At 38.9% G+C, this 550,407-nt stretch overlaps 6 protein-coding genes, 1 long non-coding RNA gene and 2 pseudogenes across 41 annotated transcripts; 4 read left to right on the top strand and 5 right to left on the bottom strand.

The window, feature by feature from the left end:
* Positions 1 to 129,654: 129,654 nt before the first annotated feature.
* On the top strand, positions 129,655 to 144,614 carry SRD5A3 (steroid 5 alpha-reductase 3). Its single transcript, XM_026003503.2, has 5 exons — positions 129,655 to 129,954; positions 137,170 to 137,312; positions 139,148 to 139,345; positions 142,618 to 142,752; positions 143,635 to 144,614. The coding sequence occupies exons 1-5, from the start codon at positions 129,734 to 129,736 to the stop codon at positions 143,892 to 143,894; spliced, it is 957 nt and encodes a 318-aa protein (XP_025859288.2). The 5' UTR covers positions 129,655 to 129,733; the 3' UTR covers positions 143,895 to 144,614.
* Positions 144,615 to 160,461: 15,847 nt separating this feature from the next.
* On the top strand, positions 160,462 to 185,578 carry TMEM165 (transmembrane protein 165). 2 transcript variants are annotated; one of them, XM_072748982.1, is made up of 6 exons: positions 160,462 to 160,899; positions 171,588 to 171,813; positions 179,483 to 179,658; positions 180,197 to 180,379; positions 183,640 to 183,745; positions 184,604 to 185,578. In XM_072748982.1, exons 1-6 carry the CDS (start codon positions 160,690 to 160,692, stop codon positions 184,678 to 184,680), a joined length of 978 nt encoding a protein of 325 aa, XP_072605083.1. In that variant the 5' UTR covers positions 160,462 to 160,689; the 3' UTR covers positions 184,681 to 185,578. The 2 variants fall into 2 exon arrangements, with proteins under 2 accessions (XP_072605083.1, XP_072605082.1); XM_072748981.1 differs by lacking the exons at positions 183,640 to 183,745; positions 184,604 to 185,578 and adding an exon at positions 180,454 to 180,745.
* Positions 185,579 to 186,477: 899 nt separating this feature from the next.
* On the bottom strand, positions 186,478 to 328,888 carry CLOCK (clock circadian regulator). 31 transcript variants are annotated; one of them, XM_072748954.1, is made up of 25 exons: positions 328,711 to 328,854; positions 327,457 to 327,535; positions 293,041 to 293,127; positions 288,364 to 288,407; positions 268,496 to 268,588; positions 261,797 to 261,886; positions 258,931 to 258,990; positions 255,190 to 255,338; positions 251,651 to 251,742; positions 238,013 to 238,102; positions 231,848 to 231,968; positions 228,364 to 228,477; positions 228,115 to 228,233; positions 225,919 to 226,001; positions 225,098 to 225,204; positions 219,462 to 219,609; positions 218,850 to 218,925; positions 213,500 to 213,641; positions 210,996 to 211,096; positions 210,384 to 210,473; positions 207,021 to 207,173; positions 205,972 to 206,181; positions 205,054 to 205,259; positions 197,560 to 197,815; positions 186,478 to 194,296 (listed from the first exon to the last, which is right to left on the bottom strand). In XM_072748954.1, exons 6-25 carry the CDS (start codon positions 261,841 to 261,843, stop codon positions 194,117 to 194,119), a joined length of 2,544 nt encoding a protein of 847 aa, XP_072605055.1. In that variant the 5' UTR covers positions 261,844 to 261,886; positions 268,496 to 268,588; positions 288,364 to 288,407; positions 293,041 to 293,127; positions 327,457 to 327,535; positions 328,711 to 328,854; the 3' UTR covers positions 186,478 to 194,116. The 31 variants fall into 31 exon arrangements, with proteins under 31 accessions (XP_072605055.1, XP_072605059.1, XP_072605064.1 ...); XM_072748958.1 differs by lacking the exon at positions 328,711 to 328,854 and adding an exon at positions 328,564 to 328,652; XM_072748963.1 differs by lacking the exon at positions 328,711 to 328,854 and adding an exon at positions 328,564 to 328,652 and having other exon boundaries at positions 205,054 to 205,256.
* On the bottom strand, positions 314,890 to 314,999 carry LOC112923723 (U4 spliceosomal RNA; annotated as a pseudogene).
* A 6,369-nt stretch (positions 328,889 to 335,257) lies between the features above and the next one.
* PDCL2 (phosducin like 2) lies at positions 335,258 to 364,387 on the bottom strand. The gene is made up of 6 exons (XM_026003476.2): positions 364,159 to 364,387; positions 358,838 to 358,958; positions 358,203 to 358,293; positions 344,658 to 344,801; positions 338,536 to 338,744; positions 335,258 to 335,415 (listed from the first exon to the last, which is right to left on the bottom strand). The coding sequence occupies exons 1-6, from the start codon at positions 364,162 to 364,164 to the stop codon at positions 335,258 to 335,260; spliced, it is 729 nt and encodes a 242-aa protein (XP_025859261.1). The 5' UTR covers positions 364,165 to 364,387.
* A 3,304-nt stretch (positions 364,388 to 367,691) lies between these two features.
* On the bottom strand, positions 367,692 to 395,524 carry NMU (neuromedin U). Its single transcript, XM_072745044.1, has 12 exons — positions 395,460 to 395,524; positions 395,261 to 395,380; positions 394,688 to 395,067; positions 388,788 to 388,846; positions 381,111 to 381,158; positions 377,727 to 377,786; positions 376,737 to 376,766; positions 376,594 to 376,644; positions 374,893 to 374,967; positions 371,213 to 371,266; positions 370,134 to 370,173; positions 367,692 to 367,848 (listed from the first exon to the last, which is right to left on the bottom strand). The coding sequence occupies exons 1-11, from the start codon at positions 395,522 to 395,524 to the stop codon at positions 370,138 to 370,140; spliced, it is 978 nt and encodes a 325-aa protein (XP_072601145.1). The 3' UTR covers positions 367,692 to 367,848; positions 370,134 to 370,137.
* A 21,223-nt stretch (positions 395,525 to 416,747) lies between these two features.
* On the top strand, positions 416,748 to 417,275 carry LOC112923717 (protein Cripto-like; annotated as a pseudogene).
* A 14,276-nt stretch (positions 417,276 to 431,551) lies between these two features.
* LOC112923719 (histone H2B type 2-K1-like) lies at positions 431,552 to 431,950 on the top strand. Its single transcript, XM_026003594.2, has one exon. It carries the CDS (start codon positions 431,552 to 431,554, stop codon positions 431,918 to 431,920), a length of 369 nt encoding a protein of 122 aa, XP_025859379.2. The 3' UTR covers positions 431,921 to 431,950.
* Positions 431,951 to 436,566: 4,616 nt separating this feature from the next.
* LOC140597889 (uncharacterized) lies at positions 436,567 to 548,890 on the bottom strand. Of its 4 annotated transcripts, XR_011999883.1 has the most exons (5): positions 548,227 to 548,890; positions 540,716 to 540,787; positions 530,324 to 530,483; positions 520,330 to 520,410; positions 506,726 to 507,022 (listed from the first exon to the last, which is right to left on the bottom strand). It is a non-coding gene; the product is annotated as an uncharacterized lncRNA (long non-coding RNA). The 4 variants fall into 4 exon arrangements; XR_011999885.1 differs by lacking the exon at positions 530,324 to 530,483; XR_011999886.1 differs by lacking the exons at positions 506,726 to 507,022; positions 520,330 to 520,410; positions 530,324 to 530,483 and adding an exon at positions 436,567 to 437,037.
* Positions 548,891 to 550,407: the final 1,517 nt, after the last annotated feature.

The raw sequence follows: 550,407 nt of genomic DNA, 5'->3' as shown, positions 1-550,407 counted from the left end.
ATAACCTCAATGTCTATCAATAGGGAGGAGTTAAATATATTGCTGATGGAAAAAGCAAAATGCCAAGCAGGTGTGTCTCATATGATCCCATTTAGTTAACACAAAAAAGGACATCTGTACCTCATGAATGCGCCTCATGCACATACCAGGTCCAGGGGGCAGTATAAGAAATTGTCAACAATGTTGATGTCTGTGAGTTTGGAAGCTGACTTCTATTTTTTATTTTATTATTTTCTGTGCTGGTGGAGATTTTTAACATTACTTTTATACTTTTTAAAGGAGTTATTAATTCCCATGTATGGATATGTGTAACTTACATTTTTGCTCTTCAGATGCTCTGCTTTCCCAACAAATGACCTGGAATCGTCCACTTAGAGTGAGGCGGAATGTTAACAAAAGGGCCATAAAAATAAAAATAAACCATTAGGCATGAAGAATAGTCATTACACGCAGATTTTTTTAAGTTTAAGAGTATTAGTCATTGGCTCACAGAAGATCAAATTTTCCTCAAGCCATAGATGAATGAATATTTTGACTTCTTGGTGATAATAAATAATTCAAGACCTCAGGAGCATGAATATCAAAGCTGAAACAACACATGGCTCATAGAACTGATCATACACTGAGAAGCTGCAGGCTTCAGAAGAGGGAAACATGTGGAGATGACGCTCTGTTGGCTGATGACCTTCTGCGACAGTTGCCGGCCTTGAGCAAGATTGAGGAGGGCGAGGCGTCCAAGTGGCCTTTCTTCTCCTTCGCATGCTGGAGCCCTGAGCTGAGCAGCTGGAGGGGCACAAACTCTGTGTTTGGGATCCGGAGGCAAGCAGGAGAGGCTCAGCTCATTCTGCTGATGCACCAGTTCAGGGAAAGTGAGTTGACGCAGCCCTTTGCTTTCCGCTTGGCTTGGATCAAATCAGGAAAAGTGGCTTAGACTCAGTACTTTCTCTGCTCTCCTCAGGGTCCACATGTTTCCTGACCCTTGACCTTTTTTTTTTCTGTCCAAAGGCAGTCACCTGCACATGAGCTTAGCTGACAATGACATCCTGCCCATCTCTGCGTCCTGGACCATCCTCGCACTTCATCAGTCAGCCCACGTCTTCTGCAGATGACTCGCCCCATGCCCATTTCCTTGTTTAATGGCCACAGCAGCCTTGGGAACGGAAAAGTTGGAGGGAGTCTCTAAAAACTAATGAGCTAATTTACATAGTAAACATAACCTCCAGGAAATTATTATCTTTAAAAGTGTGAATATCCTTTTGCCCCAGAATTCACTCCTTGGAATCTAACTTACAGAAATGCTAGTGCTAGTATAAAAGGTCACATACACTAGGTGGGTGTTCAGTCTGCAACGTGATATGAATCTTCTGTGGGATGTGGTTAAAACGCAGATTCAAGTTCAGTAGGCTGGAGCGGGAACCTGAGATTCTGAAACTCTCTCAAATTCCCAGGTGATGCTAATGCTGCTAATCCATGAACCACACCTGAGTAGCAAGTGTGTTTATTATAGCACTGTCCAGTAAAAAATTAAATTAATAACCAGAAATAACGAGTGAAGGCTCACCAGTAGGCTCAATATATGGTAAAATAGCCACATCATTGAGTTTTATGCAGGCATTTAAAATATTGAAATGAAGGAACACTGGTTGAAGGAAATTCCACAGGGAACATACAAAAAAAATAGTACAGTATGATCCGATTCTTGTAAAACAGTGACAAAAAAATTCCATTTCTGTATGAGTATATGTGTAGAATTTTATTGTCATAGATAAAATATGAAAGAATATTTTCTAGGGCTTTTTTTAGGGTTTTATTTATTATTAGAGAAAGAGAAAGAATGAGGGGAGAGGCAGAAGGAGAAGCAGACTCCCTGCTGAGCAGGGAGCCCAAAATGGGGCTCCATCCCAGGACGCTGAGATATGACCTGAGCTGAAGGCAGATGCTTAACTGACTGAGTCACACAGGTGCCCCTTTTTAGGATTTTTTTAAAGATTCTATTTATTTATTCATAAGAAACACACAGAGAGAGAGGCATAGACACAGGCAGAGGGAGAAGCAGGCTCCCCAAGGGGAGCCTGATGCAGGACTCTATCCCAGGACCCTGGGACCATGACCTGAGCCAAAGGCAGACACTCAACCACTGAGCCACCCAGGTGTCCCAGATTTTAGCATTAATTACCTTGTGGAGGGGACAAAGGTGATGTGGGAGAGGAGAAAAAGATAAGCATTTAAAAGGGAGAGAATCCATGTTTGTGATCATGTTTGTAATCATATTAATAGAAATTAATGTATATGGGTGAATACACGTACAAAAAATTTTTAATTCTAAATGTTTCAGATTTTACAAGTTAAAGAAAACATAAGCACAATAAAAGTAGACCAAAAAAAGAAATATATCGAGATTTAGGTTCTTCTCTCCCAAAGTTAGTTTTTTGACTCTGTTAAGTCAGTTCCCTGGAACTCTTAAAGATGCCTTAAATATCGCTAATAATTTCTGTGGTCCCATCTAAGTTCTAAGATTCTATGACCACAGTCGCTTTGGCAAACAGCCTGGCAACTCCTCAAAAGGCTAAACTTATGACCTAGCAGTTTCACTCCCAGGTATATACCCAAGAGAGATGAAAACATGTTCACAAAAAAACTTGCACAGGAATGCTAATAGTAGCATTAGTCATAATAGCCAAAAAGTTAAGAAACACTCCAAATGTCCATCGACTGATGAATACATAAATAAAAAGTGCCATAACCACTCAATGGAATATCATCAGACGATAAGAAAGAACAAAGAACTGTAAACCTTTAAAACATTATGCTAAGTCAACAAAGCCAGTCACAACAGGCCACACATTGTATGGTTCCATTTAAATGAAATGTTCAGAATATTCAAAATCTAGAGACACAGCAGGTAGACTAATGGTTAATGTCCTTTTTAGTAGCTGCACAATATTCTATTACATGAATGTGCTATAATTTATTCAGTTATTCCTGGATAGGTACGTGGGTTGTCTGCAGCCCCCTGGTAAATAACTCTACAATGAATCTTATAAGTATCTGGTACTTTTGTTTCTTCAAGCTAAATCCTTAGGTGTGTACTTCTAGGCCAAAATTTATGTCAGATTAAATTTTAATCGGTACAGACATGTTTTAGCAATTCCTAAAAAGTGTTAGCACTTCATCTCCCAACCATATAGAAAGAGCATCTTTTCCCCCCCAGCTCTGGCCTATATTGGATGTTATCAATATTTTAAACTTTGAAAAAGCTAAAGGGGGAAGAGAAGTCATTTCACCATTATCTGAGTCCTGGAGAAATTAAAAACATAGACCTACAGCCAGATAATATCTCAGAGTGTGAAGTTAATGTGCATGTTTTCTTGTTCTCTTACTGGCTATTTTTCTATCCCCCACTCCCACCCCGACTCTAAGCTGAAATAAAGGCTCAAAGAAACCTCAGGCCTAAAGGCTGAATAGGGAGGTTTTAATGCCTGCTTTTCTTCTCCCCAAGATGAGATAGGACTGTGGCTAGAGCAAAAAAGAAGTGGAAACGAGGAACAGAGAGGATCTATCCCAAGCAGGGGCAGAGAAAGGGATGGAAAGACCAGGACTCCAGATCACAGAGCGGAAAGGAGAGATAGCTTCCACCCAGAGAACCAGGAAACAGAGCAGCAGGAAATCACTGCCAGGTAGTTCTCAAGAGTGTACTTTCAACAGCTTACTCCCCGACCACTAACCTCCCTCCGTGCCAGCGGCCTGGACTCTCCAAACAGAGGATAAGGAACTTACACATCTTGAAAGTAATAGGGGTGGAAGGTGGGGTGTTGTCAGAAAGTGGGAGGGAGGAGAAAAACTTTTTTAAAAACCTAGTTTCCTGACCAAAGTGAAACCAAACGGAAACACTGGGAGTTTCCCTAAAAGTCTATTAGCACCCCACGCACGGCCACTGTTAAATATTTGTTGACCACTTGGACTTTATCTCCTGTGAATTGCCAGTTCATATCTATTGCCCATTTTTTTAATTGGACTTTTTTAAAATGTCAGAACTTTTATAAAAGTTCTTTGTAGATTACAGATACACACTCTTCTTGTCAAATGGGTTGCAAATATATTGCCCCTTGGTTAATCACTGGACTTTTGATTTTGCTTATGGTATTTTATCAACAACCCTGGGTTGTTTTTTGTTGTTGTTGTTGTTTTGTTTGTTTGTTTGTTTAATGGCAGGCCAATGTTTCTTTTCTTTATTTCTTTTGGGATTTCTGTCTTGCTTAAGAAAGTTTCTTTAGGGGCAGCCCCGGTATCTTAGTGGTTTAGCGCCCCCTTCGGCCTGGGGTGTGATCCTGGAGACCTGGCTGGGGTCGAGTCCCACGTCGGGCTCCCTGCATGCATGGAGCCTGCTTCTCCCTCTGCCTGTGTCTCTGCCTCTCTTTCTCTCTCTGTCATGAATAAATAAATAAAATCTTTAAAAAAATAAAAAGAAACTTTCTTTAATTTCAAGATTATGTAATTGTTCCTTTGGATTATCTTCTTACAGTGTATTAATGTTACAATGATGTTATTTTATGCCTTTAGTTTTTAATCCATCTGAAATTAAATTATTTTTGTTTTTTTTTTCTTTTTAAGTTGGCTCCACAGACAGCACAGAGTCCAACTCGGGGCTTGAACCCTGAGATCAAGACCTGAGCTGAGATCAAGGATCAGAAACACTGACTAAACCACCCAGATACCCCTGAAATTGAGGTGTTTTTCCTTTTTAAAGATTTTATTTATTTATTCATGAGAGACACCGAGAGAGAGGCAGAGACACAGGCAGAGGGAGAAGCAGGCTCCCTGTAAGGGACCCTGATGCAGGAATTGATCCCAGGACCCCAGGATCATGACCTGAGCCAAAGGCAGATGCTCAACCACTGAGCCACCCAGGTGCCCTTAAAACTGAGTTTTTATATGGAATAAACCAGGTAGTGATCTAATTTTACCGCCAACATTCAAATCTTGACTCCCTAATATCAACCATATGATTTTGAATCAGTTTCTAAACCTGCCTGTGTTTCCATTTTTTCTTCTTCAAAGGGGGATAATAAGAGTTTCTAACTCAGGGTGCCTGGGTGGCCCAGTCAGCTAAGTATCTGCCTTGGGCTCAGGTCATGATCCCAGGGTCCTGGGATCAAGCCCCATGTCAGGCTGCAGGGAGCCTCCTCCTCCCTCTCCCTCTGCCCCTCCCCCCACTCATGCTCACTAGCTCTTTCTCTCAAATAAATAAATAAAATCCTTTAAAAAAAGAGTTTCTCAAAAGGCTGTTATGAGGATTGAATTAATACATGAAAAGCAATTAGAGTAATATCTGGCACATTGTAAATGCTCACTAAACACTAGCTGTTAACTGATCCAGCTGAAAAGTCCTACCACCATTTATTATTTTAAAAATACCCCTTTTAGCAATTTAATGATAGCATATGTATATTTTAATCTGTTCCAGACTCTCTTGTGTTCCGTTGATCGATATATGAATAATATATTGTTTTATTATTAGCTTTACAGCAAATTTTAAGATCTGATGAGGCAAGTTCCTCTCCCTAATCTTCTTTTTCATGCTTTGTTGATGATTTCCCATAGGATTTTTCTGGGGGAACATTTATCCTATATTTATTCTATCCTATTCCTTCATTCAAACAAACTCCACTGTTTCACTGTGTATTGCTCCGTTATGGAAATCTAAAAGCTTACACCTGCAAGAGACACACAGGCCAAACAAGTCACTTAGAGGCAACTCTTTCACCAAATTGTCCTTACTTTGGAGAAGTGTTAGCTTCTCCCAACACTCTGCCCATGGGGCACAATCTAAGGATTCTCATGTGTTTACTTTAAACTGTGTTTGCCTGTATGCTTTCTAGGATAAAATGGTTTATCTGGATTTGCAAAATCATTTCCTGTCGTTCTAAGATCAAGCACCATCTTGACTGTAAACATGTACTCCTCTGTCTCCCCAAGCCACTTAGAGGGCACCAATTCAGGTTTCCCTTCTGATCATGACCAGGAAGAGGCCCAATAAATATTTCAAACATAAAAGGATTGTTATAACAAAGGGGTCTTAAAATCCTCCTGGGTTATCTGAACAGCTTTCCGTTTTATTTTGTTTTCACCTCTATACCCTTGAAACTAGGAGATACTTGGCGGCGGAGGGGAAGGCCAGGGGTGGGGCGATGAAACAAAAGTTTATGCACACATAGGTTGATATCAGAAAAGAAAATGAACAACAATAACAAACAAAGCGAGAATCTCCTAAGTGAACATATAGATATTAAGGGGGAGAGAAAGCTATGTCAAGAAGACATCTGCCCACAGGCCAGGCGTGGTAATCCTCATTCTGGATGCTTCTCTTGATAGCAAGCAGTTGCTGCCTCAGTGACAACTCCATATATTTGTGTTACAAACACAAACCTACCAGAGCACGTATTATACACACCTTACTGTCACATGGCAAATGGTGCCTGGCTTCCTAGATAAGCTTTATGGAGAGTGAAGAGGAAGGGACGTAGGTGAGAGGCCCAGAAACACACACACACACACACACACACACACACACACACACACACCACTTCCCTTAATCCTTTGATGTCACCAAAGTGATCAGTGATGAAAGCAGCGTTATTCTTTCTCCCCTCTCCCCTTCCACAGATTGAAATTAGAGGCGAAATATCATCCAAGGTGGCTCTGTTTAAGGAGATGGCTTTCCATGGGCCTCAAACCAAAACCCAAAGCACGTGATAGTGGATGTGTTGGCTGGGCATAACTGCAAGGCGTTTCTCCAGCTTTATTTCTTCAAAGTCACTCACACTGAGTGTCATTCTGAACTATCTCCAAGAGACTTTATTCTTTTAATCTTATACAGATTAAAGAAGGGAAGTGACAACCCCCTGGAAATTGTTACAGAAGCCTGACAGCCCAAGGTAATTTATAAGAGGCTTAAATTTACAAAAAGTTAAAGTTGACAATGAGATATTTATTAAATTGGGGATAACAGTATCTGGCTCAATAGAAACAAACTACAGTACAACAAAAGCATCTGGACAATTAATCAAGTCAAAAATATATATTATGCAATTACTTTGAGCCTAGTCCTGTGAAAGATGCTGGCTGGAGAGGTGTAAGAATGAGCTGTGCAACCTCACCCTGCCGAGGACCATCTTTCTTATTCAAATAATACCTAGGCAATAAGTTTAAGTAATATGGGGCAGTAGGTGATTATTACACTTTTTAAACTGTGCAATTAGACTTCCAATAAGGGAGAAAATGGTCCTTTGGATTTAATTATAATGAGATGATAAAGTAGAACTCAAGCTATGGGCTTTCTTTAATATACAGATTATTATATTATATAATATTAATATACAAATTATTCTAGTTTAAGTTATACTTCTTTTCCTTGAAAGACAACTTTGGGCTTTTTCCTCCTCTAAACTCTAGTGTGTAGTTGTTTGGAAAAGGATTTTTCTCTCATTAGAATTCTCAAGTTTATATACATATTTAATAAATTTGACCTTATGCAACTATTTAAAAACGATTCTGACCTGAAATAAAGTAAATAATAAAATTGTATTTTCCTTCCCGAATACAATTAGTCTTAGCTTGAACCATGAAATCCCGCAGTAAACCATTTAATAGTATTTAATTACAATTCTAAATAAGAATGAATTAATTTGTTTTTTAAAGAATGAGTGAGGTATATGAAATAACATGGAAACAAAGCCAATTATTACTCAGAACACAGACATTTTCCATAATAAAATAATGGAAGTTCAACAAGCAATCACGGAGAACATAAAGAGTTGCCGACGATGGTGCCAATAACTTACCCCCCAAACTCCCCAAAGTCATGCCAACGTGGTGTAGGAGGCTCACCTTGCTCAGGCCAGCTGTCCACACCGTCAGATCACATAGACAGCTACTTAAAACAGGAGTCACTCAATAAATACTTAGCAAATTGAGCTAAATATCCAACTTTCCACTTGGAGCAGTTGCACCCTCAATGATTATTAGATGCATCAGACAGCAGGTGGAGGAATTAATTTGAAACTCATGTCACCATAGCCAATGTTTCCGCACTACTTGATCATTCCTAAAGAACTTCCAACCTACAGAAGAACCTGCCTCCTCTGACCCTAGACAGAAACCTGCGAGGTAGCTCAGGGGTTACTGTCCTACTGTCCTTGGAACATTAAAGAGCAAAGGGAATCTCAGGGAGGTTCAAGGGCGGGCCTTCCTCCCCCGAGGTCCCCCCTGCAAGCGACCCCAGCTCTCTGACACCACCACTGGCTCTGGCTGGGCTGCGAGAGCGGCCACCGGGGTTCACAACCTGTACCTGCGTAACTGTCAAGGGAACACTGTCCATCCAGCAAAGGTGCCTACGCGCGACAGGTCTTTGCTTTTTCAAAGAACTGCTGCCCACCTCTCAGAGGACACCCTTCCTCCCCTTTTGCAGCTGGAAAGCAGCCCCCCCCCCCTTCAGGACCTCTCAGTCTGGTGTCCAGGCTGTCCATCACCTTCTGGTTAATGAGGCCCACGAATGATCAGGCAGCGGCCTTCCCTCCCGGAGGGTGGCCCCGGGCTTAGAGTCGGGGCGCGGAGTGGGGGCGGGGCGGGGCGGGCATCTCCGCGGCGCCAGGTGCGCGCAGGGGGGGGACCCGCGGGGCTGCGGGGGCGGGGGCCGTGGAGGCCTCCGCGGACGGTGCCTCTGCGAGCCAGGAGGGCGCCCCTCTCCGCGCCCCACTCCGCGGCCCCGGCCCGGGCGGGGGGGGGGCGCCACCGCGCTCCGGGCGCTGAGCGTCTACGCGGGCCATCAGCCGCTGAGCGTCTACGCGGGCCCTCAGCCGCCTTGGCGTCTTTCAGACACACCCACGAGGGTCAGCGCGAATCTTCTGGAGACTCGCTCCCACTCCCCCCGCCTTGGGAAGAAGCGGCGAGCGTGCGCCGCGCCCCGGCCGGACCCCTTGGCCCCGCGCCCCCCCCCCCCCGCGCCCCCCCGCGCCCCCCCGCGCCCTGGGCGAGACTCGCTTCTGCATGACTCCCGAGCTCAATACCCATCTTTACCCCTGCACACCAGCACCCCCGGGACTTCTGAGAAAAGAAAAAGACCTCAGGACCCACCCCCACCCCCCACCCCCGCCAACCACGTGCAGAGCCGCGCCTGGATGCAGCGGCGCTCGCCTTCCTCGTTTACTCAAGCTTTGCAGCTCCGCCCAGCAATGCGCGTTGCACGGAACAGGCTCGCAGCAAGACTCTTCGTTGTTTCCTAAACCTACCTGACCCTCTGGTGGGTCAGTTTTGCAAAACCTCCTTTTGAAGAACTTGACATATAAATAATAGTGAAAGGGAATATAAGGGAAGGGAGAAGAAATGTGTGGGAAATACCAGAACAGGAAGACTCCTAACTCTGGGAAACCAGGGGTGGTGGAAGGGGAGGAGGGCGGGGGGTGGGGGGACTGGGTGGCGGGCACTGAGGGGGGCACTTGGCGGGATGAGCACTGGGTGTTATTCTGTATGTTGGCAAATTGAACACCAATAGAAAATAAATTTATTATTAAAAAAAATAAAGAACTTGACATAATCGCACTCTTTTTTTCTTTTTTTTTTTTATCCTCTACATTTTATCCTTTTCGCTGTGGACTTGAAGTGGCCCTTAAAGCGGTAAGTAAACCTTTCCAGCTCTTTAAGGTAAAAAAATAATTGCTGCAGGTGTTATTAACGTTAGCATAATGCAAACCACAGGTTCCAGGGTGTGTAGATAGCCTTACTCAAGTTCCAAAGTTATGAGAGCTATTAAAACTTTATTTCAATGATAGGGTTATAACCTTTCACTCCCATAGTTCTTAATGTGTGTCAGCATCTGTTCGAAATGTTATAGGTATTCACTCATTTAATCCTCCTCAGAATTTTTTTTTTTTTTTTTTGGAAAAGCAACCTGAGATCCCCATTACACAGAACAGAAAACTGAGGCCAACAGAAAACTCCTAGCAAAAGGAGCCAAATGTGACTCTGCCACTTGTACTACTTTTAACCACCTCACAATATTTCCTCTTGGACTTTATGTTTCTGGAGAATACAAAACCAATATCTTACGTGGATTTGTCAGCTCTGGTCCTAGCATTAATTAATTAATGGCCAGCATTAATTAAAGCTTTACACTTTTACCCTACCACTCTATGAGAGCTTTAAGAACATCATCATTTAACCTCATTTTTTCTGCCCCTCCCAAAACCGCTTTCACAAAGATGTAAAACCATCTCCAAGATGAGTTCCTTTGCCAAGGCCATGACATTAGCGAGTGTCAAGGCCAGGCCATAAAACCTGGTGGGCTTGATAACCAGAGTCTGTGCTCTAAACCATGACACTTTGGGTTCTGTTTAAAGTGAACTAAATTAGGTTTAAACCCGACCCAATATCCAGCCACCTGGCACAATCACTTATTATCAAGTCAGAGATTACAAACTGATGACTTCTGGGTTTCCAGCCCCTCTGAGCAGCACTGAAGATCCTGCAGCACCAGGCTCATGCTGCACATGCTCATGCCCCTTGGATAGGGCTGAATGGCGACAGCTTCTCCTTTAATCATGCAGGTGCTCAACGCACAACCCCCCAACCCACTCCCCAGTCCACATCGCCCACTCTGCCAGCTGCTTGGCCTGCCTCGGGCATTTGCATTTTTAATCCCAGTCCAGAGATGCTCAGGCCAGTGCTGGGTTCTCCTCCAACCACTGCAAACCAGTGCAAAATATGAAATAAATTCTTGTCAATGGAATATAGTTTTCTTACAGTGCAAAGCTAGACATTTAGAGTTGGAAAGTTCCAGTCTCAATGCCCTCTTACTATTAGGCCAACCCAGTTTTACAATCCCACAATCAAGGGTCTAAGATATGGCTCCTGGTAATGGATGGATGGTGCTAACTCTGCTCTCTGGAGAATACAAACCCCTCTGTTTGCCATTTGTGGTCTCGGCAGTCTCATCTCTCTCCCTCTGTAGACTGCCACCACACATCTACTTACGCCTTCCAAGCCCCCTCTTTCAGGACCTGGAGGGTAGGGACAATCTGTAATATCAGTGTGATTCCTGTGTTAATGTGGCAAGATGCTCCTCTGAAAAGAGAAACTTGTCTTCCACAGAGCTCCAGCTAAGAATCTGGATGTGAAGAGTAAAGACAAAAGAGGGAGAAAGAACACCTAGTCTTTGTAAAACAGGTACAACGGAACACAATAAAATTAGACCAACAAGGGATTTGTACACCACACTGGCTATCTGAATACCACGTGGTTGTCAGAAACACATTTGGGGCAAGAAAAAGAATACCATGGCTGTTCATCCTAACATATTTTGGAAAGCAGCCAACAGAAATAAAGTCTCATCACTGAGATATTTTTCCTTTTTTTAAGACCATGAAAATTAACAGAATATTCTGACAATTTCTCTAGGCTGTGAATTTGTATATTGATAGAGTCTTCCTTGCTGAGTTTAGAATACTTAGATTACAAACTACTGGAAATTTTTTTTAAGAGTTCAAATCAGGGGATCCCTGGGTGGCTCAGCAGTTTGGCGCCTGCCTTTGGCCCAGGGCATGATCCTGGAGTCCTGGGATCGGGTCCCACGTCGGGCTCCCGGCATGGAGTCTGCTTCTCCCTCCTCCTGTATCTCTGCCTCTCTCTCTATGTCTATCATAAATAAATAAATAAATCTTTTAAAAAATAAATAAAAGTTCAAATCAACTTGAACAACAACAACAAAATCATTTTATTTGTTCATATAACAAACATCCAAGCCGTTCTGGCTTCAAGTATGGCTGGATCCAGATACTCATATGGTGTCATCAGGAATTGGTATCCATCCCTGGCTCTGTTTTCCTTTATGTTGGCTTCCTTCTCTGGAAGACTCCCCTTCTGTGGTGGCAAGATGGCCTGCAGCAGATCTAGCTGTACAGTCTGCCAGTTAAGCAATCTCAACAGAAATTATCTCTCCCCCCAAAATTTGAGCAAGAGTATCAGGATTGTCTATGTTTGATCTGGCATTAGTCAAAGGCTCACCCCCAAAATTAGTTACTGTAGCCATAGGGACGTGGTATTCTCATTGGTTGGAGTTGAGTTCCCACTAGAGCTAGAGGAAAGTGCCACCTCTATCCAAAGCATAAGATGAGCACCAGAGAAATGTGATTTTCTGAAAGAAAGAGAGGGAATCTGTGTGCAGAAGGGCACCGGGGGCGGCAACCACAAGATGGTCACTATAGCATTCTTCACTCAGAGTTTTGGGAGGCTACAATTAATTCATTTTTCTCCTGGTCCTTTGTCAGTATTGAGTTGCTTAGCTTTTCAGCCTAACCCACAAATAAACCAGAAAAGTAAAAATTATTATTTTCATTGGATCACTGTACCAAATACAATGAAACAGGAGCCAATATATCAACAAAGGAACTCTTTTCATGAGATTTCCTGGCTAGTCTTACAGACCCAATAGTTACCTCCAGGTAATATTAAGCATCAGAACGTTACTCACCCAAACTCCTACATATGAATTCTAAGGCTCCCGCATTGCTGGTGTAGAGCCAAGTCTTAATTATTGAAGGACGTAGAATATGGACAACCATGGATAAAACCCAAAGTCTTGTTTTTAGCCAACAGATTCCTCCTCTTTCCCAGATAAACCTTCACCTCAGCTGCAGGCAGCAGCCACACTAACTAATTTGACTTTCACATCTGGTGAAACTGCTCCCACACATACCTACATAGATCATAACTCCTCGACACACTTCACAGAGCCTGATTAATTCATATCAACTCACCCCCAATGCAAAAGAAGAGCGTTTTGTCCTTGCGGTGAAAAGATTCAATTAACCAAGACCTCAAAAAGCCAATGGTGAAAATCAAGTACAAAATCTGATATTTTAAACTGAGTTCCTTCCTGCCCTACCCCCATATCCACGTTAGCCAGCACCCCCAGCCATCTTTCCTGCCATCCCTGTCACATACAGTTACTTTTTCCTCATCTACCACATACTTATTACTACCTCAGCATCAGCTGATCACCCACTTTGCCCATCCCCCCTCAACCCTTCCCTAGCTGTCCATTCTTGACTGTGGTTTGGGCTGCTGCTACTACAACCTGCTAACATTTATTCTGGCCTACTGTGTGTCAGGCACAGTGTCAAACAATAGGCATGGATTATTTGGCTCAGTCCTTACAATAATTCCACAGAATGGGATACTTTGGCTATCCCTATTTTCCAGATGAGGAAATTAGGTTTAAAATGGTAAAGTAACCTGCCCAGCGTGAACCCATTAGTAAGTAGCAGGCCAGGGAAATGACACAAAAATGGACAGAAGAAAGAAGAAATGTCCAAAATCCACACAGTGCCTATTCAGCTGTCCCGTGATCAGACTATGTTTATGTTTTTAAGTAAATCTATGATTCTTTTTTTAGAATTTCCAGTAAGCAACTGCTTGATAAATGCAGAGACTGTATTCTTTAATATAAATCATGTTGAGACATTAAGAAGAATTAAAACTATAGAAATCATTTTTCAGTATCAACATATTTTAGTTAACATTGAGCTCTAAAGAAATATTTGGGGTGTTGTTCTAGGAACTTAAATCCCTCCCTTCACTGGGGAAGAACTGAGACCTTATAACATTGACAGGCTTGGTGGGTTTAGGCTTAAATTCTGGCTCCTAAGAATAAATCCTAAAAACCTTCACATGGCAATTACCACATTAACTGCTAGTGTACAGTGGAATTCACACAAAATGTGGAGCCAAGAGTCTGGGTTTGGAATTTCAGGTACCGATTAGCTGTGGGATTCAGGACAAATCTTTTAATTTCTACGGGTTATGAGAGTGTTCATAATACATATGCACAAGAGTGCCATGATAGTGGATGGGAAAATATGTTTGGCACCTAGCACGTGCTTAAAAAAAAAGAAATTCAAATCACCCATTAAAATCGAAAATTTAAATACACTATTAAAATTTGAACCAGCGCCCCCCACTGGAACACACCACCTCTAGGACATAATACCTCCGAAAGAGAAGCAAAAGGACACAAAGATGTATGCAGAGAGATGTTCATTAAGCATGGAAATTACAAGAAAGAAATCAGGATGGCCACTAAACTGGTCCACCCATGCCTGGCACAGTGTGAATGCCGGTGACGGATCAGAGGTAAATGGGTGCTAGAGCCCAACTGTGTGAGCTGGAACCTGGGTGCATTAATGTTGCCTGAATCGAGGCAAATTACTTAGCCTCCCCAGGCCTTCCCCTCTTACCTCTGAAGAATGGGAATGACAAAAGTGGTTGCCTCACAGGTTGTTGTGAGGACTAAAGTGAGTTTAATGCTCGTAAAGTGCGTAGAAGAACACAGCACATCATAAACTTTGCTGGATGTCAGCTGTTTTGTAACCATTTTTTAAAAGGAAGAGTTTTAGGTGCTGATGTGGAAAATCTGAATAAAAAGTAGCAAATTGCATCCCATTTTAAGAAAGTAGGTATATATATATATATACATATAATTATTATATATTTTAATGTTACATTTATACAAATACATGTATTTATAAATGAATAAGTATTTTACTTGTATAAATAATATATTTATAAATATATGTATAATATATTTAGATTTATACTTAGGTATTTTATCTTTATATGTATCATATATTTATAGTCTCAAAGTTGTCTATTTTATACATATCATATCACAGTTAAGAAAAGAAATGGCAGGAGGCTTTTTTTTTTTTTACAGTGTTAAAAATGAGAGGCATGTAATGAGAGGACTAAAGACACTCTACTTATATAATTTGTCCAAGTGATGGGATTATGGATAATATTTTTCCTTCTCAACTTTACTTTTTTTTTTTCCAAAGAAATAAAAACATTAATGTTACCTGCATCCGATGCTCCACTGGAAAGGGACCTCCTCCCTTCCTAGGAACCCCTGTGAAACAGACACCAAAGCTCCTGGTCCTCTCAAGGATCTGAGGAGCAAAGAAGGGAGACTCCAGGGGGGCTTTGGAACATTTCCCAAAGCCTAGGAGAAATTGCACATTTGCTGGTAGTAAGGCTGCTTAGCATAGCTGAAGCACCCCGAGTCTGTGCCAGCCCGGGAGTGGAGTGACATTAATTCAGTATAACACTGATTATTACTTCAGGCTGAGAAGACATTCCGAGAGGTAGTTTTATTTTTTTACAAATTATGATTGATTATTTTTACGGAGAGAAAATAACTGGGGGCTTACTAAATGAAAGCAGTCTCTCTTGGCTCTTCCTGCCTGACACTAAGAACTTTCGAAAGGCTTCAAATCAGGTGGCAGTTCTTGCCAATTAACAGCTTGATGGTCTCCGGGCCCAACCTAACCTTGCCACAATCTGTCACTTCTTTTCACCAGATAGAGAGTCATAAATAATACACCAGCTCCGGGGGTGGCTCTGCCCATCACTGGGAGTTACCCCTGGGCCCCCCCTCCCAGCGAGCGGACCCCTGGCCTCATCCTCCCCAGCCGAGCCCAGAGCCCAGCGTGGCTGAACGTTTAGTCATCCTTCGGAGCCACTCTTCCAGGAAAAGGCCATTGTTCCTACATTTCCTGATCGCTTACTTCCTGTCATTTTTTTTTTCAAAAGGGAAAGAATAAAGACTGTTCGAAAATCAGAGGGTTCTGCTCAATTTCACAACCGTAGTTTATTATATGATAATGAGTTGCTTGATTTGGGGACCATCTGAATACACCACAGCTTGCCTAACCCTAATCACCAGTGTCCCTGAAGCCAACGATGGATTCCACATCCACCTCCCCAGGACGAGGGTCTCCTCGTTTTCACTTACAAGTCCCCGTGGCTTGCAACTTATTTTGCTCCAAGACATCAAAGAAAGCCCATAGGAGTCTCCACCTTAGCAGTAGTAGCACATGACATATTTGATGAAGAAGATTCTCGGGGATGGGGAGGCTCAACACGTTCCTTAGCTGGGGATGTGGCAGGCAGATGGAGACCTGGAAATGCCTCCTGTCTGTTCCTGCTTTCCCCCCAATTTATAGAGGAGTAAATGGCATGATGATGATACCTGGGTCAGAAAAACTGAGTCTTGCTGCCCAGAAGGGACTGAGTCACCAGGAGAGGAGATATGAAGAGGTTGGAGCTCAGGAAACTAGAAATCTGGGTTTGAATCTTGGCACACACATGCACACACACCCCCACTACACACACACACACACGCACACACATGTTTTAAGTGCTTGCTTTGTGCTCGGCACTGTGCAAAGCACTTATAAATGCTGTCTCCATTCATTTTGACACCCCCATGACAGTTTCTCTTACTTTCTCCATTCTACCTGTTAATAAACTTGTCCAAGTTCACACAGCTAGTAAAGTAGCAGAGCTACAGCTCACTCATGCTTATCTGACAGTAAAGTTGCACCATGAACCCCTCCATTGACTAACTATGGGATTCCTGTGAGCCATAACCATGCTGAACCTCATTGTCCTCATTTGTAAAATGGGAATAATAAAACCTGTAAGGGGCGCCTGGGTGGCTCAGTCAGTTAAACATATGACTCTTGATTTAGGCTCAGGTCATGATCTCAGGGTGTAAGATCGACCCATGCTCAATGCAGAGACCCTCTTCCTCCCTCCCTCCCTCCATCCCTCCCTCCCTCTCTCACTCTGTCTCTCACCACTCTTCCCCGCCCCCATGCACACATGTACACACCAAATGCACTCTCTCAAAAAAGTTTTTTGATAAAATTTTTAAAAACCTCTAAACCCTGCCTCCATATTGTGTTCAAAATTAAATGGATTTATGTGTATAAAGTATCCCACACAAAGGTTCATTTCTCTTCCTTTCCTCTGCTTTGTTGTGCTATTAGGTAAAACGCTTATGTTACTGGGTTATTATAAGAATTGAATGCGAAACCAATGAACATGCTTTGGAAACCATAGTGGAAACATAAAATTATTATTATTCTCAGATATATTTATGTATTATCGATATATAAATATCTATATTTATATCAGATATAGATATAGATATCAGATTATATATTTTCAGATATATTTTAAATAAGGCTCTATGACCATGACATACAAATATGTATATATAGATAACTTAGTTCTGTATAGACCAGCACCCTCCCCTCCCATAGAGATGTACTGCAAGCTGCAAATGTGAGTCACGTAAGTAACTAAATTTTCTAGTAGCTACAAAGTAGAAAGAAATAGGCAAAATTCATTTAAGAATATCCAAAAGATGATCACTTTGGTATACAATCAATACAAAAATTATTTAGGAGATCTTGACATGCTTTCTTTCAGAAGTCTCTGAAATATGGCATGTATTTTATATTTAGAGCACATCTCAGTTTTGGACTGGCCACTTTTCATGTGTTCAATGCAGCTGTATACACACTGGCACATGTGGCAGGCAGTCATCTTACTGGACATGTGGGTATAGTTACCTCCACAAGAAACTGGTATTAACGGTTGCCTGGTGAGGAAGCTCTCTAGGGATGGAGGTAAAAGGGAGAATTACTTTTCACTCTAGACCTTTTCGTGCTTTCTTAATTTTATGCCTGTGCATGTATTGACTTTTCAGAATAAAGTAATAATTTTTATAGCACTTCTTTACAGTAACCTCTTATTCACCCTAGATACAAATAGGGACTGATGATTCATGCAGCCTGAAGACAATTATCAGTGATGAATGACTCTTTCCTATTCCTCTTACTCTTGTCATTGTTTAGTAATTCAAAGAATCTGTCTCAGAAGCGACTGTAGAGCAATGATTTGCCCTGAGAGAATAGAGACAGCCTAGGGAAATATTCCTAAACTGTGGAAATCAGTCCAATTAGAAATGGGGTTTGGTAACCAATGCAGAGCCAAGTGAGTGGAATATATAGCGATCCTACCTGGTTGGGGAATCTTGTCAAACATTCCCACCATAAACTCATGGCAGGTCAACAGAGCAGGAAATTGTAAGGGGCACATGAAGGCAAGGACAGGAAGTCGGGAGCAGGAAGGACAGGTGAAGAAAGATGAGGTTTCCATAAACAGGAAACAACCGTATGGCCTCTTTACCTCTTAAATCTTATGTGGAGACCAGCAGAGAACCCCACTCCCAACCAGGAGAGAGGACCTACCTTCTCCCATCCGGCTTAATCTTGGTAGATATTCAACTCAGGTGAGGTCAATTGATCTTCCTCTAATTCCTTCACGGTGGAGCAAGTTGGACTTCTGTGGGGAGAGAAAAGGCAGCGTAGATTGGTTGGTTGGTGGGAAGGTATCACGGAATGTTCCAGGAAGAAGACTTCACAAAAATCAGAGAGACAGGGAATGGAGATGAGTAGTAGCCCAGAAAAGTAGTGTGGTGTGTACAAAGATTTAGCCACCAGGACATGTAGCAGAGCATCGTACATGACCTGGAAACACTGAAGACAGCCCCAGTCTCTTCATTTGGGGATCATTTGTGATCTAATTCAGAGGAAAAAGCAAATCATAAAACAATAGGACATGATCATCCCACTGCCAGGAGTAATCTAGTGCACACACATTAACACCCACACACATGACTGGACAGATACTTATTAAAATTAAAAGGGAAGTGATGGGACTATAGATGTTTGCCAGTTTTTCTTTTTTGCTCACTTGTATTTTCCAGCTTTTTCGACAGTGAGCCCACATTCATCAGTAGTAACACGGAGGGAGGGTCACAAATTTATCTCAGATATACAGAGAAGAGGTAGTTTCCTTATTGGATCTGTAACTAACTCATTCTTCTTTACAATACCCACTTGTTGGAGGGGAAGCATTAACTTTTCATCCTATCTACTTAACTTGGTTCAATCTAGTGCATTAAATGGTCCCTCTAAATATGTGCTGTCCAGTACGTTAATTAACATTTAAATTTCAATTCTGCACTCATTTTAAATAAGGCTTTTGATTTTCCTTTTGATTCTTTCAAATAATTTTCCAAAAAAAAAAATACAAGACACATCTTTAGTCTCCCTGCCCTTTACTTAGAAATATTTTAGCTCTCTTCCTAGATATCCTTAGAGGTAAAGTAATTAAAAGTTAGTTTTTATCTTGTATGTATTCTGATTTCTGAACATAAGAAATAGATAGATATATAAGAGCATGAAGACTAAGAGAATAAGTAAAAAACGTTTTGTTATAGTGCAAAGATTGTAAGTGCTACTGTTTTCTATTTTGAATTCTCTTTCAAAAAAATAAACTCTCTTTCAAGGTTGTTACTTCTTTGTTTTACAATTAAAAAAAAAGTTAAAATCGAAAAAAATTTTGATTCAATTCCTCAAGGTTGCTAGCCACATTTCTGGTGTTTAACAGTTAGCTACATGTGGCTCCTGGCTACCCTACTGGATGCTTACAATGTCTGCCTCATTGCAGAATGTTCTATCAGACAGTGCCATTCCAAATAAAGCATCATTTCCTGGAACTGGAGGGTATTATGCTGAGTGAAATAAGTCAATCGGAGAAGGACAAACATTATATGGTCTCATTCATTTGGGGAATATAAAAAATAGTGAAAGGGAATAAAGGGGAAAGGAGAAAAAATGAGTGGGAAATATCAGAAAAGGAGACAGAACATGAGAGACTCCTAACTCTGGGAAATGAACTAGGGGTGGTGGAAGGGGAGGTGGGCGGGGGATGGGGTGACTGGGTGATGGGCACTGAGGGGGGCACTTGATGGGATGAGCACTGGGTGTTATTCTATATGTTGGTAAATTGAACACCAATAAAAAATACATTTATAAAAAAAAAAAAAGTACCATCTCAGATTTCTCAGCCATCTGGGCCCTCCCTGGCTGCTGGGTTCTGGCATCCCTCATTCAACTTTCTGACTTCCAGGTTGTTACAGAGGCCCAGTCTTGTCTACTTGTCTACTCACATGGTCTCCCAGTCCACATGCAGGCCTGAGTGGGGCAGAGGAAATCCAGCCAACTTCCTCACGGGACCACTTTCTGTGACCTATTCTGCAGCCTGGGCCCACAGGATTCTCTGAGCTGCCTGTCACTCTGGCCTCAGCACCTCAGCAAACACCAAAAGCCTCTCTCAGCCATGTCTGATTAAGTCTGCAGGCCACCCGTTTTCCAGAATCTGATATATCGAGGGCCTCTCCAGAGAGACTACAACTGCCCCAGGCTGTACCCAAGAAGTTGGGCCAAGGCTCAGCCCTCAGACTCCCCAAAATTTCTCTGCTTTTAACACAAATCCTCCCTGAGGAGCTCCAAACTGGAGAGGCACAGGGCCAGGTGCCTGCTTCTCCCCTCTCCTCGTTCACCCTCTCTCTTTTTTTGCCCACTTCTCTTCTTCCCATCAAGTCTTGGGGCTGGAAATGGGGGGGGGCAGATATTCATTTACTATGCAGGGTTATATGGCACAGCAACAAGCCTAGTAATCAAGCTATCTCGTCTCTGGTGGAGAAAGCAAGGTCTTTTCCTCTGTGTGCTTTAAGGGGAAATTAAGGAATTCAGAAAATCCCTCCTCCAAACAATAACTGTCTTCCGCCGAACGCAATTTTATTTTCAACATTAGGGAGGGCCCTAATGCACCTTTTGTCTTTGCATTCTATATGTAAGATTTCCAACGTCCAACTGTCCCCTTGTGTTTTCCCACGCCACCCACTCAGGCAGATGGATGCCCTGGTCCCACCAGAGCTAAGGTCATTTCCTCAGAAAATTAACCCCAAAAAGCGCATGAACAAGTTCCAAATCATCCTGCCTTTTACAGTGAGGAGGGCAAAAATAATAATAATAATAATTTAAATTTCTTTTGGGTGCAATTGTTGGGTTAGACTAATCAGAAACTGTCTTTAGAGAGGAGCTGATGCCCAAGGTCACATTTTTATATGTAATTGAGCAGGTGTCAGATGGATGTTAGACTGACATCCAAAATCCCCACACGACCGGCACTGTGACATTGAGCAAGTGGCTTTACCCCTCTTTGCTTGTTTCCCCACCCATTATTCCTCCATTATTATGGAAATAATAATGGTGCTATCATGCACTATCACGAAAATTAAATGAAAGTGTGTATGTAAAGCACAAAGTCTGCAACACAGCAGCCACTCAAGAAATCTCCCATGAGAATGTGATGGCTAAAAATAGTAACAGCATTCAACAGAGAAACCTTAAAGCAGAGAGTAATAGTCATGGCCTCATTCTTGCTTTTCAGCCCAGGATCATGGTTTAAAATGGCTTCAAGCATAACCATTAAATGGTTTTATCTCACAGAATCTCAAAGTGGAGTAGAATCCCAGGGATGTCAAATCCTTACAGATCACAGACTCACACATGAGTATCTCTAACACCAGTGAGATACTTGTTCCCATCCTTGGGTCTCTCCAGAGGAGGGGAACTCTATTTCCAAAGGCAACTGACTTTCTTTTTTTTTCTTTGAGCTCTGATGGTTCTAATTCTCTTCTTCACCTGATGCATTACTTCCTGTCATTACAACTTTTTATGTATTATTTTTTTTAAATCCATGATATATGTTAAACAACACAGCAGTTTGTAATGTGAAATATTATAAAAGTCTGTAAAGTAAAACATTAAAATCCCCTCACTGTGCTCAACAAAATTCTACTCTCCAGAGAAAACTCCTTCTCTCAGCCGTAGTGTTTTCCATCCTATTTACCGAGACAGTTTCTGTTTATACACAAAGTTATCAATGCAAGCATTTTTATATAAATGGGACCAGACTCCATATACATTTCTGCCACCAGCTTTTTAAAAATGCAATAGTGTATTGTGGACATAATCCCATATCCTGACATAGGAACTGATATCACTGCCAGGCTGGCCCATGATGAATCTAACATGCTTCTCCTTGGCAGGCCTCTCATGGGCCCTGGTTTGGCCTTCTGCTGCCACTGGAACGAGTCTTGATGGTTTTAAAACATTTCCGATCAACCAGGTACCCTGTGAGAGCTTTCTCTAAGCTAAACATCCCTCATTCCTGATGTTGTTCCTCAGATGACGTGGTTCTAGGTTCCTCCAAATGTGCTGGAGTTTCTCTGGGTCCCTAGAACTCAACAGCATGTCCAGGACAGCTGCTTTGACCAGCACCGGGCTCAGGGGCCCGGGCCTTATGTCCTGCTGGAAAGCTTAGGAGGCCACTCATTTGCCAGGCAGCCAGTTGCCATCATCATTCATAGTTTGTGACAACACAATTTATCTTCTAAACCCGAACACTTTCGAGAGTGGAAAGTACACTAGCTGGATGGAATACGGAAAAAAACAGAACTGTCCAAGGCAAAATAGAGAGCTTTTCATGTGAAAGTTGAAATTGGTTAGAATTTTAAGGCTTTCCTTTTTTTATACCAGCTGATTGTAAGCCAACCACCAAAGCTACAGTACATTCATTACAGACAAAACTGGTCTCCATTGGGGGTAGATGTGACTGTTGGAAAAAGCAAATCTTTGTCAGACAGAGCAGACATAAGAGATAAACTATTCTAATTTCTTTTACAGATGAAGAATGAAGCCCAGAGGGGCTAAGGGATTTATTAAATGTTTTATTCAGTTAATTAGTAAACACCTTTTTTAAGAAAAAAAACATTTATTGGGGAAATGGAATAAAAATTCTAAAAAGCACCTATGATGTATCAGTCACCATGCTAGGAATTGTTTAAATATTTTTTTTATTCAGTTTAATTGAGCATCTACTACCTGTCAGCACTGTTTTATGTGCTTGGGATGCCTTCTCTGTCCTCAAACAGTTTACCAATCCATTGACTCATGGAACCTACTAGCAAACCACCAGAGTCCATATTCTTACCCCATTTTAGGGTATGTGGAGATGTAAAGGAGAATGATACAGACAGACAGACAGGCATAGAAGGAAATGGAAGCCCAGAAAAGTGAACCTATATTCCCAAAGTCTCATAATGAGTAAGTGGGAGAGCAAGATTCCGACTCCCCACCTTCTACCCGGGACTCACAGCACACACAGTCTGCTCTTCCCTAGCACAGAGCCTGGCATCAGGAAGCCCCGGGAAAGCGGGGCACGGAAGTCTCAGGATTGACCTTGATCAGTGCACAGTGTGAGCCACCGCAGAGATGGGGGGAACTTAAGTCAGCGATGCCACTGACCACTTTCCTTGCACAGGGCTTGTCTAATGGTAAGGAAAGAAAAAAAAATCAGAGCCTTTTTTTTTTAATGTCTACTTTAGATTCCAGATGTAATTTTTTTTTTTATACCATGCTATAGAGAAATGTAGTTAACATACGGAAAGTAACATAACAACAGCCAGCATGTGGGAGGGTGTTGGCAGCTATCTAAGTGCTTTGGTGTGCATCCTCACCCTGAGTCCTTACAACAGCCTTGGGAGGAGGGAGGAGGCCAGGCATCAGGACCCAGATCCTACCGACACACTGGGGGGGTGGGAGGCGGGGAGCATCTCACCTAAAATACCAGAAGGGGTAGGCAAGGGCCCATAGACCAACCAGACCTTTCATTCTACCCTAATGAGGCGATGATCTCCGTCCGTGTCCTTAGCCAGCATGGCACACTGTCGGTTGTGTCATTTGGTTTACTGCTTCTGCAAGAAAGTGATGCCTTCCCTTCTCACCGGTGGTGCCTTGGAGGTGATTTAAACTACAAGGGCATGTTCCATCCATCGCTCTCAGGCTGGATCCCATCAGAGCAAACAGGCCGCCTGGCTCAGGTTTCCTTTCCTTGGTGTTTTCTTATCTGAGTCCCACCAATGGCTTAGCCTCTGTGGGTGAGTGGGGTCAGGAAGTGGCGTACAGTCTCTGTTTTTATTCTCTGTGTGGAAATTTTCTAATTATAGGTCACACCAAGAGTTTCCATTCTCCCCCATGGCACTTCACTCTGTTTATGTAACTTAATAAGCAAAGACCCTGCACTTTTTTTTTTTTTTTAAAGACTTAAACCATGAAGCTTTTAATGAGGAATCAAACTCATTCCCTTATCTTTCTGACTGGTGAATAGCCGGTCGTCTCTTATCTGCTTAGTCTGTAGCTGAAATTACGATCGCCTCTCTGGTCAGGATTTTATAGTCTGATTACGCCTTAAGCTTCCTGTAGAAGCCATCAGGGGAAGTGGGGACATTAACTCTCCACCACCACCACCATCACCAAAAAAATAGATTCAAGTACAATCGTTTAAAACTCTGGGCTTCACAGAATAAAGATATGATATATCACAGAAGCAAGAAACAAGAGTTATAGTTCAAGAGGGATAGGTATACCTTAGCATATGATGCAGTAAAGGTGCCCATTTAGAGCACAAAAGGAGTGACTTTTTTTTTTTAAGATTTTATTTATTTATTCATGAGAGACACACAGAGAGAGGCAGAGACACAGGCAGAGGAAGAAGCAGGCTCCATGCAGGGAGCCCGATGTGGGACTCGATCCCAGGACCCCAGGATCATGCCCTGAGCCAAAGGCAGACGCTCAACCACTAAGCCACCCAGGGATCCCAAAAGAAGTGAGATTTTAGTCTGTTGCTATGCTTCCAGAAACACAAAGTAAGGGGTAAGATTTAAACAATTTTCTTCTAATCACATAGATATTGCTTCCCCACGTAACTGCCTGAAAAGATATTAAGTTTATGCCATTTCAGGCTAAGGCCTACTGGAAATGTGTTCAATAATAGTAACTTTGAGGCAAAACTTGCTCAGTAGCAATAAACCAATCCTATAGAACAAAACAAGGCAAAAACACATTTCTGAGCCAGATTTTTTAAAGTCAAAAAATAGCTAAGTAGCAAAGATTCTGTTCTCTCCCTGCCAGCAGCGTGTAAACAGAAATCTCTTTTGCAGCAGAGCCTCTCTGCAACAGAGGCTGAAAAGGAAATATAAAAGACAGGATTTTGGTAAAAGATCCTGACCCTGAAGCCCTATGCTAATATTAATTATTATAAAATTAACTTTTTAATTATCCACCAGGGGCTGCAGAACACATCTAAATGAAGGGAAATTCATTTATGAACCAGGCTGCCAAGTGGGACAAGGAAGGTACTTGCTGTTCAGGAAGAAACAACACTGAAGCGAGAATGCAGGGCCCAGAAAGAAAAGTTGTCCGACTGCAGGAAAGCCACCGAGCTTTGGTGAAGCACCAACAGGAGCAGCCTCACCACCAAAACTTTTCTTACTTACGTCCTTAATATGGTGAAGATTAAAGGAGGTACCGTGTGGTACGTTTCCAGCACAGAACCTGGCACGAAGTCCATGTCATTGCGATCGTTGCTGTTGCTATTATTTGGGAGTTCCCAAGCAGTGTCCATTTAGAAATTTTTGAAATGCAGATAAACAGACATTTTTCAGCCTTTGGGTTTCTAGGTCAATTTTGTTTTAGGCCATGTTCCATTTTGATAAGTGGGAAAGTCTTACCCAGCTGTCTCAACTGGAGCTCAGTATAGTCCCTGTGTGGGATGGTCCCTGGGAATCCCTAAGGAATCTGTCTTTGTGTGTGTGAGCTCACCAGTCAGGAAGAATTTGTTGGTCTTCGCTTTGGTTGATTATATTATGAAAGGAGTCCATATTTTCTACCGCTCAGTATAATACGGAATATTTCATGTATACAGTATTATATTGCCCTACAATATACTACTTAATATAGTATCAGATTGAATGTGTTTTCTCCAAGCATTCATAAGCCACTTTCTACTCTCCCCAACATCCCTCACCCAGCCTTTCATGAAAACCACTGTTTTAGGACTTAGTTTAGGGGAATAATTCCATCTCCGATGCAGGCTGAAGGGTGGTCTTTTGAAAGAAGTGGTACATGGGAGCTCACTGAGTTCCCATGAACTAAAGCAAGAAAACAGTCAGGAACATAGAGACACTGCAGGGAAAAACTAAAAGAGGAAGAGGGATAGATTGATTAATGTCTGATTATACTGGTGAAAAATAAATGTGATGCCCCTTAGCCCCGCCACAGAGTGAAAGCGGTGCCCTTCGCCAGCAGCCCACGGAAGGAATCCCAATACACGTACTCAAATACAATCACTAGTCCACTGCCAGCCCACATGGTACTTTTAAATAAATCAGAAGAGGATACCCCTTCAAGGCACTTTACTTTCATCTGTAATATACTGACTTTTTTTTTTAAGAACAAGAAACTTAAGTCCCATATGCTTTAAAAGCATCATGTAAATTTGTACAAATCCACGACGTCTAGGATATGAATGATGCTCCATTGAAGGTCCTTTGTTCAGCCTACAACTCAAACTCAGTGATGCACAGCTCCCTTGGGAACCTCTTGTTTGATGCTCATCATACTGACCCTGAGCAGTTGTGTCTGCTTTATGCGTGGCTTCGGCTCAGTTCCTGGAACAGAATATGTTCTCAATAGGTATCAGTTGAATGGTTGAATGATTAAATGAATGAACGAGTGAGTGGCCCTCCTTTAACACAAACATCTACTGCAAAAGTGAAAAATAAAAGGATGGCTAATGTTTACCGAGCACCTTCTGTGCATCAGGCTCTATGCTAATCACACAGTGCATTCTTATGAGAACCCTGTGAGGTAGTTACTATGACCCTCCATAGCCTCAGAGGCTCAAAGAGGTTAAGTAACTTTCCAAAGTTATTCTGCTGGTTGAGTCACAAACCACATGACCACCATAATCACATTCCTACCCACTACAATAGCAAGTCAGTCTGTAGTCTGCATTGCTCTGGGAGCCTACCACACCTGTTGAAAACACAAGGGCTTCCCTTTGTGTGGCCAGCTCAAGAGAGAAGGCACTAGAGGCTCCACGGTCTAAAGTTATCCTTTTTTCATGCAGCTCATTCCAGGAATGAGGTCACACAACATTCTGGTCCTGGCCTGCATGGAAGACTCTTGGATGAAGTCAGCAGGAATTCATTCAGCTACAGAGGAACAGTCTCTCTCTCCTTTTAAACACCTGTGGGGGCAACACCTAGGCCAACAGCATATTCTGGAACGTCCTGGCCACTAGATGGCATCGAAGCTCAAATGTCCCAGGCCTACGTGGAGCATTTCTCCCGCCATGTTTTCATTCAGATCAGAGCAACAGTATTGCAGTAGTGGCATTATTAAGCACTTCCTGGGGGCCAGAACACTCCCCCAGGGTCTCTGCAAGCATCATTTCATCTAACCCTCACAAGAACTCTGAGGAACAGATGTCTTATTATCTCCATTTTACAGAGGAAGAAGCAGAGCCTGAGGGAGGCGGGAATCATGGCCAAGGAAACCCAGCTTGGGAAGAGGCAGAGCAAGGACTTTAACAAACGAGGCAAGCTGGTGCTCCTCAGCCTAGTTCTTAACCACTCCACTGTTGTGTTCCCTCCTTTGCTATCTTCATCCTTGTGCTCAGCTGCTGAGCACAGGTTCAGTAACTCCTTTTGCAAAATCCTCTCTCAAGGCACAGAAGGAAAAACCCCAATCAGGCCACATAAGCATGTCAGGCACAAGCCAAGATTCAGGTTTACTGAAGCTATTTACTCAAGGGCACAACGTCCAAAGAACATAATCCTGGTGGTGAAAAAATGGGTCACAGCCTGTGATGCAGGGAAGCTAAGTCAGCTGGCTCTGGCTGCAATGTCTCACATGCTACAGAGAGTCCCCAGCAGCTGGAGGTGGAGAGTGTCCTGGATCCTCCATACCCATCGGGGATCTAGAGCAGGACCTTAAATTCTTGAGCTTCCGGTGTTTTATCTATTTAAAAGGGTAAATAATTCATGTCCTGTCCTTTTTATGGGGTAAAAATAAAACATGTGTGTTATTATTTAATGATAAGAAAAGCATTGTATAAACTTTCTTTTCTCCTTTCCATCTAAGTGATCTCCCCTTTGACCTCCCTGCCCGCAGCCTTTCCTTTTTACACCCTAAGTCTGTTTCCAGAAAACTATTCTCAAAGCATAGAGCTTACCAGGTCTGCTCTCACTCCCATCCATTGTTTCCAACTTCAGATCCAAACATGTGGTGAAGGCCTTCCATTGCCCACTTTCAATCTGCCTCTTCTTCCTCATCTCTCCCAATTCAGTCCCCTCTGTCCCCTTTTGCCCTAAGCCTGACTAGATCATTTGCCTTGCTCAGGCATTCTCCTTATTTCCCCACTTCTGTGTCTCTATTCAGTTCTTCCCTCTACCTGTCTGTGGTTCATGGTGCCCAACATCAGAACCACTGGCCTTTGACTAAAGCCTATGATCTTCCTTTCAGGAATGACTCCCCTGGCATTGCACTGGCCAACAAGTGGGTACACGACCCAAGTAATACCTGTCAGGCCTTCTCACCTTGAAATGTTTACCTTGAGAGAAGTGAACTGACCCAACAGTGTTGGAGTTGACCTATCCTTATAGATCATGCTCTGAAAAAAAACCTGAAACCAATCCTGATACATCAATTCACAATTGTTCCCTTTTATTTCAATTCAGGAGTGACTCCTACAATACCCAATAGATTCCCCCTTTTTCCTTTTTTTTCTCCCTGCCTTTGATTACCCAGAGTCCATCTCTATTGCTTACAACCACTAAATCATCCTTCAGGATTGAGTTCAAGTGACAACTCCTTCATAAAGCCAAATTTCAAGCACATGGTACAGCAATTCTTTGCATGCATTCTAATTCTCCCTCTAGATTGTTTATTTCTTTAATTCAGGGACTGGGGGCTTGTTCATCTTTGTATCCCCAACAGCTCTTGGTATAGTATCTATTACAATGGCTGTTTCTTGATAAATATCCGTTAGCTTGCATGTCAAGCCATTTAAAAACAGAGTTTAATGCAACTTATAGGGTTTGGTAGTATTTAATTCTGTATTCTACAATGTTCTTACATGTTCTCAGCTAATTGAATTTGTTTTACTACAGGAATAATCTCTCCAAATTCTACAACCATTATCTTTTCAAGAAGGCCCAAAGGCAACAGTGAATTTGAAGGTGCTATTGAGATCCAGAGACTTCCAACTCCTGCCCTGCTTCTCCTCCCTGCTAAAATGTCAGGCCTCTCGCAGCTGCCACAATCAGATCCCAAACAAGCGTGTGAATAACAATGGGAAGTGTGTGACAATTCCCTAAGTTTTTTCTTTTCTTTTTTTTTTTTTTTTTTAAGCCTTCACAGGAAGAGCTTGACTATGGAGAAATCTAAGTTTAGACTGTTGCCTTTTGTATTTGGTTTAGTAAACTGCATTTCAAGGCCCCTAGGATGCAAGTTATACTCATTATATGCACAAACAATTTCCCCTTCAACATGATTTTCACATCAGAATGATAAAGGGTAACAGAAAAATGAAACCATTGCAGCACCAAACTGACCCATCATTAATTAATGTAAAACCTTAAATGAGTACAACTGAACTGTTTGTTGAAGCATATATATATATATAAAGCATATATATATCAAATATATAATATAAAGTTAAAGCATTATTTTTGTTATCTCTATGATGAAAAGGTGTTACTTTCCTCAGATTTGAAATCAGTTTGAAGCAAAGGAAAAGAGAGAGTAAAAGAGGGAGAGAAAGTTAACAAGTTTTCTGTGCCTATTGCTCTTTCCTCTCCCCACAAAGAAGTCAGCTAATCAGAAGTAGTCCTGGTGACAGTGGCCATCTAATGGAAGTACAGGGGGAGTTCTAGATCTACTGCAAATATTCACTAAATTAGGTACCCCTACCCTAAGTACTATTGCTTGTGCACTTTCGATAATTACTTACTGAACATCCATCATGACAAGAACAAAAAACCATCGCAAAAAGCTATTTCCCAGCACACCCCATATTTCCATATTTCCTTAACACAACAAAAGATAAGGTTAATCTTGACCTATGCTTTAAGAGCAAAATTGAGGGACATTGTCACGATATAAAAACAAAATGTACAGTCTGGTAGGATGGAGTAGATGCACTTTTTCCTATTCCTACTATTAACTACAACTAAAAATCCATGATATGTAAAAAAAAAAAAAAAAAAAAAAAAAAAAAATTAAAAGACTCTGAAGGGTGGAGGAATAAGGCAGACCAAAAAGAAGGAAGGAATAATAAAGAAAAGAGTAGAAATCCATGAAAATGAAAATATTAAAAATAGAGAAAATTAACAAAGAGCTAGTGCCTTGAAAATATCAATAAAACTGGCAAACCTCTAGCAAAATTGACAAAGAAGAAGGAGAGAAGACATTAATTGCCAATATAAGTATCAAAAAATAAAGGGCTATCCCTACAGACCCTGCAGACATTAAAAGGAGACTAGGGAAGTATAGTACACATGTTTAACAACTGAGACAAAATAGATCAACTCCTCAAAAAACACAAACTACCACGATTCACACAATATGAAACATATAATATGAATGGTCATATAATAATATACCAATCAATGCAGAAAAGGCATTGACAAATTAATACATGCATGTTAACCACTCTCAGAAAAATAATAATAGAAAGGAACTTCCTCAGCTTGGTAAAGAGCATCTACCAAAAACTTGCAACTAGCATTATACTTAACAGTGAAAGAAAGCATTTCCCTCTAAGATCAGGAACAAAGCAGGATGTCTACTCTTACTGCTGTTATTAAACATACTTTTGGGAAGTTCTAGCCAGTGCAATAAAGTAAGAAAAAAATGGATCATAAAGGAGAAAATAAAACTGTCCTTATTTTCAAACTGTCAACAAAGAAAAGTCCCAAAGAGTCTATAAAAAGAAAAAAGAAATACCAGACCTAATTGTTGAGTTTGGCAAGGTCACAGAATACAATTAAGCAAACTAAACTTAATCATAGTTCTATATACTAGCAACAAACACACAAACATTTAAATTAAAAATATAGTTCCATTTTCAGTCACTCAAATAAAATGAAATCCTTAGGTGTAAATCTAACAGAACATGTATAGAACTTATATGATGAAAACTATAGAATAATGATAAAAGAAAACAAGAAGATCTAAATAAATAGAAAGAGATATATCCATGGATTGGAAGACCCAATATGGTCAAAAAATTAGTTGTCCCCAAATTGATTCACTGGCTTACTAAAATTCCTAGCAAACCCCCAGCAAAGCTGTTTTTGTAGGTACAAGATTACTTTCAAATTAGTATGGAAAGGCAAAGGAACTAGACTAGCTAAAACAATCTTGGAAAAGAAGAATAAGGTGGCTGGTTAAATCTTAATTTCAGAAAGTGATATAGCTACTGTGTGTAATAAAGACTGTAAAGTATTGGTGAAGAGATAGACATACAGATCAATGAATAGATTCACACAAATATACCCAATTGCTTTTCGACAAAGATGCAAAATAATTCAATGGAGGAAAGCCTTTTCAAGAAATGATTTTGTAGAGACTGTATACCTGTAGGCAAAAAAAAAAAAGAAAGAAAGAAAGAAAAAGAAAACAAAAAAAAAAAAAAAAACAAAGCAAGAAGCCTTGACCTAAGTCTCATACCTTATACAAAAATTAACTCAAAATAGATCACAGACTTAATATAAAGCATAATACTTAGGGGGGAAATGGGGAAATCCATGGAATCTAGGGCTGCAAAAGATTTGAAGCCTTAATGCCAAAAACATAAGTCATTAAAGGAAAAATTGATAAATCCAAGTCCATTAAAATTTAAAATTTTTGCTTTGTGAAAGACCCTGTTGAAAGGGTGAAAAGACAAGCTATTGACTAGAAAAAACTGTTTGCAAACCACAAATTAAAAAAAAAAATACTGTATCAGGAATTCTCAAAAACTCAACAGTAAAAAAAAAAAAATGAGTAAATTAGAAATTAGAAAATAGGTAAAAACACATAGATATTTCACTGAAGACATACAAACAGCAAATTAAGAACATGAAATGATGATCAACTCCAGAGAATTATTCTGAGTGAAGAAAACCAAACCCAAAGCATTACTACTGTATGTTTCCATTTATATAACATTCTTGAAGTTACAAAATTATGTTGAAATGTAGAATGATTAGTGATTGCCAGGGGGTACACAGGGAATGGGGTGGGGGGAGGGAGGGAGGGAAGCAATGTAGCTATAAAAGGCTAACATGAGAGACTCTTACTATGATAGGAATCTTCTCCGTCTTGTGTCTTGACTCCATCAACGTCCATATCTTGATTATGGTATTATACTGTAGTTTTGCAAGATGTTACCATTGGGGAAAACTTGGTTAAAAAAAATCTATACAGCATTGCTCTCTATTATTTCTTACAACACCATGTGAATCCATAGTTATCTCAAAACAAAAAGTTTTCTTTAAAAATTTTTAATAAAATAACAAAGGCACAGGGTTGAAGGGAAACACAAATGAAGTTAACATAATACATTCAATGTAGTCTGCTAACCATAATATATAGTTTCTACTTCCAGTTTTATTTTCAAACTATTAAAAGCCCCCCCGCCTTTTTTTCAGGATAAAATAAGACAAAATACCCACACACATACACACACACACAAAAAAAGGGGGAAATTTTTGAAGAGGATTGCATACCAGTTGGTTAATTGTAACATGAAAAGAGTTAAAAGTTATAGAAAAATAGGATGTGTGTCTATATATATATGTGTGTGTGTGTCTATATATATATGTATATATATATATATATATATAGACACACATGAGAAAATACACCATGAAGCCAGTAGAAGTGGAAAAATCTCACTCAACCTGTAACATATGGCCTGTGAGCCTACAGGTCTATAAGAAAGATTCAACACTGACAAAGGAAGAAAAAACAAATATTTCAGATGACTAGATTTAAATGGAGAGAGCATGGAAAACCCCAATTTCAAATTGGTATTTGATTTTCAAATCTGTTCTATTCTTAGCCTTCATACTTTTTGACCATTCATAGTTTTGCAACTTGAACATCACAGTTAAGTCTCAAGATTATGGCAGACAAAAGTAAAATAGGTCCCCAGGCTCAGAAAATGTGTTGCTATTGAAGAGAGGTTTTTAAAAATTTTATAGCTAGCATAAGAAAAAATATTATTATGAGTCTATTAAAAATAAATCAGCAATTCTTCCCCAGCCGTACCATTTATAGATATGCATAAAATAAAGCTTAGCTTAAATATTGCACTAATCATTAGTCACAAAGCTTCCCCTTTATTTGTGACCTTACTAAATTTTAATATGATTTCTCTTAGGCCAGTGGTATAGCACTCATACATCATGCAATTCACGTGGTAGAATTTTCTTTCAGAATCCAGACAAAAGCTGTCACAAGAGCATCTGTAAATTCCTTCCAACAGACTTCATGAAAAATGATACTTAAAGGAAAAGCAAATAAATCATTGTCACAAATAGTACAATTAAGAACTCAGTCACAGTACAAGAACAAGGCAAATGAAAGATAAAATTTTATATTGAGTCATTATTTTGATTATACAATGATGAGACAGTCTAGTGTACAATAGTTTAATTTCTAGCCTTGACTTGGCCTCTGAATGGAGCAAATAATTTTAACCAGTCTTTCCTCGTTTACTATCAATCAGAAGAAATTCTTCTTCTTCATGTGATAGGACCAGATAAATCTGAAAGGTTTAGGAGGCCTGATTCATGGCCATTTATTATTAATAAGCCATAACAGAGAATCCATGTTTCTTGTCCCATCACATATTTTTAAATAAGTAGAGACTATGAAACAAGTCAAGAAAATGGAAGCAGCTTTTGCCCTGTGTGGATATTGTATGAGTAAAAAGAAAAGTTGAGCATGATTCAGATGATTTGTAAAATGTCATTTTCTCGATTAGTGTTATTTGGGACTATTTTTTTAAATCTCGTGAAAATCCGTCAAACATGTATAGGTTTACTACTCTCGCACATAAGAGAAGTCCAGAAGTCAACAGCTTAGAGCCAGAAGTTCACAGATACCAGAGACACAGATTCATTTTATCTTTCTGCTCCATTGTTCTTTACACATGACTTTCACAGATACATTAGTTAGGGTTCTCCAGAGAAACAGAATCAGTAGGATGTGTCTGTATATTTCCACACAGAAGACCGTTTTAAGGGATTGATGACTATGATTGTGGAGGCTGCAAATCCAAAATCTGTTAGAGTAGACCAAAAGGCTGGAGACCCAGGAAAGATTTGATGTTTTAGCTCAAATCCAAAGGCATCCTATAGGCAACATTTCCTTTTCCTCAAGGGATACATGTTTTATTTCTCTTATAACCTTCAACTGATTCTACGAGGTCCCCCTACATTGTAGAGGGTAAGCTGCTTTATTCAGTCTTCTGCTTTCAACATTAATCTTTTTTTAAAAAATACCTTCACAGCAAATTCTAAACTAATGTTTAACCACATGTTTGGGAACCGTGGCTTAGCCAGATTGGCACATAAAGTTAACAATTATAATGGCCTAATGAAGCAATCTAGCTTAGCTATCATGCCTCATTTCAAGAAGCAGAAAGGAGGCAGTGGCCAAGGGCAAAGAGTGTATGACAGTGTCTGTTTCTCTTAAGGGATTCTCTTAAGGGATTTTCCTGGAAATCCTAATCAACAAATTCTGTTTATATCCCAGTGACTAACCTTCATTTCAAAATAGTTTGGAAATTTTAATAGTTGGGTAAAACTAGTAGTTTGCTAAAGTCACTAATGCTGATAATCCAGGCCCCAGAGTGAACCTTTGTATTTATCCTGCTTGGGTTCCAAACCACTCTGGATTTGTGGCTTGATACATTCTATCAGTTTCCAGGAATTCTCAATATTATTTAAGTATTATTTCTGCTCTATTCCTTATTTCCTCTCCTGGCTCTCCAGTAACATACATCTTAGATATTTTCATTCATTATGTTCCTATGTCTCTTATGTGCTATTTTCTATTTTCCATACTTTTCTTCTCTCGATTCCTCAGTCATGATACTATTTTCTGATCTATCTTCCAGTTTCCTAACATTTTCTTTGATGCCTAATGTGCTCTTAAACTTATCTGTTGAATTCCTAATTTTAAGTATTGAAACTTTCAGCTACTTTTTTCATTGTTTCTAGTCCTCTGCTGAAATTTTCCACTGTCATCTAATCTCTTTAACATATTATTTTAAAGCCTGTGTGTGCTGCCTCAAATATCAGGATATTTTGTTGGCCTATCGCTATTCTCTAGTTTTCTGCTTGATTTTTGACCATTTGGTTTGACTGCTGGTATGCCTGGTGAAGTTTTATTGCATGCCAGACACTGAAGAGGAAAAGTTATGGAGTTAACCTGAGGCTCTGTGTGATACTATAGGCCCCCCAGAGATTATTTACTTTTGCTTCTGGCAACTATTCAGAGTAAAAACAGATCACTTTAACCCAATCAAGAACTAGCTGGCAAGAAAAAGGATTTCATTTGTGTGTGTGTGTGTGTGTGTGTGTGTGCGCGCGCCAGTTGTCTATTTTTATTTTTTCCTTACTCCTAGGATGCAATCCTTTGAGGATCCCAAATGACAGACTGAAATGTTAACTACAGCCCCTCTTTTTTGGTGAGCTCTGGATTCCAGTATTGTTCCTTCACCTGCATAAGATTAATAGAAACTCCGCCACCATTTTCTGTTCAGCTTCTTAGTGTTTCATTCACCACTTGTAAATCAGCCAATGCCTTGCGAGAGAAAAATAACATTTACCTTTGTGTATCTCTTCTTTCTAGCATTTTGGCCTCTTCTCTCTGTCTCAGTAACTTTCAGATGCCTTCAAAGATATATACTCTTAAATTTTATTCATTTCTAATTACTGTCAGTTGAAGGATTGATCTGCAATTCAGCATTGTCAGAAGTCTTCAGATTGATTTTTGAAGGACTGCCCTAGAATGAATCATGCTCTGTCATAATCTGAATTTATCAGATTGATCCACTAATTGCCAAATCTTCACTTCACTTTGTGCTGTTTAAACAGCCCCTGTTTCAGGGGTACCTGGGTGGCTCAGTGGTTGAGCATCTGCCTTTGGCTAAGGTTGTGATCCTAGAGTCCTGAGATCAAGTCCTGCATCAGGCTACCCGCAGGGAGCCAGCTTCTCCTTCTGCCATGTCTCTGCTTCTCTCTGTGTGTCTCTCATGAGTAAATAAAGTCTAAAAAATAAAATAAAAAATAAACAGCCTGTTCCTCAGGCTACAAGGTGTTTAGGACATTGAGTTTTATTTTGGTTTTTTTGTTTTGTTTTGTTTTGTTTTTAGTTAATAGGGAATAAAAGGTTACATTACTCATTTTCAAATAAATAGTTTTCTCCTGAGTCTGAACTTTTATTTTACTTTGTGTCTAAGAATTCCATTTTGTTCCAGAAACACAGATACTTATACTTTAGTAATGTGTGGAATACAAAATAGTCTGATACTTCCAAAATAGTACTCAGATTCCTTCATTTACTCAGTCCTTCTTACATGCAAGGCATTATGCTTTGGGTTGTGAGAAAAGATTACAGAACCACAGAACTTTAGATCTGAAAGAAACTTAGAGATCATCTAATTAGATTCACTCATTTTACAGAAGAACTATTTGCTCCAAAACAAAAACTTTGTCCTTTTAACTCCTGCTCAAGATTTTTTTCATGATGAAGTGCTAGTTGTCAGTTTGAAAAAGTGATTTCTATTTATCTCTCTTCCTCCACTATAAACTTAAACTCTTGAAAAACTTTACTAAATAAAGTATACTTCTGAAATGATGATTCATGTAATCCTTATATAAAGTATAATCTTTCTACCAAAGTTTTCAAAATAATGAATATAGCTCAAAAGAACCATTACTACCTTCAAGAAATTAATGGGAAAGTGGGACCCCTGAGTGGCTCAGCAGTTTAGTGCCTTTCTTTGGCCCAGGGCGTGATCCTGGAGTCCCAGGATCGAGTCCCACATCGGGCAACCTGCACGGAGCCTGCTTCTCCCTCTGCCTGTGTCTCTGCCTCTCTCTGTGTGTCTCTTGTGAATAAATAAATAAAATCTTAAAAAAAAAAAAAAGAAAGAAATTAATGGGAAAGATATTGCCCCTTCTGCCTGAAATTTACAATCTCTATGTAGAAAGATATATAAATGAATGATTATACCCTGAGGAAGTATGTTATATTGGTATATTATTTATGAAACACACACAAATCACATGCATTTATGTAACATATTCATGTATATGGTATATATTAATATGCTGGTCATCTTATGTCTGCCTCCTCTGATAGATTAGAAGCTCCCCAAAAGCAAGAATTCTAGCTTTTCTTTTTTTTAAAGATTTTATTTATTTATTAATGAGAGACACACAGAGAGAGGCAGAGACACAGGCAGAGGGAGAAGCAGGCTCCATGCAGGGAGCCCCATGCAGGACTCGATCCCAGGACTCCGGGATCATGCCCTGGGCTGAAGGCGGCGCTAAACTGCTGAGCTACCCCGGCTGCCCGAATTCTAGTTTTTCATTGTCAGCTTCAGCTTGGGGCCTGCAACAAAGCAAACTGTTAAATAAGTGAGATTTATTGATTTACGTAGATTTGAATCTACGTAACTGGTCAAGACAATAAATATTCTAAGAATTCAGAAGAGGTTAGGAGATTCTGAACTCAAATCATTAAGTAAAAACATCATGAAGATGCAGCGGGAGGTAGACTTCTGTAAACATTTGGGCTAACATGGATAGGATTAGATAGACTGCAATATGAGGTGGGATGTTGTATTAGTTTCCCATTGCTGCTGTAACAAATTACCACAAACCTAGTGACTTAAAACAGCACTAATTGATCATAGCTCTCAAAGTCAGAGGTCTGAAATGAGTCTTAATAAATCAAAATGTTGGCAGAATGTTGTCCTTTCGAGAGGTTCCAGGAGAGAATCTGTTTCTGTGCCCCTTCTATCTTCTTAAGACTACCTGAATTCCTTGTTTTATGGTCACTGCCTCCATCTTGGGGTGCGTCAGTGAACCTCAGCTTCTATTTATTTATTTATTTATTTATTTATTTATGAACCTCAGCTTCTGTCATCAAATCTCCCTCTTCTGCCTCTGGTCCTCTTGCTTCCCTCTTATAAGGGCCATTGTGATTACCCTGGGCATATCCAGATGACCTAGGATAATCTTCTCATCTCAAGATCCTTAACCACATCTGCAAAGTCCCTTTTGTCATGTAAATTAACATAGTCATAGAATCTGGGGATTGAAATGCAGACATGTTTGGAGGGCCATGATTTTGTCTATCACAGATGTTTTTTTTTTTTTTAATTGTAGTTCAATTTGCCAACATATAGCATAACACCCAGTGCTCATCCCATCAAGTGCCCCCCTCAGTGCCTGTCACCCAGTCACCCCCAACCCCTGTCCACCTCCCTTTCCACCACCCCTTGTTCATTTCCCAGAGTTAGGAGTCTCTCATGTTCTGTCTCCCTTTCTGATATTTCCCACTCATTTTTTCTCCTTTCCCCTTCATTCCCTTTCACTATTATAAAAAATATCACAGATGTTTCAAGCAGAGGTCTAATATAGTAGCCTTCAAAGTGTGGTCCCTGAACCAGCAGCAGTAGCATCACCTGGTAATTTGTTAGAAATGCACATTCTCGGGCCTTCCCCCAAACCTGCTGAAGCAGAAACGCTGGTGAGTCCCAGGGACCTGTGTGGTCTCAAGCCCTCTAGGTGATTCTGATACACACTAAACCACTCTGACAGCTGCTACCCTAGAGTTTGAAAAAAAGCATAACAAGTTCAGAGGGCTGGGAGCAGTTGAATTTCACAGGGGTGGAGGGTTCCTAGAGCATACGAACACTGAGACTACATGGAAAGAACCAGAGCCTGGACTTTCCAGTGAAGGGGCACATCACAAGTAAATTTCTGGCTCCAAATAAGAATGGAGTGGCCTTCTTACACATTTCACAAAATTAGTTACTTAACTGAAAAGGCTCATTGATGTCAGGAGGCATAAAATTAATCTGTTCAAACTCCCAAATGTCACAGACTGACCTAGAAAAATAATTTCTCTTACTTTAAAAAAATGCAAATCAAAAATTTACGGTAAGGATTTCTAGATCAAAGACTTAACTCTGTATCAGAATAAAGAAAATCTTCAACAGATTGCTGAACATTTTAAGTTCATAAAGTCTCCCTCGAATTAGGTTTAACAACAGCTATAATTCATCAGCAATTTTACCATTTTCAGTTTTTTTCCTTGAACAAGCAGCACAGTGAGGAATTTTTAACAACAGTGTTGTTATCTCTGGAAGGCTAGACCCTCTGAAGAATCGCAGGTGACTTCCCAGGAGGCTTGATTAAGAGCAGAGGACAATTGCCTTTCCCAAGGCAGAGGAATGGGGCCATTTAGAATTGTGCTCTCCTGGAGGCAAACAGGAAACAGGAAGCTCTGTCAGCCATTCTTACCCTGCCCCCACAGCAGGAAGAGCAGTAGGAGGAGCCCTATCAGTTACTTTGACCCAGCCCAGGAAATAAGATGGCTCATTCAGTGTATAGATCTGGGCGGGCGTAGGTAGAGTGCAGACAGCAGCTCTAACCCAGTAACTCCCCCTGACAGCCAGCCAGATAACATCCATTCAGGGTGAATACTGAGGAAATGAAAAGGCATGTATACTCAAAACACATTAATTAGGCTTTAAACAAAAGGGGAGAGAACAGTTTTGTCAAAAAGCAGTAAACAAGCAGACGACAGGCCATCTTCCATCTGCCAGAGTCTTCTGTTGGGCCCAGAACTCCTCTGGGTGAGCCCCATCCTAAACCACGCCGTACTGTAGCACTCGGCCATGAGAACCCAAAATGAGAATAAATAGTAAGATGAGGTCTAGCACCCCCTAGCAGATATAACAATAATAAGGTGCTTCCATATTTATTGCTGCACCTAGCTTCTTGGGTTTGGTGGAAGTGTGTATGCCCGCAGCTTGGAACATTTCTTCCGTGGATGTTTCTCCATAAGATTTAACGAGACTCTGGAATGAGCCCGAGTTTAGAAATAGAAGAAGCACTGAATGTGCAAAAAGATATCAATATATAAATATCACCATAATTAAACATCCTAAAGCTTCTCTTTGGGGCAATTAGAAGGACCTACTATGACCTACATTATTCAGGCATAGAATCAAGGATCTGTACTTAGAGGTCGTTATTTGTGGAATGAGAAGAAGAAGAATTCAAGTCACCTATCAAGTGTCGTTGTTAATTCATCTAAATGCAGGTTCTGATTGCTGCCAGGCCAAACCCACTGATCATATGACTTAACATAGGTTCAAATGTGTTCTTCTTTCAAACTTCTTTAGCAATGGCATCAGCAGCCCAGTCACCCAGGGGAGGACTGTTAGAGCCTTTCTTGTGTTTATCCTCTCCTTTTCCCTCCCAGTTTCCTCCATACACACATGGTTTGAGTCACTTGAGACCCTTACTCATTCTACCTCTGAAATGCCTTCCCCTCTGCCTCCCTCAATTCCCGCAGCCCTACTTTTGGCCCCCATCAACTCTCTCAATCTCTTTCCTCTGTGCTACTAAACCCGCCCCTTGACTCATGTCCAGATCCTTGAAGAGTTGACCAGAAGGCCCAGACACCTTCAACACAGTAGGCCAAATGTCCCTCGTGTTCATTGCATTCCCCTAGAAAACTTCAATGGTTCCTTCGTCAATGTTACCACATCTCTTTTATTTTAATGTTAATCATTGTATAAAATTATTTTCTTGAGATATAACTTACATAAACTAAGGACACAAATCTTAAGTATTGATTAACTTTTACATATGAGTACACCTGTAACCACCACCACATCAACATATCAAATAACTCGGGTAGCTCAGCAGACTTTCACATGCCTCCTCCTCCTCTCAGTCACTACTTCACTACCTAAAGGTCACTACCATTCTAACTTCTGCCACAATAGATTCATTTATCTGTTTCTAAGCTCTATATAAATGAAATCATACAGCGTATATGTTTTTGTGTGTGTTCTACTTTTATGAATATACCACAACTGATCTATCTGCTCTGTGAATAAATACATTTGGGCTGCTTCCATTTAGGAGCTATTATGAATAAAGCTGCCGTGAGCATTCTTGGACCTACCTTCTCTTGCGGACATATGGACTTATTTCTGTTTGGTATATACCCAGATGCGGAATTGCTGGGTCACACTGTCTGTGTGAGTGTGTGTGTGTTTACTTAAACATGTTCTGCTAAACGGCTTTCCAAGGTAGTTGTCTTTACCACTTCCTAGATCTCTGATTTATTCCAATAGTTGTGCTATTTTAGTATTAGTTATTCATATGTCTATTCTCTGACTGCTTTTGAGCTCTTTGAACACAGATCCCTATGTTGCCCTTCCCCATATACCCAATATACAGATAATGCTTACAATTAAATATTTATCTTACATACAAGTAACCAATGAAATGCATTCATAGAGCATGGCAGGGTAGAAGGGCTTAGGAATCTCACACCTACCTCTCTCTGGACCCAGCCCAGAGGTGACACATGCCTATCCTAGCCCTGTCAACACCTCAGTCACCCAAGAAGAGGTGGAATAGTCAAATCAGTTCCCAATATTTCTTGAGCCACTGAGTGCCCAAAAGCTCAGTTGCATCCATCTGCCTGGTATTACCAGGTTTTAAACTTGCTGGTATGTATTCAGTCCCTCATTAAGCTGCTGGAAACTTTAATAGGCTAGAAAACCTCCCAAATTCAACTCTTATTTTCCCTGTGACTTTGTGCACGCTCATTATGAAATGTGCTAAGGAAAGTGTGCTCATTAACTATCCAACCTGCCTTCTAACGTGGAATCAATTAGTGCCGAAGCCTTCCACCTCAAGCCGGAGATAGAAAATACCTCCCAGAGAAACACCCCAAAAGATGCATGTCCCTTGATCTGTTTGCGCAGATGGAGGGTATTAGTTACACAAACACGTGGAGAGGAGATAGGATTACGGGGGGAAGTCCTCCAAAGTCCTCCAGCTCTCCCTGAAAGTGCATTTCTTGTCCTTCCTGTTTTTGCTTCTGAGGCTTAAATTTTTCACCGCTCTTATATTTCGGTGAGTGTCATGGCACGAACCATTCTGTGCTCCCTTTTGCAGAGACTGTTTTCTGCTTTTGGATGTTGCTTTTAATAAAACCTTGGCTCTAGACAGCTTCAGCAACCACATCCAAAAGAAGCCCTCCACGGCCTTGAAACCATAGCCCTCCTGCAACCAGAAGTGAAAGGAAGCTCCTGGAGATAAACTTTTGTAAAACTATGCAAAATGGAAAATATATATTGCTATTATTTTCTTTTATTCCAGGCGGTCAAGTTAAAATGTCCTTTTGATTTTAAGTTGGTTTGTTTTTTTTTTTTCTTTCAGGCAAGAGAAGCTTGCATGTCTGATCTACTTGCCATTGCCACCCTATTCAATAGGAGAGGTTGGATGGGGGAAAGTTGATCTGGCAATAGGCAGCCACTCTGTGAAACAGAGGCACCTCATTTTTCCCATCTTAAGAGATGCCTCTAAAATAAGCCCAACAAATAAATATTTCTGAACACCCTCTGGCTTTTCACCAGCCTGTAGCTCCCACCTCCCACTCTCATAATCACGGTTAATAAAATGACTGCTGTTGAAATTCATTGAAACCTGGCAAACATTGTCATTCATCCTGGGCCAGGGATGAAGTTACCATTGGCCAAGCAGGATGAACAGTGTAATAATCTGGCTTCTGCTTTAGGAAAACCTCAGGCAGTTTAAATAGTTATTTGTCCTGTGACATTTTCATAGGTTTTACAAATGTCCCACCCGATCTCCCCCTGCCAAGTCACTATGCTACTCACGCCTCAGGATTCCCAATAGAGATGGCACATAATCTCCAACTCAAGTACATCTTTGTACTTAAATATCAAAAAGCAAAAAGTGGTAGCAAAGGAAATATAGATATTTTTACATTGCGGAATTCATTAATTATCATTTAAAACAAAATACATAGGGGCACCTGGGTGGCTCAGTGGTTGAGCTCTTGCCTTCGGCTCAGGTCATGATCCTGGGGTCCTGGTATCGAGTCCCACATCGGGTTCCCCCCAGGGAACCTGCTTCTCCCTCTGCCAATGTCTCTGCCTCCCTCTCTGTGTCTCTCATGAATAAATAAAAAAAATAAAATCTTTAAAGAAAAAATAAATAAGTGAAACAAAATATGTAATTTAGTTATGTGAATATTTCCCACAACTTTTAGCCCAAAGAATCTCCCCTTCTTTTATCTCTTTTACCTTAGATCTCACTTCCTTTCACTTCTTTCTTTAGTACCTACTTCTGTCTTTTCCTTTCCCTCCTTCCCCCTAACACACACCCACACACTTTCCTGCTTTGGCATGCCTGTTCCCACATCGCCATGACACCACATCTAACTGATGCTGTGGATCTGAACAACCTCATGATATATAATTGCTCCAACTAACCCAACACATTGGCCTTTTGTGAGTACCAAGCAAGTACCATCTTCACTATTCTTTACATGTCCCTTCCAGGCAGGCCCATGGCACAAGGGGATAGCAGAGTTTGCACTGTTGTCCCATGACTCAGCCATGGAATAATTACATAATAATAATTACAGTTTGACCAGGCACCATGGTTTCAAAAATAAAGTTAGAAAAGTTAAAGTAAAAAGAAAAATACTAATAGTTAAGTCTAATAATTATAGTTATAATAAATTACACATAATCCTACCCCAGGAGTACCAATTCCATTTTTTATATTTTTAATTTTACATAATTGAATATATTGCATGCACATGTTAATTTTACACTTTTTTCTATTTAACATTATGCTAAACATTTTCCCATGTTTCCACATAATCTTAACATTTCATTTTACAATGACTGCCCAGTGTTTTTACCTACAATTCATCTAATCTTGTCATCACTAATGTCAACTGGATAGCCTAGCAATTCTTTTTTTTTTCTAAAGATTTTATTTATTTATTTGAGAGAGAGACCATGATCAAGAGTGGGTGGAGGGGCAGAGGGAGAGAGAGAAGCAGACTCCCCACTGAGCAGGGAGCCCTACCTGTGGCTGGATCCCAGAACCCTGGGATCATGACCTTAGCCAAAGGCAGATGCTTAACCAGCTGAACCACTGATAGCCTATCAATTCTAAGACTACACTCCAAGTGTAGTAGATGTGATTAAAGTTATAACCACTTTAAAATAGGTCACTGTCTGGCCTCATATTGCAATGGGTTTCCATGATGTTTCTGATATTTTGAGATTGCTATGTGCCCAATGTAGCACCATCCTACCACCACCATCATCATCATCACTACCACCATCATCATCAACCCTAATGTCTACCATCATTTAAAACCCTCAATAAGCTTTTAGTGTGTGCAGAACACAGTACCAGGCACTTGGGGGAAATACAAAGCATTTAAAGCACATGTTCTTTATTCTTGCGCATACCAGGGCTAGTCTAAAAACAGCTTCAAAATGAAAAGGCAATAGATATCCAAGAAATGTCACCCAAAAACTCATATTGTTATCAGGAAATTATAGCAAAAAGTAAAAACTATTACCTGGAATACAAAGATAACTGAAAATAATGCATAATAGAACTCTTTTATTAATTGAGGATAATGGCTTGAGAGCCTCTTTCCACCTCACATATTTAAACATAGAGGAGAAATGAAGATCCAAGTCAGCTGTGTGTGCTACACTCTTTCTTTATGGTATTTTCAGCCTTGATCATGTAGTCTCCTAGTTGTTATGTCAAATTAAAATAACTATTTGCATATGTGATATTTAATTATGTGCAATGAATTTAAGAAAGTAAGATTCTGACTCTTTGTTTTCCAAAATATTCTAAATACCATTAGAAAAAGGAAGTTTTGAATTCTAATCAGTGGATACTAAGCAGATTGCAAGTCTAAAATTAAGTACTGTCTCTGCCAATTTATTCAAATGAATGTGCTTGTCTCCTATAGCCTATCATGCATTTTTGAAGCTGACCTGATTTATTTGGTAGCTAAAAGGACACATATTTTGAAGAATGAAAAACTTTCCACTAATTAAGAATTTTCTTAATTTTACATATGTACATTCCCCTCTAAATATATACTAAGACCAAACTAATAAAATGAGCCTATGTCCTTAGGAAACTATATCAACTGAAAATAAAAATAGCTTGTAGGTAGTACATAAATTGTATTTAAAGTGTTTTTCTGAAACACTAGGATGTGCGTACTTATGATTAGTTTCCTCAAGAACATTAAATATCTTCATGCCCTCTTGTTTAGACCATTACATTATATGGCAATTTTTTTTCATGGAAAATGTCATACTTTTTCATCAAAAGTAAACGTCCACATATCTGGAACCCATGGTATCCAATCAATGAGAATGTCTTCAGATTGGAGTAAACTCTCAATCATCACAAGGTTTCCCCATCGTTTCTCAACTCTGACTTAATAGATGTCCTTGCCCCTGGTTCTAATGAAATCTTTCTATGTCAGACCTTTCGTTGGAGCAGATTTATTTTCCTTTCATATTGGGTCAATACTTCTTTTAATTTTTCCTAATACCTTGTTTTTTCTGTGACTTTAATTTTCATCCATCCATCTAGCCAACTTCTCATTTATTTTATGTATAAATTCTCCAAGGATCATGTTTTCACTTTTTTTTTTTTTAAGATTTATTTTATTTATTGGGTGGGAGGGAGCTGAGCATGGAGTCTGACACGGAACTCAATCTCACATCCCCGCCATCATGACCTAAGCCAAACAAGCTCAACCACCTAGGCTTCCCCCATGTTTTGTAAGTAATATAGTGATGTCTTTAATTTAAAACATTTCTTTCCTATGAAAAATTGAAAACATTTTCAGATACTTATTTTTATAATAATCTTTAAGCTTTAGAAGTCAAGAGAATATGATTTCTCTTATGGAAATACGGCTGAAAAATCAAAACAAAAACTAAAAGGTTCACAACCACCCCTCAGAAAAAGTCTATACTCTTTCATTGAGTATTCAAGTCCTTCCATAATCTGACCCCTGATCTGCCTTTGTAATCTTACCCTCCACTCCTCAAAACTACTGCCTTCAGGGCTGATAAATTCAAACCATTATCTGTTTGATAATCCATCTGTAAAATGGATTAATAATCTTTGTTTCTAATGGTTTCTGTATAAATTAAGCATGAACATACTGGGCATAGAGGCTAGTCCATCATAAATGTTGAGAAAATAGGAGGAGGCATAGAAGTCATACAGAGTTGGGTCTAAATCTCAAGAGAATTGCTCCTCATGGCATCATTACTTTCTGAGCTTCAGTTTCCTCACCTGTAAAATAAAGATATACTGTGAGGTATGGCTTGACCCAAAGCACCTAGCACAGAATCTGGTAGAGAGCAGGCTCAAAGTAGACACATGTATTGAGATAATAAATGAATGTTATTATCCTCTGCAGACAGTAAGGGAGATTGACATAGATTTCCAGAATTCACTTTTTTTTAAAAAAGATTTATTTATTTTACAGAGAGAGAGAATCTCAAGCAGACACCACACTGAGTGTAGAACCAGACACCACGCTGAGTGTGGAACCAGATGCAGGGCTCAGTCTCATGACCCTGAGATCATGACCTGAGCCAAAATCAAGAGTCAGACGCTTAACTGACAAGACATCCAGGCACCCTCAGGGACTCACTTTAAATCACCTCTCCAAACCAGGGAACATGTGCTCTCAGAAGGCAGAGGCAAAGCAACATCACTGGATTGCCTTCCAAAATTTATTCCAGAGCTCAGCTTTGTTCAGAAGAGCCAATCTGAAATCTGGCTGCCTATGAGGGCTGGCTCTGGACACAGTGAAAAAATGAAGAGTGAAGTCCCTTGGCCAAAGCGGGCCTGGCCAGTTACCTGAAACAATAATCAGACACAGATTAATCCATTTTAACCTTTGTTAGGGCAGTTCTTATCTCTCACAGACCTTCTACTCTGGGTCACTCCCCATGAAGAATGGGAGACGACAAGGTTAATAAAGCAAAAGGCACCTCTTTGTTAACAAAACATTACGTTCGTCTATCTTTAAGTTTAGAATCAGAAACATGAGGGTTTCTGTAATAAACACAAGAGAGTCTGAAAATGGAAATTTCAATCCCTACTAGAATCCAGAGAGACATTTAGGATCAAGAAGCAGAAAAAAGGACAAATAGCAAGTCCAGGAAGGTAGGAGGGGAAAAGAAAAACCATTGGGACGGGAGGAAGGTGGAGAAAAAGAGGCCAAGCGAGGAAAACGGGAAACAAGAAACCACCAGGGAGCCTCTGAAGAAACAATAAATTCATAAAAGAGGGACACCTGGGTGGTTCAGGGGTTGAGCATCTGCCTTTGGCCCAGGGCATGATCCCAAGTTCCAGGATCGAGTCCCATTCGGGCTCCCTGCGAGGAGCCTGCTTCTCCCTCTGCCTGTCTCTGCCTCTCTCTGTGTGTGTGTCTCTCATGAATAAATAAATAAAATCTTTTTTAAAAATTCAAAAGGAAAGAGGTGAAGTAAAAAAATAAAAAGAAAAAAAGAAAAAGAAAAAAAAGAAAAAGAGGTGAAGTTCTGATGCTGAGAAATCGGATCCAACAGGGAAGGAAAAATTAATGCATGGGCTATTGGGGGCCCTGAGCTGGGTCCCTGGCACACCTGTGATCATAACTCCTATATTTCAGATGAGGACCATCAACAGTGACTGAATAAACTTTACAGAATGATTAGAACAAAAATTCAGCCAAGTCTCTGACAACATAAGGAAAAAGAGGACACAGAACTAACTAATTCCCATTATTGCATTTGAGCCTCATTCCCGGTCTTTATCTCATCAGTAGTATGTCAGTGAGAAGGTTTCTAATCAAGTCCAGTTGTGGGAGTAAGTACCTCTGCTCTCCCACTCACAGGTAAAGACAGAGATCATTTCTTATTCATCACTGTCCTCTAGAACAACGATCGTACATAATGGATATGTCACAAAAGCTAGCTGAATTTCACCAAAGAGGTGATACATCACCGAAGAATGTTCACGTCCAATTTTTCTTATAACAACGAACAAAGGCTGAAGCCCTTGGATAAGGCAAATGCTCACCCTCCAGTCAAGCACCCCTGAAAATATTCAACCTCCACTCCTGCCTTTGGCTTTCTGCCATGCGTTGCTGATGCCATCAGGATTATTAAAGTTAATAGAACTCCTCTTGCAAGAAATGGAGAGAGGAAAGCAACCCTACCAGAGCATTTAATTATGTAAACCCCTTATCTTATGTAGTGCTTGGTATCCTTGGTTATTTTACGGTGATACTGAGTGTCTGATTCTTCAAAATGAATTGTGTCTTGCTAAGTCTTTTTCCTTCTGGTATCCCTCTGGTAGGCCTTCAAACCTAAATGTTTCACCAATACTAACAGCTTTAACATAGAATTTAGAAATGCCCTCTCTAAGTCTGTCTTTGAAAAAAAATTAAATTATCACCCTCATTCTTCAAGCAGTTCTGGAAAGCAACCCTATTTAAACCAAAGCGAAGAATCAGTAGATTAGGTTGATAAAATAGCCTTGAGTCCCTTTTATGTTCTAGTTTAGACTGCCCTTATCTCTTGTTTGGATAAGCTTCTTACCTGGCTTCCCTGTCCACAACTTCTTCTCGTCAACTCATCCTTTTCACTGCTGCCAGAAGGATGTTTGCAAAACACAGCTTTGTTAGGGTCACCCCCCCCCCACACACACACACACACACCCCTCAGAAACCCTTAACGGCTCTCTCTTGCCTATAGAATGAACATCCAGGACCTTCCAAAGTCCAACAACAGCTTACCCCTTTTATCTCAACACCTTAAATCTACCCATACAACCTTCATTCCAAGCTCAACTGACCATTTGCTGAATACGCCATGCGTTTTCGGGCCTTGCTATTGGGTTCATCCAATTTCTTCACCCTAGATGGCCCTTCTTCCCATTCTTCATCTACCAAATCCAACTCATCCTTCAAGACACAAATTAAGTTTCACCCTTCTATAAAACCACCTCAGAGATTCCCGATGAAACTAATTATTCTTTTTCTGTGTTCCCACTAATAAACACTTATATTCTTTATGTTTCTGTAATGGTTGGTGTTATAATGGTATCTTTGTGGTTAGTCCAGAAGCTCTCTGAAAGCAGGTCCCATAAATTTATTATTCATATTTGTTTCTGCACAGTGGTGAGCCCAGGGTCCTGCACAAAGTAGGAGACTAATAAGTAAAGAATGAAGGAATGAAAAAAATGAATGAATGAGTAAGTACATGACATAGTATAGTCAGTGAACCATCAGCAGTTTCTTAATCAATGGAGTGAGACAGATGAAGTTTATGAATTGGAACACTTGGCTCAGTCCCTTTAGAACCAAGGGAGCAAAGAGATGCACTTAACTAAAAATATACATTTTGCTCAAAATAAGGGAAAGGTATCTCTTGGTGAAGATGATGGTTCATCCTGATGGTTGGGCCCATTAAATATTTCTCCTTTTTTGCTTCTAGCCTTGTACTGTGGTTGCCCTTGGCCCAGTTTGCTCAATGCCCAGCAGATGGGAGGTGCCCAGCCCCTGCCGGGACCCGAAGCCCAATCAGCAGTGCCTCTCAGACTAAGAGCTTCTGTGTTTAGGACTTAGGGTTTTCCACAACAGGTCAGGATCCCAGTGCTAGGTGCCAATGCAGCAGCAGCATAGCCAGGAGAAATACTGGACAGAAATGAAGGAATCAGGAAGATGACAGAAAGCATGGAAGGAAACCAGAGTGGGCAGAGGGCAGATGGTAGAGGCTAATGGAGATTCTTTTGTCAGGCCTTATGGGCTGGGGAAAGTTCCACTTGAAGTTGACTCCTGTACCTGGCTCCTAAGCACACTCCTGTGATCCCTGGTGACTCCTGACAAGCCAAGAACTCGGATCCTAGTTTAAGCCAAGTTCTCTGGTGCTAGAATCAAATGTATTTTTTTTAAGATTTTACTTATTTATTCATGAGAGACACACAGAAAGAAGCAGAGACACAGGCAGAGGGAGAAGCAGGCTCCATGCACGGATCTCGATGTGGGACTCGATCCCAGGACCCCGGGATCACGCCCTGAGCCGAAGGGATGCTCAACCACTGAGCCATCCAGGCATCCCAGAACCAAATGTACTTAAAACCATAGGGAAATGAAGTTCTAATTTCTAGAACTTAACTACTTACCACATACCTTTGTGATGTGAGTGAGTGTTGGTGAGCAAAAAGGGGGTTGAAAGGAAAGCTAGAGAAATGGAACACCTTTACCTCCCTTATCATGCCAACATATTGTGAATGCTTTCAGCAGTATTTATTTTAGCAATCTTAAAATTGGTGTGACATAAGAGAGGATTTCCAACAAGACAATGCCAAGTGAAATCATGACCATATTAAGATGTGTATAGGCAGGGCATTCTTATTATCCCTATGGCACCATGGATAAAAAGCTTAGCCCCTCTCCCAGTTAACCGATCTGAGTGTAAAAGGGGAAGGGTAACTTTTGTTCTAGATTGCAGAATTTTGACTATATGTAATTGAATTAACAAGAAATGAACACCTTATTGAACAGCCTCATGGCTCCCTGATTATGAAGGAGTGACCATTTCTGTTTCCTCAAAACAGGCCTGGAAAATAGATTCTCATGAGGCAGCAGAGAGGAAGACGAGTAACAGAACTAATGATCAAAGTATCTGGCTGCCTGTTTGGGGAAGCTCTCCAGGTTGTGTTTACCGACCCCCTGCCTCTCTTCCTCCTAAACACAGAAGAAAAACAAAGTGGGATCCTGAAGTACATTTCAGAAGCCCCCACACAAAATTCAGGATTAAAATCAGGGACATTAGAGCTATAGAAACAATTGAGTTACTAGGTTAAGATAGATGCTGACATAGAAGCGCAGGAAATGCCAGGGACCAGACCCACAACGTAAGGGGGAGAAAAACATAAGCCTCTTAAATGTTTTGACTGATTTTCCTCCAGAACCTTTCAGAGCTATAGTTATATCTTTAGATGAGTGTTCTCCCTCTAATTAAGGAAGACAAGTCATGTATAAAAATAACCATAGGAGGCAATAGGGGGAGGCAAGTTCTCTAAGATTTATGTGTACTATGTGTTTGATGCAAGAAGAGGGAGAGACCTTCCTGGCTGAGGGAGTGGAGATGACCTCATGGCGGGGAGAAGGAGGGCAAAAGGACTGTGTCTTCAAGGATGTCGACAAGCAGAGATGAGAGTGAAGAGCATTCAAGGAGAAGGGAGCAATGTGAATAAAGACACAGAGGGAGTTCGGCTTGATTGATGGGTAAGATTCAGAGTAAGGCAAAAGTGGAATGGAAGGGTGAGCTGGGACCAAGTCGTGAAGGCCTTGAATGCAAAGCTGAATCTGTACTCAGTAAACACTCTGGGGTCATTGAAGGTTTATGGGCAGTAATGTGATCCAAGCTCTGATTTTTTTTGATTGCTCAATTGTTTATTTCCCAGGTGAGAAGGCAGGGGGTAGATGTGACCAGGCAAGAGAGCGAGAAAGAAAAGCCACTTGGGAAACTATTGCAATAATCTGGTGAAAGGGAATGATGATTTGAAACAGTGGAACAGAAACATCTGATGATGCCACTACTGACAATGATGGTCTGCAATAAGCAAAGAAGCCTTAAGTGGTGATTAAATCAAGCAGAACTGTCAGAATGAGCATCTGAAATAAATATGACAGTGAGACTTAAAATGTTTTTGCAGTTCATGGCACTAAAAGGCCAAGTCCACAGTGATTGGTCTTCTGAAAGGTTGACATGGCTATTAATGGAAAGGCCAAGTACCCACTGCTGTCAGGAAAACAGTTGTTCTGGAAGCCCCAGGCCTGGAGCAGCATCTTTAAATATAAAATATGATAAATATATTAAGAAACAGATCATGACATAAAGAACTGTTCTAAAATTCATGGAAGGAGAAATATCAATGGGCTATAATATTTTTTTAAAAACTGAAACCTCACTAACTACAAAGAAAAAAAAACCAGATAGATAACATTTCTTACCTATCAGTTTTTCAAAGATTGTTAAAACCTTTTAATACTCAGGTTCAGGACAGTGCAGAAATCATTTGGTAATAAGTAACAAGAGTCTTAAACTTGCTCATGCTCTTTGGCTCAATAATTCCATTTCTAGAAATGGTGCTAAGGAACTGATTGTTGATATTTGTGAATATTGAGTTTATTACTGAAAATTGGAAATAACCCAAAAGTCCATAATTAGGGATTTCTTAAGTAAGTTTAGTTTCATCCATAAAGCAAAATACTATGTAGCCATTTAAAAGTATACTGTAAAACATGATGTAGTAACTTGGAAATTGGCTCATTATATATTAATTGGAAGAACCATATATGAGCAAAACAATATATGAAATATAATACCTTATTTTAAAGATTTTATTTATTTATTTATTTTGGAGAGAGAGGGTGAGTGCAAGCAGGGGGTGGGGCAGAGAGAGAGAGACAAGCAGACTCCTCCTTGAGCACGGAGCCTGACTCGGGGCTTGATCCCACCACCCTGAGATCGTGACCTGAGCTGAAATCAAGAATCTGATGCTGAACCAACTGAGTCACCCAGGGGCCCCAAAATACAACACCATTCTTGAAAAATATATGATATAGGATTGAAAAACTATACTATATGCTAAAGTTAACGATGCTTATCTCTGAAGGGTAAGGTAATCTTTTTTGTAGTTTTTTTAATCTTTTTTGTAAAGTTTATATTTTTAAAATCTTTTTTGTAAAATATCTATAACTTTTTAAACCTTTTTTGTAAAATTACTATAACAAACATCTACTACCATAATAAGAAAACAGATATTTTTAAAACAGAACTGGTTAATGGGCCTCGGCACTATAATTATTGTCACAAATATTTATTGAGCACCTACTAAGGGCCAGTAGATCTAGGTGATAGGAAAGTGGGCAACATCCCTGTTCTCATGAGACTTGTGATCTAGAAGATTTCATTTTTATTCCTCATTTAAAGCGGGGAAGGTAAGTACCTTTGTAGCAAGACTCCTTCGGTTGCAACTAACAACTTACAGTTCAAATTGGCTTTGGCAGAAAAGAAAATCCAGCAGGTCACAAAACTGAAGCTCATGTATAATTAGATTATTTGGAATCTTCAGAACTTGACATCTCATGAAATTGCAGCCTACTTTTCTTTGTGATTGCTCATTATTAGCCAGGCTTTCCTGATGGTGTAAAGATGGCTGTCAACAAATCCAGACTTATATCCAAAGTGCTCAACAACACAATGCAGAAATACAGATACTGTCTTTCCAATAGTTCAAAAGAAAAAAAAAGGAAACAAAGAATAAAGCCCAATTGGTTTTGACAAGACTATGAGCCCATCCCTGAACTACTCACCACCACGGACTGAGGAATCTAATGCCATAAGGGGCCATTCCTAGGTCACATGGCCTCTGCTGAACAGAAACTAAGAGTGGAGGAGACATTTCCTCCAAGCAAAATCACAAGGCTGCTACCAAAAGAACAAGAAATGGAGGCTGAGGCAGTAAAACAACAGATATGTCCACTATAGACTTATGGCAGAAGCACAGAAACCTGATGGATAAGTTGGAGTCCTGTCTTCAAAGTATGAAACCTAATCCCCCCAAAAACAACCTTCATTTGACACTGTATTTAATAATGTACCCAGAGAATGTGAACATCACCAGGAAAATTTACTTTTAGACTCACATCAATCTAATTGTAGATATATTTTGAAGACATACTTACTTATATGTATGTTTTGCCACATACATATATGATCTCATACATATTATGGGTGAACAGAGAATCAATGATGTTAGAAATTGGCTTATTTGGCAGCCAATGTGAGGGACATCCAACATCTTGCCACTACACAGCAGCTAGGCCAGGAACTCTGACTTACCTCTTCCCTTCCAGCATTTCTGCTGCAACTTGAGGACTCTCTATTCCATATAACTCCAGCCAACAATAATTTTTCAGACTTTTAAGATTACACTGCGAATGAAGTACACTTGAAACTTTAATAGATCAGCTCATAAACACCTCATTTTTGCTCTGGCTAAAGATTAAACAGTCTCTATCCATAGGAATAGCTGGCTAATTAGCAACATACGTCCCCCATTTATCCCTAAGGCTCACTTCAAGTAAGTGCTTCCTTTATTAATTATTTTCCATAAGTATTTTAGCATATCAAAGCTCACACTTAATACTAAGAAATCAGGCTTGCCAAATATATTCAGAGTAGAACATCTGTCATTTTATAGGTAGTTCTACCTTCTGCTCACCTGTGTCTCCATAACTGGGAATGAGATTCATGTTTGGTTCTAGGGCTTGGGTACATATGGAGGGTGCTGAGTTTGGGGGGAAAAGATCGAGGTCTAGTAATTTGGATTCAGGTGCAAGATTAGACCTGGTCCAATAGTAAGTCTGATTTGATGCTGAGTGAATGAGTATAAGTCACTGCCTTTAATAACTTCCTTTCCACCTGTGCACTTGGTCAAAGACCCTATAAGCAGCTGTGTCTATGATTCCACAGCTCAGGGACTTCCTCCAGGTTCCACCTCCCATTCTTTACTTTGAACCCCATTGTTTTGGTCTGGTTTCCCTGGTTCCTTCCTGTTTCCTTGAATCTGGTTTCCCCTCTTTGCCTATTCCCTTTAGGTTGATAACTGGGTTGCCTGGCTTGCTTCACTCCACTTTGGACCTGCAAAAATAAGCTCTACAGCCTGTGGCCAGTCCTTTCTACCCTTCCCCATACCAAGCCAGGATCATTCCAGCTAGGCTGGGAGTCTTTGTCCAGTGGCCTGACCCTTGCTTGTCTGAGAAGAGAGACTGGAAACTGAATTCTCTTGAATAGAGCTTCTGGAGTCCATTTAGTCTAAGATAAAGATTAAATATAGGATGGGTCAGGAACTCAGTGACATATACTAATTGAGCACTTCTTATAAGCCAGGTACTACTCTAGATGCTGGAGATATATCAGGGAACAAAACAAAGTCTCTGATTTCATGGAGTTTGTAATAGAGGGTGGAAAGGACAGAAATATAAGCCACTAGACAAAATAATTATAACTACAAGTCAAGTTAGGCTTGTGCTATAACGAAAATAAAGCAGGGTGGTATAGACAGATTCTAGGGTAGTCAGGGAAGACCTCTTGAGGAGAGATATGGGTGACAAGGAAAGATATGATATGAGGAGACATGTGAGCGACAAGACCTCTTGAGGAGAGATATGAGAAACTGGCATCAGGAAGATTTGAGGAAAAGGGTTTTGAAGGAGAGAAAGAAACAGATATAAAGTCCCTGGGGCAGGAATGAGCTTGGCATCTTCCAGAGATGGAAAAAAGACCAGCGGGGCTGGAGTCCAGACACAAAGCTATAATCAACAAATAAATGATTTGCTTTAAACATGAAAGTGGGCTCAAAAAGTCAGCTTAAGAATGTGCCAATTTTTCTTCACAATTCACCCAGGATTGCAACATAAATGTGATGCATACTTGTATATGTTTGTGTGGGCACAAATCTTATTGGCAGCTCTAGTAAATAAATGTAGGACCAGTTGGGGTCTCCTTGACGCCTATCACAACTGTGAACACAGCCTCTGATAACACTGTTTTGTCACTTTTCACTCCCACCAGCAATGAAGACAGATAAATGGCTTCCTGACAAATGGCCCCACTCTCCAAGGCCCAGGGCTCTGAAGGAAGGAGACTTGCAGGAGACATGAGCCTTGGAACATTTCTCAGGGTGGACTCTTTGAAGGGTTCATGGCCATGAGCCTTCTGAGTCTGCGCCAGAAGGAGCCACTGCATTATTTCTTCTGAAAAATTAGATTTTGCTTGCAGCTCATTAAAATTTCAAAAGGCTTATGGAATGGATTCCAGACTAACTATGTACTGTTGCGATTTGCAACAGAAAATACCTGCTCGTAGAAATAAGAGGGATCTAAAATGAAAAATACTTTATGTTTTGCCTATGTCTAGCCACTGGGCCCTAGAGAAGGTAAAAATACGTCATTTCTGGGGGGTGGATTTCCACCTAAGCCATATGCTTCCGAGGGAGAACAGCTGTAGAGGATTGAATAATGTCCCCCCAAAATTTGTGTGCATCCAGAACTTTAGAATGTGACCCTATTTGGAAATAGAGTCTTTGCCGATATAATTACTCAAGATGAGGTCATACTGGATCAGGATGGGTTCTCAATCCAATGACTGGTGTCTTTATAAGAGAAAAGAGAAGAGATTCAGACACAGACACAGATGCATAGGGAAGGAAGCCACGTGAAGATGGAAGAAAGGATCAGAATGATGTAGCTACAAAGCAAGGAATGTGAAGGACTGTTGGGAATCATCAGAAGCTAGAAGAAGCAAGGAAAGATTCTTTCCTAGAGCCTTCAGAGGGACTGCAGTCCTGCCAACACCTTGATTTCACACTTCTAGCCTCCAGAACTGTAAGTGAATAAATTTCTATGATTTCAAGCCACCCAGTTTGTAGTGATTTGTTACTGCGCTGCCAGGAAGCTGAAACAACAGCCATGGGTGCCTTTGCTCTGGCACCAGGAGAGAGAGAAACTCCCAGGTGATGAGAATCAACTGTACCTACATCAGCAAAGTAGAAAACCGAGTGGTTATTTGAGCAGTTATTTGAGGAATTTGCTCAATGACAGCCTGGGGATAGGGACTTGGGTTATTTGGGGTTAAAGTTGGGGCTTTGCAATCAGAATGTCCGTGTTGGGTCTTCACTCTGTCATTGACCTTGTACAGCTTACTAACCTCTAAGCCTCAGCTTTTCCTAGATAGAATGGGGACTTGCCTCTCAAAGCAGCTGTGAGATTCAGGAGGAAAAACCTCTGTGAAGAGCTTAGCAAGTGCCTCTCCCATAGTAAGCCCCCAGTGAAAGGTGGTTATATTATTACGCCTCCTCTGTTTTCAGAAATGCTTCCTACCTCTGGAGGAAGGAATGAGTGGTTATATTCAAATGTGCTTTCTATCTTCAGCTACCATTCAGCACGACTAGTCTATAAACCAAAAGCAATTCTGAATAAGACAGCCTTGTTCAGCAGCAAGTTCAGCCCAAAAAAAACATATTTTTAAACAATTTCTTGCCAGTCCCAAGATATAAATTCCCTCCCCCCCAAAAAAAATGTGTTTTAAGGACCATAGTATCTTCAACAACAATATTTATTGAGACCTCATCCTATGCCAGGCACTTCCCAAATGTTTTTCAGTCAGACCTACAACTCTGCAAACTAGGCTCTAAAATCCTGTCTTTGGAGAGGATGCGGAGAAAAGGGAACCCTCTTACACTGTTGGTGGGAATGTGAACTGGTGCAGCCACTCTGGAAAACTGTGTGGAGGTTCCTCAAAGAGTTAAAAATAGACCTGCCCTACGACCCAGCAATCACACTGCTGGGGATTTACCCCAAAGATTCAGATGCAATGAAACGTCGGGACACCTGCACCCCGATGTTTCTAGCAGCAATGGCCACAATAGCCAAACTGTGGAAGGAGCCTCGGTGTCCATCGAAAGATGAATGGATAGAGAAGATGTGGTTTATGTATACAATGGAATATTACTCAGCAATTAGAAACGACAAATACCCACCATTTGCTTCAACGTGGATGGAACTGGAGGGTATTATGCTGAGTGAAATAAGTCAATCGGAGAAGGACAAACAGTGTATTTTCTCATTCATTTGGGGAATATGAATAATAGTGAAAGGGAATATAAAGGAAGGGAAAAGAAATGTTGGGAAATATCAGGAAGGGAGACAGAACATAAAGACTCCTAACTCTGGGAAACGAACTAGGGGTGGTGGAAGGGGAGGAGGGCGGGTGTTGGAGGGGAATGGGTGACGGGCACTGAGGTGGACACTTGACGGGATGAGCACTGGGTGTTTTTCTGTATGTTGGTAAATTGAACACCAATAAAAATTAATTTTAAAAAAAATAATAATATGCTTAAAAAAATAATATGCTTAGCATAGTACTTGATATATGGATACACAATTAATACCTATATTTATTTTGTTTGCTGAATAAACAGTGGATAAACAAAAATAAAAGTGATTTATAATTAATAATTATAAAAAAAATAAAAAATAAAAAAAATAAAATCCTGTCTTACCAAGGAGGAAGCTGAAGCTCAGAGAAGCTTCTGACTGAGGATTCCAGACTGACTGCAAATGAAAGTTGAGCGTGACAACAGTGTTGGGGAAAGGAATGAGGGAGGCAGGGATGTTGTCGCAGATACTTTCTAGAAGGTAGAAGAAAAGTGACTGGAGGGCTGGGACCAGACATCAGGAAGCCTGCCCTAGTTCTAGTCTGGGCTGCACCATCACCCAGCTGAGTGAAGTGCTGTTTCTCTCTGGGCCTCAGTATCCTTCTGTGAAGTGAGGAATGTGGTCTAGGTGCTCTCTAACAGTGTTCTCAGCTATTAATCAAAATTAAAACAATTTTAATTCAAACGTATAAAGTCAAAATGTTATGATAACGCAGCGTCATGAATTTTAGTGAATCTTTGTCAGCAATGTGAGGTGGAAAGAGCTCTGAAGATGCTGAGGTTGAAAATTTCCAAACAAATTCATAATATTTACAATACAGCATTGTAATTTTGGTTTTGATTATGCTGATCCAACTCCTTTATTTCTATAGTTAGCACGTATCAAAACAAAAGTGGGGGCATTTTTCACTAAAATCATATTTTTTTTCTTTTTATGTAGGAAAGTCTGAGTAATACCAAAATAAAAATAATAATGTTTCATATTTAAATAGTATCTTTGATCTGAAGTCTTCCTGTGTAGTATTTTTATAAGACATGCGTGTTATTATTTTTGTTTTGGTAGGTCACATTAAAGTGCTAGGATGTCTAGACCCCTGGTATTACAAGAGCTCTTCAAAGTAAAACAATGGCATCTCATAATAAACTCAGCCTTTTGCTTCAATTGTACCTTACATCCAGGAAGTGCTGCAACTTTTAGTTTTAAAAATTGCCATTTCATCACCCCATGAACTCTCTAGGTAGAAAACTAGAAACAAGAAAGATTCTAGAGAATTCAGATACATGTGACATTTATCAGTAATGGTAGCAAGCATTTATTAGGTGTCCACACTGTCCCAGGCATCATTCTAAGCACCTTACAAGTGTTAACTCATTTAAACCTCACAACCCTAGGAGGTTCATGTGACATCTCCTTTTACAGATAAGGATACTGAGGCACAGAGAAGGGAGTAACAGGGCTGAAGGGCTGGCTGCTAGTCACTCACAAAACTGGGACTCAGCTCCGGCGTCTGGCTCCAGAGCCCATAGTCATCGCCTCCTTCCACCCTCTTGGGAGGATACTGAGGCTCATCCTCAGTAAGTTTAGTGACTTGAAGTTTAGTGACTTGAACACCTGCCCCTATTTCTCATATACTCACTACCCTATGGTGACAATCCATCAGCTTGTCTCTCTGAGAGGAACGAAATAGCTCTCTATCAATATCATTGACTGGTTCCATGAACTTGCATCGGTCTTCATCTTTAGTGAGTCCCCAGCTGAAGACTCCACTAGACCACATTAACCTCCTGCATCCTGTAGTAAATGCTTCAGCTGTCAGATACTTGATCCACATGTCTTATTAAAATATACAGCAAAAAAAAAAAAAAAGAGCAAAGTTCATCCTAGTCTTTATTTCTGAGAACACTGACTTTCACATCAAGTATTTCATCTCTTTCCAATATATAATCCAATCACTTCCAAAACTCTATTATTACTTTCATTGTATATTCATGCATTGCAAGAAATTTTAAAAAAAAACTACCTGAGAAAACCTTCACTATTGGGTCAAATCCACTCTGAAACGTTTATTGCTGTTTTTTATTCCTTGGAATTACTTTAGGCCACAGTGGTTAAAATTGCTATCATCTGTGAAACATTTTAAATCCCTTGACTCAGAAGCACACTGGTCAAACTTGATTTTTAGTGAGTTATTTTACCAGACATTACCGTCCTCCTACAATGTCAACTCTCACTCAGGGGAAACAGACTTCTACTCTCCCCCCAGAGGAAGGTAGAGCGACCTTTGAAGCTGATAAAACTGCAACTAAGGAGCAATGATAATGACTGTTCCAGAATCACTCTTCATAAAACTTGTACACACAGAGTTTAGCAGGAAAGCAAGCTTCTGGATTATTTAACTTTATAAAATTTATTTATAAAGTCAGAAGGGTTCCAGAATCACTCTTCATAAAACTTGTACACACAGAGTTTAGCAGGAAAGCAAGCTTCTGGATTATTTAACTTTATGAAATTTATTTGATCTTTTCTTTCTTTATTCCATGTCTTGCTCTACAACAGACCATAGCTCATATTTTTTAAGGTATGCTGCTTAACAATTTTTATCTTCCAAAGTGACAGATTCATTCTATAGCTAAAGGCAATGCTTTCCTCATATTCCTGGCTTCTCTCCATTTTTTGTATCAGGTAAGACCTTAGATCCAAAATAACATAAATGTTCCTTCCAACAAAACCCCTCTCCTACTACCTCTAACCAATTTCCTAGGAACCTCTTTAAAGGAGTCCAGAAATCAAATTCAGAACTATCTCACATCACCACACATACACACACACATACACACACACCACACAAAACAAAACAAAACAAAACAAAAAAAAGAGGGTTATTTAGTGTATGGAAATTGGCTTTATCTTTCATGCATTTGCTTCTTTTATTTAAGGAATCCTTAAGGCCTACCATCTCCCCATCTGCCAAAAAGGGCTGACATCAGTTTGAAGCAATCAAAGTTATCAAGCGATGTGAGGGGAGGAGGGGCACGACAGTGGTGGGGGTGGGGGTGACACACAGATTCGCAGAGCTGGGCCATGTCATAAGCATTCTTTCCAGAGGAAACCAGGCCAAAAGGCTGATAAACCCCAATCTCTTTTCACAGCTTGCCTTCGGAGCCCCTTAATGCAACTCCCTCATTTGTTCATCAGCACTTTATGAGAAAATAAACAAAAACATGGTCTGTTTCCTCATTGTCAGCACATCAGAACACTTCCTGCTCAGAAAGGCCACTATCCCACTCTAAGAGTCAGGGGTCCTCTCTCTATTTTGCCTCAACTTTTTAAGTTCATTTGCTAAGCTGAATTCCAAAGCCCTAATCAAATCTGAAAGCCCACCCACCCACCCAAACTCTGGATGGGTTAGATGTCCTAGACTCCAATTCTCTGCAGAGCAGGAGGCTCCTCTAGAAAGACCAGGAGTGAGTTACACTGAAGCCATGGAGGTCACTTCCTTTTTCTCCATTCTTATGTTACTTTAAAAAAATTTTTTCAAGTGGCTGAGGAAAAGAAGAAACACTTAAAATAATCAGCTACTCACCAAATTGCCAGTTCTATTAGGTAACACGAATTCTCTAATTGTTGTAACATTTTCAAATCAATAAATCTTTCCAGATTTTTCACTAAATCCAACTAGAAGGAAAAGGAGAAGGAAGAGGAAAAAAAGGAGAAGGAGGAGGAGGAGGAGGAAAAGAGTAGTAGGAGGAGGAAGGGAGAGAGGGAGAAGGGGAAGGAGGAGGAGGGGAAGAGGAGGAGGGGAAGAGAAGGAGGAGGAGGAGGAGGAGAAGAAGAAGAAGAAGAAGAAGAAGAAGAAGAAGAAGAAGAAGAAGAAGAGAAGAAGAAGAAGAGGAGAAGAAGAAGAAGAAGAAGAAGAAGAAGAAGAAGAAGAAGAAGAAGAAGAAGAAGAAGAAGAAGAAGAAAGAAGAAGAAGAAGAAAAGGAGGGGAGGAGGAGGAAGAGGAGGAGGAAAAGGAAGAGGGGAGGAGGAGGGGGAGGAAGAGGAAGAAAAGGAAGGAAGGAATAGTCATAGCAAATGTAAGAGCTGGAGAAGGAGGAAAAGAAGAGAAGGAGGAGGAGGGGGGGAGGAGGAGGAGGAGGAGGAAGGAATAGTCATGGGAAATGTAAGAGCTGGAGGGTCATGACTCCTATGTTTAAATTGCCAACTGGCTCACCAGTGCCCCATGATAAACCAAGCATTGCTATCTCCCTTCTTGAGAAGATGCGGATGTTGAAGAGGGACCCAGTAGACACAGTCTAGCTAGAGAGTGCATAGTCAAGATTTTGGATGGATGTTGGAATGTTTCAACAACTCAGAAGTACAGTGGACTCCTATCATGCCAACTTCTAGGAGTCTGGTATTTAAAATACATGAATCCTGGGCACCTGGGTGGCTCAGTCAGTTAAGCATCTGCCTTCAGTTCAGATCATGATCTCAGGGGTCCCGGGATCCAGCCCCGAGTCAGGCTCCCTGTTCAGCAGCGAGTCTGCTTCTCCTTCTCCCTCTCCCCTCCCCACTGCTCATGCTCTTTCTCTAGCTCAAATAAATAAATGAAATCTTATAAAAGCACAAACACACAAATAGTATGGAACTGCAGTTAAAGGCATAGGCTTGGAAGCCTGACTTGGGTTTAGAGCGTAACCCCAACACATGCTATATCTGAGAACTTAAACAAGTTCCTTAAACTCTCTAAGCCTCCAGATCTGCTTCAGAGGATGGTTATGACAGTTAAGTGCATGGAATGAGCAGAGGTCTGTGCCTTTGAGCTCAGGAAATGTTAGCTGTTAAATCTCAGATGACATTAGGAGATTCCAACATTTCTTACACTGTGCAGATTATGAGCATAATCCTAAGGGGCTGTTTTTTATTTGAAAAATAAAAATAAAATAAAATTTAAATTAAAAAAAATTTAAAAGAGGGAAAGTATACACACCATGGAAACCTACTTGACCATATTTGTTGAAGAGTAGAGTTCAGTATAAGTTGCCTCTGTCTCAGACCCCCTATGCAAGAGAAACAAAGCAACTCCTGGCATGAGCCTAGGGCTCTAACATACTTTGGAACCAAAATCCTAGGGAAATGAGTGAACATTGCCACCAACAGCGTAACTATGTGATTTTGGGCAAGGCCCTTATCCTGCCATTGGTCTCATTTAAAAAAAAAAAAAAGAAGAAGAAGAGGAGTTACGGAACAGATATCAAAGATATTTAAATGCCATTCACCCTAACATTCTATGATTCTATTTAATGCCAAGAACAGTCTGAAGTAGAATAAAACCAGATAATGAAAGCAATAGCCCCCAAGCTGACACTGTCTAGGTTAGACAATATAATACTGGATCACTTAGACTCCTATGAATATGCTATTATTGAAAGTCTTTTAGTCTTGTCTCCCCAGCTACATGAGCATCTCTTTGAAGACAAAGATCATGCATCATTCCTCTTCCTCTTTGTCCTCTGCCCAGCACTGAACACCTAGTAGCCATCAGGAATGTGCATGAGTAGAGTCTAATTCCATAAGCCATGCACATTCATCCGTATTATGATTTTATAGTCATGCTAGGCACTTGCGGATCAATCACAGCAACTTAATCCAAAATAGGCATCAATGAGAAAAGCCGGGCATGTGACTCGATAAGCATAGTTCTATCCTTTTATTCATTCACAAAAATTTAGTTAATAACTAAGATGTGCCAGACACTGTGCCAGATGTTAGGGGTGCTCTACTCCACCATTACAACCCGGGAGGTCTTCACTTGGGTAATGTATAAGTCACAGACGTGTACCAATGGAGCATAACTGGAAACCAAACTGGGTTAGCCACCCTTTTTTTAAATCCCCAAACCATGCCTCCCCTTGCAGATGAAGGGGCTTCACAGTTCACCTCTGGAGTTTTACTAGTATTTTATCAAGTCAGCAGGTATGGTGTTATTCGTCTTTTTAAAAAATGCATTTATAGAGTTTTGTCCCATCTAAAACCTAGTATTTATCAACAATATTTTGACCTCTCTTAGAACTATTATACTGTGGACTGGTGACTCCTATTCCCAGAAGCCTTGCGAACTTAACGTTTCCTGCTGCTGTGTTTCTGGTCTTAAGTATGTCAGCAAAATACTCCACGGTCTGTAGATTATCTGTAAACCAACTGACAAGTATCCACAGCAGACCATGCGCAGACGTTTCTTTGCCCCTATCACGGCTCTCAGATGATGTTGTGAAAAGTAAAAGTTCATCAGATGCTGGCGGGGTTCAGGGTAGACCCGCACTGTGAATTCCTAAGGCTGAAAGGCCGTTTGCAATTCATCACTCCTCCAGCTTATCAGCCTCAGAGTGACTTTCCTCCATTTAAATAGCAGCCTGCTTCCCTCCTATGGCTCCATCCCGGTTGCCAAGGTTCTCTAAATGCTAATCAGGAGATAGAGAACATTCTGTGATCTTGTAAAGTGCTCACCCAGCAATTTGGTAAAAACAGAGTGTAAACATCATGCCTGGATACCTGCATTTGTTGGTCAAGGATCAATGCAGAAATGACCACGACAGAGGTTGTGCCTGCCACCACAAAGGAAAATGGAATATTCAGATGTTTTTCTAGAAATTTCAGATGTCTTTAAAATAATAATAATAATAATAAAGCTAGTTCACTTATATCAATGGTTATTTGTGGCAAAAAAAAATGGAGGAGAGAATTGAAATTATAAAGCTCACAGATCTAAAGCTAATATGTAGAGACATAACCCGATTCTATGAAAAATATTTGCGATAGGAATACATAAACATTTCCAAACAATGTGAATAATGGCATCTGGGTGCTTACTTAGCAAGTAAAAGAATCAACAATATTAGACTTGACAGTCTTTTTTAGAAAGTTGCTGTGGTTTCATGGATAGAAAAATCAACTTGGAATTGAGTGGCCTTTCTTTAATTCAATAAGTGTTTACAGAGGGCCTTCCCAGCTTCACCACAAATACAATGAGTGAACATCATAAAGCCATACCTCATCCCTACAGTTTACTTTGTCAAGTCTTCCATGAATAGGTCCAGGTCCAGTGGGTTTTTCAAGGCTCCCAGTCATCAGTAGTACTTATAAGAAATATACGAGATAATTAACCACCAGATTACTTAACTTGAAGCTACTACAGAATTTCATGTGATGACTTTTAAAGAATCACCTGCTAATTTTAGGATCTCGGAGCTAGAAGCATCCTCAGGAGGTCACATAATGGAATAAAATTTGGCAAAGACCCATATATAAGTAAATCTATCTAGATAGAACAATTCATGTTCAGCGTTAATCAAGTAGGGGATCTTAAAGGACCTGACTGTGCAGAAATCAACATAAGATGGCTCCCAGAGGGAAACAACAAAGATAAGATGTTGAGCCAGGATTACAAAATCAAAGTTAACCTCAAAACCATCGGAGAAATGTATCCCCTTGAGATGCTGGTAATTTCAGTCCAGCATAACTTCTTTTGAATTTTTATTCATTAATGTCAAGCCTGGTTTTAATATTAATTGCTAAGGGTCAAGTTCAGACGCAAAAAAGCATAGGCAGGCAAGTAGATACAACCTGACGTGTTTATCTTTTCAGCGCACACTTTCTGCTGCAGGCGTGTGCCAGATGTAGCAGCAGCTGTAGGAAGTTGTTTATCTACCCTATTGACCTTTGTGAAGTGTTAGGAGATGGTAAAAATCATGTTTTTAAATTATAGGCGTCTCCTTTCAAACTAGCATCTTCTTAGTATCAGTCAAAACACATCAATAAAGACCTAAGAAGGTCAAGAAGATATGATTGTGTCCCAATGATATCTGTAAAAACATACTTTTATGGTTATTTACGATGCCACAAGGGTTCCCTGCTTATTTCCAAATTCACTTCATCCATTCAGAATTCAGTAAATATTTATTGCAGTTCTACTGTGTGCAGGGCACAATTAAAATGTGCAAATCAGATGAATCCTAATACCTGTAGCACATGTGTCTTGCCTGAATTTTTACACACGTCAGTTGTGCTTTGCAAATTTACCCTTTAAATTTTTCAAGTCTATTAATAGTCTCAGGGTGAGAGATGGTTCAAAATTTTGAGACACACTTATTAAGAAACATTATGGTGGGGAGGGGACAGTTCACAGACAAATGTAAAAATTCCAGAGGCAAATGTCACATCCTTCTTGCAGAGAAGAGAGCTTTGACCAAGATTTAGAGCCACACAACTTCTGTGTTGATGGGTCATCACTCAGGTCTATAGGGATTACACTAAATGCAAGTGGGATTGATCTATCAATCCCTCATGAGAAATTATCACTCATGAGAAATAATAACAATGTCATTAGCTAAGTTTCCAAAACAACTCAGTTCCTGCTTGAAAGTCAATCCTTCAGAAGCATGCTAAGACTTGCTTTTGTTATGACATTTGGATGAAGTCACAAGGTTCATTTGGTCTTCCTCTGTCAACGTCAATGTCCTCTGGGGAAACCAGTGTGGTGATATCAAAAAAACAAAGAGAAACAAGTCAGGGTCTCCAAAGAGAAAGGCACAAACAGTAATTATTTTTAAGATGCTCAGTTTCTCATTTTGGTCTAGGAAAATTCAGAAAACACTATCTTTCTTTCCCCAAAATTCAGCTCACAACCAAAATCAGAACGTATTCTCAGACACTTTGAATCATTTTTATGAATTTACTAAAATTCTCCTAACCTGATAAAATATGTGTAAATTTGGACATTCACAGTCAGCTATATTTAGACACATTGACTATGTGTATATGATTCAGTTATACAGGCATAGATGGACTCTAAGTAAAATGACTGAAACAAAATTTTATTTCTCTTTGAGATGTATGTTCATTCATTGTGTGCATTCACGTGTGTACACATAAGTGTACGTACATGCTTACATAGGTATGTTTGCTGGGAATACACGGATTGATAGATGTTGCCCTTGCCTTCCAGGAGCTCTTAATCTAGTAGTTGAATTTAGAGCCATTCTCTTGGCAAGATTTTCTCTGGCAATCTTTGTTTATAGAGTAAAAGGAGGCCATTTGTGCACTGTGCAGTGATAATGGTATAAGATTGTGAATTTTCAGCTTCCACAACTGGCTCTCTTGTTTTCCCTTCAGTATGTAACCTGAAATTAGCCTTCACACCCTTGGAACCTCCACTTTTCACTATCATATCAACTTGCCTTAGAGAGATGACATCAGTCGTTCAAAACAACAATCTCTGGGCATTCTGTGGCAACAACAACCTGTTCGACTGATTTTCCAGTCATACAAATTGCATATACTCAGGCTGAAGGAATGACTGTGGCAAGACTAAAAGAAACATGAAAATAATTCTGAAAATATTCTCAGATGCCAAAAAACGAGACAATCATTCAATCATTCAATAAATATGACCTAGATATCTGCTTGGTGCTAGCTGTTATGACAGAAAATTACTTCCAAATGTCCTCCTCACTCACTTTAGAGCCATAGTGAATCATGATGACCAAGTCTTGGCCATGGTCAGAAAAAAAAACAGCCCAAATCCCCTGCCTAAGACATTTTTGCAAAGATTCCTGTGAGAATGTGTTGACGGGGAGGAGGGGGGGAGTTGAGTGCTACTGAAGGCAAAAATATGTGTGTTATTGGAAAGATATATGGACTATTCGTATGGTGTTATATACATAAATATAAAGTGATTTTAGAAAAAAAAAAAGCATGAATGGTCCCCATGACACCAAAAGCATAGCCAACAATAACAACAAAAATAGATAAACTGGGCTGCATTAAAATTGAAAACATCTGTGCCAAAGGAGATAATCAACAGAGCAAAAAGGCAAGTTGCGGACTAGAAGGAAATATTTGCAAATCATATATCTGATAAGAGGTTAATATCCAGGATATATACATAAAGAAATCATATAACTCAACAACGACAAAAATAATTTAAAAATGGGCCAAGGGAGGAGGGGCAAGATGGCGGCAGAGTAGGGTCTCCAAGTCACTTGTCCTCAACAAATTACCTAGAAAACATTCAAATCATCCTGAAAATCTACGAATTCAGCCTGAGATTTAAAGAGAGACCAGCTGGAACGCTACAGTGAGAAGAGTTCGCGCTTCTATCAAGGTAGGAAGACGGGGAAAAAGAAATAAAGACACAAAAGGCCTCCAAGGGGGAGGGGCCCCGCGAGGAGCCGGGCTGAGGCCGGGGCGAGTGTCCCCAGGACAGGAGAGCCCCGTCCCGGAGGAGCAGGAGCTGCACCAACCTTCCGGGGGAAAGGGGCTCCCCGGGAATTGGAGCAGGATCCCCAGAAAGGCGGGGATGCCCTCGGGCTCCCTGGGACAGTAACAGAGGAACTGCGCCCCGGAGAGTGCGCCGAGCTCCCTAAGGGCTGCAGCGCTCGGCGGGACCCGGAGCAGCTCGGAGGGGCTCGGGCGGCGGCTCCGCGGAGGGGGCTGCGCGGCTCCGGGAACAGCTCAGCGGCGGCGGCTCGGGCGGAGGAAGAAGCTCCGCGGAGGGGGCGGCGCGGCTCCGGGAACAGCTCGGCGGCGGCGGCTCGGGCGGAGGAGGAAGCTCCGCGGAGGGGGCGGCGCGGCTCCGGGAACAGCTCGGCAGCGGCGGCTCGGGCGGAGGAAGAAGCTCAGCCCGGAGGGGGCGGCGCGACTCCGGGAACAGCTCGGAGGGGCTCGGGCGGCGGCTCCTCGGAGGAGGCTGCACCGCCGGGAGCGCGAATCCAGCAGCGCAGGCCCCGGAGCACAGGGCGCCGGGACACAGCCCAGGATCCGGCCTCCCCCGGGACAGGCAGAGGCCGGGAGGGCCCAGGACAGCGAGGACGCTCCTGCCTGGAACTGAGCAGATCAGCGGCCCCGCCTGGGAGCCTCCAGGCCCTGCAGACGGAGAGCCCCGGAGCTACTGCGGGGGCTGACTTCAGGGTCCCAGAGCTGCCCCCGCCACTGTGGCTTCCTCCCGGGGCCTCACGGGGTGAACAACCCCCACTGAGCCCTGCACCAGGCAGGGGCAGAGCAGCTCCCCCAAGTGCTAACACCTGAGAATCAGCACAGCAGGCCCCTCCCCCAGAAGACCAGCTAGAGGGACAAGTTACAAGGGAAGTCAAGGGACTTAAAGAACACAGAATCGGAAGATACTCCCCCGTGTTTTTTTTTGTTTTGTTTTGTTTTTTTATTTTGTTTTGTTTTGTGCTTTTTTTTTTCTTTTCTCTCTTTCTTCTTGATTTCTGATTGCGTCCCCCACCCCCCCCTTTTTTTTCTTTTTTCTCCTTTCTTTCTTTTTCTTCTCTCTTCCCCCCCCCTTTTTTTTTCTTCTTTCTCTTTTTTCTTTTTCTCTTTTCTTTCCTTCTCTCTCTTTTTCTCCTTTTCCCAATACAACTTGGTTTTGGCCACTCTGCACTGAGCAAAATGACTAGAAGGAAAACCTCACCTCAAAAAAAAGAATCAGAAACAGCCCTCTCTCCCACAGAGTTACAAAATATGGATTACAATTCAATGTCAGAAAGCCAATTCAGAAGCACTATTTTACAGCTACTGGTGGCTCTAGAAAAAACCATAAAGGACTCAAGAGACTTCATGACTGCAGAATTTAGATCCAATCAGGCAGAAATTAAAAATCAATTAAATGAGATACAATCCAAGCTAGAAGTCCTAACGACGAGGCTTGACGAGGTGGAAGAACGAGTGAGTGACATAGAAGACAAGCTGATGGCAAAGAGGGAAACTGAGGAAAAAAGAGACAGGCAATTAAAAGACCATGAGGATAGATTAAGGGAAATAAATGACAGCCTGAGGAAGAAAAACCTACGTTTAATTGGGGTTCCCGAGGGCGCAGAAAGGGACAGAGGGCCAGAATATGTATTTGAACAAATCCTAGCTGAAAACTTTCCGAATCTGGGAAGGGAAAGAGGCATTCAGATCCAGGAAATAGAGAGATCCCCCCCTAAAATCAACAAAACCCGATCAACACCTCGACATTTAATAGTGAAGCTTGCAAATTCCAAAGATAAGGAGAAGATCCTTAAAGCAGCAAGAGAAAAAAAGTCCCTGACTTTTATGGGGAGGAATATTAGGGTAACAGCAGACCTCTCCACAGAGACCTGGCAGGCCAGAAAGGGCTGGCAGGATATATTCAGGGTCCTAAATGAGAAGAACATGCAACCAAGAATACTCTATCCAGCAAGGCTTTCATTCAAAATGGAAGGAGAGATAAAGAGCTTCCAAGACAGGCAGGAACTGAAAGAATATGTAACCTCCAAACCAGCTCTGCAAGAAATTTTAAGGGGGACTCTTAAAACTCCCCTTTAAGAAGAAATTCAGTGGAACAATCCACAAAAACAAGGACTGAATAGATATGATGACACTAAACTCATATCTATCAATAGTCACTCTGAATGTGAATGGGCTTAATGACCCCATCAAAAGGCGCAGGGTTTCAGACTGGATTAAAAAGCAGGACCCATCTATTTGCTGTCTACAAGAGACTCATTTTAGACAGAAGGACACCTACAACCTGAAAATAAAAGGTTGGAGAACCATTTACCATTCAAATGGTCCTCAAAAGAAAGCAGGGGTAGCCATCCTTATATCAGATAAATTAAACTTTACCCTGAAGACTATAGTGAGAGATGAAGAGGGACACTATCTCATACTCAAAGGATCTATCCAACAAGAAGACTTAACAATTGTCAATATATATGCCCCAAATGTGGGAGCTGCCAAATATTTAAACCAATTAATAACCAAACTGAAGAAATACTTTGATAATAATACACTTATACTTGGTGATTTCAATCTAGCTCTTTCTATACTAGATAGGTCTTCTAAGCACAACATATCCAAAGAAACGAGAGCTTTAAATGATACACTGGACCAGATGGATTTCACAGATATCTACAGAACTTTACATCCAAACTCAACTGAATACACATTCTTCTCAAGTGCACATGGAACTTTCTCCAGAATAGACCACATACTGGGTCACAAATCGGGTCTGAACCGATACCAAAAGATCAGGATAGTCCCCTGTATATTCTCAGACCATAATGCCTTGAAATTAGAACTTAATCACAACAAGAAGTTTGGAAGGACCACAAACACATGGAGGTTAAGGACCATCCTGCTAAAAGATGAAAAGGTCAACCAGGAAATTAAGGAAGAATTGAGAAGATTCATGGAAACTAATGAGAATGAAGATACAACCGTTCAAAATCTTTGGGACGCAGCAAAAGCAGTCCTGAGGGGGAAATACATCGCAATACAAGCATCCATTCAAAAACTGGAAAGAACTCAAATTCAAAAGCTCACCTTACACATAAAGGAACTAGAGAAAAAGCAACAAATGGACCCCACCCCCAGCAGAAGAAGACAGTTAATTAAAATTCGAGCAGAACTAAATGATATCGAGACCAAAAGAACTGTGGAACAGATCAACAGAACCAGGAGTTGGTTCTTTGAAAGAATTAATAAGATAGATAAACCATTAGCGAACCTTATTAAAAAGAAGAGAGAGAAGACTCAAATTAATAAAATCATGAATGAGAAAGGAGAGATCACTACCAACACCAAGGAAATACAAACGATTCTAAAAACATATTATGAACAGCTGTATGCCAATAAATTAGGAAATCTAGAAGAAATGGATGCATTCCTGGAAAGCCACAAACTACCAAAACTGGAGCAGGAAGAAATAGAAAACCTGAACAGGCCAATAACCAGGGAGGAAATTGAAGCAGTCATCAAAAACCTCCCGAGACACAAGACTCCAGGGCCAGATGGCTTCCCAGGGGAATTCTATCAAACGTTTAAAGAAGAAATCATACCTATTCTACTAAAGCTGTTTGGAAAGATAGAAAGAGATGGAGTACTGCCAAATTCATTCTATGAGGCCAGCATCACCTTAATTCCGAAACCAGACAAAGACCCCACCAAAAAGGAGAATTACAGACCAATATCCCTGATGAACATGGATGCAAAAATTCTCAACAAGATACTAGCCAATAGGATCCAACAACACATTAAGAAAATTATTCACCATGACCAAGTAGGATTTATCCCTGGGACACAAGGCTGGTTCAACACTCGTAAAACCATCAATGTGATTCATCATATCAGCAAGAGAAAAACCAAGAACCATATGATCCTCTCATTGGATGCAGAGAAAGCATTTGACAAAATACAGCATCCATTCCTGATCAAAACACTTCAGAGTGTTGGGATAGAGGGAACTTTCCTCGACATCTTAAAAGCCATTTACGAAAAGCCCACAGCAAATATCATTCTCAATGGGGAAGCACTGGGAGCCTTTCCCCTAAGATCAGGAACAAGACAGGGATGTCCACTCTCACCACTGCTGTTCAACATAGTTCTGGAAGTCCTCGCCTCAGCAATCAGACAACAAAAAGACATTAAAGGCATTCAAATTGGCAAAGAAGAAGTCAAACTCTCCCTCTTCGCCGATGACATGATACTCTACATAGAAAACCCAAAAGCCTCCACCCCAAGATTGCTAGAACTCATACAGCAATTTGGTAGCGTGGCAGGATACAAAATCAATGCCCAGAAATCAATGGCATTTCTATACACTAACAATGAGACTGAAGAAAGAGAAATTAAGGAGTCAATCCCATTTACAATTGCACCCAAAAGCATAAGATACCTAGGAATAAACCTTACCAAGGAGGTGAAGGATCTATACCCTAAAAACTATAGAACACTTCTGAAAGAAATTGAGGAAGACACAAAGAGATGGAAAAATATTCCATGCTCATGGATTGGCAGAATTAATATTGTGAAAATGTCAATGTTACCCAGGGCAATTTACACGTTTAATGCAATCCCTATCAAAATACCATGGACTTTCTTCAGAGAGTTAGAACAAATTATTTTAAGATTTGTGTGGAATCAGAAAAGACCCCGAATAGCCAGGGGAATTTTAAAAAAGAAAACCATAGCTGGGGGCATCACAATGCCAGATTTCAGGTTGTACTACAAAGCTGTGGTCATCAAGACAGTGTGGTACTGGCACAAAAATAGACACATAGATCAATGGAACAGAATAGAGAACCCAGAAGTGGACCCTGAAATGTATGGTCATCTAATATTCGATAAAGGAGGAAAGACTATCCATTGGAAGAAAGACAGTCTCTTCAATAAATGGTGTTGGGAAAATTGGACATCCACATGCAGAAGAATGAAACTGGACCACTCTCTTTCACCATACACAAAGATAAACTCAAAATGGATGAGAGATCTAAATGTGAGACAAGAGTCCATCAAAATCCTAGAGGAGAACACAGGCAACACCCTTTTTGAACTCGGCCACAGTAACTTCTTGCAAGATACATCCACAAAGGCAAAAGAAACAAAAGCAAAAATGAACTATTGGGACTTCATCAAGATAAGAAGCTTTTGCACAGCAAAGGATACAGTCAAAAAAACTAAAAGACAACCTACAGAATGGGAGAGGATATTTGCAAACGACATATCAGATAAAGGGCTAGTTTCCAAAATCTATAAAGAACTTATTAAACTCAACACCAAAGAAACAAACAATCCAATCATGAAATGGGCAAAAGACATGAAGAGAAATCTCACAGAGGAAGACATGGACATGGCCAACATGCACATGAGAAAATGCTCTGCATCACTTGCCATCAGGGAAATACAAATCAAAACCACAATGAGATACCACCTCACACCAGTGAGAATGGGGAAAATTAACAAGGCAGGAAACAACAAATGTTGGAGAGGATGCGGAGAAAAGGGAACCCTCTTACACTGTTGGTGGGAATGTGAACTGGTGCAGCCACTCTGGAAAACTGTGTGGAGGTTCCTCAAAGAGTTAAAAATAGACCTGCCCTACGACCCAGCAATTGCACTGCTGGGGATTTACCCCAAAGATTCAGATACAACGAAACGTCGGGACACCTGCACCCCGATGTTTCTATCAGCAATGGCCACAATAGCCAAACTGTGGAAGGAGCCTCGGTGTCCATCGAAAGATGAATGGATAAAGAAGATGTGGTTTATGTATACAATGGAATATTACTCAGCGATTAGAAACGACAAATACCCACCATTTGCTTCAACGTGGATGGAACTGGAGGGTATTATGCTGAGTGAAATAAGTCAATCGGAGAAGGACAAGCAGTGTATGTTCTCATTCATTTGGGGAATATAAATAATAGTGAAAGGGAATATAAAGGAAGGGAGAAGAAATGTTGGGAAATATCAGGAAGGGAGACAGAACATAAAGACTCCTAACTCGGGGAAACGAACTAGGGGTGGTGGAAGGGGGGAGGAGGGCGGGTGTGGGAGGGGAATGGGTGACGGGCACCAAGGTGGACACTTGACGGGATGAGCACTGGGTGTTTTTCTGTATGTTGGTAAATTGAACACCAATAAAAATTAATTAAAAAATAAAAATAAAAAAAAAAAATAAAAATGGGCCAAGGACTCAAGTGGACATTTCTCCAAAGAAAACATACAAATGGCCAATAAGTACATGAAAATATGCTCAACATCACTAATCATTAGGGTAATGTAAGTCAAAAAGCTACCATTTTATACCCACTAGGATGACCACTATCAAACAAGCAGAAAATAACAAAGGTTGGCAAAGATGTGTAGAAACTGGAACTTCTGTGCACTGTTAGTGGGAATGTAAGGTGGAATATCCACTATTGAAAACAGTATGGTAGCTTCTCAAAAAAATTAAACATAGAACTACCATATGATCCAGCAATTCCACTTCTGGATGTAGATCAATAAGAATTAAGAGTAGGGCTCATAGATATTTGCACATCTATTATTATAGCATTATTATTCACAATAGCCAAGAGGTGGAAGCCACTTAAATGTCTATTGATAGATGAATGGATAAATAAATGTGGTAATATGTACAATGGGATATTATCTAGCCTTAGAAAGGAAGGAAATTCTGATATATCCTATAACATGGATGAACCTTGAGGACATTGTGCCAAGTGAAATAAAACCAGGCACAAAAGACAAATAGTATATGATTCCACTTATGTGAGGTATCTAGAGTAGCCAAACTTGTAGAGACAGAAAGTAGAATGGTAGTTCCTAGGAGAAACAAACTAGGAATCATTGTTTAATGGGTATAAAGTTCATTTTTTTTAAAGATGAAGAGTTCTGGAAATCTGTTTCACAACAATGTGAGTATACTTAAGACTACTGAACTGTGCACCCAAAAATGGCTGAGATTTTAAGTTTTATATTATATCTATTTTACAATTAAAAATAATAAGAATAAGTAAATGGTCCCAATGCAATTTTAGAAAGTTGATTTCTTTAAACAAATACTGTTCTCAATGTTTTTAAAAATCTACAATATTTCATCTGGAGTCAGACAAAGGGCCATCACCACAAAGGTATATAGACTTTAAAATCTGAGACAAGGTCAGCAAGACTTTCTCCTTTTAATTGATAACAGCAAGAAAAACACAACAGAAGGGATGACTTTAAGACTTTGGGAACAATTGGTAATTGTTCATCAATGAAATAGAACCAATAGGATATATGTAGAGACAGATTTATTTCAAGGAATTGGTTCCCATGAGCATAGGGGCTGGCATGTCTAAAATCTATAGGGCAAAGTGAAGACTGGAAATTCATGCAGGAGTTGATGTTGCAGTCTTGAGTCCAAATGCTAGAAACGTAGGCAGGATTTCCATGTTGCAGTCTAGAGGCAGAATTCTTTCCCATTCAGGGACCTCAGTCTATGCTGCTGAGGCCTTCAAATGATTAGCTGAGGCCCACCCACCTAATGGAGAGTAATCTGCTTTATTCAAAGTCTACTGGTATAATATGTTAATCTCATTAAACAATACCTTCAAAGCAGGATCATCGATTGGTATTTGAGAAAAAAATTGGTACCACAGCCTAGCTAAATTGACATAAAATTAACCATCACAATAATGATACAAATTTCCTTTTAAACTATTTGTATTTGTAGAAGTGAATTTCTAATCCAAATAGTCTTCTTGGGAAGTTATAAATTTATTCTACTGCTGCTTTCTTTGTTCTCTTTAGGAAAGTCTCTTTTTGTACCAGTCACAGAACCAGTCTTAAACTAAAAAAAAAAAAAAATTAATACTTTGGGTAATAGCCAAAATGCTATTATTGGGTTTATTTAGTCAACTCATTAAAATAACTTTGTTCCAAAGACTTTAGGCCCATTTTTAAAAATAAAATTCACTTTCAAAGTTAAAAATTTACCACCTTTGATACTGGCACAAAAATTAGACACACAGAACTGAAGGCCCAGAAATAAACCCATAATTATATGGCCAATTAATCTACAACAAAAGAGGCAATAATATACAATGGAAAAGAGTCTCTTCAACAAATGATGTCAGGCAAACTGGACAGCTACATGCAAAAGAATGAAACTGGACCACTTTCTTACAGCATACACAAAAAATGAACTCAAAATGGATTAAAAACCTAAATGTGAGACCTGAAACCATAAAAATCCTAGAAGGGAGCACAGGCAGTAATTTCTCTGACATCAGCCATAGAAACATTTTTCTGATACGTCTTCTGAGGCAAGGGAAACAAAAGCAAAAATAAATCATTGGGACTACATCAAAATAAAAAGTTTCTTCACAGCAAAGGAAACAAGCCTCAAAACAAAAGGACAACCTATTCAATGGGAAAAGATGTTTGCCAATGACATATCTAATAAGAAGTTAATATTCAAAATAGATAAAGAACTTATACAATGGAACACACACAAAAAAATAATCCAATTTAAAACTTTGCAGAAGATATGAACAGATATTTCTCCAAAGAAGACATACAGATGGCTAACAGACATATGAAAAGATGCCAACATCACTAACCAGCAAGGAAATACAAATCAAAACCACAATGAGATATCACCTCACATCTGTCAGAATGGCTAAAATAAAAAACTCAAGAAATAACAGGTGTGTTGGCAAGAATGTGGAGAAAAAGGAGCCTGTGTGCTTTGGTGGGAATGCAAACTGGCTACAGCTACTGTGGAAAACAGTATGAAGGTTCCTCAAAAAAATTAAAAATAGAATTGCCGTATGATCTAGTAATTCCACTAGTGGGTATTTACCTCAAAGAACACAAAACGCTAATTGGAAAAGGTACATGTATCCCTAAGTTTATCAATGTTTTATTTATAATAGCCAAAATACGAAATCAGCCCAACTGTCCATCAATAGATAAATGGACAAAGATGTGGTATATACATGCATTGGAATATTACTCAGCCATAAAAAAGAATGAGATCTTGCCATTTGCAACAACATGTATGGATCTAGAGGGCTTACTGCTAAGTAAAATAAGTCAGAGAAAGACAAATGCCATACAATTTCACTCATATGTGGAATATAAGAAACAAAGATTTTCTTAATAAGAGACAAATAAGAAAACAGACTTTTACATATAGAGAAAAAATTGGCAGTTACAAGAGGGAATATGGGTGAGGGAATGGGTGAAATAAATGAAGGGGATTAAGAATACACTTAGAAGAGCACTGAGTAATGTACAGAATTGTTGAATCACTATATTGTACACTTGAAACTAATATAATACAATTTGTTAATTATACTTGAAATGAATACACACATGCATAAATATATACACACACAAACACTAAAAACAAAAAAAAATTGCTACCTTTGAGAATCTTTAAAGCATGTGTCACCAACACCATTGCACAGGTGGTATTTCAAAAACGGATTCAAATATCAATATTAAAAATATTTTAAAATATTAAAATATTAATATTAATATTAAAAATATTAAAAAATATTTTTACCCAAAGGTAAAAATCTTTCAGGAATTGTCCTCTCTCTTCTATATGAATACACAGTGGCCATTAATAGCTAAATTTTTTAGCTAAGTTAACTATGAAGTTATAGAATTGGGAATTGTGATGTGAAGGAATATTATAATGACAAATATAAAAGATCCCAGTCACATTGTTGATGATAAGGAAAAGACAGCTACAAGAATCTGATTAAATATAGTATTAAAATAAATAAATTACAGTATTAAACTGGTTGGAATACTGTGCAGCTGTCTATAATGTTACAGGCAGGGACAGGAAATGCACAGTTTTCAGGCAGTGAAACTCCTAAAATTTGTATGCAACATTTTGTGTGCATGTTCACTTTTCTAAGGCAAGAGAGCATAACTTTGATACATGTTATAATCCAAAAATAGTTAGGAAACCACACAGCAGAAGAATATTTAATGCAATGGAAAAATGTTCAAGTTATATTGCTGAGTAAAAAGACAAGACATAAGAGAAAATGGATGGTACAGTGTATTTAAAATATTTTTATGTATGCTTAGTAAATAATGATGGAAAAAAGTACACACCGAAATATTAGCAGAAAAAACCTGTGAGTAGTGAGATTGTAAGTAGTTTCTTTGTTGTCTTATTTTGCTTTGCTGTTAGCTTATCTGTACTTTTCTACAATGATACGTCCTGCTTTTACAGAGAAGAAAAAATAATAAAACTTTAAGTTGAAAATGGCATGTAAAAGAATGATTTGTCTCTTTGTCATAAACACAATTCAGGCTACATGAGTTCTGGTGCTAGTCAACTGATCTCTGTATTAATAATATCTGTAATAGCAATTAGAAGGGTAATATTATTACCTTATAACAACCTATGCAAACGGTCCCTCTATTAATTGACTGGGCCTCATACATGTCTTATCATAAATCAGTTAGCTGGAATTTGGGTTTAGAAATTAGTTTAGTGTGAATGTAGATGACATGAAAAAATCTCCCTTGGTTAGTTCATCCATGACTGGGAAGAAAATCAAATTTCTCACCTTGCAAATTTAAAAATCCGTATGAAAAAAAAATCCGTATGATTGTATCTTCATTAACTTATCATGATCCCTCAAATTTGACAAAGACATGAGATTACTACATAAAATAATAGCAGTCTCCTCCCCCAAAAAACTAGATTCATGGATAGATTGTCTCCATTGTTAAAGTGTTTGTCTTCTTCTTATAGCTTTTCCTTAAAATATTGGTATTATCACATACTGCTGGAAAATATTAGCAGCTGACAAAATGAATGATAAAATAGCAAACAAATATTAATAAACAACAATTAACTCAATAGCTCATTGTTATTTTTTCACAGACAATAGTGTTTTCGATTCTGCATAATCTGGGGCCTACGGGAAATAGGACCTCCAGGAAGCAGAATTAGAAATAAAATAAATGGATGTATTGGGGGAAATGCTTATGAAGGACAAAAGGGAGAAGGAGCAAGAGAAGGTTCAGGTCAAGAGAAACTCCAGACCATGTTTCTGATCTGACACCTGCAACAGGAGAGAGGGAAAGAAGAAGGGCTCAGTAGCAAGAGCCTCAGACTTCAGTGACCTCTGTGAAAATCTCAGCCAGACTCTCAAGGAAGCTCAGGGTGAAGAGTGCCCACTGAGAAGTTCCACATTGAAACAGAAAGAGCCCACCTCTAATACCTCCATCATGGCCAGTCATTAGCTGGGAGCAGTCTGGGGAGGACTTGGCTTTGGCATGAGTACTGGAGCTGATCACAAATATGCAACAGCTTATGGTTCACTGCTTTCTTCACAGCAGGTCCTGTCTTGAAGGGAGATCTGAGTGACATACCTAGATGACTGTCACAGGTTATTTTTTTTTATTTCTTACATGTAGATTTATTTTTTGCTATTAAAATTGTTCTTAGTTCCTACATTGGAATTAACTATACCATTCTTTCCCCCATGTTCCAAAAAGAGCATAGCGTTCTTAATTGCAATCTACAAAGACTATGATTTCCAGGTGTTCCCATTTTAACAATTTTGAGACCCATTTCTGCTTTGAAGTCAGAAGATTTGGACACCTTCATCATTTTCTACTTGCATTGCCTTGAGCAAGATACCTGACCTTGCTGAACCTCAATTTTCTTATCTGTAAACTGAGAATATCCATGCCTTACCCTTACCCGCAAAGGACTGTCTTAAAGATTAAATACAATATGTATGTGAAAATCCCTGGCATTGAAAAGGCACCTGATAACAGGTACTATTGCATCTAGCTTATCAACATTAGACAAGTTATCTAATTCATAAGCCTCAATTTCCTCATCTATAAAATAGAGTAATGTGACTCCCTGCAGCACTGGGTTATTAAAATAATTAAATGAAATAATATAAACAGAGCATTTATCCTCATATCTGACATGCCATAAGTCCTCAATAAATGTTACTGATTCAAATTATTTGCTATAACACATTCATTCATTTTAATTTTGAGGTTAGGACAAATTTGATTTATTATCTATTCTATGGCAATCTTAGTCTCATAAGAACTAATAATATCTCAGTTGTTATTACTGTACAATACTGGGTGATCTTTGGCAAGTACTGGCGTTTGTGTGTACTTACTTCAAAGGAGATGTCAATTTGAGAATAATAACTATTTAAGGTAACTATTAATAACTAGTTAACTATTTCTGCTAGGTATTTTTTTCAGTTTCAAAGGTTTAGCTGGACATTTAAAGTGTAAATTGAATTCATCTTTCCTTCTTCTGTTCATCCACCAATTTTGCCCCTGATACTTTATCACTTGAAACTTCATAGAGTTAGGGGCAGGGAAATATTGAGGGGGGGATGGTTTAAAATAAGGAAAGACTATAGAAATATATAATCTATATCCATTCATCTGTCAATGGACATCTGAGCTCTTTCCATATTTTACAATGGAATATTAGACAGCCATCAAAAAATGAAATCTTGGGATGCATGGGTGGCTCAGTAGTTGAGCATCTGCCTTTGGTTCAGGGTGTGATCCTGGAGTTCCAGGATCAAGTCTCCATAGGGCTCCCTGCATGGAGCCTGCTTTTCCCTCTGCCTGTGTCTCTGCCTCTCTCTGTGTCTCTGATGAATAAATAAATAAAATCTTTTAAAAAATGAAATCTTACCATATGCAATGATGTGGATGCAACTAGAGGGTATTATGCTAAGTGAAATAAGTCAATCAGAGAAAGACAAATATATGATTTCAATCATATGTGGAATTTAAGAAACAAAACAGATGATCATAGAGGAAGGGAGAGAAAAAATAAGATGAAACCAGAGAGGGAGACAAACAATAAGATATTCTTAACTGTAGGAAACAACTGAGGGTTGTGGGAGGGGAGGCGAGTGGAGGGAAGGGGTAACTGGGTGATGGGCATTAAGGAGGGCATGTGATGTAATGAGCACTGGGTGTTATATGCCACTGATGAATCACTAAACTCTACCTCTAAAACTCATAATACACTACATGTTAATCAATTAAATTTAAATTACAAAAAAAGAAATATATATTCTATAATCCCTTGAAAATAAGACAGGAATGAAACAAGAGATGGCACTGGAAGTTTCCAAAGGCAGAACTACAAACTCTCACCTTGACCACTGAGTATTGGAAAATGAAAGATGGTCATAGATAAGCCAAGCTTTTTCTCTTGTACATTAGCAGACTGACAATTTCAGATTTCACAAGGCTAGTACACCAGACTAGACTAGTCTCTCAACTCGGGGTAGGAAGCCTTTCTTTCAAATAAAAAAAAAAAAAAATTAAAAAAAAAAAAGACTATGGCTTTAAGACGTTGACTTTAAGCTCTTGGGTAAAATTGTCAAACATGCTTGTTCCTAATAACAGAATCAATTTGATTAAATGTGCATTAAGACCACAAGCTCTTTACTCCTAGAGCCAAAAAACAGTCACCCTTCAGTGAGTAATGATTTTTCCATTCTAATCAACAGAGCTTAATTACAGCAACTAACTCAAACATTCAGTCCTTTATTAAATTATTGATTCAAAAATCTATGACTTAAAACCTAGGTTTTCAAGATTTTTATTCAAAATGTATAATTTTCCACCATCACAGATCACCAAAAATTCAAAAGTATAGATCACCTTTGACAAAGATGCAATAGAACTATATTATCTCCAAGCATAGATCATTTTTCATAAACTAAGAGTCAGGACTCAGCTTTTAGTCCAGGCCACAATCCATGAAACTCAGTTTACCTTGTCCCCTCTCACAGATACGAAGGCAACTCGCAAACTAAAATGAGTAGGCTTTGTCTCTCAGATGTGAAAAGGGAAAAAAGAGAACCAGCTAGAACTGCACAGACTGACGTAACTTTAAAAACACAAACAAAACTCCTGATAGAAGTCAACTTGATGAGCAGAGGAAGCCACAGATGGCTGGAGCAATTGGCAGATGTGTTTCATTTCTTTATTCTATTATCAGGCACTTATTGTGTGCCTACTGTATGCCAAGCTCTCTGGGAGCTGAACAGGATTAAACATCCTGCAATTTCAGGCAGTCCAAGAAACCATCACATAAGCAACCATTACAAGTCTGATTCCTAATAAGTGGTACCCCTCTATGAAAAAGGGATTCTTTCTGCTATCAAGTGACTCTGAAAACAGGTCTTCCCTGCCCCTCACCCCAATTTCTCAAGTGATAAAATTTACTTCAAGATTTCTATGGTTTAGGTTTTTTTCAGGTACAAATTAAAGACCTAAATCAGATATTTTTGTATTAAGCTAAAAAACAGGGAAGCCCAGGTGGCTCAGCGGTGTAGCGCTGCCTTCAGCCTGCTCCTGAAGTCCCGGGATCGAGTCCCAAGTCGGACTCCCTGCATGGAGCCTGCTTCTCCCTCTGCCTGTGTCTCTGCCTCTCTCTCTCTCTCTCTCTCTGTGTGTGTGTGTCTCTCATGAATAAATAAATAAAATCTTTAAAAAAAAAAAACTAAATGAAATATAGCAATCCTTCTCCCTTTCTATCTCACTTCTACATGCAGATTTTTAGTTTGCATAAAATTCCCAACACAAGTCACTTGACCCTCTCTTGTAAATATGCCTTGACTATAAAAAGGGAGAATCCAAATATAGTGAGAGATGGGGTTAGGTATACAGCACACTACTCGGAGAGCTGTTTTAATGCAACTTTGTTATTGAAGCTTGGAATCTAAAATATGGGTATGGGAGGAGATGGGATTCATGGTGGTCATGTTGTACCAAGGTCCCTGTTCACCCTCCCCAGCATTAACATAATCACAGGAGTGGTAAAGCCATAGAAAAATGTTTGCTATTCTGAAAAGCTTCATTCATCCTGGCATTTCAACAAGCCCCAGTATATGTTTGGTTCCATTTTATAAAAACAACATAACGCTTTCAGCCACAAGTCATTAAGAGACCAACGGGAGGACAATGTACGTGTCAATTTTCATTTTCATCTCAATAACCCTCATTTCTGTCATCTTTATTGAGACATCAATTACCTGCTCAGTTTCCTCTGCGCTTCATGTAAGAAAAGCAATTCCCTGGAGAAGACTGAAGGAAAAGCAAAACTGATAGGGTATTTGAAAAAGAGGTTAAAATGAGTGAATTGAAGGTTCATGTCCCCTCCACTCAAAAAACAATCAGGTCAACTTAGAAAGTCTGCCCTTCAGTTGAAATCTGTGGCAGAACAGAACAAGGCAGCTTTGCCACAAAGTTTGCATGACTTGGCTTCCAGGCAATTTGGTAGGTTAGGACCAGTGGGAAAGAGACCAAAACAAAAATAAAGGAAAATGTTAATAAATGATTGTGTTTTAGGAAGAACTTTGTTCAGTTTCATAAAACCACTCATTTCAATAATTATTACCATAGCTAACATTTAGTGCTAGAAAATACCAGGCACCATGTCAAACCCTTTACAAAGACCATATTTAATTCTCACAAAAGTCCTATGATAATATAGGACTTTTTTCCCAGATGAGCACATTGAGATACACAGAAGTGAAGGAACTTGCACAAAGTCAAGAAACTATTAAGTTCCAGATCCTAACTCAAAAGTACCACTGGTCAACAATAGCCTGGGAATCTGGCCTCTTTCCAGAGGAATTGTTCCAGTTATCTTTTGCTGTGTAACAAACCACCACCACCACCACCCCACCAACTTAGTGACTTAAAACTCTGCTTTGCTCTTCTCTCTCCTGGTTCTGTGGCTTGAGTGACCTCAGTGAGGCAGTTCTTGTTCACATGGTTACAATCCTATGGTGGCTAGGCCAAAAGTTATCTGAGGGCATGAATGGGCTAGGCTGGATGTTCAAGATGGCATGCTTACATGGCTGCCCAGTGATGCTGCCGTCAGGTACAAGCCAGGTGACACATCAACTAGAATGTCAGTACATGGTCCATCCATGTGACATGACTTTCTTATGGCACAGCCTTGGTTTCTAAGAGGGAGTGTTCTGAGAAGAGAGTGTCCTATGAGCAAGCATTCCAAGAGACCCAAGCAGGGGTTATAAGGTTTATGACCTAGTCTCAAAAGTCCTGTCATATCACCTCCACCCAAATTCTATTGGTCAATAGTAAGCCCCAGCCACAGCCAGATTCAAGGGAAAGAGACTATAAAAAAACACGAATTCCAAAAGATGTTGGGTTGAACTCTAGAGACTTACTACTGTAGTCATATTTGTAAAGTACAAATTTTTATGCTCCCAAGAAGCCAGAGAAGGGAGCTTGACCCCACAAGGCTCTGGGAATGGAGAAATTCTTACAAAGATGTTAAGCTAAGAACATTACTAAGAGGAATATATGAAAACAATGACAAGAAGAGCAAATGCCAGTTACAGACATAAATTTAAATTTAATCATCCTATGTGATCTGTGCAGAAATGACCACTTACTACACACAAATAATGAATTCCTCAGCATCTTCCCCAAAGCACTAAAACATAGTCCTGTGAAGACCCGATATATTTTGTGGAATACATGTGATCTTCTTTTTTTTTTACTTATCCTTCCATTTTAGATCTTATTGACTGGAGACATTATGGCATAAGCAGAAAGGTGGTGGTGGGCTCTGGAATCAAACAGGCCTGAATTTAAATTGAGACTCCATCGGTACTCTGAGTCTTTAAGTAAAACCTGAATTTCTCTGACATTGTTTCCTCATCTGAGTAACAAGAATAATAATATCTGCATCTACAACTGAATGTATATATGTCTCTGTGTGTTATTGATATACATAGTCATTTTATATTCAATTCAATATTCAAATTGAATATATACACATATTTATTTTTCTTTAAAGCCCACACTAACTAATAGAAAAAAAATTAAGTCATGGTCATGCTTCATTTTATAAAGAAGGACACCAAGAAAGAATTCAAGAAATTAGTAAGAACTTCAGCAGATCAGTAGCCCCTAGAGACCATCATCCCTGGTCCACTTTGCTGTGTAGTGGGGTCTCTGACCAGCCAAGCCAGGTCCTGTATCCAGGAATATATGATCCTAATAATTCCAAATCTATGCAGAAAAACTGAGGGAGGTGAGAATAGAAAGGAGAGAAAAGACATAACACAAAGATGGTTTTCATTACATAGTACTTGCCTCAGAGTAGATACTAATTCTTGTTGAGTGGGCAAGGCATTTAATTGGTTGAGTAGATAAGTGAATGGATAGACAGATAGACAGACAGATGGATGGCCTTTAGTTGCAAATCTTTTTCCTCATGGTGGCATCAGGAGATGGGTTCTCATTCTACCTCATGAAGTACCTCAACATACTATACTCCTAAACAGAGAAAAAAAAAAAAAAAAAGACCATGTCTCCCTTCCCTGCAAATGTTCTTTCTACCTCAGTTTGTTCTCTCAATGCATATTTTCCTCTTTCCCATTACCTGCCATAGAATATTTAAGGAGAGAGATCAATGGCCACTGTGCACTTTCAGCCCATGTGGGGGGTGCTTCCCTTTCCTCTTTGTTTAATTTTGAAAACATGGTCCTAGCCTTTGGTTTCTACATCTAGTGTCAGGAGTTGTGTCCAGATTCCGGAAGTTTTCACCCAGCATGATGCTCCTGTGTGAGAGGAGGTTGAGTAGGACTTTTCCTGTTGCCCTGGAAAAGAGACAAGAGCTTCTGGCTGAGTACAAAGAGGGTCTAAATACACCACACTCTCAAGTGAGCCACAACAAAGGGCTTTCTGAAAATCAGCAGAACTAACCCTACTACCATCACCACCACCTCAACCCCCACCCCATACACAAAACCTTTTTCAATGTAATCTAAGAATGAAAGAGAGGATAGAGAGTTGGAATGAAGAGCTTACCAACCTCATGGGTCCTTGGCAAGAGATGTTTCTGTACAAGACTGAAGATAATATGCTTCCTTATCCTCACAAAGTCAAGAGATGGGCAAGATTGCAGAAAAATCACTTTTAGAGACAAAGGGTAGTGAAAATGAGAAAGCTAGCATCTCACTCTTGGATGGATGCCCACTGAATTATACAATCTGAAGTCCCATACTGAGGTTGTTATCTAAGGGGAATGTAAGAAGAGGTCTTCTAGGAGAGCTTGGCATAATTTTCCTAGAATTTGGGGGCATCCACGAATGTGGAGCTTGATGCCTGATGCTTGTCCAGAGATATGTGAAAGCAGATTTCTTACTGAGTATCACTGGGAAGATGGAAACATCTATCAGAGGAAACATATTGATAGAGCCAGGAGAGGGAGAAGGTGTGTATCTCAACAGAGACTTTCTCCTCCATCCCCCACCTTTTGCCTATTACCTCCCTCTCTATTCCAAGGTGCTGGGTCTGATGAAAAGTGAAAAGGAAGCTTGTACACTCCTGCCCAGATCTCCCAGGCCTCAGGTCGAACCCATGGTTTAGAAGAAGTAGGAGATAGATTTAAATTGAGTCTGATATTGACTTTTTAAACCAAAATGGACTAAAATTTTTATCAGTGAAAGAAAGCAGAAAGTTATGGAACCTGCCAAAAATGTTAGAGAATGGGAATTGGGAATTCAGGTGAACACTAGAGAAATCAGTAATTGGAGGGGCGCCTGGGTGACTCAGTTGGTTAAGCATCCAACTCTTGGTTTCAGTTCACGTCATGATCTTGTGGTTGTGGGACTGAGCCCCCACTGGGCTCCATGCTCAGTGCAGAGTCTGTTTCAGATTCTTTCTCCCTCCCCCTATGTCCCTTCCTACTCTCTCTTTCTCTCTCTGTCTCTGAAATAAATAAGTAAAATCTCTTAAAAAATAGAAATTAATAATTGGAGAAAATACAAACATTTCATGTTTATGCCCCACTTTTTTTTTTATTGATCTTATGCCCCACTTAGTTTAAACTCTTCAGTTACCTCCTCCATAAAGGAGAGTGGGGTCATGGTTTCAAACACTCCAAGGAAGGAAGGTCACAGAGAATGTTTCTGTCTGCCATACTGACCACTGCAGATAAGCAGCTGCTACTCACTCCACTTGGAAACATTACATCCTGTTTCCATCAAGGACCCTGGGTGGAGCCCACAGGCTACCATCTAGGGTTATAGCAGTTGGATGGGAACTCACTGGAAGCCTAGTAGGGATGCTGGCCATGGGCACGGACACTGCACTCCTGCTAAAGAGTGACAATGGGTAATGAAGTGAGTTTTCCTCTCCCCTTGCCATGGCAGGTGTTTGATATCAGAGCACACTGTTAAATGACCCAAGAGAGAAAATGCCCAGGTCAAGGCAAGCCTGGGGAACATGTGCCTCTGAAATATCTCACAATTTGCCCTGAGCTTCTATTCCTCCACTCAGGTCCAGGTTGGCTCAGCTCACACGAAACACAAATACTAAAATTCCAACTTCTCTTAGAATTCTTCCCAGCTGCCTCCCTATCAATCCCTTCATCTAAACTTGGAAAGTGTCCCTGCTGAGACCATATCAGAAAACAACCCACCCAACAAAAAATAGCAGTTGGTATAGATTTGGGAGGACACTTTAGCAATATCTATTAACTTTTTAGTGCGGTGACCTCTGACCCAGCAATTCTTCTGGGTGTTTATCCTGTAAGTGTGGGACCGCTGGATTCCCAGTGCCTAGGGCCTTAGAATGAATGGTACCAGGTAGATAGTAGGTGCTCAATAAAAATGTGTTAAATGATTAAATGAATGAATATGCAATTTGAAAAGATAAGCTGGCAAGCAGACCAACAACATAAGTTATAATTTCACCTAGGTTTATAAAAAGCAAAAATTATATTTTTCCTGCTGTTTAGAAAATTTTGTAAACCTTTTCGGTTCACAGCACATTATCGGAGGTACAGAAGTTGACATGTTCTCTGTGCACAAGCCTTTCCTTACCTTTTTTTATTCGATTGTATCCCTTCTCCCCCTTCATATCCTTCACAGCTCCGCCTCCATTTCCCGCCCCACAATCATGTTTATAATAAATGTCCTTGCATCTGGATATATTATTGAAAGATAAATAACAATCTTACTTACATGTTTTTATTTTACATAAGCTATATTGCATATAAATTTTATTCAACTTCTTGCTCTTTTCAGTATGTTTTTAAGATCAATCCATGTTAAACTGTGGGTACATCTAGTTCATTGAACTGTGACTATTGCACTAGATATTCACTATGATTTACCTGCCTATTCCCATTGTGATGGACAACTCCCTACTGTCACAAACGGTGTTGCCAAAAAATATTCAGAAGCTCCTATGTGATTCCTTATATCTGCGCAAGAGTTCCTCGGGAGCATGTGACTAGAAAAGGGATTGTGGGTGACAGAGAATATGCACCCTTCCCAATTTCACCAAGAAGCTCCAGATTGTTTTCCAGAACGACTATCCCAATTCTCATTCACTAGCACATGAGAGTCTCTCCTCAAATGGAATTATCTGACCAGTGATCAAAACTATCAAACCTTACAGGTTTTTGTTAATTTTATCATCATAAAGTGGTATCTTACTATTTCATCTGCGGTTCTGATTTCAATAAGATTCCTGTTCTTTTGCATGTGATCTGTTTTTTCTTTAGGATTTTAGAATTTTTTATCTTTGTCTTCGAGGATCTTTATTTTTATTTTAATATATCTAATTGATGAATGTCCGGTTCTCAATGATCTTGAAGAATGAATAAGTGGCTGAGATTATCCACACAGTTATAAGGATGAAATAGATCTGAGAAGTCATTCCTCCTCTATTCAAACTGCTCGGGTAATGCCGAAATCCCCTCCTGCAATATCTCTGTCCACATTAATCCAATCTCTGTTTGAAATGTCTGAGAGGAATGTTCTCATACTGGTAGACATTTCAGTTCAGCTTATTGTTCCCATCTTCCTTAGAGTTCAAGTACTCAACTCAAGTGCAGCAACTGATATACATGGGTCTCAATAAGTAAGAGCTTCCTTCATTCCCTTCTATTTGCCTAGTTCCAATGTTTTGGGTGCAAATTCTTGTATTGAGCCCTTTAAGTATATGAAAACAGCCACCTTGTCTCCTTCTGTGCTCCCTTCCTCCAGTTGTATAGCTCCTGCCTACAATACATCTCACACAACAATCAATACAAACAATCTGATTTGCAAATCTCCTAGTGCCCCTTAAAGTGTGGTGGCTAAAAAGTGGACCACCAAGTAAATTCTAAACAGAACAAAGCACAGTGGGCCTATGACCTCCTCCACCTGGCCTTGAGTCTGTAATGCAAAGTAAGGACACTTCCCAGTCTTTGCAGCAGCAGCACCTGATGGCTCACTGAATTTGTAGCCAGCTCAATCCCCCAGGCCATTTTCACATGAATGCTTGCTTCAACCTGTGGAACTCATTCTGAGGACTGCTCCGATAGCCTAGAGTGCAAACTGAAATCAGAATCTGTAGCTCAACCCACTCTTCAAGCCCTCACCTCCAATTTAGTTATGTCCTGACTTTTCTCCTTTCTTTTCTCCATTCAGCTGCTATATGATTGCTCAGACTTTAATACTAGATACACCAGGGTTCAAATCCTTCCTCTGTCTCTTCCTAACATAGTGAACTTGGGAAAATTATTTATTCTCCCTGAACTTTTGTTGCTTTGATCATCTTGGAAATAGTAATGTTTACTTTATAGTAATGTGAAATGCAATAAAGATTAAATGAGATAGAACATTATAGGGATGCCTGGGTGGCTCAGGGGTTGAGCACCTGCCTTTGGCCCAGGACCTGATCCCAGGGTCCAGGATCGAGTCCCACATCGGGCTCCTTGTGGGGAGCCTGCTTCTCATTCTGCCTATGTCTCTGCCTCTGTGTGTGTGTGTGTGTGTGTGTGTTTTATGAATAAATAAATAAAATCTTTTTTAAAAAGAGATATAACATTATAAATGGCTGACACATAGAAGCCCCCTCAGCATGTGAATTCCTTTCTCCTGACTCCTTGCCTTTTCTGCCTGGACTTCAAAAAAGAAAAGAAAGCTCCTAATTCCTCTCAGCTATGTCTAGACTCCTGATTCCCACAAGAACTATCCATCTGCCTTCATATTTCCTCAACTCTGAGCTCTCTGGTACAAAACACATTAACTGATCCAAGATACTGCGGGAAGAGGTCACAGTGGATCGAGATGTTCCTCATCCAGGTGATATTTGCAACTTCACAGAAGTTTCCCAGATTCTCATTGCTTTAATGCTTTGGGGATCAAAGTCAGAATATAGGGTACAAAGTCAGGCAAAAAGGATTGTCCCCACCTCAGTGGTTTGATGTTGGTACAGTGTGGTTGTGATATGCCTCAGTGGGAGATGGCAGAGATGGGGGCATACAGTCGAGTGGCCTCCTCTGAGCTTTGCAAAAGGAAGCTTTGCAAAGCTCAGAGGAGGCCAAGAGCATTCACATCAGACATGGCTTCACAGAGCTCCAGCCACATATGTGCAACTACACATGAAGTTCCCCCTACACATTACCATAAACCATTGAGGGGAAAATAAAGGTCTGTAACAAATAGTGATTGTGGTCTTTGCCACACTCCCTTTAGCCCACCTGATTTCAGCATAGCTATCGTGGGCATACTTGCTTACCACACCGGATTCCAACTCAAGGTTCTGTCAAGGTATTTCCAGATTTTCTGCTCAGAGTTTTTCTCCAAAAGCAAGGAAGACTACTAAGTCTGCATGTAGCCCTTGCACAGAAGAGAAAAAGAAATTAACATCCCCAGAACCAGCCTTTAACAAATGGAATAACAGAGTCAGTAGATAAGTAAATGCCCCAACCTCCTACCCAATGGAAGAATTATTCTGAGGAACCTTTTATAAGGTTCTTCAGAGCCAGTTGCCCACTATAATCCTCCTCCTTCTTCATTGTGCTTCCTGGGATCATCTCCCCCAAACTACCTGACCCTTGTCTGTGTTTCAGACTCTGCACTGGAGATATCCAACTAGGGTTTTGACACCCATCCTAAATTCCCTAAAACCAGCAAAGAATGTCAGAAAATACAATGAAATTAATAATTGCTGGAGAAATATGCCAAATACTACAATGTTCCCCCCAAAAAATACCTGGCTCGTGTTAATAAATTTTTTTAGGCCCATATCATCTTCAGGTAGAGAAATGCTGAAGTTTTCTGTTCCTGTTAATTTGGCACCACTTTATCTTCAGCCTGATGTGCTCTGAGAATGCAGAAACTTCTTAAATGTTACCTGAAACACTTGGTTATTCTCCAACCAGTAAAAGGGTTACAAATATAATTAACTGCTCATCTTTCTGTGATCTCCAGTATCTCATATGTGCTTTTAGTAGTCACGGAGAAGTCAAATAACTTGTTCAAGTTCACACAGCTGGTGAGAGGTAGAGCAGAGATTTGAACCCATGACCCCAGAGTTTATACTCTTTCCACCAGACCTCCCAGCATGTGAACCAGATCTCTGCCTCCTCCCAGGGCTCCCTGGTCAGGGAATCTGGAGACAAGAGTTTAATTCCTGGCTTGACGACCAAGTAATTTAGGCCAATTCACCTCTTTAAAGATTTTACTGACTCTACTGAAAATATAACTATATTTTGCATAGCATCATAAGAACACAGAAAGAATGAACTCATGTTTATAAAGTACTATATAAAGCTTAAATTTACTTTTATCTTTTGCATATTCTCAAATACAGATAAAAATCATATTCTCAAAAGGGCGTTCTAGAACCCCAAACTAAGATTAGGTTTCAACGTCTCCATTTCTTAGCTAACCAGATACCAAATAACGTCTTTCCAAACAGCATAAATGATGTTTTTTTGGAGCCTAGAAAATAAATGTCAATATTTGTGGTAATTTCTGAGAATTTAAAAGTGCTAGTCCCAGAATAAATATATATTGGAGGGAGAGGTAATATAACCCAGGCCAATAAATATTCAAGAAAAAATGCTCACATAGAAAACATGTGGGAATCTAAGTGTATTGATTCAAAAGGAGGGAAGTAAGTTGATATTCAGATTGGGCTGCGATGGTACTTGAACCCATGGCTCCTCTGGCTGCCAGTGACATGCTGCTCACCCTTTCTGGGAAGTCAGGGCCGGACACAAAGCACATGTACTCCCAGTGGGACAGAAATGCCCTCCAAATGTCTGAAACAGCCTTCCTTTTACTGCCATGACAAATTGATAAATTGGAGATTGGTTGCACTAATATGGATGCTATAACCATAGTCATTTCATTCTATATTCTTAGAAAATTAAATATGCAACACTGGGTGGCTCAGCGGTTGAGCATCTGTCTTCAGCTCAGGGCCGTGATCCCTCTGGGGAGCCTGCTTCTCCTTCTGCCTATGTCTCTGCCTCTCTCTCTGTGTCTCTCACGAATAAATAAATAAAATCTTAAAAAAAGAGAACTATTAAATATACCTAGAAACCATAGTTAACCGCATCTTCCCTAATAGCATCAAACCATTACTAAATGTATTATTTGAAAGACCATAAATGCTGGTAATCCAAGCCTAAAACTTCCCAAACTTTTTCATGAACTTTTCAAACTTTCCAACTTTACCAAATGCTGATTCACACCTCCATCCTGCTTCAGTAAAACCACCTGCAGTGTATGCTAAGTACTTGCCACTGTCTTTATTTTCTAAGCCCTAGTGTGAGAGTTAATTTTATGGATCAATTTAGCTAGGCCATGATACCCAGATATTTGGCCCAATTTTATTCTAGATGTCTCTGTGAAGACACTTCAAGATAACAATAACATTTAAACCAATAGGCTTTGAGTAAAACAGATTATCCTTTACAATGTGAGGGGGCCTCATCCATTCAGTTGAAGGTATTAGGAGAAAAAGACTGACGTTGTGGGAGAAGAACAAGTCCAGCAGACCACTTTCGGATTCAACCCTTCCCTGGGTCTCCAGCCTGCCAGCCTACCCTGCAAATTTTAGACTTGCCAAATCTTGACAATCACATGAGCAAGCTCCTTAAAATGAGTCTGGATAGATAGGTAGATGGGTGAATGGATAAGTAAATGATAGATAGATAGATAGATAGATAGATAGATAGATAGATAGATAGATGATAGACATCCTACTGGTTCAGTTTCTCTGTAGAACCATGACTAATGTACCTAGTTAGAATCACAGAACTGATCATAATACCAAAGGAGCTTGAAAAACATCTGCAAAGTGGCACGTGACGTGCCTCCCAATAACTGCAGATTTGGCCACAGGGATCTCAAATGCAACAGATCCCAAACTAATAGGCAAGCGTTCAAATTCTGGCTATGCCTCCCGTTAGCTATGTGACTGCAGGATGTACCTAACCCCCTTGAGCCTCAATGTCCTCACTGTCAAAGAATACTAATACTTCCTCCATAAGGTTATCATAAGAATAAAATAAGTTATCACACATGAAACCTTTAGAAGCACTCCTGGCATAGAATGTGGGCTTGTTCGATGTTGTCATAATCCTCTCTCAATCCCTACCTGCTTTCCCTCAAACTCTCACCTCGGGTAGGAGCATCCCAGGAATACCTAAAAACCTCATCTTACCTTCATCTTCTCTCTTTCTCTCCCCAACCCGCTCCCCACTCTCAGAATCTATGGATTCTATGTCCTCAATGTCTTTTCCATCTGCACTTTATTAACTCGTTCATTCTACAGTCATCCATCGACCATGATTTCTGGGCCTGACACTGGGTTTAGATGTGTTGTGAATAACCAAATAAGTAAACAAAGGACTACTATGTAGTAGAGGAGACTTTGAGTTCCCATTGCCCCACCTCTGGTCAGTTTCCAACCTCTTCCTTGGATTAACGATGGAGCTTCTGAAGCAGCTTTCCAATCGCTCTCCCTGCAATCCATCATTCATCTGACACTTCCCAAACTCAGGTCAGTTTGTTTCTCTTGGCCTTGGAAATAAAGTCCACCACTGTCCCCAAACAATTTTTATTTCATCCTCTCCCAATTTTATCCTACACAGTGGGCTTTCTGACACAGAACATTGTGCTCCTAGGTGCTCTGTGACCCTGCGCCTGCAGCTGGTCCTCGCTCCGATCACCTCACAATGCCTTCCTTGGCCTTCCTGATCAAAAGTAACTGTTCTTCCCTCTCATGGTTCTTGTCCTTGCACTTGACATTCCAGCTGTCATTGTTTATGTAGCTTAGCCCTGGCTTGAGCCCAGGCCATCTTCATGTCAGATCCAGACAGGGCCTGGACAAATCTGGAGGGCCCCTGGGGTGGGTCTGCCAAGGTTCTATTGCATGAGGGTCTGAGGAGCCTCCTGGGAAATGAATTCATCCTGAGGGAAGAGAGGGCCAAGTCACACAAACATGTTCCAAGGACAGTCAGCCAGTGTCCAAGGAAAGGCTAATTTTGAGTACAGCATGGTATCTGCCACTCAACTTGTCCTTGGCCAAGTTCACAGGGATGCATGTCTGAGTCATTTAGTCATCCATTCACACACAACAAACATTTAGTGAGTACCTACTCTGAGTCGGGCTCCATACTGGACACTGGGGATACACAAGCGAGCAAGAGAGACCTGTTTCCTGACCTGAAGTTGCTTAGTGGGAACTCTAAAGATGGGAGCTACAACCAAAATTTGGGTGGTTTTTCTGTGTCCTCTTTGGGTTTTTTTACAATTTTTTTTGTAATTTTAATTTTACATTTATAATTTGTATCCAGATTTGTATAATTTGTAACTGAGAGAACAGAAGGCAATTCTCCTTGTGGTCTATGTATGGGAATATACCAGAATTAGGGATAAAGGATGCTTTTCCCACATGATATGAAAGCTGGGGAAAGCTGAGGTGAGCAGTGTCTCAATGGTATGAGCATGGAGCTGGATCAGCCAGAGGAGAAATGAGAAGGCATCATCATGCACAGCATCTGAGCACCAGGGATGACCAGCAACCCGCCTCTGCAGTGGGAGCAGGTGAAAAGTGGATACCATGGAGGCCAGTGAGGCAGCACTAGAAAGGGATGTGCTTGAGAGCCCTGCAATTCCATGTGTGTTAGGACTCTACTTCTGCCCCAAGAAACATCTTAGGGAGACCAGCATTTTTTCATGTCTCATCCACCAATCTGTCATTTCTGGAAGGGCAGGTATAATGTCTTATTGTTTGGGGAACCAAATCAGTACAAAATTTTGTTGAATTAAAATAATTATGAAGAACCTTCATTTAAGTAAATAGAGTAGGCAGGTGCATAGAGAAAGAAATGTAAAGAATACTTAGAGTTCAGTGGAGGTTTCCCCCGTTTATTACAAAGCAATTTTGCACTCATTCTTCATTCCACTTTGGAGGCAGAAGGTAGAATTAAAATAGAGTTAGTTTTTTGCTGGTTATTTTATAATAGTTCTTGTTGTTATTATAAGAATAATGCATTCTCATGATGAAAAAATAGGGATCCCTAGGTGGCTCAGCGGCTCAGCACCTGCCTTTGGCCCAGGGCATGATCCTGGAGTTCCGGGATCAAGTCCCGCATCAGGCTCCCGGCATGGAGCTTGCTTCTCCCTCTGCCTGTGTCTCTGCCTCTCTCTCTCTCTCTATGTCTATCATGAATAAATAAATAAAATCTTTAAAAAACTGATGAAAAATAAACAGCCTGATAAAAGGTGGAAAGGTGAAAGTAAAAATAGATACCACACAAACACAGGGTACAATGTTCAATGATGGAATTGAATAGAATTATATCATTTGGAAGCTCCAGTACTATCTTTCCCCTCCCACTTCTCTACACTCCAAGCATAATAATTCTCCCATCACCTGGGACAGAGATGGAAACAGGAACAAAGGATAGTGACTTTCTCACAATCACACAAACTAACCGGCTTCAAAAATCCAGACTAGTATAAGAGTCAGCCTGATTTCTGGACAAAAGGAATCAAACATCATTGATTCAACAACCAAAGCCCTGGCTCTTCTGAAGTTACTCATCACAAATTCCAACCATAACTCATTGGTGAGAAGGAAAGTACTAGCAATAGCCAAGCCACTCAACAGGGACTCCAAGTTCATCTTTCATTCATTGTTTTCTGGGGAAACAATAAAAGAAAATTTTAAATTATAAAGATTGAGTGTGGAGTGTGTCTATTTTTACTCTTCATCTGCTCATACCATCATAGAGAAAAAGGGTGTTCTAGTGAAAACAGAATGAGGAAACAGAAGCACTAGACCTGCTTTGCTGCTTAATAGCTGGATAACCTATGGCAAATCATTTAACTTTCTGAGCTGCTGTTTTCTAGCTCACAAAGCCATGGTAAAGATAGATGAGTTTCCATTTTTGAAAATTCTAAAGAGTGCTAGAAATGGGAGGTATGAAGCCTACATCACTCTGCAATATTATACCAGAGGGTCTCAAATATTCTTTCTCTGTATCCCCTCCCCCAAATGCCTCACCTAAAACCTAACCCCCTTAACCCCTACCTCCTACTGTCACATTATCCTCCTTCTAGCAGGATTCTCTTATTACTGGAAAATATCCAATACCCAAGGATCATCAGCACAAAGTCAAGAGCTGACCATCAGCCAGAAAGAAAGGCAGACCAAAGAAATAAAGACCACATGAAAGGAAAATGTTTTGTTTCCATAGCTCTGCCTCTAAGGTCCACATGAAGGTGAGTATACCATAAAAAACTCTGGCGGTTAGAGCTAGGATGGTGGAGGGCACAGCACAGTGTAACACGTAGTACGGAGGGGAACTTGTTCCAAGAAAAACCCAGGTGAGTGTCATTTGATAGCTATATGACTTTGAACAAGTCAGAGTCCTTCTGTGCCTCCATGTCCTCATCCACAAAAGGAAGATTCAAATAATGGCACCTATTCCATAAGGCTGTCATGAAGATTCAGTGAATGAACATGGGTAAGGTACTTAGCACTGCAGCTAAAGCAAGGAAGTGACATATGAGTATTGATGGTGATATGGTGATAGTAGTGATAATCGTGCTGGTGTCAGTGATAGTGGTGGTGACAATGGTGATGGTGGTGGTTTTGACTACACCTCCCAGTGCTCCCATAAAACCATAGGGCAGAACAGAACAGAGAAAGAAGCACCCCAGGAAAAGGCAGCAAGCCTCTGTTTTCTACAGAAGGCCCACTGAAGGAAACCAGGTGTCTTATTCCATTCAGGCTGCCATGATAAAAAGTACCATAAACTGAGTGGCTCAGACAACAAACCTTTATTTCTGGAGCCTGAAAGTACAAGATTGGGGTGCCAACAGTTTCAGTGTCTGGTGAGAACCCACTACCTGCTTTGTAACTGGTCTACTCTGTCCTCATATAGTGGAAGAGACAAGAGAGATCTCTAGAGTCTCTTTTAAAAGGTTACTAATCACCTACTAAAGGTCTCACCTCCAAATACCATCACATTGGGAGTTAGGATTTTCAACATACAAATTTGGGGTCGGAGGGGCATAAACATTCAATATAGCACAAGGCTTCTTCAAGGTCAGGCCATATAGAGGTCTTACGGTAGCAAATCAGAAACAAGACCCCACGATGTAAAATGGGGTCTCCTTAGACTGTGAACTTGGCACAACTTCATTCAGATAGACTGAGATGTCTATCAAAACCCTGATAAAGGAAAGAGCCCATTCCAGTGCATGTGAACATGAGATGTAGATGAGTATGGTGCAGAAAAGAGCCTCTGGGACAATGCAAAGTCAGGGCCAAGAAAGAAAGTGAGCCAAGGCACACAGAGCCAGGGCAGAATGATTGATTCCCTTGGCCCCTCTCCACTGAAGGGGCTACTGAGTTCACAATGAGGAGAGATGGGTTAATACTAGATCCATTCTCTTCATATACCTCATACTGTGCTTTTCAAGACATTTGCTTAAGCTAGATTTCCGGTAAAATGTTCATAGCTCAGCCTATAGTTTGGGTTCATCAATGAATTGTTTTCATTTGTTCATTCAGCAGATATTTACGGATTGCTACAGAATTCCACACCCTGTGCTCAGGAATGAAAGTCCAGGGCCAACAGCTTAGCAGGGGAGTTAGAATGGTAAACAACTATAACTCTGCAGGCTGGAGCTCTACAGGAGCACAAAGTACCTGAAGTACCCGGGGTTAGGGAAATAGGGGAATGGTTAGAAGGGCAGATCTCGAAGGGCCCTGGAGCCTTGTTAGGGATTTGGGCTAGATTCTGAAGCCATGGGAACTATTAAAAGATACATCAGGTTAAATGTTCAACCAGTGTTGTTACAAATGCTCAGGCGAGGTGAACCCCAAATATCTCATCCAGATTCTGGTACCCGGAATGAACCAACTTAACACTTCCTCTTGCAAAGGTACCTGGGTAGCTCAGTCAGTTAAGCATCTTACTCTTGATTTTGGCTCAGGTCATGATCTCAGGGCCATGAGATTGAGCCACACGGCAGACTCCTGGCTGGGTGTGGAGCCTGCTTAAATTCTCTCTCTCCCTCTCTCTCTCTCTCTCTGACCCTCTCCCCAGGCCCAACTAATGCCAAATAAATAAATAAATAAATAAATAAACAAACAAAATCTTAAAAAAAAACTTTCCTGCGCAAAATCGCAACCACCCATGGAATATTCCTTTGGGGGGTGGCTTTAAGTTATAATGTGCCCACCCAGCAGCCTCACACACCTAGGCGATGGCTCCCCTGAGGTCTCAAAAGAGGTAAAACTTCACTCAGATACACTAAATCCCAGGAATCTTCTTTTTTTAAAAACAGGAATGCTATTTAGGCAAGCAATGCTTTCATTTACTGTAAGACTCCAAGATTATCCAAAGATTCTCATAAAATCAGAGATGCCCAAGGCCAGGGCTTTGCCAGTTAGCTAGTCACATTTTAAAGGCAAAAGGAAGGAATCTGAGTCACTTTCGTTGTAAAAATAGAGTTTGCTGGAGGGAGGCCAGACACCTATTGTAATAATCAAGACACTGCTCTTTCGATGTTTGAGGGATAATGTCAAAATTCACACTAGCAATGTTTATTTTATTTTCTAAATCCTGTGAGAAGCCTTTCTCAGTGGCAGCAACCCAGTTTCCACAAAAGAGGGATTTAGGGGCAACCACCTGCTTGGAAGAGATTTGTCATAAAGCTACATTTATGTAACCAACACATTGTTTTTATTCATATCATATGATTATTTGTAATGTTTGGGAGAGTAGAAAGGAGGCTAAAATACTCCAAACTACCCTTTCGTCATGCCACCACTGCCCATCAACAAATGTGGTGTATCTCACTGAGAGTAATTAACTACGAGGTTGGTAAATATTCCTGATAGGACATTAAGGCAGAGCTACTGGAAGGAAAAGTCACTATACCTGCGTGGTTTCATCCATGAATATCATCTTCCCATTTAATGGGATGATTTCTGCATCCAGGAATGAAATGAAAGAGTAAATGTCATTACCTGTGGGCATTACATTTAGTCCAAACTAACTGTGAGGGATATTTGAGGAGCACTGGGAGATCTCACATCATTTCTTTTCACCCCTCAAGCCCTCCCTGCCTGATGCTGAAAATTCCCACATTTTTCACTGTTTTGAGTGAAGGTATTAAAAGCTACTATGAAAATGCACATTTTATCTGGGAGGGGTAGCACATTGAGTCATTAATAATAACAATTATTCAAATGACTTCATCTAGTTATCCGGCCAGTTCCTGGGCAGCTTCCAGAGTAATAGTAAAGATGCCTTTTGATCCTGGGGAGGAGGCCAGAGGACGTCTGTCTGAAAGACAGAGTCTGGGTGTGGGCCCAGGAAGACACTAAAAAGAAACTTACTGCTTCCCCCACCTCTTTTCTGGGACTGACCTGGTCTCATTGTTTCAGTGATTTGGGCTGAGATCATGAGAATTATTCTGCCTAAGTGCTTTATTGTACACTTCAGGCCATGTGAAAAGCATGGATGAAGTGTCTGGGTCACACATTCACTAACTATATGAACCTACATGTTTTACCTTGAACTCTTAGAGCCTCAGTTTCTCATTTAAAAAGTGGAAAAATAAATGGGTGTCATCTCAGAGAGCTCCTGTGAAAATCAAGTAAATTACTAAATGTGAGAGCAAATAAAAGGTTATTCAGAGAACCATGTTTGATCTAGCAATCACACTCCTTGGTATTTATTTACCCAAATGAGTTTAAAACTTATGTCCATATAAAAACCTGCACATAGGGATGCCTAGGTGGCTCAGCGGTTGAGCATCTGCCTTCAGATCAGGGCGTGATCCTGGAGTTCCGGGATCAAGTCCCATATTGGGCTCCCTGCATGGAGCCTATTCTCCCTCTGCCTATGTCTCTGCCTCTCTCTGTGTGTTTCTCATGAATAAATAAATAAAATCTTTAAAAAAAAAAACCTGCACACAAATAGGCAATTATGAAATTGCCAGTATATGGAAGCAACAAAGACGTTCTTCAGTAGGTAAAAGGATAAACAAAGTGGTCCACCCATATACAGTGGAATATTATTCAGCAATAAAAAAGAATGAGCTCTCAAGCCATATAAGGGCATGCAGGATCCTTTTTTTAATATTTTATTTATTTATTCATGAGAGACAGAAAGAGAGAGAGAGAGAGAGGCAGAGACATAGGCAGAGGGAGAGGCAGGCTCCATGCAGGGAGCCCGATGTGGGACTTGATCCCAGGACTCCAGGATCACTCCCTGGGCCAAAGGCAGGCACCAAACCGCTGAGCCATCCAGAGATCCCTGGCATGCAGGATCCTTAAACATATATCACTAAATGCAAGATACCAATCTAAAAAGGATACAAACTATACGATTCCAACTATCTGACATTCTGGAAAAGGCAAAACTATGGAGACAGTGAAAAGACCAGTGGTTGTCAGAGGTTTGGAAGGTAAGAAGGATGAATAGGAAGAGCATGAGGGATTTTTAGGACAGTAAAACTACACTGTAGGATACTGTAAAAGTGGATACACATCATTACACATTTGTCAAAACCCACAGAATGTATAACACGAAGAATAAAACTTAATACAGACTTCAGTTACTAATAATGTATGAAAGGACCATGTTACTTCTGATTAAAATCCTTCAGTAGCACCCAGCTAAAGCCCATGCTCTGCACAACATCCAAAGCCCTCCATTCAATGGTCTTGTACTCTACTTATCCTGGACAATTAGGAATTCCTGAAACGAACTTCCATGTTCATCTGCTGGTTTTGCCCAACATCTACTTTTCCTTCTTCTGCTAATATTACTCATTTTCCTTCAGAAAACAACACCTAACTCACCCTAGAGAGATAGTTTGGTTGGGGCTGCCCTACCATACTCATATTCCAGGTTGGGAATGTGGTACAAGTCAGTCCAATCAGAGATAATCCAAAAGCTTCAGCTGGAACCACTGGGAAAAGCAAACTCTCTACTGGGGGATCTCAGAGACTAGATTGAATCCTGAGCATTTGTGGTCATCTCAGCCACCTCATATAAAGATCCTGCCTACCAGAAGCCAAGAGAAAGAAAACAGAGTCTGGAGAAGGAAGAAGCCCAGGCTGAGTGGTAACCATCAAATGCCTGGATCCAGTTGATTCTGAAATTGGATCTGCATTTCCCACCCCATTAGAATATTCAATTACATAAGCCAATACATTTTCTCTTTATGCTTAAACCCATTTGAATTGGCCTTTTATCATCTTACAACCATGAATCACACACAAGGAGGATGTTTTCCTGCACTTCATCCCACTCCTTCTCCTCACCACACTCTATCGGTCCAATAAACACCTTCTATTTCTCTGAAAAAGATTCAGTTCTCTTTTTAAAAAAGATTTTATTTAGAAAGAGAGAGCACATGCTTATGCAAGGAGGGGAGGGGCAATAGGAGAGCAGGAGAGAGAGAATCTCAAGCAGACTCCCCACTGAGCACAGAGCCTGATGCGGGGCTCAATTTCACAACCCCAAGATCATGACCTGAGCTGAAATCAAGAGTCGGACACTTAACCAACTGAGCAGCCCAGATGCCCCAAGATTCAGTTCTAAGACCACCTGTGTGCACCTTCCTAGAGCAGTCCCCAACTCTGCTCTAGTTAGAAAAAGGCCCCTCTCTCTCTAGGACCCCCACAATACCCAACTTCCAACAGAGTATTCCATCTCTTATTTATACTAATTGGGCTTCTTTTTTTGTTTGTTTGTTTTTTGTTTTGTTTTGTTTTTTACTAATTGGGCTTCATTGTGTGTTTGTTTCCACCAGTTGGATGTATCATAGCCACCTATACGCAGCACTTTCTGAATGCTTGTTGAATGGAAAGGCACTACCAGAACAGGACTTTGTGGGTAGAAAGGTGATACCAAAGAGAGGAAAAGAAAAAGCTGGAGAAACTGTAACCAAACATCTAGAAACTGAGTCTAAATAAGATTGAGGACGGCTAATATACAGGGCAAAAGTGATTTACACTCTTGATACATTCATTGCTCTGGTAGGAGTCCTTGTTCTCTTCTTGCTCCCCTATCATCCAACACCCTGGGTCTTTTCACTTTATTTTTTGTTTTAAAAGCTCTCTGCTGTCCCTCAATATTTGTTCTCCTTTTCTTCCATAGAAATAGAAACCCAAATGGGTTGCTGTATACAAGGATTCCCAGAATTAAAAATACACTTCCCAGTGTCCTTTGCAACTAGACATGGCCATTGATCATTTTCTAGCCACTAGAATGTGAGCTGAAGCGGTTCCCACAACTTTTTAAAGAGCAGATGCTTGCTTTCTTTCCCATTTCTTTCTTCCCACAAGCGAGATGAGTGAGCCATTATGGACTGTGAGGATGGAAACAACAGATGAAAGTAGGCCAGGCCCCTGAAGTCCCCATGCCAGCCTGGGCCATTACACCACAACAGTTACATGAGAGAAAAGACCAATTTCAAATTTATTTAAGCCACTGTGATTTGGGAGGGGTCTCTCTTTCAGTTGGTAAACTCATGTCCTTATATAACTCAGGTACCCCTCCTTTTTGTCTCTCTTGTGGTTTTTTCCCCCTCCTTTTGCTCTGAATTGAAACTATTAGAGTTGGATGTTCCCAGAAGTCAAAGCAGCAGTCACAAGTAAAATTCATGTTTCTCCATCTTGCAGTCTTTCAACTGTCTTGAAGCAATCATATACATCCACTGCAAAAATCCCCATTGTTCTGCAAAACATACTGGTTTCAAAAGTATGTTTGTTTGCCTAAAATACATTCATGGCACCATCTTGTTTGGATACTAAAAAGCAACAAATCCCAAGTTGCTCATGACGACATACATTTATGGTAGTTAAAAATCGAAAACACGCCAATTCCCAATGTAGAAATTATCAAGTAAATTTGAATATATACCCTATGTTTAACATAACATACTAGCTTTTAAAACTAACATTGATAAGGAATATTTAATGGTATGGGGGATGACTACAATGAAAAGAGAAAAAAAGGCAGTATATAAAGTTGTATCATGCAAGGAACAGTATGATCTCAGTATGTAGAAAAGATTTGGAAAGAAAATAATACTCATGACAAAACCTGATCATGTATTAAATACTTACTGCATGCCAGGCACTGTGCCAACCACTATACGTGCATTTTCTCATTTAATCCCCAAGAACACCATGATATAAGTACAACTAGTATTTCAATTTTATTAATGAGAAGACAGACTTGATGAGATTAAGCAACTTTCCCAAAATCTCACACAACACAAACTCAAGTTATCTTATACCAAAGCTTATGCTCCTTAGACTGTGCTGCCAGCAAACTTTTCCATGAGATATTTGAAGGATTTTTTTAAAATGCCTTTTGCTTTTCTTTAGTGCCTAAATTTTCTAAAAGAAGTATTATCTTTCCAATGTAAAAAACACAAATTTTTAAAGACATTTTTTTAAAAGAAGGAATGAGTGCCTGTATAAAAAATGGTTTGCTTTTTCCCAAATGTTTTTGTCAGAGTGGCACACCAGAGCTTCAGAGAAGAGCCAGCCTAAGTGAGCTGACAGTTGAGTGGGTTTATAATTCTCAGGTTTCTTCATTTACCTTTCAACAAAGTCTCATCGCTAGTGATGCTACAAGTCAGTAGTACTTAACCTTTGGGAGGTCATGACTCCTCTGAGGCTCTGTTGAAAGCCATGAACCCTCCTCCCAGGACAATGGGAGAGGCGTGTGCACACATCTGCCCACACTCACACATTTGGCACATGATTTCAGAAGATTGACAGATGCAACCGCACTCATGGATGTGCCCCCACTGCGGGGCCCCAAGCGACATCAGAAGTCAACTTTTGTCCGACTCATTGAAGCTCAGCTCTGTCTCTGGCATTGTCGTCTCCACAAGAAACCAGAAATGGCATCCTTGTTTGCCATCAGTAGGGATGTGCTCTGAGGTCTTTGATGGTGGGAAGATGGATTTCAGCAGATTTATCTACATTCTTGACTGATTCCCTGATAAGTATCTGGGGACAATCTTGAGGAAAACTAACAGGTTACATGGATATGAACTCATGAGGAAAGTCATGAAAACAATAGAAGGGTAACTCCCAGGAGTGTATCCCTTAACAGAAAATATTTTCAAATCTTTGATCTCAGTTGACACCCCCACCCGACCCCACCCCCATGCACACAGCCCTGTGAAGAGAGAGTCATTAGCCCTATTTTACATATAACCCACATCTCTGCTCTCAACTTTATCTAAAAAAGCTGACTCTATTTTGGCCAATTCCCAAGCTTGATATAAACTCAGCCCCTTCACCATTCCTATAAGAAATCTCATTGATTTATTTAAGAATATCATAATTTTTCTAGAATTGTATTGAAGATTCATGGAGCGCCTGAAAGGGTCATCTCACACAGTACATATCCCTACAAAATCCCAGTTAGGCCCCTCTGGTGTCTCCCCTCCTATTCTACTCCCTAGATCCCCTAAACACCCCCACAAACCCCCCTTCTCTTCTATATTACACAGGGTAGCTTTCTTCCTTTACATCATTAAAGGGCTTATTGATGCATCTTATCAACAAAGCTAATGCATTAAATAATTGAGGGGGTTTTCTTTGAATTGTTTTTGTTTCTTAACTTGCCACCCAGTATCCACCTCCCCTTTCTGTGGTAATAGCCTTCATCTTTCTTTGGGGAGCCATTCTCCCCAGTTCTCAGTCCATGTGGTCCCAGAATAGCTGATACTATGATCCTATGACACTGCCCAAGCCAATCAGAGCCTCACATGGCCCTGGTCACAGTGACTGGTTTGGGAACAGATAAGTGACCCCTTATACACAAGAAAGCCCTATGAGACTTTCTCTGAGGCTGAGAGAGAGGATTTGATTCAGTCAGTTATGAAGCTGAGAGGATATAAAATCAAGAGCTCCTGCCACCATCTTGCTATAAACGGATCCTGAGACCAAAGGCACACACGAAGGATAGCTGAAAGATGGTATGAAACTGAGTCCTGATGGCATAATTTGGGCCTGTTGCCAGCAATATCTGAAGCCAATGTCTTTAGTGGGTTGAATGGTGGCCATAAAGATATATCTACACCCTAGTCCCTGGAACATGTAAATGCTACCTTATATGGCAAAAAGTGAATATTATCTTATATGGCAGAAAAATGTGAGGAGGAACTTATCCAGGATTATCCAGGCTCTAAATGGAATCACATGCATTCCTATAAAGAGAGAGGAAGATTTGAGGCAGACCAAAGAAGAGAAAACACAGACACACAAAGAAGAAGCTGATATGAAGATGATGGCAGAGAGGGAAGTGACAGGGCTCTAATCACTCCAACTGTGGTTTTGACTGTGCTCCCAATCCTAAGGAACACCAAGGATGCCAGGTAGCCACCAGAGGCAAGAAGAGATGGGCCCCTAGAGCCTCTGGAAGGAGGACAGCCCTGCCAGCACCTTGATTTCAGACTTCCGGCCTCCAGAACTGTGAAATGAATTTCTGTTGTTTTACACCACTAATATCATAGCAATTTAGAAATTAATGCACCAGCCCCATCCCTGGACTTTTCATTTACTGAGCCAGTAACTTCCCTTTTTTCTTAGGCTATTTTAACTTGAGATTTTTTATCACTTGTATCTGGGGACTTAAAAAAAAAAGATTGTATTTATTTATTTGAGAGAGAGAAAGAGCATGAGCAAAGGGGTGGTACAGAGGGAGAGGGAGAAGCAGGCTCCCCCCTGAGTGGGGAACAGGACATAAGTCTCAACCCCAGGACCCTGGGATCATGACCTGAGCCTGAAGGCAGACGCTTAACCAACTGAGCCACCCAGGCACCCCTGTAGCAGACTTTTAAATGATACAGATGGTCTGTCCTTAAAAATGAATTTCCATACCAGCCATTAAAATAATAAAAATTTTCTACATCTCATTACATACAAATGAGGAAGCATTTCAAAGAGATGAGATTATTTTTTCAAGATGATATCACAAGTACACTCCAAACATCCCAAGTATAAAATCCAAGATATTATAACATGACTCCAATCTAGTTCTCAGACTCCACGTGTCATGTTCTGCAGGTTGTATTTTGCTCTAGTTAGTGAGCATCATAATGACCACACATATGGGTCCACCCGCAAACAATGATGCCGACACCAACATTATCTATCCTCTTAAACTGCCAGCCCAAAAAAGTGAAGCACGAGGAACCACTGGAAGAGTTCTGGTCTACCCATTTTGTTAGAGCTGGTAAAATTCTAGGCTCAGATAAAGCCAAACCCATAGTACATTTCTCATTTGGGCCATGTCGCCTCGGTGTTTCCACAGTTCCCTGCCCTGTATCGTGTTTTAAGCTTCTATGCAAACCTTTATAGTAGGTATGGCAAGTTATATTCTTTTCCCTAGATGATTTCCATCTTCTATTTAGAGTTTCACTCTAAAGGGAGTATATGACGGTTAATTTTTTTAAAGATTTATTTATTTGAGAGAGCGAGTACGTGGGTAGTGTGGGGGAAGGGATGGAGGGAAAGCATCTCAAGCAGATTTCCTGCTGAGCGTGGATCCCAATGCAGGGCTCGATGTCACCATCCAGAGATCTTACCTGAGCTGAAATCAAGAGTTGGTTGCCCAACCAATTGAGCCACCCAGGCACCCTATGATGGTTATTTTTATATTAACTAGGCCATGGGGTGCTCAGATATTTAGTTAAACATTACTTTGGTGTGTGTCTAGCATGATGTTGCTGGATGAGATTAACATTTGAATCAGTTTGCCCCGTCCAGTGCTGGAGCGCCTCATCCAGTCCATTCAAGGCCAGAGTAAGGGAGCATTCATTTTCTCTCTCTCTCTCTCTCTCTGTCTCTCTCTCTCTCTCAATCTCTGCCTGCTGTTTTTGAGTTAGGATATTAGTTTTCAGTTTTCTCCTCTCCTCAGACTCAGATTCAGCCATCCTACTATTGGCTCTCCTGCTTCAGGGGCCTTGGATTGGACCTATTCCATCGGCTGTCCTGAGCCTAGATTTTTCTGCCTCCATAACTGTGAGTCAATTTCTCATACCAAATCTCTTGAAGATTCTCATACCAAATCTCATACCAATCTCTTTCTCATACCAAATCTCTCTGATCTAGACAGATAGATCAATCCTATTGTTTCTGGTTCTGTATATATGCATACGTATATCCTACGTTGTTCCTCAGAAGCTTGGAGACAATTTATGTATAGGTACCCCCAGCTTTTCAAAAGTTCACATTATGCCACTTCGCTTTTATGAAAGACCTACACTAGTACCTGTTTTTGCTAACTGAAAAAAACTCAGAGAGGATTTTTACTTTTACAGAAAAAGGCGAAAGGGGGATTATAGCATTCAGCATTTGTTTTGCAGTGAGGTCGTATAGAGGCAGCACGCACCGCAAGCAGTAAGCAAGGATGGCCCTGCCAAGTTCCTTCCCCAGGAACTACATTCAGGATAATAGCATCAAGCCACCATAGTCTGTGAGCATCTGTGCTTCATCTGGATTTACTTTGTGCATCCATTAGCAAGACGGGTGCTAAGGTACCAGAAAAGCCTAAGAGAGATTATTATTCAGGTCTGGGAATGCTCAAAAATATTTCCATATAAATTAATAGTCATTATTTCTTTGCCTTAAGCCATTTTGGTTTACAAAAGTTTTCATGGAAACACTCTATTTATCAGATAGCAGGAAGCCTGCATATGTAAGGCATGTACATCATTTCTGTCTACCATGTATATGGTACTAATAGAATTTTGAGTATCTCCCTGTGTAGACAGTCTGCTCCTTGCAACATCTCTTTTTAAATATATGATTCCTTCCAAAGGATAAAAATATTTACATAGCACTACACAGTTTACAAAACTTCCATACCCTCGACCTTTATTTTAATCTGCATTTTCCATCTTCAGGCAAGGAATATGAGGCTCAGAAATTGTAAGGGACTCACCCAGCCCCCACTATTAAAAATACCAGCTCTGGGGTCTTAGCCAAAATCTTCTGGAGCCGGAAGATCCTTGGACTGGTTGAAGGGAAGTGTTGATCTCAGGGAACAGAATGTGATACTTACCTTTTAAGGGGCTCCCTTGGTATCACCTCTATCACAACCCTTGATCTGAATGTTAGATGTACTTGCATAACTATATATAACAGAAAAGACTGAAAAACTTTTATGCTTCTAGCCACTCTCTGGTTCCATAAAGTAGCTCAGCAATAAAGTCAAGGGGCCTTCATCGCTCATCCCTCCAGGCTTGCATTAGCCTAAAAGGCACTTTTCTGAGAATTCGGGAAGCTCTCAGGGCTTGAGGTACCTTGTGTCTTAAGGAGTTGGTAAGTGAAAACAAGGTGACCCCAGAGCCCACTGGCTCCCAGCGAGAGGCCTTTGCTGATGCCATTGACACTGAATTTTCCCACTCTGAGCCCCGTTCATTCTCTTCCCCCTCCCTTTCAGATTCTCTGGCCTTTATCCTCTCTCATTATTTCTCCCCTTAAACCCCAATTTCCTTTGGGGAGGGCCCTTTCAAGGCCACAGCTAGGTGTGACATCCAGTTGGCTGGCCGGCCCAGATCCTGCCACACTCACCCTAGAATTTAGAGCTTTCTTCTGTAATCCCCACACAAGCATTTCAGTCTCAAACATTGAGTCCTCCCTTGAGAATGCCACCAAAATTACAAGTAAAATAAGAATCTTCCCACCAACTAGCTACTTAGCTTCCACAAGCTAGCCACTGACCCTTTCAGCTGATCTCCATTCTTGATGCCCTAATGAGGTCCAGTAGGGCCAGGGAACCATTACGTTGAGCCAATCAATCCAAAGATCTGATGGTGCTTTTTAAACAACCACCAATATGGGAAATAAGGCTTCATTGTTCACAAATTGCTGCCAGGAACCACAGGCCCCACTCATAAGGTGGCAGATTTCAGAAAGCACTTCCTCTCTGGTAGCGTGAAACCATCTATTCTAAATCAACCCGTTTCAATCATCACTTAATGTTCAGAGTCAATTAAACAAACTGTGGACCAAGAGAGGAAACAAGAGCAGCCAACTAGTCATGTTCACAGTAGAACTGAACTAATCAGAGCGTTTAATTCAACATTCCTCCTCACCACTTGTGAGAAGTATAGAGCATTTATCTTAGCCATAATAAAGAATATTTCTTTTGTGCTTATGAAAGAAAAACTGTCTCCAAGAATTTGGTGTGCAAAATGGACAGCCGAATGACTCTGGCTGCTTTGGGGAGTGGGGCAAGGAAGTATCTTTGTCTCCCCAGCTGGCACAGTCGAGGAGCTCAGGAAAAGAGCAAGGACACTGGACAGGCATAGATAGGTTCATGAAATCTGAAGTCATCCCCTCCACCCAATCTGGCCTGTGTGGCTAGGCTTCTTCTCAGGGACCTCAGACCTCTTCTTAGGTCTATGTTTAGGGACAACAGTTGTGGAGAAGGTTTGTATTCTTGCCATTAGGGGCTCTTGATCCTTGTGCAAAGTAGGAGGTGTTCCTGAACAAACTGTGAGACTATTATGACATTGTCCTATCGCTCCAGAAGAGTGCAAGAGGCTTGTCTACCCTGAGGACCCACAGCACCTCAGGGTCTGAGGTCCCACTGAGCCAAGAGAGCCTCATACCTTAATGAGCTTTTAGTAGGCATGTGCAAGGAGTGACCATTTCATGCTAGGTTTCAACTAGAAGTTTAAAGATACACAGTTGACCCTTGAAAAACATGGGTTTGAACTGTGCGGGTCCACTTACATCCAGCTTTGGTATTGTTTTGTTTTTTCAGTAAATACAGTACGTTACTCTAAATGTATATTCTCTCCCTTATGATTTTCTTAACATTTTCTTTTCTCTAGCTTACTTTATTGTAAAAATACAGAATATAATATATCTAACATAAGAAATATGTGTTGATCAACTGTTTATGTTAATGGCAAGGCCTCCATTCAGCAGTATGCTATTAGTAGCTGTGTTTTGGAGGAGTCAAAGGTTATATGCAGATTTTTTGATGGCATGGGTGTCGATGCCCCTAACCGCCTCCCCCCTGCATTGTTCAAGGGCCAACTGTATTATATTCCAAATGAGCAATGTAGGAACACACTCATCAACAAAATATCAGAGGAAACAAGAGAAAATGATCTCTCTGAGTAGTTTAAAAAATGAGTATAGCAGACATTTATAAAATCTGGACAAAAGGCAGATATGCTTATATCTGAAAATGTATTTTCTTCAAGCTATATATTTCATCTTAGCAATGGTTGTCTCTGAGTAGAAGATAATTTTCTACTTCATACTCCCTTAAAATTTTTCAGGTTTTGAATAATGCATATGTAGTATTTTCATAATATAAAAGTACATACATATTGTTCAGATGTTACAGTGCAGGTCTCCAGATCTAAAAAATAAAAAATACAAAAAATACAAAAAAAATAAAAATAAAATAAAATAAAATAAAAAATATATAATAAAAAATTAAAAAATAAAAAATAAAATAAAAGACTGTGCATAGAATACACCTACCATAGAAAAACAACAAGGAAAAAGGGAGTGTGTGATCATTTTATAGTATCTCTGAAGAACTTCTAAATATAGCCTAATATTCCAGAGCTGGATCATGGATTGGGATACTATGAGAATTTTCAGTATAGGACCCAGAGCCCTGGGGCGAGGGAGGTTGTGTATGGAACTCTGGACCTCACCACGATTCCAGCTATCTTCTCCAAACCCTATCTAGGGGTGCTGGGAAAGGGACTCCCCACTGCTCAATGAAGACATAAGAACTCCTTAAGGAGGATATTTCTGCCATGAGAAGAAAAGCAGGGTGAAAATGCAAATTAATACAATAATGAAATATCCTTTTTGGGGATCCCTGGGTGGCGCAGTGGTTTGGCGCTTGCCTTTGGCCCAGGGCGCGATCCTGGAGACCCGGGATCGAATCCCACGTCGGGCTCCCGGTGCATGGAGCCTGCTTCTCCCTCTGCCTGTGTCTCTGCCTCTCTCTCTCTCTCTCTCTCTCTGTGACTATCATAAATAAATAAAAATTAAAAAAAAAAAGAAATATCCTTTTTATCCATCCCACCAGAATGGCATAATGTTTAATGTTTGAAAATATTAGGTGTTGATGAGGATTTGAGGAAATGTGTTTTCTTGCTCAGTACTGGCAGGAGTATAAGTTGGTATAGGCATCTGGGAGGGCAGTTTGGATCACACTACTAATTCATTAACTATACATACCTAAACACACAACTGGGCCAAGTGCACACTTGATTATTGCAGGAGTAACACAAACAATACTTTGCCAAAAATAGATACTTTTCAGGCAGGCTGTGATATCACAAAAGTATAAAAAGACTGTAAAAATTGTATTGTACAAAACTGGCAATCTACTGAAATGAGAGAATCCCGAGTGATGATGGTAAGAGATCTTTAGTTAACTGCCTTTTGAGAACAAGAGTTAAGTGGAGGATGGAAGCCAATCAACCAATTTTGTTATATCCAGATTCACAACATTATAGTATCTACCCTAGAGAAGCATCACTCAAGTAAGAGATGACTCATTGGAACACTGTAATAGGATGAAAATCACCTACCAGCCTGTTAGTAGGGAAGTATTTAAATTATCATGGCTTCATACTATGAAGCAGTCAAAGAATGAGTCACGTGTATATGTCCAGACATGATCCACAGCATGAATAAAATTTTAAAAACTAGCAACAGAATGATAAATACAACTGACAGCAGTCATGTAAAAATAATAATCATATATGTTTATCTAGATAAATGTGTATAAACTTATTTTTAAAGTTCTAGGAAAATACATACTAAAGTGATAGCCATAGTTACATTTGAGGTAGGGAGAAGAGGATCAAATGAAACTTTAATTTGATCTGTAATATTCAATTTTTAGAATTTATGATGGAAATGTATTCATGTATTTCCTGTGCAGATAATATAAACAACATTTAAAAAAAAAAAATAGCTCTTAGAAAAACAGGCACAAACCCATGTAGTCTGTAACCACCAGGGACTTTACTTCTTTGGTGCTTTCCTTGAAAACTCTGAAGAAAAACACATTTAGCAAAAAAACAAACAAAAAAAAAGACTTCTAACTCTTGCTCTTAATTTCTCTTTCAATTTCCCCTGGTTATTTAGTAAAGGAAGCTTCTCCTTCAAGGAGAAGAAGGGGAGGAAGAGGGAGAGAAGATGGAAAGAGAAGAGAGTGTGAAGGAGAGAGAGAGAGGAAGGTAAGATGGACAAAAGTAGAGAGAACTATACTCGCCTCCATTCTCTGTAAGAAAAAAGGGCTCCTACCTTAGAATCCTGACCCTCCCATGTAAGGGTTGTGTGAACGTGAGCAAGTGTCTCTATTTCTGGATCCTGCGTTTTCTCTTGTGCAGACAAGCGAGTGAGAAGGCCTAGGTAAGCACAACCGGGAGCAAGGCAGTGTACTTGGGCCTAGCAGGGCCATTGGGAGCTGCGAGCCTGAGGGGAAGGGGCTGGGGGGGCTCCTCTACCTGCAATATGATTCATTCCATCTGATGGGGGCTGACCCACCTCCCATCTGTCATCAGACAAAGAAAAGAGAAGGAGAGATCACCAGCGAACCCAAACCTTCAATCTGCAGAAATTCGCAGACGAAAGATGCATGGGTCCCATCGGTCACTGTTATCGTTAGACCACATTTGCAGCCCTTGATAATTTGCAAAGTGCCTTCCTTTCCATTACCTAATGTGATTCCCACCACAACTTGGTTAGGTTATCGGGCAGATAATATTTGCATTTCCAGAGAAGGAAATTGAGGCTCAGGGTAGCTAAGGGACTTGCCAAAATCACTCAGAAGTAGAGTAGGGATTCATTCAAAGGCAGTTCCATGTGGTTATGAAGCCTAACCTACTTCCCACGTCTGCTGCACCTACCACTGGTCACCAGTAAGGTGAGCAATGAGCACAGGTGGAGCGGGGGAGGGGAGTGGGGAGCTGTGGGAGAGGCTAAGGCACCATCACTCCTGGATGATCCCCCCCTCCCTGTTTACCCCATGTCCCACTATCTACTTTGCAGCTACTCCAGAGAAAGGACAGCAGATACCAGGTTCCTTTGTGGGAAAATTCTCTCCCAATTCAACCTTGTACATTATCCAAAACCATCACGGTTGAATCTCCCTGTCTGCCCTAAGATAGCACTCATGTGGGGCTAGTCTGTCTACTTGATAAAGTTTTCCCTCTTTCTCCAACTTTCCATTCCTTTTCCAAACACACGACACGGGGAAATTCTCAGACTCCATATTTGTTTGGGCATCTTGGGAATCCTTGGAGGATATTCTGAGATCATGCTCTGTCCATGAATCTTTTTTTCCAAGACCCCCCTTCCAGTATCAGAAGCAGACTATCCCTTAATCTTTAGGGATTGAAAATAGATTTTCCTTCTTCGTATGTGTGAAGTGAACTGTGACCACTTGGCTTAGGTGGCTTTGTTCCTGGCCAGCAACAAAAGAGGGGATTTGATGAGGAAAAAATCATTTGGGCTGGCTTTCAAGAACCCCATGAAAAGTTTTAAGATTTATGTGTTCTCAGATGCAGTCACACACGGATGAAAAAGGAAAAAGTAGGGGTACAGGGAGGGGGGAGGAAGAGGGGAAAAAAACAGAAGAAAAGAAAAGAAAAAGGAAATCAAAAAGAAAAGAATCCCCTTTATATCCGGAATTGCTGACATTTAAAAAACAATATATTTTTTTCTCCTACTGTGAACCTTGAGCAAGGCACCCAAGTCAGGACCTACAAAAGTCAGCCCAGAGGCAAGTTTCCACAGTGTCTCTTTGCTTCAATAATATGCTAAAGTAGTTATAAATCCTTTGTCTGAGAGATAGGAAGGAAAGACAGATTTTTCATCCAGGCGACTAGGATAAGATAGGAAGCCAAGTACCATAATGTCTTCATAAGCCCTTCAACAAGATTACTTAACAGACTGGTTTTCCCTGCCAAAGCAAAGTAAAGAACTAAAGCAGTTTGCTGCATAAGTTAGATGAACTTGGCCCAATTCCATCAAAAGATGGAGAATTGGGGGAATTGGGGGAGTAGACTTTCTTTGTCTGAGGAGTAGCCTCACTTCTGTGTTCCATTTGTCACTGGATATCAGGTTCCCTTAAAAAGCAAAGTAAGCAGGCATGGATGTAGCTTATTGATAATTCTCTTATTCTACAAAATTAGCATTATTGAGTATTAAGTTATGCTAGGACTTTGCATATATCATCTCACTTAAGTCTTATGATGTATCCTCAGGAAAAAAATGTATCAACCTGATTTTCAGGTGAGGAAATGGATATTGAGGATTTGAGCTGAATTCTTTCACACACACACACACACACACACACAGACACACACACACACACACCATTTTGTATTATATGTATCAAAAAGAGGTCATATAAAAACTGCTGGGAAATCCATGCATAATAGAATATAATGAATAAATTTTTACAATGTCATGTGGAAGGGATCTATATTATGATGTGAGTTGTCACAAATCATATTGTGAATTCAACCTTTACAGGCATGAGAGAGGTTTCCTATTCATTCTTTTTTTTATTTAAAATCAATTAATTAAAAAAATAATAATAAAATAATAAAATAAAATAAATTAATTAGCATATAGTATATTATTAGTTTTGCAGGTAGAGTTTAGTGATTCATCATTTGAATATAACACCCAGGGCTCATTACATCACGTGCCCTCCTTAATGCCCATCACTTAGTTACCCCATTCCTTCACCCCCTCCCCTCTAGCGACCCTCAGTTTGTCTCCTAGAGTTGAGTCTCTTATAGCTTGTCTCCCTCTCTGATTTATTTTTCCTTTCCTGATTTATTTTCCTTTCCCTATGTTCATCTGTTTTGTTTCTCAAATTCCACATATGACTGAAATAATATATTTGTCTTTCTCTGACTGACTTATTTGACTTAGCATAATACCCTCTAGTTCCATCCATGTCATTGCAAATGGCAAGATTTAATTCTTTTTGATGGCTGAATAGTATTCCAGTGTGTGTATATACCAACTCTTCTCTGTCCATTCATCTGTCAATGGACACCTGGGATCCTTCCATAATTTGGCTGTTGTGGACTTTGCTGCTATAAAGGTTGGGGTGCAAATGCCCCTTTGTATCACTACATTTATATCTTTAGAGTAAATACCTAGTAGTGCAATCGCTAGGTCATAGGGTAGCTCTATTTTTAACTTTTCAACTTTTTGAGGAATCTCCATACTGTATTCCAGAGTGGCTGCACCAGTCTGCATTCCCAGCAAAGTGTAAGAGGGTTCCCCTTTCTCCACATCCTTGTCAACATCTATTATTTCCTGACTTATTAATTTTAGCCATTTTTACTGGTGTGATGTGGTATCTCGTTGTGGTTTTAATTTGTATTTTCCTGATGCTGAATGACGTTGAGCATTTTTTTTTCTTGTGTCATTTGGCCTTTTATATATCTTCCTTGGAGAAATGTTGGCTCGCATCTTATAGATGTAGAAATAGAGTTTCAATGACTTGGTCTGGGTTGTCACTAGAGACTCATGAGCACTAAGACCAAAGTACCTGAAATTTTGACTCTCTGATCTTATTTTAAATATTTTAGCTTTTATCATTATAAAATACAACCCCTTTCCCCATCTTGGATATTGTAGACTATTGTTTTTATTGACTATCTTGTCAACTGGTCAGCAAATTCAGAGACAGAGGGAAAGAGCTTCTCCAATGTAGTGTAGTAGTTATGGAAATGAACTTTAGGGTTCAACAGACTAGATTTGAATTCATGCTTTACCTCTTTAAAATTTTATTTTTAGGATTTATTTTAGAGAGACCAGTGAGGTGGTAGAGAATCTCAAGTAGACTCTGCTGAGCATGGAGCCCAACGTGGGGCTTCATCTCACAACCCATGAGATCATGACATGAGCCAAAACCAAGAGTTGAATCTTCAGAGCACCCATTTCATCTCTTGAAATGTGGGGATAATGAAAGTATCTATCTTACTGGTTTACTGTGAAGATGAGTTAACACTTTTTTTTTTTTTTTTTTAGTTAACACATATGTTTGTTTGGGGTTTTTTTTTAAGATTTTATTTATTTATTCATGAGAGACACAGAGAGAGGCAGAGACATAGGCAGAGGGAGTAACAGGCTCCCTGAGGAAAGCCCAATGCAGGACTCGATTCCAGAACCCTGGGATCACAACCTGAGCCAAAGTAGATGCTCAACCGCTGACCCACCCAGGGGCCCCAAGTTAACACATTTAAATCCCTTGTTCACCATATCTGACATATTTTTGTTATCATTAGAGACATGCTCAAAAGAAATAAATCTTTCAAAAAAAATTGGAGATTGGGCATATCTTCTTAAAACTAAGCCTGAGTATTAAAATTATTCTTCCAGGGACTCCTGGGTGGCTCAGTGGTTGAGCATCTGCCTTTGGCCCAGGGCATGATCCCACAGACCTGGGATCTGGTCCTGCATCGGGCTCCCCACAGAGAGCTTGCTTCTCTCTCTGTGTCTCTGCCTCTCTCTCTGTGTCTCTCATGAATAAATAAATAAATAAAATCTTTTAAAAAAATAAATAAAATTATTCTTCCAGAAAATGTAATGTCTCAAATATAGTATGCCTGAAGTATAGACAAAATTACAGGGTTGAAATAGAAAAGTAACCTTTGTATTTATCATTTCCCTTTCAGAAAACTCAACATGTAAATCACCAATGGAAAGTACCAGTCATCCTGTATTAGATAAAACTGAAGGAGAAATATTTTCCTCCTCTTGTAAAACAACCATGTCACAAAGTTACTATTTAAATCATCAATTATTTAAAGTCAGTAATTCTCCTATTTTCACTTGTACTCTATTAAATAGTTGGTCACCACCATACATACCATGTCTTAATATATTATATAATCAGACATCAATCCTCTATAGCTCATCCTCCTAAGAGTGGAAAACAGTGATTTTATGTATTTCTCCTATAATTTACTTTGGCATAATTAACAATAACTTTGTAGGCTTTAGTTATTGGACAACGTTACAGAGAATATAATATGCTTACATTAATATGCCCTGGAAACATAAATTATGGAATGAATGAAGAGAAGGAACTAAACGAGTAAATAACGTTAAGCGGCCTTTGTAGCGCTCTCACGCAAGCAAAAACACGTTTTCAAGGACGAAACAAAGAACATCAGCGCCACCTGGAGGAAGGAGTCTATTTGACTTAGAAAGTAGACCTGAATTTTGGGAAAATGCGGAGAAATGGGCAACAGAGATGGTCTAGCCCTGTGTGGTCCCTACATGGTAGCAGGCATCTGGCTATTGAGCACTTGAAATATGCTAGTTCAAATTGAGATGTGCACACACCAGATTTCAAAGAATTAATGCGGAAAAAAAATATTAAGTATCTCATTCATAATTTTATATTGATGATGGTACAATATTTTTTATTATATCAAGTTAAAATGTTACCACAATTAATTTTACCTACTTATTTTTACCTTTTTAATGTAACTTCTAGACATTTAAAATTATACACGTAGTTCACATTATCTTTCCATCAGACAAGGCTGATCTCACCTTCACCGCTCAGAATGTGGGCCAAGGATCAGCAGCACCGGTGTTCATTACAGGAGAGCTTGCTAGAAATGCAGGTTTTCAGGCCCCTATCTCCCACCTACTGAGTAGGAATCTACATTTTAGCAAAATCCCCAGGTGACTCCTATATATCCTATATATTAAATTTGAGACTTTTTGATACAATCCAGCCCCTTTGCTTTACAAATGAGCAAACTGAGACCCAAAGTGGTAATGTGGCTTGTTCATGGTTATTCAGTTGGCTGCTCCAAGGCCTGATTCCCTGGTGGTCTTGAAACTGCCAATTATCGCACCCAACATGGTATCTTCCTGCAGACCTTTCCCTCCCAGAGTAAAAATAAAACAGATTGCTACTTCACTAGCAGAAAACAAAGTATCATTGTAAATATATGAGACTTTATGGTGTCTTCAGGGATATTTATAACAGAATTCTAAGCTATTCTTTAGCACTTGTACAAGTAAGTCACCATAAGTCACTACATAAGAACATACAAAACCTGTACCTAAATCACTCCTACAATTAACATCCTATCACCATGGAAAAAAGGCCGGAGTCTGGAATCAAAAAAGTGCATTCCAATCACTGAGTCACTAAGAACAATTTTTTTTCTTTTCAAATTTTATATTAGCTAAATCCAAAGTTTACATCAGTATTCACTCTTTGCACTGTACTGTTCTATGGATTGTGTCAAATGCATGTCATATATCCACTATGACAGCATGATACGAGTGGTGTCATCACCCTAAAAATTCCCTGTGCACCACCTATTCATCCCTACCTACTCACCTGCCAAGCCCCTGGCAACCACTTTCTTTTTTTTTTTACACTTTACAGTTGTCATTTCCAGAATGATGTCAAATGGTTAAAATCATAGAGTATGTAGCCTTCCCAGTAGATACGCTTCCACTTAGCAATATTCATTTCTGATCCGCCCATGTCTTTGGGAGGCTCGATAGGATGTTTCTTTTTATTACTAATCTATATGCAATTGTATGGATGTATCATGGTTTGTTCATTCACTCACCTACTGAGAGACAGCTTGATTGCATTCAGTTTTTAGAAAAATAGCATAACTCCTATCCTTGTTCCTCCATAGGTTTTTAAGGCTTTTTTTTTCTCTTTCGCTTTCTGCAACATTAATCCAATATGGTTAGGAGTAGATTTTTTGGTACTTATCTTGCTGGTATTCTCTGAGCTTTCTGAATCTGTGGTTTGGGATCTGTTGTTAATTTTGAAAATTCTCAGCCATTATTATTAGATATTTTTGCTGCTCGTTTCTCCTCCTGCTCCCTCTGATATTCCCGCCTTATTTGTGATTGCCCCCACAGTTCTTTGATATTCTGCTCAACTTTTCCATTCTCTTTTTTGTTTGTATTTCAGTCTAGGAAGTTTCTATTGAAATATACTCAAACTCACTGATTCTCTCCTTAGCTACGTCCATTTTAGTGATCAGCTGTTTAGACGTATTCATTTCTGTTACACTGGTTTTTTGTTTGTTTGTTTGTTTGTTTTACTTACAGCATTTCTTTTGCTTCACTTACCCATCTGGTCTTGCATGTTGCCCACTATTTTTTTCATTAGAGACCATAAAACATAGTTATTTTAAATTCCTGATCTTTGGGAATTTAATTTCCAAAATCTCTGCCATATCTGAATCTTGTTGTAATGCTTGCTTTGTCTCTTCACACTGTTTTTTCTTGTCTTTCAGCACACCTAGTAATTTTCTGTTGAAAGACACATGTGATGTTCAAAGAACAGGAATTGAGGAAAGACCATTAGTTGTGAGGTTTTATGTTTATCTTGCTAGGAGTCAGGCCAGGTCTACATGTGAGCTTTCCTTCCCGGCTTTTACTGAGTCACTAGTGTATACTGCCCACTGCAAGGTTACATCCTTGCAAATGGCCAAGAACTGTGTAAAGGAGACAGATCCCTTTAGGATAAGAAGGAAGGTAGAAGGAGTTTCAGTTTATAAACCAGCTCCTCACAGGACAGTCTTACTCATTCTCTGAATTTCCAGCTCTTCACAGTATATTTAGCACACAGAAGGTCTTTGAATAATATGTGTTGAAAGAACAGATTAGTTTCTGTTGATCAGGTTCTATAGTTAAGGAAATGTTCCCTTCTTTACATTAGCTGGTAACACTATACAGAAATTCAGGAAAATGCTTTAAAAAGTATCACTTTCTTGATGGGATGAGCGCTGAGTGTTATACTATATGTTGGCAAATAGAACTTCAATAAAAAAAAATAAAAAATAAAGTTAGTAGTGCCTTTATGTCAAAATCGCTTTGCAATTAAACACATTGTTAAAAGAAACACAAATAGATACCAGTTTTTGGTGGTGAGAACGTAATTCATTGCATAGAAAGAGGAGGTTCCAGGTAAAATAATATTAGCAAAGAATTCCAAGGAGTAGATGTGGTTAAAATATTTTTCACTTATTTTTGTGAAGGTTTTTACTAAGATGAATCAAACCTAATCAATGTCCAGTGCTCTATGCATATGACCCAAATGCTTTCTCTCATAAGCCATTATTCTTTTGTATACCAACTGGAAAATGTAGATTCAACTTAGGAAATGAATTTCTGTGTCATTTGAATTGAATATACTGAGTGGAATAGGAAGCACAGTAACAAAATGAATTTTTTTTAATGATGTAAGTCATATAGGAAGGAAAGTTTAACTCCCACTCTCTTCCTTTCAATTGTCCCATTTCCTCATGTTTTATCCATTACTCATGTCAGGTTTTGTTATTAACCTAAATAAAATAATAGGACATCAACCCTGCTTATTATATGTAATAGTGAACAGATGGTTGGTTGCATATAATTATTGGAATGTAATAATGAAAATGATATGCAAAAATATTAATTTCAATACCATTAATGTGGCACTCAAGTATGCACTGCCTTTCATTTCTTGTATTGATGTCTTGAATAGATATGGAATGATTCATTATTCAATCATTCAACAATATACATTGAGCACCTATATGGCAGGCAGTGACATGGGCACTATAAAAATAGGGAGTAAAACAATTGCTGCCTCCCTGTGCATTTATTTTGGTGGCTAAGGACAGACAATAAACACATAAATGATGGGATACATGGAATGTCAGATTGTAACAAATATTGTGGAGATATGGGGAGAGGGGAGTGCAAAGGAGGAAGGTACTATTTTATATAGGGTGGTGTCTTAATTTTGAGTGGGAGCCAAAAGAATCACGGGAAGTAGTCATGCAGTTAACTGGGGGAGAGCTGCTTGGTCAAATGGAACCAAAATACAAAGGCCATAAGGCAGGAGCATGCTTAGCAGTTTGAGGAGCAACACAGAGGCCAGTGTGAAGGGAGTGAGGGGTAGAGGGACATGGCGAGAGGAGTAGGAGACGAAGTCAGAGAGGTAGCAGGGGCCAGATCAGGGAGGACTGAGTAGGCCCTTGTAAGGATTTTTGATGTTCCTCTAAGTACAGGGAAAGCCACTAGAGGGTTTAGCAGATGCAAAACATGATCTGACTTAGCCTTGAGAAGAAATCACTTCAGCTTCTGTGAGGGAAATAGACCTTAGGGACTAAGGCAGAAATGGGAATTAGATTATTTTAACAATCCAGGCAGGAAATGACGGGGACATGAACAAGAATGATAGTCCTGGAGATACTGAAATGGTATCAAATTCTAGACATAGTTTGAAGGTTAACCTAGCAGGATTTTCAGGTGGATTAGATGTGGTGTATGAGATGATGAGATAAGGCCAAGATTTTTGAGGAATGGAGATAACCAGCTCCTGGGAAAACTGAGACATGAGTAGATTTTTTGTGAGGAAAAGAAGGGAGAGAGGGAAGATCAGAAATTGCTTTTAGAGATGAATTTAAGATGACGTTTAAATATTCATTTTTAAAATTGGGTAGACTAGAATGATTCAAGGGGAAGGTTGAGGCCTTGGAATTATTTCAGTCCCTGAAGCACGAAATCACTGGAGAAGTGAGTGGAAATGGAGCTGAGAAGAGTTTCAGTACTGAGCCTTGGGATATCCAACCCTCAAAGGGGCTGATCTGATTGTTGTCCAGCTGCTCAGATGTTTCATGTTGTGTCCCCCCCACCCCACCCACCCGACCATAAATGCCCACTCCCCGAGGCTATAGCCCAGTCGTTCTAATCCCCACTATGCACTGTGCCCATAGTTGGTGCTCAATAGGTTGGTGTATGAGTGAACAGACGAATGTACCAGGCAATGTTTAGAGGGGTTACCAAGATAAAGGAAGAAAAAGTAAGGGGGGGACCATACTGGATACATTTCTCCAGTCCTCATCACTCACTCCTCCCCATGGGAGAAAAAATGGTTTACCTGCTTGATGAACCTGGGAAAGGGAATTGAGACTGAGAGGCTCAGCAGACTCTGGGCTCTCACCTCGCACCAAGACTGCTGTTTGGGGGTGAGGAGAGGGGGAGGTAGTGATAAATTATACTCACCCCTCAAATCTCAATGCATTGTTCTGTGGTCTTTTGTTTCCTTCCACTGACCATACTGTTGTCAAGGTTCACCCGAGTCCTCAGAGCACATATTGGCCCTTCATTCATTTTTATGGCCAAATATAATTCCATTGTATGGATATACCACCTTTTGCTTACGCATTCATCCACTGAGAGACATTTCGATTTTTTCCATCTTTGGCTATTCTGAAGAATGCTGCTGTAAACATTCACGTACAAGCTTCCATGTGGGCATACGTTTTTAATTCTTGTGGTTCTACGCCTAGCAGTACAATTGCTAGACCATGTGGTAATTCCATGTTTCACTTTTTTGAGGAATTCCCAGACTGCTTTTCAATGTGCACCATTTCCCATTCCCCCGAGTAGTGTGTGAGGGTTCTAATTTCTCCACACTTGTTATTATCTGATTGTAGTTGTACCACTGGGTGTGAAGTGCATCTCACTGAGGTTTGGGTTCGGATTTTTGCTGATAGATAACGACGTTGAGGTCTTCTGCTATGCGTAATGGCCATTTGTATACTTCCCTTTGTCCCTTTCCCCCACTGCATACAGTTTGAATCCTACTTATATTGTATTGGTGGACCTTATGTTTTTATTTTTATTTTTTTATGATTTTATTTATTCATGAGAGATAGAGAGAGAGGCAGAGACATAGGCAGAGGGAGAAGCAAGCTCCCTATGGGGAGCCCAATGCAGGACTTGATCCCGGGACTCTGGGATCACACCCTGAGCTGAAGGCAGCCACGCAGGCATCCCGACCTTACTTTTTTTAAATATTAACTTGAGGCTTGACATCTAATATGATAGTTCTTATCCTCCCAAACACAAAGACCTTTTAAAAGAAATTTACCACTTCATCCCATCTTAACCATTCTCTATTATTTTATTCCAACTTTATTTTTTATACAAGTTTGTCAATAACATCATTTTATGAAATAAGTGCTTACTCAGTTACCTAAGTAAACACCTCACCTGCCAATTACATCGTTTATCATTGTCCACCACATCTCACTCTTTCCTTCTGGGTTTGATTTCCTTCTTTCCAAAGGACGTGCTCATGTACTTTTTTCAGTAGGACCCTATGAGTAATGAATTACATTACTTCAATTTTCAAAAATTCTATTATCCTTGAATGGTAGTTTCTTGTGCATAGATTCTAATTGACAGTTACTTTGCTTTAATATTTTGAAATGGGATTCCACTGATTTCTGGATCTTATTATTACTGTTGTTGGTCTAATTATCACTTCTCTAGGTAATTTGTTTTTCTTCTCTGGCTGCCTTTAAGATTTTGTGTGTGTGTTTTGTCTGACTTAAATTTTTGCTTCTGGGGGCACCTGGGTGGCTCAGTGGTTGAGCATCTGCCTTCGGCTCAGGGCATGACCTCAGGATCGTGGGATCGAGTCCACATTGGGGTCCCTGCAGGGAGCCTGCTTCTCCCTCTGCCTGTGTCTCTCATGGATAAATAGATAAAATCTTCTTAAAAAATAAAAATAAAAATAAATTTTTGCTTGTGTCTAGATGTCTTTATTTATTCTGCCTAAGTTTCATTATGTTCCTTAGATATGAAGAGTCACAATTTTAATTAAATTGGAAATTTTTTCAACTGCTACCTTTTCAAACTTTGTGTGTTCTGCATTTTCTCTCTTCTGGCCTCCTCTTGATTATAGGTTGGCTCACTTCCTTCCCCCTCCTTGTTTCTTTCCTTCTTTCATTTTCAATCTCTATTAATTTCACTGTTTTCTGAATATCTACCACAGAAATAGTTTCCCAGTCTCTTTTCAGCTCTCTAATGAGCTATCCAATCACTTTTTGCCTTTTTTTTTTAAGATTTATGTATTTATTTTAGAGAGGTGGAGGAAGGACAGAGGGAGACGGACAGAGTGGAGGAGGGACAGAGGGAGAAGGGAGAGGTTCCCAAGCAGACTCCACGCTGAGCACAGAGCCCAACTTGGGGCTCGATCCCATGATCCTGAGTCCATGACTTGAGTTGAAACCAAGAGTCAGAAGCTTACCAACTGCTCCACCCAGGTGCCACATGCACCACTTTTGCCTTTTCTAGAACTTATATTTGTGTCTATAAAACTTGCCTGGTCTTCTCCAACAGTGCATTATTTCTCGGGTTTTGACTCCTTCTATGGTGTCTTGGAACATTTTGAATATATTAGTTTTATATCTCTCAGATTGTGATTTAGTTATCTCAACTTCTTAGAGCTCTGTATTCCTGATTTTTGTCACTCATAGTATATGGATTCTATGAGTCCAGTACTTTTTAGGAAACCATCTTTAGTGTGAGTTCTTTTTGCTCTGACGATCTTTTTCAGGTGGTTTGGCATTTGCTTGTAGCAGCAGAAGCATCAAAGGTTTAGACCAAAATTTTATGTTATTTTTTTGGTTAAGAAAGATAACTAAGTGAAAAGATAGAACCATTGCCCAGGAGACTGGATCTAAGGTAAACAGGTAGAAGGCAGACAGTAGAGTTTTGAGCAGAGGAGTGACATGATTCACTTACATTTTTAACAAGATTACTCTGGCTACTGTGTGGAGAATAGTCTATAAAGGGGACAAGGGATAGAAATCGGATACTAGCTGGGAAGCTATTACAATAATACAGTAGAGAGGGAAAAGTGGTTTGGACCAGGGTAGTAAGAATGACTCAGTAAGAAATGGTCAGATTATGAATGTACTTCTCTAACATTTTTTTATTGTAAAATGCAATAAAAAGTACATAAAAGCACATGAAACACAAGTATAGAGCATAACAATAATTATAAAGTAAACATCTCTATAGCCACCACACAGATCAATAAATAGAGCACCACCAGGACCCCAGAAGTCCCTCACATAAACCTCTTACCAAACACAAACTTTTCTCCCTTGAAAGTGACCTGCCTTTTATAATAGTCATTTCTTTGCTTTTCTTTCCTGTTTTTAAACTTTATATAAGTAGGATTATACAGTGTGTAATTTGTCACCTTGTCTTGTCTCACCCAACACTGTTTGTAAGATTTATCCATATTGCATGGAGCTATACTAGGTTCCTTGCAATCTCTCTAGAATATTGGATTGTCTGAAAATGGATCACCGTATTTATCTAGTCAATTGTTTATAGACATTTGGGTTGTTTTCAGTTTTGAACTATCATGAATGTCCTTTGAATATTATTGTCTATATCTCCTGGAGCACATGCATGTGCCTTGCTCTAACATACATCCAGGAGTGGAATTGCTAAGTCATAGAATATGATACATTCAACTTTACTAGATAATGCCAACCTGTTTCCCAAAGTGGTTGTAACCATTTCTCCTGCCTCAGTATGTTTTGATGATTCCAGTTGCTCTAGAATTTTAACACCTAGTATCTCAATTGTTTTAATTTTAGCCATTCTGATTTAATATTATATTCCACTTAATTTTCAATTCCCTGATTATCTATGTGATCAGTTACATTTTTATATGTTCTTGGTAGTCTGAATATCTTTGGGGAAGTCCTGCTCAAGTCTTTTGCCCATTCTTTGCCTGTCTTTTTTTTTTTCTTTTTTCATTTTTAAAATGTTTTTTATTTAATTCTATATTAGCTTTATGTATAGTAAATACCTTTCCCCATTCTTTGCCTTGTATTTCACTCTATGATGTCTTTTGATGAAAATAAGATTTGAATTTTAATGTTGCAGAATGTACTGATATTTTCTTCCAGTTGTTTTTTAAATCTTGGGGTGCGGTGGAGAGAACTTCCCTACCAGGAGATCAAGTGGTTTCTTATATAACCTTCTAGAAGATAAAGGAGAAAGTAGTCTCCTATATTACCTTCTAGATTTATTTTTGCCTTTCACACTAGGCCTCTAATCCACCTGGAATTGATTTTTTTTACTAATGGAGTAAGGAAGGGATCCCATTTCTTTCTCTCTTCTGTCACCACTCATGTCTATCTCCAGAGATTTATTCATCTGTCCTAGCCTCACTTACAAAGTACATCCTTTCCCCACTGATGTATCACACAACCTCAATCATACATCAAGTGTTTGTACATATGGGGATTTGTTTCTGGGCTCTCCACCATGCTCCACTGTCTATTGTCTATCCCTACTTTCATTCCACACTGACATCATTACTACAGCTCTGTGTTAGCCTTGATGTGTCATAGAATAAAGCCTCTAATCTCCTTCAACTTCAAGAGTGCCTTGGCCATCTTCAGCCTTTCCTACTTCCATATAAACTTTACATTTTTATTTTTTAAAAGATTTATTTATTTCAGAGAGAGAGAGAGAGTGGGAACAGAGAGAGCAGCAGAAGAGGGAGAGAATCTCAAGCAGACACCCCACTGAGCATGGATTCCAATGCAGGGCTCAGTCTCACAACCCTGAGATCATGACCTGAAGTCAAGAGTCTAATCCTCAACTGACTGAGCCACCCAGGCACTCCTTCCATATAAATTTTAGAATCAGGTTTTTAAATTCCACAAAAAGTTGGAATTTAATCAGGATTACATTTATTCTATAAACCAGTCTGGGAAGAACTGTCTGTCATCCTAACCAATCTGTCATCTCGGTATAGCTCTCATTTTAGATATGTCTTTTTTAATACCAGTATGATTTTATTTTCTTTGAAAAAGACTTACATATCTTTTATGGGATTTAGTCCTAAACACATAATATTTTATGCCATTTTAAATCATATCTCTAAAACAATTATCTTCTGTGTTTGCTGGGAAATAAAATGATCGATATTTATAAATTGATCTTTGTATCCAGCAACCTTTCCGAATTCTCCAATTAGTTCTAATATCTTGTTGTAGACTTTATTGGAGTTTCTTATAATAATGACAGCTTGTTTCTTACTTTGCAGTTCTTAAAAATTTCCTCTTTTCCTTACTTACTAAGCTGGTTAGGGTCTTTCATAAAACATTGACTCCAAAGGTTTCGTTGAATTGACTGAATTTGGGTTTCATGTTTTGAAGGCACAACCAAGAGGAGTTGCTGACCAATTATAGTTAGGCTGTGAGAGAGAGAGGAATCAAGGTTGAGTTGAAAGTTTTTTCCCTGAACAACTGGAAGAGTGGCACTGTCATCTACTGCAGGCAAAGCCAGAGATTTGTTGATCATATAGTGTTGGTAATTTCAATGAAGATAGATAAAAACCGACTTATACTTAGTGGTGATGATCTCTCTCTCTTTAGCTTGGTTTTCCACATCTGAAATAATTCACTCCAGGAAGGATTTAAACATATACAAATGGTCTCAGTAGGGTTTGACTTGTGACTTCCTGTTTAGCCACTGCCCTCTACAAGGGGGCTTGCCTGAATATGAACTGTGCACTCTGATTAAAATCTGAACCAAAAACAGAGAAAGAGAGCCTCAATCTTTCCTATTTTATTACACATACACACCTATCTTGTTTTGCAAACTTCCCCAAGTCAAATAATTAAAAGAGAATCTCTCTCACCAAGGAAGCCTAATGCCTGCAAGTAGTTTGTCTGGAAAGAGGTCCTAGAACGGCCAGCTGCATTTCTGTGGTGTTAACCTAAAAACAATGAAGAGAAATGAAGGGGTAACTCCCGCCGAAGAGATTCTGGGTCATACAAGAGCTCATTGTCCCAGCTAGAAGGCCAATTTGACCATCCTTTATCACATAGCTCTCAGGGCACTGGTAAAGCCTTAGGCATTCTTGCACAAAGAAGCAAAACTGTAACAATCCTTTGGTTGTTTAACCTACCCACCCCAGTTCCCTGATGCTTATTCAACACACATGTAAGACATCTCATTGGGGGTAAGCGCAATAAGCCAGCTGTCTCTTCCTCCTCTCGCCCCTCACCTGCCACCCAATCTCAATCAACAAAGTAAGCTCCAAAAAGGCAGTGGCATTGTCCTGTAAACCTCTCTGTCCTCACTGTCCAAAACAGTGCCTATCATATAAGAGGCATACAATCTTTTTTAGAATTGACATTTTAAAGGTTTTTTTTTTTTTTAATATCTTATTTTTATTTATTCATGAGAGACACAGAGAGAGAGAGAGAGAGAGGCAGAGGGAGAAGCAGGCTCCATGCAGGGAGCCCGACGTGGGACTCAATCCCAGGTCCCCAGGATCACGCCCTGGGTGGAAGGCAGGCACTTAGCCGCTGAGCCACCCAGGGATCCCCAACATTTTAACGGCTTTTTAAAAATCACCTCAAAGGGTTAAATTTTCATTTACCGCAACTGAAAAACTCCATACTTAAATTGATTGACTTTACTGGCTTAAACTAAGTCAAAATTTTAAATGTTTAAAATTGATGAGTCACTTACCAGCACTGTCATCACGTAGAGTTAAAAACTGCCTCTCAGGAGTGCAAGTCTAAGGAAAGGAATGCCATTTTTAAAAATACAACCTTTAGCACTTTCACTTTTGGGTCCTTTGCAATTGCCTTGATTTTCTACTTTAGACGTGTAAATTACACACATTCCCAACATCCTAATACAACCCTTCATTTGGGGGGACGACCCGCCTTCCTCATCAACATACACCCAGACCTGCATTAGTCTGGTTGTTTGCACTCCCAGCCGTGTACTTGAGAGTCAGCTTTTTTGCACTGAACCTGCCGTGGGTCATCTTTAGGTCATTTTAGGGTCATCACCCTAAAGGGCGCTCCGTGTTCCTAGGCTTTATCACTATCGTGTGAACGTGGGCACTGATACCACGACGTGTTGTTGCAACAGGATTTAACTAAACGCCCTACACTGGGATGAGCCCTGGGTGGTATGCTGCATGTTGGCAAACTGAACTCCAATTTAAAAAAAAAAAAAATTTTTTTTAAAAGAGAAATGTTTGTGAGTCGGGGGATCCCCAGGTGGCTCAGCGGTTTAGCACCTGCCTTCAGCCCAGGGTGTGATCCTGGAGACCCGGGATCGAGTCCCCCATCGGGCTCCCTGCATGGAGCCTGCTTCTCCCTCTGCCTGGGTCTCTGTCTCTCTCTCTCTCTCTCATAAACAAATAAATAAAATCTTTAAAAAAGAAAAAGAAAAGCTAAACGCCGTAAAGTGAAGCGTTCAGGGTTGTTTCCACTTTTCCACCGACAGGACCGCAGCAGCGCAGGCTTCGTGGCAGGTCTCCGAACCGCAGGGTTGGGTCGCTCCCTGGTTCCGCCGGAGGGTCCCGAAGTCCGATTAGGGACCCAGCGCCGCCGCCAGGCGCCAGCGTGGCCCCGCCCCCGGTGGGCGTGGCCACGCGCGTCCCCGCCCCCGCTGCGTCCCGACGCCCCGCCCCGCGGAGCCTGGCGTGCGGCGCGCGGGCGGCGGCGGCGGCGGCTGCGCGGCCGGGGGAGCTCGGGGGCTCCGGGCCCTGGGAGCTCGGGGCGGCGCGGGCCATGGCTCCGTGGGGCGCGGCCGAGCTCTGGGCGCTGACGCCGCTGCGCGCCCTGTGGCTCACGCTGACCGCCGCCTTCCTGCTGACCCTGCTGCTGCAGCTCGTGCCGCCCGGCCTGCTCCCGGCCTGCGCGCTTTTCCAGGACCTGATCCGCTACGGGAAAACCAAGCGCGAGGGGCCGTCGCGCCCGGCCGCCTGCCGGGTCTTTGACGTCCCCAAGAGGTAACCGCGCCCCGGCTGCAGCCCGGGAAGCCGAGGCGCGAGAGCCCGGGGCGCGGCTCGGGCGGCCGGCAGGGGGCAGCAGAGGCGGGCGCGGTCTCTCCGCGCGGCGCTGCCGGGGCCGGGCCTCGGGGCGCTGCGGCGTCCGCGTCCGGGCCCGGGGCGGGGTGCGGGGGGAAGGGCAGCGCTTCCGACTGTAGGCCTGGCCCCCGGGCGGCAGGTTAAAGCCTTTGGGCCCCCATTCTTCCCCCGCACCCCTCCCTGCACTGTAGGGCGCATCATGTAGCTTGAGGCCCCTCACTTGTGGACGCGAAGGCAGGCCTCAGTTTCCCCCATTTGTCTCCGACCCGCGAAGTCAGGACGGGGGAGGCGGCGAGCCGCGGGCCTGCCACCCCCTCCGGCCGCACGGACACCGACCCTCCCCCTCGCTCGCACCTGGGCGCCCCCCCCCCCCCCCACCCCGGAGAGCGGCCCAAGCCTGAGCCCGCAGCTCTATCCGACCCTCAACAGACTTCACGACCAAGTTCGATGAAAGATTAAATCGTTAGGGCTTAAAGTAGGCTGCTTTCAGGAACCGTAAAGACGTGTTATAGTTTGCCTTTGTTTTTGTTGTTGTTGTTGTTGTCTTTTACTTTGAATTCAGAACACAGCGGGGAAGAGTCAGCCAAACACTTCTGGACGGTCTGGAGAGAAGCATTTCTGACTTTAAGATGCACCTAGGGCAGCCCGGGTGGCCCAGCGGTTTAGCGCCGCCTTCAGCCCAAGGTGTGATCCTGGAGTCTCAGGATCGAGTCCCACGTGGGGCTCCCTGCATGGAGCCTGCTTCTCCCTCTGCCTGTGTCTCTGTGTCTCTCATGAATAAGTAAATGAAATCTTAAAAAAAAAAATAAATGCACCTAAATGCATGTATGTAGGAAGGAGTCTAGAGGAATGTGAAAAGGTTTCTAATGTGTCAAAACACCGGGTTATCGTTTGAACCTCCCAGGTCCCCAGACAAGAATGTGAGCTGTCATGTGGTTTCTGAAACGGAGATAACCCCCCACTTGTGTCTGTTGGAGAAACAGTTGCCAGGTGTTGACGCTGAGAAGGAAGAACTGGGTCACCCAGGAGAGGAGGAAGGGGAATGAGGCCCTGGGAGGAGGTAGAGGTATTTAGCACAGGTTAGTCAATTTTTAATCAAGTCCGGTTGCAGTACATCCTTTTCTGCTTTATAGCAGTGGCACTCCCGGATTATCACTTTTTTAATTGATAAAGTGAAGGAAAAAAAATTTTTTTAAAGATTTTATTTATTTATGCATGAAAGACATAAAGAGAGGCAGAGACATAGGCGGAGGGAGAAGCAGGCTCCATGCAGGGAGCCCAACATCGGACTCCATCCCAAGTCTCCAGGATCACACCCTGGGCCAAAGGCAGATGCTCAACCGCTGAGCCACGCAAGCGTCCCGGAAAAAAAATTTTTAAAAAAGATTTTATTCATTTGTTCATGAGAGACAGAGAGAGAGAGAGACACAGGCAGAGGGAGAAGCAGGCTCCATGCAGGGAGCCGGATGTGGGACTCGATCCCAGGTCTCCAGGACTCCATGCCCTGGGCCTAAGGCAGGTGCTCAGCCGCTGAGCCACACAGGTGTCCCGGAAAAATTATTTCTTAGTGTGAATTCTAACAACTTGTTTTCTGAATTTTGAAAAAGGTATTGGTGTCCCTAGATTAGACCCATTCAAATCATTCCCCACAGCCAACCATTTCTCGGGCTCCCGTACCCCAGCTGTTAGTACTCAAGGGTACGACCACTAAGGAACAGACTTGGTGCTTTCCTTCATTCGTTACTACTCTTTGGGCTTGTTGCAGTTTCTCCCATAATTTACACCTTTTTCTTCTTTCAGAATTCTAGAGTAGAACCTCCCATGATGTCCAAGGGATGTTTTGTTTATTCAAAATTTAGACCATTTCTTTGAGTATTGGAAGAAGATACAGCAAGTCCAGGCCAATAAAAAAAAAGACCAAATATGCCTAGATACTATATTTAAATATTTTTCCTTGTGCAAAATTCAATCGTGCTCTTAAAAGTGAAAATAAGCCCATGATTTTTACGCTTAGAGGCAGCTGTAAATCACATTTCTGCATCTAAAAATGGTGCTTAGGTGATTTTGTTTGGGGTGATTTTTTTTCCTAAGGAGGCAGGAATAACCTTAAATCAGTTCATGGCTTGTTCAGTTCTCCAACCGATGTTGGGTAGCGTTTTTTCCTAAATTAAGGCGATGGTGCTTTTCTTGCTTTCCTTGTGCTTCATAGATTATTGACTTCCCAGAAAGTCTAAATAAATAGGTGATCTCCGACATGAGTCCATGCTCTTGACTTGTATGATGTTTATAAAAGTACTTCTTCTAAATTTCCAAATGGTATCAAAGCATTGCAGTTGAATTAAGTTCTGGTAGCAAAAAAGCCATCCAGACTTTTCTCCCCAGGGTTCAGCAGTCCTAACCAGAGGTCCAGTTGACAGAATTCAAGGCAAACCTCCATTAGAAAAAAATTACAAAACAAAACAAAACAAAAAAATTACATCTTCACTCACCTCTAGCCAAAATTCAGCATTTCCCTAATAATATATGTAATCAACAAACCACAATAGAACTAGCAGTACTTGCAATATTGGGACAACTTTTTTACTTATTTTATTTTATTTTTTTGGAACAACTTTTTTAATATCACATTAAGATTATTGAAGAAACCTCAGAACATTATTTTCATCACCACAGGAATGAATCACTGGATCTTGTTATTTGAGAACAGTAATTTAGCACGTATATTACTATATCACAAATTTCTCTTTTGGTAATTATGTTATCTATGTTTCAATATAATTGGTTTCCTTGGTAATCCCTATGTATTTTGTGATACCATTTTAAGAAGTAGCCAGTACCCTTCAACAGACTACCAAAGGAATCCATGGAAGAAAAATGTAAAGAATCCCTGCTGTAGACTAAAAACTGGCCATAAGTTTACATTTGTCTTGTTATCACTTGGTTCAGTGCCTGACAAATAACAAGGTCCTTGATCACTATATTTTGAATGAATTTTAAGGAAAAAAGGGTTTAGTTTTAGTTGGTTTGTTGATTAACCGCTTACTCAGAATAACTTTGGATGAGATACCTTCTCTTTCAATTATTGAATCCGCATTTATAGAGTACTTGTGTGCCAGGAGCTTTGGTTCTTATAAGGCAGTAAATATGTGAACAAATCTTACAAAACAAGATAATTTTGTATTAAGTGCCTCAGAGAAAGTCCAGCAGGATTACTTGATTGTGAACAAAATGGGGGTGGCCGTGACAGTGGCAGTGACAACACTGGAGAGAATGGTCAGGGAGGGGTGGGACAGGAGATGAGTTCACTGGGGGAGGCAGGGCTGGCTCACTAGGGCCCTGGTGGAGGTAAGATTCTGTTCTGAGTGTATGGAAAGCCATTGATGGCTTTAGGATGGGGAAGAAAGCATGGCATTCCGTGGTTCGGGTCTTGAAAGGATGGCCAGCCGTCGTGTGGAGAAGACTGAATAAGAGGCTGCGGTGATGGGTCAGGCAAAAGGCAGTGGTATGGAGTAGAGTGTTCACATAATAGCACCTCCTTGTCATATAGGCGGTCATGACATTAAAGCACTTAGCACGGGCCAGGCACCTAGTCAGAATTCAGTAAACATTAGTTCACGTCCTTAGCCCCATAACCCCCCTAGTGGCGCCTTGGATCAGTTCTAGCTATCAGCAAACATGTATTATATATAAGATCCTGCCTCCTGGCTCAGATTCATCCAGTGGCTTCCAACTGACTCACAGGAAGAGCCCAAGATCCTACGTAGTTTTGTTCCTACCACCTCACTGACTTCTGCCCTATAGTTAGCCCCCCCATGCAGTACCAATCCAGTTTTGCGGGCCTCTCTATAACCTTCCTTCCCACCTCACAGGCCTTTGCACTGCCTGCCCTCCCCCCGACCTAGAAAGTTCTTCCCCCACATAGCCACGTGGTTTCTGTCCTCACTTCCTATAATTCTACTCACATATTACCTTCCCAATGAGGTGTTACCTATCCACCCTGTTTAAAAGTGTCATTCTACCGACCCCCATATTCCTTCTCTTCCTAGCATCTATTTTCTCCATAACAGTTACCACCTGCTGGCATGCTATAAATTTACTTTTGTGTGTGTGTGAGCATAAGTGCCAGGAAGGCTGGAATCCTCTGTTGTTTTCATTGCCGGATACCTAGAGCAGTCCCTAGCTCCTAATAAGCACTAAAATATTTATTGAATCAAGGGAGTGCTTGCTTGGTGCCAAGTCCTTGTTACCATAAAGATCACCTTCTCCTTCTTCCCACAGGCTTGGAAAACAGTGCTACAGTTACGCAAAGTGCCAAGGGAGGAAAAAGAGGGAGAATGTCTAAAACAAAAAGAGTAGAGTTCTTAGATCTGTTGTTTGAGACTAAAGCTGGGTCTTTTTAAAAAGCAAGAGTTTTATGGAGCAAAAGATGTTTCTTATAGAGGGAAATCAGGCAAGCAAAACGAGATAGAATGTGTAAAATGTAGGAATTAGAACAGCAATCTGCAGGGCATAAGTAGGGCATAGCAAGATGTGGCTTAGCAACTTCTCCCAAACATATTTGAGCAATTGGTTGACTTTAAGCTTGGTATAAATTGTCAGGAGTAATATAGGGACAGAAAAGCAGGTTCAGGCAGGTCTAGGTTGCATGAACTCGAAGGGCAGCAGTGTGGAGGCGTCTGGGAGGCTCAGTTGGTTAAGTTTCTGAATACCGATCTCAGCTCTGGTCTTGATCCCAGGGCCCCACATGGAGCCCGCTTTAAAAAAAAAAAAAAACCGCGCTTTTAACTTCAGAGTCATCCGGGCTGAGTCTGGAGCTGATGCCGCCACTTACTGTGTGGCCTTGGATATGTAACTTAGCAGCTAAGCCTTGGTTTTCTCATCTGCCACATGAAGATAACCAAATAAACTTTACAGAGTTGTTTTTGCCTACTTACCAGAAGGATTTCTTTTAACTTTAAAAAGAGTGAAATGAAAAAGCAGTGCTTTGTGCATGTGTGGTAACATATACGTAACACTTAGCAATTTTTAGCCCTTATCAGATGTACAGTTCATTAGTTTTGAATACATTGACGTTGTTATGCAGCCATCGCTGTCAATCTCCAGAATTTGTCCTCAGCCAGAAGGACTTTAAAATATGTTATTTAAGTTGCTCTGCACAAATGGCTCCCAACACACTGCGTAAAAGCCAGTGTTCTTTTAAGACCCTATAGCATCTGCTTCTCCCACATGACCACCTAGCCCTCCCCACACAGATGTCCTTTACTGTTCCTCAGAGCCTTTGCGGTTGTCATTTCCTCTGCCTAGAAAATTCTTTCTCTGGGCTTATTCATTCTAGCCAAATGTCGCTTCCAGATAGGCCACCCTTGACCACCCATCCAGAGTGGCCTCCCCTCTGCACCCGCCCTGCCCCCTAACCCGACATTATGCTAGATATCCATAGCATAATGGACTTCATTTGTGGACCATATGCTGAAAGGTAAACTTCATCAAGGCAGAGACCTGGTCTGTTCACTGAGTTCCCAGATCCTAGAACATTGCCCAGCATGTTCTAAGTTCTCATTAATATTTATGGAGAATTGAAGTGGGTAGAGTGGCTGGCCCAGAAGATACTTTTCAAAAGTTGGCCCCTCCCCTCGGTGTGGAAGCCTCCAGAGCAAGGTGCTGCTGACATTCTGCTCTGTTCCTATAGCTCAGACCATACCGGGGCTCAGTTCTAGGAAGTGTGTCTTAAGAAAGACCCTGGAAGACAACCAAAAACCAGTGGCCAGGTGGGGAGGGGGGTGGTACTGGAAATGACACAGGTGAACTCTTGAGGAAAGTAAGTTCTTGAGCCCAGAGAAGACTGGAATCAGGAACTACAGGCTAGGGATCCCTGGGTGGCTCGGCAGTTTAGCGCTTGCCTTTGGCCCAGGGCACGATCCTGGAATCCCGGGATCGATTCCCACATCGGGCTCCCAGCATGGAGCCTGCTTCTCCCTCCTCCTGTGTCTCTGCCTCTCTCTGTGTGTGTGTCTATCTCTATCATAAATAAATAAATAAATCTTTAAAAAAAAAAAAAAAAAGGAACTACAGGCTAGCTCAGCGGGGGCAGATCCAGTGATAGAATTTGTAATAGTAGTTGGGAGAATTAAGTGAGTTGCTATGGAAGGATCAGATTAGGTCAGTATTTGTCAGACTGGATTGCAGGCACTTCTGGTACAAGCATATTCTAGATCATCTGGAAGAAAAAAATCCCTGACGTCGATTTACTTTTGTGTGACTAATAAGACAAGGAGGTGGCTTAATACAAAGTGATATGTCGAAGACCAAAGAAGACACCCTGCTGAGTCAGAAGGATTTTGAGTTGACTTAAAGAAAAATAGAAGTATAGGTTAAGGGACCTCAGAAGAACCCGTGTTCAGCCTTTGTGCTATAGTAGATGATTTCATCTCGTAAACCAACATCCTCTTTCACATTACAGTAACATTGCTAATTCCAATTTTCATTGGCCCTGGCTTTATTTGTATTTTCATTTGTAACTGCGTTGATTGCAAAATAGGCACTGTATTTGATGGGAGCTATAACCATCAGGAGTTGATACCTCATTTTATGAGTTAATATTTGTCATGTTATTATAAAAGCAATTTAGGTCAACACAATTTAGGAAAACACTGAATCAGAAGACCTTTAAGGTTCCTGGCAACCCTGAGAGCTTGTGGTTTTGCAAATCTTGTGTAACAGTTGTATGGCTATTGCAGCAACATTGCCCAGGATTTAGAAATCTTTCACACATTTGGCTTGAGTTGGCACAGTCTAGGTTCTCTTTGCCAGGGTCTGGTCCCCCCTACGTTGGAACCTGAGCCAACCCTGTTACCCAGAGATAAGAGAGATTGCTAATTGACCCTCTATCTAGGTTTAACAAGGTCAATCACATTCCCGTTAACCTCAGGAGGCCTCTTTTACCTATGAGTTTACCAGTCCCATCATTTGAAAGATTTTAAAAGTCTGAACACCTGCAGGATTCGGGTTCTATTAAAAAACCAAACTATACTTTGGGAATGGAGGAAAGAGGATCGGGAGCCTAAAAATATTCTTCCTGCACAATGCTTTAAAGTGGACCTCCCCCTGATAACTGCCTAAACTGGTTTAACCTTGCAGGTATTTTTCTCATTTCTACATCATCTCAGTGCTGTGGAATGGCTTCCTGCTTTGGCACCTTACGCAGTCTCTGTTCCTGAGAGTGCCTTTTCCAAACTGGCTTCATGGTCTGCTCAGAATTCTCGGGGCTGCCCAGTTCCAAGGTATGACTCTGCTGGCTAGTTACAACCATTTCATCCTGTTCCTGTCTTTCTGCCTGCAGGGAGCTGTTCCTGGTATTTCACAGCCAGCCCCGGGCTCCTCTGTGGGCCCAGGAAGTGGAGGGTGAGGGCAAGAAAGAGTTCTGCATGGTTGCTAGCTAGGTGGCCACAGGGGTGTCTCCCTGTCCCTCGCTGAGATCACAGCACACTGAGAGTCAGCTGTTCGCCCCAGACTCCCAGCGGGTGCTGTGCTGTGTACAGGACTGGCTGTTCTCTCTCTGATGTTTTTAGTACTATCGATAAATTTATACACTTTATACACTTCATTGGAAAAGCTCTTAGGATCCCTCAGGTTTGCCTTGAAACATTTGTCATTTCTATAGTTGAACCAAAGTCCTGTCTCAGAACCCCAGAAATAAAATAGATAATTACTTTTTGATCGCCAGTTAAAAACGCTTGTTATCCTGTAAGCTTTAGTTATATAATAAAATTGACTATACGTAGTTGTTGACCAGAAGACTATAAAATAGCCTTTAAATTCACCTCACTTTACCTCAGATAAAGGATACACAGAACAATTTTAAAAATTAGGACTTGAAGGTGAAAACCATAAGGTGGCCTCAATTAATGTCAGGGAGAGCGTGAGGGGCAGAATTAGAAACAGATTGTTCTGGTGCTATCTCTGTCTTTTGTTCCCACAGCCAAACCACTGGCTCTGTGGGAACAGTCCTTTCCTATATAACCAGAGGGACTTGTTGCAAACGATGACAGCCAGAAGGGAAGACCTATGCAGATTGTACTTGGAAGGGGAGGAGGCCTCAGCATATCCCACTTCACCCACTAAAACTCTGTCTCTTCCTTTGTTTACTGTGGGGTTCACTGGGGCTCTGGTATTTGGAGGGTTGGTTGTGAGGAGTTTTATTTGTATATTTTATCCTATTCCTAAGGAGTTAAAACTAGGATTTACTATATGCAAAATACAAAAACACCCAAAGCTATTCTGTACTGATAGAAGTCTGGATAGGCCTTACCCATGGGTGGGGAGGCAGTGCCTGGAGGGGAATACAAGGGAGTGCTAGTTGTGTTCTGCTTCTACGACCTGGGTGCTGATTATATGGGTGGAATACGTGGTTTAGTTTGTAAAAATCTGTTAAGCTGTATCCTCACTGTATTCTTGTGTGTGTGTGTCTCTGTGTGTGCATGTGACATTCATTTAAAAAAACATCTAGGTGTTATGTCATTTTAAAAACCAGCATTACTTCCAAATTCTTTTGGCAGAGGGAATGAAAGACAGGTAGGAAGATAAATCTCAAGGCTCACACAGTCCCCTGAAAATATAATTGTCTCTCTCTTTTTTTTAAATATGGAAAGAAATGCATAATTCCCTCTGTCTTTGTTCCTGTCCTCTTTTCTCCTTCTTGGCGTGCCTGCATCTCGTCTCCCTGACCCAGGGATCCCACCAGCTGGGGTTGTTAGAGGTCATCCAAGCATTCTCCTGACCATCTTCATCTGGCTTTTAGTTCCAGGAACCAGAGATCCACAGATAGCAGGTTCTGAGTGCACAGACTCCTTCACAGTGACATACGTGTAACCGGAAGGCTTTCACATGATGGAGAGTCCAGAAACCTGAGTTTTTGACTAGCCAAATTCCTTAACTTCACATGGCCCACTTCCTCATGACTTTAAAAAAAAAAAAAAAAGTGTTACACTAGATTTTTAGGGTCTTCTCCTAGCTCTAATCTTATTTAAAAAATATGTTTAACAGCAGGGGAAAAAAAATCTAACTTTGGGTTAATCCTGGAAGGAGAGGTGCTAACATGTTGCATTCTGAATTATAGGGAGTGAGCTGGCGCTGTCTGCATTCTTAGTGTTAGTATTTCTGTGGCTACACAGTTTGCGAAGGCTCTTCGAGTGCCTGTATGTCAGTGTCTTCTCCAATGCTGTGATTCACGTCGTCCAGTACTGTTTTGGACTTGTCTACTATGTCCTCACTGGCCTAACTGTGCTGAGCCAAGTGCCAATGGATGGCAGGAACGGTGAGTGGTCCTTGGGGTCTTCTGTTAGCTGAGTCACACTGGGCCTATGAGGTACTTCTCAGGCAAAGCAGTCCACCCTAGTAGTTAGAAAATGTCAACATGCCCGAGGGGATATATGTTAACTATTAAAAGAATTGCTAAAACCTGAAAGATGCCAACTTAAGCACTAATGCCTATAGGAAAGATAGTAAGTGCCAGGTGTTCAGGAGGGTTGGTGTAAGGATGAAGAATTGGGATGTGGATCTCCCTTGGTGGGATTGAAGTCTGTGAACTCATGCGGAGTTACTCTGGGAAGACAGAGGGAGTATGGTTAACAGTTGGACAAGAAACAAAGGAGCACCCAAGAACAAGAAAAAGGGGCAGCAAAGAAAGTTGCCCCAGCAAAGGCTCCGTCTCCCTGGGGTGCGGGTGTAAAAGCAGAAGGGTGGTGCAGGATTAAATCTCAGAAAACCCAAGGAGGAAGGGCTAGTGGTGAAAAGTAGTGATTTGAAGAGGGAATAGAGAGCCATTTTGTTCCCATTCAGTTCCTACGATTATTCTGATTATAACAAAGCTTTCCTTCAAGGGAGGCAGCCTGAGCGGAGAGGACAAAAGAGTACTGTAGTGAGTCAGGATTGTGTCTGAACGTTTCTGAGCTTCCACTAGCCAGGAAGAGGGAAGCAAGACCATGACCTTGGTTCATGTGGAGGAAATGAAGTGTGTTTTGGGTGTGTGGGGTGGGGAGGGAGGCTGGAGATCTTACACATTAGGGCTGTCATTTTTGTAAAAACCATGCATGCTTATTACACAGAATTCAAGTCGTTTGGGGTGACTGAAGTTAGATTTTAGTGCTGAGGCTAACCTCACCCTGGACCTTTGGTATCCCTCTGCCCAGATGCTATACCAAGACCAGTCATGACTGTTTTCTCTAAGTTCAGGTCTTCACATTTCCTAGCCATCCTTGTAAATAGAGTCCAAAGTCTAGATGTTTCCAGTACTTAGGGAGTGTGCTTTCTCCTCAGGTTTGATTTCAGCTTCAGAGTAGCCCCTTGAACATCCTCTCTGTTGCTATAGCACAACCCAAGGCCTCTATGGCTTGAGAAATGATCTTTCTTAATTCATGAATTATTTATTGGCTTCAGCCACTCAGCTAGCATCTCTCCATCTGATTCCAGTGAATTTAGCCCGGTCAGTGTTTCCTCCCTGAGCTCTCTGCTGTGGCCTTCACGTGCAGCCCATATCAAGAGCTTACCTGTTATTCATGGTGAACGGTAATAGGATTTCCACCCAAAGGAGCTTTCCGAAGCACTTAGCTAACCCACCAGCTTTCACTGTGTTAGCGTCCGTTGGCATTCCATATCTCCTCTGGAGCTTCACCTGCTAGCTTGACCCCAGCTTTTGCCTTCCCTTCTATATAAACAGTCAAGAAGAGGCAGCTGAAACACCCACAAAAATCACTTTCTAGACATTGCTTTCTGAAACTGTCTTCTGTTTCATCTGCTTATCTCTCAAGAAGTCCTATGCAGGCATTTGGGACAATATGGGGACAACTGGCTTCTAGAATTCATTGAGAGAGAATACACTGGGACATTTGCCAGCTGCAGAGTCTGACGGGAATAGCCTGGGCTTGGGAGTCAGGGGCACCTGGGTCTGAATTCTGGCTTACTTAGCCACCCCCAGCCTCAGAACCTTCATCTGTAATTAGGAGTGCATCCTGCTATCAGAGGGTTCTTGTGAAAGAGAAAGAACATCTGTAGGCTGCCCAGACCTTCTCATCTCCTTATCTTCAAAGTCTAGAAGGTCTTCCTCCAACCACGCTCCATTACACTGCTGTATTTTATTTTCCCCAGGATGCCATCTCTACCTAAACTTGTCTCAGTTATTGATTTGCCTACTTGTTTCTGTCTGCCCCTTGCCACTGGAATGTGGGGTCCTGAGGCCTGAGATCTTGCCTTACTCACTGCTTTATCCCTTGTGCGAGATGCCAGGCTCGGTAGACACTCCGTAATTAAAGAGTAAATAAAGAATTAAATACCACACAGATTGGACTCTCAGCCTTCCACCTGCCTCCCCTTGTCTGCATTATAATTCCAACTTAGTCTTTGCAGTCTTTCCCTCAGAGGTACTTTTCTCTGAATCAGAGTAGGTGAGTTGGCAGTGACGTGAACGCTCAAACACTTGCTTCAGTTTTTAATCCTAAAATGACTTGCTCTTATAGCCCTCCAATATAAAAACTATTTTTCATATTTTGTTTATTATTAACCTATAAAAATATAACCATTCCATTAAATGGTAAGTCTAGTAAACATTAAGGTCTATCGGAAGGTGTTTATATAGGGCAATTTTTTTAAAGAAATGAACACAGGTTGGTGGACTCCTATTAGTCATTAGCTGTCCTCACCTGAGTCCTACTGCAGTGCCCCTAGGGAATAGCAGGATTCCTGGTTCTCTGACCTGAATCAGCTCCGTAAGGTCTCTCTTGGTTCCAGACCCTCAGGCTCTTCCCCTCAGTCAGTCCACAGTCAATGGACACTTTGTTTCTTCAGTCAAGTTCCTAAGCAGCCTGACTGCTTCCTGCTGACCATAAGGAAGTCCTTACTTTGTTTTCTGACCCCAGTCCTCAGAAGACCTGCTTTCTTCCTGTCTTCTTGGTAGCTGGAGAAGAAAGAGGAAGAAGATACTTTGAGTGTTTCTACTTCTGAACTAAATCTATCCTGGCTCTTTCTAATCAGAAAGGGAAAACGTTTGGGTTTCCACCTTGCAGTGTATATTTCTCCTCTTTTGCGAAGTCCCGCTGTGAGCCTTTACTTCCAGTGGTTTTCTTCATTGGCCGGAGCCAGTCAAGTCAGTGTCCTGCATGCAGGGTCTCCCCTGAGTGGCTTAAGGTGGCAACTCAGGGTGAGATTCCTTTAGGAGTGTTTTCCTGACAGTAGACTATAAGAAAGAAGACATAAAACCAGGCTTAGAAATATAAATGCAAAGCAGTCTTTGCAAGAGTGTGTCACAGGAGTAGGACACAGAGCCAACCTCCAAGTACTTGAAGCATTTGGAGAGGGAGCAGGAGAATGTGTCCATGTGGTAGGAGCTGCCCCTGGCTAAAGAGCATACCCCTTCCCCACAGGGACAGGGTTCTCCCCTCCAGACTTGGTAAATTATATCAGGATAATTTTCTAGTCGTGAGGAACTGGATAAGTGGATAATTGTGTCCTACGAGCTGTATACTTCCCTGAGCCTCTCAAATTTTGCAGGTTGGCTGATAAGCTAATTCTTTTTTTTTTTTTTTTTTTCTGTAGTCTATGTGATAGGGAAAAATCTCTTGATGCAAGCCCGGTGGTTCCATATCCTCGGAATGCTGATGTTTATCTGGTCGTCTGCCCATCAGTACAAGTGCCACGTTATTCTTGGCAATCTCAGGAAAAATAAAGCAGGTGAGATGTCTTTTAGAACCTCTGCATGTGCATTTTAACCCTCAGAAGTTCATTGTGTCTGTTTATCTTTTCCTTTCCTGCCCTAAACTAATTGACTATCCAATACTCATTTTTGATAAGACACCTCTCTGGGTCTTGATCTTCCCCTTTGTAAAATGAGAGCGTTCTGCTGAAAGATTTCTGTGGCCATCTAGCCCTGACATTCTATGGTTCCATTCTGTGCCCATATTTGGGGGCCTGCACTGCAGATATGGGCCTCACCAGCATGTGAGCATTTGTATCATCATGCTGAGTTAGTGTCATTCCAGCCAAAGCAAAAAAAACTTGACTTTTTAGCTAGCTCATGTTGACTTGCCACAGATACAGTTTTTATTAGTTTTTTTGAAGTATCAAAAATGGTATAATACTGTTCAACATTTATGAAGTACTTATGCTATGCCGAACCCTGTTCCTGGTGCTTTACATAGCTTCACAGCACTCACTTGAGGTGAGAACAGTCTCCTCCTCGCTATACAGGTGAGGAAACTGAGGCACGAAGGTATTAAACAACTTTTCCAGAGTTCCATGACATGTAAGTGGTAGAGTCAGGATTTGAACTCATGCAGTCTGACTCTGCAGTCTGAGCTCTAATGACTAGGTAAGAGGCTTGGTGGAGAAACAGGCTTCCCTCTGTGCTTATATTCAGTCGATGGTATAATTTAAACCCGTAGCTTTTTAACACATAGTCAGTTGACAGTGGAAGTGTGACAGGAAGTGGGTTTGCACACAAGTCTGTGATCTTCTTTTTTTAAATCAGAGTTTTTGTAAATTACTTGGGGCCCGAGGTGGTAAGCTTGCTTTCCACAACTTCTATGTTCAGGAAGTCTTCTGTTTCTGTTTCAGGAGTGGTCATCCACTGTAACCACCGAATCCCTTTTGGGGACTGGTTTGAATATGTTTCTTCCCCTAACTACTTAGCAGAGCTGATGATCTACATCTCCATGGCTGTCACCTTTGGATTCCACAACTTAACTTGGTGGCTCGTGGTGACATATGTTTTCTTCAGCCAGGCCCTGTGTGCTCTCCTCAGCCACAAATTCTACAAAAGCAATTTTGTCTCCTATCCAAAGCATAGGAAAGCTTTCCTGCCGTTCCTATTTTAAGATAACCTCAGTGTTGCATGAAGAATGCAAGCCAGGTGACAGGTTCACTTCCTTAGGACAACAACATCTAGGGACCAAAGTACAGTTCCTGCAGAATGGTTTGAAACTCTGTGCTCCATTTTTATACCCACAAGTTTTCACTGAATGAACAAAGCAATACTCCTCAAGAAAATGAATCTTCAAAGAAGAAATACTTCTGGCAGACCTGGGAGTGCCATGTCTACCTTCAGAGGCTTTATTAAAACCAACCAACTGCTAAAAAGTAGATGAGACTTCTCCAAGCTGGCTCAAAAGGGAAGTACCAAGAATATATAGACACTTCATACATGCACACACATCCCCAGAGGAGGGGAGAAGACCATCCGTGGCTTGGTTTTTGTTAGGGACAAATGAGCGGGACTACATAATAAGCAACGTAGTAGGTGCTGAGTAACTGTTGTATTTCAATAAAAAGCAGAAGAGTTTGAAAATAACAATATATAATTTCACACCAACAGATTCAGGGAAAAATGAGTCTGTTGGAGATAGTTTACACTTTCACATATGGCCACCAAAATTTCCAGTTATGTAACCAGCAATCGTGGTTTCCACTCATTTCCCCCTCAAATCATAGGCTAACAGGAGGTTTGAAATCTTTTATTTAACACCTTTTTTTGACATCTCTTCCAAGGAAGTACCTTTAAAGTGAAAGCATCTGAAAATAAAATATTTTTATATCGATGTGTAAAGAGCCTTCAGTGAATAGATCGACCTTCGCTGCAGACTGGATAGAGCTATAGCCTCATTCATATCCAGTTATTCAAACTGGATTAAGCTTTGCCTGAGTTTAACTACCGAACTATTTTAATGCAGTGAATCTGAAGATTTGGGGGAATAAAATTTACACTAAAAAAGTTTATGTTAAAGGAAAAAAACATGATTAAATCAAAGGGAAATAACTGCATGGTTTAAAAGAAAACAACTTGAAAACTAATGCTAAGCCCGAGCAATGCAGTAAAAACGGTACAACTGTGCAGCATAAGATTTCCTGGTTTAGTGACTGGGGCATCAACTTGATTGCTTTTGTGCAGGTGTCATAGTCTACTAGCTACTAAAGTTTTGCACTAATATGCACCTAGCTGTGGGAGAAAAAACCTCGTCATTAATCAGACACATCATCAAGTGCAGCCTAAGAATTTCCTCCCATCCTCACCCTTGGAGTTGTAAACCAAAGCCATTAACTGAGATTCTTCCTAATCCAGATTTTCAATATATGAATATGAAAGCACATTCTAAAGTTTTAAAAATAATTCTGCTATAGCATTTCCTCTCCCATCCATCAAATACCACTCCACTTGGTTGCTCAGTCTATGCAGATAAATGATGTATTCGTTTCATTCATCATTTAGGTTTGCCATCCTCAGGACCAGGACTCGAATAAAGCTTCCTACACCGGAAATGGAAAGCATGTTGCCATCTGGGCTTAATTCCCACACAAATGGCACACAATTTTTAATAGCAAACTATTTGGGGAAAGATGTATTTTGCTGTAGCATGCCCTTTCATACCTACATTAGTCAAGAATGTAAGTGATGTTCGGGAATCTCATTGTACTTTTAAGTAAAAGGACGATAGCCCCTGTGAGGAACCCTATCGGGCGGTTAGAAAGCGTTCCCAGTCCCCCGTGTCCTTGTCTCAAGCCTGCTGTTCCCTACTGTCCCTCACATTTGCTTCCATGTCTTTTACTTCCCCTCTCCCTTCCTTGCCCAAACACTGTGCTTCTTAGGTGGAGGCTGAAGACGAAGTAGGGATGTCCTTAAACGGGTTCAGAACAAAGTGGCCTTGGTTGAAAGCTTAACCATGGAGAATAGTTGAGAACTGTGCTGTGCTTGTGAGATTGCAAGCAGCATTGCTCTGTGTGTAATGAAAATGTCCTGTGCTCCCAGAGAGGGAGCAAACCCCTCCTGGGGAAAAGCCAGAAATAGGTTGGGGGCTGGAGTCCCCTTATCTTCCTGCCACCATAGTCACCAAGACTCAACCCTTCATTCTATTACTACTGAGTTAGCGGAAATGACACCAGACTACCTCCTAACAGCATTCCCTGGCCTAACTACTGACTGTACAAGTGTGCTGAAAATAGCCGTGGCTTCTGTTAAGTCTCCAAGGTATAGCTCATCCTCCATACTAACATTTGCTGTCAGTGAGCGTGGATCATTTTGTCTCCAGAGGGCTGTGTCCTATGTTATGTTTTTAACATAAAGAATGATGATTGCGGGATCCCTGGGTGGCGCAGCGGTTTGGCGCCTGCCTTTGGCCCGGGGCACGATCCTGGAGACCCGGGATCGAATCCCACATCGGGCTCCCGGTGCATGGAGCCTGCTTCTCCCTCTGCCTGTGTCTCTGCCTCTCTCTCTTTCTCTCTGTATGACTATCATAAATAAATAAAATTAAAAAAAAAAATTAAAAAAAAAAAAAAAAAGAATGATGATTGCTAGAATTCCTACCAAAAAAGAAGGAGGCCTTTTTAGATATTTGTATGTGACACTTAATAGTTTAAGGAGACTAAATATTTGTATAACTACCTAAGAATTCAAGGACATTGATAAGTAATGTACCTCAAAGTGAACCAATATATTAAAGATCTTAGGGGCACCTGGATGGCTCAGTGGTTGAGCGTCTGCCTTTGGCTCAGGTCATGATCCCCGGGTCCTAGGATCAAGTCCCGCATTGGACTCCCCTTAGGGAGCCTGCTCCTCCCTCTGCTTATGTCTCTGCCTTTCTCTCTGTGTCTCTCATTAATAAATAAATAAAATCTTTTAAAAATAAAGATCTTAAAATAGGAAATGAGCAAGTAGAAATTTTTTACACCTGTCTAAAGCAATTTCTGCCCACCTTTTCACATTGCTTATCAGGGAAAAAATCATTTAACTGGCTTCATAAATTACATATATTAGTCTAACCTAAGATTTTTCTAATAAAAGGACAAGAAACGGGGGGCCTGGCAGTGATCCACAACTAATTCATGCTATACGTACTTCATCACGTTTCTCAAATACCAATGATCTAGAAAGCCAGGTATTGATTTTAGGGAAAGCAAAATTTAATTCTCCCAAGTAAAAACTGAATTGCAAAGAGTTACTCTATGCCTACAATTGAGAAAGTGTAGTATTAAGTCTCTTCCTTGATAAAGATTCTCAAGTCTTGAAGCACACAGGGGACAAAAGAACATAAGAGATTTCTCAGAAAGACAAAGCTGCCTCGAGTCTAGCCCTTTGGTAAAACTTCATAGCATGTGTGCGGTTTTTATCAGGGCTCCTTGGCCTACACCACACCTTTCTGGGAATTAGAAAAGCTACCTCTCAGCACCTTCCCATAGCAGCAGAGCATGACCCTTTGTGGGCACAGAAGGCTGCTGGGAATGGTTCTGTAGCTCCGTGGGCAGTGCTCGGGCCAGATCCCAGCCCCACCTCACCCTTTGTGCCTGGTGTCCTTTGTGCCATGCTCCAACTGCACGACCTTCCATAGCTTAGAGACCAGCTGCTGCCTATCTCTGTGCAGATTCTGTTCACTCCTGAAAAAAGCAAGATTCGATTTCATGGAATCATCTTGAGAATAAAACTAGAAGGGGGAATTAAGCAGTCAGTGCAGAACATCTGTGCTTCCACTTACAAAAACGGGAATTTGGTGGACAGCAGGTGAGTGACCCTCAAACAGTAGAATGTTGGTTTAGGTGCTCTAATTCCAGCCCACATAGAGAAAATATTTTGCTTGCTTTTCTGACCAGCTCCTGTCTTTCCAGCTCATTGTTCTAGGACTGCAACTCCAACCGTCTTTCCACCCTATTGAGACCTCCGGTCTATTAATCTCATGGCAGTTTTATTGTCCTTCGCCCATAAGTCTTCTCTAATCTCTTTACCCTGCTTAAATTCCAGGCAAATCACTATGATCATTCCTTCATATATGTCTTCAACTCTTGCTTCTTACACTGCCTCTTCCTACCAATTTAGCAAAGCCACAGCCCTGGTTAGATTGAACTCTTCCCGTGTGTGTGCCCACACAACTAAACAGTGGCGAGAGAAATACAATCCACAGACAGCCCACTTCAAATTCATGACCACTAACCTCAAGTGGTCTTCAATGCCTCAATCATACTAAAATCCTCTAGTCTGTTCACTCTCCCACTCTGCTGACTGTATTACATGTGTGTCCTCAGGAAAATGAAGCTACTGGAAGAGAACTCCCCACAGGTTACCACCACCACCTCCTCCACCCACCTAAGACATCTGTTCCTCCATACGCTTTCTCTTGTTACTATTATTGAAGGATCCTTTTTTAAATGTAAAATCATGATTCTCATACAAATATAAAATGAACATATGCCAATAATTTTATTTAACTCATTAAGGGATGAAGGAACCGGTAAATATTAGAACCAGTTCAAAGAATTCCTAACAGACAAATAAATGGATAACGAGGCATGCCAAAATGAATGTAATAGATGCAAATTAATTGCTTATTAGTTGCAAAACTAGCATCTACACAGTAGGGGAGGGAACGCAATTGTACCTCCATCAGACAAAATTCATTTGTATTCAATTCAGACAAATGAAAAGAAGTATTTGCATTCCTATCAGTGGTCTATGAGTTGTAAAATAGCTCAAAGACTCGGGGTAGAGACCCAGAGTGTGCTAGAAAGGACACCAGTAATATTTTTTGTTCACTTGAAAGTCATGACAATTTTTTCCTGAAACTATAAACAATATCTCTGGATTTCTTCCCAAAGCCAGGTCCCCTACTTGAGCCCTAGATTCTACGTAAGAATGCCTGACCATTCTTCCTCCCACTAGATCATCACATTTTTGCCCTTTCCTCAACATTTCTTTAAGCAGAACCTAATCTCATTCCCCTTACCAGATAACAAGCTTATTTCTGGGCTGGTTTTGTGTATTGGCTTTGGTTTTGTTTTTGGTTCTTTGGGGTTTTTTTTGTTGGTGGTGGTGGTGGTGGGTTTTGTTTTTTTTTTGCAAAAAAACTAGAAAGATTTATTATATTCGGACTAGTGTTGGTTCTTCTCCCACTGACTTGAGTCACTGTGTAGGCCTCATGACTCCAGTGAAACTGCTCCGGGAAAGATCTCCAATGACCCTGCTAAAGCCAGTGGTCTGTTCTCAGTATCCATCCCAACACAGCAGCAGCAGCTGGTCACTTGCCCTACTTGTCTACAAGACACACACCCCTAGCTGGGCTTTCCCCCTAGCTCCCTGGCTGCTCCTGCCCACATTCCTCTACTGACTCCTTCCCCCTTTCCTAACTTCCGAATGCTTGGAGTGTGCAATCCACAGTTCCTGGTTCCTCTCGCTCTCTGTACTCGGTGACCTCATCCAGTCTCAGGACTTTCAAGTACCGTTTATGTGCTGACAACTCTCGTGTTGACATATCTGGCCTAAACATCACTCCTGCACTCCAGGCTCGTATACCCAGTTGTCTACTTAAGAACTCTATCTGATGTATAACAGATATCTCAAGTTTTGACATGATTTAAAGTTAGGTTCTGACTTTCCATCTCCCGCACCTGATCCACCTACAGTCTTAGGTGGATCTTAGTCTTACTTTCTCAAAGCAAAAATGGTAATGTCTTCCTTGCTTTTTCCCCTTCCTTCACACTCCACTAGCCAGTGTGTGGTTCTACCTTCAGAATACCTCCAGAATCATCCCTGTTATAATAACTCTACTCAAAAAATAAAATAAAATAAAATAACTCTACTCACTGCCGTCTTGATCTGAGCTGCCCATCATTTCTTACCTAATTTACTGCAATAAACTCCTAATCTTTTCCCCTGCTTTCTCCCCTTATCCCTTATGGCTGATTTTCCACACGAGCCAGAGTGATCTTTCAAAAACCTATGCCAGATCTTTCAAATACTTATATTATCTCATACTCTTTGCAACAGCTCCCACTTTCTCTCAGATAAAAGCCTAAGTTTCTATAATAACCTCCTACCACCACCCCCCAACATGATCTGGCCTCCAGTCACCTCTTTCCTCATCTCCTATTTTTGACCTCATACACTTCCCATCCAGTGGCCTCCTTGCCGTTCCTTACACGTCAGTCCTGTCCCTCTGTTAGGCCTTTGCACTGGTTGAGCCCTCAGCCTAGAATGCTTGTCCCCGAGATGGCTGCCATATAGCTAACTCCCTCATGTCCTTCAGGTTGCTGTATTAGTTATCTATTGCTGTGTAACAAAGGACTCCAAATTTTAGCAGCTGAAAACAGCAAATATCTGATAGCTTCTGTGCATCGGGATTTCAAGTGCAAATGAGCAGAGGGCCTTCACCCCAAGGATTTACTGCAGTCAATGTGGCACCAGCAATGTGACCAGCTGCTGCTGCTGTGTTGGGATGGATACTGAGAACAGACCACTGGCTTTAGCAGGGTCATTGGAGATCTTTCCCGGAGCAGTTTCACTGGAGTCATGAGGCCTACACAGTGACTCAAGTCAGTGGGAGAATGTGCTGAGATCTCATCTGTAGGCTCCACCAAGGCAGGACCCACCTCCCAACTTGCTCGCCTGGTTGTTAGCAGGATTCAGTTCCTTGTGAGCTATTGAACCCGGAGCAGTTTCACTGGAGTCATGAGGCCTACACAGTGACTCAAGTCAGTGGGAGAATGTGCTGAGATCTCATCTGTAGGCTCCACCGAGGCAGGACCCACCTCCCAACTTGCTCGCCTGGTTGTTAGCAGGATTCAGTTCCTTGTGAGCTATTGAACTAAGGGTTCATGGCACAGTACCCAGGTCCCATCAGAGCAAGCAAGCAAGCAAGCAAGCAAGGGCATGCAAGACAGGAAACACCATACCTTTGTAACCTGTTCTTGGAAGTGACATCCCATTGCCTTTGCCATATTCTGCTTGTAGGAAGGCAGTCACTAGACCGGTCCACACTCAAAGGAAGGGGATTGTACAAAGGCAGGATGATTGGGAGGTGTGGATAAAGGGGCGCCATCCAAGGGTCTGTTTACCACAGTCACCTTCTCAATGAGGTGACCTCCTTACTTAAAGTTGCAACCTAGCCTCTCTCATTCCCACCCCCCTTTGCTATTATAAGCAATAACAAATATTTATTGCTTTGAGTCACTTCATTTTGAGGTGGTTCTATAGCAGTAGCCATCTGATGCACTCTTTTCTAAGAAAAAAAACTCTACAATGTGCTTTTTCACTTATGCTTATTATTTTATTGTCTGTCTCTCCTTGTTAGAATGTAAAATATTGTTTTGTTTTGTTTTGTTTTGTTTTGTTTTGTTTTGCTTGCAGATATATCCCCAGCACCAGAAGAGGGTCTGGTACATAACAGACACTCAATAAATATTCATCCAAAGAATGCTTCTACTGTCACTGTTTTCTGCATAACCACTAATCTCCTGCTGTGACTTTGTTGCAGAATTGCAATAATATCTACCTTATGAACACCAAGCACAGTTTATATTCACACATGGGAAAAGCAATGATCCAATTGTGTATTATATGACCCAGAAATCAGTAACAATTATGGTAAAGAGAAAATAAAATGAAGTTCGAGCAAAAGAAATGCTTAGGTATCCATAAGTTATTACAATCCCACCCACATATTTTTATCAGGTTTTATAAGAGAAATGCAGCATTTATGGGAAATTGGAATAAATACATTTGTTCTTCAAAATACTAAGATTAAAGCCCGTTAGTGAAGAGGAAAGTGGTTACTCTTCAACTTGAAGCCTGTATCTCTAACTCTTGTTTCTCCCTTACACTTAAAAAAAGTCAGCACTTTGAGATTTCTCACTTCTTGACTTCTAGACCTATTACTCTGTGGCCTGCTATAACTATGACCACCATTTTTTGACATGTGTTATAGATAAAATCTTTGAGGTTTATAGAAAAACAAGAGCCCACGCCAGAGGAAGTATATAATCCAATAAATTGGAAAGAACTTAATCTGTTTCTCTGTAATACTCCCTCAGTTCTGTGCTTTTTTTTTTCCCCCTAAGATTTTATTTTTGAGTAATGTCTACACCCAATGTGGGGCTCAAACTTACAACTCTGAGATCAAGAGTTGCATGCTCCACAGACTGATCCAGCTGGGTGCCTCCAATTCTATGCTTATGAAATGGTGAGAATAAGTCATTTTTAGCGCAAAATATGCCCATGTTAATGATTGAAAAGGGTAGGTGTTAGTTCAATATTCCACTTCTCATTCTCACCTAATTGTTGTGGCCAAGTTGCATTTCCAATTCATCTTTCTCCCTTCCCATCTAAAATTGTCTACTGGAGTCTCCTTCCATGATTTTGCTTTTAAGACATGGAAGAAAACTTTAGATTTCAGAGTAATCATGCAATTCAGGACTACCTCAATTGGTGAGGGGCAATGAAATAGAAATGGATTCCTTTTCTTCTCTTCCATACCTTGGGGACTACAGTTCCGAAAGTAGAATTTATTAGTGGATGAGTGCCTTCCATGAAATCAAGCTCATAAACTTGGAGATGGAAGAGACATCAAAATTCTTGATTTTTCTAAATAATGTATTAATCTATTATAAATTTACCTGAGTCCATTTTGGGCCCCTTTTTCATATTCTCAGTAATATCTTTGGTGATCTTGTATCTTCAAAGTTTCTTATACAACTTCTGTCTTTTATAAAACTCTTTCATTCTTCAAAAGTTTTATTTTCCATTCCAGAATTCCAAAATGTGTAAAACAAATCAGTTTACCCTATCCACAATGATGATATTATATGCTTTAATATTCTTCCCTTCTCAGAACAACTTTCCAGATTGTCAAGTTGTTAAATTTTGTGGTTGTTCTTACTGTTGTTTGTTCAAATATTTTATTTATTTATTCATGAGAGACACAGAGAGAGAGGCATAGGCAGAGGGAGAAGCAGGCTCTTCACAGGGAGCCCGATCCTGGGACCAGGATCACACCTTGAGCCCAAGGCAGATGCTCAACTGCTGAGCCCAGGTGCCCCCTTAGTGTTGTTTTAGATCAGAGGGTCATGGGCTTTTAACTCAGATGAATTTTATTTGCATTCACTGGATTGCATCTTTATTGGGGTGTGGTAATTCAGATGCAGAAGCACTGGATAGCCTGAGGATATGTCAGAAGTGAATAAGCATCTGAGTATGTCATTTTGGGCATGCGTGCTAATAAATTTTACTCATTCATAGGGTGTATTAGGATGAAAAGACCTATTAGGATGAAAAGGCAGTTGGGTATATGGATGGACCTTAAAACTGTTAGAAGAGGTTCACAAGGGAATGGTTACCTACAGGTGGGGCACTCCTTGTATCTTGCCCTACAATATCGAGGCCTACCTTTCGTTTTCATGGCCTGACAAGGTATGTCTTCATTACCATAAAATTCAAACTCTTTTATAGTAAGTGAAACAAGAAAGACCTCAAGGCAAATCCTTCTACTACCTCACGGACCAATAGCACCCTGATTTGCCTATTAAAGGAGACAGTATTCAATTAAAAGTTCTGGGTGTAGTTAGAAACGTGGCTCCTTCCTTCATGTCCCACTTGCATAAACAGGTCCTTTGAATTATAGTCAAATCATGAAGCCACCTCAGCTGCTAGTACAACTTCCACAAGGTTTCAGGAAATGTTTTGCCTCATGTGTGAGGAAATATTAAAATGCCATTATATAAATTTATACTTCCAGTTAAATTCAGATTTACATAAAACTAATTTGTATGAGGAATTAAATCTGCTTAGAGATAAACTGTTCCACAAGAATCAACACTCTAGAAATACTAAAATTTAATTTTGAAATAATTTATTAGAAAGTTATCTTAATGTTGTCACAGCCTATAAATCATTCTTAATGGTTGCATCAACAAAAAAGGTCTTTTCCAGAATGAAAATGATCTGTTTGAGATCTTGCATTTGCCGAGAGTGAATGTGAATCTTGCTTTCATTTATATCGGCTGAAAAAGAAACTGCATGAAATGAATTTATCTATTGAAAATGAAAATAAAATGACAGGATAAATTGTGGGTAACTTGCAGGCAAGCCAGAAAAATTTCACAATCAATCAAGATATCACATTAATGAACTATTATTATTTACTGTGTTACATAAAATTATGACACTGAAACTATTATTTTGCAATTTTTAAGTTCATATAGTTACTCATGTATCACTATTACCCCTATTGCATTAGTATCTTTAATTAACTGCGCTCTTTTCTCTGCCTTTTTTTTTTTTTTAATTTGAGGAGGGGGGAGGGCAGAGGGAGAGGGAGAGAAAGAACCTTAGGTAGGCTCCATACCCAGCACGGAGCCTGATGCCGGGCTCCAACTCACAACCCTGTGATCATGACATGAACCGAAATCAAGAGTCGGCCACCTAAACAACTGAGCCACCCAGGCCCCTCTTTCCCTATTTTTTGAACAGAGGTCCCACATATTCATTTTGCCCTGGGCCCAGCATGTTTTGTAGCCAGCCCTGACCACAGCTAAGAGCATGACTGGTTTTTGTCATCAGCCATTATTGAAGGCAGTTTGTGGCTATGAATACTTAAGAAGTGTAGAAAAGAGCACAAAATACAAGAAAATGCATATTGTTAATGTGTTCTGTACAAAATCAGCTAGTAGACATTTAATCTATGTTAAGAGTAAAACAGTGTCATGGTATGAGCTGGAATGCAGAATTTTGCATAAGAAGAAATGTTCGTATTTCATGTACTTTTCATGGCATAGCTTTTGAGCTCTGCTGTCAAGGCATGGCAGGAGGGAAATAGAGGGTCTTCCATTCCATGGCTATGACTTCTCATTTTAAAGCCCTTCAGCTAGTCAAATAAATTTGTATTCCTCTATCCACAGGATTTTGACCTAACATCTTACTAATACTCAAATCTTATTTTAGTGAAACAGCATTGCCCCCACCCAATTTCCAACCAGCTCTCCATCCTGGATAGGATCACCAAACTTCTTGCATTAACTTGACAATGGAGGGAGCTGGGCCTGAGAGGATGTCCCCTAATCTGGGGGAAGGGTTGAGGGGATGAAGGTTGGAGTCTCAGTCGCTGTCAGGCTTCAATGGACCAGGCAATCACTTGCAGAGAGGAGAGGTATTCTGGGTTGAAGAGTTCTTGGTGAGTTAAAGACTGATTCTTGTCTTTGGCTGTGAATGAACTCAAGGCCACTAGGATGTGAGCAGAAAGTAGGACAAACTCTGTCTCTCAGAATTGGGCCAAAGACAAGGCATAGAAGACCCTTCAGAGCCACTCAGGCCAGGTGGGAGGAATGTACGAGTGTGGAATGAGGCTGATCTTCAAAGATGAAGCTATGACAGGATCAGAAATCTGTGGTTTTGAGCCAGACTATGTCTACGTCTATATCTCGATTTGTCTTTGTCTTTTCTTTTCATCCTCATAATTTAATTAAACTAATGCTTCATTCATATCAGACTGTGTTCTATGGCCAGGCACTATTTTAGACCTTGGGGATACTGTGAGCAAAACAGGTAGGACTCCTGCCCTGACCAAGCTTACATTTCAGTTGAAGAATATAGATAATAAATATAATGAGTAAACAATTAGAAAATCAAGATAAGTTCAGATAGTGATAAGTACTATGAAAAAATGAAAAAAGCTAAAAAAAAAAAAAAAAAAAGGTGAGATAGAGTGACCAGGGTGAGGGGAGGGAGGGGTCTACCTATTTTAGATGGATGTGCAGGAAGGTGTCCCTCAAGGAGGTGTTATTTACACTATGGGAACAGAATATCTGAAGAAAGAGTGAGCCAAGAAGAGTAACAAGCACTGTACAAAGGTCTTGAGGGCAGAAACAAGCTTGGTTGGGCATGGCACATGAGGTAGAGAAAAGCCAAGGGATGAAGTCACCCAGAAGGCAGGGGTTAGATGACACAGAACTTTAATTCAGAGATAGGGACTTTGGACTTTATTCTAAGGGCATTGAGAGCCATTAGATAATGTTAAGCACAGGAATGGAATGATTTATTTTCATTTTGCAAGTTCACCTGACTGCTGGTTAGATTACAGATGGGCAAGAGTGGAAGCAGGAAGACTATGACATTAGAAGCCTCTCTAAAGAGTCTAGGTGAGAAATAACACCTACCTTGGACAAGGTAGTTACTGTGGACAAGGAGATGGAAGGAAGTGAAGAGATTCAGACTCTATTTTAGAGGCAGAGACAACAGAACTTGCTGGTAGATTGGATGTGGGTAGGAAGAAATTAGTGGAGTCTAACAGGGAGGTGCTGGTTCCATTTACTGAGATAGGAGGACTGGGAAAGGAACAGGTTTTTGGAGGGAAACCAAGAGACCTGTTTTGCTCCAGCTTTGAAATGCCTGTGAAATCCTCAGATGGAGACAGCAAGCAGCCAGCTTGAGAAGTGGGAATGAAGCGGGTCGTTAACAGTCTTCCTGAATTGTCAGCCTGTTTGTGAAAATCTAGGGAAGTCTAAGAGTGGGCCTAGAAGGGCAGCCCCCTTTCCTCTGGATCAGCAGAGGTCCCCCTACAAGGCCCAGATCCCCATTATCTGAAGGGATTGTTGGTGGGCCTGTGGGTAGCAGTGCGCTTTCATTTCACATAGAGGAAGTTCTTCAGGAGTCGAGAAGGTCAAGCAAGTTGTTAATTACTATTTGTCATTTACCTACACATCAATTTGCCAGAGCCTTCTCTTTAATTTTGAATGATCTTCAGCTGACTCTTGGCATGAAGTTTCTGGTTTCTGTTTCTCATCATTCCCTGTCCTGGCTTCTCTAACCAGCCCTTCCTCTGTGGACTGTTCAAAGTAAAGTAATCCACTCCTTGATGATTTGGGGGTGCAGGAGAGCTCTCTAGGGAGCTCAGGAAATAGCTTGCCTCTTCACTCCTTCTGAAAAGTTGAGGAGGAAAACAAAGAGTGAGACAGGTGGTAGGGTTGGAGGAAAGGACTATAGGTCTGGTAGCCAGGGGTGCGGGGCTAATACTGAATTCCAGACTCAAGAGCTGTCTCTAGCCTCTCACAAGCAGCACTGGGCTCAGAGCAGCAGGGATTAATTCATCCTGTGGGCTGCATCTCCCGAGAGGAGTAAAGTGGCAGAGTTCCCGCCCAGTATGCTAGGTTACTCTAGTCAAATAGGCCTTACAACATCAGTGTTAAAATGGTTACATCTCTGAGAGAGCCAGGAAACAGTCCTCCCCCTGGGAACCTGGAGTGGAGAAAGAGCATTTTCCTCTAATAAATAATGGAAATGTTCACCATTAATTGGCTGGTTTTATCTATTTCAATTTTCAGTAAGTAGGGCACAGTTAAATTCAACCAGCAGGTATCAAGCCCAATTCTGTCCCTCAATAGCTGTGTAATTTTGGGAAAGCCTTGTGACCTAAGTCTCAGATTTCTCATTTGTAAAAATGAGGATGCTGGTACCTCCCTTGGAAGATCATTCACTTAACATCTTCCATTCACTGCCTGGATCAGAATAAACACTCGACAGTGACTTACTACTAGTAGTGCTGTAATGATGGCCACAATTACCACGTTGGGAAGTCTGCTGGGTTCTAGGCATATAGAGAGAAAAGACATAATCTTACCATCTAGAACCTCAAGACTCAGTAAGGAGGTAGGAATCAAAAAGCATTAAAAGACAGTGTGACACATACGTGGTAGGGTAGCGTTTCTTAAGCAGAAGGGCGCCTGTCAGTGATTCACTGTAGTGAGACTCTGTCTATATAGGCTGAGACCAAAAAAAAAAAACCCAAAACACAAAAAACATCTTGGAATTGTTAAGCCTCTCACATCCTTACTGGGTAGGGGTCAAGTAAGTAGCTCCAGTTGTTTGCCAAGAAATGTACCAGGAAATCTATTTTTTAGACTTTTTTTTTTTTTTAAGGGAGATTGTCATCAGTGAAGTTAGAATAACGATGGCTTTAAATTCTCAGAGCGGTGAAGCCAGGGCTCTGATTAGCCCTCCTGATGGGGCAAAGAAGTCATTACTTTGGAATCTGACACCTGGGGCCTAACTGTAGAGCCTTAGGTCCTATGGGATCAAGGCAACACTGGGACAGGCTGCAGGGGCCCCTACTCAGGCCCAGTTCTGACACGGCACTGACCCTACTGTCGGGACAAGGCTTTGTCTGTTTGCTTTACTTTACTTCTGCTAAACAGCTTTGCTGCCTTAGCCCTGAGCCACCTCACATGCAACAGCCAGTGCCTTGGCATCTTGTAGCTGTAATCCATTAACCTCATTGCCTTGGCTCACTGGGAATTTGGCCAGGAGCACTTCCTGTTAAGAGTTCTGGAGGGTGGGTGGCCTACCCCAGAAAATAAGCCCAGCACTTTCCAGGAATCAGGGACACATGGCTAATTTTGCCACCTTTATTTACCCTTCCACTTCAGCCATCAGACTGTCACTAGACTCCCTTTGGGGTACCTCTCAAGCACAGAGAAGGAGAGGATGTTAGAGGCCAGATAGTTTGGACTTCTGGGCTGCCTATGACTGGTTTGTCAGGGCTCAAGCATCTGCACTCTAGGGATGAAGTGGGAGGCACAACATTTGTACCCCAAACCGTGTAGGAGGCATCCTGGCTGCTTATACAACAAGAGAGGCATACGTGAGCTATGCAGTAGCGCGAAGCCAGGGGGAACGAATTCTGTAAGACGGCTGTCGGAGGAAGACTTCTGAGAGGTCAGGCCTGAGCAGGTTTTAGAAATAGGAGTAGGAGTTTACAGTAGTGGAATGGAGGAAGGTAATTACAGATGGGAGGAGCAGCACCCACCGCAGCTTTACCACCCGACGACACAAAGTAGTATCTTCAGGGAACTCAAAGTAGGTTTGCTCATTTTGCCACAGATTGTTTTGGTGGATTCATTTCTTGTCCCACTATTCAAGAGATAACTTCCATCGCTCTTCACAAAGTACAGCTTGAATCACTGTAGTGCATATATGTTAAATAGATATTGCTTGGCATGCGATTAGCACTTCTCTTAGTCGAAGTTCTGGTAACTCAATAGCTCAACTTTTTTTTTTTTTTATAGATTAGCATTTCTCTTAGTTGACGTTCTGATAACTCAATAGCTCAACTTTTTTTTTTTATAGATTAGCACTTCTCTTAGTTGAAGTTCTGATAACTCAATAGCTCAACTTTTTTTTATAGATTAGCACTTCTCTTAGTTGAAGTTCTGGTAACTCAATAGCTCAACTTTTTTTTTTATAGATTAGCATTTCTCTTAGTTGAAGTTCTGGTAACTCAATAGCTCAACTTTTTTTTTTTATATAGATTAGCATTTCTCTTAGTTGACGTTCTGATAACTCAATAGCTCAACTTTTTTTTTTATAGATTAGCACTTCTCTTAGTTGAAGTTCTGATAACTCAATAGCTCAACTTTTTTTTATAGATTAGCACTTCTCTTAGTTGAAGTTCTGGTAACTCAATAGCTCAACTTTTTTTTTTTATAGATTAGCATTTCTCTTAGTTGAAGTTCTGATAACTCAATAGCTCAACTTTTTTATGTAGATTAGCATTTCTCTTAGTTGAAGTTCTGGTAACTCAATAGCTCAACTTTTTTTTATAGATTAGCACTTCTCTTAGTCGAAGTTCTGGTAACTCAACAGCTCAACTTTTTTTTTTATAGAAGAGTAAGCATTTCTCTTAGTCGAAGTTATGGTAACTCAACAGCTCAACTTTTTTTTTTTTTTTATAGAAGATCAGCACTTAGTAGAAGTTCTGATAACTCAATAGCTCAACTTTTTTTTTTGATAGATGTACAACTCCTTTCAAGCCCAACCAATGATCATCCTTTCCTGCTTTCTACTCTTGCCCGCCGCAATGCCCATCTTTCAAAAGTCCTGAACAATTTCCTTTGTTTTGTTTTTAAAATTACTTTTAGAGAGAGAGAGAGAGAGAGAGAGGGAGAGAGGGGGGGAGGGAGGGGGGATCGGGGGAGGGAGCGAGGGGCTGGGGAGGGGAGGGGGCGGGGCGGGCGGGGGCGAAGGGAGCAGAGAGGCCCCCACGCAGCGTGGAGCGTCACGCGAGGCTGGATCTCAGGGCCCCGGGGTCAGGACCCGAGCGTAAACCTCGTTGGAGGCTTATCCTGAGCCGCGGGCGCCCGGGGCAGCCGGCGGCAAGGGCCAGACCCGGCCCGGGAGCCGCCGAGGACGGGCGCTGTACGCAGCCTCCCAGATGCAGAGGCCGCCGAGGGCTTCCGGCCTGGGGACGCCTCGCGGGCGGACCGACGCCGCGCGAAGCCCGCCGTGCGGGGATCCGGCCGTGCCCCCGGCCCGCTGCAGAGGCGCGCTCACCGCGGCCGGCCGGCGGGGCGGACGCGGGCAGGTGTGGCGGTGCCCGCCGCGAGCGCCACGTAGCCCGGGCGCGCCGACGGGCCGGCCCCCTGGGACCCGCCGCGGAGGGAGGCCCCGCGTGGGGCGCGAGGGGGCGGCGAGGCGCGGGGCGTCACGCGGCCGGGGCCTCCCGGGCGCGCGGGGCCCAATGGGAGGAGGGCGCGGGCCGCACCTCAACCTGCCCGGTGACGTCACGACGCCGCGGCGGACGCCGGGCCAATGGGAGGCCGTCACGGGCAGGGGCGGGGCCCCGAGGACCGGGCCGGGCGGCGCCGAGGCCGTTGGAGTCCTGAGGCCGCGCCGCGGGAGCGGGGGAGGGCCGCGCGGACGGCGGCCTGCGCTGAGCCTCTCGCCGGGCCTCGCCGGGCCTCGCCGCTTCCCGCATGCTGCCGGCTGCTCGCTAAGCGGCGGCGGCGACGCGTGAGGGGCGCACGGCGGCGGGGCTCCGGCGCCCGCACTTCCTCCTGCGGCGCCGGTGCGTGGCGGCGGCGGCCGGCGGGATGGCGGCGGCGGCGGCCCGGGGGAGTGGCCGCGCATCTGCGGCGCGGCTGCCTCTGCTCCTGCTGCTCGCGCTGCTCTGGGCCCCGAGCGGCGGCCGCGCAGCCCCCGACGGAGAGCTCAGCCACCGGAACAAGGAACCGCCGGCGCCCGCCCAGCAGCTGCAGCCGCAGCCCGCGGCGGCGCAGGGCCCCGAGCCCGCCCGGGCCGAGGTGAGCAGGACGGGCCGGGGGGCGGCGGGCGGCGGCGGGCGGCGGAGGGCGCTTCCCCGGGCCGGCCCGGCCGCGCCCGCTCCCGTGGGGGAGGGGGAGGGGGAGGGAGCGCGAGCGCCGGGATGCCGCGGACGCGCCCCGGGGACCGAGTCTGGACCGCGGACAGCGGGCGGCTCCCCGTGTTCCCCGCGGGCAGCGGCGTCGGGCGTGGCGTGGCTGGGCCCGCTCGCCCCTCGCTCACCGCTTACCCGCGTGCGGCTTTGCGGGCGCGTGCGTGGGCCACACGTGCCTGGGTCGCGAGGCGTGACTCTCCCCTCTTAGGAGCGTGCCCGGGTCGCGGGAGGGCGGAGCGCCGCGGCGGGGGGGATGCCGGAGCCGGGTTCGGGCGCGCCCCCTGCCCCCTCGGTACGATCGTCCTAAGTTACGTGCAGAGTCGCTCGGTCACTCGTACGCGGAACCCCGGCGGGCGTTTTCAGATGCCGCTACCGGGAAGCTGGAGGCCGCGGTGGGAGAGGCTTGGCGCCAGCCTCCCCGCCCCCCAGGCCTCCACTCCCGCCCAGGCTGCGTGTAGACCGTCGCCACCTGACTCATGTTTCTGAAATTGAAATCTGTTTTACTTCTTGGAAATCCCCAGGGGGTTGCCCCTGCCTACTGCCTTGAGCCCATCCTCTCGCAGGATGTGGAGATTTCTTCCCGATTTGGCCCCGAGTCAGCCTCCAGGCTTTTTAGACGCCACTCCCTTGCTCCTACGCCATATCCAAACCCCTCGGACTGGAGGTGTGCCATGTGCCCTGCGGCTAGTCTCCCCAGCAGACAGCCTCCCTGAAAAGGCTTTGGTGGGCTTGGGGCCCACGGGTCAGAACCGCACCCATCTTTCTTTTTTCTTTTAATATTTCATTTATTTATTCATGAGAGACGCACAGAGAGAGAGGCAGAGACATAGGCAGAGGGAGAAGCAGGCTCCATGCAGGGAGCCCCACGCGGGACTCGATCCAGAGTCTCCAGGGTCATGCCCTGGGCCGAAGGCGGCGCCAAACCTTCCCTCCTCTCTGAAGACTTCCCTAAAACTTCGTGGTAATTTCTCTCTCGCTGGTCACTCCTGGGCTCAGCTGCCCCTCTAGCTATTTCCACTTCTGAAGTTGAACTGAAATGCTGATTCGTGAAATGTATTCTTAGTGTTTATCTTCTGGCCCTCTGTCATTTAAACTCATTATCTATCATTAACTCAGTTTTCAATCGCAGTTACTGTGGGTTAAGTAACTCTGTGAGTGAGAGAGATTTTGAATGTAACATTCCAGGCCTTTCATCAGAGTTTTAGTCCTATAGTGATTTTTGGGATATAAATAGTGGTAGGTGTGGTTATTAATAATACCCTCCTAGACAGGAAAAAGGTCTAGCCTTGTAAAATAAGGCAGCAGTGTGTAGTGACTGTATTTAGGTGGTCTTAAGGATCCTTGCCTGTAAAACTGGAGATGGGACAGAAGGGACAGGCACGGTATAATATGATTTTTGTCTTTAATATTTTGAAATGCAGTTGACCCTTGTACAATGGGTTTGAAGTGCATGGGTCCACTTATACCGGAATTTTTTTTTTTTTCAGTGAAGTACTGTAAATGTGTTTTCTTTATGATTTTATCATTTTCTTTTTGCTAGCTTATTTTATTATGAGAACACAGTATGTGGTACATATAAGACAAAATATGTTACTCAATATCTGTGTATGTTATCAATAAGCCTTCCTGTCAGCAGTAGGCTATTAATAGTTAAGTTTTGGGGACCCCAAAGTCATATGCAGTTTTCCCACTGTGCAGGGGCTCCATGCCCCTAACCCTTCACTGTTCAAGGGTCAGCTGGTGGTTCTTTTAAGAGTAATTTATTCTAAATTGTTCTATATTGTAGTAGAATCTAAGTCTCTTGTTTTAATTATATTTTCACCTAACATTTTGATACAGTTCTGGTTTTTTTCTCTGCAGTACTATAGCATGGTGGAAGAGATTTTTCTTTCATGTTTTCTAAACCATGTAATATAAGTTTGCTTTGCTTTTTTTATTGAGTTGGTAGAGGTAAGATATGGTCAGAATTCAATTTAATAACTGGATAAGCAAGGGCTAAACATTGCTGGATATCTCTATGTTGCAACCGATTTGCTTTGCAGCTGCATCCAGTAGATCTTATTAAAGGGTAGGATATTTAAATTTACTTTTCTCATGCTACTGTGTGAGAGTGGACTTCTGAAAATGGAGAGGGAAGAGTCTCTCCTTCACCATCCTGGTAGACATTCACGTGTAAGATGCATTATAAAAATGTTGTATCTCAGGGTGCTTTGAAGCAAGACAACTGAACTTCTGACAGGGCTTTCTACACTGGGTTGGTTTGTTTTTCTATAATCAGGTAAAAGGAAGTTGGGGGAGTTCACGCTCTACTTTGAGTTACAAATAAATTACCAATAAACCCCAGTGTACAAACCCATGGAAGAGTAGTTGTTGACCGCTTGGATCCTTTCATTTATGCAGTTCATGCTTCTAGTGACTTTTTTTTTTTTTTCTTATTCCTTCCCTGAGTGGAGCATGTAATACAAGAAGCAATAAGTCCATTTAGTTGGGGGAGATCAGACAGATTTAATAAAGGTGGTTTATAATTTGCTGCATATTCTGGAAGTCCAAAGAACTGCTCTGGTTGCACAGCATGGTTGATAAAGCCACAAAAGCCTATTGCCTCGCCCAATACAAATTCTTGTTATTTTACTTCTGCTTTACTGTTTCTTGGCATTTCTTTTAGTTATTATCTTTGAACTGTGAGAAGGCCTTCCGTGCAGTATTTTAAACTTTTTTTTCCATTTTCATGAGGTTGTACTCCTGCTCCATACAGCCCGGCCTTGCATTTCTAGCCCTTTTAAAAGGAGCAAAGAGAGAGGCTCTTCGGTGATTCCTGTCTTACTCATGATTGCTGTGTCAGAATGAAGTGATCATGATGTTACTGAGTTTATTTGGTGGTATTCTCCCATCAAAGAAATTAAAAAAAAAAAATCGGTGAGGCTAAATACATTGAGTACATTTAAAATCTCTATTTATGAATACATTACAACACAGTATCATTTATAAAAATAAAGTTAAACTTATTAAAACAAGATGTATTTATAAAAATCTTCTAAATATATAGTATTCTAATGTGAACTCATGATAACAGAAAATAAAATACTAGCAAACCTAACCATTTACAAATAAAAAGACATGATAGTGAAAATTTATAATAAAATACAATCTTATCTTTTAATAGTCTCTTATTTTTTATTTTCTTAAAGATTTTATTTAGAGAGATTGCGTGGGCAAGGGAAGAGGGAGAGGGAGAGAGAGCATTTCAGGCAGATTCCCTGCTGAGCCTGGAGCCAGACACAGGGTGGGTGGATCTTGGGACCCTGAGACCACCACCTGAGCCGAAATCAAGAGTCAGTTGCTTAACTGACTGGACCACCCAGGAACCCTTCCAGTCTCTTAAAACTGGGTTTATCCGTGGTGTCAGTCACACATATATTTTTATGCACATTTCCCACCTTGTGGGAAAGGTAAAGTAATGGGGAGGGGACAGTTCAAAGCCAACTCTAAGCATTTTCCTCTAGATTCCTTTATCTCCAAGTAATTTCACCTCTTGTATGATGACTTGTTGAGCGGCTTTATTGCTGTTTTCTTGCAGGGAGACCCGTCCTTTTCCGGGTAGCTGGTCGTAGCTCCTGTTTTGCAGGAACATCTGCATCTTCCCTGGCTCGTGCAGCTGCCTGGCTGGGGTTCCCACGCAGGTTTCATTCAGGTCACTGCCGCCACGTGCCCATCTGAACTCTAGGGCTCTTGTTTGCCTTGTTGGCATTTTCATCCTTCTCCTGAAGATCATGAAAGCCCAGAGGAATACTTTCTAAAATGAGGGAGTTTCCCCCTCCACCATTTTTCAATTTGGAACTAATTTTATGAGTAAAGATGAGTTTTATTCAGCAATTTTTTTTTCTTTAAATGAGCCCTGCTCTCAAGATGTAAATACTTTGTACCTGAAACCCACCATTTCAAATGAAAATACTGAAATGGTGGTATTTGCACGAAGGAGCACTGGTGTTTCATGACTGATAACACTGTGTCGCTGGATGGTGGGATACTGGACTTTCTAGCCCCTGTCCGTGGCTCCCCTGTGACATCTACACTTTCTGCCTTTCTCCACACGTGGGACGTGACCGCCATCTTCTCCGTACCTCTCCCCTGTGACCCTGTGCCTGTCCTCTTCCCACCTCCACTACTTCCCCCCTCCTCAGGGTCTTTATTCAGTACTCACTTTCTGTCTGCTGACACATGCCCGCAGACTTCTCCTTTTTGGGAAAGATGGGAAAAAGACCATTAATTTAACTACTTGACTGTATTTGTTCCTATTCTTCAGTTTTATAGACCAGATTTCTAACTAGGGAATGAGCTGCTCTTTCACTTCAGTTTAGTCTTCCAGTGTCTGGCTTCAGTCCCTATCTTTTCATTGAAATTCTGGGTTTGAAGGATTCCTACAACCTACCTACTCGCTACGGCCTGGGGTCTTTTTCAGATCTCATTTCACACTGTTCATCCTCCTTTAAGAACCCTACCCCATCTTGGCTGGATGACCCTCTGTCTTAGTAAGCTTACACCTCTCCTCTTCTGTTAAGTGGAGATAACAGCTCTCAGGTTGTTGAGTAGCAGGGTAAACCGTATATGTGAAAGTATTTGGCGGCTAGTTAGTAGCTCAGCGAATGGTGCCTTCCCTGACTTGACCATCTGCGGTGCTGTCCTCCCTGGCACTGAATATCCACAATGGGTTGTGTTGTGTTCTGTTTATCCCCTACGTCCCCCTTCCCTAGGTAAAGACCTTCTCTAGGGCTTATTCTTTTTCCACTTAATCCCATCCCCCCTTCCGTTGAAAATCTCATCTACTTGCAGAGCATCTGGCTGATGGCCTCTTGGAAACCTTCACTTGAAATGCTTTTTACGGCCTCACAGTGAACCTGTCTGGAACCTTATCTTTTTTCCTCTTGCCCACATACTTTGTAGGAATATAAATAATTCTCCCAGTAAACTCAGCAGAAAAGCTTACAATCATCTTTGATCCCTACATCCCCCTCCTCAGCTTTTTAAAGTCCTCTTGATATCTTTCCTTTCCATCCTGCGCAGTTTTCCCTTCTTTAAATTGTCTTCAACATTGGTCTTACTTAATGCAGCCACCCTCCTCATTAATTGGTCCAGTGGGTGGCCTTCTCTACTTCCTACCGTGATCTATTAGTCATATTTGTGGCTTCTCAGAAACTTTTAAGGGCTTCTTGCTTGCCTCTGAGCTGGTCTAACTAAACACAGGATTTTCAGTCTGAGTTCAATTTATCTTTCTCATCTTACCCCAGCCATTCATCTGAAGGTTTACTCCCTGTTCTCTGAGCATGCGTTGTAACCTTTCAAATAGTCCTGGGAATGAGCTAAGGGCACATACCCCGATGCATCTTGAAGTTAGTCACTCTGTGAGTGACTGGTACCAAATCCTGCTGTGGCTTCAGGGAGGCTGATGAAATGAATTTCAGGGTCGCCCCCCACTACACCCCCGTGGGCCAAAGGTTGCCCCACAGGTTGTTAATTCCTCCATACTTCCACATAGTAAATAAGTACAGAGCCCTTACTTTCTGGTTGGACCTGCCTGTGGCCAGATATATCCTTCAAGGAATTAGTTCTCCATAAGCAGAGCAAGAGATTGGGTCAAGAAATTTTTGAAGCAGTGGACAACAGGTGTCTGTCGTGTGCATGAGAAGTACAGAGAATGTAGAGTGAAAAAGTATGTCTCTTCTTCCTCCTATATTCTAGTTCAGGGGTCAGCAAACTGCATTTTACCTCTGGCTCTTTGTTTTTATAAATAAAGTCTTTTATTAGAACAGAGCCATGCCCATTCATTAAAGTATTATCTATGGCTGTACTCAAGCTATAGCATGAGTTGGGTAGTTATTTGTTTTTTTGTTTTTTTTTTTTTTTAATTTTTTTTTTTGGGGGGGGGTAGTTATTTGAAGAGACCATGTGGCCCATGAGGCTAAATATTTATGCTTTAAGAAAAAGTTTGTGGACCCCTGTTCTAGTCATTGTGGTTTCTTCCCTGTAAACACCCAGGGCTGAGATTTGGCATGCATTAACAACTGTAATAAACTATATACCTACTTCCTATATGCATAATATGTGCTTTTTTTCCAATTTAGGAATACCTTACTGACTTCTCTTCATTGGCATAAATAAAACGTTCTAATTTTTACTTACATTTTAAAATACATTCTGAGACATGGAGCGACCATCTATGTAACCAGTTCCCTGTTGATGGACATTTAGTTATTTTGTCTTTTATTATTACAGATGATAATATTACAGTTATAGATGTTACTAATACAAAAAGATTAAATCCTTGAGTGTTCCTACCTTAAACTTTGTTTCAGTCATGTATCTGCCATGACTGGTATGCATTCACTTTCACTTGAAGATAGTAGGATCATTGGACTGGAGTCGTTGGGGTAGGCCTTGCTTCTGAGGTTCTGTGTAAGTTGGAACTTGAGCAATCAAGGTAAATAATGAAAAGGAGGTAGGAAGGGGCAGTAGGACTGCACGATTGAAGGCTTGTGGTTACCAAGAGCTCCCCAGGCCCTTGTGTTGCACTGCTCAGAACTATAGCCCTGAGCCATGTGGTGCTTCTTAGGCACTTGAAATGTGTCTAGTCCAAATGGAGATGTGCATGAGATGTGTGTGTTAAGTAGACAGATGCCAGTGTGAAAAAAACGCTGTGTTTCCAGAGTAGTATTTCGGATGTATCAGGTTAAATAAGATATTATTACAAATAATTTCGTCTGCTTTTACTTTATAAAATGGGGCAATAGAGAATTTAAATTACGTGGCCTGCATTATTTTTTACTGGGCAGCACTGCTCTGGCTCATCCTTCAATATGGAATCTGAGGCTCGTTGTTAAACAGTGAGTTAACATGACAAACTTACTTTAACAAAGATTAAACTGGTCATGTTGTGGTGTGCTATGGTAACTCCTTATAACCGAGTGCTAGGCATCACTCTCACAGCTTTACATGTAGTGGCCATTTAATCTTCACGGTGACCGTGTCTGTGGAGCTACTACTCTTACCCGGCAGCTTGAGTCGCAGGGAGGTAAACTTCCGGGCCCGAGGGCAACCGGTAACTGGTAATGCCTTGGCTCGGGCCCAGGCAGCCTGATACCAGAGCCACGTATTAAACCACTGCAGGTCACCCTGAAGGTGAGTTAGAAAAAAAAGGAGATGCTCCTGCTCCTGCGCAGTGAGCACTTAGGCATTTGACAGCAAATGAATAGAGGCTGATCGTTTCCTGGCTCTGTTATTAGCATTTTAAGTTTTAAATTGATTTCTGTAATACCTGGTGGCTTTAGCTTTACGTTCTTGTCACAATGGTGGTTGGTGTTTTAACACTATCTTTTTGGATATCCCAGATCAGCCTTATGTATAATAAAAGTTGCAAGTCGGTTTTCCTGTGTTCTGTATATAGCAAGTTCTTAAGAATATGTAGTTTTTTGTTTTGTCCTCATAAGGCAAGTTTTATTTTGTCCTTATTTCACAGAAAAACAGAGAGGCTAAGTAATGTGGCCGGGGTTTTATGGCTGCGAATTATAAAGCCACAGGAATATGTAGTTTTGATCACTGTTGTGTTTTTAAAAGCAAGCATTTCTGTTTGAGTTTAGAGCTAATTGGTCATAAACTGTGTATATTTTTTCTAAACATTTTCTTGGAAAATGGTTGCACTAACAAGAACCGGAGTTGAAATGTGTTTTTTGTTTTTTGTTTTTGTTTTTGTTTTTTTTTTTTTAATGATGGCTTAATGATCCTTTGAAGAGAAAGGAAGCTCATTCTTAAAGGAACATCAGCATAGATGGAACTAAAGTAGTGATGGACAGAAAGCAAGAATTCCTTAAAAGGGTACTTGCTTCATCAAGAGCTAGCTTCCACAGCTGTCCTTTTGGTTTAGTCCTAACACCAAATATTTTCTAAAATGTTAAATCTCCCCAATTTTTAGCTGAGAGGTCTAGTTTGATAAATGCTTACATCTTGCTGATATTTACTGTGGAACTGGGACTCAAGTTTATGTCCCGAGTTGAGGAATGACATGCGGACTAAGAATGTAGGATTTGATTCTTTAACATCTCTGACGAGGACTTTTGTAAATAAAAGTATTTCTGTTTTTTTCTTTTTCTTTTTTTTTTTTTTTTACGATTTTATTTATTTATTTGACAGAGAGAGCACAAATGGGGGATCAGCAGGCAGAGGGAGAGGGAGAAGCAGGCTCCCTGCTGAACAGAGAGCCTGATGCAGGATTCCATCCCAGGACCCCAACCAAGATCATGACTGAGGCTCCAGGCACCCCAAAAGTTATTTTTTTACCCTATTAAATATCACGTGTTCTTGGGGTGGTTTTTTTTTTTCCTTCTCTTTTTTTTATGTCTTACGTTTGTAGAGATTCATAGACTTTAAAAATTAATTACAGATGGGCTGTTAGGATTGGAGATGTTTAGAAGGGATTTATCTAGTCCACAGTTTCTCAGCCTGGGAACTATTGACATGTTGGAGAGATCATTTTTGTTGTGGGGGTTGGGGGTTGTCCTGTTCATTATGTCCCATCCATAGCAGCATCTGTGGCTTCCACCCGCCACATGCCAGTAGTTCCCCTTGAGCTGTGACAACCAAAGTGTCCCTGGACATGACCGAAAGACCCCTGAGAGACAAAGTGGCCCAGTTGCAGACATCGTGCACTCCCTGTGTGAGGAGGGTCTCTGGAACACTCTGCTGTGAGGAGGGAGCTTGCCGCTTCACCAGCCATCCAGTTCAGCCTCCCCGGGGCAGAAATCTTTTCTCTGGTAAACTGAAACTGGCCTCCTAAGACTCCGCCTGTGGCTGTTTTTGTTCTCCCTCTTTGCTCCCCAGCAGAGATGCGGACCGGCAGACTGACTTCTGCAGGCATGGAAGGTGGGCCCCAGTCCTTCCTAGTCCCTAATTTGATTGTTTTAGAACGGTGTTGGCAAGCTGGGTTTTTTTTTTGATGGACCAGATAGTATTTTAGGTTTTTAATTTAAGGTCTCTGTTGCATAATTTTCCCTTCCTTCTTTCATCCCTCCCCATTCCAGTCCCTCTTTCTTTTTTTTGCAACCCCTTAAAAATGTTAAACATTCTTACATGAGTTTCAGGTGTACAGCGTGGTGATGTGACAACTCTCTCCATTCTGCTCCCTCTGGAGTGTGGCTACTGCTGTCACTGCACGCCTACAGTCCCACTGACTGCATTCCCTGCGCTGTTCTTTCATCCTCGTGACTTATTCCAGAACTAGAAGCCTGTAGCTCCCACTCCCCTTCACCCATTTTGCCCATCACCTTACCTACATCGCTCTGGCAGCCATCAGTTATCTGTAATTCTGAGCTTGCTCTGCCTTTTATTTCTTTGTTTATTCATTTGTTTTGTTATTTTAGATTTCACATATGAGTGAAACCATACGTAATTATCTTTTTCTGATTTCACTTAGCAAATAGCCTCTCGGTCCATCCATGTTGCACATGGCAAAACTCACATCTTTTCTATGGTTGAGTAATATTCCAGTGTGTGCATGTGTGTGCGCGCGCGTGTGTATACACACTGTTATATCTTTATCCATCCTTCTATTGATGGACGCTCAGGTTGCTTCCCGATTTGGCTATTATAAATAATGGTGCAATAAAGATAGGAGTGCATATATCTTTTCTAATTAGTGTTTTTGTTTTCTTTGGGTAAATACCCAGTAGTGGCATTACTGGATCATAGGGTAGTTCTATTTTAAGTTTTTGAGGAACCACCATGTGGTTTTCCACAGTGGTTGCACCAGTTTGCATTCCCACCAGGTTCATGAGGGTTTCTTTTTCTCCACATCCTCACCAACACTTGTTGTCTCTTATCTTTTTGATTGTAGCCATCCTGACAGATTTAAGGTGATACCTCATTATGGTTTTGATTTGCATTTCCCTGATGATTAGTGATGTGGAGCATATTTCCATGTGTCTGCTGGCTATCTGGATGTCTTTGGAAAGATAACTGTTCAGATCCTCTGCCCATTTTTAATCAGATTATTGAGGTTTCTTGGTGTGGTATAAATTCTTTATATATTTTTATATCCTCATATATACTAAACTTCATCTTAGCTAGAGCCATTTCTTGCTCTAGCCTGTTGAGAGCTTTCTGGATTCTGTTTTGTCCTATAAAATGTTAAAGGGATTTCTCTCAGGTTTCTGTTGGTTGAACGTTTGATAAACGTACCTGGCTCTCCTCCACTCAAGGTACAAATAAAAATTTGAATGAGATGTATCTAAGAATCTCAAATCACAAATATGTAGAAAATAGGTAGTTTCAATATGTGGCTATTGCTGGTCTCTATTTCTTTTTAAAAAATTATTTTGTAGAATTATACTTGGACCTGCCTTGTAGCATCCATCGGTTGGCGGTTGGAGGTTTGGGTCATTACAAATGGCTTTCAAGAATCCTTAGACAGTAAGTCAGTCCAATGACCACAACAGAAAGACTTTAATTCACATTCAAAAATAAAAGAATTTTAAGTAATGATTTTTTCCCCAAAACTAGCTGATACATATGTATGTTTTTTTATTTCAGAAAGGATTTACACCAGCTGCCCCGGTTCATAGCAATAAAGAAGATCCAGCTACCCAAACGAATTTGGGATTTATCCATGCATTTGTCGCTGCTATATCAGTTATCATTGTATCTGAACTGGGTGATAAGACATTTTTTATAGCAGCCATCATGGCAATGCGCTATAACCGTCTGACTGTGTTGGCTGGGGCCATGCTTGCCTTGGGCCTAATGACGTGCTTATCAGGTGAGTGTGTTTTTTCCTCCTAATGACTTTATTGAATTAAGGAGAAAGCGTGGTGCCAGGGCATTGAGTCATTGACTCATTCAGCTGGTTAGGTGCACTTGGGTTGACAGCATTCCAGAATTTAGTCAAGAGAAAATGGTGTCGGTTACATAAATTTCTAAAAACCATGTGGTACTTTTGAAATTGACTTTTTCAGCGTTTCACAGCCAAGGTCTGTACTCCTCATTTATTCACAAGTTTTTTTTTATCCTGGCTTTGGCTGTGTGTACCCTGGCTTTTTTCTTTTCAGTCCAGATAAGCTTATAGCTGATTATATCTTAGAAATAGGACTCAAGTCACAACAGAGGATTGCCGATCGAAGGACATTTCAAGAACATGTTGGAAACCAAGAACTGTCGAAGGACATTTGGTAATCAGGAACTGAGGAGTCACTTTAGGTTTATTGTGTTTGATTAAGCTGTTCTTACCCATTCTAGTAAAGGGATGAATTTGTTCTTAGATTTCCAGTTTGTGTTACTCTTGCATGGGCTTCAGTTTTTCAAAGAATTAGACCATGAGAAAGTAAACTTAACGCTAAATAGTGAAGCATGGTTGAGTCTCTGGTTCAGAAGCCACCCCAAGCCACCAAGCTGGGTGGAAAACCATGATCTTGCCCCTGAGAGTCAGACTTGGGTTGGAACCTGACTGCTGTGTAGTGGCCTACTGGTAAGTTCCTTCACCTGTGAGCCTCACGTCCCCGTCTGTGGAATGGGCATGTTAATGCCTGCCTCGCCCATGGGACTGTGGCCTGTGTGTCGGGTGCTCAGTCCTACCCCCTCCACCTCTCAGACCTTGCAGGCCTCTCACGGAAGCTGCTCCTTCAAGTATGGCACAGATTCTCCTAATGGCTGCTTGGACGCCTGTTAAAGTTTACGTCGTTTTAATTCTGTCACAAATAAATACTTTACTGATTAAAATAACTTCACTACTTTTCACATTTTATGAGTTCATTTTAGCTTTATTCATATTTTCTAATAAACAATTTTTTCTTCAAAAGTACATTTTGATAGAGGAAATAGGAAGAGTGGAGCGAGTTGTTGGTGAAGTCCTGTGTTTAGAATGAGTTTGAATGATACCAGAGAATTTTGTTTTTGAAGCTTTGGCTTTGAGGGGAACTGGAAAGCTGGCCTTTCTGCTGGTCCCCACCTCAGAACCTGGTGCTCTGGGTCCCCACCGCTCCCCGAAGTGATAGGTTCCTTTTCCACAGCCCTCAGCTGTGCCCACCCTGACTGAGTGCCCGCCCTGCCCGCCCTCGCCCGCCTGCCACTGGGGCTGCTGCTGGGCGCTTTCTCCCTGGCGCTGCCGGAAATAGGCTGGAGCCGTGGTCTGCCCACCTTCTCCTTGGGTTTCCAGAACCCTTTGGAAAAACTGTGTACCCTCTTTCACGTGGAAGTTATTAAAAACTTTTTACCATAGTTTAAGGAGTCGCAGAGATCTAATTTTTGGCATATTGTGTTAAGTAGAACTGTTAAGGTAGTCTTTTAAAATATATCAGGTGGGATCTAAATACCTTTAGCAATTTGATAACCACTGTCACCTTCGTTCCTTTAAAAATACCTGAATAAACTCTTCCTTAACATTTGTTCTTTCTTCCCATTTAATTCTAGAGAGAGAGAGAGAGAGAGACAGAGAGAGAGAGGCAGAGACACAGGCAGAGGGAGAAGCAGGCTCCATGCAGGAAGCCTGATGTGGGACTTGATCCTGGGTCTCCAGGATCACACCCTGGGCTGAAGGCAGCTCTAAACCGCTGAGCCACCTGGGCTGCCTTCCCCTTTAATTCTTATTTTTCTTTCCTTTCCTCATAGAATTTTACCCTAAAGGTGATAACTTTCTCCTTCAAAATCTTTTACGGCTTTTGTTCCTTCAGATTTAGCTTGTTCAACACTGTCATTTACCTGCAGCACAAAAATGCGCATATCACTTGAAATTTTTTTTAAAGATTTATTTATTTTAGAGAGAGAGTGCATGTATGAGGGGAGAGAGAGGGAGAGAGAGAGAGAGAGAGAATCTCAAGCAGAAGCCCTGCTGAGTGTGGAGCCTGACACAGGGCTTGATCTCATGACCCTGAGATCACGACCAGAGCCAAAATCAAGAGTCGGAATGCTTAACCAACCGAACCACCCAAGTGCCCCATATTTTATTTTTCTTTATAAATTGAGTTTAAAAAGATACTGATGGTTTCCTTTAAGTCTCCAATGTTAGTGTTTTTACAGATTAAGTCATAGTTATTAATAGTAAACAGTTGATAAAAGCAAAATATATCACAAACCAAAAACATTTATATATATTTAGCTAATACATCACGCTACCTGAAACATTTTTAAAAGTTTGGAAGTGCATCTCTTAATGAAATGATAGAACTGTTTTTTCTTCCTTTCTTTCCTTTCTTTCCTTTCTTTCCTTTCTTTCGTTTATTTTTAAGTAGGCTCCATGCCCAGCGTGGAGCCCGATGTGGGGCTTGTACTTATCCCTGGGGTTGAGAACTGAGCTGAGATGGAGAGTCAGATGCTTAACCGACAGCCACCTATGTGCCCCAGAACTGTGCTTTTTACATTAGTTCATATGAAGTAAGGTTTATCCTGCAGTCTAATCTTTATTTATTTTTAATAATAGAGGTAAAGGTGGAGAAGTTTTATTCACATAAATAAGTAGATAGTAAGGAATTTTGTTGTAACTGATACTTCGTTTATTGGACTCCTGAGTTTTAAGCTAAAATGATATACTAGTCTGTCATCAAAAATGTTTTTTAATGGTTTACCAGCTGAACAATTAATAACGCTCAATAAGATTACTGTTGATTTTGTTGAAAGCAGAGAATTAGAAGCCATCAAGTATACCAAAAAGTTTCTCTGAAATTTATCAAATGACTGTTCTTACGGGTTACTCCTTTACTTAGAAGGACCATGTTTAACTGGCTCTGTTTAGAACCGATTGAGAATATTGGGATACTGTTCATTTCATTGTACTTTTGCCAGTAAAGGATTTTGTTTAAAAATCGTATCACATCACATCTTTTCAGTACATTTTCGGCAGCGCTTGGCGCTGCAGATTTAGCTCGCTCCGTTTGTGGAAGAATGCCTGCCACCCTCCCTGATTGCCGCAGCAGTTCTAGGAGGTCCCTAGTAAATCATCCGAGTCAGGCTGGCTTTCTGTCAGAAATCATCTGACTTGGTTTTTGAATTTAGGTGAACATGACCTATACGTCCCCATGACAACCATCTGCTTTGGCATTCCTCTGAAGGGGGTGATGGGTGGCTGGATTAGGCAGGGCAGCTGCTTTGAGAGTGGCTGGAGGATGAAAGAAGACCCCTCGGGCTTTAGGATTTCCTCTGATGCTCTCTCTGTCTTGGGGGAAATGCATTTGTTTACATTGGTTGGGGAGAGAAAAGAGACCCGATCTCTTAGTGAAAACTCACTCCTGCCAAGGCCAAAAAACCCCATTCTCATGCCGTGACCATCAGTTCCAAGGAACATAATGCCATTATTTCTGATGTCAGGACCTTAGCAGAAACTTGCCTAAGCCGGGGCAGGCCCGAAGCCCTGCGTCTGGTTTATGACGCCTTGACTGAGGACACCGGTCTTTTAGATGGCCTCTGCTGCCTGAGGATGTATATGCTCATCCTGTGAGGGAAACGCGCCACAGCCCGGGTAAAAGGCATCCTTGTAAAGGGAGCAGATGGCAGCTGGAGAAGGGGCGTGAGGAAGGGGAGCCTGCCTGACTCCTTAGCGTCGAGCACGTTTGCAGGCAGAGGAGTCCCTTAGGAAGGAGCACCTATGCAACTTCAGCATCAGGAAATAGATTGCTCTCCGAAGTTTCATCCGCATCCCCCTGTGAAGTCTCTGCATCCTGGGAGCAGCTCGGTCCCAGGTTGGAGGTTGTGCACTTGCGGGTCTTGAGTCTTCTGTCCACTGGTGGAGGGCTCGGCTGCCCGCGGGGGTGCTGGCCCTCGGTACCCCTGGGCTTCGTTACTGCTGCCCTTCGCCCCCATGCTGCCCTTCTCCCATTTCACTCTTTCTCCACCTGTAATCTGATGTCTGCTTCTGGCACTTTTGTAAAGATCACTTCAGTGATCGGCTTCCTCTCTAGAGTTCAGGTTCATTTCAGCGAGCCCCACAGACCACATTCACGGCCATTCCCACCTTTTTATTCTCTTGGCTTCTATGACGCTGTGTGTCTATAGTTCGATTTCTGTCCCTCCTGGAGAAAATTTCACGTCACCAAAGATTCATATGCCCCACACTTTTATCCCATTTTCTCCCCTTCACACTAATGTCCTTTCGCTGAGCTTCTCAGTGAATCCCACATCTCTCTCTTCACCCCACGTGAGTTTTCTTGGAATCTCAACATTGCCAAGATGTAGAAGGACCAGTACCTTTGTAGCTCTGTTCCGACCAGTTGCAAAGCCCTCACTTACGGAGAAGTAACATCTCACTGTGCCCAGAGCAAAAGTGCTTGGGTGTCCGAGGCAACATTTCCAAAGAGAGAAAATAGAGGGACAGTAACCTGGAGAAGAAAAATTATAAAGCCACATAGTTTCTCCTTGTAGAGATGTCAGGCAGAAAAGATGGCATGGGAGGTGTCTGTAAGTATCCGTATCTGAAGATAGAAGGGAAACTGAGTTAGGAGACTTAGGATTGCTAGATTCCATTTTTGAATTTTAAAACCTTTTATGGAAAATATTTTACATTTACAAAGTGGCAAAAATAAAAGTGCAAAGAACACCTGTATACTTTTTATCTAGATTCACTGTTAACATTTTACTTCACTTGCTTTAGTGTTTGTGAACTGTCTGTCCGGCTATATCCAAATAAAATTGTGCACGTGTATGTACATAAGTGATTTATGTGTTTATAGATATATGTAACATATACATGCTGTATCTATAGATACATAACGCATGTACATATACACATATTTTATATGTATACGCACACATGGACACTTGATAGGAGCTTTACCATCCCTGTTTTAGGTTTTTTTTTTTTTTTTTTTTTAAGATTTTATTTATTTATTCATGAGAGACAGAGAGAGAGGCAGAGACACAGGCAGAGGGAGAAGCAGGCTCCATGCAGGGAGCCCGACATGGGACTCGATCCGGGGACTCCAGGATCACACCCTAGGCGGAAGGCAGGCGCTAAACTGCTGAGCCACCCAGGGATCCCCCTGTTTTAGTTTTGTCAGTAGACCTGACACCTTCTCTGGCAGCTCTTCCCCTCCCGTAGAGAAGCGAGTCCAGGTTAGGTATTACATCTGGTTCTTCTTAGTCTCTTAATCTGGAATTTCTGCACCCTTTTCTTGTGTTTTACGATATTAACATTTTTTAAAGATTCCACCCCCCCCCCCCCGCCCGCCCCTTTTAATGGATCACTCCTCATTTTGTGTTTGCTGTTACCTTGTGATTAGATTAACATTGTGCATTCTCGACCAGAATACTGTGTAGGTGTTTGTCCCTTTGAGAGTGTCACGTCTGATAGAACAGGACGTCCATCTGTCCCTCACTGATGTCAAGATTTCTCTTGTATATGGTCTTTGTCTCTTTCCCTGCAACTAATATGCAGTCTTTAGGGAGAGTCTTTAAGACAATATAAATACTCTGTCCCCATGTTTAGAGTGGATGATCCTCATGTGATCTCTGGTGGCTGCACCACAGTGGCACTCGGGGTCTCATGCCCCATCCTTGTTCCCCATAGGCCCTGATGTGCTGCACTAATAAGAGCTCTCCTTCCCATCCCATTGGCTGGTCTATGTATTGTCAGTATAAACTGAGCAATTTATTTTTTCAGTGGGTTTTAGTTACTTAACTATATTGCTTCAATTGTCCCAGATTTGGCTAGAGGGTGCCCTTGCAAGCTGGCTCCTGGTCCTTGTATCCTACTCCTGTCATCGTTTTTGCTCTGGCTTACTTTCCAGTCTAACAAGATAGTGCAGGTTCATCTTGTATCCTGAGTGTCGAGCCCTGGAATTAGCCGTTTTCCTGACAAGCCTTTTAGGGGGAAATGCTATTTGAAACCAGGGTCTGTGAGTAGAGTGGACTCGTTACTGAGATGTCTTTGCTTCGTTGGCCTTTTCAGTGGAGAGAGCTAGAAAATACATGTCTGTGTCGTGTGTTCATATGCAGATTTGCAGATATACATATTCATACATACAATTAAAACATACGTGTATACATAAGCATAGATTTGATGTATTTTTTTTTTTTTTTTTAAAGAAAAGGATCTTTTATTTATTTATTTATTTATTTATTTATTTATTTATTTATTTATTTATTTATGATAGTCACACAGAGAGAGAGAGAGGCAGAGACAAAGGCAGAGGGAGAAGCAGGCTCCATGCACCGGGAGCCCGACGCGGGATTCGATCCCGGGTCTCCAGGATCGCGCCCTGGGCCAAAGGCAGGCGCCAAACCGCTGCGCCACCCAGGGATCCCAGATTTGATGTATTTCTAACCATGATTTTAAAACCTTCAATTTTGTAATACAGTGAACTGGGAACATTTTACCTATGTGGTTGTACATTTGATGTTCAGGCAGATTTTAAGTGCTGTGTCCATTTTATTAAAAGAACATGTTAAATGAAGAGTAGTTGCGTTTATTATGTATGTGGAATCATCCTCTGGCCCTTCTATAGCTTTTAAATTTTAAACACTGCACTGATAATACTAGTGTAATTTATGTTTCACAATTAGGATTTGGAATCTTGATATGATTCCAAGTATAGTTTTTTGTATGAGTTACACATTTGTCCTCTTTTTTTTAATGATAGGAAAGAATGGGTACATTTTTTTTTTTAAGAATGAGTAAATTTGAATAAATTTTAAAGCAGAGTAAGTTTGAGTCTGTCAAATGTTATTTTAATATATGCATAGGAGTTATTTTCTTTTACAAGATACACTTAAAATAGGAGCAGAGTTTGGGTCATACCTATCATTTGAGAATCTTGTCATGATTGTTTACTTATAGAAGTTTGTAATTTAAAGATTTGTGATGAAGTATCACTTACATATGAAAGTGGTATAGCATCCAAGTTGTAAGACCTCAGGATCTTTAGAGGGCGTCAAAGTTAACTTTCTACCTGAAGTTCTGTGCCCGGCATGACATGTGGCAAGCCAGGCCCTGGCTGAACGTGTCTGGAGAGGAGTTCATTATCTCCCTGTGGAACACATGCCATCTTCATCTGGACCATTGGTTTCATTGTGTTAGGCCACTGGCTTGATCCAAGGTTCCAACATTGGTAAAGGGAAAGAAGTGGAATTATTTAAGGTTATTATGTGTTGGACTAGCTTCTTACGTAAAGATTAGCTTCGAGATGGCTTCAGAACAGTGTTTTTTCTTTTTTTTTTTAAGATTTATTTATTTTAGAGCGAGTGAGTGCGCTTGAATTGGGGAGGAGCAGAGGGAGAGAGATAATCTGAAGCAGACTCTGCAGTGAGCATGGAACCGGATGCAGGGCTTGATCCCAGGACCCTGAGATCACAACCCAAGGCGAAATCAAGAGCCTCCCCCTCTACCGACTGAGCCACCAAGGCATCCCGAGAACAATGTTAAATTATGATTTCTAAAGTTAACTGTTCTGTTGCTTGGTTTGCGATACATGCTAAGTAACAGGACATACTGTTGCATTTTCTTCCAGTTTTGTTCGGCTATGCCACCACAGTCATCCCCAGGGTGTATACATACTATGTTTCAACCGCATTATTTGCCATTTTTGGCATTAGAATGCTTCGAGAAGGCTTGAAGATGAGTCCAGATGAAGGTCAAGAGGAACTGGAAGAAGTTCAAGCGGAGTTAAAGAAAAAAGATGAAGAAGTAAGTCATGGCAGCGTTAGATACCGGGACCAGAGAAGCACCCAGCTAAGAGCCAGCACTCCGAGCTCGTGGGCGGTGCACCCTCTCTGTGTCACAGGTGTGGGCTACACAAAAGGAGCTTGTGCCGGGTTTGCCTCCTAGAGCTGCCTGTGATGGGACCCGGGGTGAGGTGGCCGGGAGGGAGGGACGCTGGGCTGATGCTGACCTCCAGGGATCAGGCTCCTCAGTCAGAGATTAGGAGCTCCCGCAAAGCAGGAACCATAGTTTATATTTGACATGTTTTCTCCTGCAGCATTTAGGATAGTAAGTGAGCAGTAAATACTGATTTATTTGTTGCGGAAGAATGGAAGAATCGAGAACATAGTGCTTGTTGTTGTGTGACATGGTTCAAAAGAAAAGTGTGAGGTCACGTAATTTTAGTTTCTTGGAGCAAATTCCAGAGGATATAAACCCTTTTTAAAAGAAAGATTAAGTGATTTTGTACTATTTTGATTTTTTTCCTGGGGTTAATGTCTCGCTTGCTCTCTTTTTAATTTAGTTTCAACGAACCAAACTCTTAAATGGACCAGGCGATGTTGAAACGGGTGCCAGCACAGCGATCCCTCAGAAAAGATGGCTGCATTTTATCTCCCCCATCTTTGTCCAAGCTCTTACATTAACGTTCTTAGCAGAATGGGGTGATCGCTCACAACTAACTACGATTGTTTTGGCAGCTAGAGAGGTGGGTAGTACTTGAGAAGCAGCTGCTTCTGTGTCCGTGACGCTTAAGCACGGCAGTGTTACTTTGCTCCACAGGACCCTGGGCCGAGGGCCTGCTTCACACGCCAGACGACGTTAGACCTGAACATCCTGGTTCTCTTTAAGATGGCCCATCTCCGGTTTCGACAGTCAGATGGCATTCTGCGTCCCAGCGGAATTGCCATCTTTGGGCTTCTCCCTGACTCCTCTTCTTTCAGTTTTGCCACAATGATAGCGTGGCCGTTGTCTTGACTTGGTTTTCTGTGTGTTTTCTTAGAGCTTTAGCGTTGCACAGGTTACGTTACAAACTGTCATTCGGTGGAACATTAAACAGCCCAACTGTCCAGCACATGAGAAATTAGTTCGTTTATTTACCAGTTTCTATGTACCCCTGGGAATACTCAGTCCTCGGTGAACAGAAACCTCAGGACATCAGATGGTCACAGTCCCTATCTCTGGGTAGGGCGGTTACAGTTGACTTGTTCCTGTATATCCAGTTTCGCTCCTCTTAGACCTGGAATGCTAAGGCCTAGGATGGTGAGCTAGAAGAGGTTTCCGGTCACTCTGTCCTCTCCTTTGCTCGAAAGATACGGAACCTGAGGTGCAGACACTGGGTATCTTATCCGAAGCCAAGCTCGTTGGTAGCCGGGGGCAAGGACTAGAAGCTGGAGCTCTCTCCCTTCGAACATTTTCTTGTTTTGGCTGTCAGATGTCACCTATTTAAAGGAGAGCTTTGCGGGGGGTGGAGGGTGGGTTGTTTTTTCAAAATGTTAATCTTTTGAGAAAGATTAGTTTCCCGTGGGGCATCTTATGGCTCACGCAGGAAGGTGAGCCGAGGAGATGGTGGCGGAAAGCAGTGCTGCGGTTACTTCGCGGCTCTCCTTGAGCGGAGCCGACACCGTAACTGTGTCTTTTTTGTATGTTAGGTTGCGTCGGTTTTCAGTCCAGCGGTAGGATTCAGATAACACGCTCGATCTGAATTAGTCCTTAGCCCCCGGGAGACGCCTGCCGTGAAGGAACAAGTTCCTGAACACAGGCCCCAGTTTCAAACAGGAGTTGAGGGCCGGGCCGGACGGCTGGGCCAGGGCTGCTTTGTCGGACAAGCATCAAAACTGCTGTAAGGAAAATAATGGAGGTCAGGTTTTCACTCGGGCCCTGCATTTTAACACTTTCCTTGAAAATGCCACCGTGGTGGCCGTGCCCTACGTCTCTCTCGATTTCTGGCCTTTTTTACTGGCTTTCGGGTTGCCAGGGTTGGGACCTGGAAGTACGGGACCTTTCGATGGTGGGGTGGCTGTGTGGGGTGCTGACCGGACGGCAGAGGTCCTGGCGTCTGGCCTGCTGCCGCCCGCGTGAGGCACTACCTCGTGAAGGGCCCCTCGGCGGCCTGCACGTGCCCCCACGGCCCCGCGGGCAGAAGTGCCGGCCGGCCTGACGTGTCTTGCCAGTCGTTTGTATAAACTGTGCTGAAGCGCGTTGGCTTTAGTCTGAACGTCATTCCTGCTTCCAACACAGGGGCCTTTGAGAGGTTAATGAGGGACTAAGCCAAAAAACAAAACAAAAAACGAAAGGAGAAAAAAGTAGGGGGTGAGGTTCCAGGATCAAATAAACTTTGCAAATAACAGACTTAAAACTTTGGTATTAAAGGAACTGTTTAATTTTACTTAATCCAGTGACTTTTCAGGCGTCAGTTTCAAACACGGTGACCCCGCCCTTGCAGGCGCCAGCTGAGGCCTCGGGGCCCCGGGGCCCCGAGTTGGTTGACGGCGCTGCGTGTGTCCCCCCCCCCCCCCCAGCAGGATCCCACTCTCCCAGGGCCCCCCCCCAGGGCCTCACCTCCCGGCCCCTGGTTGCTGGGACCTCTGCCCTTCTCCCAGCCCAGTCGGCATGCAGGGGGGTTTGCTCTTGTAAGAGTGTCACCCCTTCCTCATTTCCGCCTCTCTTCTGGGTGCCCCCCACCCCGCCTCGAAGTGGCCCCTCTGCCTCGGCCACCCCTTCAGGGCTGCTTTCCTTCGGCCGCCTTCTCAGGTCCTTCCGCTGCTTTCCTCACCACAGAACTCAACGGGCTCAACTTCCCCACTTTTAACTCCTGTCCACACCTGCTAACCTTGCTTCACTCCTCCCACTGAAGTCCTGTTGGTATTATCCTCACCCAGAGAACCATGGGCAGAACTAGGGGTGTCGTGCCTGTACTTTCTCTTCCCTAACACCTAGCTCTCACTCATCACTAAGGCCCATCAACTCCACCGCCTCAGTTTCTCACATCTTCCCACTTTTCTGTGCCTCCAGGCTTCCACCCCAATCCAGGCAGTAGCCTCCCCCGTTGACCACCTTGCCTTTAGTCTTGTTCCCTTCCCTTCCAGTTCATTCTCTTCTGGGCCTGGCCACCGAAAACCAACCAGTGTCTTAAGCCTAAATTCTAAGCTGATAGATCGGGTCCTTCGCGAGCTGACCTGGACCTCTACCGGGTTTTGTTAGATGGTCACATATTCTGCAGCTGTCTCTTACTGGTGGCCTGTTGTCTTCTAGTGTGTTCTCTCCCCCACACAACAAAGTCAAATCTTCCTGTTTTGCAGGCCTGCCTTTTTTTTTTTTTTAATTTTAGTTATTCATGAGAGAGAGAGAGCGCGCGAGAGAGGCAGAGACACAGGCAGAGGGAGAAGCAGGCTCCATGCAGGGAGCCCGACATGGGACTCGATCCCAGTCCTCCAGGATCAGGCCCTGGGCTGAAGGCGGCGCTAGACCACCGAGCTACCTGGGCTGCCCAGGGCTTGCTCTTCTGGGAAACCTTCACTGGTCTTCCCCACGGGAGGCACCTCCACTTTGCTGTGGTAGCAAGCGTTTACTGGAGGAATACTGTGTCCTTGGCGCAGAGTTAAAGCACCGAGGGTGAGGACGCGGTGAAGGGAGGCGGGAGGCGGGGTCTGTACTCAAAGGCTGGCCTCCTTTCCTCAGGATAGCAGACCCTGCCCGTGGCGAGGTCTAGGTGGAGTCTCCTCAGCACTTGTCCCTTGAGAGCTAAATACCACCTGTGGGTGGAGTGCGCCAACTGCTTTTGAGCTTAGACATTTTTCTTCTACTTTCAGCTCTATTCCTAGCTAGAACACGTTCCATAGATTACACACTTGGATTTTCAGAGCTCGGTAGGCTTTGTTGTTGTTGATCTCCATTTGCAGTGGCTAATAGTTCTCAGGTAACCGTTTCAACCGCTTTTAAATTAACGGTAGTTATACTTGCTTCTAGGACCCGTATGGCGTAGCAGTGGGTGGCACCGTGGGCCACTGCTTATGCACTGGATTGGCAGTGATCGGAGGAAGAATGATCGCACAAAAAATCTCTGTCAGGACTGGTAAGTCTTTGGTTTTGTATTTTTATTTTTAAAATTTTACTATTTCTTAAAGTAGGCTCCACATGGGGCTTGAACTCACTACCCTGATGCTTGAGCCATCCAGGTGCCCCTTTTGTTTTTTAAATTACAAAGAAAATACCATTTGTTTTACCTCTTAGAATTACTAAGAGATGAGAGAAAGAGGAGTTGGTTCTAAATTTTTACTTCTGGAGTTCGCTCTGTCTCTACAACAAACGGTGACCTCTTGGAGGTCTAGGTCATTGCCTCTGCTATTGCAAACATGGGCTGTTTTTCACATACATAGATGCTGGTAAAATACAAATTCATCTAAAAGCCTTACTGGAAAAAAAAATAAAAGCCTTACTGGATTTATTGTCGCTTTTTATCGGTATATTTAAGTAAAAAAATCAAGTTGGAAATAAAACTTCTTGGCCTTAAAAGTATGTCTTACGAGATTGGGATTCATAGGTGGAGACCGCTTACAGATTCCACTGAAAAGCTCCTGTGTAGCTGGAGGCTCTATTGCTCTGGAGCAATAAAAAAATCTCTTTGCTTGTTGGGAGGTTGTTGAAAGTTCCTTTTAATAACAGAGTTTTTTAAGAGGAGTTGGGGTTCCATTGTTGCTTGTCAGCACGGTCTCAGTTTTAACACAATTGTCATTTCTGGAAACCGCGCTGGAGCAGCACTGGGTTACTCCTGCCCATTCAGGCATAGGAAGTATTCTTTGCTGTAGAAGTGGGGTTTGGGTGTTTCTAATGATTTATTTTCACGGTTAGTTCACCAGATTAGAATAATGGGCAACAGCTCCCTCATAGAGGAATTTTTCCTTATTTCATTTTTTTTTCTCTTCTCTTACAGTGACAATCATAGGAGGCATCGTATTTTTGGCATTTGCATTTTCTGCACTGTTTATAAGTCCTGATTCTGGTTTTTAACAAGCCGTTTGTTCATTTGTATTTCGTTTAAGATAGGTAACTCTTATGTTTATGTACATAGTGTACATTATAACTAAAAGTGACAGAAAAGACTGTATTTTGTAGCATTGATTTGTGAGTTTGACCTATTTAAATGAAAGTATTATGTCAAAAAAAAAATCATTGATTCTATTTGCAACATGGATTTTTAAAAGAAACCTGACCTCTAAGTGTGGATTTTTTTCTTCAGTACAATTATGTTAATAATATGGTCACTTTCTCTTTTAGCGTATGTGGGTTTTTAGGTGGGAGATGGTATACACAGAACCACTGTGCAATGAGGTCTACCCTTGGTTTTCTTTCAGCACTGACCATATTTTCTCCTGGATCACTGAGGTGTTTTATGATATTTGCCTTAAACTTTTCCTTGGGAGGAATGAATTTTAGCTTTTAAAATACTTCCTTACGGGCAGCCCCCGTGGCTTAGCGCTGCCTTTAGCTCAGGGCCTGATCCTGGAGACCCGGGATCGAGTCCCACGTTGGGCTCCCTGCATGGAGCCTGCTTCTCCCTTCTCTGCCTGTGTCTCTGCCTCTCTCTGTCTCTCTCATGAATAAATAAAATCTTAAAACAAAATACTTCCTTAAGCCAGAAAGCAGTGTAATCACAAGCCTTTTAAAAATTAGTTTTTTTCTTTTTTAAGGTAACGTGTCACTGTAACAGGATGAGAATTGTTTGCCAGGTCCGTTCTCCCCCCCCCCCCCTTTTTTTAAATTGGGTGAGAAACCCAATATGAAAACAGTCAATATTTGACAATGTGGAATTACTAAATTACAAGAGAATACTATGAGTGTATTCATATTTTTTCTATATTGAATAAACAATGTAACATACAGTGTAAATAAAAGCCGTATGACCAGAGCTTGTTTTCCCTTGTGTGTTATATAAGTGAGTCTGTAACAATAATTTACCAAAGCAGTATTAACAGTTATAGACCAGCTTCTAAAGTTGATGTTAACAAAAGCAGGAGCGAAGCCTCTGAAGCCTCTTCTAAAGCGCTGTCTCACTTTAATCCTCATACAGCTCTGGGACACAGTAGGTTCTAACAAGATTAAAGAAAAAAAGTTGTATAGTAGAGCGGTATGTCAGCCACCCGGTTTCGTTCTAGGGCCCGTGACCACCAGGGGAAGGCGACCTCCTCACACCAACGTTAGTGACATGCTTACGTCAGTGTAGTCTAACGATTACTGTTCTCTGCAAACAGCAGCGCTGCGTCTCCCGGCGGCTCTGTGCGGTTCCCCCGTGCAGCAGCCCTGCCAGGGAGTAAACAGCCTCTTACAAGTAGCAGTAGCACACACTGAGGAGTTGCTTTTGGAAACTTCTAAGGAGTTCTCCAGCCATCGTAACAAGGGCCGTTACAGGGTAGTAAACACGATGCCTGTGTGTGAAAATAAAACTCTTCAGAGAAATTTCAGGTTAAGTCCCCAGACTATACCTTTAGTCCGTCCCCTACTACTGCTTTCCATTGTTATACACACAGCAGCCAAGTAGTTACATTCTACCTTCTTCCTGGAACAAAAAGGATAATTTCTTGTTAGAAAGTAGCTGGGACCATCCCAGCCTGGGCCTAGTAGCAGTGGTCCGGCGGGAGAACCAGCTAGATACTTGAATAACAGCGTAGCTTTCTGAGGCACCACAATCTTGTAACAGGACAGAACTACTCAAAGAATTTGGTAGCTCAGACTTGAAGCTACAAGGTACAAATGGCTAATACTGTTATACTCTACTGCTGAATAAAAGAAAAGAAAATGTCATTGGTATTGATTTTAAAATATTTAATAGTCTTCCTTTAAAATCCAAAATAACGTGATTCTTACAAGTTATGTGCCACATAAAGCAGGTGTTATTTTTTGAGAAATGCAGGTGATACTGAAAAACATAGCACTGAGGTATTTTTTATTTTTAAAATTGAATAAGGAAACAAAGTCTGGATCTAATTATTTTTACATTTACCAAAAGAAAACAAAACAAACAACAAAAAAACAACCAATGCTACTGCTTGGCTCTTTTGCTAGGATTTTAGGTTCTGAATACATTACAAAAGTCTATGGGAAAGCATTATAATAATAGTACATGTGGTTTTAAAAAACTATGCACATCATAACCTGGAGAAATGATCATACACCAAGAGGCCTGAGTGGAGGTAGGCTAATAAAAACATTTTACCTCTTCTCAAAGGACAGCTCTGAAAAACAAGTGCAACCAATTGTAACACCAAATTGAAATGGCAATCAATATTAAGTTGGTAACAAAATGATCCACATTTTATATAATATTGTATTTCTAAACACAGCTCATGAAAATCATCAGAAAACCTAATGTAGCACCATTGAAACCATTCGCTATCCCTTCTTGCTTCTGTGCAATTTAGGATTTGGGCAGAAGACAATACCTACCTAGGAAATGTCAGTCTCGTTTTTGTAAATCAATTTGGATTTCAGTTAAATGTTTGCTTTAGGAAAAGTGTAGGTATTCTTAAGATCGGCTAGCCACTTATAACTCTACTCTTCTGGAAGTTAAGAACAATGGGCTACATCTAATTTTTATTTAAAACCAAGAACCAAGCAGTAAGGACAGAAATGTCAAGAGTTGCACACCAAGAACCACACAGAACATTAGAAAGAGTTTGGTGTATGTTTTTTACAGCCACTAACTGATGTTAACAATTAAAAATTTACAAAGATAAAACTTTTTTTTGCACTAACTGGTTTCAGTACAGCACTGAATGTGACTCATCTTTGGGCTTCAATCTCTACATAGAGTGAATGTGCAAGTGCCATACTGAGGCCCTTCCCCAACTTACGCCATACTAAAATAGATCTCAAAATAATTCTAGAATGGTCTGAGAATTACAGCTGTTCTGGCTGACATGAAAAAAAGAAAAAAAAAAAAAAAAAACCAAAGGACATTTCCTGGCCAACTTTTTTTGCTTCATGATGATTGTCTAGTTACATAGAATACATCAGTCTAAGCATAATAGAGTTTTCCTTCCATTTTAACTCGAGTACTGGCACAACCCTTGCCAGCAGTGAATTTGCACCAGTTACAGACCAACTCAAAACACACATAAAACATTTGTCATTTTTAAAGCGATGTCACAGTTTGTTTCCTCAAAAATTTAAAAAGCATACATTTGAAAAATCACATTTTCAATGTAACCCTCAGAGTTAAACATTTTTTACAATACTAAATCCAACTTGTGGTTGACGTGCTTTAATTACCATTCTCTAAGGGGTTCGTTCCAACAGCTAGACAGTATGCCCTGTACCTGGCCTGTGAGATTCAGGAGCTGCTCGGGGAGCCCTGGCGTGGAGAATTCTGTTCCAACACTACTAGGTAAAGAAGTATCCTCAAATTTCTAGGCTTCAAACGGTCAGACACTACTGTAGTGGACAGTGCTGTGTACGGAGGACTTTTGTTCTTAAAGGACCAAGCAAACAGTATAGTGAGCATGTAACAGTATGCTATATAAAGACAGCAAACATTTTTTTGTATAGAGTACAGTGCACATACATTTTTCCAACTATATTTAAGGACTTTAAATGGATTTTTGTATGGACATGATAGTGATGGCCATTAGAAGATGCTGATCGTCTTACTAACATTTTCCCAAATGGGCAAAACAGAGGCGATGTGTGCCATCAGTTCCATCATACTGGCCTTTGGCTGCGTTGGGGAAGCGATCATATAAAAAGTACCCATAAAATAGAAAAGGCAGCAAGTGAAACTAGAAAAAGGCTGGAGCTATACAAAGCAGATTTGGAAGGAGTTACTTTTATTTTTTCATTATTTAATTGAGAACAGGAAGGAAGTGCAAGGACCATCTGGCTTTGTCCCTCCACTGCCGTCCCGAAGTAAAACAGTTTTGGATTGGCCCAGGGAGAGTCCTCATGAAGGCTAGAGACTGAGCCCCAGATAAGAAGAGTCAGTTCTTTAAAAGATTACAAAGCAAACAAAACAAACCACAAATTAAATACATGACAATGTGAAATCACTTTGATGAGAAAACAACACGAAGATATTTTAAAATATAAATAAATACATTTAGCCATTTTCATTCAAGAAACCCAGAGAACTGCTTTCAAAGCAATTGCATCTTTAAAAATCACTTTCTAAATTCTTCCATAAATACTCACTATTTTGATTGTCACTTAATGCAGCACCTCAGTGTTTGCTGGTGGTGGTGATGGAATTCCACTTAAACAGTCTCTTCATAAACTATATCCTATTTCACTAAAGACTGTTTCCCTAGGAAAACCCAGGCAACTTACAAAATATTGTTAAATACTCAAAGCAGAACCTGCAAAGTATTATTTTATTTACGAAAAACAAGGAATGTAGTGTTAAATTACGACAAGGGGAAAAATATGCAAAAACAGTCACACGGAAAGAAAGTTTTAATTTTTAAATGTCCACGTTGGCTTAATTTCTTGTGAGCTGTTCAATACTGTTTTAAATATCCTGAATTAATAACTATACCAACGAAATTCATCCCCACAGTTTCCACAGGGGACATTTTAAAAATAAGACCAAATTATACTTTTCTTCAACCGAAGTAGTCTTTTTCTCAGTCCTTTTTGTGCAAAAATATTACAAGAGCAATTCAAATGGAAACACTGAAATGACATGCCAACATTTCAGAGCACATTTAAAACACCCAGAATAATTCGTGAAAGTATCGTATTCTAAAATATTACTACCAATCACTTTTAGGTTAGTTCTACACATCTATTCACACTGTTGCAATTTTCCTAGACCTCTGAAAATAAACAGGCTCATTGGTCTCTTTTGGTGTCCACACAATAGGCAAGATAGGTTTACAATAGTGTCGAAATGGAACTAGGCATCTACTATCTCCTGACTCCACCACATTCAAAACCAAAGTCAAAATTCATTTGGCTACCTTGAAATCACTCCCATAAACCTGCTACGGTTCACTGGATCTAAACATTTCTCAGAAATGTGTCATTTTAAAATTTCACCTAAGTGATGATTTGGGGATCCTTTAGAAATGGTAATGCCTAAGATAATAAACTTTATCAAAATGAATAGTTGCAATAAAGTGCTTGTTACATTTCAAAATGATGCTTTCAGACTGTGGTATGTTGTTTGAAGAGTGTGTGCTATTCCTACAGAAAGGATCCCCGGGCATGAGAGTTGGGTCCTCTCACCTGTCTCAGAAAGCAGCAGCACTATCTTTTGGTAGGCTGACGATAGGCACGTTACCCATGCGGATGAGGCTATGCTAGTGCTATGGCAAAAGGGGGAGTAAATTAGAAAAGTGGGAGGCATGTGGAGGGTTCCTACTATATTCATAGTTATATACAAATATATTAAATATGCTATAAAAATAGTCGACTCTTTTCCTTTGCATTTATTTCAGAAGCTCCTTTCAGAGGAATGCTCACCCAACCCAAACAAACTTAAAAGGGTCTCTTTTCTAATCACTATTAAAATGGCAAGTGCCTTTGTGCTGTTTCTTTTCCACTATTTGAAAATTCCAATCCACTTACTCCTGGCTAGACTCACTCAGCAATAGTAATATCCAGTGTTTATACCTTCCAACACTGACTCCCAAGGACTAAGAGTAGTAGGGTCACAGATATTGGAGAGGTTATAGACTTGAATGAGTTTTACACAAATGTTCACCAACAAACTTTCAATCATCAAAGAAATAGAGGAAAAAAAGGTAGAAATGAGCAATACTAGAGTAAAATGCTATTTGCATTCCACTTTAAATAAAAGGTTTACCTCACTGTAGTGGAAACATCAGAAAACAAATCGAGTAATATCCAGTTTACAATAATTTCACCTGTGTGGAGCCAGAGAAAGTACTATTTTAAGGGGCCCCTTCCTAAGGCTTCTTGAACAGACTCCTCTCCCTCTAGCACGATGCCCTGCACTGAGCTGCGTCCCTCCGTGCCCTGAACTAACTGCAAGCAAACAGCTTTAAGGCAATGACCAGAAGACTCTAGCACTTCTGAAACCAAAAACAGCATTTTCACTATTCTGCACTGAGGATTCTATAACATACAACTATTCAGTCACTGGCATCCTTTTATTTCTAGTACATTCCTGAACCAGATTTAAGTGACAATGCAGAGCACGGGGCTCAAATCACCCCCTCAGCTTAGGACACAGTTCAGAGACTGAACGGTGGTATTTGCTCTTGTGCAATCCCCATCCCTCCTATTTGCTTTTTCTCCAATACATTCTACCCCAAAACCGGAGTAACTTTTGAGTGTCTAGGTTTGACACCACTCTTAGCAGCACTTGATCCTCGCAGTCCTCACTCGAGTTGCTGAACAACATGACAGCAGTGCCACAGCCGTCCCAAGCAGGGTGATGGCAGAGCAGCAGACCTTTTCCCATTGCTTCGAGAGAATTTCTTACCTAAAAAGTGCCACTCAGAATAAAATTATTTTCAGGAAAAAACGAATCTCCGTGAGAGTAAAGCAGAGGGAAGGTAAGGACTTTTGAGTAGCTGCAAAGTGTCTCTATTTGGTATTTCTTCATTACAGAGATTTGGGATTTTAAGGAACAACTTTGGCTACAGACATGAAGAACAGGCGAAGGCCGAGTCTTCATCAGAACACTCAAGTCTCAATGATGGCAGAGGGCGGGAGGGGTAGGGACAGCTCTGGGCCCAAGTGCAAGGAAAGCGGGAGGAAAGCACAAAAGGAACGGAAGCAGCTGGTGCTTACTAGCTCTTCGACTTCGTACGGACAAGCAGAGGGAAAGCAGCCAGCTGTTCCTCTCTATTCAGCAATCAATTCTAAGCAGGGTGAAAATGAGCTGTGAGGAACAACAGGAACTATAAAACAACATTTTATCTAACTCTCCAAATATTTATGAGGATGGAAGATACTTGAAGGAACTGTTGAGAATGTGAATAGTCTACCTACAGATTGGCCTTGTGGCTTGCCTTACGCTTTGCCTTCGTTAACCTAAGTACACAGTACTCACAGTTGACCATCTTTCCTTGTAAATATGGTATTTAGAGGATAAATCTTAATATAACAGTTCTTCAGATCTTCTGTGATCCATACCACTAGATATTGCCAATAAACAAATGAGGCACAACTCAGATATATATATGGAATGGCATGATAAGGTTGAGAAAGGCAATTTGAAAGGGGAGAAAATTAATACTGTTGCCATATTCTACTGTTGTCAATTCTGTCTATGTGCACCTATGCTCAAGTTACACACACAAACACACACTGACAACTATTCTTGACATTCATGAGAAAGTCAGAAATCTCTTCATCCAGATCATTTAGCTAGAAGAGGAGCTTCTTGATATGTTAATTACTGATTGGTATCTAGTGACACTTCCTTTGTAGAAGTGTAGGTACCAACTTTCTTTGGTTATTTTCTTTTTCACTCTAACTTCCTAATTTAAGTGTGGCCAGGTACAGTTGTCTATAGAAAGACAAAGTACATCCCTTCGGGAGGAGAGCAAAGTGGAGGACAGGAAAGTCTTAAGAACTGAGCTTAAGAGCAATTCTGTAGTAGGTTATTTTCATTGCTCAAAACCTTTTTCTGTTTAACAACCATAGTTCTGTTATACATACTCTTTTTAAGATCAATTTTGATTCATTACAGCTTGCTATTCTCCCTTTCCTCAATAATAATCTTTGATATTCTAATACGGTATTTCCATGAATCTTCCTTTGCTCTATAGTTGTAAATTTAATTATTAGTACCATAAAAATCTATAAAATGCTTTTTAAATATAATTTATGTTGGAATTTATTACCTTTAGAATCTAATATTGCCAAATGAAATCTTAGTGCATGTTTAGAAAGCATGTGAGTTACAATATTCTAGTGTTATGGTGAAGGCAAAGCCAATTCCCACTCCTTTTTTCTTTGTGGACTATCAAGATCATATTGAGAAAATATTTACAGGTAGTTCTTAACCGTCTGTTTAGCTTGGAAGGAAGATGTTGATTTAGGAAAAACAGTTGTGTGATCACATCAATGACTCTGATAGTGTTAGGATGTCACTTTTTATTTCTAAGTTACTTCTACCTCCAGTCCAAGAGACTCAAAGCAGTCTTCATAGGAACTTAGGAGAATCATAATGGCACTGACACCCACATGCTGTTAAAAATGTACTAAGGTTTCAAAACTGCTACTGAAACTAGACAATGAGTTCAAGATGGTGAATTATCACCTGAATCAAAATCAAGGCACTATGGGTTTTTTTTTCCCTCAAATAACCCTGAATCATTTCTGACTAAAAGAAGCATTGAAATTGTGAAGGATAATAAAAAGATCCCAACAAATCCTAAAAGTTAAAATTCCCACCAGTGAGAATGTTAAAAAGTGCCTAAAATCTTTTGTGTGCAAATTTTACTCCTATAACTGGAACATTCTTGAAATGACTTTCAGGCTTATTGAAAGCCGTTTACACAACTATTTCCAACTATGAACTATATCAAAATATGTGACCAAAACTTCCAACCACCTAAAATAAAGCAGTGCAAATCCTATTTTCAAACATAAATGAAAATTAATGAAATGAGGGATATTTCTGAGTAACTTGGAAATCCTGTTGTTTCAATAATTTAACCTAGAAAAAAATATCCATTCCCAGCAGCACATCATACCTCACTGAACAAACTGTGACATCACAGCCAAAGTATGAACAAAAAGCCTTGTGCCCCGGAAAAGTGAGTAGAACACTATTGTGTTGTAAACATAAGGGGAAACAGAGAACCTACTAGTTTGCACATGGTGTCAGAATCTAAGGAAATATACCTAAGAGGAGATAATGCTTTCATGCAGCTTACAAAATGTTTTGCTTTCTCTCCTTTTATCCAGACACATACATAATTTTTTTACAGCATCTGTACATAGAGAATTTGAACCACACAACATTCTGAAATTACTATCCAATCATTATCTGAAAAGGGAGAGGAAAGGGGAAAGGGGGGAGGGGGCCTACTGGGTCTACTGGACTGCCTTCATGGCATCATTGTAAGCAACCCCTGACATGACAGTGGTGTGTCCTCTGTAACACTCGAAAACAGGCACAGAACCACTAAAAGTTACTAACATTGTTAGTGCCTTTCTCATTGACTGGAGGTCATGTTTCATAGCTGAGCTTCTTAACATTTGGCAATATACTCTTTCCATCAAAAAAATAACTGGGCAAGTAAAACACTGTCAGAATTGGCTATGGCCCCATGGTCATCTCCTGCTGGCTGGTATTTAATATACATCTGTAGCACTAGGCAGCATTTTCCCTGCTAACGAATTCCAGAAACTACAACATTCAATACTGCATCTTGTGAAACTGCTGGAACTTTTCCTTCTAGCCTCAGATCATCTGAGCAACTGTTATGGGACAAGCCCTTCCTCCCCCGAGGTCCGAGAGGAGGCGTGTGCGCTACTGTGGCGGAACCTTGGAAGGATCGGTCACACTGTCAGTCCTGTGCCGGCTCAGCTGCTGCTGTTGCTGAGACTGGTGCTGCTGGTGATGCGACTGAGGGAAAGTGCTCTGTTGTAGTGGAAACGCAGCAGAGAGGATAAGCTGAGTTGAAGGATTCCCGTGGAGCAACCTTGAAGTCTAAAAGACAAACGCATTATACAATATGGCTTTACCCCAGTCACACTGATTACATTAAGATTTACTCAAGTTTTTTTTACCCTAGATAGGGACAGAATCCTTAAGTTCCACATAACCTACATCCTTTTTGACCTCTTATTTAAAAACAATAGTTTGGAAAAGATTTATGAGGCTTCCCTTCTTTTTGAAAATACAGAATTTTTAATTTATTTTTTAAGGAATCTGAGCTAGAGATCTTTTGTTGTAGAAATAAATCTACGTCTTGAGACAAACCACAGTTTTTCCCTTTATAGATCTTAAAGACCACAATTTTAAACACAGATTAAAATGTAAGCAGAGCCAAGAACACATGAAACAAATACTGAAGTCAGATGACAATGCCTTCTGCACAGGCTTGTTCAGAGGTCAGAGCAGCACTTCAGTAGCTGAGAGCACTGGCCCCTGGGTTCAAACTCTGGCTAACCCATTTCCTAGACAGGGGACTTGCTCAAACTATTCTCTGGGGCTCAGTTTCTTGATTTACAAAATAAACACAGTGCCTCCACATTGGGTTTATATGAAGATTAAATGTTAACATCACTATTATTTAGAAGTACCACAAAAATGAGGGCAAAGTTAGAGCCTTAAGTCCTATATGTAGGAGTGTGGTATTAAAAAAAAAAAAACGGGATCCCTGGGTGGTGCAGCGGTTTGGCGCCTGCCTTTGGCCCAGGGCGCGATCCTGGAGACCCGGGATCGAATCCCACATCGGGCTCCCGGTGCATGGAGCCTGCTTCTCCCTCTGCCTGTGTCTCTGCCTCTGTCTCTCTCTCTCTCTGTGTGACTATCATAAATAAATAAATGAATAATTAAAAAAATAATAAAAAAATAAAAAAATAAAATAAAAAAAAACAAAAAACAAAAAACAACAACAAAAAAAAAAACCAAGCCAAACAAGGACACAGGATCTTCAGATCAGAAGGTCTGGATGTGAATTGTGCTCTGCCATTTATTAACTGTGTAACCCTGGGCCAAGTCTCAACTTGAACCTGTTTCATCTGATTACTATTTCTGGTGATACAAAGAAAATTAGCCCAAAGAAAGTGGATTTTTATAATGAATGTCCTTCCTTCCCACTGACAACACGACTTGATGCAGGGCTCCTAATCTAAACATAGGACTGTGATGGGAGATTTTTGCAAATATATATAAATGACATGTGTGCACCCACGCCCACATATAAGCATACACACAGAAGGACAGATCCTTGAACCTTTATCTTTGCCAAGGACCTAGAAAAGCTTTTTTTATTCTGGACTTCTGTGATTTAGGAGAAGTTTTTGTAACATAAAGAACTCAGGATATTTGTGAGCCTTACAGGATTACAACAGAGGCATATTTTGGAGCCGGAGGTTACATGATCAAAGAAGACAAACTGTGTATTTACTATCTACACAGAAGCGTATTCTAAATGGTGCTGCTCATCTTATTTCTTTAGGGGGGTCCCATGTCTTTGGAATTCTTTCTTCAGAAGTGAGGGAGAAAAGAGTGTTCTTTTAAGGGCCTTTGCTCCCTGATAGATTTAGAAGACTTGATCTTAAGCAACTTCTTTAAGGTTTTGCTCAATTCTGAGTATTATTTCCTCTAGATAATAGTTTATAACTTGTTATAAATTATTGTCATTAATTCATTTGTAACAATAGCTAACCTTGTCATTAATAGCTGCAATACAGTCTTAAGGTCTAAGGGACTGTCAGTACGACTCAGAGATATTTAGGCAACTAATCTGTTTTAATTTTCTGTTATCACCAAGTTAAGAACTCTATTAGCACCATAATACGAAGGGTGATAAATCAATGACATATGTATGCCCCCGTATACAGTATAATACTGAATCTTCTAATCACACCGTATGTTGTGTAACTCTAAAACTCCCATAGTATGTATGTGGCTGGCCTGCATGGAATCATCTCCAGCACATATCTGGGCTAGCCTTTATTCAAAATTGCTCTCCGTAGGCCAGAAGGGAAAAAGCTGGGTTTCAGATGTCATAATCTGCTACTGTGTACTCCAGGGAGCGTACTAAGGTCCAGAAATGTATCCTGCTGAATTCCTAGCTGAGGATCACAACGTAGGTAACTTTCTTCCATTTCTTTATTTTTTTTTAATTTTTTAAAAATTTTTTTATTTATTTATGATAGTCACAGAGAGAGAGAGAGAGAGAGAGAGAGAGAGAGGCAGAGACACAGGCCGAGGGAGAAGCAGGCTCCATGCACCAGGAGCCTGATGTGGGATTCGATCCCGGGTCTCCAGGATCGCGCCCTGGGCCAAAGGCAGGCGCCAAACCGCTGCGCCACCCAGGGATCCCCTGTTTTTTTTTTTTAATACCACACTCCTACATATAGGACTTAAGGCTCTAACTTTGGCCCTGGGCCAAAGGCAGGCACCAAACCGCTGTGCCACCCAGGGATCCCTCTTCCATTTCTTTAGATAAGTAGATCTAGTCTACTGATACATGGGATATGTGATGAAATATGTGTCTACATATTTAATCTGGGTGTTTACTACATTAATCAAAACACTGCTCATAAATGACAGCTAGTTTTGTACCTTGTAACTATCTTCAGTGATTTACATGTATTGTTTACCCATGAGGTATGAACTATTAGCATCTCCATATTATAGATAAAGAAACTGAATTTTAGTAAGTAACCTGCCAAAGGTCACACAGTATGTAGCAGAGCAGTGACTCAACCTCAGGGCAGCCTGACTTGAGAGCCCACACTCTCAATCATGATATACAGCCTGCCACAGTATTTCTCCTCTGACATTAACTTATAACCAAAATCATTATAAAATTTAATCCAACATAGTAATTTAAGATAATGCCTATAACTAATTCTTCTAAAATCCCTTTTGATACCTTTGCCATGTAGAAGTGGTGTGTGATGGGCCACTAAAAGGAGGAAAGAGTCTGAATTCCAGAAACTCTAGCTAGACAGAGTGCTATATACAGTGCTTTGATGTGGACAGCAAGTAGCTACTTATTCTATCTAGTAGTTCAGACAATTGGGTATGTCCAAGCAGAGCTAAAAGTCTTCCAAAGACCAAACAAGGGAAGAAAAAACAGCTAATTGGGACAAGCTTTCTCCCCTTCCAGAAATTTAACTTGTACAATAAGCTTTTATGGATTTTCAGATGACTTCCAAAACTGTTTTTTTAATGTCTAATTCCACTATACAGAAGTAAATGGGTTCAGGAGAGTTCCCCATGGGGAGAGTTACCTGTAAAAACTGCTGCGGTGGTTGGGTCAGCTGAGCCTGAGACGGTTGCTGAACTGAAGCGAGCTGCTGTTCCTGGGAGCTCTGCTGCTGCTGCTGTTGTGTGACTGACAGTGTCTGTGACTGCTGCTGTTGTGTAGCAAAAGTAGGGTAGGCGGTCACGACCTGACCCATGAGCATTGTGCTAGGTACCATCACTGCCCCACAAGCTACAGGCGCAGTTACTAATTTGGTCACGAGCTGCTGACCTTGAGAAAATCTGTTAATAGGAAAGAAAGGGAGTCAGAAGTATAAGGCATAGGTTATAAAAGGCAGGGGGCTGAACACTAAGATATATCCAATGATATTGTCAGTTTAGTTTTTAAAAGCTGTAGATTCCAATTTTGCTTCATATTTGTTTTTAAGGATTCCTCTGGGAATACCAGTAAAACAAAAATGTATATAGCAAAATGAAATGATCACAAAATATAAATTTTTTGGATGTCCACATGCAAAAGAATGAAGTTGGACCTTTACCTTACACCACATCAAAAATTCACTCAGAATGGATTAAAGCACTAAACTTAACAGCTACAACTATGAAACTCTTAGGAAAAAAGGGGTGAAGTTTCATGACACTGGATTGGGCAGTGATTTCTTGGACAGGATGCTAACAGCACAAACAAAAGAAAAAAATAGATAAACTGGACATCAAAATTAAAAACTTTTGTGTATCAAAGGGAAAGAGAAACCCTTTGAGAATGGGAGAGTGGGAGAAATTATCTACAAATCATATATCCAATAAGGTGTTAATAACTAGAATATATAAAGCAACCTATAACTCACCAACAATGTGATTAAAAAATGGGCAAGGGTCTTCAATAGATGTTTTTCTAAATAAGATACACAAATGGTCAATAAGCAAATCAAAAGGTGTTCAACAGCACCTATCATTAGGGAAATGCAAATCAAAACAACAACGAGATACTATATCACATCCATCAGATGGCTATTATAAAACAAACAGGAAGTAACTAGTGTTGGTGTAGATATGGAGAAACTGGAACATGCACTGCTGGTGGAACATTACAATAGTGCTATTATGGAAAATGGTAGGACTGTTCCTTAAAAAATTATATACAGAATTACCACGATCCAGCAATTCCATTTCTAGATATATACGCAAAAATAACTGAAAGCAGGATCTCAGATATTTGTACACTCATGTTCATAGCAGTATGATTCACAATAGCAAAACAATGGATGCAACCCAACTGACCATCAGATGAACAAATAAACAAAACATGGTACAGTCACAAAATGAAATATTATTTAGCCTTAAAAAGGAATAAAATTAGGACCCCTGGGTGGCTTAGTAGGTTAGGTGGGCAATTCTTGACTTCAGCTCAGGTCATGATCTCAGGGTCCTGAGATCAAGCCCCCCACAGGGCTCTGAATGTGGAGCCTGCTTAAGATTCTCTCCCTCCCCCTGTCCCTCTCCATTCTCACTCACTAAATCAATCTCTCTCTTTTTTTTTAAAGACGCTATTTATTCATTTATGAGAGACACAGAGAGGCAGAGACACAGGCAGAGGGAGAAGCAGGCTCCATGCGGGGAGCCTGACATGGGACCCGATCCCAGGACCCAAGGATCATGCCCTGGGCTGAAGGCGGCACTAAACCACTGAGCCACCTGGGCTGCCCAATCAATCAATCTCTTAAAAAAAATAATAATAAAAGGAATAAAATTCAGGCACATGCTACAACATGGATGAACCTTGAAGACACTGTGCCAAGTGAAATAAGCCAGTCACAAAAGACACACATATTGTACAATTCCATTTGATCTAGAGTACCTAGAGTAGTCAAACTCAAAGACTTATGTGTTTAGAAAGCAGAATGGTGGAGGAGGACTAGGGACTTATTGTTTAATGGATATAGCGTCTCAGTTTGGGAAGAAGAAAAAAGTTCTGGAGACTGATGGTAATGATGGTCACAAATGTATGAATGTACTCAATACCAATGAACTGTACATGTTAACATGGTAAACTTCATGTATATTTTACCACAATGAAAAAAAGTTTTAAACTTGTTAAAAAAAACATCTTTTTCCTTTTTATAAAATTACTAGGTACTTGGGAGTCATGTATGTGGCATGTGTTCATTTTGCTAATCATGAATAAACTTAGAGCTATCATAAGGGATTTTTATTTTTTATTTTTTTTAATTTATTTTTTATTGGTGTTCAACTTGCCAACATAAAGAATAACACCCAGTGCTCATCCCATCAAGTGTCCCCCCTCAGTGCCCGTCACCCAGTCACCCCCCGCCCCCCGCCCACTTCCCTTGCTACCACCCCTAGTTCGTTTCCCAGAGTTAGAAGTCTCTCATGTTCTGTCTCCCTCATAAGGAATTTTTAAAAACCTCTCTAGGCTTACAGATGATACTTATACTGCAAGTTGTATCTTATAAACACAATTCAAAATTAAATGATGTTCTAACAATGAATAAAAGTACCCTCAATTTATAAACTCATCAATGCAGCATAGTACCCATTGTGTTAGACTTCACTAATATTTGCTCCCTCCCCACCTTCCTTCTTCTATTTTAATAAAAAAGCAACAACAAAAAATGATGCCTGTTCAGGGAACAATATTATTTCTATTTGCCCCTTCTGTGCAATGAAGTTAGTTTCTAACATTGGCCATTACAGAGCTATGACTCCACTGTGAATGGACCAGGACATAACTGCAGTGATAAACTGTGTAAAGTATATAATGGTATTACAGTTAGCAGAAATGTACTTTATTATTTATGTGGTCTATAAAACAAAATAAATCTATTTTTGAATCCATACCAAATCTTTTTTTTCCCAGTTTTTAAAATTCATTCATTTACTCATTCATTTATGTAATCTATACAACCAAACATGGTGCTTGAAATCACAATCCCAAGATCAAGAGTTCCAGGCTCTTCTGAATGAGCCAGCCAGGCAGTCCACTGTTATCTAAAATTCTGTTGAAGATTTTTACATCTAAATTCATGAGTGAAATTAGCCTGTAGTTTTTCTGATTTTGTATGGTCTTTGTCTAGTTTTTCAAACCTATCAGGGGAATTCATACCAAATCCTGAAAATAAAATACTCTATTTCATATACACTTCAGGACCAAATGAGTTACTTAATGCAAAAAAATATGTATAAAAGAATAAAAAATTCATATATGAAGAATTATCCCCAAAGATAAAGTAACATTTACAAAGTGGCTTAGGCACAGAAATACTAAATGCTCATTTCTTTGTAATCTTAAAAAAAATTGTCCAAACTGCTCTCTGATAAAATGTGATGAGACTATTTCATCCATCTCCAGCGCCAAGAGACATTCTTCAAACTACTTAATTCTCACTTCTGTGGCTTTGTTTAGAACACCTTTTGTTTAGAAAACTCTTCTGAGACTCCCTGACACACAAACACCCAAAGCCTACTCTTTAAGACTCAGGCCAACTAGATGGCTTCCCTGGGGAATTCTATCAAACGTTTAAAGAAGAAACCATACCTATTCTACTAAAGCTGTTCGGAAAGACAGAAAGAGATGGAGTAATTCCAAACTCGTTCTATGAAGCCAGCATCACCTTAATTCCAAAACCAAAGACCCCACCAGAAAGGAGAATTATTTAGACCAATATCCCTGATAAACATGGATGCAAAAATTCTCAACAAGATACTAGCTAACTGGATCCAACAATACATTAAGAAGATTATTCACCATGACCAAGTAGGGTTTATCCCCGGGATGCAAGGCTGGTTCAACGCTCATAAAACAATCAATGTGATTCATCATATCAGCAAGAGAAAAACCAAGAACCATATGATCCTCTCAATAGATGCAGAGAAAGCATTTGACAAAATACAGCATCCATTCCTGATCAAAACTCTTCAGAGTGTAGGGATAGAGGGAACATTCCTCAACATCTTAAAAGCCATCTATGCAAAGCCCACAGCAAATATCATTCTCAATGGGGAAGCACTGGGAGCCTTTCCCCTAAGATCAGGAACATGACAGGGATGTCCACTCTCACCACTGCTATTCAACATAGTACTGGAAGTCCTCGCCTCAGCAATCAGACAACAAAAAGAAATAAAAGGCATTCAAATTGTCAAAGAAGTCAAACTCTCCTTCTTCGCCGATGACATGATACTCTACATAGAAAACCCAAAAGACTCCACCCCACGATTGCTAAAACTCATACAGCAATTTGGCAGTGTGGCAGGATACAAAATCAATGCCCAGAAGTCAGTGGCATTTCTATACACTAACAATGAGACGGAAGAAAGAGAGATTAAAGGAGTCAGTCCCATTTATAATTGCACCCAAAAGCATAAAATACACCTAAGGAATAAACCTAACCAAAGAGGTAAAGGATCTAACCTAAAAACTACAGAATACTTCTGAAAGAAATTGAGGAAGACACAAAGAGATGGAAAAATATTCCATGCTCATGGACTGGAAGAATTAATACTGTGAAAATGTCAATGTTACCCAGGGCAATTTACACGTTTAATGCAATCCCTATCAAAATACCATGGACTTTCTTCAGAGTTGGAACAAATTACTTTAAGATTTGTGTGGAATCAGGAAAGACCCCGAATAGCCAGGGGAATTTTAAAAAAGAAAACCATAGTTGGGGGCATCACAATGCCAGATTTGAGGCTGTACTACAAAGCTGTGGTCATCAAGACAGTGTGGTACTGGCACAAAAACAGACACATAGATCAATGGAACAGAATAGAGAATCCAGAAGTGGACCCTCAACTTTATGGTCAACTAATATTCGACAAAGGAGAAAAGACTATCCACTGGAAAAAAGACAGTCTCTTCAATAAATGGTGCTGGGAAAATTGGACATCCACATGCAGAAGAATGAAACTAGACCACTCTCTTGCACCATACACAAAGATGAACTCAAAATGGATGAAAGATCTAAATGTGAGACAAGATTCCATCAAAATATTAGAGGAGAACACAGGCAACACCCTTTTTGAACTGGGCCACAGTAACTTCTTGCAAGATTCATCCATGAAGGCAAGAGAAACAAAAGCAAAAATGAACTATTGGGACTTCATCAAGATAAGAAGCTTTTGCACAGCAAAGATACCGTCAACAAAACTCAAAGACAACCTACAGAATGGGAAAAGATATTTGCAAATGACGTATCAGATAAAGGGCTAGTTTCCAAAATCTATAAAGAACTTATTAAACTCAACAGCAAAGAAACAAACAATCCGATCATGAAATGGGCAAAAGACATGAACAGAAATCTCATAGAGGAAGACACAGACATGGCCAACAAGCACATGAGGAAATGCTCTGCATCACTTGCCATCAGGGAAATACAAATCAAAACCACAATGAGATACCACCTCACACCAGTGAGAATGGGGAAAATTAGCAAAGCAGGAAACCACAAATGTTGGAGAGGATGTGGAGAAAGGGGAACCCTCCTGCACTGTTGGTGAGAATGTGAACTGGTGCAGCCACTCTGGAAAACTGTGTGGAGGTTCCTCAAAGAGTTAAAAATAGACCTGCCCTACGACCCAGCAATTGCACTGCTGGTGATTTACCCCAAAGATACAGATGCAGTGAATGCCAGGACACCTGCACCCCGATGTTTATAGCAGCAATGTCCACAATAGCCAAACTGTGGAAGGAGCCTCAGATGGATAAAGAAGATGTGGTTTATGTATATAATGGAGTATGACTCAGCCATTAGAAACGACAAATACCCACCATTTGCTTCAATGTGGATGGAACTGGAGGGTATTATGCTGAGTGAAGTAAGTCAATCGGAGAAGGACAAACATTATATGGTCTCATTCATTTGGGGAATATAAAAAATAGTGAAAGGGAATAAAGGAGAAAAAAAGAGTGGGAAATATCATTGAGGGAGACAGAACATGAGAGACTCCTAACTCTGGGAAACGAACAAGGGGTGGTGGAAGGGGAGGTGGGCGGGGGGTGGGGGTGACTGGGTGATGGGCATTGAGGTGGGCACTTGACGGGATGAGCACTGGGTGTTATTCTGTATGTTGGCAAATTGAACACCAATAAAAAATAAATTTATAAAAAAAAAAAAAAAAAGACTCAGGCCAACTACCTCCTCCTCCGTAAAACTTGGCCTTGACCTTCTCTTCGCTGTTTTTCTCAACCTGTAAAAGTGTTCACTTTCTTTTTCTGAAGACCTATTTATCATACCAAATAATATGGATTTGTTTAACTCTCTATGGCTTACTAGTCTGACCATTCTCTTGGGACAAGGAATGTGCCATACCCACTTAAGTAGGCACTCCAGTGGTTGCTGAAATATATCTTTTCCCTTCAAATAAAGAGGTCTACAAATAGTTGCTAAATTGTATTCTCCAAAATGCATATCAGCATTCTAGATCAATGTCTTCTTCCTCAGACTTTGGAACTAATCTCTACATTTCTAGGGAGCACATTCATAATCCCTCCTTTCAGAGTGCCAGAGCTAAAATCTGGACTTCACTTGGGGAACTGAGTTCCAAAGAGAAGAAATAAGCTCTCCCTGCTCTCATTGTCTCTGTGATCCTGCAGCTTCTTTACTCTGGAAATTAACAGGATTTTAATAAAACCTATTGCACAATTTGACACAACAAAATTGTATTATAAAAGCAGCAGCTGACTTGTATTGCAGTAATAGAAGTAAAAAAAAAATTTTTTTAATAGAAGTTTTAAGACCATAGAGATTCTGTAGTTGTTAAAAGACAGATTCCCAATATATGAAATAACTTCTTCAAAATATTTGTTTCCAGGTCAGCTATTTGGACTACCCACTAAAATAAGTCATAAATGGGTTTTTTTCTAGAATGGCTCACAAAATAGTGTATTATATAAATGTAAGCACTTGAGTTTTGAAATCAGATACCCAGGCTTAAATTAGAAACTACTCATTGCCCCCTTAACTACCTATAAGCCCCTGACCAAATTACTATAAACTCACTTTTTTCTTATCCTGGAAATAAAAGATCCAATACACACTTTTTTAAAAATGTGAGAGAGCGTATTTTGAGCACCTAGTAGAGTACCCAACAAACTCAAGAAAGTCAGCTACTTTTATTCCATAACATATATAAGCTATGGTAGTATAAACGTTAACCACTGTTACTGCATGAAAACTCATCAACATTTGTATTCAAATGATGAAAGTGTCATAATCATATATATATAGCACACATAGGCCATAAAACTCAAATAACCGTGTTATGGAGATTGGATTCTAAAATACTGGTGGAACATTTCTGGACAGGAAACAAAATTTGTTGTTATTCTTTTATTACTATGTCCTTAAACAATGGACATATTCTGCATTTTTATTTCTAATTCAAGAACACTGGCAGGAGTTAGCTACAAACTAAAATCATGTCTTTATAAATCAAATTAACTATTTTTTAACCAATCAGTTTCTACAAATTTGGAATGACTAACGCAATATGACAACCACCTGATCTGTCTGTCCTGAGTGAATGTAGTTACTGCGGCGCTCTGGGTACTGTTCTGCGGCATGCTGGATGGAATCTGGACCATGCCTCCGGCTGCCGGCTGAGAGATCACCATAGTGTTATAGAGCGGCGCTGTGAGAGTGCTCTGCGTCTGACTGGGAAGAGAAGTTTGCTGACTGTGCCCACTCAGTACATTTTGTTGACTCTGCTAGAAAATAGAAGACATTACAGATGAATTAAACAAAAAAATTTTTTTAGGAAATACACCACCACTATTCATCATTCCAACAATAGTTGACATGACCGAAAAAGAAGAGGCAGGACATATTACTCTGGGAGAAATCTAACTACAAAGGACCAAGACTTATAGTAACTGAGAATGAATTAGTCTTCAATATCTTGTTGGAATATAAGCTATGAACTTGAGAATTTCTGTTAATGCCCAAAGTGAGTGACTGACATTAGACATCCTTTACAGATTTCATTTACCCTTGGGATTTACAGCCACAGATGTATACCAATTCCCTGCATCAAATTTCCTGAATTTTTATGAAATTCCCTAGAATACTGATTACATTATTACTACTCTAACAGTATATACTTCACCTGTAGTAACTTGTTTCCTGGTCAGCCTCTTTTGTAAGTTCAAACTTTTTAACATACAGAAGTAGTCTGCATGTGCATTTTAAATGAACTACAAAATTCTTAAATGTCAAAATACTGAAAACATTGATAATATCAGCAATTTAACAATTTTTCACAAAATATGTTAATGATCACCCTCAAAACTAAGCTTTCTAATTATTACTATTAAAGGTTAAAGTACGGAATGATTCCAGACAGATTTCATTTTTGTTTCCACAATAGTATACATTTCAACCACTGAACATTCCATACCCCACTGCACTTGATAACGTTACCTGACTTGATGTACTCTGTAAAGTCTGCTGTGGTATCATATGTTGAGTTGTGCCAATGTGTCCAGTATTCATTCCACTTTGAATTTGGTTAGTTTGAACGACCTGGCCCTGCATATTTATAGGTGCGAGTTGCTGGATGTTAGATGAACTTCCAGAAGAAAGTTGAACAGAACCAAAATTCAAACCAGGGGTTGACTGTTGTAAAAACATCTTTAAAAATAAAGATTACATTAAAATGAACTTTGTAGATTAAAAACAAAGAAGAATGAGAGCAATTTAAAAAAAAATAGGAAGCAAAAACAAGCTATGAATTAAGTTTTTAAAAAGCAAATAAGAGGATGGCTAAGTCACTTTGAGTGAACAATTAGCAACAATAAACAATTACTGAATAAAACATAATTCATATTTGTTCTTCCAGTCATCCTAACCCTATTGTGTTTCCAATTGTCAGAAAAAGGCGTATAAACTTCAAAACCTCCACTTGTTTGAACATCTTACATATTGGGCATTGTCTGTTCTACTAGCTACCCAAAAGGTCTACGGACCTGCGGTTCTGCATCACTCACTGTTTATAATGTATGGCATTAGATAGAAGTAGTTTTAACTTAAAATTTCCCTACCCCAAAATCTAAGTCTCCTCTGAGAGATACAACTTTATAGTGGCCCTGTCCTTTGACCAAGTAAGACTAGTTCAAATCATATCTTCTAGTATTTTACTAAAATAATGACTGATGACTGATTTATAAACTCTGTACCTAAAAGTCTATATAAAATATTATTTTTCTATTATGGGTTTAAGCTTACTAAAAGTTAGACTGCTAAAGGAGACTCCAATCTGGAGAAACAAGGATGTTGATGGAAATACTCTTAGGAATGAATCTGACTGTAAATGCAATCATACTGAGTAGGTAACCACTGAGTATTTACTCAACTAAATTGATGAACTGTATCTCTTACTTCTTATTTTTAATTAAGAAAAGTCAACTGGCCTAAGAAACTAAAATATAAATGGCTTGCTTTGCTTGTATTCAAATGTAATAACAACTTACTTGCAGCCCTTGACCATGGACCATTTGAAGTTGTTCCTGAATTTTTCTTAGTTCTTCTTGTTGTCGATGAATATTTGCTTCTATCATCCGTGTTCGTTGCTCTAATTGGTCTTTGAGATGCTGCATGGCTCCTAGTTGAGCTGAAAACTGAAACTGAAGTACCATGTATGGGAAAAGTGTAACATATTTTAGAATCACTTACTCTTCATAATTGGGAAAAATAAGTAGAATAAATAAATATATCATGAGATAAGAATGTTATGCCAGTTATCAATGTATTACCTAATTCACCCACCTTTGCTTGGCTGGACCTATAAATATTTGTCAGCAGACACAAACTTAGTCATGTCAGTAGATGGAGCTAGAGGGATACTGCAAAGGGAGTAATTATTACTGAAAAGGGAGATGACTTTCCAGCAAGTCTTACTGGCCTCCTAATGGGATGCTCCCTTGCAAATTTTGCTGGTATCCCAGCAGGTGGCTTCCTACTCTCGAGCCCTGGTCTGTGGCACCTCAGTGAACCGTTCTTCCATCAAGTGGCTGCTGCAGCCATATCAACCCCAATGGAAAGTGAGTTTCAACCTGGCTGGAGAAGAGTTTAGGAGGTTGGGAGAGTTTTCCAACTTGTTCCTTCTTTGCATAGTCTCCGTCTCACTAACTGCTCTTTACATCCATTTTCCTATATTCTTTAGAATTTTGTTACTAGTTAATAATTTTTAAAATTATTATCCCTATTTCAAATTTCTGGTATGGCTTCTGCCTTCTGACCGGATCTTGACTGATTAGAAGTACACACTGGCATTAGAAGACCAGAGCTCACGAATGCCTCGGTGGCTCAATTGGTTAAGCCTGCAACTCTTGATTTTGGCTCAGGTCATGATCGCAGGGTTCTGAGATTGAGCCCTGACTGCGTCTGGCTCTGAGCTCAGCATGAAGTCTGCTTGAGATTTTCTCTTTCTCCCTCTCCTTTTGCCCCTTCCCTCTCACACACGGTGCATGTGCTGTTTCTCTCTCTCTAAAATAACTAACAACAAAAAAAAAGACCAGAGCTCATATTGTGGCTCTACCATTTCCTAGAACAAATTGATTAATTTCTACCATTTAACAAATGAAAAAGTAGCCTGCTCCTAGAATTATTTATATCAAATTCTGTTATCCCTAGAATGTCCTCTTTGTATACACCATTAGGTTATAAAAATCTAACAGATAACTAACCATATTTTTACTCATATTTTCAACTGAAGCTGTTCTCAGACAAGTATGAAATGTAGGCTTTTACAAACTAAGTAATTATGAATGAAAAAATGCATACAAGAATGAAAACAGTTATCCTACTTCCAGGATTTTCAATCTTATTTCACTGTTTCACTTGAGTCATAAGCAGCTTCTATTTACTAGCTTGAAATTTAGCCACACTTAGTGATTCATCACTTAAGTGTATACATGCTCATTTAATTATTTCCATGAATATTTAGTTTAGGACATAGTTTAGCAGAAAGAATTCCAATTTATTGGAAAAGCATCTTAATCTTAAAATAGTCTCCTACAGGGGCACCTGGGTAGCTTAGTCAATTAAGTATCTGCCTTCGGCTCAGGTCACGATCCTGGGGTCCTGGGATTGAGCCCTACACTTTGGGCTCCCTGCTCAGCGGGGAGCCTCTGCTTCTCCTTCTGCTCCTCCCTCCATGTACTCTCTTGCACATGCTCTCTCTCTCGAATAAATGAAATCATAAAAAAGAAAGTCTCCTTGAGTGAACTGCATCTAAAAGTGAGAAATGCCCTCCCACCAAAAGATTTTTTCTCTATCTTCAAAAGTTTGTGTTGAGGATACTGAATATTACTCTTCAAAAGGTATACAACTCTGACTTCTGAAGTTGACAATCATCAGCTCATATCCTACATTTGATTACACTATGACAAAATATTTCAAATTTTGTACCTCAGCTCCCTCATGCCTTAAAAAAATATTATCCAAAATGTTATATTTATATCATATGATGTATTTTATCTTAAAAATTATTTACACCTTTGGGTAAACATTATATTGTCATCACTTAAAGGATTTCTATTAAATGCAAACAAAAGGCACAGTAACAGGAAATAAAAAATAAAAGGAACTAAGAGGTAAAGTGGCTTTCTCACTCAACAAAATATGAGATCTGACACTTATTAACATTTTTGACATAGTAGACATTATTAATTTCATGAAAATATCCCTTAAAATGTTAAGAAATACTCATTCAGTATCTTGAGATGAGTGAACAAATAATATTGAAAGTACATCTAAATATTTACATAAAAAATCTGTTAACCTTCAGAACAAAAAGCATTTGAGGACTCAATGTTGATAAAAACTATTATGACTACAGATAATACTTAAGCACCTTACATGATCATGTTGCTGTAAGTCAAGATTATGATGTTTAGGTAATTTACAACACTGACAATATATTTGTACAGGTCTCATATAATGGCTATAATTATGTACATATAATTTAAATAATAACCATATAAGATAAAGGTATTTTTAGAAAACCATTTTTACCTATTGTTAACTATCATCATTTGAAATACTAAGTGAAGATATATTTAAGCAAATAAAACAGTTTGGATTATTTTTACCACTACCTAGTATTTTTAATGTGTTTGAGGCACTGAACGAATGCAGAGTCATAAATTACAAGTTGGGAAGTTATAATCAGAAGTAACTTCGTGTCCCTTTTGTAATACCTCTCCTCTGTCTTGCTATAGGCCCCTTCAGGACTCAGCCCAAGCAGCAATTCTTCCAGAAAGTTTTCCTTCACTTCCTCAGGCTGCATTAGGAGTCCATCTAATGCACTCACATATCAGCCTATACACCTTAAGCACAGACTACATAACATTTGCAATGTAGTTCTATGACATTGCTTCTAAATGTTTAACAGTATACTCGTATTTGTACTGCCGGCACCTGCAATAACTCAAGGAACTCAATAAATGTCCCATATACAAATGAATGGATACATGAATAAAATTACTCGATTCTTCCAATATCCATAGGAATAACAAAATCGACACCTATATTTCATCTTTAATATCTTTCTGTCTGTACTCTCAGTGGGGGTGTTATAGCATATAAACCAGGATAATTTTTTGTTGTGCAAAACTGTCATGCATACTGAAAGACAACTAGCATCCCTAGCCCCTGCCTATTATGGGTCAGTGGTACTCCACAATCACTGACAATCAGAAATATCCCCCAGACATAAATGCCCACAGGTGAGATTCACTGCACTAAAAATATATAGATTTTTAAAATCTTTATTAGCTTAAAAACAACTTATCATTTTAAAATACTTAACTCAAACAAATAAACAAAAATACCTGGGACATGCCTTGTGGAATTGGTAAATTTGCAGCTTGAGACATCGCTGGCTGTGTTAACGACTGACCAACAGACTGGGAATTTATGGACTAGGAAGCAAAATAAAAAATAATACTAGAGTGACAATTACTCCCCTCCATAAGTACTTCCACAGAAATACCACATGGCATCTTTATAACTGAACTACAATTTGCCTCATAACATTTTTAGCTGAGTACAGGTATGCACATCTTCCCCTCTACACTGGACATGCCTATTCCCTATTTATCCTTTTATCTTCTAAGACATCTGCCACATTATTTTGCATGGGCTTTCAAGAAAAGTCAAATGGACATAAAAGTGATTAGTATTCAAAACTGGATATAAAATGGTTTAATTATTAACTTTTCTTAATTAAAAGAAATGTCTAACATTATACCTGGAAAACAAGCAAAAGGAGTATGTTTGAGAACTATTTCCAAAAAGGGAAAGATTGCAAGTGTTATTTATCAACAGCTATTTTGATCTTTATAGAAAAGGATAATGAATTAATGAATTTCTAAAGATTTACATGACTTCCCCCTCCTTCTAATAAATCTTTATTCAGAAGAATATTAAGTAGGAAAGTTTACCTGACTACTAAATGATGCCCTCCTTGGCGCCATCTTTTCATGAGATGGTAAATGTGGTCTGGGAGGAGTGCTAGTGTCCGTTGGGATCTTTGTTGGTGTTGCTGAGGTTAGTCAACAAAAATGAAATAGTGTTAGTACTTTATAAAATGTAATTCCCAAGGATTAATCTCAAAATGGATTTTGGTGAATAAAAATAATATTTCAATTATTTTTCTAAATTATTTTATAAAAGGGAAGTCTGATAATAAGAGGATTCATTTTGATTACTTCTTTCTTAAGGACAAAGAAAATCTTTGAAATAGGCAAACTTTAAGCTTAAAAATGGTTACTAGTCGGGCAGCCTGGGTGGCTCAGCGGTTTAGTGCCGCCTTCAGCCCAGGGCCTGATCCTGGAGTCCTGGGATCGAGTCCCGAGTCAGGCTCCCTGCATGGAGCCTGCTTCTCCCTCTGCCTGTCTCTCTCTCTCTCTCATGAATAAATAAAATCTTAAAAAAAAAAAAAAAAAAGGTTACTAGTCCCCAAACTCAATAGTAAAAAAACCTAGTAACTCAATTAAAAAATGGCCTAATGACTTGCATAGACATTTCTTCAAGAAGATACACAAATGGCCAACCAGAATATGAAAAAATGTTAAAGGTCACTCATCATCAGGGAAACACAAATCAAAATCACAATGAGATACTACTTCACACCTGACAAGATGGCTATTATCAAAAAAAACAAGAAGTGTTGCTGAGAATGTAAAGAAATTGGAACCCTTATACACTTAAAATTGGTGGGGGATATGAAACGGTACAGTCACCGTGGGAAACAATAATGGAAGTTTCTCAAAAAATTAAAAATAGAACTATTTTTAGAATATATGTGATCCAGCAATTTCACTTCTGAGTATTTATCCAAGAGAACTGAAATCAGATCTCGAAGAGATACTAGCACTCCTATGTTCACTCACTGTAGCACTATTCTTTATAGCTAAGATGTGGAAACAATCTGTCTACTGACAGATGAATGGAAAAACAAAATGTGGTAATATACGTACAATGAAATACTATTCAACCTTTAAAAAGAATGAAATTTTGCAAGTTATGACAACTTGGATGAATCTTGAGGACATTATGCTAATAAGCACAAAAACCCAAAGATGAAAAGACAAGTACTACATGACTCCATTATATGAGGCATCTAAAATACAGAAATTCATTGAATCAAAGAGTAGAATGGTGATTGCCAAGGGCCGTGGGGGATAAAAGAAAATAAGGAGTTATTAATGAATGGGTAAACTGTTTCCGTTAAGTACAATGAATAAGCTCTAGAGATCTGCACTACAACCTACAGTCAACAATAATGCATTGTATGTTTAAAAATTTAAGAGGGTAGACTTCACTTTAAGCATTCTTATCACAGTAAAATAAGTAAAACAAAATATATAAAAAGAGAAAAACAGCTTCAAAGGGGAAACTTTTTTCTCCAACATTTCAGAAACTCCATGTTTAACACCTCTAATGGTCTACTCACAGTGTTGAGTGGTTCCAACAACCTTTTTCCTTACATAGTTTTAATACCCTGGGAAATAAAAGTGCTAAACTCTTTAAACAAAAAAAGGTCACTAATTCAATGATAATTATACAAGTCTTCATTAAAAATAAGAACTAAAAATAACTTTCAAAAAGCAGGCTTAAAAAAAAAAAAGAGTGGCTGGGTGGCTCTGTCAGTTTAATCATCTGCCTTCAGCTTAGGTCATGATCTCAGGGTCCTGGCTTTGAGCCATACATAGGTCAGACTGTCTGCTGGGTGGGGAACCTGCTTCTCCCACTCCTTCTGCTCCTCTTGCAACTTGTGCATTTGCACTCTTCCTCTCAAATAAAAAAAATCTTAAAAAAAAAAAAAAAAGCAAACTTAAAGAACACTGGCTGGTTCTACCAGTAAATAAAGGAATAAACAGTTTTGCTTTTTTATTTTTAAGGGATGGTTAAAAGCAACTTAACAATACCAACACTACTACCTAAACATTTTATAGGCTTCTTTATAAACTTAATTCTTTGTTAAATGTGAGTGACATGCTTTTTTGCTCACTGGAAGGTTAGTATATTTCAGAGAGGCAAAAATTTATCATTTTGAAGTAGCATTTCACCCACCTTCCCACTTGTCTCCCCTCTGGCAAGCAACCAGTCTGTTTTCTATATTTAAGAATCTGGTTTTTTGTTTTTTCTTTGTTCATTTGTTTTGTTTCTTAAATTGGTGAAGTGGATCAAGATCTTATCATCATGATGAGCACTATTCATAGAATTGTTAAGTCATCATATTGTACACCTGAAGCTAATATGACACCATATGTTAATTATAATTCAACTAAAAAGAAAAAGATTTTAAAAGAGTACTTCAATCAATACTACAGTAAACCTTTCCATATAAAAAATAAAGTAGCATTTGATGAAAAATGCTGATACTAGTAACACATTAGAAGTACTCTCTTGAGAGAAAGTGCTTTCAAGCTAGGATACTTACAGGAAGGGTCTGAGACTGCTGTGTGAGATGATTTTCTTGAACTCCGGGAGGAAGCAGACGGGGTTGGGCTGTGATCAAACCTTTCCAAGGCTTCCTTGAGACTGACTGTGTTTATACGATTATCAGACCCAGAATCTTGGCTCTAAAGAGACAGAGTAAAATAAATGTATTCTTGAGATTCAGTTCAGAGATTCCAAATTAATGATACAGCCTGCTACCCCTTCCTCCCCAAAATCAGTTTTTACCCACAACAAGGCAAAGGGACCTGTGTAATATTAGGTAAGGAAATAAAAGTTTCTTTTCTATAGCCAGAAAATTTTGGCTTTATTCTCTATTTACAGAAACAGATGTGAAAGAATGAAGCTATAGTCTTTCTCAATTTATACCATATATAAAAATTAACTCAAATAGATCAAAGACCTAAGCATAAGAACTAAAACTATAAAACTTGTAGAAGAAAAGGGGAAAAGCTTTATGACCCTGGATTGGGCAGACTTCTTGGATGTGACACTAAAAGCATAGGAAACAAATGTGCATCAAATGACACTATAAATAGAGTGGAAAGGCAGCCCATGGGATGGGAGAAAACACTTGCAAACCACTTATCTGATAAGGGATTAACACCCAGAATATATAAAGAACCTTACAATTAAACAGCAACCTTCCCCCAAAGAATCCAATTTAAAAACAAAGGTCTTACAAAGATATTTCTCAAAAGAAGATACATAAATGGCCAATAAAACACATGAAAAGATGATTAATGTCACTAATCATTTGGGAAATGCGTATCAAAGTCGTGAGATAACCACTTAAAACCCATCAGGATGACTATTATTTAAAATAAAAAAACACAAAATCACCAGGTTTGACAAGGATAAGCCGGAAACTTTGTACACTGCTGGTGGGAATATAAAATAGTGCAGCCACTATAGAAAACAGTATGACAATTCCTCAAAACTTACATATAAAATTACTACATAGTAATTCCATTTCTAGGTATATACTCAAAAGAATTGAAAGCAGACTCAAACAAATATTTGTACACTCATGTTCACAGCAGCATGATTCACAGTACCCAAAAGATAGGTGCAGCCCAAGTGTGCATTGCTAGATGAATAAACAAAATGTGGTATATATCCATACAATGGAATATTACCAGAGTACCCATAATCAGCCGAATCTATCCCCAACCTCACCTCTGAACATCCATTTGCTGGCCTGCTCTAACTAAAACCCAGATGTCTCTAGAAAATACTGCGTTCTTAAAGATCTTTTAAGTGGTGCCTATTTTCTATCTCCTAACCTTCAGAACCCTGCTCTGGAGGGGAACAAAAGTCCTCCTACTGCTCTTCCCAGAACTTCTCCCTTTTCTTCTTTCTCAAAACTCATAGCCAGAATCTCACATTATCACTATATGACTACCTCTTATTGCTGCAGTCATTTACTGACCTTAAGGTCACTCCTCACTAAGTACCTGAATTCAAATTTCTGCTCCTGGCTTAGTCTTTTCCTCACTCATTCTTACTTCCACAGTTACCAATATCAATTCACATGTTCAACATTATGACTTCTCTCTTCCTCAATGTCTTGATCTTGATTTCTACCTGTCCTTAGTCACTCATTCTTAGTCATAACCTAGACCTTGTCATTACCAGTAAGAATAAACTTTCCACAATTTCAGTTTCAAACATCCTCCTCTTTGATCAGCATTTTCCATATTTCCTATTCATTTCTCCTTAGTATCCCAACTCCAGTAATCCTTTAGTGGAAGATAAAATACATTGATTGTACCATATTTTCACAATCACTCTCTCATTTTATGTCTTTTCTCCCTTCTTCACCCAGCTTAAATTCATGGTTAATTATCAGAATCACACCCTTACAGTTGTCATCAACTCTCTTACTCCCACCTCCCTTCACACCACACTCCCATGGAAAAATCCCAATGCTTATTAGTCTATTCTGAACCTGGCTGAAGAAATACAACATGGCAACTGTTTTCTCTAAATTAATGGCCAAGAACCTCAAGCAGGTCCTTAATCCTGCCTGCCAAACAGACTAAAATTACCTTGTCTGTTCACTTTCCTACTCCTAGAAAACAATTTAATCCTTGCTCCTCTCTTCTCAAACCTCCAACAAGTTTTCTCCTAACCTCACTCTTAGCTGGTTACTTCCTAGTTCACTGAAGAGTACTGCGATAAGCTATTATTATATCAATCTATCTAGCAGCACCTGTACTCATATGTATTTTGCCTTTCTTCATGTCACTACAGATCAGGGATCAGCAAACACTCTCTGTGAGAGTCAGAGTCAAGTACCATAGGCTTTGAGGGCCACACAGTCTGCTCCAACCATTCAACTCTGCTGTTAACAGCACAAAGCAGCCACAGGCAATATATAAACAACTGAGTGTGGCTGTGGAATCAGGATATAATTTTCATGTGTCACAAACATTATTCTTCTCTTGATTTATTTCAATCACTTAAAAACATCTGGAAAACACATTTTTAGCTTATGGGTGTTACAAAACCAGGCAGAGGACTAGATGTGGCCTAAAGGTCATAGTTTGCCCAAAACCCTTCTTGTCACTGAATAGTTTTTCCACTAGCTAAGCCCAATCTGTCCACTTGTGGACTGGATCCCATCTTCTCATCTACTCAAGAACACTGCTCTAGCATTTCTTTTTTTTTTAAGATTTTATTTTTTATTTATTCATGAGAGACGGGGGGGGGGGGGGGGTGCAGAGACACAGGCAGAGGGAGAAGCAGGCTCCATGCAGGGAGCCTGATGTGGGACTCAATCCTGGGACTCCAGGATCAGGCTCTGGGCTGAAGGTGGCCCTAAACCACTGAGCCACTCGGGCTGCCCTGCTCTAGCATTTCTCTCTCTCTCTCTCTCTCTCAGTAATTCTTCTCTCCCCAACAGACCATTCTCACCAGTATGTAAACATGCTATTATTTCTCCCACCTTAAAAAGCAAAAACTTCTTTTAAGCCTACTTCTTCTACTTACTACTGTGCCACTCCTCTCTTTGTAGGAAAACTTTCCCCACTCACTGTCTCTAACTCCCCTTGTCCTAGAAAATTCTCTCTTATGCCCACCCTAATCAGGCTTTCACTCATATTCCTATTCCACTCAATCTGCTCTTACTGATCAACGAATACATGTTGTTAAACTCAGTGCTCAGCTAATTTAACCTCTTGCAGCTGAATCTGAGAAAGCTGATTGTTCTCTCTTCATAGACACGCTTCTAAGCTTCTAAGCTTCTAAGATAACTCAGTTTCCTGGTTTTATTCGTACCTCCCTGGATATTCCCTTCAGTCTCCTCTGTGATTGTTCTTGTCTCCTTCACTCTTAAGGATGGAGTGGCCCAGTACTTAGCCCTTGATCATTCTCTCTCTCTCTCTCTCTCTCCATTCATTCCCTTGGTGATATTTAGATTCATGACCTTAAAATCCATACACACATTAAAGTTTCTCAAAAATATATGTCAAGGGGTGCCTGGGTGGCTCAGTCAGTTAAGTGTCTGCTTTCAGCTCAGGTCGTGATCCTGGGGTCTTGGGACTGAGATCCGTATCAGGCTCCCCACTCAGCAGGGAGTCTGCTTCTCTCTCTCCCTCTGCCTCAACTCATGCTTGCTCGCTCTCTCTCTAGTGCTCACTTTCTCTCTCTTGAACAAATAAATAAGATCTTTAAAATATATGTGTATGTGTGTATCAAATGGACCTCTTCCCTAATCTCCAGGAGGACTGTGGAGGTAAAGAGTAAACACAGTTAAAATAGACAAAGGCACAGTATATTTTGGAAGTAGGGCTAATTGAATTTACTAAGGGTTGGATACTGGCATAAGAGAAAACAAAGCAAGGAGGAACAACTTCTGTATTACTTTAGTTTCTATAACTGTCTTCCCTCATTTCAAAGAACCCTAGATTTAAGCGCTTTTCTCAGAAAATGTATCTTCCTAAAACATACTAGATCTTCTTCCTCTAAGCATACAAAGCCTCTTTGACAAAATTCTTTCATGTGGGATCCATCATTGCAGAGAACTTCTCAGGGTTATTCACTGCTGTATTCTCAGCATCTCAAGCCATGTCCAGTACTTTGGAACATGGAAAGAGTACTTAATAAAGTTTGTTAAAAAAACTGAATGGTATCTCCCATACTGACCCTGGCAATGCCTTATTTAACTCACTTTTTACACAGATTCTTGATTCTTTGCATTCCACTTATTTTCTGCACATCAAAAATAACTTGTAGGCAACTTCTGACATAGCTCACCATGATCCCCCCACCCCCTGGTATTCACCACCTTGTATAATCCCTCCCCTACAGTATAGGCTGGACCTAGTGATTTGCTTCTAATGAACAGAACAGACAAAAGTGATGGGATATTACTTCTCTGAATAGGTTACAAAAGACTCTCTCATTCTGCTGTTGTTCTCTCTCCCTGGATATTCTTATCTACTTGCTCTGATGGAAATGGCTACCTGGAAAGGAACTGAAGGCTGTATCTGGCCATTAGCCAGCAAGAAACCAAGTCTTCAGTCCAACTGCCATTGAGGAACCCCATCCTTCCAACAAGCGTTAAGTGAGCCTGGAAACAGATTCTGCCCCTAGCAGAACCTTGAGATGACTATGGTCCCCAGTGACACTGTGATTACATCCGTGTGAGAGACCCTGGGCTGACACCTTGATTTCAGTCAATGACCAATTCTAAGCAAAGGGCCCATCTAAACTGTACCTAGATCTCTCACAGAAACCAGGAGATAATAAATGTATTATTCTATATTTTACATCATTAAGTTCTGTACACAGCAATAGGTAACAATATACTGTACTTCTACCTGATGTAATGAAAAGAGAAACCAGAGTTCAAATTCTGACTATAACTTCCAGCCATGCATCGTTAGGGTTAATTGAATTTACTAAGGGTTGGCAGAGGAGGTACCTTTAGGGGAGGTACCCCCAACCTCCTGTCAAAGCCTCAGTTTCAACATTTTCAAAATGAGGATATTACCTATGAGATAAGGGTATCTGAGGAATAAATGACACTCCATGCTTCATATAAAGAACTAGCCAGAGCTTTGCACACTGTAGGCAATTAGTTAATGGCAGTTTATATCTGAGACCATATATGTCTCTCACTATATAGGAGGTCCTTCAAATCTTTTTTAGAAACAGGTAAGGTTTTAAAGTACTATATTTAAAATAAAAATAAATAGTAAAATATAATTTATAACCCTGTCACAAGTGAGGAAATGAAATATCTGAAAAATACTTTTCCTATAAATTACTGAGTTTTGTCTTTCATTGGGAAGAAAAAAAATTTTTTTAAACTCTAAGATACATACTTTGTCAGCAGCTGTCTCAGGAAGAGACTCTTCGATGCCAAGTTCTCGTCGTCTTTCAGCCCTAACTTCTGCATAACTACAAATGGAAAAAAATAGAATTTTGGTGCTTAATCATTCATTTAAAATACTGCAGAGGTGCATTCCATATTTGTTATGTGTTTTACTTGTTCATTACAGATTCCAGACTATTTGCTACACACTACACGAACCTAGAACACATCTATAGTGTTCTATCTTAATCTAGGTATCTCAAAAGTTTTATACGCTACTGTAAATGATTTGTAACTACATCGTACTGAAGAGGAATTAAATAAAGGAAGAGTATGCTTATCTACTCCAGTTCTCCTTTTATATGACTGGCTTTGGTACATAAAAGACAGTTACAATTTCTGTTCTAAACCATGATGTTTATGTCAAGAACTATATATATGTGCGTGTACTTGCACTCTATTTCTACATAATGCCTAAGAGAATTTAATAATGCACTGAAAACATGTGTCAAAAATTAGGAAAAAGATCATGTGTCTCTTAACAAGTCATGCCTAAAAATTACATTACCAATACCATTATCAGTGTTTCTATAATTCAGAAATGCTATAAAAGAATTATTACCTTACTACGGTGTGAGTACAAACAATAAACTCTGGCCTTGAATTCCACTGATGATAAGTGATGTAATAATGAGTTTGAAGCCAAATCCACTGCTGTCCCTTGGTGAGGAACCTATAATAACATGATTTGCCTTTCCCATATTGCATTACTAAAAAGAGAAAAATATTTATTGATTTATATCATTAGTTATGAATATGGTTTTTAGTCAAAGCTATCATTTACAATTAAACCCATATACACAATTCTTCTGGCTTTTCAATAACATATATATCAGTTACAAGAAAATGTTATTCTATAGAGATAGCTTATGGTCCCAAGCAACTAACGTATCTTCCACAGTGCCCAACTTAGAGCCAGTTATTGCTGATCTCAGATACTTTTCACACACATTAGGTTTCCAAATACTTAAGAATGACGGATTTACGTACTGACTTCCTTCTATCAACACAAACTGAAGATAACAGCAATAAGTAATCACATTTGAGGGATTTTTTTCCCCACAGGTACCCTGGCAGGTACAGCAACTTTGGGGCATTTAATTCAAAACTTTAACCAAAATCAGAGTAACATAATTGTTTAAAATAACTGATGAGAGAGAGGTCCAAGATGGTGGAGGAGCAGCAGACCTTAGTTTCATCTGGTCCCAGGAATTCAGCTTGATAGCTATTAAATCATTTTGAACACCTGCGAACTCAACCGGAGATCTAAGAATAGCTACAACTCTACAAATAGAAAAGCAACCACTTTCTGTAAGGTAGGAAGTGCAGAAAAGTGAATCCAAGGTGATATACGGGAACATAAAATGCAAGGGGAGGGAGCCTCCACAAGCCAGCTATGGAAAGTGATAGAACAGTGAAGTGCAAAATCGGTACTTCCAGAAGTCTGCTCCACTGAGGGACGCCCCTGCCTGAAAGATGCTCAGGTGGCCAAGCAAGGCATAATCCTAGGTGGGACAGTGTGGTCTCAGGATTCTCAGGGTCTCAAGAAGACCAGGGGTGCCTGAGTGCAGCACAGTTCCCAGACATCAGAGCAGGGAAGCCTAATTCTATTAATGAGCCCGTGAGTGGGCTCTCAGCTCCAGGTTGTCATAAACAGCAAACTGTGGCACAGTCTGCATGACCACTCTCTGAGCAAGGGACCAGCAAGCGGGAGAACCTGTGAGATCCTTGCTTCCTCCCTTGGGAAGAGCTACATGGGAACACCCCTAGGAGCCTGGGAGGGGGGTAAATTCTCACCAATATACTAGATTGAAATGGTCAGGCATAGGCTGGGTGAGCACGGAGTGTGGACAGGCGACCAGGGAGACCAACTGCTTTTCCATGAGGGTGCACTGAAGAGTGGGGCCCTGAGCTTTTGGCTCTGGGGCTGGAGATTGGGAGGCTGCCACCTTCACTCTCATCCTCTAAAGCAGCATGGAAGCCTTCAGGAAACAAAGAGCCACCACCAACAGCAATCTGGAGCAGATTAGTAAACCTGGTCCCCTGGCAAGGGCAGTGCAGTTCCTCCAAGGGCAAAGACACTTGAGAATCAGCACAACAGGCCCCTCCCCCAGAGGATCAACCTAAACATCCTGCAAAGACCAAATCATTCCAACACTGAGAACCGCAAAATTCCAGCACTGGGAGAATACAGCATATAGAATTTATGGGTCTTTTTCCCCCCACGATTCTTTAGTCTTCCAATTTTAATTTTTTTCTCTTTACTTTTTCAACCAATTTCTTATTTTATCCAATTTTTAAAAAATCTTCTTTAATTTTCATTTTTACAGTTAAACATTCTACACTTTCATTGTATTTAATTTTATCTTGTTTATGTTTTTCTTTCTTTACTGTTTTGGGATGCAATTTCTTCTAAGAGACCAAAATACACCCAGAATCCAGTGTATGGCTCTATTCTCTTTACCGGTTTGTTTCAGGTTTCTTCTTCTTCTTCATTTTTTTCTTTTTGTCAAAATCTTTAATTTTCATCCTTACAGTTACCGTCTATCCTTTCATACATTTAATCTCATTCGTGTATATATAGGTTTTTCTGTCCTCACAATTCTGAGATGTAGTTTAACAAACCAACCAAAATACACTCAGGATATAGTGCTCTGTTTTATTCACCTTTGTTTATATTCCTTCTTTTTCTTTTTTTCTCTTTTAATTTTCATTTTTACAGTTACATTCTATCCTTTCATTGTATTTAATGATTTTTTTTGCACATGTAAGTTTTTCTTTTGTTACAATTTTGGGATCTAGTTTTCTAACAAATGGACCAAAATGCACACAGGATCCAGTGGACTGCTCTATTCTGTTTACTTGTTTGATTATATATATATTTTTTTTTTCTTCCAGTTTTAGGTCTCTTCTGATTTGCTTAGTGTATATTTCTCTGGGGTTGTTGTGGTCATTTCAGTACTTTATTCCCTCGTCCATCCATACTTCTCTGGGTAGAATGACAATTCTACCTCAAAAACTAACTTCAAAGAAGAGAATACCCCATTCACTGCAATAGACAGATCATCTAAGCAGAAGATCAACAAAGAAACAAGCTTTCTTTGCTTGTTTCTTCTGCTTTGAATGACACACTGGACCAAACAGACTTCACAGATATATTCAGAACATTACATATTCTTCTCAAATACACATGGAACCCCCAGAATGGATCACATACTGGATCAGAAATCAGGTCTCAACCAGTACCAAAAGAATGGGATCATTATCTCCATATTTTTAGACCATAATGCTTTGAAACTGGAACTCAATCACAAGAGGACATTTGGAAAGAACTCAAATACATGGAAGCTAAGGAGCATCCTACTAAAAAATGAATGGGTCAATCAGGAAACTAAAGAATTAAAAAAATTCATGGAAATAAATGAAAATGAAAGCACAACTGTTCAAAACCCTTGGGATACTGCAAAGGCGATCCTTAGTGGGAAGTATATAGCAATACAAGCCTTTCTCAAAAAAACAAGAAAGGTCTTAACTATACCACCTAACCTTATACCTAAAGGAGCTGGAGAAAGAACAGCAAATAAAGCCTAAACCCAGCAGGAGAAGACAAAGAATAAAGATTAGAGCAGAAATCAAGGACCCAAGTAAATAAAATCATGAATGAAAGAGGAGATATCACAACCAACACTGAATACAAACAATTATAAGGACATACTATGAACAACTATATGCTAATAAGGCAACCTGGAAGAAATGGATGCATTCCTAGATATGTATAAACTACCAAAATTGAAATAGAAATAGAAAATCTGAACAGACCCATGACCAGCAAGGAAATTTAAGCAAAAATCAAAAACCTCCCAACAGAGAGTCCAGGGCCAGATGGCTTCCCAGGAGAATTCTACCAAACATTTAAAGAAGAATTAATACCTCTTCTTCTAAAGCTGTTTCAAAAAATAGAAATGGAAGAAAAACTTCCAAACTCTCTATGAGGCCAGCATTATCTTGATCCCAAAACCAGACAAAGACCTCACCAAAAAGGAGAATTACAATCCAATATCCCTGATAAGCATAGATGCCAAAATTCTCACCAATATACTAGCCAATAGGATCCAATAGTACATTAAAAGGATTATTCACCACAACCAAGTGGGATTTATTCCTAGGGTGGTTCAACATCTGCAAATCAGTGCAATATACTACACATTAATAAAAGAAAGGACAAGAACTGTATGATCATCTCAATAGAAAAAGAAAATGCATTTGACAAAGTACAGCATCCTTTCTTGATTAAAACTCTTCGCAGAGTAGGGATAAACATTCCTCAATATCATAAAAGTCCCATGCACAAAGCCCACAGTGAATATCATTCTCAATGGGGGAAAACTGAGAGCTTTCCCCCTAAGGTCAGGAAGACAGCAGGGATGTTCACTCTCACTACTGCTGTTCAACATAGTACTAGAAGTCCTAGCCTCAGTAATCAGACAACAAAAAGAAATAAAAGGCATCCAAATCAGCAAAGAAGCCAAACTCTCCCTCTTTGCAGATGATGACATGATACTCTATATGGAAAACCCAAAAGACTTGACCCCAAAATCGATACAATGCATACAGGAATTTAGCCAAGTGGCAGGATATAAAATCAATGCCCAGAAATCAGTTGCATTTTTATACACTAACAATGAGACAGAAGAAAGAGAAATAAAGGAGTCAATCCCATTTACAATTACACCCAAAACCATAAGATACCTAAAGAATAAACCTAACCAAAGAGGCAAAAGATCTGTACTTAGAAAACTATAGAGGGACGCCTGGGTGGCTCAGTCATTGAGCATCTGCCTTCCACCTGGCATGATCCCAGGGTCCTGGGATCGAGTCCCACATCAGGCTCCACACAGGGGGCCTGTTTCTCCCTGCCTGTGTCTCTGCCTCTCTCTGTCTCTCTCACAAATACATAAAATCTAAAAAAACAAAAACAAACAAAAAAACAAGCCAAAATTATAGAACACTCATGAAAGAAACTGAGGAAGACACAAAGAAATGGAAAAACATTCCATGCTCATGGATTAGAAGAATATTGTTAAAATGTCTATGCTACATAGAGCAATCTCTACACTCAATGCAATCCCTATCAAAATACCATCAGCTTATTTCACAGGGTTGGAACATACAATCCTAAAATTTGTATGAACCAGAAGAGACCCAAATAGCCAAAAGATTGTTGAAAAAGAGAGCCAAAATACCTGGGGTGAATAATGTTGTTTTTTGTTTGTTGTTGTTGTTGTTTTTTTTTTGTGCTGAAAAACTTTACTCTGAAATCTTCCACTTAGTTGATTGATGCTGTTATGTAACATGATTTATTTTCATACAGAGGCTTACTACACCAACCTAAGGCATCATGGTATTATCTTAAACATCTAATTATAAGCTTTAGAGGACAGTTAAAGAGGGTAGGATTTGGTGGGGAGAATCAGAGAAGCAAATAAAACATCATTAAAGCAAACTTCTGAAACAAAGAAGGAACAGCATGTGGTAAACAGTCTAGACTCTAATCCTGTTTCTGCCACCAATGGATTGTGGGAATTTGAGTAAATTACCTGGTTTTACTGTGCCTTAGTCTACTCATGGAGGTGATAATAATATGTACTTTCTAGAACTCTGGTGATGAATAATGGAGATAATGTATATAAATTGTTTAGAATAATGTCAGCCAGGCAGAGATGCTAATGTTCCTGCTACTAATAACCATAATGGCAGGTAACATTAAGCACTCACTATGTGCTTTCTAAGAGTTTTTTTTAATGTGTACCTGCCTCCTGCAAACTTACATGACTGGATATCAAAACTAAGAAACAGTGTTATAATATTTTGACATACTATTACAGTTTCCAAAGGAATCTACTTCTCTTACTCCAGTTGTAGAACTTATTTCAAAAACAAGGTTTATTAGATGCCAAATTATAAACTTGTACTTACTATTATAGATTAAAATATGTAAAACAGGAACAAGTTTAAGTTTGATCTAGGATTCCTACTGGATTGGTTATAAAGTCAAATCTTCAATAAAAATAAAATCTTCCAGTATTTTTCAAAAATAAAAAAATGGTTACAAGTCTGCATTTTACCACCTTCTATTAATAATACTATTTACTTGACTAAAAGCAGTAATTATCACCAGAAATATTAAAATCTACTTACAGTGCTCATGACACTTTGCCAAATTTTCTAGGTCATCCACATGATAGTAATCATAGCCTGATGTTCCCAGAACTTCAAATGGCAAATATCCTATTATAGGTGGTGCCCTAAATTACATATAAAACAATCAGTATTAAAACTTTTTCCATAGTAAGAAATTCCTCAACTAGAAATCAGTTTTTGGGGGTTGCCTAGGTGGGTCAGTTGGCTGAGCATAAGACTCTTGGTTTCAGCTCTGGTCACAATCTCAGGGTGGTGGGATGGAGTCCTATGTCATTGGGCTCCACACTTTGTGGGGTGTCTGCTTGATATTCTTTCTCTCCCTCTCCTTCTACACAGACACCTCACCCTCCTGGCTGTACACATGTGCACTCTCTCTCTCTTAAACAAGTTAAATATCTATCTATTTATCTATCTATCTATCTATCCATATATATATCTATCTTGGGGTGCCTGGGTGGCTCAGTCAGTTAAGCACCTGCCTTCGGCCCAGGTCATGATTCCAGGGTCCGGGGATCAAGCAGGAGTTGGTCTCTGCTCAGCAGGGAGTCTGCTTTTCCCTCTCCCTCTGACAGCCCCACTCACTCCTTGTCTTTTCACTCACTCACTCACTCGCTCTCTCTCAAACGAATAAATAATCTTTTAAAAATAAAAACTAAAAAAAAAATCTTTAAAAAAAGAAATCAGTGTTAGCAGAATCTTTAGTTTTTGAAAAATGGATGATGGATTTGAACACTGGATTAGAAAAAGTTTGTCCTTGAAACCCATTAATTTCAAGTTATATGACTTTTAGCTTTTTATTGAATTTAAAATGAAATTACCTGTGATCTAGAAATAGGAACTTCCATTCTAAACTATGTCTAGATGTAAACTCTTCATTAGGTTCTTCAACAGTGCACATTTCCTACAAGCAAATTAATAATTAAAATTTAGAAGTACTGTTCTGTGCCCTTTGGAAGAATCCTAAATATTGTTAGCTATGAAAGTCATCATTAGATAATTTTCCCCTAAATTATTTTTTAATCACATTTTAAATTTCTAGTATTAAAGACTGTAGCAGGGCGCTTGGGTGGCTCAGTTGGTTAAACATTTGCCTTCTGCAGGGGTCATGATCCCGCGGTCCTGGGATCGAGCCTCACATCAGACTCCCTGCTCAAAGAGGAGTCTGCTTCTCCCTCTGCCTGTCACTCCCCCTGCTTGTGCTCTGTCAAAGAAAAAAAAAAAAGAATGTGGCAATAAACAGATGTAGACTTCTGGGGGAGTATTTCTCACTCAACATATTTCTCTATTCACTCACACGCCTTTAAAACCCTAATTTTAAATTCAGATCTCACTCCTTAACTACAGTTCTGTATTTCTATCTGGGTATCTCCACGCATCACAAACTCAACATGTCCTAAAATGAACTAACTGCCTTACTCCTCATACTCACACAGTTTTGCATCTCATTACTGGAGGCATACCTGTGTTGTGCCACCAGTCTAGAAATCTGATAGTCACAACACACTCTCATTTTCCCCTTTTAAAAATCACCTTAATGGCTCTTAACAAACCCTTTCAATTTTACGTTCTAAATTGAAAAAAAGAAATGTTTGATGCCATCTATCTTCATGGTCTTACTATACTTGCCATCACTTACTTACTAGACTTGCCATCACTGGCTCATATTATTGCCAATGCTTCTCCCCAGACAAGTCTCCTTGTTTTATAACTCATCTTCTTTTCTGGCCATAATTACCTTCTAATACTCAAGTATGATTATAACTTCTCTGCTTAAAAACTTTCATATTTCATTTGGTTAGGATAAAGTTTAAAATCTTTATCATGGAGAAACAATAATGAAGCACTTCATTTCTGGACTCTGCTTGCTTTTCTAATCTCATCTCCTAATATCCCTACCCTCTCCACACACAGTAACCCTAGACCCTAGTCATACTCAGCAATGTATTCAAACCTTCTCTGTGTCCTTGAATGACCTTCTGTAGCACAATGAGGTGAATTAAGAGCTTAGGCCTTGAAAGAATGGGAATTAGAATCAATCTCAGTTCTGCCACTTAACAGCTGCAACTCTGAACAAGTAACATAACTTCCTCAAGCCTCAGTTTCTTTATATATAATACACGTGAAGTATGCAGCAGTCACCAAATGTTAGCCATTGCTATTAAATCCTAAGAACAGAACAAGCAGAGCAAGACTAGATTAAGATTCTCTAACTGCTATTTCAGCGTTCTGTCCTAGAATATGGTATCTCCCTAAATTTAAAATCTTAGCATGGCTTATTTCAAGCCACTTTCTAGGGGTTGAACTCTTTCATTTTCCCACTCATTTAATCATCTACTTCTTGGGCCCCAGGGAGTAAAATAAATTTAACTGAATTTTAAAACTGAAAAGGTAAATTATATCCAGTAAAAGGCCACTTACATTTTTCAAAAGAGAATTTCAAAAGCAATCCTTAAAAATTACTTAGATTTTTGGCCTTTCCCCTTTAATGCAGATTGTGAACTATTCAAAAAGTACCCTGAAATTTTGTACAAAAGCAGGATGGTGGTGATACATAATCACTGGTTAACTGCAAGGAGATATATTTTTAAATTAGTTACAATTTAATGAGTGCCTTGATAACCCAAAATAAAGATGAAATGAGAGAAGGAGATAAACCATAAGAGATTCTTAACTCTAGGAACTCTTAACCCTCAGCAAACTGAGGGTTGCTGGAGGTGAAGTGAGTGGGGGAATGGGGTAACTGGGTGATGGGCATTAAGGAGGGCACTTGATGTAATGAACCCTGGGTGTTATATTCAAATTATGAATCACTAAACTCGACCTGCAAAACTAATATGTTGTATGTTCATTAATTTTAAATTAAACAAAAGAAAAAAATTATCATGACCATGTATATTTAAGGAGTCATGATCACTACCACTTCAATGTAAGAAATTTCAGTTATTTTGGAAACAACAAAGATAGTTTTTATATTATGAAGTGGAATCCTCTTCAGAAAACAATCAGAAACATACCTTGATGAACTGAGGTGTAGCTAATCTCACAGTAGCTACAAAACAAACTCTATCATCGTAAGATGGCCTGTGTGTGCGTTGTATAGTTCCTTCAAAACCATTGTGTGCTGAAGTGGATACTAAAACAATAAGAAATAGATATCATCAGTAACTCCAGTAAAATCTAGTTTTTACTGATGTTCAAAACATCTGCATCTTTAAAAGCTTAAAAGAAATACCAAGTTAAAATTCACTATATTTTTAACTTACCACTGTTTAAGGATTTAAAATTTCCTATAAATTTCACATATTCATAGGTAGATGGCTCCTTTGGGTCTATTGTTCCTCGAAGCATATGACAACAGAATTCTAATTGATTTTTTGCTGAAATGAGAAAAAATGTGATATATTTGTGACTTATCATGATTATAAGATGATAAAATTTGTGTAAGTTTATAATCACTCTTTTCTCCACCATAAGTCCTCAATGGCATTTTATTTAGTCCATAAAAGTAGAATATCTTTAGAAGATGATGGAACCTTATTTTTTTAATTTTTATTTTTTTTAATTCATAGAGATGCAGAGAGAGAAAGAGAGGCAGAGACACAGGCAGAGGGAGAAGCAGGCTCCATGCAGAGAGCCTGACGTGGGACTCAATCCAGGGTCTCCAGATCATGCCCCGGGCTGCAGGCAGCGCTAAACCGCTGTGCCACTGGGGCTGCCCTGGAACCTCGTTCTTAATAGAGAAGACAGATTTCCTGATATAAGCAACTGTTTCCCCACTTTTATCTGTCCTTCCTTCTCATTCCTCACTCATATCAAAGAAAGGTTTTGCTTCCCATTACAAAACTAATGCTTCTCTCTACCTTGAATAGTCTTTTCTACCTTCTCTAGGACACCATTGTCATTCATTCCTTTAGCATCCTTCTCTTCTCTTCTCTGGCTCCTTACTTTCACTTTTAAATTTGTCCAGGTCTTTCCATCTTGAACAAAGCGTTTTTCATGCTATTCTTTTTAGATCATAGATCTTCCTTTTTATTATGTGCTCTAGTTTCCATGTGCTCTAGTTTTCCTCATGAAATTTGGTTTAAGTCCTTACACCTCTGAAGAAATTGCTCTTCTGAAGATCACCAACATTTATATTGTTAACTTCAATGATCTTTCCTCATTGTTTCTAAAACTGTTGATTTCAATGATCTTTCCTTGTTTCTATCTCTTTTAAAACTCATTAGGTCTTCATCCCCGTAACACGAAACTTATCTTCCTACAATAATTGCATCTATAAACCCTCTGTCAATCTATTTTCAAACTATGGGCATTCACAAAAGTTCTATTTATCTTTATCTTTCACTATCTCTTATAAACTTATTGGCTTTGGTAAAATTTATTGTCTCCTAAATCTCTCTTCCTAATTCTAACATTTTATGTAAGACCAAGTCTCGTATCACTATTGCTTTAGGACATTTCTACTTGACTGTCCCACCAAGTAGCTTAAACTCAAAATATCTGGAAGTTAATTTATTCCTCTTTCTTCTAAACCAGCTGTTCTCCTTTGTCCTATGTATGTTATCTTCCCAGTTAGAAACCCTATCAATTTGGTCTCTTCTCCACCTATCCCATGTCCCCAAACTAATTTGTCACCAGGACCTGCTATTTATTTCACCAATGAAGCTCTCATTAGTCATTTTTTCCAATATCCAGTACCACCAATTTAGTAGACAAATTACTCTCCACCCAGGTAACTGCAGAATGTATTCTTTAAGCTTCTACACCCTTGCCACTCAAATTCAATCTTGCCTACTACTCTTAGACTAATATTACCTTCATCGTCATTCTAGCATTCAAGGACTAGTAATGCCTATTTCTGCTCACAGCATTTAATTCATACCCTTCTGTCAGTACCATGAATGGTTTTATTATCAAACTCAACAGATTCAAAATCTAACTACTTTCTTCCTAAAACCTTCCCCACTGATGATCCCTAGCCACGTGGTTACCTGTGTCTAATAACAAGTCCTCTTGAGTTTATCTACTCAACACTCATATATAGGCTTTCCTTTCCATTCTTACTTCTATTGCTGTTCTTTTTTTTTTTTTTTTTTAAAGATTTTATTTATTTATTCATGAGAGAGAGAGAGGCACAGACACAGGCAGAAGGACAAGCAGGCTCCCTTTGGGGAGCCTGACATGGGACTCGATCCCGGGTCTCCAGGATTATGCCCTGGGCCAATGGTGGCGCTAAACCGCTGAGCTATCCGGGCTGCTCTCTTTTGCTATTCTTACCTCCAGTCTGGTACTTTCAAAATTTTCCAGCTGAGATATATATTTTCAGACCACTTTTTTACAAATCCCCTTTCACTGGCTCCTTGCTATATAAAAAGTAAAAATCAAATTCCTTAGGATGAACTATTAATATTAAGCTTTATTTCCTTCTCTGAACACAAATCATACCACTTGTACCACCCCACCTTCATTATGGCCCAAACGAACAGCTTGCAGAATCCTTTATTTTCTGATCAATTTCCCATTTTATATCACATTTCTCCTCTGGCATGAATACTTTTTTTTGTATATCAACTGTTTAACTAGAGAATCAGGAAGTCATTTAATTAAAGCTTTTCTCTATCAAAAAGTACTGTTGGAAGCAGAAATCTAAGCACTATCTTTCTGCCAAAGGCTTGCTTGCATTCAGTTCTCTAGCCAATTCTGCCCTTAGGAAGGTCTCTAAAGTAGACCTTTTCTCCTCTGTCCACCCATTGCTAGGTCCCAGAGTTCCAGCTTTCTTCTCTCTTTGCTCTATGTATTTACTTCAAGTAATGCCATGCAATCCATGAAGTCAAACACTATTTATAGACCTATAACTGGCCTCTATAGCTGGCCTCTATAGTGATTAAACACTAAACTGTTTTCTAACAATTTCAGATAAACAAGGTGTAATTTAGTGAAGAAAATGAGATATTCTGATCAAATTAGTCAAATGAACCTACAAGAGGTGTTTGATTATACCACAGTATTTTGTACTTCTTAAAGGTAAGAACTATTTTTCACATTCTTGGCAATTTTATGATACAGCACAAATTCCAGGCACGTTAAATACATCCAATAAATAACTTAATTCTGTTTAGTTAATAAACCAATTTCCCTTACTTAATAATATTCTGAAACAGGGAAGTTATTTTTTCCACAGTTTTGATGTTCAACTGATTAGTGATGAAAATGAGAATATTTTAATTTTTTTCTCATTACATACAAAAAGATTTTTTAAAATTTATTGCCAAGTTCTATTTTTGTGTAAAGTATACTTTTTTTAAAAAAAAATTTTATTTATTTATGATAGTCACACAGAGAGAGAGAGAGAGAGAGAGAGAGGCAGAGACACAGGCAGAGGGAGACGCAGGCTCCATGCACCGGGAGCCCTATGTGGGATTCGATCCCGGGTCTCCAGGATCGCGCCCTGGGCCAAAGGCAGGCGCCAAACCGCTACACCACCCAGGGATCCCTACTTTTATAGTTAAACTACTGTAACAAAAAAGATGAGATTTCAATATACCTGGAAAGAGATTTCAGATTTTTAATATAGTCATAATTCTATTATATATGTATATATTAATACTTAAAAAGGATCTAATGTGGTATATGGAATAATGCTATGTGTTAATTTGGTTAGACATGTCTGTGTTAGTTAAAACTTACAAAAGTAAAGGAAAATGCAAACAAATACATTTAACTTTTTGCTTGATAGCTACTACTTACATTTTAAATATTCAGGGGTTAAGGAATCACTTTCCAGCAGATGAGTAGAGAGCATTTTATAAACTTCTGAATGTTCCCCTTCTGGGATAAAATTAAATATGCTTTGATCCACAAGATCAGACTGAAAAAGAAATTTTTAAAAAATAAAATAATTTTAGTCATTCAAGGTATATTTATTTTAAAAGTGTATCATCATTCTTAAAATATCACATGAGCATATGGCTAACTTTCAAATATCCATAAAAAGTGACAATGCCAAGTTATAGAGCCCAACTCAAAAAACAACAGAAGGTGGAATGAAGGTTAACATGACCTCCAATCCTGATATTAGTGTCATCAGATCTATGATCAATATGACTTTGAAAATCTGATAAATTATTTCCAAAGATGAGTTTCACCAAATTTAATATATAACAGGATTCAGAAAGTTTATTAGAAAAAATCTTTGGCTATAAGAAACAGCCTTACCATATGTCTAAACCTCTCCTAAATTATGGTGGTGTACACTATACAAAGTACCAAAGCACTAGCCACTGCCTAAGTGAAGAAGAGGTTTGATTCTAGTGTTTGTTATTTCAACTGTCTAGTGTGTCCTTTCTTTTTTACCTCACTTTTTCCAGTCATATATCCTGTATCTTGTTGTCAAAAGTCCTGCTTTTAGATAACAAAAAAGGCAAGTAGTATTTTAAGCATTACAATTCTTGCTAAAAATATGGCTTTAACCATGATTTAGTAACCAACAATGATGTGCCATGGCTGTGGAATCAAAAATGATTAAGATAGTTCCTATACCTAAGAAAACTGACAAAGGGCTCCTGGGTAGCTCGGTTGGTTAAGTGTCTACCTTTGGCTCAGGTCATGATCCCAAGGTCCTGGGATCCAGCCCTGTATCAGGCTCCCTGCTCAGCAGGGAGTTTGCTTCTCCCTCTCCCTTTGCCCTTTCCCCTGACTCATGCACACACCTACATTCCCTCTCTCTCACATAAATATATAAAAATAATAATAATAAAAAAAACACCACTGACAAAACTTCAGTGACTTCACACCTCCTATCAAAGCTAGTCCGCTCTACTTGGTTTTTCTACATTTTCAAACTGCCTCATGGAATCCTGGGGAGAGTGAAGTGGTATCTTAAGAACTATGGAGGAAGGGGTGAAGGGCAAGGGAAATGAGAGGACTTGTATAGGTTGGGCTAAGGGTCTATCCACTTACATTCAACCAAAGCACTTCCACTGTTTCTATTTTAAATCCTATAAAGATTTTGTTAAAAACAAAAGTAAAAAAACAAAACAAAACCTTCAAACGACAATAAGAAACAAACATGGGGGTTAGTGGGAGGTAAGGAAGGGGTGTTTTATTACTCTTCATACAAGCCATACATTCATATTCTTTTTCTTGTCTTTTCTCTAGCCCTCAACATTCACCCCATGAAGTAGAATATCCCTCCCCCATCTTTCAACAGGTTTGTACCCTCTCAAAGATCAGCTCAAACTATTTCCTTCAAAAAACCATTCTCTTCTTGCCATTTGCAATGATATGGATGGAACTAGAGAGTATTATGCTAATTGAAGTAAGTCAGAGAAAGGCAAATACTATACGATTTCACTCATGTGTAATTTAAGAAACAAAACAGATGGACATAGGGGAAGGGAAGGAAAAATACAGTAAGATGAAAATTGAAAAGAAGGCAAACCATTAGAGATGCTGAACTTTAGGAAACAGTTGCTGGAGGGGAGGTAGGTGGGGGATGGGGTAACCGGGTAATGGGCATTAAGTAGAGTGCTTGATGTAATGAGCATTGGGTGTTAAATGCAACTGATGAATCACTAAATTCTACCTCTGAAACTGATTTTTTAAAAAATCATTCTCTTAACACCATAATCCACAGTAAAAATATTGGAATTCTTTTAGATTTATTACCCTTATCATTCATTTTCCATAAAAATATTTGTTATATTTTAATGTCTATGCCCTGCTAACCCGTAGGTGAACAAAAAGGGCCTTATCTCGGGACACCTGGGTGGCTCAGTGGTTGAATGTCTGCCTTCAGCTCAGGGCATGATCCTGGGTCTGGGGATCGAGTCTCACATCAGATTCCCTGTGAGGAGCCTGCTTCTCCCTCTGTCTAAGTCTCTGCCTCTCTCTGTGTGTCTGTCATGAATAAATAAATAAAATCTTGAAAAAAAAAAAAAAAGAGGGGCCTTATCTCTTACACCTTCATCTTCTGCCCTTCAAATTAAGGCACATTAGCACTATGCTCTGCATGTAACAGTTATTAGTACAGTAAAATATTTTGGTTTAAGGAATTATTTGATGAAGGCTTTGGAATAACCATATCAAAAATAAATCTATATTTTGAGATTTTTCTGATAGTCTGAAAAATCTTAGTAATAATGAACTAAAAATTCAAACATGAGTAAGAACAAAAGCTAGAAAATTGCTTTTTATTGACAAAATAAAATATCAGTAATACAAGCATTGATACTAATATAAAAAATTAACAGAAAAATAAGACGCCAATTTGAAAAACTGAAACTTTCATTTTGGAAAATAATCATTTTGGAAAGGATTATAGTTTTCTACTATTATTTATTCTTATCTATAATTTTTTTCTACTATTTCAGTAAATTATGATTGGAGCCACATTACCCCTGCTTTTCCATCTATAAACTTATAGGAAGTTTCATATTCACAGAGAAAATATGAATGACTAATATACAGTGGTACGGTCACAAGCGATGCTTCCTCACCATTTTGCTTCCTCTGATACTTAATAATATGAAATGTCAGAGTCAGCAGGCAACTAATTAATGTGTCAAACTTTTCCTTGAACCACTACATTTAAAATCTCTAAATGAAGCTGATCATACTTGATGCTGGCAAACCATCCACTTAGTTCCCAAACACAATTCAAAGGAAAGAAAATAAAATGGTAGCTATCTGGATCCTTCTATCTCTCTTAATCATTTTCATGAAGAAATATAAAACCTACTTATTATAATGTGACATAAATCAACAGCCTATTTCTTTTCTTTTTCTTAAACTAGAAGTTTGTGCCTCTTAATCTCCTTCTCCTATTTCATCCATCCTCCCCTTCCCCCATCTCCTTGGAAGTTACTAGTTTGTTCTGTGTATTTAACAGTCTGTTGAGTTTTTAAAATTCATTTGTTTTATTTTTCAGATTCCACATATAAGTGAAACTATTTGGTATTTATCTGACTTATTTCGCTTCGTATAATACCCTCTAGATCCATTTATGTTTTTGCAAATGGCAAGATTTCATTCTTTTTTATGGCTGAGTAGTATTCCATTGTGTGTGTGTGTGTGTGTGTGTGTGTGTGTGTGTGTGTGTATCTCACACTTTCTTTATCTATTTATCTATTGATGAACACTTGGGATGCTTCCATAGCTTGGCTATTATAAATAATGCTGCAATAAACACAGGGGTACCTATATCTTTCTGAATTAATGTTTGTGTTTTCTTTGGGTAAATAAACAAGAGTGGAATTACTGGATCATACAGGCCTTTCTGTTCTTTTCTACAGTAGGTCAATGTGACCATTTAGTAGAAACTATTCACTATTACCAATTTCTTTTTCTTTCAAGTAGACAACCAACAGATAATTGCTTTAGTTTGGAAATATAAACACAAGTTGCTTACAAGGGACTAAAAGCTCCTCTTTAAAAAAATGGCAAATGTGTGTTGGATACGACAACTGTGTTCCTTAGGTACAGGTATAAGGAACAACAATTCTAGCCCTATCAAGTAAGTTCTCAAAATCATTACATAACTATTCAAAAAAATTCTAAATTGTATTTTTGCATACTGTTTATGCCAAAGTCTGTACTGATTTTATTAAAAAAATACTGTGTTTATATTTCCAAACTAACACCTTAAGGACAGCAGAAAAGGACAGGAAAAGTATCTTAAAAGCAGCACTTTTACTCCTGGACTCTGTAACATGGTTAATCATCCCCGCTGATATTACATGTGATTACAAGTTTAATATGTTCTCTCTAAGGAACATATTTAAACAAGTGTGAGGAAATTAATCTTCACTTGTAAAGTGTTACCAATTTTAAGTTCCCAGTAAAGAGACCTGACTTTTTGTGTTGGCACTTTCACTAAATTCTTACATAATTAAGTCCAGTTTCTCTGGGTACGTGTCTGCTGATAACATAAAGGGAGACTGGGCTAAGGAGGTCTAAAATCCCTTCTGACACTAAGGTTGTATGATCCTATGACTTTGTCACAGAATGTCAGACCAAGAAGGGAAAAAAACCCAGTAAAATTCCTTCTGATTATTAGCCATAAGTAGGTTAAAATGTGCCTAAATTAATTTCATAAGTATGAAGTTAAGAAAAATATTTTTTGTAGGACCTAAAGTATCAGTTTTATAATTTTATAGTCAGAATTTAAAAATTTTAAGTCATATTGATCACTAAGATGGCAAATTTTAATTTCTCAACAGAATTAAATTATAAACAGTAAAGCCTAACTTGGGGATTTGCTAATGTTTCTTTCCTCTCAGGCAACAGCAAAAATTCTATTTTTTTATTTTTTATTTTTTATTTATGATAGTCACACACAGAGAGAGAGAGAGAGAGAGAGAGAGAGAGAGAGAGAGAGGCAGAGACACAGGCAGAGGGAGAAGCGGGCTCCATGCACCGGGAGCCCGACGTGGGATTCGATCCCAGGTCTCCAGGATCACGCCCTGGGCCAAAGGCAGGTGCTAAACCGCTGCACCACCCAGGGATCCCCAAAAATTCTATTTTAGAGAAAAAGGTTGCATATTAAAACAAAAAGAAATTATTTAAAACTATTTGTTAATATTTAATGACAACTAAAACTAGGAAAGCACATATTTTCTCTTATTATGTTTAATCCTAAATAAGTATTTCATTTTCTCAAAAGATACTTGTGACAGTAATGTCAATGATATGAGGGAAAGTATCCACAGTAACTGGAGAAAAGCACTGTTTTAATAAAAGCTACTATTAAAGAAGAAGGAAATGAAATGGGTTTACTGGATCAGCAACAATCTCCTCTGCCCAAAAATTCACCTGCCAGTCTATAAGCTTTGGCTGATACAAACAACTAAAAATATCCAGAATATATGAGTAACAGAGGAAATTGGGTATGAGGCATATGGGAACTCTCTGTACTATATTCATTTTTCTGTAAATCTAAAAACAGTTATAAAATTAAAAGTTAAAAAAAACAACAACAAAATAAAACAAGAGAGAATGTGAAGGCAAAGAGGGTTTTCATTGATGGGGAAAACATTAATGACCAGGCACTCCAATCTCAACTAGCCCTGCTGGAGAATCTGGTCTTTTAAAGTGTGGAGTCTGTTGTTTTGATAACCTAAGAGGTAGAGAATAATCACTGGGAGGGAGATACTGCTCTTCATCTCTTGAAAGAGACCTTTACAGAAGTTTACTTTGTACTGTTAGAAATCTTCAAGAGATGGGCAATTGAAGAGTAATTTATAAGTAATTTCAGAATATTTATACTACAAGTTCTATCTTAGATAAAAACAATTACATTTTATTTTTTTAAACAATTACATTTCAAATAAAAACAGAATTGTAGCACAGCACCTAATATAGAGTGTGACACAGAGGAGATGTTCAATAAATATATGCTTGATAAAATAGCAGACATCAAAATATAACTCAGGTATTCACCATCCTAATCAAAATTATACAATATGATTCTTTTCTAATTCTGTACTCTTTCAGTCATATTGAATACAAATTGAATATGGCCATTATTAAATTCTCAATTCAAGCACAGAGCACAAAAATTCTGTAACTCTTACTTTTAGTGTGTTATTCTAAGTTATTCTTTTGAGAAAATTATTTGAGTTCCTCCAGTGGGAATAAATACCTCTAGAAAATTAGTTATTCTCAAGATATTTCCAGTGGTTTAGCAACACTGTCACCAGGTTGATTAAAAAGGAAACACGCCATGCTGATCAAAAAGGAAAACGATGAAAACAGCATTAGAATAAGGAGGGCAGAGGTCAGAATATAGTGGCATGGTTAGAGCTCTCATCCCCAGTCTAACCACTGTTCAACACTGCTCTAGAGGTCCTCTTCCTTGTGCTTTAGAACATTTAAAACAGGCATTAAGTAAGAAAGACATCACAAGATACTTACTGGTAAATGTTCAAGTAATGAAGTTATACTCTCAGACACATATATTATGCTTCCATCTGTCATGATTGCTAAAAAAAAACCATCAAGAGCCTGAAATTAAACATAATGGTCAGTTAAGTGAAAAGAAAAAAAATATTTCACAGGATAGAAAAAAAAATCTAATTAAAAGACAAAGGACTTAATGTGCAATTTCCAGAGTACTGCCAAATGCTAGCTTTTCCCTTTACAATACACCTTATTACAAATTTTTATGCATTTTTAAATGTTTCTGGAAAAAAATCATCATACTATGGTGATATATGTGAGAACTGGCTTCTAAAACATAGATATTTAATGTTCTACCATTATTATATGTATATTATATGAAAATTGCCTTATCTGAAGATACTGGTATCTGAAGCACACATGATCAATGATAGATCTTTGACACACAAAAGAACACATTACCACCTTTTGGATATGTTAATAAAAAGATGTTTGATTGAAGCTTAAGGAGATATACTAGGGATAAAGTAAAAGGGAAATTAAGCTGAAAAAGTAGGCTAAGGTCAGATCATGAAAGGCCTTGAATACCAGGTCAAAGACATAAGGATTTTGTTCAAAAGTAGTCTAGAAGCAGTATGTACCTGGATTTAGAGGAAACAATTAAGATAGGAAAATCTCAGCGGCTTTTGGAAGAATCAGTTAAGTTTAAGTTAATGAAAATCTGAATGACATTAGTAGCAGTAAGAACAGAGGACTTGGGCAAGCATTGAGAAATGGGAAGTTAGAGTTCAGGAGAGAAGGTGGTACAGGGGATACAATACTTAATAATAAAGCAATCCTGTACTTTATGTTTTATAAAGTATTTTCACTTGAAAATCCCAGACACAGCTGAAGAAATGCAATCTGCAAAAGACAGAAACATGCCAAAGACAAATCCTTGGGGTAATTATCTATGCACAGAGATGAGGAGGAGGACAAGTGCCAGAGAAAATGACAGAGAACACAGAAGACACTGTCGTCAAGGAAGAGGAAATGACAAGGTGAGTGAGCAGGAAGAGGGATAGTTCACTGTAAAATGAGATCCAATAGGATAAGGACTAAGAAAATGAGAAATGAATTTTAGTGACTTTCAAGAGTTGTTGTGTTGGTAGTAAGGTGAATCAGACTATAAGGAGTTTAGAGACAAGTGGATAATCAGATAATTAACTACTCCTTTATGAACTTTAGAGGGAAGAAAGGAGAAAGGACAAATTCTGAGGCGACCAAGTATCAAGGAAAGTAACTGAAGTATATACACAGGCTCAAGGAGAGGAAGATCCAGTGAAAAATACTGAAGATATACAGTAGAAAAGATATACCGTAAGAGGAGTTCCTCTTTGCTTATCAAAACAGTTACCATGGGACACGTGGGTGACTCAGAGGTTGAGAGTCTGCCTTTGGCCCAGGGTGATCCTGGGATCTGGATGAGTCCCACATCAGGCTCCCCGCAGGGAGTCTGCTTCTGCCTCTGCCTGTGTCTCTGCCTCTTTCCCCGTCTCTCATGAATAAATAAAATCTTAAAAAAAAAAAAAGTTACCATGATAAATTCAAATTTCTTTGTAATTATAGGGCTCTCTCAAAGGATAGCAATTGCTCATAAGAACCATATATATCTTCTTCAATACTGTATCTGTAAGCACCTAGCAGATGTGTGGGACACAGTGGATAAAAAAATACCTATAGTATAAATGTATGGACCTGGGAGTTAGAGCAATCTCCCTCTACTTCTAAGTAACTGTTGAAGAATTGCTGACTCTATGGAAAAAGGCACCCTCCACTTCCCCTTACCTTCTACTGGGGGACAGATCTGGGTTTCAGAAAGAACTTATTTTGATAGATGTTTATCTTCTAGAATGGCTCAGAAAAACCCATTCTTGGCCAAGGGTGTGTGCGTGTGCGTGCGCACGTGTGTATGTGTGTGTTTGTGTGTGTGTGTGAAAGAGAGAGAGAGAGAGAAACACCTGGTAATTTAAGAAATTTCAAGGGGTGCCTGGGTAGCTCAGTCTTGATGTCAGTTCAGGTCATGATCTCTGGGACGGGAGATTGAGCCCTACATCAAGCTCTGCACTCAGTGGGGAGTCTGTGTGAGGTTCTCTCTCTTCCTCTTGCCCCCACCCCATGCACGTGTGCTGGTTTTCTCTCTCTAAAGTAAATAAATAAAACTTAAAAAAAAAAAAAGAAAATTAATGAAATTATTTTTACAAAAACTCCTTACAATAATGCCAGTATTATTATTTCATAATGAATGGAGTCAAAACGTATTAAGAACATGCTTCATGTGAAGCTAGCTTGTGCTATCTTTGAAAGTAAATTAGTATTTACTATGGTGATCTGTATTTGCTCTTGGGATATTTGCTAGAAATTGATACGGCTCTCTTCTGTGAAGAGAATGAACTGAAATCAGAACTCTTAATGAAATAAGCCCACTGCTAGAATCAGAGCCTGCCCTTTCATCTTCAACACAGGCAAAGCCTAGGCAGAGAAAAGCCTGAGCCAACATATCACAAAAGTCTTAACCCAGGAAGGATCCAGGGCCCAGACTTCTTGTGAGTGGAGGGATGCAATTTCTGAGCACAATGGATGAGTACAGCAAAAGCTAAAGGGGTCTTGAAGAGGGCCTTAAGGAGGAAGATTAGAGAGAGAGAACAGAAAGTAAGGCAGGGAAGGACATCCTACTCCCAAGACGGGAGCTGGTGAAACTTAGTCCTTTCCCCAGTACTAGATGATGTAATGGAAAGAGTTCATTAGTTAAAACTGTCTTCAAAGATGATGACAGAGTAGGAGGACCCTAGGCTCAACCTTGTCCCACAAATACAATTAGTTAACTATCAAATCATCCTAAGTACCCCAGAAATTCATCTAAAGACTGGGACAGCAAACTCCATAACTAAACGTAGAGAAGACACCATAATGAAGAAGGTAGGAAGTGCTGAGGGGCAGTGAAAAAGATGGGCTGCTGCTGTAGGGAGAGAGCCCCAGTAGCAGAGACTGGCAAAAGACAGACCAGCACACAGGTGAGTGCATGGGAAAAATAAATCCCCATAGCAACTGGCTTAGAAAGTGAGAGGGGCCAAATTTCATGAGTTCTGGCAACCAGCAGGGCTTAACACCTGATTAGCAGGTTTGGCTCGGGGAGAGTCCTAGGACATTAGGGAAAAAAGCAGGGCAAACAGCCTGTGGACACATAGTGTGGAAACACTGACCTGATGAGCACCTGGGGCACACAGTGGGGAGCTTATTTGTTCATTTCAGAGTGTGTCCCAGAGAGCATTCACAGAAAGACCCCACCAGGAACAAAGGACTGGCAGGCACCATCTTCCTCTCCCACCCCTCAGTCTAAGCACACAGCCACCTGTGGGAATCAGTGCAGCCCAACACTCGCTACCTAACTTGCTTACACCAAACCCCACCTTCCTGTGCTCCAGAAAAACTGCTTTTCCCAGACATGCCTGCATCAGTCCCAGTGTGATGGCCCCCCTCCCACAGAAAACCAGCCCAAACTCTTGTCCACACCACATCTCCCTATCCTAGAGTCTTGCAGGGCCTCAGTTCCACTGGTGGTAGTAACAGATTTCATTTCACAACAGGTAAAGAAAATCTCTGCAGACGACTGGCCTGAAGGATAAAGCAGCCAGGACACAACAGCAGAGCATACAAAGCACACACTGGAGATACTCCTTGAAGGGCCAGCCTCTGGGGAAGAGGTGTTACTACCCAGCAGGGCCCGACAAGACCTCTTCTTCATAAGGCCATTACCCTCAAGAACAGGAGACAAAGCTGACTTTCCTAACACAGAGAAGCAGGCAGAGATTTATACAAAATAAGAAGGCAGAGGAATTTTTCCAAATGAAAGAAAAGGACAAGGCCACAGCCAGAGATCTAAGTAAAACTGATATAAGTAACATGACTGATAGAAAATTTAAAGTTATGATCCTAAATATATTCACCAGATTTTAGAAAAGTGTGGAAGAGGGGATCCCTGGGTGGCGCAGCGGTTTGGCGCCTGCCTTTGGCCCAGGGCGCGATCCTGGAGACCCGGGATCGAATCCCACGTCAGGCTCCCGGTGCATGGAGCCTGCTTCTCCCTCTGCCTGTGTCTCTGCCCCTCTCTCTCTCTCTCTCTCTGTGTGTGTGACTATCATAAATAAATAAAAAATTAAAAAAAAAATAATTTGATTTAAAAAAAAAAAAAAAAGAAAAGTGTGGAAGACATCAGCGAGACCCTCAACACAGAGATAAGAAATAACAGAGCAGAGATAAAGAGCTCAATAAATGAAGCAAGAAATACACCTGGTGCAATGAACAGCAGGACTGCAGAAGCAGAGGAATAAACTAAGGACCTAGACTAGAATACAGAGTAATGGAAAGTACTCAAGCTGAACAAAAGAGAGAAAAAAGAATTACATAAAATGAAAATAGACTTATGGAATTCAGTGACTCCATCAAACACAGTAACATTTGTATTATAGGAGTCCCAGAAGAGAGAAAGGGGGCAGAAAATTTATTTGAAGAGATAATAGCTGAAAATTTACCAAATCTGGGGAAAAAAACAGATATCCAGATCCAAGAGGCAGAGAGAATCTTCAACAAAATCAACAAAAGCAGATCCACACCAAGGCATACTGTAATTAAAATGGCAAAATATAGTGCTAAAAAATTTTTAAAGCAGCAAGATGAAAGGGTTTTTTTTTCTTTTTTTTACATTCAAAGGAAGCCCCCTAAAGCCAGCAAAGTATTTTCAACAGAAACTTTCCAAGCCAGAAGGGAGTGGGCATGATACATTCAAAGTAATGAATGGGAAAAATCTGCAGCCAAGAATACTCTATTCAAGATGGCTAGAGAACAGAACAGAAGAAGAGATAAAGAGTTTCCCAGGGGGAAAATAAAAAGTTTTCCCAGACAAATAAAAACTAAAGGAGTTCATGACCAGTAAACCAGCCTTGCAAGAAATATTAAAGGGAAAACTGAGTGGAAAAGAAAGACCAAAAGTGACAAGTGTGAAGGTAGGAAACTCAGTAAAAATGAGTATTTCTATAAAATATCAGTCAAGGAACTCACACAATAAAAGGATGTAAAATATGATACCATATACCTAGAACATGGGGAGGAGAGGTATAAAGAATTGGTTCAACCTTAAACAACCATCAACTTAATATAAACTGCTATATGCAGATGTTATATACAAACCTAATGACAACCACAGATCAAAAGCCACTAATAAACATGCATAGAATAAAGAGAAATACAACCAAATATATCACTAAAGAAAACCAGCAAACTATCAGAGAGAAAGGATTGGAGAAAATCTTCAGAAACAATCACTAAACAGGTAATAAAATGGCAACGAATACATATCTATTGATAATTACTTTGAAAGTTAATGGACTAAAGGATCCAATCAGAAGATTTTAGACCTGAAGACACCTGTAGATTTAAAGTGAGGGGATGGAGAAATACTTATCAAGCAAATGGATGTCAAGAAAGAGGCAAACCAAGAAACAGACTCTTAACTATAAAGAACAAACTGACAGTTATTGGAGGGGAAGGTACTAAACACATAATGGGCATTAAGGAGGGCACTCACTGTCATGACCACTGGGTGTTGTATGTAGGTTATGAGTTACTAAAATCTAAAAATTGAAACTAACTATATGTTAACTAGCAGGAATTTAAATAAAAATTTGGAGAAAAAAAAAGAATAGAAAGCCAGAAGAGCAATACTATTATAAGACAAATTAGACTTTAAAACAAAGACTGGACCACTTGGCTGGCTCAGTCAGTGAAGCATGTGACTCTTGATCTTGGAGTTGTGAGTTTGAGCCCCATGCTGGATGTAGAGAATACTTAAAAATAAAATCTTTATTTTTTTAAACAAGAACATTTATTTTCCTGGAACAACAGGCAAAGAAAGAAAGACACTATATAATAAAAAAGGGGACAATCCAACAAAAAGATGTAACAATTGTGAATATTTATGCACTCAAATACATAAAACAATAACAAACATAAAGGGGCGCCTGGGTGACTCAGGAAGTTAAGTGTCCAACTTGATTTCAGCTCAGGTCTCGATCTCAGGGTCATGAGTTGAAGCACCACGTTGGGCTCCACGCTGGGCATGGAGCCTACTTTAAAAAAAAAAACAAATATAAAGGAACTAATCGATAATAATACAATAATAGTAGGGGACTTTAACACCCCACTTACATTGATACACAGATCATTTAAACAAAATATCAACAAGGAAACGATGGCTATGAATGAGCACTGGGTGAGATGGATTTTATAGACATATTTGGAACATTCCATCCTAAAACAGCAGAATACACATTCTTTTTATATGCACACAGAACATTTTCCAGAACAGATCACATATTAAGTCAAAAACAATGCTCAACAAATTAAAAAAGACTGAAGTCATGCCATGCATTTTTCTTTTTTTTTTTACCACAACTCTATGAAACTAGAAGTCAACCACAAGAAAAAAATCTGGAAAGACCACAAACACATAGAGGTTAAATAACATGTTACTAAACAATGAATGGGTCAATTAGGAAATAAGAGAAATTTAAAAAGACATGAAAACAAATGAAAATGAAATCCTTCAGGACATGGCAAAAGCAGTTCTAAGAGGGAAGTTTTATAGCAATATAGGCCTACCTCAAGAAGAAAAATCTCATAAACAAAGTAAACTTACACCTAAATGAGCTAGAAAAAGAATAAACAAAACTGAAAACCAGCAGAAAGAAGGAAATAATAAAGATAAGAACAGAAATAAATGATACAGAAACTAAAAAAACAAAAGTGCAGATCAATGAAATCAGTGCTGGTTCTTTGAAAACAGTAAAACTGATAAACCTCTAGCCAACTTATTAAGAAAAAAGAGAAGCACCCAAATAAATAAAATCACAAATGAGAGGAGAGAAATAACAAATACTACAGAAATACAATTGCGACAGATCATTAAAAAACTATATGCCAACAAATTGGACAACACAGAAGAAATGGATAAATTCCTGAAACACATAACCTACCAAAACTGAAACAGGAAAATAGAAAATTTGAACAGACCAATAACCAGCAAAGAAATAAAATCAGTAATCAAAAAACTCCCAACAAACAGAAGCACAGACCTAGATGGCCTCATAGGCAAATTCTACCAAATATTTAAAGAAGGGTTAATACCTATTCTTGTCAAACTATCCCAAAAAATAGAAGAGGAAGGAAACCTTCCAAATTCATTCTGTGAAGCCAGCATTTACCCTGATATGAAAACCAACTAAAAAACCACAAAAAAAAAGAACTCCAGAAGACTATCTCTGATGAACATAGATGCAAAAATCTTCAACAAAATATAAGCAAACCAAATCCAACAATACATTTTAAAAAGCATTCATCACAATTAAGTGGGATTTATTTCTAGGGTGCAAGGGTGGTTCAGTATTCACAAATCAGTGTGACACGAGTCAATAAGACAAAGGATAAAACCCATATGATCATCTCAATAGATGCAGAAAAAGCATTTGACAAAGTACAACATCCATTCATGAAATCTCAATAAAGTGGGTTTAGAAGTAATATACCTCAACCTAATAAAGACCTTATATGAAAAACACACAGCTAACATCATACTTAATGGTGAAAAACTAAGAGCTTTTCCCCTAAGATCAGGAACAAGACTCTCCACTCTCACCACTTTTATTCAGCATAGTACTGGAAGTCCTAGCCATAGCAATGAGCCAAGAAAAAGAAATAAAAGGCATTCAATTTGGCAAAGAAGAAGTTAAACTTTGACTATTTTCAGTTGACATGATACTATATATATAGAAAACCCAAAAGACTTATCCTTAATGAGGAAAAACAAAGTTTTTCCCCTAAGGTCAGGAACAACACAAGGCTACTTACTCTCACCACTTTTATTCAACATAGTACTGGAAGTCCTAGCCACAGCAATCAGACAACAAAAAGAAATATAATGCATTCAAATCTGTAAGGAAGAAGTAAAGCTTTCATTATTTGCATAGGACATGATACTGTAGACAGAAAACCCAAAAGGCTCCACCAACATTTTGCTAGACCTGATACACAAGTTCAGTAAAGTCAGAAGATACAGAATCAATCTACAGAAATCTGTTGCATTTCTAGATATCAATAATGAATCAGCAGAATGAGAAATTAAGAAAACAATCTTGTTTAAAATTGCACCAAAAATAGTAAGATACCTAGGAATAAAGCTAACCAAGAGATGAAAGACCTATGCTCTGAAAACTATAAGACATTTACGAAAGAAATGGAAAATGACACAAAGAAATGGAAAGACATGCCATAATCATGGATTAGAAGAGTAAATATTGTTTAAAATGTCCATACTACCCAAAGCAGTCTACACATTTAATGCAATCCCTATCAAAATACCAATAGCATTTTTTTTTTTTTACAGAACTAGAACAAACAATCTTAAAGTTTGTATGGAACAAAAGACCTTGTATAACCAAAGTAATCCTGAAAAAGAAAAGCAAAGCTGGAGGCATCACAATTCTGGACTTCAAGTTATATTACAAACCTGTAGTAATCAAAACAGTATGGTAATGGCACAAAAATAGACATACAGATTAACAGAAAACCCTAAAATAAACCAAAATTATATTGTCAATTTTCGTCAAAGCCAGAAAGATGGGAAACAGTCTCTTCAACAGATGCTGTTGGAAAAACTGGACAACATGCAAAAGAATGAAACTGGACCAGTATGTTATACCATATACAAAAATAAATTAGAAATAGATTAAAGATTAAATATAAGACCTTCTAAAAATCTTAGAAGAGAGCATGGGTATTTAACTTCTCTGACATCAGCCATAGCAATTTTTTCTAGATAGGTCCCCTGAGGCAAGAGAAACAAAAGCAAAAATAATCAACAAAACTATTAAAAGGAAACTGATGGAATGAGAGAAGATATTTACAATGATGTATCTGATAAAGGGTTAGCACCCAAAATACATAAAAAACTTATAAAACCAAATAATCCAATTAAACAATGGGCAGAAGACAAGAACAGACATTTCTCCAAAGACATACAGATGACCAATAGACACATGAAAAGATGCTCATCATCACTTACCATCAGGGAAATGCAAATCAATACTAGAATGAGCTATCACCTCACACCTGTCAGAACGGCTAAAACCAACAACACAAGAAACAACTGGTGATGGTGAGGATGTGGAGAAAAAAAGAAACTTCCTGTACTGTTGGTGGGAATGCACAGTGGAAAACAGTATGAGAGTTCCTCAGAAAGTTAAAAATAGAACTACCCCAGGATCCAGCAATCACACTACTGGCTATCTATCCACAAAATTCAAAAACGCTAATTCAAAGGGCTATGTGTGCCCTGATGTTTATAGCAGCATTATTTACAACAGCCAAGATAGGGAAGTAGGCCAAGTGTCCATTGACTGATGAATGGGTACGGTGTGGTGTGTGTGTGTGTGTGTGTGTGTGTATATATATATATATATATATATATATATATATATGAGGAAATATATATATATATGCATATACATAGGCATACACATATATATCATGAAATATTATTCAGCCATAAAAAATGAATTTTTGCCATTTGCAACAACGTGGATAAAGCTAGAGAGTGTAATGCTAAGTGAAATAAGTCAGTCAGAGAAAGATAAATACCAAATGACTTCACTGATACGTGGAATTTAAGAAACAAAACAAATGAACAAAGGGAAAAAAGAAAGACAAACCAAGAAACAGAGTCTTAACTATCGAAAACTGATGGTTACCAGAGGAGAAGTGGGTAAGGGGATGGGTTAAACAGGTGACAAAGACTAAGGAGTGCACTTTTAATGAGCACCAGGTAATGTACAGAATTGCTGAATCACTATATTGTACACCTGTGACTAATATAACACTGTATGTTAACTGGAATTAAAATGAAAACTTAAAAAAAAAAAAAAAACTCCTTGCCTTCCTATTTGACATCTACTTGGCCCACAATAAAAGAACTGTGTAAATCCTTATTATTTATTCAATGTTTGATCTGGGGAAGACTGGGATGGAAGTTCTAGGGAAGAGGACAGTACTTCCTTGTGCATCTGTATCTAAGATGAGGCTGACAGGGCACTAGCCCTTCCCTTGTAAATTACTGGAGAGAATGGCCAGCTGCCAAGGGGAATGAGCTTCATACACGGAGATTACTTCACATAGATAGGACTTTGTAGAAAGATCTGATCAAGCTAAATTGTCCTGAATTCCTTGACTACCCCTCAAACCAACTTCCTCCCTCCCAAGGATAAAAAGGAATATTCTACAGGCAACAGAGATAAAAGGGAGAGGGACAGGTAGCATGGAGAATAGGTGAGAAACAGCCAACACATAAGTTATGTTTCCCAGTTCTTTCATTAATTAGCTACATGACCTTGGACAAATTACAACTGCTCTGGGCCTCATAAATAAAATGAGCTGAATGATTTAATCTCTTCTACTAGCAATTCTAATATTCCAAGATAATGCCTATATTTAAAATTCTGCTGAAAATGATATCAAGACTGCTGATCTATAATCTGATCAACACAAATAGCCAACTGTAACACAAGTAGGTTAGTTAGACCACGGTTGTAATATATGTACACATTTATACATATTCTCCTAGTATCTCATACATATCTTGGCATAGTAATGTTGGGATATAAATATGCTATATATACAGCAGTTAATGAATAGTAGATATAGAGTATACAGTTAATATGCAGAATATATAGTTAATACTAAAAAGCAAAAATGTCTTTAACACATTAATAAACAAATGTAACACTTTTTAGGAATGTAATCTAAAAAGCTGTGAGTATAAGACAATTTATATTTTCAAAATTTTTAATATGTTGAAGTTTTCTCGGTTGCATATTACAATGTTATAATCTCTAGATTTATTTATTTTTGATAGTTATCTACATAGGTACTACATGTGTCTTGGCAAATAAAAAAAACCTGACCAGTGTAAAGAAAATTTAGAGACAGTGCCTCACTGTTTAGCCTATTAGTGAATTTATCTTAAGGTATTAAGAAATAAATGAAGATATTATTTTTTTTTTAATTTTTATTTATTTATGATAGTCACACAGAGAGAGAGAGAGAGAGGCAGAGACACAGGCAGAGGGAGAAGCAGGCTCCATGCACTGGGAGCCCGACGTGGGACTCGATCCCGGGTCTCCAGGATCGCGCCCTGGGCCAAAGGCAGGCGCCAAACAGCTGCGCCACCCAGGGATCCCAAATGAAGATATTATATATAAATTTATGAATTTACAAGAAATTTTTCATACCAATAAAAAAGAATGGGTATTTTATGATTAACAGAGCAGATCTTATTAAATCACTGCATTGAGTTTATAAAATAAAAATTAAGAAGCAATTAAATGAGCTATTTCCTTTCTCTGTTTAAACATTAGTTTAGGGCAGCCCCAGTGGCACAGCGGTTTAGCGCCACCTTCAGCTTGGGGTGTGATCCTGGAGACGGGGGATCGAGTCCCATGTCAGGCTCCCTGCATGGAGCCTGCTTCTCCCTCTGCCTGTGTTTCTGCCTCCCTCTCTCTCTCTCTGTGTCTGTCATGAATAAATAAATAAAATATCTAAAAAAATAAAAAATAAACATTAGTTTGTGTGCATGTACTCTTCATAAGCATGTTACTTATATCTAACAAAGTAATTTTGGACAATGTTAATGAGTTTAGTGATGAGTAAATGATCAGAAGGCTATTACAGACCACTTTTTTATGAACTTTAGAATAAAATATTTTTGTTATAGCAGAACACTTACCTTTTAGAGGAAAAAAAAATCTTAGTATTAGAAACTATTATTTGGTTTATAAATTAAGTGTCCACTAATTTAAAGAGCTAATTGCTGGTTTTTAAGCTAAAAGGTCTGTTCTTTGGCTAGCTTTCACTGAAAGTAAGTTTCAGTGTGCACAGAGGCTCAGGCCATGAAGATCAGAGGCTGCAGTGAATCCTAGCTGAGCTACTTACTGAGCTACTGAGCTACTTACTAACTCTGTTACTTTGGGTAACATAATCCCTTTGTTCATCGACTTCCAAATGAGGAAAGTAAGAAAGAATACTAACAGACTATTTAGATTATTGTGAATATTCATTGAGTTAATATGTGAAAAGTGCTCAGTTATTTTCAGATGTTAAGCACAGCTACAAGTATATATACAGTCCAACAAATTTTCAGATAGTAACATTTCTGCTGAATATATATTAATTAATCTGGTAATTAACTGTTCCATTTAAGGTATAAACAGAAAAATAACATTAATTTGCAATATACTTGATGTTGCTTCATACTTTAGTGAATATGGTCATTACACATACATACATGACGTAGATAAGTGCTTAAGGTCTAAAATAATATATCTAAACAAGGGATCCCCGGGTGGCTCAGCAGTTGAGTGACTCCCTTCGGCCCAGGACATGATCCTTGAGGTCCAGGATCGAGTCCCACATTGGACTCCCTGTATGGAGCCTGCTTCTCTCTCTGCTTATGTCTCTGCCCCTCATTGTGTCTCTTATAAATAAATAAAATCTTAAAATTATATATATATAATATATATTTAAAAACAAACAGGGTAAGAGATGTAAATTATTTGACAACCTCTACATCCCTACCTTGATTGCTTTCCTCAACTCTATGTCTAGTTTGCTTATTTTTCTTGTCCTTAACTGTTATTGCCAAAGTATACCACCTTTCCTATCTTAAGTTTCCATGGAAATTTGATACAGAACTCTGTGTATTTTGTGTGCAAAGATGACATCTATATAGAAATCGTTTCCTATATAGAAAACGATTAAAAAGTAGAAAAGTAAAATTGATGGATAGGATTCAAAACTTTTTGTGGATTTTATAAATGACTTATGAGGTATTAAGGGTTTTCAATTATAAGCAAATATGTTCTGAATGGTTTTCAAAAATAATTTTTTTACAGAACATTTACTTATTTCCTTTTAAACATTTCTACTTGAATTAAGAAGGGTTGCCTTTCAATGTATATTGCAATGTTTTAATATTTTCAAAATACTCCATTTATTATTTTATATTATATTTAGGTGAACTTCAATTTGTTAAAAAAGATCCTTAGTCCAGTAGTATACATTTCATAATAATATTTAAAGATTTTATTTTTAAGTAATCTTTACACCTAACATGGGGCTTGAACTCATGACTCTGAGATCAAGAGTCACATGCTTTACTGAGCCAGCCAGGCACCCCTCATAAGTAATAGTTAACATGCAATGAATAAAATACATTATTTGTCATTTGAATGTTAGTGTGGCCTCAGGTAAAGAACTTGATAGCTATAGGTTTCTGACTTTTATTAAGCCTCTCAAAAATCATGTACTATAAAAAAAAATATGAAAATTTAATACTACCTTACCACATAGTACTATTTACTTATACTTACATTGATTAATTTTAATTGAAGACATAGTTTACTGATTTATGATGAATTAAGGCTTTTCAATATTAGTATACTAAAATTCATCACCTCAATGATTTATTTTTTGAGGAAAATAGAACTTTTCAAAAATTAAATCTAGACATACCTCTAACATTAATTGTGTAAATTCTTCATTACTAAGGAATGTAGGTTTCCAGTCCTGTCGGATTTCACTGGCATCTGACTGTGCAGTGATTTCTGTAAAGATTATTTGACACATTAGTGGCATACTCCAAACACAGGGTAGGGGTATAGGGTGGTACAAAAGTCCAGCAAGTTGCCTTCTCTTATCTTCTCCCTAAGATAAGAACCACAGGCAATAACATTTACTGGTTTAGGTAGGTATCAGGAGGCCCAGGCATGAGTATGATGAAACACATGGGCTAATGTGGCAAGTTATCTACTTGGATTTGGTCTCTTGGAAATACCAGTCTCCGGTTTTTCTCTGGGGAGCTTTAACAGCCTGTAATCCTGAAGGCCTGAGACTGCTTCCTGCTTGATATAATGACCACATAGGAATCAGAACAAGCATATCAGAATCAAGCATTAGAAGGAAATTCTTTCTCCTTCCTTCTCTTGACATTCAAATGGTGGAACTTAACTAGAGCAGTCCTAAGGACCTGAGCCTAGAGGAAAGGCGCCAAGGAAGTCAGTCAGTCAGTCTACTTTTAACTAAGATGACTTTATGTTTACCTATTGCCAGGCAGAAAGGTTCCTTCCAATTTGAGATGTTCTATTCTGAATTCATCAAGAAGACTAAATTAAGATTTGGGGCAAAAACTTTAAAGTAATAATCCCAGACTGATTTTTGGTTAGTGCCTACTTGAATGTTTTCTTAGTGGTAGGAAACTGGTCAAAAATCTGTAGATCCCTGGTTTGGGGGGCACACATTTTAGCAAAATTAGTGGTTTACCTTGCAACATTTTTCTAATGGATTTAGTTATGAGAAAGCTATTTATAAAGAATGAAACCTGAAATATTTAGGGAATACGTATTTTTGTTTCTAAATGCAGACAAATTAAACAACCAGGCAAAATAAAAACCTATGTCATAGATTTCACACTACAAAATATATTCTACTTTGCAGTGAAAAGTAGAAACTAAGGTGTTCTGATTATGTATTACCAGACATACTGGAAATGCCTGTACTACAATATGAAGAGTAACTAAGAAGTCTGGCTACTAATTCTGTGGAATACAGTCATGCTTTTCAAATTCACATCCATTGTATACTTCCAGAAAAAGGATGTGAATCCACAAGCAAATCCATCAAGTTCAGTTAAACACAAGCTTAGAGTACTAATAATAAGTATAATAGAATTCCCGGGCAGCCTGCGTGGCTCAGTGGTTTAGTGTCTGCCTTCAGCCTAGGTCGTGACCCTAGAGACCCAGGATCGAGTCCCACATCAGGCTCCCTGCATGGAGCCTGCTTCTCCCTCTGCCTGTGTCTCTGCCTCTCTCTCTCTCTCTCTCTCTGTATGTCTCCATGAATAAATAAAATCTTAAATTTTTTTTTTTAATTTCTATTTATTTATGATAGTCACAGAGAGAGAGAGAGGCAGAGACACAGGCAGAGGGAGAAGCAGGCTCCATGCACCGGGAGCCTGACGTGGGATTCGATCCCGGGTCTCCAGGATCACGCCCTGGGCCAAAGGCAGGCGCCAAACCACTGCGCCACCCAGGGATCCCTATAAAATCTTAAAAAAAAAAAAAAAAAAAAAAAAAAAGAATTCCCTTTCAATTTAAGGTAAATTTTATTTTTGTGAGAATTATATACCCAATTTTGAAAAAAAAAAAAAGATCTACATAATGTGAGAATTAATCTTCTATTATCAGGGGCAAATGCATTTCTATGATTTTATTTCATTCAGCAATCATTTATTGAACTGCAATGTCCGAGGGGACTGAGTATGCCAACAAGGGGCACAAAGGTGAGAATACTATCTGCAGAGGTAAAATGTAACAATAATGGTGACAATAAAAATGAATACAAGCAATTTTGACACATTTATACAAGAATCAACAGAATTTGGCAACTGTGATAAGGTACTAAGGAAGATGAAAAAAAATCCAAATCTTTTCAGGCTTGAGTCCTAAAATCTGAAAGGGTAGTATTTTAAAAATGTAAAAAGGAAAGTTGAGAGAAAGAGGTGATTTGACAAAATGAAAACGAATGTACAGTGTCTGAGCACATGAGAAAGAACTAGAAGTTATCTGGAAACAAAAGACTGAAAATTTACACCTAAAAATACAGATACGGTAGCTTAATAAAGAGGCCAATAGCTATGGAATGAAATAACCACAGGAAACACTATAGAGAAAGCAAGAACACAAAAGACAAGACATTTAAAGGGCAAAAAAAGAAAGTTTCAGTTAGGAAGGGGAGGTGAATGAAGAAGTGCAGTACAGTATAACACAGGCCAAGGGAGGGGGGCGGGAAACAGGAGGATGGATTAAAATTTCCAGTGCGCCTGGATGGCTCAGTGGGTTAAGCTTCTAACTCTTGATTCCCACTAAGGTCATGATCTCAGGGTCCTAGGATCATGCCCCACGTCAGGCTCTGCACTGAGCATGAAGCCTGCTTGGGATTCTCTCTCTCCCTCTGCTCCTCCCCCTGCTCACACACTCCTACTCTCTCTATGTAATAAATAAATAAATCTTTAAAAAAAATTCCCGTGCATTAAGGTGTATTCAAAAGCTACTGCTATTGTCTGGTTGGTGGCAGAAGGCATGGGGCTGCTTGCATCTGTGAAATTAAGAAAAATAATTTCAAAGAGTGGTGGAGCATAAATCAGTCTGGTAATGCATGACTGAGTGAGCCCAGGAGGAGTGAATAAAAGGTACTAGTCACAAATTCTCCTTTTGAGAAGTTTTACTATTTCATTTACATTTGGAAAAGGAAAGGTCCTTCTATAAGTTTTTCATCTATTATCTCTGTTACCAAAACATTCAATGTTAACTTTTTCACTTCATGACTCAATTAGTCTAAATGATTTTCTTTGATTAATAATCATACCTTATTTCATACACTGTTTATTTCCTAAACATACACTGAAATCATCTTTTAAAATGGTGCATAAGGCCCTCATGATGTGGTTCTTGCCTTTCTTTGAAATATGCCCATAATTTTCCAATTCAACTATACTCCAATTCCACTGAACTCTGCTTCTCTGCTTTTGCATATGCTATTTCCTATTTCCTCCAGATGAAATGCTATTCTCTCTACTTAATCTAAAATGAAGACTCAGTTGAAAGTTCAACTATTTTTAAGCCTTTTCTGACACATTTTCCCCCCTGTGTTCTCAGAGAAAGTTTATGGTTTACAAACATTACTCACATTCTAAGTATCTCCGTTGTAAATTAGCTGTCTATATGTTTGTCTTCCTTGGCTTAGGTTAACTGAGGGCCAGGACTGTTACTCTGCACCCCAAAAATCTAGGATATAGTAGGCACTAAATAAATGTTTGTTGAATGAAATAAAGAACATACCAGGAAATCTTTAAAAAAGCAATTGATTTCTTTCTCTCAAAAAAAGGTGAGGACACACATCCAATTTTAAGAATCACTGTCAAGATTCTATCATATTATGCTTTAAGGAAGAATCTGTTATTTTAAAAAATCCATCTTATAAAGTTAAAATTTTACCTTTATGTTTTCGTAAAAAATCAATGCTCTTCTGCAGAACAGTAGATTTGTCCATCTTCCTAGCATTACCAGGAAGCATGGATCCCAGTTCTTTAATGAGAACATTAAATTGATCTCTACGTTTCTTTTCAGATTTGTTTCTAGATACTCTGATGGAAAAAAAAAAATTAAGCAGCTTTCAAACAATCCATTTGATTACACACACAGTTTAATACAATGCTTATTCTGGACATAACTACGCACCATGTACTTCTATCAATATGGGTGGTAATAAGTATCCACAAGTTACCAACAATGTACAGTTAATTGGGGCAATAATTTTCTTATCACTGAAGAACTTACATATTAAGCATTTGGCAAACATGTTCTTAGGAAAACGCCAGTAAGAACAAACTTCATTCAAATTTCAGGTTTTATTTAATCTAGTGTTTACCAAGAATTTATATTTTTCCTTATTAGAAGCAGCCATCTCTTATAAGTTTTATATTACAAACAAATCTAAAAATGAAAATCTCTCTACCCTCAGGCTTATCCATACAGTCTTCCTCTTTATTCCTGTATGCCAGGCTGCTCCAGCACAGAGCAATAACCATTTGTTTGCATTTCTTTCTCTCCATTAGGTTGTGTACACCCTAATAACAGAGCCCTAATTTTTTCATCTAAGCACTTAAGCGTAACAACTAACAAACAGTAAGCGCTCAAAATATGCATGTCAAATGAATAATTAGTACTTTTGTATGTGAAGCAGTTAACCAGTAAACAAATACCAAGCGGCACCAAGACCTTCAGACAAGTAAATACAATTATTTATAGAGCAATTAATCATTCTATAATACCTCTAATTGTCTACTTTGTGAACTTTGATTTTCTAATTTAGTTTTTGCCTAAGCAAAGTATAATCATATCCCAGAAGGTCAGAAGATAATCTTATTTTATTTTTTTTCAGTAACAAAGAAGCATTTATTCTGTTAGTACTGGGAAAAAATAAAATGGTTCAAACCTCTTAATAAACTTAATAGATATTAAATGACTCCATCAAACTGAGTGCTTGCTATAATAAGAGAGACTGAGCTAATAAAGGCTAAGAATACTGGGGAAATACAAGCTCTTTCAAGAAGTTTAGCCAATTCCTATGGAAATTCAGAGGAAGCAGGATGGCATCCTCACATACTGAAGTAAGTCATGAAGGCTAAGTGAGCTAAGTGAGAAAAGGATGGCAGTGGGGTATATGCAAGGCATTGCAGGTACAGGAAACTTCTACATGAACAAAAACCTGTCAAAAGTAGTTCAATCTGGCTAACATGGTCAATGAACAGGTTGTCTGTGCTTCGGTAGGCTAGAGCTAGGGGGTAGGGGGGAGAAATAAATGCTTGGAAAAAACATGAAGTCTTTAGGTTACATAAAAGGATTTTAATTTAATCCTGAAAGTCATGGGAAGGTACTGAAATGTTTTCCAGCAAAGAAATATGAACAGACCTGCTTGTTAATAAGACCATTCTGCCATCAGAATGATAAGAGTGATAAAAAGGATCAACACTTGGTGAAACAAATTAATTTGGCAAATACTCTTGAAATCTTACTGTATGGCAAATACACCTAGACACTAGATGACCATTTAGGAGGCAAACGCTGTTAATAGAGGTAGTGTGGATTTGAGGCTTAAGAGGCAGAACTTATCCATTCTAGGTAAATCAGACCTGGTTTGCAGTGGGAAGCAGAACAGAAACCTAAGAGGATTCCCATGTTACTAATAACTGTTTATTAATGTGAAATATAATATGTAATGCTGGTCTTGGTGGACAGATGGTTTGGAGAGAATTCAAATACAACGAAATTGCCTGTTTCACGTTTTAAAAGATATATACAAGAGGCTTAGATATACAAATCTAGCTATACTCCTTTAGAAAAAATAAATAAGCATCTGAGAATTAGCATATGTATCTGAACACATGAATCGGGATAAAAATAAAAGCCAATATTCATTGCATATTTATGTGTCAGGCATTACTATAAATACTTGTGAAATCTCATTTATTCCTGTGAGGTAGACTTTATTACCACTTTTCAAGTTACAGATGACAACTTAGGCACAGAGGAGGACAAGCCCAGTGCCATACAGCTACCATGAAGCTGTAATTCAAATCAGCCATTTTTATTCCAGGAGAAGAACACGTACAGAGATCAAATATTGCCAACTCTATGACTGGATCATAACCACTAAAGTAAACTTCACTCCATATTCCATTTAGGCTAGAAGTTCCTAGCCCTTGTGATAATTTCCCTGATGACAGGTCACAGATGTTTCATTTTGCGGGTGGGTATAAAACTCCCTTTGTTCTTGGTTCCAAACTAAGATACTTGAACTCATAATTGTTTCAGTCACTGTTCAGTGTGGTCCTGCTTATTTCTGACAGTATTGTGAGGTTCTCTGTCTTTTTCCAATGTCTTCCAAAGCCACAGTATTTTTGGTTCCCTAAAAACATTCTCAAAGTCTTCAAAAATGGAATACCCTTAGCTTACCTTATCCATCTATAAACTTGGCCTTTAAGACTGTCCGAGTCAATTCCTTACAGATCTACCTCTTCATTTAGGCATGACTGAAGAACTTTCCTTCACCAGACTGAGGTTAAGGGATAGGGATTGTCCTATATACTTTTAGCTTCAAATCTAAGCCTTTTTATTTCCTTGAATACACCATATAGTTTCCTCAAAATCTTCTTCTGAGATATATTTTATCATTCATTAAAGTATTCAGCAACTTACCTGGTTACTGTGAATATTTTTCAAATCCCAGTAACTCCCCTTTTTTTTTTTTTTTTTTTTTTGCTAAATGCAGACATGTAAGATTACTTATTACATGTTTATCTTTTGTATCTGTCTATAATACAACATTTACCCTTATCTAAGCAACCATATAGTTCAACACAGAAAAAAAAATAAAGTGTTTACTACTCACTCTGAGGGACTACAAACTTTGCTGTAATGCTACCTGGGCCTTTTTCCTCCTGATTATAATTAACTGCCTACTTTAGGTGGAAGCCCCCATCAATACCACGATGGCTTTAGGTCCCATTCCCTCACCTACTTGAAGATACCTCTCCAACAATTCTTCCCTCCTTTCCCCACTGTCTACTTTCCCTCCTACTGGGAAAATGGAGACATGTGGAGACCATAGAAGCCTACCCTGAAAGAACTCTTAATTGCCAAAGCTGAAACAATTTGAGCAACAAAATAGAACAGCACTGGAGTATAACCTAAAGTATAAAAACACGAGTCCATACAGATATTAAAAAAAAAAAAAGGGAAACTTTTTTTTACACAAGTATTCCAAATGTGTGTAGATATCCCCTCCTACGGGAGATGGAGTTTAATTCCTTCCATCCCTACTCTGAAGGTAGGCTGCACTTACTGACTTGTTACAAAAGAACAGAGCAAGTTAAGGGGAAAACAGTAACTATAATGGTGAATCTGGTAAACCCTACCTTAGCAAAGGGATGAAGGTTAACATTCCTAGTGATGTCTTATAGATATTATATACTCATAATATGATGTGATGAGATGAGCACTTTTACAGGATAACTTTATTTAAATTACAAACTGCATACTGATATTCTAAGCATTTCCAACTTGCCAATATATCTAAGTTGTTAAGGCAGAGAGCTTCTGGAAATCACTGTTTTACTATTTACTCTTACATTTGCTTATTATTCATTTATTATTTAACATCTTAAATTGAACTACCTTTTTGCTTTGTCCTTGTCATCTTCTTCCACCAACCCATCAAAAATACTACCATCTTCTCTAAAAGAAAAAAGAAAGTAGATAGAGAAAATAAGAGCAGACTCATTAAGCAAGAGCAATACCAACATGACATGTGAATCAAATCAGTTATATCCTAGGATTTTTGTAGAGTAAAAAATTGTACAAATTCAAACTCAATTAACTAAGTTGTTTTCTAATAAATATTAAAAAATTAAAGTTTACCCATGTTTAATTGTATTTTTAAAAAGCTTATCATAAATGTGAACTGTAAAACTTCTTATGTACTATATATACATGCTTTAAAAAAACAAAAACAGAATTTAATCTAATCAGAGGTTAATATCGTTTCAAACTGTTAGTATTCAGTGAAAATCCAGAAAGTCAGCATATTTACCATTATATAAAATGATTCATTTGAAATTATTTTTAATTATAAGAGCATAGCTTAAAAATTTATTGAGACATTCATGTTATAAAATCACAAATCACTCACTCATAAACATCATAATATCTAGCTTTAACTTATATTAATACATTTCATTCATTACTGATTCATTTGACAAATATTTATTAGTACTCATGTGCCAGGCTCTATTCTGGACATGATTACAGAGCAGTTAATCAAACACGGAGATCCCTGCTCTCTTACAGCTTATTTTCTAGTAGAATGAAACAAATCAAGAAAGGAATATACAATGACAAGTTTTAGATTTTTTTTAAAAAGGGGTGATTGTTTAGGTACTATGATGCTACCTTAATCTGAGTGGTTAGGGAAAGATGTGCTGAGGGTCGGACTTTAAGCTCAGATCTAAGTGACAAGAAGGGGCTGGTAATGGAAAGATCTAGGGGAACAGCATTCTAAAAACGAAATCAAGAGCACTGGAGGCTAATTCCTTAACCTTAAGTAGCAATATTAAATAATTTCATATGAACTTTACATGAATTCACAATGCACTATTTTAACCACACCTTTCCATGGCCTATAAAGCACATATAGTGCCTGCTGGATCCACTGTTGAGAACATCTACCAATCTTGTATCATAGAGCTCCATGTCTGGACTTTCAGGGTTCCAAGTACGCATTGCAATTTATGAAAACTTCTGTATGTATATGCACTTTACTGAGGAGAGTGTCCATAACTTCCATGATATTCCCAGATATAATGAACTCATATTAAGAATCACTGCTTTGGGCAGCCCGGGTGGCTCAGCGGTTAGCGCCGCCCTCAGCCCAGGGCGTGATCCTGGAGTCCCAGGATCGAGTCCCACATCAGGTTCCCTGCATGGAGTCTGCTTCTCCCTCTGCCTGTGTCTCTGCCTCTCTCTCTGTGTGTGTCTCTCATGAATAAATAAATAAAATCTTAAAAAAAAAAAAAGCATCACTGCTTTATGTCTGAACACAGAGGTTATCTCTAGATATCATACTGTCTAGAATGGGAACTGGCAATCACCAAGAAGCATAATACCATAATTATATTTAATTTCTCAGGAGCACTGAAGGAACATCCCTTCTGAGGGACAACTACACTTACAGTCCACCTGAAAATATGGCAGGGCTGCAGGTAGGCCTCTCTAAGCAAACTCCTTGCCCCTTAGGTCTTAAGTTCTGGTAGAGTACATATCTTCACTGTTTATCTCACAGGAAAGGGAGACAGGCTGGCCCCAGATGTCAAAATTCACACTTCTGTATACAACTCTAGCTACAAAACTCTTAAAGAATCCCCTATAATAAAAATACAAGAACTTCAGTGTCAGACAGACCAACACAAGTCATAATTCCAGCTCAGCACTTAACTATGTGACCTTATTTTTTTTTTTAAGATTTTATTTATTTTTTCATGAGAAACACACACACAGAGAGAGAGAGAGAGAGAGAAAGAGAGAGAGAGAGAGAGAGAGGCAGAGACACAGGCAGAGGGAGAAGCAGGCTCCATGCAGGGAGCCTGATGTGGGACTTGATCCCGGGACTCCAGGATCATGCCCTGGACTGAAGGCAGGCGCTAAACCACTGAGCCACCCAGAGATCCCAACTATGTGACCTTAAACAAATTATTCAACCTCCCTGACCTATCCTTTCCTCAGCTGTAAAGTCTAATGGCATTATTATGAGGCTAAGAAGTAACATATAAAAAGTACTCAACAACAAAGAGCTGTCAAAGAGTAAGAGCTTAAAATATGTTACTGTATTTCATCAAATTAAAAACACCACTGATTTTTATAAAGATTTATCAGTATTTCATGTGACACCAAGAAGGAAACAAATGCTACCAATTAAACTATGGATAAGGCAGTTGTAAAATGAATCTCAGTGTCAGAGGTGTTAAAATGTTAAAAAAAAAAAAAAAAAAGGTTTTAAGATCAAAGAAACAAGGTTTCTCCTCCTGGCAGGAGTATGATTTAAGGATTTTAATTTTAACTAATAAAATCCTAATTATAGTTACCACTTATCAATCACAAATGCTAAGATGCTTAAAGGGATGGAGTTAGCACCAACAGATAAGGAGAAAAAGAACAAGACATAAAAAGATTCCATAAGGTGCCAAGGAAACATCTGCAGCTGTCAGTTTCTTTCAGAGTAGCTCTTGACCACTCAAAATTACAATTCAAGATCTGTTTAGGACACAACCATATGCTGCTGACTTTGGCTATAGACAGTTATTAATATGTCATATTATTACACTATGTTCACTCAATACAGAAATTGAATGTAACAGGAATTATGTTTAAACATGAAACATGTTCAAAGGAATTCTGTTTAAACATGAAATGGTATAGACCATCACTCTAATAATAAAATTTTAAATAGTTTGATAGGATTCAAAACAAAGAGTTTCTAAAAACATACCTGTCAACAATCGAGCTCATTTTACTACAGCTTACGGTAAACAACATAACATATTACGTTTTCGTCTTGTGGTAGACATTTGTACTTCTCCTTGGGTGGAAGGAAAAATAAAAAGTCATTAGTTTGCAAAAAAAAGTTATTTCTACAAATACAGTAATGTTGGGAAACACTGTATGTTATCACAGAGAATATAAATGTTTTGGTCTGTACCCAAGTTGAAACATTATTTTTAAATAAATACCTTTAGCTAGGGCACAGGTGAGTCATTTTTCCTTCTAAAAAAGGAATACAGGGGGAAAAAATTTACGGATTCATTTTCTATTATAAAGTAATAAATGCTCCTCTTTTTAGTATATATATATTTTTTTAAGATTTAAAAAAAAATTATTTATTCATGAGAGACACAGAGAGAGAGGCAGAGACATAGGCAAAGGGGAGAAGCAGGTCCCTTGCAGGGAACCCAATATGGAACTCAATTCCAGGACTCTGGGATCATGTCCTGGGCTGAAGGCAGACACTCAACCACTGAGCCACCCAGGCATCCCAGTATATATATTAATTAGAGTATATAATTATGAATAGGCTATAATTCAAAAAGATATATACACCCCTATATTCATGCATCAATATTTACAACAGCCAAGATATGGAAACAATCTAGGTTGCCCATCAACAGAATGGATAAAGATGTGGTGTGGGTGTTGGGGGAATATACAGTGGAATATTACTCAGCCTTAAAAAAATAATGAACTCTTGCCAATCTTGACAACATAAACGAAACTAGAAGGTATCATGCTGGGTGAAATAAGTCAGACAGAGAAAGACAAATTTCCTATGATTTCACTTATATGTAAAATCTAAAACACAAAACAAAACAGAAAGAGATTCATAAATATAAATACAACTGGTAGTTGCCAGAGGGGAGGGGACTGGGAGAATGAGTAAAACAGGTGAAGAGAAGTAAGGTGTACAAACTGTCAATTACAAAATAAATCCATCATGGGAATAAAAAGTATAGTATAGGGAATATAGTCAATAATATTATAATAACACTCTATGGTGACATGGTGAGCACTGTATCATGTACAGAATTGTTCAATCACTGTTTATACCTGAAACTAATATGGCAATGTATGTCACCTATTCTTTAATTTAAAAAAATCTAATCAACAACAAACATTTGTTGAAAGCCTATCTTCTATTAAATAGTAGGCTAAGCTTTAGGGATACAAGGATAAAAGATACATTTGCTGTAGGCAAAAATCTGCAAGGGAACAGGGAAACAGAGGAAATTTTCTTGACGACAATGAGTTTGTCAGGTAGTCTAGATTGCTGTCACTAAAAATATGGTTCAGAGACCATCAGCACTAGCATTATCTGAGACCTTGTTAAAAGACAGTCCTACTGAATCAGAATCTACATTTTAACAAGGTCCCCATGTAATTTGTATGACCATTTGAAAGAAAGCCACAAGAATGGCAATTTGCAAAGGTATAGGCCTTTATGAGACAAGGGAGCATCCTATTTGAGAAACTTAAGAGGTTTATTAGCATTTTCTTTAGAGAAATATCTAGTCATGTTACAACCTGAAGTTTAATTACTAGACCATAAAGTGAGAATAAGAGTGGATAGAAGGGTGAAGGCAAGGTAAGTAGAAAAGAGCCTTACTGGGTGGCTGGCTGGCTCAATCAGTATAGCAAGTGACTCCTGATCTCAGGGTTGTAGGTTTGAGCCCCACACTGGGTGCAGAGATATGGAAGTGGGGGCGGGAGGGGGGGAGGGACGGATGAAGGGAGGGAAGAAGGAGGGAAGGAAGGGGGAGGGAGGGCAGAAGGAGAGGCCTTATTATAAAAAGTCTCATGCCCACACTGAAAGAATTAACTACTTTAAAATGGAATCATAAGCCTAAAATCTGTCACCCTATATCTGAAATATAAAGCAGATTTTATTCACACAAGATACTTATATCCTATAGTTGTGAGTTAAATATTGAACCACTTTAATGCTAATAAAATCCCTAACAGTTTTGAGGCATAAGAAATTCTACTTTAACTATTATATCTTTTATTTAAAATTTAGAAAACAGTGTAAATTAATGTGTAACTCTGAGAAAAGATGAAAGATGTCCCAAGAGCATGGGATTCTGAACTATTCTATCACTGTTTTCAAACGTACAGGCATGAAGGAGCAAGTGAATGGTCCTTGCTCAAGGATGCTGCAGTGCCCATGTGGTTATGGCTGCAGAAGTGAAACTGCGAAGGGCTAAGAACTCTTAAAAGAAAATGAGTGAGGAGTCAGAGGTAAAAATAAAAACTAGCACTCAATAAAATACTGGTTTTAAGTGTCTGGGTCAACATTAGCAGATGAAACATGGAATTACACACTCTGAGAGCTAGATTTTATTTTATTTTTTTTAAGGTTTTATTTATTTATTCATGATAGAGAGAGAGAGAGAGGCAGAAACACAGGCAGAGGGAGAAGCAGGCTCCATGCCAGGAGCCTGATATGGGACTCAATCCTGGGACTCCAGGATCGCGCCCTGGGCCAAAGGCAGGCGCCAAACCACTGAGCTATTCAGGGATCTCCTGAGAGCTAGATTTTAAAGATGACCTAAGTACAACCCCCACCTCCCCATGGCCTAAGAAACATACCGTGTTATCATCACGGTAATAACAGAGGCTGATTCTATCACTAGTAAAAAAAAGAACAATGCAAAAGTAACACCCAAGTTGGATGAATTTAAAAAGGTCAGTTTCACTTTAAAGTAAGAAGGCCAGATCTGAGCCTTATGTGGCACCAAGTATATGTTTTTTTAATTATCAAAAGATAGAAAATGGGGCAAACTAGAAAAGGAAAAAAAAGACCCCAAGAATTAGAGCCACCCTGACTGAACCCAAAATGATTTAGAGCATACAGGCTGATGCTTTATTAAGCTATTTTACTAAAGTTGATTAACAATATTCTTCCAAACATTTATTGTGCTGCAAAGTGAACAACATAAGACTACTATATGTATCTTGGGACGCCTGGGTGGCTCAGCGGTTGAGCGTATGCCTTCGGCTCTGGGAGTGATCCCAGAGAACTGGGATTGAGTCCTGCATTGGGCTTCCTACATGGAGCCTGCTTCTTCCTCTGTCTTCTGTCTCTGCCTCTCTCTCAGTGGCTCTCATGAATAAATAAATAAAATCTTAAAAAAAAAAAAAGACTGTATCTCTAACAGTCTAGGCCAAGATCTTTTCTCTCCTTGTCTAGCCACCAACTGAAAAACAAGCTATATTTAAGGGAAAGGTATGTGAAGAAGTAAAACAGGCCCAACTAAGTACTCTAAAGCCAACTGTGAGAAGACTTCTCTTAACTTCTTTAAATGATGTCAAATTAATTGTATCAAACCACAGTGGTAATGCAGGAACAGCCAAAGGTCTTGTTTTGGAACTACTCTAGGCCTCACATTTTCAGTACCAAAAAAAAAAAAAAAAAGAACTGTCCAGAATCACATTGCCCATGCTATGGATTCTAAGGATTCAGCTTTTTTAAAAAATATTTTATTTATTTATTCATGAGACAGAGAGAGAGAGAGAGGCAGAGACACAGGAAGAGGGAGCAGGCTCCATGCAGGGAGCCTGACATGGGACTCGATCCCAGGTCTCCAGGATCAGGCCCTGGGCTGAAGGTGGCGCTAAACCCCTGAGCCACCTGGGCTGCCCTAAGGATTCAGTTTTAAATAACTAAGTGATGTCCCTACACACAGCAAAGGATTTCAAGTATATAATCTAATACAGATCAAATTTTATCATTAAAAGTCTTCCTTCTTGGGGCGCCTGGGTTGAACATCCAACTCTTGATTTCGACTCAAGTCATGATCTGAGTCTTGGGACAGAGCCCTGCATTAGGCGCCATGCTGGGCGCAGAGTCCACTTGTCCCTCTGCCCCTCCCCCTGCTCATGTGTTCTTTCTCTCAAATAAATAAGTAAAATCTTTAAAAGTCTTCTTTCTTAAATACTGACATTACTATGCCACCATGGTATGCAATAATGTCTTTGAAAGGATCAGTTACAGTTACTAGAATCCAAATTTCACAAATTAAATTACCAAGAATCAAATTTCAGCTAGGAAGGAATCAAATGCTCCTTTACTTAAGCAACTTGAGCTCAACTTCATTCAGTGATGACTTCCCAGCTTTCCAGTGATGATATTATTTTATGATGATAAAGGGCAAGGATGGTATAAGTCTTTTAAAATATCACTTTAAAAACAAGCTTTAAAAAAATATTCATGAAATGAGGAGATATTAAAAACTAAGACATTTTATAAAACATTCAAACTTTGCCAAGTATAGAAGCAAATATGTTTTTAATTCAGCATGCAACATTAAACATAATTAACAGAAAATCTCAGTGCTTAGAAATCTATCTTTGGAAAAGAATCCTTATACATAAAACAACATATTCTATATTAAACTGTGTAGTATCTAATGACATGATACTGTCCTCTGAATCCCATTTGTTGTCACCTCTCAAGGCTTTCTATTCCTACATCACAAATCCCTCTCTTGATAATTGGATTTTTCTGATCAACAGCTTAGTATTTTAACCTTAAAAAACAAATCAAAAACAAATCTTGACCCATCAACCCCCTTCAGGTACTGTCTCTCCTTTTCTGCTCCCTCTCACAGGAAAACTGCATGGCAGAGGACAATTGTTGTTTCAACATCTTTAATTCCATTCTCTCCCTTACTTTAAAACTTAGTGTTTATTTTCACCAATGAATACATGTTCAGAGTCTAAAGTGTCCCCATAGTTTTAGAAGACTTATTAAAAAATCAGAAGTCTTCTGTCCTCTGATCTCCATTTCCCACTTTCCACCACTTTCACCTCTTGAACCATTTCTTCTGGCAGTCTATGCTCTGATATCCTTTGTCACTTCTTGATTCCTTCTGTTTTAAGTGGGGATGCCTATACAGTACCAATTTATTCAAGCTGTGCCAATGTAATTATTAAAATGTCTCCTTCTGTTCAAGTCTTATTTTTCAGGCATAATCCCCCTAAGAAAAATAAGAATTCAGTTCTCTTTGACATCTCATGTTTACCTCATATACATGCACTCTTGCCCAAATTCTCAGTATCATAATTTTGGCGAGGTGGTTATATTCAGAGTTAACATTATTATATGGCTCTCCAAATGCAATTCACATCTGAGCCATACAGCATACTACAATTGCTTCCCTTTTCTAAAATAAGCTTTCCTAGAGTTAATCATTGTTTTTTACTGACTTAGACTGGCAACAAATCGGCCTGTGTTTAGTCTCACTTTTACTCCTGTTTGCAGAAGTAGAGTGCTCTAATTCCTAACATTTTAGAGGCTCTATAGTGTCATAAAGTTTGTTCTTCAGCATTCTCACAGCTGGCTTAGATTCTTAGATCTAGAAGATAGATATCATATTTCCATTCATTTTTCAGCTTCCAAAATTCTGTTGTAATTGTTTCCCATTCTCTTTATTTTTGCACTATCTTTTGTTTAAAAAAAACACAAACAAACAAAAAACACCCTACTTTAGCTTTAGTGGAGTTTCAAGAAGAAATAGAACTTAATCACATTTTTTTTTGCCATCTTTAACTGGAAATTCCCCATTTTCTCTTCATCAATTTTAATCAAGCATTCACCCTCACCCACTCCCACTGAGACTGTTCTCTCTTATTAGTCATAAATGACATTCATGTTGCCAAATCTAATGACTGCTTTACTCTACTATTTTACCTCTGAGTAACATGTGATGTAACTTATAACTGATCACTTCTGCATTTATTAAATATTTTTCTTGTTTTGCCTTCTGTGACAGAACACTTTCTTAATTTTTCACCCATCTCACTGGCTGTTTCTTCTCCTCTAATACTGGCATGTCCCAAGGCTAACTCCATCTCAATCTATGTATACTCTCTAGATAATTTCATCCAGACATATTCCTCTAAGTATCTCTCTATGCCAATAACTCCCAAATCCACACCCATAGACCAGAATCTAAACTTCAGAGTTATCTATCCAACTACTTTTTTGATATTTCTACAGATTTTACAAGTGTCTAAAATATTATGCAACAAAACAGAATACTTGACCTTCTCTAGAAATTTGCTCCTCTCCCAATTTTCTTCTCCAACCTGAATTCCATATACTCTTTCCCTCATTTATACTCTAGTCACATTTTCCCTTTCTGTTCTTCAAGCATTCCATGGTCATTTTTGTTTACTGCCTATAAATCTCCTCTCTCAGATCTTCACAGGGCTGACACATTCTTGCCATTCAGATCTTAACTGAAATATCCTTCTTCAATGAGGGCATTTAAATATTTCACTATTTCTTTCAATAATGAAAGTAGTCACTAGTCTCTATTATCCATTTTAATTTGGGGCATTGCACTAACAACAAATGTTTCATTGGTTTACTATTTGTCCTCCCTCCCTTTAGAATGCAACCCTAATGAGAGCAGGGACAGCTTCTGTCTTACTCATCACTGTATTCTCAGTTTCTAAAATAGTAACTGAATATAGCTGATACAATAAGCATTTGGAATAAAATACAACAGGAAAAATTTTTAAATAAAACATTCCCCAAATTAGTGTGTCAAAATAACTTATGGATTCATTTATGTACTTTGCTGGAAAGTGTCATTCCAAAGTACATTCTAAGATATAACTTTTCCATTACCTTTTGTATTTTTTTGGCTCTTTTGAACTGATTCTTCAGAAAACTATAGGTTCAACGTATTCTTCTATATGGCTGACCATCAGTCTCAGAATTCTGTTTAAACAACAAAAAAATTTATTAGATTTACTCAATTTACATAGAAATTTATCATGAAAAATTTTAAGGTAATTTTTAAACATAAAATTTGAACTTAGTCACAAAAGTGTACATAACAAATGTTAAACTCTACAAATTGTTTCTAATTGTTTCTAAACTTAAGGAATAAACGAAAACAGTAACTTAATCCTAGTACAGAAGTTAAAATGCAAAAGTATGAAAATAACTATACTTACAAAAATACATTAAGAAGACACACAATAAAAAGATATAACTTGTGATGTTGAAAACCAAGTGTGGAAAGGAGAGACAAGTAAAAGAGTTAAAATTCTAAAGTGCCATCAGTTTAATATAATTGTCAAGATTATAAAATGTTTTATGTAAGACCCATGGCTAAGCACCAAGAAGATACCTACAGAGGATACACAAAAGGAAATGAGAAAGGAATCAAGCATGTAACTAAAAGAAAAAACCAGAACAACAACAAAAACAAAAAAACAAAGGAAGGCAACAGGAGGAACAAAGTAACAAAAAACTACAAGACAGTCAAAATAAGTAACAAAATGGACACAGTAAGTCTACCTTATCAATAATTACTTTAAGTGTAAATGGACGAAAGTCAGCAATCAAAAGAGTAGCTAAATGGCTCAGAAAAAGTAAGATTCAACCATTTGTTGTCTACAACAGACTCTCTAGATTTAAGGACATACAGCAGATAAAAGTAAAAGTGAAAAAAGATATTCCATGCAAATGTAACCAAAAGAGCACAGGAGGGGCCATACTTATATCAAACAAAAGAAACTTTAAGTCAAAAACTGACAAGAGGCAAAAAAATGACGTTATATAATGATAAAAGAGTCAATTCATCAGGAAGATGAATATACGTAGAATATAAGTATATACCAATAATATATACACCCAACATGAGAACACCCAAGTATTTGAAACAAACACAGATGGAACTGAAGAGAGCGCAACACAATACAGTAAGAGATTTCAATATCCCAGCGTCAACAAGGATAAAACATCCAGACAGAATATCAATAAGGAAACAGGCAACCTGAATAGCATTACAGACCGAATCAACTTGACAGACACATACAGAACATTCGGCCCAACAGCAGCACAATACAAATTCTTCTCAACTGCATATGGAACATTCTCCAGGACAGATCACATATTGGGTCACAAAATAAGTCTTAACAAATTTAAGAAGACTGAAATGATACAACTATCTTTTCTGCTGACAATGGAATGAAACTAGCAATTACACAAGAAGTGGGAAAATTCACAAATGTATGAAAACAATATACGCTTAAGCAGTCTTTTTCTTTTACAAAGAAAAAGATCAAAAGGGAAATTAGAAAATACCTGGAAACAAAAGCATAACACATCAAAACTTATGGGATGCAGCAAAAGCAGTAGTAACAGGGAAGTTTATAGTGGTAAATACTACATTAAAAAAGAAAAAAAAATTTGGGGAGCACCTGGGTGGCACAATTAAGTGTCCAACGCTTGGTTTTGGTTGAGGTCATTATCTCAGGATCATGAAAATCAAGCCTGGTGACCAGCTCCATGCTCTGCAGGGAGTCTGCTTCAGATTCTCTCTAACCCTCTGCCCTTTCCCCTTGCACTCTCTCTCTAATATAAATAAATATATCTCATTATAAATAAAACAGACTCCAGCTTGTTTTTTTTTAAAGATTTTATTTATTTATTCATGATAGCCACACAGAGAGAAAGAGAGGCAGAGACACAGGCAGAGGGAGAAGCAGGCTCCATACACCGGGAGCCCGACGTGGGATTCGATCCCGGGTCTCCAGGATCGCGCCCCGGGCCAAAGGCAGGCGCCAAACCGCTGCGCCACCCAGGGATCCCAGACTCCAGCTTTTTTAAGAAAGGAAAAGAGTATCTCAAAACTGAACTCTAAATAAATTTACACTTCAAAGAATGAGAAAAACAAGTCCAAAGTTAGTAGAAAGAAGTAAATAATAAAGACTAAAGCAGATGTAAACAAAATAGGATAAACAATAGGAAAAAGTGAAAAGAGAACTTTTTCGAAAAGATGAACAAAATTGAGAAAACTTTACCTAGAATAAGAAAACATAGGAGAGAAAACTCAAAATCAGAAGTGAAAGATGTAGTACTACAACTGACACCACAGACATACAAAGGATCCTGAGACTACAATGAACAATTAGACACCAGCAAACTAGGTAACTTAGAAGAAACAGATAAATTCTTAAAAATATACAACCTACCAAGACTGAGTCATGAATAAAATAATTAGGACAAACCTAACCAAAAAGGCAAAAGACCTGTACAAAGAAAACTACAAAACACTAATGAAAGAAATTAAAACACAAATAAATGGAGGCAAGTCTACAGCGGACATACACAGGACGGTTACAGAAGATTTAATATCATTAAAATGTCCACATTACCCAATGTCACCTACATACAGATTCAATGCCATCTCTATTATCAAAATCCCAATGGCATTCTTTGCAGAAATTGAAAAAAAAAATCCTAAAATTCATATGGAACAACAATAGATCTCAACTAGTCAAAACAATCTTGAGAAAAAAGAACAAAGCTGAATGCCTCACACTTCCTGACCTGTAAACATATTACAAAGCTAATCAAATGGTATGGCAGTGGCATAAAGATGAACACACGGACCAAAGGTAAAGAAGAAAACACCCGAAGATAAACCTAGGCATATAAGGTCAAATGATCTTCAACATGTGTGCCAAGACCACAACACTGGAAAGCATAGTGTCCTTAACAAATGGTGCTGGGAAAACAGTATACCCACATGCAAAAGACTGAAACTGAATGGACACTATCTTTTTTTTCTTTTTTAAGATTTTATTTATTTATTCATGAGACACAGAGAGAGAGAGAGAGAGAGGCAGAGACACAGGCAAAAAGAGAAGCAGGCTCCATGCAGGGAGCCTGACGTGGGACTCGATCCCGGGTCTCCAGGATCAGGCCTGGACTGAAGGCGGCACTAAACTGCTGAGCCACCTGGGCTGCCCGAATGGACACTATCTTATACTGTACACAAAAATCAAATCAATATATATTAAAGACTTAAATGTCAGACTTGAAATATAAACTCCTAGAGGAAAACAAAGGGGAAGGTTTCAGGACACTGGATTTGGAAACGAGGTCTTGGGTATGAACACCAAAAGCAAAGGAAACAAAAGCAAAAACTGACAAGTAAGACTCCAAGTTAACTTCTGCACAGCAAAAGAAACAACAGCGTTAAAAGGTAATCTATGGAATGGGAGAAAGTATCTGATTATCTGATGAGGAGTTAATACCCAAAACACAAACAGAACTACAACTCAGCAAAACATCAAAACCCACAAATAACCCAATTTAAAAAATAAGCAAATGACTTAAACATTTCTTCTAAGACATATCAATGGCCAATAGATATGAAAAGATGTTCAAAATCCGTAATCAAAAGAGAAATGCAAATCATAACCACAATGAGATATCATCACATCCCTGTTAGACTGGCCATTATAAAACAACAAAAACACAGAGAACAAATAATTTTGGCAAGGATGTGGAAAAATTGGTTTGTTCACTGTGGGTGGGAAGGTAAAATAGTATGCTGTGGAAAACAGAAAAAAAAATCCTCAAAAAACTAATAATACAAGTATCATATGATCCAGGAATTCTGCTTCTGGGTATTTATGCAAAAGGAACAAGAGGATCTTAAAGAGATCACTGTACTCCTAGGACCTCGAAGTGAACATTGCAGCATATGCACAAAAGCCAACAGGTGGAAACAGCCTAAACGGTCCATGGACAGACGAATGGATAGAGAAAATGTGGTATATACACACACCAGAATATTATTCAATCTCAAAAAGAAAGAAATCCTTTCATACTTAACATGGATGAATCTTGAGGACATTACGCTAAGTAAAATAAGCCAATCACACAAGAACAAATAAGGCATGATTTCACTTACATAAGGTGTCTAAAATAGCCAAACTCAGTTTGGAAGCAGAAGGCAGAATGGTGGTTGTGAGGGGCTTGGGGAAGGGGGAAATCAGGAATTGCTGATTCAGGAAATCAGGATATAGAGCTTCACAATCATACAGGATGAAAAAGTGTGAGATCTGCTACACAACAATGTATAGAGTTAACAATACTGCATGCACTTAAATTTTTAAGAGAGCAGATTTCATATTATATGGTCTTTTCACACCATCCATTTAATCTATATATGCCTTTATATTTACAGTGAGTTTCTTGTAGACAACACATAGTTGGATCTTGTTTTTTAATCCACTCTGACAATCTGTCATTCAAAGTGATTATTGATACAGCTGGACTAATATCTACCATATTTATTACTGTTTCTATTTATTGCTCTTGTTCTTTGCTCCCACCTGTGTCTTTCACCCTGCTTTTTGCCATTTTCAGCATCTTACATGATTTTCTGAGCAGTTTACAGGATTCCTATTCTTTCCTTTCTTAACATATTGGTTAGGTTTCTTATTCTTTACCCTTTTTTTAGTGGTTTAGTGGTTTTTACTTTTTTATTCTTTAGGTGGTACCCTAGAGTTTACAACATACATTTTTAAAGTTTCTTTCTTTTACACATAGATATATTTTTTAAGTAAACTCTACCCTCAACATGAGGCTTGAACTCATGACCCTGAGATCAAGTCACATGCTCTACCAAGTGAGTCAGCCAGGTACCCCTACAGTATACATTTACAACTAATCCAAGTTCACTTTCAAATAAACACTATGCCACTTGACAAGTAGTATACCTTAGAATAACCAAATAATCCTTATTCCTCTTATCCCTTATAATATTGTCATTCATTTCACTTATATATAAGCATACGTTCATGTTTGTATACACAATCAAATTCATTTTTGCTACTATTATTTTGAACTGTTATGTGAGGTCAATTAAGAATAAAAATAAGTTTGTTTTTTTTTTTAGCTTTACCTACTCCTTCGTCAATGCTCTTTCTTACTTTACAAACTTCCAAGTTTCTGACCTATACCATCTTCCTTCTCTCTAAAGAACTTCTTTTAATATCTCCGGCAAGGTAGGTCTACCACCAATAAATTCCCTCAATTTGCTTGAGAAAGTATTTCTTCTTCATTTTGGAAGAATAATTTCTTCTTCTTTTGGAAGAAAATGAATCCTAGGTTGGTGAATTTTTCTCTCAATGATTTAAGTATGTTATTCTACTTTCTTCTTATTTGCACCACTTCTGAGGAGAAGTCAAATGTAATTCTTTGTTCTTCTCTAGGTAAGGTGTTTCTCTCCTCTGGCTTCTTTTAGGATTTTTTTCTTTATATCTCATTTTCTATAGTTTGAAAATGATACACCTAGGTATTGTTTGGGGGGGGTATTTATCCTTCTTGATGGTCTCTAAATTTCTGGGTCTGTGATTTGGGGTCTGACATTAACTTGGGGAAATTCTCAGTTATTATTATTATTTCAAAACTTTCCTTTTTCCTGATATTCCCATTACATCCATATTACAACTTTTGTAGTTGTCACACAATCCCTAGATATTTTCTTTTCAGTCTTTGTCCTTGTTTTTCATTTTTGAGGATTCTAAGATATTCTCTAGCTCAGAGGTACCTGACTCACATGTCTAGTTTACTAATAAGCCTGTCAAAGGTATTCTTCATTTCTGGTACAATGTTTAACTCCTTATCTACCTTCATTCTTAGGCTTTCCATCTCCCCACTTACACTTCTCACCTAGTTCCTGCATACTGTCTATTTTATCCACTAGATCCCTGAGCATATTAATCATAGTTAAATTCCTTATCTGGTAACTCCAACATCCTTGTGCCATGTCTGGCTCTGATATTCGCTCTGTCTCTTCAAATCGTGTTGTCTTTTTGGTATGCCTTATAACTTTTTCTTGATTGCTGGACATGAGGTACTAGGTAAAAGGAATTGCTATAAACAGGCCATTAGTAATGTGGTGGTGAGGTGTGGGGGAGTGGAGCATTCTACAGTCCAGGATTAGGTCTCAGTCTTTTAGTGAGCGTGTGCAGCTGGACTGTGAACTTCATCAATGTTTCTCGGGGGTTTTTCTCCCTCTTTAGGTAAACTAAGATGGTTAGAGTAGGCAGGCATTTGGTACTTCCTTGCCTCCAGATCAGTTAGACTCTGGTTAACTAGTTTTTCCTAAGGGTAGGTCATGTTAAGAACAGAGTGCTCTGGTATATTTCAAAATGGTTCTTTTCTCTCTACACCAGCTGGAAGCAAGTGGAGATTTTTCTGATATTCACTGTTGGAACCTGGTTAAGCTCCCAGAGGTAAATCTTATGCTACTGTTGAAGTCTCCCTATGACTAGGTCCCCTTGGGAGTTTTTAAGTTGTCAAAGTTACCCATAGTGAGCCTCCGGCAATTTGTCAATTACAGTGCTGATTCTGCACTGGTTTCTCAGGTAGTTTCAGCTTGTAAAGTCTATGACTTTCTGTGTTTGCCTGACTCTCCAATCTTGGGGAGATTACCCTGTGATCAGGTTTTCCCTGTGGCCCCCCTCTCTTTTATGCATCCAAGGATTGTTGATTTTTCAGACCATTCCCTTTTTTGTTTGTTGTGAGGACTCTGTTACTTGTTTTCATTTTCCCATAATTTTTTTTTAAATTAAAAGTGACTAAAAGTGTCACTTTAATTTTTAAAATTGTAATGTTTAAATTACAAGTGTATTTTTACCTAGTAACTTTATTTTTTTATTTTTTTTACCTAGGAACTTTAAAGTAAAAAAAAAAAGGTAGGATAATTTTTTTCAATTAGAGTTTTTATTACAGTAAAAAAATTACAGAAAAATAAAGGTACAATAAATTAGATTAAGGCTGTCAATTATTCATTTTAAGTCAGTAAGTATTTAAGGATCAACAGAAGTTCAAGCTCTGTGTTAGAGATTATAGGTACTTAATAAACTGAAGAAACTAGTTAACAACAAAGAATTTCTTAGGTCTTTTCCTGTAACAAACCATAGTACAGATTAATGACATGATCTAAAGCATTATAACACCAACTATACAGAGGTTGCCACAGTATTTACTATTTAATAGTTTTCCTGTGAATTAGTTCTCAATAGTTCCAAACCTAGGTTCTTTATACGAAAGCACTCAAAGTCTGATGAAAGTTTAAATCAAATGCTTGCTTTAAGAATGAACATATATGAATTACCTTCACTGAAGTCTCTACATCAGCTAATATAAAAAAGGCATGACCCAAAAGTGACTGATATTCATCTTTACATATATTTATTGAAGAGACAACTATTCACATATGGCTGATTCATATTTGGTTTCTCCACTGTCTCCCTACTTTCTGTGTGTGTGTGTACATGCATGCATACTTTAGTTTTCATTTTCACCTTCAAGAAGGTAATTAGGATAAATTTTACTTAAAATTTTTGGTGTGGTAAACTTCATAAACCTGTCGGTTTCAGTTATCAATATTCTTTCACTGACAAGGAAAATTAGGAATTACTATGTTCTAACTAGTTTTCATTGCAGAAGTGGAATGTCACTTTAACATTCTTATTGGCAATATTCTTCTAAATCATGAGTTCCTTCAAAATAGGAGTAATAGCGATGCCTGGGTGGCTCAGCAGTTGAGCATCTGCCTTCGGCTCAGGGACTGATCCCAGGATCCAAGATTGAGTCCTGCATGGGGCTCCTTTAGGGGAACCTGCTTCTACCCTCTGCCTGTCTCTCTCTCTCTCTCTCTCTCTCTCTGTGACTATCATAAATAAATAAATAAATAAATAAATTAATTAATTAATTAAATAAATAAATGAAGTTATTGAGAAAAAGGTTAAAATCCAACCCCCTAAAATGAGCAAAAAGTATAACTAAATGAAGCACAAAGAAAACAAATGGGTAATAAATGTAAAATTATTCCTGGCTAGAAATCAAACAACTTAAACTAAAAACTTGTTATGAATACTAGTGATTCCTTAAAAATTATATTTCATATATTTATCATCCAGCAAATATTTACTGAGCATGAATACAATTGTCTAACACTACGCTAATGGTAGTTTTAAATGACAAAACAGATACAGCAACTGCATTTGAGGTACTTTCCAGAGGTACACACAAAACACTCTGAATACATATAGTTATTAGACACAGAGTTATTAAGGAAGCCTCCTAGAAGAAGTAATCCCTAAATTGAGATTCGAAGGATAAATAAATTTACCAGGCCAAGAGACAAAGAACTTTGTTTTTGTTTTTTTGTCTTTTTGTCTTTTTTTTTTTTTTTTTTTTTTTTGAGACAAAGAACTTTGATGCCAAAAGAACGGTATATGCAAAGGTCTGGAGACACAAGAAAGAACTAAGATTTTAGGGTACTGCAAGTAGTTCAAGATTACACAGCAAAAACCTAGGGACAGGGTGTGGTAAAAACTGGTGGTAAGAGACAAGAATGATGGGTAGTATATATCATGAAAGGCCACATGAAGGTTAAAAAAAAAATCATCTGGGCCTCAATGGCAACATGAAAACACTGAAGTAGTTTTTAGCAGGGAAGTGATATTAATAGATTTGTTCTTCTGAAATATCATTCTGGCTACAATATAGAGAATGGAGAAAATCAGGCAAAACTAGAGTTAAGACTAATAGAAGTAAGGTATTATAGGTTCAGGCAAAATAATATAGAGGCAGAGGCAGAGGTTATATAAAGAAATATAAGAATTTTAGTAAGTGGGGGCATTGAGCATTGAGAACTAATGCTCAATTAGTTAAGCATCTGACTTTGGCCAAAGTCATGATCCCGGGGTCCTAGAATGGAGCCCCAATAGGGCTCCTCATTCAGTAGGGAGTCTACTTGTCCCTCTCCCTCTGCCCCAGCCCCCACTTGAGTGCTCTGTCTCTTTCTAAATAAATAAAATATTTTTTAAAAGAATTTTAATAGATACTAAGATGATTAGACAGAATTTGGTGATTAATAATCAGAAGGGGGGGGGGTCAGGAAGCAGTTGAGAGTATCACCCAAATTTTGGCTTGGACCTCTCTGTAGGCTCATAGGAAACATACAGGAAACCTAGAAGGGAAGTGGGAGGTAATGACGTTGAAAGCAGCGGCCACCATTTATTGAACACTTACTATGTGTCCGGCATTCCTCAAAGTTTTCTCTCATTTAAGACTCTCAACAATCATATGAGGTAACCTATTATTATCTCCATTTTACTGATGAGGAAACTGAAACACAAAGACTGTAAGTAAGCCAAGTAAGGTCAGCAATAAAGCTGAGTTATGAACGCTGATAGTTTAGCTTGAACTGTGCTCTTAATCACCGTTACAGATACCTCACATATACTTTAGATGATGGATTCAGTTTTAGACATGTAGTGTTTAAGATGTCTAAGGGATATGCAAGAGGAGAAACATCCATTTGGTGGTTAGAAGTGAGCCTGGCATTCAAGAACACAGGATGAAAATGTAAATCGGAAGTCATCAACATAAATATATAAACTAAAGACAGTGATGGGATTTTCTAGAAAAAACATAAAATAAGAAAAAGACAGACTAAGATTGAAACTTGATTAAAAATTAGTATTTTAGAAACCGGAAGAAGATTAAGAAAATAGGAAGGGGGCAGAGCAAGTAACTTAAAAAAAGGAGCTCTATGAATACTCTGAAAACTTTATTAATGAAAGAAATTGAAAATGACACAAACAAATGGAAAGATATTCATGATCATGAATTGGAAGAATTAATATTGTTAAAATGTATGTACTGCCCAAAGCAATCTACAGATTCAGTGTAAGCAAAATACCAGTGGTATTTTTCACAGTCCTAGAATAAATAACACCAACATTTGTTCCACAAAAGACTACAAAGAGCCACAGCAATCTGAGAAAAGAATAAAACTGAAAATATCATAATCACAGATTTCAAGAGATAGTACAAAGCTATAGTTATTCAAACAATATGGTACTGGCACAAAGATCAATGGAAAAGAATGGAGAACACAGAAATAAATCCATGCATATATGGTCAATTAACCTAAAACAAAGGGGGACAGGTTATAGACAGTCTCTTCAATAGATGGTGCTGGGAAATGGAACAGTACTTAGCATAAGTATTGCTACTTGTGACAACATGGATGGACCAAGAGGGCATTAAACTAAGTGAAATAAGTCAGAGAAAGACAAGTACCATATGATTTCACTTATATCTGAAAATTTTTTTAAAAAGATTTTATTTATTTGACAAAGTGAACACAAGCAGGGGGAGTAGCAGAGGGAGAGGGAGAAGCAGGCTCCCCACTGAGCAGGGTGCCTACGTGGGTCTCCATCCCAGAAACCTGGGATCATGACCTCAGCCAAAGGCAGATGCGCAACTGAGTGAGCCACCCAGGTGCTCCTCCTCTTTTGGTCAGTGTCGTCGTCCCCCTCCCCCCCTTCCCCCTTTGGTCTTAATTTTTTTATTTATTTATGATAGTCACAGAGAGAGAGAGAGAGAGAGAGAGAGAGAGAGAGAGAGGCAGAGACATAGGCAGAGGGAGAAGCAGGCTCCATGCACCGGGAGCCCGATGTGGGATTCGATCCCGGGTCTCCAGGATCGCGCCCTGGGCCAAAGGCAGGCGCTAAACCACTGCGCCACCCAGGGATCCCTTGTATATGAAATTTTAAAAACCAAAACAAATGAACAAATAAGAACAGAAACAGACCCATAAAAACAAAGAACAAACTGGTGATTGCCAGAGGTGGAGGTCAAGGGATGGGCAAAATGGGGGAAGAGAAGGAGAAGATACAGGCATCTGGTTATAGAGTGAATACGAGTCACGGAAATAAAAGGCACAGCACAAAGAATATAGTCAGTGGTACTGGAATAGTGTCATATGGTGAAAGATGGGAGCTACTCTTAGGGTGAGCACAGCATAATATATAGAGTTGGCCAAGCACTATGATGAACACCTGATACTAATGTAACACTGTGTCAACTATACTTCAATAAAACAAAAAAAATTTAAGTAATTTACATAAGAATCAAACAAAAAAAGAACTGGGCTGTGAAAACAGATTTCCTGGGTACACATTACAGCTCAGTCCCTTTATTAACTGTGGGTCTCAGACTAATCACTTCATCTCTACGCATTACTTCTTTCATTTTTAAAATGGAGAAAATAATAGGTACATGCAGTTCCAAGGATTAAATATGTTACATGTTTGGGACAGTACACAGAAAACAGCAAATGAATTTTAAATATGATTAGTGTTAAAAGTATCAACTAGATGGCAAAGGATCAAAGGGACAGAAGAAAGCCAAGAAAGATTAGCTGTCATTAAAATGAAACGAAAAGAGGTTTTGAGAAGTTGACAATGCTGATATTGCAGTGCAGACAAGATAAGTCTAAAATAACCATTATATTTAATAACTAAGAGTTTGATACCTTTGGTGAAGGAGATAAAAAACAGCATTGCTTTAAGAAAGTAAATTGGATATCCCTTTCTTTAAAAAAGCTTGTGAGAAAAAGTTTGGTGAAGGGCACCTGGGTGGCTCAGTTGGTTAAGCGTCTGCCTTGGGCTTAAGTCATGATCCCAGAGTCCTGCCTGGGCTCCCTGCTCAGTGGGGAATCTGCTTCTCCCTTAGCCCCTGCCCCAACTTGTGCTCGTTCTTTCTCTCCCTCTCATAAAAATAGATGAAATCTTAAAAAAAAAAAAAAAGTTTGGCAAGATGTATCAATTGCTTGAAAATATTTATATTCTTTGACCCAGTAATTTTACTTTGAGAAAAAAAGGGAACAGGAACAATCAGAGGTGTTTCCAAAGTTTTATATTCATTATACTATTATGCACAATCTAGTAAAGCTAGAAAGAATTCAAGCATCTAATAGCAGTATCAGTGGCATTAAGATATATCAAACATAAATCCAAATGAGCCAAAGGTAGAACTGTGGTTATTCCTAAGTAGCTTATGAATTTTAAATTTTTTTCTTTAGTACGTTCTAAAATTTCTCCCATGAACATGCACTATTATTATAACCAAAAAACTTAAGTGCTGCCTTTCTCTATTTTAATTGTCCAACATAAAATACATGTTTATCCATTCCAGAAAACAAAATAGGAGTAACAAAATAACATGTTACTGTTTCAAAGTAAGAGTAATAGAGACTATTTTTCCATGTTCTGTGCACATAATTTAAAGAAAAAACTTTTAATTTCATCTAATTATTAAAAATCTTTAAATTATTAATTTAAAATGATTAACTCAGGAACCTGAGTTTAAAAAATGGAGACTACAATAAATCTTTTTTTAATCTAATAACCTACTGACCCACTGACCTACTTTGGAATTTAGGTTAGTTAAAACTGATATCCCAGATATTTCTGGGACTGATGGATCTATTAACATTAATTAAAAGTAGTGCTGAAATTTGACTGGTATAACACAAAATCCAAGCATCAATCTTCAACTACGTTTATCAACATTTATGAAAAATTCTAACTTGCTTCTGCAGAGTGCTCAATGTTTGTATTACAGCTAAAAAGATAATTATTCCTCAGAGAACAATTTTAACTTGTAAAGAAAGATTCAAATACTTTTTAAATTAACTGTTTAATGTATGAGTAAAGATGAAATTAAATAGTTCTTAACTTAGTACTAAATGGGAACATTATCCTACCTCTACAATGGATGTAAAATATTAGCAAAATGAAAACATTCTTAACTCTATATAGCAGTCTCTGAGACCAACTTAACTGAGAATTGACAGTAAGAACAAGAAACACACCCCAAACCAAATTTTTATGAATCAGACAAGATTCTGGCTCAAGACAAATAACAAACGATACCAGAACTCTCATCTTTCAAAGGTCTAAATGTGAAGTATTTTTGAAGTCTCATTAAATAAACAAACACTAAAAAATTAGTTTAACTTTCTTAGTAGGACCCAAGACTATTCTAATGATTCAACTAATGTATTTCTTCAAATAATGCCTGAGCTCCCTATTCATGTGATGGACTGATATGGTCCACAGAATATAGGAGCATCTTATTCCTTTTTCAGAGATCAGACTGAGGCCTACTTGGGTACATTTATCATATGGATAAGCCACTCCATGAGACATTCTGTGGCAAAATGCAATGATTGCTTACAACTCTACATAGCTCAAGTCATACTAATAAACACTTCTTATAATTCCAACTTACAGCATTTATTAATACTTTAGGCACTAATACAAATATTACAGAACATGTGGAAGGGGAACCAAGGTCAGTTCTCTTGCCACACTGCATGGTACCTATTTTCCCTTCTAGCTTCATTCTATTTCTCTGTTCTCAGCCCCCATTTCACCTTCACTCTATGCACTCCCTATTCTCCAGCCACAATCAACTTCTCACCATTCCCATGAGGTAGTTTACCCCTGGGTAAACAAAGGTCCATTCATCAATGCCAACAAATTATCAACACAAAAAACTTCTTAATAAACTAGAATTGACATTCACAGGAAATCTTATTGTTATACCAGGATTCAACTAATCAGTATGTAAAATTCACATTGGTGGAAAATTAAATGGACATACCATGTATTAATTTCCTATGGTTTCTATAACGCATTACCACAAACTTAATGGAATGAAAAAACAAACATATTCTCTCCCCGTTCTGCAGATCTGAGTCCAATACAGGTCTCACTGGGCTAAACTCAAGGTGTCAGCAGGGCTATGGCTGCTAAAGGTGACCTTTCTGGCACCTTTAGCAAAAAATGTTTCCTTGCCTTAACAACTTCTCAAAGCTGCTCACTTTCCTTGGCTTATGGCTCTCCTGCTCAATCTTCAAAGCCAGCAGCAGGCATATCCTCAAGCTGCCATCTCTTCTGCCACCCTCTTATCATACAGACTGTAGTGATGTATTACACTGGGCTCACCCAGATAATCCAAGATAACTTTCTCAACCCTATTTCCTCTTTGCCATTTAACCTAACATAGTCACAGGTTCTGGGAATTACGGCATGGACATCTTTGAAGGATCATTATTCTGCCTACCACATTCCATGACCCAAGAAGTCTCTCTTTGGTGAAGACAAAATTAAGTATCTTTGAGGAAGACAAGACATTAGTGAATATTATTTGATCACTGGATAAAAGACTACACCACCATGCTAGGTAGTTTGTAACTTTTTTTTTTCTATTATATTATTGAAGTATTGTAACTTCTGAGCTATCTTTTTCTTTCATGTTTCTTCAAGGGAACTGAAAAATAACATGGATAATAATTGATAACTCGTGTTCCAGGATTTCAACTGCAACTTTCAAGCCTAACTTTTTTGTTATATGGCAGCAAGAGGCTCTATGTCTGTTTTTTCTGGATGGCAAAAGTTAATGTCCAAATGAATATGAAAGTATACTTTCCCTTTTGGATAACTATGTCATGTGCTATATACTGCAATAAAACAAAACAAAACATAATTTATTAAGTGTCAAACAGGTGTCCAAAGAAGACTGATTAAATCCAAGCCTTTGTGGAGTGGCCTGTTTTAAAAAGAAAAGTGGGGCAGCCCCGGTGGCACAGTGATTTAGCGCCGCCTGCAGCCTGGGGTGTGATCCTAGAGACCTGGGATCGGGTCCCGCGTCTGGCTCCCTCCGTGGAGCCTGCTTCTCCCTCTGCCTGTGACTTTGCCTGTGTGTGTGTGTGTGTGTGTGTGTGTGTGAATAAATAAATAAAATCTTAAAAATAAAAGTGTATGTTAATGTTTTTCTCCTCAAATTTTATTTAATTGAGATAGAGAGAGAAGAGGCAGAGAGAGAATATCCAGACAGACTCCTATGAGCATGGAGCCTGATGCAAGGCTCGATCCCACAACCCATGAGATCAGGACCTGAGCTGAAACCAAGAGTCAGTTGCTTAACCAACTGAGCCACCCAGGTGCCCCTGGGTGTATGCACATTTCTGAGATGCATAGGAGTGGTAGGGAAGGAAGAGAGAGAGGGAGAGGGATAGAGAAGAAAGGGAGGGCAAGAATGAATTAATAAATTATATCAACCTAGAAGAAGTACAGAATTTCATTAGTGCTAAAAAAATCTCCAGGAACCTGTTAGGAAATTTGATTATTGGGATCCCTGGGTGGCACAGCAGTTTGGCACCTGCCTTTGGCCCGGGGCACGATCCTGGAGACCCGGGATCGAATCCCACGTCGGGCTCCCTGCATGGAGCCTGCTTCTCCCTCTGCCTGTGTCTCTGCCTCTCTGTCTCTCTGTGTGACTATCATGAATAAATATATAAAATCTTTAAAAAAAAAAAAAGGAAATTTGATTATTAAGTAGGATTATGAAAATACTAGGTAAGTCTACCTCATAAGAGATTTAGTAACTTAAAACTAATATGTACAAATACGATGACAATGTCTTAACATTTTATATACTTCACTAATGAGGCCACCAGACCCATTTAAAATGCCACTAAAAATAAAATATATCAACTCTTAAGGCCACAAGTATTCCTCTAACTTTTTGCAGTATAATCACTTTATAAAATAGGCAGTTGTTTTGATGTATTAAAACTTGGGTAAACTGCCAGGTTGCTTTTGTGTAGCCAAGTAGGCCAAGCAAGTTCACAACCATCTGAAACCTAGTTCAAGTATATTTAGATGCATCCTGAACTACAGAATATTCAGAACTACCATACAGTATTTCGTCACTAAAATAATCATTTTATCTACACTTCAAGATAAAATTTACTCCTTTACCTTGTAAGATTTTGCCGTATGAATCATATATATGCTACCCATTGCACTTTTCTCTCTATCCCTTATTTACCTTCAAAGTTTTGAAATAAATATATAAATAAAATAAACAATTTTGAAATAAATGTAATAGTTGGCTATTATTTTTTAAATCGGATTAAACTGATTGCTGGATCCTCACTTGAAATGCTAAGGTCTTAGAAAATAGCAGATCAAGACACCACCTGAATCTGTGGAGTATGAAGGGAGATAGGGCTCACACTGCACAGACAAATCGTCTCAGTAGCATGAATAGGAGTAATTAATGACAAAAGAGGATGTGTGCGTGGCATACTAATTCAGAGCCAGAAGGCCTATGACCAGGTTTCTCAAGGTGCAACCTGGACCTTGAGCGTTACAGCACAGAGATATACCCTTGATAAAGAAGACACAGGATTTGAGATTTCTATTGATTTATCTTTCTATCTGCTGAGCCGAGACAGTAAATTTTGTATTTTTTTTTAAAGATCTTATTTATTTATTCATGAGAGACAGAGAGAGAGAGGCAGAGATACAAGCAGACGGAGAAGCAGGCTCCCTCTGGGGAGACTGGTGGGACTCGATCCCAGGACTCCAGGATCACAACCTGAGCCAAAGGCAGATGCTCAATCACTGAGCCACCCAGGTGCCCCTTAAATTTTGTATTTCATATATTGTATTTTTTGGTTCTGAAATTTCCATTTCATTCTTTTACGTGATTTCTATTTTTCAAAGAACTATGCTTCCATTCATTTCAAGAGTGTTCACTTTTACCTCAAGGAGCACAGATATAACAGGTGCTTTAAAGCCTTTTTTTAATAATCCCATCACTGTGTCATCCCAGGTTTGGCATCTATTTATTGTATTTTCCCTTACAAAGTGGTCAGATTTTCCTATTTCTTGGTATGTCAAAAATTTGGATTATATCTTAGACCTGAATATTAGGTTATAAAACTCCAGATGCTATTGACCCCTTCAGGATAATTTGATTCTTTTATTGAAGTTTAGACTGTAAGTTCTGTATTGCCTTCTGGGGTAGCAGTTCGAATGTCAGTTTGGTTTTTAAAGCCTTTACTTTTACTGTGTTATTTGGGTCTATCCTTTGCATGCAACACTCAAATGCAAGTCTGGATCTGAACAGTGGTTTGTATCATAGTTCAAATTCTCTAAGTCCTTCTTGTGTTTCTTTAAGTATGTTCTGTGCATGATCATGAGTAAGGTAGGACCGTTTTGGGTTCATATTCACAATCAGAGAATCTCCTATCAACTCTCTTCTCCTTGATTTTCCCAGCTTGCTGCAGTTTTCAGCAGTCCCTTTCTCAATTTCTCCCGTGAGAGAAATTATTTTTCTTTCAGTTTTAAGTGCTAGTGCCACAACGACAGCACAATTTAGAAGTGGAGATTATCTTAGGGCAGGCTTAAGAGAGAAAAAGGAAAAAAAAAAGTGGATCCCCTTCTTCCTTACCCTCTGCTAGAAATGAGGGGTTTCTCTCGAAGTTTTTGCTAACTGCTACACCCACTGTGCAGTTCCACAATTCCGCCTACCACTTGGTCAAAGCTGGATCATGGAAAGAGTAAAATGGTACACTCACAATTATACAGGCTACACTTCAAATTATGACTTTCCTTCTCAATTTGCCTATTATTAATTTCCAGTCTTCAAAGAGTCGGGGTTTTTATTCCAATAGGTGTTTCTAGTTCTAATCAAAGAATTAGGCTTACTCCATCTTGGTCTATCCAATTGTATTATACCCATGTCCCAACAGACCTTTCACCTAGTGACTTTAGTAGTTATTGACTGATCATCATCTAGATCTATTCTTTCATTAGAAGTTGCACTGTGGTGAGTTTTCTAAATCTATTATTTTCTCAGCATTTCTTATCAGCTGTGATTCTTCTATAAAGGTAAACTTTCCCTCTTAACTATTTGGTTTTCCTGAAATATAATCGGGCACCTAGGTGGCTCCGTTGGTTAAGCATCTATCTGTCTTGGGCTAAAGTTATGATCCCAGGCCGGGAGGGAGTCCACATCAGGCTCCCTTCTCAGTGGGGAGTCTGCTACTTCCTCTGCCCCTCCCCCTACTCATGTGCCAGTAGCTCTCTCACACACATAAAAATAAAATCTTGAAATATAATCTGTGCAGAAAAACATTAAATGGTTGATTCTTTCATTTCCATGACCTGATTGATGCCTGTGAGATTTTTTTTTAGTATTTTAATGAACTTCTAAAGTCTTATATATTTGTTTTTCAACCTGCTATAGTCATTACTTTTTTTAACCTGGTTTTATGAAAAATTTCAAACGTATACAAAAGTAAAAAGAATAATATAACTATTAACCCAAATACCATCCATTTTCAACAATTATCAAATGATGGTAAATCTGGTTACATCTATTCTGGTCCTTCTCTGTTCCTTCCCACCCTCCTTTGCATTATTAAAAGTAAACCCCCAAACTGTATCACTGCATCTGTAAACACCCTAGCGTAAATCTATAAATTTCAAAGACTAACAAAAACATATAACCACAATATCATTATGATATCTAAAAAGTTAACAGAGATGTATACGACCTCCACACCCAAAATAAAATTCTGAGAGAAATTTTAAAAGGCTTAAATACATGGAGGTACTGTAGTAGTTAAGGTGCTGAAACTCTCAATATTGAAAGATGTCCAATATATTCAACTTGCTCTGTAGATTTGATATTAAGCTAGTCAATAATAATATTAAGTAACACTATTAAATGCGCTTACCATTTTTTTAAAACTTGCTTACTATAAGGCAGGTTATATATTTATTAGGAAACTGACAGGTCGAGTATAAAATTTTTATTGAAATTCAAAGGACCAAAAAAACCAAGTAATTGTGAAGAACATAATTGGAGGACTTAAAGTTAGAGCAATTAGAAGAATATAAAACCAGCACAATAGACGGGGAACAGAAGAGTCCAAAAACAGACCCATGAACGAATAAACACTCACCTGAATTACAACAAAGGCACTAGTGCATTACTATAGGGAAAGGATAATCTTTTCAATAAATAATATTTGACAAAATGGGTTTCCAATATGGAAAATAAAATGAACCAGGAATCCTATCATATACCATGCATAAACCTAAATGTAAAGATTAAAACAATCAAGTTTATAGGAGAAAACATACAAGAATAACTTCTTGGCTTTGGGATGGACAAAGATTACTTAAAACCATAAAGGAACAGTTTGACAAGATAGACTATTGAAATTAAGAAATTTTCTTAATAAATGTACACTATTAAAATAGTAAAGAAGTAGGATAGATACCTTCAATATTTAATCCAATAAAAAACTTATCCTAGAAATAAAGAACTCGTACCAATCCATAAGACAGACAAGTCAACAGAAAAATGGTCAAATGACATGAATAGGTATTTCTCAAAAGAGGATATTCAAATGGTCAATAGCATATAAACACGTGCTAATACATCGTTAAAGTCAGCAGGGAATTACAAATTAAAATTCCAGTAACTTCTTACCACATATGTAGCAAAGGAGCTAATATTTAAAAAACAAAAAACAAAACAAAAAAAAATAATAAAAATAAATAAATAAAAAAATTAAAAAAAACCATAATTTTAACATTGGTGAGGATGTAGAAAATAGTATAAATTGATTCAATCACTTTCAAAAACTAGAAGCATCTACTAAAGCTAAAGAGTTTCATGATCAACAACTTCACCCTTGGATATTTACTCAAAAGAATGCATGCGTATGTGCACCAAAAGACATGGTCAAGAATATTCACAGTAGCACTGTTCATAATAGCCAAAAACTGATAATGATCCAAATGTTCATCAACAGGATAATGGATAAAACTGTGACATATACAATGAAGGATTCAAAACAATGAAAAAGAATAAATTAACGTTACAACGTTTTATGAATCAACATGTGTGACTCACATAAACAAGATATTGATCCAAAAAAATAGTCAAAAGATGTTAAAAAATAGACAATACTAATGAATAGTAAATGAAGTCAGAATAATAGTTACCTTCAGAAATGTGTGTTGACTGTCAGGGGGCATGAAGGAGGCTCCTAGGTTGATGAAAGTATTCTATATCTTGATCTTGGTATTGGTTAAATGAGCATTGACTTCATAAAATTTCATCAAAAGGATACTCAAGATTTATCCACTTTATAAAAAGCATGGTTTAATTCAATGCAAAAAAGTTTTAAAAGTTAGCAAGACTGTATCGGTCGCTTAACTTTTAAATTTTTAACTTTTTAGTTATTTTACTTGGTAAAATTCAAGCCTAGGAAAACTAGGTTTCTACATCAGTTTGCTTCTTAATCGGATACTTTCTTTTACTTCCTTTTTCAGTACAATTACTGAAGAATTATCTTGATATCTGGATCCTTCCCAAATTATGAAGGAAAGAGAAAGTCTAGGGTGAAGTTAGACTGAACCCACTATTTACATCCTGAAATTCTAAAATGGCTTTTTTCCTTAATGTACATATAATCAATACATTTTCCTTTTCTTTTTTTCTAAAGATTTATTTCAGAGACACTGAGCACATGCAAGCGGAGGGAGGGGCAAGGAAGATGGAGAGAGAATCCTCAAGCAGACAAACTCCATGGAGCAAGGAGCCTGAGGTTAGGCTCAATCCCAGGACCCTGAGACCATGATTCACCCTGAAACCAAGAGTTGGACGCCCAACTGACTGAGCCACTCAGGCGCCTCTTTTGATCAGTTTTCTATACTTAGTTCCAGATCCCTACTTCTTATAATTCATATCTGGCAAAAAAAAAAAAGAAGAAAACATAAGCCTTCTGAGGCTTAGCAGCAGTTTTAGCTAGAACTGAATAGCAAATCAAGGCAAGGTGTTAGCATAAGGCTTTTGTGAAAATGAAATTACTAAACGTAGAGTGCTGAAAATGTAAAGCTCAAAAAGGTAATCAATTATTAACATCATTTTGAGAAACACTATAATAGATCCCTACTCCTGAATTTCCTTCAAAATATAATAAATTTAAGGTCAAAATATAAATTTAAGATAGTAAAATCAGATGTACTTTTAAAAGTAAAGCATACTTATGAATGTTGGGAAATATCAGGAAGGGAGACAGAACATAAAGACTCCTAACTCGGGGAAACGAACTAGGGGTGGTGGAAGGGGAGGAGGGCGGGTGTTGGAGGGGAATGGGTGACGGGCACTGAGGTGGACACTTGACGGGATGAGCACTGGGTGTTTTTCTGTATGTTGGTAAATTGAATTGAACACCAATAAAGGGGATCCCTGGGTGGCGCAGCGGTTTAGCGCCTGTCTTTGGCCCAGGGCGCCATCCTGGAGACCCGGGATCGAATCCCACATCGGGCTCCCGGTGCATGGAGCCTGCTTCTCCCTCTGCCTGTGTCTCTGCCTCTCTCTCTCTGTGTGTGACTATCATAAATAAATAAAATTAAAAAAAAAAAAAAATGAACACCAATAAAAATTAATTAAAAAAAAAAAAGTAAAGCATACTTATGGAGCTAAAGGAACACAATAGATTTTTTATAACACAAGCTAAAGTGGACATTAAAGAAAGATATCAGGCAGAAGAAAATTTAACATTATACCTAAGATTCTTTCAAGTTCTAAATTCTACGAATTGGTATTTAACTATTATCTTATGATTTAAAAATTGATAAGATAATCAGCAAGAATACTGCTAATATAAAGACTTTCTTTGCATACCAGTTTTTACATTTGCAAAGTTCTATTTCATTTCATCTTCATATTACTATAAGTTTTATAAACTATTTGTAAGTCAAACTTGTTAAATCGAGTAAAGAATCAAAGAACAGGGTATCTGCATTGATGACCACATAATTAACCATAAACCACTCAACAAAAAATTACTGTTTGGAACAGTACCACATGTAAACAGAGTATGTGTGAAAGCACTTTGAAAAAAGGACAAGGACTATAAGTGTATTCTAATAAAAGTTAATAATAATTTAAAAGCAACAGTATTTGGATATAATCTCTAGGTTTTCTGATAATTGCTAATGGCATTTCTTTAAACTTTTTACTTGGAAATACTTTCAAACTTTCAGAAAAGTGTACAAATAGTTCAAAGAACTATGTATACTCTGTCCATATTTATCAATTAATTAACATTCTCATTTTTAAATCTTGTATGGATAAACATTGGAGAATAAGATATATATATATATCAGATCTTTCATCCCTAAATACATCAACATATGCCTCTTAAGAACAAAGACATTCTCTTAAATAGCCATAATATAGTTACTAACTTCAAAAAATTTAACAATCATACAAAATTTTAACTTAATATCTATTTTCCAATTTTTTTTTTTTAACTGAGCAAATGAAGTCCTCTAGGGCTTTCTTCCTCCACCAATACAGGATCCAGTCCAGAATCATGTACAGCATTTAACTATCTGATCTCTCTAGACTTATTTAATCTGGAACGGCTTTTCTCAACTAAATGTCATTTAAACTATCTGATCTTTTTTTTTTTTAAGATTTTATTTATTTATTCATAGAGACACAGAGAGAGAGAAGGAGAGAGAGAGAGAGACAGAGGGAGAAGCAGGCTCCACTCAGGGATCACACCCGGGGCTGCAGGCGGCACCAAACCGCTGCGCCACTGGGGCTGCCCTAAACTATCTGATCTTTACAAAGTGTTCTGCAGCATAAAATTTTAAAATTAGGTTCTTGACCAAACTATACAGGGAAGGTTCATTAAAAAAAGAGAGAGAGAGAGAGAGAGATTCATGTGGTGCCTACATGGCTCAGTCCATTAAACATCTGCCTTTGGCCCAGGGGTCCTGGGATAGAGCCCTGAGTCAGGCTCCAGCCTGTGGAGGGCTCCCTGCTCAGTAGGGAGCCTGCTTCTTCCTCTCCCTGCCACTCCCCCTGCTTGTTCATTCTCTCTCTGTCAAATAAATAAACCAAATCTTTAGAAAAAGGAAAAGAGAGATTCAGTAGATAAGCTGGGGAAGTTTCAGAAGACTTAAATGAGAATATATGAATCTTTCCGTTCAACAGTTGTGTGTGTGTGTGTGTGTGTGTGCGTGTGTGTATTATAACAAGGAGGCTTCTAAGTTCCTTTGAGATTCGTAATTTTGGGATGAGTGGTTTATCTTGCCTCTTAAGATTTCAAAAAGTAACAATATATATATATATAATCAACTTAGACAAATAAATCTGGCCAATGATCTGATGGCTCTCTGGAAAGAAAAAATCCAGAGAAAATTACTCTTTCCATCAAAACTCGTTCCTACAGTTTTTTTATTTTTTGGTGTGTGTTTTCTTAATTCACTCCTATACTTAACAAAAAACACCCATACCAATACACAAACCTTCAAAAACACTGGAATTATTCTGATCATAATAATAATAGATATAATAGGTACTAGAGCTACAACAGATCTTGTTTTTTTACTCAACATTGTGTGTCAACCATGTGTCAGGCCTACAATAGCTATGGCGGCATCTACTGTTTAAAAAACAGGCATGATATCTACCCTTAGGGAACCTGTAATTTAGTAAACCCAAGATCCTCGCTTTCAGATAGGAAAGGTATTATTTTTCCCTATTTTGAAAATGAAGCAACTAACACTCAACCTATAAATGCTTCTCCAACCATGAAGAGTATAGGCCAGCTACTTATCTTAAAGGGTCATATAGTAAATATTTTTGGCTTTCCAGACTGTAAGGTCTCTGATCCAACTACTGTATTTAAATTAACTCTGCCACTAAACATGAAACAGCCATATACAATATGTAAAATAAGAGTGGCTGTGTTCCAATAAAGCTTTATTCATAGATGCTGAAATTTGAATTTTGTATCATTTTCACATCACAAAATAGTATTCGTTTGAGATTTTTTTTCCCCTGTAATCATTTAAAAATATAAACACTATTCTTAGCTCATAGGTCATACAAAAAAAAGCAGCAGGCTAAATCTAGTATTTTGCAGACTACTTACTGATAGACTTGCTTATAAGCTGGAGCTGCACTGGGTGACTGGCCCTTTTTTACCTCAGTCAACTAATTCTTTATTACTAGACTTAAAATATAACATGAAACAATTCTTATTTTGCTTTTCAGTCATTTACAAATCGCCTTCCTTATCTCAGAAAAAGATGTTATAAATCTTACTTCTGAGTAGTAACTAAAAAATTTCAAGAACTGATGAAAATACTTTATATCTGCATATCAATTATCTTTCCAATCAGTAACTTTTTTTTAATTGGCATTCAATTTGCCAACATACAGCATATCACCAAGTGCTCATCCCATCAAGTGCCCCCCCCCAGTGCCCGTCACCCAGTCACCCCAACCCCCTCACCCACCTCCCTTTCCACTACCCCTTGTTTGTTTCCCAGAGTTAGGAGTCTCTCATGTTCTGTCTCCCTCACTGATATTTCCCACTCATTTTCTCTCCTTTCCCCTTTATTCCCTTTGACTATTTTTTATCAGTAACTTTTTACTCCTCAAAAAATTAAAATTCAAAGATAAATTAAGGCTATCACAGCAAGTAGAAGATCATGCTCTAAATATTTTTATAATACTTTGTCCTATGCTTCTTGCTAGGATATTGCAAACCTCACTGTATCCAATAATTATGAATTATGCAGAAAAAAAGAAAAAGAAAAAGCACGCATACCTCTGAGCTCAAAATGAAAACTGAAGGATCTAGTGAAACTCACCAAGTTCTAAAGATTCATCTAGGAAGAATGCAGAATTTTCCAAAGGCATCTTAAACTGTGACAGAATCAGCTTCTAAGTTTCAGCGGCTTTACAGGAAAAAAATAAAATAAAAATTCTGTAAAACAAGGGCAGCTGTGGAGATAATGTTAGCCAAAGCCTAAGCAACAGTATCTCTGGTATTTTTTCCCATCCATGTATACAGCATTAATTGGAACTGGAGATGCAGCAATGAACATGTCAGATCCCATCAAACTCTGTGGTAGCTCACTATGTTGGGCAACTCCAAATGGGATGAAAGGCTTTAAGAATCATGATGTTGTGAGGGGAAATCATGGCAGAAATACACACCAGTGTGGTGGGAATTGGTTAGAAATGGCCTCCCCTAAAGGAGGGGCATTTAATGCAAACATGAATAGGATCTGGCCAAATGAATACAAGGCAGGAGGGAAGAGAAAGTGTTTCATCCAAAGTGAATAGCATGTTCAAAGGGCCAGAGAGAATATGGTATTTGTGTAAATTAAGTGCAGTGTGGCTGTTCAGAGTAAGAAAAGAGATAAAAAGAATATTTTCTGAGGTGAGATGGATAAGGAAGGAAATAAGAGGTGAAGCAATTTGCCCTGAGTCAAAGACTCACACAGGGCTTTGTAAAAGGCAGAGCCCATTTTAAACCCTCACCACCTGACTGCAATATACTAGCCATTCTGAAGTTCTTTCCAGCCCACAAGCCTCAAAGGTCTGGGGGGTGGGGAGGTCCTAGGGAAGGAAGCTGAGGAAAGATGTTTGTGGAGGATGATCCTTTTAGGGAGCTTTTGCAAGGGCCTGAGGGACAACTTCCTTGGGCCAATAGCCAGCCTCTCAATGAATGAACAGATCAACTAACCATCAAGAAACTGCCTGCAGAATGATGGGAAAGAAGTCAGTCTCAGCATTATTCTCATTTGCTAATAGTTACCAAGCACTTAGCTATGTGTGAAGCCCTGTTGTAAGTGCTTTACACATGTGTTGACTAGATCCTCACAACCTCCCTATGAGGGAAGTACTTTTATTACCCTGTATTTCCAGTGTGATTTTATGAAACTATCCAATCATGGCCAGCAATTCTTATTACCAACTAAAGTTAAAATGATCAGAAACATTGACATTTCTCACCACAATATTAAATGCATTTTTGTTACTCTTCTACCAGAAAAGTACTATTTTAAATATCAATCAACAAAAATAAAAGACAACAACATTAATTTGGTTAAATTTTTCTTAAACTAGCAGTTGTATTAAGGACAGTGTTTGGGAAATTCTAGTCTCCTTATTCATTCACTCACTATGGTATGTCCTACATATCCAAATTCCTGCCCTCATGGAGTTTTAGTCATTGAAATGCAACAATGTTTGACGCTCCTGGGCAATTACATTTTTGCAGCACATCCCAAGTTATCTTTGAATGAATGAAGAACCAACAATCACACAGACAAAATGTGATGCAACAGAAAAGAATCAAAACCTGAGGAAAGTCATTTGTTAGTAAAATTATACACATGCTAAAAGAGGAAGAGAGAGTAAATAACTGTTTCACTGAGGAAAATACTCAGGAAAAATGAAAAAGAATTCTCAAAGAGAACGCAGAGAAAAAGCAGCAATCAGTGCACAGTGATGGAGGTCCTTAAGGAAATTAACAATAATGAAAATAAAAAGTGGATGAATTTTATGCAGTAGCCTTAGATTCAAGACTATAATCTAGTGATGAAAGATTAAACCTTAAATCAGCAGTCTTCACACTGGGGACCAAATGGTTTTAAGGGAATCAATTTCCAGATTCTTAATTTCCACAGTTACTAACCAGTTACTAGAATTGAAATCAAGGTCAGAACATTATACTGGCTTCTCCTTTCCTACACTCTACATTTTCTACACTTCATTTTATAATCCTCCTTCTTCTACTTTACAAGAGAAAGATCTATCTCTCACACATCTAACACCTCACTATAATGAATTACCTTGAATTGTAAAAACATCCAAAACACCGAAGAAGTAATTTGAAATACTGATATCAGGGGAATACCCTTAATGGAAGCACTGCATCTCTAGTGTGGTATTGTCTTTCCCTATCCCCTTCACTTATGTTAATTATAATACCTAACATTAGAAAGGAGATATTTTGACCCAAATGGGCTGCTACAACTTTTGGAACTGAGAATAATAAAAAAACTTTTGATTTAAAAGCTCACACAAGGGACGCCTGGGTGGCTCAGTGGTTTAGCGGCTGCCTTCCTTCACCCACAGGCGTGATCCTGGAATCCCAAGATCGAGGTCCGCGTTGGGCTCCCTGCAGGGAGCCTGCTTCTCTCTCTGCCTCTCTCTCCACGTCTCTCATGAATAAATAAATGAAATCTTAAAAAAATAATAATAAAAGCTCACACGAGAGAATCCAATGAAAACAATGATGATAAATATTGAAGAGTGCTATAATTTAGTTTATCCAGGTAAAAAGCTTAAGACTAGACTCCTTACATGACTTATCTAGAATTACTTAGAGTTCAAGATCTGTATTTTCTCCATTCTTCAAAAATCAACAAAGAAATTAGTACATTCTGTCAGCCACCTATGTCTTGTGTCCATGAATTGAAGATACTTTATATGGGTTTAAGGAGTTGAGAAAAGCCTTTACCAAAAAAAAAAAAAAAAAAAGAGAGAGAGAGAGAGAGAGAGAGAGCTTTTACTTCAGTCAAATCAATAGCATGTCTTCAAGTAAAAGTAGGACATACCAAAGTTAGTGTTTTAAATTTTTTATTGAGAAACACTTTTTCCCCCATATTCTATCATCTTATGAGATTCCATCATTCTTCTATTTTCATATCATCTCTTTAGAAGATATGGAAATAACTAATGAGTCATGATGAAATAAGACAATGTTTAAATAAAAATGAATATAATGTAAGTTAGAATAACTTTTACTAAACTTAAAAACAGCTAATTTTACCTTTGTTCAATGGAAGACCTCAAAGAAAGAATAACACTCATGAAATACTAGCCCTTAGAAAGAGCTAGAAATGCTACAAATAAATAAATACATAAATAAAAATAAAAAAGTATAAAATTAAAGCCAATGGATATTGATGGTATACTAAGGGCTAATCAAAAATTGGTAAATAAAAGAATATTAATCACATACTTTTTTGCCTATCCTGCCAAACTGTATCTTAAGGTCAAAGAGACCTGGTGAGAGCCAGTCCTTCAAAGAATCTCGGCTGGTAAGAACAGAAGAAATGACATAAAAAGATGGCCAATAATCATTAATAGATTTTAAATGATTAGGAGAAAAAGGGATAGTAAATTTCACAATGGATCATATTGCCACCAACTGTATGCACTAATCAATCTTAGCATCTCCAAAAGTGAGACAACCTGGTAGTAAGTACCTCCTGATGTAACATGTAATACATACTACTACTTATATTCTTGTTGAAACGAGTCAAAATGGGATCAAACTTTTAGATCATATATTCTTTTTTTTTTTTAATTTATTTATTTACTCATGAGAGACACAGAGAGAGAGAGAGAGAGAGAGAGTCAGAGACACAGGAAGAGGGAGAAGCAGGCTCCATGCAGAGAGCCTGATGTGGAACTCGATCCTGGGTCTCCAGGATCACACCCTGGGCTGAAGGCGGCACTAAACCACTGAGCCACCTGGGCCGCCCTAGATCATATATTCTTAACTGGAACAATGTCACACCCAAGGGGTAAAAGGATCTTAAATAATAAAAGTTTCTTAATCTCCAAAGCACAACACTATGATCTATCCCCCTGGGTCTCAGGAGGTAGACAATAAAGTAAAATAAGAAAATATTCTAAAAAGGCCCTTTAAGGGGACAATAATGAAAAAAGAAAACAAAAAGTTTATAAACACTGATTTAGATCAAACTTCCAGTTTACATTACTACCAGAAGAGAATAAATGACATCAAGAAAAAGCAATCAGACAAATCCAGAATGTGAAATACTCTATAGAACATCTGATCCAGTTCCTTCAACATGCAGGAGGAAAAAGATAAAGGCAGAAGGAGGGGAGAATCAACTATTCTAAAATTTAAAAAGACTCAAGGTCTTTAGTTTTAGAAATATACTAAAAATAATTATAGATCAGTGACATGTGGAATAATGGGAAACAGTATTAGGAAAGGATAAATGAATGACGATATAGATGAAAAAAGACCCAATTATTAAAGATGAGTGACAGAATTTCATTATTCTATTCTGTATATTGTTGTATAGTTTAAAATATTCCATTAAAACAAAATCATGAGTTGACGAAGATTTTGCTTTCTTAGGAAATTAGAGGACTATATACATACAATAAAAAACAGCAGCTAAAAAAAGAACAAAATAAATAAATATATCAGTTAACCCTGGAAGGATTAGATTATTTAGGGTACAGAAAACTCAAAAACAAAACAAAATATCCTCAAGACATTCCTGAAGAAACTGTAGTGCATGAAACAAAACCAGGATGTTATTATTTAACAAACAATAATACTGATTTCACTACACCAAGAAATGTTATAAATGCTTTACAAATATAAACTCCTTTATCCACAAACTAGATTATCTTAATTTTGGTCACATTAAGTGACCTAAGATTATTAAGTGGTAGAGCTGGGGATCTAAACCCACACAGTCTAGCAGTCTGGTTCTATTGCTTAAGCTTGTAACTACTAACACTATACCATGTTGCCTTTCAAAATGATACAAGCAGACAATAAATAAAGCTACTGGGGTATTAACAATGTGTTCACAGACATTCAGAGAAAGGCAGAAAGATATAGTTGAAGGACTCTGTCAGAATACATTAAAAAAAAACACACAGAGAGAGACAGCAAACATGACAAGAGATAAAAGACATAAAATCAATCCAGAAAACCAACATTCTGCTGGTGAGCATTTCAAAATGGGAGAACATAGAAAACCACAAAATATTACCAAATAAATAATAAAAGAAAATTTCCCATACCTGAAGGAAGACACGTGCATTTACCACAAAGGGCCTATTAACTCCAGAGAGTCCAGTTAGAAGGGCAAAAATAATTCACACCTCGACAAATACCTTTAAGATTCCAGAACTACAAAGACACTAAAACTTCCAAAGAGAGAGAAGTCATTTAGAAAGTAACAAGTCTCAGAGTAAGGTCAGACTTCACCATCTTGACCCAGAAAAAATAGAGCAAAACCCTAATATCTGAGGGAAAATTAATCTGAATCTAAATTTCTACACACAGCTGAACTATCAATTATGAGCCAGGCCAAAGCCATCTGAAGATAGCAAGAATTTATTTTAGAACCTTGCACACTAAATTATAAATACCTTGTATACTAAAGTTAATTTAGGATGAGGGAGAATGCCATGAAAGAGACCTATGTGGGACCAAGAAACAGTAAATCTAACCCAGAAATGCAGGAATATCTCTGAATGGCAGATATACAGACTTCCAAATCTATCAAGACTAAAACAGGCAGGAAAAGGGCTCTAAAAGAGAGGTCGTCTAGAAAACTAGAGATTCTATTCAACAAACAATAGAGATTATCATTCAAGCAGGAAACGTGAGGATATGGTAAAGGTATCTTTTTATCTATCAAGAAAAAATGCAACTAAAGGTCATAATGGCAAGAAGATGAACAACATAAAGCAAACTAGTAAGAATACAAAGCAAACTAGTAGTATAATGCTGAAAAACATTGATACCAAATATTTTTTTGGAGCTCCATTAGCATTGTGATCTTGGACCTACTGAAAATAAAACTTAACACTAATTCAATACAGTTTACTGTATTTAGCTTTTCAAATCAACCTGATAAACCCAAATTCTTCTCATTACAGAACGTAAATGTTACATTATAAACCTACTTAAATACTGAAGAGAAGACAGGAATGGAAATGAAAGAGTAGAAGACACATGATGAAGAAAATGATAAAAGTCTTGGTGTTCTTTTTTTACCATTATTTAAAGATTTTATTTTTATGGAATCTCTACACCCAATGTGGGGCTCAAAATTACAGCCCCAAGATCTAAAGTTACACGCTCTACCAACTGAGCCAGCCAGGTACCCAAAACGTCATAGTGTTATCTTACATGGTAGGGATTTAAAATACAATTATCTAAGGAATCTAAATATTTACAATTTCAAAAATATTAATAAAATAACACAGTAACTTTTAAACTTGGAATGCAGAGAGAAAAGAGGAGATTAAAAACTGAATAGGTAAGCTAAATTTTCATCTTTTTCAGTAGGAAGTGAAGAGACATAATTGAAACTGAATTAATCAAGAAATTAAAGCAGATCCCAAAGGAAGAAAAAACCTTGGCACTATATGGTTTCACAGGAAAATTCTCTAAAGCATTTAAAGTTCCTCAAACTCTTCCAAAGAATTAAAGAGAACATTTCCAAACTCCTCCTATAAGGCCAACATTATCCTGGTATCAGAAGAAGACACAAGAAAACTACAGAGTAATATCCCTGATGAAGACGGACACAAAAATTCTCAACAAAATACTAAGAAACCAAATTCAACAGTACATTAAAAAGATTATGAACTATGATCAAGTGGTATGTATACCTAGAATGCAAGGATGGTTCAACATATGAAACTCTATCAGTATAATACACCACATTAAGAGAATGAAGGGAAAAAACACATGAACATTTCAATTGATGCAGATAAAGCATCAAACAAAATTAAACACCCTTTCTTAATAAACATACTCAATAAGCCAAATAGAACTACCTCAAAATAGGATGACTGGGTGGCTCTGTGATTGAGCATCTGCCTTTGGCTCAGGGCATGATCCCAGGGTCCTGGGATCAAGTCCTGCATTGGGTTCTCCACAGGGAGCCTCCTTCTCCCTCTGCCTATGTCTCTGCCTCTGTGTCTCTTTAACGAATAAATAAATAAAATCTTTAAAAATTAAAAAAAGAACTGCCTCAATATAATAAAGGCCTTATATATGAAATGCCCATAGCTAACATCATACTCAACAATGAAAAACTGAAAGCTAAAAAAAGAAAAAGAAAAAAGAAAAACTAAAAGCTTTTCCTCTAAGATTAGGAAAAAGGCAAGGATGCCCACTTTCATCACTTCTATTCAATAGAGTGCTAGAAGTCCTAGCTAGAGCAATTATCAGGCAAGACAAAGAAATAAAAGGCATCTAAACAGGGAAGGAAGAAGTAAAAATTTATCTTTTCATAGATGACATGTATGTATAAAACCTTAATGATTCTATATCCATCAAAAAATGTTAAAACCAATAAATGATTTCAGCAAAACTGTATAATATAAAACTAACAAAAATCAGGGTTTTTTCTACACACTAATAATGAGTAATTTGAAAAGGAAATTAAGAAAACTGTGTTTATAATAGCAGCAAAACATAAAACACTTAGAAATAAACCAAAAAAAAAAAAAAAAAAGAAAAGAAAAAGAAAGAAACTTAACCAACTTGGTGAAAAACTTGTACACTGACAACTACAAAACACAGCTAAAGGAAATAAAAGGCACAAACAGATATTCTGTATGCATGAATTGCTTCCTATGGCTAGTGGCTTCTATTGCTCAGCAGTTAGAATACTTCTATCACCAGAGAAAGTGCCGTAAAACAATCCTGGTAGAAATTACAGTGTAACAAAACTAGAAAATTAACAATTAAAATGTTTAAAAGACTACCTTGTAAATAACTGTGTGCCTGTTTTTACTTCTTTGTGTTCTATTTTTCACAACCCTTGCTATTTCTTTGTTGCTATACTGTTTGTGCTTATTTTGTCTATAAAGTTTCTTTCCATTTACTAAAATAAGTTTTATTTGGACTCATTTGCTTTTTTGCATGTTACTCTTCTATCCATTTCTCTCTTTTTTTGGCTAAGTTTTACTTAGAGCCTGTGCCAATTTTTTTTTAATTTCACATTACTTTAAAAAAAAATAGGAACTTGCATTAGTTTTCTACGGCTGCCAAAATAAAGGACTACAAACTGGGTGGCTTAAAAGAACAAATACTTATTCCCTCACAGGTGAGGTATGTGCCTTCTATACCTAATTTAAGAGTTTTTATCATGAAAGAATAACTTTATAAAATGCTTTTTCTGAAACTATTCAATAATCAATTATTTTTATTTTTCATTCTATTAATGTTGTGTATCACATTCACTGACTTGTGTATGTTGAAGCATCCTTGTACCCCAAGGATGTATCACACTTGATCATTGTGTATGAACCTCTTAATATGCCACTGGATTCAGTTTGCTAGGATTCTGTTGAGAATTTCTGCATCTATATTCTTCAGGAATACTGGCCTCCAATTATCTTATAGTATCCTAATCTGGCTATGGTATCAGGATAATGACTATCTTATAAAATGAGTTTGGGAGTGCTCCCTCCTCTTTTATTTTTTTGGAAAAGTCTAAGACTGGTGTTAATTATTCTTCAGATGTTTGATAAAACTCACCAGTGGAACCTGATGCTGTGCTTTTCTTTATTGGCAGGTTTTTGATTACTATTTCAGTCTCCTTAGTTTCTACTTCATTATTCAATCCTTGGTATGTCATATCTTTCTAGGAACTTACCCATTTCTTTTAGGCTAATTTGTTGGCATATAATTGTTTATAGTAGGCTCATGATCCTTTCCATTTCTGTTCTCTCAGGTGTAATACTCCTTTCATTTCTGATTTTGAGTCTTTTTATTCTTAGTCTAGCTAAGGGCCTGTCAAGTCTATCTTTTTCAAAAAACCAATTATTCAGGGCACCTGGTTGGCCCAGTCAGGTAAGCATCTGCCTTTGGCTCAAGTCATAATCCCAGAGTGCTAGGATGGAGCCCCACATCAGGCTCCCTGCTCAGCAGGGAGTCTGCTTCTCCCTCAACCCCTCACCCCACTCTCGTGCTCCCTCTCTCTCAAATAAATAAAATCTTTAAAAAAAATAGCTATTTTTTTGAAGAAGGAAGCTAATTCCTTCATCTTTTACATTGCTGTCCCAGTCTCTATTTCATTTAGCTCTGCTCTCATCTTCCTTCTGCTAACTTTGAGTGTATTCTTTTTCTAGTTCCTTAACATGTAGTGTAGTTCCTTAACCTAAGGTATTTATCACTATGAACTTCCCTCTAAAAACTGCTTTTGCTACATCCACGTGTTTTGGTATCTTGGGTCTCCACTTTTAAGTAATAGTTTATTCTTGAGGGCAGCCCCGGTGGCTCAGGGGTTTAGTGCTGCCTTCGGCCCAGGGTGTAATCCTGGAGACCCAGGATCGAGTTCCACGTCGGGCTCCCAGCATGGAGCCTGCTTCTCCCTCTGCCTGTGCCTGTGTGTGTGTGTGTGTGTCTTTCATTACTAAATAAATCTTAAAAAAAAAAAAAAAAGTTTATTCTTGAACACCACAGATTTGAACTGCACAGGTCTATTTACACATGGGTTATTTTTAAATATATACAGTACTATAAATTTTCCCTATAATTTTCTTAATTTTTTTTCTCTAGTTTATTATAACAATATAAACGTGTTGTATGTAACACATGTAACACACAAAATATGTTTTAATCAATGGCTTATGTTGACCAAAAAGCCTTCCAGTCAACAGTAGACTCAGTAATGGTTTTAGGAAGCCAAAATTTATACACAGATTTTTGACTATGTGACTACATGGAATTTTCAACCCTACATTGTTCAAGGATCAACTGTATTTTCACTACCCTTTCACTTGCTTCAACCCACTGATTGTTCAGGTGGGTATTACCACACCACTGAGAATTTTCCAGTTTTTCTCCTATTGTTTCTAGTTTCATACCACCATAGTTGGAAAAGATACTTGATATAAAATCAATCTTCCTACATTTGCTAAGGCAATTGTGACTTAAGATATGCTCTATCCTATAGAGTGTTCCATGTACACTTGAGAAAAATGTATTCTGCTGCTGCTGGGTAGAATGTTCTCTTCTATGTATAGGTATATTTCATGTCCAGTGTTTCCTTATTTTCTGTCAAGATGATCTATCTACTGTTGAAAATGGGATATTCAAGTCCCCTACTATTATTGTATTATGGTCTATTTCTCCCCTGATCATCTGTTATATCCTCTTAATGAGTTAACTCCTTTTTCATTTTATAATGACTGTGTGTCTTGATACAGTTTTTAACTTAAAATCTATTTTTTACTTAAAATCTATATTTGGTATAGCTACCACTGCTCTCTTTGGTTTCCATTTGCATAGATTATCTTTTTCCATCCCTTAATTTGAACCTGTACGTGTCCTTAAAGCCAAAATGAGTCTCTGGTGGGCAGCCTATATATAGTTGGTTCTTGTTTTTTTGTTTTGTTTTTTTTTTTTTTTTTAATTAATTTTTATTGGTGTTCAATTTACCAACATACAGAAAAACACCCAGTGCTCATCCCGTCAAGTGTCCACCTCAGTGCCCGTCACCCATTCCCCTCCAACACCCGCCCTCCTCCCCCCTTCCACCACCCCTAGTTCGTTTCCCCGAGTTAGGAGTCTTTATGTTCTGTCTCCCTTCCTGATATTTCCCAACATTCCTTCTCCCTTCCTTTATATTCCCTTTCACTATTATTTATATTCCCCAAATGAATGAGAACATACACTGCTTGTCCTTCTCCGATTGACTTATTTCACTCAGCATAATACCCTCCAGGTCCATCCACGGTGAAGCAAATGGTGGGTATCTGTTGTTTCTAATTGCTGAGTAATATTCCATTGTATACATAAACCACATCTTCTTTATCCATTCATCTTTCGATGGACACCGAGGCTCCTTCCACAGTTTGGCTATTGTGGACATTGCTGATAGAAACATCGGGGTGCAGGTGTCCCGACGTTTCATTGCATCTGAATCTTTGGGGTAAATCCCCAACAGTGCAATTGCTGGGTCGTAGGGCAGGTCTATTTTTAACTCTTTGAGGAACCTCCACACAGTTTTCCAGAGTGGCTGCACCAGTTCACATTCCCACCAACAGTGTAAGAGGGTTCCCTTTTCTCCGCATCCTCTCCAACATTTGTGGTTCCCTGCCTTGTTAATTTTCCCCATTCTCACTGGTGTGAGGCGGTATCTCATTGTGGTTTTGATTTGTATTTCCCTGATGGCAAGTGATACAGAGCATTTTCTCATGTGCATGTTGGCCATGTCCATGTCTTCCTCTGTGAGATTTCTCTTCATGTCTTTTGCCCATTTCATGATTGGATTGTTTGTTTCTTTGGTGTTGAGTTTAATAAGTTCTTTATAGATTTTGGAAACTAGCCCTTTATCTGATATGTCGTTTGCAAATATCTTCTCCCATTCTGTAGGTTGTCTTTTAGTTTTGTTGACTGTATCCTTTGCTGTGCAAAAGCTTCTTATCTTGATGAAGTCCCAATAGTTCATTTTTGCTTTTGTTTCTTTTGCCTTTGTGCATGTATCTTGCAAGAAGTTACTGTGGCCGAGTTCAAAAAGGGTGTTGCCTGTGTTCTCCTCTAGGATTTTGATGGACTCTTGTCTCACATTTAGATCTCTCATCCATTTTGAGTTTATATTTGTGTATGGTGAAAGAGAGTGGTCCAGTTTCATTCTTCTGCATGTGGATGTCCAATTTTCCCAACACCATTTATTGAAGAGACTGTCTTTCTTCCAATGGATAGTCTTTCCTCCTTTATCGAATATTAGATGACCATACATTTCAGGGTCCACTTCTGGGTTCTCTATTCTGTTCCATTGATCTGTGTGTCTGTTTTTGTGCCAGTATCACACTGTCTTGATGACCACAGCTTTGTAGTACAACCTGAAATCTGGCATTGTGATGCCCCCAGCTATGGTTTTCTTTTTTAAAATTCCCCTGGCTATTCGGGGTCTTTTCTGATTCCACACAAATCTTAAAATAATTTGTTCTAACTCTCTGAAGAAAGTCCATGGTATTTTGATAGGGATTGCATTAAACGTGTAAATTGCCCTGGGTAACTGACATTTTCACAATATTAATTCTGCCAATCCATGAGCATGGAATATTTTTCCATCTCTTTGTGTCTTCCTCAATTTCTTTCAGAAGTGTTCTATAGTTTTTAGGGTATAGATCCTTCACCTCTTTGGTTAGGTTTATTCCTAGGTATCTTATGCTTTTGGGTGCAATTGTAAATGGGATTGACTCCTTAATTTCTCTTTCTTCAGTATCATTGTTAGTGTATAGAAATGCCATTGATTTCTGGGCATTGATTTTGTATCCTGCCACGCTACCAAATTGCTGTATGAGTTCTAGCAATCTTGGGGTGGAGGCTTTTGGGTTTTCTATGTAGAGTATCATGTCATCGGCGAAGAGGGAGAGTTTGACTTCTTCTTTGCCAATTTGAATGCCTTTAATGTCTTTTTGTTGTCTGATTGCTGAGGCGAGGACTTCCAGAACTATATTGAACAGCAGTGGTGAGAGTGGACATCCCTGTCTTGTTCCTGATCTTAGGGGAAAGGCTCCCAGTGCTTCCCCATTGAGAATGATATTTGCTGTGGGCTTTTCATAAATGGCTTTTAAGATGTCGAGGAAAGTTCCCTCTATCCCAACACTCTGAAGTGTTTTGATCAGGAATGGATGCTGTATTTTGTCAAATGCTTTCTCTGCATCCAATGAGAGGATCATATGGTTCTTGGTTTTTCTCTTGCTGATATGATGAATCACATTGATTGTTTTACGAGTGTTGAACCAGCCTTGTGTCCCGGGGATAAATCCTACTTGGTCATGGTGAATAATTTTCTTAATGTGTTGTTGGATCCTATTAGCTAGTATCTTGTTGAGAATTTTTGCATCCATGTTCATCAGGGATATTGGTCTGTAATTCTCCTTTTTGGTGGGGTCTTTGTCTGGTTTCGGAATTAAGGTGATGCTGGCCTCATAGAACGAATTTGGAAGTACTCCATCTCTTTCTATCTTTCCAAACAGCTTTAGTAGAATAGGTATGATTTCTTCTTTAAACGTTTGATAGAATTCCCCTGGGAAGCCATCTGGCCCTGGAGTCTTGTGTCTCGGGAGGTTTTTGATGACTGCTTCAATTTCCTCCATGGTTATTGGCCTGTTCAGGTTTTCTATTTCTTCCTGCTCCAGTTTTGGTAGTTTGTGGCTTTCCAGGAATGCATCCATTTCTTCTAGATTTCCTAATTTATTGGCATACAGTTGTTCATAATATGTTTTTAGAATCGTTTGTATTTCCTTGGTGTTGGTAGTGATCTCTCCTTTCTCATTCATGATTTTATTAATTTGAGTCTTCTCTCTCTTCTTTTTAATAAGGTTCGCTAATGGTTTATCTATCTTATTAATTCTTTCAAAGAACCAACTCCTGGTTCTGTTGATCTGTTCCACAGTTCTTTTGGTCTCGATATCATTGAGTTCTGCTCGAATTTTAATTAACTGTCTTCTTCTGCTGGGGGTGGGGTCCATTTGTTGCTTTTTCTCTAGTTCCTTTATGCGTAAGGTGAGCTTTTGAATTTGAGTTCTTTCCAGTTTTTGAATGGATGCTTGTATTGCGATGTATTTCCCCCCTCAGGACTGCTTTTGCTGCGTCCCAAAGATTTTGAACGGTTGTATCTTCATTCTCATTAGTTTCCATGAATCTTCTCAATTCTTCCTTAATTTCCTGGTTGACCTTTTCATCTTTTAGCAGGATGGTCCTTAACCTCCATGTGTTTGTGGTCCTTCCAAACTTCTTGTTGTGATTCAGTTCTAATTTCAAGGCATTATGGTCTGAGAATATACAGGGGACTATCCCGATCTTTTGGTATCGGTTCAGACCCGATTTGTGACCCAGTATGTGGTCTATTCTGGAGAAAGTTCCATGTGCACTTGGGAAGAATGTGTATTCAGTTGAGTTTGGATGTAAAGTTCTGTAGATATCTGTGAAATCCATCTGGTCCAGTGTATCATTTAAAGCTCTCGTTTCTTTGGATATGTTGTGCTTAGAAGACCTATCTAGTATAGAAAGAGCTAGATTGAAATCACCAAGTATAAGTGTATTATTATCAAAGTATTTCTTCAGTTTGGTTATTAATTGGTTTAAATATTTGGCAGCTCCCACATTCGGGGCATATATATTGAGGATTGTTAAGTCCTCTTGTTGGATAGATCCTTTGAGTATGAGATAGTGTCCCTCTTCATCTCTCACTATAGTCTTCAGGGTAAATTTTAATTTATCTGATATAAGGATGGCTACCCCTGCTTTCTTTTGAGGACCATTTGAATGGTAAATGGTTCTCCAACCTTTTATTTTCAGGTTGTACGTGTCCTTCTGTCTAAAATGAGTCTCTTGTAGACAGCAAATAGATGGGTCCTGCTTTTTTATCCAGTCTGAAACCCTGCGCCTTTTGATGGGGTCATTAAGCCCGTTCACGTTCAGAGTTACTATTGATAGATATGAGTTTAGTGTCATCATATCTATTCAGTCCTTGTTTTTGTGGATTGTTCCACTGAACTTCTTCTTAAAGGGGAATTTTAAGAGTCCCCCTTAAAATTTCTTGCAGAGCTCGTTTGGAGGTTACATATTCTTTCAGTTCCTGCCTGTCTTGGAAGCTCTTTATCTCTCCTTCCATTTTGAATGAGAGCCTTGCTGGATAGAGTATTCTTGGTTGCATGTTCTTCTCATTTAGGACCCTGAATATATCCTGCCAGCCCTTTCTGGCCTGCCAGGTCTCTGTGGAGAGGTCTGCTGTTACCCTAATATTCCTCCCCATAAAAGTCAGGGACTTTTTTTCTCTTGCTGCTTTAAGGATCTTCTCCTTACCTTTGGAATTTGCAAGCTTCACTATTAAATGTCGAGGTGTTGATCGGGTTTTGCTGATTTTAGGGGGGGATCTCTCTATTTCCTGGATCTGAATGCCTGTTTCCCTTCCCAGATTCGGAAAGTTTTCAGCTAGGATTTGTTCAAATACATATTCTGGCCCTCTGGCCCTTTCGGCGCCCTCGGGAACCCCAATTAAACGTAGGTTTTTCTTCCTCAGGCTGTCATTTATTTCCCTTAATCTATCCTCATGGTCTTTTAATTGCCTGTCTCTTTTTTCCTCAGTTTCCCTCTTTGCCATCAACTTGTCTTCTATGTCACTCACTCGTTCTTCCACCTCGTCAAGCCTCGTCGTTAGGACTTCTAGTTTGGATTGTATCTCATTTAATTGATTTTTAATTTCTGCCTGATTGGATCTAAATTCTGCAGTCATGAAGTCTCTTGAGTCCTTTATGGTTTTTTCTAGAGCCACCAGTAGCTGTATAATAGTGCTTCTGAATTGGCTTTCTGACATTGAATTGTAATCCAGATTTTGTAACTCTGTGGGAGAGAGGGCTGCTTCTGATTCTTTTTTTTGAGGTGAGGTTTTCCTTCTAGTCATTTTGCTCAGTGCAGAGTGGCCAAAAACAAGTTGTATTGGGAAACGGAGAAAAAGAGAGAGAAGGAAAGAAAAGAGAAAAAGAAAAAAGAGGAAGAAGAAAAAAAAAGGGGAAAAAGAGAAGAAAAAGAGAAAGAAAAAGAAAGGAGAAAAAAGAAAAAAAAGGGGGGGTTGGGTGGGGGAAGCAATCAGAAATCAAGAAGAAAGAAAGAAAAAAAAAAGCACAAAACAAAACAAAAACAAAAAAAAAAAAACAAAAAAAAAAAAACAAAACAAAAAAACCACGGGGGAGTATCTTCCGATTCTGTATACTTTAAGTCCCTTGACTTCCCCTGGAACTGGTCCGTCTCCTTGGTCTTCTGGGGGAGGGGCCTGCTGTGCTGATTCTCAGGTGTTAGCACTTGGGGGAGCTGCTCTGCCCCTGGCTGGTGCAGGGCTCAGTGGGGGTTGTTCACCCCGTGAGGCCCCGGGAGGAAGCCACAGTGGCGGGGGCAGCTCTGGGACCCTGGAGTCAGCTCCCGCAGTAGCTCCGGGGCTCTCCGTCTGCAGGGCCTGGGGGCTCCCGGGCGGGGCCGCTGATCTGCTCAGCTCGGGGCAGGAGCGTCCTCGCTGTCCTGGGCCCTCCCGGCCTCTGCCTGTCCCGGGGGGAGGCCGGATCCTGGGCTGTGTCCCGGCGCCCTGTGCTCCGCAGCCTGCGCTGTTGGATTCGCGCTCCCGGCGGTGCAGCCCCCTCCGTGGAGCCGCCGCCCAAGCCCCTCCGAGCTGTTCCTGGAGCCGCCGCCCGAGCCCCTCCGAGCTGTTCCCGGAGCCGCCCCACCCCCTCCGCGGAGCTTCTTCCTCCGCCCGAGCCGCCGCCGCCGAGCTGCTCCCGGAGCCACGCAGCCCCCTCCGCGGAGCCGCCGCCCGAGCCCCTCCGAGATGTTCCCGGAGCCCTGCAGCCCCCTCCGCGGAGCCGCCGCCCGAGCCCCTCCAAGCTGTTCCCGGAGCCGTGCAGCCCCCTCCGCGGAGCTTCTTCCTCCGCCCGAGCCGCCGCCACCGAGCTGCTCCCGGAGCCGCGCAGCCGCCGCCCGAGCCCCTCCGAGATGTTCCCGGAGCCCTGCAGCCCCCTCCGCGGAGCCGCCGCCCGAGCCCCTCCAAGCTGTTCCCGGAGCCGTGCAGCCCCCTCCGCGGAGCTTCTTCCTCCGCCCGAGCCGCCGCCGCTGAGCTGTTCCCGGAGCCCCGCAGCCCCCTCCGCGGAGCCGCCGCCCGAGCCCCTCCGAGCTGCTCCGGGTCCCGCCGAGCGCTGCAGCCCTTAGGGAGCTCGGCGCATCTCCCGGGGCGCGGTTCCTCTGTTACTGTCCCAGGGAGCCCGAGGGCATCCCCGCCTTTCTGGGGATCCTGCTCCAATTCCCGGGGAGCCCCTTTCCGCGGGGAAGGTTGGTGCAGCTCCTGCTCCTCCGGGACGGGGCTCTCCTGTCCTGGGGACACTCGCCCCGGCCTCAGCCCGGCTCCTCCCGGGGCCCCTCCCCCTTGGAGGCCTTTTGTGTCTTTATTTCTTTTTCCCCGTCTTCCTACCTGATAGAAGCGTGAACTCTTCTCACTGTAGCGTTCCGGCTGGTCTCTCTTTAAATCTCAGGCCGAATTCGTAGATTTTCAGGATGATTGGATGGTTTTCTAGGTAATTTGTTGAGGACAGGTGACCTGGAGACCCTACTCTGCCGCCATCTTGCCCCTCCGATCTGGTTCTTGTTTTTTTTTTGTTTTTTTTTTTTTTTTAATTTTTTTTTTAATTTTTATTTATTTATGATAGTCACACAGAGAGAGAGAGAGAGAGTCAGAGACACAGGCAGAGGGAGAAGGAGGCTCCATGCACCGGGAGCCCGACGTGGGATTCGATCCCAGGTCTCCAGGATCGCGCCCTGGGCCAAAGGCAGGCGCCAAACCGTTGCGCCACCCAGGGATCCCTGGTTCTTGTTTTTTAATCCAGTCAGCCACTCTAGGACTTTTGATTGGAAAATTTAACCCATTTGCATTAATATAATTACTGATAGGTAAAAACTTACTAATGCCATCTTACTGTTTTATTTCATGTAGTCCCCTCATTCCTTTCTTCCACTTTTGTGGTCTTTGTGAACTAATTTTCTGTAGTACTACGTTTTGATTCCCTTCTCTATCTTCTGTGAATGTACTGCAGGTTTTGCTCTGTGGTTGCCACAAGGCTTACATAAAATATCTTATAAGAGACTGTTACTAAGCTAACAACTTTGATCACATTCAAAAACTCCATTCTTTTGTGGACATTGCTGCTATGAACATCGGGATGCAAGTATCCCGGCATTTCACTACATCAGTATCTTTGCGGTAAATACCCAGTAGTACAACTGCTGGATCATAGGGTAGCTCTATTTTTAACTTCTTGAGGAACCTCTACACTGTTTTCCAAAGTGGCTGTACCAGTTTGCATTCCGACCAACAGTGCAAAAGGGTTCCCCTTTCTCAACATCCTCTCCAACATTTGTTGTTTCCTGTCTTGTTAATTTAAGCCATTCTCATTGGTGTGAGGTGGTATCTCACTGTGGTTTTGATTTGTATTTCCCTGATGGCAAGTGATGCAGAGCAGTTTTTCAGTGCTTGTTGGCCATGTGTAGGTCTTTCTGGAGCAACTTCTGTTCATGCCTTCTCCCATTTCATGATTGGATTCTTTGTTTCTTGGGTGTTGAATTTGGTAAATTCTTTATAGATCTTGGATATTGGATACTAGCCCTTTATCTAATTATCTAATTTGCAAATATCTTCTCCCATTCTGTAGGTTGTCTTTTAGTTGTGTTGACTATTTTGCCATGCAGAAGCTCTTTATCTTAAGTCCCAATAGTTCATTTTTGCTTTTGTTTCCCTTGCCTCCATAGATGTATCTTGCAAGAACTTGCTGCAATGTCCATAACAGCCAAACTGTGAAAGGAGCCACAATGTCCTTCAACAGATGAATGGATAGGGATCCCTGGGTGGCGCAGCGGTTTGGCGCCTGCCTTTGGCCCAGGGCGCGATCCTGGAGACCCGGGATCGAATCCCACATCGGGCTCCCGGCGCATGGAGCCTGCTTCTCCCTCTGCCTGTGTCTCTGCCTCTCTCTTTCTCTCTGTATGACTATCATAAATAAATAAAAAAATTTAAAAAAAAAAAAAAAAAAAAGAATATGTGGCATGCATATATATACACAGACACACACACATATATATATATGTACATACAATTTATACACAATAGAATATTATTCAGCCATTAGAAGAGATAAATACCCACCATTTGCTTCAACGTGGATGGAACTGGAGGGTATTATGCTGAGTGAAATAAGTCAATCGGAGGACAATCATCATATGGCTTCACTCAAACGTGGAATATAAGAAATAGTGAAAGGAATTATAAGGGAAAGGAGGGGAAATGAATGGGAAAAATTGGAGAGGGAGACTAACCATGAGAGACTCCTCTCGTAAACAAAGGAAGGGGAGGTGGGTGGGGGGAATAGGGTAACTGGGTGACAGGTACTGAGGAGGGCACTTGATAGGATGAGCACTGGGTATTATATGGTGGCAAACTGAATTTAAATTAAAAAATGTAAAAATTAAAAAACTATAAAAAGTTAAAAAAAAACACTCCATTCTTTCATGCCCCTCTCCCATATTTTGTTTTTGATACTGAATTTACTTTTTATATGTGTCCTTATAAACTACTGCAGCTATGGTTTTTAATAATTTTGCCTTCTAACTAAACCTTTATATCACTAGTTAAATGATTATCACATTATATTGTAAAGAATACTCTGAATTTGATTTTATACTTACCTTTACCAACATGTTCTGTAATTTTATAAGGTTTTACATTACTAAGTAGCATCTTTTCATTTCAGCTTGAAGAACTCTCAGCACTTCTTATACGTCAGGTCTAGTGGTGACACTCTCAACTTTTTGTCTATTTGGGAAAGTCTTTAGCTCTCCTACAATCTTGGACAATTTTTCTGGTAGAATTTTCCTGGTTGGCAGGCTTTTCCTTTTGGGACTGAATAGATCATCCCACTTTCACCTGGCTCAAAGTTTCTGCTGAGAAATCTGCTGATAACCTTACAGGGGCTCCCTTATATGGGAGCAATTTTTCCCCCCTTGATGCTTCTAAATTTTATGTTTGACTGTAGACAGTCTTAGTACAATGTCTTGGAGAAGATTTTGGTTTGAAATTTGGGAGGACCTATTCGTTTCATGAACTTAGATGGCCAAATCTCTCCCTAGATTTGGGAAGTACTTAGCCATTATTCCTTTAAAAATTAGCATTGTGTTCCTTTCTTCCTCTCTTCCTCCAGGATTTCAATAACACATAGCTTAATAGCATCTCATGAACATTTCATGGGCATTCTTCACTCTTTTTCATTCCCTTTTACTATTGCTCTGATTACATATTAAATGACCTTTGGTCTTCTTCTAATTCTTTTTTCTCCTTGGTGAAATCTACTGTTGAATCTATGGGAATCTTCAGTTCAATCACTATATTCTTTAACTCTAGGATTTCTGTTTATTTTAATGGTTTCTATTTATTTTTTGATTTTTGAGAATTTGCTGTGTAATGCTACTCCTCCAAGCTAAGTGTTTATACTTAATCCCAATATGTTTAATTTTCTTATTTATATGTAAAGCTTACTTGAATGTCAAACTACAGTATATTGGTAATTTCAGAGTGTCAAGTTCTAAAAACTAGCATAGCCAGTCTATCTGGGAAACAAATACTGTATCCATTCAACAAGTGACACTGTCTTGATTTAGTATGCCTAAATGTTTTCAAGTAATATTCTCAGATTACAGGGCAAAACTTATTTTATTTTTCACCCTGACCTTACCTATATTTCCTAATAGTGACTTTATAGAAAAGAGGTAATAATATATTTTGAAAAAATGTAACTACAGTTTTGAATAAATTATGTTCTACAAAGTGGTACCTTAAATAGTAACCAATATTTTCTTTATACTAGTAAAAATTTCTAATTATTTGTCTTATGTCCTTATTAAAGATGTCATTCCTATATTCAAAATATTCCTAGAAATTCCAAAAGAGAAAATGCCTTGAAATATTTCATAAACCTTTAAAGGCTATGAGTACACATTTTGACTTTTATTTCCTGACCCACTTAAATGTGCTTTTGTTGTTAAATAAATTTAATGTATTTAAATTAAAATCTTAAAGTGTTCTCAATCTTTTATTGACTACTGAAATCAAAATTAAGTATTTTTGTCAAGTAAAGATAAGCAGTATATGCCCATCACAGAACTATTTGCTATCTTCATGACCAGAAGAGACAACTAGGTTACTGATGCCCCCCCCAAATTTATACTTTCAGTATAAACTGTAATTAAATCTTGAGAGAACTAGAGTGTTTTTCACTTTATACAAAGAAATGAAATCATACTTATTATTTATTGGAAAAGAAACTATTGTACAAGACAGTTTTTAGGGTGTTTTTATTTATCCTACCAGTTTCTTAAAACTTACATATTATTGATGTAATACATATACATGGTTTAAAAAAAAAAAAAGTACAAAAAGGCTTATAATGGGAAGGCAGGGATCCCTGGGTGGCACAGCGGTTTGGCGCCTGCCTTTGGCCCAGGGCGCGATCCTGGAGACCTGGGATCGAATCCCACGTCGGGCTCCCGGTGCAAGGAGCCTGCTTCTCCCTCTGCCTATGTCTCTGCCTCTCTCTCTCTCTGTGACTATCAAAAATAAATAAAAATTAAAAAAAAAAAAATGGGAAGGCAGCCTGCCTAACTGCTACAAAAGAACAATCACTTTCACCTATTTTTTGTACTTCACTTATTTTTATATTTATCTTCATAATTATAGATAACAACCCTGTCTTTATTATTAACATCAAAATTACATCTATTGACTCCGTGTTATGAAAGAGAACGATTTAGTTCACTTATATTATCTTCAATCTGCATTCTTTTCTCCTCATTCCAAAATCAACCAATCCTATTGAGGCATGTGAGAGTAAATGCTGAATTTAACTTTTATTACATGTTAATTGCTAGATGTAGCTACTAGCTACCATAATAGATTGGCACCTCTATATTACTCCTATATTTTGGCATGTATTAAGGTTTTCTTTATAATCTAGTATTATAATCAAGTTTTGTATATGTTCAATAGGCGCTTGAGAAGAAGGTACTGTGTCTGTTTTCAAGGTAGAATTCAGTTTGTCCATCAAATTCTGCTTAGTAATTGGGGTATTTAGGTGTTCTATTGCCTTAAGGTTTTGTTCATTTTATACACTATGGTCTGTCTACCATTTATGGTTTTTGTGAATAAATCTCTGGTATGTTTTTTGCCTTTTGAATATTAATGTTTTAAATTATGATTTTTACAGATATTTAGTACTTCATCATAAAATAAATGTTAAATTCAGAGTACTCATCTTTGTGTTGCTTAATTTCACCCTCTTTATATTTTACAGAATGCCTGTTACTTTTAACAAGGTTTCGATTATTATACTAATGGACATCTTTATAATCAATTAGCAATAACCGTACCTTGGATAAACCTCATTGGCTACGATACTGCCACTGCACAAAGCTACATCTTTAAAATTCTACTCACGTAAAACAAACTTAGTCCTCTATTTCTTCACATTACCTTTTAGTTCTCTACTATGAGATATGATACAATGTCTTTATTTTTCTTCCTCCCTTTCTCATCCTAGATTTCAACCAACCACATTATCTTTCTTACTGTTTACCTCTCTACCGTAAGGTATACTTCTATGACTACATTTATTGATTCTAAGTGCTATCGACTCCTAGTTATTTCACAGGGGTTAATTAGCATACTTAGCACACCTACTTAAGCTACCCCATTCTTTCCCCTTTTCCTTCTGAAATTGTTAGTTGTTTCATTATTCATGTATGTAGCAGACTAAGGGCTGCTCAAATACAGACTTCTCAATGAAGACTTCTCTGTTCACCCTATTTAAAATTGTAAACCCTGTCCTACCTCCCTCACATTCATATACTACAACCCCCTACAGCCTGATGGGTTTTTCTCCAATAGTACTAATGACCATCTAATATACTTACTGGTTTCTCATCTAGCTTCCTCCAGTTGGAATATTAAGCTCCTCAAGGGCAGGACTTTTTGCCTACTTTGTTCAACTGCTGTAACACCAGCAACTAGAATGGTATCTGGCACACACTAGATGCTCAATAAGGCTTGCTGAATGAGCAAGATAAAGTACACTACTAAGAGGATATTAAAAAACTATAAAAGCAATGCTGAGAGAAACTACAGGCCTAAATGAATGGAGAGATTATACTGTGTTTGTGGATCAAAACACTCAGTAGTAAGATGTCATTTCTTTCTAAATTGATCTATAGAGTCAATATATCACAATGAACCGTAGACTTAAACACAAAAGCTAAAACTATAAAACTCCTGTAAGAAACATGAGAAAAATCTCTAGAGGTAGATAAATATTTCTTGAAGACAAAAAACTTAAAGCATAAAAGAACTGATATATTGTATTTCATCAAAATTTAAGACTTTTCAAAGACACCATTAAGAAAATAAAGGAAAGCACAGATTGGGAGGGAACTTTCACAATTCTAACATCTGATAAGGACTTCATATCAGAATATATTAGAGAAAAACAATCTTTTAGGTCTCCATAAGGAACCCATTTTTCTAAATGGTCAAAATATTTGAGCAGACACTTCACAAAATATAGGAATGACCAATAAGCACATGAAAACATGCTCAATATCATTAGTCATTAGAAAAATGCTAATTGAGGGACACCTGGGTCTCTCAGTAGTTGAACATCTGCCTCTGGCTCAGGGCATGATCCCGAGGTCCCAAGATCAAGTCCCGCATCATGTTCCCCACAGGAAGCCTGCTTCTCCTTCTGCCTGTGTCTCTGCCTCCCTATCTCTCGTGAATAAATAAATAAAATCTTTAAAAAAAAAAAAAAAAGAAAAATGCAAATTGAAACCACAATGAGATATACAATTACACAACCACTAAAATGGCTGGAACTTAAGACAGTGACAATACCAAGTGTTGACAAAAATGTAGCAATGGAAATTCATACATTTCTGAGGAGGATGTAAGTATACAGCCATCTGAGAAAAGTTTGATGGTATCTTATAAAGCTAAACATGCAACCCAGCAATTCCATTCCTAGATGTCTGCCCAGGTGAAAACCCATGTCCAAAATGTTTAGCAGTTTTGTTCATCAAGGCCAGAAGTTGGAAGCAATTCAAATGTCCACCAACTGATAATTATAAAAAAATTATTTCATATTCCATAAAATGAAATAGTATTCAGCCATAAAAAGAAATAAACTATTGACAAAGAATTATCAAAAGCATTATAATAAATGCAGGCCAGACCCAGAAGACAACATATAGTATGATTCCTTTTATATCACATTTGCAGAAAAGGCAAAACTATATCAATAGAAAACAGATTAGTGGTTGCCAGGGGAGAGAGAATTTTTCAGGATAAGAATTTTCTGTATCTTGATTGTGGTGATAGGTACAAGAATGCATCTGTGAAAACTCAATCACGTGTATACTTAACATTGAGTGAATTTTAACATATATAAATAAAGCTGAGTTTTAAGGAGTAACCTAGGTCAGAAACTAAAATCCAACTACCTTATAATAAAATACTTAACACAAGGGGCAGCCCGGGTGGCGCAGTGGTTTAGCGCCGCCTGCAGCCCGGGCTGTGATTCTGGAGACCCGGGGTCGAGTCCCACATCAGGCTCCCTGAGTGGAGCCTGCTTCTCCCTCTGCCTGTGTTTCTGCCTGCCTCTCTCTCTCTCTCTCTCTCTCTGTGTGTGTGTGTGTGTGTGTGTGTGTGTGTGTCTCTCATGAATAAATAAAATCTTAAAAAAATAAAATAAAATAAAATACTTAACACAAAATAGCTCATGAAAATTAAGTATTCTGTGTAGCTTTAAAAAATAAGTTGTCCACATCCAGGTAAGATAGAATAGCTTACAGCAGGCCAATATTCTTGCTGAGAACTAGAAAAGCTAAATAAGTTACAAAAATCCTATTCTTATAAGGCAGAAGATGTGGAAAGATGGAGGACAAGAAGATGTGGAAAGATGGAAAACAAGAGAATCTGGGTATTTCCTGATTATGAGAATGGGCTGGAGGCTGAAAACAAATTTCTGTGCAGAACACTGATGCTAAAGGATCGAGAACTCAAAAGAGCTTTTGGTGTTCACACAAGGGCTGGAGTAACAAAACTGGAAGACTGCAGGGACTTTTAAGATCAAAGCTACTATCTCTGCCAGGACATCAGCTTAATTTTAAAACTATATAGAGTAAAAAGACTAAATAGTTAACTGAAAAACTGAAAAGCAAAGTGAAATTTCCCACCTTTGGCACTGCTAAGAGGACAAAGACCACCAGGCTTTGAAGTGAAAGTCCTGGAAGTCCACACTGTACAAAACAGGCAAATAAGAAGAAGAGTATCATCAAATTACTAAAATAGCAACCTAGCCTCCATATAAATTAAGATGACTGGCTCCCTACTCTACCTGCCTAGGAGAAAAAGTGAACTCTGCCTGACAAAACATACTCAGTAATGTTTATTTTGTTTTTAATCACAATGTCTGGCATTCAAGAAAAACTTATAAATCAACCAACTTGACCTAATTGACATTTATATAACATCAGCCAGTAACAGCAGGATATATATTCATTTTCAAATGCACATGGAACATTGACCAAGATAGACTAACTGAGCCATAAAACGAATCTCAATATAACTAAAAGTTCCAAGTCATATAAAGTATGTCCTCTCGGATCCCTGGGTGGCTCAGTGGTTTAGCGCCTGCCTTTCGCCCAGGGCATGATCCTGGAGACCTGGGATTGAGTCCCACGTCGGGCTCCCTGCATGGAGGCTGCTTCTCCCTCTGTGTCTCTGCCTCTCTCTGTGTCTCTCATGAATAAATAAATAAATAATCTTTTAAAAAAATAAAGTATGTCCTCTCATCACAATGAAACTAACTTAAAAACAGAAAGTTTTTAAGTTAAATTCTGAAAAATCCTCAAATATCTAAAAACTAACACCCTTCTAAATAATTTATTGGTCAAAGATGACATCAAAAAGCAGATCAGGGGATCCCTGGGTGGCACATCGGTTTGGCGCCTGCCTTTGGCCCGGGGCGCGATCCTGGAGACCCGGGATCGAATCCCACGTCGGGCTCCCGGTGCATGGAGCCTGCTCCTCCCTCTGCCTGTGTCTCTGGCTCTGTCTCTCCTTCTATCTCTCAAGAATAAATAAATAAAATCTTTAAAAAAAAAACAAACAGCAGATCAGAGACTATTTTGAGCTGAATGAAAATGGAAAAAATATATATATATATAAAATTTGTAAGCAATATTTAGAGGGAAGTTTATACCACACCTGGGGATGGACAGGGGAGGAATGCAGACAGGGAATCGATGACCTCAGCTTGTACCCGAAGAAACTGGAAACAGAAAACAAACTAAAACTAAAAAACTAAACTTTAACTAAAAAGTTAAAGAAAATAATAAAGTTCAGAACAGAGGTAGGAAATAAACAAACCGAGAAAATTGGCTAAACCTAAAGCAGTTTCTTTGAGAACCTTAATAAAATTAATAAATCTCTAGCCAGACTGATCAAGTGAAAAAAAGATACAGATTACCCAAGTCAAAAATGATACTGAATCTCTACAGATTGCAGATTTAACTATAAATCTTAAATATATAAATTTTAATATATATAAAAAATATATAAAATCTTATAAATTTTAAATACAGAACTGTAGGTTCTGTATTTAAAAGATAATAAGATTACCAACAAATTCTACAACATAGATGAAATGGACAAGTTCCTTCAGAAACTCAGCATGCATATGAAGAGCTGGAAACATACAACCACACAACCAATAACCAACAGAAAAACAAATCCTATAAGCAGAGCAGATGATGCAGATATTGGAATCAACAAACATTTAAACAACTAATCAGTATATTCAAGAGAACTCAAGTATTAGAAATCTATAAAATAGAATTAAATTGTTCTAACACTCAAAATTACAATGTAAAATTAAGAATACAATAAATCAGTTTCAACAAAAGAGAAACTAGTTTTACTAATGGAAGAAGGGTGAACAGAAGATATCAAGTGAAACACTGAGAAGAATTTTAAGAGATGTGTGGAACATTATCATTGACTTATATCATGTCTAAATGAGAATCTGAAAAAGAGGGAAGGAAACAGAAGCAATATTTGAAGAGGAATAACAGAATATCCTCAAATTAAAAGACATCAAACTACTAATTCAAATAGCTGAATGAACATAAAGCAAAACACAAAGAAAACCACACCTCAACACATCATAGTCAAAAAGCTAAAATACTAAAAAGAGAAAGTCTTAAAAGTAGTCAAAGAAAAATAAAAGATTATCAGCAAGATTATAAGGTAATAATTACTTTCAATAAGACTAGAAGTGGACTTCAATAAAAAGCCAGAAGACAACAAAACATTTTTTAATAAAGAAAAAAAATAACTACCAACTTAGATTTCTATATTCAGTAAAAAAAAAAAAAAAAAAATCTTCAAAAAAGAATGTGAAATTAAGACTATCTCAAAAAAAAAATCATTGTAGGTAGATTAGTATTAAATATACTAAAGGAAGCTATTCAAACAAAAGGAAAATGATCCCAGAAAGAAGCACACAAAGACAGGAAGGAAGAAACCTAGAAAGAGTAAGTATTAACAAAAATTGGCTGTCTAAAATATGGAGTTTAAAATCTGCACAAATTATAGAACAATAATAATACAAAAAGGTTGGAGGAGGAGTTAAAAATTAAACTCGCATTATTGCAGAATGGTAGAAGCAGTCATTTGTACTATAATATTAAGTATACTAGTTATAATCTCTGGAACAACCACTAAAAATATAAGAATATATAACTCACAACCAAATAGTAGGAAAAACAGAATAAAAATAACTTATTAACTCAAAAGAAAGCAAAACAGAGAGATAAAAAGGAATGCAAAGCAGATGATTCAAAGAAGTCAAAGTTGATGGTAGTAGCAAACTTAGAAAAAAAAGAATTAACTAAATACTCAAAGTAAAAGACTAACACTTGATTAAAATAATGATAATCTGTATTTATTCACAAAGACATCCAGTACACATAAAAAAAAGTTTACAGAACTACAAATATTCCACTTACTATAAAATTGCAACACACACACACACAAATGCCTCAGAAAATACTGGAAAAAAAAAGTTTTTAATTGGGCTCATCCCTGAGATTTTAGGTGGTTTTTTTCATCATAGATTTTCTTTGTAATTTTTGGCACTTAATTCTTTTCTAAGGAACAAGACTCATTTTTACAAAAACCACAACACTTTTCAAAAGAAAAAATTAGTTTACAAATTTTATTTCAAAAGAAAAATTAGTTTACAAATTTTAATGATCAGTTCCAACAAGATTACAGACTTACAGAAAAAGAATGATCAAGTCTAAAAAGAAGTTAATATAAACTTACTTCATGCAATAAAAGTCTAATCTTGAAACTAAGAAATCTTTATAATTATAAATACATTATTATATTATCACCATTTCTGATGGAGACAAAAATTATCAGGTAAGAGTTGGAAACAGATTTTCCCACTAATGGTTTGCTCACTTCACTTCTTGCTCCTAATAAAAATCTTTGATATTTCTATTGTATTATAAAGTTGTAAAACAAAATTTAAGTACTAACATTTTTCATTTTAATCTGTGAGTTTCCTAAATAACTTTTCCTAATATTACCTCAACTAAAATCTAAGTTTCAACACAGAAGAAAACCAGTTACCAGTTTTCATGAATCAAAACTTGACAAAGGACTTCAAAGAAATAGAAAATACCATGCATCTTGGAAATATGTTCTAGTAACTTTATTATTCTAAGTCACATAAAAAGAGAAGCACTCCAAACTCTACATAAAAACTAAACTCTAAGGGCAGCCTGGGTGGCTCAGCAGTTTAGCGCCGCCTTCAGCCCAGGGTGTGTTCCTGGAGACCTGGGATCTAGTCCCTTGTCAGGCTCCCTGCAAGGAGCCTGCTTTTCCCCCTGCCTCTCTTCCTGTGTCTCTCATAAATAAATAAAATCTTTAAAAACAAAACAAAACAAAAAACTAAACTCTAAGCAACTTCTTTAAATATATTTCAATTGGGAGTGGGGGGGTGGAGGGGGTAAGAGCCTTGTCTGGTATACACTTTGAAAATAACAAAACCGGAATAACCACTAACATTTATTGACCACTTAACTATGTAATATAATGCTCTTTGTTCTAAGTAATTTCCATGTGTTGTCTCATTTAATCTTCAAATCACATTATAAACTAGTATTATCTTCCTTTTATAAATGAGAAATTGAGGTAACATTTGTCCAAGGTCCTACAGCCATCTAGCAGTAAAGCCAGGATCTGAATGCCCCAAGCAGGCTAGCTCTAGAACCTTGCTCTCGTGATCATCACGCCACGCTATCAATGTAAGTCATTAAGGCCTTGTTAAAGTAGTGCTGTCTTTGTCATTAAGTTTCAGGCAATAAACAAGCTTTACTTAGAATAAAACCAGATATTTTAATTATCTGGTCACATCACTGAGAAAATAAAACTAAAAACTTCTACTCATGCTAGAGAAAAAAGTAAAAAGGAGTCACTATCAAAAGTATATTCATCAAACCTGAGAAACTTCCAAAAATAGACCAGAGAAGACATACTAAAAATTGAACTTTAAGTAAGAGCTCACCTATTTTCTCTTAAAAGTAATTTAACTTAGTTTATCCCCCAACTTAAACTGGAAGATACAGATATACCTAGGAGTAGAATAAAATGTCACAGAAATCCTATATAAAGCTAATGTCAATTTGGGGGTGATGAAGGATTCTTTCTTGGTATTTAGATTTTCCTTTTAAGGAAGTGTTTTGGAGCAATCAAAAAAACCTCTCTGTTGAACTTCATTTTAATGTGTACAGACTACTTCCCCACCCTACTTAGAAAGCCTATTCTAGAATACTGTTATTCAAAAGATTTACGCTCATAAAATGCAAAGTTAGATTAATACAATTCAAAGCAAAACATACTTTAGGAATAAAATAACATTATAAAAATCTTGGGTTCACTTTATTATGGATCATTATTAAATAATTTATTATATACTTATGCTGTATTTTTTCAACACAAAGCACAAAAGCTCAGTTTAATCTGGGTAGTAATACAAATTCAATATTAGTCTACTTAAATTCTAATTCAAAAGTGACACTATTATTTTAAAAATTAGTAACTTAAATGTCCAACTGAAAAAGATCAGTTAGTAAATTATCACACAAAAAGAGTAGTCTACAACCATTAAAAATAACGTTGTAGAAAAATCTGACATTAAGATGTTCACGATTTATTGGTAAGTGAATAGAATAATTTGCACTACAGTAGGTGCATTATGAGCCCATTTTGTAAACATCATTAAGCCTCTACTAAGTACACATATATTAATATAATGGCTAAACAAAATGCTGGAAGATATTCCAGAAGGTTAATAATGGCACTTCTTTGTGGTGGGATTTCCAACGATACATTAAAAATTTAACTCATGCTTTTTTGTGTTTCCCAAATTTTCTGTTAGGGATGTGCTATTTTTATAACTAGGAGAAAGAGATTAAGAAAGAGACAAAGGTATTATTTACGTTAAAGTCATATTTTAATGCAAATAACAAATTCTTAACTAGGGATATGGTTTAGTCTTTACTAGTAAAAGCCCCATCTGTCATTTGTTTTGTTTTGTCTTTAAATACAAAACCCCTTAACATGAACTAACCTGTATTTTTGTTTTCCACTATTCTAGTTGAGAATTAAAAATTTAAGTACCTGATTAAATGTGAACTCTGAAAAAGTGGGAATTTCTGTATTACTATTTGACCTCATAAATGTAGAAATTAAAATGTTTCTGAAAAATAAAGGTAAGTCACATCCTAAGCAGTATACCACAGGTCAAAGGCAATTCATAAAGATTTTTTTTATAGGCAGCCCAGTGGCTCAGCAGTTTAGCACTGCCTTCAGCCCAGGGTGTGATCCTGGAGTCCCAGGGTCGAGTCCCACATTGGGCTCCCTGCATGGAGCCTGCTTCTCCGTCTGCCTCTCTTCTCTGTGTATTTTTTAAGAATAAATAATAAAATAAAAAAAAATTTTTTTACAAGTGATTTCTGTTGACTTAGTCTAAAACTTAAAATAGCAGAATTACATCTCTGTGAAATACACACCTAAAACACATTAATAAAAAAAGACAACACTACACTTATGAGGATGGGTTTAGGTAATTTAAAATTTGCATAACCAAAAACATGGAGAAAAACAGGAATCTTTTATCCATCTAATTCATAGAAGTTACACTAACAGAGCTGTACACTATCCATCTAATTCACAGAAGTTACACTAACAGACTGACAAACGGTTGAAAAGCAACCTATAAATATAAATGCCATTACAGTAATTATAGTCAATTAGTAAGAAATAAATCACTCTGACACTTTATTCTAAAAGTAATTCATACAACTTCATCTAGCATGTTAGACTTGGTAAAAGGGAAAATGCAATCTTTACTGGTACAATGCCTTATAAGAAGAAATTTATGCATCTGCAAAGAATTGGACGGAAACACACAAAACAATAAAAGGCAATTTTGGTGTAATATAGAACTTCGATTTTTCACAATGTTGTTTGCTTTCATTGTTTTCATTGTTTAAGATATTTGCAGCCAACATGTATTTTAATTGACACAGCACAAGAAGTAAAACTGTGGGGGAAGAACACATTAAATATGTGCTTTCAGGAAAGGAAAAAAGAATTTAGTTTTAATACTGACACTGCCTGACATATCAGATGGTAGATAACAACTGACAGAATTAAATTTCCTAATATTCCTAACAATCCTGAAATCTAAAGTAGGCTGTATCATAATTATCAAGCTAAACATCAAATGGCTCTTTCCTGTGTATTACTATTAAAAAAAAAAAAAGCAAGTATCAATTAGTCTTATAAACGTCTGCTATAACAATGCAACTAAACTCCTTACTTCCTTATTCATTGAAGGCTAAAACTGGAGCTTTCTAAGTTTGCTCTATCCTTTCTTAACTATTTAAAAGGTTGAATATAAATTATTTCTCCAAACCCCATCCTGTAAAAATAAAAGGCTGGAAACAGTCTCATCCTTATATAAACCTTACGTATATTTTTCTTCTGGAATTGATCGTTTCCTATCTTGTGTAATAATCATTATATATGTGCTCTTTTTTTTTTTTTTTTTTTTTATATGTGCTCTTTTAATTACACTTGGTTCCAAACCCATAGAGGGCAGGGTCGATGGTACTTCATCTATGTGTCTCACATAGCTGAGTAAAGATTTAGTTTTGGTTAATCCTCTTAACTTTCTGCACTCTTTCACCTGAAAAGGATTATTAGAAAAGTAGTATTCTCTTGCAGGGGGTGATAGGAGGTGGGTGGAGGTGTGCATATTGCCTGTCAGGCGACATGTCTGCTGTCAGGCTAAGCACAAATCAGACCAAAAAGCCTCTTCTCCTCCTTTCCCCTTCACAGGCTAGATTTCATTCAAGACAATCAGCGTCTCTTATTTAAGAGTCTGCCTACACTCACTTCAGAAGACCCGAAGAAACTCATCATGTAATCTAAGGAGTTCCTAGTGGTCTGCAAGAACAGGAGAAAAAGTTTAACCTGTGAACTACTGACCAGGTCAAAGCCCAAAGAAAACCCTAGAATCCAAGGAATCCAACTCTTTCAGCTGAATCCAACCTACACCAGAGAAAGCTCACACCAGTATGATCTAACTGCCAGTTGTAAATGCACTCCAGGCCGACTGGCCCCTCACAAGTGAAAAGAGTATGTTCTAAGGAGTAAACCATATGTTAAACTTTCTGAAATACTCCAAGTTGTCTCCCTGCCCTGTTGGTAGTAAAAGAGCCCACAGCAGAGGCAAACGGACAGAAGAGATAATTCAATTTTCGGTATGAAAAAGTCATGTTTATAAACACACAGAAGATCTAGGTGGTTATACAACAGTGTTAACAGCAGTTATCTCTGGGGAGGGATGTGAAATAAAAGTCTAGGTATGCAAAGGAAGTTTTCACTTAGATACAAATTGTGTTGTTTTCATCTTTCATCAGCATCAATTTACTTCTATAATCTTAAAAATAATATTAAGTAAAATTCTGAAATATGATTCTATTTTTAAAATGGATTAATAAACCCACACGGTATTCAAATGAAAAATAAATGCCATTTTTCAGAAGCTTGGCTACTACAGACCTACAGATCAAACAGAAATAATGCAATTATCCTATCCTGCAAAATAAAAAGGAATACTGGTAACAAAAATGCCCAAAGCAATTGTCACCCACTACTCAAGGTTCACTACTTTGATTATACGGTATTAGCCACCAGAGGGAGTTTCAGTACCCTACCCTCAAAATTATATCCACTCTAACAAAGCCCTTTTCCAATTTTAACCTAATTAAAAAGGTTAGGCTGGCAGAGCTTTAAAAAAAAAAAAAAAATTTACAGCAATCCATAAATCATAAAAAGTTTTTCACATTATTGCACCAATAGAAGGACACTGCATCTCAACTTTAATTTTTCATAAGAACTATCTTTACAAATTTTCATTGAGGTTCATACGTGATTTCTTTAAGAGAAAAAAGTTTCCCAGTCTGAAAAGCAAACTACTAGACAATCAGGTCTATTATCACTGTAATGGAGTGTTCATATTCTCCAATTATCACAACTCTGTGGTTAAGAAAAGCAAAATTTCATATGACTATGACTCCTGAAAAAAGAGGAAGGGGACACAAAACCATCCTTTGAAAACTGCATAATCCAGCCATAATGCCCCATGTAAACAATGCCATTATATATTTAAGCAAAACAAAATACAACTAAGCGTCTGCAGGAGTTAGTCGGTGACATTTAGCATCTTAAAAATTAAAGGAGAAAGAGCCAAGCTTATTCTAAACTTTCAATGTCATTTTTCTAAAAAACAGTAAGAGAAATCATACTGAAAATGGCCCAAATCAACACAAGTAATGGAACAGAGACAGGCAAACAGACAAAACCCACAGAGCAAGTCATTTTGAAGAGGATTTTTGTTTAACCTAGTTTATGAATCTGTTACATCATCACAAAAATTTTTGAATACCAAGACACATGCAGTATACATCTCACTTCCCACCCCCCTTCATCGACACTACAGTTTCTCCCTCTCTCCCACTGGTACTACTTCCCCAGTATCCTCCCAGAGTTTATGATTGAAGAGCAAACGCAAGTTCATATTCTTATTCCTCCCCCACATCTTTACACATAAAGTAGCACATTATTCACACTGTCCTACACCTTGTTGGAGTTGCTTCCCCCCTCCCCCCCCCCACTTTATAACATATTTTGGAGAGAGCTCTCCATGCCAGTGCACAAACAGCTTCCTCATTCTTCTCGTGGCTGATCGAGACTAGCTCCACCACAACATTCATCTGCCTTCTCCTGCCTAACCTTTAATGACATCTTGTCCTTCCAACTACATAACTACCTGAGTTAGTTTCCTTTGCCTCTCTTGCCCCCCGCGCCCCCCAAGATCTTAAAATACAAACCAGATTTGAGGTGTCCCAAGGGATGACGTTCAAAAAAGCAACTCATTAGCTAAGTTTTATCCTTTACGGCACGTTTGTTTCGTGAAGCAGGTGAAGAAGGCGCAAAACACAAAACAAATAAAAACAAAAACAAAAAACCAGATCTGAGGTGTCCCAAGGGATGACTTTCAAAAAAGCAACTCATTCGCTAAGTTTTATCCTTTTCCGGACGTTTGTTTTGTGAAGCAGGTGAAGAAGGCGCAAAACACAAAACCAAACAAAACAAAACCAAAACAAAAAAAAAACCCAAAACACTCTTACTACAAAAAACAAAAGCCACCAGTTAGAATGCAATAAGTGAAGTTACCTTTTCTTTGATTTGGGGGATCAGCGTAATAGTCATATCACCAAGGACTGCAAAACTTTCTTCTTGTGCTCTGCTTTCACTGTAAAAGAAAACATCGGATTTTTATTATTATTATTTTTTTTTTTTAAAGACTGGTAAGCCCTAAAGTCCTCCTCCTGCGTGGCATCCCCAGAGCGAGGCAACGACCACCTGATCCGAGCTGTCGGATGCGCCAGGTCAGAGGCGGACGCGTGGATGTTTCGGGGGCTCCGCGTCACCAACGGGACCTCTACCCGCCGCGGAAACACGCCGGAGCGTCCTCAGCTCCGCGGCGCTGCGTGCAGGAAGGACCCGCCGGGGGCCGGAGCGCCGGGACCGGGCGGGCGCAGAGGCCCGGGGCGCCCCGCCGCAGCGGGCACGGCGGGGACAGCGGGGGCAGCGGGCACAGCGGGGCGCCCCGCCGCCCGCAGCCCCGGAACCCGACCCCTCACGGAACCGGCCCCCGGGCGGCGGCCGCCCGCTCCGACTGCGGGCCGGGCGCCGGGAGGGCGGGGGTTCCCCGGAGGAGCTGGCCGCCCCGCCGCCCCATTGGGCGCCGCTCCAAACGTGCCCGAGTTGTGACAGGAATAAAGTGGGTCACAAGGCCTAGCGGGTCCCCGGCGAAAGCCCTCCCGGCCCCGCGCCCGCGGCTTTCCCGGCCGCGCCGCCGCGGGAACCGGCCCCAGCGCCGCCGCGCGCTCCGGCCCCCGGCCTCGGCCCCCCGCCCCCGGCCCCGGCCCGGGCCCCGGCCCCGGCCCCGCCGCCGCCCCGCAGGTAACCCCAGCGGCCCCGGAGGGCCCCGCAACCAGAGCGCGGCTCCACCCCGACTCCCGGGAAAGCGCACAGCAGGGCCACCCGCAGGGAACTTGGGCTCCGGCTCCCGCCCGGCTCCCGCCCGGCGCCCCCTCCCCCCGCCCTCCCTTCCCCGCGCCCTCACCGTGTGGCTGGCGGCGGCTCCGGCTCCCTCCCCCACCCACCCCGGACTCCGGCAGCGGCGACTCGGAGCCGCGACCCCGCGGCGGCCCGCACACGCAGCACCTGGGCCCGCGGGCGGCGCTCCCCCCACCCCACCCACCCCCGCCCACCTACCTCCAAAAAAATGCACCGCTACGGCCGCCCGCTCCTCCCCCTCCCTTCCCTTCCCCTCCTCCCCCGGCCCCGGGAGCGCGCATGCGCCGGCGAGGCGGGCGGCCGGCGGACGGGAGGCCCGGGCCCACCCGGTGGGGCGCCACTCACCGGGAGCGCGCACGCGTCGGCGGCCAGATTTCCTCCGCGCTCTCGCCCGCGGGGTTTCCTCTCGGCGCCGGCAGCCGCGAGCGCGGCCCGTGATTGCGCTCCCTGGCGGCGCATGCGTCGTCCGCGGCCCCCGCGGGCTCGGGCGGCCGCCGCTCGCCGCTCGCCCCTCCCCTCACTCTCCCTTTCCCCGGCGCAGCGCGGCGCGCATGCGACTTGGCCCGTTAGGCGGCGCGGGGCCGCGGAGGGGATCCCAGGCGCTGGGGAGACTCCGGCGCCCTCGGGCCGTGCGTCTGCGCCGTCGGCGGAGGGAAACCGGGAGCTCCCCGGCGCCCACTTCCTCGCGCTCAGTCCTGGGAGGCCGGGGGGGGGGGGCGGGGGCGGCCTTGGGTCCGGGCGGCTTCGGCCTGCGGGGAGCGCGGCGGCGGCGGGAGGGCTTCTGGCCGGAGGCGCCCGGGGCCCGAAGGGGGACCCTCGCTCTCGTAGCCAGCGCACCAGGGAAGATTTTTTAATTTTTTTTTTCCCCCGGGTGTTGGCTGGCGGGGGGCTTTTTTTTTTTTTTTTTTTCTTCATTCCCCGGCGGCATCCCCCGTGTTTGCTCTCTCGGGGCGGGGCGAGCTGGTGGGCGAAGGTGGATGCGCTCCCGGGTGGGCGGGCCTGCGGCCACCGGATGTGGCCCCGGGGCGGGGGCGGGGGCCGGGGCGGCGGGGTCGCGAGGTCAGCGTGTGTCCTCCGGGCTCCGCGCCTGGTGGTGAGGCCTGGGGACCGCCTGGGGACCGCCGGGCGGAAGGTGGCGGAGGAAGCATGGGCGAACGCCAGGGACCAGGTTTGCAAGGCTTCCCTTTCTAGAAAAACGTGAGAATCCTTGCTACCTGACGTTGGGGGAAGTGACTTCCCCTGATGCTTACACACACAGTCGGTGCACGTGGGAAAGCACGTCTCCGCAGCTGCAGATGATTGGGAAAGATGATTGTGATGCTGCACAGTCCGCATTTCTAGCCGTTCTCGTGTTTTAAGTGAACGTCCTTTGGATTTGACGTAGAAGCCACTTTTCTTGTTTCCAAAAAAAAAAAAAGTACACAACCCTTTCAGCTATAAACTGCACCTTTCAAGGTAACATTCACCCCAGTAAGCATTTTAAATTCTCGCTGTATGCCCAGAAGAGAAAACATCATAATTAAGGAACTTGGCCCTCATCCCTCATCTGAGGATTTTTCTTGTCAAGAGTGGGAAAAGAAGGATGTATTGACCTACTCCATTATATAGCAGAAGGGATTTTTTTTTTTTAGTAGATATTTTTGTGTGTTCGGCGTTCATTCCCTAATTCTGATCATTGCCTTTGGGGAACTATTCACTCAGTCCGCGTGGCTGGGGTAGGTAGGACTCCACAGGGACAGCATATTTGAGTTAATCTTCTGCCTTAGGCTGGGGTTACCAGGAAGGGTGCTCTCTGCCAATGGACTTAAATCTGGGAAAATGAAGGCCTGAAGCCATCCTTCCACTTAGGGATTATTCTGAGAAAGAAGACAACGTGGAAAAAAAGCAGATTGAAAGATGGAGATGCGGCCTGCAAATACGTTTGATGCCCAGAATTCAATGTGGACTAAATAACTGGAAATTTCAGTTAAATTAGCTCTTTCATATTTGTGTTTTATTGCTTAAACTAGTGAGAAGTTTTCTGTCACTTGCTATCCTGAATCCTAAGGGATGCTGGTAGCAGGAGAGGAAGCAAAGTTAATACCAGTAAGGTAGGTTGCAGCCAAACCAGAGGGTGTGAGTGCTTCACCTTATGACATGGGTGTTTATATTCTCTTCTAGAGAAAGTGATCCCTCCTCACTTCTACATCATCTAGAGTTCATATCTTCAAAAATACCTTTGCCCCTTTTAATGGTTCCATTGTCCTCTTAGTTACTACTATCAACTCATGTTCATCTTTGACTCCTTCCTCTCTCTTTCTGTAATCATTTACCAAGACCTGTTGATAATCCTCTGTTTTTCTGCTCAGCCACTTCTTGAACATTTCCCACAATTCAGTTCACATTTTATCTGTTCTAAGAAAGCTATCAGATGTTTCTTTTTTTTTTATTTTTTTAATTTTTATTTATTTATGATAGTCACACACACACAGAGAGAGAGAGAGAGGCAGAGACATAGGCAGAAGGGAGAAGCAGGCTCCATGCACCGGGAGTCCGACATGGGATTCGATCCCGGGTCTCCAGGATCGCGCCCCGGGCCAAAGGCAGGCACTAAACCGCTGCGCCACCCAGAGATCCCCCTATCAGATGTTTCTAATAACTTCCAACTTCCCAATTCTACTTTTCCCTAAAACATTTTGCCTCATAGTTTCACAGATTTAGGGCTCCAGCCTAAACACAATTTATATATATGATTTAAATATTCTGTTAATTCCTTCTCATACACTATACTGTTTTATTTCCAACTGATTCCCCTAGTTGATGTCTTGATAGAGACAATACAGCTGAGTTAAGTGTACAAAGTCGGAAACTAAACTGCCTGTTTAAAATCCCACCACTTAATATCTGCGTGACTTTGAGCAAGTTATTTCCCTGTTCTTCAGTTTTCTCATCTATAAAATGAGGATAATAGAAAACCTGTCTCGTGGGATAATTGAGATATAGAGATACAGATCTATATAGATATATAGTTGTAGTTATGTATGTGTGTGTGTAATAATACCTGGTACATAAGAGATCTCTCTTGGCTAGTATTTTTTTTAATTCGGTTCCACACCCAATATGGGGCTCCAACTTATGATTCTGAGATCCAGTCACATGCTCCAACTACTCAGCCAGCCAGGCACCCCTAAGTGTTGGTTATTATTAATGATATCTCCTTTTGTGTAATACTTACATCTCTTGCTCAAAATCTTCCCTTAGTTCTTGGGTCCCATCAGTTACAAAGTCCTTTCATAGTCTGTCCTTTCATAATACCTCTCTCATCCAGCCATTCATTGGCATTACTAGTTTCTCTACTATAGTTTAAAGTGAATTGGAACATAGGAAATCTAAGATATGTGTAATAGGGAATATAAGGACAGTTTGTGGGGATTTTTTGTTTTAAGAAATCTCCATGGTTTAGCTAATTACTAATACTGTTTCTAGAACCTTTAAAATAGAGGGAAGTACAATAATATGAGGTTGTATTACAGACTTTGGAGTCAAAACTAAGAGACGCTGAACAAGTTAATTTTCTGAGCTTCAGAGCACTTATCTGTAAAGATAGAGGAATCTCAGAATTAGGATGATCAAATGTAACTTATAAAGTGCTACATAAAGGTTGAGTAGTAAGGATGGTGGTTTTAGATGTTTACAATTTGTTGTTGGGCCCCTAGGAGTGGTTGAAACAACTTCAAAATTTGTACTCCAGCCTACACCTCTCCTTTGGGCTCCATACACATATGTCCAATTGTCTCCTCTTGGGTATCTCAAATGCCCTTTCAATCTATTCTTTAAAGAGCAGCATGAATATTCTTTTGGAAATATGAATGAAATCATGTTCCTACTTGAAAACCTTTGCTTCCCATTTCATGCAAATTCCTAATCACAATCATTATCCCGTTTGATCTAGCCCTTGCTACCTCTCCCACCTCATGTTCTCCATTTTCTCCTTTTCCCATAACACTCCCACATAGAAACTTGCCTCAGTTCCTTGCTAATCTATCTCTGTTCTCTGACTTTGGCACATACTGTGTCCTTGCCTGGATCACCCTCCTACCTTTTCCCATGGCTGTCTCCTCAGTCCTCATGTCTCAAAATTCTACCTACCTCATTTTTAAGTAGAGGTTTCTCCTACCTCTCAGCTACACCCCCGCCCCCTGGGACTCACAGTTACTATTTTGCCCACTGTTTCCTCCATAATACCACGTTTAAGTTACATGTATATTTGTTTGATATTTGTTTTCTTATTTATTAACTAACATCCTCACCAGCATGTGGCAAACTCCAAGAGGCAAGAACTATGTTTTGTCCACCACTGAATTTGCAGTATGTGTTTCAGTGCCTGAGGTGAATGAATGAATGGACGAATGAATACATGAGATAAAAGGTAAAACATGCTAAAAAGAAGATTTTTAGGATTATCTGTATATCCTAGATGATGAATGCAGGCAGCAGATTATAATCCTGTCAAGCATTAGCCTTAGTGTGTTTTAAAGTACAAAAGGGAGACAAGCTGAAATCAAATAGTGAAATATGATCACTCTTAATAACCAAGAATGTAGAGGAAAAGTTAAAGAATGCACTGAAGATGTATTTAAGGGGTTTGATACCAAGTGCTGCTCAATCACCTAAGGATCTCATTAAAACAAAAATTCCAATTCAGTTAGTCTGGGATGGGTCTTGAGATTCTGATTTCTAACTAGCCTCTGGGAATGCTGCAAATTCCAGGACTACGCTTTGACAAATAAGGCACTGTCAAGTAGGGAAGGGAATTGCATGGTTGGCAGCAAGGAATAGAGAAAAATATTAGGTTGAGATATATGAAATCATCCCTTTTTTGTAGGTCGAAAACAATTGAATATTGGCAATTTCAAAAAAGAATTTTAAACTTATATCCCATTAAATAAGAATCACTCAATAAAACGGAAAACAAATATTAATTTCTCAGCATTCTGACAAGTATTTATACCCTACTCTCACTATAAGTGAGAATGTCTAAATGAAATAGCATATGGAAGTAGAACTGACCTGCAATGGCAGGCACGAACTTGCCAGAATAATGTGTATGGGGGTGGGGGTGGGAATGTCCGCATGGACACATAATTTGAAAAAGACCAACTGGAATCACAACCAGCCTAATTATGATATGCTATAATTTTGTGATTTTTATAAATATTAGTCTTCGTTAACTGTTCTTGTGAATAAAAACTTACTGCCACCTGGTGGATCTGAGTTAAGAGTTAGAAGGGAAATACATATCTTTTCATTCAGGTAGCTTAAATACTATTAATACTTCCTCTGTTAATTTTAACTTGAAAAATAGACAAATATGTATTTACTTTAAAAAAAAGATTACACTTGGAACTTTTTGCATTTGGTTTTAACTGGAGATGCAATAATGTTGTTACTTATGTACATTACATGGTATTAAAGTTATATTTTAACTTTATAATATGACTTTTCATTTCCACAACTTTTATTGTAGCTAGAAACATGTCCATCCATTTGTTAAAGAGAATTTCAGGAGTTGAACCAGTATAGATTATTATTTCTCTTATGTATGCATAATGCTATCAAAAAAAAAATCTGTGCAACTCAATTTTCCATCCTTTCATCCCAAGATGTAGGTTTTCAAAAGCCCTTAGCCATCTCAGAAGAAAGACATCTTCCTAATCCTTTGCCAAGTTAGATCATTTGATTTTTACCTTACCTGTTACCATATTCAAATCTGTATTTAACTTTCCTCCCACTTCCTCATTGTCCAAAGCCTCTGATTCCTATTCCCCCATCCAACCCCCGACAAGAACAGCAGTCTTTTCTTGACTCCACGTCAAATGTCTCAATTCTCGCCAATTTACTGTTGTAATTTAATCATTTAAACTTAGTATGGATTCTCACAAATATCAGTGAACATCCACAATCCGAATGATAATGAGTCATCATGTATATACAAAGTAGAAGAATAAAACCTGTTACTGAACTATTTCATGCTGGATTTACCATCTTTAAGAGTGCTGCTCATTACTAAGCTAAGATAAAACAGCCTGTAGGTCTTCTTCAGTGTCCTAATATTGTATACTTTTTCATAATGATGTCTTCTGTGATTAGTATTAAAACATGGGGAAGCCTCACAATATATTTGTCTCACTTCTCCTAATTTCGAAACTTTACATGTCATACACTTCTGATTCTATAGTCATCAGTGAGAGTACTTAGTAATTTTCTACTTTATAACAGAACTATTAAAAACAATGAGTACAGATGTTTCCTATGTACTTTTCAGAATCCTTAAATTGCGTTTTTCCAATGAGTGGTTAATCTTTTTTGTAACAAGAGATTAAAAAAAAAAAAAGCATGGTCATAAATTTAAGTATTTTCACTCAAGGCCCCTAAATAATAGACTTAAAAAAAAAATCTATCGATATAGGGGTGGCTCAGTCAGTAGAGCATGTGACTCAATCTCAGGATCATGAGTTCAAACCCCATGGTGGGTGTAGAGCCTACTTAAAAAATAATGATAATAAAAATATCTATTGATGTAACTGAAGTGAAATTTCATGGTCATCTTTCATTATTTTCATTCATAGGCCTCTTTGGGAGTAAGCAACACAGAGGACTTGTAATATTTTGTGCTTTTATCCAACATGAGTCAAAAAAGGATAAACCACAGAAAAATATTAAGGGCTCAATACAAATTCTGGCTTTGTTGGAGGCAATAAATATTCTGAAATACCTGAAAGTTTTTGAAATGATGTATAACTATACTTCTAATATAAAAATGAAAATCTAAAAATTTTCTGATCTCTGATTATTATAACGAATGACAAAACATTCAATATATAAATACTTTGAAGCTATTTATTAAATATTTCTATTTGGTATCATCATTATCACTGTTTGAACTATTAGTGTCATCATAAATAGAAGTGTTTCTAATTGAAGATACCATCACATCTACAATGCTTTTTTTGGGGTTTTCTTCTAAATCAGTCTGTATTGCTCCAACTTCTGCTAGTTTCCATTCAAGTTCTGCAATAAATAACCCATCATTAAATCAGATAAAAATCTTGGAAAATGAAAATAGCTTCTCATCTATATGAAACAGTAGTTGATGCTAATAAAATTAATGTGTAATAAGTGAGGATATATTTAGAGCTTGAGTGACAATGAAAATGTTACAGTATCAAAATACACATTGGATACAGCAAAGTTATACTTAAAGGGAGAAATTATGGCTAAAATGTTTATTTTAAATTGACTGAAAATAAGTGTCTTAAAAGTTCAAATGAAGCAGCTAGAAAAAAAACAATAAAATAAATTCAGGAAAAGCTGAAAGAGAAATATAATGAAGAAAAGACTTAGCAAAAGTAGGAAAACAAAATCAGTTTAGGTGACCAATAAAATTAAAAGGTTGTTCTTTGAAGAAACTAATAGATATACCTCAGGCAAAAACGATCACAAAAGGAAAGAAATCAATTCATATAAATAACTCAAATGGGGCATAGCCAAGGTAGATTCTAATATGGCTATGAGACTATGAAAAACTTATGCCGAGACATTTGAAAACTTTAATGGGAAAATTTTAACAAACATATAAATTACCAAAATATACCCGAGGGAGAAACCAAAAGAATTGAACTGATAATCAAAAATTCCAATTGAACTGATAACCAAAAATTCCAATCCCTACAAATTCATCATTTTGTTAAATTTATTCCTAAGTGCAGTATAGATGAACAGAACATTTATGAGGCAAATTACAAAACACACGTTTGAGGAAAATTATAAAATATGTTACAAAATGTAATCTATAGGGATGCCTGGGTGGCTTAGAGGTTGTGTGTCTGCCTTCGACTCAGGGTGTGATCCCGAAGTCCTGGATCGAGTCCTACATGGGGTTCCCTGCATGGAGCCTGCTTCTCCCTCTGCCTATGTCTCTGCTCTCTGTGTGTCTCTCATGAAGAAACAAATAACATCTTTTTAAAAAATGTAATCTGTACATCTATGAGGAAAATCACAAAATACATAAAAGACCAAGCTAAATGATGAGATACAGCTCATTCATGGATAGGAGCATCCACTGTTATTGCATATCAAGTCTCCAACAATTCATCTATAAAAATTATTCTAATAACTGGATTTTTCATATAAGCCGACTAATTCTAACATTTATGTGAAATGTTGGAAAAGATTTGCCCTACTGAAGACTACTAGCTTGTTATAAAGCTATAGGAATAAACATTGATTCAGGGATAGACAATAGAAACTTCAAAAATAAATTGAAGCAGTTTTGGAACCATGAAAAATGACATTAGGAAACATTAAAAATCAGTGGGGAAAATACCTCACATACATTAGGATTGTTACTACAACACACACACATATACACAGAAAACAAGTATTGATGAGGATGTGGAGAAATTGGAATTCCTGTGCACTGTTGATGGAAGCATAAAATGGGGCAGCCACTATGCAAAACAGAATGCTGTCTCTCAAAAACTTAAAATAGAATTATTATATGATCCAGCAATTCTACTTCCAAATATATACCCAAAAGAATTGAAAACTGGGACTAGAACAGATTATTTGTACATCTATGTTCATAGCATCATGATTCACAAAAGCCAAAAGGTAGAAGCAACCCAAGTGTCCATGGACAGATGAATGGATACACAAAATATGGCCTAAACATAAAATGGAATATTATTCAGCCTTAAAAAGTAAGGATATTCTGACAAATGCCATAAAATGAATGAACCTTGAGGACATTATGCTAAATGAAATAAGCCAGTCACAAAAGGACAAATACTGTATGTTTCATTCATATGAGGTATTGAAAGTAGTCAATTCATGGAGTCAGAAAGTAGAATGGTAGTTACCAAGACTGGAGGAGGAGAGGGGAATAGGGAGCTATTGGTCAGTAGGTATAGAGTGCAGTTATGTAAGATGAAAGAGTTCTAGAGATGGATAGTGGTGATGGCTGCACAACAGTGTGAATTTACTTAATGCTGCTGAACTGTATACTTAAAAATGGTCAAATAAGTCCTGAGTATGTAATGTACAGCATGTTACAGTTGGTTAATAATACTGTATTATATATTTTTAAATGGTTAAGATGGTAAATTTCATGTTATGTGTATTTTACAACAATTTTAAAAATTGTTTATACCAAAAAATGCCCAAAAAACCCACAAAAAACATGGACCAGATAACACAATATTCATGATCATGATTGCCTGCTGAGAGATAGGAAGGGGAATGGGACTAGGAAGAAAATATAGGTAACTTTATATCTGTAATGTTTATTTGAACAACAAACAAATAGCTCAAGCAAACATGAAGAAATGTTCACATTTGTTATTTTTGGCAGTAATCGATAACATAAATGTTTGCTATATTATTATTTGTACTCTTACATACTAATTTTTTTAATTAAAAGGATGAGGCTCAATGGCTTTACATTGGTGTGAGAAAAAAGATTTTAATAATATAGATTAAAGCAGTTCCAAGAAATGACTAGATCAAGGATATGGCCTTGGAAGGAGGTCAGGAAATAAAAATTACTAAAGAAATTAAAATTATAAAGTGCTGTGCTGCGTACTGTGAAAAAGAAAATAAAGGGAATTAATTAACTGATAAAATCAGATAGTATGTCGATAAGTGAAATAAATTTTATAGAGAAAATATGCTACAGAAATTTAGGAGAGAAGAGGAAGATTATGAACTGGTCCAAAGTCACGTAATGAGAGAAATGGAAACCTAGGAGAACCACAAAGGAACAGGATATGGAGGAACAATAAAGAATGGTAGGGTATTTAGGGTCCAGGGCATGAGTATGAGACCAAGAATAAAGGCACAAATGAGTAAGATGTCTCTGCAGTAATACAGTTGGATCGGTAGGCTGAAATTCTTAAGCAGAAGATTCTGTATTTTTAACTTATTTGAAACAAAGGAACCTTTAAGGATTTAAGCAAGTAGATGTTGTAAGAAGCATATTACTATAGGAAAATTAATCGGAAGGCCTACAAGAAGAGATTAGAAGGGAGGGGGAAAATACCTTATGTTTTATGGAGATAAACTTTCATGATATTTGTAAATTTTTGGAAGTTTTCACCTGTTTAATAAACATTTTAAAAATAGTATCATTACCTTCTAGCTTGAGATTTATCCCTCCACATTCTATAATTCCAATGAATTTGCCTTCTATCTGACCGTTTTTATAAACAAAAATTGTTGGTAAACAATTGTCATGGTAGTGTTGAATACAGCTGTTCACGATGGCTTTAACAAACTTAGTTTCCGGAAACTTTCTTGCTAGGAGACTAAGATGCTGGTTAACCAACAAACACATTGGGATGCTAAAAAGAGAAACAGTACACAACATCTTTAAAAACACACTACTTATCTCTAATGAACTAAGTGAAATATCTACATGACAAAAATACATCTTTAGATATTCTTTTTTTAATTAATTAATTGGGGGGGCTAAGTGGGGGGAGGGGCAGAGAGAGAGCATCTTCAAGCCAACTCCCAGCTGAGCACAGAGCCCTATCTGAGGACCCATGAGACCAAGACCTGGGTAGAAACCAAGAGTCAGTACTTAACCGACTAAGCCACCCAGGTTCACCTCTTTGGATATTCTTTTAATATAACAGCATATCAACTCTTATCTTCTATTTTTACCTTTAGTAATGATAAACTGCAGAGCCCTACCATATATATTGTAAACACAATTATAGCCTCGGAGTGAAGCTTGCTACCATGGGAATTTGATGCATAACTAAGGCTAACCACATCTGACTTAGCGTCAATTTAATCAAGTTAGTTCCTAGTTTACAGGACTAAGGGAAAACAAAACAAGACAGGACACTTCTAGGGAATCCTTAGTAGTTCTGAGTTGAAACAAAGGATTCCAGCTCTTTTCACCACCTTGGGCTTATTTTTACGTGAGATTATGACATCCAAAGTGTCTTATCTCAAATTTCTTTTCTTTTTTTTAATCTCAAATTTCCTTGAATTTCTTGACCTCATCCACACTTTTCTTTGACATCCCACTCCATGAAGCATCCTATTTCCCATTATCTAGAACTATTCCCTATCAGATCTTTAAGGGGCACCTGGTTGGCTCAGTTGGAAGAACATGCGACTCTTGATCTTGGGATCATGAATTCAAACCTCACGTTGGGTAGAGAGATTAATAAATTTTTAAAAAATTGATTGGAAGTGTGACCAGAACCTGCAATTCTTCTGCTATCATTTGACTCCCAATATACCCACTCTTCAATTAGTCCCTTTTCTCTCTCACTCATTCACAGCCTTATCAAACTGTTTCAGAGCCAATCCTTTACTTTATCCCATACACATTTCCCATGGGACCTTTCTCTGCTTGTTATTTTGCTCTCCCTCTTGTTTCCTCCACTTTCTATAAATATACTTAAGTTACTAAATTTTTAAGAGTTACTTACAACTCTGTGTCTCCTTCAAATAACCACTCTCTCTTGTTCATAGCCCCAAAAGAAAGGAAAATAATAATCTCTATGTTCTGTTCACTTCCTTTCTTGAAAGGTTTTCCCTTTTATTGGCTTTTGTGATAACACTTTTTTTCCCCAGGGGGAAAAAAAGGTGGTTTTATTAAAGCACGGGGACAGGACCCGTGGGCAAGAAAAGCTGCTGTGATAACACTTTCTATTAATTTCCTTTTTACTTTTTTGACTTCCTTCTTCTATGACTCAAATGTGGATGTTCTTTGTGATTGTGTCCTGGACTCTCTTATACTGGACACATTTCACTGTGCCATCTTACCCATTCTGATATAAACACTGATGAACTAAAAAAACAAAACAAAACAAAAAACACTGATGAACTTCATGTCCCCACCTCCCTTAAAGAAAAAAAAGTATATATGTATATATTATACATTTCTTCTGTATTTTCTTAGTTTGGCACAGAGGCCAAAAATCTCCCTTTTCTCTACATCTAATCGGTAATCAAATCATGTTGCTCCTACTTCCTTGTCTCATACCTAACTAACCTCTCCTCTTTTTCTCCATTATCTTACTCCTTTCCTTTCTCAACTGAGCTTCATCAGATTGTCCTAAATGACCTGTTTCCAGGCTTAGTTTCCCAAATTCATCCTTGACCCTTGCTGACAAAGGGAGCTCAGCATGAAAATCTCACCATGTAACAACTGCCCTGCTCTCAAGCTTAAAGTCCCTCCCTAAGTGGCTTTTCACTGTCTTTGGGATAAAGTCTGGGCTCCTCTGTGTAGCTTTCAAGGTTCTCTGTGGTCTCTTTGTCTGCTACCACATTACTTAAAGCAAGATGCTGTCTTATTTCTGTAATCTTTCTTTAAGCTGTACACTCTAACACATCCCACCTCATCCTGTCTACTTCCTTTGGGGAATCTTATTTTTTGAGGCCAAGACCAGGAATTACATACTCTGTAGAAAGTTCCAGACTTCCTTCCTCCAAGGATAAAACGTACTACCCCTTCTTCAGGACTATATAAAATTCAACTCTAGGACCTAAAAGACTGTATTGTTATGTTTAATTGTCTCTCTCTGCTATAGTGATGGCTTTGTATCTCCACCATCTACAAAATCTTCAGAAATCCTAATACTAGATAATGTTATATATCAATTTATGGTGCAAGAAACTAAGAAAAACAAATTAAATGCATTATAAGTTTAACTTACATTTCAAAATATAGAATGTCATTTATTTTAATAACTACAACCTGCTACAAATCTAGAGTCTGTTTTATTTTAGTGGGTGAAAAAGCATGAGCCACCTAACACAAATATCAATTTTCCACACAAAGCAACAATGTAAATTGCCTTTGTAAGTTTCAGTTTTCCTCAAATAGGTGAAATTAATCCACTAATACCTAATTTAATGGAATCGTATCATTACTGTCAGAAGGAGAGCTAGATCAGTGGTAATGACAGACACTTATGGGGTAGGTGGGGTGAATGGCAGGTGGGTGGACATTGGTGGTGATAGTGAAAAGTGTAAAGTTAAGAGAGTGTGGTGTAACAGATTATGTGCAGGGAGAAGATGGTTTGCCTGAAAACAGTTTTGACAGCAAGCGGTAAGGGAACACATTTAGTAAGGGGCTCAGGGGCCAGAATATACCCCCAGAAGAACTGTAAACTGTAAGGGAGACCTTTGACATAGAACATAAGATAAGGGCCTAGTTATGGTATTTGAGGTTCAAAATATGCATTTGGCATAAGAATGATGTAAAAGCCAAAATTGGAATTTGGGCACAGGGGTAAGATAGAATAAAATCAGAATCAAGGCTGACCTGAAGCTCAGCCACTAAGCTCACTGGCCCAGGATAATTAGATCCCCCTAGGGGACACTAGGCAAGCTGAGCCTTCACTTGGATAAAGAGTCAGCCCAGTTCTAGAATTTTAATGGCAAAAAGACATTAAAATTACAGAACAGAGGAACCTAGTTCAAAAACAGACTCTTGGAGCATCTGGCTCAGTCAGTTAAGTGTCTGCCTTTGGCTCAGGTCATGATCCCAGGGTCCTGGGATGGAGCTCCGCTGAGTCAGGCTTCCTGCACAGTGGGAAGTCTGCTTCTCCCTCTCCATTTCCCACTGCTTGGGCTCTTTCTCTCTCTTTCTCTCAGATAAATAAACAAAATCTTTTAAAAAGTGTTCCTATAAGTTTATAGAAGGCAGCTAAACATACAAATGTGTTAAACAGTTATACTCCATTTTGCAATATGAAAAGTTATGAGTCAACCCATTATTAAAAACTAGGCTTTTCTAAGGACCATTGTCACACAAATAATTATTTTCCGTTTTTCAAATTTGATTACAGATTAGTTTTCTTCAACAGGGTGTTTTAAGGCAGCCCGAGTGGCTCAGCAGTTTAGCACTGCCTTCAGCCCAGGGCATAATCCTGGAGATCCAGGATCGAGTCCCACATTGGGCTCCCTGCATGGAGCCTGCTTCTCCCTCTGCCTGTGTCTCTGCCTCTGTCTCTGTATCTCTCATGAATAAGTAAATAAAATCTTAAAAACAAACAAACAAACAAACAAAAAACCCCACAAATGGGTGTTTTATATCAATACATGAATACATTTTCCTAATGTCAAGAAAATGATTATTGTATATAATTATCTTAGACTGGTTGCCTCTCAAAATATCTTCTGAGAAGGTCACAAATACTTAAAATATTATTTAAAAAGATATTTATTCCTTGAGTCCATCAAAGGAAATGAAAAAGCCTGGCTGAAACTATAACACATTCAATCTCTCTCATGAATTTTTGAAAATTATTTGTCAAATCTAATAATTCTTCTAGAATTAAAGTAAGTAATTTTATGCCCTGGTATGGGCACTCAGATCCAACATTTATTCTGCTAATCATATTGAGTCCCAGAAAAGATATTCAGTGAACCACTTTAGTACATAACATTTCTCACACACGGATTCTATTATTGTAAACGTCAGTGTCTCTCATACTTCTTTGTGAGAAACCAAATCAGCAGCATTTACAGATTGGTTTCACCAGATAAGTGGTAAAGGAACAATGGGAAGCAATTCTTTTTAAGGCTTTAAGCTACTCAAAAAATAATTACCAAGCATTTTAGTAACAATAACAGTAATGTCTTCTTTTACAGGACATGGTGTCCTCTCAAAATTTGTGTGAGGAATTGATGAGCTGGTAAACAGCAGGGCTCTAATTTGCATAATTTGCTCTGTACAGAGTTTCTGTGAGCACCTGAAGAGAGAAGACATTTTTTCTTCAGAGAATGAGATGAAGATGATGAGGGCCCCCCGGGATGGCCTCTGTTCCTGGACTGGCTTAGAGCCCGGGCAGCGTAGCTGGGACCTAATGCTAGAGAGATTTGTGAAACTGTGGGAGCTTGCAGTGTCTCTGGGGCTTGGACTTGGGGGAATGTCCACTCAACCCAGTTATCATATACCAGGCAGGTAAGGCCTGGGACATTTGGGTTATGCTTAGTACAAGTAGGCACTATAAATTAACTGTTTGGGGAGCATAGGGGAATACCAGGGAATTGTTCTGTTAAAAGAGACTTAAGAGACATGATATATCCAAATGCACTGCGTGACCCTTGACTGGATCCTTCACCAATTATTATTAAGTTTGGAATTATTACTAATTTTGTTAGGTGAGGAAACAGTATTGTGGTTATATAAAAAATACCCTTATATTTTGAAGATGTGGGCCGAAGTTCTTACGAATAGAGCTTTATGCTGTGTGTAATTTACTTTGAAATGATTCTGCAAATATATACACATTTATGTATCTACAAATGAAAACATAACATGGAGCCCCTGGGTGGCTCAGTCAGTTAACCATCTGCCTTTGGCTTAGGTCATGATCCCAGGGTCCTGGGATGGAGCCCCCTGTCAGGCTCTCTGCTCAGTGGGAAGTCTGCTTCTCCCTCTTCCTCTCCCTCTCCTTTTGTGTTCTCTCTCTTCCAAATAAACAAATAAATCTTAAAAAAAAAACAAAACAAAACATAAAAATGGCAAAATGTTCATTGTTGAAACTACCTGGCTGGCATTTAGGGTGTTCATTTTTATTATTCTTTCTACTTTTCTGTATGTTTGAAATTTTTTTGTAAGTTAAAAAAAAATTAACCGCCAAAGAGTGTTATTTTTCAATTTTCTTTTTAAAGTTTATTTATTTATTTAAGTAATCTCTATATTCAACATGGGGCTCAAACTCACAACCCTGAAATCCAGAGTTGAATGCTCTTCTGACTGAGCCAGCCAGTCAATCTGGAATTTCTGGTTAGTACCAAATAAGGTAATCTGTCACATGGGCTCTCCATTCCCCAGAGGAAGATGAGGTGATAGGATCCATCTAATAAGAAACACCCCCCACCCACCCCTGGCATTCCCCCTAAAAGAAGGTGACCTTGCCTGAAATAATCCTTTCTTTTCTTTTACTAATGACTTCCTGTCTCATCCTCCTTGGTATAAAAACCTCCAATTTTGTACAACTCCTTGGAGCTCCCCTCTACCTGCCAAATAGAATGCTGCCTGATTCATTAATCACTGGATAAAGCCAATTAGATCTTCAAATTTACTTGGTTGATTTCTGTTTTTTGATATATTATATATATCTTGATATATATTTGATATATTATATATATATGTTGTATACATAATATGTCCTTTTCTTCAATAGTCTTTGTTATATGCTTGTAAAATCTCAAAACCAGACATAAGTATCTTAAAACATTAGTATATTAACATTTTACAAAAATACTATGGTAATTACCTTGATCTGTATAAATGAATTACAACTGATACATCTTTTTCTGCGTTTGTGACTTCATTCACATACTGATTTCCAGATATTTCTCTTAATTCCCCAAATTTTTGTTTTTTCCTAAGAGCTTTCCATTCCTGTAACCGCTTTTCTCTAATTAAAAAAATGAAATGAAAAAAAGAAAATTGTCATAGTCTTCAGGTCATTCCAATTTATAGTAACAATTTAGGGCAATGAAGGTAATGCTAGTACATATCAAACACTTTCAAGAATGACAACTATTAATAGTCTTATAATGCCAATTTCTCTTTTGATAAAAGGCATTTGTGTTACAGGTATTACAAAGAATAAAGAGTTAACTATTGACTTTTAAATTTATTTTTATTTAAGACTAGGTCTTAATCATAGCTTTAGAGAGTTTATTTAGACATTGAGCCAACAGATTCTCATACACAGGTTAAAAACTTACTAAGGAAGTAATAATAATAGCTAATATCTATTCAGTGCTTACTATGTTGCCAAGCACTGGAAGTGCATTATATTAACTAATTTAACTTTATGAAGTTAGTACTATTATTATCCTTTTTGCATGCTCTTAACTATCATGCTGAGCTGACCTTCAGTCCAAAGCCTTTGCAAATATATGTAATTACTTGTTATAAATTTATTGCAGGAAGAGAAGTGGTAGAGTGAGAAGAGTGATTACTCTAAGGTCAGACTAAACTGGGTTTAAATGCCAACACCCACTTACGAGCAGCATGATCGCAGGCAAGTATTTAATTTCTCTAAGCTTCAGTTCCCCAAGTGCAAATGGGAATGATATTAATACCTACTTGCATAGGATTGTTGGGATTAAATGAGATAATACATGTAGATTTCTTTGGATGGTGCCTAGAACACCTTGAGCATTTAATAAATGTTACTTCATTATTTATCCATAGAGAACATTGAAATTTTGTTAAACAACTCAGAATTTGCATGCTTTTAGTTGTCAAATGCTTGGATTCATGAAGCAAATTCAAATGGTTTCTGACACATTTGCTTTCTTAAAAGTTACTGATCCCTATCTCTAAGTTATCTGGGAGTATGTACTCCTTTCTTTCTCTGTGTATTAGCTATATTTTCTTATTTTCTGCATAATTAAAAAAAATTTTTTAAGTAGTCTCCATACCCAACATGGGGCTCAAACTCACAACCCCAAAATCAAGAATCATGTGCTCTACCAACTGAGCCAGCCAGGCCCTGTTTTCTTATTTTCTGTATTGATGCTCTGGCATCTGGGACCTTGCCAATCCTGGAGCGACTGCCTTGCCCAGGGCTAGGTAATTTCTAAAGATAGCAAATACCCACTGCAGAGAACATTGCTTAAAAGCAAACCAACCAATCCAGAGCTCAGTTCCTCAACCACCTCCTTTAGTGGCCAGAGTCACTAATCCTATTCCCTAACCATTCCTGTGCCAGGAATCAGACAACTGGAGACAGCTCCTACAGTCCAGAGCCTGCCAAAATTATTCAAACGAGCCAATCCTAAATCTGCTCACTCTGTGTAACTTGCCTTTTCCATGGAAATCACAACGAGGAGTCGTGTCCATACTATCACCTCACTTTTTCTGCCTCTTAGCCAACTCTGGTGCTTCCTTCTATGGCCTTGCATTGTAGCACAAGCCAGCTACTCTTGAGAACTGAATGATAAACTATCTTTGAAATGGCAAATATCTCCTATTCTGTTGGCATAACCATACCTGAATTTAATATAAAATCCTGGGTATATTTTAGAACACCCTGTCCTTACTTCATGTATTAGAAACATGTTAGGTAAAACCACTCACTTTACATAACAAGTAAACCAAGCAAAATGAAGCCTAGAGGAAATTGCCAAGAATAGGAATCCAAATCTAAGGTTTTTTTCACAAGTTTCAAACTGAAGTCCTTCAATTTTCCCTCTACCGGTCCAGACATCCATAATTTATGGTTACTCCAAAAATCTTTTGGGAGCTCTATTTTGTTTGCAATGAATATTTAGCATCACTATCATTAATTGCTTCAATTTTATATCACTGGCTATAGCTACCAAAAATGTCAAAAAGTTTTTGTCCCAATGATGGTACCACACCTACTTAATGGTGTGACTGTCAACTATTTCACTTCTTCGTCTACTCCTGCACCTTCTCCTCCTCATTTTTCCTTGTCATTTCAGTGGAAGTGGGCAGGGAGAGTCACAGAAATCTGGTTTGGTTTTGCCATAGAAAGGGACATAGTGTTCAATGGCCTGCAGTCTTCACCTAACATATCTATTAGGATTCAGTCACAAAAACAGAAAGCCCTCCAGCTACTTTTAAATAGCAGGAAGCTTAATCTGGGGGATTAAGTGTTTTACACACTTGATGTAAAGATGAAGACTTTAGGCTGAGTTACCAGGAATGACTCCAAAAACAACCTTGAAAACTGGCCTGCCAAGGAAAGAGCTTTCTCTGCTGCAATCCAGAAACTGGGAAATCTGGAACTACTGTTTCAATTGTGTCCTACTATCAACCTACACTGGAGATCAGAAAGCTACTGCAGCAACTGTTGTCTACTGAGACCTATCCCCTTTGCAAAGACTGGAAGAAAATGTTTGTGGAAGACACATCTGATGAAAGACTATTATCCAAAATATACACAGAACTCTAAAACCTCAATGATAAAAAAAAAAAAAAACCTGATTTGAAAGTGGGCCAAGGACCTTAACAGACAACCCACGAAAGAATATATTGATGACAAAGAAGCATGTGAAAAGGTGCCCTACAACTATGTCATCAGGGAAATATGAATTGAAACAAGAGACGACTATGTATCTATGAAAAGGGTCAAAATCCAGAACACTGACATCAAATCATTGAGAGGATGTGAAATCATGGGAACTCTCATTCATTGCCAGTGGGAATGCAAAATGTATACTTTTTGGAAGACAGTTTGGAGGTTTCTAATATAATTAAACACCATATGACCCAGCTATCATGCTCCTAGGTAGGTACCCAAAGGAGTGAAAACTGTGTCCACACAGAAGCCTGCACACAGGTGTTTATAGCAGCTCTAATATTATTTATCATCGCTGAAACTTGGAAGCAATAAACATATACTTCAATAAGTGAATGGATACGCTGCGGTATAACCAGATACTGTATTATTAGTCAGTGCTAAAAAGAAATGAGCTATCAAGCCATAAGACACGGAGGAATCTTAAATGCATATTACTAAGTCAAAGAAGCCAATTTGAGAAGGCTACATGCTGTGTGACCCCAACTATATGACAATCTGGAAAAGGCAAGACTATGGAGACAATAAAGATATCAGTGGTTGCCAGGGATTGGTAAACCGGGGAGGGGGTGGGGGGTTGGAGGGAGGAGGGGAAGGCTGGTAAATAGGCAGACCATGGAGAATTTTTAGGGCGGTGAAAATACTTTGTATGATCCCATAATGATGGATATATGTCATTATGCATTTGTCCAAGCTCATAGAAAATACAACACTAAGAATGAGCTGTAATGTACACTCTGGACTTTGGGTGATTATGGTGTATTGATGTGGCTTCATCAATTATAGTAAATCTAGTACTCTGGTGGGAGATGTTGATAATGGAGGGAGGCATGTGCTGGGCAGGAGGTATATTGGTATATTGGTGTGTATATACATATATATTTTGTGTGTATATACATATATATTTTTTTAGGGAGGGATGGGGAATGAACACTAACAAGTTCAGAATTTCTTTTGGGTTGATGAAAATGTCCTAGAATTAGATGGTAGTGAAAGTTTCATAACTCCGTGAATATACTAAAAATCACTGAATTGTATGATTTAAATGTTAAAGTGTATAGAACTAAATACACACACACATTAGTAGAAGCAAAACTGGGCAACTGAATAAGTAGATTCTATCAGTGTCAACATCTTAGTTGTGCTATTATACTACCATCTTGCAAAACAGTACCATTGGAAGAAATGATAAAATGTATACAAGATTTCTCTGTATTATTTCCTACAACTGCATGTGAATCTACAGAAGCCGCTTCAAAATTTCACATTCACCTACATATACTTGCTGTACCTTCATACACCTTCATACACCCATGTACATCTCTGTACCTTCCACTCAGTTTTTCTATGAATGTAAAACTGCTTTAAAAAAAAAAAGTCTTAAAATTTTTTGTTTTGGCTTTAAATGAGGAAATTGCTTTAAGTCACCACCATCAGGATGACTATGGACCTTTTCCTTGTTAATCACAACTTTTGAAAGGCTACAGGTTCCTTTTTTCCTTAGATCCAAAGTGACAGCAGAGATATGAAAGTAATGCTGTAATTTGGGGGCAATTAGAATTGGACTTTTGATATGGAATATGCAAATGAGAGAACTTTCACATTTAGTGCCTCTCTTTAATCTCTGTGGCAGAGATTGGTTAGGTGCTTCCTCTTCCAGGGCTCACGGGAAAACTACATTTGCCAGCTTCCCTTGCAGTTAGGTTAGGCCCAGGAGCCTGGATTATGTCCAATAAAACAAGAGTGAAAGTGATATGTGCATTTCTGTGACTCACCCCTGAAATGTCCTATGCTATCAGTTACACTATCTCCCTAGTCTCAAAGCCTGGAGGGAAAGGATTCTGACATGACAAAAAGAACCTGATGAAAAGAGCCCAGATCCCTAATCATCACCCAGAGGAGACTTGTTCAGGGGAACTGTAGGACATGCACCACCTGTGAATGAGGAACTCTGAAACCATTGAGATTGTTTAGCTGCTGGTTACAGCAGGATTAATCACCTCCATAAATTCTGCTGACACAAATTATTACATTAGTAGGATTGCTATCCTTGAATAAACTTTGCATTCCTTGAATAAACTCTATTTACTATATACGATTATTTTAATATACTGTTTTATTTGCCATTATGGTATTTAAGATTTTGGAATCTATGTTTCAAAAGTGAGACTGGTCTAAAGCAATGTTTTTCAAGTTAAGGCATGTGGACATTCTATATGAGAATCCTTTAGGTATAGCAGGTTCTACAGATGGGCATATTCCTGAGATCCAACCCAAATTTACTGAATATTACCCCTTGGTGTTGCTCCCAGGAACACATATCATTAACATATACAAAGGTAAAGAGACCCCAGATATATATGTGGCCAATTCTCTTGCATTTCTACCCCCATTAACTTCCCATCTCAAGGGTTATTCTGAAGCAAATATAAGACATCATGTAATTTCACCTGTAAATATTTCATTACATAGCTCCAAAGGACAAGGCTTTAAAACATTTAATTCACGTGGCTCAATCACACCTAAAACAGTGATAATTCCTTAATATATTTAGATATTGTTCAAATAATCCTATTCTAATATACATAAAATTTACCAAATTAACCATTTTCAAATGTTCAGTGGCATTGAGTACTGTCTCCATTTTTAAGTCTGTTCAAATGAGGATCCAAATTAGATTTACACAAATGTTGTTAATATCTCTTAAATCTCATTTAATCTACAGATTCCTTTTCATCTCTTTTTTTTCCCTAGCAATTTCTTTGTTGAAGGAAACCAGATTGTTTGTCCAAGATTTCCCACAGTCTGAATTTTGCTGGTTGCATTATCATAAAGTCAATTCACAAGAGAAATATAATTTTTTATTAAAAGTGTTGGATGGTTATTTTGCCCTACCAACCTAAGAATCATGAGTCTTACTTCATTTCTGAATGAGCCTTGTCTAATTGTGACAATCAGGGTTATATTGTCAATTAATATAACAATGTTTTATGCAATAAGTTAGTAAGCTCTCCATCTTTATAAAAACAGAGATTATCTGTGCCTTGAAAATAGAGAAAAATCAGCTAGAAAGCAAATTTTAGGAAGCAGTCTACCTTCTGTCTTATGCTTCTCTATCACTTGAATCAATTTTAGAAATTTATAATTTCATCAAAATCATATTTTTAAATGATGCATATGATCATATGTCAAATATTTTCCTGGTTCAGCTTCTTTCATTTAGTATAATACTTTTGAATTTCACTAAAGTTATTGGGCCCATCAGTAGTTTGCTTTCCATTCTTAGAGTAGTATTCCATTTCATGAATACACTACAATTTGCTTTTTCATTTACTTTACATGCATCATATTGATGAACTGTTAGGTTGTCTTGTTTTTAGCTATTGTGAATATTCATGTACAATTCTTTATATTGATATATATCTTCCATTCCCTCAGGAATGTGATTGCTGATTTATATGTTAAATGTAGGGGGATCCCTGAGTGGCTCAGTGGTTTGACGCCTGCCTTTGGCCCAGGGCATGATCCTGGAGTCCCTGGATAGGGTCCCGCGTCCCGTGTCGGGCTCCCTGCATGAAGCCTGCTTCTCCCTCTGCCTGTGTCTCTGCCTCTCTCTCTCTCTCTCTCTCATGAATAAATAAATAAAATCTTTAAAAATAAAAAAATAAATGTATGTGTGGCTTTGTAAGAAATTGCCAAACTGTTTTCCAGAGTGGTCATATGAAGATTTCAGCTCCTCCTTGATCTTTACATTTTAATTGTAATATAATTCATATATTAGCATATCTTAAAGATATTGTGAGTTTGGTTCTAGACCATTGCAATAAAGCGAATATCACAATAAAGCGAGTCAAAGGAATTTTTTGATTTCCCACTGTGTATAAGTTATGTTTACACTATACTGTAGTCTATTGAGTGTAATAGTATTATGTCAAAAAACCCCAATATATATACCTTCATAAAGTAAAAATAAATAGCAAATAAAAAATACTTTATTGCTAAAAAATGCTAATCGTCATCCAAGCTTTTGGAGTCTTAATCACTGATCACAGATCACCATAACAAATTTAATAATAAAAAAAAGTTTGAAATATTGCAAGAATTATGAAAATGTGACAGTCCTGAAGTAAGCAAATGCTTTAGAAAAATGGCACCAAAACCTTGCTCAAGGCAGGGTTGCTACAAACTTCCAATTTGTAAAAAATACAAATCTGCAAAATGCAATAAAGTGAAGTACAAGAAAGTGAGGTATGCATGTGCAATAAAATTCAACTATTTAAAGTATACAATTCAGTGATTTTGTTAAAAAAGAATTATTTATTTATTTTAGAGAGAGAGAGAGGGAAAGCATGAGCAGGGGGAGGGGTGGAAGGAGAGAGAAAAGCAGACTTCTTGCTGAACACAGAGCAGAGCCTGATGCCGGGCTCCCTCCCACAACCCTGAGACCCTGACCTGAGTAGAAAACAAGAGTCAGATACTCAACCAACTGAGCAACCCAGGCACCCACAGTTCAGTCATTTTTAAAATATTCACAAAGTCGTGCATCCATCATCACTACCTAATTCTAGAATATTTTTGCTGCCCTAAAGAAATTCCATCTGTAGTTATTCCCTATTCCCCCATTATAGGCCCTATGAATTAATCTACTTTCTGTCTCTATGGATTTTCTTATCCTGGGATACTTCATATAAGTGGAATCATAAAAAATGTGGCCTGTCACTGGTTGCTTTTACTTATTTTCAGGGTTCAATCATGTAGCATGTATCAGTACCACATTTCTTTACATGGCTGAATAACATTCCATAGTACAGATGAACCACGCTTTATCTAACACCCAGTTAGTTGATGGACATTCACGTTCTTATTGGGCTATTATATGATAGTCATATCATATTATATATATATATACATATATATATACACAGTAATTTCTGGATCATATGGTAATTCTATGTTTAATATTTGAGGAAATTCCATTCTATTTTTCAAAGCAGTGCACCATTTTACATTCCCACCAACAATGTATGAGGGTTCCAATTTTTCCACATACTCATCAAGTCTTGTCTGTCTTATTATAACCACCCTAGTACGAATGAAGTGGAATCTTACGTTTTTGATTTGCATCTCCCTAGTGATTAATTAAGTTGATCATCTTTTCATGTACTTATTTTCCATTTGCATATCTGCTTTGGAGAAATTCAAGTCCTTTGCATGTTTTTTTAATGGGTTGTCTTTTGTTGTTGAGTTCTAGGAATTCTTTATACATTCTGGTTAGTAATCCCATATCATATATATAATTTGCAAATATTTTCTCCTATTTCGTGGGTTTTCTTTTCACTCTCTTGATAGTGCCTTTTGCACAAAAATTTTAAATTTTGATACTGTCCAATTTTCCTATTTTTTCTTTTGTTGCCTATGCTTTTGGTGTCATTTCCAGGAAATCATTGCCAATTCCAGTGTCATGGACATTCCCTCTCTCCATGTTTTCTTCAAAAAGCTTTAGAGTTTTAGTTCTTACATTTAGGTCTGATATACTTTGAGTCATTTTTTGTTTATGATATGAGATAGGAGTCCAACTTTATTCTTCTACATATAGAAATCCAGTTTTTCCAGTACCATTTGTTGAAAACATTGAAAGGGTTTGGGATCTTGTTGAAAATCATTTGACTATACATGTGAGGGTTTCTTTCTAGGCTCTCTATTCTATTCTATTGGTCTGTATGTCTATTCTCATGTCACTGTCACATTGCTTTGATTACTGTCACTTTGTAGTACATTTTAATATCAGGAAGTTTGAATCCTCCAACTTTGTTCTTTCTCAAGATTTCTTTGGTTTTCAGGACATGGCTTGTGTTTCTTCTTATTCATTTTGCCAATTTCTGTCATTGGCAGATCAACTGGATTAATTTAAAATACATTCAAACTAGGCAATATTAAGTGCCTGACATGAAGCTTTTTAATTGTAGTGTAAGTGCCTGACATTAAGCTTTTGATTGCTGAGGCATCCATTTCAAAAGATATACATCTTGAAAAACATATTGCCAGCTGTATGACACAGCTACTAGCAAAACAACCAGATAAGGAATTAGGCTGCCCCCACCCATGAAGAGCTCTCTTTCAGAAAACCTTGGAAACCTGGACTGCTTGAGTGACCAGCTTTCCCTTCCCATGCTCTAATTCCAGCTCTTATGCTCTAAATTAGCCAGTAAAGAGTGAACCTGTGAAACCTAAACATGCTACCATTTGATCCTAATAAAGGCAGAGGCCTAGCTCTGCATTCTCTCTCCCTACCTATGATCTGGCTCTGTGGCCCACAGGCATGCCACATATTTTCCAGGACCTATGAGTAATACATCTTTTTCCTTACTGCTTTCTGATGGGATTTTTGCTTAAGTGCACTCTAAAATAATAATAAGGACCACAAGGCTGGTCTAGCCAAAAAATATGAATAATACAGGCCCAGATGAATGCCTCAGACATTCCTAGCCAACAGCATCACTATCAACAGGCTGGGACCAACACGACAAAGCAATTACTAATAAAGGACTTACTTTTGTCATTTAGCTCATTTCTGTGTTTCTCGTGTGCATTTTCCCCTCAATTCTCCTATCACTGTTTCTTTTTGTATTTACTTGATTTTTATAATGTGCCATTTTAATTTGCTTCTTTTCTGTATTCTTTTAGTTTTTTTTCTCAGTGGTTACCTTAAGGATTAAAATTAATGTCTTATAATGACCTATCGTGAATAATTACAACTTAGTTTCAATACTACACAAACACTCTGCTGGTATACACCTCCATCCCTCCTCTTTTTTACTGCTACTGTTACAGACTACATTTTATATATTGTCTGTTCATTAACATCAACTTATAATTTTTGGTTGTTTTATATACTTGCCTTTTAAATCATACCAGAAAAAATAGAATTAAGAACCAAAATTTGAGCAACTCTTTTATATTTACTTATGTAGTTATCTTTACCAGAAGGCTTTGAGTTACTGTCTAGAGCCCTTTAATTTCAGCAGGAAGGACCCTTTTAGCTAATTTCTTAGGGCAGTTCTAGTAGGAAAAAATTCACTTATCTTTTATCTAGGAATGTCTTCATTTCTCCTTCATTCTTGTAGCATACTTTTGTCAAATGAATAATTCCCATTTGACAGTTTTATGTGTTGTTGCTGTTGTTTTGCAGAACTCTAAATATATCAACTCATTGCCTTCTGGCTCCAACGTTTCTGATGAGAAATTGACAGTTTTATTAAATGTCCCTTGTATGTGACAAGTCACTTCCTCTCACTGATTTCAAGATTCTGTTATTTTTTCATAGTTGATTATGATGTGTCTTTGTGTGGTTTTATCGTACCTGAAATTCATAGAGTATCTTGGATTTATAAACTTATGATTCTCCTCAAATTTGGTAAGTTTGCAGGCATTACTTCTTCAAATATTTTCTCAACTCCTTTTTTCTTCTGCTGAGATTTTTATAAGTTGGCTCACTTAGTGTATCACAAGGCCAATTAGGCTCTGTTCACTTCTATTCATTCTTTTATCCTTCTGTTCCTTAGATTCATTAATTTCAATAGTCTTATCTTCAAATTTGCTGATTTTTTTCTTCAGCTTGTTCAAATCTGCTTTTGAAGTCCTCTATATTTCACTTCAATTTTTATTGTACTTTTTAAGTTTCAGAATATCTTTTTCATTCTTTTTTTATAATTTCTATCTCCCTTCATAGCTATTTTCACTTTGTTCATATGATCCTTTCCTGTCTTTGTCCATGTCTTCCTTTAGCTCTTTAAGCAACTTTAACTTAGTTGGTTCTGTCATTGTCTAAGAAGTCTGACATCTGGGCTTCCTCAGGTGTCTTTTGTATCTATTTAGCTTGTTCTTTGAATAGGCCATACTTTTCCGTTCTTCCATGTGTCTTGTGATTTTTTTTTGACAAGAACACTGGATTCTTATAATGTGGTAACTCTGGAAATCAGACCCCCACCTCCAATGATATCTTCTATTGTTTTATTATTATATGTCTGTGTCAGGGATCAGCCTGAGGTAAAAGCATTAAAGTTGTTTCAGGTCTTTTCTGAGTTTTCATCTTTCCCAAGTCTTTCTAAATTCCTCATTTATATGGTTGTTTTTGAATGTCCAAAATAACAAACAAACAAACAAACAAACAAACAGATGTGGCTCCTTTAAATCTTCTGGAAGCCATCTGAGCCAGTGAAAGTTGACATCATGGAAACCACTCTTTGTGCCTATTACCTTCCACCTTCAGAAGCAACAATTCATAATCAGAACACAGAACCTTGATATTGAGGACAAAGTCTTTATTGTCCACTCTCCAACAAGCTGTGCCAGAAACACAGGCTGCTGTCCAAGCAGTTGCCTACCATGGGGCTGGGTATAAGGGATGTATAGCTCTTACCACTCTAAGGACTGAAATCAATCAATACTAACTACAACTTACTGCTAAACTTTATCTTGGAAGCTGCAAGTGTTCAAACCGACTTCAGAGTTCCAAAGCTGTCACTTGAGACAGTCTCTGCCAGTACAATAGGTATCTAGGTGGACATATAGATTCCTGGTGTTTTCTACTCTTGCCATCTTTCCTGATGTCAACCTAGTCAGTTGTTTTTCGAAAGTCTCTCAAATTTGGGTTTTTCTCATGTATTTTTATAATTGGCCAGAGGTTATGAATTACCGACAAGGATATTATGTGGGTAATATATCTTTCTCAGTGCATGATATTAAGAGTTACTTGATGTCAATATAAATTATTGGTGATGTTAACCTTGATCACTTCTATAAGATGGGATTTGCCAAAACTACATCGTAGACTTACTATTTCCTCCATTATAATTACTAAATATTTTGGGGGAGATAACTTTCAGATTATGAAAATATCCTGTTTCTATTTAAATAGAAACTCATTTCAGCATCTGTCAGCAGAGCTGGCCAATGGGGGATTATTATTCTGGTCTTCCAATGGTGAATTTTTCTTTTTTAAGATTTTATTTATGTGTGTGTGTGTGTGTGTGTGTGTGTGTGTGAGAGAGGGGGCGGGGGGAGAGAGAGAATGAGCCAGGGGAAGGGGCAGTGGGAGAGGGAGATGCAGACTCCCTGCTGAGCAGGGAGCCTGATGCGAGGCTAGATCTCAGGACTCTGGGATCATGACCTAAGCTGAATGTAGACACTTAACTGACTGAGCCACCCAGGCACACCTGATGGTGATTTTCTATTTTCTTTATTCTACCTAACATTTATATATTGGAATTTTCAGTGAGGAAGAGGTGTGACTTTCTCTGAATTTGTTCATGTATTATTTATTTATATCAGTATTATGAGTATTTATTTTGTTGTTCAAGTTGTTCTAACACTGGCTATTTTCAGGTCTTTAGTTTGGTTCCTATATCTTTATAAAACAATTTTTCTTTAGCACTTCTTTACTTTCTGGTACAAGATGCTCCAGACTCACATTGTGCTTTTTCAACTCATACTGCAGAATGAAGCAGTTTTCCAAGGAACACTGGTTCCTGTTATTAAAGAATAGCATGTATAAACCAAGAGCTAAGAGCTAGGTGTACTCATTGCTACCAGACTATTGCTGCTTCTAACTCAATTTGCTGTTGGTTTTTTTCCCATTTTTATGTTAAAACAAAGCATTCTTGGGGCCAAACCCACTTGATCAGGATGTATATGTCTTCTTTTTAAATCACTGGACCTAACTTGCTAATATTTTGTTTAAAAATTTTGTGCCTATGTTCATAAGAGGTATTTTTCTATGACATTGTTTTTAAATTTTTTTTTATTTGGCTTTAATATCAGGATAAGTTGGAAAATATATGCACCTGTTCTAATTTCTGAAATAATTTATTTATGACTGGTAACTAATTGTTTATTAAAGGATAGACATCATCCTAGAAGGAAAACTGTGGCTTTTTTTTTTTTTTTTGGTCTTTTATTGATGTTTTCCACTTTACTTAAATGTAATCTGATGAAGTTCTATTGTATATTATTGAATAGTTTTTTACTTAAGCAAAGATAAAAATATTCCAGAAAATAATTTCCATCTTATATAAAGTGAATTGGTTTTAAAATGTTCTTAGGGATCCCTGGGTGGCGCAGCAGTTTGGCGCCTGCCTTTGGCCCAGGGCATGATCCTGGAGACCCGGGATCGAATCCCACGTCGGGCTCCTGGTGCATGGAGCCTGCTTCTCCCTCTGCCTCTCTCTCCCTCTCTCTCTCTCTCTCTCTCTCTCTGTGTGTGTGTGTGTGTGTGACTATCATAAATAAATAAAAATTTAAAAAAATAAAATAAAATAAAATGTTCTTAAATGGGGCACCTGGCTGGCTCAGTTGGTAGACCATGTGACTCTTGATCTCAGGGTTGTGAGTTCAAGCTTCATGTTGGGTATAGAGGTTACTTTAAAAACAAAAACTAGAACTAAAATGTTCTTGGAGCACCTAGGTGGCTCAATCAATTAAGCTTCTGCCTTTGGCTCAGGTTATGAACCCAGGGTCCTGGGACTGAGTAACATATCAGGCTCCCTGCTCAGCAGGGAGTTTGCTTCTCCCTCTTCCTCTGTCCCCCACCCCTGCTCATAATCTCTCGAATGTATAAAATATTTAAAAAAAACTAAAATGTTCTAAAAATTAGTTTTTTTCTTTTAAAAATCTATAGGGCTTTTTCTTGCTTCATTCTTCATTCATTTATTCTATTTCTCTATTCAAAAACTCATAAGTTGCCCAAATAAATCACTGTACCTATATATTTCAATAGCTCTCATATCCTCTTCATCAAATTCATCTTCAGCTTCCTTCAACTGTGCAAGAGTCATTTTTTCATATGGTTTAACTAAAACAAAATACATTTTAGATAATTGAATTATTTAAAAACCATTTTTTTACTTTATAGAAAAAACAATATATAGATAAATGGAAATAAAGAATATCTTTAATGTTGCAGGTTCTCCAATATATAACTGTATTTTGTGGCTGACTGCTTCAGATTTGTTTAAAGTGAGTCTCCCTCCAAGTTCACAGAATTACCAAGTTACATTTAAAGTAGATGTGAACATCAGTTAGACTCCACAAATTCAGATTTCCCAAGTGCTTGAAAATCTTGACAAATAAAACATATTATATACGTGATCAAAATGGAAGATAACCATGGCATAGAGGAATATGGTGGAGAAAAGGCTCACTAGGTTAGATACCAGGACACTTCAGCTGTTACTAACCAGCTTGTGACATGTGACACATGAATTTAAAATTTTAGGTATTAGCATCCTCATTTCAAAAGTATATGTAGGATTTCTAATATCCTTTCTCCCAGTTTATGAAATACATTTTCGCTATCATTATCTCCTTCATCCAGCCCACTAACTGCATAACTGTACCCATTGCTTCTTTCTGTAAACGTAAAACCATTTCTTCAATTTCATCTTTTGGTTCTTCTTTTGGAGGAAGAATGCCAAAATCTCTTAAAATTTCATTCCATTCTGTATCTTCATTTGGATCCTATGAAAAAATAGAAAATCTATTAATATAGCTGTGCATTTTAATATGTATATACTAAACTGATATATAATAGCATTTTCAACTATGTAATTGTTCATGAGCTCTATAGATAACTAGATAATTAGTTTCAAAGAATAGAACAAAGTGGCCTACTTTTCCCTCACTTCCCAGCACTAGTGGTAACATACTTTGATAAATAGGATACATCCTCTACCCTCAAAGTTACCCTGAGATGTTTAATAAAAAATCAATTTGGAACACATATATCAAATATTAATGAAGTAAACTCATAAATCATGGAAAATTCTCTGATGACTATAGAATTCACATCATGCACACAAATACTGTTCCATTTTTCTACATAGGCATTTAAGACCTCCAGGTGAACATGTTTCTCTTTTCAACTATACAGCTTTGAGGGGCTCTTATTCTCAGGTTAAATGTTAGAAGAGGCTGGGAGGTTTTCCATAGTTTAAATTATGTCTAATCATAGTTTCTTTCTATGAAAGTTAATCTTGTTTTCTTTGTAACTTAGGCTTTGATATTTTATTTGCTGCTTTTCCAGAAGTTGTAATATATTAACTCTTATCTTTCTAGTTTGATGTCCATTTTCACTGATATTTCCTTCCAGGAGAAGAGAGAACTTTACATACATGAAGGAATACTGTGGCAAAGTATTTGATGACTTTGAATGATCTCCACATTCTGGTATTCACATCCCTCCATAGCCCTCTCTCCTTGATTATGGGTGGGAACTGTGACATGCTTCTAACCAACAGAACATGGCAAAGATGAAGAAATGTCATTTCTGTGATTATACTCCATAATATTGTAGCTTCCGTCTTGCCAGCACTCTTCTCATTGGCTGGCTTTGATAAAGCAAGCTGCCATATTGTGAGGCGCTCCATGGAGAGAACTATGGGAATAACCCACAATCAGCTAGAAATTGAGGTCTTTAGTCATATACCTCAAAAGAACTGAATTCTGCCAAATACCATGTAAGTGAATTTAGAAGTAGATCCTTTCACTGCTGTACCTTCAAATGAGACTGCAGCTTTGGCTAACACTTCCATTGCAACCTTGTGGGAGACTCTGGAGAAGAGGTCCAGCTAAGCAATGACTGGATCCTTGACCCATAAAAAATCTGAGACAATAAATATGTTGTTTTAAGACACCATGTTTGTGGTACTTCGTTATGCAACAATAAATAACAAATACAAGTACCATCTTATTTCTCCTCTTCATTCTATTCTTTGGCCAAAGTTTTGTTTTTCTATCCACACTTTGTCTTTTACCAGTCTCCCTATCCATGAGATCTTCCTTTCTATTCTTTCTTTTCAATCCCTATTTTTCTATATGTCTTATAACAAGAAAAAATCAGTATCAGTAGGAGTTCTGCACTAGTAGACTACACAATTTGAATATAAGCCTTTTGCTGAGAACATCTAGTAAAATTTGAAAGCATTGGAGAATCAACAAGGCAGTGAAGAGAATTATCAGGAGAAGATCTTGGATAAGAAAGAGGCCCAGAGAGGAGTTCTATGTTTGTAGCCTTTCCCTACGGATCAACTATCAATTTTTGGAAGAGGGCAAGAAGCTGAGAAATTGAATAAAGCCTCACAGATTTGAGCACAGTGACCAAGGAGAGAAATCACTAAGAGATCATTATATATTTGGAATTTAAGAAAACACTTTGGTTCTTAAAGAAGATTAATGAAATTGATAAATATTTGCCAAGACTGATTATCTACATACATATATTTGAATATCTATAATACAATGTTACAATTTCTGCCTTAAAGAATTATAATATCTTTTAAGGAAATTAAGAGAAAAAATATATTTAGTTTTTAATGTTTATCCATCCCCCACCACAGTGGTACCTTTGTTTAAAGCAAATTCTTCATTAAAGCCAAAATAAGGGGTGCCTGGGTGGCTCAGTCAGTTGGATATCTGCCCGAGGTCCTGGGATCAAGCCCCTGCATCAGGGTCCCTGCTCAGTGGGGTTTGTCTTTTTGATATTGAATTTTAAGAGCTCTTTATAAATTATGAATATTAATCTTTTGTCAATTATATAATTTACAAATATTTTCTCCCATTTTGTGGTTTGTATTTTTGCTCGATTGATACAGCAATGTCCTCTGATGCATAAAAGTTTTAAGCTTTGATGAAGTCCAATTTATCTATTTTTAACTTGTTTTGCCTATATTTTTGGTGTTATATCCAAGAAATCATTGCCAATCCTATGCCATGGTGATTTTCCCCTATGTTTTTTTCTAAGTATTCTATAGTTTTAGTTCTTACATCTACGTCTTTGATCCTTTTTCAGTTAATTTTTCTTTATTCATTGGATGTGGATACCCAGTTTTCCCACCACCATTTGTCAAAAGACTATCCTTTCGCTTAAATAGTCTTAGCATGCTTGTTGCAAATTATTTGGCCAGTGTGTAAGGGTTTCTTTCTGGGCTCTCTGTTTTGTTCCATTTTTCTTTATTATGTCTGTCTTTCTATCAGTACCACATGGTTTTACTGCTGCTTTGTAATATATTTTGAAATCAGAAATTGGGTCCTCCAATTTTGTTCACCGTTTAAAAGACTTTCAGGTATGTTGGGTCTCCTAAGATTTATATGAATTTTAAGATGGGTTTTTCTATTTTTACAAAAAAAAGTCATTTGCATTTTGGTAGGGATTACACAGAATCTGTAGACTGTTTTGGGAAGTATTGACATATTGACAATTTAAGTCTTCCAATCCACAGACATGGGTTGTTCTCTACTTATTTATGTCTTCTTTAATTTCTTTCAGCAGTATTTTGTAGTTTTCAGCGTACAAGTCTTTTGCCTTTTTGGTTACATTGATTCCTAAGTATCTGATTCTTTTTGATGCAAATATACAGGGAATTGCTTTCTTAATTTTCTTTTGGATTATCCATTGTAATGTATAAATATGTCTTCATCAATTTTTTTGGCTCACTATTCCCTGCAGATAATTTCAATCTAGTCTTACTTTTTTAAACTAATAAACATAATTGTTTTATAACCTGTTTCTGATCATTCTAACAAAGTCTCTTGTTGGTTCACATTCATAGTGACCTGTTTCCTTGTGTGCTTGGTTACTTTTCATTGATTTCTGTTTGCTATCCTTGGGAACTTATCTAAGGCAATTCTTTGAGCCCTAAGATAAAGATATCTTCCAACACCGAGAATTTTTAAACTTCTTCCTGGCATTTATGGGCACTAAATCTATAACTAATATATATCAAATTCATAATTTAAGGCTTGCTGGACCCCAGACAATATGCCCTAGGTCATAATCTATATGAGAGTTGCCTTGGGCCACAATTTCTTGGGGATAGGTATTATTATTTTTCTTTTTCTCCCCTATTCCACTAGCATCAAGACACCCTTCCCTGAATTCCCCTAGACATGAAGTTATCTTTTGTTCCTACTCCTATTAACCTTCCATCGTTTGGTGGACCATACCCCTTTGGTTCCTTTCACCCTGTGATTATACCCAGGACCAAAACACAGACTGCTAATGCCTTCAGGGTAACAGTGGCTTTGGAATTGTGGAAATCCATTTATGTGGTTTTCCAATTTCCCTTCAATTTTGGTCTCATAGTTTCTTACTATCAAGTCATCCCTTTGATGCTTTTAAAGAAATGTGTTTTACATGTTAGCCAGCATTTTTACTTCTATGCAGCAGGAGAGTAGTTCACTATCTCAGAAATCCAGCACTACCTTTTTAAAAAAACTCCTTCTGCACTTGACATCCCCTACAATCTTCTCTTTTCTCCCCCATAGTTAAACTCCTTGAAACAATTATCTACCTAAGCTGTAAGTACTCCCACCTCCCATTAACTCTTCAATCCACTCCCAAGTTGCTTCCAATACTTTCAAAAATGTTCTAGCTAATGTCACCTATGAGCTCCATGTTGTTCATTTCAGTGGATATTCATTGTATTTGATCTCTTAAGCAGAATGGGAGAGACTTTGTCATTCTTTCTTGTTAAAATGGTCCTTCTTGATATTCATGATACCACATTCTTATGGTTTTATTTATACCTCCTCTGTTCTTCCTTAACTGATGTAGGAGTTCATTGCAATGGAATATAACAGTAAATGCTCTACAGTCTATGCCTTCCTTCATTTTTAGAAATTACTATGAAATTTTATCTACTAGAAATAGGTACTAAGATCTATTTGCTAAAACTATTATGGCATTTATCATGCCACAAATAGTTACCACTCTCTTTCTCTCCCTCATAGTAAGCTCTTTTAGAAGAAATTGGTAACTAAACATAAACACTGAATAAACTGGCTGTTGAATAAATCAATGAATAAATGAACAAAGGTTAATGTGCCGTTAACATCACTCTCAATTATATTTTGACCTATTTCTTAAAGAGGAGGCATAAATCCAGACAAATTTGCAATGTTTTTACAGATGGGAGAAAATGTACTTGCTAGGAATCTATAATTGACACACAAAGACTATCCATTAAAAATTACATGTAATTTATGTTCAAAATATCCTAGTAAATTATACAGTATATGTAGTAAAAAATAAATATGTAAAACAAGGAAAAAATCACAGTTTTCATTTGGGGGAGCAGGTGGAAAGCAGCAGTTTCTGAAAGTCAGAAAGTGAGAATTTTACTCTGATAAAAGAAGAAACAGAGGCACAGGCTTCCGGCTAGTAAGGAAGCTTTAGGCAGGAGCAGCCCTCTAAGGAACACCTGGAAGTCTAGCTGAGCTTTTGCAGTCAGGTGGGAGAAACTCCAGGGACAGCTGGTCTCCCTCAAGACAGATGCAGCTCCTGGGTGTCCGTTCTGATATTTTTTTAATTTTTAATTTTATCATTATTTTTTAAAGCAGGAGAGCAGAATACTGCAATTGAATGACACCCGGGCTACCGTCGCTGGCCTGTTTCTCAAGTCAGAAGTAGGGCAGCAGTAAGGCTTCCAGGGCGCGGTGTGAAACCCGGCCCTCCACCCTCCGAACGCTTCCCCAGGCCCAGCCGAAGTCTTGCGTGTGGATTTTGTGTTGGGGGGGGGGGGGGGGGGGGGTCAGGTCGGACAGCCCCAAACCTCGACGGAGCCGCACGCAACACTGAGCTCGTAGGAGAACAAATGTGGGCTGCGCACGCCCTGGGTGCCCCCCGCTCCAGGCCCAGCCGGCCGTTCCCCAGGGTGCCCACCTGCATGGTGCTCCCCCTCGCCCTCGCGAGCCAGCGTCGTCCAGCGGCCGGGGGAGGACGCCTGACCCGCACCCCGAAGTCGGCCTCCAGGGGGAGGCGAGCGGGCCGCGGGCCCAGCGGTTTCCACCGCCCGCGGGGAGCGCGAGGAGAGAACCCGGCCTCGGCCCCCGCACCTGGCGCGACGCTGTTGCCAGGCAACGTGGAGGCGTGGCCTGGGGTTGCCGCGGTGCGGCCGCCGGCGTCCGTCCCTTCTAGGGGGTGCAGCACCTGCCGGCGTCCAGGGCAGGTGCTCCTGTTCCGCCCAGCCTTCCCTCCGGCAGCACGTTGTTTCAGAGCCTCTGGCACCCTTCGACCCCTGAGTCCTGTCTTCACGGAGAAATAACGCAATCCAGGGCAGAGAACCCTCCAGGGGAGGATGCTTTTTTCTTTTTCTTTCTTTAAGATTTATTTTATTTATTTTATTTTATTTTATTTTATTTTATTTTATTTTATTTTATTTTATTTTATTTTATTTTATTTTATTTTATTTTATTTTATTTTATTCATGAAAGACATGGAGAGAGAGGCAGGCTCCCTGTGGGGAGCCCAGTGGGGGACTCGATTCCCAGGACCCCGGGATCACGCCCTGAGCCAAAGGCAGACGCTCAACCACTGAGCCATCCAGGTGCCCCTAAGATCTTTAATATATTGGTTCACTTTGAGGTACGTTACTTATCAGCGTCCTTGAATTCTCAGGTAATTATACAAATATTTATAGTAAAAAAATTTACAGTCTCCTTAAACTATTAAGTGTCACATAAAAATATCTAAAAAGGCCTCCCTCTTTTTTTTTTTTTTTTTTTTTTGGTAGGAGTCCCCAGTGTGGGACTGGATCCCAATACCCGGATCCCAACACCTAGGGATCAGGACTTGAGCCAAAGGCAGACACTCAACCACTGAGCCATCCAGGTGTCCCCAGAGGATGGCTTCTTAACCTGGAGCCCATAGCCTATATTTGGATGGATTTTAGGGAATCTCCCACCCAAAGCTCCCCAGTTGTACATGTTTTTGTTGTATGTGTACATTTGTTGGTTGGGGGTTTAGGACAGAGCTTTCATCAGATTGTCAAAAAGTGCTCCATCCCCATCTTAAAAACCCACTGCCTTAGAAGATAAGAGCTCTGGCTTTAGGTAGGAAACCTAGACAGTCTGGTTCCTTGGTAGTTAGGTTAAGGAAAGGATGTTTACTGGGAGCTTGCCAGGAACCTGAAGAAAACATTTGATATTATCACCAAGTAAGGTTATACATGGTCACAGAGATATACTGATAGGATTTGGAAAAGAAGAAAAAAAATGTTTTTAGTGACACAATTTTATTTATTTTTTAAAGGTTTTATTTCAGAAAGAGAGAGTATACAAGCATGAGCAGGGGGAGGGGCAGAGGGAGAAGCAGCACCGCCCCCCCAGCAGGGAGCCTGATGGGAGGCTTGATCCAAGGGCCCAGAGATCATGATCTGACCCAAAGGCAGATGCTTAATTAATTGACTGAACCACCCAGGTGTCCCAAGTGACACAATTTTATTTTATTTTATTTTATTTTATTTTATTTTTTTAAATTAATTTTTATTGGTGTTCAATTTACCAACATACAGAAAAACACCCAGTGCTCATCCCGTCCAAGTGACACAATTTTAAACTTGGGTTCAGTGTTGGACCACTTCGTGTGTAATGCCCATTTAATATTTAATACAAATCTTGTACTCCTGGCAACCTATATATTTTGTTGTGTTGGTATATAGAATATTAACTAACTTATTAAATATAAAATATTTTTAAACATCCCACAATTTTTGTAACCATGTTTTGGTCGTTTTCTTCTTCTTCTTCTCCTTCTCCTTCTTCTTTTCTTCTTCTTCTTTCTTCTTCTTTTTCTTCTTTTTAATATCCTGGGAACCCTGAAAAATGTACATGACCTAAGACTGACTCTCTGTATTTCTGAGAAGCCCTGGAAATTACTTCTTAAATTAATATTTGACTCCTTTTTATTTTGACAATCTAAAACCTAAGCTAGTTGAATTACTACTGTGTGTAGCACTAGCTAATGTTGCCCTATGTATTTGCAGCTTTAGAGCAGAAGGCCCTCAATCCTCTCAAGCCCCCCATCTTTCAAAGCAATTCATTTTTTAAATAATTTATTTTTTATTTTTTGGTCTTCTTCTGTTCCTTCTTATGTTCTTTGTGCAGGTTGACAAGAAGTGAAATTCAGGGATTTTGTTAGTAAAAGGCATAATTTAAGCTATAATTATTAGTTGGCATCAGTAAGATAAAGCTTTGTGAGGTACTCTACCCTGAAGAATTTAAGACCCAAATCTACTCATTCTAGAGCCAACCTCCTCTAATCAGCCAGCCTGCTTGCTGGTGGAGATTATCCAGGAAGGGCATCAGAAGGGAAAAACGCCGGGGAACCTGAAGGGAGATGATCTCAGTATCCATCTGAGATTAATTCTGTGTCCAATAAACACTGATTTGATGTAAAAAGTTTTCCAAGTGTGTTCGTGAGATTTTCTTTCTGGTAATGGACGAGACTAGTTGCCTTTCAGATGTTCAGTGAAATGACTTATTTTAAGATAAATTGAACACTTCTAGTCGGTAGAAAAAGCTAACCCCTTGATATGTTTGTAGCAGTTGGACATGTCTTTTATGGTAGATAAATCAGAGCTTGCTTATTGGACTATTTGGATGGATCATGGCCAAAGGTAGTTAGCTACTGGACTCTATGGTATTCATAAGAGCTGGTGATTTTGTCATTGATGAAATCCAAATAGGGTGAACTAAAATATTTTTATTAAAGTCACTCAGAAGAGAGTTGAGTTTTAATAAACTATTTTAGTTAGACTTTGGAGCATGTGTGTCAGTATGGTTGATCCTGAACAACACAGGGGTTAAGGGGATCCCCTACACAGTCAATATTTCCCAAACTTAACTGCTAATAGCCCATGATTGATCAGAAGCCTTACCAATAACATAGTTGATGAGCACATATTTTGTATTTTATGTGTGTTATATGCTGTATTCTTACAATAAGGTAAGCTAAAAAGAATAAAATGTTATTTAAAAAATAACAAGAAGAAATAAAGGTGCCTGGGTGGCTCAGTCAGTTGAGTGTTCCTTCAATTCTTGATTTTGGCTCAGGTCATGATCTTGTGGTTATGGGTTTGAGCCCCAACTTGGGGCTCTGCAGGGAGTCTGGGAGTCTGCTTGAGATTCTCTCTCTCCCTCTGCCCCTGTCCCTGATTGTGTGTGTGTGCTCTATATCTGAAAATACATAAATAACATAAATAAAATCTTTAAAAAAAATAAGAGAAAATACATTTACAGTGCTGTACTGTATTTTTTGAAAAAAGTTCATGCATAAGTGAATCTTGCAGTTCAAACCTGTGTTGTTCAAGGGTCAACTGTATTGTCGAAAGCTACAGGGATCTAAGGAACATCATTATTTACAGCTTTATTATATAAGAAAAAATATTTTAAGATGCTTTTAAAACCGTCAACAAATTAAGCATTTATAATCTCAACCGGCTTTTATTGGGAATGTTTACAACACATGGATTCTCAAACATGGTAAGTTTAGCAAGGATCATTTCTGAGAAGAAAACAGAATGTCAACATTTTGCATTCCCTGGTGCCGCTTCTGCAGAAAATAGTTGGTATCCTGTATAAAAAGAAAAATTAAAGTTAGAGTCAAGTGTAAGTAAGTATGTGAAGGTTCGTATGTAATGTTGGTATATAGACATTCCTATAAATATTTCTCCATGTATGATAAAACTGACATCAGAGATATTTCTCAGCTATTCTTCAGTCTGTATATTTTCAGCTATTCATCTCTCCCCGATAGAACACTTATTTTATATGTCCATATTTTCCAAAATTTTACAGTATTTAACTATATAAAAGTGGTTTCCTAGAATTCATTGATGCCAATAAGATCTATGAATAAAATATTTCAAAAGTTGCAGTTACTCCTCATGCATTTATTTCCTTTTATATCTGCAATTAAAGCATCCTATTTTATGTCTAACCATTTTCCAAGTAAATATAAGTCATCAGGACAGAGTAAGACCTCAGATAATCAGATGAGAAAAACAAAGAAAAAAATGATTATTGAACCATTTCACAATTGACAAAATAAAATGAAATCCTGAGTGAGTTAGTCTGTGTAAGCCTCAATCTTGAAAACAATCCAAATAAAGATATTTCCCTCAATCAGAGAGAAAGTTTTACTAAATTAACAAAGTCACAGATTAAATTCCATTTCACATTTGTGAGCACTCTACCACTTGGTTTGGTGTTACAAGCACAGACATTTTTTTCATCTAGTGTTAAGCTGTTTTTTTGTCCACTTTTGTAAATGTCTCTACATTTGTAATAGTATAAAAGATAGCTTCTTTTCCATTGTCCTTCTGTCCTTAGTTCCTCCTAATGTTGAACCATCCTGAGCTGCTGGAACAAACTTCACTTCTATGGAGTTACGTAATTTTAAAAATATGCTGCTGAATACAATTTATTATTTCTTTAACATCTTTGCATTGATATTTATAAACAGAATTGACCTACAGTTTCCTTTCTTATATCACTTTTATAAGGTTTTGGTATTAGTATTTTCTGGCTTCATAAAAAATACTTTGAGATTTTCTTCCATCTCTGAGCTGTAAAAATTCAGTCTATTGGTCTAGTACTTTTTTTGGGGGGGTTCTAGGTAATGTTTTCCTTTTTTTTTCCCCATGGCTATTATTCTATTCAGAGGATTATTTTTTTTTATTTCTTCTGATGTCCATTTTGGTAGTACCTACTTTACTAGACAATCCTCCATTTTATCCAGATTTTCAAACTGATAGACACAGAGATTTGCAAAGTACTGTCTTAGGATTTCCATTTTTTCTATATCTGTTTTAATTTCCTTATTTTCATTTGTATGTTTATATATTTTTATGTTTAAATATATGTATTCAAACATATATATGTGTGTTTGTATATCTCTTTTTTTTCTTAATTAGGGTAGGCTAATTATGTTATGTTATTTTATTTTTATTTTCCATTATCTTTTTGTTCTCAGTTCCTCCTAATGTTGAACCATTTATTTATTATCTCTTTATTTTCTAGATATTGTATAATTTTTGGTATTTTCTTCATTAGTTAGAAATAGTGTTCTTTGATTTTTGTTTCTATGAGAAAATACTAAGAATTTTAATATTCTTAAGCTAACTATGTATTTAAGGGTTAAGGTAGTGATATGAAAAAATCTACAAAAATATGTTAAGCATAGAGTCTGCATTTATGATCATATAACATTAATAGAATATACTCTTATTTGTGTGGTATAGATTTATCAATCTGCATTTGGGGTTCTAGACATATATTTCAAAATTCACAGCCCAATAAGATATCAGGATTAACATATTATTAAATATGTAGGGTCAGCCATGCATCTACTATATCTCCAGCCTTGCTGTGGAAACTCTGTGAGTCCCAAAGTAGAAGTCATGTTCTCATATCTTCCCACATTTTCTTAGTTCTTTAGAAGTGGTAAACCACAGCTCTTATAAGGAATCTTCAAATACAGGTTACTTGGGAGGCAGAAATACATTCAGTCTGTAAGTTCTGGCCTATTATTGTGGACACTGATTACCACGAGAAGGACACAATCCCTGACATATTACTTGCCCAATAAATGATAAGGCAGGCCAATGTCTATAAAACCAATGGGACTCTTGTGGCATAGTCTGACGAACACATGACATGGGCAAGGCAAATCTGGCTCTAAAATACTGATGTTTTCCATGATATAAGGCCCCCACTACCCCTATAATGGTAATATGTATAGACAATATTAATGTACACAGGCAATCAAGTGATAGGAATATACTGAGCTTAGTTTAATTTGTGAATATCTGAAAATGATAGAAATTTTCAAACTGGATTGAATTGGGAAGTACATACCGTTTTAAATGTAACCTTCTGACCTCCTTCCGTTGCGTGGCTAGAAAATAAGAAATAAGAAATAAATCAGGATTAATGAAATTAATTTTCATACAAAGCAACCTAATGATTTCGATGGGAGTTATTATTTCTTTTATCTAGTTTTGCTCTTCCATCCATTCTCCAACTTGTTGTTAGAATTAGTTTCCAAAATGCAAATCTTAACGTAGGGCTCTTCTTAGCCAAACAATAAAGTTGAAATTCCTCAGTTAACTATTTCACTGGCTAATTCCTGCTGATTCTTCAAATTCAACCCTTAAAACCTTCTCTGGACCTCTTCCACTCTCTGGCCTGAGCTCAGTGCCTTTCTTTTAGAAACCACAGCCCCTGGTTTGAGGGTGTATGTAACACAGTATTTTGTATTTGTTTATTTATGTTTTCTGCTTTAAGCTGTGAACTCTTAGAGCCTAAGAATGGAATCCTATCTATCTGTATACTTCTAGCCTTTGCAACACTGCCCAGCACCCAGTAGAAATTAAAAAAATAGTTGCTAAATGAATGAATAAAAAATTTCTGGTAATATAGTACGGATACAAACATTTTAGAAAGTGAGGCTGCTTAGAAAGAAACACATTTCGTACACAATTTGGACATACAAAATGCAAAATGTAATTACAAAGTTTTGTCTACTTACAGCCTCTAGTATAGTTGATTCTTTTCCTTTTAAAAACTTATGAAAATAGTCATAACTCTTCCAGTCTCCTGAAGCAAATATTTAGTAAATGATTCTTTGGAACTTAAAGAGTAATGCATCTTTAAGACATTCATTACCTGCGCATGAAATTTCATAGAACTAAAGTGTTTACTAGGTGAATGTCATTTGGGGCATTTACAAACATGAGTGGATTAGAGAAAAGGTCAGAGATACCGTAATATTAAAACAATACGGTGGAGGAAGAAGTGAATCTCTGACTCTAAATCTATAAACAAACTTAAATATGTACAAACAAACTTAAAAACTTCACGTAAATAAATGCACACTCAGAGTATTTTTCAATTTTAACGTTGAGTGATTTTTTAAAAATACAGGACTTTCATACCCTGAACAAAAACTGTCTTCGAACTTGGCTTGCGATAGGACCTTGGAATTCTTCCTGGAAGAGAAAATGAAGCCATTGCAGATCAACTAACAGTAAAAGTAAGTGCAAATTCTTAGTGAATTCTTAGAGAAGCTCCAAGATTTTCAACTACCATAATTAAACAAGGAAGGAATCAAGGACTTGAGTATACAATTCCCATCAATGAGTAATCTTTGAATATATACTTGAGGAATTTTCACCTAGCAGTATCACCAGAATGTTGTATTTTAAAATAATTTCCTAGGGGCATCTGGTTGGCTCAGTCGGTGGAGAATGCAACTCTTGATCTCAGAGTCATTGAGTTTGAGTGCCATTTTGGGGGTAGAGATTACTTTAAAATTTTTTTTAAATAAAATAATAAAATAATTTCCTTATCAACATAACAGCATCTAGGAAGTTTGTCAGTTGTATGTATATTCATTAGTAAGTAGAATGAAAACGACAGTTCATAGATTAACTAGACTTAAAATTTCCTCTCAGCATTTTGTTACAATGAAATAGTTTCTTTAAAATACATATTGTATGTGCTAACACACGAACAGGGAAAAATATAGAATTGTGTCAGAGCTAAGATACACTATATTTCTATAGGAATCGAAATTGAAATTGAAGGACAACTTTGGTAACCTATATTTATTCAATGAGACTTGAGTTGATATTCCCAATATAATCATATTCACAGAAATGATAATGAAAAAAAAATACCAAATAAGAACAAACCAGTTTTTCATAATAGGTATATTTTGAAGTGCTTCTTTTCTTGTAAAAACGTTTTATGGTTTCCATAAAATAGGTTCTTGTAGCTTCCTATTTTCAACAACTACTTCTTATAGAAATATCAGAATGGCAATCACTATGAAATTTGTCATTAAGGCCTTTTAAAATTATTCCATAAGTATAATCGTATTTTTTTTAATTCTAAGAATTGGCTCTGACATCCATTACAATTCTGAAATCCCATATTAATTTGGGGTGCCTGATTGGCTCAGTTGGAAGACTATGTGACTCCTGATCTCAGGGTCATGAGTTCAAGCCTCACATTGGGTATAGAGATTACCCAAATAAACAAATAAATCTAAAAAAAACCCTTTGAAATCTTTGCCTTACAACAAACATATCTTAAATTCTCAATATTTTATATCTACTTCTCATCCTGACTATACAGTCCTCAAATTATTTAATATTTTATTCTTAATTATTTTAAATATTTTATTTATTTATTTGAGATAAAATGAGCAAAAGTGAGAGACAAAGAGAGCACGAGCAGGGGGAGGGGGGCAGAGGGAGAGGGGGGAACAGGCTCTCCACTGAGCAGAGAGCCCAATGCAGGGCTCACTCCCAGGACCCCAGGATCATGACCTGAGCTGAAGGCAGACACTTAACCGACTGAGCCCCTATTTAATATTTTTAAATGGACACATGGACACTATATATTTCTATGCTTATGTAAGAGAAGTTATGTGTGTTATATTAAACAGAAAAAAAAAGGGCAGGGAAAAATGTAACTTAAATAATGTCAAATTTTAAAACTTACAAGCCCTAAACATACAGATCATTTTAGCCTTATTGGAGAAAGAATTTGGGAAGTAGAGATAAAAAAGATGTGGGGATGGAAGTAAGGATGTCTAGCAAACGACATTTAAGAAAAAGTGTTCAAATGCACTAAGATCTGAAAACTCATTTTCTTTAAGAACACAAAACATTTCACTATCAAAAATCTGTTTTAAAATTAGGTAACTTAGGCCCAGCAAAGCTAACACTCTATTGAAATTTTTTCTATGCATCAGTTCGTATGAAACTTGCTTGGCTTGTTGAAAAAGACTTTTAGGAGTTAATTGTTCAGCAGTATATATTGCTAAGTCAGAGGTCACGTATTCAGCTAGTTTTCTGGAAATAAAGTCTCACTTAAGGTGGAACATTCAGACAAAGTATCAAACTGGTCATAAAACTGAGGGTTTAGCTCTGGTAAACAATGATACTGAAGTGATATAGTAAACTAATAATTTGTAGGTGTATTTTAAGAAACTGGATCTTTAAATTGAAATCTTATACAATTTATGAGTCAAGCAGTCTTCAGAAAGTAAAAGTTAATTCAAAGAAGCATATATTACTTCTGGGAAGTTTGTTGACAATGGATTTGATTTTTTTTTTCATACTGGAAATCCTAAATTTTAAGAGACTACTACAGTTCTTATATTTCTTTTCTTTTCTTTTCTTTTCTTTTAAGATTTTATTTATAAATAAGAGACACAGAGAGGCAGAGACATAGGCAGAGGGAGAAGCAGGCTCCCTAGGGGGAGCCTGATATGGGATTTGATTCTAGGACCCTGGGACCACAACCACTGAGCCACCCAGGTGCCCATCCTCTTATATTTCTTATTCAAGTAGGCAGCAGATTTTGTCTTCCCTGATGGAAGCTTAGTTTAAGAATGTGAAGAATTTAGGAAGGAAATAGTGACCATAAAAATAAATTTTGAGGAATTTATTTGCCTAAACCATATGCATTTTTAAAAGTACTTGAGGACTTTTGGTAGTATTTTAAGAACAAAATTAACATGGTACTTAAATTAAGGGAAAAATCTAACAATAAAATAATAGAAGTGAGGCGCCTGGCTGGCTCAGTTGGTAGAGTACGCGACTCTTGATTTCAGGGTTGTAAGTTCTTGAGCCCCATGTTGAGTGTAGAGGTTACCTCAATGCCTCTGAAGAAATCATAGAAGTATCCCAGATTAGACAACAAAAAGCATAGTGAAAAAAAATATTTGCCTAGACTAGAAGTCAGAAAACTCTGCTGTAATCTCTAATCTCACTTACTAGCACAATCTTGGGAAACATCTCTATTCTGAGTTGTTTTCCTTTTAGTAACCTGGAGACACCAATACTTGTATAAATCCTAACAGAGCTGCCAAAAGAATAAACTGAGGTAATAGAAGACTTAAAACGATAAATGCATGACAATAATGTAAGGCATTCACTTCAAAATAATACCTAGAAACTTTCATCATTGAAAGAGTTAAACGTTTTTTTTAAAATGACAATAAAGACTCCACAATCTCTAGCCAAAAACATGTTCAAACTCCATTGTATTCCTCTTCAACGTAGATACTGGATTCGGGCCATATTTTTGTTTAATTGTGCAAAACCCCAAATGCCTGCATTTAGTTTCTCATATATTTATCAGATATATGTATATATATTCGGATATATATACTTCATGAGCCTTACTCTTGCTAACATTTTAATACTTGGATAGAAAGCTTACCATCCTAGCCAACTGCCAACCTGTGTGGTGAGGGGCGGGAAATTGTCCTTCATCTTTTCTCCAGGCCCCACCTAAGGACTGGGCCCGCTGCCCTTTCCTTTCCTTAAACTAAGCATAGTCCTCACTGGGAGGGCCACGACCCTTGGAAGGGAATGTCACCCCAGCTTCCCTCAACTGCCCCCAGCTTGAATCCAAAGGGACAGAAATACAGGGAGGAGGCACAGTGTTCCTCAGGGAAAACACTTCCGCAAACACATGCTCTTCCACAGGGCGTTTATGTCGGGCTTATCCTGAAAAAGAGCGTCTTATAAATCCCCAGCCTGGGAATTAACGGCCCCACAGAGAGCGGCAAGGCAAGCATGCAGTTTGTGTTACATACGTCCAGTCTGAATCTCTTCATTCTTCTCTCATGCAGTTGAGGGACAAGCTGCAGTAACGGATGCAGGACAGACGACTGAGAGACATGAATACACACACGTGATGAGCACAGAAGCTTCTCAGCATTGGGCATAAAGACGGTCTCCTATTTGTTTAGTTTTGGTTTTGGTTTGACCCCCTCTACTTGCCCCAGCCCCCAAAAAAGGACAAGAAGGATGTGTTATGTAAGGTAGCCCTTTGAGAGCGCTCCAAAGGATGTGGGGACTAAGCCATGAGACTGAATAAAATGTGGTAGCTCCGCACTAGGCTCCTTGTCATTATGCTGAAGAAACACTATTCTTAGGGCCTCGGCTCCATCAGCAGCTGCCGGCCAGGAAATCATCCGCCTGCATCTCCGAGAGGCAAAAAGCTGCTGCTTCCAGACTTATGCAAAACGGTGTGGACAGACGAAGCCAACTCTGTGAGGATCGGTTTTTCCACTACAAAAATGTTTGTCTGGGACATTATCCCCGTACACACATCTAGCAGTCTCCTTCATAGAATATGTATTTTGTTTAAAACTGAACGTATGGAACAAGACAACAGGGGACACAAAAAAGTGACAAATGTGTCATCGATAGTGAAAAAAATGTGACTTAGGTATATCTTCTCAAAATGTAAAGATGTCAAGCAGAAGAAAATGAAAGTACACTTGAGACATGTGGTTACCTGATACAGTTTCATTTTAAAGGCAGGGCTTGAATTGAACTTTCTCACAGATATTTGATTCATTTATCAAATGGATTACTTTAAGCCTTATGTAACGGTTATCTGTTAACCAGTTCAATTTGTATCTGGTTTAAAGCCAGTATAACCCACCATGCATCTCCTGAGACATAAGAATATTCACCAGGATAAACATTTAAAAACTGACTTTAGATCACAGTTATCTTTTCGCAGGTACACACATGTTTAAAATACACTGTGCTCCTCATTCCCTAAATTGGTCCATGGAAGTGACTCACAAGCAGAGAAGGAATACTACAGTCGAATAATTACTAAGCATTCCAGATTGAAGCACCAGAATAGCTTTTTAAAAAATCCATTCATATAAAAAGAAAAACTACCACTAAAACCACACAATTTAGAAGTAAACTGAATTCACGTTACTGGTGTCTGGCTAATCTTAGTAAATTCTCACATTAAAAGCCTAATTACAAATAAGGAGATCTGAGGAATAGAAGCGGATATTTCTAGTTATATTTAATGACATTTTTGGCAGTCATCTTTTAAAATCATTCTTAAAATGACTTTGGATAAATCTGTTTTTTTCCTTGTACTAATTGGTATCTAAAACAGGATATTTTACTTGATCATATGCTTTATTTTTTTTTGTACCTAGAATGTAAATTTCATGACAGGAGGGATTTCTTTTTTGAATTTTCTATTTTATTTACTGCTATATTTCTAGTACCTAGAATTGTGCTTGGCACATAATAGATACTCGGTAAATAATTGTTGAATGAATGAATAAACTTAATGTACGTGTAGCTGGGAAGATATAAAAGAAACGTGTAATAAATATTGAATTCCATTTGTTTATCCACATATAAACTTTTAAAGAAAAAACATGAATCCTGATCTAGCTGTATTAGGTAAACTGCAAAAACAGATAGAAGAAAAATACTAGTGATTCCTAATAAGAAGTAATTCTACAACTTACCACAACATTTGAATTGCCCAACTTCCGTGTCTTCGAATAATGAAATAAAAACTGTAAAAAAAAAAGTAGTGAGATTTACTATAGGTGGCTATTGGTTTCTTTTACTATTTTTTTAGTGTATATATTTATGGAAATCACCTTACCCTTTTGGTATTATCTTTTTCATCAGTTTCCTGTTGGAAAAAAGAGAAAAATCATACTATATATAACATATTATAAAATTATGATATATAATATAAAAACACTATCTTACCATATTATTATAGTGTATTATAATCATATACTATAGTGTATGTAGGGTAAAATTTATAATATTATAAATTATATATAATTTTTAAAAACATGACACATATGTTACATATAAAATATAAGACTGAAATTGGTTAGGCACATATTGCTCTAAAAATAAATGGGGAATTAATTAAATATTGTTTTTAAGTAAATAAACAATAAAATTGGAAACATCCTAATAGTTCAACAGTGGTAAAATGGGAAATTAATTTTCTTTTCTTTCTTTTTTAGGGAGCATGAGGAGGGGGCAGGACGGGCAGAGGGCGAGAGAGAATCTTAAGCAGGCTCTACACCCAGCGCAGAGCCCAACTAGGGGCTTGATCCCCTGACCCTGAGATCATGACCTGAGCTGAAATCAAGAGTCTGACACTTAACCAACTGAGCCACCCAGGTGCCCCAGTAAGAATATAATTTTCACAGTGGTGTTGACAATATAGTTTGCTTTTTTCATATTTTTAACGTCCTCCTCTCTAACAAAGCACAATGTTCTAACCTCTAAGCTGAGACACATCTGTTCTCCAATTATAGTATAAGTTAGGAAGAGAAAAAGCCAAAATGACTCCAAGTTTCTCTCATCAGAACTAGAACACGTCTTATGAGGAAGGCATATAGTTTTCCAATTAGATGACTGTAAACTCCGTTATGGTTGACACTGAATTCCCAGACAACTGAAAAGCTGAAGTATCTGTTTCTTATCCCAAATTGACTTATGCTCTCCTGGCTCTTCATGACATGCTTCCTAAATGGGGCATATTTTCTTCCGGAAGGAATTCTCAGGCATCACTGGGCAATTTTTTATTTTTTTATTTTTGCCTGCAAATAAAACACTATTTCAGCCTTACCTGGGGCTTTGGTAGAGTCCCCATAATTGTGATGCAAAGCTCCTCCAATGCATTGGGTGCCTAGTGAAAAGAAGAAGGTTCATAGACCCAGCTTCTGCTTTTACATTTGTGTAGAAGATAGAACTGCTGAATGTTAGAAGCGCAAGGATATTCCAAATGCCCAGAATAGAATCCTTCTTGTGTCCCATTAAAACTCTGCAGGAATCCCTTGGTTTCTCCCATGACAAAAACTTGGCTCCTACAAGTAAAACCCTCCTTCCAAGCAGTGGGGGAGAATGTTATACACTGTACATATGCAAGGATTCAGGCTTGCACTGTGGTCCAGATACAGATTCTCAGGGCTTGCTAAGTGTCCATGAAATTCTATGACTGAGAGAAAGGAGAACGGTGCCAAAAAGAGGGATTATTCTTCCCAGCTTGTAGCAAAGTCTGAATCTACGTGCCAAAGCTGTGAGCCTCGCTGAATATTACTCATTATTGGCTAATTTGAAAATCCTGCAATTGCTCGCAAACAATGGGAGTTGGAGGGGGAAGAAGGAGCATACGGTGCACCTCATCTGAGTTACCACCCTGCCAGGCTGCTGACTGCACACCCCAGGATCAGGTTTTACAAAGCATCTGAGCACAGAAAAATAGGGCAGGGCTCCCTGTGGTTAGGAGCCAGCTGGGTGTGGTGAGGAGCAACACAAATGGACAAGCAGGGGCGAAACCTGCTTCGCACAGAACTCAGCACACTAGTACCATGAACAATTGATTACTTAATAAATGCACATTAGAAGCACTGAGGAGCTGGAAAGGGGCTGGGGGGAACAATATAATTAGCAGATAAAAACACAGGCTATGGAGCTGAGCAGCCTGCAACCCTAAAGCACCGCAAGTTCCATTTCTGCTCCTCAGCTGTGTCATCTTGGGCTGGTTACCTAAAGTCTCTAACCTTCAGTTTCTTCAGCTATAAATCGGGGATGACAACATCGCTGCAGAGAGTTCTTGGAAGGATTAAACGTAGGTAGAGCTCTTAGCACAGTGCCAGGTACATAGCAATTAGTTAACAATAATAGCCTGAAAGAATGTGTGGCCTGTAAAGCTGGATTTACAACTGTAGTTACTCCTAATTTAGAAGACATGCCATAAAGGATTGTTTGGGGGCCACCGATATTCTCACCCTAGAGGTCTGCTTTGTTCTCTTCCATTTGTTTGCCTGCCATGCAGACTGTGGGGATATTTAGGAATAAGATGAAATGGTTCACATTTACGAAGTGCTTCAATATACTGCAAAAACACTTCCATACACCTAATTCATATTCTGTCCTTAAAACACAGCTGTGAGAGACACAGGACAGCAAGAGTTCTTCTCGTGTGTAAAGGGAGTGAGGTTCCAAAAGACCGTGGGTTGCTCGATACCACATGTGGCTCGTAGTTGGTCCAGTGTGGCCTGGGAGCTCGGCCATCTGACCTGCAGGCATTCGTGGGTTTCCCTGGCATTGACTGTTAAGCCTATGGCTGGGGGTTGGATGAGGGAAAGAGTACCACTGGTCCGTTCCTTCCCACTTTTTCCCTTCAGGGTTGGGTACAGAGGTCACCCCATAAAAATCTGGAAACACATTCCTGAAGCCTCCTTTTATGGCCTATCTAGAAATGCTGTAAAACACAAAACAATAAAAAGAAAATATCTAGTGATGTCATGTGTCTCTTAACACGCAGAAGAATAAATTCAGTGTCTCCTGAGAACGTAGTTTTGAAGCCAGATGAGGCTTGGCAACAAGACTGAAGTTTGACGGAAAAAAGTTTCAAAACAAATTGCATTTTCTCCGGCCACTCTTCTCATAAAGCCATTATTCTCTGAGCTACCACTATTCTTCAAGGATTTTTCTCACACTAGGTTTTTAAGATTTTATTTTTTATTTGTGGACCTTGAAGATCCCTTCTTTTCTATTTGGTTAAAAGTGTTCTGAAGCCCCGTTCAGATAATCACATGAATAATACAATTATAGTTCATGCAAAAAGTAGTGAATTTTAAAAATTGTATCAGTAAACATAAACAATTCCATGGTAAATTTACGAAGCTCTCATCCAAAGGTGCACAGTCTCCAAATCCAGTAAAAGCTTCATTTAGCTTCCTGGTGTCTAGGGAGTGTTTTAAATTCATCCTTTTAGTACTGAAGACATAAAATGATTCTGAGGGTGTTTCTGAATTTAAAATCAATGCAGAAGCTTACACACTGATTAACATCCAGCCCATGTCATATATCCATCAGTACTCCTTGAGCAATTTGAAATGTCATTCATAAATGTCATGTAGTGTGATCCTGGTCTTGCTTTTCCATCTAATGCCACTAGCTCCCTCACATACTCGTCTGCAGACTGGGGAATGGGTTGAGGCAGGAGAAAACAGCCACTGCACAAGGCTGCTTCTTACATGATGGCACTCTGGAAGGACACTATGACCTTGGCATAGCATGGCACCTCAGCCAGACCACAGAGGGGTTAAGCCAAGGCACACCACTGATTGCTCTGAAAGAACTTGAGCCAAGATCCTCTCCTGAGAATCTCCTCTGCATCCGGGACACTAGTGATACTGGTGAAGAAAGGCAACACTCTGAAGTTACCTGGGAAATAGAGCTGCAGACAGAAAGCAGCAGCACCCAGTTGAGATGGTGTAAGGAGGACTCGCTTATTTTCAGCTCCTCCCACTTCCACCTACAGGAGCTGGACTCGCACCCCTCACTCCCCAACCCTCTCTGAACCCTTGCCTGTAGGAAGAGGACAGGCTCACCTGATGGATGACTGGGAGGAGGAAACTGGGAATGCTCCATTCAGCCCTTTCTTCCCAGGGAACCAGCTTTCTGGCTGGCTGTTCTTGTCGGGTGTCTGCCCGGTGCCAGAAAACCTGACTGGCGGGGAGGCTTTGAATCACTGTGCAACCCCAGTTTCATTCTGGGAGTAGTTTTAGCAGACACACTTGGCATCAGATTGAAGGCCACATTTATAAATTGACTTTTCAGTTACAATGATACTTGATCTCTGAGTCTGACTCCATGTTTCTCTCTCCATGGGTTTCAAACTCAGTTGAGGGAGGGGATATTAGCCTCCAAATGCAGCAACAGACACATTATTTTTAATCTAACACAGAATTTGATTTTGAAATTAGCATTTTCATTTCCAAAATATGTGCATATTACCTGCAAATCTATTTCACTTAGAGATAAAGGCCCCAGCATGACCTTACAACATAAACTCATAGCACTGATTATTACCTGCAGATGATGTAATCATTTCTAATGTGTTGACATGTTTTAATGAGTCCATAAAGTAATGACAGGTCCACAGGGAGAAATGGAGCGACACCTACTTAAGTCACTACAAAACACCGCCAACTGGAATTACCTGAGGCTGATAGTCAAGGGACAGGAAAGCGGAACATGCATCCCTTATCTGTAGAAAATAAAAAAATGCCAGTTACAATTCGGAAACAGAAAGAATGGCCTCAAAATCAAGGAGCACCCTGTTATCATGTGGTTCTTTATGACATAAATCGAATCACATCAACTAAGTTAACATGATAATAGCAAAGGTGCAAAACTGATAAGTAGCACACAGGAAAAATTATTATTATTTTTTTTTTAGGAAAAATTCTTTATCAGTGGCAGTCTATCAGTTCCCCAGCAAGGAACCAGCATTAGGAAAAGGTTCTATTTCAGTGAAGGTTTACTGGGGAATCAATAAAGAGCCACACTCTTTACATTTGTAAGCTTTCCCTCCAGCTTGAATTCTGTGATGTTGAGTAAGGGGGGCCACTTAAGAGCCTCACCAGATTCCCCACATTTGTAAGTTTTCTCTCCAGTTTACATTGTCTTCTGTCTATTTAGACTTGACGACTGACTAAAGACTTTCCCAGATTTATTACATCTACGTGGGTTTTTCCAACATGAATTCTCTGACCGGAGGAAAAAGCTTTCTTACATTCATTACATGTCTAAAGATTCTCTCCAATATGAACACTCGTATGTATAATAATGTCTGAGCTTTCAGAAAAGACCCTCACACACTTATTTTATTTATAACGGTTCTCTGGAAAGTGAGTCCTCAGATGTTTAATACCATTTGAGCCTTGCTTAAACTTTTTCTCAGGTTCACTGCATTGATCTATTCTCTTTCCATTACAAAGGCCTCTGGTAGGTTTTTAAATTTTTAAATTTAAATTCAATTTAATTAACATATAATGTATTATTAGTTTCAGAAGTAGAATTAAGAGATGCATCAGTTGCATATGACACCCAGTGCTCATCACATCACGTGTCCTCTTTCATGCCCAACCCGTTACCCTATTCCCCACTCTTCTCCCCTCCACAGGCCCTCAGTTTGTTTCCTAGAGTTAGGAGTCTCTTCTGGTTTGCTTCCTTCTCTGTTTCCCTCTTATTTTATTTTTCCTTCCCTTCCCCTACAGGCTTTGTAGTTTTTTTATGTTTGACTCCTATGTAAAGGCCTTTCTAATTTTACTACACATGTAAAGGTCTTCCTGATGATCGATACTGATACTTATTGAGCACTATGGATGGTTAAGTATCGCCCTACATTTGTCAAGTTTATAGATTTCTGAATTCTGTGATGTTGAGTAAGGCTTGACTGCCAGTTAAAGAATGTGGCAAGCTTTCATTTATTTTTTATATCAGTATTTTTCTCAGAACACCTTTTTAAAAAGATTTTATTTATTTATTCATGAGAGACACACAGACAGAGGCAGAGACATAGACAGAGGGAGAAGCAGGCTCCTTGCAGGAAGCCTGATACGAGAGACTTGATCTACGGACCTGAGATCACACCCTGAGCAGAAGGCAGATGCTCAATCGCTGAGTCACCCAGGCATCCCTGTGGCAAGCTTTTCAACGATGCTAATCCCTGACTCAATATCAGAGAAATTATATTGGAGAGAAATTTTACAAACAAAGAATTTGGAAGCCCTTTATTCAGTGCTGAAACCTTATTCAATATCATGGAATTCATACTGAAGAGAAACTTTGTCAATGTAAAGAATATGGTAAATTCTTTAAGGACTTCTCAACCCTTACTCATCATTACAGAGTTCACATTGAGGGGAAACCTTACAAATATAAAGAATGTGGCAAGTCTCTCACTGGAGCTCACAATTTACTCATCATCATAGATATCATGCAGGAGAGAAACCATAACATGTCAAGAAAGTGGTAAAGCCTTTAACTGGAATTCAATCATTACTCAATATCCCCAAAGTCACCCTAGATTCGAACCCTAGAAATGTAACGAAAGGGGGAAGACCTTTGTTTAAAAAAATACACCTTAGAAAACACCAGGGAGTGCATAAAGGAAAATAACTTTACAGACATAAAAATTTAGAAAAGTATGTCATGAAACATCAAATGTCAGTAAATGTCACAATTCACAGTAGAAAGCAGTAAGTCAGTCACTCTTTTCAGACATTAAGTCAGAATATTACAGGGAATATGAGTAATACAGGGAATATTATAGGGAATATGAGTAATACAGGAAATATTATAGGAAATATGAGTTAAACGCTTAGATACTGTACTTGCTAGTATGCTTCAAAAAATAATGGAGATGGGGGATCCCTGGGTGGCGCAGCGGTTTAGCGCCTGCCTTTGGCTCAGGGCGCGATCCTGGAGACCCGGGATCGAATCCCACGTCGGGCTCCCGGTGCATGGAGCCTGCTTCTCCCTCTGCCTATGTCTCTGCCTCTCTTTCTCTCTGTGTGACTATCATAAATAAATAAAAATTTAAAAAAAAAATAAAAAAAATAAAAATAAAAAAACATGTTAAAAAAAAAATAATGGAGATGGAATTTTGGACAGATATAGTTAATTACAACATGCTTTTTATACTGACCCTATCTGGCATTTGTAACTAGCAAATTTTCATGTATTTCTATTCTCTAATCACTTCATGATACCTGTATTCCTGGTGGGTGTGTGAAATTGTGTGGATTGTAGTTGTGGCTGCATCAAAGGTAATGTGATGCCCTTCTTCATTCAGTGGGATTCACGTATTAATATCTAATTTCCTTTTGAAGATTAATGACAATATAAGATAGAATATATGATGGAAATCTAAATGGAGGGGAAACTGAATGGGAAAAATCAGAGAGGAAGACAAACCATGGAAGACACTTAGCTCTAAGAAACAGAGTTGCTGGAGGGGAGGGAGATGGGGGTAACTGGGTGATGGGCATTAAGAAGAGCACATGATGTGATGAGCACTGGGTGTTATACGCAACTGATGAGTTATTGAAAACTACATCTGAAACTAATGATGTACTATATGTTGGCCAGTTGGATTTAAATAAAAAAAAATAAATGGAGATACTGTGTGTCTGACTTATAACATGAATGTAGGTTATCATGAAATAGATGTTCAGGGAATCACCTGTGTTTTGTATTACTAAGGAGCGTTTTAAATTGTGTAAACAAAATGTGATATCAACTGGTCTTTATGAAAAAGGAGGTGGTGATACAATAAAATATTGTGTTTTTGTAATGGCAATAGTTAGAAGCAGGGAATATCAGCTGTTGTGGTTGAGAGAAAGAAATCTTTACAGACTAAAAAAGTTTATTGAACAGTTGACAGCTGTTCTCAGCCTTTATCTTAAAGAGAAAAACGGAAAGACTTCAAACTGTAGTATAGGAGATTTATATTAATCATTAAAAAACTGCTGCAAAGTTAAGCACTAAAGCTGGATGTCTGGAGTAGTTTATGGCATTTATTTCTTTGGTGGCCTTTTAAAATGGGGCTGGAAAAAAACAGTACTGATTCTTGTCTGGGATGATTTAAATTGAGTCCTGTTTATGGCATGACATCTCAGAATTCTTTGTTGATCAGTTTAATTTAGTTTCCATTCTTACACTATACCAAAGAGGGAATAATCATACTCTTTGGTCATAACTCCTCATGCTCCTTATTGCTTCCAAGTTAAACATGTACTATAATATACGATTCTCTAATTTAGAGAATAATGAAGAAGACCAAAGTCTTCATGTCTCTCTCCTTTTTATCCCCACAGAGCCTCTCATGTCCTCTATATGTCACAAATATTTAGGGAATTTTTTTATTCCACTCATCCCTGTGTCTACCCACCTGCCCCTTTTCCACGCCATACAAATCTAGAATCATGACTGCAAAGATACACACACATGCATACAGGGATAAACTTCTTGAGGGCAGGGGCTATGCCATATCTAATTTGCCCGGAATAAATGTTCAATAAATATTCTTTAATTAAATTGCATTGAACTTATGGAGAGAAAATTAAAAGTCAATTGAGGGGGTTTGAAAGGCAAAAAGATACCTTTCTAAAGCTGTGAATTGTGATCAATGCTTCAATATATCACCTCCACTTAGTTTGCTTAGTTCGCTTCAGGATGGTTAGAGGAACAGATTCCTCCCAGAACACTTTTGTGGTACTTAGGTATCTGAAGATATCACATGCTCCAAGGCAAAGCTGTCCACCTGCAGACCAAGCTGCCTGCCTGGGCGAGGTGGCTGTGTCAAAAATAATGAATCCTTGAACCTAAGGGCTAATGAATTAGTGCATTCATATTGTTTGAATAAAAATAGCAGAATAAGAAAAACGCCAATTAATCAAATTGGGAGATAATTGCAAAGCTTTGCAGTCTTTGTTCTCTTTCCTTTAAAAGGCACAGCAACATTGTTCACCCACTTTCCATTTGGATAAGCATTTGTTCAGTTTACTCAGCTTGTGGCCCTAATGGTTTTAAACGCCACTAATTGCTTTTGAGAACTCTGTAGAGTCCACTGATGAATCTGCTTGAAAATGGTTAGATCTCTGTATAAGGTTTGAAAAAATGTGTTTCTAGTGTCTGAATAGCTCAGTAATTTCTAAAACCTCCAGGAGAAAAGTACATGTTCTAGTACCTTAGTATCTTCTTCTGTAAAAGAACGTAGTATTTTAAAACACTGTTTTTTCCCCAATGTTATCATCTAAAATATTTTTTCAAAGGTTTTCCACAGAAATATAATTTCAAGCTAAAATAAATGTTTCTGTATTATACGTTAATGTCTGTTGTCTGAATTATTCTTCATCTTGTTTATCTGCCTCTAGCATGTATTTTGATAGATGACCAAGGCAGAGAACCTTATCATAAACTTTATGAATTTCTATGTTATTAGAGCTTGTGTAGTACTTGGCACTTACTTTCCAACTTACCTCTTCCTTTATGTATTTTGTTTGGGGTGGCTTAGGTACACAGAATATTCTCCTCAGCTCATAGTTTATGATCATCACTGAACTCGCTTTATTTATTTATTCTTTATGTTTCAGTTTCCTATTCCTATTCCATCCTCCCTTCCCATTCCATGGCAACTCTTCTTAATGTATTTGATGTGTATTTCCCATTTATTTATGTTCTTGTAAAATTTGTATTGCTATTTGGTGTGCATGTATGGCATTTTCTTACTTTTTTTCACTCAAAACTATATTTTGAGTTCTATCCACATTACTGGGGACATCTAGTTTGTTGCTCCTAACTGCTATAGAATACTCTAATGCGCCTACCATATGACTGTTGCCTACCCACTCCCCAATGATAAAGAGCTGGGTTTCCTCCAGTTCTATTTTAATATAAGCAAAGCTGTAATCCACCTCCTTGTATCTGTTTTCCACTTATGGCTCTAAAGGAGGATATTTTTGAGCTATATACCCAGGAGGGGGAATGCTAGATTATGGGGATATCTAGGTTGCTTTCCAGATAGCTCCAGTTTACACTCTCACCAGCAAAGTGTGAGATTTGTACATTCCACGTTCTTGCCAACTCTTGCCATTACCTAGATTCCAATTTTTTGCTAGTCTAATGGGTAGAGAGTGACACTTTGTTGTTGTTGTCTTAATTTTCATTTCTTTTTTTACTAATGAATCTGAGCCTCTCTTTATATACTTGTTGGTCTTCAGGTTTCTTCTTTGTAAATTGTTCTGTCTTTGACTACTTTTACCTTGGATTTCTATCTTTTATCCAATTGGTTTGATAGAGTATCTTAGAGATTCTAGAAATTAATCCTTTGTCAGTCTTATATGTAGCCAACATCTTTCAAAGGCTCTTACTTTTTAAATATAGTCTTTTTGATAGAAATATTTACTTTTAATGTAATTCAATCTATCATCTTTTTGGCCTTATGATCTATATTTGAAATTTTGTTTTAGAAGTCATTCCCTCCTCCAAGCTCACAAAGATATTTTCCTAATAGAAAAGATAGATTCTATTAACTAGCATTTACCATTTGTATTTAGATCTTTAATCCACTTGGAGCCCACTTGTTAGTTTTTTTTATTGAAAAATAATTGGCATATATTAGTTTCAGGTGCACAACATAGTGATTTGATATTTATATACATTACAAAATGTTCAATGAGGTGTTAGTTTTATTTTTCTCTATACAGCGAGCCAGTTTCTCAGCCTTCACTTGCCAAACTATCTGTGCTTTCCCCTCTGATTTTTAATGTTGCTTTCATTGTAAGTTGTGCATTTCTGCCTTTGTTTGGGTTCTCCCAGAAACAGACCTTGAGATAGTGATGTGGATATGACTAGATTATTCGGGAGATGACCCAAGAAGCGCTGGTAGGATAATGAAGACAGAGAGGAAAGAGAAGGAATCCAGTAAAGAGGATGTTTTCAAAGTAGATTACCACCATGGATAACTGGGATCAGTCTGTCTGGGGAACTCTAGGAACCAATGCAGAATACATCTGGTATCTCAGCTGAAGAGGGATAGAGGGAAGAGGCAGCTAAGGTACTTATTCAGCAATAAGTGACCCTTGGGTCACCAATTGAGGGGTATCCTCAGTGAGGGGGGGCATTTACTCTCAGGCACTTCTAGTTCAACTACACTCCACATGGGGCTTGAACTCATGACCCTGAGGTCAAGAGTTGCATGCTCTACCTACTGAACCAGCCAGGTGCCCCCACATTTTGACTTACAGTGTTTTTATGTGATTTAATTCTAACCATTTTGTAATTTTCTCTTTAGCCTGGGGTTATTTACCAAAATGTTGCATATTTTCTAAACAGATGGGATATTGAAGTTGTACTTTCATTGCTGTTTATTGCTAATTCTTTTGTGTTATGATTGGAAAACATTTAAAATGCTTCCTTTTTAACTTACGGAAGTTTTCTTTATGTCCTCACACATGGTCTATTTTTGTGTAATGTTCCAATTATACTCAGAAAGAATGTGTATACTATCTAGTGTAGGTTTTAAAAAGTATTTCTAATAGTTCAAATTTATTAATGGAATGGTTAAATCTTTGCTGTATCAGTTATCAGTTATGAGAGAGGTGTACTAAATGTTATCAGTTTTGAGAGAGGTGTACTAAAATCTCTAACTGTTCATTGGTCTATTTTTCCATGATTTCTACCAGTTATTAAGTAAATTTTGAGTTTTTAAAAATACATATTAATAATGGCTATATCTTTTGCTCTCCTGTTCTTTTATCAGCATAAAAACACTGAGCATAATTTAAGATCTGAGCATATGGAGATACTGAGCATTATGTAATAAAAGCATAAAATAAGGTTCCCTCTTTTCTATGATGGTTTATTTGAATTCTATTTTATCAGATGTTAAGATCACTACTCTAATTTTCTTGCAATTCATATTTCTTGGTAGGTCCTTTCCCAGACTTTTTGGATAGCCTTTTTTTCTTTTTTTAGTGCAACTTTTATAGACAACATATTGTTGGATCCTTATTTTAAAAATCCAATCTGAAAAAAAAAAATCCAATCTGAGGATCTCTGTCTTTAAGTGTTATTTTTGGTACATTCACATTATTGTAATTACTCTATTATTTGGGCTTATTTCTGTCATGTTACTTTACCATTTACTGTAATTGTTTTGTTTCTTTTCATTTTCCTTCCTTCATTTCAAGAGAATAATAATTCTGAATATTATCATATCAGAATGTTAGTAAAATCATAGTTGTCTCAAAACTCAATTATCTTATTTCATTTGATAATTTCAAATAAGGTAAAATTTCCACTAATTTGCATAAGAACAATTCTTTACCTCATTCCACAGCTGTGGTTCTTGTTCAGGCTGTAATCCTTGAGATAATACTGGAGCACCTAAAAATAAAGTTATGCTTACATGTTACTTTTATAGTATTTCTTTTATTTATTTTATTTTATTTTTTTTTAGTATTTCTTTTAAAGTTAAACATTTATATATAATTCAGTTTCAGATGACATTTTTCATTTTCACTGTACATCATTACCCTCCTATTTCAGCTAGATATTTCAGCATTAGACTTAGTATAAGGATACATAATTATTAAATAAACCTTAGTAGCATTTCAAAAATATTACTCTAAGAATGAATTTGTTTTCATCTACACAAAAACATGTATACATAAATGTGCATAGCAGTATATCATAATAGCCTCAGAGTGGAAATGATCCAAATATCTGTTATTTGATAAGAGATAAACAAAAGGTGGTGTATGCACATAATGGAATACTATTTGGCAATAAAAAGGAATGAAGTACTGATATATACTTCATCAAAAAGGAATCTCAGACATACTATGCTAAATCGAATAAGCCAGATGCAAAAGATCAAGATTATATGATTCCATTTATACAGAATGTCCAGAAAAGGCAAATCTATAATAATAGAAAGATTAGTGGTTGCCTGCAGCTGGGAGTAGGAATGGAGATTGCAAATGGACATAACAGATTTTTTGAGGGGGGGGAGTGGAAAATTGTATTATTGTGATAGCTGCACAGTTCTTAAAGTCTATGTAAAATCCACTGAGTTGGGGCACCTGGGTGGTTCAGTTGGTTAACTGTCCAACTCTTGGTTTTCACCCAGGTCATGATCTCAGAGTCCTGGGATTGAGCCCCGAGTTGGGCTTTGCACTCAGTGTGGAGACTCCTGGAGATCTCTCTCTTTCTCCTCCTGCTTGTGTGCTCTCCTTCTCTTTTTAAAATAATTAAATAAAATCTTTTTAAAAACCCCTACTGAGTTGTATATAAAGTATATTTCAATAAAGGTCTTTTAAAGAATAATTATTTGTTAGGCCCTTAATTATTATTGAAATAAAATGTTAGCTAGCTTACATCCACTAAAATAATATTTTCTCCATAGCTTCAATTTTCTAATTCATGCTATGTAAATTATTTCAGCAAAAATACTGAAATAATATTTATTAATATTAAATGTGATTACTATTTATTTTCTTATCTATGTACATTTATCTTTAATAAAATCAAGAAAATGTCCTGTAATAAAAGACTAAGTTTTTCTAAGATCTCAAATGTAGCAAAATTAAATACTTAAAAGAATAGGCTTAAAGAAAATAACTTTTTAAAAATAAGATAGCACCTACTAACACTGAGCATTTATTGATGCCAGGCACTATCCTGGACATTTGAAGTGTATTATAGCCTTTTAACAGACTTTTGAAATAGCTCTTATACCTGTTCTCACTTTAAGATGAGGAAACTGGGGCACCTGGGTGACTCAGTGGTTGAGCATCCGTCTTTGGCTCAGGTGGTGATCCCGGGGTCCTGGGATCGAGTCTTGCAGCAGGCTCCCCACAGGGAACCTGCTTCTCCCTCTGCCTATGTGTCTGCCTCTCTTTCTGTGTCTCTCATGAATAAATAAATAAAGTCTCTAAAACAAACAAAAAATACCTGGTGATCTTACTCAATGAGATTCTAATTCAGGCAGTCAGAGACCAGCCCAAGCGTCTGCTTTTTTATCAAGCTCCCTGATGATACTGATGCTACTGGTTCTTGGATACCACTGAACATCCAGGAGGATAGAGCATTGCATCGTAGGAAGAAATGGAGGATACCTCTTTGTTCAACACAACTAAGCAGCTCAAAGAGACATTTTAGGTCCAAGCTTCTCTCTAACAAGTCTGAACACTTCCAAAATGGGGTATGGATGTTCTCTCAAAAACCACCTAAAAGGCCATCGGCCCATTCCTTACAACTTGGACGCCCTGCTTATCTGCAGTTACTAAGACTGAATAATAGGAAGGTGGAATGGAGAAGAATGGAAGGCGAGGGCACGATTTGATGGAAAAGAACAGAACCAGAGGCAGGTACAGATGCAAAGGGAAAACACAAAGATTTCCACTCTTTGGATTCAGTCTTTACCAGCATGTACTTCTGATTTCTCCACTCACTATACCACTGCTCATCTCTCTTTGACAGGAGCTCCTGTTTAAAGAACACAATTTTATACTCTATTTGTTTTAAATTTTATTTATTTGAGACAGAGATAGAGAGAGAGAACTTGAGCAGGGGGAGAGGGAGAGGGAGAAGCAGGCTCCCCTCTGAGCAGGGAGCCCAACACGGGATCATGACCTGAGCCAAAAGCAGATGCTTAACCAACTGAGCCACCCAGGCACCTCACAATTTTATATTCTTCCTTCACCTGCCTGTCTCCCACCCTTCGGTAAAAGTGGAAGCTCCCAGCTCCATGCTGCCTCCTGGTGAGCTTGCCTCCTTCCACATCCCAAGCTTGCATGGGCCACACAGAAATTGCCATGATATCTTAGTCCCAAGCACTTATATAATCAAAAAGGGGTACTTTGTGGTTCTTACACAACACGTGTAAACAGTCTCAGGGTAAAAAGGTTAGAGGAGCCAAAATTTCAAGATGTTTTTAATTATAGAAACTCACTAATATCCGAGTACCAGACCCAAACATAAAAAGGAAATATTTTTCTTCCCTTTGTGTACTCGTTAACCAAAGTTGATGTGATTTTTTCCCCCCAAGATACCCTAGGTATGGGCTTTATATAGTCAAATAGTAGTACTAGATTCTTTCTTAAGTATAGTCAAAGTGCCGTTATCTCGTAGATTACAAAAACTGCACTGTTTTTGATCAGCTTTAAGATACTTATATACTGTCTAGTAAAGTGAAACCTTTAGTCTTATAGTGTACAGTCTAACTAATGCAAATAATACGGAAAGACAACTTTTGCATCTGCAAATACACCATCTGTAAGAGAAAGAAGAACTGACCTTTAGATTGGGGTATAACCGACATACATTATGCTAGTTGCAGCTGCACAACATAACAATCCTAAATTTGTATATATTGTGAAATGGTCACCACAATAAGTCTCATTAACATCTATCACCAACGTAGTTACAGAGGTTTTTTTTTCTTGTGATGAGAACTTTTAAGATTTACTCTTAGCAGCTTTCAAATACACCATGTAGTCACCATGCTTTACATTACATCCTCATGGCTTATTTATTTTATAAATGGAAGTTTGTACCTTTTGAATCCCTTTACCCTTTTCAAACTTCCACCTCCTACCTCTGTGAACCCCTATTCTGTTCTCTGTATCCACATGCTTGGTTTGATTTTGTTTTGCTGGGGTTTTTTAGATTCCATATACAAGTCAGATCATATAGTACCTGTCTTTCTCTGAAAAACAGAGATAATTACTTTTCTTAAAGATTTTATTTATTTATTCATGAGAGACACACACACACACAGAGGCAAAGACACAGGCAGAGGGAGAAGCAGGCTCCCTGCAGGGAGCCCAATGCTGAGGGTGGGGGAGGACCCAATCTGGGATCCCAGGATCACACCCTCAGCCAAAGGCAGATGCGCTCAACCACTCAACCGCTGAGCCACCCAGGCATCCCCAGACTTAATTATTCTAAAAGTGGTGCTAATTTTCTTTCCTTGTTGCTAGCACTTAGCTAGTGTAGGGTTCCAAAGTGAGAAATTGTTACTACTGACTGAATTTTAAGACATAGTCAATGAGCAGGAGTCTGAATTTTAAGACATATTCAATGAGCAAGGGTCTGAGTAGGAAAAAACCCTTCTTAATTTAGTCTTGGGCACTTTGATCACTTACTGTCACAAGCCAAATCAAGGTTTGTTGCAGTTATCCAAAATGTTCCCTCTTTTAGAAAATTTCTTTCTTTCTTTTAATGATGTTCTTTGAATCGTAAACTGTTTCCATCCACCAGACTTGTGACTGGCTCTTTATCTTCTCACTGCTGTTGCATGCTCTGCTAACTCATTTTGCCAAGGATGCTCCACTTTTTGACATTATTTTATATTCCTACGGCTTTGTGACATTTGTTTTGTTGTTTTTAGATACATCCAGTTACATCCTGCATAATGATTAATCTTCGTAGATTATCTCCCCGTTTTGATTATGTATGTCATGCTTCCCCTCCAATGCCATTTTTAGGGACTCAGGACTAGGGAAGATGATACTATGTTCACTCATTCCCCTCTTCCTCACATCTTTAGAGAGATAAAATTATTTTTTTCAATATCAAGAGCAGGTCTAAAGGGGAAAAAGATACAAAATGATAGTCCAGGGGGTTTCTGTGCGGTGGAAAAGGCATCTTGTCCGTTTGCTTGAGAAATACTGGGGATGTTTATGAGATGATTGGTCAGCCAGCAGAAACATTCTTTCTCAACATAAAACCCAAGACTTGTCTTTTGCCAAAAAAAAAAAAAAAAAAAAAAAAGGCCTTCTACAGTTTCTGCTTAATCACCAGCAGCCTGAAAATTCCCCCATTTCTCAAAAAAGCAGTTATCTCCCACCGATCCAAATATCACTGTAAGCATATAGCATGTAACACGTATAGCAAGTACATTTGCTATACAGAGAAAAGGAGACTTTTAAAACTATAATCATCTGCTTCTTTAACAAGGTAGATAAAGACTGCCATCCTAATTCTACCAAAAACAAATTTAAAACATTAAAATATTTAAAAAAATTAAAATATTAACACTACTTTGTGATGGAGAGGGTTTAGGTCTAGCTTCAGACTGCTAAGATTCCATAGCCAAATGACCTCATTTTGCAAGCAGGAGAGCTCCTCCCCACCTCCTTCTCCAATGCCCCCAGGAAAGGGGCCAAAGAACCAAAAATGATAAAAGGACAGCAATAAAAATAAATATATTGGAAAAGAAGAATAGCTTCAGTTTCTCCACCTCTAACTGAGGGCTGGCCTGCAAGCTCTGAAAGGCCCCTGCAGTTATGGTTTCAAGTCCCCAGTGCTCTCAACAGTGATGACATGGTCTGCGCACCTCTGCCTCACTGCCAGGAGGGCAGAGGGAAGCTAAGGGAACCTGCTGTGGAGTTAGAAGATTCAGTCTTGGCAGGATAGTGGCTGGCCCTGGAGGGGACCCTGGATCAGAGGTGGGGGGCAAAGGATGGATCTTTGGGGAATAGGGGAGTGATCTCCCCGCTGGAACATGCTGGGCTTCCTTCTACCTCGTCTCCCAAGCTGCAGACATCCCTCCCTGACCTCGCTTTTGCTTTTTCCAGTTCTTTCTCTGACCCAAGCACTGGAAATCCCTATTTTATCAGATGGCATCTGCCTTCACCGGCTTTCGCTGGGCACTGACTGAAAGCCCGGCTTGCGCACTTGCCTCTCCAACTCTGTGACAAAAAGAAGGTCTCCGTTCTGTTTCCTGACCTGGTGCGTCAGAACCTCGAAAGGCACCGAGCGCACCCCCGTCCCCTCCGAAAGGGCCAGACGGGGGCCTGTTCCGTCGCGCGGGGCTATCTGGGCGCAACAGGAGCTCCCTCGCTCGAGGAGAGCGGCGCTCCCCCAAGGCCCCCGGCAGCAGCGCCAGGTGATCAGCAGGTACCGGGTCCATTTTGGCTGTAGCCCTCAATCCGGCTAGTGGTTGCAACGAAAGGGAACGCACTTTAACTTTCAGCATGTTCGTTCGCTCGAGTTTTCCCGGGTCCGCGGGCCAGGGCCGTCCCGCGCGTGAGGGGGGCCCGGGAGCCCGTTGCGCGGGACCTGCGGGGCCTGGGGCCGGTGCGCGGCGCCGCGCGAGGGTCGTCAAAGGCGGGAAGCCGGGAGCCCCCCGCCCCCCCCCAAGCCGACAGCAGAAAGGGAGGAAGAGAGCGAGGCAGGTGGCCCGGGGAAGGCGCCAGGACGGCGGGCGCGGGCGCTCACCTGGGCAGGTGCCCGCGCAGCAGGCGAGCAGCAGCAGCAGCAGCAGCGGCGGCGGCGGGGGCGGCGCGGGCATCGCGGCCGCTGCGGGCATCTCGGGGCTCAGCGCGGCACGCGGGGCCCTGGCAGTGCCTCCGGGTCCCGGACGCGCGGCTCGCGGGGCTCCGCCGCCAAGTTTTAAATCTGGCGGACACGTGGGCTGGGGCGGCGCGGTCCCCACGCGCGTCAGCTCGCCGCCCACGCTCCCGGGCTCCGCCGCGTCACCCGCGACCCGCCGCCCGCCCCCGGCCCCCGGCCCCCCACCCGCGGCGGGACCCGCCCCCGGCCGCTGTCGTGACTCAGGGCGCCTCTCGCTCCGGCCGCCCCGGGGCTCGGGGATGAGCCTGGAAACGACCCAGTGCACGTGCACGTCCGTTCCCAGCTCGGGGAGGGTCTGAGCGGGGGCTGGAGGAGGAGCGCGACCCGGAGGCCCGAAGAGGCCGGGATCGGGGTTCTAACGCCGGGGGGGGGGGGGGGCTGGGACGCCCCTGGCGCACCTCTCGGGTAGGCCTCCTCTGCCGCACCCACTGCGCGCACCTGCACCTCCGCAGAAGCACCTCTGTCCCGCTCGCTCCTTCGTCCCCAGCTCCCAGCTCAAGCCCGGAGCGCCCCGGAGTACCGGTGGTGACCCTGGTGTTCCCCCAATTCCTGCAAGATCTGAGATCATTTAGGGGAATGCAGTTATCTGTTGAAGAAGCTCGAGGAGAAAGGATTGCTGGGATTTGACCACACATACATTTCCCATAGGTCTGGAAGGTCTCTGGCTATCCTATGAGTTCCCAAGGTTGCTCGTTTTTCCATGCGTTTCTCCCGCGGTCACTCCCCCTAGCTGTTGCTTTCTGATTTCTAGGGTGATGGGACCTCTGCCATCCCCCTCCATACTTTCCGTTACTTCCTAAGTGGAAATGTCCAGGAAGCAGCCTCTTCTAGGACACTGGCTGATCCTGTTTTAATTTCCTTCTACAGAAAGAGGGAAGACTGAGCTCATTTGACCTCCTTACGAAAGCAACACAGAGGAAAGGGTAGAAAGGAAGTACATTAACATTTCCTAAGGGACATCTTCCCCTGCTATTTAATTTAACACTCATGTCATCTCTGGGAGGTAAAACTATTATGACGCTTATTTGATGATACTGATGATACTTGGAGATATTAAACTGTCTGCCCAAGGATATCAGCCTGTGGGAGAGGCCCCTCTGCAAAGACCTTTCTTCTCTAAGCTGGGGATTTTAATGCACTAGAAATGCACTGTGCAAAGCACTATAGGCAAAGTGGGGCCTTAAAGACTAGAATCTTTAGTAACAGGAGGAACTTCCCTAAAGGAAATTAGAACTTGGTGAAGGGCCCCAAATACATACTGAAATAGCTGTCTTACAAGAGCATCTGTCTTACAAGTGCTCATCCTGACAGGTAATAAGAAAAAAATAGTCATTCCTGTTTTTAAGTTTTCATGCAGCATATGAGCAAGGCCAGATGAGAGTCATGGTCCGAACCAGGAATCAAAGATGGATGAGAATAGATTTGATCAGTATTGCTTAAGCTTTGATTTATTCCCAAAGTAGTAAAAAGGTAGTGCAGAGGATTTTGATGGGTGGAGGTGGCTCTGATTCCCCATTGCCTTCCTGTGTTTCCTGGAGGTGCACTGAAGGATGTGTAGCTTCAGCAGCTTGTGTGGGGTGAGATGTCAGTGAGAACAGAGAAGCCTGCAAAGAGTGGCCTCAAGGCTTTTTATACCCCAGCAGGACAACTCATGCATTACAATTTTTTTTTTTTCTGTATGAACCTGGTGGCTCTGAATGTCCTTGTACATGTCCCTTGGTGCACATGTGCAGGAGTTTTCAGAGGTCTGTACTTGGAAGTAGACTTATCATGGGAGAAAATCTCATTAAACTCTACTTTAAATTGTTTTCCAATGTGTTATACCAATCTCCACACCACCAGCAATGCATGAAATTTCCATTGCTGCACACCCTTGCAGAAAGCTTTGCCAGTCTGGTGGGTGTGGCATCTCATTATGGATTTAATTTACAATTTCCAGCATTAATAATAAGGGTGAGTGTCTTTTCACAAATATATTGGCCATTGCTCTTTTCTCAACAGTGAAATGCCCATTTGTTTCTTGCCCCCATTGGGTTGTTAGGCTTTTTTTTTTAACCCATTATAGGAATGCTTTATGTATTCTGGAACTTTTATTGGTTAAATGTTTGGCAGATATTTTCTCCTCACTTATGGCTTGTGTTCTACTCTCATATACTGTATATGAGTTATTTTTGAAAAATTGCTTAAGAAAAGATGTGCCGACTAATGGTCATGCTGTTGTGTGACTTGGATGATAAGAGAAGATGGATGGGAGAATGAGGGAAGATAGGCACTTTAGTTACCCATAAGCAGACTGTGGATTCCACAACTGACTGAATGAAGCTGATTCCAGAGGTCCCCTTTTGTCCAAATACTTCAAGGAAATTAGATCCCAGATTTCTGCAGGGGAGGCTTAACAATTCTCTTACAAACATTGCAGTCTGTACCTAGAAGTTCTTATTTATTTATTTATTTATTTATTTATTTATTTATTTATTTTTCTAAGTGATTATTTATTTATTTATTCATGAGAGACACAGAGAAAGAGGCAGAGACATAGGCAGAGGGAGAAGCAGGCTCCCTGCGGGGAGCCTGATGCGGGACTTAATCCCAGGACCCCAGGGATCGATCATACCCTGAGCCAAAGGCAGATGCTCAACCGCTGAGCTCCCCAAGTGTCCCCATGTCCATTTAAACTGAGTTTGTGGGCAGCCCCGGTGGCCCAGCAGTTTAGCACCACTTTCAGCCTGGGGTGTGATCCTGGGGACCTGGGATCAAGTCCCATGTTGGGCTCCATGCACGGAGTCTGCTTCTCCCTCTGCCTCTCTCTCTCTCTCTGTCTCTGTCATGAATAAATAAATAAAATATTTAAAAAAATAAATAAATAAACTGAGCTTGTACATCAGTATGCACCATCATATGTGGTATAGAATCTAAAGCACTCCCACTTACTCTGTTCAACACTGAAAGTTTGAATCTGGGTACCATGCTGATTCCTCTTACCCATTATCTCTTGCATTCCTGATTGCAAATGGGCAACTGAACTTTGCTTTCTGCCTACATCCTGTAAGTATGAAGGCTCCGTTTGATCATGGACCTACAGATTAACAAGACCTGCTAGCCTATGATAGGGACATTCAGAAGACTCATCATGGAGGGTGTTAGGGAAGGGTTGCATGTCAGACAGTGAAAAAGTCAGCAATAGGAGAGAAATCCAGTCAAACAGTAGTTGGCAATAGCAAAGTCTAGTAGCAGGCAAAGAGATCCAGGTTTAGGAATTGAGAATAGGGGCAAGATCTAGAAGCTTTAGAAATTCTAGGCACAATAGTCATACAATCCTTCAAATATGAATTGAGCACCTTCTAGGCTCCCTTGTAGAAGCTTGGGATACAGCAGTGACCAAGTCAGCTAAAGTCCCTGCCTTCGTGGAGTTGACAGATTTTCAAGGAGAAAATGATGATAATAATATGACAAAACAAAGCAATTTCACATAGTAGTAAATACTACAAAGAAATTAAAACAGGATAATGCAGGGATGTTTAGGTGGCTCAGTGGTTGAGCATCTGCCTTTGGCTCAGGTAGGGAGCCTGCTTCTCCCTCTGCCTATGTCTCTGCCTCTCTTTGTGTGTCTCTCATTAATAAATAAATAAATAAATAAATAAATAAATAATCTTAAAATAAAATAAAACAGGATAATGCAATAATAGAAGGTGACTGGGAGTTGGGGGAAAGATCCTTGAGACAGGCTTATCTAGCCTGGCTTCTCTGGGGAGATGCTGTGGGAGGCCTTAAGGATAAGAAGAAACCAGTCATGGGAAGGACTACGAATGAAGGGCCCCTGGTGAAGGGACCATCAAGTACAAAGACTCGGAGACAGAGAACAAGCCAGAAAGCTTAAAGAAGCAGAAGTCACTAGCATAGAGTGAAAAACAGGGTGAAGCTGAGGTTGGAGAAGTAGACAAGGTCAAATCCTGGTCATTGAAGGCCATTAGAGGCCATGGCAAGGAGATCAAATTTTTCTCTAAGTAAAATAGAAAGCCTTTGGAGGATTTTGAGTTAAAGAGTGAGGTGATGTGACTGACATTTGAAAAAGCTCATCCTGGCTTCCATGGTGAGCAGGTTCCCAAGGACCCTAGTAGATGCAGGCAGGGTGACCACAGTGGGAGGACATTGCAGAAGTCTACAGCAGAGCCAGAGAAAGAGATGAAGGAATGATAACTTGCTATCACCTGGATGAACCTCTTTTTAAGTTTTGCTAAGTCAAAGAAGCCAATGACAAAAGGCTACATATTGTATGAGGCATAGCACAGAGAGAGAAAATAGATAAGTAGTGTCCAGGGCCTGGGGAGAAACAGACATGATATGATGGCTAATCAGTAAGGGGGGGTCCCTTTCAGGGTAATGAAAATGTTCTGGAATTAGACAACAGTGATGGCTGCTCAATCTTGTAAATACTAAAATCCCTTGAATTCCATACCTTAAAAGGATTATACGATATGTGAATTACCTCAATTTTCAAAGAAGAAAGGAGCCCAGGTCAGATACAATCATGGTGACTGTTTTTTGTTTTTTTGTTTTTTCTTTCTTTCTTTCTTTCTTTTTTTTTTTTCATGGTGACTGTTGGACTAGATGGTGGCAGTGTTTGCTAAACATTTAGTACAGGTAAGTTTTACCCGTTTTTGGCATGAAATATCCAAAATTCGCTATTTAATTTCTGTATGTTCTTGGCAACCATGAGATCCCCCTCTCCCACTTTGTGAAGACATCCACCTGAGCCGTGGTTGTATCAGTGACTGTACTAGAGGCACAGCTTTGATTTTTTTCAGGTCAGAAAAGACTTCATTACACCCAGATGGAGAACCTTGGTCTTTATGGTCACTTTGATATAACTGTTACCTAGGAATATCATCATTATCTAAAACATGGAAAGTGGATAGTATTTGTGAAACAATGATAACTCGAATGCTTTTAGGATGCTCATTTGTTCATTCATTCAGTGAGCATTTATTAAGTCAGCGTCAGCTATAAGAGCTATAGATGCACAAAATGCTGAAAAGTCTGTGTCCTGTTTTGCTTCTCTAAGACCACTTGCACCCTACCATCCACGCTCTTTACTTCCTGTATTTTACGGCCTATACTCATGCAGGATGAACCTTTTAGAAATACCAACCTGATATCAAATTTGAAATGTAGAGAAAAGTTTTTGCTTAAGAGTTTCTAATATCTAAGAGTCAAAGTTCTATAGAGGTTATGGAAGTTGAAAGCCAACAATTCCTGAGTGAGGAATTGAGGAATTGAGTGAGTCAGCACTTGACTGATTCATTTGGTAGAGCATGTGACTCTTGATCTTGGGTTGGTGAATTCAGTACTCCTTTTGGGTGTTAGAGCTTACTTAAAAATAAAGAAATAGAAATTTTTAAAAAGAAAATAAATAGGGACACCTGGGTGGCTCAGTCAGTTAGGCATCCAACTCTTGATCTCGATGCAGGTCTCAGTTTCAGGGTCATGAGTTCTAGCCTTGTGTTGAAAAGAGAAAAAATAAATAAGAAGTTCACTAAACTTTTTTTTTCAATTAATAAATAAAACAGCCAATGGGAAAAAAAACAGCCAATGACTCCAAAGACCCAATTTAGCCTATGGTCTCCAAGTAGGATTCAGGGGAAAAGCCAGTTGTGGACCTACAGAGCTGAGGCGCAAGAAGAGGTGGTCATTTGTGGCTGGAAAAATGACCAAGTGACTGTGGGTCTATTTGGTTCAGAAGATGGGTAGCTATTATTTAGTGACAAGGATACCTTTCAGCTCTCTCCACAAACATCTTTGGCATCTAGATGAAATTCCCATTTTATAGCTGAGTTTGCCTTCTCTTTGAGCACTAATATTTCATAAGTTTTATAGTAGTTCCAATAATCCTAATTATCCCTTTTCCCATCCATGTCTTCAAACTATGTAGATATCAACCTTTCTGCTTCCCAGAAAATCTCTTGACTCAGAAGGACTTTTGGATGAACCACATTGTACTGAGAAATCACTCTAGGAGAAACTCTTCTAGAAGACAGCAGAAGAAAAATGAATACAAGAAATGGAGGATCAGAGACCAAATATATCTACCTTTCTTAAGACTTTCTGTTGTAGGATAATTAGCTGCCCTAATAATGACACAGTAGCTCACATAATTGTAAGAAATACAACATCTTTTATAAGAGGAGGAAGCTTTAAATTTTTCTCTAATTACTTGGTAAAATTAATTTTTTTGATAAAATTAATTTTGAATAGTTTCAGGAATAATAACCATCATTATTGTAATCCTTCCCCTTAAGGGTTTTCCAATGCACATAGTGACTGTGATATGGACTTATGGCCAACAAGAAATTTGTATGTCCAAGAGACACTCTTGCTAATGTTTTGGGATTTTTTTTTTTTTAAACTGTTTTTGTGTTTTGCAAAAGAAGCTACGTTTCATCTCTTCAACTCTTGAGATCAGGAGGCACTGTGGGTGGAAACATTGTCTGTGAATTCTCTCAGCACAGTCCAGGGAAGGTTAACATGCAGACACAGGTTTATCTCAAAGCCTTTAGAGATAAATTCCTTTTGAGAAAAGTAATAAGAGAATTTTTTAAAAGGCAAAAGTCAATAACTTTGCAGTTACATCAATGCCCACAGGGCTAGATTTTTCATGATAGATGTTCTGAGGGCAAAGCCATTACAGAAAAGCAGAACTGTTACTTCTAATTTGAAACATGATGATAAAAAAATTTTAGTCAGTTGAGGGCAGACTCTTTTCTTTGTTCCTTAAATTGCAATTAAAATATTAATACAGACTAATGAAAGATTTATTAGATTTTCTTGACATATTTATGAATCACATCAGGGCAAAGCTGGCGGAAAAGCAAACGCTTCCTGACATATGAGGTTTTATAAAAACAGAACCTAAAATTAAATGATAGCTATAAAAATAACAGGGCAGATAAAGTAAATTTTATTATTTATACACAGTAAAACTGTAAAACCATTTTTAGTCACCAGATGGTTTTCAATCTATTTAAAAATGAATTAAAACATTATTGTATTTTCAAAAGTTATCTGGTACTTATGAAAAATACACAATTTCCTTACATAGACATATTCAAATAAAAAATATTATTGCATTTGGTCAAAGGTAATTGGAAGAAATAAAGAGAAGAAAATGGTATGATTTTATCTTTTTAAAAAATGTTGACATGATCAAAAGAGACCTGGAGTAAGTTTCTGAATATAAAAATAAGTGACATTTCAGTTAGTATCATAAAAGGAATAATCACTACTCATTTTATCTCTAGTGTCTCAAATAATTTTAGGTCTGATTTTTTTAAGTGGACCATGCAGATATGAAATGCTGCAAGTTATATATATGTGTATGTCATACTGCTTTAAATACTAGTTGATATTGTTTTAAGAAATTTCTGAAAAGAATAAAATTAGCCAATGCCACATCTTCGTTCATTTGTAAAGTAATCAAATCCATTTTTCTCATAAATTAATCACAGATCCTCTTGCTATGTTTTCACTCATTAGTATGATTTCAGAGATAAGTTACTTTCAATCTTACTGAGTTTCAACCCTAATTTAAGAATTTTTAAACAGTGTAAGGGAAAAACAGAAATAGACAAGATAACATACTTCTCAGAGAAAACTGAAAAATAAAGTTAAGGCAATTACTGCCTTACCTGAGTAGGTTTCCAAGCAGGTCACCCTGGGATTCTCTGTCATGACATCTATATATTTAATGTCTTTTGTTTCAATTGCCAACAGCCAACTGTTGATTTGTGGCAATTGTCATTGGTCAATCAAAATCAACCTGAACTTCTTTTTCTCACCCTTTTATCTCCTTGTACTTTCATTCTCTTAAATATATGTCAAGGAATTGCCTCCAACTCCTGTTCTATCCCACCACATCATTAATTCTATACTGGACAAAGCATTGGAGGCAGATAAGATGCTGCCTTATTGATGATGTCTTCCTTCCCTGATCACCTGAGAATAAATAGCACTCTTTCTCTCAGCACTTCGTCCCTCCTGTACTTTACACAGCTTTACTTTTTCCCTAGCATTTACTATTATACTACCACCCGGTAGACCATACCCGATAACTCAATAGAGTTGTTGTTTGTTTATTATCTGTCTCTCTTTGCAGGACAGAGAACTCCAAGTCAGGGTTTTAATCTCCTCTATCGTTTTGAAAACACTTATTTTAGGGGCGCCTGGGTGGCTCAGTTGGCTAAGCATCCAACTCTTGATCTCAATGCAGGTCTTGATCTTAGGGTCATGAGTTTAAGCTCCATGTTGGGCATGGAGCCTACTTAAAAAAAAAAAAAGGCAACTGCTTACTTAATATTCACTTTCATATTATTCTATTGTCTTTAGTTCTTGGTGCTAAGAGTGGTTGGCATATAGTGGGCACTAAATATATATATATATACATATATATGAATAAGGAAAATAATCTAATTCATAAAACTTTATAATATTATATAATCTTTAAGCATATATCTACTCTAGATGGTGATACACCCTTAAATCATATGGGAATAATGAAGACATCTTTTAATGTATAAAGCATTACTTAGAATCTTCCCTGGTTCTATTTCCTATTCTGTTCTACTCAGTTTGGGAGACTTCAGAACCTGGAATTTAAAAAAAAATTTTTTTTAATTTATTTATTCATGAGAGACACACAACAGAGAGAGAGAGAAAGAGGCAGAGACAAAGGCAGAGGGAGAAGCAGGGTCCATGTAGGGAGCCTGACGTGGGACTTGATCCCAGGTCCCCAGGATCACACCCCAGTCTGAAGGGGGCGCTAAACTGCTGGGCCACCAGGGCTGCCCTGGAATTTTTTTTTTAAGTCAATAAACATATGGTAGAAAATAAAAATAGGTGTAGAAATCTTGTTTGGAATTGGGATTATCTAACCAGAAGAACAAGAATTCTTAGAGGCAATATGACCTCAGGATTGAGAACCAGAGCAGTGAAGCTGGACAAACCAGCTTTGAGTCACAGCAACACCACCTGTTAGCTGGGAGGCCTGGGTTAATAACTGACCTTTGAAAAGTCCAGTCTTTATTATTCATGAGAGTCTATAAATTTTGTCCGCACAACATCCCTTCCTTTGGAAAACCAGCTCTCCCTCTTCTCTCCCTCTCCCTCTTCCCTCCTCTCTGAGTCTTATAAGATTCAAGGGCAATCCCTGGATTAGCACAGGGGCTATGGCAAAGGCTCTCTTTTTCCTGACATATAAAGACCATGTGAGTTACATGAAGAGAGGCTATCTTAGAATGATACCAAGTAGTGAGGAGAAATGGAGAAAGAAAAAAAGAGATTGAAATTGTTATACATGCCTTAAGTCAGGTCCATCCTTTGGAGTTCAGAATTAGGCAAATCAAAAATTTCCATTTTTATTTTGTTTAGTTTGGGTTTCTAAACATTTCAAGTGTTTGACACAAAATAAGTTCACAGTAAGTTTTACTGTATGGGTGATGATAAGCAAATGGAGAAGGAAGAGAAGTCTTCAAATAGAAGAGAGGGTTTTGAAAACTTCTAAAATTTTGCTCCACATTTTAAAAATTTCACAACGAGGGACACCTGGGTGGCTCAGTGGTTGAGCGTCTGTCTTCAGCTCAGGGCTTGATCCCGGGATCCGGGATTAAGTCCCACATCGAGCTCCTTGCATGTTGCCTGCTTCTCCCTCTGCCTATGTCTCTGCCTCTCTCTCTCTGTGTCTCTCATGAATAAATAAAATCTTTTTAAAAATAAATAAAAGTTTCACAACGAGGTGTGGCAATGTTGAGCCTAGGAATAACAGACATTAAAAGAAAAAAAGAAAAGAAAAGAAAAGGAAAAAAAAGAAAAGAAAAGAAAGAAAGAAAAGAAAAGAAAAGAAAAGAAAGAAAAGAAAAAAAAGAAAAGAAAAGAAAAGAAAAAAAGAAAAGAAAAGAAAAGAAAAAAAGAAAAGAAAAGAAAAGAAAAGAAAAGAAAAGAAAAGAAAAGAAAAGAAAAGAAAAGAAAAGAAAAGGGACGCCTGGGTGGCTCAGCAGTTGAGCATCTGCCTCCAGCTCAGAGCATGATCTGTGGATCTGGGATCGAGTCCCACATTGGGCTTCTTGCATGGAGCCTGCTTCTGCCTCTCTCCTCTGTGTCTCTCATGAATAAATAAATAAAATCTTTTTTTTTTAAAGGAGAATTTATTTTCTTTTGTGAAACTTTCAAGACCTAGACCCACCAGCTCCCCTGGGAGGCAGAAGGAGATGGGACAAACTACTACAATGATCTTTTACCAACCAGACTTCTCAATAAACATACAACTCAAGCCCCTGCAATTTTTCTAAACTTCCTATTTTGAAAGAATTTTGGATTCACAAGAAATTTTTACAAAAAAGTATACAGACAGGTCCTATGTGTCTTTTATTTAGTGTTCTCCAAAAGTAACATCTTTCATAATTATAGGACAATATTAAAATCAGGTAAGTGACATTAATACATTCCATAGAGCTTATTCAGATAGTGCCAATTTTACATGTGCTCGTGTGTGTGTGTTTTTATGCAATTTTATAAATGCATAAATTCTTGTAACCACCACCAGAATCAAGACAGAACAATTCCATCACCACAAGACTCCCTATGCTAACCTTGTGTAGGCAATACCAAGCCCCCCATCCTCATTCTTAATCCTAGCAACCATCTGTTCTTCCTCTATATTATTTTGTTATTTTAAAAATGTTATTTAAGTGGAATCATAGTACGTTACCTTTGGAGAATGGCTTTTTAAAAACTCTTAATTTTAATTCCCTTGAGACCCTTCCAAATTGTATCATTAGATTTTCCTTCTATTATATTCTATTTAACCATTCAACTGTTGAATGGCATCCAGTTTTTGTTATTATGAATAGAGCTGCTCTGAACAACTGTGTACAGGTTTCTGCATTGACATAATTTTTCCCTTCTCTGGGATAAATGCTCAAGAATGCAACTGCTGGGTCATATGCTAAGTGCTTATTTAACTTTGTAAGAGATTGACAAACTATTTTCTAGAATAGCTATGCCATATTACTTTCCCATCAGCAGTGGGTGATCGTTTCTCTGTACCCCTTCTAGCATTTGGTGTTTCATTATGTTTTATTTTAGCTATTCTGTTGGTGTATAGTGATATCTTCTTGTGTGTGTGTGTTTTTTTTAAAGATTTTATTTGTTTATTCATGAGAGACACACAGAGAGAAGTAGAGACATAGGCAGAGGGAGAAGCAGGCTCCCCACATGGATCCTGGGATCACACGCCCTGAGCCGAAGGCAGATGCTCAACCACTGAGCTACTCAGGTGTCCCCAATCTTCTTGAGGTTTTGATGTGCACTTCCCTAAGAGCTATTGATATTATCTTTGCAAATATGCCATCTCTATGTTCTCTTCAATGAAATGTATGTTCAAGTCTAAAAATTAGATTTTATTATTATTTTTTAATTGTTGGTCTCTAAGTGTTCTTAATATATTCTAAATACAGAACCTTATATTGAATATATGATTCACAAATATTTTCTTTCAGTCTGTAGCTTGGCTTTTCATCCTCTTCGCAAGATCTTTCACAGAACAAGTTTTAATTTTAAATTTTTTTTTATTTTAAGTAAACTCCACGCCATATGTGGAGCTCAGACTCACAATCCCAAGATCAAGAGTTGCATGCTTTACTGAGTACACCAGCCAGTTGCCCTACAAAAGTTTTAATTTTGATGAGGTGCAATTTATCACATTTTTCCTTTCATGGATGCTTCTGGTATCACATCTGAAAGAAAGTTTTTCACCTAGTCTAGGTTCTGAATGTTTTCTCCTATGTTTTTTCTAAAAGTTTTGTATTTTTATGTTTCATACTTAAGTCTGTGATTAATTTTAAGTTAAATTTTACATAAGGTATAAGGTTTAAGTCAAGGTTTTGTCCAATTGGATGGACCGGTGATGTCCAATTGCTCCTGCACATTTTATGAAAAGGCTCTCATAAACTTTTATCTTATTTATTTTTTAAAAGGTTTTATTTATTTATGTAAGATAAAGAGAGTGAGAGAGACTGAGCATGAGTTTGTGGGGTGTGGAGAAGGGGAGGTAGATTCCTTGCTGAGTAGAGAGCCCAACACAGGACTCAATCCCAGGACCCCGGGATTATGGCCTGAGCCAAATGCAGACACTTAACAGACTGAGCATCCAGTTTTTGGATTCCCAGCTCTCATCAACTTTTAAAAACATTAAGTTACCTTTGAACTTGTTTCCATCCTTTTGGTATTATTTTCAGAGCTATTTAGAAAACAGGATAACCACTTTTATTCAAAAGTCACTTTAGGCGGTACCTGCATGGCTCAGTGGTTGAGTGTCTGCCTTTGGCTCAGGTTGTGATCCCAGCGTCCTGGGATTGAGTCCTGCATCAGGCTCCCAGTGGGGAGACTGCTTCTCCCTCTGCCTATGTCTCTGCCTCTCTCTCTCTGTCTCTCATGAATAAATAAATAAAATCTTAACAAAAAAACCCAAAGTCACTTTAGGATAATCTTGTTTGTGTTGATTTGATTTTACTGTAGCCTCCGAAAGTCATTTTTGTTGACAGATCAATTACATCTCATTACATTTCAGGAAAAGGAACAGCAGCACCCAGCATTCCCTTCCCACTGCCTGCCACAACAGCACACTTAGAAAAGCTATGACCTTTTCCAAACCAGAAAGAAATTGCTGCGTGTAAAAGTAATACCCAAACCTCAAGGTTCCCATCATTTAACATAGTTTATTCTTCCTCAGTTAAACCTGGCATTTACATGGGAGTTAATGAGATTGCAGAAAGATCAATGCTTCAAGTGCTACATGGAAACTATTTTCAAAAAGCCCATGTATGGAGTAAGTCAGCTTATGATAAGAATAGATCAAAACATATGCTGGGACATGACTTCATTTTCAAGAAAACATACTCAGTTGAGAACCTGAAAATGTCAAAGTAAAGACCTATGCAATCCTTCTGTTAAATGGAAAACTACTGGAAAGTGAATATGGGCCACTGTGTACGGAATAATTCAGTATCTTTTCCCCTGAAACAAACACAAAGACCTCTGCAATCCTCAGGAAAATTTCTGCACATTTATGTATATGTTTGTGTTTATGTCAAAGTTCTCGGATCTTGAAGCTTCCATACCTGTGGCCTATATTGTCCCTCAGCATCCAGCTCCTATAAGAATAACCACAGGAAGTGATGCAAATAAACAAGGTGGCCTCAAGAGAAGCCCAGGAACAGCAAACTTACACATTGGAGAGATTGTCAACAGGAAAGAGAAGACAGCCAAGAAGGAAAATTCTGAATACATACAATTATATGTGTTACACACTGAAATGTTGCTCTCCCTAAATGGAAAGAGCTGCACGCTGGAGATGAACAACTACGTTAATGTGCAGGTTTCTACTTAAAAAATCATATGGCTTGTCCTTCTTCACCTGAGAATTTGGAAAGCGGATGTAAATCCCTATAGCTGTGACAGGGGAACTGCGTATTAGTAGCTGGAATGCTGACTGAGGATCCTGTGTATTATCTTACATTTTTAAATGTTTTAGAAGGCTTGATTTTGAATGGAATGGTCCTTTGTTGTTTTATGATCCCTTATTTAAAAGGGTCCGCCTCTGTTTTTAACTTCATAAGGAATTATAATAAAATGTATTTTCTTTTAAAAAATAAAGAAATAAATCCATCAGAAGACAGGTGATTGTACACAATGCTGCTGCATATGTGTGTAGCCTTTTCCTAATTACCTTGGATATGACCATGATAGAGTAGTATCAGATACCATGCCTGTGGCTTCAGAATTCAGTATGGTTGCATTACTAAGATTTATAGCTACAAATTTGACCATTTCCTCAGGAATATATGCCTGTGAAAGGAATAATAATAATAGATACTATATTTTATACATATCATTTCACAGGAGAGGCCATTGCATAAAAAGATAAAAAGAAATATACCAAAATGGTAATCATAGTTGTTTTTATTTTATTTCCCCTCATTTTCATATATTGTACAATGTGGTTAAATTACTTTCCTAATTAGAAATACATGTACACATTATAAGATTATCAAGCTATGTACACTGAACACTTTGCATTTTATTATAGAAAAATTATTTTTCAAAAGTTACTAAAAATGGAATGAAATGTATGTGCAAAACACATACCAAGAAATCAATTTTGTTATATTTCTTTTTCTTTTCAAGATTTTATTTTCAAGTAATCTTTATACTCAATGTGGGGCTTAAAGTTACTAACCTGAGATTGAAAGCCTCATGCTCTGGCAAGGCACCTCTTGTTATTTTTCTTGAGGCAAAAAAAAGTAAAAAGACTTGAGAGACATACCAATTAAGTTCAATGTGTGGAATTTGTTTAGACACTAATTTAAACAAATCACCTTTGTATAAATAATTAGGGGATTCAAAACTGAATTTTTGGTAATATTAAGGAATTATTGTTATATTTTTAATGGATATAAAATTTGCATACAACAAAATACACAGATCTTAAGTGCTCAGTGTGTCAAGTTTTAACAATTGTATCCCATTTAGCAATTTGGGTATCTACCTCAAAAAACAAGATGTAGATGTAGAACATTCTTGTCACCCCAGAAAGTTCCCTGTGGTTCCTTTCACTAATCTCAGGGCAACCAATATCTGGCTCCTAACACCATTGACTAATTTTGCCTATTTTTAAACTTTATCTAAAAGGAACCATGCATGAATATACTCTTTTGTGTCTGGCTTCTTTCACATATCATTACATTCACCCATTCTGAGTGTACAGTTGGATGACTTTAATAAATTTTTCCAGATGAGCAATTATGTAATCTAGTTTTAGAATATTTTCATCATCTCAGTAAGATCCTTCATTTTTGTTTTCAAGTATTTCCCAAACCCACACCCAAACCAGGCAACTACTAATCTATTTTCTGTCTTTACACATTTGCCCATGTAAATTAAATCATGCAATATGTGACCCTTTGTGTCTGGCTTCTTTCACTCAGTACAGTATTTTGAATTTCATTAATATTGTACCCCCTTCACTTTTATTGGCTAAATAATATTCCATAGTGTGGACATACTTTATTTTTGTTTATCCATTCATTTTTTCAATCCTTTCGTTTGTTGATGAGTATTTTGGGTTGTTTCAGTTTTTTGACTGCATGAAAAATGCTGCTATGAATACTCATTTGTAAATCGTTGTTTTCACATATGTTTTCATTTATTTTGGGTTGTAGAGAAGTAGAATATGAATTACTGGCTCATCTGGTACATTTATGTTTAACTTTTTAAGAAACAGCCAAACTATTTTCCAGAGTGGTTACATAATTTTAAATTCCCACCAGCAATATATGAGGGTTTTAGTTTCTTCATATCCTTGCCAACATTTGTTATTGTCTTTTTGACTACAGACATTCTAGTGGGTATAGATGCAAATGTTTTTGAGAGCTATTCATGTTGTACTTATATTTAGTAGTTAATTCTTATTTGTTGCTCAGTAGCATTTTATTGAATGAATATTCCACTTTTTAAAAAATTCATTCTCCTGTTTATGGGCAGTTGGATGGTTTCAAGTTTGGGACTTTATGAATAAAACATTAATCTTCCTTAGGTATTACTTAGCAAAAAAAAAAAAAAGCCTCAGGCCTAAAATATAATAAGGTATCAATGCCTAATACACAATGTCTCCTTAAAAACTATCCTTTATGTGTATGGTATAAAAACAAAGAAAAACACTATCCTTCTGGTAGCAGAGAATATTATTGTTACAGTTAGTAATATGACCAAATTATTGTCCTACAATTTGATTATTTCAGAGAGAAATAAGTCTTAAAAGTAAGGAAATGTTGCCAGTTAGAGCTTTTTCTCCCTAAATTGGGTAATTCTGATACAGGCTAATTCTTGTGAGATTCTGATGGTAACAGTTGTACCATCTAAGAAAAATGGAGAATCCATTGGAGAGGAAATAGAATTCATAAAGAACTCAACTTTTTTTTTTTCTCCTCTGAGCACTTTGATTATCCCAGGAGCATGGAAAACTACTTAAAGACACTGTAATCAAATTTTATTAAATCATTAGCATTATTTTCAATCTCTTAAGGAGACTTAATAACTTGCCCAGATAATGGATGAATAAATGAGAAACATTATTTTTAGATACAGACTTCGAATGTATTATTTTTGTTCTCATTTGTTAGAAATTCATTTTTATATTTATTAGTGATACCACAACTGCCAACTATTAGCATTCTCATCTATGATGGATGCCAATTGTAAAAACCAAAGTAAGGACACTCCAGAAAGGACATAATCTAGACTCAGTCACATAAGATCATTCTTATGTCAGAATGATCAGATCATTATTATGTCAGAGGACAGTCTAGAGAAAATAGTTCATTCTAAATATCATCTCTAAGAATTATTAACATTCTCTTGGGGCCGAGAAGGATGCCATTGCCTGTCAGCGGCTTTGATAGCCAGACTTTCATTTCCAGGCACACATAGTACTCATTTAAAACTTACGAAGATATCAAGTAGATAATATCTCTTTTCTTCCCAAGGCTTGATTGATTATTTAATTCTGGTGACTTTCTACTTTGTGAAGATGTGATTTCATAAGAGTCATTTTAATTCCCTAAGTCTGAATTAGAATTGAAGTGTCCCTTTTTTTGTTATTAAATGTGAAATCTTGAGATTCATTTGACTCATTTTTGAATCTTATATACCAAAAATGACACACTCCAGGCATCCTGAATTGTTTAACTTTATCCTGTACAACTCTAGATTTGTGAATTGTACTTAAGCTCAGCTGAATTGTTAGTGATTATGGTAAAGGTAAATGGCTCTAGACAGTCCCCAAATCCTGTATCTCCTTAAATGAAGGATTTTTAAACGTCACAAAAGTACCTGAAATTAGGTGTTTGCCATGCATTATATTAAAAATAATAACATCAGTGAAATGTCTATTTCCAAATGCTCTTTTTGTACAAAAAATACAAGAACTTAAAAGTGAAAATTTTAAGTTTTTGAAAGTTTGTTTTATGAATAAGATTTCAGTGGATTTAAGTATTTAAATTTTCCTTGTTTTGGTAGCCATTATCTAAAAATTATTTACTATTTTTCCTCAATCTCTTTGGGGAAAATTAAGTTCAAATTATTGAATTACTACATATAAATGACTATTCTTTTCGAAACTTACCATACCTTTTTTTTTTTTTTTAAAGTAGAGACCTTCAAAGGCACTTTCTTTGCATGGTATCAAAAAATTCCAGCTGGGGTGCTTGGGTGGCTCAGTTGGCTCTTGATTTCAGCTCAGGTCATGATCTCAGGGTCATGAGATTGAGCCCCACATAGAGCTTCATACGTAGTATCTACTTAAAATTATCTCTCCCTTTTTGCCCCTATCCCTGCTCACATGTACTCTCTCTCTCAAAATAAAATAAAAGGAAACATTTTTTTAAAAAGTCCTAGTTAAGTCTCTTATTTTCATATTTGGATGTTTCTCATGGATGTGTCAATGTCCAAAGCAAGGTTCAACTACATATAAAGAATAAAACATGTCTCCACATAAGTGATTATGAGATGTTGTATGTGAGATAGTGAAACAAACCAACAACAGCTTTTGAATATTCATTTTTTTATAAGCTCTATTTAGACTGTCTCACTATTTGTAAAGGGCAACAGATGAGCTATTGTGGATAAGCAACTGGGTTCACTAAAAATATATTGAATTTTGTGGGGGAACTATCTTACCTAATGAGATTCACAAGTTTGTAGTTTTATAAGATCTCAAGATACATCCTGTGGAATATTGACGGTTCACAGAGTTACTGTACACATTTTGTAGATGAGAAAAATGAAGTTCAGGGAAGGTAAGTGACTTTCTCAAGTCTGATTCAAACCAGGTCTGTCTAACAAAAAAACCTATTTCCTTTCTGCCATATGTGGGGCTTTGAGCACTGACAGTGAGCAAACATTCTGGGTGCAGGTGATATTTGCCCTTTTTAATCCAAGCCTGAGCTATAAAATGAAAATAATGAAAGAGTCCACAAACTCATAACAGCAATTTTAAAATCCAAAAAGCCCCAAGCTAGGTTTCATAACTCATTTGGCAGTGAAACCTGACATAAGCTAAATTAATTTGGTAACAAAACTTGGCCTGAAATGTAAAGACTACTCATAGCCATTTATTTATATCATTTATGCCATTTAGTGTGGATTTCCAACATTTTGTGGCATAAATATTTATTTGTTCACTACAGGATTCTTTTCCAGACCAAATGGCAGTTGTTCTGTAATACACTGTAAATACACGGTATTACTTTTCAAAAGCCTAAAAAATTTTGAACTAACATACATCTAGCTCCAAGGGTTTTAGACAAGGAATTATAGACCTGAATAATGAATGAGGATAATGATAATAATAACAATGATAGTTAAGTTCTATAGTTTTATCTCACTTTGTCTTTTTTTATTTTATTTTTTAAAGGTTTTATTTATTTATTCATGAGAGACACGGAGAGAGAGGCAGAGACACAGGCAGAGGGAGAAGCAGGCTCTGTGCAGGGAGCCCGATGTGGGATTCGATCCCAGGTCTCCAGGATCACGCCCTGGGCCAAAGGCAGATGCTAAACCGCTGAGCCACCCAGGGATCCTCTATGTCTTTTTTATTTTATTTTATTTTATTTATTTATTGTTTAAGTAATCTCTATACCCATTACAGGGTTTTAACTTACAACTCTGAGATCAGGAGTCGCATGCTCTAACAAATGAGCCAGCAGGGCACCACTTACCTTATATTTTTTTACAAAATTGAATATATAGATATATGTGAGTGCGTGTAATTTTATATATAAGATTATATGTATAATATTATATATAGCATTTGTCATCATAATGTGAATACTTTCTGACTTCTTTAAATAGGTTTGCCATGATTATCTGTTTAGAAGGAAGGAAAAACATGAGTGAACTCTTTACTTCATGATGTTTTTTGGATAAATGTATATCTGACATCATGAGTTTTGACTTCTTAAATAGGAAATGAGTTAAAACAGAAATAGAGAATGCTGTTTTGTATATATGGGTGTATGTATCTGTGTTTCTTTTTTCTGAGTTTTTCTTAAATCCAAGCCCCTCTGGTGAATTGATTTAAATAGGGATGGCATTAAATTTTTATTTTGTTGTCTTAATATAGTTAAATTACTCTAATAAATGAAGGGCCTTAGTGATCAGTGTTATGAAACAGAATTCCAGCAGATACTAAGAAAATGACAGGGTATAATTCTCATAAAAGCATAAAAAGTGTTTCTTTGTCTCATAAATTATGGATGATCAGTTGTACATATTTAATCACAGTATTTCTTTACTCTCTAGAAAATTTTAAATTTAAATCAAGTTTTCAAATACTAGCTGTTTTCTAGATCAGTAGTTTTCAATCTCCGTTTTCCGCCTCAGAACACATTGAGGATACAGCATATTCCCTTCAGTAACAGCAATTCACACAATAAATTACTATTTATATAACCAGCAACCATTCCCATGTTTGGGGTCCAGCAGAACCAGACAGTGTCTCAACTTGAGTTTTAAAAATCACCCCACACATTTTATATATTTCCTTTTCAATGTTCTGGATGCTTACTTCCTACAAGCTTGCACTCTGCTGACCTAGCTTGCAGGCCTAGGGTGAAGGGAATCTAGAATGGACAACAGAAAAGGTGGATCATAAATATCAGCAGTAGCCTTGAGACCATTTGCAGCAGTACTGACTGTAGTTTGTTTTGAACTGAATCTTTTATAGAGATTGTGGCCAACCACTATCTTGAGGGTTCTGGACTGGACCTAATGCAGGGCAACAAGTTGTGGTACAAGGGTGTAGACTGTCATAAACAGTTCTTTTCTTTTTTTAAGATTTTATTTATTTATTCATGAGAAAGAGAGAAAGAGAGAGAGAGAGAGAGAAAAGCAGAGACAGGCAGAGGGAGAAGCAGGCTCCATGCAGGGAGCTCAACGCAGGACTCGATCCCGGGTCTCCAGGATCACGCCCTGGGCCGAAGGCAGCATTAAACCGCTGAGCCACCTGGGCTGCCCATGTCATAAATAGTTCTTATGCTCAGCCTCACATGCTTTCAGCCATCTCCTACTCCAGCCATTACCATGGCAACCAGCCTTTGCACAGCTCCGACAACACGCTGCCTAGGCTCTGCCAACTACCTCCTGCTTTCTGCCCTGGAGCCTCTTTGATGCCTCAGGGTGGGACATACCCGGGAGTTTATAATCAAAGTGATCAGAATTTAAAGGAGCCAATATCTTTTTGAAAAAAATAATTAATGGGAAGTGGGGCAGATAAATGCTGCCACCACACTTTAGGAAGACAGTTCTGAGAGATATTTTATAGCTCCTCAGAATGTCCCAGGAACATCAAGCCTTGGGCACTTACGATGATGATCAATGCGGTAACGTGTGCTTTATTTCCTTCTTTCTCTTCTGTTTTCTGGATCACCTCCCAAATAAACTTCCTGGGCGGGGGGCGGGAACAGTCTTGCCCGTTCCATGTTTTATCAATGGTTTCTAAGACCACAGTCAGGCTTGATGATTTGCAAGAAAGGCTCAACAGAACTCAGTAAAACTGTTATCCCATGGTTACAGTTACTACAATGAGAGGATACAGATTAAAATCAGCAAATGAGAAAGGTGCATGGGACAAATCAGGAGAAATCAGGCACAAGTTTTCAGGTGTTTCTTCCTAATGGAATTGCACAGGGATGTACTTCATTCTCTATGTAATGATACATGACAACACATGTGAAGTATTGCCAGCTAGAGAAACCCACTCAAGCCTTCTTAGCCATGATGATTATTGCAAATCAGTCATGTATGCATGCAGTGCCCACATGATGAACATTAACTACTCACATTGCAGCTCTCCAGAGGTCAAACTGATACAACATGGTCCAGGGCCTCAGTCATACAAAAACATGCTTAACAGGCAGGATATTCCAAAGGCTCAGAGATTATCATCCAGGAGCTAGGCCAGTCCTATAAAGAGAGGCTTTCTTTGGAATATACAGGGTTTGAGCAACCCAGACCTGCTGAGTTAACCCTTTAGTATATCATGTAGGTTTTATTTATTTCATTTTTTTAAAAGAGGTTTATTCATTCATTCATTCATTCATTCATTCATTCATTCATTCGAGACACAGAGAGAGGCAGAGACACAGGCAGAGGGAGAAGCAGGCTCCATGCAGGGATTCTGACGTGGGACTTGATCCCAGGTCCCCAGGATCAGGCCCTGGGCTGAAGGCGGTGCTAAACTGCTGAGCCACCTGGGCTGCCCCAACACGTAGGTTTTATTTCCCAAACTAGAGCACTAGAGCATAAAGTCCTCAAAAAAAGGATTAAATATATATATTAATATATATATTTATATACCCCACCACCACTAAGTGAATATATGATTTGTTGTCCCTTTGCCAGAGTCTGAGAAAATTAGCATTCCTGAATTCCTGGACCTAGTTTTTTTTCACAAGAACATGTTTTAGGAGCCCAGGAGAGGCCGTGCCTGGTGATGGGCGTGGGTCTCAGCCTCCGCGCCCACCTGCAGGTCCTCCCTGCCTCCCTCGTGGTTGCTGAGGAAGGTGAGGCCGCTGGCTGGGCTCGCTCCCCAGCTAAGGTCAAAGCATCCCTTAGGACCCAGCTCGGTGATGAGCCCCCCATCTCTCGGGACATCCTGCTCCCGCTCCTCCTAAGACCTTCTGGGGAAAGCATCCTTCACTGAGATATTCTTCTTGCTAAATCCCCATTTTTCATTTCATGAAATTCATGTTTTCCTTTGGGTATTTTAGCAACGACCATGAATAAAAGCCATGCTGACATTCTTTCCCCCTGACTCGTTAGAAGCTATGGGCCTCAGAAAGATGGAGCGCTTCTCTTGCAGGGTGATTTTGATTATGACCATTTCCAAAGCGTTTGAACTGGAATTAGTTGCTGGGTTGGGCCACCATGAACTTTCGAGGAGAGAGGAGCCTGCATTTCATCACCGGGCTTCCCACTTTGTGCCCTCCATAGGGATCCAGGACAGTAAGGAGTTAAACAAAACTTGCTGTCTGAATGGGGGAACCTGCATGCTGGGATCCTTCTGTGCCTCCCACCCCCCCCTCCTTCTATGGTCGCAACTGTGAGCACGGATTCTCGAAAAGAGAACTGTGAGTCTGTGCCCCATGACACCTGGCTGCCCAAGAGATGTTCCATGTGTAAATGTTCGTGCGGCCGGCTACACTGCTTTCCGCGGACATTTCTACCAGGGTGTGATGGCCACGTGATGGATGAGCACTTCCTGGTTTCCAGGACTCCAAGATTAACACTGTCTTCGGGCACCACTTTTTTGCTAGCTGGCATCTGCCTTGCTCTACAAAGTTACTGTTAGTGGACACTTGCATATGCAGTATTTGTTATGCAAATTTCATAACCAGTGTCTTAACTATAGATGATCATTTGGTCATTGCCTTGAAATAGTGAATAGATTTTCATCATGGTCCCTAATGTTACCTTAAGGTACCAACTACTTTCTTCGGCCCTACCCTCCAAAAACGTCAGCCATAGGGGCAGCTGGGTGGCTCAGTCGGTTAAGCGTCTGCCTTTGGCCTGGGTCATGATCTCAGGGTCCTGGAATTGAGACCCGCATTAGGCTCTCTGCTCAGTGGAGTGTCTGCCTCTCCTCCAACTCTCTCTCTCAAATAAATAAATAGAATCTATTTTTTATTTTTTTTTATTTATTTTTTTTTTAGAATCTATTTTTTAGAAAAGAACATGTTTTAGTATTATATTTTAAAGAACATTCTAGGGCTGCTGTATTAAAATGGTTTGACATCCATGTTGACTGCATGCAGTTATTATTCACCTCCATGAAAAGCTCAAGGGTTTCCACTCTTGTTGATTCTCTACTCAAATCTGGGTCAGAGTCAAGGGCAAGGTTATTTTATTAGATCACAGTGCCAAAGAAGAATTTCATTATTAAAGCAGATGGACGAAAACTCCAACCTTTCCCAGGTTGGGAGAAAAAAAGAATCATTTCTTTTTGACTCTTCCTTTTTGGCTCTCTTCCACTCATGGACCCCAGAACAATTAAATTAGAACATCTGGAGTTGGGGATGAGGGTCTTAGATGGTTTGTAATGCGCAAATGGGACTGAGAATCACAATATAGAGTCAAGATTTGGGTGGGGTTCAGGCAGGCCGTTGCAGAAGAATCGTTTTGACTTACTTAGGTGTAACCAGTTATAGCCTAATCCTCACTCAAAGTGTGGTCCATAGACCAGCAGCATTGATTTCCCCTGGGAGCTTGTTAGAAATGCAGAGTCTAAAAAAAAAAAAAGAAATGCAGAATCTCAGGCCCTCTTCCACTATCTCAGGCTCCACTCAGAATCTGCATTTTAACAAGATGATTTATTTGTATATTTTCAGAATCAGTGACCCAGGCAATAGGATTTCTCCTTGTACTCTACGGCTCCATGTCAGGGTTACAGCCCAAATCTCTGGCTGGTAGGTGTTCCTTGGCCTGGGACATTTCTTTTTTTTTTTTTTTTTTTTTTTTAAGATTTTATTTATTTATTCATGAGAGACACAGAGAGAGAGAAAGAGACAGAGACACAGGCAGAGGGAGAAGCAGGCTCCATGCAGGGAGCCCTACGTGGGACTCTATCAGTGGTCTCCAGGATCAGGACCTGGACTGAAGGTGGCACTAAACCGCTGAGCCACCCGGGCTGCCCAAGGGACATTTCTTTCTTAGAGATGACTGGTGATGGATGGAATTAGGTTACTGTCATTTTCATTTCACTTAGTCTCGCATCTTTACTTGAGTTATTTGCAGCAAAGAGAGGAATGGAAAATCGCCAGAATTGATTCCATCAATGACATCAATTTATATAAGAAGAAGATATATTAACAGTGGCTTTTCATTATACCCAAGAAGTTCGTTTTCTTACAAAGTAGAGATAAGATTTCAGGGAATTGGCTAAAAATTTTTCAATGACTTTTACTGAATGGAATTGAGGGAAAGAGAGGTTAGTCTAGTAATTAATATCCCATGATCATTACACTGGGCACTAAGCTAACTGAGACTAAATGGTAGTCTCATGCCAGAGCTAGACCTGTCCTAAAGTGGTTACAGACAAACCTGCTTATCTCAGGTTCTCTGAGCTGACCAGCCTTGTCTCTGGACCATTCGGCCAGCAGCAACCTTAAAGTAGGACATGAGATTCTAGGATAATGGCTTACAAAACTCAGACCTTGATAATGATGCTAATGAATCTTTTTTGAATACTTACTATGTGCTAAGCACTGTTCTAAGAGTTTTTATTTATTTATTTATTTATTTATTTATTTATTTATTTATTTATAAGTAGGCTCCAGATCCAGCCTAGCCCAATGCAGGGCTTGAACTCACAACCCTGAGATCAAGATCTGAGCTGAGGGCAGCCCCGGTGGTACAGCGGTTTAGCGCCGCCTGTGGCCCAGGGTGTGATCCTGGAGACCCAGGATCGAGTCCCACATCAGGCTCCTTGCTTGGAGCCTGCTTCTCCCTCTGCCTGTGTCTCTGCCTCTCTCTCTCTCTCTCTCTCTCTGTGTCTCTCATGAATAAATAAATAAAATCTTAAAAAAAAAAAAAAAGGATCTGAGCTGAGAGCAAGAGTCATACAGTTAACCAATTGAGCCACCCAGGCCTCCCATTAGAGTTTAAAAAGTATTAACTTGTTAATCCTCACAACTCTTTGAGATACTATTATTATTCCTTTTGTACAGGTAGAAAAACTGAGGAGCAGTGAGGTTATACAAATGGTAAAGGCAGGATTCAACCAGAGTGGTCTGGATCTTCTACATGAAACACTAGATCTCACTGCATAGAGAATCATATGGAAAAGGAAAAGAGACCATCTGACGGTCTCTCTTGTCCATCTGGGGAGCATTTGTAAGTTTCACAATTAGATGAGAGAAAAAATATTCTTTAGTATATCTTTTACCTCCCAATGCAATGCCTTTAAAACTTTAATGTGCATACAAATGAGTCAAGGATCTTGTTAAAATACAGATTTGGACTTGAAGATCTAGAGTAGAGCCCAATATTCTGAATTTCTAACTAGCTCCCAGGTAATATTAATGATACTGGTCCAGATTCACACCTTGAGTAGCAAGGCCAAAGGATGCATAAATAGTTTTTAATGCATAAACTCAGGCTCACCTCTTGTTGAATAGATTTTGTAAGAAGCATTTCACTCCAGAGGCCTGTGAGGCTGCTCCAAATTGTTTAGAGGATTTAGAAATGCTCTCCAGATGGGCAGAGGGAGAGTCAGATGGTTCCTGATGCTGAGTGGTGATAATTGGAATATTTTTTATTCTTGTTTTTTAGTGTCGCTGATATGTTTAGGATGGAGAATACCTCCAAAGTATGTTTCTTACCTCACTGACGATAATAGTTGTTAATATTATTTTCTTAGTTGGTACCTAACTGCTTATTTCAATCTGCTTTTTCAACTCTTATTTTCAATCTGCTTCATGTTTCAGATTTTACCAAAATAATAAACATATTAACCAAATGGGTAGTAAAGAATAGTAATTTAATTTGATTTCATTGTAGACACAAATTTTATTGTTGTGTTATAAGGAAAACAAGGATAATAATGCTTTATAAGATTATTTTGAAAAGATGCTGAAGCATGTAGATTAAATACCATTTATTACCTGCATGGCACAAGGAAGCACAGGTTGCAAAATAATATCCCTTTCAAATTTAAAAGTTAGGTATTTTTGTATCTGATGTTTTATTTTAAAAAAGAGGAGCAACCTGGGTGGCTCAGTTGGTTAAATGTCTGGTTCTTGATTTCTACTCAGGTCATGATTTCAGGGTCATGGGATCGAGGCCCAAGTCAAGCTCTGCACTGGGCATGATACCTGCTTAAGATTCTCTCTCTCCCTCTCTCACCATCCTCAGCTCCCTGTTCATACTCTCTCTCTCTTAAAAAAAAAAAAGTGAGGTTTCATACCAGTATATATAATATGATGTCAATAATACACACACACACACACACACACACACCCCAAAAGAAAGAGACAAGGATATGTACTGAGATTATCAATAGTTATATATGGGTGGTAGGATTATGGATGGTGGATTTCTATAATGTATTTGTAGAAACTTTTTTCTATAATGAACGTATAATCAAGGAAAATTATTAAATTTATTTTTAAAGAAAATAATGTGATCTATAATCTCTTCATTTTAGTTAAGCCAATAAAATATATGTATATTCTGGCCAGTAAGACTAACTTATTTAACACTAGCAAATCAGGAGAGTTTTTTTTCTCCCAATTATAATTCATTTATCATCAAGCTAAAGATTTTCAAATTGTTCTTAGCAAATTTGTAGCACCTCAAAATTATTTTCAAATTCCCAACAGTTTATTCCATGCTGCCATATTTTGCTTTTATTATGAAGCTTAAACATTCCCTAACATCTTAAAATTCCCTGGGAAGGAGGGGAACGTTTTGATGTAGATACAAACCAAACTATTAGCTGATTAACTTTTTTACTCTCCAATAGGAAGTTGTGAACATGAAATAGAAAATATTTATAATCAGTTTTCTTACTTGTGAGAGGAAGGATTTTGAAGCCAACATAAAATAAACACTTTTTTACATACTTCTGGAAATAAGCATTGACCCATTGTGTGTGAGTGGTAAACATTTATTTTTTTAATTAGAATGTTTAGCCCACTTATTTAATGTAATTACTGAATTTTGTTTTTTTGGGAGGGGGGAGTTTGCACTCTTTTTTCCCCAAATTTTTATTCAAATTCTAGTTAGTTAACATATAGTATAATATTAGTTTCAGGAGTAGAATTTAGTGATTCATCACTTATCTATAATACCCAGTGCTCATCATAACAAGAGTTCTCCATAATATCCATCTGGATGCTAAACATTTAAAATTAAGTGAGGATTCCACTTTGTTCCAACTGTTTTTTTTGAGAACTGGGAAAAGCCTAGATTGATATGAAAAGGTGGTCATGAGTTCTTGATCTCCTTTCAATATTTATTCCTAGTGGAAACTGCATAGGTCAGAGTCCATTTGTAGACACAGAATCCACTCTAGGTAGTGTAAGTGGAATGAGATATATTACAAGGTATTTAGTAGCTCATGGAATTGTTGGAAGGGCTGAAATAACAGACTTCAATAGCATTCTTGGGTCATCTCCTGAAGGCACATCATCACAAGAACTGGGTTGTCAGGGCAGCCGCTGCCCCTGACACAATCAGGGAGCTGCCTGTTGAACTGGGAAGCTGGATCCACGCTTCTCTAATACAGTACACCCTGCCTTTCTCTCTCCCTACTTATCTCCATTGCAATTCAAGTCTCCTTGAAAATTCATCCAACTTAGCAGACTCCAGCTCAAACCCAAATTCTGATGCAAGGAACTCTCAGAAATGTAGTTCAAAACTTCTGAGCCTCTTAAGGGTGGGAAGACACATTAAAAATATGTCAGAATGGATGGTGAGTTAGCCAATTGGGCTCCATTACAGTATTTATATAATCATCTATGGTTGCATTATACATGGTAATGAGACATCAAATGTATTTGCTTTTGGCTACAATGGTATCAATTCTGTCTCCTTCTCTTTAGATTTCTTTCCCCTGATCTAGTAGGAATTCAACTTCATTTTCCCTATTTCTAAATTCTTTAATCCCCTATTTTAATTCTCATGAACCAACAATTACTTCTCAGTTGAAGTTGTTTGTTTCATAGGCAAAATCTTTAAAAACATGGAATTTATGTGGAGGAAGGACGATACATTTTCCTTGATCTAAATTAAGGAACTATTGGTATAAACACACCCAAAAAAATACATAAATGGCCCAATTGATGGTAAATGGTTTTCTCCCATTGTTTTAAAGAAACCAGAAAATGGCCCAAGAGTTCCTTATGAACATGAGAATTCCTTTTTTTTTTTTTTTAAGAGAGAGAGAAGACTTGGGGAGGGGGGGAGGAGCAGAGGGAGAGGGAGAGAGAGAATCTTAAGCAGGATCCATGCCCAGCATGGACCCTGATGCAGAGTCCAATGTGGGGCATGTTGCGGGGCTTGATCTCAGCCCCACAACGACCTGGAGATCATGACCTTAGCTGAAATCAAGAATCAGACACTTAACTGACTGAGCCACTCAGGCACCTCATAAACATGAAATGTCTGAAGATTCAAGCCAACCCTTCTATTCACCTCAAGGTGGAAGAGTTTAGTGAAAGGAACAAAATTAGGAAGGATACATACAATCAAGCAACATGGTCATGCAATGTTTTTCCAAGAAAGCTAAAATTAGTTCAACTTCTAAATATATAAAGCCTAAATCACAATATCAGTGCACCTGTTTTTGTAAACCTCATTTGTTTCTAGAAATTTGAAAGCCAAGCTCTAATCCAAAATTATTGTCGGTACCTAGAGCCCACATTCATAATTACAACTTTCAAATTTCATAAGATGTCTGGGTAAGAAGCTTAATAACTTGTCACTCCATAGTCTCCATTGTCCCTCAAGGTGTCATGCTCGGGACATTTAGAATTATAACTTACTTGAAGCTTCAGGAGTAAGGTCATCCCACAAGGAAAGTATAGCCCTTTCCACAGTCAAAACCATGTGAATCTTCTCTGTGGGGTGAGCCACTTACTAGTTCTTCACTGGAGGCTCTACAGACAGCTCCACAGACAATGTGCAGAAGCTCCTTAAAATCAAATGTGCCAGACGGACACTGCTCCAGATTCTGATCCTAGAACTGACTTCCAATTTCATGCTTCTTTTATCTCCTGGATTCTAAGACCTAGAACACTGCTCAGGTGCCTTGGCTGTTGAAAAACTTACTCTAACTCCTTCAGCACCTCCACTAATGGACAGCTCTCCAAAGTCTCTGGGAGGTATGCTGCTTTTTCAGTGGACAAAAATTCTTGGAACTATATAAGGAAAGTAAGGCTATGTGAGATTGTACCATATAACCCTCCACTCGTTCTTTAAGTGGAAGCATGTGCCTACCAGGGATACTGTTCAGTAATGAATGTCGGAACTCACATGTGGGGGAACTTAGCAAAGCCATGAATTCCCCTTAATATGAGCTCTTTTGAGAGCAGAGGGGTGCATATAATAATAACAATAGTATATATTAATCACCTGCTATCTGCTATATACCAGGCATTGCTCTAAGAGTTTCACACAAGTAAATTTATTTATGTAACTACTCAGCCAGACAGTTACATACCATATTGTTATTAAAATATCTTCATCGAAGGGCAGCCCCAGTGGCTCAGAGGTTTAGTGCCACCTTCAGTCCAGGGCCTGATCCTGGGGTCCTGGGATCGAGTCCCATGTTGGGCTCCTTGCATGGAGCCTGCTTCTCCCTCTGCCTGTGTCTCTGCCTCTCTCTCTCTGTCTCTCATTAATAAATAAATAAAATCTTTTTTAAAAATCTCCATTGTATAGGTAAGGAATCTGAAGGAAAAATGACTTAATAATTTAGTTTATGTAAAGTACCTATAACTGCACCATGAACACAGTAAAATCAATAAAAATTAGTTATTTTTTAAAAAGATATTAGTTATTTTCCCAGCACCATTTATTGAAGAAACTGTCTTTCTTCCAATGGATAGTCTTTCCTCCTTTATCGAATATTAGATGACCATACATTTCAGGGTCCATTTCTGGGTTCTCTATTCTGTTCCATTGATCTATGTGTCTGTTTTTGTGCCAGTACCACACTGTCTTGATGACCACAGCTTTGTAGTACAACCTGAAATCTGGCATTGTGATGCCCCCAGATATGGTTTTCTTTTTTAAAATTCCCCTGGCTATTCGGGGTCTTTTCTGATTCCACACAAATCTTAAAATAATTTGTTCTAACTCTCTAAAGAAAGTCCATGGTATTTTGATAGGGATTGCATTAAATGTGTAAATTGCCCTGGGTAACATTGACATTTTTACAATATTAATTCTGCCAATCCATGAGCATGGAATATTTTTCCATCTCTTTGTGTCTTCCTCAATTTCTTTCAGAAGTGTTCTATAGTTTTTAGGGTATAGATCTTTTACCTCTTTGGTTAGGTTTATTCCTAGGTATCTTATGCTTTTGGGTGCAATTGTAAATGGGATTGAGTCCTTAATTTCTCTTTCTTCAGTCTCATTGTTAGTGTATAGAAATGCCATTGATTTCTGGGCATTGATTTTGTATCCTGCCACGCTACCAAATTGCTGTATGAGTTCTAGCAATCTTGGGGTGGAGGCTTTTGGGTTTTTGCTTCAACGTGGATGGAACTGGAGGGTATTATGCTGAGTGAAATAAGTCAGTCGGAGAAGGACAAACAGTGTATGTTCTCATTCATTTGGGGAATATGAATAATAGTGAAAGGGAATATAAAGGAAGGGAGAAGAAATGTTGGGAAATATCAGGAAGGGAGACAGAACATAAAGACTCCTAACTCGGGGAAACGAACTAGGGGTGGTGGAGGGGGAGGAGGGCGGGTGTTGGAGGGGAATGGGTGACGGGCACTGAGGTGGACACTTGATGGGATGAGCACTGGGTGTTTTTCTGTATGTTGGTAAATTGAACACCAATAAAAATTAATTAAAAAAAAAAGATATTAGTTATTTATTCATGAGAGAAACACAGAGAAAAGCAGAGACAGAGGGAGAAGCAGGCTCCTGACAGGGAGCCTGATGTGGGACTCGATCCCTGGACCTGGGATCAAACCCTGAGCCAAAGGCAGATGCTCAACCGCTGAGCCACCCAGTTGTCTCAAGATTAGTTATTTTATCACACAATTAGCAAGAGGCAGGGCTGGGATTCAAATAAAAACATCCCATGTGTTTAATAACCACTTACCTTCTACTGTCCCATCTAAGTAAAAAGAGCACTAAGAACAGTTTTAAGTCCCATATTACTCCATAGATATCTGGAAGTCAGATTTTCTAATGTAAAGATCTGATCATAGTGCTCCTTTACTTCATAGCCTCTGATGTCTCACTATCACTTTCAGAAAGAGGCTGACTCCCCTTCACATGACATTTAAGGCCTCTCATGATTTCATCTCACTCGTTACGCCCTAATGCCCCATGTTGGAGCCCACCGTTCCCTTCACCTTGTCAGTACTCCCAGCTTGTTCAAATCTCTGTTCATGCTCTTCCTTTTGAAATGCTCTTTTCCAGCTTCCCTACCTGTCACTCCATCAATAAAACTTTCTCTGAAACCCCTTCTCCAGTTCCAATCCCAGCCTGCTGAACTATTGATTCATCTTTATTCTCCCACAGGAGGTTTCTAATACCTCCCTTATAGCACTAATTATACTGTATTATTAAAGTCGCAGAGTTTATAAGTCAACCACTTCTTTTTAAAAAAAAGATTTTATTTATTCATGAGAGACACAGAGAAAGAGAGGCAGGGACATAGGCAGAGGGAGAAGCAGGCTCCCTGCAGGGAACCCGATGTGGGACTTGATCCTAGACCCCGGGATCACACCATGAGCCAAAGGCAGACCTTCAGCTGCTGAGCCACCCAGGCATTCCATATGTCAACCACTTCCAATGGTTTGGGAGCTCCTTGAAGGAAGACCTCAAGCAATGATTGTTTGAAAAGTATGAATAAAACAATTATTATTATATACCAGGCACTATGTCCATTATAGTTCATCAGCTGTGACTCTACGACTATTGATTTTATTGGTCCTACAGCTTGGGAGTTTCCTTTTCTCCATTATATCATGCCTCAGTTTGGGCTCAGAAGCAAACCCTGAGACAATGATTCAAGTGAAAGTAGTTTATATGTACGGCACAGGAAGCACAGGTAGGGAATGAGGAAGTGAGACAGGGAAAGGAAGGAAGCAATAAAGGGCATGTAATCAAGCTATCTATCATTGTGGGCAACTGAAGCTTTGTGCTGCTAGGAACTTGGAGAAATCGTATAATATATACCTCAATGGTGTCCACTCTAGAGTGGGTTATGTTGAGTATTTGTACACCATGTCCTAACAGTCCTTGGTTGAGGAAGCTCAGGTATTTTAATTCCCCATTCCTTCTTTCTAGCCTGCCCCTTTGTATCCGGGCAGAGCACGGGTTTCAAGAAAAGCCCTCAGGCAAAGAGATGGAGCTACCAGCAGCTGGAAGTAGGCTAGGGCATGCTGAAGTGGCAGGAGGAGGAATCTGGGCAAGACATTGACAGACTGACAGCATGTGCTGCAATGCCACTCTGAAATTCTCCAGGGTTGGGGAGGGGGAACATGAGTTAGCATTTTGGAAGGTTTTAAGTCTTCTCACGTGATAGTAAGTTTCTTAACTCCTAGACCAGAACACAAATTTCCGGTCTATGGAGCTAGAGAACATAGGTGTTTAGAAGCCTGAAAATAATATGAGATGGAACCAGTGGATAGAATCTAATATAAATTGGTACTGGTATTATGTTTGCTTTATAGATAAAGTTATAACTTTAAGGAACAGGTGAATATTCACTGTCACATAAGAAATTTTAAACAAAGTCTTAAAGAGCACAAACTGCATTTGGAGAACATGGCTTTTACTCATAGATATAAGCCAAATAAATATAAAGACATCTAAAGATCAAGTTAATAAAGGAGTTAGCAGATAGGATCTGGGGAGTCCACTCCAAAAGAAAAAAGTATTAAGACCTTGAAGGGCCATCTAACACAGCTGTGCTTGTGGTCTAAATATCTCTTCTGGGTTTTCATAAGGGAGTTTTATGGAGAACAAACCAATATAAAAGCAAAATATAAATGGCTGGAATCTACAATAATAGCTTAGGGGGAATAGCAGTGCTATGCTATTTCTTTAATGTTCCCCAGCAGTGTTCTTACAGGTATTTCACTAGGCAAAATGCAAGTTTTAAAAATAACTTCTCGCATGGAGCTGTCTGATTTACTTCGTTTAGAGCATGTCATGTCTGTGCAGGCAGTACAGTGTAGTCAGGTAGAGAGGGTAAAGAATGGAGTTGATTGAAAATATCAACACATATGTAAAAGGCAGCCAAATTAAAAAAAAAAAAAGGATTCAAGCCCTCACACAGTATTGTATGAAATAAATATCTCATAATAAAGAATGTTGCAGGGCAGCCCGGGTGGCTCAGTGGCTTAGCGCTGCCTTCAGCCTAGGGTGTGATCCTGGAGACCTAGGATTGAGTCCCGCATTGGGCTCCCTGCGTGGAGCCTGCTTCTCCCTCTGCCTGTGTCTCTGCCTCTCTCTCTCTCTCTCTCTCTCTCTCTCTCTTTCTCTTTCTCTCTCTCATGAATAAATAAAATCTTAAAAAAAATAAAGAATATTGCAGCAAGAGAGAGTAGTCTACATGAAAATATGAAAATGGGGATCAGAACAACTAAAGGTGGCAGTGTCCTTCTATCTAACATTGTCCAGGGGAACAAACACTGACCCTAAAGAAAGTAAATATGCTTACTAAAGGCAATACTGTGCTCTGAGTCAGAAATGACTCATTTAGCTTCCTGATATATCTGGCTATACTATCAACCTCCCTTTGTTTTGGCTTTGTGCTCACAAAGCAACCAACTGATTTATATCCACACAGGCTTTGAGATATCTTGAAACCAGGAAGAGCTTCCTGGAGGACAGATGTGATGTGTTGTTCCAAAAGAACAGCCCCCAGCATGAAATGATAATTTGGTAAGCATCGTGGTTAGTCTAAGCCAGATCATTTGCGTCAGCTGACTCTTTTGGTAGGCTGGGAAAGTGAAGTTCCTGGGTCACAAAGCTAAGAACCAGACTTGAAAGACTGGTGAATTCATCAAGGTAGGGCCAGTCTTCGAGGTCTTGTCTCACAGATTGAAAAATCAGCCAGTCAATCCCTACCCAGATGACCTCCGTATCTTTGAACTGGACAATATTACCCACATGAGCAATAAGTGTAAAAAATATATATATAAAAGAAAACTTTCTCAAAACACAGAGGCAAAGAAGGCCAGTACAGTATGAAGAGCTCACACTTTGGAGGGAAGTTACCAGGATACTCTATACCTCTACCTTTACTGTAGAATGGAAATAATTACAGTATCTGCTCTTGCCAGGGCACCAGAATTTATACAGACAAATAAACATTGTCTTCTAAGGGCATCCTAAGAATCTATATATTCTTTCCAAAAAAAAAAAAAAAGTTACTGTTCAAATATTTGGGGGGAGGGTACTTGGGTGGTTCAGTTGGTTAAGCATCCAACTCTTGATTTCAGCTCAGGTCTTGAACTCAGGGTTTTGAGTTCAAGCCCCGCAGCCTAATATGCTTAACATGAAGCCTACTTAACAACAACAACAAATTTTTTGGAACTTTACTTTGGGAATTTCCCTCAGAATCATGTTCCAGGCCACAAAACAAAATTTGTCTCACTTACCAGGATTCTACCTTAGTTTGCAGCAAGAAATAAACTTTCCCTGGCTAGTCACCCACTTTTGCTGTAAATGACAACTTTGTATGATTTATAACTGTACAATGAATCTCCCCAACTCATGGGTCCTTTTCTACAGCCCATGAGCATAGTTGGAGTCTCTGAATTTCATTGCACCTAGCTTTATTATTTTTTTAAAAAGATTTTATTTATTTATTCATGAGAGACACACACAGAGAGAGAGAGAGAGAGAGAGAGAGAGAGAGGCAGAGACACAGGCAGAGGGAGAAGCAGGCTCCATGTAGGGAGTCCGACTTGGGACTCTATTCCAGATCTCCAGGATCAGGCCCTGGGCTGAAGGTGGCGCTAAACCGCTGAGCCACAGGGGCTGCCCTGCACCTAGCTTTAGCTCTATTATCTCTACACTGCCACAAATCCTAGAAAGAGTAGTTTGCACTTCTGCTTCTTTATTCCTCCTTAATAATACTCACTATCTGCAACCTGACTTCCAATTCCTCTATTCTACTAAATTCCTTTGTCAAAATTCACCAATGGCTTTCTAAGAGTTAAACCCAATATCCTCTTCTCATGTTTCATTCTTCATCTCTAGAGCATTCGATCCAATGACCAGCCCCTCCCTTTCTTGGTGCGCCTCTGCCAACCATTTCTTCTGATTCTCCTCCTGTTTCTCTGATTACACCTTGATCTGTTCTTTTTTCCTTGAATGCATGCTTCCTCAGAGTTCTGATTTGGGGTCTCTCCTCACTTTTATACTCTTCCTGGGGATATTCAATCATCCCATGGCTTAACATAATTGCCTCTTGAATCACAATCTCTGTAGCCCTAATTCCTCTGGGTTTGAGAGTCAACAGATTGCAGGACATCTAAATGTAGCTGTCCTTAGACATTTCAAATACCATGTGTCAAAACCTAAACCTATTGTCTCATCTCTCTACCCAGACTTTTGCCAGGGCTATTGGCTAGAACGTCTACATGTGGCCTCTCCATGTGATAACTCTTCTTCTTCCTGGTTCCAAGAGGGAGTGTCCAAAGAGTACCGGGCGGAAGCTGTATCCCTTTTATGACCCAGGTTTGAAAATCAGATAGTTACCTCTGGTATTCACAGGCCCACCAATATTCTAAGGGAAGGGAATACAGGGCCTACCATTGAATGGGAGAAACATCACCATCACATTCAGAGAAGAGCGCTGGGTATGAGTGATCTTGTCATAGCCATCTCAAAAAATGCAATTTGCCCTATTAATTATTCTGCTCCTTCCATAGTGCTACATGGCTCTCAAGGATACCATTTTCCTGGTACGGCATTGTGTTTTGGAGAGCTGCTCACATAAAATACATTTGTGTGGCTCAGGCCCCCTTCTGGATATCTCATCTGGATATTGTTTTCTATGCTTTTGCTTTGTCATTTCTAATCCACCCTTCTTACCATTCTCAACCTAAAATTCTTTCTAAAATCAAATCAACAACATAATTATAACTAACTTTTATTGAATACTTACTGAGTATCAGATGCTATGTTCAATTCCACATAAGCCTTAACTCATCTAATCTTTAGAGCAATACTAAAATCTAGGCCCTATTATCACTCTGTTGCACAAACAAGGAAAATAAGACCTTGAAAGTTAAGGTAACTTGGTTAAGAGCCTATACCTAAAGAATGGTGAAGCTAGGGTTGGGTGCAGAAAATCTAACATCAGGATATAAAATCTTAGCACCAGTACTAGCTCTCTAATTCCAATTATGTAATTTCTCTGATTAAGGGACAGCCTGGGTGGCTCAGCGGTTTACCGTCGCCTTTAGCCCAGGGTGTGATCCTGGAGACCCAGGATCAAGTCCCACGTCAGGCTCCCTGCATGGAGCCTGCTTCTCCCTCTGCCTGTGTCTCTGCCTCTCTCTCTCTCTCTCTCTCTCTCTCTCTGGGTCTCTCATGAATAAATACATAAAATCTTTAAAAAAATGGAGAAAAATGTCAAATAAACAATCTAACCATATACCTAAAGAAACAAGAAAAAGAAGAACAAATGAAAACCCAAAACCAATAGAAGGAAGGAAATAAGAAAGATCAGAGCTGAACTAAATGAAATAGAGATTAATAACAGAAAAATACTAATGAAACCAAGAGCTGCTTCTTTGAGAAGATAAATAAAGTTGATAAGCCTTTAGCTGGACTCATCAAAAAGAGAATACTCAAATGAACAAAATAGGAAATGAAACATAAATAAAAACTGACACGTCAAAAATACAAAAATGCAGGAGGATGGGCGCTGAGCATGGGCAGCAGCTGCAGTCCAGGGGCCGCAGGGGCCGTGGTTCTGGCGATAAGAAGTCCAAAAAGCGTAGCTGGCGCAAGGAAACCTACTTGATGTATATCTACAAGGTGCTAAAGCAGGTGCACCCGGCCATCAGCATCTCTTCCAAGGCCATGAGCATCATGAACTCATTTGTGAACGATGTGTTTGAACGGCTGGCTGGCAAGGCTGCCCGGCTGGCCCAGTACTCGGGCCGGACCACACTGACATCCCGGGAGGTCCAGACAGTGGTGCATCTGCTGCTGCCCGGAGAGCTGGCCAAGCATGCTGTATCTGAGGGCACCAAGGCCGTCACCAAGTACACCAGCTCCAAGTGACCCAGGGCCTTCCATTAATAAAGAGTGAGCTGCTCCCCCCACCCAAAAAAAAGTTGTAAGAGACTACTACAAAAAATTACATGCCAGAAAACTATTGAAAACCTAGAAGAAATGAATAAACTTCAAGAAACACACAATCTTTCAAAACTGAATCAGGAAGAAATAACAAAGCTGAACAGACTGACTACTAGTAATAAATATTGAATGAGTAATAAAAAAAATTCCTTAAAACAAAAGTTTAGGATCCAGATCAGATGGATTCTCAGATGAATACTACCAAACATTTAAAAAAGAGGTAATACCTATTCTCAAACTATTCCAAAAAATAGAAAAGGAAGGAAAACTTCCAAATTCATTCTAGGAGGGCAGCATTACCCTGATTCTAAGCCATCTAACGATACTACAAAAAAGAAAAACTACAGGCCAATATTCCTAATGAACATAGATTAAAAAATCCTCAAACAAAATATTAGCAAACTGAATTTAATAATACATTAAAAGGATCAGTCACCAAGACCAAGTGAGATTTATTTCAGGGATATAAGAATGGTTCAATATCTGCAAATCAATCAATGTGATATACCACATCAAAAAAATGAAGAATAAAAAATCATATGATCATCTCAGTAGATGAAGAAAAAGCATTTGACAAAATTTAATATCTGATATGATAAAAAAAAAAACTCAGCAAAGTTGGTTTAGAGAAAACATACCTCAACATAAGTAAGGCCATATCTGACAAACCCACAGCTAAACTAACATACTCAATGGAGAAAAACAGCTATTTTTCCTCTAATATCAGGGACAAGACAAGGATGTCTGTTCTTGCCACTTTTATTCAACATAGTACTGGAAGTCCTAATCACAGCAATCAGGTAACAAAAGAAAAAAAAGGCATCCATATTGCTAAAAAATAAGTAAAACTGTCACTATTTGCATATGATATGATACCATATACAGAAAACTGTAGACTCCACCAAAAAATAATTAGAACTAATAAATGAATGAAGTAAAGTCAGAAGACACAAAAGTAATATACAGAAATCTGCTGCATTTCTGTACATTAATAACAAAGTAGCAGAAAGAAAAATTAAGAAACCAATTCCATTTACAACTGCACCAAAAAGAATACCTAGGTATTTCTTAATTTATAGGTAGGTATTAAACTTAACCAAAGAGATGTAAGACCTGTACTCTGAAAACTATAAAATATTAGTGAAAGAAACTGAAGAGAACACAAACAAATGACAAGATATTTTATGCTCATGGGTTGGAAGAATTAATATTGTCAAAATGTCTATACTACTCACAGAAATCTACAGATTCAACGAATCCCTATCAAAATATCAAAATAGTATTTTTTATAGAACTAGAACAAATAATCCTCAAATTTGTACAAAACCACAAAAGATCCCAAATACCTAAAGAAACCTTGAGAAAAAGAACAAAGAGGTATCACAATCCCAGATTTGAAGATATACTGAAAGCTATAGTAATCAAAATAGTATTACACTGGCAAAAAATAGGCACATAAATCAATGGAATGGGAGAGAAAAACCAGAAATAAACCCACACTTATATGGCCAACTAATCTATGACAAAGGACGAAAAAGATAGTCTCTTCAAAAAGTGGTATTGGGGAAACTACATAGTGACATGCAAAATAACGAAACTGGATCACTTTCTTAAACCACACAAAAATGAACTCAAAATTAATTAAAGACCTAAATATGAGACCTGAACCACAAAACTCTTAGAAAAAAAACATAACCAGTAATCTCTTGGACATCAGCTTTAAGCAACATTTTTCTAGCTATGTCTCCTAAGGCAAGGGAAACAAAAGAAAAAATAAACTATTGGGACTATATCAAAATAAAATCTTCCATACATTGAAGGAAACAGTCAACAAAACTAAAAGGCAATCTACTGAATGAGAAAAGATTTTCTCAAATGATATGACTGATAAGGGGTTAGTATAAAAATATATAAAGAATGTATATTAAAAAAGAATGTATATAACTCAACACACACACAAACCAATCTGATTTAAAAAGGGGCAGAGGACCTGAATAGACATTTTTCTAGAGAAGACATCCAGATAGCCAACAGACAAGTGAAAAGTGTTCAACATTACTTATCCCCAGGGCAATGCAAATCAAAACCACAATGAGATACCATCTCCCACCTGTCAGAATGGCTAATATTAAAAAGACAAGAAATAACAAGTGTTGGTGAGAATGTGAAGAAAAGGAACCTTCATGCACTGTTGGTAGGAATGTGAATTGGTATAGCCATTGTGGAAAATAGCATGGAGATTCCTCAAAAACAGAATTACCACACAACCCAGTAATTCCAGGACTGGGTATTTATCCAAAGAAAATGAAAACACTAATTCAAAAACATATATGCATTCCTATTATATCACTGTATACAATAGCCAAGATATGGAAGCAATCCAAGTGTGAAAATCTATAGAGGAGTGGATATATATATATATATATATGTGTGTGTGTGTATATATATATATATATATATATATATATATATATATCTTGCAATATTATTCAGCCATAAAAAAGAATAAGATCTGACTATTTGCAACAACATGGATGGATCTAGAGAATAAAATGCTAAATGAAGTAAGTCAGTCAGAGAAAGACAAATACCATATGATTCCAATCATACATGGAATCTAAAAAAACAAAATGAATGAATAAACAAACAAAAAAACCCAGAATAATACAGAGAACAAACCAGTGGTTTCCAGAGGGGAGGGCGTTGGGAAGATGGGAGAAATAGGTGAAGGGGATTAAGAGGTACAAACTTTCAGTTATAAAATAAATAAATCAGTAGGATGAAAAATACAGCATGGGGTATGTAATCAGTCTTGTTGTAATAATGTCAGAGAAAAATGAAGAAAATACCAAATGCAGATTAACATAATTGGATCTCCAAAACATAAGACCTCTGAAATATGAAGATCATATGGATTAAATCTTTCATGAATTACTAAAATTAAGTGTGCACATGGCATATGCCCACACAGGCACACACACACACTCCTTGGATTTCTGTATGCCTATAAGTTTATTCCTTTTAATTATATGGTGACAGACATTCAGGATCATCATTTGCATCATTTGGGAGGGATGGAGACAATAACATTAGGGTCTACTCTCAACTAATGGGTGGGTGGAGTTGGAATCAGTAGGTAAATGCACCAGTGTCCCCATCTTGTGATGAGACAGTTCTATATAGGTCCTCAGGTCTCCAGGACAAGTGAGTCTTATTTGCCCATAACAGCAGCCAAATCATTTATATACTGCTTATTGGTTTTTCTTCCTTCCAAATCTCAATTTCCCCACCTTTGCTTCCTGAGATCACTTCTGAAGTAAATTATCTTCACCCAAGTTCATGTTTCAGGCTCTGCTTTCAGGAGAATGCAAAAAAAAGGGGGGGGGGGCAAGTTGATTAAATAACTTGCCCTAAACCAAGCAGCAATTGGCAGAGCCAGGAATGGAAGCTATGTAGTCTGTTTCTAATACCTATGGTCTTAGAGCCCTTCCCGCTATGCATTAATATTGTATCTATAAAACCAAGTAAAGAGAGAAAAAAGAGAAGATGGATATCAAACACATTCTCCATTCTCTTTTAAAAATCAAGTATGGTTTTGCCATTCCACATTAAATGTGGTGCTGAGAAAACAGCATGCACTTGGCCCCTAACCTGAGGAAGCTGGGACCTATTGCCCACAAGACGTGTGTTATAGACACAACAGTGAACAACATGAAGAGGCAATTTACTAGGGGCACTGAGTCTAGTGATGAACGTGTGATATTCACGTCTATATCAGAGTTGTAAGTAAGAACGAATTCAGGGTGGAAGATAATACATAATTGGAGTGGCCATAGGATTAGAGGCAAATTTCAGACATTTGCAAGCCTTATGTTCTGGTTCTGACTTCACTACTAAATATACTGTGTGGTTTGAGACACATTTTTGAACACCTCTGAGCCAGTTTCCTCATTTGCAAAATGAAGACTATACTTCTTACTCTGTTGCACAGGGTTGCTGGGAAACCCAAGTGAGATACTGTACCTGAAAGTTCTTTGAATCACGTAAAGCAGTTGGCAAATACTACTACTACTACTAACAATTTGACACACCACCATCACCAATGTATGTGATTAGTTCTGCATTTGTTGCACGACAGGCACCATGGACAAACTTTTCAGGGGATATGTCAAATGTGTAACATATGACCTCCTATGACATTAGTTACAGTAGAGTGGAAATAAATACAGAGCGTATCTGATTTTAAGCCTCCCAAAGAAATGGCATTTTACTGCTGGAGCTTCCATATTATTGTACGATGGTGTTGAGAATAATACTATGGCAACACTTCAGTATACTGCATTCTTTTTCTTGAATGTATTCCATGGTCAGCATCACTTAGAGCTAGCTAATTGGTTAAGAACATGAGTTAACTCCTCCAGACCACTGGGTACCAATTAGTGCTAATACTGGCTGTAGTGAAGAACAGGCTGGAACCAACCTAAAGACATTTAATGGGATAAATGCAAAGTCCTGTTTTTTTTTTTAAGATTTTATTTATTTATTCATGAGAGACAGAGAGAGAGAGAGAGAGAGAGAGAGAGAGAGAGAGAGGCTGAGACACAGGCAGAGGGAGAAGCAGGCTCCATGCAGGGAACACGACTCGGGACTCGATCCCGGGACTCCAGGACCATGTCCTGAGCCAAAGGCAGATGCTAAACCGCCAAGCCACCCAGGGATCCCAAGTCCTGTTTTTAAAGACAGGAATTTTAGAAAATGAACATTGGTTATCCCTTCATTGTTTGAGAGAGCCCAAAAATAGTATTGTATCTGAATCAACTGAGAAATAGGACAATGATATAAAGCAGTTGAGGATAGAACTATTATTTTATTACAGTTGAAGTTAACAATGAAGAAACTGCTTAAATCTGCACATAAGTGGGCCTCCCAATACAGAAACCCACTGGAATGCTGCACGCCTATCTGGAGACTCACACTCCTTGGAAAACTTTCAGCACAGGGGAGCAGACGAGGGCACATCCTTTCTGTGTGCTGGCTTGCTCCTAAAGAAAAGGGAGAGAGGAAGGCATGAGCTCTGGGTGTCCATGTTCTCCTTCCAAATTCACCCATCAGATCAGTCACTCCTCTGGGGATATTGAGTGAGAGGGATGGAGACAATCCAAGACTTGTTCAGGAATGGGGTTCCTACCACACAGAATGATACACCAGAATTGGAGAAAGAAATTCTCCCCTCTCTAAAGCACAAAGGCCTGGAGAGAACATGTGACCTTTACAGAATTATACAGCAAGCTGATGGCAATGTCGGGGCTGAACCCCAGAGCCATTGTATTTACATGTGCTTAAAAAATGGAGCAAAAACAAAATGAGAGAGACCCTATGAATTTTAGCTTTGCATCTCAAAAGGCTGGGTGGGTTGGGGTTACTTGATAAACTACAAACTTAATAGGAAACAGTTGGTGTTGCATGTGTCTCTAGAATATGTCCAAACCACAGAAAATAATATATCCGTTATTCTCCAAAACTTTCTGGAGAATTATACTCAACTTCATGAGCCATGTTTCATTAGGAAGATTGATTATAAAGAAAGTACAGAAGAATGTGATTAGGATAGTAAGAAGCTGAAACAGAACTTATGTTTGAAAAGGCATCACTGAGAAAAGGGAGTGGATTTGTTTCTGGAGAGCTCCAGAAGAGAGACAGAACAAGACAAGGTGAGGCAAAGTCATAGGGAGGCAGTCTGAAGTCGGTAGAGGGAAGAACTTTGTAACATACACACACACACACACACACACACACATGCATGCACAACTTGCAGTGAATGGGATGCCAACTTGATCATATCATCCCCTTGTAAAAACCACTGGATGGTTTCCCAATGCTCTTAAGATGAAGCCCAAGTTCCTTAGCAGAGTTTACAAGACCCTGTGTGGCAGGCCTTCCTGTTGGTGCCCAGCCCCAGCTTTTCCCCACTCCCCCCTTACTCAGCTGACTGTAGTCCCTGGTGCACACTCAGGTCCTCCCCATATTCCAGTCTTGAGCACCCAGGTCTTTCTGCCTGGGTGGTCTTCCTTCTTTTTTACACCAAACCAACTGCCATTCATCCTTCAGGTCTCAGTTCTCCCCTCTTCACAGAATCCTTCTTGACCTCCCAGAGGAGGCCACCTTGCCCTCTGTGCTCTCCACCTTAGCATTTATCTTTACTTTTCTTGCTTGACCTTTTAATAGACGTTTGTCTTCCCTACTCATCTGTGAATTCCACAAGGGCAGGAAGCATATTTTCACCATTAATATTCCAGAGCCCAGCACAGTGCCCAGCATAGATTTACTTAATATAAAGTAAATCTACAGAAAGAAAAGGGAGAAAAGATGGGAAGGAAGAAGAAAGGAAGAGACTCCCTGGAAACAGAAAGGTTCAAGCAGAAGGAAAATAGTTGAAAAGATTCCTGCACTGAGTGGGAAGACAGACCCAAACAAACCTACTGAGCAAATATTTGCTAAACACATATGGTGTTCCAGATGCTCCATGCAGATGATACAGTACTGAATAAATCCCAACTCTGATGTATAAGGAAGCTTTAGATTCTAAGAGCTGGTGATTCAATGAAGCAAATTCATTTAGTACAGTAAGACGGAAAAAAAGCAGGGAAAAAATGAAAATGTATGACATTCTGCACCAGGTTCCCATTCCAAACTACAGTCATATCTAATTTCATTAAATTCATGTGATTGACTTTGAATATTGTAGTAATTCATTTCCGGCAAGCCATAGCTATAATTAACAGAGAATGGTAGAAGGAGAATTAAGTTAATTATCTTATGGAAAATAACTGTGAGAATGAAAATAAGGAACCATCCCAAGGATTCAAACTAACCTTTCTTAGTAAGCACTGAGTACACACTTAAACAAAGCCCAACTGAGTTTGTTTCCACTGAGTCCTTCCAGAGAGTTCAAATATGTAAGGACACAGATGAGAAAAATTTAAATTCTCCTTTTCCAGGATGTTACCAAGCAGTGAAAATCTTAATTTAGAATCCATTGCTCTTTATTTTTTTGTAAAAACCCAATTTAGTTAACATATACTGTATTATTAGTCTCAGAGGTAGAATTTAGCAATTCATCCATTGCATACAACACCCAGTACTCATCACATCAAGTGCCCTCCTTAATGCCCATCATCCAATTACCTCATCCCCTACCTTTCAGCAACCCTGTTTATTCTCTGAGTTAGGAGTCTCTCATGGTTTGTCTCCTTCTCTGATCTCTTCCCAGTTTTCTCTCCCTTCCCTTATAGTCCTTTGCATGGTTTCTTATATTCCACATGAGTAAAACCATATGATAATTGTCTTTCTCTAATTGACTTATTTCACTTAACATACTACCCTCTAGTTCCATCCACATCAATGTAAATAGTAGGTATGCATCCTTTCTAATGGCTGGCTATATTTCATTGTGTGTGTGTGTGTGTGTGTGTGTGTATACAGTGTGTGTGTATATACATACACACACAATCGTGTGCAATTGCTGGGTTGTAGGGTAGCTCTATTTTCAACTTCTTGAGGAACCTTCATTCTGTTTTCCAGAGTAGCTATACTAGCTTGTATTCCCACCAACAGTGTAAGAGGGTTGCCCTTTCTCTACATCCTCAACAAAATGCTCCAATCAAAAGACACAGGGTATCAGATTGGATAAAAAAGCAAGACCTGGGTAGCCCCAGTTGCTCAGTGGTTTAGTGCTGCCTTCAGTCCAGGGTGTGACCCTGGAGACCCAGGATCGAGTCCCACATCAGGCTCCCTGCATGGAGCCTGCTTCTCCCTTTGCCTGTGTCTGTGTCTCTGCCTTTCTCTCTCTCTCTCTCTCTCTCTCTCTCTTAAATAAATAAAATCTTAAAAAAAAAAGCAAGACCCATCCATATGCTGTCTACAAAGATACCTCCAGACTGAAAATGAGGAGATGGAGAACCATTTACCATGCAAATGGATTTCAAAAGAAAGCTGGGGTAGCAATATTCATATCAGATAAATTAGATTTTATTTTTTTAAAAAGATTTATTTATTTATTCATGAGAGACAAACAGAGAGAGAGAGAGGCAGAGACAGGCAGAGGGAGAAGTAGGCTCCTCACAGGGAGCCCAATGCCACACTCAATCCCGGGACTCCAGGATCCTGCCCTGAGCCAAGGGCAAACATTCAACCACTGAGCCACCCAGGCATTCCCCAAGCACTCTTTTGATTGTAAAACTATACAGCATCCCAATAAATTATATTTTAAACCAAAGACCAGTAAGAGATGAAGAGGGACACTATATTATACTTAAAGGGTCTATCTGACAAGAAGATCTAATAATTATAAATATTTAGGCTCCTAATTTGGGAGCAGCTAATTATATAAACCAATCAATAACCAAAGTAAAGAAATACACAGATAATAAGACATTAATAGTAGGGGAGTTCAACACCTCACTCACAGCAAAGGACATATAATCTAAGCAGAGGATCAACAAAGAAACAAGGGCTTTGAATGATACACTGGACCAGATGGCCTTCACAGATATATACAGAACATTCAATCCTAAAGCAACAGAATACACATTCTTCTCAAATACACATGAAATTTTCTCCAGAACAGATCACATACTGGTCACAAATCAGGTCTCAACTGATACTAAAAGATTGGGATTATTCCCTGCATATTTTCAGACCACAATGTTTTGAAACTAGAACTTAATCACAAAAGGAAATTTGAAGGAACTTAAACACTTGGAAGTTAAAGAGCATCCTATTGAAGAAAAAATGGGTCAACCAGGAAATTAAAGAAGAATTAAAAACATTCATGCAAACTAATGAAAGTGAAAACACAACTGTTTAACACCTTTGGGATACAGCAAAGGCAGTCCTAAGAGGAAAGTACATTTTAATACAAGCCTCCCTCAAAAAATTAGAAAAATCTCAAATACACAAGCGAACCTTACACCTAAATGAGCTGGAGAAAGAATGGCAAATAAAGCCTAAGCCAAGCAGGAGAAGATAAATAATAAGGATGAGAGCAGAAATCAATGAAATACAAACCAGAAGAACTGTAGAACAGATCAACAAAACTAGAAGCTGGTTCTTTGAAAGAATTAATAAGATTGAAAGTGCCTAGTCAGGCTTATCTTTTTCTTTTTTAAGATTTTATTTATTTTCTCACAGAGAGAGAGGCAGAGGGAGAAGCAGGCTCTATGCAGGGAGTCCAACGTGGGACTCGATCCTGGATCCCAGAATCACAATCTGAGCCAAAGGTAGACGCTCAACCACTGAGCCACCCAGGCATCCCTAACCAGGCTTATCAAAAAGAAAAGAGAAAGGACCCAAATTAATAAAAACATAAATGAAAGTGGAGTGATCACACCAACACCATGGAAATACAAAAGATTTTAAGAACATATTATGAGCAACTATATGCCAACAAATTAGGCAATCTGGAAGAAATGGATGCATTCTTGGAAACTTTTAAAAATCCATTGTTTTTTAAGGCAGCCCAGGTGGCTCAGCAGTTTAGCACCGCCTTCAGCCGGATCCTGGAGATCCGGGATCAAGTCCCACATTGAGTCCCACATTGGGTTCCCTGCATGGAGCCTGCTTTGCCCTCTGCTTGTGTCTCTGCCTGTGTGTGTGTGTGTGTGTGTGTGTGTGTGTGTGTGCGTGTGATGAATAAATAAATAAAATCTTTTAAAAAATAAAATCCATTGCTTTTTTTAAATGTCACTTTCTTATTCTTCTGATGAAAGAATGAAGTCAGACATGCAGCTCCTTTTGTGAGGAGGTATAGGCAGAGTAGATCATGAAGGTTGAGGCCAGAGCTGATTCTGGGCTTAGAAAGGAAAAATTGAACCCTTTGCTGCTACTTCTTTGTGCAATTTTTTCTGTTATTCTTTACTTGCTAGCCTATTCAGAGGTAGTTGCTTGGGAGCCTCACATGTTATGAAACACATATCTGCTCTTATTTACATCGGAACAATCTGCCCAAAGATGGCCTTGTGAGGAGCAGCTTGAAGGAAATCAGTGCCATAATTCATGTCCTCTACCCTTGGAACACAGAGCAGCCACTGCTTCCTTTGTCCACAATGTCTTTATACCTATAGCATATACTCTTGTCCTCTTCCTGTGTATCAGTGAGAGTTTGGCATCTGGGCAGAGTCTTGCTGAATTTTAAGATAAGGAATACCGGACCAGACTAGTCCACACAACCATAAGTGAGAACATGGAGAGAGACTGAAGAATCAGTTTGGGGAGGAGATAATTAATGGAGCAAGATTTTGGAGAAGGAGGGAAGGGTGGAACACACATGTTTCCATCTGAAAAGTCATTTTCAGACGGAGTTCAAGAGGTTCACAAAAAATGCTCAGGGATCTCTAACAAAGAAATTATTCAAGTTTACAACTCCTCTCTTGCTTATATTTGTTTCTTATCAAAGTAAGAATGATGATTCAAGAAAATTTTGCTGTTTGGCTCTCAGAATATAGCCATTCACAATACAAATTTAAACTATACCAGCTTTTGTTGCATGGAAAATGTTTGGGCTCCCATTGGTTAGGGCCTAAATTGACTAGTAGATTTAAGAATCACATTTATAGGGGCACCTGCATGGCTCAGTCAGTTCAGCATCTGCCTTTGGCTCGGGTCATGATCTCAGGGTCCTGGGATCAAGTCCCACTTCAGGCTCCTTGCTCAGCTGGGAGTCTGCTTCTCCCTCTCCCTTTGCCTGCCACTCCTCCTGCTTGTGCTCTCGCTCTCTCTCTCTCAAATAAATAAATACAATCTTAAAAAAAGAATCACATTTATAAATATAATCTTATGAATGCCTATGTAATGAAATACACCTGAAATAAGTAAACAATTTATTATTCAGGCATAGCCTATGGGTAAAATACTTGGACATAATTTGTGTCAAAGCCCAATACTAAAATAATATGGAAAAGTAGCTGTCAAATTAATGGTGCAGGTACATGAAGCCAACTTTTGTGGCTGTCAGAAGCTTAAGATTCATTGTCTCATTTTACTATTTTTCAAACTAATTAAATGACCCATCTCTGAGAAAATGTGACATTTACTAGGCATTTGAGAGTGGTTAATTTGATTTGTATGTCTGTATCTTTGTACTTTTTTTCTAACTTTGTATTATGGAAAATTTCAAACACATTCAAAAAAGAAGATAATATAATGAAACCTTATGTTCCCATCATCCAGCTTCAAAATCTTGTTTCATCTACATCCCTAGCCATTCCTCCTGCAAATTATTTTGAAGCAAACTCCAATATCAATTTATTTAATCTTTGTCAACGTACTATAATTTTAACTCTCATTACCAGTGCTTACCTCCTGGAATTGAATTATTTATAAGTCATCAAAGATCCACAATACGAGGGCACCTAGGTGGCTCAGTTGGTTATGTATCTGCCCTCAGCTCAGGTCATAATCCTAGGGTCCTGGGATAGAACCCCTCATCAAGCCCCCTCATGGAGCTCTGCACTCAGCAGCAAGCCTACTTCTCCCTCTCCCTCTGACTGCCACTGGGCCTGCTTGTGTGCTGTCAAACAAATAAAATCTTTTTAAAAATATATATAATAAGAATAAAAGCAAAAACTTTCTTAATAAATATTTGTTAATAAAAATGAATGAATGGCTAATATTTGTTGAGTGCTCACTGTGTGCCAGGCCATGTGCTGAGTGTCTTATGTGCACTAGCTCACTCAACCTTTATAACAAACCTAACCCGTAAATGTTATTATCTTCACATTTCAGATGAGAAAAACAAATGTAAGGAGAAGAAGGGACTTCCCCTGAGAAAAATACAAATTAAATGAAAATGAAATAAAATTATGTCATATTTTAAATATAGAATAAAAGCAAAGCATGAGTGATATTTGATATTTTATTTGGGTTTCAAATGCAGGCCTTTTGAGAATAAAAGTAAATGTGGCAAAACATTAAAAACTGGTGAATCTTGGTGAATATATATGGGGCCTCATTATACTATTATTGCAACTTGATGTTTTATATTATTTTCAAATAAAAAGTTAAAAACTTGAAGTGAGGCCATTTTTTGGTAAACTAACAAAATTCAAGGAAGACCTTAACTGACATTTTGCATATGAACCAAGATTTCTCTTATTTGGGGTCCCTCTGAAATGAGAATCTAAGTCAGACTTCGGTTTAGGTCAGTTTTCGGGAGGGTTTTCATTGGGGTGAAGGTGATCTCAGGAAGCAGAAGGGAGGGAATGAGGAGGATGTCATGGAAGAAGAAAAAGACAACCTAGCAATGCCTTATCTATTGATTTCTCAGTCCTGCTGGGACCTGTGGTAGCCAGCCTCCAAGATGGCCCCTGACAACACCTACTTCTTTGTAGTCACACCTGTGTATGTCCTCCCAGACTCTACCAGCCTTGGTCTGAGTAACCATTGTAGCAAACAATGGAAGTGATGGTATGTCACTTCTGACATTAGGTCATAAAAAAAGACTATGGCTTCCTTTTTGGACACTGGAAAGTGCCCATTCTTTCAGACTACTCACTATGGGGGAAGCCATGTGGTAAGGAGCCCCAGGAATAGGTCCAGAGGGTGAAGTTAAGCCTCCTACCAACAGTCACATAAGTGTGTTGGAAGTGAATGTTTCTGACCCAGTCACGCCTCAGATGACTGCGTCCTTGTGAGAGACTCTGAGCCAGCACAACCCAGCAAAACGCTCCCTGATTCCTGACCTAGAGAAACTATGGAACAAGAAATGTTTGTTATTTTAAACTAAATTTAAGGCATTTTGTCACACCACAACAGGTAACTAATACAGGACCCTTTGAGGAATACCTCAAAAACCTCCCACCAAAGATCAGGAGGCTGAGGCATTTACCCACAAAATCTTATTCCTAGAGTGGGCACTGGAGGTGGGATGCTGTCAACATCCAGAGCTAAAAGTCGAAAATGGAGGTGGGCTAAGGTATATGAGGTGGGGGCCAATAAGCATCTACTAATGTCTTATGATAGTAACATTTTTAACTTTGCCAGGACAAGATACAGGTCTCATATAACAGGAAGCTTTCCTTTATGAACTTTCCTCTTTATTTACTATGTTAGTCTTTCACAATCTGCAGTTCATCTTACAGAAACATTAACCTAGGCAGAACTGGAATTTTTTAAGTTTCTTTTTCTGATTTAAACAGTAATCCGTTATGAAAATATTTTTGGAAATATAAGTAAGAATAGTCAAAGAATAAAACTTTAAAACACCAAAAAAATACATCATTCCTAGATTATCATTGTTAAAATTTTGTGCCATATACTATACTGTAAAAATGCATATATATATACCTTTATTGAAAACATATTAGTCATAATTTTATAGACTGCTTTTATCACTAACAAATGTATTGAGAACAATTTCTAATGTGCAGCGATACCACTTTACTAATTAAATCTTAAACACACAATTCGAAAAAAACAACAATATGTCTTATCAAGTTTCAATTATATTTTCCAGTATGAGGAAGTTACCAGGTAGAGCTTTGGACAAGTTAGGGAGGGGCATCGTTTAGTTAAGCAAACTAAATAAACCCCATGCCTTGACCCCTACAATGGCACTTCTAAGAGCATGCTGAAATACGTTTTGTTTTTTGTTTTTTTTTGTTTTGTTTTTTTTTCTGAAATACGTTCTAATTGTGTTTTTCAATCTCTTTTAGGACTTTTCGTTAAAAATAAAAATGACCTGAGCCAGTGAGTCTGCTTCACATCTTCATTTGCTGAGCTAAGAGTCTGGCCTTATACTCATTCCATACTTATTTCTTGACCAGGTACTCCCTAATGGCCACCTCTGTGGGTACGTACATACCAGCTCTAAAGCAGTTCTCCTGAATCAGTACTGGCTTTCACTAGAAACAAATTTGGGGGAATAAAAATGCATTCTAATCCACTAATGTAGATGAGAGGAATAAATACAGGGATAATGTTTAGTTGTTTAATTCACAAAGGAAATATATTTGAGGATCAAACATAATTTTAAAGGATTAGTATGCCCCTTAATCCAAGGGTCTAATCAATCAACATGGATGTGCTGGGTACATGACTGGTCTACCCAATCTGGGAACCAGGATGGCAAGTGTAAAGGTCATTTGGGTCCATCTAGTACTGACATCCCCCTTACCAGTATCTTAAGGGAATCTGCAGAAGACTATCTATGAAAGGGATTAGTTAAGAAAATACAAACTCTAAATGGGACAAACCATACACAACTCATATAAGATAGGTAGTTAAATGACAGTTTTCAATCAGCATAGAGTGTGGGTCTGATGTTAATTGTTGATCTTCCCTCAGTAGGACATAATGCTCTGTGCTTCTGTTCTGGTCCAAGTTCAGATCTTTTTCTACTTGGTCAGGTTCTATGCCTCTGACATCTATTGTACACTCTATGTTCTAGGTGGGTCCATACCATGGATAGAACTGTGAATATTCAAAATATGACTTAATTTATTTTATTTAATTTTCATTTAATTTGTATTTCTCTCAGGGGAAGTCACTTCTTGTCCTTACATTTGTTTTTCTCATCTGCCATTCTCTCTCTGTGTGTCTCTTGCGAAGAAATAAATACAATCTTAAAAAAAAAAATTTAAACTCTGTTTAAATTGCTTCAATAATTCTGAAACTGAAGTTTTTGATTCTCATGAGGTCATCTTCCTCTTTGGATTTCTACATTGTGGAACGCTATGGAGCTCCTATGAGCTGACTACATGGACAAAGCATGTGATTTTTCTAAGAATGATTCAGAGACCATTTAGAAAAAGACACACTCTCACTGAGCCAAATGAAGATGACATGAATTGTCCACTGTTTCTGCCAAGCCCCCAAATTGTAAGAGAACCCAAGTCCCTAAAATTAAAGGTAACTCTTTATCAATTAAATTAAGCAAGAGACAAGGAAAGTCAAATAATAAAAATGGATTTTGGATTAATTCTTCTATAGCAAAAGAATTGCATATGGTTCTCTAGGAGTCAAATAAAATGGGAATCTAAATTACGTTTATAGTACTCTAAAATCCACTTAAAGCTGAGAATCATATGTTCACAAGAAATGAGCCATACTACCAATTAAAAGCTAACATATCCAAAGTAGATAATTTATCTTTGTTAACTTTAAGAAATTCTTCCTAATGGCAAAAATAAACAATTATGACCTTGGGCGATAGTGGCACTTGAGCTAGAACTAGCAGGTCACAATAGTTTTTGCTCAGGAGGGCAGATGATCTAAATTAATTCCCATGTACTTAGTAACCAATATGCATGAATCTTATTTACCACCCACATATGATTCTCATTCCTTAACACATGAGACAAATTCTTATACATTCCTCTTAAGTTATGGAACCTACAACAAGAAAGCTAGTTGGTAAACATCTGATCAATACTGAACTTCTACTTTCACACAGGAAAGTATACATCTGAAGTAAGTAGGAACCTGCAAATCAGTTTGAGGAGCCAACTCCCAGAAGCTAAGTGTCCCTAATGTGCCTGAAGGAAGTATTTGTGGAGGTAAAAATAGAACTTTCCAAACCGCGAGTGTATGTTATTATACAACAATTTGGCTAGTCTAATGTAGCTTTATTAAGACACCTTAGCCTTCTTCAACAATTTCAAATTATTAAAAAATACTTTTCTGATAAACTATAGGTTTTTCCAAAAAGAAAAATTTATAATAATTCTCTTCCACAAGAAACACTGCATTTTTCTGAAACACATATCTGAATTTGTTCAGTGATGTTTTACACTACCTGTGTCTATGATAGACCTTGTCCTTATTTATGTTTAGGCACATCATCCCAGATTATTTGTTTCTGTATTCTTATTTTTTGTCTCTTCATTGGAAAATATTGGTATCATTACAAGAGTAGCAGTTTTATAACCAGATATATGGATCTCATTTTCAGTCCTACAACTTACTATCTAAGGGACCCTGAGCCAAATCCTTAACTTCATGGAACCCAGTTGTTGTTGTTGTTTTTTTAATTTGTAAAATGGGGATAATAATTAACTTACAGGGTCATTGTAAGGATCAAATGATAAAACATACATAAAACCTCTCTAATGGTTTCAAATGTTCTGGTCTTAGCTACTCAATGAATGGGAGATTTTCTGTTTGTATGAGGTAGCACAGATATGCTCAATCTAAAAATTAACAGTTGTCTAGACTATGAGGGAACATGTAAATATTCATTTGAAAATGATTATTGTAATTGCATATATGCAAACTAAAAATTAAATACAGTATATATTAGACTTCTAATAGCAGGCTCTAAGAAGACTAATTTAATCTGAAGCCTCATTCCTCCAGAGCTTATAAAAAATGGAGTTAGTATAAAAGCCAGATGATGTGAGGCCAAATGAGTTTTGTTTCTGATTCTCTGCCTGAGCCCCATCCAGAAAGACATAGCATGGTGACAAAATACAAAGGCCATAATCAGTCATCTTTCACTGGTCACCACCTGAAGTTCTAGGAAAATGTATATCTTCTTTTAAAGCACATAGTAAATGATAAGCAAAGAAGTTATTGAAAAGTATTTTATAAATATACATGCCTGATGTAAATGGCCAGCAATCGGGAAATATTTATTTACCATGTGAGAGACTGTAGAAAAAATGAATGACATGTGATCTTTGCCTTGAAGAAACTTCAGGCTGCTTTGGAAGACATGATCTTCAAATTGATCTCACTGCATTCTGAAAAATACAATGTCTATTTTTTTAATGAACTAAATTCATGTAAGGAGGGAACTGACATGTTTTGCATACCTAATATGTACCAGGCATTGGGCATATTCTATCTCACTTGATCTTCACAGTAATGCTATGAAATAGGTATCATTCTTCTCATTTTGTAGGTAAGAAAACTAAGGCATACAGGCAAGATGACTTGGGATAAAGTCATATAACCAGTAAGCCAATACAGGCCAAAGGCTCTGGTCCAATGTCCATGCTATTTTCATTACCACTGGGATGGAAAATGGGAGAAAAGAAATTATGAGATTACTTTGAAAGAAAGAATTTGCAAATGTTTATAACTGCTTGGATTTGGATAATATTCATGTCAAGACTTTATTAACACAACTATATAGTGCCTTTACTGGATTTTAATGAAATATTTCATAAATGAGACAAAGTAGGAGCATCAGGAAACAGAGATTCAATTAAATATGTTGAAAGAATCAGATTAGTTTATCCACCAATTTAAAAAGACTCAATAATTGGAATAAGTGTGTATTATTGTTCTTTTATACACTATTTTTAATGATGGCATTTTAAATTTGGAAGGCCACAATGGGTGGGGGGAAGCATTAAGCTAAAAAATATGGATTTGAGTTGTAGCCCTCAAATTACTATGGTATGATCTTGGGAAGCTCATTAATCACTTTTAATCTTATATAAATATTATTACCTACTTACTTCATAGAGCCATCTACTCCCCCATATATTCACTATTAATTCAATTATTCATTCAACATACATTTATTGAACATTTACTAAGTGCCAGACACTGGAATTAAACTACACTCAACCTCCCCATTCACAAAATCCACAGTTTAGAAGAGAGATTGACAGGAGTATAAAGGAATGTAGTAAAATGTGATGAGTCCTGTAAAGAAAACCTATCTGTCCACATTGGGCAGAAAAAGAGAGGTTACTTCTACTTGGTAAGAGATGGACTTGAAAGGACATCTCACTGGTGCCCTGAGAGAGATAGGATAGGCATTATAAAAGAGGTTACACTTGAAGTGAGTCTTAAGCACAAGTAATGTTTCCCAGTGAATCTGGGGTGCAATGTTGGGAAGGGTATTCCAGCCAAAGGGAACCACATAAAGAAATAGTCAAAGATATGATATAGTGTGATCAACAAACTACATGCAGTTTGATTCAGCTGAAATGTAGGGTGGGAGGACAATGCAACTAGAGATGGGGCTAGAGATAATTTGCCATGCTGAGATGGTTTATTTTTATTCTATGGGTATTAGGAAATCTTAGAAATCTATAAGTTAGAGTGAAATGATCAGATTTGCATTTGAGAAAGACCATGGCTATAAAGAATCAGTATGAAAATACTGTAAGAAAACATATGAAGATGCATTGTAAACTGTAGATCACTATAAAATCACTATATAAATATTTGACTTTATTCTAAGTTCAAAAAAAGTCATGATTTGCTATATTATAGACTATGTGTGATTAATAAAACATGAATTCTCTGTAACTATGTGTTCATTTAAATAAACCTATGAAACAAAGCATTTTTTTAAATTAGAAATTAATTTGTAATAAATAACCAAAAAAACTTATAAAAACTCTACCTTGTTCTAGAACTCTTATCTCAACAAAACATGTCCATAAAAAGAATAAAAACACTGATGATCTTTGAAAATAACATGTGTTGGTAAGGATATGAAGAAGTTGGAAGCCTTAGGGTGCCTTGGTGGCTCAGTCACTTAGGTATCCAACTCTTGATTTGGGCTCACATCATGATCTCGGGGTCCTGGGATGGTCAGGCATAGTGCTCAGTGTGGAGTCTACTGCTTAGGATTCTCTCTCTCCCTCTCCTTCTGCTCCTCTCCTCACTCATTCTCTCTTTCCCTCTCTCAAAAATAAATTAATAAATCTTAAAAGAAAATAAGTTGGAACCCTTAAGCAATGTTGGTAGGATGTAAAATGGTGCAGCCACTATAGAAAACATTATGGCAGTTCCTCAGAAAATTAAAAATATAATTACCATATGATCTAGCAATTCTAGTTCTGGGTATACATCTAAAAAATTTGAAATCAGGGTCTTGTAGAGATAATTGTACTCCCATATTCATGGGAGCATTATTGACAATAACTGAAAGGTAGAAGCAGTCACAGTATCCATCGATGAATAAATAGATGAAATGTGGTGTATTCATACAATGAACTATTTATTTCCTTTAAAAAAAAAAGGAAATTTTGACACATGCTACAATATGGATAAACCTTGGGGATATTATGTTAAATGAAATACACAAAAAGACAAATACTGTCTGAATCCACTTCTATGAGATATATAGATAATTTGAATTCATAGAAACAAACCTGGTGTTGCCAGGTACTACAGGGAGGAAGAAACAAAGAGTTGTTTTTTGATGGGCATAGAACTTTAGTTTTACGAAATGAAAACATTCTGGAGATTGGTTATTCAATAACATGAATATATTTACAACAACTATATACACTTAGAAATGGTTAAGATAATAAGTTTTATCTTAAGCATATTTTACTACAGTTAAAAATATATTGGTGATTATTAATAGATTAAAAATGCATTGAAGAGATGTATGAATAATGATCATCTTATGGATGCGTTAGTTTAAAAACATTTGTAGGGGATCCCTGGGTGACGCAGGGGTTTGGCGCCTGCCTTTGGCCCAGGGCGCCATCCTGGAGACCCGGGATCGAATCCCACGTCGGGCTCCCGGTGCATGGAGCCTGCTTCTTCCTCTGCCTGTGTCTCTGCCTCTCTCTCTCTCTCTCTGTATGACTATCGTAGATTAAAAAAAAAAAACACTAAAAAGCATTTATAGTGTGAAGATTTTATTTTTCTGTGTTTTTTGGTTGGGGGAGGTAGTGGTTTTCAGTTAAAGAAAATTTTATATTTTTTATATTACCACTAGATATTACATCAAACTAAACTAGCATGTACTTTTGGAACATTAAGAAGGGAATAAAATTATTTTATCTATTACCTTAAATTAAATAGTATCTTTAAATAAGCAAAAATACCACAAATACTTTGTGTTTTCACAATCACTTGAAAATAAATTCAAGAACAGAAATTAAGGAGAAAAATATTCAAATGAAGTTATATAAGGATTACAGAACAAGCAAATCAGCCTGTTACAAATTTCAAACTCATTTTCTTTCAGTATAATGATGTAGGATTTGCCCTACTAAGTTGTGTGGGTCTACCTTGCTTCTCCACTTTCAGCAGGATAGTTAGAAATTATTTCCAACTTATTGACAAGATAGTTTCGAAACCTGAGTGTGAATAAGAATCACACTGAGAATTTGTGAAACTTGCAGATCCCTGGGCACCATCCCCTTCCACCAGATTCTGGTTCAGTAGGTCTTTTAGACACAGTATAGATGGCAGGGGAGGATTCTGACACTTGAAATTCACAAACTATACTTTGAGATAAACTGCATTGCAAACGATTAGTAAAAACAATCCATCCCACATGTAGCTTGAATGTCCAGATACAGCTGTTAAATGGTTGGTTTTAATAGCCAGATTCTTTTTAATGTCAAAAAGGAAAATCCGGGCAAACCCTTAGCGGTTTAGCACTGCCTTCAGCCCAGGGCGTAATCCTGGAGACCCCGGATGGAGTCCCACGTCGGGCTTCCTGCATGGAGCCTGCTTCTCCCTCTGCCTCTCTCTCTTTCTCTTTCTCTCCCTGTCTCTAATAAATAAATAAAATTTAAGAAAAAGGAAAATCCATGTCTTGCTATATTTATCCTCTAAGCAAGGTCTCCCACAAATTGAACATGAGCCCACAGGTCAGACTTGAGGTCTAAAATGGCTGTGACTGTGACATGAACTTGAAGAGATTCCCAGCAGCAGCAGTATTACCTATCAGCTCTTCGGAAAACTTCTCTACTCTCCCAAACTCATAACAGATCATTCTCAGAAATTTAAATTAGTTTAGAGATGTCTGCTGGTATCCTCTGAAAATGACCAAAGGAGATAGAAGAAAGAAGGGAGACCTGTCAATGAATTTCAGAGCTAAAATTTGATGCTTAAGGGGGTCTAACACTCTAAATTTACAGGTGAGAAAACAGGTGGCAAAAGTAAACAAAAAAATAAGCAACTTACTGAAAACCACATTAATGGATTTTCCTGGACCCTATCTCAAATAATAGTCCCACACCTTTTAATTCCTTCTGTAATGTTGGATTGCTATCTTTCCATACACAATTATATACAAGGAGCAAACCAATTATATATATCTTTTCTAACACCTGAATGACAAAAGGAATTTTCACAGAGATCTGGCCACTTGGGATCTGGCAATCTGCCTTACAATTACGTCATTTAAAAATTTTAATCTGACCTCTCTTTTTCCATGACTTTATTGGTCATGAATAAATGACAGGGATGCAAATTTTCTTTTTTTTTTTTTAATTATTTTTTATTGGTGTTCAATTTACCAACATACAGAAAAACACCCAGTGCTCATCCCGTCAAGTGTCCACCTCAGTGCCCGTCACCCATTCCCCTCCAACACCCGCCCTCCTCCCCTTCCACAACCCCTAGTTCGTTTCCCCAAGTTAGGAGTCTTTATGTTCTGTCTCCCTTCCTGATATTTCTTCCAACATTTCTTTTCCCTTCCTTTATATTCCCTTTCACTATTATTCATATTCCCCAAATGAATGAGAACATACACTGTTTGTCCTTCTCCGATTGACTTATTTCACTCAGCATAATACCCTCCAGTTCCATCCACGTTGAAGCAAATGGTGGGTATTTGTCGTTTCTAATTGCTGAGTAATATTCCATTGTATACATAAACCACATCTTCTTTATCCATTCATCTTTCGATGGACACCGAGGCTCCTTCCACAGTTTGGCTATTGTGGCCATTGCTGATAGAAACATCGGGGTGCAGGTGTCCCGACGTTTCCTTGCGGGATGCAAATTTTCTAACTAAAATTTCACATATTATGGAAATAAGCCTGGTGGGTGAACAACAACAAAATATTGACAAATAGTCTCATATTTGAAGGAAATTCATTAATCTTTTTGTTGATAAAGTATATCATTTGTTTTTAGTTGTTCCTAGATTTTTATGCTGTATCAATCAGTGGCTGATTTGATAAATAACTATCAATTGTAGCAATAGGTTAATAACAATATGACAGGAAAAAAAGAAACAGCCATTTCATATAGTCAGAGAGGACCAGAAGATTTCATTTTTTGCTATAGAAAATGGGTAAAGAAAATGAAATCTATACCCTTTATTGCAAATGAATAAGCAGATCACAGTGAAAAATGTTATAAGTATCAACAAAATGAAAAATTAATTGCTTCCTAGATTCAAAGCTGGTTGCTTCTTGTAAGTCACTTCATACTCTTTCAAGAAATAAAGCATAAGTAAATGCATGTACACACACACACACACACACGTATATAACTATTTGTCTCTTTCATTTCACATTCATTCAATTCATTCAACAAACATTTACGGAGTGTCCACCAAGTGCCAGGCCCCAGTGTGAGTAACATAGGAGCCAGCAAGACATACCAGGTTGCTGGCCTGTGAAGCTGATAACCCAGAGGGAGGAAGACAGACAATGGCAAGAAAGCAAAGAGATATACAAGATAATGTCAAGAAAGTGATAAGCTCTCTGGAAGGCTTGATAAGATCAGTGAGGGACTGGCTAGAAAGAGGTCATTCTGATGGGAGGGCCTCTCTGAAGAGGTGGTATGTGACCCTGAGTCAGGAACAAAGAGAAAGGGCCTGCCAGTATAAAATGTGTGGGAAGAACATCTGGGCAGAGCAAACAGAAAGTACAGTGGTCAGCCCAGAAGCAGGAATCAACTGGCGAGTGAGCACAGGGAATGGGCCAAGTGAGTAGAGGATGACGTTGGCAAGGGAGGCAGCCACCAGGGAGCTCTAGGGATTATTCTGATGCTACAAAAACAGTAAGGGTCAGAGCTTGGATCTTACAGTTCAAGGTTCGTCTGTTTCCCTCCTTGCCACTCTGCTTCAGTGGGGAGCATGGGAGGGAATAGCCACTCACCCACATAAAACACAGGCTGACCAAGCTCTGAAAGGCATAGAAGAGGTGACCATGCCCCATCTTTGCCCCACTCTGCCTTTCTGGATGTGGCTGCTTCCTGGGATTCTTTTGCTCTGATTTCTATCACTCCCATCTTGTCCAAATCCTTAAACTATGGTGGTCCATACATGGACAAAGAAATATTCCTGCCCTTGTTTCTCTTTGGCAAATACTCCTGTCCTAATTTGAGATGAGCAAACATTTTTAAAGAAAAAATTTACTAAATGTGAAAGGGAAAATGGATTTCCAAAGTATAGGTTTCTGAACACAAGATCAATCTATTTCATTTATCCAGCCTCAATGGACCAGCAGAGATCCTCAGATACCTTGCCCAGCTTTTTTTCTGATCCAAGTTCCACCTGTAATTTGGTATTGGGTATTGGGGACCTATCTGGTTTCCAGGTCCTGGAAGATGGTCTAACTATTCAGTCTGTGTCATTCTGAGATAAGTTCCAAAAAAAATTTTTTTTTTAAATTTTTTTTTTAATTTTTATTTATTTATGATAGTCACAGAGAGATAGAGAGAGAGGCAGAGACACAGGCAGAGGGAGAAGCAGGCTCCATGCACCGGGAGCCCGACGTGGGATTCGATCCCGGGTCTCCAGGATCGCGCCCTGGGCCAAAGGCAGGCGCCAAACCGCTGCGCCACCCAGGGATCCCAAGTTCCAAAAAAATTAATTAAACTTTTATTATTTAGTAAGGGAAACTATTTCCTTCTGATATATAAAGAACAAATGCATCTATCTACCCTTTCGAGTTTACTGTGGTGATAATAAATTAGATTAACTCCATAGATCTCTCAAGAAGATTGATCTCATTGCATTATACTCAACTTTCATATTTAAAGTCTTTAGGTAAAAAGCAATTCAAGGCCATCTGAGTCAGGTGCAGAGTGTGAGATTCAAGATTGGAATTATAAATGTTCCAAAGGGGAAAAAAGCATGAGGCAGAGTGGGTCAGCACAGATAATGTCAGAAAGTCAGAGAGCTTATTACTTTCTGACATTATCTTGTGACATTATATTCCTCTTGAAGGAATTTTGAGTTGGACCTTTGTACTTCACTAGTATATATATCCTAATGGCAAAAAAGAATTACAAAGTCATCTTAAACTGCATTCAAGAATCTTACTGTTAGTAACAATAGTGGCATCGTTATTCTGAAAGCATTACATATGTAATAGGATAAAGCAAATAAATATCTTGTTAATGCCATTAGGAACCAAGATTTCAACTGTAACATAAAATAATACAAGTATAAAATCAAACATGTTACATAATCTCAGATTTGAACTAGAAATATCAGTATCAATTATGAGATTGTTTCCTCTGAAAAGCACACATTTTCTAGCTCTGTACACCGTAAAAGCCTAGAAGCAATGACAATTCGATATCAAAGAGCACCCTTAGAATATAAAAAATAGTGAAAGGGAATAAAGGGGAAAGGAGAGAAAATGAGTGAAAATATCAGTGAGGATGACAGAACATGAGAGACTCCTAACTCCGGGAAATGAACAAGGGGTAGTGGGAAGGGAGGTAGGCGGGGGAACGGGGTGACTGGGTGACGGGCACTGAGGGGGGCACTTGACAGGATGAATACTGGGTGATATGCTCTATGTTGGCAAATTGAACTCCAATAAAAAAATAGATATAAATAAATAAATATGTTTATAAATGGAAAAAAAAAAAACAAAGAGCCCCCTTAGCCCTCAGATTATGATTCCTAGATATTATTTGTCACTAAAAGGAACTTGATATCCTTACAGAAATATCTAGTTCCAGGTCTAGAGGAGGAAAGATACAAAATGAGACTGGTTCAATTTATATCAGAAAGAAAGGAAACACTTCAAAATTACTAGGTTATTCCCAAAAGCACAAGAACCAATGTGAAGTTAAAGTGATTTAAAAAAAAAAAAAAGTCTACAATTAAGAACCAAAAGGCTAATGATTGCAATAGATTGATACACCACTATCAGAAAGGTGAGGTCAAATGATAACCAGGGAAGCTTAATTCCAAAGGATAAAGAGCCCCTCCAAAGAGAGATGAGTTGACACAGTGTGGGAGGAAGAGGTAGCTACCCAAAAAGCAGGTTAAGAGAAAACAGCTGAAATTTCAAAGAATACTTAAAGGCTAAGTGTGGTCTATCATAATACCTAACAATCTCTAGGATTCTGAACTTTCTCACCAGCTATTTCCATAGGCATCCACTGTGTGCTCACAAAAAAGACTGGGGTCAGGGTGGAAGAATTGGGAGAACCTCTCTATTCCAGATAATGCACTGACATGAAAACCCATCTGCTTCAAGACCCTTGACTCTTAAAAAGCAAAAACCATTAGGTTCTAGGGGAAGAAAGGAAACATTCTACTTCATGGTCCCAAAGACCTCCTCCCATTGGAAGAGAAATAGGAAGTCCTCTACCCTCCACATTCCAAGAGTATGCTCTCTACCACTGAGGAAGAGACAGAAATAAAGGCTATCTTCTGCTGGAAGAGGGGAAGGGAAACATATTCAGGCCTAGGATCCTGCACTGGTATTTATACAAAGATCTTCAACTACTGGAGGTGAGATGAGAAACTTGCTCCTACCAAAGTTCCTCACCAATACAAGGCAAAGTGCATTGGCATGAATGGGTAGAAAGACTGAGAAAGCTTTAGCACTGAGGCCCAGGCACACAGTACTCATTCCTCACTGAAAACAGAGCACAAAAACTGAGAAAGCCCATGTCCCCATCATAATTATGGCACTAAGTAACAAGTAATAACAGTATGTCACTTTGTGGGGAGTGGGGAGATTAAAGCATAAAGACAAAACCTCTTTGTGGCACAAGTGTGCAGGGCCCACTGAAGGCTGAGGGTGGAGCAGGAAAATTAAGAAAAACCCTTTTTTCACGCCAGGTTCCACACTAAGTACAAGTATCAGTAACCCTCTGATGGAGGAATTTGAAGTCTATGTTGTACTTAGGTTAAGTACAACAACAATAAATCCAGCTAAACTACTGACTAACCTGACAGAAAAGGAAACACGTTCATTTCCAGATGTAACTGCTTTTTTACCTTAGTCCCTGATGTTGTTTTACACATTTCTGACATTCAATTAAAAAAAAAATAAGAGATCCAAAAAGCAACTAAAACCAAGTCATTATCAAGCTAAAGCAGCTACAAGAGGTAGAAACAGATGTTAAAACTAATAGAGATTTAAATAATTATGATTAATATGTTAAATCCTCTAGTAGAACAGAATTGAATGATAGATGGAGAATTTTAGCAAAGAGATGGAATATATATGAGATGGTCAAATAGAAATTCTAGGAATATAGGGCACCTGAGTGGCTCAGTCAGTTAAATGTCTGACTCTTGATTTCAGCTCAGGTCATGATCTCAGAGTCATGAGACTGAGCCCTGTGTTGGGCTCCTTGCTGAGTGTGGTGCCAGCTTAAAATTCACTCTCTTTCCCTCTCCCTTTGCCTCTCCCCACCAACTCATGCATGCACGTGTTCTCTCTCTAAAAAAAGAAAAAAAGAAAAGAAATTATAGAAATTAAAAAAGACACAGCATCAGCGTTAAATAATTCTTTCAACAGACTTATTAGACAACTGGATATAACAGAGGAAAGAATCAGTGAACTTGAAGATAAATCAGCAGACATTATCTCAACTGAAACTCAAAGTGAGGGCAGCCCTGGTGGCTTAGCGGTTTAGTGCCACCTTCAGCCCAAGGCCTGATCCTGGAGACCCGGGATTGAGTCCCACGTCAGGCTCCCAGCATGGAGCCTGCTTCTCCCTCTGCCTGTGTCTCTGCCTCTCTCTCTCTCTCTCCCTCTCTCTCTCTTTCTCTCATGAATAAATAAATAAAATCTTAAAAACTCAAAGTGAAAACAAAGTGGGGGAAAAACAAACAGTAGCAAAAACAATAAAGACCCAGACCATCTAAGAGTTTTGGAGATAATATCAAATGGTGTAATATGGATGTAATTGGAGTACCAGAGGGAGAAGGAAGAGAGAACAGTTCAACAGAAATATCTATAGGGATGGATAATGGCTGAGAATTTTTCCAAAATTAATAACAACAACAAACACAAATCCAAAAAGTTCAGAGAATCCCAAGTGAGGAAAATTGGAAAAGAAATATTCCCAACCAAAGTACAAACTGCTAAAAACAAAAGGAAAAATAAAAAACCTTAGGGAAGTAGAAAAAAAGCATCATATACAGAGAACAAAGGCATGAATGACAATCATCAAAAAGTATGTAAACCAAAATATAGAAATGTCTTTAAAATACATAAACAAAAACAGTAACAAAAGTCAACTCATTATTCCAGAATTTTGCATCCGGTAAAGTATATTTCAAAATGAAGGTGAGAAGTGGGACTTCCAGAATGATAGAGTAAGGAGCTCAAATACCAGCGAAACAATTTGACTAGTTAAAGAGAAATTTTTATTTAAAGTCTCTAGAAATTGTCCTAAGGGTATACAGCAAATGGAGAAACATTCATTCAAGAAAATCTACTAAATATCAGGAAAAATAGTAGTATTTGAACCATAACCTACTTCACTGTTCCTCCCAGCTCTTCCTTACAGAAATTCTATTCATGTGCAGCCAAGAAAATGGGAGTTCCATCTCCTTGCCAGCTCCCAGTCTGGGACTACAGTTTCAGTCCAAGATGGGCAGGGTGCAGATGTTTCTCATCTATTCTAGGAAGCTCTGTTCTAGGTAAGTGTGCCTAAGAGGATCAGGTCTCTCCTCCTCTGCCCAGCCCTCTATTCATAATGCAGAAGCTCTACCCCAGGCACAGAGGCCAAATAAACTGGAGCCCAAATCACCTCCACTCCAGCTCTACTCATAGGGTGGAGGTCCCATGCCTGGAGGGGTATGCTGAGAAGACCATGGGCTGCCAACTCCCTCCCCCTCCCACCACAGTGCATACTCACAGAGCAGGGGTGTCATTCCAGGGAAAGTAGGTCCCCAAAACCAAATGTGGTAGAGTGGTACAGGGGTTCTGTCCTGGAGGAAAGGCAGCCCATTTGGAAAAAGAGCTTTGAAGCTCTGAGAAAACTGACTTTATTTGGAACTGGGAGTGCAGAACTCTGTCCCTAAGGGCATTTTTGAAAAATAATACAGATCTTTTGGAGGGCAATTAAGAAGAGGCTGGCAGCTCCTTGATACAGCAAAACAGCAAAGCAGCTAGAAGTTTAATGGGTGTCTTGGGTCAGAGTCAACTCTGGGGATCTGGAAGGCAGTGCAAATATACTCGGCTGCCCCCCCCCCTCCCTGTTGGAGCCCTCAGGAGATGGGGCAAACTTGAAAGCACTTCTCAAGCTGGATACAGAATTATCAACACAGGAGAGAAGACTCAATGGCATAAGGGGCTTAAATACAACCTCTGACCAAACAGACAGAACAATAAGCCACTCTAAGGGGCAACTCCTAGGAAAACAGGCTTAAAAATAACACCAGTCATCCCTTGCAGCCTCTGAACATCAAGGTTTGCATCCCCCATAAGAGCAAATACAATTAGAAATAAGAGGCTTAATCTTCCCTGTTGAATACAAGGAAAGAGAGTTCTCTTGCTTATTTTTTCCCAGGTCACTTACTTCAGGAGACTCGTAAAGCTAAGTACTTTCTCCTCTCTTTGAAATGTATATAAATCCTTTTGGAGACTAGATCAGCCTTTTTCTGCTCTGTGACCCAGTAACGTCTGGAAAGACCTGGGAACCATCAAGGGAGAGAGCACTCCTGTCTCCCAGTCTCTGCGGGGAGGTAGGAGTCTAAATTCAGTAGGGCCCTGTTCCAGGTTGCAAAACTACATCCTGTCATAAAGAGAAGTTTGTTTTCCTCCTGGATAAAGTCAACACAGATGGCCACTCCAATTACCAGGTAAACCCAGTATGAACTATGTGTGCCAAAGGTGCTGCCAAGTCTTCTTACTTGACAAGACATTGTTTACCTGGAAAACATGCACATAATTTGTTGTACCTGCTTGGTGATATATCAGGGTGAGATTTCTTTCAGTCTTTGCCATGTCCTAGCGGATTGCTTCTGACGCACATGACATGCTGGCTTAATGTTTATTCAATAACAAAACTGTTTTCTCTCTCTGCTATGTCTGTGGAGAGGTTTTCTGTGTTGGGAGGAGATTTTGTTTTTAATTATATTTCCCTTAGACCTCTCAGGAGCCATCAAAAAAGGAAGCTCCAACCTACTAGCTCCTCGCTGAAAAGGTACAACAACAACAAAGTTAACTCCCTAAACTCTGAACGGTAAAGTGGCCTCCAAACCACACACATCTCGCATAGTAAAAGTTAAACCTCTAAGTGGCTAAGGCTTAGCCACAAACTTTGACCAACTTTGTTCTTTTTCAAGATTGTCTTGGCTATTCTGAGTCCTCAAATTTCTCAAGGAGGTTTTGAAAATGACCCTAAGCAAAGCACCTATATTAGGGGATGATCTTACAACCTCAAACCTAACAGGACATTAGCAAACACCATAATTTGTACAGTAAATTTTAAAATAGTTTTAAAAACTACTTGCTCTGCTTATAAGTGAGAAAACATTTACTCTCCCAGGAGGCTCTCTCTTTCCTCATTGCCTGTCCAAACCTTTTCCATTCTTTAAGATTCAGTTCACATTCTATCTGACCACTGCAGATCACATTACTACCCTTCCCTAAATAGCTACTTATCTACCATTTATATAAGGCAACAGAGTACTTATTTATATGTGGTCTTATTCTCAAATAGTGGCAGCAAACTCTTCAAGAATAGAGACAATGTCAAATCTTTTAATTCCTACCTGCTTTAACTTGAAACTTCAATCTTTGTTGGATTGAATATTACTCTTTAAAGTTTTTCTCACACCATGAGATATATTTATACCTTAAATAAATTAAACAAAAAATACTTTCTTAAATAGACAATCTAGCATAATGTTAGGCACAATAGTATGTAACTGACATCTTTGTTAAATTTAATTAGGAGTTGAGGGGTTGCAGCTAATATCCGGAACATTTTTCTTTGTGCTAGGCAATGACCTTGGTGCTTTGCATGAATAATTTTATGTAATTAAATGTAATAAAATGTGAATCACATGTAAACATTATTACACATTTCGGATGTGAAAATAAGGTATGTTATTTTTATCAAGTTAAAAATGTTGGTTAAGGGACACCTGGGTGGCTCAGTGGTTGAGCATCTGCCATCGGCTCAGGGTGTGATCCCGGGACCCAGGATGAGTCCCACATTGGGCTCCTTACAGGGGGTCTGCTTCTTCCTCTGCCTCTCTCTCTCTCTCTCTCTCTCTCTCTCTTTATTCATGAGAGCCATGTCTCTCATGAATAAATAAATGAAATGTTGGCTAAATGATTTAGCTACACGAGTGCATTCCTCAGAGTCCCAACTGCTGTCTTGATCCACTCCATCACCACAAAAATCTCAAACTGAAAACACTGAATACATTTTATAACATTGCTAAGCATATTCTCCAATAACTTAGAGTATATTTATTTTTAAAATATGCCTACAAAAATTTTGTAATTGTTCTAAAAATGCTTTCATTTTATGCATTTAAATTATGCCATGGAGTAAACAATAATTTACTCCAAAATAATTATTATTTTATCTCTTTCTCTGGTGCCTTCCCTTAGTACCTCAGAGTTTGGTTTATTCATATTAGATTCATATGACTGTCAAAATATTTAACTGTGGATGCCAGAAATATTTTTCAGATCAGGGCAAATAGTGGAATTTTTTTTATTATTTTTCTACAAAAATAGTTACTGGAAAATATTTGCTAAAAATATTCATTGTGAAATGTGGTAGAATGATTTAATGTTGGAACCAAAGCTTTAACTCAAATATTATTGGCATCAGTAAGTGCATGAGTCATTAAGTGGAATAAGAAAGGTATAGCACATATCAGTATTGAATTTTTCAAAATATTTCAGAAAGTTACAAAGTTAAATAAAGTAGCTTATAATATACTTGTATGTCTCATAGCATTTAGCACATTGTAACACTTAATAAATGGAACTTTTTAAAAATCACATTACTATAGAACTGTCAATATTTCTGATGGTAAGATTTAATGAGTGATGGGGACAAATTACTTGCATGTTAGTCTTTTGTAACAGGCTCAACTATCACATATTTTATTTTATTTTTTTTAAATTTTTATTTATGACAGTCACACACACACACACACAAACAGAGAGAGAGAGAGAGAGAGAGGCAGAGACATAGGCAGAGGGAGAAGCAGGCTCCATGTACCAGGAGCCCGACGCGGGACTCGATCCCCGGTCCCCAGGATCGCGCCCTGGGCCAAAGGCAGGCGCTAAACCGCTGCGCCACCCAGGGATCCCCCTATCACATATTTTAAATATTGACTCATGCGGGGATCCCTGGGTGGCGCAGCGGTTTGGCGCCTGCCTTTGGCCCAGGGCGCGATCCTGGAGACCCGGGATCGAATCCCACATCAGGCTCCCGGTGCATGGAGCCTGCTTCTCCCTCCGCCTGTGTCTCTGCCTCTCTCTCTCTCTCTGTGACTATCATAAATAAATTAAAAAAAATTAAAAAAAAATATTGACTCATGCATATATCTATCATCTCAACCTCTGCCTTTATGTTCACATGATGTTCTTACTGCAATAGTCTCTCTCCAAATTTTCCCTTTAATAAGGACACTAGTTAATATTGAATTAGGGTCCACTCTAATAATCTCATTTTTAACTTGATTGTCACCATAAACACCCTATATCTAAGTAAGGCCATATTGTAAGGAACTGGGGGTTAGGACTTCAATGTATAAATTTGGGATGAACACAATTCAACTAACAACACTATTATTGCCATTAGTAAAGCTTTCTGGATTTCCCACAGATCCTTGAATTTCATAAATATCTTTTATACCAAGTATCTTTCATGCCAAGTCTATAAAATATTTTTATTAGTAATACATCTAATTAAAGACAAATATCTTAATTCAACAAGGACTGAGATTCACCATACCAATTCAAGGAGAAAGTTATTAATACAACCACTATTATATCTTCTACTACTCAATATACTATATATATTACATTACTAGTGTAACCACTTTATGGGCACTAGGGGGGATAAAATCTTCATACATACTGTGGCATTGTGGAAAGAGCTGTGGACTGGAAGTCAAGAAGTACAGAGCCAGATCCTAACTCTGACATTCACTTACCAAGAGATCATTTACCAATTGCCATTGTCTCTTCTTATGGAGGAGGTTTTTTTTTTTTTTTTTTTGTATATTTTTTTATTGGAGTTCAATTTGCCAACATACAGCATAACACCCAGTGCTCATCCTGTCAAGTGCCCCCCTCAGTGCCCATCACCCAGTCACCCTGTTCCCCCACCCACCTCCCTTTCCACTATCCCTTGTTTGTTTCCCAGAGTTAGGAGTCTCTCATGTTCTGTCTCCCTCTCTGATATTTCCCACTCATTTCCCCTTTAATCCCTTTCATTATTTTTTATATTCCCCAAATGAATGAAACTATGTAACATTTGTCCTTCTACAACTGACTTACTTCACTCAGCATAATACCCTCTAGTTCCATCCTCATTGAAGCAAATGGTGGGTATTCGTCGTTTCTAATGGCTGAGTAAAATTCCATAGTATATATAGACCACATCTTCTTTATCCATTCATCTTTCGATGGACACCGAGGCTCCTTCCACAGTTTGGCTGTTGTGGACATTGCTGCTATGAACATCGGGGTGCAGGTGTCTCGGTTTCACTGCATCTGTATCTTTGGGGTAAATCTCCCCTAGTGCAATTGCTGGGTCATAGCATAGCTCTATTTTTAACTCTTTGAGGAACCTCCACACAGTTTTCTGGAGTGGCTGTGCCAGTTCACATTCCCACCAACAGTGCAAGAAGGTTCCCCTTTCTCCACATCCTCTCCAACATTTGCTGTTTCCTGTCTTGTTAATTTTCACCATTCTCACTGGTGAGAGGTGGTATCTCATTGTGGTTTTGATTTCTATTTCCCTGATGGCAAGGGATGCAGAGCGGTTTCTCATGTGCTTGTTGGCTATGTGTATGTCTTCCTCTGTGAAATTTCTGTTCATGTCTTTTGCCCATTTCATGATTGGATTGTTTGTTTCTTTGCTGTTGAGTTTAATAAGTTCTTTATAGATAGATCATGGATACTAGCCCTTTATCTGATAGGTCATTTGCAAATATCTTCTCCCATTCTGTAGGTTGTCTTTTAGTTTTGTTGACTATTTCTTTTGCTGTGCAGAAGCTTTTTATCTTAAGTCCCAATAGTTCATTTTTGCTTTTGTTTCCCCTGCCTTCATAGATGTATCTTGCAAGAAGTTGCTGTGGCCAAGTTCAAAAGGGTGTTGCCTGTGTTCACCTCTAGGATTTTGATGGATTGTCTCCCATTTAGATCTTTCATCCATTTTGAGTTTATCTTTTTGTATGGTGTAAGAGAATGGTCTAGCTTCATTCTTCTGTGTGTGGCTGTCCAATTTTCCCAGCACCATTTATTGAAAAGACTGTTCTTTTTCCAGTGGATAGTCTCTCCTGCTTTGCCGAATATTAGTTGACCAAAGAGCTGAGGGCCCATTTCTGAGTTCTCTATTCTGTTCCATTGACCTATGTGTCTGTTTTTGTGCCAGGACCATACTGTCTTGATTATCACAGCTTTGTAGTACAACCTGAAATCCAGCATTGTGATGCCCCCGGCTCTGGTTTTCCTTTTCAATATTCCCCTGACTATTCAGGGTCTTTTCTAATTCCACACAAATCTTAAGATTATTTGTTCCAACTCTCTGAAGAAAGTCCATGGTGTTTTGACAGGGATTGTATTGAATATGTACATTTCCCTGGGTAGCATAGACATTTTCACAATATTAGTTCTTCCAATCCATGAGATTGGAATATTTTTCCATCTCTTTGTGTCTTCTTCAATTTCTTTCAGAAGTATTCTGTAGTTTTTAGGGTATAGATCCTTTACCTCTGTGGTTAGGTTTATTCCTAGGTATCTTATGCTTTTGGGTGCAATTGTAAATGGGATTGACTCCTTAATTTCTCTTTCTTCAGTCTCATTGTTAGTGTATAGAAATGCCACTGCTTTCTGGGCATTCATTTTGTATCCTGCCACAGTGCCGAATTGCTGTATGAGTTCTAGCAATCTAGATGGAGTTTTTTGGGTTTTCTACATGCAGTATCATGTCATCGGTGAAGAGGGAGAGTTTGAGTTCTTCTTTGCCAATTTGAATGCCTTTATTTCTTTTTGTTATCTGATTGCTGAGGCTAGAACTTCTAGTACTATGTTGAATAGCAGTGGTGAGAGTGGACATCCCTGTCATGTTCCTGATCTTAGGGGAAAGGCTCCCAGTGTTTCCCCATTGAGAATGATATTTGCTGTGGGCTTTTCGTAGATGGCTTTTAAGATGCTGAGGAATGTTTGCTCTATCCCTACATTCTGAAGAGTTTTGATCAGGAATGGATGCTGTATTTTTGTCAAATTCTTCTTCTGCATCTATTGAGAGAATCATATGGTTCTTGTTTTTTCCCTTGTTGATATGATCTATCACGTTGATTGTTTTATGAGTGTTTTATTTTATTTATTTATTTGTTTTATGAGTGTTGAACCAACCTTGCATCCCGGGGATAAATCCCACTGGGTCACGGTGAGTAATCTTCTTAATGCACTGTTGGATCTATTGGCTAGAATCTTGTTGAGAATTTTTGTATCTGTGTTCATCAGGTCTATAATTATATTGGTCTATAATTCTCCTTTTTGGTGGGGTCTCTGTCTGGTTTTGGAATTAAGGTGATGCTGGCCTCATAAAACGAGTTTGGAAGTATTCCATCCCTTTCTATCTTTTGGAATAGCTTTAGTAGAATAAGTATTGTTTCTTATTTAAACATTAGATAGAATTCCCCTGGGAAGCCATCCTGCCCTGGACTTTTGTGTATTGAGAGGTTTTTGATGACTGCTTCAATTTCCTCCCTGGTTATTGGCCTGTTCAGGGTTTCTGTTTCTGCCTGTTCCAGTTTTGGTATTTTGTGGTTTTCCAGAAATGTGTCCATTTCTTCTAGATTGCCTAAATTTTTGGCGTATACCTTCTCATAATACGTTTTTAAATCATTTGTATTTCCTTGGTATTTGTTGTGATCTCTCCTTTTTAAATCGTTATTTTATTAATTTGAGTCTTTTCTCTTTTCTTTTTAATAAGGCTGGCTAATGCTTTATCTATCTATTAATTCTTTCAAAGAACCAGTTTTCAAAAAACCAGGTTTTGTTGATCTCTTCTACAGTTCTTCTGGTCTCTATTTCACTGAGCTCTGCTTCAAACTTTATTAACTCTCTTCTTCTGCTTGTTTAGGTTTTATTTGCTGTTCTTTCTCCAGCTCCTTTAGGTGTGAGGTTAGCTTGTGTATTTGAGTTTTTTCCAATTTTTTGAGGGATGCTTGTATTGCATATTTCCCTCTTAGGACTGCTTTTGCTGTATCCCAAAGATTTTGAACGGTTGTATCTTCATTTTCATTAGTTTCCATGAATCTTTTTAATTCTTCTCTAATTTCATGGTTGATCAATTCATCTTTTAGCAGGATGCTCTTTAACTTCCACGTGTTTGAGTTTCTTCCAAATTTCTTCTTGTGATTGAGTTCAAGTTTCAAAGCATTATGGTCTGAAAAAATGCAGAGGACAATCTCAATCTTTTGATATTGGTTGAGACCTGATTTGTGACCCAGTATGTGGTCTATTCTGGAGAAAGTTCCACGTGCACTTGAGAAGAATGTGTATTCAGTTGCATTTGGATGCAAAGTTCTGTAAATATCGTTGAAATCCATCTGGTCCAGTATATCATTTAAAGTTCTTGTTTCTTTGGAGATGTTGTGCTTAGATCTGTCATTTGCCGAAAGTGGCATGTTGAAGTCTCCTACTATTAGTGTATTATTATCTAAGTATGTCTTTTCTTTGGTTATTAATTGATATACTTGGCAGCTCCCACATTCGGGGCATAAATATTCATGATTGTTAGGTCTTCTTGTTGGATAGACCCTTTAAATATGAAAGTGTCCCTCTTCATCTCTTACTACAGTCTTTGGGATAAAAACTTTTATCTGTTATGATGATTGCTACCCCAGCTTTCTTTTGAGGACCATTTGAATGGTAAATGGTCGCCAACCTTTCATTTTCAGGCTGTAGGTATCCTTAGTCTAAAATGAGTCTCTTGTAGACAGCAAATAGATGGGTCTTGCTTTTTTATCCAGTCTGAAACCCTGTGTCGTTTTATGGGAGTATTTAGCCCATTCACATTCAGAGTTACTATTGAAAGATATGAATTTAGTGTCATCGTAATACCTATTCAGTCCCTGTTTTTGTGAATTTTTTCTTTGGGCTTCCTCTTTCTTTTACAGGGTCCCCCTTAATATTTCTTGCAGAGCTGGTTTGGTGGTCACATATTCTTTCAGTTTCTGCCTATCTTGGAAGCTCTTTATCTCCACTTCTATTCTGAATGACAGGCTTGCTGAATAAAGTATTCTTGGCTGCATGTTCTTCTCATTTAGTACCCTGTATATATCCTGCCAGCCCTTTCTGTCCCGCCAGGTCTCTGTGGAGAGGTCTGCTGTTAATCTAATATTTCTCCCCATATAAGTTAGGGATCTCTTGTCTCTTGCTGCTTTAAGGATTTTCTTTTTACCTTTGGAATTTGCACGTTTCGCTATTAAATGTCGAGGTGTTTAATGGTTTTTACTGATTTGGGGGGGAACCTCTCTATCTCCTGGATCTGAATGCCTGTTTCCCTCCCCAAATTAGGGAAGTCCTTAGCCATGATTTGTTCAAATATGCTTTCTGTCCCTCTGCCCCTCTTGGTGTCTCTGGAACCCCAATTATATGTGGATTTGTCCTTCTGAGGCTATCATTTATTTCCCTCAACCTTCCCTCATGGTCTTTTGTTTTTATCTTTTTTCCTCGGCTTCCTTCCTTGCCATCAACTTGTCTTCTGTCACTCACTCTTTCTTCTACCTCATTAACCCCCATTGTTAGGACCTCCGGTTTGGACTGCATCTCATTTAATTGATTTTTAATTTCAGTCTGATTAGATCTAAATTCTGCAGTTATGAAGTCTCTTGATTCCTTTATGCTTTTTTCCAGAGCCACCAGTAGCTTTATAATTGTGCTTCTGAATTGGGTTTCTGACATCAAATTGTAATCCAAATTCTGTAACTCTGTGGCAGAGGACTGTTTCTGATTCTTTTGTGGTGAGTTCTTTTTTCTAGTAATTTTGCTCAGTGCAGAGTGGCTGTATGAGTGGGCTGAGTCAATAATATCAACCACAACCTAAGTAAATTTCACCCTAGATGATTCTGATGAGGTCAGAAACCAGAAATTGAAAACAAAGCTCAGAACGAAATAAAACAAAAGGACTGCTAAAGTGAAAAACAAATTTTAAAACAAAGTAGTAAAAAATAAAAGGCCAAGAATGCCAAAGAAAAAGAGAAAAAGAAAAAGAAAAAGATAAAAAAGAAAGAGGAGAAGAAAAAGGGGGGGAGGGACTGGGAGATGGTGGTGGTGACAAAGTTGTAGTGGAGAGAGAATGTAGTCTGCTGAGGGGTTCTAGAGGGTGATCCTCTTGGTTCTGAGTATATTAAGTTCTGTATGTTACAAGATGCTCAGTCCCAAATTTATATAAGCCAGAAATACTTGTAGAGGGCCCCAACATTGACCACCAAAACATAAATGAGATAAAAGAGAGGGGAAAAATGGGAATAAGGAATCTCACAGAATGAACCAGTATAGTGTACCACTTGGTTCTGGGTGCATGCTGGTTATGTTTTAGAAGGTATTGACTTCCACCACTGTAGAACAAAATGAATCAAACAAAAAACACAAAGCAAAAAAAAACCATATCTTGTATATCTCCCCAAATTAACTTGAGTATGTTGAAGGGAATCTAGAAGTGGAAAATATATCTAGGACCTGTAATTGTAGAAATATGAAAGTCAAAAAGGAAAAATCTTAAAAATGAAGAGGTGGTAAAATATTGTAGTTAAGGTGGGAAAAGAGAAAAAAAATGGAAATTTACACAGTCTGATATTAAAAACAAATTGTACCAGAAAAAGGAAGAAAAAAACTGGTTTTATATACTGTAAATCCCTCGACTTCCCCTGGAGCTTTCCAGCGTTGCTGGGTCAAGAACTTGCTCTTCCTCTATTCTTCAAGCTGGTCTTCTGGGGGAGGGGCCTGCTGGGCTGATTCTCAGGTGTGTGTACCTGGGAGAGATGCCCTGCCCCCCACTGGATGTCAGGCTCAGTGGGAGCTGTTTACCCCATGAGGCCTCTATTCCCTGGTGGCTCCACCTCTCTCAGGCACACAGTGACATAAGGAATAACAACACTGGTGGGGGCCAGGTCTCCAGCTCTGGAGTTAGATCCCACAGTAACCACCACAGTCTCCCAATCCGCACTGGCCTGGATGCTCCCGGGGCAGCACAGGTGCACTGATCTGCACAGTTCGGGGGCACCTGGTGGCAGGAGAGTCCTTGCTGTCCTGTGCCCTCCCCACCTCCGCCTGCCCCAGGGGGAACACAGGATTCCAGCTGTGTCCACCCGGCACCCTGGGATCCAGGTCCCTGTGCTGTTGGAATTGTGCTCCCCGGGCTGTGGCTCCCAAAGACAGCAGGGCGCAGACTCATGGAGGAGTTTATATGGTCTCTAAACTCCAGGAGATTCTTTGATTCCTATTCTATTTTGTTATGCTCTGTTTAATACTATTCTTTCCTATCCCCACACCCTAATATGAGCAACAGAGAGGTAAATGACATAAATAGACAAGCATATTTGCAGTATCCATTCACAGACAGATTTTTAGAAAAGGAAAACTTTCATCTACTGCTCTCATTTAACAGACAAGAAAATGGAAGCCTTGGGAGGTTAAGTGACTAGTCCAAAGGCACATATATATCATTCCTAGGTTGAATAACTTCAAATAGGGCAGTGGTCCTTAAATTAAATCCACAGACCTATGGGTCTCCATGGATGAATCTCAAAAGTCTATATACCTCTTGAGAGTTTGTGTACAAAAACTGTTATAAATATGCAGTATATATTTAATTTTTTTTTCTCTTGGAAGGAGTCCTTAGCTTTCACCAAATTCTCAAAAAGATCTATTTTGTTCAAATAAATCCTTAGCTCCTATGCCTACAATGCCTGGGTATAAGAGATAATTGGTAAACATTAGTTGACTTATGCATATTGAATTCTTAACCAATAAAAAGTTAATAACCACTGAAATAGAACAAAAAAGAATACAGTCATTCTCTGGAAATGATCCCTACTCTCTCCTGTTCTTATAATGCTCTACCTGTGTGGCCTTTCATCACCCTGAAGTTCCAAGTCCTAGATGAATTATACACTACTGTGCTTGTCTATTAAACCAATTAAGAAAGATATTTAAATCACAACTTCATCTCCTTTAGGAAATTATCCATCTTTTTATTTAACTTTCCATTCTATTTAATTAACAAGGGCTTAATAGCAGTTAATAAATTATACATTAATTAATTTAGGAAATTACTTTGTCCTTATTAAAGCAATTCAAATTTTTAAATGCTTGTAATTTGCACTGGTTCCATCAAACAAGACATACATACTACATTCAATTAAATCTGAGTTACCTTATTTTGCCATTAGTCCAAGTACCAGAGAAAACCCCCAGTGTATTCAGGATATATGCTGGAACGATTATCAAAACAGGACTTTGAAAAAAGCAGGGTAATGCCTTAAGCACAAGACATGTAGTATTATAAACAGAGAACAGCAGAACCATAGATTAGGTGTTTGATAAATATTTGACAAATCAATGAAAGAAAGAACTAGATAATGCTTCTAAGAGAACAGAAGACCCTCTTGAACAGGGAGCCATCAACCTTAGGAACAGGTGATAGGGCATCCATCAGTGGATAATAGAGCATGATGTAATAATGGTTGAATCTCTATCAGAAAAAGCATGTATTTTTGTGGGACATTAAGGAATGGCACCAAGTTGATGATCAATGTGGACATCAAATATAACTATCTGTATGTAGTTGTTATTCATTTCTTTTTGTTAATTTATTACTAATAATTTGCAAATATGGAAGGAACCCAAAGTTCCAGGACTGGGACCTCAAGACAGAAGAAGTTTCATGCTCTGCAAGATACAGGCCAGGCCATTTGTGCCACAGATGTGTACGATAATGAATTACATTTTTCCTAAAAACCTACAAATGTTATTTGCAATAATTTATACTCTTCAGAAGCATTTACAAATGATGATTCACTTTGTCAGTGAAGAGTAAAAAGCTCTCTTCTTTACAAAATTATGTCTTATTCATACTTATTCCCCAATTCCAGCAAAGAGTAGTTTCTTAAGAAATGATTGGATTTATACTTATAAATTTATTTATACTTATTTATTTATATACTTACAAATACTTTATTAAATAAGCATATTTAATAAACTAAGTATATTTAATAAAGAGTGTTATTAAATATAATCAAGAAAGATCCTACAAAGTCTTGCTATTTATCCTATCTAGCTTGCTAGACTACCCTATATCACAAAGAGTGGATCTCTCATCTTAAAAATTTCCTGAAATTTCCTGTAAATTATCAGTTTAACATCTAAGTACAATCTAAAAATTTAAAAAGTTAACACAGGAATTCTAGGTACTTCCTTGGTGAGTGTCAAGACAACAAAGATCTGGGCAGCCCCGGTGGCCCAGCGGTTTAGCGCCGCCTTCAGACCGGGGGGGGGGTGATCCTGGGGACCCAGGATCGAGTCCCACATGGGTCTCCCTGCATGGAGCCTGCTTCTCCCTCTGCCTGTGTCTGCCTCTCTCTCTGTGTCTCCCATGAATGGATAAAATCTTTAAAAAAAAAAAAAAAAAAAAAAGGAAATTCTGGCTCTCACCTCAGGCCTCCCCCGCAGGACCTCATTTCAAATAAAAGGGTCCTGCCTCATATTAAAAAAAAAAAAAAAAAAAAAAAAAAGACAACAAAGATCTGTCTTTATACCCCCCTGGAACAAAGATTCTTGATATTTTAGAGGGAAAAGAATCAGACTTTCAATGAGACATCAAATTTAAACCATTTATCTTATCTGAAGCTGACATTTCTTTGTGTTGAGTGTTATTTTCCAAGCAGCTGAGAATGAAGTCTTGGCAGAAACTGTGGATGCTTGAATAAGATATTTTGTTGTTGTAAATTCTATTTTAAACTTATTCACATTATGATCCATTCCTTAGGTGGAATACTAGGCATTTCTTGAAATGATGTTGTAGAAGGACATTTAATAATAAAGGGAATGCCCATTTTAATTTGTTTCTTTTTATGGTTATATTGAAAAATATTTTATGTAATTAATCAAAATAAATATAATGTGGTAGATGTAGACTGCAGAATTGGTGGATTGCAATTCAGAAATATATTCCAATGTTTGTGCAACATTATCACACAGAAATATTACTACTTTCCAAACTTCTTCCAGCTACATCAAGAGTTGCTCTTGATGAAGAACAGTAGGGAAATTTTTCAGGGGAAGAACTTGTCTTAATTACATCAAGAACATGTAGATATTTCCGCATATGATCCAGGCTATTGCCAACAACAACCCTAAGAAAAGACTACGGATAGCTAAGTATGAAAGAAATTTGCATCATCTTCTATACTGACATATAAAGATTATTTATTTATTTATTTTTAATTTTTTTTTTATGATAGTCACACAGAGAGAGAGAGAGAGAGAGAGAGAGAGAGAGAGGCAGAGACACAGGCAGAAGGAGAAGCAGGCTCCATGCACCGGGAGCCCGACGTGGGACTCGATCCCGGGTCTCCAGGATCGCGCCCTGGGCCAAAGGCAAGCGCCAAACCGCTGCGCCACCCAGGGATCCCCTATAAAGATTATTTAACTTACAACTTCAAAAGAGAGTTGATACTACTGAATCATCTAAGGTCACGAGGTAATCTGTGGTCAGGTTCAACTGGCCTCCTAGCTTTAGAGCTGACAACAAATATGAAAGTCATTTAGAGTATATAATCACTGATTGTAGTTCCCTGCCAGAATTTTAACTAAAAAAGTTAATGCTTCTATTGTGTACTTACACATGTGATGAATACAAGGAAATGAGAATTTAAGCTCAGAGATGATAGTTTTTCCAGCCCCTAAAGGAAAGGGGGTGTGGAATTCAGAGACCACTGAGAAAATTTATTTGTTCATATAAAAGTTATGACTATTGTGTGTTAGGGTAAAGATAAAATGAGCAAGACAGAGATAATCTCTAATTGTATAGAGTTTTATATATTTTCTACTCCCAAGTAATTTTGGGCATCTTGTATGTATCCACATTGTAGATTTGGTCGTGGTGGGAAAGTGGGGAGAACCCATAATGCCTATTGAAAAGCCACAATAAAATCTACCTGTGGTGTCAATATTGAGGAAACACCATAAAAACAATGAGAGGACATAACTACAAGATATTATTTAAGTAAATGTTGCAGTGGCATAGCAGAATAATTTGAAGTAAGATTATTTAAGTAGATAAAGTTTGACTTCAGGGCTCTGATATGTATTTCCTTTCTGTGAGTGTCCTGGAGGCTCCCCTGCACCTTCCTAAGTTTTCCCTTTGATAGTCACCACCCACAGCCTCAAAGCTAATCCAAGGTCAAATAAGCGCAGTAACTTGATAAACTAATTTCTACTAAACTATCATGGGAAATAATTTAGGATATTCTCCTAATAAAAAATAAGAATTTTAACTTCAGCCCTGAAGAGACATGGAATAACAACAATGCCTTGGTATTCCTATTGTGCTAAGCTATTCAAACATCAGTGCAAGGCAGTGTGTCAAGCAGTAAAGGGCTATGAAGATGAGTAAGATGTGAACCACATCTATGAGGGGCCTCATTGCTGACCTTAGCTATTCACATCTCAAGCCAACACTTATATAACTAACTTGTATTAATATTAATTTCTCTGTTAATCTGCTTGTTTCCATTTATTCTACTCTAAATGTGTTATGTTTGGTCATTTCACTTGTTACATTCCAACTTCCTATGGAGCTTTCCAACTCCTTAAAATCAGAAACCATGTCCTCCAGTCTTAGTCCCTTTTTTTTTTTTTTTTTAACTCTCTTTATTCCATCTCCCTCATCCCCAAGACAGTACATTTCAAACTATGGCTTCCTATCAATTAACAGATCATGAAAGAAATTTATAAGTCTCCTATCAACATCTTTATTTTTTTAAAGATGTTTTATTTTTAAGTAATCTCTATAGCCAACATGAGGCTCAAACCCACAGCCCCAAGATCTAGAACCACTTGCTCTATGGACCACACCAGCCAGGTACCCATCCTATCAACATTTTTAAATGAAATAGAATTGAACCTAAGAGAACTGAAAATTTTGGAGTGCCTCACTCAAGGTGAAGGTAAGAATCTTTGTAAAACTCTTGACACAGGGAGGGCTGTGTGTCAATGTGTGTTAGGCTAAGACATAAAATGTAGTTCTTATTAACTGTGGTCAGAACACTTGGGAAGCATTGTCAGATATTTAATAAATATTTGCTTAAAACCTTTTACAAATTTATTTGGATCCCCCTAGCAGTTGTTCCCAGGTTCCTGACTTATTTCCCTTTGGCTTTTGCTATGATTTTCCTTGGTTCCAAGTGTCACCAAATGACCTCCCATTTTCGGCTCTCCCTGCTGCTTGGATCATCACAGGTTGACGCCTGCACACTGCCATCCACATTGACCCAGTCTGCCGGATGCCTCTTGACACTCTATCCTCCTCCCCCTCAACACTATACTGGATATAATCTTACCCCAAGAAAAAGCCCCAAAATGATGCTAGCAAAGCTTCTCATATGCATAAATGCATATACCCAACTCTCTTGGGGGGCAGGGTCTAATATTTTCTTTCTATGTTAAAGTAACTGACTTTACTATATACAGGGGAAAAGACTCAGGAAATTAACATTTCTTAAAGCTGCCTACAAATAAAATTCTAATTCATGGAGGAACACTTAAACTTAAGATCTTAAATTAACAACTTAGTCAAATTTTGAAAATAGAGCAACAAAAAAAATCAACATTTTTGAAGAAATAAGTCCTGTGAGAGAAAATTCTAATTGCTAGTTATTATCTAAGGTGATAGTTATTATAATAAGAATACTATTTTAAAAGCTCAATTAGAATCAAAATTATACTACAATTATACTTTTCCTTATTCTTTCTTCATGCATAAAGATATAAATAAAAATTAAATTAAATATTCTTATATTTTAAAAAAAGTTCCTAATGCAAATGCCTTGCTCTTAAAATGGCCTAGAAGGGGCTTTCCTCTACAATTATTTTGGTCAAAATACAAAAACTAGGTATTCATTGGGGGAAAATCCGTACCTTTTTACATTGCTATGATAATAATCTACATTTTCACATATTTGTACAGTCATAACATTCCACCCATAGTTTGCCCTGGAGCCATAAATGACTATGTTGGTGCCATCAGTTGCTCTTATGACATTTGGAAAATGATCATTATCTTATTTGCTGCCATTTAACCAATGTAGAGAAAACAGCTTAAAACTGTAGCCTCTTTTACAGAGGCAGCTGTACTTGATGAAAAACTGCCAAGGACTCATTTTACTAGATAATCTATATTAAGTATACACAAACTGGAATGGAAATTCCATGGAAAAATTAAGGGATACCCTGTCTCCCCAACATAACTATATGAACAGTCTTCCAGCTTTGGCAGTAGAAACTGTTGAACCTTGAAGAAAACTTGGTGAAAAGCTACCAAGGTATCTATGAAGTTAGAAAGGAAGTCTTTGAATAAAAAATACTAGCAAGTTAAGAGTACACTGTTGCCCATTTTCTATGCTAGAGTGGGTAAATTAGCAAGAAGATAGGTAGGGGGCTAAATTACTAAAATCAAATCTCTATTGATGGTTTGAAGTGGGTCCCTGGGTACTTCTGAAAGTTGAACTGGTCCTTTAATGCATATATCTGCCCTGACTCAATTCTGCATTCCAGGAGAGCAGACACTGTCTAGCATGTGAGATATGGCAAGTATCCACTAAATATTTGCAGCAGTAGGCTTCATCTTATAGTCCTACCTTTGTTTTCCTTTCATTGCCATTTTCTCATTTATTTTCTATTTCTTCTATAGTTTTCCTTCATGTAAGGGACAGGAAGGACTATTAATAAACACTAAATAAAGAGAAGTGAAATGTTGTTAAAGGTAAAAGGAAGAATGTAAGTGGTGAGTGCCATAAAGGACTTATAAACCAACGTGCTGTGGGGTCTCAAAAGATGCAGAATTCATACACAGATGGAAGAACCAGGGGAGGTTTCATGGAAGAAGTGATTTTGACATGGCTATAAGCAATAGGAAGAAGTGTGACTGGCAGAGAGGATTCTGAAAGATGAAGAGAGCCAAGTCTTCTAATTCATTCAAGAAGTGTTACTCAGTTATTTACTGATTCTAAATGAGAAGCTTAGGATGCAAAACATGACAATATAACCTGGAGGATCAGCATAAAAAATAGTGAACCAGAAAGTCTATTGTTTCTTTTGGCCATGAAGAGAATAATGAGAGACTCTTGTTGAGAGAGGAAAACAAATTTATTAGAATTTAGAAAGACACTCCAGGCTATTATTTGAATTTTTAAAAAGCAGCTATAATTTCTATTATTTATCTTAAAATTTTCTTAGTCTATTTGGGCTGCTATAACAGAATATCATAGACTGGGTGGCTTATAAACAACACATTATTTCTCACAGTTCTGGAAATGAGAAAATCCAAGATCAAGGTGCCAGTAAATTCAGTGTTTGGTGAGGACCCACTACCTTGTTCACATAGGCCATGTTTTTTTGCTGTGTGGAATGGTGGAACTCTGATCTCTTGAGCATCTTATAAAGGCACCAATTCTATCCATGATAACTCTACTCTCATGACCTAATCACCTCCAAAAGGCTTCTACACAGCAGCACACTAGGGATTAGGTTTCCACATATGAATTTGAAGAGATGGGAGAGACGCATTCAGTCTATAAACATGATCAAAGTCAAATTGTATTACTTCCCAGTCTAACAGTTCCCACTCTTGTTCCAACAGAACTTACAAATCATCTTCATACATCTCATGCTTACCTCCACTGAATGCTCAAACCTCACCTGAAAGTAATGTCCACTTCCAGGACATCCTCTGAGGTTGCAGAAAACTCAGGCTGCCTTGTGAGAAGGATTTCCTAGGCTTAACAGCACTACTCAAGTTCTCTGAGATTTGCCTTCACCTTATGGAGTTCTGGCACATGATTATACCTACCATGACCCTAATGAACTTCAAGGTTGAAGCTTCAAGGACCTACACCAAAAGCTTCACCAGACACCTTTTCATGAAGACCCAAAGAATAAGGCCTTGAGGAAAAACTGGAGTCTCCTCACCGCCTGTCCAGCCTTGGTGGTGGATTTTGGTTTCCTAAGGACTATTCATATGCCCCAGTGGCTACCATACAGTACAAGATCCTTCTCAATAGAGACATCATCTGCTGTTTACCCACAAGGATTTGGCGTACCCCACAACTTCTGCAGGCCATCAGACAGGTATACTACACAAGCCTAAACTTTCATCTACATCAAGAGGGTAGGATTTTTGCCACCACACTCATCTGTTGCCAGGATGTTTGTTTGATATCTTATCTCTCAAGATTTTGCCTCCACTAATTTCCCACAAGCACTAGAGCCTTGCCTTTAATGGTGCAGTTCACTAGAGCCCTAATATCTATATCTAGAACATAGCAGTCTTATTTCTCAAGGCTGTATCTTGCTTCCTGGATCCCTTCTTGTTATACTTTTTATACAACCCTTCTGAATCTCAAAAGCTCAGCCTCCCAGCCTTATTCTGCCTCATGAGTAAGAAAACTTTAATTCTGATTGTAGACTATATTAGACTAAAGCAGTCTTTTCTAAAATTACTTAGTCATAAAGAGTCATCAGGTGCGCTCATTTAAAATACAAAATTCTAAGCCCTTCTCCTATAAATTCTAGTTCAGGATATCTAGGGTAGGGCCTGATAATGTATTTTTAACAAATACCCAAGATGATCCCTAGAAATTTTTGGCATTTAGGAAAGAGTTTTCTGTGCCTTTGTAGACCTGGTAATTTCTAGTGTCTTTCTAGAAGGTTTGTCAACACTTTTGTCCCAATTAATTTCTCTGGTCCCAACCTCCACCACACCTTTTTTTTTTTTACATAGTACCAGTATGTCTTACAGCCAAGGTCACCCTGACAATGACACTTGTCAAACTGTCTGCAGGAGGGACACCAAGGATATAGAGAGGGGAGAGGAGTGGACCATACTGGGTACCCCAGGCACAGGGGGTCCACAGTGGGAAGATGAATTCCCATAACATTTAGCTTTGAAGACTAGAATGACAAAACTTCATGAGTTCTTACAATCAATGGGACTTAACATCTGGAACTTTAAAAATCACTGGGCTTGGCTCTGGGAGAATCGGAGAGCAACCGGAAGCTGAGTCCCCATCCTTCAAGAGACAACACGACAAGCAGTTCTGCAGAGATATAGCACAGAAGTAACAATTTGAAAAATACCTAGGGTATGTGGGAAGGAGATTTGTTTACTAATATCAGAGCATGTGCTGGAGGGGCAGGGATCTTTGGGAGACTTCTCCAGAAACAAAGGAGTTGGTGGGTGTCATTTTCCTCTCCTGCACCCCAGCCTAGATACATAGATCTTTGTGGGAACCAGAACAGCCCAAACACGCTTCACCTAGCTTCTTTTTTTTTTTTTTTAAAGATTTTGTTTATTCATGAGAGACAGAGAGAGAGAGAGAGAGAGAGAGAGAGAGGCAGAGAGAGAAGCAGGCTCCATGCAGGGAGCCTGACATGGGACTTGATCCCGGGTCTTCAGGATCAGGCCCTGGGCTGAAGGCAGTGCTAAACCGCTGAGCCACCAGGGCTGCCCTCACCTAGCTTCTAAACAGCACATCCTTCCCTGTCCTCCTGGAATCCCATCCCCTCCATCCAAAATAGTGCCACAAGCCTGGTAGTGTGCAAGCAGACTCAACCAGGGCCAGCACAACTATAAAATGATTCCTACCCTGGAGAGAGGGAAGATAACCACACTCCCCAGTCTGACTGCAGCTCCAGCAGTGGGCTGGGGTCAGACATCTTGTCTGACTGCAGGCCTCACCCACCAGTGAAAATGTCTCAGGGTATAACAGAGGGAGAGTGATTCAGTGCTACCACTGCTCTGACAAATGCCTGGTCTGACCCAACTCAAGTCCAGCATGGCCCCAAAATGGCCCACTAACAACATAAGGATGAAACTCTTCCCATAACAGGCAAAGACAGCCATTGCAGACTGGACTGAAGGCAAATGTGGCTCAGCCACAATAGTAGGTTACACATAATGTACACAGGAGTCACCTCTGAAGTACTAGGTTCTGGTAAACAGGGAATATTGCATTACCAGGCATACACAACAAGACCTCTTCTTCATAGGGCCACTACTTTCAAGAGATGTAGCTGACTTTCCTAAATATAGAAACAGATCCACAGAGAGTTAGACAAAATGAGAAGACAAAGGACTGTATCCCAAATAAAAGAACAGGACAAAATAACTAGACAGCTAAATGAGATGGAGATAAGTAATATGACTAATAAAGAATTTAAAGTAATTGTCATAAAGATGATCCCTGGACTTGAGAAAAGAGTAGAGGACCTCAGTGAGACCCTCAACAAAGAAATAGAAAATGTTAAAAAGAACCAGAGATGAAGAAATCAATAACTGAAGTTAAAAATACATTGAAGAGTATAAACAGCAGATTACAGGAAGTAGAATGGATCAGCAATCTGAGGACAGAGTAATGGGAAGCAAACAAACTGAACAGGAAAGACTAAAAAGGATAATAAAAAATGAAAATATATTAAAGGAAATCAATGAAACCATCAACTGTAATAACATTTGCATTATAGGGATCCCAGAAAAAGGAGAGAAAGAAAAGGGGGCAGAAAATGTATTTGAAGAAATAATACCTGATAACTTATTGAATCTGGAGAAGGAAAGAGAAATCCAGAAATCCAGATCTAGGAAGCACAGAGATTCCCCACGAGAATCAACCCAAAGAGGTCCATACCAAGACACACAGTAACTAAAATGTTAAAAAGCAGTGATAAAGAGAGGATTTTAAAGGCAGCAAAAGAAACTAAAACAGTTACATACAAGGGAAATCCCATAAGGTAATCAGTTGATTTTTCAGCAGAAACTTTGTAGGCCAGAAGACAGTGCATGATATATTCAAAGTGCTGAAAGTAAAAACCTGAAACCAAGACTGCTCTATCCAGCAAGGTTATCTTTCAGAAAAGATATTTGTCCTAGACAAATAAAAGTTAAATGAATTTATGAGCACTAAACTAGCCCTACAAGAAATATTAAAGAGGATTCTTTGAGTAGAAAGGAAAGACAATAAGAAGAATTTTAAAAAGTAGGAAGCACAAGAAGAGTAAAATTAAGTATCTATACCTATATCTATATCTCAAGGGATTCACAAAATAAAAGGATGTAAAATATGACACTATATATACCCAAAATATGGCAGAGAGAAGAATGAAAATTTACTACTTTTAGAATGGGTTCAAACTTAAGTGGCCATCAACTCAATATAGACTATTATTATGCATAATAATGTATATAAACCTAATGGTAACCATAAACCATTTGAGAAGAGAACAAAAGACAGGAACAAAGAAGAACTACAAAAACAACCATAAAACAACTAACATGATGGCAGAAATATACACCTACCAATAATTACTTTGAATGTAAATAGACTAAATGCTCCAATCAAAAGACACAGGGACACAGGGTGATGGGATGGATAAAAAAGCAAGACCTATCTATATGCACCCGAATAAGTAAAATCACAAATCAGAGAGGAAAAAGAACACTACAGAAATACAACTTATAAAAGAATACTATGAAAAACTACATGCCAACAAATTGGACAACCTGGAAGAATTGAATACATTCCTAGAAACATAAACTACCAAAACTAGAGACACCTGGGTGGCTCAGTGACTGAGCATCTGCCTTTGGCTCAGGGCATGATCCCATTCCTGGGATTGTGTCCCGCATCGGGCTCCCTGTGAGGAGCCTGCTTCTTCCTCTACCTTGTCTCTGCCTCTCTCTCTCTGTCTCTCATGAATAAATAAATAAAATATTTTTAAAAAACTACCAAAACTGAAGCAAGAACTAACACAGTAGCAATAAATATGTACCTATTACTCTGACTGTAAATGGATTAAACAGTCTAATAAAAAGACACAGGGTGATGGAATGAATAAAAAAGCAAGATCTATCTATATGCTCCCAGAAGAGACTTGTTTCAGACCCAATGACACATGCAGATTGAAAGTGAAGTGATGGAAAAGGGAAGTGAGAATAAAGCTGGGGTGTCAATATTTATATCAGACAAAACAGACTTTAAAACAAAGACTGTGGGAGGAGGGGCAGGATGGCGGAAGAGTAGGGTGTGCAAATCACCGGTCCCCTCCAAATTACCTAGATAACCTTCAAATTATCCTGAAAATCTACGAATTCGGCCTGAGATTTAAAGAGAGAACAGCTGGAATGCTACAGTGAGAAGAGTTTGCGCTTCTATCAGGTAGGAAGACGGGGAAAAAGAAATAAAGACACAAAAGGCCTCCAAGGGGGAGGGGCCCCGCGAGGAGCCGGGCTGAGGCCGGGGCGAGTGTCACCAGGACAGGAGAGCCCCGTCCGGGAGAAGCAGGAGCTGCACCGACCTTCCCAGGCGGAAAGGCCTCGCAGGGAGGTGGAGCAGGACCCAGGAGGGCGGGGATGCCCTCAGGCTCCCGGGGAAACTAACAGACACCTGCGCCTGGGAGAGTGCACCGAGCTCCCTAAGGGCTGCAGCGCGCACGGCCGACCCGGAGCAGCTCGGAGGGGCTCCGGCGGAGGAAGAGGCTCCGTGCGTAAGGGGGCTGCGGGGCTCCGGAAGCAGCTCGGAGAGGCTCGGGCGTGGCTCCGCGGAGGGGGCTGCACGGCCAGGAGCGCGAATCCAACAGCGCAGGCCCCGGAGCACAGGGCGCCGGGACACAGCCCAGGATCCGGCCTACCCCAGGACAGGCAGAGGCCGGGAGGGCCCAGGACAGCGAGGACGCTCCTGCCCCGAGCTGAGATCAGCGGCCCCGCCCCGGAGCCTCCACGCCCTGCAGACCGAGAGCTCCGGAGTTACTGCGGGAGCTGAATCCAGGTTTCCAGGGCTGCCGCTGCCACTGTGGTTGTTCCTCCTGGGGCCTCACGGGGTAAACAACTCCCACTGAGCCCTGCACCAGGCAGGGGGCAGAGCAGCTCCCCCAAGTGCTAACACCTGAAAATCAGCACAACAGGCCCCTCCCCCAGAAGACCAGCTGGACGGACAAGTTCCAGGGGAAGGCAAGGGACTTAAAGTATACAGAATCGGAAGATACTCCCCCGTGTTTGTGTGTGTTTGTGTGTGTGTGTGTGTGTGTGTGTGTGTGTGTTTGTTTTTTTGCTTTTTGATTTGTTTGCTTCCCCCACCCCTTTTTTCTTTTCTTTTTTTCTTCCTTTTTTCTTTTTTCTTTCCTTTTTTTTTCCTCTCTTTTTCTCCTTTTCCCAATACAACTTGTTTTTGGCCACTCTGCACTGAGCAAAATGACTAGAAGGAAAACCTCACCTCAAAAGAAAGAATCAGAAAGTCTTCTCTCCCACAGAGTTACAAAATCTGGATTACAATTCAATGTCAGAAAGCCAATTCAGAAGCACTATTATACAGCTACTGGTGGCTCTAGAAAAAACCATAAAGGACTCAAGAGACTTCATGACTGCAGAATTTAGATCCAATCAGGCAGAAATTAAAAATCAATTGAATGAGATGCAATCCAAACTAGAAGTCCTAACGATGAGGGTTAATGAGGTGGAAGAACAAGTGAGTGACATAGAAGACAAGTTGATGGCAAAGAGGGAAACTGAGGAAAAAAGAGACAGGCAATTAAAAGACCATGAGGATAGATTAAGGGAAATACATGACAGCCTGAGGAAGAAAAACCTACGTTTAATTGGGGTTCCCGAGGGCGCCGAAAGGGCCAGAGGGCCAGAATATGTATTTGAACAAATCCTAGCTGAAAACTTTCCGAATCTGGGAAGGGAAACAGGCATTCAGATCCAGGAAATAGAGAGATCCCCCCCTAAAATCAATAAAAACCATTCAACACCTTGACATTTAATAGTTAAGCTTGCAAATTCCAAAGATAAAGAGAAGATCCTTAAAGCAGCAAGAGACAAGAAATCCCTGACTTTTATGGGGAGGAGTATTAGGGTAACAGCAGACCTCTCCACAGAGACCTGGCAGGCCAGAAAGGGCTGGCAGGATATATTCAGCGTCCTAAATGAGAAGAACATGCAACCAAGAATACTTTATCCAGCAAGGCTCTCATTCAAAATGGAAGGAGAGATAAAGAGCTTCCAAGACAGGCAGGAACTGAAAGAATATGTGACCTCCAAACCAGCTCTGCAAGAAATTTTAAGGGGGACTCTTAAAATCCCCCTTTAAGAAGAAGTTCAGTGGAACAATCCACAAAAACAAGGACTGAATAGGGATCCCTGGGTGGCGCAGTGATTTAGCACCTGCCTTTGGCCCAGGGCGCGATCCTGGAGACCCGGGATCGAATCCCACGGCGGGCTCCCAGTGCATGGAGCCTGCTTCTCCCTCTGCCTATGTCTCTGCCTCTCTCTCTTCTCTCTCTCTGTGTGACTATCATAAATAAATAAAAAATTTAAAAAAAATTTAAAAAAAAACAAGGACTGAATAGATATCATGATGACACTAAACTCATATCTGTCAATAGTAACTCTGAATGTGAACGGGCTTAATGACCCCATCAAAAGGCGCAGGGTTTCAGACTGGATAAAAAAGCAGGACCCATCTATTTGCTGCCTACAAGAGACTCATTTTAGACAGAAGGACACCTACAGCCTGAAAATAAAAGGTTGGAGAACCATTTACCATTCAAATGGTCCTCAAAAGAAAGCAGGGGTAGCCATCCTTATATCAGATAAACTAAAATTTACCCCGAAGACTGTAGTAAGAGATGAAGAGGGACACTATATCATACTTAAAGGATCTATCCAACAAGAGGACTTAACAATCCTCAATATATATGCCCCGAATGTGGGAAATGCCAAATATTTAAATAAATTAATAACCAAAGTGAATAATAATACACTCATACTTGGTGACTTCAATCTAGCTCTTTCTATACTCGATAGGTCTTCTAAGCACACATCTCTAAAGAAACGAGAGCTTTAAATGATTCACTGGACCAGATGGATTTCACAGATATCTACAGAATTTTACATCCAAACTCAACTGAATACACATTCTTCTCAAGTGCACATGGAACTTTCTCCAGAATAGACCACATACTGGGTCACAAATCGGGTCTAAACCGATACCAAAAGATTGGGATCGTCCCCTGCATATTCTCAGACCATAATGCCTTGAAATTAGAACTAAATCACAACAAGAAGTTTGGAAGGACCTCAAACACATGGAGGTTAAGGACCATCCTGCTAAAAGATGAAATGGTCAACCAGGAAATTAGGGAAGAATTTAAAAGATTCATGGAAACTAATAAAAATGAAGATACAACCGTTCAAAATCTTTGGGATGCAGCAAAAGCAGTCCTAAGGGGGAAATACATCGCAATACAAGCATCCATTCAAAAACTGGAAAGAACTCAAATACAGAAGCTAACCTTACACATAAAGGAGCTAGAGAAAAAACAGCAAATAGATCCTACACCCAGCAGAAGAAGAGAGTTAATAAAGATTCAAGCAGAACTCAACGAAATCGAGACCAGAAGAACTGTGGAACAGATCAACAGAACCAGGAGATGGTTCTTTGAAAGAATTAATAAGATAGATAAACCATTAGCCAACCTTATTAAAAAGAAGAGAGAGAAGACTCAAATTAATAAAATCATGAATGAGAAAGGAGAGATCACTACCAACACCAAGGAAATACAAACGATTTTAAAAACATATTATGAACAACTATACGCAAATAAATTAGGCAATCTGGAAGAAATGGATGCATTCCTGGAAAGCCACAAACTACCAAAACTGGAACAGGAAGAAACAGAAAACCTGAACAGGCCAATAACCAGGGAGGAAATTGAAGCAGTCATCAAAAACCTCCCAAGACATAAAAGTCCAGGGCCAGATGGCTTCCCAGGGGAACTCTATCAAACATTTAGGAAGAAACCATACCTATTCTACTAGAGCTGTTTGGAAAGATAGAAAGAGATGGAGTACTTCCAAATTCGTTCCATGAGGCCAGCATCACCTTAATTCCAAAACCAGACAAAGACCCCACCAAAAAGGAGAATTACAGACCAATATCCCTGATGAACATGCATGCAAAAATTCTCAACAAGATACTAGCCAATAGGATCCAACAATACATTAAGAAAATTATTCACCATGACCAAGTAGGATTTATCCCCGGGACACAAGCTGGTTCAACACTCGTAAAACAATCAATGTGATTCATCATATCAGCAAGAGAAAAACCAAGAACCATATGATCCTCTCATTAGATGCAGAGAAAGCATTTGATAAAATACAGCATCCATTCCTGATCAAAACTCTTCAGAGTGTAGGGATAGAGGGAACATTCTTCAACATCTTAAAGGCTATCTATGAAAAGCCCACAGCAAATATCATTCTCAATGGGGAAGCACTGGGAGCATTTCCCCTAAGATCAGGAACAAGACAGGGATGTCCACTCTCACCACTGCTATTCAACATAGTACTGGAATCCTAGCCTCAGCAATCAGACAACAAAAAGACATTAAAGGCATTCAAATTGGCAAAGAAGAACTCAAACTCTCCCTCTTCACCGATGACATGATACTCTACATAGAAAACCCAAAAGCCTCCACCCCAAGATTGCTAGAACTCATACAGCAATTTGGTAGTGTGGCAGGATACAAAATGAATGCCCAGAAAGCAGTGGCATTTCTATACACTAACAATGAGACTGAAGAAAGAGAAATTAAGGAATCAATCCCATTTACAATTGCACCCAAAAGCATAAGATACCTAGGAATAAACCTAACCACAGAGGTAAAGGATCTATACCCTAAAAACTATAGAACACTTCTGAAAGAAATTGAGGAAGACACAAAGAGATGGAAAAATATTCCATGCTCATGGATTGGCAGAATTAATATTGTGCAAATGTCAATGTTACCCAGGGCAATTTACACATTTAATGCAATCCCTATGGACTTTCTTCAGAGAGTTAGAACAAATTATTTTAAAATTTGTGTGGAATCAGAAAAGACCCCGAATTGCCAGGGGAATTTTACAAAAGAAAACCATATCTGGGGGCATCACAATGCCAGATTTCAGGTTGTACTGTGGTCATCAAGACAGCTGTGTTACTGGCACAAAAACAGACACATAGATCAATGGAACAGAACAGAGAACCCAGAAGTGAACCCTGAACTTTATGGTCAACTGATATTCGATAAAGGAGGAAAGACTATCCATTGGAAGAAAGACAGTCTCTTCAATAAATGGTGCTGGGAAAATTGGACATCCACATGCAGAAGAATGAAACTAGACCACTCTCTTTCACCATACACAAAGATAAACTCAAAATGGATGAAAGATCTAAATGTGAGACAAGATTCCATCAAAAATCCTAGAGGAGAACACAGGCAACACCCTTTTTGAACTCAGCCACAGTAACTTCTTGCAAGATACATCCACGAAGGCAAAAGACACAAAAGCAAAAATGAACTATTGGGACTTCATCAAGATAAGAAGCTTTTGCACAGCAAAGGATACAGTCAACAAAACTCAAAGACAGGGATCCCTGGGTGGCGCAGCGGTTTAGCGCCTGCCTTTGGCCCGGGGCGCGATCCTGGAGACCTGGGATCAAATCCCACGTCGGGCTCCTGGTGCATGGAGCCTGCTTCTCCCTCTGCCTGTGTCTCTCTCTGCCTCTCTCTCTCTCTCTCTCTCTGTGACTATCATAAATAAATTTTAAAAAAAATTTAAAAAAAACTCAAAGACAACCTACAGAATGGGAGAAGATATTTGCAAATGACATATCAGATAAAGGGCTAGTTTCCAAGATCTATAAAGAACTTATTAAACTCAACAGCAAAGAAACAAACAATCCAATCATGAAATGGGCAAAAGACATGAAGAGAAATCTCACAGAGGAAGACATGGACATGGCCAACACGCACATGAGAAAATGCTCTGCATCACTTGCCATCAGGGAAATACAAATCAAAACCACAATGAGATACCACCTCACACCAGTGAGAATGGGGAAAATTAACAAGGCAGGAAACCACAAATGTTGGAGAGGATGCGGAGAAAAGGGAACCCTCTTACACTGTTGGTGGGAATGTGAACTGGTGCAGCCACTCTGGAAAACTGTGTGGAGGTTCCTCAAAGAGTTAAAAATAGACCTGCCCTATGACCCAGCAATTGCACTGTTGGGGATTTACCCCAAAGATACAGATGGAATGAAACGCCGGGACACCTGCACCCCGATGTTTATAGCAGCAATGTCCACAATAGCTAAATTGTGGAAGGAGCCTCGGTGTCCATCGAAAGATGAATGGATAAAGAAGATGTGGTTTATGTATACAATGGAATATTACTCAGCCGTTAGAAACGACAAATACCCACCATTTGCTTCAACGTGGATGGAACTGGAGGGTATTATGCTGAGTGCAGTAAGTCAATCAGAGAAGGACAAACATTATATGTTCTCATTCATTTGGGGAGTATAAATAATAGTGAAAGGGAATATAAGGGAAGGGAGAAGAAATGTGTGGGAAATATCAGAAAGGGAGACAGAACATAAAGACACCTAACTCTGGGAAACGAACAAGGGGTGGTGGAAGGGGAGGTGGGGTGGGGGTGGGGATGAATGGGTGATGAGCACTGAGGGGGGCACTTGACGGGATGAGCACTGGGTATTATTCTGTATGTTGGTAAATTGAACACCAATAAAAAATAAATTTATTTAAAAAAAACAAAAAACAAAGACTGTACAAGACACAAACAAGGACACTGTATAGTGATAAAGGGGACAATCCAACAAGAAGATATAATGAATATAAATATTTATGCACCCAACATGGGAGCACCCAAATACACAAAGCAGCAAATAACAAACATAGAGGAAGTAATCAATAGTAGTACAAAAAGGGATCCCTGGGTGGCTCAGCAGTTTAGCGCCTGCCTTGGGCCCAGGGTGTGCTCCTGGAGACCCAGGATCGAGTCCCACGTTGGGCTTCTCCCTGCATGGAGCCTGCTTCTCCCTCTGCCTGTGTCTCTGCCTCTCTCTCTCTCTCTCTCTCTCTCTCTCTCTGTCTCTCATGAATAAATAAAATCTTAAATAGTAATACAATAATAGTAGGGGACTTTAACACCCCACTTACATTAATGGCTAGATCATCCAAACAGAAAATGAAGAAGAAACATTGAAAGAAACAGGCTTTGAATGATATATTGGACTAAATGGACCTAACAGATATATTAAGAACATTCTATCCTAAAACAGAATACACATTTCTTTTCAAGTGCATATAGAACATTATCTAGAATATATCACATATTATGCCACAAAACAAGTCTTAACAAATTCAAAAAGATCAAAGCCATTCCTTGCATCTTTTCTGATCACAACGCTATGAAACTAGAAATCAGCCATGAGAAAAAAAATATGAAAATACCACAAATACATGGAAGTTATGTAACATGCTACCAACAATGAATGGGTCAACCAAGAAATCAAAGACGACATAAAAAAATACATGGAGACAAGTGAAAATGAAAATAAAATGGTCCCAAATATTTGGGATGCAGCAAAGGTTGTTATAAGAGGGAGGTATATAACAATACAGGCCTATCTTGAGAAGTAAGAAAAATCTCAAATACACAACCTAACCTTAATACCTGTTAGAAAAAGAACAAACAAAATCTCAAATCAGTAGAAGAAAGTAAATAAAGATTAGAACACAAATAAATGAAATGTAAACTAAAAACAACCAATAGGATAGATCAATGAAACCAGGAGTTAGTTCTTTGAAAAAAATAATAAAATTGGTAAAACTCTAGCCAGACTTATCAAAAAGAAAAGAGAAAGGACCCAAATAAATAAAATCATAAATGAGAGAGGAAAAATGTTGGCCAACAGCACAGAAGTACAGTTTATAAGAGAATATTATGAAAAACTATATGCCAACAAATCGAACAACCTGGAAGAAATGGATAAATTCCTAGAAATATATAAACTATCAAAACTGAAATAAGTAGAAATAGAAAAATTGAACAGACCAACAAAGAAAGCAAATAACCAGCAAAGAAACAAAATCAGTAGTTAAAAATCTCCCAACAAACAAAAGCCCAGGGCCAGATGAATTCACCTGTGAATTTAAGGAAGAGTTAATACCTATTCTTCTCAAACTGTTCCAAAAAAAAAAAAAAATAGAAGAGGAAGGAAACCCTCCGAATTCATTCTATGAGGCCAGTATTTACCCTGATACCAAAACTAAATTTAAAACTACCAAAAAAGGGGATCTCTGGGTGGCGCAGCGGTTTAGCGCCTGCCTTTGGCCCAGGGCGCGATCCTGGAGACCCGGGATCGAATCCTATGTCGGGCTCCCAGTGCATGGAGCCTGCTTCTCCCTCTGCCTATGTCTCTGCCTCTCTCTCTCTCTCTCTCTCTGTGACTATCATAAATAAATAAAAGTTAACAAAAAAATTTAAAAAAAAAAGATTAAAAAAAAAACTACCAAAAAATAGAATTACAGAACAATATCCCTGATGAACATAGATGAAAAAATCCTCAACAAAATATTACCAAACCAAATCCAACAATACATTTTAAAAAGCATTCATCACAATCAAGTGGGATTCATTTCTGGGATGCAAGTGTGATGCAATATTCACAAATCAATCAATATGATATATCAAGTCAATAACAGAAAGGATAAAAACCAAGTGATCATCTCAATAGATGTAGAAAAAGCATTTGACAAAGTGCAACATCCATTCATGATAAAAATCCTCAATAAATTAGGTTTAGAGGGAACATACCTCAACATAATAAAGGCCTTATAAGAAAAACACACAGCCAATATCCTACTGAATGGTGAAAAACTGAGAGCTTTTCCCCCAAGATCAGGAATAAAATAAGATGTCCACTCTAACCACTTTCATTCAACATAGTACTGGAAGTCTTAGCCACAGCAATCAGACAAGAAAAAGAAATAAAAGGTATTCAATTTGGCAAGGAAAAAGAAACTTTCACTATTTGAGTTGACATGATACTTATATAGAAAACCCAAAAGACCCAACAAAAAACTACTAGAACTGATACATGAATTCTGTAGGGTCACAAGATACAAAAATCAATATACAGAAATCTATTGCATTTCTATACACTAATAATGAGGTAACAGAAAGATAAATTAATAAAACAGTCCCATTCGTAAGTGCACTAAAAAATAAGAAAATACCTAGAAATAAACTTTACCAAGGAGGTGAAAGATTTATATTCTGAAAACCATAACACATTAATGAAAGAAATTGAAAATGACACAGGCAAATGGAAAGATACTCCATACTTATGGATTGGGAGAACAAATATTGTTAAAATGTCCATAGTACTCAAAGCAACCTACAGATTTAATGAAACCCTTATCAAATACCAACAGCATTTTCCACAGAACTACAACAAATAATCCTAAAACTTGTATGGAACCACAAAACCCTGAATAGCCAAAGCAAACTTGAAAAAGAACAAAACTGGAGGTATCACCCCAGATTTCAAGATATACCACAACACTGTAGTAATGAGAACAGTATGGTACTGGCACAAAACAGACACATAGATATCAGTAGAATAGAATACAGAGCCCAGAAATAAACTCACAATTATATGGTCATTTTAGACAAAGGAGGCAAGGATATGCAATGGGGAAAAGACAGTCTCTTCAACAAATGGCATTGGGAAAATGGAACAGTTACATGCAAAAGAATGAAACTGGACCACTTTCTTATACCATATACAAAAATAAACTCAAAATGAATTGACGACCTAAATGTGAGACCATAAAATGCCTAGAAGAGAGCACAGGCAGTAATTTATCTGACATTAACCGTAAAAACATTTTTCTAGATAGGTCTCCATGGACAAGGGAAACCAAAGGAAACACCAACTATTGGGACTATATCAAAATAAAAAGCTTCTTCACAGCAAAGGAAACAATCAACAAAACTAAAAGCCTCCTGAATAGGAGAAGATATTTGCAAATGACATATCTGATAAGGGGTTAGTATCCAAAATATATAAAAAGCTGATACAACTCAACACCAAAAAAACAAATAATCCAATTTAAAAATGGGCAGAAGACATGAATAGGCATTTCTCTAAAGAAAACAGACAGCCAACAGGCATATTCAAAGATGGTCAACACCACTCATCATCAGGGAAATGCAAATAAAAATTACAATGAGATAGCATCTCACATCTGTCAGAATGGCTAAAATTAACAACACAAGAAACAACTGGTGTTGGCAAAGATATGGATAAAAGAGACCCTTTCTACACTGTTGGTGGGAATGCAAATGGGTACAGCCACAATGGAAAACGGTATAAAGGTTCCTCAAAAACTTATAAATAGGATTACCACATGATCTATTAATTCAACTAAATGGTATTTACTCAAAGAATATAAAGCATTAATTTGAAAAGATGTATGTGCCCCTATGTTTATTGCAGTATTGTTTACAAAAGCCAAATCATGGAAATAGCCCAAGTGTTCATTGATAAATGAATGCATAAAGAAGATGTGGGGTGTGTGTGTGTGTGTGTGTGTGTGTATACATATATATACACACATATATATACACACACAAATATATATATGAATATCAGTGGAATATTATCCACAAAGAAGAATGAAATCTTGCCATTTGCAACAACATCAATGAATAAAGAGGGTAAAGTACTAAGTGAATAGGTCAATCAGAGAAACACAAATACCATTTGATTTCACTCAAATGTGGAATTTAAGAAACAAAACAAATGAACAAAGAAAAAAAGAGATAAACCAAAAAACAGATTCTTAATAGAGAACAAACTGATGGGTATCAGAGGAGGTGGGTAGGGAAATGGGTAAAATAGGTGAAGGGGATTAAGAGGACACATATCATGATGAGCACTGAGTAATGTATAGAACTGTTGAACCACTATATTGTACACCTGGAATTAATATAACACTACATATTAAAATTAAAATTAGGGATCCCTGGGTGGCGCAGCGGTTTGGCGCCTGCCTTTGGCCCAGGGCGCGATCCTGGAGACCCGGGATCGAATCCCACGTTGGGCTCCCCGTGCATGGAGCCTGCTTCTCCCTCTGCCTGTGTCTCTGCCTCTCTCTCTCTCTGTATGACTATCATAAATAAAGAATAAAAAAAAATTTAAAAAAAAAAAAAAAAAAAAAAAAAAAAAAAAAAAAATAAAATTAAAATTATACAAAGTTTAAAGTTATATGCACCTCCATTTTTTTATTGTAGCATTATTTAAAATAGGCTAATTGTCCATTAATAGATGAAAGGATAAAAAAGATGTGGTGTATGTTTGTGTTTGTGTATACATATACAATGGATATCACTGAGCCATCAAAAAGAAAGATCTTGCCATTGGTGACAACATGGATGGACCTAGAGAGTATTATGTTAATTGAAATAAGTCAGATAGAGAAAGACAAATGCCATGTGATTTCACTTATATCTGGGATCTCAAAAATAGAACAAATTAACAAACTAAAAGAGACTTATAAATATGACCAAACTGGTATTGCCAGAGAGGAGATGGTGGGAGAATGGGCTAAAAAAAGAGGAAGAAGTATAAACTTTCAGTTATAAAATAAATAAGTCACAGAGATGAAAAGTACTGCATAGGGAATATAGTCATTAATACTGCAGTAACGTTGTATAGTGACAGATGGTAACTACATTTATTGCGGTAACATATAGAATTATCAAATCACCAAGTTGTACACTTGAAACTATATATGTATGATATATGTGTGTCAACTATATTTCAAGAGTGAAAACTTTTTAAAAATAATATATACGGGGCACCTGGGTGGCACAGTTTGTTGAGTGCCCAACTCTTGGTTTTGGTTGGGGTTGTGAGATCAAGTCCTGCCTTGGCTCTGAGCTCAGCCCAGAGTTTGCTTGGGGTTCTTTCTCCTTTTCCCTCTGCCCCTTCCACTCATGCTCTCTCTCTGTCTCTCTCAAATGAATAAATAAATCTTTTTTAAAATTCCACCAGTACGTAAATAAATGCTCTACCACACTCTCAAGCATTTGCCTATATTCCCAAATAATTTTTCCTAGTTGTCTAATGTATACAAGGTTTGACTTTTCAGTTTAAGTATAACTAGTAATTATAATAATAATCACATATAATAATAGCTTACCTGTATCCAATCCATTTTGCAAATACATTTAACACAACAAATATATTTAAATTTTTCTTTATAGTTATTTTTTCCTGAGAATAGATTCTATATCCTCAATTTGTTTCTTATATTCAGTTATTCCTCACAGCATTAGAATGCACAGATACACAATCAGCAACCAATAATCCATTACAGTATTAGTTAATAAAGTAAATGAAGGGGCAGCCCGGGTGGCTCAGCGGTTTAGTACCACCTTCACCTTAGGGTGTGATCCTGGAGACCTGGGATCGAGTCCCACATCAGGCTCCTGCATGGAGCCTGCTTCTCCCTCTACCTGTGTCTCTGCCTCTCTCTCTTTCTCTCTATGCGTGTGTGTCTCTCATGAATAAATAAACAAAATCTTAAAAAAAAACAAGTAAAGTAAATGAGGGATTTAAGGTACACTAGAACTGAATGATAGTAAGAACTTGTGATCAATCTATAAGACAAGAATGCTTGGAAATCACCTGTTTGAGGAATTTAATATGTCAACCATGAGATGTCAAGGAAGAAGAAAGGTCTGCATTTTCAGCTTCTTGGGTCATCCTAGACATCCAAAAGGTCCATGTAACAACCTACTTGATAAATGGAAAATAAAATAGAACACACAACTAGACCCAAATTCCCCCACCTCCATCCCATCTGAAAATAACAAATGTGAAGTCTGATAGAAATCTAGAATGTGGTGTGTTTTCCATGTTTACACTGGCATAGGTCCAAATATGAAGTAGTTATTAATTTAGGATTAGTAAAGCAAAGGAAATCAGGAAGAAGTGGGTTCCTCTGTCCAGAATTTAGCTTCTGGAGACTCCTTTTAGAAAACAGGATAGTCTTCTCTGACGTACTTCCTTTTGAATTAATTGCATTTCGAAAAATAGAAAGCTCTAACAGAAAAAGGATGGGATGGATATGAGTTATTGAGGGAACAATCATCCACCAAAACCCAGTACTTCCTAAGCTCCATGCTTGATACTTTGTGCTTGCTATCTTGATTAATCTGGTCAGCACCCTATTCACAAGAAAACTGAAGCTCTGGGAAGTGAAGTAACTTATCCCAGGTCCCCCAGTGGCAGAGTCAGGCTCCTAACCAAGGTTGGTCTGAGTGAAGAGACAAAGTTCTTTTCCCAATAACAATTTACCAATCCAACTCAACAAATGGCCCTTGAGCGCCTATGTCAGGCACTGTTCCAGCACTGGAGACATGGCATGGAACACAAAGTCACTGCCTTTGGAAGGTCTACATTCCAGGGCTTCCCAAATCATCATTCAGGATATTTAAGATATCCTTAGACTGTCCAGAGAGACACTGAGAAAGGAATGACAATGCTAGCCAAGTTTTAAGTAAATGAGAACCCCATCCCAGAGATTTTCGTATTCATTTTTATAAGGCTCTCTAGAACCAGGGTAATTTGTTTTTCTTTATTTCAAAATCAATGAAGGGCAGAGAAGATATGCAGACACTGATGATATTTGAAAGGATCTGATTGGTATCTTATAAATGTTAATTTCATGATTCATCTGCTACCACTATTACTCCACTACACCAAAATGTATTATACACCAGTAGACACCAGGGTTCACTTTGGTAACTATTTCTTGTGTCATATTTAATAAAAGAAGTCATATTCTTCATCCCACACAGACACTCCATGTAACTGCAATTGCAATTCTTACTCTGGCCTTCCTTTGACCCCCACATTTCCAAAGGCTTTGGAGAAGAGTTTAGACTGGTCAAAACTATAAAGAAAATTGAATTTGGCAAGCCATTTCCAAGAATCTCCAAAGTTTGTTTATATAATTGAGCAATGTAGAATCATTCTTGAATATCAAACAGAAAACTTCTGTACCCACAATTTTTTCCTTTATTTTTTCTTTCCTTTAAAGATAGAATAAAAGTCTATTATAGATTGTTGTCTTGAGATTTGGTATCATATTGACCTAAAGATTCAGGTAAACGTGAACCCTAAAACAATTCTGGAAAATCTACTTTGACCTCAGCAGTACCAAGAAATTTTGCACTGGAATGAGAAAATTAGCAATTTTGAATGTCACCTCATTTTGCCAACATTTTGACCAGGCCAGTGTGACAGAAAATATTACCAACTTATTTCTTGTTTACTCTAGTCCCTTCCCAGGTACCTCCTAAAGATCATTTCTAAAAGTGAGTTATATAGGGATTTGGAGACAGCTGGAAGTACTTTTACTCACTTGTAGTTTTTTTTTTTTTTTAATCTAGACACATTCTTGCCATGCAAAAAAAATAATTCAGAGGTTTGAATGCTGAGACTCTTACCCTTAGTAAAGTTTAAATAAGGAGACATTTTCTTCTCTACCTCACTATCCTAGCTAGTCAAGGTTCTTCCAACACCCTATCCTCTCTCCGGAAATACAAAGAAGTACACATAGACTAGGGACTAAATTTATAACAATAATGAAAGTTATTGACCTGGATTTTGGTTTTGTAGGGTAATGAGATGACATTTTGCACAAGAAATAGAAGATAGTGGGAGAGAAGGAAGCACAGTTTTCATGTGTTACAAAGGAGCACAGGAGATTTTTAAAAATTGGACAAACAGGAGGGGAGAAGAAACTACCACTAAAAGGAAATACTATTTAGGAAATTAGTATTGGAAAATTGCTATGAATTATTACAAACCTTCCTTTTTCCCTAAAGCATTTAACGTCTCTATACTTTATTCCAAGAACCTAGATGCTGTCATTTAAACATTATATGTTCTCATTCATTTGGGGAATATAAATAATAGTGAAAGGGAATATAAGGGAAGGGAGAAGAAATGTGTGGGAAATATCAGAAAGGGAGACAGAACATAAAGACTCCTAACTCTGGGAAACGAACTAGGGGTGGTAGAAGGGGCGGAGGGCGGGGGTGGGAGTGAATGGGTGACGGGCACTGGGGGTTATTCTGTATGTTGGTAAATTGAACACCAATAAAAAATAAATTTAAAAAAATTTTAAAAAGAAATAAAGAAACCTGTCACCTAATTACTTCTTTCTACTGATTAAAAAAAATAACTTTATCTTTGAATAGTTTAAGGTTTATAAGAAACTGTAAAAGTAGTAGAGCTACCATGTACCCTCCACCCAGCTTCCCCCAATAATGTTATATGCCCTTAGCTCATTGTCAAAAACAGGACACTAATATTGTTCAATTTTATTAACTCAGGTGTAGACTTTATTCAGATTTCACAGATTTTATAAACACTTTTTTTTACTTTCCTCTTTTCTAGTCTATGAAGTTTTATTGTATGTGTAGATTTGAGTAACCAGTACTTCCATCAAGATTTAGAATGGTTCCACCACTACAGAGAAAATTCCCAATGTTAATCCTTAATTGTGACACCCTGGGCCCCAGCACTAGCCCCAGCAACCAACCACTGGTCTGTTCCTCCAGCACTATAACTTTGTCATTTGGAGGCTATTATATAATCACCCAGTATATAACCATTTGAGATTGGCTTTTTGAGCTTGCCCTTAAGATCCATCCTTTACATTGATTTTTAAAGATCCTGTTAAGCAAAATTTAAAGTTAACCAAGATCACCTTATGACTGAAACTGGATCAGGGAGAAAAAAGCATTCAGAATAATCAGTCTTTTATTTTGGTTTTGTTTTTTAGAGAGAATGGTTGTGTGTACAACTTGGAATGAACTGCAGAGCTGCCAATGGTGTTACTCTTCTGAGGAGATAAAGAAGAAATGGCTTTGGAAACTTGAAACGCCTTATTTTGGACTCCTTAAAACTATGACAGTAGGTTCACTGGGACCATATGCATTTTGGGTTATTGCTCAGTGTTACTGTTTGTGGAGAGCAGACTCAAGTTTTGGAGATAAAATTTGCATTGAGAACCAATTTCAAATAATCCTGAGCTTGACCAAATGCCAATTACTAGAATATTTCTGTGTCTATAATTAGGAACACTATGAAAACTAGCAGATTTTCACAATCATTTCCACCATTAATTAAGTGGCACATTTGCAGAGTTTCTATTAAAATTTATTTATTACTTCTCTCAGAATTTTAAATGTTTGGATTTTAAGCACTGAATGTAAAAATCTGCATGAGGCTATATTTTATATAAGTTGAGTCAATTCCTCATAGCAGAAAAAGCATTTGTGTTTATTACACCAGTGTGGGAAAAAAATAATTCAGATAAATGGACTTTCTAAAGGTTACTTTTTAGCATAAAAACAGTTTAAGAAGTATGATAGAAAATTATACCCATGAATTACGGGGTTGGAATTTAAATGTATGTAAACAGGAGTGCACTGTTAAGCTGCTAGAGTAATAGTAACATGCCCTAATGCGTTTTCCCAGCTGACAGCTTTGCCTTCCAAGGCCCCTGTAACTCATTCTGTGAGTGTATTTGGCCTTGGGCCTGAACCACCTGTTCTGAGGACACACAGCTTCTGAGGTCTTTATCTGGTCTTTTGTTGATGACCTCACTTCATCTTTCAGACTTCATATTACAGCCTTGACTTTGCTGCCTGGGGCTCCACTAAGTGGACTCCTGTCTTGAAAGGACCCATGCTTTATGGTGATACAACACCTCAGATGAAACTTTTGCAGATCCTCAAGCTGTCCTAGCAAAGGTCAGCACTCTCTGTCAGGACATACAGACCATCTTCCACATCCTATTTATTTATTTATTTATTTATTTATTTATTTATTTATGCAAGCAATTTTTTAAAAGACTTTATTTATTTGCTTGAGAGAGAGAGAGAGAACACGAGCAAGATGCATGGTGGTGCAGAGAGGCAGAGGAAGAAGCAGGTTCTCCACTGAACAGGAAGCCCTATGCAAGCCCTCAGTCCAGGGTGTGATCCTGGAGACCTGGGATTGAGTCCCACATCAGGCTCCCTGCATGGAGCCTGCTCCTCCCTATGCCTATGTCTCTGCCTCTCTCTCTCATGAATAAATAAATAAAATTTTTAAAAAATCACCACCTTTCTGCACATGCATAGGTAGCAAAGATGCTGTGCACAGTGCAGCTGGGCAACACTTTTCCTAAATCATCAAGCCCAGTGATTTAAATGAGGCCTTCACAATAGGGCAGTTGTTTAGGAGGTTAACCCCAAAGCAGGAATGGGGATCTCACTGGGCTATGGGAGTGGAGGATGTACCCAGAGAGCAGGCTGTTAGGGATAACAGCCATTCTAGAAAGCAGGCAAGCTACAGACAGAAAACTACATCTAGTGATTGTTCCATCAGCATAAAGCTCGAGGCAATGAGGAACTGGAAGTAGCAAGATGGTGAAGATCCAGGCAGTGGTCACATCAGGAAAATTTGGAAACCAATTACCAAGGCAAGACAAGGCTTAGGGGAGCATAGAAGTGCCCCTGTTACTGGCACTGAAAAAATTTTAATTTGGAACACAGGAATAGGGTAAGAAAGGGAAAGGAAAGGGCATTGAAGCTGATAGTCTACTAAACCAGGTGCCTTAAGTTTGAGATTTCATTTAATCCCCACAACAACCAAGGAAAGTAGGAATCATTATCATTATACAGAAGAGAAAAATGAGGTTCAAAGTTTTGCCATAATCACATAGGTGATGTGTAGAGTAGTCAGGATTTGAACTCAGGACAGTCTGACTCCAAGGATATTGTTGCTATATTCACAATGTCATTTGTCATAATTATTATGTTGCTATATTCACAATGTCATTTGTCATAATTATTAGTATTTAATGCAAATCTTTGAGAACACAGCCCCCAATGCGTATTTCCTCTTGTCACTTATTTTTTCCTCTTTAAATTATATTGTGCCATAGAGACTTTGAAAAAATAGTCTAAATTCACCTCCAGTGGCTATGAAAGGGGGAGTAGAGTCAGACCTATCTGGGAATTTGTGTTTGGAGGCAGCCAAGAGGAAACCAGGGTACTAGATGGACAAGCTGGACCTCAGCTTCTGAGGGGTCCCAGAAGACAGAGGTGTACCAAAAGCAGAGACCAAAACTTGAGAGTATAGAGCTAGTGTGTTTGGTGATTCCAGGTGGAATGTAGAAAATTAGACTCCTCCAATTAACTTCACTCTGCATCTCATAGCATCTACAGATGCAATGGGGACAGAAGGCTCTAACAGGGGACCAACTAAGAAACTGGGAGGAGAATATGTAAACATAGATTTTTAGGGGTACAAAAAGTCATTGCAATTCTCTTGATTTTTAAAATTTATACTTTATAAATATAAAGACACCTTTAAGGAAAATGAAAATAACTATTTTTCCACTTTATTTTTTTAAATTTAAATTCAATTAGCCAACATATTGTACATCATTAGTTTCAGATGTAGTGTTCAATAATTCATCAGTTGCGTATAATACCCAGTGCTCATCACATCATGTGCCCTTCTTAATGTCTATCATCAAATTACCCCATCCCTCCCCTACCCTACTCCAGCAACCCTCTGTTTCCTATAGTTAAGAGTCTTTCATGGTGAAAAATAACAATTTAAATGAATCTTCAATTTTTATCCTAAATTTTATCTTTCTAACATTTCATGTATTTATAGAATAGAAATATTTTCAAATAAAGAGTGATCAGACATGTGTCATTTTCAGTTTTGATGTATGTCAACACTGGAAGGTCCAGGTGACATACATTTTTAAGGACATAAGTTTATTTGGTATTTCAGAGCACCACCTGGTGGATTAATTAACAATAACAGTCCAAAACAAAAGTGAATCAAAATGGCTCTGAAACAAAAGGTAATGGAAATTATGATGCTCATCCCTTTTCTTTTTACTTCAGCAATCATTCCTTCTTTTCATCTCCCTCTTTTCATTTCCTATCCAGTCTCTCCTGCCTCTGTTTACTTTAAGTTTGTCCATTCCACCTAGCTGTATTGCTGAGTCTTTGGAAGAAATAAGAAGTATGCTTACTTACGCCTGTTTTTTTTTTTTTTTTAAGATTTTATTTATTTATTCATGAGAGACACACAGAGAGAGAAGCAGAGACATAGGCAGAGGGAGAAGCAGGCTCCCTGCAGGGAGCCTGATGTGGGACTTGATCCCGGGACTCCAGGATCACGCCCTGAGCCAAAGGCAGACATTCAACCACAGAGCCACCCAGGCATCCCACTTTATGCCTGATTTAATAAAATCTAAGATGTTTCTAAAATTCAAGTAGAAAAGCAAATTTATTTGAAGTTACAAAACTGGATTTTCCTCCAGATACCAACTCTTTCTGCCCAGGGATGGGTTTGTGTTTCCCCAAGGAGGGGTTTTTTTTTTGTTTGATTGATTTAGACAGAAGCAATCATTCTTTTTTTTTTTTTTTTTTTTATGATAGTCACAGAGAGAGAGAGGCAGAGACATAGGCAGAGGGAGAAGCAGGCTCCATGCACCAGGAGCCCGATGTGGGATTCGATCCAGGGTCTCCAGGATCGCGCCCTGGGCCAAAGGCAGGCACCAAACCGCTGCGCCACCCAGGGATCCCGGAAGCAATCATTCTAATGAAACCCCTCTTTCATAATTTACGTGTACATAACGACTAAAGTTGACTCATTTACAGTGTTTTATTTAGCCTAATGTTCTGATCCAGCAGCCAATGGCTTCTGAGAAAGAGGCCAGTGTAGAGCAATCTTCTTAAAGGTCTCTGATTTTAATGACCCATAATATGAATGAGTAGAAAAGACAGATCAAAGACATCAAGATAAGTCATAAAGACTAGGGACCTGGAGACTTCATGACTTGTCTACAGGGATACATGAGTAATAGTGTATGATAATATACATTATTCTGATCTGGCCAGTTCTTCTAGTTTTTAAAAACTTGATGTTTATGAGAGATTTTTATGTGTTTAAATGTTAGCAAATTTTCATTAAAACAGCTGTAGATTAACCTGCAGGGGCCCACAGGCCAACTCTGATTAAAAGTTGTAGGATGGGGGTGCCTGGGTGACTCAGTCAGTTAAGCGTCTGACTCTTGATCTCAGCTCAGTTCTTGATCTCAGGGTCATGAGTTCAAGCCCCACACTGAGTTCTGCACTGGACATGTAGCCCTACTTCAAAAAAGTGGTAGGAATTTGTAAATAATGGTGCAATAAACATAGGGGTGCACATATATTTTCGAATTAGTGTTTTCATTTTCTTTGATGAATGGATAAAGATGTGCTACACACATACACACACACACACACACACACACACACACAGGAATATTACCCATAAAAAATGAAATGCCACGTTCAACAACATGGGTAGGTCTAGAGAGCATAATGCTAAGTGAAATAAGTCAGAGAAAGACAAATACCATGTCACTTTACTCATATATGGAATTTAAGGAATAAAACAAATGAACAAAGGAAAAGAGACAAAAAAAATAGACAAATACAGAGAACTGATGGTTGTCAGATGGCAAGTGGATGAAGAGGAAGGAGGCAGGGGAATGAGTGAAACAGGTGGAGGGAATTAAGAGTACACTTATTGTGATGAGCACTGAGTAATATATAGAATTGCTGAATTATTATATTGTACACCTGAAATTAATATAACACTGTTAATGATACTTGGACTTTAAAAATAAATTTTTAAAAAAGTGTGGGAATTTGCATTTCATTCACTGGATGATACAATGTGAATAAGTAAGCAGTCTGCATCTAAAATCTGTCTGAGATCCCAAACAAATCACTTTTGCCATGTCTAAGGACTTCTAACCACCTCTCAATCAGCAAGTCTATGTCATTATCCCCCGTTACTTCACAGAGACTACAGGAACATGGGGAATTAGGATGTCCTAGAAGTAGCCTTCATCCCTGTGACTGTCCACATGTTTTGAAATAACCCAGGTTCAGACTTTGGCTCCAACTAGAAACATTTTAGTAGAGCTAGGAAAAACAGCTGTGAGGCTTAGGGGCTTGAAGTTGCATTGCATTTCCAAACAAATTCATAAGTAAGTTTTAAAAAATACTTAAGTTAAAAATGCCTTAGTTCAGGGGATCCCTGGGTGGCGCAGCAGTTCAGCGCCTGCCTTTGGCCCAGGGTACGATCCTGGAAACCTGGGATTGAATCCCACGTCGGGCTCCCGGTGCATAGAGCCTGCTTATGTCTCTGCCTCTGTGTGTGTGTGTGTGTGTGTGTGTGTGTGTGACTATCATAAATAAATAAAAAAATTTTTTAAAATGCCTTAGCTCAAATTTTGACCATCTTCATCTCTACACACCCTACTGGGACAACCAGGGGCACTTTACTGCTAATCAATTTGAGAAAGATCCCTTGAGAAAGACATCATTTACGCATTTTAAAGAGAAAAACATTAGCTTTTCTCCTCAGAATTCTCTGGGAAACAGTGCAGGTTTTCGGGGGGGGGGGGGGGTTGTAACAGTGATATTTTAATAATAAATTTCATGGCCAAAAAGACTTGAAGGATATCTGTCTGCTTAGACTTTATAGTCTGGGTGGCTTAAACAAAAATTTATTTCCTCACAGCGTCAGAGATCAGAAGTCCAAGACCAAGGTGCCGGCTGACTCAGGTGCTGATGAGGACTCCCCTTGCTGACAGCCACCACCTCACCTGTCCTCCATGGCTTCTCCTTGTTGCATGCATCTATGGAAACTAAATAATTAAAGCATCTCCTTTTTAAAAATTATAAGCCCTGGGGACCCTGGGTGGCTCAGTCAGTTAAGCACCTGCTTTCGGCTCGGGTCATGATCCTGGGGTCCTGGGATTGAGCCCCATGTCAGGCTCCCCCGCTCAGTGGGGAGTCTGCTTCTCCCTCTTCCTCTGTTCCTCCCCCTGCTCATGCTCATGCTGTGTGTGTGTGTGTGTGTCAAATAAATAAAATCTTAAAAAAAAAAAAAGAAGTTGTTAAGTCCTAATGTTGGATTTATTTTAACTAAATTACTTTAAAACCCTTACCCTGACCTACAGTCCTTTTAAACTCTAATAAACTGTGTTTAATTTTTACATTCACTAGGCTTTCATAATGTCTCAACTTAAGTCTCTGAAACAATTATTACTCTATTGTTAAATAATCTCCAAGTTTCAGCTTTCCACAGTACACCAAGGCATCACTTACAAGATGAACAACAGGTATGGCTTTTATCAGCATTTTCTTTAGAGCTCTCTGAGAAGTCATCAGTTTATCATTTCTACTAGAAGACTGAACTCAGTAACATTGCAGACCTCTTGATTTCACCTTTGTGCTTTGGGAAATGAGCTACCTGACTGAACAAATCTGGTTTTGAAGAATAACTTGTAATATTTTCAGCTATTTGTAATTTTTTTAAATGGAACCCCTTTCTTTACTTTTTTGAAATAATACTGAGAGATGCCCTCAGGTACTGAGTTCCTCCCACCTCCCCTCTGAATGCCTCGCAGCCATGTCTGTCCTACCCACTGGCTGCAGCTGGTTCATGGGTAGCTTATTCAAGGCTGTACTGGCCTGATCAAATTTTTTTTTCTCCCAAGAATTCAGAAAAGAGACAGAGAAAGCCTCAGGCAGTTAAAATATGGATGTCGGATTTGAACAGACTTGTCACCCAAGAGTACTACTAAGGGCAACTCTGATGAGTCATAACCCAACAGCAAAGGAAGCCAGCCCTTAGAAAGTAAGCAGGATGGAGCAGGTGTATAGAGCAAAAAAAGACAAGAGGCTCCTGCAACCTAGAAAGACTTTCTCCATGGTTCCCAGTTCCCATCCGTCTGAGTATCCACTGTAGTTAGGAAGACTTAGAGTGGAATCAGTTCTTTACTGCTTTAAAATATAGTGCACAGGGCAGCCCACATGGCCGAGAGCCGCCTTCAGCCCAGGGTGTGATCCTGGAGACCCGGGATCGAGTCCCACGTTGGGCTCCCTGCATGGAGCCTGCTTCTCCCTCTGCCTGTGTCTCTGCCTCCCTCTCTCTCTCTCTCTCTCTCTCTCTCTCTCTCATGAATAAACAGAATCTTTAAAAATAAATAAAATAAAATAAAATAAAATAAAATAAAATAAAATAAAATAAAATAAAATAAAATACAGTGCACTGGGCCCCTGGGTGGCTCAGTCATTTAAACATCCAACTCTTGGTTTCAGCTCAGGTCATGATCTCAGGGTCATGAGATGGAGCCCCATGTCAGGCTCTGTGCTCAGTGTGGAATCTGCTTGTCCCTCTCCCTCTGCTCCACCCCCCACCACTCGTACTCTTTCTTTCTAAAATAAATAAATAAAATCTTTAAAGTAAAATAAAATATAGTGCGTTAATAGAAAATCTGACTCCAACAGATTAAGAGACAACTGCCACTGCAAAGCTAGTTTGTTGCTCACAGCTCTCAAGAGGAGGAAACCACATGAGGAGGCACTGGGCTTGGTTGTGAAACAGAAAGAAGAGGGAACTGTGGGCAAAAGCCTCTATTGTGGCTTCCATGGGGAGTAACAGGTGAAGTAGGTAAATAGGTCTAGGATTATCCGAGTAATTTCAGCAGGATGTTGGACACAGAAGCTGTCCCTAGTTGCCTAGTACTTGCCCTTGGGCTCATGAAGGCAAGTGTGGAATGGCCCAGGGTATAAGAGTCTGATAAAGAAGATGGTTGGAATGTGGACTCTGCATCAGTTGGTCCATATTGGAAAAACATGCCCCTGGAGAGGACTCCTGAGGAGCCTGTGGAGGGAATGAGGGAGACAGGAGACCCAGGCATAGTATTGGGTTATCCAGAACAAGGCATGTCCAGTATATGCATGTAGGTCAGATGTTAAAGCATCAAATTTACAGAAACTAGAAACATGCTTAATACACTTATATCCAAATATCCTCTAAAATAGGTTCAGGAGCTGGTCCAAAGTTGCAGGACTAATTAGAGGCAACACCAAGATGAAATAAACTAAGTTCCTTGCTAACACGCTACACTACTTCTGTTGTGCTTTCACTAAACCTGGGGCTGGCCTGGGGCTTCCAGTCTCTTTGCAGGATATGGGGGGGGGGGGGGGGGGGGGGACTCAGACTCCAGTAGCAAAAGCAAAACCCTACTCGAAAAATTATTTTGATCCTTTGTGTAAGGAAATTTTGGGAAGCAAACTCTCAAGCTAAAATAGCACTGTTCTCTTTAAGCAATAACACAGAATTCACACCTATCCAGAACATCAATGGCTCATTTTTCACTTACCTGTCATTTGGAATTGATATTGAATGTCATGGCCTGGTTAGTCTTTTGCAAAGATACATAGCGGTTTTCCTGTTTCTCAGATGCTATTAAGACTGTGATCGGAGTATGCCACTATAGGATCAATAGCCCTTACCTCAAGATTGATAGGTGAAGCCACTGCTGAAAATGCTCTTTCACCCTGGTTCTCCCCACATTGACTTCCGAATCCACTGCATTTAGACACATTAGGTTCCTTGTTACATACTTTCATGCTCCCATTGTCTGTGCAGCACATTTTGAGACTTTATACAGTGCCTTATTAGAGCACTGATTGGATAATACATTTTTTGTGTCTGGTCTCTCCTTTTTAAACCACAGACTTCTTACTGGCAAAAGAATGCCAAATTTCCATTTCTTCTCTTCCTCTGAGGCTTCATCCTCCATATAAATGTCTGGGCTACAGGAGGGAGGCATGAGCATAAATGAGCTATCAGAATAGTACTATAACAAAACCGAAAATAAATTAAATTTAAAAATCAATTGAGGTGCTTTTAAGCTATATGACTTTCTGATGGTTGGTGATTACTATCCTTGATTTTAAAAATGTTTCCACCTTTTGTCTTACAGTCTAGTTTAATTCATACATTTAATCATAGGTAATATAACATATTGCTGGTCTTATATCAGCTGCGGTGAATACATGAATCATATGTAAATTAAAAGCATGAGGGATCCCTGGGTGGCGCAGCGGTCTGGCGCCTGCCTTTGGCCCAGGGCACGATCCTGGAGACCCGGGATCGAATCCCACATCAGGCTCCCGGTGCATGGAGCCTGCTTCTCCCTCTGCCTGTGTCTCTGCCTCTCTCTCTCTCTGTGACTATCATAAATAAAAATTAAAAAAATAAAAATAAAAAATAAAAGCATGATGATATATTTACCTCCTTGGATGCATTTGTGTCATAAAATTGTAAAATGAACAGTATTCTAAAGAACACACATGTGTGCACACAAACAAACAAAAAATATGCTACTGATTTCTGATAGATGATTGCACTGCCTGATTTGGTGGTACTCTAGAAAGTCGTACAGAGAATAAGAGATCCAAAAATTGATACAAACTCATAAAGTTTATATACCTGTTTTAGTATTTTGACCTATGCTGTGCATTCATTGACTCATCCATTCATTCAGCAAGTATTGAATATCCGATATTGGGTACTTTTCTAAGTATCCAGATGAAAACAGATGCAACAGGAAGAGATAAGACAATCCTCTCTTATCTTTTTAATCAACAGTACAGAAGACTGTCCCAATATGTCCATTTATATGTGAAAAAACTGAGGGTGAAAAGGATATATGTACTTGCCCAAATACATATAAGTAGTAAGGATAAGATTAGGATTCAGATCCAGGTCTGTATGTCATCAAGGCCCATGCACTTTTCAACATATCCTGTTAATTTCAACCCCACTAAACATTTATAGCAGATTATCTTAAATTTCCAATAAAAAATATCAACTCTATTAATGACTTTCTTTTAAACTGGAAGAATTGTCTACAGAAAATGTGTAGCTTAGAGAACTGCATGTTTCCTGGTATTGTGCTTGTACTCTGTGTAAGAATACAGCAAAAATCCTAAAAACAAAATTAAAATCTCACCACTCTCTCTCTCTCACACACACACACACACACACATATATATATAATACTTACACACACACACAGAAGACTATACATACATATTTATGAAGTAAACTTGTAAAGTCATTTGCTCTGCTTCTCCCTGGTCAAATCACATGACTATAATTTTTTTTTAAATATCGGATACTTCTCCTAGAGTAAAGGTTCATTTAAAAGATTATATAATTTTTGTCATATAAGCAGTGGTGACATTACTAAGTACCCTTCAAACAGGCTGTTCCATTTCATAGATGATATTTTACAACAAGCTGCAAATGCTACATAAAAAGATAGTGAAGTTCAAATATACAAGATGATTTTTAAGTCAATAACAGGTTTTCCACATCTCCTAACACTAATATAAACCCAAATTTGTGCATAGAAGGTAAAGAAATATACCGTACATATGGTATTTTCTGCACAGTGCGACGTGTAGGTATATGCCAGTTAAATACTGAACTCAAGCTAAAGACCAAAGCACAAGATACAAAGAAAAATTTTGAAATAATAACAAGTAGGGAAGCCTGGGTGGCTCAGTGGTTGATCATCTGCCTTTGGCTCAGGGCGTGATCCCAGGGTCCTATGATTGAGTCCCACATCGGGCTCCCCGCAGGGAGCCTGCTTCTCTCTCTGTGTCTCTGCCTCTCTCTCTGCGTCTCTCACGAATGGATCAATAAATAAAAATCTTTTTAAAAAATTATAACAAAGAGTAAAAAGGAGTCTTTCTCTTCTGCTCAAACTGAAACCAACAAGTTTTCCTTGGCTTTTTCCTAAGTGTTTCAATCTTGGTTATAAATAGTAGCATTTACATTTCCAGTAGCTCATTTCCAGAAACACCCTAAGACTTCATGGTTTAGCTACATATCGTTTGGGCAAGGTGAGGCTATTCTGCAGTATCAAACAACCCGAGAACTCTCAGCAGTTTAAAACAATGTTTATTCCTCACTCGTGCATATCCTGCATCAGCAGTGGGCCTTGCCTGCTCTTGCAATCACTGGGAACCTAAGCTGACAGAGGCTGCATCCCAACAAAGGCAGAGGAGGGAAAGACAATGTGGAGAACCACGTGCTGGCTCTTAAAGCTTTTGCCCAGAAATGACATACATCACTTCTGCTCACAGGTAATTGGCTAAAGCAAATCACAGGACCGAGCCAGTATCAACAGGGTAGGGATGAACAGTTCTTCCTCCAAGAGATAGACTGAATGTTTATAAGTAATACAGTTTGCCACCAGCTCTAAAAGTACCCTATGCCTAGGACAATGTAAAATAAGCTCTCTGCTTTATTTCATTTGATCCTGATGACAACGCCTAGTGAGATAAGGTACAGGAAACTTGGGGGTGGTATGCTGCAAAGACATTTCAGCAGAACCAACTCATCAATACTCATTGCTTCTGCTATTTCTGGTATTCCATGTCAGCCAAGCAGGCTGGCACAAAGGGTGGGACAGGCCAGATCAGGCCCCTTCCAAATTGCTCTGCTGCCCACTAGCATCATGTATCCCACTTCCTGCCTTTTGAGTGTTCCCAGTTCCTTGTTATTCTCTGCAATTCCCTGGAATGGAGTCGGTGGGTAGGGCTAGAGAGGCGATGACCAACAGGACAGAGCTGCCATGGGAAATAAGGAGGCTCACCAGGGTAGTAAAGCCTGGTCATCTAATCTGAGGACATGGAGCTACCACCAGAATGCAGCTATGTCCCTGGAGAGTGATAGAAGTATTACATAAAAAGAAAGCAGGGTGCCTGCTGCAGGTGAACCCTTCTGGATGAATGCTAATAAATGATGTGCTGTGATAGGCAACAGTGTACATGAGCTTCCTAGTTGATAAAACTCAGCCAGGGCTTTCAAGGGTGTTAAACTCTTTGGTCTCCAACAGAGGCCCCCTGTGTGACCCAGAGGTTGTTTCTGACCCAGATGTTAATATGCTCACTGCTTCTGCCACAGTCGCAGATATATTCCTCACTTCTGGTCACCACAGTCACAAAACCTTTCCTTCCTCCAGTGGCCAAAATGCAGAAAGTAGCAGCTTGTAGACTGAGTCCCTTTATTCCTACTGGGCTGCTTTCACAATCCTGGAGCTGCAGTTGTTACACTGCATTCCCTGTCCACAGGGCTGTAGCAGGTCCCAGTGCTTCCGACCTGGACTCTTCGCCCCTCTGCTCTGGGCGGTGTGGTACAGTGGTGAAGCACACAGGTGCCACCACAGACAGGCCTGAGCAAAAATCTGACTGTATCACTTGTCAATCAGATGTCCTTTGAAAATTCTGCCCCTCCACTACCTCATCTTTAAAATGGAAATGATAAATAGTACTTATTACCAAGAGTTATTATTGTAAAAGTCAAATGGGTTCAGGTATAAAGCATTTATCATATTATCTGACCTGCAGAAAGCCCTCAACTATGCTACCTATTATGATGTTAATTATGATTGTGATGATGATGTGCTATTTAGCTGTGCAGGCCACACACACACACACACACACACACACACACACACTGCTATTGGGCCAGGATTCACCAAGTGCTGATATAAACCCTCCTCAGTTCCTTTGCCAGGAAGGTGGCTGCTTCCCTAAGCCAGCAGAATAAAGAGGCAGCATGCCTTGAACCCCAGACCTCAAACCCCTCTCCTTTTTCTCTCAGAAGCACAGAGTACAACATCTTGAATTCCACCTCCATGAGTCCTTTCCATCCATGAAACTGCACCAAAGCACCTCCTGGGCCAGGCCACAGCCCCCCTCCTTCCATCCTTGCAGACTCTGCCTCTCAGAGTTGCAGAACACCCACAAGCTGCCTGGTAGGTACTAGGCACACTCGCATCCAAATGATCAGTAAACATGTGGCAATGTGCCTAAAGAAAAACAAAATTAGCTTATACATGCTGATAAAAATCACATTGTGAAACTCAGGGACTCACAAAAATCCAAGTACTCTCAACTCCCAAATTCTAAAGTTCCAGTGAATTTGTTTTCTCCTCAGTTTTACCTACTGCTCATTACTCCTGCTGAGCAAATGGAGAGCAAATTAATTTGTTTTTCATCTTTTGGACGGTTTCACATTATTAGAGGAAAACAAAAGTGTTTTATTGACTTAATAGTGAATCTGAAAGGCTTTCAGATCTATCCTCAGTCAATGAATGCTCTAAGGGTATAGATCATCAAAAATAGAATTAAGGACTAAAAAAAATGAAGAAAAGGAATAGCTGTCATGTTGCTGGAATTCTCTGGAAAGCAAACTTTAATACTAAGGCAACCAGTAAATTTACAGCACGGTGTAACATCGTGCAAATAGCTCTAGAATGGAAGGAATTTGCTGTGTTCGAAGAACAGAAAAGGCACCATTACAGCTGGAGCTCTGTGGGTGAGGCAGTCACTGATGTGAGAGGTCAGAGAATGGTGAGGTAAATTGAGTTATGAGCCCCAATGTCTCCCTCTCTCTCGCTTTGTCTGTCTCTCTTTCACTCATACACACACACCCATGTCCTTTCCTTTGACAAATCACTAATTCCCCTCAAAGAGGAAGTGTATTTCCCTACCTCCTGAATTTGCCCTGAGATTATCTTCAGTTGATGGGATGTCAGCTGTATGACATGCTTAGATCTGCCCTCTTGTGCTGCCATTGTCTGTTGGTGACTGTGCCACCAAGAGAATGAGAGGCCCCTGGAGCAGAACAGCCCCAAGCAAACCTGCTGTGTGAAGCAGAGAGCCCTGTCCATGCAGCCTGGATAAGCCAGCTCCCCCGCCAACCCACACACATGTGAGCAAACCAACTGGGATCAGCAGAGCTGCCCTGGATAGCTAGTAGATCTGTGAGAAAAAGAGTTGTTTTAAGGCAGATTTTTTTTTTTAGGGTGGCTTGTTACTCAGTATCACCCCGGGAATATGTAACCAACACTGATGGTGTAGAGCTTTGTATGCCAGAATTAGTGTCGGTTTTATTTCTGAGAGAGGTTTTTAAGGGAGTTCAATGGCATCAGATGATTTACAGTGAGTGGATCATAGAGATTTGCACTAAGGTAAAACAACTGAAGGAAAAGAGAAGGGGATGGAATCAAGAAGCTTTGTTGTTGGGACGCCTGGGTGGCTCGGTGGTGGAGCTTCTGCATTTGGCTCAGGGTGTGATCCCGGAGTCCTGGGATCGAGTCCCACATCGGGCTTCCCCCCAGGGCGCCTGATTCTCCCTCTATGTCGCTGCCTCTCTCTGTGTGTCTCTCATGAATAAATAAAATCTTAGAAGAAGAAGAAGAAGAAGAAGAAGAAGAAGAAGAAGAAGAAGAAGCAGCTTTGTAGTGGGTAGGGCTAGGGAAATGTGCAGAGAAGGAAAGGTTCTGTTTATCTGCTTATTGAAGACAGGAAATTACTAGAGCATGTCTGTATGCTGAAGAGAAGGATCCAGGAGAGGGAGGGCTGACTGTGCCAGGGGCATTTAGTGCAGGCACAGCCCTCGCTGCGAGCCTCACCCTGTCCCAAGAGGCTCAGGGAATCCTCCTTTTTAATCTGCGTGAGCCTGGGAAGTAGGTAACATTAACACTGCATATTATAGATGGGACAACTGAGGTACACAAATGTTACAAAATCCCTTTAAGATCATGCACCTAGGAGGAGGTAGCAGAGTCAAGACTCACACTCAAGTAGCCTGTCTGGTGGCTGTGTACTTAGCCATGAAGGCAAGCTACTGTGGGAGCCCCGTCCCCAAGAAATGCAACAGCACAGGAAGAGAGCTTGGTGTTCAACATGCTCAGGAATACTTCATCTGCAGAGACAGGAGTGGAATGGAAACTCTGATTACAAATAGCTGTCTGATGAGGGGGTTCCTGCTTTATCTTGTATCTTTATTAAGCAGTACCCAAAGCAAGAGATTATCAAATGAATGTAAGTGAGGAGAAGAATTTAGGAGAGAGGAAAAGAAGTGAAGTAGTCACATTAGGGAGGGAGGAAGCTAATACACTGAGGAAATAAAGTAGCATAATGGTGCAGTAGCCAAGAAATTTAAAGAGAAACTGGCTAACACATTTGAGTGCCTTTTCTCCATGTGTTTTAGCTTTTTGGGTTCAGGCTTGAGAGAGAGACGGAGACAGGAGAGGGTAAGAATATTTTCAGGGGTGTGACTGTAGTGAGAACAAAGGATCTAAGCTGGATATGGAGATATGGAGGGAACCAACAATAAAAGCAGAAAGAATAATAGTAGAAGAAAAAAATGAGAGGAAATTCAATCAATTAAAGAGCCAGATGAATCTGAAGGATTGCTGGACTGGGGAGGACTAGAACAGGCTGGAAGCATGGGAGATGCTGGTCACAAGACTGATACTTGAAGTCAAGATTGTACATAGTCCAGTAATGGGCACCAGGAATGTCAAAGTTAAGACAGCAGGAGTGGTGGCTGAGGTAGGAAGAATAATCCAAGATCAAATAAGTCAAAGTGCTAGAGTCAAAACCTTCAGAAAGGATGCCAAGGGCTTCAGACAGAAAGACAGTGAGTGAGGAGGGTCTACAGGCTGTAGATACAGCGAAAGAGAGAGGTGGTAAAATTTGAAGGCATAAATCCAAAGGAGCTCAATATCTGAAGAAGGAATAGATATGAATTGGGTGCTAGAAAGACACTCACCCCAATCTCCAGGGCCTGTAGTACTTGCACTATGAATAATAATGATGATGATGATGATGATAGAACATCAAATAATAAGCTGCTTCCACTGGAAAGGACTGCAAGGGAGGTGATGTCCACAGCAAGAGCCCAGGTTACAGTCAGGTTAAGCAAGTGATGAAGACATTCCCAGCTGTAGCTGGGGATCTAAAGGGTTTGCTGTGATAGCCCCAAAATTCCAAATGGCCTGGAGAAGAGCTTGGGAGGTTGGGGAGAGCAAGAAATTGGGCCAGATGAGTGGAGGTAGGGAACAGTAGCAGAGGGTACAGGCAATGTGGAAGCCTGGGGATTGTGGCCTTCTGGGGGTATGTGAGGCATGATGAGATTAGTCCTAATAAGCCTAGTGTCCACATCAGGCCAAACAGCATGAGATTACAGGGGCACATTCCTGTCCTGCTGACCATGGTGGTGGCCCACGATGGAAGCCCCAGTATGAGGCCTTTTTCATCTGTCCAGACATAGGATGACCTAGCAAGATAGGTGCAATAGATGGGGAAAAAAATAATTAAAATTTTAATTCATCATAGTTCTGCTTCTATTGTGTAACAGAGAATAATCATTTACGTACTTAAATAGGACAGTGATTTAAATTATTAGTTAATAGAAAGTATTAAATCAGCCTCTTTCTTGCTATGAATTGTAAAATTGCAAAATCCCAAGCAAGCTTTTGAAATGAACTTAGGCTCTTGTCTACACTTGAACACTAATGACTTAATGAATCCAGACTTAAAACACACAAATGATTTACTTATATGGAATAAGCAAAAGTAAGGTCCTTCTTTGGGGTTCTTTCCTGTTGTGAACATTGATAAGCATCACCAGAACAGAAAGTATTTAGACTTGATTCTGCTGAAAAATGCACTGTGACATTGGCGAGTATTCAGTTGTTATTTATGACAGATAATCTTATGACATATTGTTTTGTTTCTAGGTATAATATTTCATAATTCAAATGTCCATAAATGAGTGGCTAGTTGATGAGATTAAAATACAACTACATAATATATCATACAATATACCCATTAAAAATGAGGCATATCTATATATGCCAAAAAGTGAGAAATAGATCTATTATACAATATACAGACTGACTGTATATGTGTGTACAGAGAAAGACAGAAAGAATACACACAGGAAAAAGAGTTACATATGATAAATTTTTTAGGGGTTACTTCTTTAGAATAGAAATACTGAACATTCCATTTCCATTCCAGTTTCTTCTATCTTTATCTTTTTTACATGTTCAGCTGTAGCACAGAGGAAAGAGGAATGAATAAATAAATAAATGGTCTACCTATCATGCCCAGCAGAAAATCTCAAAGGTCAATCAAAATGTATTCATGTTCCTCAGAACATGTTCCTGTTTGTCATTTAAGCTTGTCTGAAAATTCACTATTATACTGACTAGTGTTCTTCTGTAGCTCCTTACATTTCCTGTTTTTCAAGTAAAACTGCATTTGCAGCAGTGTGTCCCGTATCCAAACTAGATTGCCTGCAATCTAGTTTGCAGAATTGGTGACCTAGAGATCTTTGTGAAAATCAATCAGCAGGAGTCAGCATTCAACAAGATTATTTTCTGATGGGAGAAAGAGTAATTCTTTTCCAGGTTAGCAGGAGTGCCCAAAAGAGGAAGACAAGGAGGGGGATCCCTGGGTGGCGCAGCAGTTTGGCGCCTGCCTTTGGCCCAGAGCGCGATCCTGGAGACCCGGGATCGAATCCCACATCAGGCTCCCGGTGCTTGGAGCCTGCTTCTCCCTCTGCCTGTGTCTCTGCCTCTCTCTCTCTCTCTCTCTGTGTGACTATCGTAAATTTAAAAAAAAAAAAAAAAAAGAGGAAGACAAGGAGATGAATAGAATGGGATGGAATCTGCCCCCTTCATAGTCCACAGCTCTGGTTTCAAATTGTGATGAAGAGAAAGTTTAACCATGAACTTGTAGGGCAGGTAGAGGAAGCCTTCCCCATCCCACAGTGGACTGAAAGAATGGACTGTGGAATGGCTCTGTGCCCAGCAATGTTTCAGGGCAGCAGAAGGAGCTTGGTGAGCAAGCAAGAGAAAAATCTGAGTGGATAAATTTCTTAACACAAGCAGACACCACCTTGGGGATGCCTGAAGTAAGGAAAAACATTTCAGAGAAGGGATAAAATGGAGGCCAAGATTTCCCATGATTTGGGTAACAATGTTAATAGGGCTGCTTTTGCATTCAAGCCCTGTGAGAGTTCCAGTATAAGTTTATTTCCATGCTTCCGGTGCCATAGAAAACCACGGTCTACAGGACTACATTTGAATTCAGGTCATAACTTCTTTAGCCTATTGCTGAAGACTGCCAAAATACTTGGTTTCTCTTTTTAAACTCAAATTGTTCTGTGCCCAGATCATAAAAATTCATGGAATCTCCAACTTACCTTTGAGCTCTGATCTAATTTTTTATGACACATCTCCACTTGACATTGTGATGAAAACTGTCCTCTTTGAACATTTAATCAAACACTAATTACATAAGGGTTTATTATTTAAAGAACAGTTCCCATGAAATCAGAATCCTTGAAAGTATACTTAATTTTAAGTTCAATCACTGAATATTCCTAAATAAGAATAGCAAGGTTAAAAAAGTAGACTCCATGGCATTTGCCACATGCCTCCATTCTAAGGTCCCAGTACTTATAGCAAACCTGTCATTAATTTAAGAATGTGCCATAGGCTTTATTGGAAAAAAACATAAATAATGTAAAGTGAAGCCTAGACAATGGCAAGCTGGCTCAACCTCTCAAAGCATCATTTGTTAGATCCAGCTGCTCAAAAGCTAGAAGCTATAAAAAATGTATGCGGGACATCTTTTTAAGCATTAACACAGCACTACTTTAAATGTTGGTTCTGACTGAGAAATTCCTCTCTGCAGGTGCTTTTACCCCCATAACCTCAGCAAGCTGCCAGGGCCTCAGGAGACTAAACAAATTGCTAACTTAAAAATTCATTATAGTATCTGTTCCCTTTCCAAGACATAAAATGTACTCTATAATTTGCTCTTCTGAATCCCCTGAGACCTTGGTCTTCAAGTCCCCGTGTGCTTGTATGACGCCATCTCTTGTCCATTATTAATATACTAGATAGGCTTTTTAAAAACACATCACACCCAAAAGTCCTAAAATGGGAAGTAAAAATGTCACTAGCCAGCACATTAATTTCCCTGAAGTAAACAATAGCAAAAGTGATGACAAAGGTATACTAACACACTAGGTTCCTGGCAGGGAAGCTGAACAGTTCAACTCTACAGCTTGCATTTGCCAACAGATGGTGGCAAATGGATGATGAGGTCCAGGGGCATGGAGTCAGGAGAGCCCATGAACAAAAGAAGTTCAATTCTGTGCAGCTACAAAAAGTAATGTAAAATTATCAGGGATATAATATAAAAGTAGGAAGTTTAGGTAGGCATTATTTAAAAAAAAAAAAAAGATCAGCCATCCAAGTAAAGGCCAAGACTCATACTACAGACAAAGCAGGTAGCTGCTTACCTTCTCACATTTCAAAGACTTTCAGAAAAAGGGCACATAAACCCAAGATGGTTACGACTCAAAAAAGCCAAGTCAAGATGCTTCTAGAATGAACCCAAGGAAAAAGGCAGGAGACTAGAACCCAGAACCAGGGAAACAGACCCAGTCACAGAGCAGAGTGAGATCCCTGAGAAAGGAGAGAGTGAAAAATGGGTATTATGGATGTCATTCCAAACTAAGCAGTTGGAGTCTAGGTTGTGATTAATAACCAGATTTCTTTCTCTGAAAGCTGGGGTCTGAATTCAGTTCAAAATATTTCCCTAAAATTTAGTCAATAAGCAAATATAGTAGAATGGATTAAATGGATGAAAGAATGGAAAGCCTAACTGAAGAAAAATCCATGGATTATTTAAAGACAGTGTTTTCTTTTCTTTTCTTTTCTTTTTTTTAAAGAGCACTTTTTGGAATGCAGTGATAGATGGAGGCAAAGAGAACAATTTGATTAGACAGGGGTACAAGAAAAGTCCAAGAACACTAAGAGTTTGGCCAGTGATCATAATCCATTACAGATGAGATCAGAGTTAAACACAGTCACTTTAAAGAGACAATATGGCTAAGTTAAGCGTATGATCTGACTAACTCAATCTTGTTATCTGGCAGACATGATGAAAGAATGTCACTCAGAACACAGAACCTGTGGGATACGACTGGTTCACTCTAGAGATGCTCTCCGCCACAGGACTTGGATTTATACCAGGCATCCCCTTGGCCTGGATAAAAGATCCCTTGAGACTATTTACATAACATTACTTCAATTTTGTCTTCCCTTAGCATCCCTCTGACTGTGGATTCAGCCTTTCAGGCACCCTGATCCAGGAAGGATTCATTAAATGATAAAAAGGAATATTTTAGTGACTTAAAAGGGATAGTCCCCATCAAAAGTAATAAATCAACATTCAGATATACTCCATTCTCTTGGAAGTTAGCATCAGTCTGTCCTCTCCTCTTGTCTCAGGAGGCAATGGCATGGAAAATTCTAGAACTGCAAGTCAACCATCAGACCTGCCCAACAGGAATTTTATCACTTTGTGGGGGCAGCTTGGCAGCCAGTTGGTTAGCCCCCTTTAAGTGGAAATACCCCATGTAAAAAAAAAAAAGTAAGAATATCTGATCCACTTAATAGCCTGTGAATTCAGCACCAGCAACTATGTGAACCAGAAATCAACTATATAAATCAATAACCAATATTAAACCCATGAGGTTTAAGAGTAGATACCACACCTATTTTGTTTGTTGTGGGCCCTAATGCATTGCCTGACATGTAATTAGGAACTCAAGAAATATTTTTTGAACAAATAAGTATTTAAGAAAGGAAGATAAGAGAGTGGGGGGAAAATTCAGGTTCTTTCCAGATGAAGCTGCTGAGTGAGATGTGATGACTTTTCATATGACTATTCTACCAAGTGGCTCCATCCTTCAGAGCAGCTATTCATAAAAATGTTTGGATGCAGAGAAAACCGTTAATATAGGTCAGTCATGTGATTGGCCTGTTCATTATAATAAGAGGCTGTGAAGATTCGAGTTCTTCCTGCTTTATTGGGGGAGATCATTGAGAGAATGTGATCTATGAGCTGGATCGCAGAAGTCAGAAGCTCCTCACCTGTCCCCTGTCCTCGGATTGTGCATCCTGCTTGCCTTTCTTGCTCCCAGAAGCTGCCCTCAAAAGCATAGCCTTGAGGACAGTAATGTGGTGTGGAATATTTGTGACTGCACCTAGTTAAGGCCTTTATGTAAGCTTTTAAGACTTGGCAGGCAGGTATGGAGATCTACATCTTAAGACCACCCAAGACAGGCCTCGTATAGAAGTTTGTTGTTGTTTTTCTTAAGATTTTATTTATTTATGAGAGAGAGAGAGAGAGAGAGAGGCAAGAGACACAGGCAGAGGGAGAAGCAGGCCCCATGCAGGAGCCTGATGTGAGACTCAATCCCAGGTCTCCAGGATCACACCCTGAGGTGAAGGCGGCGCTAAACCACTGAGCTACCCCAGGGATCCCCTTGTATAGAAGTTCTATTGCTTATTAACCCAGCCACCTCCACATCAGGAGTTGCCTGCCTCTATCTTCAGTCTTCCTGCCCTCTGTGTATGGGGGCTAGTTTTGGATCACATGGGAGAAGCTCCTAAGAATGCTGTAAATGAACACGCTCTAATATAAAGATAAACTGAGATTATTTAAAAATCACTTGCTGTTTATATTTACTATCCAGCTTGAATTGAATGAATTGAAAGAAAAAATAATAACCCATGAAAAGGTGGATAAATGACTACCTTTATGCTATCCTCATCATCTGAGGGAACAGGGCGTGATAAACCACAGCAAATAATCCAGGACGTTCATACCTTTGTCCTGGAGACTGGACAGGACTTCTGCACACACTGTATGCTGCTTTGTCATCTTATATTATGCTGTGCTGAAATATTATGAACTCCCTAAGATCAAAGCTATTTCTATGCTTTTAAAATGTCAGAGTTTAAGGTCCAAGTAAAAGATCTAAGACCTTAGGAAAAGGAGGCTAAGACTTTTAAAATCTAGTGAGGACATTATGTGAGTGCAATAAGCCAGACACAAAAGGGCAAATATTATGATTCTACTGATATGAGGTACCTGAAATAATCAAATTCATAGAGACAGAAAGTACAAGAGAGGGTGCCAGGGACAGGGGAAGGTGGGGTGAGAATGGGGAGTTAGTGTTCAAGGGGTACAGAGTTTCATTTGGGGATGACAAAAAAAGTTCTAGAGAAAGACAGTGGCAATGGTTGCATAACAACACATTGTACTTAATGCCACTCAATTGTACACTAAAAAATGGTTAAAATGGTAAATTTTATGTTATGCATGTTTTACCACACACACACACACACACACACACAAAAGTCCAGGGAGAAATTACTTACTCATTAGACTCTGAAGGCACAATTTGAATGGAGCAAAACCAGCAACCCAGACATGGCAACCTCTTCTTCCCACTCACATGGCTGGAATATTGAAATGTTCTAAGAATTAATCTTCCATTAAGACCCTTGAGTGAACATAGTTAGAATGACCTTTGCCACTCTAGAACTAAATGTGCTAAGAACTCAAGCATCTACTACTAATAGCCGTCATTATCATTTAGTGAAGGTGTCTTATGTGCCTGCACTGATCCCTTTACACAATCCATTTCTTTAGAAGGTAATTCAAAGACGCTTGTATTCTGGCCTCCGCTTACCTCTCCTGCCTTACTCCTCTTGGGCTCCATGTTCAATCCACATAGAATTATTTGCATTTCCCCAGAAGGTATCACATTCTTTTACCCTTGCAGATCTTCACACACACACACACACACACACACACCTACCCTTCCTTGTTCTATGTGTGGTTCTGTCCTCTCTACATATGGCCAACTCTGGATTATGCTGCAGACTTCAGCCTCAAGATCTCAGCTTCCTCTGAAAAATTCCCTGATCCCAGCCTAAGAGTTTCTCAAACCCGGCTCCACATTAGAATCACCTGGGAGACTTAAGAATTACTGGTCCCCAAGATAAACCCCTAGCAATTCTGATTTAACTAGTCTATGGTGTGACCAGAGTGTTGGTAGTTTAAAAAAAACAAAAACAACAACAACAACAACAACAAAACTCTCCAGGGGTTTCTAATGAATAGTCAAGGCAGAGAACCACTGACCTAAACTGAGTTACTTATTTTTCCCTTTAAGCACCTGAGGCCTCTCAAGCTCCTCACTGTCTTAGCCACCATCTTATTTTGTTGTAATCAGTTGTTAGTTTGGCTTTCCGTTTTGAACACGAGGGCAAGGTCAAGTTCACCACTGTATCCATAAAACCTAGAACAGTGCCTGGCACAGGGTAAGGGCTCAATAACCACTTTAATTGCTTTCTTTTTTTTTTTTTTAATTGCTTTCTTGAATTAATTTTGCACCCACTCTGTATGACAAGCATTATCATCTTAGATTTAAAAATAGCCCACGGAGACTTAGAGAGGCTAAGTCACTTATTCTAAGTCCACAGCAAGTAAGTAGCCAAGCCAGGATCAGAACTTCATTCTCTCTGATGGCAAAACTGTATTTACTATACACTACAGTGCCTTTGAACTTCTTGAATAAGTTGTTCATATCAAATGAGTTGTTCCTGCTGAGAAAATTAGAAATAAAAGCAAAACTGGAAACTGTAAATGTTCTGTGAATAACAGTGTAAAATACATCCCAAAATTGCTCTATTTGCTAAACTTGTTGGGGACAAGTTTTTGCAAAATCTGGACCTTGGATGAACAATCAGCAATGTGCTGATTGAGAGGCTTAATCACTGTTCTCAGAGGAATATCTATTTCTCAGTGATGAGAATCCTTTTTTTTTCTAGGACTCCAATCCAGCAAAACCTGAAATGGTTTTGATGTGCCAAGTTCCTGAGCAAACAACAAACAAAACAAACCAGTGAGACAAAACTGTGAAATTGTATTGCACACTAAAACTTCCTTAGGCAACCACACCAGGTACCACTGCTCCATTTGAGGTCCAACCTGTAATGCATGTGCTCAGAAGGCAAAAGGAAGACTTCCAAGATTCCTTGGTGACTCAATCTCTGTCACAGTATTTGTTTTCTCCAAATAGTGAACACTGCTGGGACCACTCCACTGCTGGGCTAGACCACAGCACCCATCGAGGTACCAGATGCACCAGCATGGAATAATAACCAGCAGTTGTTGACTTCTGAGGCTTGCTATTGTCCTGAGATGAACTTCCACTGCTCAGGAGAGCAGCTAGGCTGCCAAGTGCCAGGTGGTGTAGGAGTGCCAAATGCTTACTCCTCAGTACCCAACATCACTTTTTATTATGACAAATTTGAGGTATCCACAATAGCAAGTAAACACTTCTACCCACGATTCAACCAGACAGTAAACTCTGAGTGCACAAGTCTGTGATTAAGATAGTGAGTCAGGCCACAAGGCTGGGTTTGTATAACGTTCCCGTGGCATATTAGAGGATGGGCCACTGTATGGTAAATCTTGGCACCAATGAATAAAGAGCCTTTTTTATTATCCTGGAAGTCAGGAAGTTTCACAACTATCTCTCCATGCTTGCCAGTACAATCTTTTGGAACTCTATGGGAGGCCTCTGCCTTTCCTTGCATGGCTCTGTGAGAATTAACAGCAGGCAGGAAACCATGGCAGTTAGGAGTCAGGTTTTAGGGTAGGGTCAGGAACTCTGTGTTCTACTGTTATTAGTCTTGGTCCCTGGAATATCTTGGTCCCTGGAATATCTTGCTTAATATCTTTTAGATTTCTTTCTTCAATCTATGAAGGGGGAATAAAATAATAGCTAATGGAGTTATATGAAAATTAAATGAAATACCACAAGGAAAATACTTAGTACAAATCTATTTTGCTTTTTGCTTTTTTTTTTTTTTTTAAAGGGATTCAGTAAATGGTAGAGTTTGATATTGTGAGTGACAACAGCGTTGGTTCCTCTAATCCTATCTTGCTTAGCTGATGGCCTCTTTGCAGCCAGCTCCCTGGAGTGCCCTAGTGCCTCATGGCCACAGCCACCTTCTCTACGTTCCCAGCTATAATATTCTGGGAGTCTATGAGTGGCCAAGCTAGTTATACAATGAAAGCAGCTCTAAAGTCAGAAGACCCTGAAGTCACTTCACCTGAAGTGGCATGTGAAGGCTTGGATCATGAAATGCGACTTCTAGATTTAATAAATTAATTTATAGCTTATCCCAATCCCAAATACTAGTGAGGTATTTATTTATTTATACCTTTGGCATTACTGATTTATATTTTATACAAAAATTTATCACAGTATAAAATGTTACACATTCTACTCAGCCAGTGATCTTCATGTTTGAATGTGAAGTATTGCCTGGGGTGAGGCACCTGGGTGGCTCAGTTGGTTAAGCATCTGCCTTCAACTTAAGTCATGATCCCATGGTCCTGGGATGGAGGCCGGAGTCAGGCTCCCTGCTCCTCGAGGAGCCTGCTTCTCCCTCTCTCTGCCTGCTGCTCCTTCTGCTTGTGCTCTCTCTCTGTCTCTGTCAAATAAATTAAATCTTTTTTTAAAAGTTTTTTTTTTAAAGTATTGCCTGGGATGCTTATTATAAATTAAATTTCTGAGCCCCACTCCCAGAAATTCTGAGTTTGTATATCCTCATATCTATACTCTAAGGAAGGTCATATTATTATTTGGTGGGATTTTTTTAATGCATATAATCAGTGGAGAAAAATAAACAGCTGAGGGAAGAGAGATTACAGAGAAATAGCAGGCTGGTTATATAATTTTACCTAATCATGTCCTAGACAATCCTAGGCTAGATATGGGCAAATCTTATAAATATCCTGTTACCAAAACAAAGAAGGAAAATATGATCAACAGCAAAATTCATATATGTCAATATGCTAGCCACTGTGCTAAGCATTTGATATATATGAACTCACTTAATGATCACAGCACCTCTATAAATTGGTGTTTTGTCGTTGCCACTTATACAGATGGGAAACTGAGGCTCTGAAGGTTAAATAAATGGCAGTACTGAATCTAGAATGCTGGTTACATGGGTTCGTCACCCAGGCTCTTAAAGACTAAGCAATTTTGTTTTGAGAGACAACATAACACAGATAATAGCAAACCAGCAGTTTAGAGGAAGCATTTCCTAACACTGATATCTGAGCCTTCAAAATGACAATACAGTTTGACAAAGGAGTTAGTTTTCTGATTTGGGGATGTCCCAGGTCAGTTGAAAAAAATTTTTTTTTAATTTTAAGGCTGGAGGAACATGGTATAGAGCTGACAACCTTTTTGTTTGTGTGTGCCAAGTAAGAACATGAAAATGGTAAGTAGCAAGAATTGTGAACATCATTTTATGAAATAATAATACTTCAGCACCAAAAAAGGAAAGAAAGAGCACCCCCTAAAACATAGAGGACCTTGTTATAAAAATGTGAATAAATTCAGTTGTGAGAAAAAATGTACACCATCTATATCTTTCTCACTTGCCTCTGACAGCTGAAGAACAGTCACAGAATACCAATGGTGCATAACTAGCATTTGAGATCCCCTGAAAATGTCTCTGTGGAGTTTCTGTGACCCTGTAACAGCATGGACCCAAAAGCAGAACTGAGATTCCATCCTTCTCCTGGTGGGATTTTAGAGGCTCTCAAAATTAAGTCTCTTAAGAACCAGAAATCAGAAAACACAGAAGGTCTGTGGAAAATAACCAGAGTGGGAGCCCTCAATTTATGATTTTCATGCAAGATGCACATAGCACTCACACATATGAACATACCACTGCAATCTTTGAGAAACAGCACAGTGACACTCACTGTAAGGCTATAATTTCAGTCTTGAATGAAACTGATGACTATTACTTTAAAAAGAACATAATATGCTTGAAGAAAATAAAAGATTAACACCAGAACATTATTAGATTTTCCCAAGGCTAACACACTTGGCAGTATTTTTCTACTTTGGTAAAGAATTTGAGTTGCTTATAAATTTATGCTGAGCCCCATTGGATGCTTTCAGAGGCTGAAGCAAGCAGCCCCATTCTTTCAGAGGGTTGTGTTTTTAATACCTACTGTTCCTATATTTCCATTAGAATGCAATTATCCTTCTTGGGAAAAAGTAAAGGTCACTGGGTTAATGGAGCTCACCTCTCTTTTTTAGTCCATAAATAATAAATCAAATATAATATTTAAAAAGAAACCACATCCTGCATATCACTGTATTTGTGATGCTTTTTTTTCATAGGACATTTGAGTACATGGCACTTACTATGGCCATAATCATTGCTGTCCATCAAATTCCCACAGCACTGGTTCAGTAAAGAAGTATACAGCATGCATCTATTAAATTGATATTCATCAATACTAAAACGTTGAAGAAATTTCCCATGACACTTTCAAGTCAGATTACAGTACATTCCACTCTGAATTCGAGAAGCATATCACAGAGTGATTTATCCTGGCAAATATACAGAAAATCTCATGAGCTTTATCTGATAAGCATTGACAAAGGTATCCATTTAAAAAATTCTAAATAAATACAGATTGAAGCACTTTCCTCTGCTTCCAGAATGACTTACCAACCAACAGTACTTGTGAGTAGACAGTAGACAGTGCTTATGACTACTACTACTAATAAATATCTCCAGGCAAGATTCTGCTGCCACTAGTTTCCCTAACGAAAAAAAACAAAGACTTTCTGCCAGCTAAATAGCTGAATAGGGCTCTCAGCCCAAAAGAGCCTAATCAATGCTTTCACTTCAGGCTTCCCAAGGGATCAACTAAGCAATCACTCCAGTACCTGGCACATCAAGATTTATAAGGCAGAATAGGAACACATGGCCTAAATAGCTTTGGAAAGCCATTTGTTTCGAGTAATGATAAATTAAAAAAGAAAAAAAAAAAACTTAGGGCCACTAATGTTAAATCACCATCACCCTGAAACTAAGGCTATGTGACTCATGAGATTTACCCAAGAAAGATGTTTTAAATAAAAAGGAAATTATTCTTTTAAAAAAGTAAATTATAATACACACTGGAGCCTGCCTAAGATGGCTCAGTGGTTGAGCATCTGCCTTGGGCTCAGGTTGTGATCCCAAGGTCCTAGGATTGAGTCCTGCCTCAGGCTCCCTGCAGGGAGCCTGCTTCATCCTCTACCTATGTCTGCCTCTCTGTGTCTCTCATGAATAAATAAATAAAATCTTTTTTTTAAAAAAAAAAAGAACTATTAAACACTTACAAATCACATTCCTCCAAAATAATGAAAATGAAAAACTGCTTTTCGCTTGTCCCAGGATTCTGTGACAAAATGCCCTTCAATTGTCAACCAGAATTACACACAGCTCCTGCCTCATCAAGAATTTCTGCAACATCACAGAATATCCCCGTGAATAGGCGCTTTAACTTCAAATTATAAACCTAGCAATGAACCAGCCAACTGTTTTCCTAAGCAACACAGCATTTATAGTCACAACTTTTTAAAAAGTTAATTTGAAGGGTTGTATCCGTCAACGACATATCATTATTTTTAACTACAATTAGCAACAGGAGTAAAGACTATACCATGTAGTGAGTATTGCTCTGCCAGGCACGGATCTGATAGTTCCATGAGGATTTTCTCATTTAATCCTTGAAAAATTCCTCTGGTCTGAGATGGGTGACAGGATGTACACTACCCCAAAATATACCACTTTGGCATAAGGATTATTTTGAACTAGAGACACTTAGGAAATAGCAGAGAGTTAGACTGTAAGAAGAGCATTCTAATATCATTCTTATCTTCCTGAAAATGGGAGATTAAGAACTCCCATGTGACAGATGCCTTCCCTCTATCAGGAACAAAGAAACTTTCTTCAACAGGGAGGCAAAGTCGAGAAATTCTATACAAAGCTTATTAAAAATAATTCTTGGGATCCCTGGGTGGCTCAGCAGTTTAGCGCCATTTAAAAAAAATAATAATTCTTAAAAAATAATAATAATTCTTAACGGGCACTTTATAGAAGTTTGCTACTTCGTTGGGTCTTCATGTCATGAGGAAGGCTCCTATATCACATAAACCTTATATAAATTTGTATGCTTTTCTCTGGGTAATCTGTTGTATGTCAGTTTAATTTTCTGCCCCAGATGAAAAATCCTGAGAAGGCAGAGAGCAAAGTTTGCCTCCCCTACATCTGTGATGGTTTATTATCTAATCAAGGCTACTGATCCATGAGCACAACGTGTTAATAGCTAACATTTAAATAGAGATACTTAATTTTCCTTAGTATTCATTTTCAATGTAAATATTTTGGGCTTTGAAGTTTATGTAGACTTTCCAAAAGGACTTTCTTAAAACAGTAATCATTTTTATGAATATCATTAAATACTTCTTCACTCATTATCAGAAATTTTACATCTGTTTTACATAAAATTGAAGTAGGCTGATTGGTATTTACTTAAAAGGCAGATTTCCTGGAAAATAAAAACAAATCCATCTCTTTTAGAATTATTTTAGCTCTGACATTATTCTTACAATGAAATTCTAGGAACCTGTGGAATTATAAGTATGCACCATTTTAAGCACATGATATTAAAAAATAAATCTTAAACTTACAGAATTAATAAATAAGGATTGGCCTGGACTTTCCTTTTGGATAATCTATCAGCTCCAGCAGAATTAATTTGTACCAACTATAGTATAAGAAAGAACTCCAGGCCAAATGAGTCTTTAGTCTGGAATATTTTACATGCTAAAACTGCAGCATGATCCATAAACATACATAATGCTGTGTCCTACCTCCATCCAACAACTTACTACTATGAGAAAAAGATGCTTTAAAAGGAGGGGGAGGTACTTTGTTCTCAGGACAGCAGACTTGGAATGGAGATACTGACCTAGATCCATGATGCTCAGTGGGAGGATGGTGTTCGTGTGACTGTATACAGAATTACAACACTATTTTATGACTTTAATATTGAAAAAGATGTAGTAATAAAGAGTCAAGGTGGAATTAGAGAAGAGTAGCATGACTTTAAAATTAAAATCTCTCGGGATCCCTGGGTGGCGCAGCGGTTTGGCGCCTGCCTTTGGTCCAGGGCGCGATCCTGGAGACCCGGGATCGAATCCCATGTCAGGCTCCCGGTGCATGGAGCCTGCTTCTCCCTCTGCCTGTGTCTCTGCCTCTCTCTCTCTCTGCGTGACTATCATAAATTAAAAAAAATAAATAAATAAAATAAAATCTCTCTTTGCTTGAGCTGGGACATCCATCTTCTCCTGCCCTGGACTTTAGCACTCTTGGTTCTCAGGCCTTTGGACTTGGACTGAGTTAGACCACTGGCTTCCCTGTTTCTCCGGGCTGAAAGCAGGAGATTGTGTGACTGCTTGGTTTCCATAATAGCATGAGCCAATTCCTACAATAAATCTCATATATATCTACATATATCCTCTTAGTTCTGTTTTTCTGGAGAACCCTAATGATTACAGACATTTTGAGAAGCCCCAGTACAGATGATCTGTTTCTTCCCTTTAGTTGAAACACTGGTGGCTCTATTTGATCCACACACAGTTGAGGCAGCACGGTAAAATGAACAGGACACTAAAATCAGGATTCTGCTTGCACTTCTGCCACTAACTAGCCATCAACATGAGCTTTCTGTTACCTGACCTCTGAGGCTCCATCTATCACTAACACTGATCCTGGGGAAGATCTTGGAGATCATAGGTTCTAAGAATGTCTCCAAAGCACCTCCAGCACTAGAATGTTCAGTCAGTCACAGGTTGGCTAACTCCTTGGCCAATGTTTAGTGTATCAAGAAATTTTTGACCCATAAATGATGATTCATACATTTAAAAATGGGGATGCCATGCAAGAATAAAATTTAATTTTTATTGAAAATTGTTAGAAATGCATCTCTTCTTTTTCCTTTGCCCTTCTCATTGAATTTATTGCCAGTAAAACATCTTGAATCCATCTCTTAATTGGTACACCCAAGCCCAGTGCCTTGGTCCAAGACCTGCTCATTAATCTCGCAATTATTCTCCAAATCCATATTGTCTTTTCTCTCCTAATACATCATCACACCAGTCACCTATATAAATGTTCATCTGAACCATCTCCCTCCTACTTACAGACCATCAAAGAGCTCTACTGCCTGTAGAATCTGTAGTCCAGATTCTTTTTTTTTTTTTTTTTTTTTATTTATTTATGATAGGCACACAGTGAGAGAGAGAGGCAGAGACATAGGCAGAGGGAGAAGCAGGCTCCATGCACCGGGAGCCCGACGTGGGATTCGATCCCGGGTCTCCAGGATCGCGCCCTGGGCCAAAGGCAGGCGCTAAACCGCTGCGCCACCCAGGGATCCCTGTAGTCCAGATTCTTTAGCATTGTTTCCAGTGTTGTGTCTGACCTGAAGTGACTTTTCCAAAATCAATCCCAGCAACTGTTCTCACCTCCCAAAACCTTTACACTTAGAGACTTTTGGATTTAAGAATCTTCAAATCCGGGATGCCTGGGTGGGTCAGGGGTTAAGCATCTGCCTTTGGCTCAGGGTATGACCCCGGAGTCCCGGGATCAAGTCCCACAATTGGGCTCCCTGCAAGGGGCCTGCTTCTCCTTCTGCCCATGCTCGGCCTCTCTGCCTCTCTCTCATGAATAAATCTCTCATGATAAGTCTCTCATGAATAAATAAATAAAATCTTAAAAAAAAGAAAAAAAGAATCTTCAGATCCAATCTGCCCTCAACAACAACAAAAAATGAAGTTTTATTACTACACACAAACTGCTCTCTTATCCTAAGTCCTATCCCTTTGCATAAAATTTTTTGCAAGCACTGGGTTTCTTTAAAAAACCAAAAGGAGCTCCTTTAATTAGTAACTGTTTTGGCACATTATATTTTTTAATACTACTCAGCCTCTAAAGTGACATGGTTTGTAACTCACTCATTTAGCCAGTCAATCATTCATATAACAACCACTTAGGAATCTTGTGTATCCTATATTAGACAAAATATATGTTAGGCTATATGTTGGCTCTTCCTTGAGGAAAAATATGGTTTGTCTAAGGACTTCAATTACTGAAATATTTCATACTGAAGTATTTCAATACTATAGTGTACTATGTAAATTACTTTAATGCAATGACACATATAATTTAAAATTCTTTTAAATAAAAAATGATGAGGGGCACCTGGGTGGCTCAGTCAATTAAGCAACTGACTTCAGCTCAGGTCATGATCTCAGGGTCTTGGGATTGAGCCCTGCCTTGGGCTCCACTCAGCATGGAGTTTGCTTGTCCCTCTGCCCCTCCTCCAACTCATGCTCACTCTCTCTCTTTCTCTCAAATAAAAAAATAAAATCTTTTTAAAAAGATATAAATAAATAATACTGGGAGACTGAGAAACTCAGACAATATTTACCCTTATAATGTCACCTTCTTCAAATTCACTTAAAATTTCAGAGTTGGTATTTTTGTTCCTGCTTGTATTACTTGACATGACCTTTAAGTGTCCAGCAAAAATCAAGCAGCATTCCTTTGGTACATGTCCTTATCTTAGAACCATACTTTCAACTTCAAATCTGGAAAGAAAAAATATTTTAAAAACGTATTTCTTCTGCAAAATGGCAAGTTTGGAGTCACTGGTTGCAAATAAAATCCTTTTATCTTCCTCCATAAAGAATCTTACTTTTTGTTAAGAAGCAATTATCATCCTCTTCTAATACAGACCTTAAAGGCAGGGATTCTAGCCAACTTGTACACTCTGTAACATCAGTGCCTAGAATGGCGCTTGGCTCAGAAATAAGGTACTCAATGAATATATATCGAGTGGATTTATGAATAGGCAAAAGGAGGTGTTGCAGAACCACAGAACAGAAGATCTCTAGATGAATGAATTCCTTAGATAAACCTGCTATTTCATAAAATATAAGCACTTTTAAACCACTACTGCTAAATTGATGATGTAAGGGAAGACATTTGGCTTTCTGAGAAACATAAATTTGGTGTTGATTTGCATTTCTTTTATCAAGAGTTTTCATAAGTACTATATTCAGAAACAGTTTTGTAAATCTGCTACTTTTCTCTATTTGTAGGTATTTAGCTAAAGGATGGTGGTTTGCCCACCCCTAGTCTATAGAAACAATCTCTCCCTGGTTGTAATGCATGGTAAACTTTAATGGCCATAAAAAAAATTACCTGGGAGATCTGATTTTTAAAAAAATACTCAAAATTCCTTTATACTCTAGAAATTCAGATTTGGTAGGTCTGGGGTGCAACCTATAGTCTTAAGACGCTCTCCAGATCATTTTGATGAGGACTGCACTGTGAGAAACACTGTGTTTGAGGCTAAGAGCAAACATTATTTAGTTTTTTATATGAGTAATGTTTATGAATGTTGGAACAGAATATGTTTTATGAAATATTAGGAAGTCTAAATAATTTCATATTTTCAGTTAGTAATTATACTACCAAGAGTTCTTCCTTTCTGGAAGAATACTAATTACAAATTCCGTATTCTAAATTTGACAGATACTATTACAAAGAATGTTAGTGAGAAGGAAAATGACAGTATTATATATTATAGACTATCCAATCCCTGTGTTATCAGTGAGAAAGCCTGAATTCCAGTATTTAATGTGTTATGAATTAAGTGATCTTGAGGAAATCACTTAATCTCTATCACCAATTCCTCATTTATCAAATGGGATTAACTTGTATCTATATACTTCATAAAAGTGTTTTAGGAGAAAAATATAATATATAACAGTGATTTGAATTGTTCAAAAGTAAGGTATTTTATAAAACATGGATTTTGCCCTACTTCAATCAGTTTGATCCCGTGAAGGAGAGTTAAAGGAGAAAAGCTCTCACCAAAATAACTATTCAAACTAAGTAAGCCTGCCAGTTTTATGGATGCTGACAGAAGATATGAGACTCTTGAGTCAGAGACAAAGGATGTTACTAGTTACAGCAAAAGGAATAACAGGAGTAGCAATATAGTTGTACCAGTGCCCAAGTCCCACAGGGAAATGTGGAGGGCCTAATGGAGTCTGCATATGCAGAGGGGTGGTTCACAGAGGAGAACCTAAGCTTAGGGAATCTGCTGCTTTTATAACAAGCAGTAAGCAAGTATGTTTGTCTGAAAGAAGACCAGGTGTAATACAAAAACTACAATGTATTATCTTCTCAGGATTGCCAGCTATGTAATCAATCCTGAGAAGTGGCCCAGGTTAAAGAACAGCCAAAACCTTGGGATTATGGCACATTCAGCAAGACCCATAGGAGCGCAAGAGGCTCATATCTGATTGTATCCAACATAAAGGGCATAATGATACAAATGAATAAAATTTTAATGTAAGGTTACATGTTTATTTAAAGAATTACGATTCTAGTTCCAGAGGAAGAAAATGCGAGGAAATTTTACCATGTTATATATTTCACTGTCTTTGGAAAGAAAACCACAAGATTAAAATGTGAAGACTCCTGGTTTTCTAGTGTTTATGTTAATAGATAACAATTTGAAAAACCACTACTTGCATCTGCAGATTGGAAAAATGATTAAAAATTGCTGAAGTAACTGCCATATCATAGAAATATCCTTAAGATAATGGTGGTTTCTATTCACTAAGAATAGGAAAATAGTCAACATGACCACCATGGAATCATGAAAGTAAAGCCAAGTATAAGTATGAAAAAGGAAGGAGAAGTCATGTGGAATGGAGAAGTAATATATGGATGACAAGCATTATAATAGAAAACATCTGGTTTTCAAGGACTCTATTGGATTTAAAGCAGCACAGAAAGAACAAGAGGATTCCACATCCTGTTTTCTCTCTACCCTTTATATTATGAAAGTGTGGATGAGGGCCAGTCTTTCTCAGCCAGGTTTTGAAGTGCATCATTTGGCTGCCAGATGCCCATTATACTAATTGGATCACCAACCTCCTCTATATCTCATTGACACAAGGATTCCAGGGCTACCTATTTCTTTTGCAGCATTAAAATTTAAGAATACCCACCCATACAATAAACTATAAAATATTCACATGGGTCTGTACTCTACTTTTATATTATACAGTAACTCCAGAATGATTCTTCAATAGCCTGGTTGAGTGATGTGAAAGAATGCCAATACTAAATAGGTTTCTCATGCTAAAACATTTAATTTTATACTTCCAGAGCATATACTTGAAGCATATGTGAATATTTACAATTTTATTGGAATCATCATCTTCCTTAAGAATTTTTGTCTTGTTAGGCCTATATGAACAATTGCTCTAACTCAACAAATACAAAAATTAGAGTATTTTTGTTAGAAATACAAAAAGAAAGATTTAATACTTTCACATTTGGAAATCAAAATGTTTATAAAAATATACATATGGCCATATATGTATATTGTATATTGCACTATAAGAAGAATCTATGTGCATCATTAACTAGTCTTAGATACATGGATTTTTGTTTTATTCTCCATTTAAAATGGTAAATTTGAATAAATATTAATATCAATATTCATTGAACTGGTGAAAGATTTTATTTATTTATACATGTACTTGAGAGACAGAGAGAAAGAGAACTGGTACTTAATAAAAGTGACTTTCCATTCTAAATATTCAGGATTTATAAAGTGAGACTTTTCGTTAATGCGACATTATTTAACTTTTTCCAAGAAAGACTCACATACACAGTGGATCTTATATTAAATAGGGTCCTGGGTTGCAGACAACAGAATCCACTCTGAGTGGTTTAAGAAAGAAAGGATTTACTACAGCTATCAGATAGTTTACAGAATCTTTGGAAAGGTTAGTGAAATAGTTTCTGGCCAAGCTTCCAGGAACAACTTGGTGAAGATGCTAAACAGACCCCAGAAACATACTGTTGCCACCACAGTCAGGAAATTGGAGCCACCACATCTGAACAAAGAATCATGTGGTTTTTGCCAATTCCTGCAGCACCAAAATGGATGCCCCATGTCCTACCTTTTCCCCCATATATATTAATTTCATGAAAATACATCTGTCAGAATCTAAATCATGTATCCAGACCCTACAAGAAAGGTGAGGAAAGGGACTGGAAAAGGTAGGTTTTTGTTTTATTGTTTTGGTTTGGTTTTATATTCCTCATTATGATGGTTGGGTTTACATTATTGGGGACAACAAAAATGTAACCATTTCAAAATGCAGTCAAGTTCAAAAGACTGGACAGCCTCAAATTGTGTGTCAACTTCAGATTTTTATCACAAAATTTAGAGTACTTTACTTAATACATTTTGCATGTTTTTCTCATTCTAGATAAATAAGAGGACTGTTATAGTGGTCCAGTCATTTTTTTATTGTTTTGTTATCTTGCTTAGAATACATTTTGGGCTTCATCCTGTTTTCAGTTTTAGTCTCCTTTTGTGGTTTGAAAATTCATCATTACATTACAGAGTTCCAAGTACAAATCCCAAACTACTACATATTTCTCTTGGTCAATATTGAATTTGTAACATGTCTTTTGTCTTTAAGTATTGTTAAACTCTACATACTATCTGCCACTGTTTTTCTTAGCAGTCCTAGATAAAACATTTTTGCATCACTTCTCTTGATAGAATGTTGTCTGGCAAAGTTGGAGCTGCACTTCATTTTGCAAACTACGAAATGACCTATTCTTCTTTAGATATAGTTGAGTCTTAAAAAAAAAAAAGAAAAGAAACAAATAATAGCTTAGAGAAGAGTTAAAAGAAAATGATTATGAGGGTCTGTATTAGCTCAGATCCCTGCAAAGCCTCTGATAACAAAAACTAGAGTTGATTTCATGTGTTCTCCAAAGTGTAGCCATTTTTTTATGTGGTAGACGTTGGCAGTTATAATCTTCCTTATGTGGGGGGCATCTGGGTGGTTCAGTCAGTTAAACATCTGACTCTTGATTTCAACTCAGGTTATGATCTCAGGATAGTGGGATCAAGCGCCATGACAGGCTCTGAGCTCAGTGGGGAGTCTGAGATTCTCTCTCTCCCTCTACACCTCCCCACTCTCTAAAATAGTAAATAAATAAATCTTTAAAAAAAAAATCTTCCTTATCTGTATTCATGAGAATTTGGCATGATCCTAATAGAGCAAAACTTCTCCTGTGGAAGAGAAGGAGAAGGAGACATTGATAGTGAGGAAGTGGTCTTCCCAAATACTCATGAAAATCCATGCTGTTAGGCTCCCTACCTCTGTGATGAAACTGGTAAGGAACTCATCAGAACCTAGCTTGCTCAGCAAAGCAATCAGAATAAATCACAGGCCAGAAAAAAATTAAATCTGATAATGCCTGGGAGTCTTTCATTGAAAGATATTAACAGTGAGAAATTCAAACATGTCTTTTTCCCTCTTCCAAAATATTAAGTTTTAATATAGGTTAATGTTGCTTCTGTCTGCTCTTTTTAAGAAAAAACTATAATGTGACTCCTAAATCTTTAAAATGTTTGCATTTTCAAAGGTCTAAAAATAAAGATATGCCCATATCACCTCATACCATATAGAAAGATTAACTCAAAATGGATCAATGACCTAAATATAAGACCTAAATGCTATTAAACCAGAAAACATAGGGCTAAACCCTGGGTGTGGTAATAGATTATTAGATAGAACACCAAAAGCACAAGCAGCAAAAAAATAAATAAATTTGGCTTCATCAAAATTAAAAACTTTTTTGTATCAAAGGATATTATCAAGAAAATGAAAGGAAAATAACATACAGAATGAGGCAAAATTGCAAATTATATATCTAACAAGAATTTAATATCTAGAGTACATAAAGAATTCCTACAACTCAGTAACAAAAGACAAGCTAATTCAAAAATAGGTGAAGGAAAAAAAAAATAGGTGAAGGTCTTAAATAGATATTTCTCCAAAGAAGATACACAATTGACCAATAAGTACATGAAAAGATGCTTAGCATTCTTAGTCACTTGGGAAATGCAAATAAAAACCACAATGAGCTACTACATCATACCTACTAGGATGGCTATAATTTAAAAAAGTAAAGAAGCAAAAACAACAAGTATTGGAGAGGACATGAAGAAATTGGAACTGGAACCCTTGGGCATTGTTGGTAGGAATGTAAAATGGTGCAGCTGCTGTGGAAAACGGTTTAGGCAGTTACTAAAAAAACTATAAAATTATCATATGATCCAGCAATTCCACTCCTAGGTAACCCATTCTCCAACTTTCAATTCTAGCAACCACTGATTTGTTTTCTTTCCTTACAGTTTTGCCTTCCAAAATATCATATAAATAGAATCACACAATACATTGTTTCTTATGTCTGACTAAGCAAAATTCATTTAAGATCTCCCTGTCTCACATGAATCAATGGTTTCTTTTTATTGCCTAGTTGTATATATCTATCAGTTTGTTTATCCACTCACCTGCTGATCCCTGATTTCATGGATAAATACCTTTGTAGAATAGAATTTTGATACTATAAGACTAAAGACAGAAGGCTAATAGAAAATAAATTTAAAAAAAAAAAAGACAGAAGGCTAAAAACAAAACACTGCACTCTAGTTGGTAAATATGTATCTCATACAGGTCCAGTTTAGCAATTCTAAAACTACTTTCCACACATATTAGAATTGAGCAAGTAAATAAATATATTGCAGACAATGACAGCCAGGTTTGTATCTATGAAAGAAAGAAATTACAAACAAGCAAAGGGGAATGCCAGAATAAACCCTGTGGTAACAGTCTGGAATTAAAGATACCAGTATGAACTAATGTTTATTTTAATATATATACAGATGAATATATAAAGAAATAGATACAGGGTTAAAATACATACAAACATATGCTAGCTCTACACACTGAGAGGGTCTAGAAATAATGACTCTCTAGTTGCAACAAGAACACCGAAAGGCCAGATTCGGGTTTCTAAATATCATTCTCCAATCAAAGGATCCACGATTCTTTAAAAAATTATGGATTCTTGGGTTAGAGCACAGAAAACACAAGAGAAAAGCCAGGAGAAGCATCTTAGAGTGCCAGAAAGTAAGTTAGTGCTTAAAAAGAAAACAAGATATGGGTTCCTTGAAGTGACACAGGAACCAACTCTTAGGAGCACCTGATGGTCAGACCTGGGATAATTTGAACAATGCAATCAACAATGATAATAATTATAACCCAAAAAATAAAATAAATATCCTGGGGGATCCCTGGGTGGCTCAGCGGTTTGGCGCCTGCCTTTGGCACAGGGCGCGATCCCGGAGTCCCAGGATCGAGTCCCACGTCGGGCTCCCAGCATAGAGCCTGCTTCTCCCTCTGCCTGTGTCTCTGCCTCTCTCTCCTCTCTCTGTGTCTATCATGAATAAATAAATAAATAATATTTTTAAAAAATAGATAAATAAATAAATAAATATCCAAAAGTCAATAAATATCCATGAGACTATACTGATACAAATATACAAGTGAGTGAATAAATGAAAAGAGGCAATTCTTCCTACAAAAGAATTAAATTACAGGAAGAAAGGGGGAAATGGAACATCATCATTAGCTGTTGGCTTTAAAAAAACAAACCAATAAATAAAAAAACAGCCAGTCATTACACTAGCAAAATGAGTTTATTCAAGAATAGCAGAGAATCGTAGTGCAGGACAAGCAAACTATGGAGAATGATAGGCAAGTCCAGAGAACAGAAGAGGGGGGTCTGCTTTTATGGAGGAAAGGAAGAAGCTAGAAGGGGCTGTTTTCAAAGGAATCAGGGTAGCAACACCTTTCAACAGCAGAGTGTGGCAGTTTCTCAATGGCTGGGTTGTTGCTGGACAAGGTGAAACTCTTCCTTGTACTGGGGTATTTACATATCTAAGTTTCCTCCTTATGGTCTGAGTGATAGTGTGTGAGAGCTTCCCCTTCAGGATTTTTGGACTCCATCTTTAATGAGGTTTCCATTATTTGTTTTCACAGTACCAAAGTAATAATTGCTACAGGCAACATCCACTGATGAATACTAAAATTTGTAAGTGAAACTTTAGAGAGAAACAGGGTATCCACATGGCCTCATAATATCTCTCATCAAGTATTTATTAATAACTGTGGTGCTTTTAACATATGTCTCCAATTTCTTAAATACTCCCTCTAGGAAATGGGTCGTAGATCCCCTAGACTGGACTTAACTCCAGTGGTCTAGACTTGGCAACTTACCCCAAAGAACCAAGTATGGAAAGAGGAAAATTGAAACTTTACAGTGGAGATACCTGGCCACACAACCTATGCCAAGTGATAAAGGCTAAGATCACCATTAATAAGATATATTGATTATATTTACCCCAAATCTGCAACCTCAGTCTTACCATGTAAAAAAAAAAAAAAAAGCAAACCCAACCTGAAGAACACACTACAATACATCTAACCAGTACTCTTCAAAAGTAATTAAAGACAAAAAAATCTCAGGAGCTGTCACAGATTGAAGGAGAATAAGGAGATGTGACAACTATAGGCAGTGTGGTATTCTGACCTGAATTGTGGAACAGAAAAAAAGCCTGAAATACCACTGAAATAACAGAAATACAAATATTCTGTAGTTAATTGCATTTGTTGAAACAAAATTAATTTCCTAGTTTTGATCACTGTACCATGACTACATGAAATGTTAACATGTAGTTAACAGGTAGCTGGGTAGAGAGTATATAGGAACTATCAGTAGCATCTCTAAAACTCTTCTGTAAATCTAAAATTATCAAAATAAAAAGTTTAATTTTTTTTAGCTTCAGGTAAAACTCAGTACTTGAAATCAGTGGGTCTCACTCCCAGATGACTTAAACTAAAAATAAAAACATATCGGTATTAACCAGTTGTAACTCACCTGTGCAGTTTGAACATATAAGTTGCCCAAACTAAAATCTCCCAGGAATTTGGTTGGGTTATCTGTCTCATTGTTGCTCTATGAGATGGCCCTACACAACCAGCTGCAGACCCCAGAGTACACAAAGAAGAATCAATCGCTTCCTCCTCCTAGCCCCTGTATCATGGATATAGATTAGCACTGGTGGGTGGATGACTGAGGTGGGATGAAGCAAATGGAAGTTGGTAATTGGCACTTTGTAAAAAGATGCTTAAAGCATAAAGAATGCAGTTATGTTCACCTCAGCAATTTCTCCTTACCTAAAATGCATGTAGCATTCAGGTACACAACTATCTTTAGGACAATGCAGGGGATATTATCTGGTTTACAGTCCTTTTATTCCCTGAATTATTCCTACCTGATTACATACAAACTATACATCCCTACTAGTCTCTTTTTGACAACATCTAGAACAGGGATTTCCAAAGTGTCACTTCTAGGACTACATAAAGAATTAAATGAGGTCGAGGGGTGAGCAGGAATTTTTGAACTTTGAATATTTCCAAAAAATCAATGAGTACATTAATTTACCTGTAATAAAGCTGCCCAGAATAATAAACTTTCATTTGCTATAGCTGGAATCATGGCAACTCAGCATGAACCAAAGTGCTGATTGACAGACATCTTTTTTATTTGTAAAAGCAGGGAGATAAAGTAACTATTAATAAATGACTTCTGTTAATAGGCAAAAAAAAAAAACCCACAAAGGGTTCATGGGGTGACAATAATTAGAAGCCAGGGTGCTACTTACCGGATAAGATGCCCTGCTCTCAGCTCTTGACCCTAGAAAGCCATCCTGCCATCAGAATCCTCTAATCCCCTCAGCACTTGTTTACCCTGGAATACCTTTTCTGGTGATGTCTGCCAGGACATTACAAGTGCTTGGTAATTTATTACCATCTTTATTGCCTTATGCATAGTCAAGAAACTATATACTTCATAGTATGTCTATGATTCATAAAGAGTTGAGTAAATACATCTATTTTTATACCTTCAGGAACATAATTCTCTACTTAAAATAGTTTCCATGAGAAAGATAAATTTAACCTCCATCATGTTTGTTTATACTACTTTTTCCAAGTTATAAATTCACTGTTGAGAACTATCTGTACCCACACAAGAATTTCAGCTCTTAGTAAGAAGAACTTCCATGGCTGTGATATTTACTAGGGTTAGATTCTCCCAAGCTAAAACGGCATAGGTGGATTCAAGACAATTTGACAAGCACAGAAAATATTGACGTTTAGAACCATCTGATGCCAAAGATGATGAATACTTATAATACAGCACTTTATTTTTTAGGATACTCTGAAATGCTTCATAATCTTAAAATGTTTAAAAATCAATACCTCTTTTTACTTTATAGGTGGTTTACAAAACATCCTTTAAAGGCTAAAAAAATGACAAATGTAAATTCAATTTACCTAAGTATATTAAAATTTTAATAGAAGCAGAGAAGGTCCACCTACTCTCTCAGAGGCAGAAATACATATCTATATAACAGATCACTGAAGTTTGTTCAAAGATTAGTAAGTTAAAATTACAGAAAACATTTTAATAGGCTTAAATAAATTTATTTTTATTCAAAATCAATGATCTCAAATACATACCTCAAATGTGACACATAGTATTACCCCAAAGATAAATATTTCTTTAATCAATGGATAAAATAAATGAAAGAAAAGAACAGCTTCACCAAACCAAAAGAAAATATAAATATTCCAACCCTCTTTATTTAATCCCATTTTGTTTCCTAAAATCCAAAAATCAAGACAAGGATTAGGAGCATAGAAATATAAGAAAAATAATTTGGCATTATGCTTTTATAGTGCTAACCTGTATTTGTTTAAAATGACAGAAAAGCATAATGATGATATATTAGAATAATATGTTTCATATATTGGAATAATCATATATCAGAAAAAAATCTTTTTTATTTCTTTACCTCTATGAGATTTTTCTTGGCTTCTTTGGGTTGAATGAACATCAGTACTTTCAGCTTTTTGAAATCTTTGCTCTGTAAAACAAAGTGTATTTACATTGAATGCATTCTTCCTGTACCCAAATACACAATTTCTTCTAAAAATTTGGACAGGATTTATAGCCTTAGGGAACATGTTATTTTCATGTAATTTTAACTTTACACATAAACTTTGCTGAAATAACTTTAAGAAATAGATTTACTTAAAACAATTGAAGTGCCAAGTATGGAATTCACTGGTGATGTTACAGATAGACAAGTTCGCTTATAACTAAGATAATAAAATCATTATACAAGTTGAGAATTGTTTACATGATGAAAAGCTATTTCTTGAGTTATGAATATGAGTCACCCCATAAATCTAGTTCAATCTCATGTCAACTCAGTTAGAGATCACAATCATCAAAAAGACTTCATAAACCTATTCAAGAGCTTCAGTAGTCCTTTTCATCTAGGGAATTCAGTTTCAAAATAGTGTTACAGACTAAGGGCTATGCTCTAAGGTAAAATGCAACTCAGTTCAGTTGAGTTTATATACCCAATAGATTCTGTTTATTTTTTTTAAAGATTTATTTATTTTATTCAGAGAGAGAGAGAGAGAGAGAGAGAGAGACTGAGAGGCAGAGGACACAGGCAGAGGGAGACGCAGGCTCCATGCAGGGAGCCTGATGTGGGATCCCTGGTGTCCAGGATCACACCCCAGGCTGCAGGCGGCGCCAAACCACTGCGCCACCGGGGCTGCCCTAGACTATGTTTCTTTAACATTTTATTCCAGGTCTTGGGCATCAACATAAAAAGTATGATCACCCTCTATTATCTTGATATCAGTTTACTCTTCACACTCCATACTCAATGATAAGAATCTGAACATAGATCTAACATACTCCAAGACTTATTCTGTTAACTTCTTTGCTATTAACAGTAGTAGTAATAATAATAATAATAATAATTTATTGAGCACTTAGTATGTTTCAGGCACTATTCCAAACATTTTACATGTATTAACTCATGAAAGTTTATATCTTTAGGCTTCCTATATAAGCAAGAGACTCTCTTGGTTATTTAACATACCTATGAAAGACATACAGAATTTGCTGACTTAATTCTGGTTTTTAGCAGCTTTAAAAAAAAAAAAGAATCAATGACAGCAGCACCATAGTGTACAAAGCAATATAGCAAAGATGATACAATACATAATAATTAAGTCAGGTAACTTTGCTCCACCATACCTCCTGCTGACATTGGGAATTACATCATATAATGTAAAGCTAATTAACACTCCCATCTTGGCTGGCACAGTTCTAATGGGATGTTATTCACATGAGCTCATGAAAAATGAACTTTTAACCAGTTTGACCCTATAATCTCAAATGAATGCCAGCAACCAGAAGAAAAATATTATTGATATGATTAATAATTTAATTGCATCAAATTTTTTTAAGAACAAAGAAAAGTGAATTATTTGATGCCACACATATTCCCCAAATACACAGTAGCTAAATATAGGAATTTAGCTCTCTGAAGCATAATAAACTGTAATTTTCACAATTAAATTTCACTTTATGATAGAATATATATATGAGCAGTAAGCTCAAATTATTTTCAATATTAAATATATTAAAATTTCAAACAGATCTATGAAACATGTATCACTGTGAAAAGAGCCAATACATTCATATGCATATAAAAAATGGAGGGAGGGGTACCTGGGCGGCTCAGTGGGTTAAACATCTGCCTTCTGCTTGGATCATCATCCTAGATTCCTGGGATAGAGGCCAGCATTGGGCTCCCTGCTCAGCGGGGAGCCTGCTTTTCCCTCTCCTGCTCCCTCTCTTGTGTTCACTCTCTTTCTCTGTGTCAAATAAATAAATAAAATCGAAAAAGAAAAAAATAATGGAGGGATATATACCAAATTGTTACAACTGACCATCTGTCATCTTAGGGATGGAATTTGTAGTCATTTTTATTTTCTTCTTTATAACCTTTCTGTAACTGCCAAATTTCCTACACTTAACTTGTATTATCTTATTTCCAATTTTTAAAAAGCTACAATTTTCTGATTATATAAGTCATATGTTTACATTTAAAAGTGAAAATCTAATGAAAGTCCACTTAACCCTTATTCATTGCTTCACCATGTCTGCATTCAGTTCCCTTTATATGCATTTCAACCACAGTGCATACCATTAGCACTGGAATGCTAATGCTAATGAATGTTTAATTGGCTGTCTTCTTTCCTATACCATAAACTACATGAAGGCAGGGACTAACTATATCTGATTAATTACTATAGCCCGTACCTACTACAATGCCCAGCAGAGGTAGGCACCCAATAAATAGCTGTTGAAATTATGTTGTTTCCTTTAAAAATTATAAGTTATAATAGGATCAGCACTCCTGCACATACGAATTTGTGCACTAATCCAATTACTCTCATGGGGTAAATTTCTAAAACTAGAACTGCAGAGACAAAGGTATGCACATTTTGAATTGTATATACATTGTCAAATTGCCCTCCATAATCCCTGAAGAAATTTACATTTCTACCAGCAATGGATGAAAGTGTCCATTTCCCCATATCCTTGAAACACTGAGTATTGCCACCATAAAAACAAAACACAAAACAAAAAAACACACTTTTGTGAAGGAGATAACATTACTAGTCATCACTTTTATATTAGAAAAAAATTTTTTAAGATATTACAGATTTTGCTATTCTTAAAACCACATAGCTATTAAAATAGATAAAAAATACTAACCAAATTATATTTAGAATGATTGCTCATGCTGAATGAGCATACTAGTTCATTAGCTGAATGATTCTTTATGTTCAAGTAAAACAATGCTCATTCTTCTGCTCAACTCTTTTCAATGTACCCAAAGGGGAGACAATACAAATATTTAAAAAAAAAAATAAGTAAGTATAGAGTACATGTATAAGAAAACAATCTAACATGGAGATAAATTGGAGTAGATCATATACAGGTTCATGTGCAAGTTAGGTCTGGGAAAGAACTCTAAGGTATGGATTCAAAAAACAAGGGGAAATGGGTAGCCTACTATAAAGGCAGTTATATGTTGCTCTGACAAATTAAGTTGGAAAATGCTGTCTTGCTGCTCTAGAACTGCATTTCCAAAAGCCTACTGTCACTGTCCACAGGAATGCTTACCCAAACTCAGTGTGTCCAGAATAAAAATAATATTCCTCCTCTAATCCCCAGAACACTTAATTAATTTTGGATGCAAGCCATGATGCTATATCTGGACTGGCACTGTCCAAAATGTAAATAGGGCTAGTACAAATTGAGGTGTGCTAGAAGTGTAAAATACCCACTGGACTTCAAAGACTTAGTATGAAACAGAATGTAAAATATCTCATCAATAATTTTCATATAGATTACCTGTTGAAATGATCACGTTTTAGAGATATGGGCTGAAAATTCATTATTAAAAATAATTTCACCTTTTTTTCTCCCCTTTTTCAATGTGGCTACTAGAAAATTTAAAATTATATAAGTGGCTCACATTTGTGGCTTGTATTATATTTCTATTGGGCAGAGAGGATCTAGACCATTGAGATCAAGGGCCAGATGAAGCTAAGCCATCAGTGTTGTGCCCTAAGAATCCTCCAAAAAGTACCAAAGAGTGAGAGGAGAAAGATACCTGTGAACCCGGTCTGGCTAGGATCTCAAGACACTGATGAAAGAGATTTATAGAGGCTGAGCAGGAGCATAAAGCAAAGCTGACAAAACTATGTTTTGAATGCCAGATCATATAAAACTATTGCTCTCATTGTGTTCCCTCTGAGTTGCTTTTGCCAGAGCTTTTGGCAGTGCCTCCGAATATCCTAACCATGTCTGAGCTACACCACAAGGTAGCAATCTTGGGCTGAAGGGTTACGATGGAAAGGTGTATCTCCCACAGTCAGGAGTGACCAAGAAGAGAAGTCATTCTATCATTTTCTTTACACAGTAAAGCACTAGATTAGCAGCAAAGCTCCTGTAATATATTTCATTATGTTAATAAAAAGAGAAAGCCATCTGACACATATTTGAAACAGTGGATTGTCTGTCTTCTCATAGAAATACATATGTCTACTGAATAAGGAATAAAACTATGAAAACCTCACAACCCAATGTAGCAGAGTAGTTGTATAGGCTGGGTTTCACAGAAACAGAGCTTGAGATGAGGATTTTTTGCAAATGATTTGAGGTTCTCAGGTATAAACTGTAAGTGAAGTAAACAGGATGAGGAAAAGGAAAGAAGCAAGGGAAAGATGTGGGTCCAGCTGCAGTCCACCCCAGCTTGATCCACTGGTTGCTACAGAGCAGAAATGACATGGCAAAAGGGTTCCTCTTTAAGGCAGGAGGTACCCCAATATCTGTCATCCTTTCACTACAGGCCACACCTGGGAGTCTTGGGATTCACCCTCCTGGGCATTTCTTGGCAGGGCAGCTTCATCAAGAGGCAATTCTTGAGAGAAGGTACAGCTGTGAGCTGTTGGCAGCCAATACTCATAGCACCTGGAAAATGGAGGTACCGACCTACCTGAAAAATTGTTTCAGTTTTCCTCCATAAAGTGGGACTAATGATAGCAGCTCTTTTATATGCTTGTCAAAACTTAGTAATAATGGATGAAAGCATTCAGAATAGCATTTTATATTACATAATAAATATAATTCACTTAGAATTACACATAGCACATAGTAAATGCTCAATAAATGTTATGCTACTATTGTGTCCTCAGAAGTACCTATATCAGGTGTCTCATTGCCCAAGTGCTGTAAGGTATCCACAACTGAGACTTCTATTCAAACATTAGTTAAGGGCAATCTAAAGATTCCACATCCAGGTGACTGCCTAGATAAATGTGCACATCATTTTTATCTGACATTTTCTCAAAGTTCAAAATCAAGTAAGGGTAACCTTTTTTGTGTTTGTCATTAAAGAATAGGGATGGGTGTGAACAACAGGGAGTTTTCCTTAAGAACAGGAAAAAGACAAGGATATCTACTCTCATCACTTTTATTCAACATAATACTGGAAATCCTAGCTATAGAAACCAGACAGGATAAAGAAATAAATGGCATCAAAGTTGGTAAGAAATAAGCAAAACTGTCACTATTTGCAGATGACATAATGCTATATATAGAAAACCCTAAAGACTCCACCAAAAAACTACTAGAACTGATAAATTCAATAAAGTCACAGGACACAAAACTAATATACAGAAACCTGTTGCATTTCTACACACTAATATAGCAGAAAGTAGCAGAAAAAAATTAAGAAAACAATCCCATTTACAATTTTCCCCAAAAGAACAAAATATCTAGGAATAAACTTAGCCAATGAGGCTATACTCCACAAACTATCAAATATTTTTTTCAAACTATCAAATATTAATGAAAGAAATTGAGGATGATACAAATGAATGTATCAGGAGAACATGTTAAAATGTCCATACTACTCAAAACAATCTATAGATTTAATGAAACCCCTATCAGAATACCAACAGCATTTTCATAGAACCAGAGCAAATAATACTAAAATTTGATTGGAACTACAAAGACCCTGAGTAGCCAAAGCAATCTTTAGAAAGAATGAAGCTGAAGGTATTACAATCCCAGATTTCAAAATATACTACATAGCTATAGTAATCAAAACAGTATGGTAATGGCACAAAAATAAACACATAGAACAATGGAACACAATAGACAGCCGGGAAGTAAACCCACACATATATGGCCTATTAATCCATGACAAAAGAGTCAAGGATACACAATAGGAAAAAGTCTGTTCAACAAATGGTGTTGGGATAACTGGACAACTATAAGCAAAAGAATGAAACTGGACCACTTTCTTATACTATTCCCAAAAATGAACTCAAAATGGATTAAAGACCTAAATGTGAGGTCTGAGTCCATAAAACTTCTAGAAAAAGACATTGGCAGTCATTTCTTTGATGTCAGCTATAGAAACATTTTTCTAGGTATATCTCCTCAGGCAAGGGAAACAAAAGCAAAAATAAACTATCGGGACTACACCAAAATAAAAAGCTTTACATAGCAAAGGAAACCATCAACAATACAAAAGGCAACCTACTGAATGGGGGAAGATATCTGTAGATGATATGCTTGATAAGGAGTCAGTATCAAAAATACATAAAGAATTTACACAACTCAACATCAAAAAAATCTGATTTTAAAAATGGGCAGAACTGAATAGACATTTTTCAAAGAATATGTACAGATGGCCAACAGACACATGAAGAGATGATCAACATCATCAGAGAAATGAAAAGCAAAACCACACTGAGCTATCACCTCACACCTGTCATAATGGCAAGAATCAAAAAGATGGGGGCGGGGGAGCGGGGAGCATCGGCAAAGATGTGGAGGAAAAACAACCCTTGTGCACTGTTGGTGGGAATGAAAATTGTGCAGCTATTGTAGAAAATAGTATGGAAGTTCCTCAAAAACCAAAAACTTAAAAACAGAGTTACCATATGACCCAGTAATCCCACTATTGGGTATTTACCCAAATAAAAAAAAAAAAATCACTAATTCCAAAAGTTATATGTAACCCTATGTTTACTGTAGCATTATTTACAATAGCAACTCAAGTGTTCATCCATAAATGAATGGATAAAGATGTGGTTTATCTATTCAAAGGAATAATACTAAAGTCATAAAAAATAATGAGATCTTGCCATTTGTGACAACATGGTTGGACCTAGAGGGTATAATGCTAAGTGAAGTAAGTCAGATGGAGAAAGACAAATACCATACGATTTCACTCATATGTGGAATTTAAGAAATAAACAATTAGGGCAGCCCGGGTGGCTCAGCGGTTTAGCGCCGCCTGCAGCCCAGGGCGGGACCCTGGAGACCCAGGATCGAGTCCCGCGGCGGGCTCCCTGCATGGAGCCTGCTTCTCCCTCTGCCTGTGTCTCTGCCTCTCTCTCTTTCTCTGTGTCTCTCGTGAATAAAAAAATAAAATCTTTTTTAAAAAAATGAAATAAACAATTAAAGAAGACAACAATAGGCTCCTAAAAACAAACTGGTGATTGCCAGAGGGGAGGTAAGAGGAGGTTATGAGTGAACTAGATAAAGGAGATTAAGAGTACACTTATCTTGATGAGCATTAAGGAATGTCCAGAATAGTTGAATTACTATACTGTGCCCCTGAAAGTAACACCGGACGTTAGTTACAAACTCCTTTTTTTTTTTTTTTTTTTTTAATAAAAAAGGAAAGGGGGCAGCCGGGGTGGCTCAGGGGTTTAGCGCCGCCTGCAGCCCAGGGCGTGACCCTGGAGACCGGTGATCGAGTCCCGCGTCGGGCTCCTGCATGGGGCCTGCTTCTCCCTCTGCCTGTGTCTCTCTGTCTTTCTCTCTCTATGAATAAATAAATAAATAAATCTTAAAAAAAAAAAAAAAAAGGAAAGGGTAGCTGAATAACAGAAGAGTGGGTATTACCTCAACATTGGCTGAGATTTGCTTCTGCGGCAGACCCTCACTAGATGCGATTCCTCACCTAGCTCCGAGGAGGAAAACCAAAACCAAAAAAGCAAACCCCTCTCTCACCCACGCTGCGGGACCCCAATCCCAAGACCAGAGCCCTCCTCCGGAGTCTCCACAAAGCTGCGCCCCGGGACACTCGGAGGGACACTTAAAATCAGTCCCAGGGGCCAAATCTCTGATTCCTGCATCCTCCAAAGGCCAATGTAGAGAATGCAGACTCTTCCTCCTCTTCGATCTCGTAGTTCTGGAGACCTCGGGACCGGGCAGTCCCAGCGGGCCGAAGGGGGCGGGATGGGTGAGCGGCCACAGACACGGTCCTCAGCAGAGAGAAGGCAGCGATCTTCCCGCGCAGGACACCGAGAGCACTCGCGGGGGGCAGGGGTGGGCGGGCTTCACCCCGGGGCCTGGCGAAGGCGCTCCGCGGCCCGGCGGGCTTCGGAACCAGCGCCCCCAGGCGGCCTCCTTTACGGACGCCGGAGACGCTGTCGTTACCTTCTCGAGTAACCGGGTCAGTCCGCAGGGGAGCGCCAGGACCCCGCCCGCCAGCAGGGACCTTCCCCTCGCCGCCGCGGGCTTGGGACCCGCCGCCGCCCCCCGGGAGCCTCCCGGGCTCGCCCTCTCTGGGGATGCCCTGGGGGGGGGGGAGGGGGGGGGGGCTCCGCTAACTCCCGCGAGGCTGCGGGGGCGGAATGAGGGCGGGGCTCGCGGAGGGGGCGGGAGTTAGCCCCGCCCCTCTGGCCCCGCCCCTCTGGCCCCGCCCCTCGGCCAGAGTGGGCAGCGCTTTAGGTCTTCCCGCGTACAAGCTCCTTAAGTTAGGAAGCTCTGGGTGTTACACTATGTATTGATAAATCAAGCTCCAATAAAAAAATATATACGAAAAAAAAAAAAGAAAGTGGGCTGTTAAAGTATCCAGCTTGGGGCACCCGGGGTGGGGGGGGTGCTCCATAGTTGAGCATCTGCCTTCAGCTCAGGGCGTGATCCCAAGGCCCCCATCGGGTCCCACATCAGGTTCCCCGCAGGGAGCCTGCTTCTCCCTCTGCCTGTCTCTCTCTCTCTCTCTTTCATAATGAATAAATTTTAAAAATTTAAAAATTTTTAAAAAAACGGAAGCCCACGGGTTAGCTGGGGTTGGGGAAGGAGGTGCTATAATGCAGCTAAAAAAGAAACCGCGTGCATGGAGGTGGGGGATACGAACTTCTATTTTTATCTGCAAACTCCTAAGGATAAGCTGTGGAGGTCGACGTAATATTTACATTCGTTCTTAAAAGAATGTGACTCTAAAAGAAATTTGGCGGGAGGGAGGGAGACCTTCAGGGTGGCGACCAGGACGGAGGTGCCCTTAGGTGCAGGTTTGAGAAGCGTCGCTGGGCACGCGGGGGCTGCTCTTGAGCACGAGTTCCCGCCTGCAGGTTGCGCTGCGGGTCGGGTCGGCTCTAGGACAGGCCCTCGGCCTGCGCTCCTGGTTGAGCTGGTCCCCACCTCACAAGCCCAGGTCCAGGTCCGGAGAGGACCGCAGACCTGCCCCTAAACAACCTCCTTTACGGGAGAAGTTTGGATCTCGCACCTGAGCCCTCGTGGAAAACCCTCAAATGATGGGGGATAAAAAGCCATAGGCATAACTTTAGGGAAGTGGGCGGTAAAAGCCAGCGTCTCCACTTTGGCTCCAGGATAAACAGTACTCAAGGCTCAAAGGAAGCCTGGAAGTTCTTTTCCTTGGCTAGTTTATAAGTGATTGCTTATCAATTTGGTGGGGCAACTTAACAACAAAATAAACCCATTTGCTTTCAATTTCATGGGAAACGAAGTTAAATACACTTTGGTTATTTTTAAGTACTTAGAATGTCATCTAGCAGTGGTCGCATGATGAGCTGGTCCTCCACAGTGTTCGCAGGTTGTTCCATGAGAAAGGCCTCAAAAGAGAATTATGCCAGAATTCTAGGGAATCTCGATGGCAATGTGCATAACTGGGAGAAAATACAAAAGTAGAAGGTTGCCTTTTTATGTTTCCTTGGCAGCAAAGAGTAGCAAGTTTAAAGCTTTATGAAAAGTTAAATTGTCTTCGGAAGATCCTCCAAGTGTGAAGGGCCCTAGAGAGAAACACAGTGAACTGGAAAAAGCTATCAGTTCTCCTCCTAT

Source organism: Vulpes vulpes, chromosome 2 (genome assembly GCF_048418805.1).
Source record: "Vulpes vulpes isolate BD-2025 chromosome 2, VulVul3, whole genome shotgun sequence".
Lineage (NCBI taxonomy): Eukaryota > Metazoa > Chordata > Mammalia > Carnivora > Canidae > Vulpes > Vulpes vulpes.
The sequence above is the reverse complement of the archived record's forward strand: the minus strand, read 5'-3'. Positions and strand labels throughout refer to the sequence as shown.

Coding starts and splice junctions, on each gene's coding strand:
- SRD5A3 (XM_026003503.2), top strand. CDS start 129,734: ATGGCTCCGTGGGGCGCGGCCGAGCTCTGGGCGCTGACGCCGCTGCGC. Junction 129,955..137,169: donor GTCTTTGACGTCCCCAAGAG/GTAACCGCGCCC, acceptor TTAACCTTGCAG/GTATTTTTCTCATTTCTACA. Junction 137,313..139,147: donor CGGGGCTGCCCAGTTCCAAG/GTATGACTCTGC, acceptor TCTGAATTATAG/GGAGTGAGCTGGCGCTGTCT.
- TMEM165 (XM_072748981.1), top strand. CDS start 160,690: ATGGCGGCGGCGGCGGCCCGGGGGAGTGGCCGCGCATCTGCGGCGCGG. Junction 160,900..171,587: donor CCGAGCCCGCCCGGGCCGAG/GTGAGCAGGACG, acceptor TTTTTATTTCAG/AAAGGATTTACACCAGCTGC. Junction 179,659..180,196: donor TAAAGAAAAAAGATGAAGAA/GTAAGTCATGGC, acceptor TTTTTAATTTAG/TTTCAACGAACCAAACTCTT.
- CLOCK (XM_072748956.1), bottom strand. CDS start 261,843: ATGTTGTTTACCGTAAGCTGTAGTAAAATGAGCTCGATTGTTGACAG. Junction 231,969..238,012: donor CATTACTTGAACATTTACCA/GTAAGTATCTTG, acceptor TTTCTTTTTCAG/TCTGATCTTGTGGATCAAAG. Junction 213,642..218,849: donor CTGAGACAGCTGCTGACAAA/GTATGTATCTTA, acceptor CTGTCTCTTTAG/AGCCAAGATTCTGGGTCTGA.
- PDCL2 (XM_026003476.2), bottom strand. Junction 344,802..358,202: donor AGAGCTATTGAAATATATAG/GTACAGTGATTT, acceptor TTTTTTAATTAG/AGAAAAGCGGTTACAGGAAT. Junction 335,416..338,535: donor GATAAATCTCAAGCTAGAAG/GTAATGATACTA, acceptor TATTTATTGCAG/AACTTGAATGGAAACTAGCA.
- NMU (XM_072745044.1), bottom strand. CDS start 395,524: ATGGAAAAACGAGCAACCTTGGGAACTCATAGGATAGCCAGAGACCTT. Junction 395,068..395,260: donor GTGCTTCTGCGGAGGTGCAG/GTGCGCGCAGTG, acceptor GGTCGTTTCCAG/GCTCATCCCCGAGCCCCGGG. Junction 388,847..394,687: donor CTGCGCGGGCACCTGCCCAG/GTGAGCGCCCGC, acceptor CTTTATTTTTAG/GTGCTCCAGTATTATCTCAA.
- LOC112923719 (XM_026003594.2), top strand. CDS start 431,552: ATGGGCGCTGAGCATGGGCAGCAGCTGCAGTCCAGGGGCCGCAGGGGC.